We start from the raw sequence: 416,170 nt of genomic DNA, 5'->3' as shown, positions 1-416,170 counted from the left end.
AATAGCAGGCACATCTACAGAAAAGATCTGAAAGAGCCATGAAATTCCTGAGATGTTTGGTGAAGGTATTTCTTTCCTGCAGTCAGCCAGTAAAAACTGGAGATGACTTTTTAAAATGTGAATAAAGCAACACAAGACTCAGGGATCAAGAAAAATCAAGAAACAAGACACCACCAAAAGAACACAAAAATATTCCACTAACCACCTCCAAAGAAATGGAGTTAGACAAATTGCCTGACAATTCAAAATAATTGTTCAATGGAAGCTCAGTGAGCTACAAGAGAACACAGATAGGCAAGTCAATAAAAACAGAAAAGCAATATGTAAACAAAATTTGAAGTTCAGTAAAAAGATAGATATTAAAAAGAACCAAAGAAAATTCTGTAGCTGAAAAAGACAGTGAATGAAATTTAAAATACAGTAGAAAACAATAGCAGCAGACTTGATCAAGCAAACAAAAACAATTTGTGAACTCAGAGGCAGATCATTTGAACATATACAGTGAAAGGAGAAAAAAAAAGAATGAAAATGAATGAAGACTATGAAATTTATGGACACCATCATTAGAGCTAACTTTTGCCTAATGGGTGTATAATAAAGAGAAGAGAAACAGAAAGGCCTAGAAAGCTTATTTAGAAAAATAATGGCTAAAAAATTCTCAAATGTAGGTAGAGATATAAGCGTCTAGGTATATGAAGCTCAAAGATTTCCAATAAGCTTCAGTCCAAAGAAGACTTTACCAAGACATAGAATCAAGCTCCAATAAAAGATTACTAACACACACACACAAATCAAAGATCGAGAATTTTGAAAGCACCAAGAGAAAAGAGGCTAATGATATATAAAGAAATTCCATCAGGCTATCAGTGGGTTTATAAGCAGAAACCCTGCAGGCCAAGGAAAAGTAGGATGATATATTTAAAGTGCTAAAAGAAAGACAAACTGCCAACCAAAAATGCTTTACCCAGCAAAACTGTTGTTCAGAAATGAAAGGGAGATAAAGACTTCTCCAAATGAATACAAGCTGAGGATGTTCATCATCACTAGAGCTGTTTTACACAAAATGATAAAGGGAAGCCTCTGAATTGAAAGAAAATGACGCTAAATAGTAACATAAAAACACATGAAAGTATAAAACTCACACGAAATGGTAAGTGTATTGTCTTAAAAAATAAATGTAGTAAAAATAATTATAGCTACGATAACTACACAATCTAAAAAGATATAAATTGTGATCTCAGAAGCATACTGTTGGGAGTGTAGTTTTTATGTATGACTGAAGTAAAGTTATTAGCTTAAAATAGTTTGTTATAACTCTAAAAGATTTTATGTAAGCCTCATGGTAACTACAAAGCAAAAATCTATAGTAGATACACAAAAGATAAGGAGAAAATAATTAAAGGATAAAATTAAAAAGGAAGAGAGCAAGAGAGGATGAAAAGAACAAATAATCTACAAAGCAGTCAGAAAACAATTACCAAAATGGCAGCAATACCTATCAATAATGTAAATAGATTAAAATCTCCAATAAAAATAGTGAGTGTCTGAATTGATAAAATAATAAGATCCAATTATATGATGACCTTAAAAAGAGTCACTTCCCTTGTAAGGACACAAATAGGCTGAAAATGAAGTAATGGGAAAAGATTTTCCAAATGAAAACCAAGAGAGCAGGAGTAGCTGTACAGAAAACAAAATAGACTTTAAGTCAAAAACTAGAACAAGAGATGGAGAGGGCTGTTTTATAATAATAAAGGGGTCCATTTCTCAAGAGGATATAATAATTGTAAATATAGATGTACCCAAAATAGAAGCAAATGAATAGACAAAGCAAATATTAAGAGATCTGACAGGAAAAATACAGTAATGCAATAATTGTAAAGGATTTCTACACATCACTTTTAACAATGGATATATCATCCAGACAGAAAAATCACTAAGAACACATTGGACTTAAACCATACTTTACACTAAATGGAACCAAGAGATATATACAGAACATAACATCCAACAGCAGCAGAATACACATTTATCTTAAGCATACATAAAATATTTTCCAGGATAAATCATAGATTAGGCCACAAAACCACTCTTACCAATTTAAGAAGACTGAAATCATAAAAGGCATCTTTCCCAAACATAATGGTATAAAACTAGAAATCAATAACAAGAGAAAAATTAGAAAATGTATAAATATGTGGAAATTAAATAACACAATCCTCATCAATGAAGGAGTCAAAAAAGAAATCAAAAGGGAAATTTAAAAATACTTTGAGATAAATGAAAATGAAAATTCAACATACAAACGTTATGGGATGGGACAAAAGAATTTATAAGAGGGAAGAGTAATAAATGCCTGTATTAAAAAGGAAAAAATATCTCAAATAAATAACATTACACCTCCTGGAATAGGAAAAACAACACACTCAGCCCAAAGTTAGTAGAAGGAAGTAAATAACAAAGATCAGAGCAGAAATAAATGAAATACAGACTGAAACACACTATAAAAATATAAACAAAACTGAGGTATTGTTTTGAAACATAAATGATGTTGACAAAACTTCATCAAGATTAAGAAAAAAAGAGACTCAAATACATAGAATTCGAAATTAAAGAGAATATATTACATCTGATACCACAGAAATACAAAGGATCGTTAGAAATTACTAGGAAAAATTATATGCCAACAAATTGGATAATCTATGAAAATATTTAAATTCCTAGAAACATATGCCCTGTGAAGAGTGAATCATAAATAGAAAATCAGAACAGACTAATAATGAGTAAGAAGATTTAATCAGTAATCAAAAGTCTTCCATCAAAGAAAATTCCAGGACTTGATGACATCACTGGCTAATTCTACCAAACATTTAAATAAAAATTAATACCAATCTATCTCAAACTCTTCCAAAAAATGAAGGGAATAAAACACTTCCAAACATGTTTTACAGCACTAGTATTACCCTGATACCAAAGCCAAACAAGAACACTACAGGAAAATAAAATAACAGGACAATAATTTCTGATTAACATAGATGCAAAAAATCCTCAACACAATCCTAGCAAACCAAATTCAACAGCACAGTAAAAGTATCATTATTCATAATCAAGCAGAGTTTATCCCCAAGAAGCAATGATGGTTCAACATATGCATCAATAAATGTGATATTGTCTCAATAAGTGCAGAAAGAATGTTTGACAAAATTTAATATCCTTTCAGGATAGAAACTGTCAACAAATTGGGTATAGAAAAATGTACCTTAACACAATAAAAGTCATATATTACAAGCTCAGGGATAACATCATACTCAACAGTGAAAATTTGAAAGTTTTTTCTCTAAGATCAGGGACAAGGCAAGGATTCCCACTTTTGATACCTCTATTCAACATACTACAGGAAGTAAAGCAGATCAATTAAGCAAGAAAAAGAAATAAAAGACACCCAAATCAGAAAGTCAGAAGTTAAATTGCTTTTGTTTGCAGATGACACATTCTTATATATAGAAATCCTAAATACTCTAGCAAAAACAGAAAAAACAAATTCACTAAGTTGCAGGATACAAAAATCAAAACACAAAAATTAGTTGCATTTCTATACACTATCCCTCCAAAATTAAGAAAAGTATCCCATTTACAAAAGCATAAAAAAGAATAAAATGCACAAGAGTAAATTAACCAAAGGGGTGAAAGATTTGTACGTTGAAAAATGTAAACATTGATGAAACAAATTGGAGAAGATACAAATGAATGAAAAGATATCCCATGTTCATAGACTGGAAGAATTAATTTGTCAAAATGTCTATACTAATCTTGATAATCTATAAAATCAATGCAGTACTTGTTAAAATCATGATAGTATTTTTCACAGAAATAGAAAAAATATATCTTCAAATTAAAATAAAATTATGAAAGATCCCAAAGACCTAAAATAATCTTGATTAAGAAGAACAAAGACAGAGGCATCATACTTCTTTATTTTAAATTATATTACAAACGTACAGTAAAAAAATATGGCACAGGCACAAAAACAGGCATATGGTACCAAGTATACACAATGGGAAATGTATAATCTCTTCAGTAAATAGTGTCAAGAAAATCGAATAGCCACACAAAGCAAAACAAAATAAAATTGAATTCTTATTTTATACCATACAGAAAGATCAACACAAAATGGATAAAAGTCTTATCCATAATACCTGAAACCTTAAAACTCTCAGGAGAAAACAGAGGAAAAGCTCCATGCATTGGTTTCAGCAGGGAGTTTTTCGATATGATACCAAAAGCACAAGCAATCAAGTCAAAAATAAACAAGTAGGACCACATCAAACTGAAAAGTAGTTCCTGAACAGCAAAGAAACAATCAATTAAATGAAAAAGAAACCTAATGAATGGGAGAAAATATTTGTGAACCATTTATCCAATAATGAGTTAATAACAAAAATATGTAACCAATTTATACAACTCAAGAGCAAAAAATAAATAGCCTGATTTTTTTAAAAAAAGGGCTAAGAATCTGAATAAACATTTTTCTAAAGAAGACAGAAATGACCAATATTATATGAAGAAATGCTCAACATCACTCATCTGTAAAATGTAAATCAAAACCAAAATGAGATATCACTTCATGCTTGTTATTATGGCTACTAGCAAATGGTCAAAAGACAACAAGTGTTGGCTAAGATGCAGAGAAAAGTGAGGCCTTTTTGCTTTGGTGGTATTGAAAATTTGTGCAGCTGTTATAGAAATTCGTATAGAGGTTCCTTAAAAATTCAAATATAGAACTATCATATGATCCAGCAATCCCACTACTTGGTATATACCCAAAGGAAATAATGTCACTATATTGAAGATATATCTGCATTCCCATGTTCTTTACAGTATTATTTACAATAACCAAGATAATGGAAACAACCTAAGAGTCTGTTAACAGATGAATGAATAAAGATACATGGAATGTGTTCTACAATTCCATTGTACATGTGTGTACAATGGAATATTAGTTGGCCTTAAAATAGAAAGAAATTCTGCCATTTGCAACAACAGAGTTGAACATAGAGGACATTGTGCTAAATGAAATAATCTAGACACACAAACATAAATACTACATGATATTACTTATGTGCAGAATCTTAAAAAGTTGAACTCAGAGAAACAGGGTAGAAAAGTGGTTGCCTGGGGCTGGAGTTGGGAAAATGGTAAAATGTTGGTAAAATGGTACAAACTTTCAGTTATAAGATGAATAAGTTCTGGAGACCTAATGTACAACATGGTGGTATATTAATAATAATGTATTTTATAGGTGAAATTTGCTAACAGAGTTGATCTTAAGCATTCCTACCATTAAAAAGTAACTATATGAGGTGATGGATATGTTAGTTTGATGGTGGCAATCCTTCCTCAATGTATACATATATGACAGCATCATGTTTTACACTTTAAATAAATACACAATTTTTATTTATCAGTTATACCTCAATGAAGCTAAAAAACACAAAAATACATAAAAGGCATGTCCCTTCACACATGCTCATACCCACATATTTCCATATATGCACTTAGATCTCATTACCTCCATGTGCCAATAGGAAGGATAAGAGAAGAAAGGAAGCAGAGTAGATACATCCAGGGTAGTACCTACCATATAGCAAGAGAATTATGGGGAATGGCTGTGAATATCTGCTCTCTATAGTATACTCTGTACTCTTAGTTTGAACTAACATTTAGCTCACCAGTGCTCATAGACAATTCAAAAATCACATTTTTATACGTATATAACCAAGTAAATACAAAGCTTTAAGAGTTACATAGCTATTTTCTTAACAGAAAGCCAATGTGACAGGGACAGATTGGTGAACCTGCCATTGGATTTCTCTCCAGTCATGATTCTACATGTCTTCATGGTCTGTATTGTCTTTGGAGCTTTAGCCACTGATAATTTATAGACATTGCACACAAACATGAACACACATGTCTCCTTGGTTATTTACATATTGTGAATGGCTAAACTGGACCACAGAATTTTATACAAACATTCTGTTCAGATTTTTCCTCATCTTTCCACCCCTCTGAATGACACACAAAGAAATGAAATGAAATCAAAAGTCACTGGTTTGCATCATGGTGATAAGAATTTCTAGGAAATGTGAAAATGGAGCCCTTTTGCATGCAGGTCATGGCTGGAATTGAGGCAGAGAGAATGTTGGCAGAGTGGTGAAACCACAGTTCTCATAGCTGTAGGTATTCATTCTAAATCACAGGTTCTACAACAACTTATTCACTGGTGGTTCAAAGGTATTTAAAAAGCCATTTAGTGATGCTTGGCAGGGCGTGGTGGCTCACGCCTGTAATCCCAGCACTTTGGGAGGCCACGGTAGGCAGATCAGGAGGTCAGGAGATCAAGACCGTCCTGTCTAACATGGTGAAGCCCCATCTCTACTAAAAACACACAAAAAATTAGCCGGGTGTGGTGGCGGGCACCTGCAGTCCCAGCTACTCTAGAGGCTGAGGCAAGAGAATCGCATGAACCCGGGAGGCAGAGCTTGCAGTAAGCCGAGATCGCACCACTGCACTCCAGCCTGGGTGACAGAGCGAGACTCTGTCTCGGGGGAAAAAAAAAAAAAAAAATCCACTTAGTGATTCTCTTTGTTAGCCAAATACCACTTTCTTAAAACAAAGAAGTGAAAAATATCTGAAAGTAGCATTGTTATTTTCCCTGGTGGCACTAGGTCTGCCATCCAGTATGGTAGCCCTTAGCAGCATGTGGCTACTGTGGATATGAAGTGTGGCTAGCCCGAATTGAAATGTCCTGTAAAAATACTCATTGAATTTTGAACATTGAATATAAATCTTTTAAGTCATAAAATATTTCATTAATAAAATTTTACATGTATTACATATTGAAATGATCACATTTTGAATACCTTGGTTTAAATAAATTATTAAGTCCATATTACCTATTTCTTTTTACTTTAAATGTGGTTACCAGAATTTTTTTGAGTCAGAGTCTTGCTCTGTTGCCCAGGCTGGAGTGCAGTGGCACGATCTCGGCTGACTGCAATTTCCACCTCCTGGATTCAAGCAATTCTGCTGCCTTGGCATCCCAAGTAGCTGGGATTACAGACATGAGCCACCATGCTCGGTTAATTTTTATATTTTCAGTAGACACAGGGTTTTTCCATGTTGGCTAGGCTGGTCTCGAACTCCTCGCCTCATGTGATCTGCCTGCCTCGGCCTCCCAAAATACTGGGGTTACAGGTGTGACCAAACTACAGTGGTTCTAGGCCACTGCACCCAGCCAGAAATTGTTTAATTACCTGTGTGGCTCACATTATATTTCAGCTGGTCAGGGCTGCTCTACATAGTTATATTCTTCACTAGTGAAAAGGAACAAGTGAATTGTGACTTCTCCTTTACATCTCATTCCCACGGGCAGACAATTCATCTCCCCTACACTTGGATGAAGCCCATTCACATTAGGGAGGGCAATCTACTCCGCTGGGTCTACTAATTCAGATGTTAATCTCAGCCAGAAGCACCCTCAAAGACATAGCCAGAATAATGTTTGAACAAATGTCTGGGGACTTGTACGACGGTCAAGTTGACACATAAAATCAAACATCACAGTGAGCCCTTAAATATTTTCTAATTCCCTTACAAAGCAGTTGTGTTGCTTTAAAAATCATTTTTACTCACTCTGGTTGCTCTGATACCCCTATTACTTGTCCTGCAAAATACAAGTTGTAGCTAATAATTGTTAAAGTCTTTATACTGATAATTAACTTGCATGCATGTAAGTTCATTTTATTCTAGTATGTCATCATTACATTATTTTATCAGTAATGCTTCTTGGTTGTAAGCAACTCAAAATAACTCTGGATAACTTAAGTAGAAAAATAAGGCCTAGAAGGGAGATCTGAAAGCCTAAAAAAATGCCTGGAAAGTTGGAGAATAAGACTTAGTCAACTGTCAGGAACTGAAAGAGAGGACAGGCAGTACGAAAAACAACCAAGACCACTCTGAATTTGAACACCTGCATTACTGAATAATTAATGACATTGATGTTTCCACTCCTTCTGGACTTATGTCTCTCCCTCAAATCCTGTGTGGGTGCATTCAGTTGAAAGAACTCAAATAACACACGTCTGTGCCTTCGCCACCACAAGAGAATTAAGCTGATTTCTTGCATGTTGAACACCTGACACAATAAGGCCTGCTACTAATTTGAGAAGGGTGTTCAGATTCTGGGTAATATTTTTAATGACAACTATCCCACAGATTCCTCCAGAAATATTACTTCTGTGGTATATAATAACAGATTGACAGTAGGATTTACACAGAAATTAGAAGCATATATTTTCAGTAAAATAAAATATGCTAGTGTATTAAACATGGCATGGTTTTAAATTTAAAATAAACTTTATAAAAATGAACTTTGAGATATCACAACAATTTCTTGTGCTTTCCAAAATTTAATTGGCCCTTCCAATGAGTCTCTAATGAGGATTGAATTCTAGTTTCAGAACCTTTCAATTTTTTCAATCGACAGACATTTATCGACCTATTAGTCTTAGTTCAGCCTCTTAGAATAAAAGATCAAAGAACAGCAGATAATTACATATGGACATTTCCATTAAAGTGCACCATGTAGGTTTTTTTTGCAATTGTTAATGGTGTGTTGACACTATGAGAGTAACTCATTATATTCCTGACTTTATATATAGCTATCTGTATAATTAGCTATTCATAGCTAAGAGTACTTATTTAATTGACATTATCAAAATTTTAAATTCCCTTTTTATTTACCTAAAAATATACATAATCGAAGCAGTTGATGCACATGTTAAAAATAAATAGTGCCAAAGGACTTATCATGAAAAGTAAAACTCTTCTAACCTATAATTTTATGTCCCCACTGTCACCTATTTTAACCATTTTTTAGTTTTAATTATCTTGTAGATTACACATAGAAGGCTAAGTGAAGTGTTCATATTGCAATCTTTACAATCTATTATCTATACAAAGGCACTATATGACAACATTTCCTCTTTGTGTTTCATAGTGTATTGATCCCATATCAACACAAACAACTGTAACTGGTGGAGAAAAAATGAAGGTAATTAGGAGAATAACAATGGAGGAATAAGATGGACTGAATCAGAGATATTCCAGTAAGTATATTCTCCTCAGAGTTGGCCATACCCTGTCTCTCAATGAAAGGAAACAATCTGGGGTAAATTGTTGAGATGCCTGGACATTCATTATTTGAGTCTTTATTTGAGAATGGAGAGAAGCACATACACCCTTCATCCCAGGTATGTGATGATGAGGCCTTGAGCTCATGTGTGTCTTGGGGCTGTTATGCCATCCCTCTGTAACCACCTGAGCAAGAACTACTCTATTCTCAAACTTGTTACATAGTTTGTTTTTTGGTCTGGTGACAGTTCAGCAGTCAGGACGCAGCTGCTATTTGCAGCTTGGTTATTTTCCCCTAGAAAACTCAAGCCAAGAGAAAAAGTTAAGGAAGCAGAACATTTATTTTTGGCACTTGTTCATATATTCAGTATTTTGATGTCACAAGTTAGAAGAATCTGAATGATAGTCCATACCAAGCACCATGGTCTAGATGTGAAAAATCAAATCAGGGGGAAAGTCATCTGTTCTTTGAAGTGAAAATTAGAACTTCTTCAAGTCTAAATGCTTTTTTGTTGTTGTGTGTGTGTGTTTTATTTGCAGTAACGTGTGCATGCACACCCACATATTATTGGTAGAGATAGTTTTCTACTTAAATAAGTTTTGTATTGGTATTGTGAAGCACACATAAATGAATATGACTTCCATATTTTAGACTACCGATTTATTGTTCTAGGCAATACAGCTTGGATGCTAGTAAGAATTCTACCCTCCTGATTTCTTGTGGTCTCTCCCACCTTAGTAAACAATATTGCCATCTTTTCAGCTGCTTTGACCAAAAACTTGGAATTATCCCATAGTTCTTTTTATTTAAATCCATTTTATTTGCCACAAGCCACAACCAATCCACCAATAAAATTACCCATCTGTCCATTCAAAATGTTTGGAATCCAACCACTTTTCAGTACTTCCATGATCAACTTCTTGATCCAACATCATCTCATTGGATTTTTGCAGTAGTCAGCTAACTATTCATTCTCTCTATGCATTCTTCATCCCCTTATGTTTATTTTCCATAAAGCATCCATTTTTGTATTATAAGTCAGATCATTTCATTAAAGTAAAAGTAAAACCAGAATACTTCTTTGTGACCCATGGGTCCCATGTAATCTAGCCACCTGCTACTTTATAACATCATTTACCATCACATCTATTCATGCCTCTTCATCCAGATCATCCTTCTTGCAGATACACTGATCATGCTCTTACCTCTATGCATTTGCACATGCTGTTCCATCTTCCTGGAAGGCCCATTGCTCTGATATTCACATTATGCTTCTTCATGTTCTCAGGTCTCAATTCAAATATCACTTTGTTACCATGGCATTTTTCTGATAACTATAAATAAAATAGTAATCTTGACCCATATCTCTGGCCCTTTATCCATCGTACCCTTTTTATTTTTCTTTAAGATTTGCATAACTATCTGCCCTTTCATTTATGTGTTTATTTCTCATGTCTTCACCTAGCCTCTGCCCTCAGAACATAAGATCTCTCCTGATAGAGATTTTATTTTTTGTTTGTTTACTATGATACCTTAGGCATTTGTATATCAGCTGGCTTGGAGCCAGCATCCAAAATTATTTGTTCAAATCAATGAATGGACACAAAAATAAATAAATGCACAAGAGATGAAAATTTTATGCTCAGAAAAGGGGTATGGCTATTTAGGCTTGACAGAGACATTAATTAAATTGAAGCCAGAAGTGCAGTCATCAAATTTGGCAATCTTGGGTCACTATTAACTTAAAGGAGGATAGATTTAGTGGAGTTGCAGGCTTGCTATGTACTCCTCTGTAATCCCATCTCAGCCCCATCATATCTGTGTATTTGAGAAGAATGGTTCAGAACCAATGTCTTCTGTAAATGTGAGGCTGATACTTGAAAGTCTTCCCCAGTCTAAGGGTAGAATAGAGGAGGGGCAGGGGCAGAGGAAATCCTTCAACCATCATGGATGGTGATTCTGAATCCTACTAGGATGCGGAGGTGAAACCACAATCAGGCAGAGGAAAACAATGGCAGGATGGGCAGTGAGTACCGATGCGACTCTTGTAGCACGCCTAACACTAGACCATCCTCATGAGTTTTGTGCAGGAAAATACTTTTAAATTACACACAATCTCTCTTAGTTGAACTCATCATGTTCTAAAGAACACATAGCACTAGGCCTTGGTGATAGTTACCAGTCCAGGGTCACTACTTCACCATTCAAGCTCTTGCTCCTGCATTGATGCTGGAAGATTTTTATACATTCCTTCATTCATTCATTTAATAAATGCATTATGCTTCTCCTAAAGGCCAGATGCTATTCTAAAATCTGGGTAGAAAACACAAATTGAGCATGGTTTCTGCTTTCAAACCACATACAACTGGAAGCAAAGTTCAGAAAAAAATGTTTCATAGTATAAGTAACACTGACATCCATTGGACACTCAGCCTTTGCAATGGGGAGAGAGGACTGTGTTGTAGTTTTAGTTAAGAAAGAAACAAGCTGATGGTAAATGAAGCATACCTTCAATATATTTACATGTGTTAAGAAGGAAATGCAAGACTCCAGATATCTACCTTTGGATTTATTTGTCAGAAAATATCACCACCCTACTGTCAGAAAATAGAAAACATACTTTCTAATTTGATTATTTTCTAGCCATATTGAATAATGTCTATATATTCAACTATAAATAGCTTTTTGAATGATTCTAGTGAGATCTTTAGTTAAGGCAATAAGACAGGGTTTCTTCCTTCTAGCATATGTTTGAGTGAAGCCCTAGTTGGTCACTGTATTTTAATTTTGGGTGGATACTACACAATTTAGAATTTCATAGACTTATATGCTGCTTATGTTGGTATGTCACATGAGCTTAGGGAAAAATTAGTTTGTTGCATAAAACAATGTATTTAAATTGTTTGAAGGATTTCTTAATAAATAAAGATGGTGTTTTAAACATTCATATCATTCCACAATGGATTCAATGTTTTATAAAGGGTGTAATTTTTGGAAAAGTAAGTAAACATATGACAAAACATTGTTCTCAGTACATTAAATACCAAAGTTCAGGAGAATTTTTAAATGTGCTCCAGAGAGATAATTACCACAAAAAACAACCCTGATTACTCCTTCTATTAGACTTTATTCATTTATTAATTAATTTCTTTATTTATTTTACAAATTTTCTTGCAGCATCTATTGTGGGTTAGGCATTACAAAGTGCCCTAGGAACTTAATTATGTGTTTAATAAATATTTATTGAATCAACATTAGGTAAGTGGGAGAACAAAACACAGTACTTCATCTCTAGGCTTTTCCAGTCCACAGAGAAGTCACCACAATGAATTGTCTTTTATCTGAGACCTGAAGGATGAGCCATGAAACAAAGTTCATCGGTGCTCTGGTTTATGATGGATGACTGGACTCTTCCCTGGGGTAATGGGTGATGCAAAGCACAGGGCAGGGTGTTTATTGCTCTCCTAGCACTGTGATTGCAAATGCTTTGCTTGTTGGTTGAGTGGTCTCTGTGCCATGTGCTATCTCAGGTGACCTGAGGGGGTCTGAGTGATTAAGAAGCTACTTGGGAAGCCTTTACGCCACTCCTTGGGAAAGTTCAACCTCTCATCTGAATCTGGCAACTGGGAAGTTGGTTCTGGAGCTTCGAATGATGACTACAGGAGAGTGAGTTCTCTCTGGCTTGGATTATTTGTCGATCTGTTCAGTATCTTGTATCGCTTTCAATTAAGTCATTCTTATCAGCATTCCAATGCACCTTATCATTTCTAACATGAAAAACAACCCACACGTACCACTGTATACTCCACTTCCCTCTGCAGGTGACTTTTTAAAGGAGTAGTCTACACATGGTGCCTTCAGTTCTTCGTCATTCATGGCTCACTCCAACCTGGCTGCCAAACTCAGATACCCATTTTGTAACATCCAATAGGCATTTTTCAGTCCTTATCTTACCACACACCCAACAGCATTTGATTCCGTTGTTCCCCCGCTCCCTTACACTCTTCTCTTTTGACTTTTACATCACCACCCTAACCATTGTTGCTTCTATAACTGAAATTCTTCTGAGTCTGTCTCTCTTTCAAGGTTCTCTTTTCATATGGTCCCTAAAATATTGAATTTTTGTAAGGTTCAGTCTAGGATCTCCTCTTTTAACTCTCTATTTTCCTCCTAGATGATAGCATTCATTCTCACGGCTTTAAATACTACCTGTATATAGCTTCAAACCTGACAATCCAGCTCTAATGAGCTTCAGGTCCATTTAGTCAAATGCCCAGTTAACAGATATGAATATTTCAGGATAGCTCAGACTTCACATGCTCAGGAGGGGAACATTGATATTATTGATATTCTGATAGTAATCTTAATAAAAATAATTTCCATCCACCCAGTTGATAAAGAAATGTCCGTCTTTACAGTTTTCCCACTCTCACCTCCTACACACTAGTAATTAGAAAACCCTTGTAGTTTACATAACAATATTTTCTAATCTCCCAGTTACCTCTGCCCTAAGGCCACCTTCCAAGCTGTCCCAGTCTCTTACACCTGTTCTTGACAGCTATGCTGTGACCCACTGCAGTCCCTTTTCCACACATCACACAGGTCAAAATTTAATATGTGAACCAGGTGTATCATTTAGTTACTTCAGCCCCATTATGAACATCCTCATCCACCAAGGGCTGTATCTTTCCGGTATATTCACATAAAGCAGTACTACAGAGGAATGAAGGGTGATCAATTAACGTCAGGCGCAACAACATGAGTATATCTCAGAAATGTAATGTTGAGTGAAACAAGCCAAAAATACAAAAGCTCTTACCTTATAATTTTATTCATATAATGCTAATGAAAGAAGTCAAACTGATCAATGCTGGTAGAAGTTAGCATTGGAGGCTGGGCGCGGTGGCTCACGCCTGTAATCCCAGCACTTTGGGAGGCCGAGACGGGAGGATCATGAGGTCAGGAGATCAAGACCATCCTGAATAACATGGTGAAACCCCATCTCTACTAAAAAATACAAAAAATTAGCCAGGCATGGTGGCGGGCACCTGTAGTCCCAGCTACTTGGGAGGCTGAGGCAGGAGAGTGACGTGAACCCAGGAGGCAGAGTTTGCAGTAAGCTGAAATTGTGCCACCGCACTCCAGCCTGGGCCACAGAGCAAGACTCCATCTCAAAAAAGAAAAAAAAGAAGTTAGCATTGGAGTTACATATGGATACATAATAACTACAAATAATTGAACTGGTAATGTTCTGCAGCAGCTACCTGGATATCTTCGCTTTGTGAAAATTCACTGAACTGCATAGTTAAGGTTTGTGCCTTTTCCTTTATAGAGGTTATGCCTCAATAGGAAACTTACTTTAAAACTCAAAGAGTGTTTGGATCTTTCACTTCTGTTATTGTTACTAACCGCTCTTTGTATGTTAAAACTAAGAAATAGAAATGGTAGCATTTTCTACTGGGTAATTATTGTGTATTTAGAAAAATGCCTAATTATACATTCAACTAACACACAAGAATGATTTCAGAAAGCTTTGGCTAATATGAAAACTATGTGTTCTGAATAAATAATATCCTGTTGTCTGAAAAGTAAATAGCTAGGCCTATGATTAAATAATGGTAATACAACTATGGTAAAGAAAATAAATTAAAAACATAAACAAAGTCTAGAAATACAATATTAAAAGTGCTATTCTGGTTATTACATTAATAAGAACAGTAATACTATTCTGTTTCATGGGAAAACCAACACAGAGGAGCTCTGAGAATCTATGTTTTACAACTCAAATTTACAAAATGAAAGCTGCTCTTGGAACTGTGAATTTTCTTAGTAATCACTTAAGGTTGAAATTTTATTTCAGGTATCTAGATATAAAAGAATTGACAATGAATTCAGTTTTAGGACATTGGAGTTACTTGTCTACAAATTTCTTATTTTTTAATTTCATGGTCATTTTTGAGACATACAATAATATGCATTTGTCGGTCAAAATTATCAAAGCCAGTAAACAAGACATATTCTGTTTGTAAAAACGTAAAATAAAAATTGGTTTTGAATTTGCAAGACAATATTATTATATTAACTTTCAGAACAAATTCTATCCATTGAAACTTCTCAATCAATCATACAATATGAGGTGAAACATAAAATAGAAATAACAAATTTAAAGTGATGTAAATTATAGCATCAATCATTTTTCTTTGGTTTGAGAGTTAGTTTTTCTGGACTGAAGAATGAAGACTAATCTGAATTGAAACATTAAAGACTCTCATTTGGAGGTATGATGTGAAAACTATTAATATGATTAAGCAGTTCAGTTAAAACATAAATTATTCACTACCCTTGAAAACTCAGCTTTACTAAATTATTAAAAGTTCTAAACATTAAAGTTAAAATAAAATTACAAATATATGTATTATAGATATTTTCTGCTTTATCATCTTCGTTATTTGAATGAAAGATACTAAAGTTCTACACTAATGTAGCTTTCCTCGTTTCTTTTTTGTTCTTTTTTGTAAACTTTTATGACAACTTTGGCAGCGAATCAGAATTTTTACTGATTCTCTACAAACTTAGGCAATCAAGCATATTCCTAAGATATATTTGCATACAATTTTTAATAGGTAAGATTTTGTAATGTTTTAATGTTTCCAATGGGGGAAAAGTCTCCAAAACAAATAGGAGTTTCATCACCAGTCTAAAGACAACTTGATTTTCCTGTTTTCAAATGATTAAATCCATTTTATAGCAGCTGATAAATATCAACCTGGATGAGATCTTCTTTGTGAGCATGGGGGCTTGGGTAGAGAGCTGGGCAGATGGATGTTTCAGTCAGTCATGTTTCAGTCAGTCATGACCCCTTCAAATTCCATTTCACGACTCACTTCATGTTCAGAGCTGAATTTGCATGAAAATCAAATTCATAAATTCAGCCATGGCTTTGATCAGAAATTTTTCGGTTGTTATCGTTCTTTTTGAATTGTTGTAAACGTCATGGCAGATGGGATGTCTCTGAAATGTCTGCTGATGCTCCTCTTCCTTCTCTCACCACAGCACAGTACTAGAAAATCTTAGCACCTTCCCAGAACAAGGCCTTCTTAGAATCTGAATGATCCTTAGACATAACACCTTCATTTCATAAATGAGGAAAGTAAAGTTACAGTCTGAAATAGGACCTGTCTCTCTTCCTCCCAGCCCAGTGACCTTTCAGATACACCAGTGTCGTCTCCAAGAAAATGAGCGTAAAGCCTGGGAAACATTGTGATTAATTAGAAACTTTGCTATAGAAATGATCAAGAGAAGATAAAGCAATTTACATATACACACATACACACACACAGACACATATCTATGCAACTGCTGTGTTATATATTTATATAGTATATTTATATTTACATCTACATATACTTTATGAAAATTATAAAAGGAAATAAATCAATTTACATACATTTTCAATTGCTTTATATTTCCGCTATGTATGATTAATGCATATTTATATATTTCCCTATAAATGATATTTACAACAATTAGCTAAAATAATATGTTATACGAGAGCATGGAGTTTGGAGAGCGGAAACATTTGAATGCCAGATCTGCCACCTAACACCTCTGTAGCTGTATGACCTTGGACATGGTATTTAAAATTTCAGAGACTCAGTGTTTGTTGTTGCTTTTAATATATATGGGGCTGGAATGTGGATTAGATAAGTTAATGTTTATAAATGCTTACCATTTATCATGCCTGATGCATGGCAGTTAAGATGCTTATTTTCCAAGTTTCAAAAAAATTTCCCATGCATGCAAGCAAGTACAATAACCCATACCATTTGCCAGGAAATAGGCGATTGCTTTTTTTTTTGGCATAGGATCACATTTATCCTGTAAGGTTGGTGCAACTGACATCATGGTCACAGATAAGGGCACAAATGCTTAGAGGGGTTAAATGGCCTGCCCAACACATACCGAAAGTGACTGGTACAGCTCTTATCTACGTCACCAAACAGATGGAAAAGTAATTTCAATTTAAGCCACACAAAAAGCTCTAATTCAAGGACTGCAAGTGTGTTTGCCTCAGTAATCCATTTTCCAAAATTAACCTCATTCTTACAATTTCCACTTTCCTGAAACATTAAAAGACTAAGTTTCTACTCTGATATGTATTGCTCAAATGTATATAATATAGTCGTGAGATTATACAAAGACTCTTACCTTCAGATCTGTTTTTGCCTGACATAACCTATAGACAGGTTCTTAAACAATGATCAGCATTGCAATAAAGAGAAATTAGATAACTGTAAGTTGGAACTTTAACCACACACTATGCTGTGATCTGAAATCTCCATGATCATTAATACATTTCTACGCCAGGACCCAAGATTCTCTTTAGTACTATAATTTAAAAAGCATCTCTTCTGCATTCATATAGGCAACATGCCAAGAAAGGAAACAAAAATGGCCTTGATTCGTTTCCCAGCTGGCACTTTGGGCTGAATGGCCAACTACCAAAGAACTGCCATTTGTCACATAGGAAAACAAAATGAATTCCTTGCTAAGTGTACATACTTCTTACTGTTGAAAAATTATCCTAAGAATAAACTAATTGCCCCTGCAAAACACAATTTCATCTCACCCAGCATCCATCTGGAAACTCTGAGAGAGACAAATATAAACTTGCTGGCAGTCGTGATTTTGGATTTAATACAACTATTGATATATGGCTATTAATAATATCCTTTTTCCATTGAAATTGTTTCAGTATAGTATCCCATTTTTACTGTAAATAATTTGCTTTTAAGAATGCTGTTAATTAAACAGGCAAATTATGTTTATATGGCTGTGTTATATGTATATATATAAAACAAAATCATGTGTGTGTATATATATAATTCAATTGGCATCTAAAATACATATATATAGTAAAATTACTTAAAACCCACAATAATATCCTTCATGCAATTATAATAAATAATTCCTGGTCATTTTAATTAAATTATTTACAAGCATCAGAGATATCTAGAAACACATGAGGCTTGCTTTTGAAAATAGGATTTGAGATTGGGTTCATGCAGGTAAAACACTGAAATTTAGTCATACCCATAGGCAAAACAAAAAATGTAAAATGTTCAGCAGTTATTTTCTGGCTACCACTAGTTAACCAGTTGTCATTTCAAGTATTTAGCACAGGTTTTTCTCTGGAAGATGTGTCCATTTGGATTTTCTTATCTCTTCCTACTCTCCACATCATTCAGCTTGAAGTTTGAAAAGGAGCACTGACATTGAATATTTCACACAAGTAGAGATTTTAAAATGGGTAAAATCTTACAAGATGCCTTTAATCATTGTCTAGTGCATTAGGAACTATACTAGGATATAGTGCAGCAGCATCCATTACATGGAAACCTTGCATCTTAACATTCCCAATTGCCTTCTTTAGAATGTTCACTTAACTCTTAAGTAATCACACTTGAGTTGTAAAGAGTTCCAGGTCCAAAAATTCCACTTCATGATCATTCTATTCATAAATTCTGTGGGCCAGAGTGAGTGGAGAAGAGCTCTTTGGGCAAATTTTTGGTTTATGGAAAAAAAAAAAAAAAAGGCCGGGCACAGTGGCTTACACCTGTAATCCCAGCACTTTGGGAGGCCAAGGCAGACAGATCACCTGAGGTCAGGAGTTCCACACCAGCCTGGCCAACATGGTGTAACCATGTTTGTACTAAAAATACAAAAATCAGCCAGGCATGGTGGCATATGCTTGCAGTCCCAGCTACTTGGGAGGCTGAGGCAGGAGAATCGCTTGAACCCAGAAGGCGGGGGTTGCATGAGCCAAGATCGTGCCACTGCACACCAGCCTGGGCCACAGAGTGAGACTCTATCTCAAAAAAAAAAAAAAAAAAAAGAAAAGAAAAGAAAAAAAATCAGAATTTTGAAATTTCTAATGAAAACTACAAACACTTGTATAGTTAGGCAAAAATTTATATTTAAATGTCTTTACAGTTGCTTATTACTTAATTATATTTACATTGTAAGAACCTGTTTGGAGTCAGGAATCAATCAGTGGTTCATTAAACTTCTATTTTATTCAAGGAATACTTTCCTACTATTAAGCTGTGTCATTTGGATAAGCATAACGTTAGTGGGTATGTTATTAACACTGATTATAACTAAATCTGACAAGCTATGCTGACCTAGAGAAATAAAATCAAAAAACTCCCATTTGATTCATTCCAAAGGAATTGAAACCCTAATTTGAAGAAATGCTCCATTTGCATCTACATGCAGCTTTATGATTTATGACGTGAGAGTTTTCAGCTAAGATAGAAAGTTGACTCTCTAGGAGTTATTATCTGGTGGAAATGAAATTTCCTAACCTATTTAGATGAACTGGGTTGTGCATTATCTTTCACACTGGTATCTCCTCACTGCCTTCATTTCAATAACTGCTGCTATTCTCTGCCTACTGAGGGGAGAAGAAGATAAAAAAATGTTATTCCATGAGAAGGTAAAATATCCCATCTTTATTATATTTAGATAAAAAGTCTGCTTGAAGAAGAATAATTTTATGTATATAATAATTATATTCCTGAATTATCTTTTATCTGTTGCAATATAGAAAGGTGTGAGCAGCACAACATTTTACTGTGTTCACTTGTATTAGTGACATTCCTATACAGAATAATTCAAAGAAATGAAAAAAATAGGATTTTGAAAGTTGTGTAGTGAGGGTCAAATGTCACAAAGGTTTATGAATATTTACAATAATCACTTTTTGTATTGATCAGCTTCCTCAAGTTGCTAAGTGCTAGTATTTTTGAGAATTCTCATGATTAGCAAACTACTACATTATAATTTTGTGAGTTTTTTAAATGTTTTCTGTCTTGTCACTTTTAGAGACTTTATTTGCCTGTTATATTGGGATTGCAACCAAAGATTAGTAAACTAGTGTGTTCAACAAGAAAACTTTGGAAATGTCCTTTTAAATTACTCTTTCTAATAAACATTAAAATGTATTGATTAATTTTTTTATTTCTAAGTTCTTGTTAAGATTGGAAAATGAAAAATCACTTACATTGTAAAACTCTCTATCTTAGCTGAAAACTCTCCCTGTCATAAATCATAAAGCTGCTGTAGATGCAAATGGAGCATTTCTTCAAATTAGGATTTCAATTCCCTTCACATTATAGCACTTGCAGATGAATGACCTTCAAAGATAGTTCTTTTCAAGAATTTCCAAATGTGACAGACAGTGCACAATCGAAGAGATGCTATGTGGAGATATTCTATAAGAATGTGTCAGCCAGCTGAGTGCTTACGATCATTGAGTCTCAAGGTTAGAAGGGAACTTAAAACTCACTTAGTTCAACCATGTGTTCTGATGCTTGAAGTGTTTCTAGAGAGAAGCTCACTCTGGAGCTTGGCTACATGGGTTTTAATCCCAGCTCCTAGCTTTCAGCATGGGGCCAGTTACTTAACCTGCTAGAGCTTCATTTTCCTCATGTATAAAATGGGAATGACAATAATAGGACCTGTTAAAAATATTATTATAAAGATTCAACGAGTTATTACATATAAAACATTTAGAATCATGCCTGGTCGGGTGAATCACCAGAGGTCAGGAGTTCAAGACCAGCCTGGCCAACATGGTGAAATCCCATCGCTACTAAAAATACAAAAAAAATTAGCTGGGTATGGTGGCGGATCCCTGTAACCCCAGCTACACAGGAGGCTGAGGCAGGAGAATTGCTTGAACCTGGAAGGCTGAGGTTATAGTGAGCCAAGATCACACCACTGCACTCCAGCCTCGGCAACAAGAACGAAACTCCATCTCAAGAAAAAAAAAAAAAAAATCATGCCTGATACCCACCCATCCCTCCTCCTTTCCCATACTGAGTACCTAGTCTTGTTTGCGTCATCTCAAATAAATCTATTATATTTGGTCAACAAATATTATTGATGATTTCTTTCTGCTATTCAGTCCAGAGCTATCTGCTCACTGTTCTAGTTCCATCCCTTTGAATCAGGCAGAAGAAAGAGGCTTACTCTCAACATTCCTTAATTCAGCATGGGCTCCAAAATTAGACAGATTGGGTGGTGACTTGGTTATTGACTGAGGCTAGTAACCTAAATCATTTAATACCATGTTTTCCCGTGGGCTAGAGAGAGAGAGAGAGAAAGGGAGATTTAAAAGAGACAGAGAGAGAAGTGTTAAAATAGTGCCAACTTCTTAGAGCTGAATGTACATATGTGTTTAGAATTTAATTAATGGTAATAATGGGAATGATGATGGCAAGGAAGATACTAATTCCCATTCTAGGTTAAATGTGCCCAAGTCATCTTACACTTGTGAAACTGTTTGCTCAGAGCTTTACTGCATATCCCTGACTACCACAGATTTTACATGACTGCAAAGTTACTCTCATGGCTATACTCCTCAAAGAGTTTTGTTGTGCATCGGTTCTGATTCTGTAGTTCTGACAAAAAAAAAAAAAAGCATCTTGATAATATGTTTCACCAGTTTTATTGACAAAAGATATCTTTGAGAGTTTGAGTATCTTATCAAGATCAATCATTTCACCTGATACAGAAGCACTGCAGTCAATTACGTGCAAATTTTGGACAGACACCTTGGTATTATTTTGTTGCAATTGCTTATTAGTTCTCATGTTATATTCCTGAACTGCCCTTAATTTTCATATTGAAAATAGACATCCTCCCGTTCAAACTTCCTTAAATGAAACCATATTGCTCTTCATTTCAGACAATATTTTTTTCATGTTTCAGGTACTGTTTTTCCCTGAATTGTTTGTATTTTCTAAGCAATACCAAAAATGTTGATAAAACAAAAGATCGCATCATCTCTCACTAAAAGAATGATGATGGTCTTATCACTATGTTTTCACTCTCACCATTCATCGCTTTAATCTACAAACAACTGCCAGTCATCCTTCTACAGCATAAATTTGTCCTTCATTAATTAAAATCTTCTATTGCACAACATCACCTACAGAAGGAAGTGCCTTTTCAAGGCATACAAAGTCTCTATTACTGCATTAATTTCTTCACCAAATTCATTTCCTTTATTTAAGTTTCTTGCATTGTGTCTGTATCTCATCTATACCACTACATGGAATTTACCAGTTGATTCAGGCTGCTTTGTAGCTTCCCGATATAGTATCTGATGTTCTGGATACATAGAAACACTGCCTACACTCACATTAACCACACAACTTACACACACACACACACACACACACGCACACCATACTTATCTTGAAAATTCTCCCATGTTTTTTGATTACCATCCCAAATATTTTCTTTGAAGTGTTTCCTAGTTTCCTGTTTTTTGGTGTCAGGATGTTAGACTAATTTGTATCATTTGTATCATTTTTTGGAGACAGGATGTTAATTTACATAGCTTTTTATGACTTGTCTATATTACTTGACCATAAAATAATTTAAATTGTAGAATAGACTTTATTATTTGAATGTACTTTTATCTATTCATCTATTTTGCTTTTTGTACATGTGTTTTTCAAAGTGACTAGAATTAGTTTCTCCAAATGTAAATAATTATTCATTTTGGATGGTGAGATTTGGGGAAATGCCTTTTTTCTACATGTACACTTTCTTCTTTTTTTTTTTTAACTTTTAAGTTCAGGGTTACATGTGCAGGTTTGTTACATGGGTAAATTTGGGTCATGGGGGTTTGTTGTATAGATTATTTCATCACTCAGGTATGTATTAAGCCTATTACCCATGAGTTATTTTTCCTGATACTCTACCTCTTTCTACCCTCTGAAAGGCCCCAGTGTGTATTGTTCCCCTGTATGTGTCCATGTATTCTCATCATTTAGCTTCCCCTTTAAATGAAAATATGAAGTATTTGGTTTTCTGTTCTTGTGCTAGTTTGCTAAGGATAATGGCCTCCCGCTCCATCCATGTTCCTGCAAAGGATATGATCTTGTTCTTTTTATGGCTGCATAGTATTCCATGATGTATATGTACCACATTTTCTTTATCTAGCTTAACACTGATGGGCATTTAGGTTGAGTCCATGTCTTTGCTATTGTGAACAGTGCTGCAATGAACATACATGTACATGTGTCTTTATATTAGAATAATTTATATTCCTTTGGGTATATATTGCTGGGTCGAGTGGTGTTTCTGTCTTTAGATCTTTGAAGAATTGCCACACTGTTTTCCACAATGGTGGAACTAATTTATGCTTCCACCAACAGTGTATGAGAGTTCCTTTTTGTCCACAACTTTGCCAGAGTCTCATATTTTTTTTTACTTTGTTCATTGCTTGAATTGTATACATTTGTCATTAAAAATAATAGTGGGAATCTTTTACGTGGAAAGATTTTTTTTTCAGATTTTTCTCACTGTTTTGAAAATAGATATTTAAAAATCAACAGCAAGGTGAAATACAATGACTCTAATTCCATATCAAATTCTAAAGATTGTAAGATTGAAGTTAAGTAAGCAATTTTATATAATTTTTAGAATCCATATAGTCATTTGGCATAGATTATAGAAATCCAGATGGCATCAAAAATAAGAGGAATTTTCCACATTTTTTGGGTGCCATGATGATCTTTCTACCATAAAATTTTGAATCAAGAAATAAAAATATTTATTATGTAGTGAAAGAATGTATACAATATATAATTGGGAAGATACTATGGAAATTGCTGGGTAGTCAAATGTAAAAGGAACTGCTGTGTTTGCATGTCTAAAAAAATAACTGGACCATACAAGTTTAGGCATTCTTTATGCTTTTCCATGGGCAAAAACAATTATGATCATCCTTTTTAGAGGTTCTTACAGTAGAAAATACATTGTTTAAAATAAAATAAATTAACTGAACTCTACAGGCAGAGAATGTTTGAGTGATGCTGAGTGGCTCTGCTCTGGCTGTCTTTTAAAACATGGGAAAGAGATAACATTTCAGCTTTTAATAGCTGGTTAACATTTGGCTCATGTGAGTTTGCAGACAAATAATATCAGCTTCATCTCATCTAACTACATCTGACTTCAGGCAAGGACAAGAGGATCAATTCACTCTATGATGGTAGAATGCTAAATCAGCTCCTCAAAACTGGTTTTCCAAGATATTAAACCATAAATATCATCTTGCTTGCAGATGAGCTTCCATTTCAAGCCCCTTCAGTAATGCTTTCCTGTCCTTTCTTCACTTCTTTCCCTGAGGACTAGAAAACTTCCTAAGTATCTGCTCACCCCACATACCACAGAATTTAAAAACTGGGTTTTACCTTTACATTCAATAAATAATCAGCCAAACAAAAAGACATAACTAAAGCCAAAAACGAAGTTTCAAATATTCAACTACTCATGTGAAAACACTTCCATGAGTCTGATTTACCTGGGTAATTCCTTCCTTTTTTTACTTAATCATACATGGGTAAATCCTAATTAAGATTTCTCTGATAACCACAGGTGATAGATTAAAAGCAAAAATAAAATAGAAACCTAATAAACTTTTAGTTCTCTAAGTAATCTACTTGGAAAATTTAAGTACTTTTCTTAAATGTCTAACACATATGTATGTATTCAGTGCCACAGGTAGTAAACCATTAGTCTCTTAGGAGTCTCAAATCATCGAGTTTAAGTTAATTCCTAACTTTAAATCCTTGGGCACAATGTATATTCACTCTATAACTGAGTTTTCCCACATTTAATTTGGACATAATGGCACCTGTCTCATTGTAATGGTGAGTAGTAAATAAGATAATGAATTTTGATTTCTAAGCAAAGCGCCTGAAAATAAGAGTGTGAGGTAAGCGATAATTATTCTTTCTGAATATGTTATACATAAGCATTCTTCTTTAAAGTGCTGGGTTCTTTCAAGTCTAAACTTGAACCCTAGAGAAGGCTGAAAGCTCATTAGGGTATTGAAACACTAATTCCTACAGCTCAGAGCTCGAGTACCTAAGTCAACCGCTTTGACTGCTGATTGAGCTGAGTCTCTACAGTAAGTTTTAGGTAACTTCCAGAACTCCTAAGTTTAAATAGATTTTATATAAGCTTAAGAAAGATCATGATGGTACTCACATGTGGAATGTAAATAAAGCCAGACTCATAGGAATGGAGGAGAAGAGTGGCTACCAGGGAATGGGGAGAGGGGAGTGGGGGGGAAAATGGAGAGATGTTGGTCAAAGGGTACAAACTTTCAGTTATAAGATGAGTAAGTTCTGGAGATCGAATGTGCAGCATGATGACTACAGTTAAGTATGATGTATTTTATACCTGAATGATGTATCTTATACAACTCAAATGTTTTCACTACAAAAACATAAAACGGCAACCATGTGAAGGACAGATACACTCATTAGTGATTGTGGTACTGATTGTGGTAATCATTTCACAACATATGTGTACATCAAAACATCACATTGTGGCCAGACATAGTGGCTCACACCTGTAATCCCAGCACTTTGGGAACCCAAGTCAGGAAGATTGTTTGAGGCCAGGAACTGTAGGCCAGCATGGGCAACAAAACAAGACCTGATCTCTACAAAACATTAAAAAAAAAATGTAGCTGGACATAGTGGTGCACACCTGTAGTCCCAGCTACTCAGGACTGAGGAGGTTGTGGTGGGAGGATCGCTTGAGCACACGAGCTTAAGGCTGCAGTGAGCTGCAGTCATGCCACTGCACTCCAACCTGGGCAACAAAAAAAAAAAAAAAAAAGAGAAAATGTATACCTTAGATATGTACAAATTTTAGTTCTCAATCATAGCTCAATAAAACTGAAGGGAAAAGTGAAATACCATGATGAAAGAAAAAAAAGCAACATTTTCCATGTTCCCTTTGGATGTTAAAGAGTAAACAGAGTTGATGCCTTTTGCATGGAGGAAAACATCACGATTGTGGCACAAAATATCTGGGCCACGATGAACTCCCTCCCAAGGATTTCCTGTGCCTCCAGAGGTGGCTTACGGAGGTTGCCAAGGTCAGCACCAGCTCTCTGCAATTACTTCAAACTGGCCCCTGGTTGGACAGCTCTCAATGCCTCTAATGGCATAAATTCTCTGGGGAATCCACTGCCCCATTCATGTCTATCTAAAAACAGTGTTTGGCTTCTGAAAGAATTGATAATGTTCTTTTAACCTGTCAATACCACCTCTAGAGGACAGCTAACTAGTATCTCTGTGATAGGGGGCACATTTCTATGCTGGAATGTCTTCAAAAAATGTTTCTTAGTGAGTATGGCTGAGGCTCTTTAGCTCCTTCAGGGAACCAACCTGATGCATTGGTGGCGTAAAGCACCTCAGCATCCCTGCTGCCCATTCTTCTGTGCCTTGTAGCAGAATACAGGCTCATTGATCAAGCTAAGCAGGCCCAGCCTTTTACCACTGCCTTGATGATAGATGAAAGGGGCGATTTGTATTTGCCTGATCAGAGCTATGTGCTTGTTGTTTCAGTATTCACTTGCAGGACCACCCTCATCACCTCCGGCTGGCTTCCACACATCAGAAGGTCCTCCCAAAGATGTACTTAGAATAGGCATTGATGAAACTTACAACAGGAAAAAAAAAAAAAAAAAACTGTAAGTGACTAAATCAGAAAAACACATATAAATGTCAAGGCCTTGGTTTTCTGAGGCTCAAAACACCACCAGGAGGAAAGAGAAATCTCTTTAAAGTCTATCAAGGGGGAAAAAATGTTAGATTTAGGAGAAATAACAGTAACATTTATAGGTTAATGAGATGGAGGCTAAGTCACAGTTGAATTGGACCTCTATGCTTGTATTCTTTTAAAATTTGCTTAATGTTGATATAAATAATAAGAGTTGATAGTTATATGCTATGTTTTGCCATTTCTAATAAAATTTTTATGATGGAAAAACCATTATTACCTGCCTAATGTGTTAATCTATTCTCCTGATTTCCCCACACACAGAAGTAGCCTTTGCCAAATGATTAATGGTTTTTATGGTCACAATTAACTGTAATTCAAGCCATGCATGGAACTCAGAAGGAAATGAGAAATCCCTAACGTGCAGCCTTAGAGCCCATAAAGAGTCAGTAACACAACATGTGCTGGGCCCACTTAGACTCCTTACATGTGGATTAAGACCCATTTTGTGGTCACCATTAAAAATACAGTGCTATTGGTGTTCATTTTCTTCTTTTGACAAGGTTTAAAAGCAGAGGTATTCTGGAGCCAGCTTGTACCAGCTCACATGAAAGTCAATTTTGTGAATTTTTTTTTTTCAATTCTTCATTCAGTGATCGTCAAGTAGTAGCTTGAAATCGACTATGGTGGGAATGTTTACACCACGGATATGAGCAAAAGTTACAAATCGGGAGTGGGTTTTTGCTTTATTTTCTCCTCCTTCTCTCTCTCTCTTCTCTCTCTGGAGAAAGAGAGAAACCAACATAGGCCTACTTAAAAGAGTAAATTTTACATGTACTTAAATCAGAGTTTCTCCTAGAAAGACATTTGGGATTTAAAAGTTGCTTAAATAAATGCAACAGTTATCTGAATAAAACACTGATTTTCGTTCCTTCATTCTTTTCTCACCTTATTCGTCATCCTACCACTTACAAGCTTTACTTCCTGACAATTACATTTTCTCTTATCCCACTTTTAAAGTTTTCTGTTGTCTACCATTCTTTGTTCAAAAATGTTCATCTACTTTTACTGATATCTATTTCTTGCTTTTAATAACCACCTGTAATTTATGCATCCATTCAATGTAAGGTTCCCCTAGATGTTGGAAACAGGTTCCTCACTGACAGCCTGATGTGTAGAAAATTAATACATTGTGAATTAGGAAATTAGTAGTGTTGGTGGGAGTAAGAATAAGAAAGGACTGGCAGTAGCAACAAAGTAATAATCGGTGTCATACGTTGCCTGGTCTACTCTATGGTGGATGTTAATACTGAAACTTTTTACTTTTTAATAGCAATCCTGTTAAACACCTTGTGTGGCTGTAATGATTACCCCATTTAAATAGGTTTATGACTTTTGATAACATCACACAGTGAAAGGGTGGCAGAACAGAGATTTGAACCCAGTGTTTATTTATGATTCCTCTCGTGTTTATGATGGCTAGTGATATGGTTGAGACAATGTGTTAGTGTCCAAGTTGAATATGGCTGAAGGCCATCTTAGTGAATTGTGGCATGTAAGAAGAAAGGACAGTTAAACATACTTAGGGTGACTGACAGCTTTAAAATTGGGGAATGACAAAATATACCCTGAACGACCCAGAGGACAGGAAAACTAAAAGAAGGGTGCACGAACTTACGTGAAAAGATATACAGTCTAATCTGAGACCTGGATGATTTTTTTCAGAGTTCAGCATGACTTTGTTGAACTTTGCAACAAAAATGATTCAATTGCCAGTTTAATTAAAAATTGGGTTTAGCATTAAGACCACTGGCAGTAAAAGGATGCCCTTGAGAGTGAACAGCTAAGATCTGCCTACTAAAGTTTTGATTCCGCATAATAAATAATTTACTTGGAATTTTATTTTACATATCAGATATCTGTGTCCCTGTGATTGCTGGTCAGACCCAAGAGAATGATAAACCCACGGAGCACTTTTAGAATTGTCTGGACAAGATGGCTCTAAGCTAGGACCTAGACCAGCCTAGGTTCATTTTCTTTCTTTTTTTAAAATTTTTAAATTTTTTAATTTTTTAATTATACTTTAAGTTCTAGGGTACATGTGCACAACGTGCAGGTTTGTTACATATATATATATATATGTGTGTGTGTGTGTATATATATATATATATATATATATATATATATATATACACACATGTGCCATGTTGGTGTGCTGCACCCATTCACTCATCATTTACATTAGGTATATCTCCTAATGCTATCCCTCCCCCCTCCCCCCTCCCCACAATAGGACCCAGTGTGTGATGTTCCCCTTCCTGTGTCCAAGTGATCTCATTGTTCAATTCCCACCTATGAGTGAGAACATGCGGTGTTTGGTTTTCTGTTCTTGCGATAGTTTGCTGAGAATGATGGTTTCTGGCTGCATCAATGTCCCTACAAAGGACATGAACTCATCCTTTTCATGGCTGCATAGTATTCCATGGTGTATATGTGCCATATTTTCTTAATCCAGTCTGTCATTGATGGACATTTGGGTTGAATCCAAGTCTTTGCTATTGTGAATAGTGCTGCAATGAACATACGTGTGCATGTGTCTTTATAGCAGCATGACTTATAATCCTTTGGGTATATCCCCAGTAATGGGATGGCTGGGTCAAATGGTATTTCTAGTTCTAGATCCTTGAGGAATCGCCACACTGTTTTCCACAATGGTTGAACTAGTTTACAGTCCCACCAACAGTGTAAAAGTGTTCCTATTTCTCCAGCACCTGTTGTTTCTGAGACGGTATCTCATTGTGGTTTTGATTTGCATTTCTCTGATGGTGAGTGATGATGAGCACTTTTTCATCATTTTCTATCTCAAGTTAGAATCACATCCTCTATGGGGCTGACTCCCCCAAACCTTCTTCATATATTCCAGAGTATATGGACTTCTGAGTCTTACAATTTATCACACTATTGCCTGTCTCATTTAAATTGTAAGACCCGTGAAGTCAGGATAGATATCTGTCTTGCAGACAACTGCATTCCTGCTACCTGGTATCTCAATAAATAAGTGTTGACTAATTGATTGAATGAATAAATGAGAATCCTGAGTGGCCACAGTGGTACTGTCATCCTGCACAAAAGCCAATTTGTTTAGTCAGCTACACCTCTTTATACCTCTAATTACAATACAACCTATTGCTTTGGTCGAAATGATTCTGCTTCAATCAAATTCATATGTTGGAACCTCATCCTCAATCCAGTCTTATTAAGAGGTAAGGCCTTTAGATGGTGACTAAATCCTGAGGGCTCTACTCACATGAAAGAGGCCCAAGGCAATCCCTTTTTCAATATCCACAAAATAAAAATACCTAGGCATACATTTAACCAAAAAGATGAGAGTTTTCTACAAGGAAAACTACAAAACACTGATTAAAGAAATTGAAGAGGACACTAACAAATGAAATACATATCCTATGTTCCTGGATCAGAATTAATATTGTTAAAATGATCACACTACTCAAAGCAATCTACAGATTCAATGCAGTCACTAACAAAATACCAACATCATTTTTTCACATAATTGGAAAAAAAATTCTAAAATTTGTGTGGAACCAAAAAAGAGCTCCTCCCCTAATCCCACCCGCCTCCCTCCCCTCTCCCCCCTCCCCCACAACAAAATAAGAGCCAAAGCAATCCTGAGCAAAAGGAACAAAACTGGAGGTATCACATTACCTGACTTCAAAATATATTATAAGGCTATAGTAACCTAAACAGCAAGGTATTGGTAAAAAAATAGACAGACTAATGAAACAAAATGGGGAACCCAGGAATAAAGCAATTCATTTACAGGCAACTGAACTTTGACAGAGCTGCAAAGACCATACACATGCCGGTTCCGACCACAGACACTGGCCGAATAAAGGATGAAAAAATGCACTCAGACACAGGTATCCAGTGAAAGAGCAGGCTAGGGGATCCGGCTGCCCACAGACATGGAGGATGGTGCTGTGAAAGGGACAGCAGCCCAGCCCTAACAAGCCGGTGCTGTGGGCATTTATTCATTACACATTTAATGACAAAGGCCTTGAGTCAACCCACTTGTGGGCAATCCACATGGTCCCCCCCGCACATCCGCCCCCCTCCCCCGGCCCATGCCCCACCCCACGCTCACGGATGGTTAAAGGCCAGGTTCAGAGGCCTAAGTAAACTAAACTATCTAGATCAATTCCCTTACACTTCCTTGTTATCTACTCTAAGAGAATTCAGCTGCCTTTAGCCAAACCCTCTTCTGAAGCTATGCAAACCTCTGGCCTTCCAAGAAGGTTTTCGTCCTTTTCCTATAATTTATCTTACCAACCTGACTGATATCCTGAATACACGGGTCAAGGACACCCTCTTCCATCAATGGTCCTGGGAAAACTGGATAGCCACATACAGAAGAATGAAATTGCACCCGTATCTCTCATGTTATACAAAAATCGACTCAAAATGGAATAAAGACTTAAACATAAGATCCAAAAATATAAAACTACTAGAAGAAAATATAGATAAAACTCTCTAGAACATTGATCTAGACAAAGATTTTATGACTAAGACCTCCAAAGTACAGTCAACAACAACAAAAATACACAAGTGGGACTATATTAAACTAAAATGCTTCTGCACAGCAAAAGAAACAACAGAATTTTTAAAACAACTACTGAATAGGGAAAAGTATTTGTAAACTACTCATCTGTCAGGGGACTAATATCCTGAATGAAAGTAGAGAGTAAAATAATGAATACCACAGACTTAGAAAGATATATGGGAAAAGCGACGTGAAAAGAGATTACTTAATGGGTACAAGCATACAGTTAGATAAAAGGGTTCTAATGTTTGATAGCAGAGTAAGCTGACAATACTTAACAACAATGTATTGCATATTTCAAAAGAACTGGAAGAAAGTACTTGAAATGTACCCAACACATAGAAATGATAAACACTTAAGTAATGGATACCCTAAATACCCTGACTTAAGATTATTAAACATTCTATGCATGAAACAAAATTTCACATGTACCCCATAAATATGTACAGATAGAATTTATCAAAAATACTTAAAAAATTCTTTAAAAACATGGAAAATGGGACTCAAGGATGCTTGATCATCCTTTCCACCACATGAGGATGTGGCAAGAAGGTGCCATATATGAAGCAGAGAGCAAGTCCTTACCAGACACATCTTGTGGCACCTTAATCTGGACTTCCTAGCCTCCTGTACTGTAAGCAGTAAGTGTCTGGTTTTTTTACCCAGTACAGGTATTTTGTTATAGCAGTCCAAATAGATAAGACACCTATTAATGAAAAATATTTTATGAGAGGTAAGTTTAAATAACAAATAGATTGTTTTAAAAATAAGTTAATTTTATCCCGGCCATTTATAACCTATGTTTCCAGAAATAATGGTATAAATTACTGTTAGATCCTCAGTATAATTTCAGCCAGATTAAAAGCAAATCAAATGGTAGAAATGAATTTGAAATTTTAGGAAAAGAACATTCTCTATTTTTATTCTCTTCTTTCCGATCCCAAAACTGACCTCATTATGGTTTCCTGGCCTCCAATCAAAACATTTCAGGCAGTATCATGGGGTCATATGAATCACTTCCACAGAAGGCAGCATAATTATCAGTGTATAAAAATAATCACTGGTATGTTAAAAAAATCCTGCTAATGTAAATAGACATTACTGCAAACTTCTACTTGTCTTCAATCAGCACATTTGAAAATAAAAGTGGGAACAGATAGTTGGATCCATGATGCATAGGAATATATGATATAGTGGCCACACAAAGTTGGAAATATGAGAAAATAATAGAACTGCAAAATGTGGCCCTAGATAATTTGAATTGGATTAAGGCCACCACAAAGAAACTCACAAGGCAAGTAATGATAATCAAAAAAATTGATATAAATAAAAATTTCTCCATTAGGAATCAAGTTTGTTGTGTAGCTACACAGAAAAGAGTAAGTCTTAACGAAAATACTTTCAGTAAAATATAATTAAATAGGGTAAATATTGAAATAATTTCATGTGAATGCATAGAATTGATTTGACATTCAATGTCAATCATTCAATGTCAATCAAAATCAATGACATTGAATTTGACATTCAATGTCAATCATTGAAATGAGTTACATTAAATAAATCTAGATTTATTTTTTACAAATTCTGTCAACATTGGTACACATTTAATTATGTGCGTATTTGTAAGTATTGATGCAAGATTCAGGAACTAATTGATCACTTCATGCAGAGATGCATATTGACTGTATTTTATTCTTGGAAACAATAAGAACTTCATTTTTCATTTGAGTGGATGACAGTGATATTCTTAAATAATTTAATCTATACCTGTATGAAGTAGACATACACACTTGGTTAAATAAGTACTGGGCTATCTAAAACTATTAGAGGATACTGGTGCTCCAGTGTATTACATAATTTATGGGATAGTTGGTTAAATTCAAAGTAAATCATTTTATTGAAAGATTATTTAAGAGCATATGATGTCTCTTCTACATTAATGGAAGTAGATTTTGATGGCACCTATTTTTAGTAGATTAATGATAGCAAGAAAGGTAACCAGTTGTTCTTTAGAAATAACTGAGATTTGCTAATAAAAGTCCTCAGTGATTCAATCTACAGATCTAGCATTTAAAAACACATTTTTAAAAGTTAGTTTTGTAAATTTACTTAGAGAAGTATATCATCTTAGCCTGTCAGAGGTCTTAGAGACATCTGGTTTTGTGACATGCTCCTTAAAACCTAATTTACTAGTGACTGTTGGTGACATTTTCAACCCAAATAATTTCAACATGAATCATAGTTCACAAATGCTGTATAGAACCTATCAAAAGTTTATTAAATAGTTTAATCATAACTCATTTGGCAAGTAAGTTGAGTAAATCAATTTGCCTCAAATGACTTTAAATTTTAATGACAGAACCAACACTGGAATTCAGACTCTTAATCATGGAACTCACTTTGAGAAAATCAATTACTTATATACTCTAACTTTACAACTTGCTTTTAAATTTTCAATACAATTTTCAATACATTTGCCAAAATCGATTATTGACTTATAGGCCTTGTTGGTTTCAATCTTATTTCTTTCGTAGCTCATCTCTATATGATGTCACCATCAAATTCAGAATTATCAACCTTTCAAGTGCAAAATAAAAAAGATAAATCAGGCTGACCGTGGTGACTCATGCTCGCAATCCCAGCACCTTGGGAGGCCGAGGTGGGCAGATCACCTGAGGTCAGGGGTTCAAGACCAACCTGACTAACATGGGGAAGCTCTGTCTCTAAAAATACAAATTAGCCAGCTACTTGGGAGGATGAGGCAGGAAAATCGCTTGAACCAGAGAGGCAGAGGTTGTGGTGAGCCGAGATTGTGCCATTGCACTCCAGCCTGGGCAACAATAGCAAAACTCTGTCTCAAACAAAAAACAAACAAACAAAAGAGTGTTTAATGTATCTACTACATCAAAACAATATTTAATGTATCTACTACACCACTACTATGTGTATTTTGGAGGAAACTGGCTGGTCATATTTTGCTTGTTTTATTTTTTAAATAATTCAAAAGAAGAGAGCTTCTCAGGGTAAAGCAGGTCAGTTATTCAAGTAATGAAGTTTCAGATTGTACATCGTAAATGAACCTGCCGCCTCCCTGACTCTTCCAATTTTTTCTTCCCTTATACAAAGGTATTTTCACTTCATTTATTTGGTAGACTAATGTTTGATCTGCTCCATGGAACCATCAAAGAAAACTATTAGGATCAGTCCCAGGTGTTGTTACTAAACTGTTTACTCTTGAATTATGGCTGAGTGTGCTCATGTCAATGAATCATGCCATATTTGGTTTTATATCTTACACATACACACACATACACTCACATCAGCAGCAGAAAACCCTCAAAATTTACCCCTACTCAGGCACCCCTAGTTCTTGTTGATATGTATTTGCAAGGTCTTCAATCCATTTTGCTTTGTAGACATTTTTTTTTCCTGAAAGCAAGGCTCGTGCCTCCTTGTTCAGAATGTGTTAAGAACTGACTTTAGTTATTGACTTGGAGGCAATGAAGGCCAGTGGGGGGCAGAGCAAGTTTTATCCTGCAAGGGACCTGCTTTTTATTTTTCAGTAAGGGCTTCACATTTTCTCCAAGCAAGGGAAGCCAATATCCTCTGGCAAAGAGGGATACTTTGAAGGGAACTTTGAAAATCAGGGGGTCTTGTGTTTAACCAACCATATATCCCCAATGAAGTCTGAAGGACCAATTTTTTTTTTTTTTTGGTCAGGACTCTCTTTTGACAAAGGAGATTTACTGGGGTTGTACATTTAGATTTTCTTGCATCTTTGTCATCTTTATATTCAGAACCTAAGCCTGATTCTCAATACATTTTTCTTTGAGGGTACAGGAAAATCTCCCTCAAGGCTATAATTGAGGCTTTCAAAACCTGTCTTAAATTGGCAGCTGACTGTCTGAAATTGTCATCTATTTCTGTAAGTTCCATCAGAAGCCATCCTATTCCATTGTCCTAATGTACAGCAAGACTTGCTTGGTCTCCGAGAGCACTGCTGTGAGATAGTACTTCCTTCTAAGTAAACCCAGCCACTGCAGGCTAGGGATCACTACCACCCTACTCACCAGTCACAATGACCAAGAATGACTACTTTCATTTGAGTCAGCAGTCTGAATCCTAAAACCCACCTTGAGGATATGTATCTTTAAAATACTTCTATTACAAATTGTCTTAGCCCAGGAACTTTAGAAAACAGAGGCCAAGGAAAGGATCTTGTGCTAACATTATATTTAGGTGGTACAAGCCTACAGCAGAGAAAGCGAGGGGAAAAGAAAGGGAGGTTAAGGAAGATGCCGTGCAATACAACAGCTATGGCTTCATCCTGTTCCATAAAGTGGCACAGCCGGTCACAGGAATGGGGATTCCCCAAACATGTTGCAAGAAGGAATCTCATCCTGGGAAGGAGAAGGGGGGAATTTATCCGCCTGGCTCCCTCCTGTCTCCCACTTCGTGTTGGTCAATTTTCACCTGTTGGCTAGCTAATTCCCTCCAAAACACGTGAAAGACACATAGAAAACCAAATTTCACACCCTGAAGTGTGAGATTCACCTAGTTCCAAAAGTCTGGCATAGAAGAGATGAGAGCCAAGAAAGAGAGAAAGATGGACATCTGGGGGAATCTGAGAAGGTAGATGAAGATTGTGTACCCAAACAACTCCTGGTTTCCACTCATTCACCAATCTGCTTATGCCCTCCCTCATCAACAGGTCCCATTATACAGCGTAGGGCCTCTTTTGAGAAAAACATCAATGCATCATAAAGACATAGTTCATGTCCATAGGCTTTCTAATTTGATTGAAGAGCATGCATATGAGAATAAGAGAATCAAGAAGGCTTTCAGTTTTAAGTGGTACATAAGAGAGAGTATCGTTATAGAGTAAAGGGGTACTAAGGAGTGAGGAATTGGTTAATTGGGGAAAGCTTTCTGAAAGGTTTGACATGTTTGGTCTACTTTTTTAAAAAGCAAAACTTTCAGACAAAACGTCTCTCTCTTGCATGTCTTCGTCCACTTTCACTAAACTATATACGGCCTAACTCTCTCTCATGCTATATTGACATGAACATCAAGTCCAGTCGGGTAATTCAGCAGAGTCCAGACACTCCAAACTCATCGTCACATATTCAAGCAGCTTGAGGATTAACATAGCTAGATACATCTAACTTGATTTCTTATTATTATGTTTATTTATGTATTTATTTATTTATTTATTTAAGCCATGGTCTCTGTCTGTCACCCAGGTTGGAGTACAGTGACATGAACACAGCTCACTACAGCCTCAACCTTCTGGGCTCAAGAAATCCTCCCACCTTAGCCTCCTGTGCAGCTGGGACCACAGGTGCATGCTAACATGCCTGGTTTATTATTCTTATTCTTCTTATTATTATTATTTTGTGGAGATGGGGTCTCCCTTTGTTGCCCAGGCTGATCTTGAATTCCTGGGCTCAAGCAATCCACCTGCCTCAGCCTTCCATAATGCTGCGATTACAAATGTGAGCCAGGCTTTACTTTATTTTTTAAAATAAATAACATATCTATCACAAACTGTTTAACCATCTTAAAAATAGTCAGAGGTGTCAATGAAGGTAGCTAATTCTATAGAAAATTTTAATAAGAATAAAAAGTTGAAAAAAAAGATGGGTGATGAGGGAAAATGATCGTATCAGGGAGACCATTATCTTTACAATGTATGTAACTGTGAATGTTTAATTCCCATTCAAATCACATGTTTAATCTAGGAACAATTGACATTGAACACAATTTATACAAATTGAATTTACATTAAATTATCATAAGGCCATTAATAGACAAATTGCTTCCCAAATGACTAAGTGCATAAAGATGAATACATTCCAAAAGTAAATGTATAATGGATAATTCAAAGATTCTTTATTACATTGCTTCTTTTAAATTTTCTTTAAAAATGGGCTTTATTAATATTTTGAGTGCACAACATTTGAAACTTAAAACAAACCATACCCAGATGAGTATGACACACTAATGGAATATATTTATTTATTATAGATAAAATTATAACAATTTTAAATCATTTTGGGTAAAAAGTATAATGTGTTTCAATTTTATTTTATTTTTTTTTTTCTCTTTTCTCTCTCTCTTAGTATTTTCATGGGTAAAATTTCAAAAATAAAACAAGTTACAACAATCAGTTTGGGGGCAGGGAGAAATAGCACAAGGGAAAACATTACATCACAAATAAAATGTTTAGAAAAACTTGAGTTTAAAAAAATGCAGACCAGGATAACTTATAAAGACATTTCTGAGTGTTCTGTGACTAAGGTGAGTGAAGCCAGCTCTAGCAAATGTATAAAGCGTGTGAAATTGCCCTCTGTCCTCTGTCCTCTGCCCCCGAACTCACTGTTCTTGATCTGTTTCTGTTGTCAGTGTGCCCTCTCCCAGAAGTACAAAATGTCTTCTCTTACTTTCTAATAAAATCTGGTTGTAGTATTGAAAAAGATGATGTTAGAAACTACAGTTAACAGTCTAAAATGTTATCATTCCAGTTAGTGCTCGTATTTGCCACCCTTAGTTTTAGACTGAATGTGTTTCTGATAATGGAGCAACAGGAATTGAAAATTGTTGGGCACGGGAAGATGGCAATGTTGAGTCTTCTTGTTTTGAAATCATAGTTATCTGAGGGATTTTTATCTTTCTACATCCTACCTGGTACTCATACAAATGACAAATCTCATAAGCTTTCAATGCTGGTTATCTTTGGTATATGGAAACTAAATGAAAACTAACACAGGAACAGAAAACCAAATTCCGCATATTCTCACTTATAAGTGGGAGCTAAATGATGAGAATTCATGAGCACAAAGAAGGAAACAAGAGAAACTGGAGTCTACCTGAGGGTGAAGAGTAGGAAGAGGGAGAGGAGCGTTAAGAATAACTATTGTGTACTAGGCTTAATAGCTGGATGATAAAACAATTGGTACAACAACCCCCCATGGCACGAGTTTACCTATATAGCAAACCTGCACATGTATCCCTGAGAATAAAATTAAAGTTTAAAAATGAAAATAAACTAAAAATGTGAAATAAACCTATAGGTTCATATAACTTTTTAAAAATTACAAAAATAAAAAGAATTATGAGTGACATTAAAAATTATGAGTGCTCCATTTTCACAGCAAATATTCTTTTTTTTTTTTTTTTTTTTTAATTTATTTATTATTATTATACTTTAAGTTGTAGGGTACATGTGCATAACGTGCAGGTTTGTTACATATGTATACTTGTGCCATGTTGCTGTGCTGCACCCATCAACTCGTCATTTACATCAGGTATAACTCCCAATGCAATCCCTCCCCCCTCCCCCCTCCCCATGATAGGCCCCGGTGTGTGATGTTCCCCTTCCTGAGTCCGAGTGATCTCATTGTTCAGTTCCCACCTATGAGTGAGAACATGCGGTGTTTGGTTTTCTGTTCTTGTGATAGTTTGCTAAGAATGATGGATTCCAGCTGCATCCAAGTCCCTACAAAGGACTCAAACTCATCCTTTTTTATGGCTGCATAGTATTCCATGGTGTATATGTGCCACATTTTCTTAATCCAATCTGTCACTGATGGACATTTGGGTTGATTCCAAGTCTTTGCTATTGTGAATAGTGCTGCAATAAACATACGTGTGCATGTGTCTTTATAGCAGCATAATTTATAATCCTTTGGGTATATACCCAGTAATGGGATGGCTGGGTCATATGGTACATCTAGTTCTAGATCCTTGAGGAATCGCCATACTGTTTTCCATAATGGTTGAACTAGTTTACAATCCCACCAACAGTGTAAAAGTGTTCCTATTTCTCCACATCCTCTCCAGCACCTGTTGTTTCCTGACTTTTTAATGATTGCCATTCTAACTGGTGTGAGATGGTATCTCATTGTGGTTTTGATTTGCATTTCTCTGACGGCCAGTGATGATGAGCATTTTTTCATGTGTCTGTTGGCTGTATGAATGTCTTCTTTTGAGAAATGTCTGTTCATGTCCTTTGCCCACTTTTTGATGGGGTTGTTTGTTTTTTTCTTGTAAATTGGTTTGAGTTCTTTGTAGGTTCTGGATATTAGCCCTTTGTCAGATGAGTAGATTGCAAAAATTTTCTCCCATTCTGTAGGTTGCCTGTTCACTCTGATGGTAGTGTCTTTTGCTGTGCAGAAGCTCTTTAGTTTAATGAGATCCCATTTGTCAATTTTGGCTTTTGCTGCCGTTGCTTTTGGTGTTTTAGACATGAAATCTTTGCCCATGCCTATGTCCTGAATGGTACTACCTAGGTTTTCCTCTAGGATTTTTATGGTATTAGGTCTAACATTTAAGTCTCTAATCCATCTTGAATTAATTTTCGTATAAGGAGTAAGGAAAGGATCCAGTTTCAGCTTTCTACTTATGGCTAGCCAATTTTCCCAGCACCATTTATTAAATAGGGAATCCTTTCCCCATTTCTTGTTTCTCTCAGGTTTGTCAAAGATCAAATGGTTGTAGATGTGTGGTATTATTTCTGAGGACTCTGTTCTGTTCCATTGGTCTATATCTCTGTTTTGGTACCAGTACCATGCTGTTTTGGTTACTGTAGCCTTGTAGTATAGTTTGAAGTCAGGTAGCGTGATGCCTCCAGCTTTGTTCTTTTGACTTAGGATTGTCTTGGAGATGCGGGCTCTTTTTTGGTTCCATATGAACTTTAAAGCAGTTTTTTCCAATTCTGTGAAGAAATTCATTGGTAGCTTGATGGGGATGGCATTGAATCTATAAATTACCTTGGGCAGTATGGCCATTTTCACGATATTGATTCTTCCTATCCATGAGCATGGTATGTTCTTCCATTTGTTTGTGTCCTCTTTGATTTCACTGAGCAGTGGTTTGTAGTTCTCCTTGAAGAGGTCCTTTACATCCCTTGTAAGTTGGATTCCTAGGTATTTTATTCTCTTTGAAGCAATTGTGAATGGAAGTTCATTCCTGATTTGGCTCTCTGTTTGTCTGTTACTGGTGTATAAGAATGCTTGTGATTTTTGCACATTAATTTTGTATCCTGAGACTTTGCTGAAGTTGCTTATCAGCTTAAGGAGATTTTGGGCTGAGACAATGGGGTTTTCTAAATATACAATCATGTCATCTGCAAACAGGGACAATTTGACTTCTTCTTTTCCTAACTGAATACCCTTGATTTCTTTCTCTTGCCTGATTGCCCTAGCCAGAACTTCCAACACTATGTTGAATAGGAGTGGTGAGAGAGGGCATCCCTGTCTTGTGCCAGTTTTCAAAGGGAATTTTTCCAGTTTTTGCCCATTCAGTATGATATTGGCTGTGGGTTTGTCATAAATAGCTCTTATTATTTTGAGGTACGTTCCATCAATACCGAATTTATTGAGCGTTTTTAGCATGAAGGGCTGTTGAATTTTGTCAAAAGCCTTTTCTGCATCAATTGAGATAATCATGTGGTTCTTGTCTTTGGTTCTGTTTATATGCTGGATTATGTTTATTGATTTGCGAATGTTGAACCAGCCTTGCATCCCAGGGATGAAGCCCACTTGATCATGGTGGATAAGCTTTTTGATGTGTTGCTGAATCCGGTTTGCCAGTATTTTATTGAGGATTTTTGCATCGATGTTCATCAGGGATATTGGTCTAAAATTCTCTTTTTTAGTTGTGTCTCTGCCAGGCTTTGGTATCAGGATGATGTTGGCCTCATAAAATGAGTTAGGGAGGATTCCCTCTTTTTCTATTGATTGGAATAGTTTCAGAAGGAATGGTACCAACTCCTCTTTGTACCTCTGGTAGAATTCAGCTGTGAATCCATCTGGTCCTGGACTTTTTTTGGTTGGTAGGCTATTAATTGTTGCCTCAATTTCAGAGCCTGCTATTGGTCTATTCAGGGATTCAACTTCTTCCTGGTTTAGTCTTGGAAGAGTGTAAGTGTCCAGGAAATTATCCATTTCTTCTATATTTTCCAGTTTATTTGCGTAGAGGTGTTTATAGTATTCTCTGATGGTAGTTTGTATTTCTGTGGGGTCGGTGGTGATATCCCCTTGATCATTTTTAATTGTGTCGATTTGATTCTTCTCTCTTTTCTTCTTTATTAGTCTGGCTAGTGGTCTGTCAATTTTGTTGATCTTTTCAAAAAACCAACTCCTGGATTCATTGATTTTTTGGAGGGTTTTTTGTGTGTCTATCTCCTTCAGTTCTGCTCTGATCTTAGTTATTTCTTGCCTTCTGCTAGCTTTCGAATGTGTTTGCTCTTGCTTCTCTAGTTCTTTTAATTGCGATGTTATAGTGTCAATTTTACATCTTTCCTGCTTTCTCTTGTGGGCATTTAGTGCTATAAATTTCCCTCTACACACTGCTTTAAATGTGTCCCAGAGATTCTGGTATGTTGTATCTTTGTTCTCATTGGTTTCCAAGAACATCTTTATTTCTGCCTTCATTTCGTTATGTACCCAGTAGTCATTCAGGAGCAGGTTGTTCAGTTTCCATGTAGTTGAGCGGTTTTGAGTGAGTTTCTTAGTCCTGAGTTCTAGTTTGATTGCACTGTGGTCTGAGAGACAGTTTGTTATAATTTCTGTTCTTGTACATTTGCTGAGGAGTGCTTTACTTCCAATTACGTGGTCAATTTTGGAGTAAGTATGATGTGGTGCTGAGAAGAATGTATATTCTGTTGATTTGGGGTGGAGAGTTCTATAGATGTCTATTAGGTCTGCTTGCTGCAGAGATGAGTTCAATTCCTGGATATCCTTGTTAACTTTCTGTCTCGTTGATCTGTCTAATGTTGACAGTGGAGTGTTGAAGTCTCCCATTATTATTGTATGGGAGTCTAAGTCTCTTTGTAAGTCTCTAAGGACTTGCTTTATGAATCTGGGTGCTCCTGTATTGGGTGCATATATATTTAGGATAGTTAGCTCTTCCTGTTGAATTGATCCCTTTACCATTATGTAATGGCCTTCTTTGTCTCTTTTGATCTTTGATGGTTTAAAGTCTGTTTTATCAGAGACTAGTATTGCAACCCCTGCTTTTTTTTGTTCTCCATTTGCTTGATAAATCTTCCTCCATCCCTTTATTTTGAGCCTATGTATGTCTCTGCGTGTGAGATGGGTCTCCTGAATACAGCAGACTGATGGGTCTTGACTCTTTATCCAGTTTGCCAGTCTGTGTCTTTTAATTGGAGCATTTAGTCCATTTACATTTAAGGTTAATATTGTTATGTGTGAACTTGATCCTGCCATTATGATATTAACTGGTTATTTTGCTCATTAGTTGATGCAGTTTCTTCCTAGCCTCAATGGTCTTTACATTTTGGCATGTTTTTGCAATGGCTGGTACCGGTTGTTCCTTTCCATGTTTAGTGCTTCCTTCAGGATCTCTTGTAAGGCAGGCCTAGTGGTGACAAAATCTCTAAGCATTTGCTTATCTGTAAAGGATTTTATTTCTCCTTCACTTATGAAACTTAGTTTGGCTGGATATGAAATTCTGGGTTTAAAATTCTTTTCTTTAAGAATGTTGAATATTGGCCCCCACTCTCTTCTGGCTTGGAGAGTTTCTGCTGAGAGATCTGCTGTTAGTCTGATGGGCTTCCCTTTGTGGGTAACCCGACCTTTCTCTCTGGCTGCCCTTAAGATTTTTTCCTTCATTTCAACTTTGGTGAATCTGGCAATTATGTGTCTTGGAGTTGCTCTTCTCGAGGAGTATCTTTGTGGCGTTCTCTGTATTTCCTGGATTTGAATGTTGGCCTGCCCTACTAGGTTGGGGAAGTTCTCCTGGATGATATCCTGAAGAGTGTTTTCCAACTTGGTTCCATTTTCCCCCTCACTTTCAGGCACCCCAATCAGACGTAGATTTGGTCTTTTTACATAATCCCATACTTCTTGCAGGCTTTGTTCATTTCTTTTTCTTCTTTTTTCTTTTGGTTTCTCTTCTCGCTTCATTTCATTCATTTGATCCTCAATCGCTGATACTCTTTCTTCCAGTTGATCGAGTCGGTTACTGAAGCTTGTGCATTTGTCACGTATTTCTCGTGTCATGGTTTTCATCTCTTTCATTTCGTTTAGGACCTTCTCTGCATTAATGACTCTAGCCATCAATTCTTCCACTTTTTTTTCAAGATTTTTAGTTTCTTTGTGCTGGGTACGTAATTCCTCCTTTAGCTCTGAGAAATTTGATGGACTGAAGCCTTCTTCTCTCATCTCATCAAAGTCATTCTCCGTCCAGCTTTGATCCGTTGCTGGCGATGAGCTGCGCTCCTTTGCCGGGGGAGATGCGCTCTTATTTTTCGAATTTCCAGCTTTTCTGCCCTGCTTTTTCCCCATCTTTGTGGTTTTATCTGCCTCTGGTCTTTGATGATGGTGATGTACTGATGGGGTTTTGGTGTAGGTGTCCTTCCTGTTTGATAGTTTTCCTTCTAACAGTCAGGACCCTCAGCTGTAGGTCTGTTGGAGATTGCTTGAGGTCCACTCCAGACCCTGTTTGCCTGGGTATCAGCAGCAGAGGTTACAGAAGATAGAATATTTCTGAACAGCGAGTGTACCTGTCTGATTCTTGCTTTGGAAGCTTCCTCTCAGGGGTGTACTCCTCCCTGTGAGGTGTGGGTTGTCAGACTGCCCCTAGTGGGGGATGTCTCCCAGTTATGCTACTCAGGGGTCAGGGACCCGCTTGAGCAGGGAGTCTGTCCCTTCTCAGATCTCAACCTCCGTGTTGGGAGATCCACTGCTCTCTTCAAAGCTGTCAGACAGAGTCGTTTGCGTCTGTGCAGAGGTGTCTGTGTGTCTTAGTTTACTGTGCCCTGTCCCCAGAGGTGGAGTCTACAGAGACAGGCAGGTTTCCTTGAGCTGCTGTGAGCTCCACCCAGTTCGAGGTTCCCAGCAGCTTTGTTTACCTACTTAAGCCTCAGCAATGGCGGGCGCCCCTCCCCCAGCCTCGCTGCTGCCTTGCCGGTAGATCACAGACTGCTGCGCTAGCAACGAGGGAGGCTCCGTGGGTGTGGGACCCTCCCGGCCAGGTGTGGGATATGATCTCCTGGTGTGCCTGTTTCCTAAAGCGCAGTATTGGGGTGGGAGTTACCCGATTTTCCAGGTGTTGTGTGTCTCAGTTCCCCTGGCTAGGAAAAGGGACTCCCTTCCCCCTTGCGCTTCCCAGGTGAGGCAATGCCTCGCCCTGCTTCAGCTCTCGCTGGTCGGGCTGCAGCAGCTGACCAGCTCCGATCGTCCGGCACTCCCCAGTGAGATGAACCCAGTACCTCAGTTGAAAATGCAGAAATCACCGGTCTTCTGTATCGCTCGCGCTGGGAGTTGGAGACGGGAGCTGCTCCTATTCGGCCATCTTGCTCCGCCCCAATGTGTTTCAATTTTATATGACTACTACACACACGCACATACACACACATCACCTCTCTATAAATATGCTATAAATCAAGAATCGTGGCTGTGTTTAATTATAATAACTTGATCATAGCACATGTTTTGGGTCTATTAATTGCCTTTGTTTTCTTTTTCTTTTTTCTTTTTTTTGAGATGGAGTCTTGCTCTGTCGCCCAGGCTGGAGCATGGTGGCACGATCTCAGCTCACTGCAAGCTCTGCCTCCCGGGTTCACGCCATTCTCCTGCCTCAGCCTCCCGAGTAGCTGGGACTACAGGCGCCCATCACCACGCCCGGCTGATTTTTTTGTATTTTTAGTAGAGATGGGGTTTCACCGTGTTAGCCAGGATGGTCTTGATCTCTTGACCTCATGATCCACCCACCTTGGCCTCCCAAAGTGCGGGATTACAGGCGTGAGCCACCGTGCCCAGCAAATTGCCTTTGTTTTCTTAAAGCCAATTAATATCAGTAGGAAAAAATACAAAGCAATTTAACACTATATGAGTTAAACAATATATTCTCAAAGATTAGATTTCTATATGCTTTCCACGTAGTGCCTACATAATTAGGGTAAAATACTTAATCCACATAATACATGATATTGTTTAAGACTCCACTACGATATTTTACACTCTTCCCTTTTTTTCAAATAATTTTTAATCAGTCTGTGGTTCAACATTTGCCATACTTCAGTGATGACTTGAATAATTTGGGACAATTTAGTCATCGCCTTGGTAATCGCCTAAAAGAGGGATGCTTTGAAGCCTTACTGATACTTTAATTCATACACATTTTTATTAGTGTTTTACATGTGCCGGTTAATTATTTTATCTCCATGCATTTCTTCTGTTCTCTGTAGCAGAATTTTTTAATTGTGAAGAGTGACGCTTCTACATTGGTTTGATAAATATAACTTCTACAATTTTATGAAGTTTTGTTGTTGATTTGTTGAATTAAAAAACAAATCTTTCTGGCAAATTCATCTAGAATGTGTGTACCTAATCAGGTGAAGTCAACAGACCCTTTTGACAGCCTTGTGACGTTCCATTAAACTTCACCAAACTGATCATACTATTTTAGAATAATACTGGTATATAAATATTAAAATATTTTTAAATTATGTAATAATATATGTTTATTATATTAAATAACAAGCTCTAGTGGTAGGGTAATAACCACGGTAATATCTAGAGGTGGATATTAACTAGATTTTGAAATATCTGTAACAACTATAAGGTGACATAAAAATACCGGATTTTTTTTTTAATGAAAATAAATCACAAGTTTATTGGCTATTTTTCCAATTAGAATGTAAACTCCAGAAGGTGGGATCCGTGTCAACCGAGCACCAGGTTGGGAAAGTGTAGACGTAGATACTCAAATAGGAATAGCATAAATCTTCCCTGATGAGGAACCCATGAATTCTTTAAGTCTCTTGTTCGCCTTTTGAGAATATGGCCTCTTTGGAAGGCACTTGTCTGTCTCTCCTTTAACTAGAAGGGACCTGACTTGCTGGACCAGTCTACGATGTTTCTACTTACTCTCTCTTCTTTCAGACCATGAACAATTTGATATTTGCTTTCTTTCTTTTTTAAAAATATTTCTTTCTGGCCGGGCGTGGTGGCTCACGACTGTAATCCCAGCACTTCTGGAGGCCGAGGTGGGCAGATCACTTGAGACCAGGAGTTCAGGACCAGCTTGGCCAACATGGTAAACCCTGTCTCTACTGAAAATACAAAAATTAGCCAAGCGTGGTGGTGCATGCCTGTAATCCCAACTACTTGGGAGGCTGAGGCAGGAGAATCGCTTGAGCCCAGGAGGCGGAGGTTGCAGTGAGCCGAGATTGCACCATTGCACTCCAGCCTAGGCGACACAGTGAGACTCTGACTCAAAAAATACAATAATAAATAAATAAATAAATTCCTATCTACTCATCTCCACCCACAAAGCTGACCTTAGCTTTTTCCAAAGTATTCCTAATGGTTGCTATGAATACAAGTTGAACCTCAGCTCTGCTGGTGATAATTTTGTCCACGAGAAGTTCAATTCTTCAAATTAAAACAAAATAAGTCTTTAGGCCTCATTCTGTAGCGGACTTTGCTAGCCTAAATGGTTTTTTGCTTTTTAAAAAAATACCTAATTTCTATTGGTGGAAATCACAAGCACTATTAATATGACTGTGGTTAGTTGCTGATAAACATAACCAAATGGAAAGCTACGTTTTAGTTATTAAATCCAGATTTTAAAATAAAGTTGATACCTGATTTACAGTGAGATGAAGTAATTAACACATTTTGTTTAGCATTATAAATGTCTATGATTTCAATTAACTCATCTATAATCCAGTTTGCTTTTCATCATTCCCATAAATATGTTGTGAGAGTTTAGTAAAACATACCCTCAAATTAAGTATCTTTCAACATAGCTTTGAATTATAATATTGCACTGGAATTTCCAAAGAAGCAAAGGGATTCAGTTTCATCTCAACATTTTGTATGCCTATGTTCTGCAGCCTACCATTCAAAAAATCTCCAATTTTCAAGTGGTAAAGTCTTTAGGAGGAGTATATGTGACACAATTCTGCTTCGTGCAAATTGTAGTAAACATCGTAGTGAGAGAACAGAATAACCTCTGTTCCTTAAACACTAATATAGATACCATGTTCCTAATACATATTAACATTTTGTGCAAACACAAAATTATAAGTATATTTAATATTATCATGTAAGATTTTAGTAAATGCAATTCACACAGGCAGTGCTATTTGTCTTTTAAAATAAGCATTATCTTTACAGTCTCAATTTCTTAGTTTTCCTGATGTTGGTCCCTAAGTAATTTCCTCACATCATAAAAACAATTTAATTTATATTTAGAAATCACCATCCAACCAGCTAGTATACCAGTGTTACCCAGCCTTTGAATCATTGAGACATATTTCATTTGAATATACATCCATCAAATTAGCTCCATATGTCAACTCAAGGAGCATTAACTTTAACTTTCACATGGACAAGAGATTCTATAAAACCAGTGCTGACTGGGTAGTTTCACAGCTCTTGTTTTGATGTGAAACTGAAAAGTTAATTTAAATGCATACTGGGGAAGCTTGGTTTTATTGAATATGTGGGATCTATGGAACATACTATCTTAGCCTAACATCTGCTGTGTTTGGATGTGTGTATGGGTGAGCATTATGCACACAGGCGTGCCTTAGCTCAGCAGTGATTATTGAATTCCAACAGATTACAGGCAGGAGAAAGCAGTCCCCAGGATAAATGCAGAGGAGATTTGTGGGAGGGAGGTCCAGATGTAGGATGGGTACCAGAGGTTCCAACAGCCTCAAAACTTCACTTAAGCCTGGCACTTAGCATTAGTTGCCACCTTATTTTCCTTGCTGTATTTTAGCTTCAGCACTAGCAAGCTTTCCTCTGTTTGAAGGATGAAATCTTGAAGGTTCAAAGGATTCTTAAGATAATTTATTTCAAAACCCCATTTTGTCAGTTGGACAGATGATATTCAGAGGAAGTTGAGTTTATTACTTAAACTTTTCTTTTTCCCTTCAGAACATAGCTGATAGTTATGCTCTAACCATGTGGTCCTGGTAAAAGAACACTGACTACTAGGTATTTGGGAATAAAAATAACTGTAACTCAGAGGGGGAAAGAAAGAACTCTGGAAAACAACTTACTATAATAGCAAGTGGAAGAAAAAGGAACAGAATAGACTTCAGAGATGAGAGGGTCATATTGGAAGGAAGACACGGCCTCAGGCTGCAGACAAGTAGGACTCGGTGGAATTTTCAAGGTGAAAAATTAAATGAAGCATATCAGCTCCTTTGACTCTAATTCATTTTCCTCCTGTACTGACTTTCCTTTGGAATCTTGACTTTTCACCCTAAATTGTCAGTCTAGATACTCTTTGCATCTGTAGATTTTGGACATAAACCAAATCCTGGCTAATCACAGTATAATTGCTGTTAATGCAATTTTAAAAATAATACCATTCCATTTCTTTGAGTATTTTCTGTTTTTAAACATTTTTATTTTCAAACAACTCATTTTTATCAGACAAGCTTGCAGCTTAGTCACAAATGTCCTTAAAGAGAAAAACAAAAAAATACCCCCAGGCTCAAACTTTCTACTTCTCTCTCTGTCTCTCTCTCTGGCCTTCCTTCCTGGGTGATCTTATCATTAATAAGATCAAATATCATCTGTTGATTCATGACTTCAAATATTATATTCAGTCCAGAGTTCTTTCTGATCTCCAGATTCATGTATCTTCAACCTCACTCATCATATCTACAACCAGCATCTCAGACTCAGGCTTTACATGTCCAAAGGGCACAGGAGAAACTTGAATAAAAAGTCATTGCTTCTCACTCTTCTACTGTTACACAAGCAACTATTTTATTTTTTATCCTTCTAGAGATATTACATGTATGCAAACACACACGCGCACGCACACACACACACAGACACACACACATTGTAGTAGGCAGCTTCTAAGATGGTCCCAGATGACTCCATCTTCTGTGTGCAAAGCCCTTGGCAATCCCTAGGAAATCCACGCTCTTTGGCTATTTTGCTTCACACAAATAGGAAACATCCACTCTGAGTGGATCTCACCTCTGTGATTAGGTTACCAAAGACTGCACCTTGGGTTTGGCTAGCTATTCTCCCTATTTCTGGCCTTGATGAAGCAAAACAAAAGTCAAGTGGTAAGGAACTGAAGGCAGTCTGCAGCCAACAGAGAGTGAGGACCTGGGACCCTTAGCGAAACACCCTTGAGGAGATGAATTCCACCAACAAATATGGAAGTAATCTTGGAGAAAAATCCTTCTCCAGTTAAACCTTAGGTGAATCCCTGGCTCTGGCTGGCACTTAGACTTTAGACTTGTAAGAGGCCCTAAAGTAGAAAATCTGTGCCCATTATTTCCAACCCACAAAAATTGGGAGATAACAATTGTCTGTTGTTTTAAACTGCTAAGTTTGGGGAAGATTTACTACGCAACAATAAATAATCCACATACATTTGTACTTTTAAAAAAATTATATTCTATACACTCTTCTATATGCACAGAAATATACACAAAATATGTTTTAACCCTCAGTTTATGTTATCTGTAAGGTTTCCCATCAACAATAGGGAGATAAGAGATAAGAAATTGAGAATGTAGGGTGGATTTTCTTAGGTATAAATCTATTTCAGGGACATGCAGATATTTATCTTTTCCTTAACTACTCATTAACAGGCAGTAGATTCAAAAATATCAATTTAAAGGAAGTCTATTATAAACAAATAATTAGGACTAAGGGCAAAACAGGTACAATTAACTTCCTAGCTAAAACTGAAATGAATTTATGGGATTCCACCATTGATCACAACCTACTTTCCAACAGGATCTAGAAGGTTGTAATTATCCTGAGACTACAAGTTTCAAATAGCTCTACTGCCAATATCGGCAACTATGGTGATAGATGCCTTCGTGATTCTAAAGAGGTTGAATGCATCAATATTTCTTTTCCCTGAGTCTGCTCTATTTCTGATAAAGTTTCACACTTTCCTTCTCAAGATCTTAATTTAGGCATCAACCCTACTGTCTTCAGAGATTTTCATTAACAGCTTCATTATTACAAGTTAATTATTTGCATGCTATCAATATCTACACAATTCTTGGTAATAGTCTTTTCTTAAGCTGACCTCTTTGTTTTGTTTATTTTTAAGTTCCTAAATCATTCTACAGAAGTAAATATATGTGGGTTTGGTAAATCATAGTAATTTCTCCAAAATAACAGTTACATTAGCAGAGGGGTAATTTCTTTAAGAGAAAAGGCGACTCTTCACAATGCCAAAGACATGGAGTCAATCTAGGTGCCCATCAGTGGTGGACTGGATAAGGAAAATGTGGTACGTATACTCTGTGGAATACTATGTAGCTACAAAATTAATAAAATCATGTATTTTGCAGCTGGAGGCCATTATCCTAAGAGAATTAATGTAGGAACAGAAAACCAAATCCTGCATGTTCCAACTTATAAGTGGGAGCTAAGCACTGAGTGCTCATGGACATAAAGATGGCAACAATAGAAAGTGGTGACTACTGGGGGAGGGGGACAGGGGCTGAACAACTAAATATTGGGTACTGTGTTCATTATATGAGTGAGAGGATCGATTGCACCTCAAACCTCAGCATTACATAATATACACAATAACAATCCTCCACATGTACTCTCTGAAGCTGAATTAAAAGTTGAAGTTATTTTAAAAAGAGAGAGAGAGAGAGAATAGGTAAATAAAACTGAAAGGTAGTGACATGCCTAAGGGCCCATTGTACGTGATGGTGCTCTAGCCACTTTCTAGTTCTTCTTGAGTCACTGCAGTCAGGACACCACATCGTCCTTTATCCTTGTGTGTGGCCGGAGGAGTGTCAGAAAATACAAGTCCAAATAATTACAGCCATCAAGGACATTTGCAAGTGGCTTGAATTTGATGGGGGGGGGGGGGGCACTAAAATCCAAGTTGCTAAACAAAAGACTTAATAAGCTACTGAATAAAATTTCTTGGAATCTCCTCATCTTTCATTTCATTTGTGATCTTAAGGGTAGTACTGAGTTTCATTTAGGGAGAAGAAATGAACATGTTTATTTTCTTGTATTTTTACATTTCAAGTCTTGAAGACCCCCCTGTCAAACACACTCATCCTCTTAGATGTGGCTGCCATTTCTTGGTTATTGTACGTGGTTTCATCTCCCTTGTTTCCACGATAGTAACTGCTAGCACATTGAAATCCTAGTTACATATTGCATGCAGTAATTAGGAGATGCTAGGCTAGAGAGTTTTTAGCTCTACCATTGTTGTCTTGGATTATACCACGAATGCCAGACCATCTGTCAGGAAAGTGCTGCCAAGAGTGGATATTTATCTGGCTTCTCTGTCAATTTAAGAGGACTTAGTAAGTTGGCCACCTACCAGCAGCTACAGAACCAACCTTCGGAGAGATGACTGCCAAGGAAATGACTGAAATTGTACAATTTTAATCTCCCTTTTCATTTATCCAATTTTTCCACATCTGCACATAATGAAAGGGGAACTGACTCAACCCCCTGTGCACCCCCACGCTCACTTGTGATGATTCTTTCTCTTCCTTTCCATCACTTTTTTTCTGTCAAAATCTCATCCATCCTTCAGGATCCAGCTGAAATTACAGCCACAGGTAGAATCAAAATATTACTTCTACCTCTTGTATTCTTCTTGGCTGTTGGCTTAACACATTTATTAAGCACCAATTACACATTATGCTGTTGTTGCCAGATATCTAATAGATTGTACATAGCTCCCTAGCCAGGAATGCAAAAGTCTGTGTAACTCATTAATCTTCTAGCGAGTGTCTAAGTAATTATTGCAAAAAAAAAAAAAAAAAAAAAGGAATGAAGAGGCAAATCTCCAAATTCAGGGGTGGTAGAGATGTTCATGAGAAGTATTTATTAAGTTTTCCCATGGGGTCAAACATTGAAGATATAACAACAAGTTAGCAAAGGAGGTTAAAATTCAGCACAGTAGACAGACAACTCCCATTCCAGTATAACTGATATATTTACAATGAGCAATAGAGGAGTGAAACTTCCAAAAAATGATTTGAACTAAGATGCATATATATTTTTTCTGTTTTATTTATTTATTTATTTTGACAGAGTGTCACTCTGTCACCAAGGCTGGAGTGCACTGGCGTGATATCAGCTCATTGCAATCTCCGCTTCCCAGGTTCAAGCAATTCTCCTGCCTCAGCCTCCCGTGTAGCTGGGATTACAGGTGCATATCACCACTCCCAGCTAATTTTTGTATTTTTAGTAGAGTCAAGGTTTTGCCATGTTGGCCAGGCTGGTCTTGAACTCCTGGCCTCAAGTGATTCACCCACCTTGGCCTCCCAAAGTGCTGGGATTACAGGCGTGAGCCACCATGCCCGGCCAAAAGGCATATGTTTAATAACTGAATTACCTAATGTTTTGTCTCTTATGAATACAAATTTAAAAATAAATAAATTTAAATATGAGCTTCATGATATGTTCCTATTTTAATTTCTCCTAATGGGCAAAGAATTACAGTCTTTGTGTGTGTCTGTTTTTTCATTGGAAAAATCTTTGGTTGCAAAATATGGCTATAAAGTTTGGCAGATTGTTTTGGCATAAGAAACAAATTTTGAAGAAAAATGAAGACCAGAGACGTAAGATCTGGTTTATTATCTTAGAAGAATGGCTTTCCAATGTTCCTGAACGTAATTATTTCAACTGAAAACCTGAAGCTTCTCTCTAGGATTAGGTTATTGTCTTTGAAGAGCAAGGTAGGAGGTAGATCAATCACTAGAAGTCAGGGGTTGTGAGAAATTGTCATGGCAGTGCTGACTGAGTCAAGTTGACTTGCAGACCTACTGCTTAGAGTGACACTGGTATTGTCAGCTGGCCTGTAGTCTAGAGGGTTCTTCAGAGTATGGTAGATATGACTAGCAAGAACATAGATGCCATGTGCATGTAATGAGGAACCAAGTCTCTTAGAATATGGGTTTTGTATTAGTCTGTTCTTGCACTGCTATAAATAAATACCTGAGATGGGGTAATTTATAAAGAAAAGAGGTGTAATTGGCTCATGGTTCTGCAGACTGTATAGGAAGTATGGTGGCTTCTGCTTCTGGGGAGGCCTCAGGAAACTTACAAACATGATGGAAGCACAAGAGGAAGCAGCAATGTCTTACATAGCAGGAGCAGGAGGATGAGAGAAGAGCGGAAGGTGTCACACACTTTTAAACAACCAGCTCTCATGAGAACTCAGTATCATGATGACAGCACCAAGGAGGCATGGTGTTAAACCATGAGAAACCACCCCCACGATCCAATCACTTCCCACCAGGCTCCACCTCCAGCTTTGGGGATTACATTTCAATATGTGATTTGAGTGGGGACACAGATACAAACCATATTAGGCTCTCATACTTGGCTGATGGTGGAATCTCCCAGGACTTTCAAATTATCAGTGCATGGGCCCTTCCCCAGGGATTCTAATTTTATTGGTCTAGAGTATAGTCTAGGTTTGGGGATTTTTAAAAGACCTCAAAAAGCTTAAGAACCACTGTTACAGATGATAGGGTGATTCAGGACATAATATTAGGGTATGTTGACTCCCCCTAAATCCTGAAAACAGATACACAATATAGCATAAATCAATAACTCCAAGATATCAAATTGCATGGAAAATTAAGACATGTGGATACACAATTGGTGAAGAGGTATTCCTATGAAAGTGGTAGAGGACTTTTGAAAGAGAATAACAAAATACCATACAGAGTGATGGGCAAGCATGGAGCAAATGCAGAAGTCATTCAAGACCCTGTGTCCAGGGGTTAGGGACCAGAATTGGAGGTACCAAGAAATGTACAAAGAGATGAGAAACGGCAATTTTGAAGAGGCTTTAGTAGAACAGCACCAGGAACTTATCCCTAAACCCTCATTAGTAGTAACACAGTTCACTTTTTTATTAGACTTGAGAATATGAATGATTTCCATAGGGTTGCCGGCAAATATACCCATCTATCATCTATCTCGTATCAATAATATCATTTAGTATTTCTTAGCTACTTGTTAGCTTGTAAAGTCTTAAGTTAAATAATTATTTTATATACACTAAACCAGATGTACTTGAATTTATATATGACCAACATTCTGAAGGTCATAGGGTGGCGGGAGAAGGGGTGTACTAGTCCATTCTCACACCGCTATAAAGAACTACCTGAGACTGGGTGATTTATGAGGAAAAGAGGTTGAATTGACTCGCAGTTCCACAGGCTGTATAGGAAGCATGGCTAGGAAGCCTCAGGAAACTTATAATCATGGCACAAGGGGAACGGGAAGCAAGCACGTCGTACTATCGCAGAGCAGAAGAGATAGATAAGGGAGAAGTGCAACACACTGTTTTTTAACATCAGATCTCATGAGAACTCACTATCACAAGACCAGCAGGGATAACATCCACCCCCATGATCCAATCACCTCCCACCAAGCCCCTCCTCATATTTGACATGAGATACGGGCACAGACGCAAATCCAAATCATATCAGCGGAAAAGCCCCATTCAATGACTATAACACTTGCCATATCCAGGTGGGAAATATTACCGAAATGCAGGGACTTTACTACAGTTTTGGACCACAGGGACAAAGGTCACTTCATGTTAAGACACTGTTTTATTGGATTCATCCTGGAGAAATAACTCGTTTAGAAATCTGCATTAATACCTATACAGTTTTCACGTATTATAAAAGAAAGAACATTTTTGTAAAGACGGCCAATAACAATCAACATGAACTTACAGCTGAGGGAAGTTGGAGCCCTAACATTGAAACTTGGATTTAGTTTTAACAGAAAATGTTTGAACTTTTTTTTTTTTTTTTTTTTTTTGTTTTTTACAAAAAGTAGATGTTTAAGTGTTGCAAAATAGCAAGACTTTACACCTGCTTAAATTTTAATGTGAAATTTGCTAATGAAACTCACAGTATGTATCTCTGAAGCAGAGGAAATGTATGACAAAAGCAAACAAATAAAAATGTGGTAGAAACTTCCCATTATGCAAAATGATGCATGTCCACTCCCAAAGTTTTTGCACCCAGGGATTTCTAAAATCTAAAAATCTCAAAGATTTTTCAGTCCTTCAAATATTTTAACACATTTAACTTAAATATTTTCCCTCCTAGATTTTACCTAATCAACTCTTACCTCCAAACATCTGCTTCTCTGCAGAGCAGCATCAGCTGGATTTCAGGATTGCTTGATTTCAAGAACTGGCTGTTAATTAGCGACTGTTCGCCCTCATGCAAAGTCTCACGGGATAAAGAATTATGATGTCTCATGTTAGGATAAAAACTTTAAATTAAATTTAGCAGAATTCATTTGAGCAAAGAAGGATTCATGAATTGGGCAGTACTAAGAACTAGTAAAAGTTCACAGAGCTCCACCCAGCAAAGTGAGCAGGCAGTATTTAGAGACTGAAAAGAATCATTACATATAAAAACAATTAGCTGGGGCTTGACATTTCCTTTATATAGACATGCCCTGACCAATTGGCCGCCTGTGATTGGCTGAAACTTGGGTGCTGTGATTGGCTGGCATTCAGTGATTTGTTACTTACTCTAGTTAGGCTGTGGTTTGTTTACATATCAAGTTAGGTTGCCCTTCGTGACAGACAGGGAGCTTTAAACCAAATTTAACATTCACAAAAGATTTATTTCTACAAAACCCTCTATATATCCAAAGAGTAATGACATAATTATCTGATTTTCCTTTGTGTTCTCTCCCCAACTGGTTGTTCAAAATATAGTTGCTCATGGACGTGTATGCACTCAATTTAAAATATCACTATTCAAAGTGAGGTCCACCGAGCAGCAGCATCTGCATCCTTGGAAGTTTGTTAGAAATGCAGATGCTCAGGGTCAACCCTGAACGGTCTAAATCAGAAACAGCTTCAACTAGATCCCCAGTGATTTGTGTGTACATTAAAATGGACAATTACAGCCATCAATAACAACTTTCCCTTCAAATTCCTTGGGACATTTACGATTTCATATATTTAAAGCTTTTGTTTTCATGTTTTAAATAATAATTTCACAAATGGTGATTTTTGGAAAAAGTTCTTAGGGAAAGCAAACAAATGAGTAAATGATTTCCTAGCTGTTCTATTTGTATCTTATCATTGAGTTATCTCATACTCTCTGACAGCTTTTATAATTCTTACGCAAATTACTTCCCTTTCTACCTGTCATTCCTACCTCTTTCAGTATCCATTTTCAGATTTGAAACCTGCTTATTGGATACATTCATGATGATAGGCCCATAACAAACTAAAAAAAAAAAAAAACTGGTCTAATTTTTTTTTTTTTTTTTTGGTACCCATTAACCATCCCCGCCTCCACCCTAACCCTCTTTGGCCTTCAGGATGCCTTAGTTTCCCTCTTACAAATGGTTAAAAATAATAATAAAATAATAATAATGACAACAGAAGAGATTTCCATGTGATTCTAATGATTAGACTGGTTTGAAAAATTTAGAACTAAGAGCAAAATAGCTATTGCTTCCCTCCTTGAAAGAGGCATCCAACCCTTTGAAATCATTATCTTTTTATATCATTATCCTTTTGATATCATTATCCCAGTTGATATCTGTGTTATATCTCAATATATTCCTTTGTATTCCCAGCATTCTATTTCAAATTATAAAGTTGGGGTCTGGCCAGGTGCCATGGCTCATGCCTGTAACCCCAGCACTCTGGGAAGCTGAGGAGGGCGGATCACCTGAGGTCAGGAGTTCGAAAGCATCCTGGTCAACATGGTGAAACCCCACCTCTACCAAAAATACAAAAATTACCAGGCATGGGAGCAGTCGCCTGTAGTCCCAGTGACTAGGGAGGCTGAGGCAGGAGAATCACTTGAACCAGGGAGGCAGAGATTGCAGTGAGCCAAGATCACACCACTGTACTCCAGCCTGGGCGACAGAGCTATACTCCAAAAACAAAAAACAAAAAACATTTAGGTGAGAGGGGCTACCTTCTATCAGCAGTAATATAAGTATATAGGTTTAGTATTCAATTATGAGTCAGAAACCCTATAAATTCTAATGTATATTATTGAGAATTCTAATTTTCAAAATTGTTTTTGAAGAAATAATTAGAACTTGGGTCTTAACTTATTAATTGCAGCAAAAAAATAAATATTTTGCTTCTATACAACTTCGAGAGCATGTTCATATCCCTAGGTAAAAAGCTTTGCTTGCATTCATATTATTGCTACTTTTGTTTAATTCCTGGAGACTACAGAAACCTGATACATTTTACAGCTCAGAAGATAATTCAACTGGAATGAACATCAGGCTACTTGGCCCACTAGGTATTCACTCATGAACTTCAAAGGCGTTACATTATGCTCCAAGTGAAAGCTGAATGCGACATTATCTCTCATATTCAAGTTGGAAAATAAATAGAAACAGGAGAGTGAGAAAATGGTGTGCAAAAAAATCATTTCAATCATAACAAAAATATGAATCCAGGGTGTCTGTTCACATCACAAGCCAGGAATGAAAGAGTTCAGTCAGTTACATTTAGAAAAATTAAGTTGAAAATTGCCATTGATTGAAAAAAAAAAAAAAGATGTTGATACTTTAGTTTTTATTAGATGGTGTGATAGTGCTGTGGGATGTGTACACATTTTGAAAACACACAGTTAAGATTTATTCCTTTTCCTGAGATCAATACTGAGATGACTTCCTTGTCAATAAATGCAACACTGAATCAGATGAGGTCAAACGTACAGGTTGAGTGGTTTCTGGCTTACTGAGAATGAGAACCCGGACTCTCACCAAGTTTCCCCACAGTGATTCTGCCTCATCACCTCCTGGAAGTCACCTGCTCCCCGCCCAGGTCCGCTACCCCCACAGGCCGCTGCTTTTTATAAACATGCCCAGTGCCATTTCCTGCAGCTCTCCCCATTAGCCTTCCTCTATACAAACAGGCAAACCTTAAGAAGAGTTTTCAAGCCACTGACTCCAGTTCTGCCTTCTACTTGCAGGAAGATGCTGGAAGAAAAAGATAAAATAAAAATTCCTGCTGCTCACACTTAATCAGAATGTCTTGACATAGGGTCTAAGTATACATACCTGAGATGACTTATTTTCACGAAATTTTGAGAACTATTGCATCTAATACACAGAGAATATGGATCAAAGTCGTAGACATCCCTAGCATTTGCCAATGTCTCCATCCTATCTTGTGAAGTGATTGATTTGAAGGCTGCTTTGGAAAAAGATAACTTGGAACTTATGCAACAACTACTGTTCTCCCATATACCTTGGAAGTTACTCGTAGTGTTAGAATTTATAGCATGTACTTGCCAGGAGTCTGTGATGAGAGGGCTTTGGAATATGTGTTGTTAAGTAGGTAAAGCTAATTTGGAAGAGAGAGGCACTTAGAAAACTCAGCAGGCCAAATGAGTCTACAAAACAATGTTTCCTTTAACCATCTCACTTGGAAAATAGTCTAACAACTTTTATAAATGTCCAGGAAAGTAGAATTTTAAATGTCTTTTGGCCAGGCACAGCAGCTCACGCCTGTAATCCCAGCACTTTGGGAGGCTGAGGCGGGCGGATCACCTGAGGCCAGGAATTCAAGACCAGCCTGGCTAACACGGTAAAACCTCGTCTCTACGAAAAACACAAAAATTAGCTGGGTGTGGTGGCATGCACCTGTAATTCCAGGTACTTGGGAGGCTGAGACAGGAGAATCACTTGAGCCCGGGAGGCGGAGGTTGCAGTGAGCCGAGATTGTGCCATTGCACTCCAGCCTGGGCAACAGAGTGAGACTCCATCTCAAAAAAAAAAAAGTCTTTTATGATTCAGACAAATGACTATAAAAGGAAAATCCAAACATACAGAGGACATAAAACACACATAAGCATATATGTACACATAGGCACATACATACACATAGTACATATACATACAAACACACACAGTACATAAAACACAAGAATATATATATGTGTGTGTGTATGTGTGTATTTGGGCTTTTATATAAATATGTATATAAATGTGTTTTAAAACATCCAAAGGAAAAAATTTGGTCCCTTAAAAAATGTAGGTGCACAAAATACATTGTACCATCTGAAATACTCTAAAAATATAAGTGGTCTGCAGGTAACTGCAGCCGCAGCCCAGAAAAGTAGACAGGAGGCGTGGCTGGAGAGCTCTCTTTGTGTTGGACACATACTTACAGGATGTAGCCAGACTGCATGAGGAAGGGGTAAAAAGCTGTGTGTCACAACAAGGTGTTCTTAGAAACAGATTCAGAATCTTTAGAGCTCTAGTGTTTTGAGAACAAAACTATAAGTACATTTCTGTGTCAATTAGGACAAAACAATGAGGACTATGAAAAGGATGAAGAGTCAGAAGGATACGGCAATGCAGACTCTTTCTAAAACCCAAAACAAAACGGGAGCCCCAAGTTACTTCTCTCTTAAAATGCGAAAGAGAGGATGGGAAATCTGACTTGAACTGCGCTATGTTTAAAACCGTTGAAGTGAAGCAAGAAACGTGTTTCACATAGAGAAGTATAGTTACTTATTTTTGCCCCATTGGGTATTTTTCTTCTAAAAATGTACCAACATTAAATATTTGTGGCTAAATACTAGTATGTATACTTCAATTTATTTAACAGAAACCCACCTGACTTGATAATACGATACGCTGTGATCATCCGAAAGCCACAACTGGAGGTTGTCACTAAGGAGGCCAAATGTACAGCAATCTGGGCAACAAAGTAAACAGGCATCATATTGGATTACAACTCAGGAATAAAGTAAATATGCACATTTCCTTACTAGCATGCATACACAAATTAATCCATAATTAAATGGTGGAGAGGCGCAGATCTTCCTTATAGAAAATAAAAATTAATAAATTCAGAAAGAATGAGGAAAACCCAAAATCACTATTGGGGATATACCACCATAATAATTGTCATTAGTAAGATCCACTGATGGATGTTAAAATAAGTGAATGAAATTTTGAAGAGAAACAAGCTATCAGTGTACGCTCAAAGTAACTTTACAAAGAAATCTGTCAGATACCACATTGACCAAGAGTTCAAGGTCCATCGCGCATGTAATAGGACATATTGACAAAGGCACCCCAGGATACCATATACTGAGAAGACTACATCACCTCTGCGGTATTCTCACCAAACAATGCATAAGCTTGATTTAATCATGAGAAAACATCAGGCAAACCAAAATTGTGTGACAGTCTACCAAAGAGCTGATCGGTTATTTTAAAAACTTTGAAGTGTCAAGGTCGTGAAAGGTGAGGAAACACTAAGGAAGTGTGACAAATTGAAGGAGATTAAAAAGACACAGGGACCAAGTACACCCAAACTGGATGCCAGAACAAAACTGGAGGAATTTGCATTAGATTTGTAGGTTAGTAACTCATGTTAACTTTCTGGCTTTGATATTGACGTCAGATCATGTCAGCTGTTAACATAGAAGCTAGGGGCAGGGTAAACGTGGGCTCTCTGTCACAGTTCTACAACTTTTTTGTAAATCTGAAATTGTTTTAATAAAAATATTTTTTTAAAAGAGAGAAATGTAGCATTTTCCTGTGGACCTGTAGCATTTCCTTCCTTGTGCTATTTGCAAAGTAAACCAAAAACATTATTGAGGCATTTTATCTCCCTCCTGGTACACATTTGAGTTTATTCTTCTGAAAGCTGCTACTGGTATACAAATGGGACACCTCCTCCCATGTAAACTGCCAGGTACATTGGTGAGTCAAAGTCCAGCCCAATTACTAATAAAATGCATTCACAATATATGTAGTTATACTCTTTATACATCTTAATAAGTAAGAGAAAATTACTAATGAATATAGCGTGCAAAATGAACTGTTAACTGCCCATAAGTGTTGTTGTGGGTAAATTGGTATTGCACATGGGCAACATTTTTAGCAGTAATATGTATAATGTGACTAATTTAAAACACATTTCAGTACCTCAAAAATAAAATTTAGTAAATTTAGGGCATTGAGTAATTGGCTTTTACTAAGGTTTTCTTAATTAGATACTTGCTAAATAGGTTTACTAGTGATCACAAAATGAATCTATAAAGCAACTTGTAAAAATGTAGAATTTACTGTGTAATGGCCAGTCTATTCACGGTTATGACTATCAAGAGGAGTTGGGCATATGATAGATTGGCTATATTTTGCTTAATGTTTGCTTTGAGGTATTTTATTTTTCTAAACAGGTAGTAAATGTCCATTTAAAAAGAAAAACAATAGTTAGCAAGATGCATAAAAAATAACTGAAGGGCCATCTATGTTTCCACCAGTTTTTGTCAAGTAAGTGAAAGCAATCACCCTCAATCATTCTACAGGCTAAAGTCACTTAAAAATTGAGCCATACTGACTCTTAACATAAGCCACAGCAGGTGAGTTGCATTCCAGGTCCTCAGGGCCAAATACATTGAAGCAAATTGCAGCATCAAGTTCAATAAGAGTTCATTCTCTCTCTCCCTCATTCATCCAACCGTATTTCAAATCAAACAATTAAAAACCAAATAGAAATGGTGACGGCCGATGTGATAGGTCAGTTTTTGTCTTCATGGTTTAAAAGAATTTAAACAAGAGACACACAGCAAAAGCAGTTCAGCATAGAGTAATTTATTGCAAAAGAAAAAGAATATTTTGAAAGTTAAGTACAGAATAGACAGTACACTGAGAGGGAGGAAATTTAGGGCAGGCTGCTCATAAGGATGAGAGAGCAAAGACTGGCACTAGGGAGACTCCTTTTATGGTAGTCTTACGTGATTATTCATAAGGAGGTGGAAAGAGGTGTTACTAGTAAGCATGTTCTGTGTGGTCTTCTGGGTGCCCATGCGCAGTCCCAGCATGTTAGCTGTACATGCTTGTTCATACGTCACATGTCACATTAGCATCTTAAATCTCCACCCAGGGGTGGGTTTCTACTATTATAATGAGCAAAGGGTCAGTTCAAGGACGGGTAAAATCAAAATGTGCATGCGCTCTAGAAGGGACAGTCCCTACTGAAGATCGCTTTGCTTGTATGAGCCCAATTACGATGCGAAGACTGAGGCTTATTGTGTTGACTGAGTGGTCACCACGGTTGCTGCCTCCCAAAAGAAGATGGTCACTTCCTTGACTACCTATCCTGCCTCAGAACTGTATTAGAAAATATGATACACCCAATGACTTATCTAGGGCCACTGCAATATTGAAAACTCTCAATTTTTTTTTCCAACTCAAATGACTGCCTAATTTATTATCAGAACTGTATTAGAAAATACAATATACCCAATGACTTATCTAACGTCACTGCAATATTGAAAACTCCCAATTTTTTCCAATTTAAATGCACTGCCTAATTTATTGTCCTCAAACTACACCCTTTTTTTAAAATCCAAATACTTGTAACAGTGTTTGTAATTGTCAACACACTGTGTGTGTGTGTATATATATATCACATTATATATATATAACATTAACATATATATATAAAACATGTTAATATGTACATAACAAAAACTCAGAAGAAGAAAGTTTTGCATCAAATAATTGTTGAGCAACTAGCTATCAATTCTACACAGTGGCATGATTACTGCTGAAGAGACAAAAATAAATGACTGATTATAACAGCACTCTGTCATAAAATGTGAAAAATTGGAATGGAGGCTAGCATGTTTTATTAAGAGCAAATAAGAGATACAAGGTCTGGACCATATAAGAATTATAACTGAAGAACAAAGTTTTCTGTGTATCACACTTCAGAGTGCACCAGAAGTACTTTATGTGTATTTCCCATTTTAATACACAGAACACTGAAAAGACTTACAGTCAAGGGTCAAGCTTTAATTAAATGAATCATTTTTACAACATCATTAAGGACATTCTTAAGTGAGTTTGGCTATTTTTTTCTTGTTTTTTTTTTTCTTTTTTCTTGTCTGTAAGAGAGGTAAAAGAAGGTTTATCTTAGTTATGGTATCATATTATATATAAGACACTTTGATTAAAGAAGTAATTAAAGATTAATATATTGGCTGATAGAGTGGTATGCGGGAGGGGCACATCTGTTTTGTTAATAGCAGAAGTTGCCTTTGAACATAACCAGGGCTGCTTCTAGTTCTGGAGGTGAAAGTAATCAGTTATTGCTTATTCTTTGCACTGGCACTTCCTTCCATTTTTATGAGGTAGGACACCAGAAAATGATCCTTCAATTATATGTGTACAAAAAACTTATTTTTCATCTTTATTTGATCAATATTTACTCAAATAACCCTTGCTCAGTTCTGGGGACTGAATGTAAGACACAAAAAGACACATCTACTGACCTCATGGAGTTTAGTTACGGTCGTGTTACAAAACTGTGCCTTCATCCTAAGAACAAGGAGAAAGTGCTAAAGAGAAATAGTGATTGATAGATGACATAGAGAGAGGCTTGCAGAGTACAGAATGGCTACCATGTTGGTGTATTAGTTCGTTCTTGCACTGCTATAAAGAAACATCTGAGACTGCATAATTTATAAAGAAAAGAGGTTTAAATTTGTTCACAGTTCTGCAGGCTATACAAGAAGCATAAAGACTTCTTTGGAGACCTCAGAAAGCTTCCAACCACTGGGGAGGAAAAGGAGGAGTCAGGCCTCTAACATGGTAGGAGCAGCAAGGGAGAGATGGGGGGTGGGTACGTGTTACACACTTTCAAACAACTGGATCTAATGAGAACTCAGTCACTATGGCGAGGACAGTACCAAGAGGGATGGTGTAAAACCACTCAGGAGAAACCGCCCTGTGATCTAATCACCTGCCACCAGGCCTCACCTCTAGCATTAGGGATTACAATTCAACATGAGAGTTGGTGAGGACACAAATCCAAACCATATCAGTTGAGAAGTTTATAGTCCTGATATGACAGGCTAATTAGGCAGCCACTTCAGTGAACTTTCCAAGAAAAGACAATCTTGAATGGGGATTTTTGGAGAAAGAGATATGGGATAGATTTATACTATATTTAAGAAATAAATAGATTGTAGAGATTGATCGCATAGGGAGTGTGATGAACGTGGACTCCCGGCTTGTTTTTAACTTTTCACAGCTAGGTGTATAGCATTGCTCTTTCATGACAAGTGAAACACTGGAAGACACCAAACGGGGAGTTGCAGAAAGACGCAATGCTGGAGTAAGGCGTAGAGCATGAAAAATGAGGTTGATCTTCATGTCAACCCAATGGTGGGTCTACAGGATGTAAAAGAGAGCGTATGTCAGAATCTTCCAGCTGGTACTCTGCAAGGGTGAATATTTATACTCTGGGGAAAAATGCACTGTCAAACATTTTGATTTTCTTATCAATGTTGGGAGCTAGACCCTATCCTGTGGCTGAGTAGAGGTTTCCACTAAAGAGTATGATTGTCATTGACACTAGGGCAGAAAGAAATCAGGTGTTGACAAGAAACTACCCTTTCTTTTGGACTGTGGCCTTTATGCTTGGGGGTGAGAATTGTACCACCTGGGCAGGAGGACAAAAGTACTGAGGACTAAGTAGGAGAACCCTCGGAATGACATGATTGGTGGATTCTAGGAAATGTGATAATGGATATCCAACTGAATTCACTTTTTCCGCATATTTAGTTACTGTCTGTAATTTTTATCTTCAGAGTTGTGGTGTCATCATCACTGTATCTGGGGAATTAAGAGGAAGACCTGAGCTTCAGCCAGAAGCAGCTGGTCATGAAAAACAGGGGTAAGCTGAACCCTAGTTTGGTCACTAAGTAATAGTCTAATGTGGACCGATTGACTGAAGTAACTTATAAGTACAAAAATGAGTTAGTTGAATCTGACACCATTCTTTTAGCATCTCTAGAAAAGCGTAGGGGAGAGAAGGTACCTACCTAGAAGATCTAACTTTCTGAAGTCTCAAGACAGGAGCTGAAACCATTTGTATTTGGGTTTTAAAGAAGTGGATGGTATTTGAAAACTGTGTGAATTAGGCTAAAGTTTGCCTTGGTTTTACTGAACTGCCTGGAAATCGGTAGGAGATTCTATACTTCTCCACAAACCGCTCCTTCAATGGGAATGCATTCATATAGCAAGAAATCATTGCATGTGTGTAACTATGATTTATTTTGGCAAATTAGTAGCAATTTTTAAAGGAACGTTAATATCTCAAAAAATATTTCCCTTCAAATTGTGAATTTCAAGGATAAGACTAACTCTTAAGTGTATACTGTCTTACAGCTTAACTTCTGTACCTAAGCTTCAGTTTCATTATAGAAGCCAACAGAAAAAGTGAAATTGCTAAAAAAGACATTTTTAGGGATATTTCAACACTCTATCAGTTTCATACATCATAAATTTCAACTATGGTAAGATCAAATGGGACTGTATTTCCACCAAGAAAGCCATCAGGAAAGATGAGAGATTTTCTTTCTTTTATACAAATCATAGGTAGAAAATGGATGTGTGGACAGAAAAATGTAACACCATTCAAAAAGTATTATCAACATTATCACCAATAGTTCTTAATATAAGGATTGTGCCTAATTTGAAATTAGTTTGGTCAGTGTTTTCTGTGTGTTTTATAAGTTAAAATAGAGTACTTTTGCTATATGTCGTTTATTTTCTTTCATATAACTACAATCTCATTCCAGAAGATGTTATTCTCCAATAATTTATTTGTGCTATACAAAGTTTGTCAGAGAACTCTAGCAAATGAGAAAAGTTTGTCAGAGATCTCCAGCAAATGAAAAAAATTATTGCAAGAAGTGTTTCAATCCTTACAGTCATTTGTAACCATATTCCTTTAATATGTATTTTGAAAGAACAGGTCATTTCGCTGCTCAATTAAAAAATTAATTTGCTCCTGTGGAAAATATGGAGAAACATGAATCATTTATAACAGCTTATTTTGAATGAAAACATGAATTCATTCAACAAGAACATACTTTACCGGAAAGTTTATCAAATGAACAGCGTGGAAGCAGATGTGTTGGTTCAATAGGCATAAATTCATGTCCACTATCAGCACATGAAATAAGGAAATCATTTATCAAGAGCAAGCCCAAGTTAGTCTGGTATGACACAAAGAATTATGATAAGAACTGGTCTTGGTACTACCTGCCTTGATAAAATAGATGTTCATAATGTAATGATGCCTCAAAAAATTATTATTATTGCTTCTAATTTTCAGAAACAAGATGAAGGCACTAAGCAACTTGACTTGTGAGAGTTTTGGGTCCTTTCTTAGGAGAAAGAGGGAAGGGTTAGCTGGCAGCCAGGGCCGTGGGAGGAGTCTAAGTTTCATTGCGGTGAGATTCACTACTCGCATTTTCTTCGTATAATAAAAGTAAGTCAGATTTATAAAAAGAAATGGACTACACACAATATACCTGACTCAGGAAATATGGGCATAGGCAGTTACTGCTGAAGAGACACCGGAACACCGATTTCTTTCTGGAAAAGTTCAGACAAAAAGGTTCTGGAGTGAAGGATGTCAGGCCTAGTTGCACAATGCAAATTACAGGGAATGCAAATTACAATGCAAATTACAGGGAATGGGGGTGTGATAAGAAAGCGAAAGCCCTGCAAAGCTGTCCACATCCTAGTCCCTGTGACCTGTGAATACAGGCCAAATGTGAATACATAGCAAAGGGGAACAAGGTTGCAGATGGAATACAGGACAAAAATCAATTGGCATTCAATAGGGAGATTATGCTTAATGATTTGATTATCTGGATTGTGGTCTCAATGCAATCACAAGTATTCTTAAAAGTAGAAAAAGGAGGCAAAAGAGGAGGTCTCAGTGACGCAGTTTGAGAAGGACTGGACCTGCCATTGTTGATTTTGAAAATGAAGAAGCCAGACATGGTGGCTCTCACCCATCATCCCAGCACTTTGGGAGGCTGAGGCAGATGGATCACCTGAGGTCAGGAGTTCAAGACCAGCCTGGTCAGCATGGGGAAACCCCATCCCTACTAAAAATCCAAAAATTAGCCAGACGTGGGAACTCTGGCCACATCAGACAGTCTATGCAAACAATGTGATTTATGGCAAAGAAGCTTTTGGAGAATAACTTCAGCCATGCAGGCAATCAACCATATCCTGTGACCATGCCCCAGTGAAAATCTCTGGACACCAAGACTCAAGTAAGCTCCCCTGATGGGCAATATTTCGTGCATATTGAACGCATTGCTGCTAGGAGAATTTAGCACTGTTCACAGGTCCACTGGGAGAGGACAACTGAACGTTCATACTTAGAACTCTGCTGAATGGTGTGTCTTTTTCCTATGGTAACTTTAATCTGTAACCTTTTGCTGTAATAAACTATACCACCAGCGTAGCAGCTTTCTGTGTGTTCTGTGAATGATTCTATCAAATTACTGAAGCTGAAGGTTATCTTGAGGACCCTCAAACTCACAAATGGTATCAGAATCGAGGGTTTTCTTGGGGATTCTTGAACTCTTCAACTGTATACCTATGAGAGTGACTTAAGGAAAACCCAAAACATACAAACTAACAATATTAAATGTTGAGAATGCAGACCCACACAAACTCTCATTCATTGCTGGTGTAAATGCAAACTAAAATAGCAATTTTGGCAATTTCTTATAGAGTCATACATGCCTTTACCATATGATACAGAAATTCCAATTTCTGGCATTTACCTAAGATAAATAAAAATTTATATTCACACAAAAAACAAAATGGGAATTTTATAGCACCTTTATTTATAATTGCAAAAAGTGGAAACACCCTTGTTTACATCAACAGATGAATGAAAAAGTTGGGATACTTTCATATAATAAATATTATTCAGCAAAAAATCATGGAATGGAGTCTTTTTTTTTAAATTTATTTATTATTATTATACTTTAAGTTGTAGGGTACATGTGCATAACGTGCAGGTTTGTTACATATGTATACTTGTGCCATGTTGGTGTGCTGCACCCATCAACTCGTCATTTACATCGGGTATAACTCCCAATGCAATCCCTCCCCCCTCCCCCCTCCCCATGATAGGCCCCGGTGTGTGATGTTCCCCTTCCTGAGTCCAAGTGATCTCATTGTTCAGTTCCCACCTATGAGTGAGAACATGCGGTGTTTGGTTTTCTGTTCTTGTGATAGTTTGCTGAGAATGATGGTTTCCAGCTGCATCCATGTCCCTACAAAGGACACAAACTCATCCTTTTTTATGGCCGCATAGTATTCCATGGTGTATATGTGCCACATTTTCTTAATCCAATCTGTCACTGATGGACATTTGGGTTGATTCCAAGTCTTTGCTATTGTGAATAGTGCCGCAATAAACATACGTGTGCATGTGTCTTTATAGCAGCATAATTTATAATCCTTTGGGTATATACCCAGTAATGGGATGGCTGGGTCATATGGTACATCTAGTTCTAGATCCTTGAGGAATCGCCATACTGTTTTCCATAATGGTTGAACTAGTTTACAATCCCACCAACAGTGTAAAAGTGTTCCTATTTCTCCACATCCTCTCCAACACCTGTTGCTTCCTGACTTTTTAATGATCGCCATTCTAACTGGTGTGAGATGGTATCTCATTGTGGTTTTGATCTGCATTTCTCTGATGGCCAGTGATGATGAGCATTTTTTCATGTGTCTCTTGGCTGTATGAATGTCTTCTTTTGAGAAATGTCTGTTCATATCCTTTGCCCACTTTTTGATGGGGTTGTCTGTTTTTTTCTTGTAAATTGGTTTGAGTTCTTTGTAGGTTCTGGATATTAGCCCTTTGTCAGATGAGTAGATTGCAAAAATTTTCTCCCATTCTGTAGGTTGCCTGTTCACTCTGATGGTAGTTTCTTTTGCTGTGCAGAAGCTCTTTAGTTTAATGAGATCCCATTTGTCAATTTTGGCTTTTGCTGCCGTTGCTTTTGGTGTTTTAGACATGAAGTCTTTGCCCATGCCTATGTCCTGAATGGTACTACCTAGGTTTTCCTCTAGGGTTTTTATGGTATTAGGTCTAACATTTAAGTCTCTAATCCATCTTGAATTAATTTTTGTATAAGGAGTAAGGAAAGGATCCAGTTTCAGCTTTCTACTTATGGCTAGCCAATTTTCCCAGCACCATTTATTAAATAGGGAATCCTTTCCCCATTTCTTGTTTCTCTCAGGTTTGTCAAAGATCAGATGGCTGTAGATGTGTGGTATTATTTCTGAGGACTCTGTTCTGTTCCATTGGTCTATATCTCTGTTTTGGTACCAGTACCATGCTGTTTTGGTTACTGTAGCCTTGTAGTATAGTTTGAAGTCAGGTAGCGTGATGCCTCCAGCTTTGTTCTTTTGACTTAGGATTGTCTTGGAGATGCGGGCTCTTTTTTGGTTCCATATGAACTTTAAAGCAGTTTTGTCCAATTCTGTGAAGAAACTCATTGGTAGCTTGATGGGGATGGCATTGAATCTATAAATTACCTTGGGCAGTATGGCCATTTTCACGATATTGATTCTTCCTATCCATGAGCATGGTATGTTCTTCCATTTGTTTGTGTCCTCTTTTATTTCACTGAGCAGTGGTTTGTAGTTCTCCTTGAAGAGGTCCTTTACATCCCTTGTAAGTTGGATTCCTAGGTATTTTATTCTCTTTGAAGCAATTGTGAATGGAAGTTCATTCCTGATTTGGCTCTCTGTTTGTCTGTTACTGGTGTATAAGAATGCTTGTGATTTTTGCACATTAATTTTGTATCCTGAGACTTTGCTGAAGTTGCTTATCAGCTTAAGGAGATTTTGGGCTGAGACAATGGGGTTTTCTAAATATACAATCATGTCATCTGCAAACAGGGACAATTTGACTTCTTCTTTTCCTAACTGAATACCCTTGATTTCTTTCTCTTGCCTGATTGCCCTAGCCAGAACTTCCAACACTATGTTGAATAGGAGTGGTGAGAGAGGGCATCCCTGTCTTGTGCCAGTTTTCAAAGGGAATTTTTCCAGTTTTCGCCCATTCAGTATGATATTGGCTGTGGGTTTGTCATAAATAGCTCTTATTATTTTGAGGTACGTTCCATCAATACCGAATTTATTGAGCATTTTTAGCATGAAGGGCTGTTGAATTTTGTCAAAAGCCTTTTCTGCATCTATTGAGATAATCATGTGGTTCTTGTCTTTGGTTCTGTTTATATGCTAGACTATGTTTATTGATTTGCGAATGTTGAACCAGCCTTGCATCCCAGGGATGAAGCCCACTTGATCATGGTGGATAAGCTTTTTGATGTGTTGCTGAATCCGGTTTGCCAGTATTTTATTGAGGATTTTTGCATCGATGTTCATCAGGGATATTGGTCTAAAATTCTCTTTTTTTGTTGTGTCTCTGCCAGGCTTTGGTATCAGGATGATGTTGGCCTCATAAAATGAGTTAGGGAGGATTCCCTCTTTTTCTATTGATTGGAATAGTTTCAGAAGGAATGGTACCAACTCCTCCTTGTACCTCTGGTAGAATTCAGCTGTGAATCCATCTGGTCCTGGACTTTTTTTGGTTGGTAGGCTATTAATTATTGCCTCAATTTCAGAGCCTGCTATTGGTCTATTCAGGGATTCTTGGTTTAGTCTTGGAAGAGTGTACGTGTCCAGGAAATTATCCATTTCTTCTAGATTTTCCAGTTTATTTGCGTAGAGGTGTTTATAGTATTCTCTGATGGTAGTTTGTATTTCTGTGGGGTCGGTGGTGATATCCCCTTTATCATTTTTAATTGCGTAGATTTGATTCTTCTCTCTTTTCTTCTTTATTAGTCTTGCTAGTGGTCTGTCAATTTTGTTGATCTTTTCAAAAAACCAACTCCTGGATTCATTGATTTTTTGGAGGGTTTTTTGTGTCTTTATCTCCTTCAGTTCTGCTCTGATCTTAGTTATTTCTTGCCTTCTGCTAGCTTTCGAATGTGTTTGCTCTAGCTTCTCTAGTTCTTTTAATTGCGATGTTAGAGTGTCAATTTTAGATCTTTCCTGCTTTCTCTTGTGGGCATTTAGTGCTATAAATTTCCCTCTACACACTGCTTTAAATGTGTCCCAGAGATTCTGGTATGTTGTATCTTTGTTCTCATTGGTTTCAAAGAACATCTTTATTTCTGCCTTTATTTCGTTATGCACCCAGTAGTCATTCAGGAGCAGGTTGTTCAGTTTCCATGTAGTTGAGCGGTTTTGATTGAGTTTCTTAGTCCTGAGTTCTAGTTTGATTGCACTGTGGTCTGAGAGACAGTTTGTTATAATTTCTGTTCTTGTACATTTGCTGAGGAGTGCTTTTTTCCAATTACGTGGTCCATTTTGGAGTAAGTATGATGTGGTGCTGAGAAGAATGTATATTCTGTTGATTTGGGGTGGAGAGTTCTATAGATGTCTATTAGGTCTGCTTGCTGCAGAGATGAGTTCAATTCCTGGATATCCTTGTTAACTTTCTGTCTCGTTGATCTGTCTAATGTTGACAGTGGAGTGTTGAAGTCTCCCATTATTATTGTATGGGAGTCTAAGTCTCTTTGTAAGTCTCTAAGGACTTGCTTTATGAATCTGGGTGCTCCTGTATTGGGTGCATATATATTTAGGATAGTTAGCTCTTCCTGTTGAATTGATCTCTTTACCATTATGTAATGGCCTTCTTTGTCTCTTTTGATCTTTGATGGTTTAAAGTCTGTTTTATCAGAGACTAGTATTGCAACCCCTGCTTTTTTTTGTTCTCCATTTGCTTGGTAAATCTTCCTCCATCCCTTTATTTTGAGCCTATGTATGTCTCTGCGTGTGAGATGGGTCTCCTGAATACAGCAGACTGATGGGTCTTGACTCTTTATCCAGTTTGCCAGTCTGTGTCTTTTAATTGGAGCATTTAGTCCATTTACATTTAAGGTTAAGATTGTTATGTGTGAACTTGATCCTGCCATTATGATATTAACTGGTTATTTTGCTTGTTAGTTGATGCAGTTTCTTCCTAGCCTCGATGGTCTTTACATGTTGGCATGTTTTTGCAATGGCTGGTACCGGTTGTTCCTTTCCATGTTTAGTGCTTCCTTCAGGGTCTCTTGTAAGGCAGGCCTAGTGGTGACAAAATCTCTAAGCATTTGCTTATCTGTAAAGGATTTTATTTCTCCTTCACTTATGAAACTTAGTTTGGCTGGATATGAAATTCTGGGTTTAAAATTCTTTTCTTTAAGAATGTTGAATATTGGCCCCCACTCTCTTCTGGCTTGTAGAGTTTCTGCCGAGAGATCTGCTGTTAGTCTGATGGGCTTCCCTTTGTGGGTAACTCGACCTTTCTCTCTGGCTGCCCTTAAGATTTTTTCCTTCATTTCAACTTTGGTGAATCTGGCAATTATGTGTCTTGGAGTTGCTCTTCTCGAGGAGTATCTTTGTGGCATTCTCTGTATTTCCTGGATTTGAATGTTGGCCTGCCCTACTAGGTTGGGGAAGTTCTCCTGGATGATATCCTGAAGAGTGTTTTCCAACTTGGTTCCATTTTCCCCTCACTTTCAGGCACCCCAATCAGACGTAGATTTGGTCTTTTTACATAATCCCATACTTCTTGCAGGCTTTGTTCATTTCTTTTTCTTCTTTTTTCTTTTGGTTTCTCTTCTCGCTTCATTTCATTCATTTGATCCTCAATCGCTGATACTCTTTCTTCCAGTTGATCGAGTCGGTTACTGAAGCTTGTGCATTTGTCATGTATTTCTCGTGTCATGGTTTTCATCTCTCTCATTTCGTTTATGACCTTCTCTGCATTAATGACTCTAGCCATCAATTCTTCCACTTTTTTTTCAAGAGTTTTAGTTTCTTTGCGCTGGGTACGTAATTCCTCCTTTAGCTCTGAGAACTTTGATGGACTGAAGCCTTCTTCTCTCATCTCATCAAAGTCATTCTCCGTCCAGCTTTGATCCGTTGCTGGCGATGAGCTGCGCTCCTTTGCCGGGGGAGATGCGCTCTTATTTTTTGAATTTCCAGCTTTTCTGCCCTGCTTTTTCCCCATCTTTGTGGTTTTATCTGCCTCTGGTCTTTGATGATGGTGATGTATTGATGGGGTTTTGGTGTCGGTGTCCTTCCTGTTTGATAGTTTTCCTTCTAACAGTCAGCACCCTCAGCTGTAGGTCTGTTGGAGATTGCTTGAGGTCCACTCCAGACCCTGTTTGCCTGGGTATCAGCAGCAGAGGCTGCAGAAGATAGAATATTTCTGAACAGCGAGTGTACCTGTCTGATTCTTGCTTTGGAAGCTTCCTCTCAGGGGTGTACTCCACCCTGTGAGGTGTGGGGTGTCAGACTGCCCCTAGTGGGGGATGTCTCCCAGTTAGGCTACTCAGGGGTCAGGGACCCACTTGAGCAGGGAGTCTGTCCCTTCTCAGATCTCAACCTCCATGTTGGGAGATCCACTGCTCTCTTCAAAGCTGTCAGACAGAGTCGTTTGAGTCTGCAGAGGTTTCGGGTGCATTTGTTATTGTTTACTGTGCCCTGTCCCCAGAGGTGGAGTCTACAGAGATAGGCAGGTTTCCTTGAGCTGCTGTGAGCTCCACCCAGTTCGAGCTTCCCAGCGGCTTTGTTTACCTACTTAAGCCTCAGCAATGGCGGGCGCCCCTCCCCCAGCCTCGCTGCTGCCTTGCCGGTAGATCACAGACTGCTGTGCTAGCAATGAGGGAGGCTCCGTGGGTGTGGGACCCTCCCGGCCAGGTGTGGGATATGATCTCCTGGTGTGCCTGTTTGCTTAAAGCGCAGTATTGGGGTGGGAGTTACCCGATTTTCCAGGTGTTGTGTGTCTCCGTTCCCCTGGCTAGGAAAAGGGATTCCCTTCCCCCTTGCGCTTCCCAGGTGAGGCAATGCCTCGCCCTGCTTCAGCTCTCGCTGGTCGGGCTGCAGCAGCTGACCAGCACCGATCGTCCGGCACTCCCCAGTGAGATGAACCCAGTACCTCAGTTGAAAATGCAGAAATCACCGGTCTTCTGTGTCGCTCGCGCTGGGAGTTGGAGACTGGAGCTGTTCCTATTCGGCCATCTTGCTCCACCCCAACACGTATATTTTCGGAATGGAGTCTTTTCTTAAGTGAAAGAAGTCAAACTCAAAAGATGGCACACTGTATGGTCCCATTTATATGGCAATCTAGAAAATGCAAAAATATAAGTATGGACAACGGATGAGTGATTACCAGCGTGAGGAAGTGGGGAGAGGGGCTGACCACAAAGAGAAAGCCTGAGGGAATTTTAGGGGATGATGAAACAGTTCTATATTATGGTTGTATAGGTGCACACATAATACTATATAAGCTAACAGAGATACATATCACGAGGGTTAATTTTACAGTATTCAAATCAAGAAAAACATTTAAAAAATAATAAAAAAGGAAGAAATCACAAAGAAAGATCAATAGACTTTACAAATGTAGAATTTCTATCATTTAAAAATAAAATTCAGTGGTGCAATGCCATAAAAATTCTGAAAGGAAAATAATTGCAACTTACAATTATGTATTTCATAAATCTGTTGATATTTGAAAATAAATATATTTATGAACATAAAAGTTCCCAAAATTCTTTCCTTCTACATATTGTTTCTCTGGAAGGAACTGCAAGATTTATTTCATCAAAATGAGTGAGTCAATGGAACATGAGAAAGGCATAAGGAGGAAGACACTGGGAATTCAACAGATGCATCAGGAATGAGAGGGAGGGAATTCCTGGCATAAGAAGAAAGGCAGCCTTGGGCTGACAGCTGTGAAGCAGTCTTGAGGGAAGCAAGTGTAGAATGCATTGAGACAGTGGCAGGCTCACTAAGATGCAGCAGAGAAATGTTGGGATCTGCAGTTGGAGGACAGAGGTGAAGTAACCTTACAGCGGAGAAACCTTACAGACCATGTTTATCAGAGTGACCATTATCAGTTATTGGACAAACTGAAATTATGCACCATACACCCTGCTAGGATGCAATGAGAAAAACACAACACCAGTCCAGTGCTATCATTGACTAATATGAAAAACCTGAATGCAATCAAGAGGAAACTTCAGCCAAACCCAGACTGAGGTCCGTGATACTAAGTGGTCTATCACCTTTACAAACATGTCATGGGTGTGGAAGTCAAGGAAACTCTGATAAACTCTTTCAGACAAAAGAGAACAAAAAATAGATGAAAACTGAATGCAATACATGATTCTAAAGTGGATCCTTTTGTTATAAAATATGTCATTGGGACAGCTAGTGAATCTATGAGGTCTGGAGATTAGATAGTAATAATGTATCATACTTTCAAATTTTCTGTAACATGTTTATTGTCTCAAAGTTTGTTAAAGTAATCATCCTTTGTTTTTAAACATTAGTCAGTTTTCAAACCTAGAAGTCACTGTATATAGAAGAGCCTGCAGAAATGTTTGCGGGGAGATGTGCAGGAGGAAGGACCCTGCAGCATTCCCGTGAGTATAGATATTAGTGCTTCCCCAGGGTTTTCCAAAGGGAACTGTGACCATTTACTACAATAACTATACATTATGCGGAGAAAGGAGAATAGACAAACATTTCAAGGACAATTGGACAAAGGATCTGAGTTGACGTTGATAACTAGAGCTTTCTCCTGGTCTATCCCCATCCCTTATAAGAGTGCAGGTATATTGGCACCAGGAAATGGAGTCCTGGCTCAGGTCAAGCCAATGGACCCAGCAGTAGTCATTTCCCTGCTCTCCAAATATATAATTAGAATGAATTTGCCTAGTGCTGATACTGTTCCCACTTTGGTTCCTCAAACAATAAGGTGACATAAGAAGAGCAGTGACAGAAAAATAATCCAAGTGGCAGAAACTATTCCCTCCTCCCCAGCTCCACTGTCCAAAATGGCAAATCTATGCTGGGAGGTGGAGGGACAAAAATAATGCTATCCTTAAGGATGGAAAACATGCAAAGTCAGTGGCCCCCATAGTACCTCCACTTAATTTTCTGATCTACCCTCCGAAGGAACCAGAGGATGTTGAGAACAATGGGCTGCCACAAACTTAAACAGGCAGAACTTCCCATTGCAGCTGCTGTATCAGATGTGATTCTTTAGCTAGGACATATTAACATGGTCTCAGGTATACACTAGGTGACTAAACAACCTGAACAATGTATCCTTTTCTAAACCTATCAGAAAAGAAATTTAGAAACAGTTTGCATTTACCTGGAATGGACAACAGTCTTGCCCCAAGGATACTCCCTCTCTCTGTCCTGATACAGTCTGAAGAGACGTGTGTCATGTGGACCATTCTGCAGAACACACTGGTCTGCTATATTGGCTGCCCAATTAGTTCAATTATTAGACATCCAGTGGTTTAGAGAAGACATCAGAAAACTATGGCTTGTAGGCCAGATCCGACTCACCACCTGTTTGATAAATAAAGTTATACTGGAACAGAGCAATGGTCAAAAGGATGCTATGTAGACTTCACTGGAAGTCACCAGTGGGAACATCACATTGAAAAACTCAGGGTACCATAGCAGTGCCAGATCACCTGGGGTAGAGAAACACAACGTTCTAAAAAGGTTCCTGGCTTGCAATTGGGCCCTGCTAGAGATGAAGTGCCTTACCTAACACTGGCACAGCAAATATGAGCAGAAATGCCTATAATGAGCTGGGTTCTGTCAGGTCCGCCAAGTCATAAAGTTACCTGGGCCAGCAAGAAGCCATCATCAACTGGAAATGGTGCATCTGGGGTTAAGCATGAGCAGGTGCCAGCAAGCTGCATAAGCCAGTAGCTGAGACCCCTGTGATCCACCCACTGTCCCACCAGTACCTTTCCCTCAGCTCACACCTAGGGCTGCATGAAGGGTCTCTTACCATCAACTGCTGGAGAAGGGAAATATCTGATCTTGGTATGGATGGGTTGACTTGGAATATGGGTGCAAGGTGAACATAGAAGATGGCACCACTACAGTGCCAATTAGGGTGGCATCACAAGATGGCAATGAGGGAAAGCCTTCCCAACGGGAGAACATTTGTATGGCACCCTTGCTTATTCACTCTGCATGAAAGGAATAGACCAAGGTTATAATTTATATATACATATGAAGTTATATTATATGCTATATGGACTTATGGGCAGTAGGTTGGTCAGTTTGTCAGAGATCTAGAAAGAGACTGGAAGACTGGAGACAAGGAGGTCTGAAGTAGAAGCATGTGAATGGACCTATGGGAGTGGTCATAAAACATAAAATTCTTTGCCCACCTTGGAAAGAATCATGGAAGAATCATTAAACAACAATTAGTAGACAGAATGACTTATGCATGGTTGGCATTAACCAACTTCAATCACTGGCCACCAAAGTGCTGCGGCAATGAGCATATGAACAGAGTAGCCATGGAGGCAGGGGTAGGAGCTACTCACAGACAAGCGGTGAGCATTCGCACTCATCAGGACTGATCTAGCTACTACCACTCCTGAATGTCCTAATGATCTACAACAGAGACCAGTGTTCACGCCCCCAAATAACTTCTCTCTACAAGCAGATACATTTTATGGCAAGTTGACTACATCAGATCCCTCTATTCTGAAAGGGACAGAGATTCATTGTCATAAGAATTATGACTTCCTTCAGGTTTGGGTTGTCTTTACTGCCTGCAAGCCATCAGCCACCACCACCTGTTGAGGGTCTATAGAGCCCCTATGGTGGTGTGGACCAGCATATCTCATGGCAGTGTGCGCACTCCCACTTATCCTTTGCTGTAATGTGGATCTTTCACTGATTCGAGATTTTCTGAGAGGCTATGTGGGGAGTAACTGTCTGTAACCAACAACAAGTGAGGGAGTTGCCATTACACTCTGAGGAAAGGAGAAATGTGCTTTGCATGGTGATACTTCTTTGATCAATGTTAATGGTATTGCAAAAGTAGAGCAGATATACCCTGAGAAGGTGATAAGAGACAAGGGTTCAAACTCCTTGTTGTGTTGTCAGCTGGTGTAGATAGTAGGGGAGGAAAAGGATGAGTACAAGCTACAGCTAAGAGATTACCTGCAGTGGTAGGGTCTGTGGTTTATTCCATACTACTCCCTCCTGTCCAAGATATGAAGCTCACTAGAATTCTGAAGGAGCTGCTCCCAGAACTCACATGAAGCAGATCGATCTGATTAGCACAGGGGGCAAACCTCAGAGATGCTGTACTGTGCCACTGAGATTCGTATTTCAGGACTCAGCAATTTATTCTTCTCAGCTGCTGGTGATGTTTGTCCTCCCTCTTCAGGAACCACCTAAGCTGAAAAGAGCTATTTGTCCAAGTTCATGCCCAATTCATCAAGCAGTTAATATCCAATGCCTGGTCAATGCAGGAGTATAAATTCCCATTTCATCCACTCTAACTCAGGACATCACTAAAGAACCATGTCAACAGGGTCAGCTGATCCCTTCTTGTGACCACACCACAGCTTTGCATCTCCATCTGCCCCATCCCACATCATCTTTTCTTCAACAGGTGTTGATCTCTATAGGAGCCTCTGATAGATTTCTTCCAGGGTAATCTCTGTCTCAAAGTTTGCCTCCCAGGGAACCTAACCTGTAGCTGCAGGTTATTTATAAACATAGAGACAGTGAAAGAGATAGTTAAAAGATTTTTGACTTTCTGTTAAAAATCTTAAGGGGATCTGGCAATGGAAAGCTATTCTTTGTAAGCTTTCCTGAGCTGTTTGATTTTTTAAGTATGTGCATGTATTTTTAATAAATAAGCACAATGTTAAAATAGAAAAACAGATTTTTTTAAAGATTGCACTGGAAAAAGTCATTATAATTGTAGGCCAGATTTATTTTCCATCTCCTTTTATTTTTATTTGCAAATCTTCAAAAGCCAAGCTCCAGCTTTCTTAATCACATTGTAAGTACACTATGTTGTTCCCTTATCTTCATTTCTTACTATTTCTTGCACACACAAATGTGCTCACCCACCCACATCCCTAACACAAAGACATTCAGCTTCTGAACTTTTTCCTCCATGTTACCACTCTGTCTCATTCAGACTTTGGAAAAGTGGAAGATAATCAGGATATATTGAAGGTATCTAGTCGATTTGTCATTTAGTTAATACATGAGTTTGAAAATCAAACAATTTGCTTGAACATGCATTGATTTAGAATGTGTCTAACTTATCCTTCTATCAGGAGGAAAATATTTGATGATTCCCTCAGTGACATCTAATTCCTACTGTGGACTTCACAAAGCCTATATAAAAGTGCTACCGCGATAATAATTGTCTCTCCTGCAGTCAACGATTATAAACCTACTGAATATTTTTTTTTAAAAGCCAAACCTATCCACAGCAATGACCTATCAAATAAAGGTTGATGTTCATTTAGAAAAGATAATGGATAAGTTGTAGAATTACAGATCATTGTGGACAAAGAGAGTATCAAGATCCTTCAGATTTTTCTAGACCACTAAATAATTGTCAAAATTCCAGGTCTTGGAAGCACCAAGATCAATATCATGTGAAGTAAAAAGAACATTGTAGTCACAACTTCAGCACTTACACACTGATACGTGTCCCCTTGGGAATGTTAATTGATATATCTGCATCCTGGACTTTTCATCTGTAAAACTGTTTGCACTAAATCATGTCAGTGCTGTCCAATTCTATGAGGGACTCTGTTATTCTGAAGGACAAAAACATCTACTGAAAGATAATTTTGAAATGATTGACTTCTGTCTTGCATTTTAGTTCAAAAATGCATTTTATTAATAATAAAATAAGAGATTACAAATCAGGAAATCAAAGTCATGGCATAGGATGTGTCAATGCATTTTGATGCTATAATGTTGAGTCTCTAGCAGTGCAGACCACAGCGGACTACGAGGCTTCACCAATAAACCTCTCTAGAGTCCAGCTACCAATGAGGTTGATACCACTACTAAATAACATGAACATTTGCCAAAGATTCAGAGCTATAATGACATTTGCATTCAGCTTTGCATCAAATAATGCCATTTCTATGTTAAATCCTTCCCTTGTCACCATAGGTCTTCCAATCAAAGAGTGATACCATTTACCAGCATAGGTCCTTGGTCCTTCGTAAACTACTATGTTAATTCAGGTTCCTAAGATTTAGTCAGACATTTGCAGAAACATCAATATGGATATAATGCTATGAGAAAAGAGAGGCAGGTTTTAGAAGAAGAGTTAACAAGGAAAATATAGAAAATAAGATGATAGTAATGCTAAATTTACATATTTCCAGATTCTTCTGGTGTAGACAAAGTAAGAAATCCAATATTTACTTGGGAGGCACTTGAAGGTGTGAGTATGGAGAAAAGAGTGCCTTTATTGTATGACTGGCTTATGGAATTCAAAGATAGCTCCTTGTATGCATGGTCTCAGGATTAATTATTTTAACAGTTCCATAAGGTTATTGATCATTCTTTGATCTCAGTGTATAATACACCCTAATCAGAATGTACCATTCAGCAAGTTGGATTGATTCTTTGTAATTTTTGAGAAATTCACCCCATCGTTTCAGATGAGAAGTTTCTGGAATGACAAATTCAGCGTAGATCATTTAATATGCTATCTCCCCTTAGAGTGTGCACTCTTTAATTACTGATTGTGTAGATCACTGATGGTTGCAGCTCATATTTCAAAAAGTATGTACTGGAAGTCTATGCACAGCAAAATGTACACCTGAAGGGGTATATATTTCCGAATGGGAAATGGAGCTCTATACTTCAATTTGCCTCTTTTTTGGTAATATATAAGATGATTCGTGAAGTATAATCATTGAAGATCAAGGCAAAGTTTGTGATAAACTTCAGAAAAACAGAAATGTAAACCAATAAAGAACTGACATAGGTTTGGGGAAAATATTCTCCTAAGTATATTTCATTTGAGGTATTACAGTTGTAAATTAAAAAATAATTTTTTTGCTGTGTTAAGAACTTTTTTAAATATATCAACAGTTTAGTTGAAAACATTTTACATTCTTTGGGAAACTGGCGTTACTCAGGGTCTTAAGTACTGTCACCAACAAACAATGGTAGCAAATCAATTGGAAAACTTTTTTTAAAAGGAAAGACATTACATACTAACAACCACTGCACTTTGAGTCTTGTTAAATACAACTTGTATGTTCAGAGTTGAAGTCTGACACTCAAAACCAAATGTATTCAACAATGTTAAGAAGAGACAAATAGAATAATGAGCAATACAAACAAAGCAACGACAACAAAACATTTTTCAAGACTATTGATGTATTGTATTGAATATAATACAGAGAAAGGCAAAGGGCTTTATAATGCTTGTGGCCACTGAAGATGCAAACACCGGCCAAACAGGATCTGAGAAGCATTTCCAGGTCTATGAATAACACCATGGGAAGACAAAAGCAAACACAGCAAATGTTCTCAAATAAAGCAAGGTCATTATAGTCCAAATTTAATTTTCACCTCTAACAAAACTTATGTATTACATGGTTAAGAGACCAAGGCTACAGTTTTCACATGTAAAAACTGTAGCCATTAAGCAGGTTAAACTTGTTTTAGATCATACCAGAACAGTTGTAAATTAACAGCAATATCTAATGTCTTGTTCCATAGAATGAATGCTATGAGAAATATATCACTGGACGAGGCTTGGTGGAGCCACCCCAAGACTGGACATGGCAAGATGGCAGTGCTGCAAACCCATTGCCTGTACATTCAGTGTAAGAACATCCGTTTGTCCACTGAGAGCCCCTGGCTATTAAAACAAACTGTCATAAGTTTATGTTAAATCATAGTTGCCAATCAGAAGAAGTACTCTTTCTGATTTTCACTGACTGCATTTTGTATAGTAAGCTCACTTTTCAGAACAGCCTCAGCACTGTCTACATTCTCTGACCTTTTTGCCTCACTTCTTTTATATAACCTTTTCTGCTGATAAATGCGAACAGCTATGGCAGTGATGCAAAGCAAGATAAAAATCACAACAGCTATCAGACCTAGGGAGAGAAAAGAAATATAAAGTCAGAATTTCTGTCCAAGTAGAAACTGTGCTGACTTCATTGCTTAATAAGTCATCGTAACATTATTTTCCACTTAAGCATCTACTACATACAAATTGGAAATATAAAAACTTCAGATATTCTGGTTCAAGCAGTATCATTGTATGTTGAGTTTATTTCTGAGTTCTATCAGCCTTGTGGGGTTCACCTACGTTTATTCTAAATGCATATTATATCGGATTTACTTAGTGCGTTTATATTTAACACAAGGTATTAACTATATGTCTCTAGGACTATGTGGCCACTTCATATTAGTTTTAATTATTTTGAAAGTATAGAGTAGTAGCAACATCATAAAATGATTAACATGTTTTGTGATTAAATATGTAAACATTTTAATGAAATTGTTATTCAATTATTTGTTATACTGTTGAACAGCAGAAATGGGTTATGTAAATAAATCATTTGAACCAATAAAACATAGATATATAGATATGCTTAAATTATTTCTATATGAGGAATGTTGTTTTAACACTTCTAGTTGTAAATACAAATTCTAAGTATTGCAATTCTTAACTATGCCAATGGTTACCAACGCTGGCATTATATTAGGTCAGTAGTCCTCAAAGTGGGATCTGTAGACCTGTGGTGGTCCCTGGGACACTTTGAGAGGACATGGGGGCTCAAAACTATTTTCATAATAATTCTAAGATGTCTTTTTCACTGTGTTGACATTTCCATTTCCATTTTAATATGGAACCAAATTTGGTATAAAACAAGGTTAGGTAAAATTCCTGGCACTTAGCACAAATTAAGGCAAGGACACAAAACAATAATAGTAATCACTGAATTCATGAAGTAGAAAACATTTCACTGCCAGGCAATTGTAGGAAAAGGCATAAAAACCCAAATTTATTTAAGAATATCCTTAATGAAGCTGTAAAAACTATTCATTTAATTAAATCTGACCCTTGACTGCAAGACTTTCTAACATTTTGTGTGTTAAAATGGGAAATACAAATAAAGTACTTCTGGTTCACTCTGAAGTATGATCATTGCCTCCAGGAAAAGCACTTACGTGAACCTTTGAGTTGGGAACTGAATTAGTTGCTTTTCGCTTCATGTAACACCATTTTTATTTGAAAGAATGACTAACAGACAAACTATGGTTGTTCAGACTTGGGTATTTGGTGGATATTTTCTCTAAAATGAATGAAGTAAATGTGTCACTTCAAGAAAAACCATTATACAGCATATGTTATGAATGATAAAATTCAAGCTTTCAAATGAAAAATTGAACTTGGAAAACAATTTTCTGCCACCAAGAGTGTGAGAGTTGCCTAATACTTAAAGAATTTTCTGATAAGATCAGTGGAGGTACAATCTAACGTCCTTTTCTTAGACAAAAATAGGTACTACGAAAATAGCAATGTGAATCAAATCTCATATGGTAAAACTAAGACTCTATTCTAAAGTAGATGCATACAACTGTAACAGAGTGCACGGAAGTCAAAGATTTGAAGGTTTTTATCAATCACAATAGATTCCTGTGCATATAAACTGCTAGGCCAATTCACCCTGGTCAATTATAGCATGTCCAATAGCCAAGCCAATTTTTCGCTAGGTCAGCCTTACCTGAGAAAGGTAGCAATTCTTTGCTGCTTAATATAAATGTGGTAACCAAATTCTGTACATGAAATCTGAAGAATTCATTACTTAATACGATTGCTTTTGTTATTAGTCACATTAATTAATGAATAACTTAAATCAGAATATTTGTTGTTACATATTTTGCTTCTCATTTTAGAAAAAAATAATCAGTTGAATTGCTATAAATATTTCTACAGGCTAGTTACAGGCCTCTGACTTGAAGAGAAAGATTCTGAACAATTTCAACGTGAAAAATTTCGAAATATGATATAGACAGCAGACAACTGCAATTATAAAATGAATGTTACATTGGCCTAGACAGAATATCCAGACAGTCAAAATCAGGGACGGCCTCTGGAACTTGTTTGTTCCATGTATGTAATTTAGCACTTAATTTGGGGAAAGTGTTGTGTCAGGATTTGTTGTGCTCAAGAAAAACTTTGATCACACCTGTTATACCAGAAATATAAAAATAAAAAATAAACTAGTTATTATGAATAAAATGTGGCCAGCCTCTATGATGCTGCATCTAAAGCACTGTGTGAATCTGTTTTTATGAAGATGTATATATAGCTTTCTCTCTGGCTAAATCTGTCTGTATCTGGGTAGCCTGGCCAGAAACCCTCTACCACATCTGGACCACCACCTTTAAATGTATTATTAAATCAATTATCCCATCTTATACCATTCATTTTGTAAGTAAAAAAAAATCATCTAAGATGTAGAACACAGGGGGATTAGCCAATCTGGAAAATCCTTGGATGGATTAATTATTATTATATAGTGGGTGCAATTTATGAGTAACTAGACAATGAATAAAGGATTCTACCACAATTCTGCCAGATTGTGTAACACACTGGAGGACTATACACTATGATTTGGCAGATAAATTGTGTGTGGCCCAGACAAGGCCTTCAGAGGTTACATGGCCATTACCAGATGCTCTGCTTCTGAAGTTCAATCTCTGCAATGACCAAAACCAGACATCATTAGTCTCAGGGACCCTGGCAAGCCCCTGAACTACAAACCTTCCATATTGTTTCTGTCCTGAAAATTTGAGCTAAGTGAGGATTTCACAGATGAACTGTAACTTGTTTCTATTCTAGAATAATATTAGAATGACTTATCAATGCACCTCTTGTTTAATTCTGTAAATCTTGCCAATGATGTTTCAGCAAAATAACAATAGTCTAAAGATTAAATAATTTGTTCTAGCATTGGCTTGATGACTATACACTGCTCTATATTTCCATCTGTCTCTGTGTCTCTATTACCTGAATCTATCCTGGTTGAAGGTCTGGAAAAAGCAATATTACAAGACTGACACAACTTGCTTGACCAGGAATTCTAGCTTAAACTCTTGGACACATTGTAAATACTACAGCTTTAAGTGAGTTTTTACTGTATAATGTATTTCTTTTAGACATACAATTATTAACTACTCTTCAAATAGAGTTTTTTTGTTTGTTTTGGGTTTTTTGTTTTGCATGTTTGGTGATTAAATGGGAATTCTATATTTTATATCTTTAATTTGCACATCATTAATTTGAGAAACAGAAAAGCAACTGAAATAGCATGGGGGAGTTAATATCCACACAAAGATTTGACTGGTATTATTTGCTGTCCAAATAAAATCCTAACTACTTGAAAGCAATATATGTCTAGATGAATATAAAAAATACACCCAAATGAATCAGGTATAAAGCCACATAAATTGCCCAAGTATATGAATAATCATATTACTGGCACAAAAACTTTAAAAGTATATCTCCCTGGCAATGCAACAGAATAACTGTTTACTTTCTATATCCATATCATATTCAGAGTGTAAAGAAAGGTGAACCACTGAACATTTCAATAATCTGATTAATAACATTCTTAAGAGCATTAATCAAGAGAAAAAAGGCTTGTTTTTTTGAGTTGCTTTTGAAAAAAAAAATCAGAGAATATGCTGTCATATTTCCAGGGAGATATGCTTTAAAAGTTTTTAATTCTGCAATTTAAAGTTATTACTAATCACTTTTAGTTCAATAATCTAATATTTGATAAAAACACAAATGAAAGTGTAATATTTAGTTGATAGGAGTATCTTTAAATAGTTTACTATGCAAATATCCCCCTTTATTAAGCCTTAAGGCAATACAAAATATATGCTTCTAGTGTTAATCTCAGGTTTTTTCTACTTTTTGCATGGACCTTTCCAGAAGCAGTGATCTGTCCAAGAAGTGAAGAAAAATGAAATTTACTCAAATATATTCACAATTCTCTAGTGATTACATGAGGCTATTTTTAAGCTTTATAATACTCATTACTACACAAGTTACCAATTAATCTTTGAGTGCCATGCTTCAGTGAAATTGTCAATTATTTATACCAAAAATCTCCAAGGAAGCAGATAATTCAGAAAGATTCTAAAGACAATCCAGTACAAATAGTAAATCACCCCATCGTCTTCAGGATTCAGTGCTTGGCACTTGGAGTATGTGCAGATTCTTCACAGTTTCTACAACGCTAAATATTCACCATCATTATTAATAAGAAGAAGAACCAAAGAAGAGCTCATTCATGCTTCTTATTACCTCCAATTACGGCAGAGTCACTTTTGATTGCATTAGCAAGGGGCTCTTTGTCATCTATTGTTCCAGAATGATCTGCAGTTAAAGCACGACAAAGGGGGAAGGTGATATGGGCCAGCAAAAGAAGAACTTTTGGAAAAAATCATAAATGTTTTAAACCAGAGAGAATTATGGAGGTGAATGTGGGATCTCTGTTATTTTCAATTTAAGCAATGTCAATGGCATTGACCCCCATAAATAAGAAGTTGAGCATCTAGAAAAGAAAAGGGAAAGAGAACTAAAAACTAAACAAACGAAACCAACTTTCAGAAGCCATCTTGGGAAGGTAGCCTGAAAGCAACATGAAAAGTTTTCTAAATTTCATGGACAAGCTGGGTTTGTGACTGAGTAGAGGAAGAACCCTAAGTCACCTGCAAACAAGTGTGTCCTTTCCCTTGATGTGGCATCAGTGCCAGGCTGGGCCACACAGCTGGACTCGGTCACGTGTCCTGTAACAGTGACAGGGTCTGGGTGGCTGGGATGCAGAGCTGCCTTCAGAGGGGCCACGTGGCTGAGCTGCACTGCAGAGAGGCAGCCTGTGAAGCCCTGTGCACCTGCCAGTGCAGTCTCCTGGTCCACATCACTGTGTTCTGGAAAATCAAAGAAACACCGAAATATTAATAGTGAAAAGTGAAAATGGCAATGACACAGAAATTGAGGATTCTGAGTTTGTTAATGCAATAGCAATAAATATAAAGTTACCAAATTCCTTTTTAATTTTGTCTTTACTAAAAAGATAAAAATCCATTAGTCTTTCCACAACTATTGGTAAGATTTCCAATGTTAATGAAGTCAAGTTTTGAAGCATAGATTATGAAAAATGATAGGGTAAGCTCTCGGAAACAGAGCAGAAGAAAGGGTCAGGTTAAGAAGTGATGAGAGTATCATGATATTTTTAATTTAAATATAGATTATTGCAATGTGTTTACAATAGGGCTTGTAGTCAATATCAAGAGGTACGTCCAGAATTTGAAACCAAGTTCAGTACAGCTTTCGAGACTTATGCCATGAAAGTAACAGAAACTAGAGAGAAAATTGAGCCTCTGGACTTCTGTTGTCAGATGCCCAACTTGACAATTTGTTCTGGCTGAAAGCTTTCTGATACTTTATGACCTCACCCAAACATACCAGGAGGATGATACTATCATGCAGTGGAGGTCATACCTCGAAGTTATTAGGGTGTCTCTCTAATTACTCATGCACAGCAATAAAACCCTTCATACCCCTATGCCTTTTCTTCCTGTTTCAATGACAGCCTGTCACTGGGACAGAAATATCTGTGCCCTCTAAAGACAGATAATTTCTTCTTCCTAGTAATAAAAATTTAGTTAGTATGGACTCTTGTGGAACAGAGACTGGTTTTAATGCTAGGATATTAATTATAATTTCACATTAGAAATATATTAAACATACCCCTTGCTTGGTAAGCATGAAATCTAAACAAGGGAAATTTATTGTAGAGTGAAGGCTCAAATATCATCAAAATACAATGCATCCATCCACCCAGTGTGATAAAAAAAAAAAAATAGCACAACTATTGATATGGTTTGGCTCTGTGTCCTCATTCAAATCTCATCTTGAATTGTCATCCCCATAATCCCCACGTGTCAAGGGAGGGACCCGGTGGGAGGTGATTGGATCATGGGGGCAGTTTCCCCCATGCTGTTATTGTGGTAGTGAGTGAGTTATCATGAGAGCTGATACTTTTATAGGTGTTTGGAAGTTCATCTGTTGTTCTCTCTCCTGATGCCATGTGAAGAAGGTTTTTGCTTCCCCTTCCCCTTCCCCTTTGCTTTCTGCCAATTATAAGTTTCCTGAGGCCTCCCAGCCATGCGGAACTGTGTTGATTAAACCTCTTTCCTTTATAAACTACCCAGTCTCAGGAAGCTCTTTATAGCAGTGTGAGAATGGACTAGTATAACTATCCTCCCCTGCACTGTATATAGGTAGGGAAAGACAAAATGTGCACTTTAGTCTTTCTTTTGAAAATATGAAAATATGTGAGTGTATATTCAGGGCAACTTGAATCTATGTTCCCAGGAAAGTTAAGTTAAATTAAAAGTAAAAACAATGCAATAGATATTAAGCATATATAAGTGTATATTATGTGCTAGCCAGTGTTCTAAAAGATTTGCATGCTACTGATAAAACTTTACAGTAGACACTGGAGTATATTATCCAAGTCACACAGATGAAACAGTTAAGTTCAGAATTTTAACTATTCACATGAGGTTACACAGTTGTTGGCATTACTGGACCTCTGGCCTACTGTATTCCAAATTATGAGCTTCTTTTGAGATATTGGTTGAGATACTCTTTCTTTTAGTCTGCTTTCAGTCTCTGTAGTGGCTTTTATTTATTTATTTTTAAAATCATTTTTGCTTGAGAGCTAGACTTTAAGTAACCCTAGGCATCTGAGCTCTAATTTTTTTTTTTTTTTTTAACAGAGTCTTGCTCTGTTATCCAGGCTGGAGTGCAGTGGCACTATCTCAGCTCCCTGCAGCCTTTGCCTCCCAGGTTCAAGTGATTCTCCTGCCTCATCCCCCCGAGTAACTGGGATTACAGGCATGCACCACCATGCCTGGCTAAATTTTTTGTATTTTTAGTAGAGTTTTGCCACGTTGGCCAGGCTCGTCTTGAACTCCTGGCCTCAAGTGATCCACCTGCTTCGGCCTCCCAAAGTTGCTGACATTACAGGCATGAGCCACTGCACCTGGCTGATTATATCTAAGTTTTTAAAGAATTTTGGGGGGCTCCATTTTCATTCATGTTTTCTATGTAATAATAAAAATCCTGATTGAATGTTTAGTATTATGAATATCATCCTCTATAAAAAGAAAATGGAAAATTAGAGAGATTATATCACTTTCCTGTTGTGAGGGATCTGGTATTGAGCCACGTTCTTACCCACCTTGCTCTTCTTCAGACCCAAAGATAGCACCAAGGGAGCCTCACTCTGCTGCTTACATACGAGGCTGTGAGCTCCTCCAACATCAAGATAACTGCCAACATCCAGCATAATGTCATTACATAGGAGGCAGTTCAATGTGTATGGAATCAAAGAAATCATTTAGTCCACCTTAGCAATCATTCATTTGAATATACGTAGATTTAAACATATATATATGAAAAAGACTGCATTCTTGATTTGGAGGGTTTTTTTTTTTTTTTACTTTAATGAGAAATTAAAAAGAAAATATACTGTCATAGGAGCATAATTCGGACAGTGCTTTTCACATTTCTTCTACAAGGTTAAAATGTTGAATAACATTTCCATAGGCCTTTAAAAAATCTTCCCTTTTCAGCCCCTCCCCGCCAGACAAGATTGACTTCTCTGGTAATAATCTGATATGAGATATATTTTTAAAGCCTCACACTTACAAATTGAAAACATTTTACCAATTTCAAAATTATTGTACAAAAACCATTAACTGCTAAAACTCAAAATGGACACATGGTCAGTTGATATTTATCCTTTTATGAGCTAAAGAAACAAAACAAATATCCTGAGGTTTGAGTATTTTACATGTTATCAGGGGAAGGGAGAGAGACAATAAACATAGAAACAAACAGTATCATGACTGATATTGCCATGAAGAAAACAAATTAGACAATGTGATGGCTGTAACTGGAAAAGAAAATTATCCTGATGGATTAGGTTATATTTATGTATTTATTTTAAGGGTGACATTTTTTTGCAGCCCTACTCCCTTAATACACTATGGATATTATTCCAGCATCTTCTGGCTGTATTACTTCTTTTTCAATATTTGTAAGATACCCTGTGATTTTTGAATTTTCATCAGATTGTCCCTAAGTGTGTATCTTATCTCAGCATTCTGCATAGAACATGATAAGCCCTTTCAATCTCAGACACAAAGTTTTTATTTAGCTTGGAAAATTTCATATATTGTGCACACGATTAGTGTTTCACCTTCATCCTTTTTATTCTCTTAGAATGCCAATTTTTCACATTAGGTCTCCTCTATATGTTCTCTAAATTCATTTTATTTCCCTCCTGATTTCTATTATTTAGGACTTATATCTCTGTGGGTCAAATACTTCATTCACTTGATCTTCCAGATGCAAAATCAAGTAGAAAAAAGATCATTTTTCCCTTTAAATTCTTCGTTTGGGAAAAAAATCATATTTTGTAGATCTTCAAGGTCTTTTTCTTGCTTTACGAGAATCTCCTTAAAGTACTCTTACTGAGCCTCACTCATGTTGTTGTCTGTCTCCTTGAATAGCTTTATTTTGATAGAAAATCATCTTGGTTTAATTTTTTTCTCCTTTTATTGGTGTTGAATGGTTTTAAGTCTGGAGTTGGTTTGTTAGTTTAATTTTTAATCTGCTTGCTGGTACCCAGCCACTGACCACCTTAGGTGGCTCACACCCAGGGCACGTAGACAGTGTGGTGGTCTGGGTGGACCAGGAGCAGAGCTGTAGGCCACGGCCCTGAGAGGAAACCTCTCCTCACCCAACCTTGGGACAGAGAGGGCATGGCCCTAATTTCAAGTCATCTCAGAATCTTGAGAAACAGAGAAAATGGGCACATTAATATTTTCTAATGCTTTTCTTTCCCCATGGGGTCCAGGGACCTCTGTAAGGCAAGCAATCCCCAAGATCCAGAAATTCAAATTCTCCCCCCGCCCCCGCCGAGATTCTTCTAGGCCGGCCCCTGGACTTCCTTCCAACTGAGAAGGTACAAAGCCCCACAAGAACCTCCTCACTGGTTCCCTCCAGGATCCCCCTGCCTGTCCGCCTGGACCAGCAACTCATTTCAGAAGCATCAGTGGAGTAGAATTTGAATCGGAAGTGGAGGAAAACTATAAGCAACTCAGCAGCCATCCTCCCAGAATTGAGTCCAAACAAAATTAACAGCTATATTAAGTTGCTCATAAGCAGAGCTGGCCTTAGAAATACATAGCATCAGATATCTGCTTTGACAATTGTGCTAATAAGCCAATGGACAAAAATATAAGTTTTTCTTGTTATCTGACTCCCAAAAAGCCAACACAGTGTAATATGTTAGAACAGGGTAGGTGGAGGGAGAAACTGATGACAATGTCTCCTGCTTCACAGAAATCTGGACCAAACAATCATGTTTTAGGTGTTTCTTGTCAAAACAATCCTTAACTGACTCAGACTTCTGGGTATTTGGGCCTGTTAAAGAGTAACCCTCAAGTGTATTTTCCAATAAAGGGAGTGACTTCTGCTTGTAAAAAGAAGAAATCTTTTAACAAAAGGCCTGCAAGAAAAATGGAGTACTGAGAAATTAGAATTTGGTGAAGTGCCCTTTTATGACAGAGAAATGACTGTTTTTTGGAAGATGTGACAATACATGTAACAACAATTACAAGGAGTGGTTTATGAAATTTTCTGTGGCGTAAACAAAAAAATTAAAACTCAGAGAACGAAGTACTTTATAGGTCCTACCTATGAGAAGGAGTCATTTAAAAAGAAAGATCTCAATGTCTGGAATCCATAAAGAAGACTTGCCAAAAAAAAAAAAAATGGTGCAACAAATCAAGAGAGCCAGAGCTAGAACTGAATGGTGCACTTTTACTACTTTATGCAATTCCACCAGGGACTCAACACAAAAAGAGTTAGTGGGAAAGTAAAATGGCAAAGCAGACAAAAAATACTATGCGGATAAAGAGGCAGTTTATCATAAAAGGTATTTGTTTGCCAACCAAACCTACTGTACTGAGTTATAAACTTGAAAGCCTGAATAATGCACAAGTTATATACAGGCAGCTACCTTAACAGTGACAGGTATTTCTCTTTTGCTTTCAGCATAACCTGTCTCATCTTACGTGTCATGTTACAAGATGTCTGCAAAAATCACAGCGTACTTACAGGTAAGCTAATTAAACTTTCTTTTGTACCCCTTTGGCTTTGAAGCTGCTTTTACTTAAAATATCCTTGAGATGGAAGATTGCCTCTAAAGCTCTTCTGGGGAGACTGAGTAGACATCCTCTTCTCTCAGACCACACATTTTATTTACATCTGGCCTAAATTGCCACTGCAGAAACCTGAGTGTGCTTCCTGAGCTCTGCAGACTCAAAAGAGATAAATGATCCCTATGGGTCATCGCCTCTAAATATACCCAAGCTACTACTCAGAACGAGTGAAAATAATCTCCAGGCTTATAGAAAACTCCTATAACATAAAAATGAACAGAACTCAGAACTTAATTTTACAATGAGTTTTGGAGATAAAAAGCAAATGTAGCACACCCTATTAATGATGGATGAATGTCAACCAAGTTAATTTGATGCAACCTGGTTTTTACCACTACCATCATGAATTATCAACACATTACTGTTAGTGTTCTTGTGCCATTATGTATTTGACACAAAAAATAACAAATAGTAATTATAAATTTCATTCAACTTTCGAGTAGTGATTTTTTTTCAGTCATTTTTACAGTGTGTTAAATTATATCATTATTCAAAATGTGGGCATATTTTCCCATGAGAGGTTTTATACAACTTTAATAAGATTATGTAAATATCTTAATTGAGATCTTTTTTTTCCCCATGTGGTGGAATTGTGATCCAGTAATGGCTTAATGAATTGGCAAAACAACTTTATATCTGTATATTTCCTTTAATTAATTACATCCCAGAGAGATTTCTTTTTATATAATTTTCTAGTAAATATTTATCTTGAGGAAGCTGATTGACAAATCATTCACTTTGGCATTGGAACTTATGTACATTGTGAACAAAGTACTTAAAGACATGATATCAAGACTATCTACCTTTTCACAGGGAAGACCGGAAAGAAACGAAATGCTTTTTTTCCATCCTCTAGTACTCATTTCTACAAATGAGCATGAACTATAGCGACAATTTTCACTCCAATCAACATTAGCAAGCATTACAAGCAGATATCAAGCAAGAGGGATAATTTTTATGTAATAATATTAAATTGTACTATGATGGCGTGAGAATCATCTCTACCACCCCATTACATTTAACAGACAATGCTGGTAGAATTCAATTATCTCTGCTCTGATTCTGATTAGTCCTTTGGAATATCATCAGACTCAGTGGTCCCCAACCTTTTTGGCACCAGGGACCAGTTTCAAGGCAGAGAGCTTTCCCACAGATGGGAGTAGGGGGGATGGTTTCAGAACGATTCAAGTGCATTACATTTATTGTGCACTTTCTTTCTATTATGCGCTGTAATATATAATGAAGTAATTATACGATTGGCCACAATGTAGAATCAGTGGGAGTCCTGAGTTTCTCTTCCCGCAACTAGATGGTCCCATCTGGGGGTGATGGGAGATGGTGACAGGTCGTCGGGCATTAGATTCTCATAATGAGCACACAATCTAGATCCCTCAAATGTGCGGTTCACAATAGGGTTCTCACTCCTATGAGAATCTAATGCTGTGGCTGATCTGACAGGAGGCAGAGCCCAGGTGGTCATGCAAGCCATGGGGAGTGGCTGTAAATACAGATGAAGCTTTGCTTGCTTGACTGCCCGCCACTCACCTACTGCTGTGCAGCGCAGTACTGATCCGTGGCCTGCGGTTTAGGAACCCCTGATCATCTGATCTTCTAGCATCTCCTTGTTGTGGCTGCACAGTGCCCTCTCTCCACTTCACAGCTTCCTTGTTCACACCCCAGCCAATCCCTTCCTTTCTCTTCCTTACATGGATGTCTATTCTTTAATAAACTCACTCACATGTTAGCATCAGTGCCTAATTGGGGCTTTATTTTTTACTTATCCCTGGTGTGGGCATTTTTTGTTTGTTTGTTTGTTTTTGAGATGGAGTCTTGCTCTGTCACCAGGATGGAGTGCAATGGTGCGATCTCAGCTCACTGCAACCTCCGCCTCTCCTGTTCAAGCGATTCCCCCTGCCTCAGCCTCCTGAGTAGTTGGAACTACGGGCACATGCTACCACGCCCAGCTAATGTTTGTATTTTAGTAAAGATGGGGTTTCACCACTTTGGCCAGGATGATCTCAACCTCCTGACCTCGTGATCCACCCGCCTTGGCCTCCCAAAGTGCTGGGATTACAGGCATGAGCCACCGTGCCTGGCTGATGTGAGCACCTTTTAAGCCATGTTAGTAATTAAATAAACAAACAATCCCTTTCTCCTTTTTATTTTTGAAATTCTTGTTTTATCATTGTATGAAGGTTTCTAGATTTGAGGCACCTGAAAATATATAATTTTGGATTGGTGACTCTTGCTTTTATCATTTGGTATTTTTTTTAAGTGTAAGTAGAGTTCTAAGTGTTATTATGCTTGGCTGCCAAATAAAAAGCTTTACCTGTGACATCATTGTCAGAGGAATACACTTGCCCACCCCACGGGACCACATGCTCATGACTATATGTGCTTCTGACAAAAATCTCAACTTCCAAGTTATCATTTGTTCTACTATTAAAATCAGGTAATGTGTTTCTTTCAATATCATAAATGTTCTTTGGATTTGGAACATGACATCTCTGATCTATTTTCATGTATTATGATTACGAGAATAAGTTTCTAGATATGGCCAGCTTAATATAATATAACTAACCCTCTAGAATCAACTAAAGCCTTCACAAGAAGAAAGTCATGCTATGCACTGAAGACAGTCTAAGACATTTTAATTATTAAAAATTTTAAAAAACAATGGACCTGATTCATTTTTTTAAAGATTGTAAGATAGATTTTGTTTTTACTTTTCTTGCTCTAACTTGCACTTTCCTTTTAAAACATGCTTTTAAAATAACCAATCCATTATTTTGAAAGTCATTTCATGATATATTTATAAAATCACAGTTCCCTTAATTTACCTAGGTCACCTTTTGCCTCACCTCTGAGCACTGAAGCGAGTTTTACATAGAGAATTCCTGACACACTGGAGATTTCTCTTAAAGCTCTTCAGAGGAGGTTGAGTAGACTTACTTTTCCTACACACTTTATTTACATCTGGCTTAAATCTCCACTGCAGTAATTTGAGAGTACATCTTGGCTCTGCAGCCCCAAAAAAGACAAATGACTATTATGGACCATCATATCTAATATATAAAAGCTATATGCTGAGAAAGAGTGAAAACAATCTCTCAGTTTTTACATAAATAAATCATAAAACTAATCTAACATATAAAAGTCGCCAGTAATAGAACTCAAGAGCTTAATTTTACAGCAAAATTTAATATAAAAAACAAATGCAATAGTCTGTTGATTATGGGAGGATCTGAACTGAGCTGTTTAACTAAAACCTTGATCTTCCCACCGTAGCTCTAAACCATCAATATATTATTATTTCCAAAGTTATTAAGTACTTCTATATTTTAATTGTAACAAGCAGTTAGAAATGGTTACCATGTCATCATAGTAGTTTGATATTGTTTCTTAAAATTCACCCACCTTTCTTAGTATCTGCTAGCAAAGTTTTTTTAACAGTGTCAGCAATTCAAAATTACCCTTAGAATCCTTTCTACATTTAAGAAACGAGTACTAGAAAAAATCAAGAGAGGGAAAGTATTTCCTTTATATCTCTTTTTCCATTTGAAAAAGCATGCGATAGTTATATACTTAAGTCTTTTGTTGTAACTGTAGGCAAATTACAACTACAAAAAAATTTGGCAATGTTTATATGCTACTCCCTTAGAAGAAATATGCAGAAAGTATAAAAATAGAAGAATTTTAATACATTTTAATTTGGAGGGTAATTTGGGACTACTTTATCTAAAGCAATATTGGGGCACATTATACTCATGTCAATCAATACAAAGGCATATTTTGCTTTCATGATTATCGAAATCCCCACTGCCATAAGCTCTGTAAGGGCAGATGTAATGTCCACCTTGTTGAGTGGGATTCTCTCTTTACATGGTAGGTGACCACAAGGTATGTATTTAATATGTGAATCAAGGAGTCACCTGGGTTTACAAAAATGCAAAACATATTTGATAAGTGTGGAAACATGAGAATGCGCCTCAAAGACCACCGACTACAGGGAGATTGATTGACCAAGGGTCCCAACTGCTGGGCTCTGAAATCCATCCTCATGCTTGTACCAAGGCCATGTTTTCCATGGACTGCCCCCAAGCAATGGCAGGTCACAGCAGGCATTCCAAGGCAGGCTCACCCCTGGCAAACAAGGGACTCCTCTGGAGGATGACTTTAACTCAATGGCTCCCTAAACATTTTGTTAAATCTTTCTTAGACTGCACATTGGTCTGAGACACTTCTGTGCTTCCGTCTGATTTTCCCTCTCTCTCTCCATCCCTGTAGACAGAGTGTCATGGACATCTAACGGTCCTGTATGCCTTAGCCAGCTCACCCCCATTTTCTCTTACATGATTGTTCCCTTGATAAAGTCCTCACATGCTTAATCCTGTCTTCACAGCTGTTGTTTGGAGGACCTGGACTAACACAATAAGTGACTTCAAGACAGCACAATTCTCTGAAATATTAATAACTCTTGATCTATTTCACTATAAATACACTGCATGAAAATATAAGGATGTACTATGTAACATTTTGCCATAAATTCATATACCACACAAAATTTGACCATAAGTTACCAGTTGAATTACCTTTGAATTACAAATGATTAGTCCCTAAAGTTACCTTTGAATTACAAATGATTAGTCCCTAATCAAGATCCATACCTTAGGCATATGCCAAATCAATTGTCACTTACACTTTTAGGAGAGTGAGTTGACTGAGCCCACAAAGCTCAATGCTCAATCTGGACTTTTACTTTTCAGCATATATGATAAGGATATTTGAATAATATGCAACTCGTGAGTAAAAACCTTAACATCTTTAATTCTATAGGAATCTCCCTTATTCAATTAGAAAAAGGGAAATGACTATATATGTACTGAATGTTATTCTACTGTTTGGTTAATACAATCCTCCTTACAGGATGAAAATCAGCTTCCCAATTGTTTTATAATATATTGAATATATTTCTACTCACAGTGGTATAATATCTTGCATAGAAAACCTATTTAGTATTTCTTCTTGACATCTGTGAATGGAGTATCAGCTTATGATTCCACTCATTAATGGCATCTACTGTACTAATGTAGAGTTTGGGGGATGAGGACTCTTCCAAATCACAGTTGCACGTATTTTTAATTCTGTGAATAATAATAGTTATGTGCAAAGGTAGGCTTAAGTGAGGACAGAACAAGGAACAGAGTCTTCTGTGAGCGTGATGTTCAGCAAAGAGGTTTTCAGACAGACTGCCTCATTACAGAGGTTGGGGTTCCACCCTATGATCCCTACATCTATGGCTCATCCTGGGTCTATTTGGGGCTCTCATTCCTTCCCCAGCCACCTGCATGCTTACCTCCCCCTGCATGCTTACCACCTGCATGCTGACAGCCATCTGTAGGGAAGTAGATCGATCCCACAGTGAAAACAGTTGAGGCTTTGTTTTTGTTGCTGCTTGTTTGTTTAGATTTTTACAATTCTCTTTGGCTTCCTATGCTATGCCATAGCTATAAATGGAATAAGACCCTCTAACATTGTTAAAAAAATAATATTCAGAAATATCTTAGTTACATATCCAAAGGTAAATAGGCAGAGCTAAAGAGTTACAGACCCAGAGCTGAACAGTCTCCTAGACACTAATGTTCTTACCTCCACAGTGGCCTGAAATAGCTATAAATATTTTCCAATACTAAAAACGAAATAACTAAGTATATTCTCTTTTAACAAAGGGAGAGCCTAGCCATGTTTTTCTATGTATCTGAAGTTTAGTTTAAAGCTAATCCTCATGTGCACAGACTTAAGAGTGCACGTTGTCTTATCTGTTAATTATACATCAGGGGACAAGACTTGAATCAATTTTAAAGCTACAGAATAAAGTGGAATCGTCATTTCATGCTAAATATATTATTGGCTATACACATAGTCTTAGAGCAAATGATACACATGTCAGCCTTAAATAGTTGGATTTATAGAATAACACTGTGGGCCTCCCATGGAATTGTTCAGTCAAGCTTCCAAACATCTAAGAAGTACTTTGCACATATTTTTTGTGTCCACTATAGACAGTGGAAGAACATTGCAATTCATGGTATTTCCCCTGTTTGTTTAGAGAATAAGAACACATAATCTTGGTGCTCATCATAGTACTTGAAACCCTATAAACATTTATTCACTGAACTATTAACCTTCTGAAGGGCCAATATTTTGATCATTCACCTACGGGTTTAATCAAACATTCTCAAGATTCTGAGATTAGGTACAGGCAACATAAGGAATGATTAATTGAGGTACAAATAACTGTAAAGGTCAAAAAATAAAATTCCATTTACTATCGTGGACAAAATATTTCAGATTAGTGTCAAATACCAGAGTAGGAATAAAAATTACGCTACAAGAACTACCCTCCCCCCATAAGGTGAAATTCCAATACTCTTAATTATTTATGTATAAATAAAAATGAAATATCTATTAAAATTTACTTTTCAATTTAATCCTTGTTGGCAAGTGTAAAATAATGCAAACATATTCTGATGTTAAAATGGCAACAGTGCATTTCTACTCCAGTGCTGTAATTAAAGGTAATTGATGGAAATAAATAAGAATTATAAGGCATTTATATTGCATCTGAGCAAGCGTGGCTGCCAAGGGCAACATTGCAACAAGGCAAATAGAATCCAAGTCATAACCTGAAGCATACTAACTAGAAGAAAAGTAATTGCATTCTTCTTCCATTTTTAAATCTAATCTTAGTTTTATCATTAGAGGAAAGTTTGTATATTTGACACCTAATTAATACAACTTTGCTATTTTTATTTTTAATTATTTAATATTTTTGAAATGTGAGCATACCGTATTTCATTATCCTTTATTGAGACAGAACTGAGACCAGGGTGACCTTAACATCAAAGGAAGACGCTTGCTCATCACGCAGGATGCCCCTACTCATGCCTGCATAAGCCTCTACCTTGATTACCACTCACTGCATAATCAAAATAGGCAAGGGATTTCCTTTGCCATGATGAAGTGTGTGTGTGTGTGTGTGTGAGATACGACTTTTCTGATCCATGTTTATGTATCATGGTTAGCATGGTTAGGGGAAAGGTTGTTTCTTTCACTTACCTAAAATCCTGCCCAATACCAGAGATTTGACTGCACTGAATTCTGTGCCTGATGACAGGTGAACTTGTCTCCTTGTATTATCGTCAATCTACAAAATTATTACACGAGATAAAAACATCCAAATGGATGACGTTTAGTTGAGAAGACAGGAAGCAAAGGAGGACAAGAGAAAAAGATAAATTAAGCAGTTGTTAGCATGGCCCCAAACATTTAGAAAAAAACAAAATTTAAAAACGTAGCCACTTAGAAAGGATTTTCTACATTATTTCTATACTACCTTCAGATGCCAGTGCATCTACCCTACCTCCTAGCCCCTTGCATCATTTAATTTTTCTCCACTGGATAAGGAATCCAAAATAGATGAAGCCAACAAAAAGATACAAAAGGTTATTTTTCCCCTTAACACTTTTACTTGGTGTTTTTATTTGAGGTAGGCAGCTAAGAAATTTTCTTCTAGGTAGGGTACCAAAAAATTATTAGTGCTTTTCTTCAGAAACTGGCTCCATGAATAATTCCACCTTCTTTGCTGTGACTCACATCATTAACAAAAATTCTGACGTTACAATCATTATTTTTGGATAGATTTCTTACTGCATTTATCTAAAGTAAACCGGTTTCATTAGCGTAACAATGGTCCTACCAGTAGCACACTATGACATCATTGTCCTTCTGAGCAGAAACAAGTTAGAAAATATTGGCATTTTAAGCATCTGACATTAATAATATAATGAACAACATTTAAGTATCTGACATTAATAATATAATATATAATGAATATAATGAACAACATCTTATTGCTTAAGAAAACCCTGACTGCATTTGAGGTCTATTATCTACAGAAGAAGACCACTGAAAGTGTCTCTGCTTATTGTGTTCATTATCAAATTTCTGCTTGAGATCCTTCATGCTGGAGAGCCATTAAAATGATTGCTTCTGCTGAATTTACTACATTACCTCTATAAAGACCACTCCTTCTTCTCTGTTAATCACTACGTGGTGAAGTTGTCCATCAGCCATGTTTTTAAAATCAAAGTTAACAACATCAGGCTCTTGATATCTATTTAGCTTGTACCTGATCTGCAAACTTCCTAGAGTGGGGAAAAATTGTGACTTTTTTAGTAAAAATCATACTTTGAGAACGGCTTACTTAAAAATCAGAGGCATATTTTGTTGCTATTTATTCATTTCGAGGGAAAAATAGGAAGATAGCTTCTTATAATCCCCAAGAGTCAGTTTCCAAGTGAAATTGTAATACTGTATTTTCAAAATCAAGACCAAGTATGTTGCACGTAAGTACTCTCTTTCCTATAAGTCTTTAATTTAACCTCAAGATCTCAGATTAAGCATATGCAAATCTATGCACTAGCTTCTCACTTAAAAAATAATATTAAATATTTCTGAAATGCCAAGCTATTGTTTAATATAGCAATAATATTCTGTTTCTACAATATTTTAAAAATATATCTCACACTCTGGAAATACAACATAATGAAATTATGAAAGGCAAATGTAGTTTTACTAAAGATAAGAAATATGTCCAGTGGTCATGGTCATAGACTTTGAAATGAAATAATGGTAAGATTAATGATTTTAAGCCAAATTTACCATCAGAATTAGTACTACTCATTTAATTGCCTGCAGAGATGTCAATTAATTTATTTCACAGGATATCTTTCAATTTGATGAAGAAAATGCCATAATATATAAATCAGCTTCAAGCTCAAAAGGCACAGTATGAATAAATACACTTATCAAACAATCTTATTTTTATTTTGGTGTTCAATACCCTTGGGAAATATTTGAATTAGTTGAAATGATATAGTCGCATGTTTGTATGTTTGCTTTTCTTATCCAGAGAAGTTATTTCCAAACTTTTTACCTTTAATCCAGATATGGGAAAGAGAAAAATAGCAGTAAATGGTTTTCTGTAGGAAACACATTTCCTAATCTACATGCCCTTAACACTGCATGGATACATCATTTTTTTCCCATGATGATTTTTTTAACTAAAAGTACAACTAAAAGGTCATCTTGTGAACATATTCTTATCCATAATGCTGGTTTATTAACACTCCCTTAATGTTTCCTTGCTTTGATTTGCAGGAAATACTTACGTACAACAGGATACCTTATTTCAAAATGAACTACAAAACAAATATAGATATTCATATGGAATAGTCAAGGAGCTTCTAACAATAATACAGTAAGTGTTTTATATAAATAAAATCATACATTGAATATGTAAAATTATCAAAATTATAAATAGATAAAGGCATCTTAATCATTTTAAATAATCCTTTTAGATTATACTTACAGGATAGTACTAAAACTGTGAATACAAAAAAACAGGCACACTCCATTTTTCTGTTTGTAGTTTGAGAAACCAGAACACAAGAATGATCCCTATTATTACAGAGCTGGTGTTCTAATTTAATTTTCTCTCTCTCATCTAAAAAGAACTCACCATTTTTGGCAATGATAACAGAAAGGTATTCTTTGTAAAAGGAGCTCACAAAAAGCAGCAAGCTTGGTGTTCGTGTTGTTCGGAAACTAAATTTGATCATTTCTCTGCTCAGCTTCATATCACCATGAAATGAAGCAGCGTGGGAGCTGGAGTTTTTACTTAAAAGATAATTTTCTTGAAAATTGTAGATCACGGATGAGCCAGATCCAAAATATGCAGAAATCTCTGAAACAACATATATATTTTTTCTTAAAAATTTTAAGTACAAGAATCTTGCTTTAGTTACAATAATTAATGTTTTAGTTTCTTTAAATAATGAGTTGCATAGATAGAAGAACCAACACCAAACAAGAATCAAATAATAAAGTAAATTAATAGAGCTTTCATAATGATCTTTGAAATGGCTTTCTCTTAAAATCACATATAATTAATGCACTATTATAATTTTACAGTTCAAAGTTAAATGCTTTCTGAGTTCAAACACAAACCAGGCTTGTCTTCTATCTCCTTGATCATCTACTTGTTTATTTAAATTTTAACTCCCATCTATTACAGTGCAGATAGTACACACTAATCTTAAATGAAGCATATCTTAAAGGAAGTCTAGGGCATCCTATCTACAAAATAGGAAGGAAGGATGTTTGACTCTCTTCTTTCCCAGGATCAAGAGGCAGAAATTTTCCTTTAGGTCTAAACATTTTCTCATAGTTGTTGTGTACTATAAAAAGAAAGCCAAGTCTAGTATTAACATGAGAGAGGGAAATAGCATCAACAAATGGAACTAACCAACCTCTTTTAAATCATTTTACAAAAGTGTAATATTTTTCTTGTATGAGATTAATATCCCAAATTCTCTTATTTCTTCCCCCCTCTCTCTCTCACACACACACCAAATACATATGTATGAAAATGAAGAGGATGGCAGAAGAAACAACTCATTTTAAATCCCCGAATCCGCTTCTCTTCATTACTAAAAAAGGACTGGTTATTGAATACAAGTTGTAGATGACACTTATTGGATCACACGGTAATGTTTAGACTCCCTTGACATTTTAGGGTTTTTTTTTGTTTCAATCTTTTATTATCTATAACATACATTTTATATTCAATATAATATGTGCATGCAGAGTAACATTTATAGTTGCACTTAGCAAGATGAACTGGAAATTATTTATATCCAAAAAACGAAGACATGTTATTTTAAACAAATGGTCTTAATTATCACTTTAAACATGAAAAGTGTCCTAGAATGGTATCAACAGTGTATGATTATGATCACAAGTTGATTTGTAAATTATAGATTATTCCGGAGAAAAGCAGATGACTTGAAAAGTACATTTGGCAAACTTTTTATTAGCTCATCCTCATGCTTTCTTTGTAAGTCAGGAGTTGTTCTAATTTGGAGCCAAGTTTTGTTAGCCTCCTTCAGGAAAAGGTTCAATAGCCAAGACACACTTTAAAGTAATGGAATTTAAATTGGATGTCAGTCTTCTATGAGGAACTATGAAAGAATAAATGTTTATATATTCATAGAAGTCTGTCCAGAACACTTAATCCTACAACTGTTCTTTCCTTCTTCCACGACGTATATCAGAGAATGAGAGAAGCTGAAAACTATTCTGCTATTTTATTTCACCAGCAGATATTCAATATATCATACAATAAAATGTATGATTAATGTATAAGTGTGTCTATTTTTATAATGCATCAATATTTAATGGTATACTGTTTATATTTCTGGAAAAAATATGCCTAAAAAACTCAAACAAATAAAAATAAAAATAAATGCATCTGAAATATCCTTGCATTGTTGAGTATCTTCAACAAATATAATAGCAACAGTGCCAGGCATGGGGGCTCATGTCTGTAATCCCAGCACTTTGGGAGGCTCAGGCGGGCGGATCACTTGAGGTCAGGAATTTGAAACCAGCCTGGGCAACATGGTGAAACCCTCTCTCTACTAAAAATACAAAAATTAGCCAGGCATAGTTATGGGCTCCTGTAATCCCAGCTACTCGGGAGGCTGAGGCAGAAGAATCGCTGGAACCTGGGAGGTGGAGGTTGCGGTGAGCTGAACTGGTGCCATTGCACTCCAGGCTGGGTGACAGAGTGACAGAGTGAGACTCTGTCTCAAAAAAAACAAAACAAAAGTAATGCTTTAAATGATTTTAAAATAAAGAACAGCACCATGGGGCAGGGTGTTGACAACCATATTATTTAAGAGAATCAATGTTAGGTATAAAAAAGCAGACTGAGCAACTAACACTTTAAAATACATAAAAGAGACTATCAATGGATTTATCATCAACAAAGACTAGTTTGAGTCAAACATTTAAGTAATGAAATATGATGGGCTCCACTTTGAATATATGATGCTGTCTTATCACGAGGATCTTGTATCTATTCTTTACATTCAATAGATTCTTTGCCGAAGAAACTCAAATTGATTTTTTGTGTGTTTCAAATAGCTGGAAAGAAAAGAACTGGCAGACATTTAATTCACATTGAATAATTTTTCCTCTTACAGTCTTCCGTGCCACACTTACCATTTGAGCAGAATGGCCCTGTGTATGCAGAGAAAGTGCAGTCACAAAAGAACCCAATGGGTCTTTCTCTGCATTTCCCTCCATTGCGGCATAACTTCCCATAGCTGCTGCAATGTCCCCTACAACCTGGCTGCACTTCTGGAGTCACCTGGGCTCTTTCTTCCAAATCCAGGGTCATCCCATTCAACTGCAGAGACCGAATGCAGCCCAGAAAGCCTCTTTGTCTGGTGGCCGTTCCACCTAAAAGGGAAATACTGCAAATGCAAACATGTTCCTAGGTGTTTTATTCAGCATTTAAACACCAAACAAAACTGAGGCCTTACAGAGAACAGCAAAAAAAATGGATGAGCAAATATAATTTTGGAAACACAATTCATTGCCAAATATAGACTCCAAGAAAGACACAGCTTTAATTCAATTTATTTTAAAGTTGACTATGTTACATATTTTTTTCTAAAAAATATTTATTGATCTTTAAATTGAGGAATAAAATAAAGGTCATACACTACTCTCATTCAAAATAACAGTGACATGTATCGCTATTTTAATGTAGAAACTACTTTCTGGGAATTTTAATAAGTATATATTGCTGGGTAAGTGTGGTTTGTCCTTCATATTTAAACCTGATCGTAATTCTGGTAGAGTTTTAACTTTGTGAGAATTACGAAGGAATCCTTGAGATCTTCTGATGGTGCATTGATATGGTCCTTTGGTTGTTATCCATTCATTGAAAAAATGGTAATTGAATGTCAGATTATTTGTTTTTGTCTGACATATTTCCCAGTGATTGTTTTTCTAAAGGTTAGTCTAGTGTTCAGTGTTTTATGCTTGGAAAGATTCTTAACAAAATTGCAAAAGGGGATCGATACAGAAACAAGTGATATAACATTCATTGAATATATAACCATACGTACTTATCAAGTCACCCTTGAAGAGGTCTACAGTGTTTGGTTGGAATCAGACCCTATTATTCTAAGGTAGAGATTCTCAAACTTTAAGAAATATGAGTAACACATAATCACATGGAGAGCTTCTAATAAATTGACTCAGTAGCTTGCTCCAAGAAATACTGGTTCTGTGGTCCAAAAGTAGGGTTGTGAATCTCAAGAGTTAACAAGGCTTGCAGGAGATTCTAATTCAGATGATCACTAGACCATCATTTTATTAGCACTGTCCTGATAGGAGTGTAAGCCCTGGGTAGACTCATACATAAATTTGTGTCCAGGAACACTCCAAGTTAATACTCAGAACTTGAAGTGGGAAAATAGTACCCTAATCTAAATAACCTGGCAATTCTATTGAGAGGCAATTAGACGGTTGTGAGGCCTCTAAAAAGAAGCTCCATCTTTGGATAAATGATGCTGTCTCATCACCAAGACCTTGTATGTACTCTTTACATATAAATTCTCATTTCCTAAAACATGTTCACTTTGTTTCTTCCAAATCATTTAGGTAGCTCCTTAACCTAGCCTTCATTCAACAAGGGCTACTTCGATTGCTACTGTATATCCAGCACAAAGAACAGTGGTAGACAAATAATTTGTGTTGTAACTATTAAATCCATTCCTTCATTCATTTGTTAAACCACATTATACATCGAAGTGGGAAATGTGGGCATAGTGCTTCAAGGGTAAGGAGGGGGCCCCTTTTGCCCCACAGAGATGCTTGGGTCTCTGAGACTGAGAACGAGGCCTGAATTTAGTGAACATTTCTAATAAACTAATTATATATTTGCAAATAATGAAAGACTATGGAAAGGAACCTCAAAGAATTCCTGAGAATTCTGGACTTACGGACACTAACACTATTCAGAATTCAGATTCATAGCTATAACTATATCCAAATTGCTGTATTTAAAAGTTTATTCAAAATGTTTCCATTTACATAATTTGTTTCTCCTCCATGAAGGATGCCAAGGTCTTAAGGGTGCTGGCTGTTCTATTTATAAATCTATTTATAAATCTAGAAAGTGTAAACATATTGCCATTATTATAAGTGAGCATGGTAGGAATGGTGTTAATTTCATCACAGTTTCAGAATGCCTGGAAATCTTCTTGTTTAATTCCTCCTACATTTACATTTACTTCTGCCATTTTTTTTAGGTTTTTAATATGGGTGCCCAGTTGAGTTGTTTATTCCTTTTTGTTGTTCTGTTTTAAAAATTAATAGACACACACTAATTGTTCATATTTATGGGGTATGTAGTGATGTTGTGATATACATAATACGTAGTGATCAGATCAGAGTAGTTAGCATCTCCATCATCTCAAACATTTATCATTTTTTAGTGTTGGGAACATTCAATATCTTCCTATTTGAAACTACATATTACTGTAAATTATAGTCATCCTACAGCGGCATACAACACTAGAACTTTCTCCTCCTATCTAGCGGTGATAGTATATCCTTTAACAAAACTCTGTGCCCCTTCCCTGTACCCTTCCCATCTTCTAGTATCCTCTGTTCTACTTTTGACTTCTATGAGATCACCTTTTCCTTAGATTCCTTATATGAGTAAGATCATGCTGTGTTTAACTTTTTGTTCCCGGTTTTTTTCACTTAACATAATGCCCTTCAGTTCCATCCATGTTGCTCTGAGTGACAGGATTTCATTCTATTTATGCCTGAACTGCATTCCATTACATATATACACCACTTTTTTATCCATTCATTTGTTATTGGACACCTGGGTTGATTCCACATCTTGGCTATTGTCAATAGTGTTACAATAAACTTAGGGGTGCAGCTGTCTTTTCAATAAACTGATTTTCTTTTCTTTCAATAAATGCCCATTAGTGAGATTGCTGGATCACATGGTGGTTCTATATGTAGTTTTTTGAGGACTCCGCCATTCTTGAAGTCTCTCTTCTGCCTTATGCTCAGGATTTTTCTTTTTCTTCCATATCAGAGCTGCTACTCCTTTATCTTCACACCTCTCTATTCTTCCACTCTGTTGACTCAACTCAGTGAGCTCCTAGGGTCCAAAGTCTTTGGCCAAGATTCTTTTGGCATCCTTGTTGGATATTTCTTCCCTAGGTAAGGTCCAGCTCACATCTGGTTTTCGCATGGCACAGGAACTTTTTGCAGGGGGCCACATTCTGTGAACTCTGAATTAAAGGTATATTCCTGGTATATTTAATTTACTTTGTATTATCCCACATTAAATCATAGTATACAGTCAATGGTATACAGTAACATTAAATCACATCGTTATGCATGTGCTGCTCTGAAACACGCACAGTCTCCCTAATTCAGGGGCTTATATTATTCTGCCAGTAACAAGACAACTAAATAACTTGGGGTCCAATGACTGACTAAAGTCCATTTCCAGCTGTTCTAACTGAATTTTTCGTGTTTAGTTTGTTTTGGATGATGGGAAACTAGGGGCATAGAGAATTTCAAAGATCGGTCCACAGGTCCATCTGAGGAAATATTAGAATAAACACATTTAGTTTGAGGCAGAGGTAGGATTCAGACCCACACATAGCCTTTCATTCCAAGGAAGTTTCTTTGCACTTCACTCCCCTCTCTGGCAAAAGAAGAGGACTTTTCCATTTTCTTGTATGCCTCAGATCATCTTTGGATTGAACGGCACTTCAGCTCTCCAAGCTTTATTTAGCAGCTCTTTCTGGGCACTGAAGGTATAAAACTATATGAAATCAATCTTGCTGACAAAAAGCGCTAGTAACAAATTTAGATGGGGAAACACAAGATTACCACAACATAATAAAAATAAATACGCAGTAAAGAAGAAAGTCAGGGTGTGGGGTGAGTAGCAGAAGAAGATAAATGTAAACACATGTGAAATATATGCTTAGATAATATTTGTAAGAGTGAGAAGAAAATCAGTATGCAACTTTATAAACAGGACATCTTAATTCTGTACTTTTTAAGTTATTTACCTAACCATATAGTTTTAAGCTACATTTTAAATGACCAGAAAACAACATCTAATTAGACACAAACTGTTGTGTCACACATGTATTTAGAATTTTTCCTTTACTGTTAGGTTTCAAGTTAATAACTTTGTTTTCAGATGTAACTATTCTGAAAAACCTGGCTAATGTAAATAGGATTGGGCTTGAAAGCTTAATTAAAGATTCCAGTGCCTTTTCAGGGTTAGAGTGTGTCCAATTAAAATGAGTTGCAGTTTGGTTAATTGATTCTGGATGTTTCCACTGAGCTATTACGTTTGGAACTGTCTTCCAATTAATTTTCTATCAATTTACCTGCCATGCTATATCAGATATAATGAATTTCAGGACTTCACAACACTGAGTATCTTGTGAAACAAATGCCCAACCTCTCCATGTTTATTGAGTTTAACCAAACCTGTCCACTTATGTAATGGTATTGAGGTCTTGCATCTAAATAATTTGTCTGGGTGCTGAGTAGAGACCCAGCACCAAACCCTTTCCTCTATTATTCTCAGGAAATTATGATAAGTGACAGATGTTACTGTCATGGAGTAGAAGCTGGTTCTTTCCTATGCCAATTTTCCACTACTTTTGTGGCAGAAAGACCTTTGAGATGACACTTTAAATTTTAATGGCAAATTATTCATGTGCTGTGCTTGAATATTATTGAGAATTAATTGGGAACAACAGCATAAATCACGCAGGGGCCTTACAGAAATAAAGAAATCAAGATCCTCAACCTTCTCTTTAAAATTCAAAGTTGTAGAAATTTGTCTGGCAGAGTACAAGGACACTCCCTGACCTTGACACTATGGCAAAGAAAAACTGGCAAAGCCCAACCACAAATTAACTTGGGACATAAAAGTGACAGGGCATGCAGGCTGGGCCCATGACCAAGTCAGGAGATTGAAGGGAGAAAGTTGTCTTCTATATGTCAAGCATTGGACCGTGAGCCCTGTCCGCATCCTGGTGGAAAACTTTGCCTTGCAGAATTAGGGGTGTTGGTTAATATAGAAGGCAGGGAATCTGGAGGCCCAGCTCTAAGTCTGTCATGCAATGTTCTTCATTAAGCAAAGTCCTGGAATGGAGGGGAGGAAGAGGACTATTCTCCCTCGGGTTCAAAGAACTATCGTGGTTCAAAGAGGCAGCTGTTGTTAGCAATAGTGTCATGGGCAGAAAATTCAGTCACTTTTCCCTGAACCACAGTCATTGGTGAAAACGTGCCCCAGTCATAGAAGGAGCAGAAAGAATGAGTCTATTTAGACTTCTCACATGCTGAAGCCAGAGCAACTCTCTAGTTTGACCATGCTAAAGCCTATTTTAAAGAAATAAACTGTTGTTCATTGATGAATAATCACATTCTCTCGTCCTCAAATATCCCATCTGAATTCTGACCTCAGTCAATGATCACTAAGATTTACTACTGGACATAGAAAAGTACACTGGGAACTTCTTAGGCTAATCATGAAAAAGATGTCTCAAGGAGGGGAGAAGTGAATAATTAAGATAAATGATTTGATTATATTAAAGAGAAATGCGACCTTTATTGTACTAAATTCAAACCTAAGGCTGCTTGATATTCTCTTCCCATAACTATATTTTAGCGTATCAAAAACCAAAATTAAAAAATAAAAAGCTGGAATATATTATAATTAATAGCTTCTGTCCATTCAAAGACACTATTAACAATATGAAAGCACAATCAACTCACAGAGAGGTTGAAGATCTCATAATAAATTTATATGAAAAGGATTCATCTGAAATATATAAATAATTCTTATGAATTTTTTTTTTTTTTTAAAGAAGACAATCTTGTAGAAAGTGGGCAACAGATCTGAACAGCCACTTTATAAAGGAAGCTATCCAATGGTGAAGAGAGATATGGCACTATTTCCTGTGCTTAGCCTATGCATACGCTGTGACCTAGAAATTTCACTCCCAGGTGAAATCACAGAAATACACACATATGTTTACACAAATACACACACACACACACACAGCTGAGACTGATTACTGCGGTCTCAGAGCTTCAATAAGTTTAGAGTTCAACATTAACCTTTACATGTGGTTTTTAGCAATTGTTCATTCTAAGCAGTCAATAAATATTTATAGATTCGATGCAATTCAAATGCAAAGCAAATTAGTTCTGACTATGTCAGGGGTCCTTACTTCTCCTCCAGGTGAGAGTCACAAAGTACTGAGATAAAGTTCGCCCCGTCTAAAAACCTGTCAGTAAAAGAATTGAGACTGGAAACAAAAATTGCAGAGCTGGTTGCATGAAAATCAATTCAAGGCTAATTTAAGAAGCTTCTACGAAAATGCTGAGTTTACAAACCAAAATAGAAAATGACCACTGTCACATTTCAGCTTTAAAAATGATTGATTCTTTTCTCTCCATCATTTCTCTGGTTGGAGAACGTTTGTGAGTTTACAATAACAGTGGTGACCGGATGCTAAGTCCTCAGTGTTAGCAAGTCAAGGGCATGTGTTCAATACGCTGATTTTTTAAAAGACAATAAGAAGCAGTTCTGAATAAGACTATTTAAGATAGGCATAAATCACACACACACACACACAAAGGACAAAGTGAAAGAACATGAAAAGGATAGTAAAGACCCAATATCACAACTAAGAACAAAAATGGAGAGAGACGGGCTACAAACAGAAGGCGAAGCCATTTTATTATACACAAGCAATGTGATGTGCTGGCTGGAATCATCTGGAGGAGAGGAGGCGATGTTCATTGCTTTGGTGCTCATTATGTCTAATCTGTCGTGTTACACTGATGTTAATTCTTATCACTTAGTCATACAAGGGTTTTGTGCATTATTTCATTCTTCCTTTACTCTGCATGACATCCTACAGTTTACATTAGTTGAAGCTAATTTTTCTAATATTTGAAACATCAGGGATTGCTCAAAAGCCTTCTGGTTTGTATTGCTCGGGTGTAGGCTAACGCTAGCTGCATCTCTGAAACTCCATTTATCATTTCCTTATTTCTATTTCAATTGTCATATATAACTGCTGCCCAACTACATCACATTTTTCCAAAATGCTTTCTATTTATTTTTACTGATTTTTCTCAGAAATTAAAGCATTAATCTTTCCTCAGAGTTTCCCTCTGAGATGTGAACATACTTTACGACTGGCCTTTAGAAGAGAGGGTGAAGAAGCAATAGATAAAATACATTGGATTCCTTCATGTGGTCTCATTGCAACAGCCACTTCTGAGAGATTAGCAACAATGCTAATCTGCAGGTGAGACATGGTGGCTCACACCTGTAATCCCAGCATTTTGCAAGGCCAAGGCGGGTGGATCTCTTGAACCCAGGAGTTCAAGACCAGCCAGGGCAACATAGGGAGACTGTGTCTCTACAAAAAATAACCTGGTGTGGTGGCATGTGTCTGTGGTCTCATCTACTCTGGAGACTGAGGCAGGAGAATCACCTGAGCCTGGGAGGCGTAGGTTGCAGTGAGCCAAGATCGCACCACTGTACTCCAGTCTGGGTGACAGAGAGAGGGACCCATCTCAAATTTTTTAAAAATATTAATCTCAAAAAATTTAATGCTAATAAATATTATCAACATAGACCCAGTTAGTAAGATGGAGAATATAATTTAAATCAAACGTATCATATATCCAAGTAGCTACACATTTTATTTGCGGGTAAAGTGTTAAACACAGTATCTCAAATTAATATATTTCCATGTTATTGAAATTTCTGACATTTCATATTTATATTTTAAAATAACTTTGTTATTTGAAATATTCCACAGTAGGGTTCTATAAATTTGTTAACCAACAGGAAAGTGCATTTATAACAAAACTACTTAATGCTGGAACAATAACATCATCTATTTTAGAATGAATAACACTAACAGTCTTTCAGTCTTGTCCTATATTATAAAAATTGTGTTTCCATGTAATTTATTCATTTTTAAAATAAATTTTTTGTGTGTATTTGAGGTTTACAACATGATGTTACAGGAAACACAGAGGTAGTAAAAAGGTTACTGTAATAAAAGCAAATGAACAAATCTATAATCTGACATAGTTACTTTTTTGTGACAAATCTACTATATTTAACAAAAATCTCAAATACCAAATACCACACAATTTTATTAACTATAGTCCTCATGTTGTACGTTTAATCTCTAAACTTGTTTAAACATTATTATTACCATCAGTCTCCGTATTTAAAACATTTTTATTAGAAGAATAAAGTCATGCTGAAAACTGTACTTACTTTTCAGATTCACATTTACCTCATTTGTTTGCCCCATATCCAGATACAAACGATAGTCGTTACGCACACTGAAAATGCTGATTAGCCATAATTATCTTTAAGATGGACGGATGAACCACAAATTAAATTCTTGAACTTGCAAGTAAGGGAAATTAAATTACCCTTTAAAACTGTAACCAGAAAATCAATTATATTGGATTGAAGTAGAGATTACCAGTCACCCATGGAGTCACCAACTCTGAGAACAGAACAAGACTTAACCCTAACATATTTCAGGGGATTAACATGTGAGGAAATGCAAGAAGGGTCCTTCTACATATGACATGTGCTGGAACAAAATCTATAAGCAAAGAAGCCCAATTTACTGGTAAGAGTACGATTATGGAGCAGGTGCGTGTCATTAAAGGAGACGAAGAAGGTGAAATATTTTCTCTGGCCTGTGAAGAAGGGCGAGAGACTCTTTGCAGCCTGGCAAGCTTATGGCTTATGGTATACAATTTGGATTGTGGAGCCAGGAAACAGCTTTAATCACTGCTATAAATTAAGATGAAGGGAGAAAACAAGAAAAGCTAACTCCAGGTGAAATTTAAAGCTAGGCTGGTGTGGTGCCTCACACCACTTTGTAATCCAGCACTTTGGGAGGCTGAGGTGGGTGGAGCACTTGAGCCCAGGAGTTTGAGACCAGCCTAGGCAACATATCAAAACCCTGTTTCTACAAAAAATACAAAAATTAGCCAAGTGTGGTGGCATGTACCTGTGGTGCCAGATACTCAGGAGGCTGAGGTGGGAGGATCCCTTGAGCCCAGGAGATCAAGGATGCAGTGAGCAGTAAGCACACCTCCGCACTCCAGTTTGAGTGACACAGTGAGACTCTGTGTCAAAAATAAATAAACAAAAACAAAAACTGGGAAATAATGTGAGAAAACCAAAGACCTACAAAGAAGCATTTCATCCCCAAGCGTATTATCATAGATAAATAGTAAAACACTAACATCAATGACCAATTCATTAGCAAGTTGCGTGTATCTAAATTTCAACATCTCTGCCTTAGCCTGCAGCACCATTATCTCTCACAGGGACCACTGTGATAGCCTGCCTGCCCTCCATTGCCTCCATCCGTATCCCTCTGGGGAGTAAGAGAGAGCGTGGAAAATGTAAATTAAATTAGGTCACTCTTCTGACTCCTTAGAGTAAAATCCATAGTCCTCGCCATGGCCCTACAAGGTCCGATATATACCTCAGTCTTGTTTCCCATCATACTTTCCCTAACTCTGATTCTTTCCAGCCGTATTGTTTTTTTCCTTATTCTTTGAATCCCTAAAGCTTATTCCCACCACTTTGAGCCATGGCCTGGAATTCTCCTCCTTCAGATGTTCACAAAGTCCGCTCTTCTGTTTCATCTGACCTCTGCTCAAATTAGGAGGACTCTGCTAACGTCTCCAGGGAAGACTGCACTGACCACCTACTTGAAATAGAAGTCCCCTGCACAAATCACTGCCTGATTCCATGGTATCCTTTTTACTTTATGGTATTTATCAGTGTCAGAAAATGTATATGTGTATGTGCACACACATGCATGCATACATGTATGGATACATACATATGGTGATGTATAACTATATATAAATATATAAACTATATATTTTTATATATGTATAAACTACATACAAAAACTACAGTTATAGTTTATATACAGTTATATAATATATATGTAATTATATATAGTTACATATAAACTATATAGTTTAACTAGCTTAACTATAAATTAGTTTAACTAGTTTAACTAGTTTATATTGTTTATATATAATGTAATATACACTATATTATATATTATATAATAGTTTATATATTATAGTTTATATATAATATATAATAGTTTATATATAAACTATATAACCACATATAGTTTTATAGTTTATATGTAGTTATATAGTTATAGTTTATATGTAGTTACATAGTTATATAGTCATATATAACTACACGTATAGTTATATAGTTATATATAACTACATATAAACTATAAAACTATATGTAGTTATATAAAATTTTTTTATATATACAAATAGTTCTTTTTTATTGACTGTGTCTTGTCTCTTCCATTGAAATATATTCTCCACCGAAATATGTAACTATGTAACTATAAACTATAAAAACTATATATAGTTACATATATATTTTTTCTATATATTATGTATATTTTTTCTATATATATAGTGAGAGATTTTTTTCTAGATAGATAGATTTTTTTAATTGCCTGTCTCTTCTCTTCCACTAAAATATAATCTCAGGATAACACAGAACTCTTTGGTCCTAGTAGGTACTTTTTAAAATTAGCTCTAATTACTACTGATTTTTTAAATTATTTTTTCAGTCACCATACTCTAATTCAGTATAACCTTTTCAATTATAATGTGTCTTTCATTGAGTCTGCCTACAGGGAAAAAACATACCTCCAGCTACAATTTTTCTTAAATTCTGATTTGTGTGATAGTAATGTTGTAAATTGATAAATGAATAGTTTGTCTTGCAAGCACTGTTTTATCAACTTGATTGAAGCCCTTTCCTAACAGACTAGTTCACTCTGGTAGAGGTGAAGATAAAACCAAACCCCTCATGTGGTGTCTTGGCAGCCAATGATTGTCTCTACCCAAGACTACAAGCATTTTTTTGTTTTTTGTTTGTTTTTTTTCTTTTTTATAAGCCCTTTCCTTAGTATCACCACACTAAATCATGCAACTTATTCACGGTTATCTGTGAGAAGGAAGGAGGAAACTGTATAAACAGATTGTTGTTAACAGTATATGTCACCTTTTTTCACAAATCTTTATTTTGCCTCGTCTTTTTTATTTTCAATGACTTGACTTAAATATAATCAAGAGTTATTTTTTATAAAACTTTGGAATAACACCAATCCTTACATTTCAACACACACAGTGAGGTCAAAGGCCTAACCAATTGCCTCCATGAAGACAAAATCTTTTAGATCCTTATTAAAATTATATTGCACGATCGATGCTTAAAGACTCAAGTCTGTTGTAAAGCCGTTTTCTGATGACATACCAGTGCTTCATTATGACTGTCTGAAATCAAGTTAACGCCAGGATTCCTACACGACACAACATATAGTGCCTCCATCTCATGAAGCTGAAATTCATACCAACAATGAAAGGTCATCCACAGGCAAACTGCAGCATATTTCACTGAAAATTTTGAGGACTATTTCAGCCTCTCAATTTCCAAGAATAGTAAGGCTATTTCCAAGCTACTGACAGATTTTAAATTGCCATACCTTTTGTTGTGGCCATCTCTCATTTTTTGTAATTCAAGAAATAGCTTTGTCAATTTCCTGACTGAGCTTCTAGCATGTTATTAAAAGTTATATATTTCTTCTCATACATTCTTTATTATTTTCATACCCTTAAGTCAGTCAGTCAAGTGGTCACAAGATCATGATTAGATTGTCTATTATAGTGTCTTACTCATAGAAGCTATTCATTAAATATTTGACTAAAGGAAATAATAAAGTATCAAAATAGTAAATACACAAATATATTGGAAACATGTCTTCCTCAAATATGTTGCAAATATGCTTCATCCTTTCCAGTGAGAGAAGGTTAATAACATCAGACTCTTAAGAAATAAAAGGTGTAATGGGGATCTGATCAATTTTCTTCAAAAGTGTAACTCTTGAGAATTCTTTAAAAATAATTTCTTTGTTGTTGTTGTTGAGACAGGGACTCCCTCTGTCACCCAGGATGGAGTTCAGTGGCGTGATCATAGTTCACAACAGCCTCCAATTACTGGGTTCAACCATCCTCCCACCTCAGCTTCTCGAATGCTGGGATTACAGGTGAGTGCCACCATTTTTTAAATTTTTTTACTTTTTGTAGAGATGGATCTTGCTGTGTTTCCCAGATTGGTCTCAAACTCCTGGCCCCAAGCAATCCTCCTACCTTTGTCTCCAAAAGTGCTAGGATTACATCAAGCTTGTCCTTTAAGTACAATTTCTAATAATTTATCATTTATTCTGCTTTATAGTGTTTTATGTCCTCATTTATGTTAAAATATATGAGAAGTGATCAAGTAAGAGATAATGCAGGGTCCATAATTTCTACTAATTAGCAAAGATTCAGAGTAAAACAAACACATCCAGAGGATGCCACTATCAAATCTATAAATGCCACATGAATGGATTTAGGAAATAAAGGAACAACATTCTGACATAAATATTAAGTAGGTGACCAGAAAATATCAGGAAAAAAAAAGGGCAAAATGAGGGAAAATAGCAGAGGAACTGGTGAAACTGTCAAACATGAATTCTATACACACTGGGTATCTGGTTTTTTTTTGTTGTTTTGTTTTGTTTTGTTGCTATTGGCCTGTTTTCAATGTGATGACTGGTGGGGGTGGAGGGGCGGCAGGGAGAGTGTCCATTGTTTGGCATCAGCTAGATGATTTCCTCATCAAATAAGGTTTCCTCAACAATTCTGAGAACAGAATAAACATTCCTGGTATCATAATAAAACACTAATATAAAAAATATCTAAGCTGAAACCCATCATGTAATCTGTAATATTAAGAATGCAGGTAAGGCTGGGCGCGTGGTGGCTGACACCTGTCATCCTAGTACTTTGGGAGGCCAAGGTGGGTGAATCATGTGAGGTCAGGAGTTCAAGACTAGCCTGGCCAACCTGGCAAAACCCCATTTCTACTAAAAATACAAAAAAAATTAACTGAACGTGGTGGCAGGTGCCTGTAATCCCAGCTACTCGGGAGGCTGAGGTAGGAGAATCGCTAGAACCCTGGGGGTGGAGGTTGCAGTGAGCCAAGATCGCACCACTGCACTCCAACCTGGGGCAGAGAGCGAGACTCTGTCTCAAAAAAAAAAAAAAAAAAAAAAAAAAAAAAAAAAAAAAAAAGCAGGTATGCAAATAGGGATTAAACACAAATCTGAATCTCATTTATGAGATGAGTTTTTGTAGGCAAGTCAACCCTGGAAGCTCAGCTATCTCATCTGTAAAATATGGATGATACCCATTTCACGGGCTGGTTGTGAGGAAGAAATGAAGCACTTGGCCCAGTTTGGACACAGTTTCTGAATCAATGGTGATTTCCTACTGTTGCGTGTTGTTATTACCCTCGTTTTCATAGTTGGTATTATTTTTATCTTGGGCCATTTCTGAACATATATCATACAATTAAATGATCGCTTAAAAAGAGAACTTACCCACAAAGAGCTGACTGTTGAGCTGTAAGAGGACATGCCCATCAGCAGGGGCGGGCTGTGTCTTCCGTGTCAGCTGGTCCACTTGAAGGGAGGCCTCCTTCATGTTCCTTTCAATCCTCACGTGATGCCACTGGTTGTCGTTGAAGTGGGTGGGTGACTGCACTGAGATTTCAAAAGGCCCATTCCCCACATCAAATGAAAAAGTCACCACTGTTGGAGCTGGAAATATTACACATAAAGATTGTTCTAGTGAGTTCCTGTGGTGGAGTGCCAAGTCTCCAATATACTTAGGAACAGCACCACAGCATAACAATCACTGAATAGAAAGATAATAAACATAGCATGGTTTGAATGCTACTGCTTGAAACTCATGACACTAACACAGAACTAGGTCTTCTGATGTGAAATGAGACAGTTATATACATTCACATTTTTAGAAAAAAAAAAACCCAACAGTATTCTAAGATAGTCCTCAGAGCTAATTTTTCCTATTGCTAAAAAGTAAAGCTATTTATCCAAGGCAAGGAAACTAAATAGCAACTGGCATTGTAACTAAAAATAATTGTTATAGTGATTCAAACTTTATATAATTTTTAAGGCATGCTATACACATTTGATACTAACATAATAGCAGCTTAGAAGTATATCAAAATGAGTGGTTAAGTAATTCGTAATTAACTAAGAAATTGCTTTTCAGTTTTAATTCACTGAAATTAAAACTGCTTTTAAATTGGTACAAGAAACTACCAATTATTTTTCCAAATTATCACATGTTAAGTATCAAATTATTTTCTTACAAAAAGGATAAGTTAATATTGAGTCTTTCAAAGGGATGCAATGAAAAGAATCAGATGATAAAGTAGACACACGAGTAGTTTAAAAATTAGTTAAAAGATTTACTACTAAACGATAGAATCTCATACACTTCTCTGGAAAAGGAGACTTACAGCGAAGCTCTATCCGTATAAAATCAGTAATCCCCAAGTTCTCTAAGAATACCCCAGATGAAGCTGTTGTCTTAAAAAAGAAAGACACATCTGCGCTAAGTTCTCCGTGGAAAGTAGGAAAATGAAGATATGAAGCCTCAGTATCAAAGGAAGCTGAATTCCAAAATGATCCTGTTTTGTGAACAAAAAGGAAGAAAAAAATTCAAAAAGAAAATAAATTCATGAAATAAAATGAATAACAGTTACATTTTCTATTTTTAGCATTTTTGCTATTTAAAAAGGTATTTATACAAATCTGCTCTTTTTCTGTCAACTATGTAGTATACAAAACATGAGCATAAGAGATTTCATAGGGATAGAAATCCTGGATTTTTTCCAATAGAGAGTAAGAATGATCATTACAGAAATGGTCGAAATGTTATATTTTATATGGAACAAATATCCTTAGCCTCAATACTATACCCTCCACCAAAGTGATATACGATCTGCAAACACTGATAAGTAAGCAATCTTTTATAACTTCAAAATTAAAACACCTACCTGTTTCAAACAAAAACCCCAAAGAAGCTCACAGTATATTTGTTCTAACACTTCTAACACACACACTTCACAGTTACATACACTGTTTTCCTTAATGGGCCTGTGATTTTCCAAACTGAGACTGGCATTCTAAATAGTCTCGTCTAATTATAAACCAACATACAACTTACTCTGTCCAAGTTGACATTCTCATGAAAATACTCTTTTTATTCAAAATTATCTCTTACTTTGCCAATAAGAATGAAGTAGATGAACAGCGGATTAAAAGTGTTCTCAGAATGTTTACAAATGCTCAAAATAGGCAGAAAATGTTGAAAACGTTGGGATATAAATTAGGAGATCTGAAAAAAAATGCAGACTATAAAGTTAATTATAATTTGCTGCCAAAATACCACGTATCTTGACTTTCTCACTCCTTTTTTGGTATCTACAACTTTCCTTTTGAAAAAATATTGTGAACCATATATAGCAAAAAGTATGGAAATCAAATATAAATGCAACAGCATGAGCTGACAGGAGTGAAATCCGACTGGATACATGTGGTTGATGAGGAGTATAATCAGAGAAACAAACTGCATTGTCTGCTGCCAATAGCAAGTTCTCTGCACATGAAATACAAATATACATCTTTAGTTTTAAGCAACTGCCTCTACACACATTCCCTACACTGGATAAAATTCTATCTAAATTACCTTCCTGGAAGAAAGATGTATTGATTCTCTGAAGTTGGAAAACAGCAATTTCAAAACAACAGTTCATTATGTTAGCAGAGAACAGATACCAAGCTACAAAGTTAAAAATCACAAACTTGACTTTGCTCATACGTGTTTCTTAAATTTTAATTTACTTTGTATAAATTCTAGACCAAATAATGCTTATATCTATTTTTGTTTGTTTTTCTTGTGGATCTGATTCAAAAGTCAATTCTAAGCTTGTGTGTGGACAATTTTAGAGCTGAATTTATTCAACCAAGAATCTACTTTGAAGCTTTTCCTCCCAGAGTCAAATGAAACCATATATTATCAGAGTCACATCAAGCCTATTCCTTACGTCCCTTTTACAGCTATTCCTATACTAGACCTTTGGATTTCTAGGAAAAAATAAACACAAGAAAATGTAAAATATCAAGTCAGGGATAACAACACATTTGCATTCTTAGAAGTTCTTAGCTGATCTGTTTTCAGAATGAATTAGATGCCTTTTTGTTTAAATGTTATATATTAAAATAAAAATAAACTTCACATTATGGGATGTTATTAAATCTTATTTTGTCTGATTAGAAAGCGGAGCATTCATAATTACTTAAAGATTTAAATTAGGTAATATTATGATACAACATTTTTTTCATATTATGTCATAACTAACTCAATAAAGCATCATACAGTAGGCTTCAAATAACTGCTTGAAGCAGATGAACAATTCTTTGAATTGCTGCTATCTGTACATGAATGCTTTTATAGCAATGAAACCAATTTATTACTTTAGGCATCTTCAGCACTCTCATATACATAATAATGTCTATTTCATTTAGTTAGGAGACCTTATTTTATACATTCACAAAAGGTGGAAAATGAGGTAAGGAAATTTTATTGGGTTAAGAAATTGCTGCTAATTCAAAACAATTATAAAGAAAGCAAAGGCCAATATTTCCATGATCAAATAATGTTAATGGCATGCGGTATCCCAGCCCTTTACACACTGCGCTAAGAGACACCCACCAGAATCTAGGCCACCTGAAAGGAAAGGCAAAGAGGGGGAGGAAACAGAGCTCAGCAGGCAGGCAGCAGCAGGAGCTGCAGGCTTTTGGAAGGGAGCATTCTATGGATTAGATGGTTTAAAATTCCCTAATCTCATGGAGGGAGAGAGGAGAATGATAGTTACCAGAGGCAGGAAATGGCCTACTGCGAAAAGAGGAAGAGAGATTGGGCAATGAATACAAAATTCCAGTTAGATGGAAGGAATAGCTTCACGTTCAATAGCAGACTAGGGTGATTACAGTTAACAACACTGTTGTGTGTATTTCAAAATAGAAGAAAGGACTCAAATGTTCCCAACTCCCAGAAATAATAAACGCTCAAGGTGATGGATACCCTAAATACCCTGACTGGATCATTACACATTCTATGCATGTAACAAAATATCACACGTACCCCATAAATATGCATAAGTATTATGTATCTATGAAAAATTTAAATAAATAATCACAAAAAAGTTAAAATAAAATAAAATACCCTAAATTACATCGTTGTCAATTCGATTCAATATAGGGCACTAGAGATTTTAGAATAATTTTTTAGGCCAGGCATAGTGGCTCATGCCTGTAATCCCAGCACTTTGCGAGGCCGAGGCGGGCAGATCACTTGAGGTCAGGAGTTCGAGGGCAGTCTGACCAACATGGTAAAACCCTGTTTCTACTAAAAACGCAAAAATTAGCCAGGCATTGTGGCAGACGCCTGTAACTCCAACTACTGAGGACGCTGAGGCAGGAGAACCACTTGAGCCTGGGAGGCTGAGGTTGCAGTGAGCCAAGATTACGCATCTGCACTCCAGCCTGGATGACAGAATGACACTCTGCATCAAAAAATAATAAATAAATAAAATAATAATTTTCTAGAAACCCTATCTTTTATCTTACCAGAATAAATTATATAAAAGAATAAATCCATATAGTCATTCACATAAAAGAGGAAGATGTACTAAGTATTGAATTTCATACAGAAAGTTAAAAATGAAGTCAATTTAGGAAAATTAACATAGTACTATGCTAGGACTATAAGTACTTTTAAAAATAATTATTTTGCCAAACATTTATAGAATTCCTTTTTGGAAAAAAAAAAACAGACTTAGGGACACAAAGTAGATTTGTGGTTTCCTAGGGTTAGGGAGATGGGGTAATTGAGGGACAGCAGTGGCTCAGAAGGGTAACGTTTCTTTTCAGGGTAATGACCATGTTCTAAAATTGGTGTGACCATTGTTACACAACGTAGATATACTAAAAGCCATTGAATAGCACATTTCATATTACTGATAAAATATTCATATTATGAATTTGATATCAATAAAACTGTTTTAAAAAACCAGTATTTTATGTCCTGAATGCTGAATACCATTCAGGACATAGGCATGGGCAAAGACTTCATGTCTAAAACACCAAAAGCAATGGCAGCAAAAGCCAAAATTGACAAATGGGATCTCATTAAACTAAAGAGCTTCTGCACAGCAAAAGAAACTACCATCAGAGTGAACAGGCAACCTACAGAATGGGAGAAAATTTTTGCAATCTACTCATCTGACAAAGGGCTAATATCCAGAACCTATAAAGAACTCAAACAAATTTACAAGAAAAAAACAAACAACCCCATCAAAAAGTGGGCAAAGGATATGAATAGACATTTCTTAAAAGAAGACATTCATACAGCCAACAGACACATGAAAAAATGCTCATCATCACTGGCCATCAGAGAAATGCAAATCAAAACCACAATGAGATACCATCTCACACCAGTTAGAATGGCGATCATTAAAAAGTCAGGAAACAACAGGTGCTGGAGAGGATGTGGAGAAATAGGAACACTTTTACACTGTTGGTGGGATTGTAAACTAGTTCAACCATTATGGAAAACAGTATGGCGATTCCTCAGGGATCTAGAACTAGATGTACCATATGACCCAGCCATCCCATTACTGGCTATATACCCAAAGGATTATAAACGAATTATTTTAAAATAAGCTGAAAAATATAGATTTTAACAGAAATAAAATTCTAAGATTAAATTATATGTTACATTATCAGAACACAATAATCTATGTATTGGTTTCATAATTCACTGGTTCCTCTTTTTAGCACATCTATTATTGTTTCCAAATATTTATGAACCTCAATAGGAATCAATATAAGCAAAATAAAAATGAAGAGAATAAAATCTGGCTGGAGATAATTATAGCTTGTGGTTTGCAAAGCAATACAAAAGAGAACAAATCTGTTCATAGATGTTTCCATAGAGTAAACACCCCCCTACACATGCACATACAACAAGATAGACGTGGCAACTAGAAAGCGAAAATTCCTCTTATGAAGGCAGAGCAGAACTTGTTTTTACAATCAAAAGATCTTACAAACTATCACTGAAGAAGATATTTCTTGTCATTAGTCTTATACTAGTTTTGTGCAAAACTGTTCTGATATTAATAGCAAAGAAATAGACTAGTGTATTTAATTATTCAGACATACACACATAGAATTTTATTTTAGAAGTAACTGGAAGAACAGAATTTTGGAGCAACATCCAATTATTTTTAGTCTAGATGTAAGAGAATATATAAAATAGTAAACGAGATGAGTGACACTTATCTAAATTTGCTACTGCATTATCTCTCAGTCATTCCTATGGAGGTCAGAGTGACAACAAAGAGGTGTGGAGTTGGGCATCAGACGAGACAGCCTTCCAAGCACGACGTCCTTATTCTATTTGAAGTAACCTATTCTGAATTAACAAATGGCAATAATTTAATATAAAAGGAGAACATATTATAAATTCAAGGTAAATCTGGTCAATCCAAGATTGATGTCCTCCATGAACACACATGATCACGCAATAAAATTAGAGTCCAGTTACTCATCTGAGAAGAGGATCAAATTCAGTTATTCAAAAAATATGAGATAGAGTGATTCTGATTTCAGCAAAACAAAATAATTAAGTGCCCAGTCAGAATTTTGAGGTTTTTATTGGCTAATAAAAGTGCGATACTAATAAAAGTGCGATTACTAATAAAAGTGCGATTCCTTTATTTACATCGTTAAAGTCAAAAGTCACTTGATATTCAGAGTATTGTCTTTTTAAAAATTATTTTAACTCAGCAATTAGCTGTAAGTAGAAGAGTACTTAATATCTTCCTGCATTTGCACACTTATAGCCTTTACAGTATAGACATTACTGTTTTTAAGTAGGCACATCTATACATTTGTCTATTACAGCCCATTTGTAATCTGGCATATTGAATATTTTTCATGTATAGAGAATACTTTTAAATATTAATTAAAGTATTTTATTAGACTAAAATAATTGAAAATAAAAACTAGCAAATTATTCATAATACACTTATTGCCTGATACCTGCATACAAAACTTAATTACACATCCTTATGTGGGATTGTGTATAAACATTGGGTTTTAAAGAACACTACAGGTAAGTACACATCTGCTGTAATATGATGCCAAATATGCACACTAAATGCTCCTCTGCAATCACATTATATTTCCCTCATGCCTTCACTGTCCCATACTCTTAGAGGATTATTTCACACTTCCTCTCCCCAATAATACATCTCATTTCTCATTCGTTAACTTTTCTAGGACTCTCTAATAAAAGAGCAGAAGACAGAAGTGACCTCCTCTAAGCACCCACCACCACACAGGTTCACCTTCCTGCAACATCACCTGTGTTCTGCATTCTCTCCTGTTAGAATGAATTAACTGTCCACAATCCAAGGATTTATTTACTGGATCTCTCTTACTAACACAGACATGCTATTAATTCTCTCATCTCAGAAACCCCAATCTCATGACCATACTTTCTCCTCCATTTACCATTACATATTCCCATGTTTTTCTCCTCCCACTAGTCCTTGAATCTATCTCAGGCTTTTATCCCCAAACACTTGACAAAACAAACCATCACCAAGGTCGCTATAACGTCCACATTGCTAAGGCCAATGATCAGTTCTCAGTTTTATCTTACTTAAGCTAACAACATTTAACATAGTTGATTGTTCTCTCCTCCTTGAAACACGTTCTCCACTTGGAGTCAAGGGTACCCACACTCTTCTTTTCTCATAGGTGATATATTCTCACTCTTCTTTCTTGCTTCCTCTTCACCTCGTCAACTTATCCATACTTAATTGCCCCAAAGCCCTGTTGTTATTTCTCCATCCACAATAATTCCTGCTGTTCTGTCTTATGGCTTTAAATATGCTGAAAACTGACAACTCCATGTCTCTTCTTGAATGTTTAACGACATCTCAACCCTAATGTGTCCTAAAACTGGGCTCTTTATATTTCTCTACAACTCCTTGACCCCAGCAGCAATCTCCCTCATTTCAATTAATGCCAATTCTTTCCCTATAATTGATTAGATAAAACACCTTGGTGTTATTTTAGACTCTTCCTTTCGCAAACTACAATTCATCAGGAAATTTTACTGGTTTCCCTTTCAACTCTACCCATGCCACAACTCTCACCATTGTACCCATGGCTCAAGCTACCATAATTTCTCAGCTGGATTGGTGATATGGTCCCCTAAATGGTTTCCTTGCTTTGAGCTTTCCCTGTTCAATCTCACTAAAACCTAAGTTAGATCATACCACTCCTCTTCTCAGAATTCCCTAATGTTCTCCAATTTCATTCAGATTGAAAATGGATTTTCAAAATCTTTCATGATCTGACCACCAGGTTTCTCTCTGACTTCTACCACTCTCTTTCTTGCCCACTCTGCTCCAAACACTTGGGCCATGTGGCTGCTCCATGAGTATACCATCTACACTCCCATTTCTGTGTGGTTTATCTGGTCTTTCCCTCTGTCTAGAGTACTCTTCCAAAGGTAGACACGTGCCTTGCATTCCTATTTCCTTCAAATCTTTATTCAAATACCACCTTCTTCTTGAGCTTTAAATGACCATCCTATTTAAAATTATGCAACTTCTGTCTCATCTTTATTTTCTTCATAGCTCTTACCAGCTTCTACTGTACCATATATTTCACTTGATTATTGTCTCTCTCTCTCCAAGAGAATATAAGCTCCAAGAATACTGGTATTTTTATCTATTTTGTTCATTGTTCTCTTGTTCTTTCCCACAAGTGGAAAGAGGGAAGAAAAGAGGAAAAATAGAGACAAGAGAAGAGGAAGAAGAAGAAGAAGAAGAGAAGGAGGGCATAAAAAGGTGAAATTAAAAAAGATAAACCCAATAAGATAAAGTAAAATATAAACATTAAAATAAAAATGTTATAATGGAGAATTGTCAGGCATAGTGGAGCTAACAAAGTTACATTATTTTATTATCTGTTGAAATGGAATTGATCCTCACTTTTTTTAATGGTTTATATGTAGTCTGCCAAATGGAAGAGAACTCTGTCAAATGAAAGAGAAATTAACCAGATCACTAGTCAATATTTTTTTCCAGTTGAAGAGCCTCACTTCTGCAAAGTTATTTATTGCCTACATGCACCTTTGATTATTTAATGCATTCTGGGCAGCTGTGATTTTTCAGACAGCTGTACTAGTCGATGCAGACAAAATGAAGAAACTAACTTCAGTGACTCAAGAATTTTTTGGAACGAGAAACTTACAGCAATCTTTTCTAACTATGAAGGTTTCAGGGTGCTTTGATTAAACATAAAATTTCAATGTAATGAATTACCTGAAAAGAAATACATATGATAAAATGGGTTGAAAAATTCAAATGCCAAAGAGTTAAGAATACTGCCTTGCTCAGATAGACAGACTGAAAGCAGAAATTCAGACCACATTTGCAAAAATGTTAACAACTTAAAAAATATGTGTATACCTTTTATCACATTACCTCTATTTCCAAGAAAAAGTAATACCAAATGAACAATATTCAGGTACATTCTTGTTAAATTAGTGACCTTTAAGGATAATTGTTCCTTCAGGTATTCAGACAGAAAAAGCAAGTCACATACAAGGTAAAAAAAAAATCAGTATGGCCTCAGGTTCCTTCACAGTATTCAATGGCATAAAATAAAGGAACTCTGTCCATAGATTTCTGAGGGAAAGAGAATGTATCCAGTCTGGTTTATTTGTGAAGTGCTAAGGCAACAGGCAGACACTTTCAAGTTTGAAAAAATTCTGAAAATAAAGCATACAAGAGCCCTTTTGAGAAAATTTTTCAAAAACAAAACCAATATTCATAAAGAAATATAGTCAACCAAAAAGACATTTAGAAAAGCTGTGGAAGGCAAGACGACTGCATTCCTCAGCACAGACAAGTATGAGATAATATATGCAAACTACTGAAGGTAGCATGATACATAAAAATTACACCAGTTCCTAAAGAGGTTAAATGTAGGGTTACCATATAACCGAGAAATTCCACTCCTAGGTACACACCGAAGAGAAATAAAGCCTTTATCCACACACACACACACAAAGTATACATGGATGTCCACAGAAGCGTTATCATAATATCCAAAAAGTGGATCCAGCCCAAATGTCCATGAACTGATGAGTGATGAAACAAAATGTGGTATATCCATAGAATGGAATATTATTTGGTCACAAAAAAGAATGAAGTGTTGATGCATTCTACAACATTGATGAACCTCCTGGACGATATGATGCTAAGTAAAAGAAGTCAGTCACAAGAGACCACACATCTTGTATTTTTATCTATATGAAATATCCGGAATATGCAAGTTTGTAGAAAAAAAGTAGGTTACTAGTTGCTTAGGGCTGGGATGGGGAGGGGGTGAAATGGACAGTGTCTGAAAAATGGGAGCAGGTCTACTTTAGGGGTGATGAAAGTGTTCTCAAAATGATGATAGTGATGGTTGCTCAACTCTATGTAGTACATTAAAATGATTAAATATACTACAATTGATTGAATTGTACACTTTTAAAAGAGTGGATTATAGGCTGTGAATTATATCTCCATTAAGCTGTTCCCAATAGACAATATAAAGTTAAAGCACCACAGTTTGTTTTAGAATCCTAACGCAACAAATATTCTCAAGCACATAAAAAATTTAAAAAATGCAACCCTCAAGAATCTTTCTAAAGACAAAAAAAAAAAAAGGTAAAATATCAACTACCTGACAAAAATAAATAAATCAAAATAAAAAGCATTGGAGAATAGAACTAGTGGTTAGTCTTTAAAAGTAACAATATACAAATAATGGCATAACTAGCAAAAACTGGGAAGGGGGAGATAAAAAAGGGGAAAGAAGAAATGAGTGCTAGCTTTTCCATTTCTCTGAGTAGATAAATGCTGTTTATAATTTAAAAATACATTTAATATAAAATGTAGTGACTCTATAATCTTTTAAAATGTTCATAGTCTTTTTTTGTAAGTTTAGCGGGATCCCTTAAATTGAATATACTTTGTTAGATATATAAATTTCAGGAGCCATCTTGGCTTAAATTTGGTGTTTTCTTTCTCAATTTCAATGAGTAAAGTTTTATAAATTCATTTCTCGATCTCTTTTTAAAAATATTTTGTCTAGAGTGGTGATTCTCCACCTGGGGCAATTCTTTACCCAGGGGACATTTGGCAATGTTTGGAGACATTCTTGGTTGTTACATTTGGAGGAAGGATGCTACTGGCATCTCTTGGGTAGGAACCAGGGATATTGCTTAGCTCCAACAATGCACAGGATGGTCCTCAACCATAATGAGGAATTATCCAGCCCAAATGTCAAGAGTGGTGAGACTGGGAAGCCCTGCACTAGAAATATCTACCAACATTTGGAATGATATTCAATTGATATTAATCATTATTTCTGAGTTATGTGATTCTTGGTGACTTTTTTACTTACTTTTTTGGCACTTCTATGTAGCTTTAAAAAGTTATGATTTTGTATCAAGTAAGTCATTAATATTTAAGACAATTAATTAAAGGTATGCATATGTATAAAATTCCCCCAAAAGGTTACCATGGTCCTGACAACTATCAGGGTTCCCAGTTCCAAAGTGAAAACCTTTTGAAAGTACTAAAAACAATTTGTATTCCCTCACATTTATGAAGTTTCTTGCATATAAATTATTGGTTGGTAATAAATGTTTTTCCAAGTGAACAAAAAAACAAAGTAAAATAGACCATAAAATAATCTATTTTCCAAGAAGTGGAAATCATTTCAGTTTAATAAAGGCACTGTATTAAGAGTGAAAAGTAAAAAAAAAAACATTAATATTAACTAAAATCATATTCTTATTTGAAAGTACTTTCATTGTTACAACTTCAGGCATATTGATGAGAAATGGCTTAGATGGAACTAGACACTTCTACTATGTGATTTTTTATACCAGAATCAATAATTCAATATAGTCTAAACTCCTTTTAGTACAAGTATATATTTACTTATTTAATTGCTCATAGAATCAAAAATGTATTCATATCTCTTACTGATAATTCACAAGCTATAGGTTTCTTTACATGCATATATTAAATCATTCTCATTATTTCATGAACTGTTATTCATTGATTATCTTTTGTGCAATAGGTAATATATCAGTTATCAGGAACACAAGAATAAATGAACAATGTACCCTGCTCTTCAGGGGCTCAAAAATAATTAAAAGCCAGTATGAGAAACATATCTTTGTAATATACTAAACATGTTTTGAGAATGCAGAATGACTGTGATCTAGAAATCATGATGGAAGAGTTTTAAGCTGAGTGTGAAAGGGTTTGGTAAAAGAATTAGGGAGATTTTGCAGATAAGGGAGAGTGAATGACAAGGACTTGAAGCCAGATGCTATTGTGGTCCAGGAATTCCCTTTGTGTTGCAAGACTCACTGAAGTAGAAGAAAGTTTCTGTAGACGTCTTCTTGCTGTATGTCAAGAAAGCAGGTTTAATTCTCTGTGTGAATGCCTGGGCTTTTAATTTGAAACTCTGTTGCTGGTTCTGAACATACTGCAACTACAGTTAGAACACTTGGGCAGGCCCTATGTCAGCACCATTGGTCCACTTCATACCCAAACCAACTGGTGACCTAGAACTGTGAGTCTCAAACTACCTGTATAGAAAAATGTGCTTTTTTTCCCCTTCTTATTTCAGCCATAAAAAATGAGATTCTGTCATTTGCAACAATATGGATGAAACCAGAGGTCAGTATGTTAAGTGAAACAAGCCAGGCACAGAAAGACAAACATTGCATGTTTTAATTTATTTGTGGGGTCAAAAAAATCAAAAGAATTTAACTCATGGAGACAGAGAGTAGAAGGATGGTTACCAGAGGCTGGGAAGGAGAGTGGGAGGCCAGGAGGAGGTGGGGATGGTTAATGTGTAAAGAAAAACAGAAAGAATAAGACCTTGTATTTGATAGCAAAACATGGTAACTATAGTATAGTATAGTTATATATACATTATATATAATAATAATGTAATTGTACATTTTAAAATAACAAAAATGGTATAATTAGATTATTTGTAACACAAAGGATAAATGCTTAAGGGGGTGAATACCCAATTTTCCATGATGTGATTATTGCACGTTGCATGCCTATGACAAAATGTCTCATGTATCCCCTAAATATATACATCTATTATGTACTCACAACAATTTTACATTTTTAAAATGTAAAATTAAAAATGTAAATTGCTAGAAAAGTGAAATGAGAAAAGTAAAGGTATACAAAATAGTATCTCCAGTCCATTTTTTATTACTCTTCTGTCCAACAGACATAAATTACTCTGTCCAATTGACATAAGTCATTCTGAAAACATACTGTCTATTTTCGTACTAGCCTCCTCACACATTGGTAGCAAAGAATGTGCAGAACAGTACCAGCCTGTGAACCATACTGGCTTGGGGCAGCAGTACATGGAGTGGTCCACGGACCGGCAGTAGCATGTGGAAACCCATTAGCAATTCTCCTACTCAGCCAGGCAAGGTGGCTCATGCCTGTAATCCTAGCACTGTGGGAGGCCAAGGTGGGCAGATCATTTGAGGTCTGGGGTTCAAGACCAGCCTGGCCAATATGGTGAAACCCTGTCTCTACTAAAAACACCAAAATTAACTGGTCATGGTGGCATATGCCTGTAATACCAGCTACTTGGGAGGCTGAGGCAGAATAATCACTTGAACCCAGGAGGCGGAGTTTGCAGTGAGCCGACTGCACTCCAGCCGGGGCAACAGAGGGAGATTCTGTCAAAACACACACACACACACACACACACACACACACACGCATGCGCGGAAGGGAAAAGGAAGGGGAAGAGGAAGGGGAAGGAGAGGGAAAAAGGGAAGGAAAGGGAAGGGAGGAAAGCAGGAAGGAACGGAGGGAGAGAAGGGAGGGAGGAAGGGAAGAATGGAGGGAAAGAAAGATTCTCCTACCCACATCCCCTGAATCACAGTCTCTGGGATAAGGAGCAGAAATCCGTGTTACAACAAGCTCTCCAAGTAATTTTTATTCATGCTGAAGTGGAGGAATTGTTGGTCTAAAAGACTCTGGATGGTTCCTCAAAAATAAATATGTTCCCACTGCTCCTGGCAGGCTGATTACATAGGAAATATACAGGTGACTCCTCCTACTAATGACCTTTCTGCCCACTGGTAAACCCAAATATTTTCCCTTGATTCTTTCCTTTGACTCTTTTTCTAAAGTTTCTAAAGTCAATTTAAGTTAGAAACATACTCAGCATGATTCCAGAAATGTCCTGGAGAATTGGAGAATATCCGTGTTACTGAAATCTTTACTGTTTCATGAATTTGCTTCTACTGGTTGTTTGTTTCTCTGTTTGTTTTGGCGACCCAATTTTGTTCTGTAAGAGACAAGGTCTCACTCTGTTGCTCAGGCAGTAGTAGTGGTGCAATCATAGCTCACTGCAGCCTGGAGCTCCTGGTCTCAAGCAGTCCTCCCACCTTGACCTCCTATAGCCCTGGGATTATAGGCTTCAGGGACCGCACTCAACCTCCAATTCTTAAAATTGAGCAACTATAGCTATGCAAACTGTTATTAACTTTTTTGTTTTGTTTTTCAGTCAGATGTGTTGAATAAGACATCACTTATTATTTATTAAAATATATTAATAATTTATGGTAATTCGCATACAGTACAATTCAGCCTTTTTTTGTGTGTAGCTCTAGAAGTTCACAAGGACCTGAAACCATAAAAACACCACCACACTCAAGATATGGAACATTTTTTTCACCTGACAAAGTTTTCTTGTACCCCTGTATAAAATCCCTCTCACCTCGAAGTCCTTGCAGCAGAGATCCTCTTTCTGTTCCTATGGTTTTGACTTTTCCAGAATATCTTAGAAGTTGAATCATTCAAAGCACGTAGGCTTTTTAGTCTGGCTTCTTTCACTTAAGAGTAATGCAGTTGAGAGTCATCTATGTTGTTGCATGTTATCTAGACTGTATTTTTTAATTGTTTAGTAGTATTCCGTGGTGTACTGTGGGTACACCACAGTAAAATGGAATGTGTATCCTTTCACGGCTTGATAAACATTTGAGTGGTTTCCATTTTTAGGGGACTATGGAATAAAGGCAATAATAATAATAACAAAAAACTGACTATATGCATATAGATTTTTCTTTTTTCTTGGATAAAATGCTAACATGGGGATTGCTGGGACATATGGTAAATGTGAGTTTAACATTATAAGAAACCAAATTATTTTCCAAAGCAGTGTGCACCATTTTGCATCTGTAGCGGCAATGTACCAGAGTTCTAGTTGCTCTAAATCCTCAGTAGCACTTGTTATTTTTTTGGTGGTTGTCATTATTACTATTTGTTAAATGTTAACAGTTATATATTGGTATCACACTGCAGTACTAGTTTGCATTCCCCTAATGACTAATGATGCTAAGGATCTTTAATGTGCTTATTTAAATCCATGTTTTTTTCTGTGAAGTGTATATGCAAATCTTTTGCCCATTTGTAAACTGATTTTTCAAATATTATTGCACCATGAGAGAGTTATTTTTATATTCTGGGTATTAGCCTCTGTAAAACATGTATTTTGCAAATATTTTCACCCAGTCTGTAGCTTTTCTTTTCAATTTCCTGACAGTGTCATTTTAAAAGCAGAAGTTTTTTAGTGAAACCCAATTTATTATTATTTTTATTTTATGAATTGTACTTTTAGTGTTGAATCTAAGAAATCTATGCCCAACCCAAGGTCACTAAGATTTTCCCTTGTATTTTCTTAGAGCAGTGTTATAGTTTGTGATTTTAGATTTAAGTTTGTGTTTAATCTTGAGTTAATTTTTTTATCTACTTTGAAGTATGAATTGACACTTTTTTTTCATTCTGGTTTTCTTTTTCAAATGGATTTGAATTGTTCCAGATCTGTTTCTTGGAAAATTCTATTCCTTCATTGCTGAGTTTCCTTGGCAGCTTTGTGAAAAGTCAAGCAACCATGTGTACATGGGTCTATTTTTGGGCTCTCTCTTCTATTCCATTCATGCATTTGTCTATTGTAATGTCAATATCCCACTTCCTTGAATATCTGTTAGTTTTATAGTAAGTCTTATAATCTGGTAGTGTATCTCAAATTTTGTTTATATTTTTCAAAACATTTTTGCTATTTAATTTCTTTGCATTTCAATATACATTTAAAGATAAGCTTTCCAATTTCTACTCCCCCCCCACAAAAAAAAGATTGCTGGATTTTAATTGGGATTGTTTTCAGTCTATATATAAATTTGGGAAAAATTGACATCTTATCAAATATTTTAATGCATAAATTTTTAAATATAATGTTCTTAATTTTTTCTTAATAATTTGTTATATTTACACCAAAATATTTTATGTTGTTGGTGCCAGTGTAACAATGGTACTTTTAAAATCTCATTTATAATTTTTTTATCATTAGCATATAGAAATATAATTTACTTTTGTATACTGACCTCGAATCCTGTGACTTTGCTAAACTCACTTTTTAAAAACACAAATTATTTGAGATTTTCTACCTAGAATGTCATGTCACCTGTAAATAGACATTTTAATTCATTCATTCTGACCTAAGGTTGGTGCAAAAGCAATTGCAATTTTTGCCACTTCTTTTAATGGCAACCTGATTTGCCATTAAAATCAGGTTGATTAACTTTTGCTGCAACCTAATAAATGCCTTGAATTCCTCTCCTTGACTTATTACATGTGCTAGGACCATCAGTAATAGATTGAATAGGAGTAGGGAGAGCAGACATTCTTGACTTTATCCTGAACTTAGAGGGAAAGCAGTTATATCCTTGACTATTCAAAGTATGACATTAGCTATCAGATTTTCACAGATGCCCTTTATACCATTGAGGAAGTTCTCTTACTTCCTAGTTTGCTAGTTGATATCTGATATCAACAATAATAGCAGCAGTAAAATGAAATTGAAAACAAAATGAAAAGAAAGCTTTGAAAAAAGACAACATCAATAAATCAGGGTAACCTCATAACTGGTACTAGTAGTTCTAATAGTCATGTTTTACGTGTCCTGCTTTCTCACAACTTCACCTTCTTTCCTAGAAAAACATGGCTGATCTACATTTTTCAATATCTCTAGTTTGAGAAAATGAAAATATTACTTTTTTCACTCTCACCTTTTTACTTTTCTGTTAAAAAAAAAAAGTGTTAATCTCCTGTCTCAATGAATGACACTAATGGCTTTATTCATATCAGAAAGCTGGAAATCATCCCCAAGGCTTTAACTCTCAACTTTATATCTAAATCATATTGAATTTACCTCATAGTTGATCCTCCTTTTAAACCTCCATGCCAATCACCGCCTAGTTCAAGCTCTCATCTTCTCCCTGTCTTATATCAGAGGTCACTTTACTGATCTTTAGATTTATAAATGATCGTCAGGCTTTCAATTGAATCATGAGAATTAAGTTATTTCTCAGTCTTAAATTATTCAATGTGTAGTCCTGATGCTTTCAAAGTAATGCCCATGCAGCTTTTCTCTGCTTATAAGGCCTACTGTGCATGATCCTATATCTGTTAGTCCCATATCTGCCCAGTGAGCCTCACTTGGAGATGAAAAAAGAAAAAGTACCTTTGGCATTGTAACTTAAGTGGTACAGATTTCTCATATGGAAAAAAGGAGTATTCGCTGTTCTGAAGACACTGCTCATCTGACTGAGAAAATAAAGAAGAATGTTTCATGCAGAAAACAGTCCTTAGTCCTTAGTCCTTCATGCAGAAAATAACCTCATGTGAAGATGAACCTCAATGCTAAAAATAGATACAGGAGGCAAGAAGACCAATCACTTGATTACTGTTTAATTAATAAGTCAGAGATGAATTAGCAGGTCTCTAAGTACTTGAAACTACTTGTAAATTCTTAGTGCCAATGTAGTAGCTCCCCTCTGTATTCTCATGGTCATGGTAGTTCAATGCTCTAGCTTCTCAACCTCAGTACTATTGACATTTGGGGCCAGATAATTCTTCTTTGTGGAGGGCTGTCTCATGCATTGCAGGATGTTTAGCAGCATCCCTGACCTCTCCCACGACATGCCAGTAGCATCCCACTCCCCAACAATGTGATAACCAAAAATGTCTCCAAACATTGTCAAATGTCCACTGCAGGGCAAGATTGCCTTGGATGGAGAATCACTGCTGTAAGTGGAATGATGTTGTGTGCTTAAAATGATGACAGAAAGTCTGGGAGAAAGAAAGTCTAAGGGAGAGAGTTGGTAGGGACCTCAGTTAAAACACACCTATACACAGGGATTTTGGCTAATGAAATAAGGAAGGCAGAGGAAGCCGGCCTGGGTCCCTGCAGGGTTAAGATCAGAGCAAGCAGTGAAAGGTACATGTGATGTATAGAACAACTTCTCTACAGCCACGAAAAATTGTTACACTCTCCTGGATGCATCTGAACTTTACAGCCTCATCTCTTTGCACATCATTTTTTTTTCCATGAAATATTCTATGCCATCTTCATGGGGTTGTGTAAGGCTCACTGGTAGAACAGGAAGTAGAGGTGATACATATCAGAGATGGTGAGTAAAATGGTAAACAGTATTTACAATGTATATATAATTTTTATAAGCCAGTATCATCTTTGCTTTTTAACTAAGCAACTTCTGCTCTGTATCTCCATAAATCCACTGAATTGTCAGATTCCCTCTTCTTCTGTTGTGCCCCTAGAATAAAATTTTATTTTAAGCTATGGCATTAATGTAAAAAAATATTTCATCTATTTCCATTTTAAGTTCTGGAAATACTAAAAGTATAGATATTTAATGCACTAGTCTCTAACCTAATGCTTTTCAGAGAGGTTAACAATCTATAAATGAATACATATGCTCATTTCATTCCCTGAGCAAAGAAAACACAGATATATAACATATATATATGTATATATAGAACATAAATAGAACTACATTTGACCTTTAAAATTCTGGTTTAAAGTGTTAATGCATTGCATATGCAAAACAACATGTACCACTGGTTTAAAGTAAATGTACACAGATACACACACACACACACACAGAAAAAAAGTGAGATTTACATTTGAAATATATTTGGGGTTAAAATGACATGATTCCATTGACATTCTAATTTCATCCCAGGCCTAACAGTAGGAAATTCACATGAATTAGTAATAACTGTGTTTAGCATTGAGGCTTTCCTATGTGGATAACAGCAATTAGAAATTCAGAAATGCTGGAATGTACTCATGAACTAATCAGTTGAGATGCCCAGTGGTTTCTTTCTCTTAGAATCTTAGCAAGGTTTGCCATCTTGGCTTTGTACTTCATAGGAGTACTTATTTGTTGACTGACTAAAAGAGTATTTCAGACCTTAGTTAAAAATGCCCACAATAGAAGTCTGATTAATTATTATGTGATGGAAACATGATGCTTAAGTGATGGCACTTTAAGTCATGGTACTTTTCTCAAATATGCTTACAACACATCGTAACCACTTACTGTCTCCCCTGCAGAGTAGAGGCCCCAGTTTATAAGCTGCTTCTGAATGCAGTCGGCCTGTGTCTGTAATCACGATCTTAGTTACTGGAAGATGTTCTTTGTAAGAAAGCAATCCAGTGTCATTGGTCCTAAAAAAACAATAGCAACAAACAAAATTCTTAAGAAATTTTAATAGTCCTTATTGCATTTCAAAACCAAGATGTTCTGAACTAAATTTGCACCCACAAAAGAGTAGGGATCCAGTCACTCATTGGAGCACATAAAAACAGAAAGACATTTTATTTATTATTATTATTTTGAGACAGGGTCTCACTCTGTCTCCCAGGCTGGAGTGCAGTGGCACAATTTTGGCTCACTGCAACCTCCTCTTTCTGGGTTCAATCCATTCTTGTGCCTCAGCCTCCCAAGTAGCTGAGATTACAGATGTATACCACCGCACCCAGCTAACTTTTGTATATTTGGTAGAGTTGGGGTTTTGCAATGTTGGCCAGGCTGGTCTTGAACCCCTGGCCTCAAGTGATACACTTGCCTCAGCCTCCCAAAGTGCTGGGATTACAGGTGTGAGCCACTGTGCCTGGCCACAACTTAATGACATTTTAATGTCTCTTGTAGAAAAATGTAATAGAGAATATAAAATATAGCATATGTTAAAAATAGAACACAGAGATTTTTTAATTCAATGGACAATTTTCTACATTTTTACTGGAATTGGTTAATACATTAACATTTAGTGTAATGATTGATACTGTAGTTTGAGGTCTACCATTTTGCTCTTTCATTTCCCCCATAGGATTTCTTTTCATTTTTTGAAATGTTGTAGCAATTTATTTATTTTATTTTATTTTATTATACTTTAAATTTGGGATACACGTGCAGAACATGTGGGTTTGTCACATAGGTATACACGTGCCATGGTGGTTTGCTGCACCCATCAATCCATCATCTGCATTAGGTATTTCTCCTAATACTCTCCCTCCCCTAGCCCCCCACCCCTTGACAGGCCCCGATGTGTGATGTTCCCCTCCCTGTGTCCATCTGTTCTCATTGTTCAACTCCCACTTATGAGTGAGAACATGCGGTGTCTGGTTTTCTGTTCCTGTGTTATTTTGCTGAGAACGATGGTTTCCAGCTTCATCCATGTCTCCGCAAAGGACATGAACTCATCCTCTTTTATGGCTGCCCCCCATATGATTTCTTGTACTTCTGTTTTCCTTTACTGCCTCCTCTTGGCTTATTCCATATTTTTTGTATTTCACTTTGTTTTCTCTATTCACTTTTTAGCTATATTTATTATATTTCCATGTTTGCTTTACAGATTACAAAGTAAATTCTTAATTTATCACAGTCTATTTAGACATTATGTTTTTTAACAATGTAAAATGTCAGAAGCTTGCTAAGACATAATTCATTTAATACTGCTCCCTTCCACACATACATTCTTTTTTCTATTGTAATACATTTTAAATCCATATGTTATAAACTTTATAATAAAAATAAAGTGAATTTAATGTTTTAATTAAGAAAATAATTTAAACACTGGCTTTTACATTTACCAACATATTTGCAATTTCCAGTGCTTTTCACTTTTTCTTGAAGATCTGAGTTTTCATCCGTGGTATTTCTCTTTAGCCTGAAGAATTTCTATTAGAATTTGTTGTTTCAGATGCTCTTTTCAACTCTAAAATTTACATTTAGTTCCATATTATAGTTCTCACTTATCTGCTTAAAATACCCTTTGTTTACACATTGTGATTATTTTTACCTTTAAGTCTTCAAATATTTTTATAATAGTTGCTGTAAAGTATCTTTCTGCCAATTCAAACATCAGTAACCCAAGGTTGGTTTGTAATAACTGCTCTTAATTTCTTGACTTTAGATGAAAATGTACTCTTCCTTGAATATTCAGTAAATGTTACAACATGCTAGATATCATGGATACATTGTAAAGATTCTGGATTTTGTTATTCTTTAAAGATTTCATTTTTATTTTTATAGGCAGTTAAATCACAGCCTTATCACAATAAATTGCCATTGCTTGGTTTGATAGTTCATTAGGTGGGGCCTGCGTGAATTTTGCCTAATTTTCAGTGCTATCTCTTATATCTGGGATATAGTCTTTGCCATAAACACATGGGCAGTATCTGCCTACATTTGGTTACTTTCTGCTCATTTCAAGTAGTTGTTTTTAAAACATTTTTTTTTTCCTGGATTTACAACAATTATCTGAGAAGGGTTAGCTCTATGCAAGTTACTTCACCATTAGCAGAATTTAATATGAGAAATTTTACAATCTTATTTTTAAAAGTCATTTTTAATTAGAAATGTGTTATAGAGGCATTGGAGAGTTATTGATGATTAGGTAATTTTTTATAGTTGTTAAGCGTTACTACTAGCATTTTATTTACATTTTAAAATACAGTATTACTTTGTAGGCATTTTTTTTTTGTGAAGGTAGTGATAAGAAAAGGGTGCCTTCCAAAAGGACTAGAAATTTGAAAAAATGAGAGTTTAAGAGAGACAATATTCTTCATAACAAACATGTAACACTAAAAGTGCAATTCTAAAAGAAATACACCCACACACATAACATCATCTTGATGTTTCCCAACTAAATAAATGAAATATTATCTAATTCAAATTATGACCTCAATTAACAGCAGATTTATCACTGTAATCAATGTGCATCCTGTAACAACATCACCCATATTACATCCAGATTGACTAGAACTATTTGTTAAAAGTAAGTCTTCTGTACAGGTCTAGTTGCTTAGCAATGTAACATATACATAGGTTATGCTGAAATGTAAATATAAATGTTTAAAATATTTTCACTTTACAAATAATAAATAAGGGCAGTATACATGCCAACTCTAGTCTCAAATTCTGTCAATGTATTTTTTAAACTTTTCAGATAAAGGACACATGCATAAGCTTCTTTTCTGCTTAGAGGAATATTTGTAATTTGATTTTAAAATTCCTAAAATGTTACAGATTTCTTTTTTCAAAATATAATCCACAGAACATTAGTTCTTTGTAGTATGATTTGTCTTTTTAAAAATATAAAAGAATTGCATGTTAAAATAATTGTAGTAAATTCTAAGTTGATAATTTTAAATGTTTTATAGGTAGATTATTGAAGAAATGTGCTTTGGCTGTAAATATATTTTTAAGATAATAGAATACCTACTTATATATAGTTTTAAAAGGAATAATAATTAATTCCCCATGTAACAGGTATCTCTGTTTGATTATAAAATTAAAATGTACATGACTTATGGTCCATTACAGAAAATAACTCAAAAAGGCATTGACTTAATACTAAGGACTATATTGACTATACCATGTTTCATTAAAACATACCTTTATTTAATTACTTCATTGCACTAACTTGTTCAGTATCTGGCTAGCTATACATACTTTGAGTAATTAATTTTTTAATGAACTTTTTCTTGCATAAAAAAATCATATGGAAATCACCATTCATTCCGGTCAGCATCACAATTGCAGTAATACTGAGAATCAATGCAGTTTCCCTCTAATCCACAAGTACATTTTTGAAGATCAGGCGAAGAACCTCCCCAGTAGGTTTGCGTTTCATTGGTTCTTCCTACCCACCAACTCAGAGGGGTTCCATCTGAAAGACAAACGTGAGAAATGTGACATCTGATTTATGTCCCACCATCTTCTCTCCCAGTATAATTCCTTTTCTTCCAAAATCATTAAAAAGAATAAAAGGAGAGAGATTGATTTAAGGATATGCAAAACAGTGTAATTGCTGGCATTTCCTTAAGAAAATTTTTTAAATAAAAAAGTTATTATTTAGGCTTAAATGACCGATACATTTGTCCTCGGGTAGAAAAGAAACCAGCGGTTCCTATTTAATTTAGGCATGATAGTAAAAAATGGATTGAGAGCAGCTCACATATACAATTTCTTTAAAAATAATTTTGAAACAAGTTAGCATCAAAATATAAATCATAGTAATTAACATACCAAAGCAAAATTGATCTGAAATCATGAAATGCTCATTAAAGCATTATGGAATGTTATGTAAAGTCCCTGATTTATCTCAATAAATTTATTCTCTAAAAATATCCTAGCTGTTTAATAAATGTTAGGCATGATTTGGCACTCCCTTGTCATGATTTAAGATTTATTTGGAAGTATATATTTTATCTTTCATTTAATGGCTTGTCTATTTATTTGAAGTTACAGAAATAACACTGAAAAATCTTCATGCTGGAAGCGAATATTACACTCAGAAGAAGTTTCCCTCAGCCAAATGCATCTCTTCCTACGATAAATGTTCAGCTACCAGCTCCTTCTGAGTTAAGACTAAACATGATGCCAAGGAACTCAAGCAAGGAACAGATACAACATCTAGGCAAGGATTTCCAGAGAAGGACGTGAAGCATGTAGCCAATCTATCATGAAAAAAATAAAAAGTATGGAGGAAAAATTGTAGTCATCTGAGAATCAGGGCATGAGAAGAATGCAAGCGACACAGAATCAGTCAGCTTCTCAAAGGTGCTTGATCATTTTTCTGTCGACTTTCAAACCTTTAAGTTGTCACCATTAGCCCTACTGAGAATCTGGGATTTTTACTAATTTCTCCCTTGCTTACAAATGCCAATGCTCATTTTAACTTACTATTAGTCCCTGTGCTAATGCTGACAACCTCTCTCCCAGGGTTACTACGCATGCCAGTCTGGCCACGTCAAAACAAAAACAAAAACAAAAAACCAGCAAAGAGTTATTAAAAGCTGTGTTATGCATAAATGCATTAATATGAAGAATCTTCATCTTTTTTTAATTACATGATTAGCCCTTCACCACAAGGTGAAAATTACTTGAAATACTTAATAAATATATTTCAATACACTGCTTAAAACATTGTTTTCATAGATTAAAAAGATTTTGTTATTCTTAAATACTGAACCATATTCCCACATCTAAATTTCCTGTCTTCCCTATAAAATAGAAATCACTGAATGTTTTTTAAGGTATCAGACATTGGTTCAATCCAAGACTTTTAAAGAAAATGTACTAAGGAATATAAATAACTATAGGAATGAATTTTTAAAATCCTGAGAAATAAAAATTAAAGGTAAAAAATACCCGCGGATATGGTGGAACATTCCACCTCCCATAATTAAAATCCTAAATGACTTGAGCATTCCCATTGATCATCCTTCCTGTGATCTGAGTCACAGATCCCCAGCAGTTGAAAACATATTTTCATACACATTTCACTTTATTCATTCATGTATGGCATCATTATCACTTGACACTAAATCACCAAGATCTGAAACTCTAAATCTAGCTTGTCTGAAAACAACTTCCTGTCCTATCCCATTATATTTCTTATTGTGACCTCAGCTCTTTTAACTCTCTTCACCTCAAATCTATTCCACATGAATCATGAGGTCACCAACCTGAGAAAAAATTGTGTATTTAGCCACGTTCCATGCCTTTCAGGATCCCCTCTTCCACGCCTTTCTGGAGTTAACTTTCTAAAACTGGTTATTGAGCCTGAAACACGAGGGAAGCATTAAAAAAAAAAAAAGTGCACAGGCAAAACTGGCCTTAAATATGGCGATTCCTGACACATTCTGTGTCAACCCTTGTATTAGTCTGTCTTCATGTTGCTAATAAAGACATATCTGAGACTGGGTAATTTATAAAGAAAAGAGGTTTGATGGACTCTTAGTTCCACATGGCTGGGGATGCCTCAGAATCATGACAGAAGGCAAGGAAGAGCAAAGTCACATCTTACATGGTGGCAAGCAAGAGAGTTTGTGCAAGGGAACTCCCATTTATAAAACCATAAGATCTCATGAGACTTATTCACTGCCATGAGAACAGTATGGAGGAAACTGCCCCCATGATTCAGTTATCTCCACCTGGCCCTGTCCTTGACACGTGAGGATTATTACAATTCAAGGTGAGATTTGGGTGGGGACACGGCCAAACCATATCAAGCCCCTTTACTCTGTGTGATGTTTACTCACCAGTCCCTCAGGGATTTTGCTTTCTGGTTCTGTTACAGCTTGACTTCTTTGTCAACTTTGATAACCATCCTTCTTTTTGTATTTTCTTATGTTTTGTTTTTCAGCTTTGCAGTAAAATTAACAAATAAAAATTGTACACATTTAAGGTGTGCAAAGCAATGTTTTCAAATGATTACCACAATCACATGATTTAACATAGCCACCGCTTCACATAGCTACTTTATATTTTTATGGTGAGAATACCAAGATCAAGTCTCTCAGCAGATTTCACGTATACAATACACTGTTGTTAACTACAGTAATCATTCTGTATACTACCTCTCCAGAATGTATTCATCTTACAACTGCAAATTTGTACCCTTTGACCAATATCTCCACACCAACCCCCTTCCCTAGAAATCACTCTTTCACTCTGTTTTTATGAGCTCAACTTTTTTAGATTCCATATATAAGTGGGATCATGAAGTATTTGTCTTTCTGTGTCTGGCTTATTTCACTCAGCATAACATCCCTTAGTATCTTGAAGAGAAGTTTTCACTGCAATGTTCATTGCAGCTTTATTCACAATAGCCAAGATATGGAGAAACCTAACTGTCCATTGATGAATGGATAAAGAAAACGTGATACACACACACACACACACACACACACACACACACACACACACACAATGGGATATCATTCAGCCTTAAATAGAAGGAAGTCCTGCCATTTGTGACAACATGGATGAACATGAAAGGCATTATTCTAAATAGAATAAGCCAAATACTGAAAGACATATACTGCGTGACCACATAAATGACCTGAGTTCATTTTGTTCCATAGCATTCATTTACCCTTCCATAATTACCATTCTTATTCTTAGAATACCATTCCAGATTTGCTTATCTGGTTTTTTTAATTCTAAGATGAATATTTAGCAACAATGAACAACCCATTAGAAACTAAACTGTGTATGTTCACTATGGCCACAATGCCCCGGAGAGCTGGAAATGAAGGGGGCTCATGCCATGCACTTTGTATGTACTATGCCACCCAAACATCACTGCACCCCTGTGAAGCTGGTATCATTGGCCCCATTTCGGAGAAAAGAAAACAAAGACTGAGATTCATTAACCATTCGTCCATTTCAGTAATCAAAGTTTCATCTATCTATGTTCTAGATGCACCTAGCCAATGAGAAACACACCCACACCTCCAGCTGTAAATCTTACGCTTTCGAACTACAACTGTGTGATCCTCATTTGCACATAGAATTGAGGTTTCAGGAGGAGATAAGTTTTGGGTGGGTTCCAGAAAGATGGGATTGGAGGGATAGAGACCAAGTGAGAACATTCTGAAAATGGAAAATGAGGAGGAGAAAGAGGAGAAAAAGGGCAAGGGGGTAGTCAGTCATAGGGGAGAAAATAATCTGATTTTTAGTGGGTGGAGAGTAAATAGAGAGAGAATCAGAAATGCAGGGTTCAAATGTCAGAACAACAGTTCAGCATTTTTGCATGATTTCTATGACATATGCTATTCCTGTATGAAACAAATTTCTTTCTAAATTTTTGTCATTCCATCTGGAACTCCAGCCCTTCTTAGGACAAGCAGGAGTGAACATGAAAAAAGTTGCTTTATTGTACAGATATCTTAGAATTTTCTCTAATATGTGAAGAAAAATACACCTCAATGCTACTGCTAGAAAATAAGTGTTAGAGGACGGCATGAGGGTTACACAAGCAGGGTGGACACAGAATATGCAATTCCAGGATCCAGCAGAACAGGCTGTGTCGGACAGACAAATAATAGAAAGGAGGTAGACCTTCTTAAATAGTACTGTGTTTCTTAAAAGTGGGAGCGGCATTTCTTAAAGGTTAATTTTCTTAACAGAGAGTAATACTTTGGATTTTGCATTGGATGGTTAGAAGATATGAAGAGATGACAAGCTAGGAGGCCAGCTGGAAAGCTCTTGCAGTAACTTCAAGAATTAGCTCATTGGGGCCAGGCACGGTGGCTCACGCCTGTAATCCCAGCACTTTGGGAGGCCGAGGCGGGCAGATCACGAGGTCAGGAGATCGAGACCATCCTGGCTAACATGGTGAAACCCCGTCTCTACTAAAAGTACACAAAAAAATTAGCCGGTCGTGGTGGTGGACGCCTATAGTCCTAGCTACTCTGGAGGCTGAGGCAGGAGAATGGCGAGAACCCGGGAGGTGGAGCTCGCAGTGAGCCGAGAACCTGGGAGGTGGAGCTCACAGTGAGCCGAGATAGCGCCACTGCACTCCAGCCTGGGAGACAGAGCGAGACTCCGCCTCAAAAAAAAAAAAAAAAAAAAAAGAATTAGCTCATTAAGGCCTACTGTAAGGCAGATGTGATGGGAACATGGGAACAGAGGCTCTGACATAATGAGACACCCTAAAGAAAGAAAACATAAGACCAAAACCAGAACTCAGGAGCAGACTGGTTATTCACAGTAGAATCAAATAAAGAGTTAAGATAGTTTTCTGATTCCTCCTTGAACTAGTGAATCAACTGTGTCTCTGGCAGCCTTTTCTAATATTCAATTATACCCAGAGGCTGTCAACAATCCATGAAAAAGAGGCACATAGAATACTTACTTTCAGAAAACTAAGTCGTATTTTTATTAGCTGTTTTCCACGATAAAATAAACCTTACGTGTCACTTGCCCTTTATCAGGGATAAACACTATGCATTCATTGAGTATCAGAAAGAGGCCTTTGCTGTAAAGTTATCCAATTAAGGCCAGGAAGAGAGTTTAAAAGCAATCAAGGCTTTGAATAAAGCTCAGTGTAAATTGACCTTGTTCTTTTCTTCAGGCAGAAGCATCTTTGTGACTTCCAGACTGTGACATGTTTACTAAGAATGCGAGATCATATACCCTCAGTGGCTAGATGCCACCACTTTGCAGAATTAAAATCTTCAGGAGCTCGTTGAATAAGTGCATGATGTGATGTGTGCAACAAGACAGACACTATGGTTTACTGACCTTGCTTATTGACCAGCCGTGACTTCTTGCAGTAATAAGTAAACTCCTGTTCACAGTGCTCCGCACGGTTAATAGTGGCCTGAAGTTGCTCCATGCTGGCCACATACTCGAAAAACCCAGCATATGGGTTCTCTGGATTAGTATTTCTGACTCTTGTTAAGTCAGAGCCGTTGTGCTGTATGATGGTCCATGTAGTTTCTTGTATGCAGAAATGGGGGGAGAAAGAGAGGAGACCATCACTAGTCTGCAAAAGTTAAAATAAATAAAGAAAATCAAAATCACCTTTTATCTGAATCAAATTTTTCTAATCATCAAACTTCTCTGAGAGGTAGAATCAACACAAATGGATTCTCAGAATTGTTAAGTTATGGTAAGTGATTATTTTTCCTGAAATATATACTATTGCCATGCATTTACAGTGATTTTATTTAACATTTTCATATAATTTAGCCACACAATATTTATGATGAAAATATTAGGAAATCTGATTATTTTTTGTGATATATTTTATTTCACTGAATCTGATATTCCATCTTTTTAAAGATGCATCATTATTTTATTTCACTGCAAGAAAGGACAAAATGCTGCCTATTACAACTACAAAACATTATTCATCAACACATCCAAAATCCAGTGATATCACAATATGAAAAAAAGTGCATATCAGAATTCATGAAATAGTTTATGTTACATAATGTAAGCAGCCACTTTTCTACTCTTAACTACTATTCATAGTATCAGCAAAAATAAAGTCAAAATTTTGTAGCCCTCTATATACCTCTTTAATCAACATTTAACTATGAGTGTGCATCTTTTTAAAATTAAATGTAAAGTATTCACTTTGATATCATGTGATCTGCACAGTTAGACAGTACAATAGGAAGTTACTCTTTTGAATTGTATGCATCTGACACAGAATCTCAACTAACACAAAAGTAAAATATCTTTGAGTATATACTAGAGTTATCACTATTGGTTCCTGAATGCCTGTAAACATTTCCATCATACTGATTACCAAAATTTCTTAGATGAAATAAAAATCCCACAATGTTTGTAACAGACAATAGGCATATGATATCTGCCCTTCAACTTTACCAGTAATAGACTTTATACTATATTTTCTGTGATATATGCAGACACAAGAACAGATAAATCAAAAAGCCTCTGATTTAGTAGGCAAAAAAAAGAGTGAAAGTTGTCAAAACTCCACTACATATGTGCTGTTAAGTCACATAACTCTTCTGTAATACAGAGGAATATCCCAAATTGGAGAAAAACAGTAATAGTAGGCAAAACGTTTCCCCCTCTTTTTAGCTAAGGCATTCATATGGATCAACAATCCAAATAAGGAGGTATACTTTGAAAATTTCATTCCCATTCCTTTCCCAGTCATCAGTTTGGACTAGAGAGGTGGGCTAAAGGAGGCTGGACTAACGTCACAGACTTATTGCCTTCCACGTGTGGATTATTATTTTTCTGCGAAACAATAGCTGTTATTTTTGCATTTCCCTCTTGCATTTCAGTTCACCCTTCAACAGTAGAATGCTCTCAAACAGAACTTAATCTACCAGCCAATGAAATTACGGGTGGCCAGCAGTACAATGTAGAAGTCATCAAGAGATCTGAGTTGCAGATCTGGCATGCATCTTGTGCCCTTAGGAAAGTCAGGTAAAACCTGGGCCTCCATTTCCAAATTTGGAAATTAAATTGGCAGAACGAGGTCTGAAATTCTATAATTTCAGCCAACTCGACCTTGGCTATTGGAAGTTTAAGGTTATTATTAACTAGACAAATCCGACAGCCTAGCCTCTGTTGGACTCTGTTTCTTTTGTTCAAAAAAACCATTCACCTTTTCTTGTGGTAAATCAATGGCATGCAAGAAGAAGCTAGCTACCAAGAGAGGCGGACAATATACCTGCTTGAAGCCTTTGTCTCTTTCCCTTCTGGATCACACTGAGTGAGACTTCCCTGTAGTTTAGCATCCACTGGGTCACAATTAACACCTGATTCTAAAGGTTTTTAAAGGTGTTGCAAGAGATTCAAGGCCACCGTGCCCGGCAACCATCAAAGAGTAGCTCATATCAATGTTTCCTTTTGAAATTCTAAAATATTTCAATGTTATGATAGTCCCTGTAAGTTGATTTTATTCTCTAATAAAAAGCACTACAAGGTATGATGTTAACCAGATGCCACACTTATCAGGCCATCTAGATTTCCAGGGTAGAACAGACACAAAGAAATTGTCACAATAGATTTTGAGCAACAGAGATAGGGGCCTTAAAAGCCAGGTTCCAAACTTCATGTGCTTCATTAATCTGGAAATCTCTGAAAAGTCTCAAATTAGAGCCTCTTTACTGTTCTTTCAGACATGGTTGAGTGATCTGAAGTTTCTACAAACACCTGCTTAGAAGTAAGAGTGGTAAAAGACACAGACTTCATCACAATTTGTAATTCAATACTTTGTGGTTGACTTTAGCGGTCTTTCCTACCAGTCTGCAAGCTCTATGAGAGTAGCAATAGTTTCTGATCTGGTAACAATCATATCTCCAGCACATAGCACAAGGCTTGATACAAAATGCAGAAGACATTTGTTGAAGACATGAGGGAATAAACAAATGAATGAATAAAAACAATGCATTGTCTAGATTAGAGCACAATCTCCTAGGTTATCCGATTCAGACGCTGCAGAGGCTCTGACATTTTCGCTGCCTTTGAGTTGTTATATAATTCTATAAATTGTAGATAACTAATAGAATTGCTAAATAATGTTAAGTCTGGAACTGTGAAGTGCCCTGAGATGTTACCCTACTTGCAAGTTAAGGAGTTATCTTGCCAATACACAGATTATATCTATCTGTTTATTGATCTGTCTACTACCTACCTACCTGTCTCATCTACACTAACAGACACAGAGGACCTCTGAATCAGGGACCATTTGCTCACAGAGAACCTCATCAGCATCAATCCCTCATACCTCAATTTCCCACCTGCAGATGCAGTGAGTGCTAGATAGAGCTGTGCCTGCTGGAGTTGTACCGCAAGAGGAGGATCACAAAATGATGAGGCTTGGGCTTACAGAGGGTACCTAGCACGCTCTCTCCTCCTCCACTCCATAGAGTGATAGAGAGACTTTGGCTTTGGAATGTCACAAATTTTCTTTAGAGGAGAGAAGGTACAAGCCCTTAGGTTTTTATTACTCTTAGAAAATAAGCAAATGCATCTGGGGGAGATAAGCCTTTAAATCTCTTCAGAGCTATTCACTATCTCTAACTTCCAAGACACATTTAATCATCCTTTAACGTAGGTTGCCAGACATTTTTTTTTTTTGTCTTTGCCCAGAAATAAAGGCACTGTTTCCTTACAACAAATAATTCTTGTCTGTAGACAAGCAACTTCTACCTGGTTGAGGTTCTAGTGACTTCCCTCCCCCATCATGGATGAATCCAGTGTTGCCTCCATATGCACATTTGTTTCCGTGTTCCTAACATGTAGATATGTCTTTTCTTTGGATTCTCCTTTGAACTGGTTGTAATGTCTTTCCAATTTCTTCATTAATAATGCATTTTAAACATCTTTAAATTTTTTTAACTTTTATTTTCATATCTGCATGACAATCATGATTTTACTTTATTACAAATTATCTTTTACTAAATACAAAAAGAGTGGGAGGGTAAGGAGACAGGGAAATGAATAAGAGATGGCTGAAATAGGCAGAAAGTCTACATTGAATGGTAGTTTGGGTCTACTCACGTCTTTTCCTGAAGACATTTCACCATTTGTAAATAAAGCAACTGAGTAATTAAGAACTTGATTTACCTTAGACTGGCTGCTATTTTTTAGTGTGATAACAGTGCAAAGAGAAAACATGCTGTTTAAGCAATACAGTTGCAAAGCTTGTGTTGCTTCATGCTTAATAGCTGAAGGTGATAGATGCGATAAAGACTAAGAGCAGGTAGGAAGTGCTGTGTTAAGGAAAGCAGGAGACAGGAGGGGAGACAGCTAGCCTTCTGGAGCAAAACCTGATGTAAATAGGACTGCATTTGAATAATGGACAGTTATTTATTAACCCTCATAGCTGTTAAGAAGGCCTTTATTATTGAAATCTCTAAAAATAATTATGCTATTATAAGTCTTAAGCTCTCCAGCTTTCTCCTGAAATGATCTCAGGAGCTCCTATCTCAGAAGCACATGGGGTACCTGTTAATAATGCAGAGACCCAGGCCTTGTGTTCTAAACTTACTGAGTCAGGGAAACTAAACCCGGGAGTCTCGGTATTGGGGCCATGAGAAGGGGTGAGTTTAATCCATAGAGTTTTCACTTTTAGAAAAACTTGAAAGTCTCTGTTCTAGCACTCATCAATTTCTTCCCTCTGGAACAATCATCCTTACAGTACAATGTTTGATAATGAGAAACTTCTTGAACATGAAACAATTTCATTATAGAAAAAGCAATGAAGGCTGGGTGCAGTGGCTTATGCCTGTAATCCCGACACTTTGGGAGGCTGAGGCAGGCAGATCACCTGAGGTCGGGAGTTCCAGACCAGCCCGACCAACATGGAGAAACCCCATCTCTACTAAAAATGCAAAATTAATTGGGCGTGGTGGTGCCTGCCTGTAATCCCAGCTACTTGGGAGACTTAGGCAGGAGAAATGCTTGAACCCGGGAGGCAGAGGTTTAGGTGAGCTGAGATCGTGCCATTGCAACAAGAGTGAAACTTGGTCTCAAAAAAAAAGAAAGAAAAGAAAAGGAAAAGAAACAGCCACTGGGATTCACCTTATTCTAACTAATTATTTTTAAATTATGTTTGGAAAACTGTTTACAAAGAAATTTCAGCTTTTAACATCGTTTAAGAAATTATCCATTCAAAATAGAGATTTTTTTGTATATTTTAGCTTATAATGCTTAGAGGTATTTTAATACATGTGGAATCATTTGACACTAGTTCTAGACTAATAACTAGATTTTTTAATAAGACACATATTTGCAAGTTGGTGATTCAGCATTTTGTCTTATTTTCACCATATCTATGTAACTAGAAGATATGTTCTTGGCTGCAAGCAATGAAATACTCATAGAAGGTAACCCTTCCTAGTGGAAAAACTTTTAGGCTGTGAGAAAAGAGACCAGAGCTTGATCTATTCCTACCAATATTTTCACCCTCTTACACTTAACCTCCCTGAGCCTTGGTTTCCTTATTTGCAAAACCAGATCAATAAAGAGAGTTTCAAGCTATACCTCCTACACTTAACCTCCTCCATTCTTGGCTTCCTCATTTGCAAAACCGGATCAATAAGGAAAGTTTCAAGGAGTAACATGTATTTCTCACTGGGTTGCAATACTCTGGGGTTGTCATTTTTGCTTGAATATGTTCCTATATTCCAGAGCTACTGGAGACATTTAGCTGTCTCTGGGTATCTGTATTTCTGAATATCTTGCTATCTACGTGGCTTTAAAAATTTTCTGAATATCCTCTTTTTCATCAATACTTTTGCATAATCTTGCTGAATGAAGCACCTTTAATCTCTGCATACTTCCAGTGACTCCAGTCATTTTTTTTTTCATTTGGTATCTATGACCCATCTGACCTCATTTCAAAATCTAAGCTCCTAAAACATAGAATTTGTTCTCTCTTTCTCTCTCTCTACACACACATACATACTCTTCAGGTCTCTTAGAATTGTTTAGTCTTAACTACAATTTTTTCCCCAAATAATTTGTTTATCAAAGATACATTTTCTATAATAAGGTACATTAATTTGCTATGTAATATAAAAAAGTAAATGTTGATTTAATGCAAATGATGTATTCAATAAAATAAAATTGATAATTTATCACTTAGATAATAAAAAATACATATGGCCTATAAATTACCAAATTATTACCCATAATAAACATAAGATATGTAGTCGATATTCATTACACACGGATTCTCATTATTTGTGAAGTTGCCTATTTGTTAAAATTCATTGGTAACCCCAATGCTTTCACAGTCATTTGTGAACACATACAGAGCCGCAAAAATTTGGCCTGCCTGACATTCACATACCCCGTTAGAGCTGAACAAGGAAACACTGTTTTCTTGTTTCAGCTCTCATACAATAAACAAATGTCTCATTTGTAGTCTATTAAGTGCCACATTTTTTGCATTTTTGTGCTACTGGTTGGTGATTTTGCTGTTTAGAATGCCCCCCCACTCCCAGAAATGTTGTTGAGTTCCTAAGCACAGAAGGCTGCATGCACTGAGCCTTAGAAAGAAAACACGTGTGAGATAAGCTTTGCTCAAGCTTGAGCTACAGTGCTCTTGGCCATGAGCTCAATGTTAATGAATCAACAGTATGTATTAAATAAGGTGTCTTTAACCCGAAACACACATAAAACAAGATTATGTATTGATTGGTGGATGAGACCATTGTGACCAGAGGCTTGCAGGAAACTAACCCTACTGTGCTTCCTGCTAGGAGCAATTTGTTCAGTGTTTTCTAATCCAGTGTTTCTGGTTACTTTACAGAACATAACTACTGCAAACAATGAGAATGGATAGGGTGTGTGTGTGTGTGTGTGTGTATGTGTGTGTGTGTGTGTGTGTGTATGCATACTTCTTAAAGCTTCAAAGGCTAGAGATGTTTATCAACCTATCACTGTCTAATTTCAGAATGAAACTTTCTATAACATGTGTGTGTGTATAGCTCCGGATGCATTTATGGGAACATAGAACTTACAGGTTTGCAGTGGTGGATTGTTACATAAATCTCACTCACAATCCAACCTATCCAAGCTGAAAACAAAGTAATAAAGCATTTTGGCACTGGAATTCATATCTTACACTTGTAAAGTCTTCTCTCTTTTTCTCTGTAAAGTCCTCTCACATTTGTTGTTTAATTCTTACGTACCAGAGTTGCCAGTGCATACTAAAGTTTGAGAACCATAAAGTCTAAAACAGTGATTCCCAAACCTAAGGACACATAAGAATCATTTGGGAAGATCCATGATGATATGTTTTCCATTGACCCACCTCAGTGGTTGCTCTGGATCAGAACCACCTGCAGTGCTGTCTGGGCATTTGTACTGTCCAGGCAGGAGAGCTTCATTGAGAAGACACATATGCAGGAACCACCATTTGTTTTGGGTTGTTTTCGTGTATGGGGCAATGCCCTCAATGGTTGTGAGATAAATGGAAGCCACCAAGTGTGTTAAATGAAAAACCTTTGAAGATACATTCTATAGCAATTTCTGCCAAAATATGTGTTGGCACAGAGTTTGCCACCACCTGCAGTTTTTAGAACTAAACATTCATTACTATAAAGAAGTGGTTGCTCCCAAATTCAAATGCCTCCTCAGAATCTTGTTTGAATGTGGAGAAACAGACACCTCAAACTCAAAAAAAAAAAAAAAAAGTGTAAAACAGAGCTTACGATCTTTCCCTTAAACCTTGTCTGATCGCATCTTAAGTAACAACAGTTCAAACACTCAATGACCCAGGGCAAAAACTGCGTGGTTACTTTTGGCTTTTTGTTTTCTCACACATCATAGGTATGCAAAGAGAAAAATCTAACACCTTTCCTCCATCTACAGTGCTATTCTCTGGTACAATCAGTACTGGATTTTTGCATTACTTGAAACGGTCTCCCAACTCTTATAAAGTACGGTATGCATAGTCTCCTCACTCCTTTCCACCCCTGCTCCTGAAGAAGCATTCCCTAACCCAGGAGCAGTTGCAATCCAATTAAAGGAAGTCAGATTGCATCCCACCATTTCTTAAAACTCCTCAGTGTCTTCTCATCTCATTTCAGAGTAAAAAATCAAAGGTCTTACAACATTGCCATGAAGCCCATACTCTTCCCCTCCCCATCCTACTTGATTCTCTCCTCTCTTCCTACTCCCCACTTACTCACCATACTTCCGCTACCCTAGGTTTGCTGCTGTTTTCTGAACACACCTGGTAAGATCACCTGTCTCAAAACTTGGCAGTTTCTGTTTCCTCTGCCTGAAAGATATGTTCCACAGTTTTTAGTACCAAATCTCCCTTTGCAACACCCTCTGCCTCAAGGTATAATGATATTGCCCTTTTCCTTTGGTTTTGCTCTATAAAATACTGACTTCTAACACAGCACTCGGCTACATTGATCTCAGCTCAAAGTAACTTTCAGCAAATGATAAGGTTCTACATCTACAATGATACACTCCATACTAGCCACGGGAGGCTATTAAGCAGTTAAAATGCAGCCAGAGAGACTGAGAAAGTAAACTTAAAAAAAGAAAAATAGAGATGGGGTCTCACTATGTTGCCCAGCCCGGTCTCAAACTCCTAGGCTCAAATGATGCCCCCGCCTTGGCTTCTCAAAAGTGCTGGGATTACAGGTGTAAGCCACTGCACCCAGCTGTAATTTAATCCTATTTTAGTTAAATTTTTAAATTTAAGTTTAAATTTTTAAAATGCAGTAATTTTGTTTTGTAATTAATTTTAATTAAATTAGAATTTAAATAGGCACTGGCTAGTGGCTACCATGTTAGACAGCACAGTTCATCTAGAATCTATTTTGTGTGTGTGTGTTTGATGTGGAAGAGATCAATACTCCTTTTACTGACATTTAAGTACAATTTCCAGCAGCACTACTGGTTGAAAAGACCATCTTTCCTTCATTACATATCAATGCCACCTTGGCCATAAATCAATTATCCATATATGAGTGAGTCTGTTTATAAATTCTCTATTCTGTTTTTACTGGCTTATCTATCTTTGTGACAATTATATACAGCTTTACATAGCTATCCGTATAATGCCTGTATCTATCTAGTAGAGTTGAATCCTTCAAATTTGTTCTTCAAGATTGACTTGGTTCTTCTTGCCTCTTCGTATTTACTCATGAATTTTAGAATATGCTTGTTGATTTTCACCAAAATAATCACACCAACCTATAAATAAACACCCTGCTTGAGTTTTAATTTAGGTTTGCACTGAATCAGTATCTAGTTTGGAAGAACTGATATTATACAATATTGAGTCTTCTAATCAATGAACTTTTTTTTGTTTTTTTGTTTTTTGTTTTTTGTTTTTTGGTTTTTTTTGAGATTGAGTCTCAAAAAAACTGTCGCCAGGCTGGAGTGCAGTAGCACAATCCCGGCTCAATGCAACCTTCACCTGCTGGGTTCAAGCAATTCTCCTGCCTCAGCCTCCTGAGTAGCTGGGATTACAAGCGCGTGCCACACCCAGCTAATTTTTGTATCTTTAGTAGAGACGAGATTTTGCCATGTTGGCCAGGATGGTCTCCACCTGCCTTGGCCTCCCAAAGTGCTGGGATTACAGGCATGATCAATGAACATTTTATATTCCTCCATTTATTTAGGATATTAGTTTCATCTAAAGGGCATTTTATACTTATCTGTGTAGAAACCTTGTACAACTTTCATTAGATTTACTACCATGTGTTTGAGATACTTTGTGCTATGGAAAATATGATCTCCTAAAAGTTTATTTTCTAATTGTTATTGTTGATATACAAAAATAAAATTAATTTTATTGTTCAATGGCAATCCTAATCTTAATAGTTTATCTGTAAATTGTTTAGAGTATTTTAATACACAACCTGATTATCTATGAATATTATCTATGAATAATGAGAATCTGAGTCTTTTTTTCCCCCAATATTTATGTTTTTCATTTCTTTCTCTTCCTTTATTTCACTGTCTAGGACCTCCAATACAATGGTGACGAGAATGGTATTAAAGGTGGTAACAGGAAAAGCTTTCAAATTCCACTGTAAACTAATATATGCTATAAGGTTTTCTGCTCTTTATTAAAATAAGGAAACTTCCTTCTATTGGTAATTTGTTGAGTGTTTTAAATTATGGACGAATATTGCATTTAATCAAACACATTTCCCATGTTTATTAATTTCTATGTAAATTCATGTAAGTAAAGAATTCCAGAAGATGTAAACTTTATGTTTACATACATTTAAAAAGTAAATATTCTGCAAAGTTTTACATGTATCAATCTTCTCCCAGAAATAATCTATCCTTTTTGTTTAGGGACATAATTGGAAACATTTATTATTAGATGTTTTACACAGATGCCACATGCATTAAAAAAGATATTTAAAGTCATTACCATTTAACTATTTTTTTAAGATTTATGTTCGGTTTTTCTAAGGAACAATACACATTTTAATCAAGTTGCAAATTAGGTCAACATTCTGCTGATTTCATTTTAATTTTGCATATTTAAAACATGCATGCAAATTTAACTATAAAATAAAAGCTCATTAACTCACCGGTCATATTGCAATATAGAAGAAATGGTTCCAGGGGACCACTTCCATCTGAATCTATATAGTAAAACCCTGAAGTATTTCCTCTGTGCTTATAGGCTTCACATGACTGCTCATAGATAGCTTTAAAAAAAAAACATCATTAATGGAATAGCATGAAATGAATCTCAACTTTTATCTTGGACATGAAATACTGCAAGTCTTGAAATTTAATATGTACACTACTGACCAGGGGAAAAGGCAAAACTTACTTTAAAACAAAACTCATTCTTTTTTAAAATTAATATGGATGAAAGTGATTTGATAGAAAAAATGAGATTGATTTCGTGACTTTTTTTAATCACTAAATGAAAATGAAATCACTTGGTCAAAACCAAAATTTAGCCACTTTGACATTCTGAAGAACAAGGAAAGAGAAGGTAGGTGTTTAAATGTTAGAGCCTTGTAAGTATAACGTCGTAACTTATCTTGCGGCACATATTTTGGAATTTCTAATTCTAGTAGCACCTTGTAATAACCTAATGTCTGAAGCACAACAGTGTAACCTCCTTAAATAATCTGCTGTTAGCCAATAATTATACAATAGAAACATTTTAAATCATGTTATAACTATACTCCGTTCTCATAGAAAATTAACTATAGACAAAATATTTTTTCATAAAACAAATGTGGTTCACAAAGCTCCTCATCAATAATTTCTAGAGTAATTTACAAAAGAAACTCCCACCAATGCCGTAACGAGAATTCAAGATAATTAAAATTCAAAGCAGAAGAAATACTTGTATGAACTATGCCCTCAAGTGGTTTCAATGTGTTTAGATCCATAATCGGATGTTTGGATGTTTTTAATTATATAATCCTAAATTTGCTATGTACAAAGTTTCATATCAACACTTGTGTATAATGCACACCTCTCATTGAACACTTGGCCAATTATACCAATAGCTTCTGTTAAGCATTTTATTCTGTGAAACGAGAAATAAACAATCCCCTGAATATTTGCCCCTGAATCTATTTTAGTTTTGAAAATTATGTTAATGAGTGTTTAGACAACGTGAAATACTATGGCTAATTTGTTCTATGTTACCAAAATTTCAAGTAATCATGTAAATTTACTTCCACCCTTCTCCACAGTATGATGGTTTTATTTTGTTCCTATTATATATCATGCTGATAGAGATATAAGCATGGTTCATTTTCCAGTCACATTTGCATTTTGTGCACGGATGTGGGTATGTAAAAATGACTAGTTTATACGTTTCAATGTACACACACATATGTTCATAAAGTCCTTGAAAGAGTTTGGCAGAATATCCTAACTTTGTGGTGGGACTGGTTGTGGAAAAGGATTGGATAAGAATACTTGGAAGGACTTCTGAATTACATGTATGGCTTGACTTTTTATAGCATGACTGTTGATTTATGTGTATGGCTTGACTTTTTATAACATGACTGTTTACTGATTATTTCCTAATAAGGCTTCGTAGCAAACTCCATCTCCTGCCCTCCGCTATTGCCAAGACTGTTGTTCTGGCTCCATTTCTCAGAATAGTTACGGGCAAAAACCCTTCTACTCTATTAGAGCCGTTTTCTCAAGAACCTAATAAGTTAAACTCAATTATTGGATCAAATTGTGGGTCACAGATGAAAGTAACTCTATTTATTATCTAATTTTTGTCTTCACAGTTGTTTGGTTTATATTTAGATTCAGTCATTGATAACAATTAAAATGAATAGCCAATGAAAACACTGAATAGCTTTCTGTTTTGAGTTAGTTACTACATGGGGATAATGGAGGATATAAAGAATGAAAATATACTGTCCCTCCACTAGCTGGGTGTCCGGGGTCAAATAACTTGGCATGTGGGTACAGGTGAGGTGTGGCTTTATTACCAGCTAATATTCTTCATAAAAATCTTATGAGGCACCTCAATATACACAATTCATGCCCAGGAATGACTCCGGCAATAGTGGTAGAGCTGGCAGATTCTCTTGGTGATGTCCTCCCCAGCACTGAATCAGGGCTTCTGAGGGTCCTCTGTGCAGGCCCCCAGAGCTGGGAGCCCAGGATTCCAATCTCATCTCTGGCAGGAGTACAGTGTAATAGACAAAGGGTTGTGAGACTGATGGCTTTGTACCTAACACCCATGTCTTAAATCAAGGATATAGGAGGTAGTATTAGTTCAGTTGCTCAGAAATGTCAGTAATAATCAGAAAAAAATGGCAGAAAAATGGGCATTTTTGTCTTCCCATTTGTACCCCGGAACAATTGGACAATGAAATAACATGAGCCTCACAACACATGTAAGCCATTTCATCAGAAAAAAAAATTCAGGATTCGTAATACAGGAAAAAAGGGATATTGGTAGTTATCCCAGGCTCTAGAAGATGATGTCACATGTTCACATCCTCACTCTGCCTCAACTCTTTTAAGTAGCCTTGAACAAGTAGATTAATATCTATTTCTTTATAAGTAAGTTGCCTATAATAGTATTCACCTACTAGGGTGACCATCAGAATTAAACGAGCTAGGACATATAAAATATTAGATCGGTACCTGGCATTTAGAAAGCATTGAATAACATTAACTATCTACCACCAAAATTTAATCACTATCTACCACCCTTTTCCTTATCATCCTCATTAAATAGGGTTGCAAGATAATATAAGGATTATCTGTGCAATAGACTGAGGGTTTGTGTCCTCTCAAAACACATATGTTGAAACTTAGTCCCCAGTATGGTGGTATTTGGAGGTGGGGCCTTAGTGAAGTGATTAGGCCATGAGAGTGAAGCCCCCATTAGTGGGATTTAGTGCTCTTGTAAAAGATTTCCCAGAGAGATCCCTCAGCCCTTCCACCATGTGAGGACACAGTGACAAGATGGAAGTCTATGAACCAGGAAGCACACCCTCACCTAATCTGCTGGCATCTTGATCTTGAACTTCTCAGCCTCCAGAATGGTGAGAAATACATTTCTGCAGTTTGTAAATAACCTAGGCTATGGCATTATGTTACAGCTCTCCAAATAGACCATGACATCTAGTCCCTATTGGATATCTGAATCTTCATGCCACAAACCACCCCACCCCAGTCCAACCAGGGTTGTTTCTGAGAATCTCTTTTAATTGCATGAACAATAAGAATTTGGTAACTGAGCATGTTTCCACTTGTACTGTGCCTTCTAGAAAGTTTAGTGTCAAAATGCTGGCCCAATTCAAGTAACAGAGCAAGATAACAAAATTCACCTTCTGCATTTTATTTGTTTTCGATCCTTAGCTACCTTTCATCTTCTATATATTTTCCCTTTGCCAGATATCCTCCTCTTTTCTCACCTGTTTCATATTATGTACTTCTATAGGCTATCTTGACTACTTTATGAAATGAGATGTGGATTAACAACTGGATGCTGAGTTTGCACAGAACAGACATATATACACACAGGAATGAAAAAGGAAATGGGACAAAGAAACCATCACAGGGGCAAGAAAAAGCAGATGTGTTCCGCTTACAGTTATGGCAAGTAGCTCCTCTGTAACCAGTGTTGGTACAGTTACAATGAAAGGCGCTCCAGGACTGGGAACATTCCCCACCGTGCTCACAGTAGTTGGGTGAACACCTAAAAAAGGTGCAGATACAATCACCGGTTTCCATTTTTAGATATCTTAAAGTATTGACCATTTATACATGGTCACGAGAAAGACGGATTTCAACTATAACATAATGACTAACGATGCTTCAGTCTGTTGTTAATCACTTTAATCACAAAACTAAACCTTAGATCAATACATTCATCAGATTTCAGCCAATTCTCAGATAGTTGTGACTGCTTAATTTTCAACATGTCTCACTGTATCAGAGCCCTTCATTTTCCCTAAGTGACATAACATGGATTCAATATGTTGGCAGAAATATCCATAGCACACATGAAATAACATTTTATCACACTGAATTGCTACATTGTTTGAACACTGAAAGGAGAAGGAATAAAGATAGAAGAAAAGATAAAAGGAAGACAGAGGAATATCTTTCTTCACTTGAGGTATACTTCTAGGAATGCAGGAAAATACACAGTATAGACTCACAAATTTCAAGCAGTGTGTCTGGGTGCTCTAAGGTGCAAAATAGAACTTATAGGGACTCCCAGGATAATTTAAGTCTTCAAGAGAAATATCTGTCATACTCAGCACCTATCAAACACTGTGTGACTTACTAACTAGCCTGAGGTAATTTAGTTTCAACATTAGATCATTATATATTCCCTTTAATCACATCCTATCCTTGAGGAGCAGGGTTTTAGTAATTGATTATTTATTTATTTATTTATTTATTTATTTATTTATTTGGACAGAGTCTCCCTCAGTCACCCAGGCTGGAATACAGTGGCGCCATCTCTGCTCACTGCAAGCTCTGCTCCCGGGTTCACGGCATTCTCCTGCCTCAGCCTCCCGAGTAGCTGGGACTACAGGCACCTGCCACCACGGCCGGCTAATTTTTTTGTATTTCTATTAGAGACGGGGTTTCACCGTGTTAGCCAGGATGGTCTCGATCTCCTGACCTCGTGATCCGCCCGCCCCGGACTCCCACAGTGCTGGGATTCCAGGCGTGAGCCACCGCGCCCGGCCGTAACTGATGTTTTAAAAAGCAAGTACCACGTGAAATCAACATTGAACAAAAATATGAGGCTACTGGAGTCTCATCTGTTTTTTGTTGTTGTTGCTGTTTTGGTTGTTGTTTTTTTTTTTTTTTCTTTGAGACAGAGTCTCACTGTTGCCCAGGCTGGGGTGCAGTGGCACCATCTCGGCTCACTGCAAGCTCCGCCTCCTGGGTTCGAACAGGGGTTCTGCCTCCTGTATCCTCCTGCCTTAGCCTCTGGAGTAGCTGGGATTACAGGCTTTCGCCTCCACGCCCGGCACTGGAATCAGATCTGATTTCAAGTCTTGAGAAACGGTGGTGTGTTCAACAGGCACACATGTCCACATACTAAGTAATTGTGTTTAATTAAAAATAATTATTTTCCAAATCATGCATATTACTTTTTTCAAAAGATTCCTAGGTTGTTATGGCATATTTGTTAGTTTTTTGGACCCAAACCACTTTTTAAGGTTAGGGATATATTTCTAGTGTTAGGAATGTCTTTTGGCCTAGGGGCACGGTGAAAATTACCGAGACACATAGGGCACCATAGATGAAAAAGTTTGGAATGTTTTGTTATTGACTAAAATAGCCCTAATCAGATTTGTGATGACTTTTAGGATTTAGAATGAAAGGTGCATTGAGATCAAGACTTTAAATGCTCTCATTCATTACAGATTAACAACTAAATAAACTACAAAACCTACAAGAACATACTTGTGATGGGGTTTTTACCGTCTCCTTTATTAAAACTAAGGAGGAGAACTTCCTGTTTTGCTTACAGAATTTTTCCAGTTTTAACTGAAAAGGATATTATGGATTTTTTTTTTTTTTTCCTGATTATAAGGACTAAAATGGCACTAACATTCCCCTCAGCTTAATCACAATTTGGATAGGTTTCTTGCTGACTATAGGCACTTGACCTCCCTTATCTTAGAGCCTTTACTTTAGAAAACTTTCCATGATCAATTGTTTCTTTGTCCCTTTCAGATATAAATCTTCTCCCAGCCTCTTGCCTGTTTTACAACCCGGGAATGTCTTTCAAGGACCTGGGAGCCACCCCTTTGAAATGGAAGCATTAAGAAAGATACAGCCCCTATTTCCCAGTCTCTGGGGAGGTAGGAACCTAACTTCTTTAAGCACCAATAAGCAAACACAGATGGCCTCATCTCACTGACACTGCTAGCCAGTTGTAAGGAAATAAATACTCATTAAGTTATTCGTAGCTAAACCACTTTTAAAATCGAAGTGTTAGGTCTATCTTTCAGCTTAGACGTGCGGTAAAAAGTTACTGAGACAGCTAGAGCACCATGAGCAAACAGTTCGGGAACTTGATCAAATAGCCCTGATCAAATTATTGATCCCTTTTAGGATTCAGAATGAAACATACCAAGAGACCAAGGCTTTAAATGCCTCATTTTAAAAAAAATCTACCAAAAAATCCCAGCTTTAAAAAAAACTACAAAACTCGCCAAGAATATATTCATAATAGGGTTTCTGCCGTCCCCTTTATTTTTATTTTTATTTCTTTGAGACAGAGTATCGCTCTGTTGCCCAGGCTGTAGTGTAGTGGCGCCTTCTCGGCTCATTGCAAGCTCCGCCTCCTGGGTTCACGCCATTCTCCTGCCTCAGCCTCCAGCGCCTGCCACTATGCCCAGCTAATTTTTTGTATTTTTTAGTAGAGACAGGGTTTCACCATGTTAGCCAGGATGGTCTCGATCTCCTGACCTCGTGATCCGCCCACCTCGGCCTCCCAAAGTGCTGGGATTACAGGTTTGCCATCTCCTTTATTAAAACAAAGGATGGAAACTTCATGTTTTGCTTACAGAATTTTTTCCAATTTTTAACTAAAAACAATATTGTGTATTTTTCCTGGTTACAAAAAAGAGATGTCCACTGTACAGAAATTAAACAATCCAGGAAAAAATAAAAAAGAAATGTCACTGGCATCTCACTGCGTATGAACGACCACTACAAACTTACAGATCTGTGTGTATGTCCATAAATATAATCATAAGGAAATGCTACTTTACAATCTGCTTTTTAAGAAACCAAAAATTAATAATGACCATCTCTTCATATCCATTAAGTTTATACATATTTAGCATTTTTATAGATTCACAGGAATTCATTCAAAAATGTATCATGATTAATTTTAAGATTTCAAATCAATGACAATGTGTAAAAACAGGGAGACTTTAAAATATTAAAACAATAACAATTCTAGTTGGTAATCAAACCAGAAATGACATTATTCAGAAAAGGCTTTTATTTCCCCCTATGGAGTATATTTATGTCTTTTTTTTTTTTTTTTTTTTAACTCTTAAGTTCAGGGGTAACTTATGTGCAGGTTTGTTACCAGGTAAACTTGTGTCATGAGGGTTTGTTGTACAGATTATTTCATCACCCAGATATAAAGCTTAGTACCCATTAGTTATTTTTCCTGATCCTCTCCCTTCCCTCCTTCCACCCTCCAACTTCCAACAGGTCCCAGTATGTGTTGTTCCCTTCTTTGGGTCTATGTGTTCTCATCATTTAGCTCCCACTTATAAGTAAGAACACGTTGTATTCACTGCATTAGTATTCACAATGGCAGACACGGAATCAACCTAAATGCCCATCAATGATAAACCAGATAAAGAAAATGTGGTACACAGACACCATGGAATACTATGCAGTCATAAAAACAGAATGAGATCACATCTTTTGCAGGAACATAGATGGAGCTGGAGTCCACTATCCTTAGCAAACTAATGCAGGAACAGAAAACCAAAGGTTATTCTGTAGCAAACCTCAAACCATGTTTTAAAAGGAGTTCAATATTAAGTGGCTTTGCCTAAAATCCAAAAGAATGACTCTTAAATGGCTGTGATACATATGCTATTTCTATTTGATCTGCTTCAAAAATACCAACCTAGTCCATTTTTCTTGATTCTTGTTAGACCAGATTTTTCATAATTTTAATTCAAATGTGAAAGATTAAATTGTGACTTTTATTTAAAGTCACTATACTATCGTAATGTTTACTACTGGTAATCTATGGCAATTTATGTTCTATAGTATTCATTCTCACCAAATGTTCTAAACTGTTGTATTTTACACTTTCCTCCTCCCTATTCATTACAATACAAGATAAGACAATTATTAACCCATTTTCTCTAGCCACTAAAGCTTTTCCTCAGACACTGCCATCATTTCCATTACTTGTGAACTTGAACAAATGCTTACATCAACATACCCAAACCTAAAGTGATAGTAAGATTTTCATTTCTCCTGATTTCCTGTCCATTACAATATAAATTTCAAAAGCTTTCATACAATGTAAAGATTTGCTGGAATTAATATTGAAGTAAGCTCTATACAACATTATCACATTTAGGGAAATAAACCTAAGTGCAGGTGAGTGCTAGGATAATGGTGACCACCACCATTCAAATCTTACATTCTTTCTCAAAACTTTGATATTGACAAGAACCAAGCTCCTCATGTCCCTAGCGCTCGCCTCCAAAAGGGCCATTCCTGCAGTATTAGAGGAGGCAGAATAACACCATGATCTTCAAATCAACTGGAATAAACCCCGTATGTCAGCATAAGGAACAAAGGGCAGGCTTGGGGGCTCCATGGAGAAGAGGGGAGGGAAGGTAGGCAGGTAGAAACTCCACCAGAAACGAGGAGGAAAACAGCGGGCCTGTGGAGGATGGTGCCGTGGAGGCTGGAGGCCAGAGCCCGAGGGCTGGGTAACAGAAGTGGACTGGAAGGACAGGTGATGGAGGTACAGAGGCTGGAGGCAAGGAAGCCAGGAGTTGGGTACTGGGCTTGCTAAGGTCACAAGGTGTACATTGTCACTCAACAGCCTCTTAGTTCCTGTCAGGGGTCTCTCTGCAGCCCAGGTGTGCTTTGATACCAAATGATATACTTAACAATTTCCTTTAATAAGTGTTTTACGCCCAAGCAACTTCGTAAGAATTTTTGTCTTAGTAGCCATCACTCCTGCCCCATTCCCACTCACATTTCGGCCCCAGATGTGGGGACCTGGACAGCAGCTGCCTTTTCAGTTCTGTACTCACCCCCCAGCCATCCGTCTCCGAAGTCTCTGGACTGAGGGCCACCTGCTGCATGTCCACAGAGGACAAGGGGAGGGCTTCTAAGTGTGTGTGTGTGTGTGTGTGTGTGTGTGTGTGTGTGTGTGTAGGGAGTGACTCTGTGTAAGGAAGATGTGAACATAAGACATGTGGGAATGACTCATAAGTGTAGAAGTGTAAAACAATGGTTGTGTTCGTGTGTGAGTGTGCATGAGTAAAGATTAATATGTGAGTTGTATAAACGTGTGTAAGGATGGTGTGTGAATGTGTAAGGAGCTTTGGACTATGTGAATGAGCATATGAGTGTCCACGTGAGAGAAACGGTGTGCAAAGGTCACATTGGTGCATGTGTATAGTGTGTGTGAATAGCCATGTGGTATAAACGTGAACACGTGTGTGCATTTGTATTTACACCTTTATGTTTAGGTTTGAGCCAACTTAAAGTCAATTATAGTTTTTTAAAAACCTGCCTTGTTTTAAGTTCCTGTCAGATTGTTAATGTTTTTAACGTTACTGCCTGTTTGTTTGTTTGTTTTTGTTTTTGGAGACGGAGTTTCACTCATGTTGCTGAGGCTGGAGTGCAATGGCAAAATCTTGGCTCACTGCAACCTCCGTCTCCTGGGTTCAGGCGATTCTCCTGCCTCAGCCTCCCAAGGAGCTGGGATTATAGGCGTGCACCACCACACTCGACTTTGTTATTTTATTTTATTTTTTTGTATTATTAGTAGAGACGGGGTTTCGCCATGTTAGCCAGGCTGGTCTTGAACTCCTGACCTCAGGTGATCCACCCGGCTTGGCCTCCCAAAGTGCTGGGATTACAGGTGTGAGCCACCATGTCTGGCTGGCTGTTACTGCCTGTTTTTAATTACATTTTATTGAACCATCAAATGATACATTTATTATGCATGGATTAAATATTAACCACCCCAAACGTTAACTTGCACCCAGAGGTGCTGCATGGCATGGCAGGCAAACATTTCAGGGAGACGTCCCTAGATCCACGGTGCTTGGGCTAGAGGCTGGGCTCTGCCTTTTCTTAGCCATGTCATTTTAGCCAACTTATTCTCTCTGTGCATCCGTTTCCATATTTATAGGAAACAAACACTATTAAGAACAGGTTCTAAGAGATTTTGTGAGGCTTGATTTAAATGCTCATTCATGTTAAGTGCTTAGCATAAGGCATGGTACATAGACCTTTTTCTAAAAGGCTCCATTTAATTCTTGGGATGCCATCCATCTTGGGATGCCATGTCAGTAAGTATAGCATATAAGACCAAACTAAATATATATCTTCTTCTGAGTGTAAGACAACAGGTTTAGAGATACACCTGGAAATTTAAAAAGTATGCAAATGTTACTTTGATTTTTGCTATATTTTTAAGATAGTTAGGGTTACTGTTAGCCTAAAGTGTCTTTTAAAAAGAAAATGTATAGTCAAGGTCTACCCATAATTTACTATTTCTGAAAAGCATTTTTAAGGTATAGCACTAAAGTGATATATTCTCCAAATGTGCTGATGGTCCTCTATTTTACAGAAAGTATGTACCTTCAGAAAGCAGGCAACCGGGAGTCCTTGTGTGAAATGGCAGCTCCAGAACATGTCCACATAGGGCAAAGGGTAGATATACTTGTACCAAATGAATGTTCTGCAAACCAAGATAATCAACATGCACTACCACCCACAGTGTGCATGACTGAGCCTCTCCCTGCCAGTTTCCCCGATGGCTGCTCCTCATCAGGGGTTGGGGAGTCCCTGCCTCTGTGAGCAAGCCTTATATTGAGAAGCCAGGCCCGGAAAGCCTCTCTGTGTGCCCTCCCCCAAATCAGGTTTTAGGTTCCAGAGCTGTTAAGGTTGTAACTATGGACAAGTTTGCAACAAATGGACCCAGAAGTCATTCAATCCCCAAATCAAGCCAGTTGAGGTTTAATGTCTAAATTCTCTCTTTTCATATCATCTTTCATTATAGAAAGAATTGTTTTCTCTGCAAATTGTTTTAAATAAATAAATGAGTATTTGTGGGGAGGAAATTATGTCCTTCTACTCCTATTGCTGAATATGGTGATTATTACTGTTTTCTGGACATCATGAAGTATCTATCAGTGTTCAAAACAGGATTGACAAATATTACTGAGTGGTCTGCTGGATACAAATAGAAGAGTCTTTTTGTTGACAAAATGTCTCATAAAAGTAAAAAGTTACTTTTGATGCTCCTAATTTATGTATTTATTCAAAATACATATTGAACATTACTACAGGGTAGAGGCTAATTTGGTCACACTGTTTTAAAAATTGTTTAATCTGAAATGGTTATGACATTCCATTAAACTCAATAATTAAAATTAGCAGCCTTGATATTAAAGCATGACTGGCAAGATGACTTAGCTATAGTTGCTCATGCCTAACCACAGGTTTCAATTATTACTATTAATTATTATTTTTGGCTGGGCGCAGTGGCTCACACCTGTAATTCCAGCACTCAGGGAGGCTGAAGTGGGCATACAGCCTGAGCTCATGTGTTTGAGACCATCCTGGGCAACATGGCAAAACCCTGTCTCTACCAAAAAATACAGAAATTAGCTAGGCCTGGTGGTGTGTGCCTATAGTCCCAGCGACTCAGAAGGCTGAGATAAGAGGATGGCTTGAGCTAAGGAGGTGGAGGTTGCAGTAAGCTAAGATCGCACCACTGCCCTCTAGCCTGGGCAACAGAGCCAGATCTTGTCTCAAAAAATTTTATTTATTTATTTATTTATTTATTTATTTATTTATTTAAGACAGAGTCTTGCTCTGTCACCCAGGCTGCAGTGCAATGGCGTGAACTCGGCTCACTGCAACCTCCGCCTCCCTGGTTCAAGTGATTCTCCTGCCTCAGTCTCCCGAGCAGCTGGGATTACAGGCAACTGCCACCACACCCAGCTAATTTTTGTATTTTTAGTAGAGATGGGGTTTCACCAGGTTGGCCAGGCTGGTCTCGAACTCCTGATCTCAGGTGATGCACCTGCCTTGGCCTCCCAAAGTGCTGGGATTACAGGCATGAGCCACCGCGCCCAGCCAAAAATATATATTATTTTTAAGGTTATTTGTCCTCCACAATTAACTCTCAAGTCCTGCCTTGTCACGTCCTGTACTGATGCTCTTGTTGAAACTCTTTGATCATCCTTATACCTTGATCAATACCACAATCCCAAGCTTCTCTAGAGAAGTTTGTTTTCATTTTCCCTGCAGAGAAGATGGTAATGGGTTGTTAAAGAGGAACATTAGGTGAAGTGCAACCAGTTGAATTCCCCTGCCTTGGAAAATATTCCGCTGTCAGGGTAGCAAATGCCAGTTTGATAACTAACCACATAGTCTCAAATGTATTGGCACCTGATGATCAATTTTACTGTGCAAGTGCCTTAATATATTGTTTAATGACATATTTTTTAACACATCTATACTTCTCTAAAATTACAGCAGCATCAACAGTATCTTTCGAGAACTGGTAGCATGTATACATATGTAGCCATACAAAACATGGCCAAGTCTTCTAAATTCTGTCATTTAAAACATGACATTTAAACAAAGTGTGCATTTTTTCTTATTTGTAAAGTAAATACACTCCATTTCCTGTGGAACAGATAAGAATGGGGAAGAGGAGAGAATAATTGTTCATCTTATACATAAATTTTAATCCGATGCCAAAGTTTGAAAGGAGGTCGAAATGAAGTGAGACTGCCCTTACCTGTCTGAGATGCCACACGAGTCTATCTGAAGGTCACTGAAGTTCCCAAGGGACCCCTGCTGAACTGAAATCAGATCTACCACTCTGCCACCGATAGAAATGAGCCTCATACATCCCTGAAATCCACCAAGTGGACTTTTACATTTGGATCCAAAGCTTTTGTCAGGACAACCTGATAAAAACAAAATAAAACCAGTACACATCATAAAGAATCAGAATTCAGTATCATGGACAACTTCATTTAAAAAATAAAAGAAAGAGGCATATGATTTTTTTCTGTATTAAAGGAGGCAATAATGACTGCAGTCATTATTAGTTTGATCTAAATTACAAACTGAAATTCATACAAAGAATTTTTTATTTACATAGCATTCCCAGGAAGTCACTAGTATTATAATAATGTGCAAGGATATTAGCTTGATCTGGATTTGAAAAATATAAACATTAGCTCCAGAATCCTAAACATGCCAGCCAGCAATATTAAACTGTATATAACTTACTGATGGGAATTTAGTCTTTTGAATTGCACAATTAAGAACATAAAAGATGAAAGCATATACTATGTATAAGAAAAGATACATTAATAATGGTGAAATGTCTTTGTATTTATAAAGCTAACTCTTTGGAAAATGGGTTCTCTTGGCTTGGAATAAAATTACCAACTGTTTATCTAATTAATTATTGCATTTTCCTATATATAAAGGAACCATATACACAAGGATTTTAGTAAGTCTTGATGGTTTAATATCAAAAATATTTCACAGTTTGATTTTATTCTTTGCCTCATAAAAGAATGTTTCATTTACATTGATTTTTTCTAACATTTATATAAGGGTTGTTTATAATTATTTAAATAATAAATATAATATTAACCATTATTGTCTGTGGTCTAATGGCATTCTAAATGTTTCTCTATCCAAGTGGAATAATAAGTTTATGGAGTATGAATACATGTATTACATTTTTTCAATTTTTAATTTGTATGGATACATGGTAGGTGTATATACGGGTACATGAGATGTTTTGAAACAGGCATGCAATGTGAAATAGTTACATCATGGAGAATGGGGTATTCATCCTCTCAAGCATTTATCCTTTGTTTTATAAACAATTCAATTAAACTATTTTATTATTTTAAAATGCACATTTATTAACGACTATAGTTACCCTATTGTGCTATCAAATAGTAGGTCTTATTGATTCTTTCTAATGGTATTTTATACCCATTAACAATCCCCTACTTCTCCCCAAACTCCACTACCCTTCCCAGCCTCTTGAAACAACATGGATGGAACTGGAGGTCATTATGTTAAGTGAAATAAGCAAGGCACAGAAAGACAAACATTATGTGTTCTCACTTATTTGTGGGACCTAAAAATCAAAACAAATGAACCCATGGACATAGAGACTAGATGGGTGGTTATTTTTTAATTAATCTTTATTTGCCATGATAATCATCAAACACTATCACAATTTCAAAGAATAAGAAGTGAGTCAGCGACTTCTTAATTCCTGTACAAACCACACTAGTTTTCTACTTGTGAATTTCCACTATAATTAAATTGTTTGACTGATAATATTTTTCCTTAATGCTTTGTTTTCCTGACAAAATACATTTATATGGCAAGTAAAGGACAACATTCAAATTTAAAACTATTATCAGACACTGAAACATCTTATTTTAACCTAATGGAGACTTTGAAGTTTCAAATTCAATGTATCAAGATAAATTCATCAAAGCTTTTTGAGTGTTAATTTATTGTACATGGCACTACACACATTTCCAGTGCTTAAATTTCTTCTGTAGTATAAGATATGGTTACCATAATCTCAGTATGTATTCTGAAAGACTTATTAGCCAATTAAGAATGTTAGGGTAACAACTGAAAGGATAATAGTTCAATAGTATTTTGAAGCAACTATAATATGCCAGGAATACAAATAACTCTGCTAATCTTCTTTTCTCCAGGTGGCGTTTCCTGACACATCTCAAACTAATTCAGAATAAAATAAATTGTGCAATATGCCTGTAGGGAACAAAGCTAAGCAAACCCAGAGTCACAAGGAAAGATCATGGAATTTTACAGAAAGCATACTATCCTATCATGAGGCAATTCATATTCCTAGCTACAATGTTCAGTAAGCAAGAGATTCTACGAACAAAGAGGGGTTCAACCCAGGTTAGCCTCATTAGTCTATGATAAGAGGCAGCAACAAGTTAATATAATGCAATACCAGAGAGAAGTTCAGCACTGAGCCCAATTTGAGATGAAAGTCCTAAAATAGGAAGATTTCTGAAGAATACTTAATGCTGAATTAATGGATGGATCCATTACTGGAGGCAGTCAGCATGTTAAGCATCTCTGAGGATAACAGATAAATTATCGCTATATGTCACTGCAGCAGAAGTGAGATGTCAGGTTAGACTTCACAGTGCTGTAGTCAGTTCATTGGATGGAGAATGTTTGCTTTACACAAGGGAGGGGGATGTGAGAATTTTGCACACAGTATCCCCAGCTTGTGCCGCATGGCGTGTTAGGCATTGCAAAAGATTTCATGGGGGAATTTAGAGAAATGAGACACTCAGTCATTCTGAATTTAGAGAATCTAAGTTTAAAATGTGTAATTTATAAATGATAAAAGCTGAGCAGAATGTACCACCACAATGCAGTCTGACTTTGTGAAAAGCACCTGTTTGAGGGTGGAAGAAAAAGTCCAGAGTAAAAAGTGATGGCTGGATAATAGAAGTCTGGTGTGGCATATATAGAGTGCTGCTAGTCCAGGAGCAGCCCACTCTCCCAATATGACAGCCACTGTCAAGACTGGTAAAGAGTGGAGCTATAACCCAGGCTGTTGGAACAGCCCAGATAAAATAACTGGTAACTTGCGGTTAAATTGAGAGAGAAGGAGAACTGATGAGACGTGTCTCACAACACAGAATAACTTTTTACTTGAACATGAACTGGCTGAAGAATTATCTAAAAAACACTTTCCACCTAGACAACACAGATCCTAGTGATAGAGAGCAGCCTCATCTACATAGAACTTTGCAGGGTGAACGACTGTCACAGTTCACCCGAGAACTGGGGAGGGAGGTGGTTTCCAGGATGAAGGACTTTCAGCTAAAGTTGGCAAGAGTTGATCACCCCACTGCCTGTACCACCCAGGTCCCTGTCCCAGTCTTGCATTTTAGGGACCCTACTTTAGCCCTCCTCCAATCATGCTCTTGCCTATGGTACCAAAAGGCCTCACAGGAAAAGGTGATGTGTCCACTTAGAACCCTTTCCCCTCTAGTTCACTCCCAGGATCCAGAATTTCCAGTCCGAAACCCCTAAGTGGGCTTCTTGGAAGATGGATCTCCTTAACCTGGTTCTGGAAGCACAAGGCTGGGAAGTGCAGGGCAGAGTTTGGCAGCAGGCCTTTTGCTGTCATTTGGCTCCTTGCTTCCAGCCCTGGAACTGTTAGGGTGGCCTGGATTTTGCAGGGCTTGTATTTAATGACCAATAGAATCTCACGCCAAGGTCAAGCATATTCTGATGTGAAAGAACATCGATTGAAAAAATGATTGAATAAACAGAGATACCTAAGTAAACTTGAGATTTGTAATTTTTTTTAAGAAAGCCCTGAAGTTGGAATTTTACTGTGGAAACTCTTACAATATATTATTTAGAAACACCTTAATATATGTAAAATTATAATAAACATGAAGGAAGAATAAAACCCAAATTCAGGACAGCATTTACATGGGAGATCAAAAGATATGATGCAAGAGACAGACACGCATTGATCACATTTCTTTAGCAGAGGGACACATGGGTAGGTGTACACTTAAGAAAAATGGTTAGTAATCTTTAAAATGTATATATGATATAAGGTGTGAACAATAGAGGAAACTGGATGTGGGGTGTGCAGGAACTCTCTGTATCTTTGCAACTTTTCTGTAAATCTAAAACTATTCAAAAATGTTTTTTAAAAAGATGATGTATATCATATGTATCATAATAAAAACAAGCAAAATTACAGAGTACATGTGCAATATATTTCACTATAAAGTAACATTACAGTATGAATAAAAGCAATCACTAGAGTAAACATTTATATAAACTAGCTAGGCATTGTTAAACCTGAACATGAAGGACATAAAATATGTGAAGAATGATGATTCTATTTTCATGATTTACAAACAATTTTATCCAGTCTTTTATTTTGCATCATTTAACAATATGCCTATTTTTTCCCTTATCTCTTTTAGTGCTTCTAAATCTTTTCCTTTGAAGTGAAAGCTCTTGGTTAAGTTGTTCTACATATCTTACTATTTATTAAAAGAATGTGTTACTACGGATTGCCATAAAATCAATCATATATTCCAAAAGGTTTTATAAGCAGCCCGGTTTAAACATCTCAGTAAAGGAAGCGATTATATATTTTCAGATTGTTGGCCCTAAGCAGCCTTTCACAATAATGGATTATGTAGCAGTTCTTTTTGTTTGTTCTTTTGCTTTTAGAATCCTGTAAATTGATTCATGGACTGTGTGCTCACTGTCAATACTTAGAAAATAATTTGTATTTTATTAGTGAATAATAAAGACTGAGCTACCTCTATCGAATTCAAAAATGATTCCAGATACAAGCAATTATTAAAATGTAACATAACAATGACAAAACAACGCTAACATAAGCAACACCTCAACATGATTAGAAGTGAGTCTTACAGCTGGCAGTTTTAAAACATCGCATTTCTAATGGAAAAGAACATTTGTTTCAATTTTCCAGTGATAAAAATTCGTTTCCAATTTTTGGGTTTTCTTTTCCAAGCTTTTAGTTCAAACAAACATCTACTGGGCAGGTGGACACTTCATTTGTTTTGTTCTCTAATGGAGATGAACTGGTGTCGAAGGCTGATGCCCTGATTTCATCAAATGTATCAGTGCGTTATGCTTAACAAGGAGAAGAGGTTGCTGGGGCTGATTAAGTTAAATTATTTGTCCTTTGGCATAATATTGTCCTTCTGTACTGGACAGTAGGGAAGCAATAAAAATGCTCTGAAGGAGCTAAGAGGCATAATCAAGAAAATACTGCAATTAAATCAGCCCATAAAATCAGAAGACATATAAGGATCATTTAACATTAGGAAAATATAACAAGGTTTGGATATAAAAACGGAAGACGATGGCCTACTCAAAATCAATCTCATTATAGAAACTGTAAACAGAAGTAAGTCCACCTTGCGGAAATGCATTTCAGGTCAGAATTTTTCGACTTGATCCACCCAAAATTTCCCTGATCAAAGACAATGAAAAATTATTCCTTAGTATTCACATTGGTTAAAATATGATGACTTCACCAAGACACGGGGGCACTAATGCAAATATGGTTCAGTTGCTCATAGAGCCTGGTGCCTATTCTTACCTCCAAAGTAATAGGTGCCATCTGAATAAATCTGCTCAGGCCCCAGCGGAGGAGCAGCAGAAGCCAACTGGCCATCCACCGCCACACTCAAGTGATTCTTTTTAGCAGATAAAGAGACAGAATGCCACTGCCCATCATTTAATCCGACACCTGGGGAGATGAAATCAGTTAGAGATCTCTCTCAATAGTGAGCACTATAAGGAGTTGGTTAGAAACAGCAATAAACACATCACTCAATTGGCTATAGTTCTTAACTCTATTAATTAAACACAATCACATCAACAAGGAAAGGGAGACAAATGGGAAATCAACATCCTCTGTGTGGAAATGGGGCATTCTAAATTCCCAACCCTGGACAATCCTGGATAGTTAAAATATTTCAATTATTTGTCATAGATTGATTTTAGCTTCCATCTATGTAATTTCCTTCTTAGGGAGGAAGGATTTGGGAATTCCCAAAATTCAAAGATATACCCAATAAAATGGTTTACCTGCTACTTTATACTTTTTTGATAACCACCTTTTTATGGTAGGATAATAGAATATTTAGCAAACTATACCATCAATCATTACAACAATATTGGAATAAACTATTAATAAATAGTGAAAGTCTACAGGTATAACGTAAAGTTAAAAATAACGCACTGTGAAAAAGCCATGTATATGCAATTGATCCTCGTAATTTGTAGGTTTTATATTTGAGAATTTGGTTCCTTACTAGAACTTACTTATAACTCTCAAATCAGTATCTGAAGGGGCGTTCTCAGTCATTTGAGGACATGCACAGAGCAGTAAAGACCTTAAGCGGCCCTGTCCACATTTCCTGCTGAGGTCAAACAGGGCAATGTTCTCCCTTATTGCTTTGGCTCTCATACTGTAAATCACATTTTCTTTACATTTTTGTAAGTTTGTTCGTGATTTCACTGTTTAAAGTGGCCCCCAAACATCATAGTGAACTGTTGACTAGCATTCCTAAGAACAAGAAGGCTGTGATGTGTCTCTTGGAGAAAATACATGTTAGATAAGTTTCATTCACGCATGAGTTATGGTGCTGTTGGCCATAAGTCCAATGTTAATGAGCCAACAACATTAAACTAAAGAAGACGTCCTTAAACAGAAACACACATAAAACAAGATTATGTACTGACTGGTTGAGAAAATGTGACAGAGGCTCCCAGGAACCTAACCCTGTTATTTCCCCCAGGAGCAAAGGTTCAGTATTCCCTAATTCAGTGTCCACAGACTTTTGAGAACTTAACTATAATAAACAATGAGAATAAACTCTCTCTATATTTATATACAATTCTAACTATATTCCTTTTTTTATTTGTTTGTTTGTTTTTTGAGACAGAGTCTCACTCTGTCACCCAGGCTGGAGTGCAGTAGCGCAACCTCGGCTCACTGCAAGCTCCGCCTCCTAGGTTCATGCCATTCTCCTGACTCAGCCCCCCGCCCACCACCACAGTCGGTTAATTTTTTTTGCATTTTTAGTAGAGACGGGTTTTCACCATGTTAGCCAGGATGGTCTCGATCTCCTGACCTCGTGATCCGCCCACCTCGGCTTCCCAAAGTGCTGGGATTACAGGATGAGCCACCGTGTCCGGCTCTAACTATATTCTTATGTAAGTATGGGAAGGGACTGAACAGAAATGTTCTTACATAGAAACAGTAGTTTTTGGCCAGGTGCAGTGGCTTATGCCTGTAATCTCAGCACTTTGGGAGGCTGAGGCAGGCAGATCACCTGAGGTCGGGAGTTTGAGACCAGCATGACCAACATGGAGAAACTCTGTCTCTACCAAAAATACAAAAAATTAGGTGGGCATAGTGGAACATGCCTGTGATCCCAGCTACTGGGGAGGCTGAGGCAGGAGAATTGCTTGAACCCAGCAGGCAGAGGTTGCAGTGAGCTGAGATTGCACCATTGCACTCCAACCTGGGCAAAAAAAAAGAAAGAAAGAAACATTTTTTTTCTTTTTATGAAGGAAAAAGGTGATTGTTTCTATTTACTTACATACTTTCCTGTATTTTCCAAGTACATATATATGTATATATGTATAAAGTCAAAAGTTGCTAAAATCAAAAATCGATATATTCTTATCACCTCTAAAACGCAATCTCTAGTCCCTCCTAAGGAAGCCCCAGTATCATGAATCCATCGGAATGCATAGACTTTTCCTCTTACAGGCAATCGATTCTACAAGGAGCTCTGTAGTTAAATATTGAGCAGAGATGTGAAATCTAAGCGTCTTTGTCATGAATTTACCAGTCAGGTTTACATCCATTTGAAGAGTCAACTCTGTGTGATTCTGCAGATCAAATTAGTAAACAAAAAATATAAGCAATCTATCAAACCCAAACAGCCTGTTTTCTGATATTGCATGTGATTTCTTTACTGATTTTATGTAAACCCCTTTTCTGATATATGTGATTTATTTCCCTGAGCAATTTCTACCACATGCATTTGGATCAAAAATGCATCAAAGCTGCCTTAGGTGATTACATGTCTTTGCCCTGGACGTATTTAGTCTAACACAAATTTTAGCCAGGGCACAGAAGCTCACTTTTACATCACATCCATGAAGCAAAAAAGATTATCGAAGACCCAACTCTGGTTTGGTTTGTGTAAGATAATAGGAGAGGCCTGAAAACTGGAATAGGAAGAATGTAGGTTAGATACTTTTAGACACATTTTCTAAGAGTGGACTCTGAAATAGACAGCTGAATAGAGTTATGTAATCCTTGATGGTATAGGACTGGATTAAAATAAATCAGATGTCCTAGATTTGTCATCCAGTGCTTCCTTTAAGATAGATTTCACTCATTTAGAGAGAAATTTCTTATATACTCTCTGTGTCACATGTACAGACCCTTCCCAGTCTACCACCTGCCCCTGGCATTTCTCCTACATCTCATTTCCAAAGCCCTTTGTGCAAGACTCTACTTCCCTTATTTCATTTCAGACTTTCCATTGGTGTCCAACAGTTCTTCTCAAACTATCTGTGGGGAAGAACATTTTATTTTCTGATCTATTGCAAATTGAAACTTTTATAAAATATGATGAAAATAAATTACTAAAAAAATAGATTTTGGCAAGGCTGCAGAAAAAAAGGGGGAATGCTTGTACATTGTTGGTGGAACTGTAGATGAGTTCAGCTTCTGTGGAAAGCAGTTTGGAGATTTCTCAAAGAACTAAAAATAGAATTACTATTTGACCCAGCAACCCCATTACTGGATCTATACTCTCAGGAAAATAAATCATTCTACCAAAAATAGGGGTTCCCAATCCCCAGGGTAATGGACCGATACTGGGTCTGTGGCCTGTTAGGAATCGGATCACACAGCAGAAGGTGAGTGGCTGGCAGGCAAGTGAAGCTTCATCTGTATTTACAGCTGTTCCTATCACTTGCATTACTGCCTGGGCTCTGCCTCCTATCAGATCAGTGGCAGCATTAGATTCTCCTGGGAGTTCGAACCCTATTGTGAACTGCACATGCGAAGGATCTAGGTTGCACACTCTTTATGAGAATCTAATGCTTGATGGTCACTGTCTCGCATCACCCCCAGATGGGTCCACCTAGTTGCAGGAAAACAAGCTCAGGGCTTCCAGTGATTCCACATTATGATGAGTTGTATAATTATTTCACTATATATTACAATAATAATAGAAATAAAGTACACAATAAATTTAATGTGCTGAATCATCCTGAAACCATCCCCCCTACATTACAGTCCATAGAAAAATTGTCTTTCATGAAAACAGTCCCTGGTGCCAAAAAGCTTGAGGACTGCTGACCAAAAAAAATGCCTGCACTTACATATTTACTGCAGTATTATTTACAATAGCAAAGACATGGAATCAACCTAAGTGCCCATCAATGACAGATTGGATAAAGAAAATGTGGCATATAGACATCACAGAATATTATGTAGCAATAAAAAAGAACGAAATAACATTGTTTGCAGCAACATAGATGCAGCTGAAGATTATTATCCTAAGTGAATTAACACAAAAACAGAAAACCAAATACAGAATGTTCTCACTTATAAGTAGGAGCTAATGCCTGGGTACACATGGCCATACAAATGGGAACAACAGGCACTGGGGACTTCAGAAGGGGAGAGGGCATGGGGCAAGAATTGAAAAACTACCTATCAGGTACCATGTTCACTATTTGGGTAATGGATTCAATTGAAGCCCAAATCTCAGTACCATGCAATATGCCCATGTAACAACCTGCACTTGTACCCCAAATCAAAAATTTTAAAACATAAAATAAAACAATAACAAATAAATAAATAAAAGGTAAAATACAAGCCCACTAACCATGTGCTTACATATTGCAGTGATCTCTTTTTACCAGTTTCTAGGAGTTTAATCTCAATTTTTACATTCATCTCATCGTAGATCAGTTAAAAGTATTTCACCGAGCCAGTGCTGGTCCAGGGACCACACTTTGAGTAGCAGGGCTCTGGGCAGTTATTGGTTAGGCATGCAACAGGATTAACCAAAAGGCTTGGGGAGGCCTATTGTCCATATAGAAGCAAAAAATAGATTAAGAACAAAACACTGCCAGAGCAACCCACTGTGTAATTTGGCACACATTCAAACACATTCATCTAACAAGCTAGCAGGTTACAGGTTGTGAACAGAATGAAGTTGTGCCATGTTTGTGGGGGAACCTTCAGACAGCTTTTCCCAAGCGTCCTTTGTAACAAACATTATTTACTATGATGAGGAGACTTAATACCTGTCAGTTGGAATATATTACTCCAATCACAAAAGGTCCCATTAACTCATTTCAACTAACTCTACCTAATTTAAAATTAGATTCTAATTGTTTTGTAAGGATACAACTTTCCATTACTGGCTCTGATAATAGGATGGCCCCTTTCAAGGGCCACACCACTGTGAAACAGGAAAGAGAAAGAGAAATCATAGAATTTGGATTTGTTTTCTTGTTTCTGACATTGTGTAACTGAATGAAAATTCTGTGCACCAGTCCCACTACTCAGAACTTTTAAGTCTGGGAAGGAACACGTTGTCATAATAATAAAATAATAATTTTGCTGAGGTATTACTTATAACAAATACTGGGAGCTTTCTATGCATAGTATCATTTAATCTTCACTACAACTATCATTATTTTCATCTTAGAAAAGGAGAAAATGAGACTGAGAGAGGAAAAGAAACTACCGATGTCATATCCAGTTGCTGGATAGCTGAAGGAAAACAGAAAACCAAGACTGACTCCAAAACCTACACTCTGCCCTGTCTGCAAGACAGGTGTATCCCTTATTTTATTTTATTTTATTTTTTATTTTTTGCTCAAGTTAAACAATTAACTCTAAGAAAAATAGGCCCCAACAGCTAGGACATGGCCTGATACCATCAGTGAGACCTTGGTGTTGTGAGAATCTGGCTAGCACTGAGGGCTAGGCTTTGGTGTTCTTCTGCTGAATGTCAACAATAACACAGAACACCAACATCAGACAAGGCCATTCTATGACTATAATGGAAAGAAGGCGGGGAAAAGTCACGACTACTTTACAATCTTGTCTAAACACAGACAGAAACAAGGCTACCGCACAAACCACAAAACACAAACTTCTCTCTCTCCCAATACTTATGAATGACCAATTGTTTTGTTTTGTATTTACCAATTACAACTTAAGCCTTACTTCATTCCTTCATCCTTCTAGATAAGGTTTACAAAGATATCTAATCATAGAATTACCCTCACTTCCTGACAGCATTTCGTCTACAGCAATTTTTCACTTCCTTGAAACCTCCCTCAAATCAGCTAACATAACCCCAAATCCTATGTCATCCTAACACCTTTGTCTTCACACAACCCTTGGTTTCCAGGGTGTGTTCTCTCTGTTGCAATAAGCAATAAATTCAACTTGTTTAACTCCAGATATGTTCATTGCAGTCTTCGGATGGAAAACATTGACAATGCCAATTGGAATAATGGAAGGATGGAATAGTAAATGGAAGTGTTTGCAATTGCAGGTTGTAGAGGATAAGATTATGGACTAGAACGTTCTCTCTCTCTTTCTCTTTCTGTTGCTCTCTTTGTTCTGTCTTTCAGCCTAAATCACATAAACACACAAAACACAGCAGGAGAGGGAAGATTTACATCTACTCCCTCTCTATAGATCATCTTCTAGTTCCACTCCTAAATTGCATCAGAAACATGAGAGCTTAGTTGTCATCACCCTCTCATAAGACTACAATGCATATCTATAGCGCACGATGTATAACAAAAAAATCATCCTGCCATATAGGGTAGGAGTTCTGCAAAGGTGCAAAAGGCAATTATACCTAGGCCATTCATTAGGGAAACACCAAAGGGTATTGCCTCTTTCCAGCTGTATTTCAGCACTCTAAAGTGCCAGACATTCTTATACCCACTAACTGTAGTCACTAACCAGAATTAAGGATCCAGATCACTAGATAGCCCTTGTCAAGATGAAAATATGGAGGTGGTTGGTACCCATCACTTTGGTGGAGAGCAAGAGTTTAAGGGGAGACAGGGGTATAGCCCAAAAGTTAGGAATATTTCAACAGTGAAAGGGAGGAAGGGGGATTCACAAAAATGGCTCTCCTGGGTGCAGCAAATCAAAGGGTCTGCTCCACTCTCAGGGGCACAAGAATCAAGAATGCTTAGTAATAGAAAAATGCAGAAACATCTCAAATACTGCAAGCCTGCCTCTGCCAGGCCCTGCCCATGGGGACAAGAGGAATGGTTATAAGCCTGATTTTCACTGTTAGACAAAAACAGCAGCAGAAATGCTAAGATCATACCAGAAATCTCAAATTTGATATTAAAAACTTTGTTTTACATAGGAACATAAAACTGTACTGTTCATTGATTTTTGCTTTGACATCTATAAAGGTGGCAATGACTAAAAATATTTTGTGTCATAAGGGATTTTATAGTGCTGCTAATATGTTTTATGATTTATACTAATATAATGTGAATATTTCGAAAATGATTTAAGCTGACATAATATTTTTGAATAATTCCAAATGACAATTTGCAAAACTGTACATATTAAAAATTTAGTCTGATAACTCAAACATTTGCACAATTCAGTTCTTTCTCAATACAATTTCATCTTAATTTCATTATAAAATATATTAAAATGTTGAATTTTTCGTAAAATGTATCTCCAGAAGCTAAGAAAAATTAATCAATCCTTATATAATGCAAAGATTTAGTACAACGTGATAGCAATCCATCAGTAAAGACGTGGTTCTCTTGAAAGTCATTATAATACATCCTGACAACTGGTTTAATTATCAAGCATTGCATACGTGAAACATAAGTGGAAAGTCTTCCCCTTGGGAGAACAAACTGACCACCCACACAGCTCCCATTTAAGTGGTCTATTTTCCAACGCAGAATGTACTTGCTTCAGGGGAACTAGCAAAAAATAATATCGTGAAAGAAACGGAAAAAAAAGGGTAGAGAGAGTTTTTAAGTAAAATCTTACTTGTGTTATCTTCAGTGTACTGACATTCAGATTTAGTCTAGTATCCTTATGATTAGTATGAAAATAATCATACAAAGTCAGATGATGTCATAACAGATTATATTGTGTATGAATTTAAACATTAATTTAGAAATGTTTAAATACCATGGGGTATTCTATACGACTTATACCTAGTAATATATTAACTATACACGCTTGTAAAGTGGTTAGAAATGGGCTGGCTTCAGCCTGATCAACATGGAGAAACCCCGTCTCTATTAAAAAATACCAAATTAGCTGGGTGTGGTGGTACATGCCTATAATTCCAGCTATTTGGGAGGCTGAGGCAGGAGAATCGCTTGAACCCGGGAGGCAGAGGTTGTGGTGAGCTGAGATTGCGCCACTGCACTCCAGCCTGGGCAATAAGAGCGAAACTCCATCTCAGAAAAAAGAAGAAAAAGGAAGAAAAAAGAAATAGGCTGGCTTCATGGAGCTCACCACAGTAACGTTGCACTGAAGTGGTTTCTTTAAGATACTAAAAATTAGGGTATGAATATAACCACTTCAGAAGATGTCAAATACATCACAATAAATGACACATTAATGGCAAGCTTACATTTTTAGACTTTCATTTTCAGGGCCTATTAATTATTAATACGAGACTGATTAATTTATTTCTTTTTGTCTAGCCAGCAAATCTACCACATTTTGAACATTAAATAAAAAGTCACAGCGTAGTATCTCTTTGAAAATTATAACTAATATTGAATTCTCAGTTCCATATTTAAACTACAATAGTAGTACAGCAACAAAAAGACATATAAAGAATAGGCATTTGTATATCCATTTGTACACTTATTTTCTCATATTTAATTTCCAACTGTATTTTAACTTTTCCTTTTTTTCTCCTCTTTAAGTCACATTCCACTATTTTTTGGTCATAGTTAATATAGAGGAGTAGTACAATGGAATCTTTAAGTTGTTTTTAAAAATCATTTATTAAATTAATGTAGTAATTTACCCCAAGGTAACCTCTAGTTGCTTGGCTTGGATGCTATTGTACATACGTAAAAATGTGATGCAGAGCTTTTGTCAACAACTATATAATTTTAATGAAGAGAAAAAAATATTCCTCACTCAAAGCACTGACTAAATTAGACATTCATATAGTCACCTTAATCTTATTACCTCTAATCATTAAAACGATACCGTATTGCCTACAAGTAGAAGAATTACATTTAGTGCCCAAATGAGGACTCTTTCATAACTCTTTGCATCCCCCCAAAATGTATTCAACTCTTTACATAAGACATCAGCAAATAAAGTTACCATTCACACTGTACACTCATATACAGATATAGATATAGATCCCAGAAAGACCTCTCCGTTTTTCTCACAGACCAGATAAGACTAATAGGTGTGTTAGGAAGAGTCTAGTTTTCCACTGAGGGACACTTAGTTAACTTGTTGGCCTATTTCGAGGTCTTCAAGTTTTCCCCAAAACATGTCACCTTAGGATATGTTCTTTGCCTGGAGTAGGAGACAGGGTCACAAAAAGAAACTTCAGTTCCCCCAAAACTATCATTTTGGTTAATAAGAACTGCTAGTATTGGAACCATATTTAAAAGAAAATTGGAATCAAGTTCCTCTAAGGAAGAGCACTTATAATCTTATTAACCCGAGTATTCATTTATTAAGCAAATATGAAATTTTTGGTTATGCATAAAATTTGGCCACAGAGATAATGAAATCTTTCAAATCCATATGCTTTGCCCTGGGGAATACATTTATTACCTGCTGTGATGTCACTGGGTAATTTTCCTGGCTGGTAGAGATTCAACTTCAGTTTTCCATCACTCAGAAAGAGGAGGATACTCCCTGAAACCAGCTGAAGTTCGCTGAATAGCAGAAGCCCTGCCTTATTCCAAGTTCGAAATTGAAAAGTGGCAGAAACCTCTTCCTCTCCAGAGAAGTCTGGCAGCGCTAAATAACTCCGGGAGCTCAGAAAAGTCACGGGCATAGACTGTGGTTGTGAACAAGAAAATGACACATTTCCCTGAGAAGAGAGTCAAAGAGAAAGCTTTCAGAATGTTATTCACATCGCATTAGTAACAGAATTTGAAGGCTGCTTTTCCATCTCACATTTTCCACAATTTAAAACAACTGCCTGCTATCAACATGACAATTCAAATCACTGCCGTATTTCTTAAAGGTTCTTCAACCCTTTGCTCTGCTCTTCTCTCCATTTCTCAACTTTAATATAAATTTAAAAGTCAATGAAGTCAAGCTTATTTAGAAGAACACACATTGGCATAAAACATTTGGTCGTGGTCAAACGAAAACATTTGGCACTATTATGAATCTGTGAAAAGTGAACTCACTTTTATTATAAACGAATACATTGTTCCAATGAATGAAATAACAAAAGCTGAACAGCAAACTACACTAACCAACATGCTACCCTATAATGTAAAGGCAATGATAGGACTATCAAATCTAGGAAAAAAAATGGGAAACATTTTTACCAGTTGCATCTTGGTCTTTTTTTTTCTTAGTGATACATAATAGTTGTACATATTTATGAGACATATGATATTTTGATGCACGCACATAATGTGTAATGAGCAAATCAGTATAATTGGGATGTCAATCATTTCAAACGTTTATCTTTTCTTTGTGTTGAGAACATTACAAAACGTATCTTATAGCTATTTTGAAATATACTATAATTCCTTATAAACTATAGACATCCTACTGTGCTATTGAAAACTAGAATTTTTTGCCCCTCTTCTTTCTAATCGTATTTTTGTACCCATTAAGCTGCAGCTTGATCTTATGCATCATTCGGATAGCTGCCTGATACCTCACCAGCAGCAAACCCTCTTGCCAATGAAGAGTGAATGGTCCTTGCAGTTTCTAGAAACTCGTTTTAAGGATAAAACATACACACACACATACACACACACACACATACACACACACACATCTATCTAAAATATTTTTATTTTTATTTTAAATAATTTCCCTTTTATAAAAAAACAACTATTTTAAAATCTTGCTGGCTGTTACGGTCACATAAATACCACCAATGTACATAATGAGAAATAAAATGCTATGTAAACAATAAATACACTTATGATGTGCTTTGGGATTTGCTGACAAGTGAACTTAAATTTATGTACTTTGGATTTTAAGCAATGAAAGAAATTCATTCAAATCAATATGTGTTTGCTTTTTATTATCAAACTGGTTAAGCTAGAAACCATGTTTCCCAGAATCCCCTTACTTGTCTGCTTCTGAGTAAAACCCAAAAAAAGAGAGCTTGGGTGATATTTGACAGTTGGAATTGAAACACCAGCAACACATTTTGTCGCAAAGGTTTTTTTAGAATCATGTGCGATGAGGGATGGCCATGCAGCGGCTGGTTTGTTCCAGTCTGTCCTTGCTCTCCTGCACTATGGCCCATCTCTTCTTCCTCACAGCTGGCCCTGCCGACGAACAGCAAGCTCAGGCCCATCCCCGGAAGCATGGCTGGGGACACACAGGGGTGGTGGCTACCCACAGGCAACAACTGCCAAAGTTCTCTTCAACCCTCCTAGGCTGAAAATGTCTGTAAGTTTCAACATGCCTCCACACACCATTGCTTTGGGCAGAATTAATGATTTCTCTGAACCCTGCACTTCCCCTGCCAGGCCATTCACTTTGTAGCTCCTCTGAAAACTGTGAAGGTCCAAGTCCTAATACAGATCCACTGTTCACAATACTTACGTTGGTGCTGCTTCCCTAACTGAAACCTAACCAAGAGAGTTATATTTAAATTCTCCCCGTTTCCATAGAATTAGAATATAATACAGTCTGACCAACATTGCCATTTGGACAGATTGGCAGATGCAATATTGTAACATATCCTATATTTGCTTGTGGTAGTAAGACCTCTTGGTGCAGATTTCCTACATGTGGTATTTCTTATATGCTGTTGTCTATTCGTCTCTTTTATTTATCATGAATGACTATGGCAAAATACAAGTTTTTCAAATGTCTCCCTAATATACATGAATGTTATCTGATTCCAGAAACTCTGTATGCTCATCTGGTAAGTTTGTCAGGGAATATATTATTTAAAAATTCACAGAGCAGGATGGGCATAGTGGCTCATACCTGTAATCCTAGCACTTTGGGAGGCTGAGGCAGGCAGATCACCTGAGGTCAGGAGTTCGAGACCAGCCTGGCCAACATGGAAAAACCCTGTCTCTACAAAATACACAAAAAATTAGCCAGGTGTGGTGGCAGTCACCTGTAGTCCCAGCTACTCGGGAGGCTGAGGTAGGAGAATCGCTTAAATCTGGCAGGCAAAGGCTGCAGTGAGCTGAGATCATGCCACCACACCCCAGCCTGGGTGACAGAGTGAGACTTCGTCTCAAAAAAGAAAAAGAAAAAAAAACAAATCAAAAGAAATTAGGCTCCTGTGAGTAATGATATCACAATAAAACTAAAATATCAACCATAAAAACACCGCTTTACTTCATATAAAAATAAAATAATTATGCCCCCAAAATTACAATTCCTTCAGATAGAATCAATCTTTTATATGCATATTAATCAAAGAAAAATATTTAAATAGGAGTAACCTCTAAAACATCATGTCAAATGGGAACCTAAAATGGAGCAATTTTACTGTGCAGTAAAAAGAAATATAGTTTTACTAATGTCTTCGTGTAAAGACTCTTACCATAGCAATGATCTGTGGTTTTTGCTGCTTGGCCAAATCAATGATATCCACTCCATTATAATAGAGATTTTCTAAACATCCATGAAAATTTCTATGTGGGAATGACACTGATTTTCCAGGTGCTGGAATCCCTCCAAAGCTGATCTTAGAAAAAAAAATGGCATCAATAATATTGTTTAGTGATTTTCTAACAATCTGCTTAATTATGATTAGCATGTATAGCCATAATCATCACACATAGATCAATTTTTCATAACCCTACACACACAAAAATTAAGATATAGATTTAAAGCAAATGTATGTGCATTTGGCTTTTATTTACACTGGAACTTTATTTTTACAAGTTGCTGATCACATCTCGCTTTGATATTCATTGGTTGATGAAAAATACATCTTTATATCATGGTAAAACTTGATCTGTTTAATACCATAACCAATCATAATATTTTATTTTAGATATGTTTCTGGCACATATTGATACTTGTGCATTCGAATCCATTGCTAATGAAATAATTAATTAGTTTGTTGCTACATTCTCCTCATAAATCTGTACTGCTCACAAATACCCTAGAACACAAAGAAGTCATAGCAAACATCCTATATTTGCTTGTGGTAATAAGATTCTTGGTGCAGAATATTTCCTACATATGATGTTCTGTGACTACATACTTTAGGTAAAAAAGATCACCTCCCTCTACAACAATCAATTTACATACTGTGGGAAAGATGAACGTACAAGTACTATACGCCGAAAGTTGCTACTGTGAGTTAGACTGTCTTGGGAAATGCTTCACCTGTTCTACGATTTACTGAAAAGGTGGGTTCTTTATAGTGTACTTGCCTTTGGGAGATTAAACCACATATACATAATAAAATCAGCATTAATTGAAACATAACCATCACACCTCATAATCAAGATTCACGAAATTGAATTCTCCCTGTGCGTGGAAATGATGCCTGTGTTCGTCCACTGTAAAGTTGACTTGTTTGCCCAAACGCTGGATGAGCACTGAATGCCAATGTTGATCATCTAGCAGGCTGCCCAGGGTGAGATTGACCAGGGTGGAAGTGGTAGGCAGTTTAGCTTCACCTTAGAAGAGGAGAAAAATAACAGCACCATTATTACCAGTTTAAAGATTAAAAAAAAAAGTTTCCCTTCTGTGGACCAGCATCTTTCATAATAATTGCAATCTTCTATGCATTCCATTTCAAACACTAGGATGGATTTCCCTGAAGTTTGAATATAATAATCTCTCAACCTTGTTGTAATTTCCTCTGCTGTTAATTCTTTTTGTCATTATTACCAATTGCATGCTCATTTTCTATGTAAATTTTATCTTTGCTACAACATCATTGTTTTTACTACCTCAACATCTTTCAGTGACCCATCCCTTCCTTTATGATGTTAGAAAATAGCTATACAGTTCTATCAGCACTATGTAAAAAACACTGAATGAAGATTTTGTGCAATTTGCAAAATATGAACCATTTTTACATGAAAGCAATATTGGCAAATGTACAAGCCCTTGAATCGGAAAATAAGGCCCTTTGACTGTTAAAAGATAAGCTATAAAAGCATAAAGTTACTTAGGTGATATCTAAATAATCAGATTTTTGAGCACTTCACCAAATAGTTTTTTACCTGAATTAATAAGTAAAAAGAGTCTTCCTCTCCTTAATTGCAGTGTGATGTGATCTCCGTTTGGCCCTTCCCTGTGGAGTAGAATCCCATCACTCTGCATGGTTTTGAATTTCAAAGAAATAATATCTTTTATTGGGCTCAGGGATTTTTGATCAAATCTGTAGAGAAGGGAACTTTTTCCATCAAGATCAACCACTTCTGATCCTAGAAACAAAGATATTAGAAGGCATTCGAAGGATAAATATCTTTTCCATTAAAGCATTTTAAATATATTGAGAAAAAGCAGCATATGGACTCACACACATACTACAGATGCTCCTCAACTAATGATGGACTTATATCCTGAAAAACCCATCTTAAGTTAAAAATATTGTAAGTCTAAAATGCATTTAATACACGTAGCCCACCAAACCTCATAGTTTAGCCTAGCTTACCTTAAACATTCTCAGAACACTTACATTAGCCTATTGTTGAACAAAATCATCTAACACAAAAACCATTTTATAATAGGGTTGAATACCTCACGCAATTTATTGAATACTACCCTGAAAGTGAAAGATGGCATGGCTGGATAGGTACTTGAGGTGTGGTTTCTACTGAATGCATATTGTCTCTGCACTACTGTAAAGTCAAAAACCCGTAAGCTGAATCTTTGTAAGTCAGGGACTGTCTTGGTAGTTCAGCTCCTGACCATCAACAGTAAGGGAAAATACGACCACCAAACATCTAATTCCCTATTGACACCTGGGGTTGATTTCATTTTCGTCTTTACTAACCTATTTACAAAATTCATGATCTAGAAATACATTTTTAAATGTACTCCTAAATTTCTCAAATGTACTCCTAAATGTAGTAAAAAAAAAATAATAATTTTTTTGAGGCGGGGTCTTCTTTGTCACCCAGGCTGGAATGCAGTGGTACTGGCACTGTCTCGGCTCACTGCAGCCTTGACCTCTGAGGCTCAAGCGACCCTCCCACCTCAACCTCCCGAACAGGTGGAAGCACAAGTGTGCACTACCACGCTCGGCTAATTTTGTTTATTTTTTATGGAGATGAAGTCCTCATTATGTTGCTCAGGCTGGTCTCGAACTCCTGGGTTCAGGCGATCTGCCTACCTCAGCCTCCCAAAGTGCTGCGATTGAAGGTGTGAGCCACGGTGCCTGGCCATTTTCTCATATTATTAAAGGCTATTTCTTCTTATTCCGTTAAACAGAGTTATAATTAATATACATTAAATCACTTTGCATATTTCACAATCAATGTTTTTCAATGGAGTTCTTGAAATTCTAAAGTTAATTTTTTTTTGGCTTCAGAAAAAGTGGTTTTGATATCTCAAAATTCTTTCATCCATACAATATGTTAACGAGGTTTACACACACATATACACACATAGCATAGACTCAGCAAATGCCACTTTGAGTACATATGAAACTGAGCTTTGTGTTTTGTCTTATTTTATTACATTTGTGGCTAAGTGATAGTATTTAAGGGTAATACTATTTTCTGTCTTCTCAAGGACATTGTTGGAAAGACCCTGACTTAAGGATAAGGTCTGTTCTGTGGTATTTGTGTCATAACTGTGCCATTGACATGTTTTTTTTTCAACTTTCTGACCGTGTCTTATCTACTTATTGTCAAAATCACTCTTATTCAGTTCATCTGAAAAAAGATGTCATGTTACACCAGTAACATAACAATACATCTGTCAAAATCAGTTGCACCTGAACAAGAGACATAAAAAAGAACTCATAACACTTGGAAATCCTGACAGTACTACCTACAATTCATACGTCAAAGTTTTCTTAAGGCAATTACCCTTGAGAGCACACTTATGTAATAAATGAAGAGGCTCAAAAAATATAATAAAATACGAAACTATTTTTCAACTGGTAAGCTGGCCTCTTCCAGTCAACAAAATGACATTTCAGTTTACTCATCTTGTTTCATTTGACGAAATTATTATAGCTCCTTTAAGCCCAAATATGCATTTGATTCAGATTATTCATCATATTTTATGTGAAACGTCTATACACACCACCTTGCAAATTTTTTTCAACTATTTTACGCAGCCATCTTTTGAAGACTCAGAGGTTTTATTTTTTCACATTTTGCTAATGTGCTTATAAAGAATTCATTCACCAAGTGCACATGAATAAAGATTGCATTCTGTAGAAAGAATAATGTTAGCCTAACAATCCTTCCTTGTTACATAGCTGAATGAATGTGCATGGTAAAAATATAACTGTGTCATATACAAATAATGCATCCTATGATTATTAGATTACAATAAATTAAGAAAAATTCCAATAAGACAGACTTTAAATGCTGACATATTTGGAGCAATGCAGTTATCTCTGTGTTAATGTATCACTTAAAGGCAACTATGACAGTAACGATTTCATTTTTGATAAAGACTATTTTTGAAATTAGCTACCAAGAGAATTTTTCCCACTAAAGGTTTACCTTGTGTTACTGTAGCCTACTAGTACTTTTTTTCTCTTTCGCTACTGTTATTATTACATTATAATGATGATATTTATCTTCTGTGGCACCTAAAGCTTTTGCGCCTGGAATATTTCAATCAGCAAAATGGCATAGAGGAAAACATATAAAACCATTGATGCCTAAAGCAATGGCATACTCTTAAACCAAAGCCACTTGTCATTTTCTGTCATTCTTACTGTCTACTTGCTTCACAGGTACACAACGATGCAATTCTATGAATTCATTCAATAAAACTTTATTTGACCCATCACATTTGAGTCAGTGTGCCAGATTCTGGGATTAAAAAAAAAAATCAACATAAATATGGCCCCTGTCCTCATGGTGCTTCCATTTAGTGAAGACAGACAATATTTATCAAGTAAACAACAAGGTTCATAAAAGCATTACAGGTTGTAACAGGCATTCTGATCAAGAGTAACAGAAGGCTGGAGTCACTTAAGGTAGTTGATAAACGGCTCTCTCAGTTCTCAGGTCTAGAAACATGAGGCAAAGGGAGATCTTAATCAGTAATCTTGCCACTCTCTACAGTCTTCAAGTCCTACAACTTGTCCCCATAAACTCGATTACTCTTGGAACATTTAATTTCAAGAGGCCTAGACATTTTCCCAGCACTGTCCCATTCACTGTCATAAAAGAAAGCTCTGAGGATAGCTGAGAAACTAGAGTGCCAGGAAATAATTTAGTACTCAGAGTAGGAGTGAGGTTGGCTCACCTTGAAAAAGGGGACCTGAAAGGAACAAAGTACAGAAAGAGGGAAATCAACAAAATGGCTACAGTTACATCACAGATTTCCCATGCAGGTAAACAATACCCTTCAGAGAAAAAAAGCTAAGTATAATTCACAACGCGGGTACATTATCAGTATTGGAAAACTTCAAAGGATACACACATAATATATAGAAATAGATTCTCACAAAATGAAAAAAAAAATTCTGGATGATTTTTAACAGTATTATTTTAGATATAACACTCATTGTAGGTCACTTTTTTCTAAGCAATTTTTATAAAAAGTTATTTGCACAAAGACATTTGATATACTTTAAAAAATCATCTTAAACAATTACAAAATACTGAGTTACGTGGCATAAAGTTAATCATATAAAAACCTGAAACAATTAATCTTTTGAGAGAGAGAGGGAGCGTTTGAATTCTATATATTTTGGACAGCACCCAGCTGTCCAAAAATGCTGGTGACAGAGACAGGAATATAGATTCTCTTGAAAGTGATCTTACCACTGTTAAGAAAAATTAGAAAAAAATGGAAATAAAGCAAAGAAATACTTCACATCTCCTCAGTGTCATTTTTTTAAATTTTTTTTAAATAAAAAATGAAAAAACCTTTACCTGTAAACAGGTAAAGATTATTTAATTCTAGGTGAATTAATAAATTCTGATTTTACAATTTATTGCAGAATAATAATTAAGGCCAGATTCTATAAATTTACACGTCATCTGTAGATTTTTGCTCAGTAGAGATGCAAATGGCTTCTGTCTGGTAGAATCTCCAAAAGTTATGGATTTATTGTCTTGTTGGGTATTAACTTCTTATGTATCTACCGAGTAATATTATTCCAACCTGCTTTCCTGGATTCCTATATATATACTCAATCTCTTGAATTTTCTTTGAAACTAGCTTTACCATCCTTCTGATTCTTTCATTAGTGAATCAAATACTTCTTTGATATATGTATATTCTGAATTTGAATGAAAATTATGTCTTCATGTTTTTGAAAATTTAACACTGTTAACTGAAAAAATACATTTGGACTTCACATCAACGACTAAGAACACAACATATCAAATCTTAGCCATCACCAGAATTTATTTTCACTATTCCACAAAGATTCTCAGACATCTGAGCTCTTAAAAAAGCAACAGCAATGCAAATAGATACAAAAATAAAAAACTTCAGGGTGATTCATAGCAATATGTATTTGTTTTGTACTAATCTATAAAAGATCTAATATGAGTAAACAGAACTACCAAAATTAGTACAAATCAATATTTACTTCAGAAACACTAAACTAAGCATCCAAAATAAAATTAATATTTAAATTGATAGTCAATATCATATTTATTCCTATCTTTTGTAAATACCTTTGGGAAAATTTTTAATATTTATTTATTTATTTATTGACAGGATCTCCCTCTGTCACCTAGGCTGGAGTGCAGTGGCATAATCTCAGCTCACTGCAGCCCTGATCTCCTAGAGTCAAGTGAACCTCCAACCTCAGCCTCAGCCTTCCAAGGAGTTGAGACTACAGGAATTTGCCACCACGCCCAGCTAATTTTTCTGTATTTTTGGCAGAAATGGGGTTTCTCCATGTTGCCCAAGCTAGGAAAATAATCTTTTGTACACAGTTGAGTTGTATAAATAGGAAAAGTATAGGTATTAGAAAACTGTCCATAGGAAAAATGTGAAATCTGAACCTAACAAAATTTGTAACAGCAAAAGACCTACAGTCTAAAGATGTAAAAGGAGACTTGTTGCTTGATTGAAATCAATAAGAATTATTTTTCTAACAGTGAATTTGTTCATTAGTATTCTTATTAACTGAGGTTTTATATATTTACATATATATATTATACATATTTTACATTCTATATTTTTAATGATTGGGTTATTATCAAGATTAATAATGTGGCTCTGTCATATACCGGCTCACTATGGGCAGGGTATGTATTCTAGTTTTTTGACAACAGTTGCAAATTTTTCTGACAAATTTCCCTCTTTTTACTCTAGCCCCCTTTTCAGTTGTCTGTAATAATATATATTTCATGTTGACATAGTAGTTAAGGCAACTAGTCTGTGTGCGTTTGAATCCTCACTCTCACTTGGGCAAGTATATTAGTTTCTGCCACGTTATGGATGTGGTTTGTCTTCACCAAAACTCATATTGAAATCTGTTCCCCAGTGTGGCAGTGCTGGGAGTTGAGGCCCAGTGGAAAGGGTTTGGACCATGAGGCAGATCCCTCATGAATGGTTTGTGGCTGTTCTCAGGGTAGCAAATAAATCCCTATTCTCATGAGACTGATTAGTTCTCATGAGAATGGATTTGTTCTTGCAAGAGTATGTAGCTATAAAGCAGGACACCCCTCAGGTTTTGCCTTTTTGCACTTTTCCACATCCCCTTTGACCTTCTCCACTGCTTTGACCCTACAAAAGCCCTTACCAGAAGCCCGGCAGATGTTAGCACCATGCTTCTTGAACTTCCCAGCCTGCAGAACCATCAGCTAAATAAACCTCTAGTTTTAATAAGCTACCTAGCCTCAGATATTCTGTTATAGCAACATAAAAGGACTAAGACAGCTTCCTATTGTTGTTGTAAAACAAATAACCACAAACATAGTCTCTTAATACATCATAAATTTATTATCTTACAATTCTAGAATTCAGAAGTCCTAAAATCAAGGTGTTGGCAGGAGTTTTTTCCTTTTGAAGTCTCTAAAAAATTTCTACCTTTGATCAGTTGGCTTGTGGCCTCTTCCTTCATGAGATCAGTGTCACAGGATCTTCAAATCTCTTCTTTCCCTCTCTCCCTGCCTCCTACTTCCCTTTTATAAGGACCCTTGTGATTATATCAGGTCCACCTGGATAAACCAAAATAATCTTCCCATTATAAGATCCCTAAGTTAATTACATTTGCAAAGCACTTTTGCCATGGTAACACAACATATTCACAGGTTTCAGGGACTAAGATATTAGGTAGGTATTATCCTCTCTATCACAGTGAGTTACTTAACCTCTTTGTCCCTGTTGTCTCATTTGTAAAATGAGAATTATAGTATAGTCTTCTTAGGATTGTTGTATGCATGCTTATCTGCCTAGTTTTTAGAAGCTGACACACAATTAGCAATCAATGAATATTAACGACTACTAATGCTAGCACTAGGATTTATTGTTAGAATATTGGGCAGGAAAAGGTACACAGCAAAAAATAGTTTAATAAGTACATTTGGTGTATTTGTGACTCTTTAAATAATAATGAATTGCTGAAGTACACAAAAACCCTTAATTAGCAATGTCATTGCCAGGTTATGCAGCAAGGATGATTTCAAGCCATCTGTGGGTTCTGTGGCTTTTCCTCTGTCTGTCAGCTCCTACCCAAGCTGACTTACCACAGCAATTGTTGGTGACCTGATTCCCCCTCAGTGAATACCTCCATCTCAAATCTTCACATTTAGAGCAAGAATCGAGGAAAGAAGAGACTTGAAAAGATTGTAGGCCCTACTCTCATATCAATTCTCCCTGTGCCCATAGGTATAGCTTGCTTTATTTACACAATTCAGAAATACAATCTCCCATGGAATTAAGAGCTTTGCAATAGAAAATATTCAAATATCTTTCAGGGAGTTGTGTCAGATGTAGTGTTCCTAAAATGTGTATTCTGCCTTTTTTCCTGCAGCACGTATTTATGAAGAGCTTTCTGTGAATACTGTGGAAGACACAGTGATGCATAAAAACAAAGAACACTTTTTGTTTTTTTGAAAGAGCTTATAGTCAATTGGAGAAGACACACAACCCTGAGATGCAATTATTCATGCCTGTCTTCAGAGCTCCGCTTTTGTATCACGGCTGGGTCTTGAATGATTTCTAAGACATGCAAGAGAGGGAGTTGATCCGCTACAGCCTCTGAGAAGGGTGTCAACTAAATTGTAAAAATGCTTTACCTTCTTGAGCAGCAAACTTTTTTCTATCATTGCATATTTCATATACACACACACCCCTCATGGTAATATATTCCGGTTTTCCTGGTATCTTCTCCTTATCCCTGCATCCGACCCCTGTTCCAGGAGTCTGAGGCTTGTCAAATTTTGAGGGGTTGTCACTTGAAAAAACAATGTCCTCCACACCCCCAAGTGAATTACCAAGAAAAATATTCAAGAGCATAAACTGCGCTCTATGGTCCAGTTATATTGGAACCAATGGAAAAGAATCCCTTGGGATCTCCATATACATTCAACATTCAACTTCCTGGGCTTGGCCAAATTATAATCTCTGGAATTCTAACCTGGAACAGGAATACAGGTCCCTAAGTGATTCTGAGGCAGATGGCAGCATGAGGGTTGTTTAATAGGAAGAACAAGTAGGTTCCATAAACCTATTCTCTGAAAATAAATAACCTCAGTGCATATTGAATTGGACCTGGAAACGAATTGTACCATGGAAATGAATGTTTTAGTTATTTATACTGTAGGTGGTACTTGCAGATAATTGTGGAGGTGGTAGAGATTTGTCCCTGGAAGATGTTTTCGGGATAAACTGATTCTGTGAGTTAAACTATGAATCACGGGATTTTTGCTGAGGTCAGATGACTAAAAACTTAAAAGAGAAAAATTGGAATAGAAAATGTGTAAACTAGAAAATCAACTTTTCAATAATAGAAAATTAACTGTATTTGAAGGTCATGAAAGAGTGATTAAAAAAGACACTAGAGTCTTTTATTAATTCTTTAGGAATCTCCCCAAAACATAAATAGAACTAGAATGTTACCTTCAAAGATCAGAGAAAAAAATAACATAGCTATTTCATCAACTGGAAAGGGGTACAGACCAAACTCTTCTTAAACATGAAGTCAGCCTTAAACACTGATCATACTGTTTATTTATTTGAAAATTATTGTCCATCAATTACTAAACAAACAGAGGTCCAATTTTGACTTCTAAGAAACACAAATCAGACTGAGTCGCTGTTTAACTATTATACAGTGAAATATTAAAGTAGCAGTATGATAGATAGGCACTTGAGACCTGCATTACTGAATTGGTTTTTTAAAGCAATGGAGAAGAGAGACCAAGTACTCAAGAAATCAACAGGAAATAGATTGTACTATTTTTGCATGGTAGCAGAACAGAACACAGAACGATTTAAGGGACTCTTAAGTTTAAAACAACTAAAATTAATACAGTAAAGAGGAAGAAGGCACACAAATCAAGGGTTATATATAACCACAGGGAAAAGGTGACCTTATTGTATTTTTAAATAGACCAAGTTAAGGTCAGTAACAACACACCGGGAGGTTATAGGAACAAACATGATCATTCTCACTTAATTTTTATCAAGGTAAATTAACCTTTTAAACAGATTTGAAATTAGTAACATCTACTATGTCAAGGACACTTGCATGCATCACCGGAGGATGTAAGTTGCATTTTTGCCTCTAATATTTATTTGCAACTTTTGTAATGTCACAGACGTCACCTAAATGCTGATTCTTAGTTTCCTTATTTGGCTATGTATGGAAAAATTACAGCCTCTCATACTATACAAAGATGCTAGAGGGATTAAATGGAAATATGAAAATGCCTCAACATTGATTATTTTGTATACTGTTATCATTTTAATAATAACAACACTTGAAATCACATGTTTATCTCAAAGTTATCTGATCAACTGCTGCTGTGTGAATGTAATACATTTGTGATTTTTATCTATTTATGATACTATTTACATCATGGGTAATCAGACATTTTTAAATTCAACCATTTAACCAATACTTATGGAATGTCGTGCCAGGTGCTACGGTGGGAGCTGCTGTTGCTACAGTGAACACATCTGTCCTCAGGGATGCTCCATCCTGAAGGAAGAGAGCAGGCAAATCCTCCTGTGTGTACAGACATATTTACACAGTATAATGTAAATATGTACAATTACAAGTTGGTAAATATGTACAATTATAATTGGTCTATTAAAAATACAGTGAAGTAGTAAAGATATGTAATTGTACATATTTACAAGTTGTAATTGTACATATTTACATTTATACATATGTACAGACAAATGTACAAATTCCAAAGCATGGAAGGAAAGGACAGGGTTACAGGAGAGTTTTGGACACGGAGATTTGGATTTGGTTGGTGATCGGGGACAATATCTTTAAGGAAGTGCTATTTAAACTGAGTAGGTAACCCTATATGTCAGCAGGGGCCAGGAAAGAAGGAGGAAGCGGGAAAAGGGAGAGTGTGGGTATGGGAGGGATGAGGACTGTTAGGAGTGTGGGAGAGACAGTGGAGGGCTGGATGGCACTGGCGGGAAGTAAATGGAAGTGGTCCATAGGGAGGTAAATTACTGGCTGATCACCTAGACACTGTGAAGGCTTAGTTCCAGGTTTTGTTGAATAAGTCTGTTTTGGTTTTGTCCTTAGCCCTAGGATATAACAATACATCCTCAGGTACAGTCTTTACTCCCAAGGCAATACTCTATGGGATTTCTTTCTTCCCTTTAAAAAAAAAAAAAATCTATTCCTGTGACAGATTACCTTGCGGCATTTCATTGAAACCCCAACGTATTTAACAAATTCCTCTAAATTGGCAGGACTTGAACTCCAAGGTGATCCCCTTCCAGTCCTAGGGTAGACACTGAAATCTTTAGACTTTAGACTCTTTCTCCTGGTTTCCCCAGAGCTGCCTGGCATTTCATCTTGAGCATGTGAGTTACAAGAATTGGCCAAGGATCTGAGGGAAATGTGTCTGCAAGAACACGGACCCTTGCTCGCTGATCTTCTTCTGAATATTCCCTACTCAATTTCTAGCCTCTCTGGCAACTTGAACTCTGACCTCTGTCCCCGCTGCCTAGTAAAATCTGGCTATTTTCTACTGGTCCTTTGGTAAAAGCAAGATAAATGTAGATTTCCCAAAGTTTACTTCCCTTCTTCCAAGAATCAAGTCCTCTCCAGTTTCTTTCATTTTATTAATAACTTAAACTTCAGAACTCTGAAGCAGGCTTTTAAAATATATTTTATTTAACACATAATTTTTATGGGCAGCAGCTTAGTCCAATAAAAGCTATACTGCCATGACTGATACTGAAAAAGAGATCTTCTCCCTTGTTGTAAACTGTCATAGTTAGCTTGAACCAGTCATTTATTTAGGGCTGCCAAACAGACATTTTCTGATTCTATTTTCCTTTTTATTTATTACCTAAAATATTTAATTAAAGAGATACTCCTCTCTTCTATCTGGTTACCTTGAGGTACAAGTTATACAGGAAAAGTAAGATATGCTATGTGTTTCCTCTCTTCATTTATTAGTTTTCAAACTAAGGAGTTGGCTCTTTATGTCTCTCATAGGTGATCAATGGGGCTTTTTCAATTATTATCATGAACCCATTGACTCAAACACAAACTTTGAAATATTTAATTTGTTTCAAAACTTGGCAGTGACTATCCTTATTGATGCTAAAACATTTTCATTTTTGGTCAGTGAGAGCCTCTTCAACTGATGCTGAATTCTTTTGCCATGACCCTGATAGGTTTTCATAGTTTCCTTATTTTCTAGTATCTTAATAGCTAGTCTTATTTTAATTTTAATATAACTCCAGGTAATGATTAATACTAAGTGTCAACTTGATTGGATTAAAATATGCAAAATATTGATCCTGGGTATGTCTGTGAGGGTTTGCCAAAGGAGATTAACATTTGAGTCAGTGGACTGGGGAAGGCAGACCCAACCGTAATCTGGGTGGGCACCATCTAATCAGCTTTCAGCGAACACAAAGCAGGCAGAAAAACATGAAAAGGCTGGACTGGTTTAGCCTCCCCACCTACATCTTCCTCCCATGCTGGATGCTTCCTGCCCTCAAACATCGGACTCCAAGTTCTTCAGCTTTGAAACACGGACAAGCTTCCTTGCTCCTCAGCTTGCAGACGGCCTATTGTGGGACCTTGTGATCATGTGAATTAATATTCCTTAATAAACTCCTAGATAGATAGATAGATAGATAGATAGATAGATAGATAGACAGACAGACAGACAGATAGATAGATATTCTGTATTAGATTAATACTGACTAATACAGATTTTGGTACCAGGAGTAGTTCTACAGGAACAGAATATTAAGGATAGAATTCTTTAGTTGTTTGGGGGTTTCTGGAGTTGGCTGCTTAATATGATTAGACCCAAAAATGCTAAGGACTGTACTTCTAATAGTATGGAGAACACTGATGGTCCTTGGCTTTAACTGTTTACAGAGTTAGGCAAAATTAATGCATTTGACACTCCTGATTTACCACTCATGAGAGGCAAGGAGTTTAGTGACTCTATACATAATACCTTTGACCATATGTGGAGAATATGTGGAGAACCAAGGAACATAGTGAAGCTGGTTGGTTGCTCCTAAGTTCACTGGACAAAGTGATGAAAGAAAATGATGAACTTAGGGATTCTGTCTCCTGGCTTCAGAAGCAGATACTGAGCCTCAAATCTTCTAAGATTGCCCTGAGACAGAGTCGTATCTCCTTTAGAGAAAGAGCTGAAATTGTGGAAAATCAGACACAGGCTCTTATCATGTGAGTGGCTGACCTGCAATGAAAAGTGGATGCACAGCCTCACCAGGTGTCTACTGTTAAAGTGAGGGCATTGATTGGAAAAGAATGGGACCCTGCAACTTGGAATGGGGACGTGTGGGAGGAATCTGATGAAGCTGGGGACACTGAGCTTATAAATTCTGATGAAACTTTCTTGCCAGAAGAAACAGCTTCCCGATCTCCAGTAATGGCAACATCCTCTCCCCAACCCATGCTGCCATCAGCCTTTCCACCTTTGTCTGAGGAGATAAACCCTGCGCTGCCTGAGCCAACAGTGATGGCCTCCCCTGAGGCAGTTGCCAGGCAAGATAATGTTGATTCTCCTCAGGAGGCAACCCATTTGCTTCTAGACCTATAACTAGACTAAAGTCCAGGTGGACCCCTAGAGGTGAGGTTCAGAGTGTGACCCATGAGGAAGTGCACTACACTTGAAAAGAACTTCTTGAGTTTTCTAATTTATATGAACAGAAATCTGGAGAACAGGAATGGGAATGGATATTAAGGGTGTGGGATAATGGTGGAAGGCACATAGAATTGGATCAGGCTGAATTTATTGATTTCAGCCTACTAAGTAGGTATTCTGCATTTAATGTTGCAGCTCAGGGAGTTAAAAAAAAGGTTCTAACAGTTTGTTTGCTTGGTTAGCTGAAATGTGGATTAAAAGATGGCCCACTGTGAGTAAGCTGGAAGCCTGATGTCCCTTGGGTTAATGTAGAGAAAGGAATCCAAAGGCTTAGGGAGATTGGGATGGTAGAGTGGATTAGCCACTTTAGACCTACTCATCCCAGTTGGGAGGGTCTAGAAGATACACCCTTGACCAATGCCTTGTGAAACAGATTTGTGAGGGCAGCATCTGCATCTTCTAAAAGCCCTATAATTGCTCTTCTCTGTATGTCAGATCTAACAGTGGGAACTGCAGTCACTCAACTACAAAATTTAAATACAGTGGGAATAACTGGATCCTGAGGTGGGAGGGGCCAAGTGGCAGCACTCAGCCATCAAAGGCAAGGTGGGCATAGCTACTGTAATGGACAGCAGAGGCAAAGCAGCAATCAGAATAGTCTGACCGTGTAGAACTCTGGCATTGGCTAATTAATCACAGCGCTCCTAGAAGTGAAATTGATAGGAAGCCTACTGCATTCCTGCTTAATTTATATAAGCAGAAAATTTTTAGGTCAAATGGACAAAATAATAATTTGAATTATGAAAACAGAGAATCATGGCCCTTCAATTTCCAAACTTGAGCCAGTTTACAGACCAGAACCCCTTGAATGAAGGGGAGGCCAGATCCCCTTGAGGAAGGACCCTACTACCGTACTGACAATTTATGCTGTTAATCTTTCTCCCATCCTTCCCCAAGGAGACCTCCAGCCTTTTACCAGGGTAACTGGGCACAGGGGAAAGGAAAGTTATCAGGCATTTCAGGGACTACTGGACACTGTCTCTGAGCTGACACTGATTTTAGGGGACCTAAAACACTATTATGGTCCTCCAGTTAAAGTAGGGGCTTATGGAGGTCAGGTGATTAATGGAGTTTTAGCTCAGGTACAACTTATAGTAGGTCCAGTGTGTCCCCAGACTCACCCTGTGGTCATTTCCCCAGTGCCAGGACGCATAATTGGCACAGACATACTTAGCAGCTGGTGGAACCTCCACATTGGCTCCCTGCCTGATAGGTTGAGGGCTATTAAAGTGGGAAAGGTCAAATGGAAGCCAGCTCTAGCTTCCTCTACCAAGAAAAATAGTCAATCAAAAACAATATCGCATCCCTGGAGGGGTTGCAGAGATTTGTGAAAACACCAACGACTTAAAAGACACACAGGTGGTGATTCCCGCCACATCCCCATTCAACTCTCCCATGTGGCCTATGCATAAGACAGTTGAATCTTGGAGAATGACAGTGGATTATTGTAAGCTTAACCAAGTGGTGATTCAAATTGCAATGCTGTACTAGATGTGGTTTCATTACCTGCTCAAATTAACACATCTCCTGGTACCTGGTGTGCAGCCATTGACTTCGCAAGTGCCTTTTTCTCCATTCCTGTCCATAAGGCCCACCAGAAGCAATTTGCTTTCAGCTGGCAAGGCCAGCAGTATACCTTTACTTTCTTGCCTCAGAGGTGTATCAATTCTCTGGCTTTGTGTCATAATCTTATGTGGACAGAACTTAATAATTACTTAACAATAATACTTAATACTCAATAAACTACTTAATACTTAATAAACTCCCCTTTATATTTTTTCATTTCAATATTATTTCAAGTATAGTATGTATATTTATAAATATATTTGTATATAAATATATCTTATTAGATATGTATATCCCTTTATATAAACTCCTATATGTGTGTGTGTATATATATGTATTATATATATATATATATCTTATTAGTTCTGTCCTTCTAGACAACCCTAATACACTCCACTTGTCATCAAACTCAAGATGATAAACTTTGCGAAGAATTACAGAATTTATACTCTTTGATTTTAGACCAAGCAGAATCTATCTTCTTTTTAAACTTTGACATAAAACAGGATTTCTCAGCTACTATGTTAGCTGATAGATAATCTGAGTGTAAGAACTGTCTAATTCACCCTATTCAAGCTTTTAGCAGTTAGCACGTAGGAACTGCTCAATAAGTAGGTATTGAACTCAATTATAACTATCCTTTTAGTAAATCTAACAAATGTATGGCTTTTCATTTTTCCGCCAACCAGACATGTGGTATGAGAGATTAGCATCCTGAATAGACAGAGACTATTATCTAGCTGTCTTTCAATGTTTTATTTTTCTCACCCAGGTAAATGTCTGTGCTTTTTATGGTACTTTAAAAAATTTCCTATTTACATGTTTTCTAAACTTAAATGTGCTAATGGTTATAATTCCAACTTCACATTATGCAAAAAAATCGGAAATTTTTTAAATAATAAAATGTACATTCCTGTTTTGTAAAAGTTAATATGTTTTAAAATGATTGTTTGATATATTAAATACGATCCATAATTTTCTCTTAAACTGTCTGCATTAAAACAGTTAAACACAATGATTTAACACATCTGTACACTTACTCATCATATCCAATCTTCTTCCTCAGTTCTCCTGGTGCCCTGACCTTTATTGCTGGATCTTTAACAAGTTGCACACTAGAATGATGGAGAAAGCATTCCTGAGGCTTACTAAGCCTGCCCCCATTCATTCCTTCATTTTTGTTATTAGTCTTCATCCAGAAGACTAATATTATTATTAGTGTTATTATTAGTAATAATAACACATTAGTGTTATTATTCTTCATCCAGAGTAACAAAAAAAGAGTGTCTGGTTGCAACCTAGTATAATGTGGGCATGTTATGATTGGGAGAAGAAAAGCTGTTCTACAAGTGGGTGGAAACATTTCCTGATTTGAACATGGGGTATTAGAGAAGTTGTCAGAACCAGAGATTCCTACGCTGAGAAAAGAAGGATGAGTAAGAGAGTTGTCCAGATAGAGAAATGAAGGCTGGGTACATGGTGATTGCCCTAGGCATCCTGCAGAAACCCTAAGGCTAGAAAAATCATAAAATCATGGTTTGCCAAAGGAACAAATTAGTTGAGTATGGCTTGACAGTTGGATGCTCTTATTCTGTTGGGGATGAGGAAGAGATGATCATAGGCTGCAAAATGAGGATATTTATACAGTAACTAGAGAAAAGGAATTTAGAATTTCCACTAAGGACAACTGCCTCAGCAAGTCATCCACAATTAAATAACATTATCTCCTGTGGCTTAATTGCTGCTTCCTAAGGACACTGCAGATATATTCACTTTCACCCATTTATTTTCCTTTGTTCACCATTGCTTACTTCTCTTTGAGACATATAGTATTGTTTCTGTAGCATCATTTTCTTTTCTTTTTCTTTCTTTCTCCCACCAGTAATTTATTTCTATACATTTCTTCTCTAGATCTATAAACATGATCACTACTGCTATGGCCAAGATATTTGAAATTTATAGTTTCTCTTTGATCCCATAAAATTTCGCTTCTACTTCTCTCATTACTCAGGAAACAACTTCAAGTTTACTGACATAAAAGTAGAACATGCTCTTTGATATGGATTTTCCATTCACTTGATGTTCCTTCATAACAAATTATTGCCCTAACTCGTTGGGGTAGAGGGCAATTTATGTGTGGTTCTCACAAAAGCCATTTTCCTGCAATAATCACAGGATAGGCTTGCATCTGTGACTTCAGCAAATACGTACTAGGCACAAGGGGAGCCTGTTATAAAAATATTTATTCCACCTGAAAAACAGTACAAAGGAGCTGCTTTTATTATGGCAGAAATGCATTCCCATTTTTCAAGACATGAGTAGTTGTTCAAACATAGCACTTCACACGTTTGTTATTAACAGTAGTACAATAAGTAGAATACTTTATGATTTACTAACAATAATGATATTTATATAGGTTTTAATTCGACATCTTCAACTCAGAGGGCTTGGAGTTCCAATCTTCCACATATCATAGGCACTTGAACTCAATGTGTCAACAACGGGACTATCTCTTGTTTCCTTCCACAATCTATTTATTGTCTCATTTCCCATCTTAGTAAATGGCACCCCCTTCCAGACAGGTGTTCAAATTTGAAGGAAAAAAAAAAGGACCAAGGGAGGAAAGAAAAAAAAAGCAAATTTGATAACTCAGTGTTCCCTCATACAATGACCAAGGTCTCTTGATTCAATATCCTCAGAATATTTTGAATTTGCTTACCTCCTCCTTTACTTTTCAGACAGTCTCACTCTGTTGCCCAGGCTGAAGTGCAGTGGCATGATTTTGGCTCACTGCAACCTCCACTTCCTGGGTTCAAGTGATTCTCCTGTCTCAGCCTCCCAAGTAGCTGGGATTACAGGCATGCGCCACTACGCCCGGCTAATTTTTGTATTTTTAGTAGAGACAGGGTTTCACCATGTTGGCTGGGCTGGTCTCAAACTCCTGACCTCAAGTGATCCGCCCACCTCGGCCTCCCAAAGTCCTGGAATTATAGGCATGAGCCACTGCGCCTGGCCCTTCCTCCCCTTTTACTGATTGCTGTTCCTCTAGGTTGGGGTTCTACCATCACTTGCCCAAACAAGAGTAAAAGCCTTCTAATGAGCTGCTGCCTCCAGATTTCACCCTCTAACCCATAGCCCTAATTTCAGTCTGAATGACTGTACTCAAATACTCATTTGAGTAATGATTCCAGCAATCCTCTTTCCTGTGCTTGACTGGGGCACAGCATTTTTCCTATTTGGACCATCCCCTCAGTCTCCCATGTGAAAATATCTGCAACTTTGTTTCAAAATCTACCGTTATAAACTTTCTTATACTAACCACAATTTATCAATTACTTTATCCTTCACACCCTATACTCATGCTACAATATTTTACACTTATAAGTTCATATAATTTTTAGTTCATATAATTTTTTACACTACATTATAAGTGTATATTTTACACTTATAATTTCATATAATTTTTCCAACACTGCACATGCCTATTTTTATTAAGAAAATATATATGACTTTAGAATATCTCCCTATACCCAATACCTAGTAGAGTTCTTTTTAGCAAGTGCCAATAAATAGTTAAAGGCTCAATACATGTATGATTCATATAGTTATCAGGGGCACTGGCTTAGGAAAATGATAGAGCTGATTTTAAATCCTAGACCTAACATGGGTTGTGTAATTCTGCAGAAGTTACTAATTTCTCTTAAATTCACCTTTTTGTATGTCAGGAGAGATGAAGCAGTCTGTGAGGTGCGCTACACTTGAGTGAATGGCTCAGGCAAAGCGCATCTGACTCACGTTAATTTGGTGCAGATGAGGAGGCACATGGCGTAGCTAAGCTGGAGGGGAGGATGGCTGGTTGCATGCAATCCTTTGGGCTTTCCTCAAGCTCAGGGGAAACCTACTTTGTTGGGCATGGATGGATGCCCTGTGGCTGTGATTCAGTAAAGAAATTCTACCCACTTCCCAACACTTTTCCTTTTAATAGGGATTTCGCAAGAATGGTCTTTTGTGTCTGGAGAAAATCCAATCTGATCTTGGGTCTGTGCTACTTAAGGGAGTTGCAGACAAAATCTTGCAACGGGATGCTTGTGATGATAGCAACTACAGTCCTTCCTTCTGAGGGTAGGGAAAGCCAGTAGTCCTAGCTATTTCTTTGCCATGTCACCCAGAGCAAGCTGTATGTCTTATTCAGTAGACAATTCTGCTTGTCTCCTCTGACTCCTGCATGAAATGGCAATATTCATGTGCCTGCTTCCCTACATTGCTAGGAACAAATCAGAATATGCTTATTCTTTACAGTCTCTGACACATATTAACTTTAATAAATGATGGCTATATAATATCATGTTTTAATAAATTAATATATTACAATGCCAATGCTATGAATAGGTGGAAAATATGAGCATGACTGTGGTGTAATTGAGGTATTAAATTTAATTTAATAAAATACATTCCCATAAGGTACTCATGCCCAACCCATTCTCTGGTTATTTTCTGATTATCTACAAGAATGTTTATCCATTAAGTTTATTACTTTTTCTTCTTTAATAATGGTTTAAAATTACACAGCCATCATTTGTCATTAAATCCTGCCACACTATTTCACTATATGTGTTTAAGTTTGAGTTCAAAATCCTGTTGGCTCCCAGTACTACTACTTCAACCATGGGTCAATGTGAAAAGAATATTGACCAAACACATGGACAGTATGCTCACACCAAAGATAGCAAATGAAGTCGCAACAAAAAGAACATTCCAGAGAGTTTCAAATCAAGACAGGTGAGGGGGAGGTTTGAGTTATCATTAGCCACAGAGCAGCAGATAACTCAAAAGAGCCTGTACCTTAGCTATCACCCCCATGTAGACAATATACCTGGGGCTATAGTCAGCAAAACAGCATAAACAGTCCCACTAAGCTGTTGCTCTTAATGTTAAATTTGTTAATATTGAGTTTATATCCTAGGTTTAATGCATACTAAGTGTGTGGTATTAAACAAATTGCTTAATGTTTCTAAGACCCAGTTTTCTCTCTAATAAATGAGTAGTGTTGAGGATGAATTAGTAGAATGTCTACAAAAAACACACGCACAATAACTGTTAGCTATTTTTATACGGTGCTAGACAAATATTTTGCAAGGTGGATGCTCTGAATAAGTGGAGAATATAACTATAAATAGGAAGCACTTTGAAATTTGTTTTACTAGTTGTCCATCATGTGGCATGAGCTTTGCTAAGCTCTGTGATCCAAAGACAAATAATACTACTGTCCAAGTTCTAGTTTGCAGGATCATAATTGGGGGTAGGATTTTTTTAATGCATGATTTTATTCAGGTATAGGAATTGTGACGTGAGGAACTAACATGGCATAGCTAAGCTGGGTTGTTGAGGCCATGAAAGCCTGCAATTAAGGTAGACAGATAGTGAGAAGTTAGTTGGCCACTGACTCACCTCTGTTATTCAACAACTAGAGGAAATGTCAACACAAGCTTGCTTTCTGGAGTTTGGCAAACTTGGCTGCAAACCCAGCTCTGCCACTTCCTGTCTGCGGGGCTTGAGCAAGTCAACCTCTCTGAGCTTTAGCTTTCTCATTTTCAAAGTAGGTAGATGGAGCGGTTACCCAGTAATATTTATCTGGGCTACTTTGAGGAATCATAAACTGCTTAGAATAGTGCATATAATAAGCATGAAGGAAACGGTGCTATTTCTAGAGTTATAGAAAGGAATGCTATTAATATTATTATTAGTGTTATTGCTATTAATATTATATTAATACTTTTAGTATTATTCTGTAGGCCCTGGAGGAATCAGGTCTGTCAAATATGTCTGATGGTAGAGATGGACACTGAGAACATCATGAAATACAGAATACCCACACAAACCACGCAATGTGATCTGTCTGTCGGACAGAGTTTAAACAACTTCAACAAGTCACTTGATCTCTTCATCACCTGCTTTCCTTTTATGTAAATAAAGTGAATCAGAGCTGAACTTGGCTTACATCACAAAGTGACAGCATAGGTATGAAAAAAGCTTTAGTGGCTAAAAATAAATGTTTAGCAGAGAAAAAAGTGATGCCGTGAAGTTGAGCAGTCCTGGGTTCTCTTCCAGATTATTTCATAGGTGAGGCTCTGAGCAAATTACTGAATCTCTTCAAACCTCACACTGTTAGTCTGATAATTGTAAATCATATCAACTAAGCCATTGTTCTATAATAAAAGTGTATCTAACAGGATAATGTGGCTTGAGGTGTACTATCAATAACTCCTACATCCCTTCCCCACAAAAAAATATACATAATAAAATGCTTCATTAAGAGGAGCCTAAGTGAAATCTGCGGTTTCTATCTTTTTTATGTGAAAGTATTTTAAACACATATTATATTCTGGGAGAAGTCTTTTCTTTTTCTATTAATTTATACTGAGAGCACAGCATATTTAAAAGTGAATTGCATGATATTGTTTGTAGGCTAAAGAGAAAAATAGTTTTTGGTTTCATAACAGATGGTTGGTTAAACTCAATGGAACACTGTCTCTTTTATTAGACTCAGGATACCTAAATGAAATATCATCAAATATAACTCATGAAGGAAACTTCTAATACTTGAAAGTTACAATCTAGTCAATAATATTCTATTTGAATAAATGCATTCACATATATCAATAAATATGTATCTATCCATCTATCTATCAAGTGCTTCCATCTCTGAATTAAAATGTTAAAGTTGAATATGAAAGTCAATATTGGCATGTACAGGCACACACAAAAAAGCTTTCCACAAAAGTTATTCCTATGTTTTATATCTCTTTACATAGCTAAAAAGTCCATTTCAGTTTGCAGTTTGGCTTTTAAAACATCTCTTTTGATATCTATGTCAGTGTATTGGATAAACAAACACTTACTGTATGCACATCCGAACACTTCGATTCGCATTCCAATTCTGCCCTTGGGGTTCCATTCTAAAGGGAGGAAGCGCAGAAATCGGGATTTGATAGAAGGCTGGAGTCTATAGTACACAACACTGTCTGCATTTGCATTTCCTGAAAAACCCTAGGAGAAAAGGGAAAAAAGGAAATCAATGTATCTGGAGAATATGCATTTCAGTTTGTCACCTATAATGTCTATGAACACTGTGTCATCTGCATTGTACTATGAATGGTGCTACCTTCTATAAGAAAACCATGTTAACGGTTATGTCACGATGTCTCTCCATCCACACAAATTACTGTTGCTTCAACTTTTCTTTTTAAGAGAGTTTAAATTCTACCACCCCATTATATCAGTTTTCAACCATGATACCTGCAATAAAAACTGCTTGTGTAACTTGTAGATTGAACGTAAAAGTGTTCAATGTCTATAGCAATTAACATTGTGAATAGCAACAAAAAAATTGAGAAAATGTTCTCCAAGGGGTTGAAAAACTATCATCTCAGTCAACAAAGAAGTTGCTTACATCATTGATGAATGAATTAAGCTATGATGTGTTTTGGTTCTTTCACCTTCTCATCTTACTTATTAACATAAAAGAAAAGTACCACCCAACTTTCAAGTTGGAGCTACACTCAGATAACAGGTTTTTAAACCTCAGTAGCACAATGCCAGATACACACATTCAAATTGTTAAGGGACACTGGAAACAATAATAATGTGGGAAGACCTGTAATTAAACTTATGGACTTTAGAATTTGAAAGCTAGAGAAATCTTGGGAATGATGCTAAGTTAGCACAGTCAAATCGCAGACAAGGAAATTAAAGGTCAGAAAGGAGAGAAAGAAAAGAAAAAACCTCTGGTGTTTGCAAGCACTGCAACCATTATATGGTAGGATCAGGAACCATGTTTCTTCCATAAAATCAGGATGCATGTACATAATAGGTAGCTCACCTGTAAAACTCACATACTGCAGAACCCAACATCTAAGCATCTTTTGTTTTCTTCCATACAACACACTGTTAAGACTACAGGTGGAGAAGTCATCACAAAGCAGAAGTTGTTCTCAATAATTTATATTTCATCTTTATTTCCCAGCTTCCTTACCATGGTCCTCCTTCTCCTCCTCTCCTCCATCTCTTTCTTTCATAATAAGGGAACATGCAACTATATTTGCAGGTTCATGGTAAGTCCCTTGCCCATGACTGGGTCAACAAATAAGATCAACCTCATGTAGACTGCCCAAGGCAAAGATAAACACAATAGAAACACCAATACCCAGGCTATCTGATCATTTGCCTGTTTTTCTTTCTACTTCACAAATATCCCTTTACTATCATTTACCAAAACATTTTCTAATACATTTTTAAAAGATTGGGTGTTTTATAGTTAAATTAATTCGATTCTCCTTGTCAGTCAATCCCCTACGTCCGGCCCCTACTCCACCAGTATCCCATATACTAAATGTTCAAGCTCACAAAACACAGGCACAGCTGTGATGGCATCTCCAAATTATATCCAAAATCGGGGCATCTCTTTATCTCAATATGACCACTCAGTTCAACAAAGCATCACCTCACCAGAACTACCCTGACAACCTCTTCCTTGTCTTTATTATTATTTTGTTCTTTGCCATCATCCCCAATATCTTCCCCTCTGAACACATAGTAACACTTGTAGAGGTAAATTAAACTATGCCATCCCCAACTTTCTTTACCACATAGAACAAAATCCAAACTCCTCATCCAAACACAGTCTCCAGCAACCACCTCCATTATGCTCTAACCACACTGGACCTCCTCGAACAAGCCAAGTTTAGTCCTCTCAGGGATTTGCACCAGCAGAGTCCATTCTGCTCTGAAAGCTCTTTCCCAAGATCTTTGCATGCCCAGTCTCTCTTGTCATTTTAAGCTTTGACTAAAATATTACCCCCAAGACAGTTCCTTTTTGATCACAGTCTCTAAAGTACCTGTGTACTTGACATCCCCCATAAATATCTTGCTACTTTCTCTATATTTCTCATTATTTTAAGAGGGGTTTCTCTTACTTGATCATTATCTGCCTGTTTATCTTATCCTCCTAGAAAACAAACTCTACTAAAGCAGAGAGGTTTATTGTGTTCCATCTGTAATACCTAGAACATTCCTCAGCTCAAAGTCATTCTCATCAAAATATTTGTTGAATGTGTATGGTTGAGAAAGACTGAGCTTAAAAACAAAAGTTCCACAGACGTCTCAATTACAGGGCCTCTCAGAGCATGTCACATGCTAATGTGCAAATTGCAATGTATCAGCCCATGGCAGGGACACTTACCTAGCGCATCTCAAACATATAAGGCCAGAGAACTGCTCCCCTCTGTTTTTGCTATTGTTGCTGTTGTTTTGCAGAGCAAATTTCTAGACTAGTGTTTCCCAGAACATAAATAGGAGAACACTGTTTAATTCCATGGATATCTGGACTCTGATAATCAGACCCCTGAGAAGGTTCCATTCTGTTCCACTGGTCAAAATTTTTTACTGAGGTTTAGTAAGAAAGGTTAGCTGTTTTCTATATTGCACTAACCAAACCTTATTCTCACCCAACCTCTAGAACACAATAGTCTCAATTTCTATGGAAATCCTGATGATTTGCCCAAAAATATGATTATTTCAATTTCCTTCAGGATGGCTGATATAGGGCAATGTTTCCCAAACTTAGACTGCACATTAAAACTCTCAACGCTCAGAGCCTAAGCATTGCTTTTGTTCTCTCTTTCTCTTTGTGTGTGTGTATGTGTAAGCTTATGTCTTTTTTTTTTTTTTTTTTTAAGACGGAGTCTCGCTCTGTCACCCAGGCTGGAGTACAGTGGCGCGATCGTAGCTCACTGCAACCTCCACCTCCTGGGCTCAAACAATTCTCCTGCCTCAGCCTCCCAAGTAGCTGGAATTACGGGCCCCAGACACCATGGCTAGCACTTTTTTTTTGCATTTTTACTAGAGAAGGGGATTCACCATGTTGGCCAGGCTGGTCTCAAACTCCTGACCTCAAATGATCTGCCCGCCTTGGCCTCCCAAGGTGTTAGGATTACAGGCGTAAGCCACCACACCCAGCCTGCATGCTTATGTCTTTACAAGCTTTCCAAATTAGAGTAATGTGTAGCTTAGGTTGAGGACCTTAGATCTTATACTTTTGATTCTATTTCCTAAGTGCCACTGGCAGGCTAACACAATCCCTAATTATAATTTCTTGCACAGTGAACAGCTGGATGATTAATTAAATTACCCTCCAAAAGATCTCACATTTGTTTCAAAATTAATGTAAGTTCAATGATTTTGGCGTCTTAAGGGACTGGGAGAAAAGATGCACTGTGACAGTGACAGCCGACAGGTAAATGCAGTAAGACATCTGCAAATGACAGCCTTTCACTTTTCACTTGATCACGTTATGAACTATTTAAATTTTGAAAACATTAAGAATATATGATACATAGTTTATATTAATAAAAATATCACTGTCATATTCAAAACTTTTAGCAATTATCTCTTATGGAGGGTAAGGAAAATTGTGAGGTTGGGAATACGGGACTTACAGCACATTCCAGTCAAATCTAGATTTTTTAATGGGCATGTATTAATTTTATAATAATAAAATAATGGAGACAGACATAGGAAGAGTGTATAGCAATACAGCAGGCAAAAGCATTACTTAGTAGCACTCTGGATACCTTAAATAACTTTCTAATGCCAGTGTCACTTGGAAAAATATGCAGTTACTATTTATTATATTTATTAACTGATCAATAATATTTGCAATTTTTGCTCCACTTGTTGAAATTTTTTATACATAACCAAGATTGTGCTTTGGATTTTAATACTTAATGGAAATTTTCAGAATGTTTGTGAATGATGCATGGGATTGATGCTACGTTACTTGAAAAGTTCAGTGAATGCTGCTGAGTTTCAAATGTATTCCTTTGCCCAGGAACCTTTCCTCAATGTGCTATGGAGAATTGTTACCATAACAATTCATAAAGGAATGCATGGATTTAAAGGTCTATCTTTTTAAAAAAATAATAATTTTATTACAGGGACATTTATGTCTTCCTTTAAAGATTCTGAACTTTAGTTTATGTCAGGATTACTTGTAATTCTGGTGTTTTTGTAGAAACAAATCTTGCTCCCATGTACTAAATTTGTAGGGAGGGCCCTGAAATCTGCATTTCTAACACATGCCAAGCTAGTTTTGTGCTTTGGATCTTTGTCTCACTAATAAAGTACTCTTCTGATTTGTGTCTAAATCCTGTACTTTTATGTTCCCTATATTATCTCAAAACTTTTCAGAGAGAAAAAAGAAATTTTAGAAGGTCTCACTTCAAAAGTCATAAACTGAGTATCTTATAAACAACACAAATTTATTTTTCACAGTTCTGGAGGCTGGAAAGTCCAAAATCAAGGCACCAGCAGATGCAGTGTCTGGTGAAGGCCCACTTCATGTTTCACAGAATGCCACTTTCTAGCTGTAGTCTCACATCGTGGAAGGGTGAATGAGCTCCTTTGGGTCTCTTTTATAAGAAAACTACTTGCATTTCCATAACAGGCCTCTTGACCTAATAACCTCCCAAAAGGCTCCACCTAATACCATCTTGTTGAGGGTTAAGATTTCAATATACGAAGTTTGGGGAGACACAAATATTTGGACCATAACAATTAGTGATTTTGTTCTATGTGATCAATTTAAATGTTTTCAACATGAAAGTTAGGGGCTCAGCATCAGACATAGCAGAAACGTATTAGGTAGCTTTAATATTTGCATCAACTCTGTGAAGTAGTTATTTTTTTTCCCACTTTACAACTGAGGAAAATGAAAATTATAGACGTTATGTGCCTAAAGTCACACAGCCAGAAAGTGGCAGCACAAGGATTTAATTCCAGGCTTTTCTGACTCCAAAGCCCATAATTTAGCTAAGCCATCAAAAGGCATTACTTCAACAGAACATGAAAGCAAACAACTTACCCTAGAGGAAATTTAATATTTTATCTGAAGCTTTTTTCATTTTTCCTCATAATTTATATTTAAAATCTTTTACACATTTTAAAATAATGCAACTTAGGTTATTGTTGAGCTGGGACTCAGCTCTACCAGTTGACTTTTATAGACAAAAAGATTTTCTATTAAACTTTACATCTTCCCAAAATTATTGGAGTCAAATAAAAATAAATGATAAACATTCAATAATCAATGACTCTTGCATATAAATAGTAACCTCCTAATAGACATAGAATATAAATATGTTATTATATTATTAAGTACATAAAATATCTAGAAGTAAAATGAACTTTATATGTCCTACCAAAAAGCCTTCATTGTATCTTTCTTTTCTTTTAGACTTGGTGATTTCCAGACTCAGTGAGGTGCTCATAGATGGTTTAGGAATGTATTTTAACCAAGAAAATTTATGGAGTTAATGAATTAAAGTTTCTCACAGGATTTTAAGTATTTCCAAAGTGATTCTAAAGTTTATGAAGAGGCATAATAGCACCAATTTCTTTTTCAAATATTAATTGAGAAACTCATGTATAAAAGCCAAGAAGTATAAAGGGAGATGCCCATATGGCAATTTATAAGAAGCTCTAAAACGTCACTGTTATAAATCAGAAACATGGGACCCGTTACACATAGTTGCATAGCAGACTCTGTAATTATATAGAAATCAGTCCAGCTCCATCCATATAAACAGCAGCACCAGTAGAAGTTCAACAAAGAAACAGGGAAACATGAAAATCCCCTTGTCATTAATAACCTCCCTTATTGTGAGAATTCTTATGACCTACATGTGCCCTATACATGACCTGTTTTCAAGTACAATTCATTTTGACATAGTCAGCTGACATTCAGATGCTAAATAATCATAGCAACATGCTGTCAAATAGAAATCACTTTTTAATTTTATGATGTCAGGTATAAATCTTTACTAAATGTGCCTCCCAAAAGGTTATCTAATCTAGAAAAGCATATATTAAAAGCAAAGAGAAATAAGAACTACTGAAAAGTGGAAAATTTGCCAGCATAAACCCATATAAGAATAACTTTTAAACATATGTTGAACAAGACATCAGGACTGTATCTTACAAAGTTGATTCAGTCTTGATTACGAATGTAATTCATTTATTCTAATAAAGAAATAGCAGTGAGAATCCACTAATCCAATTAGAATGTTAAGTTTTGAGCTGCACGTATAATAAATCTCAATTTTCAAAATTAAAGCGAATGGAATTTTATTTAATAAAATTCGTCTCTACCACCTTCCAAAAATATTGATTATTATTAAAATATTTATTTGAAGGAACACAAAATTATTAATAATAACTTGATGAGGCCCTTTGTGTGAATCATTATATTAGAATCTATGGAGACACAAGTTATAAAACATACTGTTTAGTACCTTTTGCATAAAAGGGTTTGAATTCTCAAGACAGATCAAATAGCCAGAAGAAAAAAAGCACATGAAAGATGCAAACTTGGCTGTAATCTGTAACTATTGTCGAAACACAGAAATAAATTGTTATATGAGAGATATGTGGACAAGTCGTAAAGCTTACATTTAAATTAGGGTATTATATGTACAATTTTGTGGAAGACTAAATTTTTATTGAGATGGAAAATACCTATAAAAATTCACATTATGGTACTGCTAGACTCGAAATTCTGAACCCTCCTTTTGGAATATAAAAAAAAAGGAGTCGAAGAGCTAAAAATATAATAAAATATTCAATGTCCAAGATCTAGAAGAAGAAAACCCAAAGAGGTGAGCCCTGCATGTGAGGCTTTCTCTTTACAGATAACTAAAGGATTTCTGAAGAGGAGAAACAGAAACTGGGTAGTTTTTTGTTTGTTTGTTTGTTTGTTTGTTTTCTTTTGTCATTGTCTGTTTTATGAGCAGCTTTGATGGGGTTAGGGACAAAATTTTCATTCTAGAGCCCTCAAAGAAGAGAATATTTTACAGGCTTCCACAGGCCTTTTTAAGAATTCAGAGGCTCTACTTTTTAGGATAAACGGAAAGCCAGAGATGGACAGCCCCACCCGGAGACTAAAGGTAAACTTCCCATCTTCCCAATCTGTGGGGAATTATAGTTAGGTTGTCAGAGAGGTTGAGTGCTTCTGGTTGCCTGTAAAAGTAAATGAAATTACACTCTGCAGAAAGATAACCTTCTAGGCCTAAAATTGTCTATTAATTTTTTTTCTTATGTAGTGTCCTACGTACATTAAAAAATAATAAAATAGCAAAAACTGTTCTTAAAAGGAAATTTTTATTTATCTCCTATAGAATATACATTATTATTCTAATATATATTCTAATATATATTATTATATATTATTAGAATATATTATTCTAACATTAGACTATATTAGAATATTTATACACACAAACACAGTACTCATCTCAGAGTGAAACATTGCTCTACACTGCACCACAAGAAAAAAAACAAACTAGAAATCAACGACTTTTCTTAGACTCATCAGAGAACTGGGCTTTCGTGGTGCTATAGAATAAATTGCACCCTCTCAAAATTCGTATGTTGAAGCCCTAACCCACAGTGTGACTGTATTTGGAAATGAGGTATTTGGGAGGTAATCAAATTTTGATAAGGTCATGAGGTGGAGCCCTCATGAGGAAATTAGTGACCTTATAAGAATAGGAAGAGACCTCAGACTTCTTTTTCTTCACCAGGTGCAGATATAGCAGAGAGATAGACATCTGCAAACCACAAATAGGACCCAAACAAAGAAGTGAATTGGGTAGCACCTTGTTCTCGGACTTTTCAACCTCAAGAACTATGAATAATAAATGTCTGTTGTTTAAGTCACCCAGTCTATGGTATTGGTTATAGCAGCACAAGCTAGTACGCATGACACACCACCATGCTGGAATCTAGACGGACGGGACCATCCACAGAGTCAGAGCTGAGATCCGTCCTCCTGGAACCAAGGCCACTGGGACCAGAAACTGACAGGAAAACTTCTATGATAATTTTGATGAATCTCTGGAAACTGAGTGTGGACTAGCATGAGAGTAAGAAATTCCTGACCACAGTCCTAGAGGGCTCCATACTTCTGTGGGCTTTAGCTCCAAGAACCCATACATGCATTCTACAAAGATTAGAAAAAGACTCCCTTCTGGTTCTGTCAGGAAATGGGAAAGGGAATCACTGTGAAGTATGCTCAGAGTTTTCTTCATAACAAAGGGCTATTGTCCTGAAGAAAAGACTTTGCCAGAACCTCTCCCAATTGGGGGACAGTACTTCTCCCGTTTCAGCCTCCGTACCTTTCCTGTCTTACTTAAGGAAAAAAAGGAAACAGGAGTCAGAGCTTCATAGAAATAGATCAGAAATCCAGTAGACAGGAAAGAAAGTAGCTGGCAGGAGGGAAAAAAGCTATACCACCAGAGATATGCTTGTGAAGGTCACAGTTCTGAGACAACAACCCACTGAAACACTTAAATTGAGTTGGAATATTAAAAAACATTGCTCCTCTTACACATCAAACCACCACTCAACAGGAGTCCAGTGCAATAATACTGGATAACAGTTGAAAGACTTAAAAAACAAAGGCTGCCCCTGAAGAGAATTTAAGCCAAAAGGAGAAACAGAAACAAGTGCATAAGATGAACTGGAAGCATCTGGTACCTATAGCACCTATAGCACACCTAAACTATAACCCATTTCTTAGCCAGAGTAATGTAAATCTTCATACTAACAACCTATGTGTCGTACTTTCTATTGTCAGATATAGCACAAAAAATTACAAGGAATGCCAAAAAGTAAGAAAAAACCTCCACACTCTGCAAAGACAAAACAATTACCAGAACAAGACTCACATATGCCACAGATGTTGAAAATCAGACAAGGGCTTAAAACAAATATGATTAATATGCTAAGGGGTCTAATGGAAAAAGTGCACAAAACGCGCAAAAACAGATGGGTAATGTAATCAGAGAGATGAAAACTCTGGGAAAGAATCAAAGAGAAATGTTACAAATTAAAAATGTTGGAACAGAAATGAAGAATGCCTTCCTTTGATGGGCCCTTCAACAGATTCAATACAACCAACGAAAGATCAGAAAGAAAAGAAAAGAAGATACAAATTTCTCAAGCTGTAATAGAAAAATAAAAAGAAAAAAAAAGCTGTAATAGAAAAAGAAAAAAAAAAAACAGAAGATAGTACCAAGAATTGTGGGTAATTACAAAAGTTGTAACATATGCATAAGTGGAATACCAGAAGGAAAAGATAATAGATCAAAGAAATATTTGAAGTAATAATGGCCAATAATTTTTCAATATTAATGACAGACACTGAACTATAGATCCAGGAAGCTCAGAGAATAAAAGTGAAGGTTAAAAACCAAAATAAAAACTGTACTGAGTCTTATCAGATTCAAATTACAGTAAACCAAAGACAAAAACAAAATTTTGGAAGAAGCAGAGGGCATTGAAAGGTAGCTATATTACTGATAAAGAAATATAAAAATTATATTGGACTTTTCATCAGAAAACATGCAAGCAAGCAAACAGCAGAGTGAAATATGTAAAGCACTGAAAGAAGTAAAAATAAAACTAGAACTCTATATCTAGAGAAATTATCCTTCCAAAGTGAAGGAGAAATACTCTCAGACAAACAAAAACTGAGGGAATGCATTGAAAGCATTCCTTCCCTATAAGAAATGTTTGAAGAAGTTCTTCAGACAAAAGGAAAGTTATATAGCTCAGAAATCTGGATCTACATTGAGAAAGGAAGAACATTAAAGAAGAAATAAAAGAAGATAAAGTAAGATCATTTATTTTTCTTATTCTTAATTTAATCCTTAGTTAAAAGATAAACGTTTAAAATAATAATAATCATGAATTGGATGCTTATAGCACATCGATAAATTAAATGAATTTATTTTTATTGCAAATTAATATTACATTCACTTAAATTACAAATTAATGTTGTCAGGTATGTAAGGGAGAAGTTAGGAATACTCTGTTATAAGGGAACTGCACTATATAATAAGTAGAATAGTATTGTTAATATTTGAAAATGGACTTTGGTTTAGTTTAAGGCAGCCACTGACAATTTTTTAAAGTATAATTGATATTGTAAAAGAGGAGATAAAATAGAATCATACAAAATTTTCAATTAAAATCAGATAAGGAACTTAAAACAGGGGCAAAATAATAAGAACAAATGCAACAAATAGGAAACAGTTAAAGGTATGATAGGTATTAATTCAAATATATCAATAACCACTTGAAAAGAGAGCAATCTAAATATACCAATTAAAGAGACTGTCAGAGTATATAGAAAGAGCAGGCCCAGCTATCCACATTAAATATAGACTAACATACATTAAAAGTAAGTGGATGAAGAAAGATATATCACAGGTTAACACTAATAAAAAAAAAATAAAAGCTGAAGGAGCTACATTAATTTCAGACAAAGAAGCCTGCAGAACAAGGAAGATGACATCCTGGGATCAAACAATGCCACCTCAGCCTCCCAAGTAGCTGGGACTACAGGTGCGCGCCACCAAAAAACATTTCCTAAAGCGAAAGTGATCCATTTTCCAAGATGGCGAAATAATTCTAACTATGTAGGCAATTACCAACAGAGTTGTCGCATGAGGCAAATACTGATAGAATGGCAAGTTAAAAACAGAGAAGTCCATTATTATAGTTGGAATAATTGATGTATCAAGGAAGCAGGAAAACACTAAGAATACAGAAGACCCAAACATCACTATTATTCAACTAGATTTAATTAACATTTTGAGGACATTTCACCCAACAACAGCAGACACACTCTTCTTAAGCTCACATGGAACATTCACCATGCATTCTGAGTCATAAGACATACTCTTGCAAATTTATAAAACTAGAAATCATACAATGTATGCTCTCAGGCCATAAAGGAATTAAACTATAAATCAATAACAGAAAAATAACTAGAAAGTTCCTGAACATCTGAAAAAAATTCAAGTTAAAAACAGAAGTTTCATGTGAAATCATCTAGAATTTTTAAATCTATATGAAAATGAAAATATAACATCAAAATATGCAGCATAGAGCAAAAGCAGGGTTTGAGGAAAAATTGTAGCATTAAATGCACATATTAGAAAACAAAGATCTAAATAAATAACCCAAGTTTCCATCTTAGGTTATTAGAGAATTTAGAATTGAAGTCTAAAAAATGCAGAAGGAAAGAAATTTTAAAAATCAGAGCAAAAATTAATAAAATTTAAAACAGGAAAATATTCGAGAAAATCAACAAACCAAAAGGTGGCTCTTTCAAAAGTTTGCTAGCATTGATAAACCTCTAGTTTGCTATCTATGGGGTAAAAAAGGGAAAGAAAAGACCCAAATTATCAATATCACAAATGAAAACCAAGTCACCAATATTGAGCCCATGGATATCAAAAGAAGAAAGGCAGAATATAAATGAGTTAAGGATAGAAGTTAAGACATTAGGGGGAAAAATACAGCAAATTAAAGCCACAAATGAAGAAGAATTTTTAAAAATGAATAACTGACAAAAATAAGGCAGAGTTCAAAAAAACAGTATATCTATACAATGGGAAATTACTCAGTAATAAAAGACATAAACTGATGATGTACTCAAGACCACAAAACAATTTAAAAAATATTTTGCAGAATGAAAAAAATGCCAGAAATAAAAGTGAACACTGGGTGATTTCATTTATATAAAATTCTACAATAGTAAAAACACTCTATAGTGACAGAAAGCTGATTATTTCCAGGGTCAAGGTGTGATGAGGGTTGACTGCTCCTTGCATCAGTAATGCAAGGAGCGTGAAGGAACTTTGTTGGCTGATGGATACATTCTGATTCCTCTTTCTGGGGTTAATTAAACAGGCGTTTACATTTATCAGAACCCATCCATTTCTGCACTTTATTTGGGTGTATTTTATGGCAACTAAGTACTTTCTCAATAAAATTGATTTTAAAGGTAATAAATAGTATTATACTATAAAACATGTACTAACTCAATGTATTATTAGACTTTGAATTCTAATTCAAATAATAAATTTTAAAAAGATATTTTTACACTACAAGCAAAAGTCCAATAGTCCATGATTATTTTATATTACAGAACTTATAAATTGTGTCAGATATGTTCATTTTATTTAAGTTCTATTTAAAAACAAACTCCTTATTGATTATAAATATATTTTGTAGAATCTTTGAAGAAAGTTATGCAATATTAGATATGTTTTAAAATAATTTAAGCAGGGAAGTAGCAAGAAGATGTACAAATGAGGAAACAGTGGTCATATGTATCAAATAGCATTACCGTATAATTCTGTATTTCATCTGTGTGTGCTTAGAAAACACACTTCATAAATACATTTGTGTTATAAATCTGAAAGAATATACACAAAATTTGGGGGAATTGTTTTTATCCTGAATCTTGGAATTTCAGACTATTGTAATTATTTTCCATTTTGATGTCTGTATATTCTTCTTTCTACAAGAAGTATTATTCCTCACAATTAAAATACATATTAATAATTACCAAAATTGGCGGAAGAAAACATAAGTTGGTTTTTGAAAAGAACGTTTAAGTTAACAAAACCCTAGTTAGGGCTGATCCAGGAAAGAAAAAAATAGGAGACATGAGTAAACAATATCAGTAATGCAAAAGAGCATCTTATGATTTTCCAAACCAATCGCCACTTACCAAAACAGATGAGAACAGGAAAATCTGAACTGCCTACGTCTGTCAGATTAAATGCATAATTGTAAACATATTCACACAGAAAACTGCAGTCCTCAATGTCTTTCCTAGTGAATTCTTCTAAACATTTAAGGACGAAAATCACACCAATATTAAAGAAATACCTTCAAAGAGCAGAAAAACAGAGAACGCTTCTCAGCTTGTTTTGTGAGGCCAGCATAACCTTAATATTAAAATCTGACAAATAACTTGCAAGAAGGAAAATAAAAGTCAATCTTACTCATGAATGCATATCCAAAACTCCTTAAAAATAGTTTAAAAATGATTCTATAATATAAAACTATAGAAAAAATAATAAATCATGTCTCAATCGAGTTAATTCCAGGAACGGAAGAATTGCTAAATATTTAAAAGTCATTCAATGTAATTTATCCCATTAAATAACATATGGTTTTCTCAACAAATACAGAAAAAGCATTTAATAAAATTTAATAGCCACAGATAATGAAAATTCTTAGCTCAGTAGGCAATTTCTAACTCTGCAAACAGTATCTATAAAAATCATACAGCAAGTATCACACATTATAGGAAATGCTGAGAGCTGCTTTGAGTTTGAGAATGTGACAAGTATGTTCTGTATAGACCCTTTCACTGAACATGTAATGAACTTCTAGTTAGTGTAATAAAGCAAGAAAAATATTTAACAGGTAGTAGGATTGGAAAGGAAGAAATAAAACTGCCTTTATTTATAGGTGTATGATTGCATATGTAGGAAATTTGAAAAATCTATAGTTAGTTTAGCAAGTCTGTTAGATAAAAGTCTATATATAAAAATGAATTAAGCATTTATACAAAAACAACAGAAAGTGAAATTTTTGAAAGACATTTACATTAGCATCAACTATGATTTAACTGTAAAAAATCTAATAAAATATATGTAATGCCTTTACATTAAAAATCATAAAATATTATTGAGAAAAAATTTAAAAGGCTTACAGTAGAAAACACAATTTTGAAAAGATGTCAATACTCCTAAATTAATATACAGATTCCATCAAATTCAAGCCAATGTTTGTGTGTGTGCACAAATTACAAGATAGTTACAAATTTTATGTAGAAATGTAACAAAATGGAAATCACCAAAATACTCCTGAAGAAAAAGTCAGAGGGTTTTGTTTTGTTTTTTTAAAACTGAATATTAAGTCTTATAATGATATAAAAAAATAAGAGAATGTCATATTGGCAGGTGCCTCAAATAGATCATTGCAACAGAACAGAGAATTCAGAAACAAGATTCAGCACATATGGAGAATGGACTATTAACAAGGTTTGCCATGCAGAGCAGTGGGGAGAAAAATAATTATTTTACATACATGGTGCTGTATAACTTGGATATCCACATTGGAAAACAATTTAAAAAGAAAAACCTAAAAATCAAAAGAGTTGAGCTCATGGACACGGAGAGCAGACGGATGGTTACTAGAGGCTGAGAAGTGGAGTGGGGGGCTTGGCGGGAGGTGGGGATGGTTAACGGGTACAAACAAATAGAAAGAATGACTAAGACCTGCTATTTGATAGCACAACAGGGTGACTATAGTCAATAATAACTGTACATTTTAAAATAACAAAAAATATAATTGGATTGCTTGTAACTCTAAGGATAAATGCTTGAGGGAACGGATACCCCATTCCCCATGATGTGCTTATTTCACACTGCATGCCTGTATCAAAACATTTCATGTACCCATAAAAAAAATTAAAAGAAAGAAATTTTTAAAGAAGGACTGATCACTACCTCAAACCATACGCAGAAGTGGATTCCAGGAAGACTGTAGATATAAATGTGAAAGGCAAAACAGTAATGTCATAAGAAGATAACATAGCTGAATATTTTCATCATTTTAAACAGTTCAACAATTTTCTTAACCATGAAATGAAACCGATGTCAGAATACATTAAGAACTTTGTTCATTTAAAAATGCTGTAATAGAAAGAAACCGCAGAATGGTAGAACCTATTTTTCAGTATATTAGTATCCAGAATACACAGCGAACTACAAAGCAATGAGGAAAAAAAAAGAAAAAAAATATTTAAATGCCTAACAAATCTATGAAATAGCTGCTAATCTTATTAGACACTGGACAATGCCACTTAGAAGCAAAGCTTGAGAGTTAGGCACACCAACTAGAATGGCTAAAAATGAGGGAAACAATAAAAATCTAAAACAAAAGAAAATTAATACCAAGTGCTTTCAAGATGTGGAACAAATGGAATTTTAATACACTGCTGTTGAGAATATAAATTGGTATGATTTCCATTAAAATTATTTTTCATTTTCTACTAAAATTAAATATATAGATTTCTATGAGTTGGCAATTCCACTCTGAAGAATGATGTACCCAACGCAAAATCAATCAGTTTTCCAGCTAGCAAAAGACATGTTTGTACGTGAATATTTTTGAAGCATTATTCATAATTGCCCCAAAGTATAATTCACATGTCCAATTATAGAATGAATTTTAAAATACTGGTATATTTTTAAATTATATTTTTTAATTGTATTGTTTAATTATACTTTTATTTATTTTCATTACTGTAGGACATTTCATTATATGAAAATAAATCAGTTATACCTATGTAAACACAACATGGGTTCTTTTCATAAGCATAATGTTAACCCAAGGAGCCAGACATTTAAAAGTTCATACAGTATGATTCCTTCTGTATATAATTCAAAATAGGCAAAACTAATCTATGGCAATAGAATTCATGATCATGATTATTTGGTGGGAAGAAGGAGGTAGTAGTCAACAGTAAGGGCATGAAAGTTACAATAATATGCTTGGCCTACGTAATATTTATATAGCATTTTCACTTTTTGATAGTCCAATGAGTCGTATATACATTTATGCTTTTTGTCTTTTTCTGGATGTATATGGTCTTTCATCATAAAAAGTTACATGAAAATAAGCATGCTGACTATGAAAAAAATAGATTCTTGACACTTTAAAAAATAGTTCAGTGAAGACAATGAAGATTTAAATTTTGCATGTATTTATACAAAAGCAAAAAGATTTTTGAAGAATACCTCATTAAAATTCTATTTTTCACTTTTGTGCTTTTTTATAGATCATTAAGAACACTATGAGAAATACCTTTCAGCTTCAGATTTTAGATATCACATAATTTATCATGCATTATACCATAAAGAGCTCGATTAGCATCTCTCATTTTACCATTAATATTACTAAGAATAATGGCATTCTTATGACTATTACCATCCAAATCACTATTGTTCAGTGCTGAAAGAAAACTACTGAATTCCCCATTAGAAACATTATAAAATTTAAAGTAAATTATTCCTCATTTACCTGTATATTTATTAATGTATTTATATAGCCATTCTAATGATTAGCCTTCAGACTGCTTCAAAACGTCATTTATTAAATAAATTGCTGATTGTTTTCCCAAATGGAAACTTAAATATGTCCCTTAGAAAGAGACTCTAAATCAACCAACATTTCTAAGCAGATTAAAATAAATATCCTGTTTATTATACTTAATTTGAAAAATGGGAATGTTTAAAAATTTTGGATAGAGTTCAATTAGCCCTTACTATTTCTTAAGAGTTCAGAGTTGATGACCCTCATTACAGCCTCTGAAGCCATATATTATTTAATGTATATTAATAATGCTATTAGTGTATGTATGAATGTACATTAATGTATACTTCATATTGTAATGTATACTGTGATGTACATTAAACACTATATACCTTATTTAGCTGAGGACCACTGTATCTTTATGTAGATCTTAACCTACAATTTCATAGAAGCTAGACACTGGGAGAAACTGGATAACCTCTGAGACATGCCTAATTGTAATATTAAGATTTAGAGAATACAAAAATTAATGATCTCTATAGTATTATTTTTTAAGTTGGCACCAACTTTAAATTTTACCAAATGTTTTTAGGACACACAGAGAAATATATGATGCTGTGTTATTTTGGGTTGTTTGACCTTCGGATTCTGTACAATTTAGTCACACAATTAAAGTTTCATTACATAGAAAGTCAAAGGAGAGAGTACTTTATTTAGTAATAATGTAATCAGGGCTTAACTGATTCTTCACAAAGACAAACTCATCTGTCATTTGGGAGCAGAGGGTGAATAAATACTTGCAGCGAGCACTGTTTTAGACTGGTGCAAATTGTTTATTTCAATCAATAATAACACCTGCCCACTTGCATTACCTTTTGAAACACTGCCAGCTGTAACAAAACTACAAAACAAACCAGTAAATGGCTCACGTACCCATGGGTATCTTGATATAGATAAATGGAACAAGAACAGAGAAAGCTTGAAGGCTTTAATACATGTTCTCCATTTTTAATGCTAGGATGTCTGAAATTTTGGAAATATTTCTTCTACTCAACACAGATGACAAAATCTATTTCATGTTCAAAAAAATATCTTCTTAACCTTTGTAGACAACTTTTTTTTCAAGCATCAACAATCATTATTCCAGCAACAAGTGAAATATTAATGTTGCCTTCAAGCCCTTTCCATAAAGAGAAATTAAGTATGCTCATCCAAACCTTTGTACTGGAGACCTTAGTATGACCTGGAAAAAAAAAAAAAAAAAAAAACAACCAAATAAACAAGACAATCTTGGCTCTTAAAAGATGGGGATCCATCACTTAACAGCTGGAAAATCTTGAATCAGATTCCTAAACCTCAGTTTCTTTATCTATAAATTGGAGATAAGAATACTTACTTCCAAAGTCTGATAACCAAATTAAGTAAGATGAAGAGATTAACATCTGCCTACTTCATAACAAGCCTCAATAGCATGCAGTTGTGATTGTTGTGTTGTATAGTGATTAAGTCTTCACAGATGGCACAGTGTTACCGACAGTTTATTAGTCTGACTCTGAATCTCATTACTTGAGTTTAACATCCAAGTCACCCCGCTGGAGAATAAAAGGAGAAATAGCAACACCTCTATATATACTTTGATCAAAGTGACAATTCCATTTGGGAAATAAAGCCAAATAATTATTTAAATGTAGTAGACAATATTTTTAACCTCAAGACAAAAGATACCAATAAAATGCTTCCTAGGAAAGTCACTTTAACAAAAATAGTTTTAATTTCTTTAATGCAGAGTTTTATTTCCTTTTTAACTAGCTTGCCTCTGCATATAATTTTTGGAAATTATACTTCAGCCAGTGTAATTATAGCACCATGTAGCAACCAGAAGTTCCTAAATATCCATATTGTTTCTGTTTCAATGCAATTTAGATTGGTTGATTAACATTTTCAAATTATTTTAAAGGTGCATACATAACTTTTATAGATATTTGTATGCATCCTCTCAAGTCAGTTTATAAAACATATTGCATGTGATTTTAATGATGCTGTATAAGTACTTTAAACTCTTCTTATTTTAAGAAACTACATTATTCATAATATATAGAATAACCATAAGTGTTTCTGTAAGGAACCAGATAAAATGCCTGGCTGCTCTCTAAAGATTAAAAAAAATTAAAATAAATGTATCTGAGGGGAATTCTTTAGTATTCCAATGACACAGTATTGGGGCTTATTTTACATTTAAATGATATTTATCTTAATGCCACAGGTAGTGTAACGTCTATTGTGCCATACATTCAAATTTTCCTTTGAATTCTTCCAGAACAGTCACAAAATCTTAGGCCACAAAATGTATAGTAACGAAGAAAAGAAAAACAGACATAATGACTCATTCTGGCTTTGTTCCTGTAGGTTTGAAAACCATGGCTCTGTAAGAATAGCAATAAGCATCCTCTCTGAATATATGTACCTTCAGCAATTCCTCAAGGACTCAAATCTTGATTGAGTGGCAGATAGTGGATGAGGTAAAACTACACAGAGAACATGTTCAGAGAACACACTCTGAAATCAACCGTCCTTACTATGAAATTCTCTTTTGTATGATATTGAGGTCTTTGGAAAGTTGACGTCTTAAAAAAAATAGTAATAATAAAATGCAGTTTTCCAGTTAACTACTGAAAATGTGAAAAACAACTGAGTACTTGATGGTGCAAATCAATTACTGTTCATTTCTTTAGGTTCTATTTTAAGAAAAGCTCTTACCTTTCGGGAATTTGCACACAAATATTTAAGGATATAAAGCTAGGAGGTTTGAAATTTGCTTCAAAATAATACGGAGCATGGGCAACATATGAAAGAGTTGCACAGGGGAGAAATGGCCACGGGGTTGATGGCTGGGGCCTCGGAATGCGTACAAGAGGGTTTGTTTTGCTACTCTGTTTACTTGTGTGTATCTAGTCAATGTGGGTGGTGGTTGTTAATTGTTAAGTAATAGATTAACAATTGTTCATTGTTAAGTAATAGATTAACAACTGTTAATTGTTAATTAATAGCTTAATTAAATTAGTTATATGTAAGAAGCTTAGTAATTTACAAGCTAATATATTCCTTTATAACATTTCTTTACTTATCATAAGTACAGACACCTCAGAGGTACTGTGGATTCGGTTCCAGACTACCAAAATAAAGTGAAGATTTTGCAATACATTTCATCACATCAAGTTTTTTGTTTCCTAGTGCATATAAATAGTATCTTTATATTTTGGTAAGTGTAGAATAGCTATATGCCTTAAAAATGTATATGCCTTAATTTTAAAATACATGATTGCTAAAAAAAAATACTAATAATAATCTGAGTCTTCAGTAAATTATCAACTTTTTCCTGGTGGAGGTTCTTGCCTCGATATTGATGGCTGCTGACTGATCAGGGTGGTGGTTGCCGAAGGTTGGGGTGACTGTGGGATGAATTTTTAAAAATAAGATAACAATGAAGTTTGCCGCATTGACTGACTCTTCCTTTCATGAAAGATTTCTCTGTAGCATGTGATGCCATTTGATATTTCACCCACAGCCAAACTTGAAAATTGAAGTCAATCCTCTCAAACCCTGTCACTGCTTTATCAACTAAGTTTATATAATATTCTAAATTATTTGTTGTCATTTCAACTATGTTCATAGCATCTTCACCAGGAACAGATTCCATCTCAAGAAACCACTTTCTTCTCTCACTCATAAGAAGGAACTCCTCATCCATTAATGTTTTATTATAAGATTGTAGCAATTCAGTCACATCTTCAGGCTCCAATTCTAATGCTAGTTCTCTTGCTATTTTTACCACATCTGCGGTTCCTTCCTCCACTGAAGTCTTGAACCCCTCAAAGTCATCCCTAAGGGTTGGAATAAACTTCTTCCAAATGCCCATTAATGCTGATATTTTTACCTTCTCCCATGAGTTACAAATGTTCTTAATAGCATCTAGGATGGTGACTCCTTTCAAGAAGGTTTTAAATTTACTTTGCCCAGATTCACTGGAGGAATCAGTATCAACAGGAGCTACAGCCTTACAAAATATATTTCTTTAAAAATAAGGGCTAGACACAATGGCTCTTGCCTGTAATCCCAGCACTTTGGGAGGCCAAGGCGGGCAGACTATTTCAGCCCAGTAGGCTTCAATAGTGGATTTCAAATATTCAGTAAACCATGCTGCAAAGAGATGTGCTGTCATCTGCCTGTGCTTTACAGAAAAGAATTTAGCATAATTCTTACGTGTCCTAGCATTTTCAGAATGGCAAACGAGCACTGTCTTCAACTTAAAGTCACCAACTGCATTAGTCTCTGACAAGAGTCATCCTGTCCTTTGAAGTCAGGCATTGACTTCCCCTCTAGCTATGAAAGTTCTAGATCACATCTTCTTCCGATAGAAGGCTGTTTCATCTATGCTGAAAATCTCTTTAGTGCAGCCACCTTCACCTATGATCTTAGCTACATCTTCTGGATAACTTACTGCAGCTTCTTCCTAAGGATTTGCTGCTTCACCTTGTACTTCTATGTTATGGAGATAGCTTCTTTCCTCAAACCTCATGGACCAAGCTCTGCTAGCTTCCAGCTTTCTGCTACAGCTTCCTCACCTTTCTCAGTCTTCGCAGAATTGAAGAAAGCTTAGGGCCTTGATCAGGCTTTTGCTTAAGGGAATGTAATGGCTGATTTGATCTTCTATCCAGACCACTAAAACTGTCTTCATATCAGCAATAGGGTTATTTCACTTTCTTATCATTCATGTGTTCACTGAAGTAGCACTTTTTATTCTCTTCACAAACTTTTTCTTTGCATTCACAACTTGGCTAAATGTTTGCTACAAGAAGCCTAACTTTCTGCTTATCTTGGTGGACAATGTCTTCCTAAGCTTAGTCATTTCTAGTTTTTGACTTAAAATGAAAGACACATGACTCTTCCTTTCACTAGAATAGTTAGAGGCTATTGTAAAGTTATTAATTGGTCTAATTTCAACATTGTTGTCTCTCAGGAAATAGGGAGGTTCAAGGAGAGAGAGAGAGACAAGGGGGAACAGCCAGTTGGTGGAGCAGTCAGACAACACACATTTATCCATTAAGTTTGCTGCTGAATATGAACATGGTTTGTAGCGTGATATTACAATAGTAACGTCAAACATCACTGATCACAGATCACCATAACATATAATAATAATTTAAAAGCTCAAAATAGTGCAAGAATTACCAAAATGTGACACAGAGACACAAAGTGAGCACATGCCTTTGTAAAACAGCACTAACAGTAGCTAGGACTACAGGTATGAGCCACCACACCCAGCCAATTTGTGTGTGTGTGTGTGTGTGTGTGTGTATTTTTTTGTAGAGACAGAGTTTCACCATGTTGCTCAGGATGGTCTCAAACTCCTGAGCTCAAGCGATCTGCCTGCTTCTGCCTCCCAAAGTGGTGGATTATAGGCGTGAGCCACTGCACCCAGCCCAACTTAATGGCTCCTAATGCAGCACAAAAACATATTTCATTTAGTAGTTGAGATTGACTATGTTTCATAAAATTATCAGTTCCTATAAGTCATATTCTTTGGCTATGTAAAAAAAAATTGGAGACAATTTATATGCTATGCATATGTTTACAAAATACAGTTGACCCCTGAACCTCATGGTTTTGAACTCTGAGGGTCCACTTATATGCAGGTTTTCTTCTGCCTCTGCCACCTGTGAACAGCAAGACCAATCCCTCCTCTCCCTCCTCCTCCTCAGCCTACTCAATATGAAGACAATAAGGATGAAGATTCTATGATGATTCACTTCCAGTTAATGAAGAGTAGATATTTTTTCTCTTCCTTATGATTTTCTTGCAATTTTGTTTTCTCTAGCTTACTTTGTTGTAAGAATACAGTATATAACTCATATAATATACAAAATGCACGTTAATAGACTGTTTATGTTATCAGTAAGGCTTCCAGTCAATAGTAAGCTGTTAGCAGTTACCTTTTTGCGGTGTCAAAGGTTATACATGAATTTTCCATTGCATGGGTTTCCCCTCCTCCCTGTGTTATTCAAGAGTCAACCAAAATTTATTTAGAAATTGATGATTTGGAAAGTTGCAATTCCCTGTTTTATTTTACTTAGCAATTATAGCATCAGATCTAAATAGCTACAGGGAAAGAACAATTACAACACTTGCATGGTTTTAAGATGGTCTCTAGAATAATGTAACCTAATGTTATGTTTCATAGCAAGGGTTCAATGTTTATAGTGTCATACTGAAAACAAGTCTATCAATAAGAAACTCTTTAAAAATTACATTACAGCAATCTTAATTCTGTGTCATTTTCTATTGTGAGTTCAAGAAATTAAATGACTGTCCTCATTTGAAATACATGCATTTATCATACATTTGTCATAGGTTCTTTTTTGAATTTATCTATTTTAAGTTTACAACAAATAATTGTGCCTATTTGTGGCACAATTTATCATACATTTGTCATAGGTTCTTTTTTGAATTTATCTATTTTAAGTTTACAGCAAATAATTGTGCCTATTTGTGGGGTACAATGTGATGTTTTGATTTTTGCATACATTGTAGAAAGAGTTAATCAAGCTAATGAATACATCTATCACCTAATTAGTTACCATTTTTGCTATGAAAATATTAAAAATATTATTTTAGCAATTTTGAAATATACAGTACATTATTATTAACTGTGGTCACTATTAAATTCATTAGCAGAAAGTCATTATCATAAATTGTGGAGATCTCAAAATATGACTATTTAGATAAAATAATTCACAATTTTTGTATTAAATCTTTACTTTCTATGTCTATTAATTTTATAAGCAATTTCACATATTATTCATCACATGCTCACAAAGTTGTTTACAGAATCTTATATAAAGACTCTATATGTATTAAGAAACTTAAAAGCAATTTATCAAGTTTTCAAAACACTCACATATGCTGAGAGATTCTAATTCAGACCCTTGGTGAGCCCTACTTTAAGTTGTTTAACTTAAGAACTAGAATGATGTTGTATTAAGAAAGTTCAGAGGAGAAAGAAGTCCCAGTATTGGCTCCTTTGTGTGTGTGTGTGTGTGTGTGTGCGCGCGCGCGCGCGTGTGTGTGTGCGCGCGCGCGACAGCATTGCTTTATTGTTCTCTTTAAGAGGTCACCAAACTAGAGTAAACTGGGATTTATTATTTATATTTATCTTCAGGGAAGTATATATTCTGAAGCTACTCTTGGTGATCCCAATATGCTTTTTGTTATTGTTATATCTTTTGTTTTATTTTTTAATTTTTTAGATTTTAGTTTTTTTCTTTGTGCATTTACATTTACCTTTTTAATTTCATGTCAAATTATTATACAAAATTTACTTTGCTGAATTTTTTTTAACTTTTAAGTTCAAGGGTGCATGTGTAGGTTTGTTATATAAACTCACGTTGTACAGATTATTTTGTCACCTACATATTAAGCCTGGTACCCAGTAGTTAATTTTTCTACTCCTCTCCGTCCTCCCACCCTCCACTCTCAGGTAAGCCCCAGTGTCTGTTGTTCCCTTCCTTGTGTTTATGAGTCATCATTTAGCTCCCACTTATAAGTAAGAACATATGGTATTTGGTTTTCTGTTCCTGCATAATGGCCTCCAGCTACATCCATGTTCCCAAAAAAAAAGACATGATCTCATTCTTTTCTTATGGCTACATAGTATTCTGTGATGTATATGTACCATATTTTCTTTATCCAGTCTGTCATTGATGGGCATGTATGTTGATTCCTTGTCTCTGCTATTGTGACTAGGGCTGCAATAAACAATTTGCATGCATGTGTTTTTGTGGTAGAATGAACATAACCTCTGTGTACACAAACTAGAAAACCTGAGATGGCTAAATTCCTGGACATATACAGCCTCACAAGACTAAACCAGGAAGAAATTGATTCCCTGAACAGACCAATAATGAGCTCCAAAATTGAATCAGTAATAAATAGCCTACCAACCAAAAAGGCCCACATGGATTCATAGCTGAATTCTACCAGATGTACAAAGAAGAGCTGGTACCATTCCTACTGAAATTATTCCAAAAAACTGAGGAAGAAGGACTTCTCCTCATCCCATTCTATGATGTCAACATCATCCTGATACCAAAACCTGGCAGAGATACAACAAAAATAGAAAACTTTAGGACAGTATTTTTCATGAACGTTGATGCAAAAATCCTCAACAAAATACTTGCAAGCTGAATCCAGAAGCACTTCAAAAAGTGAATCCATTACAATCAAGTAGGCTTCATCTCTGGGATGCAAGGTTGGTTCAACATATGCAAATCAATAAATGTGATTCATCACATAAACAGAACTAAAGACAAAAATCACATGATTATCTCAGTAGATGCGGAAAAGGCTTTTAATAAAATTCAACATCCTTTCATGTTAAAAAAATCCTCAATAAACTAGGTATTGAAGGAACATACTTCAAAATAAGAGCCCTCTATGACAAATACACAGACAACATTACAGTGAATGGGCCAAAGCTGGAAGCATTCCCCTTGAAAACCAGCACAAGACAAGAATGCCCTCTCTCACCACTCCTGTTCAACATAATATCAGAAGTTTGCCAGAGCAGTCAGGTAAGAGAAGGAAATAAAAGGCATCCAAATAGGAAGAGAGAAAGTCAAACTATCCCTGTTTGCAGATGACATGATTCTGTATCTAGAAACTCCCATCATCTCAGCCCAAAAGCTCCTTCAGCTGGTAAACAACTTCAGCAAAGTCTTACGATACAAAATCAATGTCCAAAAATCACCATCATTCCTATACACCAATAACAGCCAAGAACCAAGTCAAGAGCCAAATCAGAAATGCAATCCCATTTGCAATTACCTCAAAAAGAATAAAATACCTAGGAATACAGCTAACCAGGGAAGCAAAAGATCTCTACAACGAGAATAACAAAACACTGCTCAAAGAAATCAGAAATGACATGCACAAATGGAAAAACATTCCATGCTCATAGATAGGAAGACTCAATATCATTAAAATGGCCATACTGCCCAAAGCAATGTACAGATTCAATACTGTTGTTATCAAACTACCAATGACATTCTTCACAGAAGTAGAAAAAACTATTTTAAGATTCATATGGAACCAAAAAAGAGCCCAAATAGCCAAGGCAATCCTAATCCAAAGGAACAAAGCTGGAGACATCATGTTACCCAACTTCAAACTTTACTACAGTGCTACAGTAACCAAAACAGCAGGGTACTGGTACAAAACAGACACATAGACCAGCAGAACAGAATAGAATACCCAGAAATAAGACTGCATACCTACAACCACCTGATCTTTGACAAAGCTTACAAAAACAAGCAATGTGGAAAGGACTCCTTATTCAATAAATGGTGCTGAGATAGCTGGCTAGCCATAAGTAGAAAACTGAAACTGGACCCCTTCCTTACATCATACACAAAGTTAACTTAATGTGCATTAAATATTTAAATGTAAAATCCAAAACTATAAAAGCCCTTGAAGACAATCTAGGTAACACCATCCTGGACATAGGAATGGGCAAAGATTTCATGGCAAAGACACTGAAAGCAATCACGACAAAATCAAATATTGACAAATGGGATCTAGTTAAACTTAAGGGCTTTTGCACAGCAAAAGAAATCATCAATAGAATAAACAGACAACTTACAGAATGGAAGAAAATATGTGCAAACTATGTATCAGACAGAAGTCTAATATCCAGCATCTGTACGGAATTTAAATTTACAAGAATTTTTATATTTAATTGACAAGTAATTGTATATATTTATGGAATGCAATGGATTATATATTTCAAATTTGCTAAATGAGTGGATTTTAAATGTTCTTACCATAAAAAATATATATGTGAGGTGATGGATATGTTTGATCATTCCACATTGTATATAAAGTATCAAAACATCACATTGCACCCCAGTATTGGCTCTTGCAAAGGTCAGATCTAAAGGCAAATTCTTAAACACCTAGCCTTGATTGGTACCTTCATCTGTGACACAACAGTAATACCCAGATGGTCCAGATCACAAGGCTGCTTGAAAGTGTTTGCTCTCTATGGAGCTGTACAAATATAAGCTTTATTAAGCACATTAGTATACACTAAGGTATGTTAACATGTCTAAACCCATTTGATTAAAATAATTTGTATTAATAATTAATCTTTTACATTTTTATAGATACTGAATTACTTTCTAGTCCAGAGCACTAAAATGTAATTACCCCGGCAACGTGTACTTGATGGAATATTATGAAGCAATTAAAATGACTTATGCAGACTACTGAAAAATCAGGATGCTCTCTTCATTAGTTAAGTGTGATACATGACTAATATGATCAGCATACTTATAAATTATTCAAAGTTAAGCACAACAAAAGATGCATCAAAGTTTTAATATAGTAGTGCTTTTGTTAATTGATAAGATTATAGATTTCTAACTTCTATTATTAGTTTTTAATGATATAATACATATACACAAAAAACCGTAAACGAAAAAGGAAAGGCAAAAGATACTTTTTTAATCTACTATTAGTCTCTTTCCTTTACCAAAATTCCCTTGACCTGGACATCATCAACTATGCAGGTATTCTTGATCTCTCCCTGTGGGTTCCAAAAATCTCATAAGAATATCCCCAAAGTGAATTCTGATAATTGACAATTTTCTTATAATTCAGTTCCCTAAATACTTTAGAAAAATTTGCCTTTTGAGAAATATATTTTTAATCAAATCCTAGAATAAAAACAAATAAATAACTATTTTAGTAGCTTATTGCTTTGCAAAGCTCATGTGAATTACTTTTCACACATCATCTCATTTCATGGCTTTTCTATCAGAGGTACTTAATTTTTCCTCATTTTACTGGTAAGAAAACTGAAACTCAGAAAGGAGAAGTGAATTATCCAAGACTACAGAGTTAACAAAGTGTTATTCATCTATTTTCATGCTGCTAATAGAGACATACCAGAGAATGGGTAATTTATAAAGGAAAGCCGTTTAATGGACTCACAGTTCCACATGGTTGGGGAGGCCTCACAATCATGGCAGAAGGCAAAGGAGAAGCAAAGGCACATCTTACATGGCAGCAGGCAAGAGAGCTTGTGCAGGGGAACTCCCATTTATAAAACTATCACATCTGGTGAGACTTATTCACTACCACAAGAACAGTATGGGGGAAATCGCCCCATGATTCAATTATCTCCACCTGGCCCCGCCCTTGACGCAGGGGGATTATTACAATTCAAGGTGAGATCTGGGTCAGGACACAGCCAAACCATATCACAAGGTGAGATAAATATATAAGTATATATATGTATAAATATATGTGTGTATGTATATATACCAGTATATATATGTGTATATATACAAGTATACATGCACCCAATATTATTCAAAAAGATAAAAAATATATCACTTTGTGCTTAAAAAGCTGGCAAAATCATAAAGTTGGATAGTATTATGTGTTGGCATGAATGTGGGGATATAGGAACTCACGTGTTGCCGGTGGGAGTGTACACTGTTATAACTCTTTGACAGCACCCCTTGTGTTATGTAGTACAGTTTTTGGTATTTGTATACCCTACTACTTAGTGAATATGTCTCCAGTTACATATCTCAAAGTAGTTCTGACGCAGGTGTATAAGGGACGTGCACACAGTTGCTCTTTGCAGTGCAGTGGCTGAGAATTGAAAGCAACCTGAGTTTTGATGGCTGGAAAAGTGGGTAGGAAAGACAAGGTAGATGCAGAGAATGCAGTATCATGCAACACTTAACAAGCCTTTGGATGATTCTGATGTATTGTGATGGTTAATGTTGACTGTCAACTTGATTCGATTGAAGGATGCAAAGTATTGTCTCTGGGTTTGTCTGAGAGGGAGTTGCCAAAGGAGATTAACATTTGAGTCAGTGGACTGGGAAAGATGGAACCACCCTCAATCAGGGTGGGCACCATCAATAAAAGCAGGCAGAAGAACATGGAAAGACTAGACTGGTTTAGACTCTGGACTATCTCTTTCTCCCATGCTGGGTGTTCCTGCCCTCAAACACTGGACCCCAAGTTCTTCAGTTTGGGACGTGGACTGGCTTCCTTGCTCCTCTGCTTGCAGACCTCACCTTGTGATTGTGTGAATCAATAGTTCTTAATAAAATCCAGATATATATATATATATATATTATATATATATATATATAATATATATAGCCTAAGATATATATAGATATAGATATATAGATATATATCCTAAGAGATATATATATCCTATTAGTTCTGTCCCTCTATAGAACCCTAATATATGTAAGCTAAACACGAAGAACCTTGGCAGTACATGAACTCTAAGGTTTCCTTTAGCATGAAATCTCCCTCCTTCACTCTATACACACACACACAATGCTTATAATGTTGCAATTACAACCATGAAATTTTATTCATGTAATGACAGATTTATGAATTGACTGTAACACTAGTACTTTATGGTCCAGGCCTTATTATTTCTGGCATACAGAGGTTCACTAACTTTGTTTAGTACGCATCAGAATCATCCAGAGGCTTGTTAAATGTTAATTGTTAAATATTTACTGCTACCATTAGGTATGTAACAGTTGCTATATATTCGTTTCCTAGAAATGCATAATAATGAAAACAAACCCACCCACTCCATATCTGATGTGTGCTGTATCCACACTTCAAAGCTTCTCTCCCCTCTGTTGCATGCCTTCAACCCTCAACTCCTTGAAAAGGGTGAAATGGTCACTGTTTCTGCTTGTCCCATTCTCACTGAAATTTAACCCTTTATGATTTAATCCCTTTCCTCATAATTCTCCTGACATTGGTAGCTCAGGAATCACTAGCGTTCTTCCGACTGTCATACCCAACAGCTTTTCTCAGTTCTCATTGTTCATTTTTTATCTTGTACCAACCAACCCCTACCCCAACATAATCCATGGATTCTTAGCTTGGAAACTGTTCCCCACCCTTTGGACTCTTGGCTCAGCTATCACCTATGACGTAAAGCCTTCCCTTATCTCCGTGAAAGGTTTGCTGTTCCTTCTCTTGTAGGCCCCTGGGTCTTTGTTCATGTGTCTACCCAGATAGAAGCTGGAATGCTTCCCTGATGCCACCCAACCATGAGACCTCTTTATGAATTCCTCTCCATTGCTTAAGTCCCAAATGATCGAGTTCCATAAGTCTCTCTGGTTCCCCTCAACCATTTATGTCTCTGTTTCCTTTAAAGCTTTTTGCTGTTTCTTGTGTATTTACTTATTTACCTAATTATTCTTGTGATAAATAACTTTAGTTCTTTTCTGTGTGGTCATAGGCAAGCTACCAGACTTCTCAGAGATGTAGATGTTTTATGTGTACACTGCGAAGAAGGATGTCTCCTATCTTTGCAGGGAAGTGTTGAACAGTCAGCGATGTGTGTGCAGGCCTGGTAGCACTGACTGATACACAGTAGGCATGAAGTGAAGGATGGTGACAAAGATGGGAGCAGCTCCCGACCACTGTTAGCTGTGAGCCAAGATGATGTTTTACTATTGAATATAAGCAATTTCACGGGACACCAGCATCATACAAGGTCATTCTTCCACTGTAATGGAAAAAAACAAAGACAAAACCACTCTGTAATCATGTCTGAGTGAAGATCAAAACTAAAGTAACGTCTAAACCAGCAAAGTGACTGGACATCCACCACTTTTGTTAGCATGAGTAACAGCTCCCTCTTCACCAGTTACAGCTTTAGCTTTGCCCCATTCTTCCTACCTCCTTGCTAAAAGTTAGGATGCTCACATAGGGTGCATCCTGTCCCTTGCACCGGGTAGTATGGCCAATTTAGTGTGCCTATAGGTGTGTTTCTGGTGGTGTCTGGCTGGTGAACAGCATCAGTAACTGTTATTGCAATCAATTTGTTTCCTGTTCTTTATTGAATTAAATGGCAAAGTACTATGCATAATTCAAGTGAAGTCATCCCCTTTACTTTTTTAGCTTTATAAACGCCTAAGGTTTAACACAGCAAAATTTGTAAATTAATTCCACATCCCAAAGTCATTTATAAATATCTGTTTTTTAGTTGATGTTGAGATCTTTCCTTATTTATGGGCAAGATTATTGTATTTTTCACCATTGTTCAGGTTAATAAAAACCATCCAGGCTAGATACAGTGACTCATGCCTGTAATCCTAGCATTTTGGGAAGCTGAGGCCAACAGATCACCTGAGGTCAGGAGTTTGAGACCAGCCTGCCAAACATGGTGAAACCCCATCTCTACTAAAAATACAAAAATTAGCCGGGCGTGGTGGGACACACCTGTAGTCCTAGCTACTAGGGAGCCTGAGGCGAGAGGATCACTTGAACTCGGGCAGTGGAGGTCACAGTGAGTTGAGATCATGCCACCACACACCAGCCTGAGCGACAGAGCGAGACCTTGTCAAAAACAAACAAACAAACAAACAAAAACCCATCCCGAGATCTTTTCAGGGGCCACAGTGATGCTGGTGACTGTTACCAATTTGTGTGACCAAAATAGAACTGCCAAATGGTGTTTATATACATTGATTTTTACTGAAGATACTTATAAAATATGATTTTTTCCAATAAAATCATCACACCCTATTTTATATTTCAAGAATCTTTGGCCAGGCACTGTGGCTCATGCCTGTAATCCCAGCACTTTGGCCGAGGCAGGCAGATCACAAGGTCGGGAGTTCAAGACCAGTCTGCCAACATGGTGAAACCCCATCTCTACAAAAACTATAAAAATTAGCCCAGTGTGGTAGCACATGCCTATAGACCCAGCTACTCAGGGGGCTGAGGCAGGAGAATTGCTTGAACCCTGGAGGCAGAGGTTGCAGTCAGCCAAGATTGCACCATTGCACTCCAGCCTGGGCAACGGAAGAATCTTTGGCCTGATAAGTAGTGAAGTTAAAAAAAATAATAATAATATCAAATCTGCTGATGCCCTCTAAGCAACTTCAAGTCTAATTTAAGCAGCTTCAAAAGGTCATGATCTCTCTGAAGCCTGACTGCACTGCCTCCCAATTGGCTTCCAATGATTGTCATAAGGTCATTCCTCCAGGAGAGTCACATTTTGCCATCGGAAGTAAACCATTTCAAACATACAACTTTCTTTGAAAAAGACGATTGTTTAAGGGCTCTGGTCCCACTGAATTGCCTAGTTGTTCTATTAATTCTCCATCAGCAGAAAGGTATTCATTCTGGTATCACGTTGGGAAAAGAGGAGTCACGCAGCCCTAAGCAAACAGGACCTATGACCTGTTAGTTTAGACTGGGGGAGAAGACGTAAAAGGATGATTTCAACTTGAGCACTTTTCACGAAAGGAAGATGGGAATGATGTATCACTCATCACAGAAATCAGAGTCCTTCTAAGTTTTACATGTTCATTTATTGACATTGCCTAGGGCTTCTTTGGTAACGATTAACGTTTTAGTTGAATTAAATAAACATTTAAGTAGATATTAAAACATTTAAGTTGAATTTCAATAAAACTATTTTCTTTCAAATTGTAATTTATGTTTAAATAAGTGAAAACTTTCATTATAAACCTCACTTACATACGTTATAGAATTTTGGGGGAAAGGAGAAGGGTGAAAAAAAGCCTACTCATAATCCCATCACTCTAGGAATTAGTGAAAATTAGGAAATTATTTTCTTCATCACTTATTTAAAGTTATAGTCCCATCTATTGAATCATTTTGTAATTATAATTCAATACCAGTAAATGTAAGATTTTCCATTTTTATCACAGTTAATTAGCATTTAGAGGACATATTTGCTTTTTTTAGACTTTTCACACTATGAAGTGTGTATGTGTGAGTGTACTTCCAAATCCAACCTTTCCAGTATCAATGGAAGTAAAGGACAGAGCATCTGTGATTTACAGAACAAACCCCATTTAAACACACTATTTAAATAACTTGCTCAAGGTCAACTTGCAAAATAAACAAACATTCCTGACCTACTCTATTCTACCACCCAGATCAGAGTCTCTCATGATGAATGTCAAATGATAAGTCGAATTTTTAAAGATACATATTTCCTCATGAATTTTCAGATGTTGTAGAAGCCAGCGTTTGCCATAATAAATAGGCATAACTTTTCTCCCTACTCCATTTGATTTTCTTTGGTATGCTTGTTCATCCCCACGAAGAGACACATATCCAAAGGAAAAACCAGCAGGGAAAATACTAGACACACAAAAGTGTTCACAGTCTAATAGAGCTTGTTTCTGTTGGCGAAAATGAAATAAAGCAATAGTGTTGACTATATTTTTCTCTGAATTCATTGAAGCCCCTAATGTTTAAGTTATTTTACAGCTACTTGATAGATCCAACAGTTCTCTGAAGAGGCATCGAGGCCCTCTAGATTTTAGTGGATGTTCGCATAGCACCACAGGCTGAAATATCTTGGGAAAGTGGGGAACACAGCCGAGGGTACCCTCTACTCCACAATGGGAGTCTTTCACTGCTGTATGAATTCAACTTTTTTTTTTTTCTTCCAGGAATGTCTTCATCCTCCTCCTCTCACCCACCCCCCATGAAGTCCTTGCTGAAACCTGCTTCATCCCCACAGGCAGTTAGGGCACTCTCTGTGCTGGGTCACAAGGATCTCCATTCCTTTGCAGACCTCTAAGGCCCAAGAGGCTGTAAGCACTCTGGGGCCCAGGACTGTGTCTCATTCATCTCTGTACACTCAGCAACACATCATAAATGCCCAGTGCTCAGTACAGACTGACCGAATGAAAATGTAAATTCCAAAATGATAGTCTTAAGCAATGTGGGTTACTACCACATTGGGGTAAATACAAGTGTAAAGTAAATGACAGCATATAAAGTAGGGGGGATTTGTCCACCCCCACCACTTCCATTTTGGGATATGATTAATGCCACATCTGAATTTCATTAATCAATTCATCACATTTCCTATACAGGACACACACTGGAGCTTTTCAGTGGGTATTAAAATCATCATCAATGGCTGAGAATAACCATAGCAACCATAAGGTAAGGCTGGATAGGGGTTTTGTTTGTTGGTTTCCTAAAGGAAAAAGTTGTAATGTAGTTGGTGAATTTGGTGGAGAATCTATGAGAGTGATGTTCAGAAAAATAGAGGAAAGAATAGCTCGATGTCAGAATGTGATTTAGACAATTGTGTTTGTTGAAGTCATTAAAATACTTATGATAAAAATGATAAGCCCATTATGCTAAGAACCTACCTCTCAGGTGAGGCAAGACGCAAAGGCATAAAGCATGGCAAGATTTAAAGCAGGGACTTTGGTGTAAGCACTTTGGCTTCCCTCCTGTCAGCCCTGCAGCTGCAGCGACCTTTCCTTCTTTGACAGTCATCTTCAAGCTGTGAGACTTGGGACATCATGCACAAGAAATGAATCTGTGCCCAGGTAATGAGGACATGTGCAAGCTTTAAAAATCCAAATTCCATGTCGCTCTGTTATTTCAAAAAAGAACTCCTCCCTAAAGACTCAACACTCAAAGAAAAAATTATGTTTTCTTTGTGTTTGACTGAGGCACATTTCCCAAATGACAATATGTACTTGAGCAGACCTGCCAGTTTCGCTAGAAAATAAATCTCTGCACTACATGTGGTGAGGGGACATATTTCGCCCATTTCCTCAAGGACGTGTTCCAATCATTCGCAGTAGTCTTATACATTGTCTTCTTGAAAAATATATATATAATGAAGTAAGAAGTAGATTTGCAGAAAGTAGATTTCTGTATCCTTATTTCTCTAGTAGCTATTTTTCTTTCTTAGGATTCATGCTAGATACTTAATATCCAGGTTTGTGGCTTTCCAATGATTTGGGAGTTAACACTGGTTTTTCTTTTGGGTGAGTTAAGTTTAGGAACATTTTCCTAATATAACTCTCCATTTAAAACACATTATGAAGACCCAGGCACAGTGGCTCACGCCTGTAATTCCAGCACTTTGGGAGGCCAAGACAGGCAGATCACTTGAGGTCAGGAGATCAAGACGAGCCTGGCCAACAAGGTGAAACCCCATCTCTACTAAAAATACAAAAATTAGCCAGGTGTGGTGGCGCAAACCTATATCCCAGCTACTCGGGAGGCTGAGGCAGGAAAATCGCTTGAACCCGGGAGGCAGAATTCGTTGCAGTGAGCCGAGATGGTGCCACTTCACTCTAGCCTGGGCGACAGACAGACTCTGTCTCAAAAACAAACAGACAAACACATTAGGATACTTGTCTAATGCTAATTATATTGAATAATTTGATACATCTTATTATTTATTGACACTGAAAATACAATCTAAGTCCTGGAGAATAAAGCAATTCAAACTTGGGTGTGCACATGAATTACCCAGGGATCTCGTTAAAATGCAGATTCTGACTCAAGAGGTCTGAAGTGGTGACTGAGATCCTGTATTTCTAACAAGTTCTGTCGCTCTGATGATGCTGATGCTAGAACCACACATTGAGTAGCAAAATTGTAGAACTGTGTTACTCAAGCTTCATGCGAACATCAAACAACCCTGTTCCTGGACCCCGTACCCAGAGGTTCTGATGGGGTAGATCCGAGGTGGGATCTTAGAGTCTGCACTTCAAACAAGCTCTTAAGTGAGTCTGATACTGCACATGAGTAGATTAGATGTTGAGTAGCATACAAGACAACCTGGTTGAACATAAAATGTTAGCCAGATCTTTCTTTACTAGACCAAACACACAGTTTTGCATAACAGGACATTTTAGATAAATAAATGTTAGCATGCGTCAGAACATTCCAAAAAAAGAAACATGAGCAATTTCTACAATTCAGTTAAAATTGTAAAGACTGTGGCTGGTGGGAAAGAACACTGGAGGTGGGTTGACTTTTCCAGCAGAAAATAATAAGAGATGTGAAATGTCAAATGTGAACAGTTGAGTTCATATGGAGGAAGTGTTTGCCGCATTTGGCTCCTCATCATATGCAAAGGAGCAGGAGAAATCTTTACACTTTGGCCAACAGTCAGTGTGACTTGCTGTCGACATCAATAGATAAAAGATTGGGAAGGGTAGTGGGGGGCTAGGTAGGGATAGTTAATGGGTACAAAAATATAGCTAGAAAGAATAAGACCTACTATTTGATAGCACAATAGGATGACTATAGTCAATAATAACTTAACTGAATATATTTAAGTAACTTAAAGATCGTAACTGGCTGATTTGTCACTCAAAGTTAGATAAGTGCTTGAGCGAATGGATACCCCATTCTCTATGATGTGCTTATTTCACATTGCATGCCTATATCAAAAGACCTCATGTACCCCATAAATATATACACCAATTATGTACCCACAAAAATTTTTTAAAAGAAAAAAAAAGCAGTTAATGAGAATTAAAAGAAATTCAAGACTTGAGGAGGGCAAAGTCCTATAGTTCAAACCCTGAAGTGCTTGAAAGATTCAAGTTAGCTAAAAGAGCCAAAGAGGAGTAAGGATGAAATAAAAATCCTAGAATTGCTTCATAATAATAATGGCAGGGACATCTTGGTGAGTAAGCTACCTGTGAAGCCACATCCCGGCTTTCGATTTGAATCAGTAATGCGATGATGACAAGGAATAATGCCTGCTTAAAACAAATAGGGCTTTTTTATTTAACCTGTTGTTTATGGGGCCAGAAGATAAAGCATTAAGTTGCAGTTCGTGAACAGATTCCCTGGCTGTGAATGCCTGATGAGACAAGAAACACCAGCTTTTCTCAGAAGAAACAATCCCATTTAGGGTTTTTAGGAGGAGACAAGAGTCCTGGCAAAAGGATATAGTCCAGACCCCAATCTTTGACGCATAGCCCAGCTCACACAGGCCTCTAATGCAAGGATAAATAACTGGCAGGGCGCGGTGGCTCACGCCTGTAATCCCTGCACTTGGGGAGGCCGAGGCAGGTGGATCATGAGGTAAGGAGATCGAGATCATCCTAGCCAACATGGTGAAATCCGTCTCCACTAAAAATACAAAAATTAGCTGGGTGTGGTGGTGTGTGCCTGTAATCCCAGCTACTAGAGAGGCTGAGGCAGGAGAATCACTTGAACCAAGGAGTTGAAGGTTGCAGTGAGCCGAGATAGCGCCACTGCACTCCAGCCTGGCAACAGAGTGAGACTCGTCTAAAAAAAAAAAAAGAAAAGAACTGAACACTTTGCCAGATTAGCTACAATAGATAAGTTAGGACACTGTAGTAAGAGATGCCCACTCTTCACCATATACCTGAGGGCTTTGTCATGTCCAGGAACATCTTTCTGAAGAACAGCATCCAGTATTGCACAAGTTTACCTGAGGGCTTTGTCCATCTCCCAGGGAGGAAGGCTAAGTCCTCAGCCAATGACTGCCTGGAGATGGTGGATAAATACCCCAGCTCCCTCGCTTTTCTAATGGATACACTGAGACATGGTGAAGTCTACTGGCTCCTAGAATTCCCCAGTGGGGCTAAGCTCCAATTGCTCAAATTGCAAACCTTATTAGCTACTTTCCCTTCTCTGTCTCACTTCCTTCCCCTCCTACTGTTATTTCTTGAAATTGCCTTCCAAATAAATAATTTGCACTCAAATTCTTATCTCAGGTTCTGCTTCTAGAGGAACCCAAACTGAAACACGTGGGTTTTGGTAGCATATTATAAAGAAGAATTAGAATATCTGCAGAATAGGCCACTATTCTGAGATCATCGGGTTCCCATAAACAGCACTGTTGGCTGGATACGGTAGCTCACGCCCATAATCCCAGCACTTTGGGAGGCTGAGTCAGGTGAATCAGGAATTCAAGACCGGGAGTTCAAGACCAGCCTGGACAACACGGGGAAACCCTGTTTCTACTAAAAATAAAACAAAAATAGCTGGGCATGGTGGCGCATGCCTGTAATCCCCGCTACTCCAGGGACCAAGGCATGAGAAATTGCTTGAGCATGAGGATGTTGCAGTGAGCTGAGATCATGTCACTGCACTCCAGCCTGGGCAAAAGAGGGAGACCCTGTCTCAAATAAAAACAAAACAAAACAAAACAAAAAATGCAAACACAAAAAAACTAAACAGCACTGTCAAAGCACTGGGTGGAAGAAGAGCCACAAGCAATGCTGCCACAAATTCTGCCAGAAAGAATTCCATGACATTGATTTGACATTAGTTTCAGAGGTAGATACAAACACAAAACAGACTAAGATACCTTAGTTGATACGTGTATATATGCAAGTGTATGAGTCAGGACACGTACTTACATCTGTATGAGACAAATGGAACCATTTGTGTTGCCTGAGCACACATACAGAAAGCTTGTTCTGCTCATCATGACTGGGTACTAATTTCCTAACATTTGAGTTTCTCTAACATATAGCAATATCCATTTCCCTTATTTCCTACAGTGACAATATATTTACACATACTTATACTCTATTATATACTAGACAGTGTTCTTTATACTATATGACATAATGTTTTGGCTTATATAGTCATATATAATGTTAATTATAAATGTACATGTAAGTTTTCCTCCTTTTTTGAAGAATTACTTTCCTTTTCCCTAGAATTACTATAAGGACATAGAACTCCTTGTTAAATATTATAATTTGAAGCATACAATGAACAATTCTACAATGGAAGCAGAGCATGTTGGAGTCAGGTACTGCCCTAATTACATGACCTAGAAAAGTCTCTGATTTCTATTTCCTTGTATGTAAAATATCAATACATAACATTTCCATCATTTACATTTATATAAGAAATATCTAGATGTATCTAAAATGTCTAGAATATTTCCTAGCATAGACAGGCAATAAATCAATAGATGTATATGTGTTTATAACAGGAAGTACTATTATATATGAGATTATTATGCATAAAGTATTATTACAAATCACAGTATTACACATGAGATGACTTTTAGATAGCTTAGGTTTTGTTTATTTTGTGTTCATTTTACCTTCTGTGAATTGTCTGATACATTAATGAAAACACTAGAAATCCATATCAATGTTTCCTTCATTTGTTTCAAATCCATTTACTCAATATTCTACACAACGCTCATTTTCAAAGGTTTCAAAACCACTTCATTATTGCCTCAAGTAAGAAGGAATGGTATTTTGCTGTGTGGAGAAAAGTTGTTTTTTGTTTATTTGTTTGTTTTTCATTTTGATTATGGTACCAATGTTTGAAAAACACTGACTTCCTCTGAGAGAGAATTCCTGGCACTCTGCGATGCTGCTGCCTTTCTGAAGATGGATGAAATGAACAGCAGTGCTGTAATGAACTCTTTGGGTAAATGTCCCAGTAATGTCTCTGACACCACAAGATGCTGATCTGGCTAAATCCACAAAGTAGGAACTTGTAGAGTAATCGCAACCCACTTACACTTGGGTGATTTTCATGTATTTGCTCAAGTCAGTGACTGACGGTAAAATACAAAACCCTTGAGTACGGGGCAAAATAGCCTGGCAAGCAGCTGTTAATGACAAATATTTACATAGTATTGGGTTTCAGCAGACATTAATAATTTTTAAAAAACAAAATATTTTCACCAGTCTAGAAAATAAAAGAGGGGGACAGATCCCTTCTGTGTTTGCATTATAATAACAATGGCATCCTCAAAAATAACAGCAATCACTTTACATTTATTGAGCACAGCCTACACACTAGGAAGTAAAATAAGTATTCTATATCATCTTATTTCATTCTTAGGACAACATAACCACCCTTATCTAAAACACTATTAAATCATGTTGATTGACAATATGCAATTAATATTTTGTCCATGTTCAATGGTTTTTAAAACATTAATTTTCATTTCTTCTTTGCTGATTATTTCATCAACATTAATTCTGAAGTTTCAGAGGGCAATTGCTTTCTTTGAGTACTGTAATATTGATCTTACCATATTTTATCACAAAGCCTGATTATAAACATTTTATAAATACCAAGCTATTACTTAGTACATGATTTAAAATATATAAAGCACCAATTTATCTCACACTCAAAAATGACAAAATAGTGAGAGAAAATCAATTATTTTAGCCCTAAAGCAAGATAGACTATTGGTTGCAAAAGATTTACAAAATCAATCAATCAATTTTATGAATAGCTGCCAAATTATATAATGAGATTTGAGGACTGAGAATGAGCTTCTCTCAAAATATCAGTTCCAGTCCTCACTATGATGTTTGACATTATCATATAAATATTCATTGCTGTGTGTCCTAATGGATTTTCAAATTTGTGATATCATTTACTGGACTATAAATGTCACTTGGTGGGTGTATCAATTTTCTCAGGCATGGATGTGTACCAAATTGCCAAAAATTTGTGAGTTAAAACAACACAAACTTATTATCTTACAGTTCTGTGGTCCAAAAATCTGAACCAGGTCTCACTGGGCTGAAATCAAGATGTCAGCAGGATGCACGCTTTTTTGGAGGCTTTATGAGACAACTCATTTCCTCGTCCTTTCCAGCTTGCAGAGGCTGCACAAATTCCTTGGCTTATGGCTCCCTTCCTCTGTCTTCAAAGCCAACAAAAACAGGTTGAGTCATTCACAGATTGCATAACTCTATTCTCCTTCCACAGCCTCCTCTCCCTCTGAATCTCCTTTTAGGCCTCCTTTGACTTTTAAGGCCCTTGGTGATTACACTGGGCCCACCTATATAATCCAGGGTAATCTTACTATGATCATCTGATTAATAACCTAAAATCCATCTACAATCCCAATTTGCCTTTATTATGGAGATAACATACCTATAGGTCCCAAGGTGAAGGATGTGAACATCTTTGGAAGGCCATTCTACTCAGTGGGATATATATTACTGATGACACAGTGAGATATATATTACTGATGACATGAATTCACTTATTGTGCCTAAATATCTCCTGAGTACCTATTATGTTTCTAGCACCAGGTTAGGCTCTGGAGAATTAATGTAAATAAGACAGTAATCAGCTGTACTTATCACATAGCTCTCACGGCTCTAAATAAATCTGGGAAAGTCTGGAGTAAGCATCAAGGCAAATCAACAAAATGCACGATTCTTATCTTTGGAAGCTTGCATTTTAAATTTTAGTCTTATTAACCCCTGAGAGCAAGCAAATCAAATTAAAAAAAAAATGTGTACCACTGAGAAGGCAAAGGGCAGCTGCCAATTTTTAAAAATTGCTCATTTTACTATTTTGCTTGAGGCTAGTTTCCATTAACAGATTATAAAAGTTGTGGCAAGAATATAATAGAGCTATACTTACAGTTCATTCTCATGATTCACAGATACTGTATTGTGAATTTGCCTACTAGCTAAGATTTATTTTTAACCCCAAATCAAAGCTTTTTGTGCTTTCGTGGTCATTTGTGAATGTGTCCACAGCAGTGAAGACTCTGGGCTGCCCAAGGTACCTGCTTCCAACTGAGTTCAAACAAGGTGGCACTCTACCTTCTTGTTTCAGCTACAATACTGTAAACAAGGGTTTTTTCCATTATCTATTCATTTTTCACACTTTTGTGCATTTTTTGGTGATTTCCCTGTTTAAAATGGGCCCCAAACGTAGGGCTGAAATGATGCCTCGTGTTCCGAAGTACAAGAAGGCTGCCATGCACCTTACAGGGAAAATATGTGTTAGGGAAGCTTCATTCAGTCATGAGTTACAGTGCTGTTGGCCATGAGCTCAATATTAATAAATCAGCACTACAGACTAAATAAGGTGTCTTTAAACAGAAACATACGTAAAACAAGGTTACGTATTGACTGGTGAACAGAAATATTGCAATCAGAGGCTCACGGGACTCTAATTGTATATTTACCCACTACTCTCTAATTCAGTGTTCACAGGAACTTTACAGACCATAATTTCCATGCATAATGAGAATCAACTCACTCTCCACACACACATACGCGTGTGCGCGCACACACACACACACACACGCACACACACATACGCGCGCGCGTGCACACACACACACTTCTAATTAAAGTCTTAATTTTTGTATACATATGAGAAAAGACTGAAAGGAAACATTCCTATATATAAATAGTTATTTTTGCATGAAGAAAATTACAGTTGTTTCTATTTTTTATGTTTCTCTGTATTTTTCAAGTTTGAATTTATAATCAAAATTGCTAAAATAAAAAAAAAAAACAAGATATTTTTATCCTATCTTAAAAATAATCTCTAGTCCCTCCTAAGGCAGTGCCTGTGAGATAACATAGAATAGCAATGGTTCAGTATTTGATAATTCATTGTTCACGGAAACTTTATAAAACATAACTATCAGGGAAAGTGAGAATCAGCTGTATTTATCACATAGCTCTTGCGGCTCTAAATAAATCTGGAAAAATCTGGAGTAAGCATCAAGGCAAATCAACAAAATGCATTATATTGTCTGAAAAAGGGATCTTTAAATATTTATAATTATGCTCCTGTCATGTAAACTGTTTCATACTTTATAAGTTGCACCTGTCAGGTGTCAGAATAATTCATACGTATATCTTCACTATATTTATACCTTAGGCTATTTTCCTTCAAAAAATATTGTAACCGGCTGAATGCTGACTGTAAATTAACTCACTGATTTTTTAAAAATTTTAAATATTTCACATTCGGCTCATGTTTTGAAAAATATGATTTCCCTGCTGTTCTTACTAATTTCCTCGTATATTAGGTATTTGAGGGAATAAAACAACAGAGCTCTAAATACAGATAATTAACTGCAGTAAAATACAATCTTATTTGAAAATGTGTTATGTATGCTTGTAAAATTAATTCTTAAAGCCTGGCTACATGTCAATGGGTGATTTCGAGGTCCTGATGAAGCATGACTAATAACAAGGCCACTTTCAGTCGCCTACCACGACTGTTTCTGTGAGAGGAGTGCGGAAATCTCCTCAGGTAGGTACCAAAGAGATTAATCAACTCATCAGTGCCTCTGCATCCCACACTCTCCAAGTGTGGGAGAATGAAAAGCAAGTCAGTGACAACCACAGCTACATGGTACTTTATCAGAGTTGGCTGAATCCTCGCTTGGGTTTGGGTGGCCTCCTCTCATCCGTTACTGAGGCAAACAACTTCGCATTCATCTTGATCCTTTATTCAGCTTGGTCCTCATGGTGCTCATTACTGCCAGCCTCAACTTATTGCAACTAAATTTGTATTGTGTAAGACTGGGAACTTGGCTGGGCGCGGTGGCTCATGCCTATAATCCCAGCACTTTGGGAGGCCGAGGCGGGCAGATCAGAAAGTCAGGAGTTTGAGACCAGCCTGACCAACATGGTGAAACCTTGTCTCCACTAAAAATACAAAAATTAGTCAGGCATGGTGGCACATGCCTGTAATCCCAGCTACTCAGGAGGCTGAGGTAGGAGAATCGCTTGAACCCGGGAGGTGGAGGTTGCAGTGGGCCGAGATCGCGCCACTACACTCCAGCCTTGGCGACAGGGCGAGACTCCGTCTCCAAAAAAAAAAGAAAAAAACAAAAAACAAAAACAAAAAAACTGAGAACTTTACTAAAAATTTAAAGAGGAGAAAACATGTATCTGCCATTAACATTTTTATTATGGACATTTTTAAACATAGACCCAAGGAGAGAGAACAGAATTTAAAACTTACACACATCTACCTCCAGAGACGAACTCAGGACGAATTTTATTTCACCTACACTCATGTCCCCTCCAAGTTTATCACCTTTACTACACAATCATTTTAAGTTCAGTCCCAGACATACTATTTCATGCATAAATATCTCAAAAGGTATCTTTAAAGAATGAGAATTCCTTATAAAGCAAAAACACAATTTAATTATCACATCTAAAATTTCACAATAGTTCTGTAATATCATCAGCATCCTGTGTGGACTGTTTATCCCTTAAAAGTATATGTGCATACAAGTGTATGCAATATTGTTTACATCAGGATATCAAAATTTTACATGCGTTACATTCTATTGTTGTTTTTCTTAAATCTATTTATGGATCACTCTTCCTTCTTCTTTCAATCATCTATTAAAAAAAAAAAAAGGCCATTTGTTCTATAATGTTTCCTAGCTTGCTCATTGTTCCCCTCTGTTGTTATATGATTTTTTTCTGTTCCTATATTTATTATAAACTGGTAGTTAGAACTTTGGCTTGACTCTGGCAAGAATCCTTCAAAGCCCACACAGTGTACTTCCAGGTACCTCCTACCCGGTTGTCTCTGTTTTAATGTGAGCCATCATTGATGTTCTCTAGGTACATTATTTCATTAGAGTTTACAAAATGGAGTTATTCTAACATTCTTACATTTTGTGTGCTGACCTGGAATGCTTCCAAAATGGGAAAGTGTCTTTCATTAAATATTTGGTTACCCTGAGATGCAGTTTAGTAATAAAAAAAAAGTAGGATAAATACTTGATTTTTCCTTTCACAAACCAATGTTCAGACTAATGAGTTGATTCTCTGGCATCTTCCAATAAAGATGGATAAGAAACGTTTTGTTCTATAACACGTTCATGAATGTTTAACTTGATGTTTCAGTCCATTTCTGGTATTATTGATGTTTCAATTATTCCATTTGGCCAGTGAATCCTTTTCAAGTTAACCGCTGACTCCTTTGGACATCACTCCAGTAGCCTTTGACAGCATACTTGTTTTCTGGTATAAAATAATCCCCATTTATTTGTATATTTGATGCCTCAGTTTGGATCCAGTCTTTTACTGCAAGGAATTCTAGATCCTTTTACAGGAAAGTGGTATTTGGTGCCCTCAGTGTAGGTGCTAGGAGATATCATTTTTCCTTGACAATTTCTTGGTAAACACAGTCACAGTTTTTTGATAAACCAAACTAGGAATAGTTCTATTTTTCTTAAAAGAAAATATATTCAGAGTTCATACTGATGTACCTAATTCAAACACAGGGTTATATGATATCTACTTAATCTTTCTGATTTTAGATTTGCTTCTTTTTTCTCTTAAATTGAAAATTATTATTTCCAATGATATCAATATAATCACATTACTGCTTTATCAGGATAAGTTTCAGAGTCACAACACAATATTTTAAGTAAAAAATGGCTGTCATTAGCAAAATGTGATCATTGAAAGGAGCTTAAGATTTTTTTGGCAATGGGATCTAAAAAAGTAAAATACACAGATTACTGTTTTAAAGTCACTTTAAATAATTCATTTCTATGTATTTATGCCTTCAACTTAATAGGTTTATTTGTTCCATTTTACTTTTGCTTTTTAGATATACAATTATTAAATTGCGTGTATTACTCTATAGTAAAATCTGAAAAACAAGGTATGTTCTTTCTCTGTTCTATATATTTATGCCTTTAACTTAATAGGTTTATTTGTTCCATTTTACTTTTGCTTTTTAGAAATGGCTTTATGATATTTAATTTGGTATACAATTATTAAATTGTGTGTATTACTCTATAGTAAAATCCGAAAAACAGGGTATGTTCAAAAAAGTCTAGCTTTTTTCTCTGTTCTATCCCTCCCCCATAGGTTATCATAAAGGTAGCTTTCTTTTAAAAAATTATTATCCTCCCATTTATTTAAAAAGTATAAGAAAATATATAAATATATGTGCATATCTCCATTCCCGTCATTTAAATAAATAACATACCCTACACAGTTTCTTCACTTTGTCTTTGTGAAGGTGATTAAACAAATGTGAGGGGTAGAGGTAAACCACATGTTAATTCTCTTAAATAGATTTTACCCCTGAAGGGTTATCTAGATGAAATTGATGCTCACCTGAAGGAAGTAGAAGCTGAGTCCTAGACATCCTACAGTAAATTTTGGAGGACTTTCCAACTTAATTCCTCAGGTATTCCTGGTCATCTGCATTCTCCTTCCACTAGCACAGTGTCAGAATTACCATTGTGACTTCTCCTAGATAGAGCCATGCATCTCTCAGAGTCTCTTCTGGGACAACATTTGGGTGGGATGGGGGACTGGGAGGCTACTGTGTGACAGTTCAATGTCAGGTTTGGGGACTCACTCCAAAAACATGTCAATAACCTCTGTTCTGATGTCTCCAAGGGCTGCAAGAGCTGCTGAGGTTTGGAGAATGGCAACTCACACACACACACAAAGATTCTCATCTTTAAAGTTACTAGATTCTAAAATTCAGTCCATCTGATTCAATCTATCTAGAGGAAGATAGTGTGAAAGTATTAATAACTTCCTTAAAAAGTTTTATGCAAAAGTAATTGTGTGTAAATGGTAATGGGAAATAGAGGACAGAGTTTCAAAGGTATGGAGAAAAAACTTGGGAAAGTTGCAAAGCCTGGCGACAAAGGAGAATACTGAAGACTAGATCCAGGGAAGTTCAATAATCCAAACATGATAGCAACTAACTTAAAAGGAAGTAAACGAGTTCATGATAGGTCATAATTTTTTCTTGGCATTCTAAGGTACACATACTGATGCTTGTGGTGTGGAAGAGGTGTCCTATATACATGATTTCCTGAGCACACATTCGTTCCACCCTTGGTAACTACTGACATAATCACAACCTTTAAATATTTATGGATGGTTCAAGTACGTGGTGTTTTGTTCCAAGCACTAATGGTAAGAACACAGCCCTTCAGCTATATAAAGGTAGTATCACTACTTACAAACAAAAAAATGGGCAAATGTTTTCAAGAAAAAGAAAACCACTCCCCCAATCACATTTAGTTTCAAACCATGTCTTAGTCATCTTATTGTTACACTTTGCTTGAAGCTATTCAAGTAATCATAAGCATTTTTAAAATGGGGGAAAATGCAGAAAAAAATACAGAATACAAAAATGCTCTAAGAATTTCCCTTTAAAGTATAGCAATACTGATTTCAAAGTAATCTTGGAATCTGAAGGAAAGCATTGGGAATTTAACCCCCAATTTCTTTGTATCAATGAGACTGAGACACTGATTATGTAATACGGAGAGACATGGAGTTTACCAATACATGCAAATCCTGGTCCTATATGCCTATGCCAGAAACAGTATACGTCCCTTGACAATCACAGATGTCTGTCACCTTCTTCAACTCCACCTGATTTCCATATTAGCTACTACAAAGGTTCTAGTTATTATATCTTATTCAAAATGAAATAACTTTAGTGTATGTCAGCTAATTCTAAATGCATAGGGCCATTTTGAACACATTTTCTGGCATAATATAATTGAACTGTAATATCTTGAAATACTGCAATAGACCTGCATTTGATAAAATTAAGTTCTCAAAAAATATTCAGAACATTCACCACATAATTCTGACATCCTATATCAAGCATTTGTGCAAATGTCATTAAAGTAGATAGACAAAAACATTCATGAAGTCAAGGACTTCACACCCTGAGGTCATCAAGATCCACACTATTATCTAGAAGTTAAGCATATCTTTTAAAATCTGAACTTAAGAGTAGAGAAATCCTTCACATATCATTAACCCAAGAACAGAACAGGAAGCAAGAATATTACGGATCCATGAATCAATTTAAAGAAAAGATAAGGACCATTGTCCTGGTCAGAACCAGCTAAGATCAGTCAGTAGTGATTGAAACTGATGTGTACACCTAACTACTAAATCAGAAGTCGAATACAGAAAGTCACTCAAAAGATAATGTCACAGCTTGGTTAATCACCAGTTTCACTGGGAGGAAAAACTTGATTAATTGGTGCTTCTCAGATGAATGATAAAACAGTATTTGATTAATTAGGATGTGACCTCCGGCTGCAATGTACAAAGTAGAATGATAATATTAAGACAAAATCAGTTAGAGAAAGAGCAGTATATTTTGGAACTGACTCAGTTAAAGGAGGAAAAAGAACATTAAATTAACGTCAACTCTAAACCCCAAAGAAAGTTTAAATGAGAAAATATATTTCACAAATTACAATTGTAATGAAATGAAAAATTATAAATAGAGTGAGAATTAGTAGAGGAAAACTACCTAACCTCTAGATTGTAGGGAGGTGGGGTTCCTGTGAGTTCCTGTGAATAAGAGTTCCTGTGAATCTCATTCTCTTTCAGGATGAACTTCCCTGACACGCCTCTATAGCCACAGCCAACAACCATGATTCCCTCGCATTATTTCCTCCCATTTCCCATGTAGCGCTGTGAATTGGAGTCATTTGTAAGTACCAGAAAGTAGGACTCAGATTCATTTAGACCCTATGACACCCAAGGAATGGCGTGCACAGCAAAAGGCATCCCATGAGCATGGATCTTTGAGTCTAGGGTAACCCTAAAGGTCACATAAACCCAGAGGTCCTAAGTTTACAGATGAGGAAACTGAGGCTCAATCACATTTTGAGTGTGAAGTCACAAACTTTGAGTCAAAGTCACAAATCAAGTGAGCTGTAGAACTGGATATAGAACTGAAGCCCTCTCTCTGATACATAAAGCTTCTTCATCACACAAAGATGGCTCACGTTCCTCCTGTTCCACAAACCTGAACTTGATACACAGGCCTCCTCGTGGTGGACCCTAGGTGACGAGAGCTGGGCCAGGTTGTCTCCCTCACTCTTACTTGGAGGACAGACTTTGCAGGAGTACAACATCCCTCAAAAGCTGTGTTCTATATGGAATCTTAAGGAAAGTATGTGAGACGCACCTAGAAAGCTGAGGTGTGGTCAGGGCTGAGATTGCAAGAATACACTGGAAACAGACCATTCACAACAGTGAGGCCAGGGATACCCCAAGCCTTACACCAAGGTCTACTCAGAAAGGTCCCCTTGTCTGTCCTTTTCTAAACCCGGAACTTCCATGTCATGACCTGGAAGAACACGCAGAGGCCTTGTTTTCCACTGCTGTCTTCTCTTTCTTCCAACAATCTTTTCTGTGCCATCCAGGGTCCTCACTATATTGTTTTATTTGACTTTTAATTGTATAGATTTAGGGAGTATAACTGAAATTTGTTACACGGATATATTGTGTAATAGTGAGTTCTGGGCTTTTAGTGTCCCCATCACCTGAGCAGTGTACACCGTATCCCGTAGGTAATTTTTCATCCCTCACCCTCTCCCATCCTCCCTCTTTTTGGAATCTCCAATAAACAAAAGAAACTCTCTTGTTATAAAATGAGAATTGAGAGTGATCTCTGGATTCGAGCAGCCTGGGTTTCTAATCCAGGTCGGTAGTTGTGAGAGGTGTGGAACTCCTGAAAACTTTAATTTCTTCTTCTAGAAAAATGAAATGTGGGACAATGCACAGACAACGCTTTGCAGAATGCCACTAGCATGGTGAATTCATCTCACCTGAAATCCAAATGAACATTCTGGGACCTAAGGTGCAGTTTGTTAACTTTTCCCACACGCTATGTTTCCATGGAGTCAGGAAGCATTTTTATAGTTCTTCTGTCAATTACAGATGATTTTTATTTCTTCCTTGTAAAAATGAGGTACCAAAAGAAAAAAATGAGGGAGAGAAAATACATTTCTTCTCCTTTTTTATGAGTGTCAGCTGGTTATAGCAAACTTTGCTCCTCCAGGCTGGGGTCCTCTCCCAAACTACAGGCCATTTCTTCACACTCCTTGCAACTCTCTGCTTCGAAAGCCTTGTGGTTGACCCATAAAACACCCTAAATGACTTTCACAGACTCCTCAACATCTCCCTGCCCACACCTTCATTCTTCATCATTTCCTAGCATTGCACCATCTTTGACATTATAAACATGTATATTCTACTCTTCCATCATAGACCACTAAATCTTTCCAACTCACTTCCATCATTCCATTTTTATTTGCTTTACAGCCTCAGTAACTCCATCCTTCCTTTGACACTTTCCATCTTTGTGATGGTTAATGTTATGTGTCACCTTGACTAGGCTACCATACCCACACATTTGGCCGAACATTATTCTGGATGTTTCTTTAAAGGTATTTTTAAATGAGATCAATATTTAAATCCATAGACACTGAGTAAAGCAAATTCTCTTTCATAGTGTGGGTGGGCCTCATCTAATCAGTTGAAGGTCTCAATATATTAAAAAAAACACTGACTTCCCTGGAATAAGAGGGAATTCTGCCAGCACACTGCCTCTGGACTTAAACTGCAACTCTGCCCTGAGTCCTATGCCTCCCAGCCTACCCTGCAGATTTTGGACTTGCCAAGCCTGTCAATTGCATGAGCCAATTCCTTAAAATAAATCTCCCATCTCCACCAACCTCCATATATATATATACGTGTGTGTGTGTGTATATATAATATATACGTGTGTGTATACATACATACGTGTGTGTGTATATATATACATGTGTGTGTATATATATGTATATATATGTATAAGTGTACAGACACACACACACACACACACACACACACACACACACACACCTTGTTGGTTTTGTTTCTCTGGAGAATCCTGAGTAATGCAATCTCCTATCAACCTCACCCTCCCTGACTTCATTTCCTTTTCTACATGGTTCTGACCCCATGGTACTTCCGTTCCTCCACGCTCTTGCCAGCACCTGTGTGTCCTGGTCCTAGTGTCCACCCATCACAGTATCCCTGTAGATTCCAACCCTGGGTCCTAAACGTCTATGCCCTCAGCTCCTGTGTTTGCACAGTTGCACACAGCTGCAGAAGGCCATAGCACAGTCTGCACAGGTGCCCTGTTCATGCCCTTTGGCCATTTGCTGGGCTCTCAGCCCTGTGTGGGGATTCTTTTCCAAGGAGGTACCACTCTCACTTCTCCCTCTTTGCTCTCAGTAAATATATGATCTTTTTGCACATGAAAGCTCCTTTCTATAGACTGAAGTCTAAACCTGTCTTTACCTTTTTTCTTCCTCTATAGTAAGAAGACATGTCTCTTCCAAGCCAACTGTGATTTGGATCCTCTCACTCCATCATGTACAATCTCGAATGACCTTTATGTTAGCCAGTCCTTTCCCCTTCTCTTGGATTAGTATTTGCTGTTTTCTCTTTTCCACTCCATATCAAATTTCCTTTCCAAAAACCACTGCATTCAGTGAGACATTTACTCTCACCTTTTAGCTGAATTGCTGATAACCTCAGATCTCTTGTTAATTTTGCATGAGTTGTATTTTTTTTTCATTTAATTGTGTAAAGGTTTTCTTCCTTGCTTGCTTGTTTTCGTTCTCTAATTCCCTCTTTTTTCCCTCCCCCTTTTACCCCTCCCTCACTCTTTCTCTCCCTCCCCCAACTCTCTCCTCCTCCACCTCCTCCTCTTTCTCCTGCTCCTTCTGGTCTCCTTTTGTATTTAACTTTCACACAAACTCTTTCATGTGTATAGTACTGCTATGCTTATTTTACAGAGGAGGTAAAAGCAACTTGCCCAAGATCACACAGCTTGTATGAGACGGAGCCTGCATCTGAATGCATGCAATCTGATAACAGAGATGACATCCTTAACTGCTATTTACCGCCTTCCATCTCATCTTTCTTTTTAGTGCTGTGGCTCCAGCACTGACCTTGAACTGACAATCCAACTATTCAAGTTGGCTCACACAACAGGAGGAGGCTCACTATTTCCATACAGCCAATGTAAACCTCCCTACAGAAAATGAGACAGTGTGCTGATGGTGTTTGCTACCCTTGCCCCAGATTATTAGATCTACTCACATTTACTACACTTCTGATGCAGGAGCCTGGGGATGGGGAGTTCAATGGAGGAGAGAAGAGGATGATTCACAAGGACTTCTCCTGGAGCAGAGGCAAGAGCCAACTTTGTTCTACTGTGTAGTAGAACGTGAAAAGTTGCACAGCTTTCCTACATGACAAAAGACTCCAGTGCAAAGCCCTAGGCAATGTTCAAAGTAGGACAAGAGAGAATAAATATATTTCATAAATTTATGCCTTTTTCTTTTTTGAGACAGTCTTGCTCTGTCACCTAGGCTGGAGTGCAGTGGCGTGATCTCAGCTCACTGCAACCACCACCTCCCAAATTCAAGGGATTCTCTTGCCTCAGCCTCCCCAGTAGCTGGGACTACAGTCACATGCCACCATGCCTGGCTGATTTTGTAATTTTAGTGGAGACGGGGTTTCACCATGTTGGCCAAGCTGGTCTCGAACTTCTGACGTGAAGTGATCCACCCACCTCAACCTCCAAAAGTGCTGGAATTACAGGCATGAGCCACTGCGCCTACTGCATATATGCCTTTAAATCACACAAGTAGTAGTTTCTTCTTGGTGAAAATTTATCTTAAAAAAAAGTTGTGCAGGCCGGGTGTGGTGGCTCACGCCTGTAATCCCAACACTTTGGGAGGCCAAGGAAGGTGGATCACCTGAGGTCAGGAGTTCAAGACCAGCCTGGCCAACATGGTAAAATCATCTCTACTAAAAAAGACAAAAATTAGCCAGGCATGGTGGCAGGCACCTTAATCCCAGCTATTTGGGAGGCAGAGGCAGGAGAATCGTTTGAACCTGGGAGGTGGAGGTTGCCATGAGCCGAGATCGAACAACTGCACTCAAGCCTGGGGGACAAGAGCAAGACTTCTCTCAAAACAAAAAAAAAACTGTGTCATAGTCAAGTATATACTTTATTCAACTTAGATGGATTAAATGTTCAGAGACTAAAAATTTTGAAAAATGCAAACTAAGAAAGTGAGAATAACGCACATGGAAATTCAATGTTTGTGTGTACATAAATACAAAGAATTTGATTTTATAAGAACAACAAGGCTGGACAGAACAATTTACTTCCAATCTAGATAAATTTCATTATTTACCTATCATTGTTCACGTAAATATTTTTCAGGTGAGCACAGTTCCCTGTGAGTTTAATTAATTCATGTATTTACTCCAAGGATCAGAAATCTATTTTCAAAGTGATATATTAATTTTTTTACATTTTATTATTTCAGGGTATAGTATAAAGATAGAACTATTACCATAATTGCTTTGCAGCTCCTGGGATAATTTTCTGCAACTTTTCACAAACTCGCTAAAATAAATAGAAGATTTTTTTCTCTGAAACTGATATTCCCCAGTCCACCCCAAATTCATGATTCCGAACATAATGTAATAAAGCGATTGCCCCCTGAGGATGTCTTTTCACTGTTCCAGCAATTTTTCCTCTTCTCTCTCTCTTATTGAAAAAGAATCCTATTATTAGGTACTTAAAATGCTCATGGCTTCAAAAGGGAGACAGCCTTTCAGTATGAGAAATTAATATGAAGAAACACAAAATGAAAGATGGCTATTCAAAGCCAATTACAAATTTTATTTGCTGGATATAAGTCAAATATGATTCATTTTGGACTGTGTCTCTTATGTCTCTGATTGATAGACACAATTCTATAGGCTATGTCTTAGTATTTTGGCTTCCTGTTTCCTTTTCTTTTCTTTTTTTTTTTTTTTTTGAGATGGAGTTTCACTCTTGTCACCCAGGCTGGAGTGCAATGGCATGATCTTGGCTCACTACAACCTCCACCTCCCAAGTTCAAGTGACTCTCCCACCTCAGCCTCCCAAGTAGCTGGGATTACAGGTGCCTGCCACCATGCCTGGCTAATTTTTGTATTTTTAGTACAGATAGGATTTCACCATGTTGGCCAGGCTGGTCTTGAACCCCTGGATCTCAAGTGATCCACCCACCTTGGCCTCCCAGAGCGCTGAGATTACAGGCGTGAGATGAGCCACTGCACCTGGCCAGTTTCCTCCTTTCATACTTATAGCTACTTCTGGACAAATGCCCTAACATTTGAATCTTTTCCTAAAATCATGGCTCTTCTAAGTCACCCAAAGTATTATTTTTTTGTGAACATTTCTGAAAGGAGTAAATTTAGTGCAGATAATAATAAAAAGAGAAAATCCTAGGCAAGGCCAATTTAGAGGTATGACTTATAAAGGCAATTGGGAATATGGACAGATAAAGCCGTGAAGTTCAAGTCCTGGTTTTTATGACGAAGAATGTTTCTCTTACATAGTTATGTGAAATATATTCACATATTTATGTGAAGTATCAGATGTACACCCTCATAGTCTCAGTTTGTACACTGGCCCCTGTGCTATAAACCAGCAGACACATCAGATTATTGTATTTCAGATTTGAAGTAATCATGAAAAGTGTTTCTTTATACTAAAATAATATTATCAATATCTCTTTGAAACCACATTACCAACAAGCATGGAGTTTCTATCTTCTGGGAATTCATAGCCTTAAGAAATAGGTATACTTTTCAATAAAGATAATATGCACAGTATGCATTTTAGCCAGTACCACTTGGGTATTTATTTATGTGAAAAGGTATCATTTGAAACCAGGCCAATGTGTTAGTCCATTTTCATGTTGCTGATAAAGACATACCCAAGACTGGGTAATTTATAAAGAAAAAGAGGTTTAATGGACTTAGTTCCATGTGGCTGGGGAGGCCTCACAATCATGGCGGAAGGCAAAAGGCACATCTTCCATGGTGGCAGACAAGAGAGAATGCAAGCCAAGCAAAAGCGGAAACCCTTTACAAAACCATCAGACCTCGTGAGACTTACACACTACCACAAGAACCGTATGGGGGAAATTGCCCCCGGGATTCAATTATCTCCCATTGGGTCCCTCCCACAACATGTGGAAATTATGGGAGCTACAACTCAAGATAAGATTTGGGTGGGAACACAACCATATCAGCCAACATATAAGTAGAATGAAATAGAATGAAAAATAGATGGGTGAGTTTGAAATTCAGTTGATTAAAGTTATTCAAACCCTGCAAAGCAATGCAGACACTCCCTGGAAATAACACTATCACAGATGTCTTTGGAAGTAAGAACCTAGAGATTATGAAGTGAAGATTGGAAAAGTGAGGGGCAAAAGTAGACCTGAGAGGTAAGTGACTTGACTGTGTTTGGAAAGCCCTGATTGAAAGGGATGAACTGAAGTTTGTTTGGCAGACATGCCTTAGATAACTGAAGAGTATGACCCAGAAGAGAAACAGGAAACTACAAGAAACTCTGGAGAATGTCTTAAGAGCAACAATTAAAACAGCTGAGCTTGGAGCTGTGTTGCACAAGGAAACCATCAGTGAAATATGCCAAGGTTAGGGCTGGACGGAGCCATAAGATCTTCCAGCTAAGCAAAACATTTCAATAAAATTTAGTAACGTGCTTTCCTTTGTATACCGAGTGTGTGTTGCAATCTTGTCCCAGAAGCAACAACAGGCCAGGTGTGGTGACTCACGCCTGTAATCCCAGCATTTTGGGAGGCCGATGCAGGTGGATCACCTGAGGTCAGGAGTTCAAGACCAGAGTGGACAACATGGTGAAACCCTGTTTCTACTAAAATTACAAAAATTAGCCAGGCTGGAGGTATGTGCCTGTAATCCCAGCTACTTGGGAGGCTAAGGCAGGAGAGTCGCTTGAATCCGGGAGGTGGAGGTTGCAGTGAACCAAGATCGCACCACTGCACTCCAGCCCAGGTGACAGAGTGAGATCCATTTCAAAACAAACAAAACAAAAAATGAAAACAGATGTAGTATTAAGGCACATATATACCCTGGTCCTCTTCAGTGAACCTTGGAGCTCATCTGTAAAATGTTCGATGAAAAACAGAATATTGCTCTTTTTTCCCACATAGAAAGCAAGTCTATGTTTTGAACTCTTAATACATATTTTGATAAATAAAGAATTGAATCGATAATTGATTAAGGAGAGAATCACTCTACTGATTCCATGTAGATTATGTAGCAAAAATGACCCTAAACCACTGGTTCAGCATTTTTCATGGATTCCCTTCTTTCAGGACATTGAAAGACTGTTCTTGCTAGCTTTGCATACTCATAAATATTGCCAGAAAAGAAGGGAGCTAAATGTAACATTTTATACATGTGGCACTAGTTAACATAAATTTAGGGGGGAACGGATCTTAAATCTCAATTTCCTCAGCATCAAAATATTGATCTACTTTCTTTATGGGTTGATGGATAGGGAAGCATGCAATTTCAAAACTGAAAGGGAATGAGAAATCACTCAGTAAGTACTTGGATTCTACCTGCATCCTCTTCTATGCAAGAGAAAGCAGCTCATAGAGGCAATTTGTCTTTAGTAACATACCTTCTTAAGGCTGTCCTCATCATTCTGTTTCACTTAGAACCACGTATCACCCTTTCCCTGCTCTGACCTAAAACATTAGGGGACTGAGTGACGTGGACTGTAGCCCAGGCTCCCTTATAAAGGAGCTTCCAGCTGGGAACTTGAAAAAGATCTGCACATGAAAGGAAGGGAGGAACCACGGAATTTCTTCCCACTTTTGCTCTGCCTCAGGCTGCTACTTGGTAGTGGCTGAGCCTTTTATAAGGCTCCAGCCCCTCAAAGATACCCACCGCTTCCATAATTCTACAGGACAGTCCTTGCAGAAGTTCTAGCATTCTGGGTAACTTGTTTTTCTGACAGGACACTGGCACAGAGGACAATTTAGGACCAGAACTAAGGATTTTTTTTTTCTTCCGTCTGAATACACTTAAAGATTAGATGACAGGATGCACATATGAAACCCACACAGCTATATATATATATACTTAAACTGCTACTAAAATATTGAACAATAGTATGTTGTGATGCTTTGTATTGACAACCAAAGTATGCTTTATTCTATCAGTAAATGTTACCAGATATTACTGCATAACAAGTCGGAGATAGCTATTATTTATGTGATGGTGCATTTGATATTTCCACATGCCTGGGTAAAGGCGTGCCCAGACAGCTGGCAAAATACTATTTCTGAGTATGTATGTGAGGGTGTTTCCAGAAGAGATGAGCATTTGAATTGGTATACTGAGTAAGGAGACCTGCCCCCACCATTGTAGGCAGATATAATCCAATCCATTGAAGGCTAAAATAGAACAAAAAGGAAGAGAAAGGGCAAATTCTCTCTCTGCCTGTCTGTCTTTCTATGTCTGTCTGTCTCTCTCTTTTTGAAACAGGGTCTCACTCTTTTGCCCAGACTAGAGTGCAGCGGCACAGTCTCGGCTCACTGCATCATCTGCCTCCCAAGCTGAAGTGATTCTCCTGCCTCAGCCTCCTGAGTAGCTGGGACTACAGGAATGCACCACCACACCCAGTTAATTTTTGTCCTTTCTGTAGAGATGGGGTTTCACCATGTTGCTCAGGTTGCTCTTTATCTTCTGGCCTCAAGTGATCCTCCCACCTTGGCCTGCCAAAGGGCAGGGATTACAGGCATGAGCCACCGCACCTGGCTCTCTCTCTTCTTGAGCCGAAGCATTCATGTTCTTCTGCCTTTGGACATCTGAGCTCCTGGTCCTTGGGTCTTCAGACTTAGACTAAATTGGACCACCAGCCTTCCTGGTTATACTGCTAACAGACAAAAGATGGTAGAACTTCTTGGTCTCCAAAATTGTGTAAGCCAGTTCCCATTTTTGTATATGCTTGGTTCCATTTCTCTGGAAAACCCTATCTTGTGTTAATAGCAGTAACCATAATACCATGGGTGTGATGTAGTAGCTTAAAAATTTTAAACAAAAGTTATTATATGAAATGAATAATTTAAAATGAAAGAACGTATTATTTTGTTACATTGCACACTTTGGAAAATAATGTCTAAAATATTGGTTTCAAACATTTTCATTCCAATCTTTTAGGATGTATTCTATTTTGAATGAGAATGAGTTGAAGATACTTTTATATATTTATACATTATTTTTTTCCTTTCTATGAACTGCTTGTTTATATAATGGCTTTTTTTTTAACCAAAAATAAAAAAGCTAAGGCTTTATTTTTTGATTTTTAGAAAGTTTCATATACTACATTTGAGAATTTTTGTGATGATGGAAGTGTTCCATAACTGCTCTGTCTAATCCCGTAACCACTGGTCTAACATAGCTATTGAGCCCTTCAAATGGGGCTAGTGTAAACTGAGGAGCTTTATTTTTAATTTTAATTAATGTCATTTTATTTTTTACCATACTTAAGTTCTGGGATACATGTGCAGGATGTGCAGGTTTTGTTACATAGGTATACATGTGCCATGGTGGTCTGCTGCACCCATCAACCTGTCATCACATTAGGCATTTCTCCTAATGCTATCCCTTCTCCTTGCCCCCAACTCCCCAACAGGCCCCAATGTGTGATGTTCCCCTCCCTGTACCCATATGTTCTCATTGATCAACTCCCACTTATGAGTGAAAACATGCAATATTTGGTTTTCTGTTCCTGTGGTTTGCTGATAATCATGGTTTCTAGCTTCATCCATGTCCCTGCAAAGGACATGAGCTCATTCTTTTTTATGGCTGCATAGTATTCCATGGTGTATATGTGCCACATTTTCTTTATCCAGTCTATGATTGATGGGCGTTTGGGTTGGTTCCAAGTCTTTGCTATTGTGAATAGTGCTGCAATAAACATACATGTGCATGTATCTTTATAGTAGAATAACTTATAATCCTTTTCAGTGACCCTATGTGGCTAAGAGCTACCATATTTAACAGCAGAGATTTGGATATTAAGAAAATTGTGTCATTAGTATTGGGAAGGTAGAGTTAATCTCTAATCTGTAGCTTTTTTTCCTACTCTTTTGGCCAAATTCTTCTTGCAACATTAACTCAAAGAATGTACAGGAGAATGTAAGATGAATGGATATCCTGCTGGTATGTTTTGTACTAAACTAAAAACCTGTACCTGGTTGTCAAGATTACTGAGCAAACCAATGTTTCTCATACTATGCAGCAAATTGAAATCACTTGCTAATATTTTTAAAATTCTAATTTAGAAATCTGGGCTCCCACCTCTAGTCTCCCTAGGTACCAGAATTAGAATGAACAGTGAAATTCACTTATCACAGACATAACCTGAAATCAGTGAATAGCCTATTGATAAGATACAGCTACACTGGAGAAGAGTTGGCAAGCATCCCTGAGAGGTTATATCACTATTGTAATGTAAGAGCTGAAAGGCCTCTGGAGCTGATGGCTTTCCTGATGTGTGGTGGCCACACCCACTAAGTCAGTGACACTTACTGGGATATTTAAAAGTTGTTCAGTATAGCTGAACATCTATTATGCTGTTGCTGTGCATGCTGTGTGGTTGCCGGCCTGTTATTATTTTTAAATCTAATATGTAGCTGAGTGAAGCCTATTCAATCAGTTGGAATGTCAGTCTTAACCAAACACCACTGCTGCTGCTAGACAAATGTAGGCATTGCTATCATATAAGCTAAAAATATTTCCCAATTTATACCCTTTCTTTTACGTTATATATGCTATATTCTCATGCAGCCTTCCATATATTATCTAATTTTATATCTTTTCCTCTATGGCTTTTGGGTTTGGTTCCCTTTGCTTAGAAAGACAGGCCCCTTCCAATATTACATGTTTATCTTTACACTGTCCTATATTTTCTTTTAATACTTTTTTCTGCATCTGTATTATTTATAATATTTAATTAATCTTAAATCTATTTTGATATAAACAAGTTATCTACTTTTCTAGAAGGTTACGGTTTCCATATTGATTGATACATGTTTCCTTAAATAGGTATTAAGGTTTTGAATGCTGTATCTATTGTATGTAAATCCCTAAATGTATTTGGATATAGTAACAGATGTTCCATTTGTTCTTACAGTATATTTTAATGTGCCAGTATCAATAAGTTTTAATCAATACATATTTATAAATTTTTTCTAACATGTAAATTCTCCTTACCATTATTATTTTTGCTAATTAACTTAGCTATTTCTCATATACATTTTTCTATATGACATTCAGAATGATCTCATTTATATGGATGATTTTAGATAGAATGAATAACTTTATAATATTGTCTTTTACTCAAAAGCAGATACATCCTTGCATTTAATCAAGTGTTCTTCTATGTCCTTTAGTAATATTCTAAATAGTTCTTTTTTGTTTCTTGCACATTTTCTATTACATTTTTTTCCTTGATATCTATTCATTTTTTGGATTACTTATACACTGTTGGTGGCAGTCTAAATTAGTTCAACCATTGTGGAAAACAGTGTGGTGATTCCTCAAAGAGCTAAGAACCGTTTGACCCAGCAATCCTACTACTGAGTACATACCCACAATAATATAAATCATTCTACCACAAAGACACATGGACGCAAATGTTTATTGCAGCACTAGTCACAATATCAAAGACATGAAATCAACATAAATGCCCACCAATGACAGATTGATAAAGAAAATGTGATACATATACATCATGGAATAGTATGCAGCCATAAGAAAAGAATGAGATCACGTCTTTTTTGGGAACATGGATGGAGCTGGAGGCCATTATCAGTAGCAAACTAATGCAGGAACAGAAAACCAAATATTGTATGTTCCTACTTATAAGTGGGAGCTAAATGATGATAACTCATAAAAACAAGGAAGGGAACAACAGACAGTGGGGCTTACTTGAAAGTGGAGAGTGGGAGGATGGAGAGGAGCAGGAAAATTAACTATTAAGTACCAGGCTTAGTACCTGGGTGAGAAAATAATCTGTACAACATGAGATTAACTATATAACAAACCTGCACATGTATCCCTGAACCTAAACATTTAAAAAAATTTCACAGTGGCTCACGCCTGTAATCCCAGCACTTTAGGAGGCCGAGGCAGGTGGATTACAAGGTCAGGAGATCGAGACCATCCTGGCTAACATGGTGAAACCCCGTCTCTACTAAAATACAAAAAATTAGCCGGGCGTGGTGGCAGGCGCCTGTAGTCCCAGCTACTCGGGAGGCTCAGGCAGGAGAATGGTGTGAACCCAGGAGGCAGAGCTTGCAGTGAGCCGAGATCGCGCCACTGCACTCCAGCCTGGGCGACAGAGCGAGACTCTGTCTCAAAAAAAAAAAAAAAATTCAGCAAAGTAAATTTTTTATAATTTGACATGAAATTAAAAAGGTAAATGTAAATGTGCAAAGAAAAAAATTAAAGTCAAAAATTAAAAAATAAAAGACAACAATAACAAAAAAGCATATCAAGATCAACAAGAGAAGCTTCAGAATATATATTTCCCTGAAAATACATTATGCAAATCAACAAATAATAAATCTGACTTCCAATCTAATCTAGTTTGGATTTCATTATAAATAGGGTTTGTATTTCTTTTTACATTGTCCATCTAGTTATTTATATCTAGGAAGAGAACTTAAGAATTTAAAAATTAATTTTGTTGTTAGAAGCATTACTGAATTACCTTTATAAAAAGTAATTACCCAGATGATTCTCTTAGATTTTTTTTTTTTTTTTTTTTGAGATGGAGTCTCGCTCTGTCCCCCAGGCAGTAGTGCAGTGGCATGACCTCAGCTCACTGCACCCTCAGTCTCCCGGGTTCAAGTGATTCTCCTGCCTCAGCAGCCCAAGTAGCTGGGATTACAGGTGTCCACCACCATACCCAGTTAATTTTTTGTATTTTTAGTAGAGATGGTTTTCACCATGTTGACCAGGCTAATTTTGAACTCCTGATCTCAGGTGATCCACCCGCCTTGGCCTCCCAAAGTGCTGGGATTACAGGTGTGAGTCACCACACCTGGCCAGAGTTTTTAAGAAATATAATTGTATCCACTTCAAATCTTAGTTTCTTCGCTGACTTTCTTCACAGAATTAGAAAAAAAACTACTTTAAATTTCATACGGAACCAAAAACGAGCCCACATAGCCAAGACAATCCTAAGCAAAAAGAACAAGGCTGGAAACATCAAGCTACCTGACTTCAAACTATACTACAAGGCTACAGTAACAAAAACAGCATGGTACTGACACCAAAACAGATATATAGACCAACGGAACAGAACAGAGCACTCAGAAATAATGCCACACATCTACAACCATCTGATCTTTGACAAACCTGACAAAAACAAGCAATGGGGAAAGGATTCCCTATTTAATAAATGGTGTTGGGAAAACTGACTAGCCATATGCAGAAAGCTGAAACTGGATCCCTTCCTCACACCATATACAAAAATTAACTCAAGATGGATGAAAGACTTAAACATAAGACCTAAAACCATAAAAACCCTAGAAGAAAACCTAGGCAATACAATTCAGGACATAGGCAAGGGCAAAGACTTCATGACTAAAACACCAAAAGCAATGACAACAAAAGTCAAAATAGACAAATGGGATACTAATTAAACTAAAGAGCTTCTGCACAGCAAAAGAAACTATTGTCAGAGTGAACAGGCAACCTACAGATAGTTTTAAATATTTTTTAATTTCATCTCTATGTAAAATATACTTAATAAAGTTTAAAATTAAAGATGGAAAATTAGCAAAGTGAATGGGAAGCATTAGTTTTCTCCAGGTTTTAAGGAATAATGAAGAAACACTTCAGAAGGACAGAATTGCTTCCAGATTGAAAAATGCAAAATGTAGCCTCCTGGGGAATGAAGCAGCCAAAAAGCAGATGTCTAAGACACCATATCACAGCTGTGATAAGAGGGAATAGACAAAAGGGAATGATGTTGTCATTGAATTGTCACATGGTAGAATGTAAGATACAAGTTGTCAAGTGTTTTAAAAACGTTCTCAGGTCGATTATTTGAAAATGAACTGGAAAGGGGGTGTGCACTCTGAAGAGGCACCAAATTAAATTCACTGCTAACTCTAGTCCTCTTTTCAAATAAATTTTTTGCTTGCTTACAAACTGATCCATTTAAAGACTGTGAAGCAATATCACAATTTATCTCACATTGCTTTGTGTATCTAAAGGTCATAAAAGTTCATACATTTTTTTCTCCCCCTTGCCCCTTTTTGAGACGGAATCCTGCTCTGTCGCCCAGGCTGGAATGTAGTGGCATGATATCAGCTCACTGCAACCTCCACCTCCCAGGTTCAAGTGATTCTCATGCCTCAGCCTCCAGAGTAGCTGGGATTACAGGTGTGCACCACCATGCCCAGCTAATTTTTGTATTCTTAATAGATACAGGATTTTACCATCCTGGCCAGTCTGGTCTCAAACTCCTGGCCTCAAGTGATCCACTCATCCCAGCCTCCCAAAGTGCTGGGATTACAGGTCATATATTTCTTGTATATTATATATTGAGGTAAAGCTCCAATATACATGCACCTCACAGCAGTTTATGAGAAGGGATTGACAAAACATGCTACAGAATGTGCACAGATGCAAAGAGATGAAACAGACCCACTGATACTACTTAATAAAGAAGATGCCTAGCAAACTAACTGTGTTGATGTGTGATTGAGGTCATATATAAAACCCAAATGCTTTTTTTATATTAACTCCCTATCAGATACATGGTTCCCAAATATTTCTCTCATTCTTTAGGATGACTGTTCACTTTGTTGTTTGCTATACAGAAGGTTTTTGTTGATGTAGTTCCACTTGTTTATTTTTCATTTTGTTGTCTGTGCTTTTGGTATCATATCTAAAAATATTATGCATTACTAAGACCAAGGTCGTGAAGCTGTTTCTATACATTTTTTTCTAGCAGTTTTACAGTTTCAGGTTTTCCATTTAAGTCTTTAACTCATTCTGAGTTAATTTTTTTATATAAGATAAGGGTCCAGGCCGGGCGCAGTGGCTCACGCCTGTAATTTCAGCACTTTGGGAGGCCAAGGTGGGTGGATCACCTAAGGTCAGGAGTTCAAGATCAGCCTGGCTAACATGGTGAAACCTCATCTCTACTAAAAATAAAAAATTATCTGGGTGTGGTGACACACACCTGTAATCCCTGCTACTCAGGAGGCTGAGGCAGAAGTATCACCTGAACCCAGAAGGCGGAGGTTGCAATAAGCCAGGATCCACTGCCACTGCACTCCAGCCTGGGCGAAAGAGTGAGACTCCATCTCCAAAAGAAAAAAAAAAGATAATGGTTTAATTTCATTGTTTGCATGTGGATATCCAGTTTTCCCAGCAGCATTTGTTGAAGAGACTATACATTCCCCATTGTCTATTACTTTTTTTTTTTTAATGAGCATGAGTCTTGCTATATTGCCCAGGCTGGTCTTGAACTCCTGGCCTCAAATGATACCTCCTCCTCCTCACAAAATGCTAGGATTACAGATATGATCCGCCATGACTGGCCCCCATTGTGTATATACATATACACACGTATACACACGTGTGTATACATGTGCAGGCTTGTTACATAGGTAAATTGTGTGTCACAGGGGTTTTATGTACAGATTATTTTGTGAATCAGGTAATAAGCATCGTACCTCACAGGTAGTTTTTTGATCCTCACCCTCCTCCCACCCTCCACCCACAATTAGGTTCTGGTGTATGCTGTTCCCTTCTTTATCTCCATATGCACTGTATCTCCACATGCACTCTATGTTCCCACTTATAAGTGAGAACATACGGTATTTGGTTTTCTGCTCCTGTGTTTGTTCTTGACACCCTTGTGGAAGATCAGTTGACCATAGATGTGTGGGTTTATTTCTGGGCTTTATGCTGTTTTATTGGTCTATATGTCTGTCTTTATGCCAGTACCATACTGTAGTTTTGTAATATATTTTGAAATCAGACATGTGATGCCTCTAGCTTTGTTCTTTCTCAAGATTGTTTTGGATATTCAAAACAATGTTTGTGGTTCTACCTGAATTTCTGGTTTTATATAAATTTTAGGATTTTTTTTTCTATTTCTGTAACAAAATGCCATTGGGATTTTGATAGGGATTGCATTGAATCTATAGATTGCTTTGAGTAGTATAGACATTTTAACAATATTAAGTTTTCTAATCCATGAACACAGAGATCTTTTCATTTATTTGGTTCTGCTTTCACTTCTTTCAGCAATGTTTTGTAGTTTTCAGTGTACAGCTCTTTTGCTCCCATGGTAAAGTTTATTCCTAAGTATTTTATTGTTTTTGATACTATTGTAAATGAGACTATGTTTTAAATTTCCTTCTTGGATCATTTATCATTAGTATATATAAACTAAATATATAATAATAGTATAGTAAAAATATATCAATAACTTCCCCAACTCAATAGCAAAAAAAGAGGGAAAACACCTGATTTTAATATGAGCGAAAGACTTGAGCAGACAGTTCTCCAAAGAAGATATACACATAACCAGTAGGTAGGTAAACGATACTCAACATTACCAGTCATCAGGGAAATGCAAATCAAAACCACAATGAGATATCACCTCACACCTGTTAGGCTATCTATCATTTAAACAATGAAAACAAAAAAATAACAAGCATTGACAAGAAATTGGAGAAATCGGAACCCTAGTACACAGTTGGTAGGAATATAAAATGGTACAACCTCCATGGAAAACAGTATGCAGTATGGAACTTCCTCAAAAATTAAAAATAGAAATTCCATGTGATTCAGTAATCCTGATCCCAGGTATTTATCCAAAAGAATTGAAATCAGGATCTCAAAGAGACATCTGCTCCCTCATATTCATTGCATCATTATTTACAATAGCAAAGATGTGGCAACAACCTAAATGTCCATAGGCAAATGAATAGATTTTAACATGGTGGTATTTACATGCAATGGAATGTTATTCAGACTTTAAAAAAAAAAAAAAAAAAGCACATCCTGCCTGAAAGTTCTTTCAGCACAAACTTTGAGGACATTATGCTAAGTGAAATAAACCAGTCACAGAAGGACAAATAATGCGTGTTGCCACTTTCACATGAGGTACATGTATCTAAAATAGTCAAATCTATAGAAGCAGAAAGTTGAATGATGGTTGCCAGAGGACAGGAAAAGGATGACATGAGGAGATGTCATTCAACAGATAAAATGTTCCAGTTAAGCAAGATGATTGAGTCCTGGAGATCTGCTATACAACACGGAGCTTATAGTGAACAATATTGCATTGTGCACTTAAAAATTTGTCGAGAGGGCAGATTTCATGTTAAGTTTTTTTACTACAATAAAAAAATTTTAAAAAAAAGTTTTAACCACGCATTAGCAGGTTAATCATTTTCAAAACCTAGAGAATATGGAGCTAAATAGAAATATAAACAGGAAGCTCCCTGGAGATTTAGACTAATAATGTAGACTTTCATTAAAATATGTTTTGGATCAGTGTCTTGAAACATATAAGCAGCTTTCAGGCACTCTCTAGGCATTTGCCAAGTACTGAGGCAAGTATTGCAGTGTATTAAGTTTGACAGCTTGACATGTTGACACACGTGGCATTAGTATTGCTATACCTTCTATCACCACAAATGCTGCTTGTAGGCTTAGGTCAAGAGAATAAGGGCTCCACATGAAAGAAGGAAAAATGCCACTCACAAGGACGAGAGTCACCTACCCTACAGCATATATCTCTTTTGCACTTCTGCCTCCTCAGATTTTCTGTTAAACTATCCCTAGGCACTTATTTGACTTAAAACAAATGCATGTGGAAATCTTGGCAGGTAGCGTTTCTACCCTGTCTGGCTTACAGAGTTGACAACTCAATCATTCGCAGTGATAATAATGGCCTGAATATTTTGTGACAGGTAGTACTTCTGCCTAACTGACTATTCCATGCCACAGGGTCTCTGTGTCTTTCACCAGCCAAACCTAGAACCATGACACTGGACACTTCCAGGCAAAAAACAGAAATAAACAGATACTAACTTCATATAGTCAACAAAGGTTTTTGTTTGAAAAATCAAGTACAACTGAACTCTATTTTAAAATAAAGCAAACTATTCTTGTGTTCAACAATCATATTTACTCAGTTTATAAGACTGGTACCACCCCATTCATTGCCCTTGTAGTCTGCAGTGCAGAAGAATCTTAGGCATTTATCAGAAAGGATTCGGAGCATTTGTCTGTAAAGTTCCTGCACATGTTATCCACTTAAAATAATTTCTAAGATGCTGATTTCATGATATCTCAACAATTGTTCCTAAGTGAGTGAAAATTATACCTTATGTTTACTTTTCCAATCATGTGCAATAAACTGAAGAGAATCTTTTTATTATAGATGTTGAGGAATTTTGTGTTCAATCTGAAGAGAAAGTTTAGTAGTTTGCATTTTCTGAATTTTCATAAAATATACATTTGCCATTCAGCAGAATACTTTGTATAAATTATATTTTATGAACATTGCACTAAAAATTTTTACTGAAGAAATATTTCAACGTGTAATATTTTAAAATATCACGTATCTATCAAGTTTGCGTTTCTATTAAATGATCTGTATAGATTGTAAAATAGTCTGTCTTTCTTCTTCAGGATTATTTGTAAGAAGTGGCAGAGCTTTTTGTTAATTATTTCAGGTACGTAGAAGTCATTGTTCTGCCTGGCATTCGAAGTGAGATCGAATGAGGAGAGAATGAAGCATTTTCCCTGCAGCATTTCAATCCGTGTTGATTGTTTTTATTGTGTTTGTTCCTAAACCAATAACACTTGTCTTTTCTTTCTTTTTGTATCACATATTTGTGTAATGCCTTATGTGTTTCCTAACCCTCTTTTGTAGACTTATTTGTATCATCTGCAGCCGACTGTGAAGCTCTTAAAGGAAATTGGCATATTTGGCATAATTGGTATACATCCTAAAATATCTACAAAAACTGGGCTAGAAAACAAAAAGTTGGGAAATAACATATTTGTAAAATGTAACAAAGGGTTAAGCTTTTTTATGACATACATCAATTTGAAATTGTTCTTTGGCTTGAAAAATGCAAATTGAAGTGGTCTGTGTTCTTCCAGGCAGAAAAGTCAAGAGACAGGGCACAATTCACCATATTTCAATTTTCCTGCTTCAATAATTAGCCATTCACAGAGAGACAGCTTCCTTTAGAGTGGGACCAGAGTAACCATAGAGTAGAATAAAACTTTGAAGCCACCTAGCGTTAACAGGAAATACACACACACACATATATATACACACACACACACATACACATACATACATATATACACACACATACATATATACACATACATATATATACACACACATACATATACTTTCAGCGACTTGGGGTTGTTTTATCTACACTAAAACTTAGCTATGTTATGTGTGGTTATGGTGTCTATTGTACCAAGTCTTAACTTTGATCTTGACATTTAAAGTTATCTGTCTACTTTCTTTGCCATATCCAAAATTATCTTCCGGCCTTTCCAAAACTTGATAGTCCAATCTGACCAGTAATCTCACTAGTCATTACACAGGAAACCATAACTCTGGATATTCCCAATCTTCATGCTTTTTTCACATCTTTCCATCTTCATAAAATAGCCTCCTTAATCCTTCCATAATCTAAACTATAATGCTTTCTTCAAGACCTATGTAAGCCTTACTTCTTTGACAAATTCAGCTTAAAATGATCTCCACATTCTGTCCATTTCCACATGCTTAGGAATCTATACCTAGTATTTGCATGTTCCGCTGAATCTTTCTTTGGTTTGCTCTGATATACCTTATCTCTTCAGTGATTTTGTTGTTGCTGTTTGTTTTGTTTCTGTTTTTGAAATGGAGTCTCACTCTGTCACCCAGGCTGGAGTGCAGTGGCGCAATCTCAGCTCACTGCAACCTCTACCTCCCAGGTTCCAGCAATCCTCCCATCTCAGCTTCCCAACTAGCTGGGATTACAGGTGCATGTCACCATGCCCAGTTAACTTTTTTGTATTTTTAGTAGCAACGGGGTTTCACCATGTTGGTCAGGCTGGTCTCAAACTCCTGGCTTCAAGTGATCCTCCCACCTTGACCTCCCAAAGTGCTGGGATTACAGGTGTGAGCCACAATGCCCAGTCTTCTTCAGTGAGTTAATGAACTTTTGATACCTTCCAGAAATTTGGACAAAGATAGGCACAGATTAGCAGACTGACATATTCAAATCCATTCATTTATTGGTTCTTTCACCTATTTACTCAACAAAAGTCATGTGCCACACTGGATGTTGGATGCCAGAAATGCTAAGATTAGAAAAAGAAAATCTGGCTCATAAAAAAGCTCAAAATTTATAGGGAAAAGAAAAATGTGCCATTCTAACTGGTATATGAAATTAGTACAGCATAATGTACTAAAAAGAAGAGGTGATGCGGGCAAGAGAGAGTCACTTTTAGAGTGATCAGAAGAGTATTCTACAAGAAAGTGCATTTTATTCACTCATTCCTTCAATAAACATTTAATATTTGACTGTGAGATGCCAGGTGCTGTTACACTTTGGGGATGCCGAGATGAAAGGTCACAAGGTACAGTATTTACACAGCTCACACTCAAGAGGGGAAGACACTGAGTAAATCCACAAATTACAGCAGAGTCTAGAAAGCAATGTTACCTTAACAGGATTATGATAGATGCCATGTTTTTACTTCTATTGGTTTGGATTAGCAAGGATAGCATTCATGCCACCATTTCACCATGAGTGCCTCAAGTTTAATAAGAGTGAGCAAGTAACGTAAATGGCGATACCTGGATTTGGCTTTCCCCAAGCTTGCTTAACAGAAGTACAACAATTTTCCTGATTCACTGATCACTTTTTTAAAAAAATACACTTTAATTAACATACCTAAATATTAGCATGCATTAGCCACTACTTATCTAGCTTAAATTCCAATGCTTAATTCAAAAAAGAGTAGAAGATAATCCAAATATCTAGTTAAATAAATACCTCATTACGTTTTTATTGTTATTGGTTCATAATTACTGTTTATTTTATCCCTAGTTTGAATGGCTTTCATGGAATTAGTTGAACCGTAATACCCAGTGTTTGGAGTTTTGGGGTGTGTGTGTTGTTTTGTTTTGGTTTTTTCCTCTTACAGCTTCAACTTGCTTTGGATTTTAAACAGCTTCTCTTAAAACTGCTTATAGGCAACTTCTTCTAGCCCCACTGTTGCTCCCTCTAGAGAAAGAGCAAGGCTACTTCTCTCAAATCCAATTACATCAATAAGCATGGATTGAATGGCCACCAAGAGCTTTAAAGATACAAAAGTGAGTAAATCACAGTCCATTTCTTCAATGAGTTTATAATGTATGACGGAGTTGTACGAAGTTTCAAAAAAGAGACAATTGACTGGTCAAAGAAAATTATCATTATGTGCCCAAATAGGCTTCCAAATTATCTATGTGCTAAGAATGATGCTTCATTAAGTAACCCATTTTCTCTGGTTCCAGCAGCTCAGCCAAAGGGGGAAATATAGTTCTTTGATTGCAGTGTGTTGTTCTTAGCCCACATAAGATCCAAACAAATATTTTTCTGTACTAAGAAAGAAGTCTTTTCTTTGTCATCAAACCTCCTTTAGCTTCCTTCTTCCATCAGGTGTTTATATGCCATATCCAGGTTTATTTATCAATCAACTACAAATGTCACCCGCTTTATCACAAAATGCCTCTTTCCCAGTCTCCCTCTTACAGGAGCTGCACCACTGTTTAGAACACACAGCAATTTACACATTTATACACTTTACAGAGACTAGAGAAGGGTTTATAGATAAGGGGTTTATAGATACATATACAACTCCACATATTATATATATAAATTCCCATACACCAGAGAAAGAAACAGGGTTTCAAAAATCTCAGTTATCAGAAGAAATAAAAGGAACAAATTATTTTGACTAATTTTAAATAAAGACAATGCAGGCTGGGCTTAGTGGCTCACGCCTATAATCCCAGCACTTTAGGATGCCGAGGCAGGTGGACTGCTTGAGGCCAGGAGTTCGAGACCAGCCTGGCCAATATGCTGAAACTCCGTCTCTACTAAAAACACAAAAATTAGACAGTGTGGTGGTGGGCACCTGTAATCCAAGCTACTCGGGAGGCTGAAGTAGGAGAATTGCTTGAACTCGGGAGGCGGAGTTTGCCGTGAGCCGAGATCGCACCACTGCACTCCAGCCTGGGTGACAGTGAGACTCTGTCTCAAAAGTAAATAAATAAATAAATAAATAAATAAATAACAATGCGAGACTATTATGTTTTTGAACAAAAAAAATTTTTATACAAGTCTTATTTATTTCTTAGACTCCCACACTATTTAATGGACTAATAGGGTTGTTTTCAATTTTTGATAACCCTGTAAAATAAATTTACCCTTAGCATTCTCATAAATTTACCACAAAATGTATTAGAAAATGAACATTTACCATACTTTCTCTTGGAAAATGTTTTCAATGTAAGTCTGAAAATTCTGTATTTCTACTTAAGAGATCGGTAAACAAGATGCAGTACTGACTATACTTCTTTCCCCGAGAGACTATGTCTTTTTTTAAAGAACATACCCAGATGCTGTCCTCTTGGCGGTATTGTTTCCAGTTCCAGCCACTATCACTGAACATCAGGAGGTAGCTGGTCACCCAGTTGGAGCTACCATATCCCCCTTGAGTGGCCACAGCGGTGACCTCCATTCTCTCTCCAAGGTCAATCTGCAACCACTGGTATTTGTTAGACACAAGTGGAGACCAGCCACCAGCTCCTTTTATTAAAAACAGAAACAGGAGAAAATTGAGAAAGGAGAGTTAGTTAAAAATCTATGTTAGTACAGTCAAAATGCCAGTAAGACTGTATTCCTCTATGGAACTTAAATTTCCAAAACATGAAACTTCTTATAATCGTAAAAAAATATAGAGTTAAAAATTTAGTATAATTGTATGATTTCTATGTTAATTAATTGTGTTCATTTCTAGGTTTTACAGCCTCCTAAAACTGGGGGAACTAGGGGTCTTGCTGAAGATTTGAAATGTTTAACTTGATAGGTGAACATTCCTGCCAACACGGGGAACTAGGATGTCTATCGCACACATGCTGGGTAATGGTCTGCTCTCCTACCCCTCTGCCCAGGACTGGATGTAAGGAAGTAACTTCAAGCTATGAAGGAACTAAAGCTATGGTGGAACTAAAAATCTACTTTTGATCATGTTTAGAGAAGGAAGTACATTGATAAGTCTGGGAAAACAAGTCAAGAAATAGTTCCTGCCCTCAAAATATTTACAGTCTTTTGGGAGGGACAGATGTTGAAAACCATGTTTGAAACACACATTAATGATGGGGCGTGTGCAGGAGAAAATATCATAATGAAGATGCTCTATCTGGTGGTGGGCTGGAGCTCACTCCCAACAGTTTGTGAGAGACAATCATTAACTTTTCAATTTTGCAAGCTAGTTATTAAACATAACCATCTTTGCAATTGGTCATGATGAGAGTATTTAAACCACGGAAATTGCAAACTCTGCAAATAAGCACCTGCCCCCACCCCAGCCAGTTTACCAACACACCACTGATTCTATCCTGTGTGGGAGGAGGGTAGTGGGTAAGAGGATGCGGGAAAAGAGAACCAAGGAAATCATAGAGGAAGCTGTGCTTGATCACTCAGAAGTAAAGAATACAAGTTGTGATGTATGTTCAAGGAAGTAATGTGTGGAGCATAATTTATTGTGTTATATTTCATCCAACACACACCAAAATACTGTAGATGTGACTCCTTTATATCTTGTTAAGATGCTTCATTCTTCCAGTTTAATATAATAATTTGGGGAATTCTTTTGAGATTTAACATTGCTGATAATACAAGTAACATATCATCATTGTAAAAGTTATGAAATAGGGTTTGACCATTCTCGAATCCATATTTATCTAACATTTAATGTTTTAAATGCCACATCAATTACATAGCACCCCAAATAAGAATGTTAGCACATTTTCTTCCCCCATTCTTTTGCTGCTCACCTTGAGGCTCTGATAATAAGGTCTGGAATTTTAGATACAGGTTACCATTAATTTATATAGTTTTAATTCAAGCATTATTCTTGGCATATACGATCCATTTTATGAAACCTTGAGTACAAGACCTCATTCAAAGAAATGCTCAATAAATGTCTGCTCTTATGGTAGGGCGTATGCCATTGTAGGACCTGAAGGCACACACCAGTGTTGACAACCGCTCTGTAAGACTTCACGATTATTTTGATGGTGGAACATAGCCTAATAACACTCTGACAGATGAAGGGCAGAACTCTGCTACTTACAACTACAAACAAGAGAAGACGCCAGGCAGGACCACACAGGGGGATGCACCAGGGGACAGGATAACGGCAAAGTGGAGCTGTAGGAGGCAGCTTCTGTATGACAAGCAGGGTAGGGCTGGCTAGCTAGGCTTGGTGGGCTTCCTGTGAATTGGCTTATTTGAACAATTTATCTAGGAGGCACTAGGGCACTAGTTGTCTGGTACCTGTCCCAGCAGTGATGCTTAGTGACCCCAAAGGGTGAGAACCTAACAAAGGAAGTGGTTGGAATATGGACATCATCAGCTGCTAAGAAAGGAAAGTGCCCAGTCCTAGCCAGGGTCAAAACTGGGTCAAAGCAGCATTTTAAGAAATTATATTACAACAAACTGCACATGTACCCTTTAATCTAAAATAAATAAGTTGAAATTCTTTTTAAACATTATATTATAAGAAGGTCCTCTCTTGACGGCATCACACTAATGACTTTGCATTCAGGTATAATCCCTGTTTCTTACTGTCTTTAGAATTAGATACATCATCAATTTTCCATCTTTCTTAAAGTTAATCATTATTCAAAAGTGTATTCCACTCCATGTGTCAAAAGCACAATGTTCTTCCTCTTTTGTGGATCCAGAAATTTTTTACATACTTGATTTTTGTTTATGTTCTGACTTTTAATTTTCTCTATATTTGTTCTTAAAGAACCTGTGATTTTGGGTGCAGTTTCATTGTACACCAATATTATCTACCTGTATGCTTATAAAGTACAATATTCTCATCTTTTTTTTTTATTATAAGTTCTAGGGTACATGTGCACAACGTGCAGGTTTGTTACCTATGTATACATGTGCCATGTTGGTGTGCTGTACCCATTAACTCGTCATTTACATTAGGTATAATTCCTAATGCTATCCCTCTCCCCGTCCCCTCCCCACAATAGGCCCCGGTGTGCGATGTTCCCCTTTCCGTGTCCAAGTATTCTCATTGTTCAGTTTCCACCAATGAGTAAGAACATGCGGTGTTTGGTTTTCTGTTCTTGCTATAGTTTGCTGAGAATTATTCTCATCTTTTAAGCAAGAGTGCTTGTTGCCTAGACATGGTCCCTGGGTGTCTCGGGGTCATTTGTTTAGCACGGCCCTGGTGTCCACGAAGGGCACTTCCTACCCTTGCAGACTGTTGTTTATACGGAATGTGTTCTTGAATGATCTGAAGTACACTTTAAATAGCACCCTGCCACAAATAGCTCGGGGAGTTCTTGAACTCTGTGAGAACTGCTCCTGAGGCGTTATTTTAAAATCTGAATCAATGCTTCCTCCATCTTTCATTTTTCAGGATGTGACGAAACACCATCCATCCTCCTCTACTTATTCTAATACCGTATTACTTCCCATTTGCTGAGCAAGGGAGTCCTTTTTGTCAGGCACTTTGTGAAGGCCTTGTTAATTAATTCTCAGTGCAATCTACATAGTAGATGGTGCATCAGATACCAAGAGTCTGAACACTTTGCCCTCACCCGTGAAGCAGTCAAGAGGCACCATGCCCCTAACTAGGACACAACAGTGCCTCTCATAGTGTCAGGATGCAAAGGTGGGAATCAGTGGTTCCCAGTGGTGTAGAAAAGACTCGCTGACACTGACAGAGATCAGGGAACCTCAGGATTAAGCTACCAGGCAGTAGGGTTAACTTCGCTTCCTGTAGTTAACAATGGACCACTTCTTTGAAGTACAGGCACATGATGGACATGGCACATGGATGCATATTTCCCTCCACTGTCCTATCTAATTTTATTCTTTCCCTCCAGGCCCTGTCAAATCTTTACAAATTGAAAGTCATCTAGGGTCTGGTGCTAATCAAGTATCTTTAATTCTCTTATTGCTGCAACTGCACATCTCTCTGTATTTTTGTCATTTTTGTTTGTTCACAAGGAAAAGTTAAGAAAGGGTGAATGAAGTGCCCTTAGAATGCCACCATCTCAGCCTGGAAATTCCACATTTGGAATTGCATCTGTATCAGCTGATACCTCTGAGAAAACACTGATTAGTTTGCTTCTTGTCCTTTCTAGTTAACTGTAATGGTTTAAAGCCGGAATTGAGAATATGTTTTCCTAAATTCCAGAATTTCATAGTATTTCCCTTGCATTTCCATGCCTCTACAGGCCAGTATTTAAAAAAGCGAACACATGACAGAAACACAGCAAGGAAAAAAGAATCAGTGTGATTCTAGTAAGTTAAAATCGGATCATCAATTCTCATCAGGAGAAAGAACCTCTCACCGACTGCTCCCTCTTCCCAGCGCTGCTCATAGTTACAGCTGCACCAGCCAACTTGAAACATTCACAGTTAATTGACCTTGAACATTTCAATTTCTTACCTGTGGTGAAAAGGTACAACTGGTATGCAAATTAAGCTATATCATTAACGAGGTACACTGATAAAGTAATGGAAATTCAGATGCTTCTAGGCTATACCAAGTAATTTCAACCAGATAAGTTGGCCACAGGGAATCCAAATATCCCTACTGGGTTTTAAACTGTGCCGCTCTGCAGATGCACATGGCATTAGTGTGTGATAGAGTGTTAGGCTTGTTCTAATTTTAAGACAAATGCTAAACAGTAAAATGGAAGACATAAGCTAGACAGATAGACCGATAGAGATAAATTGATTATTCTTTGCAGACTTCTTTTTTTTTTTGCCAGCCTATGATGACAGCTAGTGACATGAAATGCAAACGTAACTGCAGCTGAGGTTAGACCACCAGCTGTGAGACCACCGCCAAACCGCACAGCCCTCAGAAACACACTATTGTCATATTTACTTTTTCAATGGAGAAAGTGATGACTAACTCCAGCAAATTATAAACTCTGTATTACTAAAAAATAAAATGTATTTATTTATTTTGTTTATTAACAAAACCTTTTAGCTGCTGGTTAAGTGTTATTTGAGCTCATGATTTTAGTATGCCAATATATTCAATATCATAAGAAACCAATTCTTATGAAACTAAAGACCATCTTTTCTCAACCCCTTCTCTTCCATGGTGAATGATAATTTACCTACAAAACAAAAACAAGAGTCTTGCCCCCACCAGTTCATATTTGTCCCCATACTGCAGGTTTCCTTTCCCTGTTCCACCCTCCTCTTTCTCCTGCCTTAACCTTGTTACTGAGACTTGGCATAATAAAGCGTCATAAATCTATTCAAATGGAAAAATGTCTTAACTCTTCATATTACAGACTAAAAGCTCACATTTAAAAATAAAAGTTCTCCCCATTCACAAGACTCTTAAATGCTGTAGTATTGTTATGAGAATTACATTTTAAAAGCACATAAAGTGCCTATTGATTTCTTCCACATTCAACCAACATCAGAGCATGTGGCAGTTAGTGTGTTTTGAATTATGAAAATTATTACTGCTATTAGCTCCAAAGAGAGTTACGATCACGGCAAAGTTCAGTTTTGAAAAAAAAAATTAGTAACTGATTGACCACAAAACACAACATCTCTTTTATTTGTTGCCTACCACTTTTCAACATCAGATTTCTGAGGAACTTGCTTCTGTAACATGTGTTGTTCTGAATTGTAAGAAAAGCAAACTAAAAATTATCCAGTGCCTACTGTATGCTAACCACACTACTAGAAATTGTATACATTATATTAACTTAATTATTAAAATTATCTTGTGAGATGCAATATGTTTTAACATCTCTTAAAAAGAAAAAAAACAAAAATATTTACAGAGGCTAAGTAAATTTTCCAAATACTATGCAAATATTTTAGTGCAGGTGAGAAATTACTTACTTTTAATACTATTTTAATCTGTGGGAGGATGTCACTTTACAAATCACCCCATTTTTCATTCTTTACCCCTGGAGTAATTACAACTATCTTTGCCTCATAGTAGTATATTTTATCCCAAGAATATGTTCAAATAATTTATTCAGCGTGATTTAATTATAAATTACCTGGCTGGCTGAATTATGTTTAAGACTCATATATCCCATCTACTAAATATCACCAGTATTTAGTGCTGGTCAGGGAGACACATCTTAAAATTTCAGGGAAGTGAAAGGAAAAAGTGAAGAAAAAATACTCTTAGTTGGAGTTTTTAAATATAGGTAAGAATCACCTTTATCCCGTAGTAATATTAAAAATGGCATGACACACATTCCTGGTGGTCATCAGTAAAGGCGACGTGTCAACTTTATTCAAGCAGACACTGCAGAGACAGAAGGAATTACATTTCTTCCCCGAGATTTTAAAGTGTAGAAGGACACAGATGTTCAAGGACACAAAACACAAGTGAACATAATTGAATGACGGTTCTAGCCACCATTAGGATATCTAAATTCCTAGAAAATAATTGGCTTAATTAAAATTGTCATAGGAAAGTTTCCCTCCAAGATAATTACTTTTTTTCAAATGTGATTTCATCTAGATTTCCCCAAGAGTCCAAGTGTGCCCAGATCATTTTTATCTTGACATAAAATTATAATAATGTAAGAAAATGGAAAGAACGTGGTGCCAATATTTGTTTGGCTCCCTTAAATGGTGTGTGGTGTCCCCAGGCCACCATTTACAGCCTTTTAATAGCTTTGTATTTTTACCAGTGTCATTTGTTTCAGCTGGAAGAGAACGTGACTCTACTGGTGCTGTGTATGTTGCTGTAGGTCTTATGTTTACTTCTGAATTTTGACCTTGCCTACTTTGATCACAGTGATTGTTTCAAGGATGGGCAGGTGACCTTGAGCCATGACCACAGAGCAATTTCAGGATTTTGTGATGACTATTGGAGAACAGACTCTTTTCTGCTATTAATGCTAAGAAGATAAGATACAGGCATCAAGCTGTAGGAGCTATTGTTGTGGAAAGCCTGTCTGAGGGAGGCCAAAAGAGAGAGAAGGAGAGTTGAGAAATGAAGTGAGACCAAGTTCTGAAAACAAGATCAGGACTGCTAGGTCCTGCTGTGCCTGCAGAGTGTTTGCCGTGTTTTCTAGTTACATCAGCCATTCGTTGGGCCCCTTACTTGTGCTTATCCTTCTCACAGTCACTGCTTCAACAATTCTCTCTCTCCTGCTTCATTATTTTTATTTTCTCTTTAACGGATAATTCCCATCAGTGCACTGTTGCATCAGCATGCTCTTATTTTTCTCATTTTAAAAGAAAAAACTTCTCTTGATCCCGTTCTAATTTTTTTTTTTTTTTTTTTTTTTTTTGCTTCTTTTAATGAATAACATAGGTCCACATCACTCTCCAATTTTTCTCACCCCATTCTTTCTTGGGCCAACTCCAATCAGATTTTCAATCTCTGCCACTCAACTGCAAGTGCTCTTGTCAAAGTCACCAAGAACTCCATGTTGCTAAATCCAGTGGTCAGGCTTCAGACTTCTGTTCACATGGACAATCTGTGGTGTCTGATACTGGTGACCACTCCTGATGCCCGAAGAGACTTTGCTCACTTAGCTTCCACAAAAGCACCTTCTCTTAATTGTCTTGCTACCTAATTGTTTGCCCCTTCTCGCTCTCATTGCTGGTTTCTTCTTTTATCTCACATTATTTTTTAAAGTTGAGACTCTCCAGGTCTCAGACCTCTGCTCTGCTGCTTTTCTGTCTTCATTCACTCCTTGGTGATCTCTCTTAGCCTGATGAATTTAAGCATTACCCACATGTCAAAAATTCCCTCATTCATAAATCTGCCTACACCCCTTCCCTGAACCCAAGACTGGTGTATTCCATTCTACTTGATCTCTTTAACATTTCCAAAACTGATTTTCCATTCTCCTTCTGAATCTTCCTCTATTCACACCTTTTCCCAGACCCATATAATGGTAATCTTATCCTTCCAGTTTCTCAGTACAAAAAAAAACTGGAGTCACGCATGACCTCTCTGTTTCTCTCATACCATACTACAAAACCACCAGAAGATGCTGTTGGTGCTACTTTATTATTAAGAATCTTGCTGTTTTTCTGCCTTCCTGGATGCTCCTTTGATTCAGGCCACATTATTCAAGCCTGGATTCTTGCAACAGTCACCTAATAAGTCTCTCTCTCTCTTCCTGTGCCCACTGAGACTCTCTTCTCTACACGACAGGTGTGAAATATTATACCTGTGCACAAAATACTGCAATATTGCAAGAACTCTCAACTCTACAGAGTGAAAGACAAAGTTCTCACTAGCCATCTGCAATGTCCTCAATGATCTGCCTCCTTAAACCACCCCCGTATCATCTCTACCTCTCTTTTTCTTCTTCCCAGTTCACTGGTCTCCATTTACAATGGCCTCCTTGCCATTCTTTGAATAAACTGAACATCAGTCATTTTCCATCTCAGGAGCTTTATTAAGCTCTTGTTTCTCCAGGAACGCTCTTCTCTGAGACACTCTGGGCTATTACCTTTGCTGCCTGTAAGTCTTTTGCTTGAATGCTACCCTCTCTTAGAGGCTTGTATCTCCTGACCTCCCCCATTTAAAATTTCTTCTGCTCCACAATGATACTCCCATTTGTCTTCCCCTGAACCACTTTTTCATTTTGGACAGAAATCTCCATCTTTTAATATAGCATATGATTTTTATGTCATATATTTAGTGTTTATGTGTTATATTTATTAAAATATAAGCTCAATGAGACCAGGGGTCTTCACCTGTTTTATTCATTGACAGACCCCAAGTGTCTGGCACATTGCTGGACACAGAGTAGGTGCTTAAAAGAGTATTTACTGCATATAAGATTGAATTAAATTTGTAGTCACGTGGGTATAATAACATGGTCTAAATTTATACAACCTACTGAAAAAGCTGGTACTGTAACCAAACTGAAAGCACAGAATACTTTTCTTTGCTGCACGGTATTTTTAATCCAGTTTTCAAACAGAAGTTTAAGCACTCAGCTGAAATACACACACACACACACACACATACAATTGCCCCACACCTACACAGCTTAATCACTTGTAAACTACATTTCAAAGATGTATGTATTGCTTAGTTTTGGAATTTTTGATATGATGAAAAAGAGATGCTTTTTCACTTCAACTCCCCAGCAAGGTTCTTAATTAATAATACCTCACTAAATTGTCTCCTGTTTCAGTTCTTTGCTGTCAATCAATTTTCCCTCACGGCAAACTGGCAGACTGACTTTCAGTCTTACTTCTTGTATTGCCAGACTGGACATTTCTGAAATCTTTAATAATGCAGGGCTTTGAAAAGTAAATATTTACAAGCTTTCTCTACGCAGGCATTTTGATTTGTGTATTTGATTTGCAAGTTTTATGACAGCCAAATTTCCCCTGGAAGGCTAGAATAAAGTTACAAATATGCCAAATTCTGTACGTTAATTTTGTTTTTACCACAGAAAGTTTTATTTCATTCAGACTAGTAGTTTTGGAAAAATGATTTTTAGCACATAATGTCTAGAAATTCAGATGATAATCAGGATCTGCCCATGTTTTGCTTTCTAAGCCCATTATAATACCTTTCTAAAAGTTTTGATTTAGATCTTTTACAGGGAGGCAGGTCATTTCAGTAAATGACATCATGCATCGGAGAGAGCCTACTGGCAATATCCCAGAGATTTAAAAATCATTTTTCGCTTCTCTACCTTCTTTTTTTTTTTTATCTTCCCTAGCCAGACTGAGATGATAAGCTGTCATGAGCCAAATATTCTCATATCACTTCTTCTGGGTCAACAAACTGAAGTCACTCTCCTGTACCCAGCAGACATCATTTCCACTTAATGGTAGAAAAGCCAGCATTACTAGGGCATAGTATTATCAAAAATGTAAAGTGCAAAACCAATTTCAGACATTCGATTGATTAAATCATTTCATATTTCCTCAATTAGTAAATGCCAAAACACATTAATATAGCATTACATTCTCAATTCATGAGATTTGTTTACCTCTGGGCTTAAGTATTCTTTTAATTCGGTTTTGAATACATTATCTTATTGAATTACATGATTTCCTTATTTATTTTAAACAACAGACATTTATTTTTCACAGTTCTAGCGGCTGAGAAGTCCAAGATCAAGGGGCTGGCAGATTCCGTTCCTGGTAAGGGCTTGCTCCCTGGCTTGTAGACAGTTGTAATAATTTTTATTTCAGAGGCAAGAAGGGACATTATCAGTGATGCATGTGATCAAGACAGCCTTAACATTGCCCTCAGCTCAACTATAGACAAGTTTCTTTCTGACTTTAAACTCTTGACCTCCTTTTTCTTACAGCATTTACTTTATAAAACTTATGATTGTAAATTGTGTCTCTGCCCCTTGAGGTGTAAATCTTCATCCAACCCCTTGCCAGTTTTACAATCCAGGGATATCTTTCTCAAGGACCTGGGAGCCACCCCTTTGAAATGTAATCATCAAGAAAGATAGGACTTCCATCTTCCAGGCTCTGTGGGAGGGTAGGAGCCTAACTTACATAAGATCCAATTAGCAAACACAGATGGCCTCATCACATTGGCCAAATCCCCTCCCTCCCCAATGTCCTCCAGTATATTTCCACTAGCTCAGCCCAGCGCTTCAACGGAATTGTTTCAATGGAATGGAGTTCAATCTCTCTCCCAATACTCTTGACCTCTGTTGCAATACTTTTGTATAAAATCTTCCTTGACCGCTTCACTCAATCCAGTGCAATTTTTCTTTGACAGGAAATCACTGTTTCGTTTTAACTAAAACAATGTGTTTTTCATGATTCTGCCTAACGAATTGTATTCCCCAGTAACCTAACCATTCAACAACCAGAGCCTAAGAGAAGAAGCTGAAGAGCAATGCCTAGAAGTGAATGCGGGTCTGGCTAGGAGCTAGCCAGAGGAATTCTTCCTGGTAAGTGGCAATACTCAAAAGCTACTACACAACTGCTTCATCCATTAGCCAAAAAAAAGTCACAGCCAGCTTCAGGAACTCTGAATAGCCAACAAGAAGTATCATGGGGCCCAGCCAGTAAAAGGTGATGGTCTTTGCCAAGAGACCATTCAAAGGAATAGATGGGTCATTAAATGTCATAGTGTATATCAATAAATATCCAGTGTTAGAATCAACTCAATCAGACTCAGCAGATGTCACTGTCCTGGGCACAGAGATCCAACCAATAATCTTGTGGTAGTCACCAGCAAAATAACCAACACTAGCCAGGGGAGCCCCCAGCTAGTCATGCCATGACATCATGCGAGTTCATCATATACCCACTGCCATTTTGGAAAAGAGTAGAAGGTTAGGAAATCAGAAAATCTGAGTGTTTACCTAGAAGGAACTGACACAACCAAAATAGGTGACTTTATCTATCAGAGACTAGGCATTTTGAGATGATCTCATATATGGTCATACATGGAAAATAGTCTCTGGACGAAACAACAAATAGAATCTCTCTCATCTTGACAATACTCATAATTGCTCAAGTTTTGACAACACTGAAAAATATGGGGTATTTTGTGTTATTCCTCAACTATCAATCTAACCTTCAGACTCAGGGGTTTAGGACTGGCCTGAGAAAATACTATCAACCAGTATTTCAGATCTGAATGATTAATACACTGCAGTAGTACCGTAAGATATCTCACTGTATCTGCATGAGTATTTTGTTTGGGTGCTTAACATCTCCAAATCTGCTGACACATTTACATATTATGACTTTATAAAACGATACATGGATTATCAAGAATAATGCTGTTTGCCTGTATATATAGGTGGTCAGAAGAATTAATGCATGTATCCAATTCAAAAAGCATTTTGTCATATGTATAGCATTGGTACAGTCACAGTCACGTTCTGGGGCAGAATCACTCCACATTCATTGGGCATCACAATGATTTTTACTACAAACTAGACAGACATAAGCCAATATATATATGTATGTATTTTCACAGTTCCCAGTGTACATATACATACATCCATGCTGGCTTTAACAGATATGTTCTACAATAGACTGATACGGTGGTATGCAAACAGAATTCAGAGTTTGAAGCTAGCAGGTACAATATTCCCCTGTGCATGCATTCAACTCTAGAAATGCTTTCAATTGCAGACCCTTTTACCACACAATGAATTGCTTCCTGTAACATTCGTGCACCCCAGCTAGTTCCATCTGGCTCCTGGCCTACAAACAAATGAGAGGAATGCACAAGGGTTATGATTTTATGAAAACTGTAGAGAAAAGATTCGCTATTATGAGGTTTATGTCAAAATCATGATACATTACCATTACTTTTGCTGGAGACTAACACAGATTTAGATTTGTTTGCCTTATTCTTGATTATTAAATGTGTTTTAAATGATTTCTTTACCCCATCAGACCAAAAAAAATGAAGTTTCAACATATTTGATTTTTTAGTATTACATCATGTTAAAATGGGGAAGAGCGCAAATGTAAGCAAACACAACAAACCATTGGTGGGTGATTTTTCCAATCAAGGCGCTTTTATTAATCTGATTTTAACCTGTGGTTATAAACTTGTAATTGTCCTTGTTGTTGTATCTCCTAAACTGAGATTTAAAACTCTTCTCAGATTACATGCCACTAATTATTCTATATTAGAAAAAGCAGGCGAATGTTTCCCTGGTTTTGCCAAGATAGAGATCAGCCAGGGTTTTGAGGGATCATGATCAAGTCTGTCAGGATGTGAAAGACGCAGAAGAGGGAAAAAAACACATCATTTTGCTCTGTTTATCTCCATCTTATGTCTATTTGTAATGTACAAAGTTCTAAATTGTCCTTTTTGATAAAAAGAAAGTCTCACAATGCAACCTCTTTTCCACTCAAACCAATGAGGCCTTTCATCGGATTGTCAGGTCTCCTATCATAGTTCACGGTTCCAAGTGTATATTGATCCACTGAGTCATAATAAAGTAGTGCTTCCAGCTGGGAATGAGAGTTAATGCCAACATTTTCTGGATCAGAAAAGGTGGACCAAAAAAATAAAAAAATAGGTTGTGCTTCTACCTAGTCAATTTCAAATTGCTTCTGGCAATACTATGAATCTTATCCACACCCTTGCGTTTTCCTGCACACTGTTACCACAGAGAATGTGGCAGCTGAAACACGGCATCCCAGGAGAAGCAGCTCAAAGCACGTTCATGATGAGAGCTACAACAATTGTGAAAAGCGAATATTTTGATAAACAAAATGGAAAATCTATTACTAGCATGAATTATGTTGCAGTTGTTATTGCTTTTATTATATCTGTTTTCTGAAAATTTATAACCCACAGATGCTTAAGAATAAAAAAGGTCAGTTTGTCATTGTTTGAAATATATGTTCAGAGTTCAGAATTTTACTTAAGAAATTAGCAATTTATGCCAAAGCAGGCGGATCACAAGGTCAGGAGATTGAGACCATCCTGGCTAACATGGTGAAACCCTGCCAGTACTAAAAATACAAAAAATTAGCCAGGCGTGTTGGCGGGTGCCTGTTGTCCCAGCCACTCCGGAGGCTGAGGCAGGAGAATGGTGTGAAACTGGGAGGTGGAGCTTGCAGGGAGCTGAGATCGCCCCACTGCACTCCAGCCTGGGGCGACAGAGTGAGACTCTATCTCAAAAGAAAAAGAAAAAGAAATTATCAATTTATACTTTTAGGAAATACAGTATTTGTAGAGTCAGCCAAGCTCAATAGACAACCATAAACGTCAAAAACTTTGTTTTCATTTAATGACGCCAGTTTTTTTCAACAGATGCACAACTGAGAAGAATATTGTGTTGTATAATTGCCCTTTGTGAAATTTTTAAAATCCATCACTTTTGCAAAATTACATGCAAGCCTGGATGCACTATTTCTAGCATTTTTATGTTCCTTTATATAAACATGGGAGGGACAATATGACAGCCAGGGGCATTATATTTAGGGGAATTCCCAGATGATTTACATGTACAGTTTCCATAATGAATTTCTGATTTGCATGATTCTTGAGGGATGATGCTTTTGAAACAAAGGAACAGCAGCTTTTTGCTTCTGCTATGCTGACATATTGTATCTGTGGAATATCCTTCTGTGTCAATAAATGAACTGAGAGAAAACCCATCAGTAAAAATATCTAGATCAGAAGTCATGACCAAAATTCTGTCACTTAGGGCAAGCTCCTCCTTCTGTGACTCGATAGGACACATAACTTCTTGGGTTTTTTTCTAAACTTCCCTGACCAGCCGTTTTCAGCACCTTCCATGGAGCTATTTTTCTTTACTTTCACTCAAAAGCTAACACAACTCTCATTTTCTCTTGCTTTACATTCTCAGTGAACTACATAATCTCATGCTTGCGGCTACAATGATTTTTTTTTTTTTGGATGCTGAAGACTAAATCTATTTTTCTAGCTCTGATCTTTCCTTTGAAAGCCATATCCCAAATCCTGAATGCCTCCCATATATCTATTCATGGATGACCTATAGATTTTTTAAACTTAACATTTCAAAAATGGATGCTTTACCTCCTGTCAAAACCAGATGGCCACATAATTCTAGCCTTCCATTCATTCGGACTAAAAATGTTAAAAATCATTTCTAATTATTTCCTTTCAGTAATACTGTATAGAAGTTGCCAAATCTGGTCAGTTTTACCTTCAAAGTCATTTCCATTACAGTCCTTTCCTTGGCTTTGTCCCTACCTTAGTTTGAGTCCTTATTAGTTCAACAACTCAATTAAAAAATAATTTCACTGTTTATCAGCTTGTTATTGGGTGGGGGGCAGAATTTGTACATTTCAATGGAATACCATCTAGACATAAAATATACTGTATTTGTATGAGAAACATGCATTTGCGCTAGGTGGAAGGACAGGTTTAAGATCCTAACTTAAGAGGCACAGAAAAGAGGTAAAGACTCACACTGAAAAAGTTGGGGAAGATGTCAGGGATACCTGGCATCTACACTTAGTACTGAAGGACTAACAGGAATGACCTAGGAGGTGAAGAAGGAATAATGGCTTTTCCATTGAAAGAGCAGAGGCGAACTCCAGAAGTGTGAGTGGCTGTAGCACATTAAGGAGCTTCAATTTGTCCGAAGCAGTTGGAGCAAAAAATATCAAGTGTTAGAAATTGGACTTACTGTGGAAAGACGGGACTAAAATGGTGAGCAGGAGCCAATCTTAAGGGCCATAAAGGATACACTAAACAGTGGAGAAGGGAAAATTAGCACCACCGGAGGATTCTAAGAAGCGAATGCATTGCTGATTGGCAGGGTAGACAGATCTCCCTTGATCAAATTTTAGCAAAGAGAAAAAGAGTAATCTCGGGGCTGTTGTATTAATCAGAGTTAGGAGTTCTCAGGCTTGAATAAGTATAGTGTTCTACTAGCAGGCAAACGCCATGAAAGTGAGCAAAACAGAAGTAAGCCTCTGCCTTCCTGATGTGTGCATGCTAGAATAGGTATTGGCACAAAGGACACTCCCTATAAATATGTATTGAATGAAGACACGAAAGCATCAGACAAAGTTTAGCGAGATAGAATTGGCAAGACTTGGTGATGTGGGTAACCCATAAATAGTAGGCACACAATCAGATGTTGGAGAGGGATAGGGCAAAGTCCAGGGTGGTCGTTTGTAAACATTCTGGATGGTGGTACTGAGAACCAACAGTCATTAGTACAAGGGAGATGTGAAAAATGTAAATTGAAGCAACAGGAAACCTGAGCCACAACAAATGATTTAGGATAACCTGGAGTGATATAACTTAGAATATAGGGACAGCTCTCCTTGGGTGATAAGAATGAAGGAAGCAAGGCCTGTGGGATTTTGGTAAGTGTATAGGATTTGGAGAGGAACTTGGGAAACTATGTTCCTACTTGATGGCCTTCCCTTCCTAGAGATCTTTAATATGTGCCTCTTAAATAACCAGTCTCTTCTCACTGTTGTTTCCAGAGTTGTTTTGGTAAAAGCAGGTGGGATAATACTTTTCCTAGTAACAAAAGGCATCCTCTTGACACAGCACTTAACGCAAGCCCAATCTGACAGTGCAGCCTAAGAAAACCGTGCATTTCTCTATGAAACCTGTTCTCATTCTCCACGGTTTTATTTGAATTACACATGTTCCTATGCCTCTCACTCAGCCAGGACTTCCTTCCCTCCACCTCCCAGCTGCAGTTAAAATATCAATTTTCCCATTATTCAGCTTGTTACATATAAGAGCTTTGTAATATAAAAGAACAGAATTTGCTTTTGTTTGTTAAATTAATAGCTAAGAATTAAATCTCGTATTAGAAAGCCATGGCCATATTTGAATGGAACTTTTACCAAAACTTGGGAACTGCTCAAACATAAAAGTGAGGCTTCTCATTAGTTGAGCTGTTATTGTTCTAATACGGTCAAATTCAGAGAAATGGAAATAAATTAGATAGATTCTGATATAACTTCAGGTCAAAGGGCTATAAGAGCTTTGTCTTTCCTGTAACAAAAGTAAAATGACAGACCTTTGTAATGAGTAAAGGCGACATTTCAAAGGATCTTAAATTCTCTTTGTGTCATTTCTTTTCTAAGAAATAGTTTTGATTAATTCCCATCAATCTTTTCTGGAGTGTCTGAAACGTGTTTTGAATTCCAATGCATAAATGAGTATTTGCTGAATATTAATGTGATCTAGTATCTCAACATAAATATCTTAAAGTTTAAATTAATGTAGTGTTTAAGTATTTAAAGTTTATATTTTTCAATAATCTAAACACTATGTATAATCTATCCTAGTAGCTTTTTAAACTAGGAAGAAGACAGAAATGAGATGTTATATGTTGAATGGGGAGGGGGTGACTACGCACTTTAAGGCATTTCCAATTGTTAATAAACATTATGGAAGCTCAGTGATCTCTGGCAGCACAAGACACCAGACAGTTATAAAAGACCACTCTTTTAAAAATCTCTAAATGCCACCTTTCATAGCAAAGCATATAGAATGTATCTCCCTAATTGCATATTCTGGTTACAGCTTTTAGGACTAGATCACACACAAAATTTCAAACAAAGAAACTACTGTGTCCAAGGGCTTATTAATATCATTCTAATCATTACTACTACCTTCAATTTTCATCCTAGAAGCCAAACCAAAATGTGACCAATATATTTATCAGCACATAATCAAAAGAATTGCTGGGAATGACTCTGGATCTGCTGGCTATAAACAGAGATCACTTCCGTATTCTACAATGTACTAAGGGCTTCACTGTCCTCATTTGTTTGATTTTCACAATAGTCTTACACAATGGAAATTTTTTTCCCCACCTTAGACATGAAGAGACTGAGCCAAAGGGTGGTAAAGTCACTTATGAAAGGTTACAAAGATCTAGTAAAGTCAGGCAAGCCCTGAAAACAGTCTGTCTCCAGAGTCTGTTCTTCATCTCGGATGATGTTATTTCCTCCTGGAGTTCCTCTTTTACGAAATAATAAGACAGCACATCAGCAGGTGATGCAGGTTACAAGGGGGACTGAAATGGAATGAGCACTTGAGAAGTTTAGGGTGTGGAAAGCACCGCTGGCTGAATGGTTAGGGAAGCAAAAACATTTCACTTGGGTTCCAGGGTGGGACATTGAAAGGCCACAGTGAAGGGTTGGAGCCTTCCAAGCAGAAGAATGACATGAGGGCAAAGCAATGCAAGGTACATCTTTCAGCATGGCAGTAATTGGACTGAAGGGAGTGAAGGGAGTAAAGGGAATAGAGGGGGCAAGAGGAGGGCAATGGTCATCAAGGCAGGAAAGGAGAATGGAGTCAGATGGTAGAAAATCTTTCATTCAAGGCTAAGGAAACCTAAGTCTCAGACTTTCAGCATCCAAAATCCACTTAGTATGTGTTTGGTATATATGTTGATCACCAACTTTAGATAAATTAATAAAAAGAATCCATCCAACATTTAAAGTGTACAGAATAAACAGTATTTTAAGATCACTACTAATATTCATGAATATTTCAGGTTGTTTTATGAGAAGATAGTATAGTATTTGCAATCTCATACCAAGCCATACCCAGCTTGATAGTGGTTAGTCTGATCTGCATGGGCGGCTTCCAAAGAAAGTTGATTTAACTTCTTATGCTTGATATGAATTAAATTAAAAAAAATTCATTCATGTGTACAGGTCACTGAGAAAAACAGAAGATTCTGTGACCCTAACAGAGATTTCTGGATATTTTGATCAAAGATAGACACTGAATGAAGAAATGTCCTCCTTTAAGCAAAAAAGCAAACAACAAATCAACCAACATGTCAACTCAAAAGCTGGAGGTTTCAATGTTTCAACTTGGAATATATATTTTTACCACACCTAGTTGGTGTGCATCATCTGGGAACAAGTTATTTAAGCTATGCTAAAGAACATGTAAGCGCATTGTGAATATACACAGTAACAAATTGCTAAGTTTACTTTTTAAAGCAACAAATAATGAAGTCCTGGGAACCTGGTTCAGGTCTTTCACAGCACAGTTCCATTTTTAAAATAAAGCCTAATATCTCTTATCCAACATCATTATATTTTGGCTCGTGAGTGATAAGTTCCGATCAGTGGTATGCTGGTAAGTCTTTAATAACTTATTCTTCTGGGGGGAAAGTCTTGCTTTGTTGTATTTGTCAATTCCCGTGGTGTAAATGCTCCCTCCATGGAAGATTTCAAGCTAACAACTTGGTAATGCTGAGCTGGGAAGAGATGTTCACAGTAGGCTCCCACAGGCCAGTAGATTACTGTACATATCTCTGAGATAAGCTACTTAAGCAAAGCAGTTAGAATAATATTACAGTTATGAATTTCTCAGTTACAGCCTCAAATGTGAAAATTTGCATTTTTTCCCAACCCAATCTAATTTCCTATTTTTAGTTTCTATTCTCATGTAGAAAATCAATCTAATCATTCCAGAGGAAGTCAGTCCAGTTCACGGATTATTCAGTCAATTCAGGATTACATTTATGCCACCTTCAGATTTAACATGCCTACAGGGATTTGTCCACCTTTCCATCAACCCTGGAGTTAGTCCTAGGAGCAGCTGTGGTGGGGGAAGGGCCACACTTCTTGGACTTCTGCCTGGACAGTGAAAAATCCTATCATCATCAAGCAGCTTCCACTCTGCTCTGAGTTGGTCTGTTTCAGATGTACTTGGTCATGACATTTTGATATCTCACACCCATCCCAGGTGTGAGACCTTGCCAACAGCACTGCCTCCACCTCCTGTGCTTCTTGGTACCCCCAGCAGCTTTTAGTTCTCCTCACATGCTCTCCAGGGCTGATAAGGGGTTTTTTGTCACATGGCAGCCTCCACATGGCAGCAACAGGATGACTTCATGACTTCTCTTTGGACAGGCAGTCTCTTCTCCAAGCACCTACTCTAAGTACATCTTTCACATTCAGATAACTGGATGTGAAGGGAGGATTCCATACAGCCTCTCACTCTGGACTTAGTTTGAGGACAGGGCTTCAGAGAAAGTGATTCTTTACACTTGCTTGCTCATGTCTTACTCTCATCCTTCCTTTCCAAACTCTCCTTCCTCTCAGTAGGATAGGGACAAAAGGGATGCCTTCCACCTGCTCATCTTCCCTTTCAAATCCTTTATGTTTTAAGCCTTAAGGGTATGCACTGAGCTATGTTCCCAAGCTGTGCAGTGATCTGCTTTCTCTTAAGCATTGAGTGACTCATGCCTGTCTGAGCTAGGTGGGAGATGAAGGGTTTGCAGGGATATCGTGTCTATTTCTACATCATCTCACACATAGAAATAGCCTCTGAGGCAATTATTATTGTCACTTAAGATGTTTTTATCTCATCCTTTCTTGCAGAAATTTATGTGCTCACCTTTCACAACATCAACCAGCATACTGTCATGCAGAAAAGCAGAATCTACTGATCACTTCACACATTACAATGAAAATAACCCACCTCACCCCACCCCATTTTCCCCTGTGACCTCAGTTTGATAACCGTCTGCCAACTCTCCTCTGGGAATAAAGCTTCTGGTATCTATCGAGTGCTTGCCTCATTCCGACCCACAGCATTTTCCAATCTACAACACGATACACCAAACGATCAAGAATACTAGAAAAATTCAACCTTTCCATCTGGTTAGCCTTGATGGCTCCTACAGTATGAGCTATCAAGGTTAACCAGATTGAAAGGTTGAGTGTTTTGCTCTTATCTAGGCAGAAACAGAATTAAAACTCAGAAAATAAGTAGCTCTCATATTGAATAAAGCAGGAGTCTACTAACATTTACTCAGAATATTGTCTCCTGCACGTCCAAAGCCACTAAAAAAAATGGGTTTTGACAGTGTCTTTTGATAGGTGGATTTTGCAAACAGCATATTGTACTTTTTCCCAAAGGATAACATTAATAATAGGTTGTGTTTTCGCTAGTAGAAGTACAACTTTGATACGTATGTAGTTCTACTCCCATTATATAAAAAATATTTAAAAATCCATATTAAAAAGCACTATTTTGTGCTTTACCTAGAAAAGTTTAATTGTAGTATTAGAGTTTTGTCTGAAGGGTAATTAAAAGTCTTGTAAGGTTCATTCTACTTTTTCATCAGAGACACAGTTTGGGGGATTAAGAGTGAACCTAACTTACAGGATTAGGTGTGTGAGCAGCAAGTCAAAGATAAGGCAGAGTTTTATACGGCCTGGCGAAGTGGTGCCCCAACACAGAGCCAATCTGCACAAACTGGGAGGGGCTTTTGTTTTATTTCATTTTGGCTTTTCTCCACTAGTTTCTGAGAAAATCTTTTGTCAAAACGCTACCTGGCCACAAGCTAAAAATAAATAAATAAATAAACCTCAGAGACTATACGTGACAAAGAATAGGCTTTTTTAAAGTAGTAGAAAAGTCACCAAAAAAATCAAAAACAAAACAAAACCTATAACCCACACAAGCAACAAAAACAAACCCTTTATGGAGGAAGAGATCATCTGATTTTTGAGTTAGTACATTATAATATTCAAAATGTCTAGTTTTCAACCACAACAAAAAAAAAATGATGCATGCAAAAAAAAAAAAAAGGAATGTATAGCCCATTCGCAGGGGAAATTAATAGAAACTGCCCCTAAGGAAGCAATGATACTGGATCTACTAAATATGGATTTTAAATCAGTTATCTTTAATATGCTAAAAGAACTAAAGAAAACAATGTACAAGGAGTTAATGAAAAATAGGAGAATGATGTCTCAACAAATAGAGAACATCAATAAAGAGATATAAATTATGAAAAGGAATGAAATAAACATTCTGGAGTTGCAAAGTACAACAACTGAAATGAATTCACTAGAGGGTTTCAACAGCAGATTTGAGCAGAGAGAAGAAATAACAGTGAATGTGGAGAGAGATTGAGAATATTTATTCAAGGAACAGAAAGCATAGTACACACAAGAGACATATCACGGCTATAAGATTAATGATAGCTCTAAGGCCCATTCAAACATCTCTTGGGGCCTACATTATCTGCCACTTAGTGGTATGACATGACCTGGCCTGGGGACTTCTAACCCTAGCCCAGAGATTTCTAGGTGACAAGACCACCTCAGCACAGATGTAGCCCTCATAAACCTTAAAACAAAGCTTATCCTTATAAGAATAGTTTAATTTCCTTTATGAAAGAAGCATCTGTTAATGAGTGTAAACTGCATACAGGTATAAGGAAGGGGAATAATTCCCAAAACTCTGGGAATGGTCTCTAGACACAGACCTTCCTGGTCAGTCAGTCATCTGACCCTCTGACTGTATCTGGCCTGTGCCACCGACCTGCTCCCACTTTCCATCAGGTACAAGTGCTGCCAGAACAAACTGCTTGAACATCAGACAGTATCTAAGACTCACCTTTGACCCAAATTGAACTGAAGTAGAAAATTCATACCTGGGAAAGTTGGTTGGCTAGGATCACCCAATCCCTGAATATGATAAAAAGGAAAAAAATATGATAAAAAGAAAAAAATGAACAGAATCTAAGAGACCTATGGAAAACCATCAAGTGTATCAATGTATGCATAATGGGAATCTCAGAAGGATAGGAGAGAGAAAATGGCTGAAAGAATATTTAAATAAATAATATTATGTCCATCTATTATGTATCAATAAAAATAGTTTAAAAAGTGAATTATAAAAAAATAATAATAATGGCACTTTGGGAGGTTGAGGTGGCCAGATTGCTTGAGCCCAGGAGTTCAAGACCAGCCTAGGCAACAGGGCAAAATCCCATCTCTACAAAAAAAGACAAAAATTAAGGTGGTATAGTGGTGTGTGCCTGTGTGGTCCCAGCTACTCAGGAGCTACTCAGCTACTCAGGAGGCTAAGGCAGGAGGATCCCTTGAGCCCAGGAGGTGGAGGCTGCCGTGAGTTGTGACTGTACCACTGCACTCCAGCCTGGGTGACAGAATGACAGCTGTCTCACAAAATAATAATAATAATACTGGTCCCAAACTTTCCAAATTTGATAAAAGACATGAATCACCACATCCAGTAAGGTTAAACACAAAGCTGGATAAACCCAAAGAGTTCTACAATGAGACACATTACAATCAAACTGTTGAAAGTCAAAGGCAAACAAAAAAATCTTAGAAGCATCAAGTCAGAAGATGTCACCTATAAAGGGTCCCCAACAGCGGATGTTTCAGCAGAAACCATGGTAGCCAAAAGGCAGTGGGATGATATATTTAAAGTGCTGAAAGAAAAACAAAACCATTTGCCAAAAATTCTTTATCTAGTAAAATTACCTTTTTTTAATGAAGAAGTGATATTCGCAAATAAGCAAAGCTGAAGGAGTTTATTGCTTGTAGGCCTGTACAACAGGAAATGCCAAAGGGAGTCCTTTGGACAGAAAGAAAAGGGCACTAGACGGTATGCAAAGCCACAGAGAACACTGTATGGAAACCACATAAACACAAAAGAAAATATTCTTTTATTGGAGGTTTGTAATTCCTCTTTTCTTCCTATATGATTTAAAAGACAAATGCATAAAACAATAATTATAACTATGTTTCTATGTCAGAGCACACAATGCATAAGGATATAATTTGTGAAAAATCATACAAAAGAGGTGAGACAAAGCTATACAAAAGCAGAGGGTTTTGTATACCATTAAAGCTAAAGAATGTTAATTCAAAATAGATCATTACAAATTTGAGAGATTATTTCTAATTCCCAGAGTAATCGCTAAGAAAAAAACAAAAAAGAAAAAACAGAAAAATAAATGAGAACGGAATCAAGATGATAGACCACAAAAAAAAACAATCAACTAAACCTATTTTAAACATATTTTGAAACCTGATGAATACAGGGATTTCACAAAATTGTGAAAGTACTAAATGCCACCAAATTTTACACTTCACAGTGGTTAATTGTGTGTTACATGAATTTCACCACAATTGTTAAAAACTTGAGTAAAATAATCACTCACCAAATAAAGTCCAATTTTTACAGATCCATCCAGCACTATTTAGATGCTTTTAAAACTTGCCACATTCAAATATTCAAATATCCCAGTTCATGTATATTTGCCCTAAAATTATGGTCATTCCTTATATTTATGACATTTTTCTGAATTTCTATTTCTTACTGTTTTTCATTTATGCTTTTCCGCGTCAGTAAGCTCTTTATGTATTTTTACTAATCACAGAATTGATGTCATGTCGTGCTAAAAGCAAAAGAGCAAATCTAATAAGTATAAGAAATAGCACACAAATTAAACAAAGACGGGCTAGCTAAGAGAAACTATACTGTTAGTGAATGGTAGCCAATTCATAAATTATCTTCCAGTTTAATTTGTAAAATGTTTATGAATTTTTATACCTTTTTCTTTGAAACTACCAAATTATCTGTTCAACCACTACAGAATATTAGCTGGATACTGGCAAGCGCATTCATAAACACCAGTACAGGCAATTGAGATGGGGCTGAAAGTCACAAGCAGGCACACAACAAGGCCACAATGGTGCTTTAAATTTTATTTTTATTGAAGAAAGCCTCAAAACTGCATGACCAGTTATGGTCCTAAATAACCTTGGATAAAAATCAAAGAACTGCATTAGAGTAGCAGCAATGGAAATATAAAATAAGTTTAAGAGAGAGAGATTACAAGCCATGGATACATAGAATTTATCATCTTTTTCAGAAAGAGGGATCAAGGGAGAAATAAAAGGTGATTCTAAGAATTTGAAACCATGGTGATTTAAAAAACCACCAGGAACCAGAAAGAAAAATAATTACAAGAAGCAGCTGGTTTGGAGGTGATGTATTTAACTTAAGTTGATAAAGTGAGACAAACACCTTGCAGGCAGCTGGAAAATTCTAGCAGGCAATTAAAAATTCCAGAAAGAAGATTGTTGAGATGTGTTTTTCCTTTAGCACAAATGTGGGAAGTGTCAGCAAAGGCCTTCTCCTGAGGCTCTGGCGAAGGACAGGCACATTTAAGGAGGACATGCACAAAGTCAAGTTCAATGGTGAGACTTTGGAAAAACCCACATAAACGTTCTCTGTCTGGCACACAGCCTCTGACCTTTTTTTTCATTTTAATACAGTCAGATATTTTTATAGCCTATTATAAAAGTCAGTTATATTTTATACAGCCAATTATATAATCTATTTTATATGTGTCCCATTTATTTTATATTGTTACTATTAATTATATATCAATCTTTTTAAAAAGAGATCAAAGAAAAAGGTAGCAGAAAATAACAAATAATCCTTACATCACTTAAATGTCGTTTTAAGCTAGCTTTCTATTTAAATTATTACATATTTAAGGCTAATAACTCAATTCCCACTGAGGAAGAAAATCTTTGATAAAATGTCTTACTTGAAAAATAAAAGAAAGTCTTTATAAAAATCATGCAATTTTTTCTATGCCTTTTCTCATGGAACTACATCTATAGAGTAGCCTTTGGAAGGGTTGCAGTTACAACTCAGAGATAGTGCATGGCAACAGATTTTAAATTATAAAACTATAAATAGTAAAGTTATAAGCAAATAGAAAGTATTACTACTGCCAGAGCAAACAACTCTTTCCAACGTCATCATACTCAGAATCTAATTAATTGGGAGAAACAGACTAAGCAAGCTCCACCGGGGCTTTGATGTTTATTTCACAAGCCTCCTGACATTTTGGATAATTATGGATGCCTAAACACCCATCACACTAACTGTTAAGTGACATTCAGTCCATATTAATTTTTGCATCGCATTTTTTCATTCCTTTCCCTCCTCCTCAAATGAGTTTTTACCATATTTTATTATACAGGCACACACAAATATTCTTTTCATATTGCCATTTTGCATTTCATATTAATAAAGCTGAAGTATTTACATGTTTTTACCAAACTTTTTATTTTAAAATACTTTTAAGTTACAGAAAAGTTGCAAGAATATTACATAGAGTTCCCATAACGCCCTTTGCCCAGTCCCCTCTCCTATTAACACTTTACAGGTGCCGGGTACGGTGGCTCAAGCCTGTAATCCCAGCACTTTGGGAGGCTGAGGCAGGTGGATCACCTGAGGTCAGGAGTTCGAGACCAGCCTGACCAACATGGAGAAACCCCGTCTCTACTGAAAATACAAAATTAGCCAGGCATAATGGCGGGTGCCTGTAATCCCAGCTACTCAGGAGGTTGATGCAGGAGAATCACTTGAACCTCGGAGGCAGAGGTTGCAGTGAGTCGAGATGGCGCTAATGCACTCCAGCCTGGGCAACAAGAGTGAAACTCTGTCTCAAAAAAACAACATCTTACAGGCATATGATACATTTGTCACAACTAATGAATCACTATTGATACATTATTATTATTGTTATTAACTAAGGCCCATGTTTTGTCTGGATCTCCTTAGTTTTTACTAAATGTCCTTTTTGTATTCCAGGATCCCATAAAGGTTATATCATGTTCATTTCATGTTGTTTAGTCATGTGAATCATGTTACATTTAGTCATCATGTCTCCTTAGACTCCTTTTGGTTATGACCATTTCAGGCTTTCCTTGTTTTCTGACAACCTTAACATTTCTGAGAATGGCTGGTCAGGTATCGTGTAGAAGGTTCTATACTTCAGGTAGGTCTACTGTTTTCCCAGAGGTTTTTGAGAGCAGGAACACAGAGGTAAAATGCCATTTTCATTGCATCAAATGAAGGGTACATACCATCAATATAACTTATCACTGATATTAGCTTTGATCACCTAGATGAGGTGGTGTTCATCAGATTTCTCCACTGTGAAGTCCCCATAATATACAGTTTGGAAGTTGTTATATACATCTTACACTTCAGAGGTAGAGAATTATGCTCTACTTCCTTGAATGGGGAAAATCTACATAAATTGTTTGGAATTCTGCTGAACAGGAATCAGTAAGCATTTCGTTCCACTTCATTGGGTGATGACAAGCATGACTTTGAGGCAAAAGTTTAAGCGCTCACATTAAAGAAGTAACCCCATAGGACAGATGTGGCGTGCAGGAAGGGGTGAAACAATAAGGGAAGGCCAAAGGAAATGTGTTATTGACTTGGGCAAAACTACAGGCTACTGGCAATGCCACACACACTTCTGAGCAGCCTTATCAGATGCATCTCAGAACTTTCCATTCTGAGAACAAAAGCAGAAAGCTTTTATCCATCAGCTCTCATCCTCTTTGGCACGGTTAGCCTCACAGGCAGGCACTGCTCCTCATCCCTCACCACTAGAATGAGTCCAGTGGACTCCCAGGGGAAGACCATCTATCAGCATCAGGGAAGCCATAGGGCAAGAAGCTACAGGGAAGTGATACAGCCCTAGATGACACCCTATCGCACCTGTAGAAAGCTGGACTTGGTCACTGCAATACTGGCTGAGAGAGAGGGTGAAGAGGATGTAAGTGTCATACAAAAATTGTCCTTATCACAGCACTGGTCACAACAGCAAAGACATGGTATCAACCCAGGTACCCATCAATGATGGATTGAACAAAGAAAATGTGGTATATATACACCATGGAATACTACACAGCCATAAAAAAAAACAGCAAAACCATTTCCTTGCAGCAACATGGAAACAGCTAGAAACCGTTATCCTAAGAGAATTAATACAGAAATAGAAAACCTAATACCATGAGTTATCTTATAAGTGGGAGTTAAAACATTGGGAGCATATGGACCTAAAGTTGGGAACAAAAGACACTGAGGAATACAAGACGGGGGAGGCAGTGACAGGGCAGGGGTTGAAAACCACCTATGGATACTATGCTCTCCACCTGGGTGACGAATTCAGTCATACCCAAAACCTCAGCATTATGCAATATACCTTTGTAACAAACCTGCACACGTACCCCTGATTTTAAGATAAAAGTTGGAAAAAAGGACAGGTCCAATACACAACTACACATCTTAATTTTAACCATCTCTAAGAGTGAATGAACTATTTTGGTTTTCAACTGCTAGCTTTTCCCATCTCTTAGCAAGATCGGTCTGTCCCCTGCTGGAGAAGAGGCTCAGGACACATATAAATGGGCATCAGGCAAGAAAGCTAGGAGTCCTGGGCTTTTGATATCTCTGTGATTGTGCCACGCACCACACTTTCGGAGCACATGTACATTCCAGCTGAGGGGAAGTATTCTCATTCTGAGGCCGAGTCTGAGGCCCTTCACACGTGTATGCTAATATTTTGTTTAGAGCATTTTGCATTTATATTCATGAGACAGGGTGGCTTTTAATTTTCCTTTCTTGTTTGTCCTTGACAGTGTTTGGTATCAAGGTTATGCTGGCCTCCTCGAATGAGTTAGGGAGTATTCTGACTTTTTTTCTGTTCTCCGGGAGAGAATGTATAAGATTACTGTCCTATCTTCCTTAAATGTGTTTGGAAGAAGTCATATTTGAAGGCATGCTAACTTGTTTTCTCTGTTGAAACATTTTTAATGATAAATTTCTCTTGTAGGTAGAGAAATATTTTAATTTTCTTTTTTTATTTCTTGAGTGCAGTTTTGTAGGTTGTGTTTTTGAAATATTTTTTCAATTCATTGAAATTCTCAAAATTAGCAGAAAATTTGTTAAAGTATCCTTATATTTTTCTTTTATTGATTGTAGTACATGCTTGTTTTCCATTTTATTAATTAATGCATTTTGGGTTTTTTCCTTCCTTTTGCTTACTTTTGGCTTAATCTGTTGTTCTTTTTGTAGTTTTCTGGGATGAACGCGTGGAAAAATCATTCACATTTAACCTTTTTCTTTTGTAATATTTGTAATTAAGGCCATCAATTATGGTCTAAAGTGCATCTCACAACTTTGATCTGCAGCATTTTGTTATCATTGAGTTAAAATGTTTCCTAATTTCCACTGAGATTTCTTTTGGAGGAATGTATTAAGTTCCACACCTTTCTGGCTTTTTAAGTATTCTTTAATTAATGATTTCTAGCTCAATTCCACTATAGCTAGGGCACTTACTCTGTATGATTTCAATCCTTTGAGATATATTGAAACAATTTATGGTCTAGCATAAATTTAGGTAAATATTCTAAGTATACTTAATAAGAATGTGTATTCTGCAGTTGGAGATATATATATTACACGCAGTATATAAATATACATTATATATTTTTTGTTCAAATCTTTTGTATTTCCATTTTTTGCCTACTTGTTCATTAAGCTACAGAATGATATATATTAACAATACTTTTGTATTTCTATATGTACTGTCTACTTCTATTATTCTGTCCCTTTTTCTTTATGTATTTTTAAAACTTATTTGGTGCAGAAAATGTCAGGTTCACTACGTGATATTTCCTTTTTGGGGGGATCTTTGTCCCTGAGGGTGGGCTGTCTTGGTTTCTCTCAGATATGTCAAGTAGTTGGTTTACTAGTTTCTGGAAATGCAGCTAACTACTATGGGCTGAATGTTTGTGTCCCAACAAAACTCATAGGCTGAAGCCGTAATCCCCAGTGTGATGGTATTTGGAGAGGAAGCCTTTGGGAGGTAATAAGGTTTACATTGTCACAAGGCTGGGACACTCATGATATGATTAATGCTCTTACAAGAAGAGGAAACAGCCGGGCGCAGTGGCTCAAGCCTGTAATCCCAGCACTTTGGGAGGCCGAGACGGGCGGATCACGAGGTCAGGAGATCGAGACCATCCTGGCTAACACGGTGAAACCCCGTCTCTACTAAAAAATACAAAAAACTAGCCGGGCAAGGTGGCGGGCGCCTGTAGTCCCAGCTACTCAGGAGGCTGAGGCAGGAGAATGGCGGGAACCCGGGAGGTCAAAAAAAAAAAAAAAAAAAAAGAAGAGGAAACAGAGAGAGATCTCTTTCCATGAGTATGTACCAGGAAAGGTCACGTAAACATAAATTGAGGAGACGGCTGTCAGTAAGCCAGCAAAAGGGCCCTAACAAGACATCGAATCTGCTGTCAGCTGTATGATATAGCAGCTAACTTTTCTAAAGTAATTATTCATAGAGCCAGACACCATGCTAGACTCTACCTATACCCTGAGGTAAGGCAAAGTCCTAGGTAAAATGTATCCCTCAGAGTTTCTTGAGAGATTAAGCTGTGCCTGAGATTTCTGAAATTATTTGGTTTCTTCTTCCTTAAACTGCTTCCCCTATGCTCTCAGTTTTCTCCTGGCAACTATGCCCTCATAAATCACTTGCACCTCAGACGTTGCTGCAGGTGTGCTTCTAGGATAGCCCAACCAAAGACACCCTTGATCACTGAACTCATTGTTTATTCATTGCGCCTACCTGTAAAATTGTCCTACTCAGCACTCTGAAAATATCAGATGGATACTAAAAGAAATGTTCATGTATTAGTGATAATGTTGAATTTTCTGAATATATTTTATTGGCCACTGTGTCAATTCCAGTTGGATCACATTTATATTTTGAATTCCCGTATTTTATGAAAGCTGAAGACATGTCCTAAGGCAGGAGCATCCTGTGTCATCTTGTTTGAGGAAAACTTAGAAGGATAATCTGCCTTAAGGTACTCCCCTTACCTTCTTATTGAAGGGCTACTAATTTCTCTTGCTCACGTGCTTTAAAGATTTCTAAGACTTAGAAAGAGAAGACAGCTACATTGCCAATAGAATATTACACATAAAAAGAGTATGTTGTCATAGAATTTAGAGATTCTCAAATTCAATCCTCTACCAAGGGGGAAAGAAAGAGGGGTAATGTCGTTTCCTCAAAGCCATTCACACTTTAGTATTATAATCTAGTTTTCCTGATTTCAGAACTATACATTACTCAGGATTAGCTACTTGGCGTATTCCCATGGATGATACCATCAGACTGATTTAGAGCTGAAGACTGTGGGCCACAGAGCAGACAAGGACGATAAAGGGTAAGATGGAAAAAGCACCAAGACGCTGGCAGGCAGATCAGAGAAGCTGGAGCATTTTCTAAGGAAGGGGCCAAGGAGGGAGGGCAATGTCTAAAGCCAGAAGGGAACTGGCCCGGCAGGTGCACAGTCATCTATGGTGTTAAATCAAAAGAATCGACACAAAAGAAGCAATTCTATATTAATCTTGCAAGTGGCAGCAAACTCTCCACTGCTTTAACAAATAGACGATATCAGCATGTTTAGAAATAAATGCATAAACCTTCACTTATTTTTATTTCACTTTCTCAAGGCTGGTATACAAAATATAATTTATTAGCACAAGTGATACATCACTGATCATAAAATTAATCTGGAACTGTATTTTCCAACCTTTATCAAAATGTTAATGTTTCAGTAAGTTTTTTTTAAACTTCACAAACTATATCCAGACTAACTTAAAAAAAAAAGGTAAAAATATTTTAAATAAAACCATCATATCGCCCTAATTCACAGATTTTGACTAAGGATATATCAGAATGTTTTAGCTTTACTTCAATCTAGTAACAAACATTAAGAAAACTCATTGTTTGACTCTGTTTTGCTTTATAATTAATCAGGAATACTGCCAGACATAGTGGCTCAGGCCTGTAACCCCAGCACTTTGGGAGGCTGAGGCAGGCAGATCACTTCAGGTCAGGAGTTCACAACCAGCCTTGCCAACATGGAGAAACCCGGTCTCTACTAATAATACAAAAAGAAATTAGCTGGGTCTAGTGGTGCATGCCTATACACCCAGCTACTCAGGAGACTGAGGCACAAGACTCGCTTGAACCGATAAGGCAGAGGTTGCAGTGAGCTGAGATTCTGCCACTGCACTCTAGCCTAGGTGACAAAGTGAGACTGTGTCTTTTTAAAAAAAAAAAAAAAAAAAAAGGGATAAATTGGCTCCTCCCAGCATAGTTCTGTGGAGGTCAGAATTCCCTGAGATTACCTTTATATAATGAGTACATATAGTTTGCTAAAATGGGGTTAACTGGCAGGACACACTTTGAAACTGGTTAATGTTTGTACAGCACTGTGTTTTTGTAATTTATGTGGCCCCATCACGGTGCCACCATCATTTTCAGAAAGACAGTACCATCTCACTGTTATCCCTGCTCTTCCCATAGGAAATTAAAGTTTGGTGGCGAAATATCTCGGCAATCATTAAGGGAGTAAAATGTAGTAGTGATTAAGACCCAAGAATACTGAATTAATTCCAGATATATCTAACACCAAAGAAGTCGCTCCTCACCTAAAATTTTATGATCTGCAGGAAAGAATACAAAGGAGAAGGAGAGTGGAGGAGCTGAAGTCCAAGTGTGTCGGGGAAGCAAGTTCTATGACTGTTAGGGGTGACTATTCAGAGTTTGAGTCAGATTAGCACCCCCATCACAACGTTAAGAGCTGTACCCCTGTGAATTTAAGACAGGGCCCAAACCCAGAAAAAATTAGGGCACAAGACAGAAATATCAGGCAGTGCTAATAAATCACACCACAGCCAGGATCAGCAGGAAGTCAGGGGCCCCTTGCAGTTCAAGTAATTTTTCAGTTGCCAAAGACATACTCTCAGCACATCAGATTCTGAATATCATGAGTTGGTCTACAAGCAAATAAATTGCTGGCATGTTCTGTTCTCCGACAAACTCCACAAGTACAGGGCATCTCCAGTGCAACAAAGTCAGTCATTGAAGTTCACCTGCCCCAGCCTGGTCATGGGACCTCTCGGGCAAACGTCAGACTCACACCAATTGTGCCAGCCAGGTTCCCCTTTCTCTAGGCTTGAAATTTTTCAATCCTGTACAAAAGTTGTGTCTTATTCTTTTTTCATATAGAAAGTATTGGTTATTAAATATATTAATACTATGATTTTTAAAATTTAATTATTATAAAGGTTTCATTTATTTATTTATTTATTTATTTTTTGAGATGGAGTCTCGATCTGTTGCCCAGGCTGGAGTGCAGTGGTGTGATCTCCGCTCACTGCAACCTCCGCCTCCCAGGTTCACGCCATTCTCCTGCCTCAGCCTCCCAAGTAGCTGTGACTACAGGCACCTGCCACCATACCACGCTAATTTTTTTGTATTTTTAGTAGAGATGGGGTTTCACTGTGTTAGCCAGGACAGGTCTCAATCTCCTGACCTCATGATCCGCCCGCCTCGGCCTCCCAAAGTGCTGGGATTATAGGCGTGAGCCACCGCACCCGGCCTACAAAGGTTTTTTTTATATAATATGTTTAACACCGGGAAATATCTACCTCAAAAAAAGCACCTACTACTTTTTATCTTTAGGGATCTATCCTCGTAAGCACTGACATGCAACATGCATAGCTTGGAAGATTTATTGAACCATAATAGTTGTTTGCAAAGCAGCACAACAATTTAGGGCAGTCAAAATTGCCAAACCACGCTATATGGAATGTTATAATTATTCTTAGTAGAGATCCATCCATGAATGGGGGTCATCTCTGTCAATTAACCAAGTAAGCTAATTCCGCTATAGATAAATGTTTGATTTTAATATCAAATTCTATAGGTATTGGGAAGACATTGCTTAACAAGCATTTAGAATAGAAGGGTGCAGTTGTGGTTTAAAAAAGAGCAAATGGAAAAAGAAAGATAAATATCCAATTTTTAACATCAGGAAATATTATGATAGACAAATATCCAATTTTTTAACATCAGAAAACATTCTTATCTTACAGAATAGGTGAGAGGAAACTCACAGTATTTGTCAACTTATGTAATCCATCTTTTATATACTTAAAGAGGTGTACATATAAATGTTTCTACTCACACATATAAATATATTATTTTTGCTTTGGACAATCATTTTATTTACTATTCTTTTTCCTGTACACAAATATATCAATTTGCAATCACTCATTTCCAAGGTTGTCCAAGTACATTAAAATAAAGACTTACATTTGGATTATAACACTACTAAAAGATGTGGATTCTTCATATTCTGGATTCTAAATGTACTAAGGACACATTTAGACTATCAACTGGGACACTAGAACCTGCTTGAACTCCACATTGACAACACTAAGAGTCAATGTATATTTAACTTAAATTGCCCATTAAAATTTAAGCTATACTGAAACTCCAACAATGAAAATACTATACAGCTATCTTTCCTGGATAACCTTATCTCTATTCCTGGATTCCTGTTGGATGGTTGATTGGATTCAAGAGTCACATGCCTAATCTCTTTAGCAAAATTTATCTAACCCATCCATGATGTTCTCTTCAGAGGATTCGAAATTTCCCATCTTCTGCAATATGAATAGGCCAAGAATTTTCCAAAACATCAAGTCTGATTGCCTTTTTTGCTTATCAGTTTCTTTCTCAATGTATATCTTCCCTCACACATTTTGCTATAAGCTTAAGGAGAAACAAAGGCATAACTTTTCTATTTTGCTTAGAAAGCTCCTCAGGTGATTATCTAAGTTCATTGTTTACAAGCTCTAATCTCTACCCAACAGTAGAACACAATTCAACCAAATTTTCTACCACTCTATAACAAGGATTGCTTTCCCTCCTGCATCCAATAACATGACCCTCTTTTCTTTCTGAACCCTTGCCAGATACACTTTAAACCTTTGTATTTACACCAACAGTCGTTTCAAGGCAATCTAAGTTTTTTTCTATCATGTGCCTCAAAATTCTTCCAACCTTTGCTCATTACTCAATTCCAAAGCCACTTTCCTATTTTAAGGTGTTTATTCCAGTGACACTAAACGTCTAGTACCAAAATCTGTATTTGTTTTCAAGGGCTGCAGTAACAAAGTGCTACAAACAGGGCATCTTAAAAGAATGTAAGTTTATTCTCTCACAGTTCTGGGAACTAGAAGTCTCAAATCAAGATGTCTGCAGGCAGGGCCGTACTCCCTCTGTGGGCTTAGAGAAGAATCCCTCTTTGCCTCTTTCTAACTTCTGATGGTTGCTGGCGATCCTTCGCATTTCTTGGTTTGCAGCTGTATCACTTCAAGCTCTGCTTCCATCTTCGCCTAGTCTACTCTGTCTTATCCGTCTCTCTATCTCTCCAAATCTCACACTCCTTATAAGGACACCAGTCACTGGATTTAGCCCCCCACCCCTTAATCCAGTATGGCCTCATCTTAACTTGGTGATATCTGCTAAGACCCTATGGCCAAATAAGGTCACCTTCATTGGTATTTGGGTTAGGATTTAAATCTTTTATGAGGACACAGTTCAACCCGTAACAGCACACATGTGGTGAAATTAAATTAGCACCCATCAAATGGAAAGTATGTTTAATGGTAATCCTCCTCTCTCCTCCCCTCCCTCTCTCTCTTTTGAGACAGAGTCTCGCTCTGTCACCCTGGAGTGCAATAGCACAATCTTGGCTCACTGTAACGTCCACCGCCTGGGTTCAAGCAATTCTTGTGCCTCAACCTCTTGGGTAGCTAGGACCACGGGTGTATACCACCATGCCTGGCTAACTTTTTTGTATTTGTAGTAGAGATGGAGTTTTGTCATGTTGCCCAGGCTGATCTCAAACTCCTGAGCTCAAGTGATCCTCCTGTCTCAGACTTTCAAAGTGCTGGAATTACAGGTGTGAGCCACGGCACTCAGCAATGGTAGCCTTTTTTGATCTCCTTCCCTCATTACTAGGGCCCCACTCATTTTCACAGTATTATCCTTGACACTTCTTATCGCACAGATGGAAAATAAGTGAGTAACTTTCTCATTTTTTTGGTCTATTCTTTGGCTCTAAGTTTTCATAATTCTGTAGGACAGAGGTCATTCTGTGTATCTAAGATACTAGGACCTTTATTCGCTGATTTAGTTTATTTACATATGACTGTAGACTTGGCTGAACGCTTTTTCCTAGCCTGAATGAAATACTATGATAAATGTTTCAATACTAGAAATAAAATATAGCCTTTAATAAATCACTGAAAATCTGATGTTCCTTTGTGAAAACTTCATGTAATTAATAGGGGAAAAAAAGAAAAACTAAATAAAAAAGAAAAATGTAATCAAGTAGGTTGACAACCAGCAAAAGATAATTAAAATGATCCTGTTTTGTGTCTCGGTTTCATTAACATGTAAATGAGATTCATGAAGTTTGATATTGTGTTTTACCAAGAGCCATAGAAATGAATGAAGAATGAAAATGAGTCCCACTGATGGAGACTCCTGATGAATATATAAATTAATGAAAAATATGATTTGATCTAATTAATAACATACATTTTTGTGATGTATTGAACCTCAACAAAGGAAATCAAGATAAACAGATAAATTAAAATGTTGTGTTCCTTTCACTGGCCCACATTCTGTGAAGCTTTTATGACTCAGATGAAGTGGTGGTAAATGTCAAACTCTGCTGTTCTTTATAAAGAAGCACAGGATGGAGACCCTATTCTAGGATTAGCATTGCAATAACAGCATTCCTGCTGGTGGCTCCATAGGTACAAGGTCTGGAATGGCCATCAGAGAGGCTAGGAAAGTCCACTGATTGGTCAGGGACTCCAAATTGCAAAGAGGAAAAGACAGTCCTATGTGACCAATAACTCTCACTGCAAGTCACTCAAAAGGAACAGGCTAGCATTATCCACTCAAATATATTCAAGCACCCCCCCCAATTTCCCATTTGATAGAAGGATCTCAGTTCTCACTCTCCATTGACATCTTCACATTCAGAAGCACACAAAAGTGGGTATCTCCAATAATATGAAATGAAATCTTTAAACTTAAGCTTAAAATCATGTTAAAGTGTTATATCTAGACTGTAGTGAGAACTATGTGTGATATATATCATGTATACCAGATGGCAAAATACACACACACACACACACATTTACCTATTTGTCATGTCCAATGTTCAAAGTGCTCAAGCATTAAGCACATATTAAGGATAACATCAAAGAGTAAAATTAGAAGTGACTGACTGATGTTGGCATGAGAGAAAGAGGATAATAAATGGGAGAAACACGGTTTTAATAATGCATGATGTTGTTGTCCGCTTTTTATGATTGTTAAAATGTTTTCTGTATTAGCATTGCCAAGCGTGATCACAGTGATCCTCTGTCTCTAAGTACACAGTGTTTTTGAAATTCTGTCTTATTTCTACAGCAAGGTGCCATTTAATTATCTTTAGTTTCCTTTTAACATATTCAAGTGTCTTTGAGACAGGGTCTCACTCTGTCACCTACGCGCTAGTTCAGTGGCACAATCATAGCTCACTGTAGTCTCCAACTGCTGGGTTCAGTGATCCTCCTGCTTCAGCCATAGCTGGGACTACAGGCATACACCACAGGTGAATTTATTTTTTATTATTTTGTAGAGACAAGGTCCGGCTGTGTTGCCCAGGCTGGTCTCGAAATCCTGACCTCAAGTGATCTTCCCACCTCAGCCTCCTAAATTGTTGGCGTTATACACATGAACCGCCACACCTGGCTGAGTACTCCTAAAGGACCACGAAAATCTTGTTATGTTCCTATTCTTCAACTGATAAGAAAATCAACCGCACTGAGAATCCAAAACACTGGGGGATCAATATTTTTAAATAATTAGCATTTTTGAAAATTACTTAACTTGAAACTGAAGGCCAATTAAATTTTCATCCCTAATGTGCCCATAAGGATTGTATATTATTGTAGAAAATATTTTGTAAGATATATAAAAAGCTCGTCAGATTGAAGGAACTCAACTCTCTGTAATATATGATGTGTCTCTTTCACATTCCAGAACAGAAGCTAGATGTCATATACGTCTCATGAGTTTTAACCATTTGCTTATTCAGAAATTTACTTTTACAATATATAATTCATAATGATTTTATGCAAAGATAATGAAAAACTAGTGAGATGGGCCAGTCAGAGGAGAAAAGCAGACTCACCATCTCTTCTATTCAGCCTTGCGAATCCAGGACCATGACTGCTGGAGAGCTCGGAAGAACTGCTGAAGGATGCCTGAGGCAAGGCAGACACAAGAGGATCATCACAGTCATCTGTCAGGAGGAACAACGCCACATTGGGGTTAGTTAGTGCTGATGGCTTTCGTGGAATCAATAGACAAAACAACAAACAAGTAAAACAACAACATCAAAAACTAAGATCTAAGATCTCTAAAAATATGCCTACTACTTATAGGGGCTATTCTACTAGAAGTCTAGTAAGTTCAGTGAGAAAAGAAAAAGAACCCGAAGACAGGAGAATATGAAAATATTTTTAAAATCATAAAATTATATAATAAAATAGTATCTTAAGGTAGAAAGGGTTATACCTCATTATAAAAGATTCGCAAATTTAGCTGTACGAAAATTAAATACTTAAGGTTTCCAAAAGACACTGTAAAGAAATTAAAAAGAAAAATCACAAAATGGAGAAAGTACTTGAAAAATCTATAACCTAGTATACAATTAGTATTCCAAATAAAGGAAAATAAAATACAAAATAAAGTAAAACAAAAACCACCTTTAAATCATTACACACATTAACAAAAATAACACAAGGCACGATCTGACTTCACAGCACAGCCTGGTGTGGTGGCTCACACCTGTAGTCCCAGCACTTTGGGAGGCTGAGGCAGGCAGATTACTTGAGGTCAGGAGTTCAAGACAAGCCTGGCCAACATGGTGAAACCCCATCTCTACTAGAAATAAAAAATTAGCAGGGCGTGGTGGCACATGCCTGTAGTCTCAGCTGCTCGGGAGGCTGAGGCAGGAGAATCGCTTCAACCCCAGAGGTGGAAGTTGCAGTGAGCCAAGATCACACCACTGCACTCCAGCCTGGGTGACAGAGTAAGACTCTGTCTCAAAAAACAGACTTCACAGCACAGATCCTATATAAATTGATCCTCAAACTTATCAGCAAAAAGAGATGTAAACTGGGACTATGAAAGGATACTAATTTATGGACATTAGACTGGCAAAATGTAGGCCAAGAGAAGCTCTGACACATTGCTCGTGGGAGTATAAACTTGAGCAACCACTTTAATAAAAACCACTTTTCATTAGTTGTATATCTGAACTTTCCCATGCCCTATGTTCCACCAGTTCCTTTAATAAACGTAAGTCCTCCTATGATGAACCCTCAGTCTCAAGGAGTTTTGTCTTTTTACCCAAAGGTGATATACAAATACTAGTAATTTTGTGTCCATGAAAATAAAAAAGTTCTCAGAGGAGCCTGCATTTGTGCACCGGGAGACATGTATGATTTCTAGCAATGTTGCTCATAACAGCGCAAAAAAAAAAAAAAATTGACAAAAAGATATCCAATGGCAAAAGAATAAAACATAGTGCTTTTCACAATAGAATAATATACACCAGTAAAAGAAACAACAACACAAAACAGAATAGTTGAATCTTAGAAGTGACATTTTTGAGAAAAACTAGTTATAAATAATATATAATATGTTGATCATTTTGAAAATCTTAAAAAGCAAAGCTAAGTAATACTGTATGTTGTTTAGGAACATATATGAGCTTAAAAAACTACTTTTACAAAAAGAAATGAAAGTTACAAAACTCAGGATCTTGGCTACCTTGAGAGAAAAGCGGAATCAACATACATGTATACAGTTTTAATGTGATGGAATGCTCTAATTTGGGGGTAGGTGGTGTCAGAGGTGTTAGAACCAGAGTGACTCCATCTTGAGTGAGGGCCAGGGAAATGAGGCTGAGACCTGCTGGGCTGCATTCCCAGAAAGTTAGGTATTCATAGCCTCCAGACGCTTAGAGTTAAGGGAACAGACTGATAATGTTTACTAAACAGACCCAGACTTAGGCGGGTCCTGATATCCCAGTATCGAGAACAAAAGCATTCCTAATTTTGCTTTAAAGATATTAGTTGATTCTTGCAAAATATAGTAATTAAGAAAATTAATCCTTTATCACGAACCCTTGTAGCAGAGCTCATCTCCCTATGATCTTTTCTAATCCTATATAAATACACACACACACACACACACACACACAAGTATTTGTACCAAGGGTTGACGCATTATTCCTCTTACTTTCAGGAATGCCCTACTTTGTCTATGGAGTTGCTGAACTTTCACCACTTTACTTTCTTAATAAACCTGCCTTTGCTTTGCATTGCTGACTCGCCCTGAATTCTTTCTTGCGCAAGATCCAAGAACCCTTTCTTGGGGTCTGGATTGGGACCCCTTTGTGGTAATAGTGGCATAGTCACAGGCTTCTAATTATGTTTCATATAAAATATATAACATACACATGCACATACATTTACATATGTATCAATATGTATATATACATATTAATGTGCACACATATTTATCGTCTATCTACCCTTTTATGTGTATCACATATATTGCTTCTAATATTAAAAGATAAAGCACAAAGAATGAGGGAAAGCATAAGAATAATCTCATGTGTATCATGAAATCCATACATGTTTAATTTATTCAGCCAATTCCTCATTCGATGTCATCTTTAAAGCATATTTGCCTTTTATATTATACTCTTAAGTTGTTCCAATTTTTGCTCTAATCAGAAAAATATTTCTCTCCCATTTAGTTTTTAACATATACATTCTGTAATTTAAAATTATACAGGGTTACCGTCCCAAATGTTTTAATTAATGGTGATTTAATTTAAATAAAATAAATCTAAAATTATCTAGATTCACCTGAAATTTTATTAAGTTTATTATACCTGAACCTAATTTGTTCTTGAATGCCTTTCCCAAGAACTTACCTGAGGTAGCATTTTACTTTTCAAGGTTGTCTCAATTTCATTCAAAGTCTACTTTTTCTTACTCTTACCTTAAATTATTTCACTATTACAACAGACAGCTCCTGCATGTCTATTGACTAGCTTAAGTACTAACGCCAGCCAATCCAGTTGTAATTCAAGAATAAAGAGTGTAGACATAGACAAATAAACAACCCATGGAGGGGTGAAGGAAATTCTGATTATTGCCAATTACAGGCAACAACAAAAATGTTTTAGTATGTTGTGGAAACTATGGCATGTATGTTTACGCACACAAGTGAGTGCATTCCATATATGGAAGGAGGGCTCATATGTGGGTGTGTGTTTACTAGAACTAGGAATTTTTAAAATCATTTTCAGCTTGCGGGTATAAATGTGGTGAAAAGGGTGTTTAATTGCAATTCACAATCAATTATGTAGATTCAGGTTGATGTTTTGGATGTAATGCCTCTCTGGTGCAATCACTCTAGGGAACATATATTTATTGTTCGTTTCGTATATACCTGCCCCTACAGTCTGTTATATATTTATTTAATGATGATATATTATAGTTATTCTTACAGAACTAATAATAACTAAGACACATTAAGAGGGCACTCTGTGCTAGGAAGTTATAATCTTGCCACACACAGTAACTAATCTTTACCCCTCTTTGTTGATATATTATTATTCTCTTACAGATGAGATCATTGAACACAGTTCTATTAATTTGCTCTTCTCATTGTGGTAGAACCATATCTGTAACACGAGTCAGGGGCCAGAATCCACCATGTAAGAATACCATGACTATAATTATTATTTCTTTAGGTTTGAAGCATAGGAATTCCATCAGACACCATAATAGCATGAATAGATTCTCTCTCAAGGAGTGTGTACTCCAGTTCCAGGTTTGCCAGGCTATTTATTTCCCATTTGATCTTCAACAGTCTTGACAAGAGAGGAAGGGAACCTCAAAGAGTAATAATCAGTCCGGAGTAAACATGATATTTTTCTCTACATAATAAATTGGAATTCTGGATTAAGCATAAGTCTCCTGAGTTTAATTCCAGAAAACCAGTTTTCTCTGACTGCACCAACAAAACACAGGATCTAGACTAGAAAAGCTAAGGACCACATTCCAATTCCAGAGGTTCTTAACCAGAGATAATTTTGCCCTCCTGCTCCCTACTTCCAGTAAACATTAGCAATATCTGAAGACACCTTTGTCATCACAACTAAGAGATGATACTTCTGGCATCCACTGGGTTGAGTCCAGGGGTGCTGTTAAACATTTGACAAAGCACAGGGTAGCCTTCTACCACAAAGAATAGCCTGGTCTCAAATGTCAGTAAGTGCCAAAGCTGAGAAACACTATTCTACAATCTGGTAACGCAACTCAGCAAACTAGTCTTCTCCTGGAGTAATCTCTCAGCTAGAACTTCCAATGATTATTAGCTCTAATTTTTAGCTAATTTTCAGATGCAAATAAAGAGTATTCAGTGCACGTGGGTATACAGGCATTTAAGTAGGGGCTTTTCAAACCGGAAATAACATTTTAACTATTTCAGCCTAAAACATAATTCCATTTTTAAAAAATTAAGTGCTATATCAGATTGGCTTATCATCCTGGTCCTTTTACTGCTGAGCCACGGCAAGATTCTTGGTAAAATGGGGTACAGGAAACCATGGAAGTCTCCATTCACTAGTGAAATTTAGTAATAGAGTAACCAAACATTTCATGGAAGGTTGTACAATTGAAAATGCAGCTGGGTACTTTGAGTTCATCATTGTTTTCTTCAGTTAGAGAAGAAATGAACATCACTCTCATTACTCCATGCTTATCCAAAACTGTATTACATTTTATTTGACTTTTCTCAGTCATATTAGAATTTCCACATTAACCTTGATATCAGTTGCAAACAGTGAAACTATAGCTTTAGTCTTTTCATTAAAAAATTTATATACACTAGTTACATCTACAATATGTTTTAATGAATTCTGCTAGTATATCTACATTAGAAAATAGTATGCTGAGTCATTTTCATACACATACACCATATACACACAAATCTATGGCTTTCTGTTCAACATCTCAGAAAAGTCACTATTTACTCTACATGACAGAAAAACTAAACATTGTCATTAAAACATCAATGGTAAATTAGATCTCTGGCAGATTGTATATACACAAAAACTCAATAGCCTCCTTCAATATAATTTGCATCTATATTGATGCAAGGTATACTGAAAATATTTTAATATAGCTCGATTAATGAAAATTTTATTTTACAAAGGGCTTTAATGCATAATTCTCATAAGCAAATAAAAGCTGTTCAGTTTTTAGTAAAAGTAACCTGTGTGTAGGTTTCTTAACCTGTGTGTAATACTACCTGTACTAAGATAATAGGTATATATTATTAGGTGCTACGTTCTCAGGGCTTTACATGCATTAACTCATTTGATCCTGACAAACACACAATATATTTCATATTATTAACTCTAAGGACACTTGAGGAAAAAAGAGCACAAGAATTAAATAATTATTAAATAATTAAATTAGGTAAATTAAACAATTTACCTAACAACCCACGACTAATAGGTGGTAGAAAGTGTATTTATTTATTTATTTATTTATTTATTTATTTATTGTGAGGGATGAATTTTATTTTTTTTATTTTTTTTTAAATTTATTTATTATTATTATACTTTAAGTTGTAGGGTACATGTGCATAACGTGCAGGTTTGTTACATATGTATACTTGTGCCATGTTGGTGTGCTGCACCCATCAACTCGTCATTTACATCAGGTATAACTCCCAATGCAATCCCTCCCCCCTCCCCCCTCCCCATGATAGGCCCCGGTGTGTGATGTTCCCCTTCCTGAGTCCAAGTGATCTCATTGTTCAGTTCCCACCTATGAGTGAGAACATGCGGTGTTTGGTTTTCTGTTCTTCTGATAGTTTGCTAAGAATGATGGTTTCCAGCTGCATCCATGTCCCTACAAAGGACACAAACTCATCCTTTTTGATGGCTGCATAGTATTCCATGGTGTATATGTGCCACATTTTCTTAATCCAATCTGTCACTGATGGACATTTGGGTTGATTCCAAGTCTTTGCTATTGTGAATAGTGCTGCAATAAACATACGTGTGCATGTGTCTTTACAGCAGCATAATTTATAATCCTTTGGGTATATACCCAGTAATGGGATGGCTGGGTCATATGGTACATCTAGTTCTAGATCCTTGAGGAATCGCCATACTGTTTTCCATAATGGTTGAACTAGTTTACAATCCCACCAACAGTGTAAAAGCGTTCCTATTTCTCCACATCCTCTTCAGCACCTGTTGTTTCCTGACTTTTAAATGATCGCCATTCTAACTGGTGTGAGATGGTATCTCATTGTGGTTTTGATTTGCATTTCTCTGATGGCCAGTGATGATGAGCATTTTTTCATGTGTCTGTTGGCTGTATGAATGTCTTCTTTTGAGAAATGTCTGTTCATATCCTTTGCCCACTTTTTGATGGGGTTGTTTGTTTTTTTCTTGTAAATTGGTTTGAGTTCTTTGTAGGTTCTGGATATTAGCCCTTTGTCAGATGAGTAGATTGCAAAAATTTTCTCCCATTCTGTAGGTTGCCTGTTCACTCTGATGGTAGTTTCTTTTGCTGTGCAGAAGCTCTTTAGTTTAATGAGATCCCATTTGTCAATTTTGGCTTTTCCTGCCGTTGCTTTTGGTGTTTTAGACATGAAGTCTTTGCCCATGCCTACGTCCTGAATGGTACTACCTAGGTTTTCCTCTAGGATTTTTATGGTATTAGGTCTAACATTTAAGTCTCTAATCCATCTTGAATTAATTTTCGTATAAGGAGTAAGGAAAGGATCCAGTTTCAGCTTTCTACTTATGGCTAGCCAATTTTCCCAGCACCATTTATTAAATAGGGAATCCTTTCCCCATTTCTTGTTTCTCTCAGGTTTGTCAAAGATCAGATGGCTGTAGATGTGTGGTATTATTTCTGAGGACTCTGTTCTGTTCCATTGGTCTATATCTCTGTTTTGGTACCAGTACCATGCTGTTTTGGTTACTGTAGCCTTGTAGTATAGTTTGAAGTCAGGTAGCGTGATGCCTCCAGCTTTGTTCTTTTGACTTAGGATTGTCTTGGAGATGCGGGCTCTTTTTGGTTCCATATGAACTTTAAAGCAGTTTTTTCCAATTCTGTGAAAAAACTCATTGGTAGCTTGATGGGGATGGCATTGAATCTATAAATTACCTTGGGCAGTATGGCCATTTTCACGATATTGATTCTTCCTATCCATGAGCATGGTATGTTCTTCCATTTGTTTGTGTCCTCTTTTATTTCACTGAGCAGTGGTTTGTAGTTCTCCTTGAAGAGGTCCTTTACATCCCTTGTAAGTTGGATTCCTAGGTATTTGATTCTCTTTGAAGCAATTGTGAATGGAAGTTCATTCCTGATTTGGCTCTCTGTTTGTCTGTTACTGGTATATAAGAATGCTTGTGATTTTTGCACATTAATTTTGTATCCTGAGACTTTGCTGAAGTTGCTTATCAGCTTAAGGAGATTTTGGGCTGAGACAATGGGGTTTTCTAAATATACAATCATGTCATCTGCAAACAGGGACAATTTGACTTCTTCTTTTCCTAACTGAATACCCTTGATTTCTTTCTCTTGCCTGATTGCCCTAGCCAGAACTTCCAACACTATGTTGAATAGGAGTGGTGAGAGAGGGCATCCCTGTCTTGTGCCAGTTTTCAAAGGGAATTTTTCCAGTTTTTGCCCATTCAGTATGATATTGGCTGTAGGTTTGTCATAAATAGCTCTTATTATTTTGAGGTACGTTCCATCAATACCGAATTTATTGAGCGTTTTTAGCATGAAGGGCTGTTGAATTTTGTCAAAAGCCTTTTCTGCATCTATTGAGATAATCATGTGGTTCTTGTCTTTGGTTCTGTTTATATGCTGGATTATGTTTATTGATTTGCGAATGTTGAACCAGCCTTTCATCCCAGGGATGAAGCCCACTTGATCATGGTGGATAAGCTTTTTGATGTGTTGCTGAATCCGGTTTGCCAGTATTTTATTGAGGATTTTTGCATCGATGTTCATCAGGGATATTGGTCTAAAATTCTCTTTTTTTGTTGTGTCTCTGCCAGGCTTTGGTATCAGGATGATGTTGGCCTCATAAAATGAGTTAGGGAGGATTTCCTCTTTTTCTATTGATTGGAATAGTTTCAGAAGGAATGGTACCAACTCCTCCTTGTACCTCTGGTAGAATTCAGCTGTGAATCCATCTGGTCCTGGACTTTTTTTGGTTGGTAGGCTATTAATTATTGCCTCAATTTCAGAGCCTGCTATTGGTCTATTCAGGGATTCAACTTCTTCCTGGTTTAGTCTTGGAAGAGTGTAAGTGTCCAGGAAATTATCCATTTCTTCTAGATTTTCCAGTTTATTTGCATAGAGGTGTTTATAGTATTCTCTGATGGTAGTTTGTATTTCTGTGGGGTCGGTGGTGATATCCCCTTATCATTTTTAATTGTGTCGATTTGATTCTTCTCTCTTTTCTTCTTTATTAGTCTTGCTAGTGGTCTATCAATTTTGTTGATCTTTTCAAAAAACCAACTCCTGGATTCATTGATTTTTTGGAAGGTTTTTTGTGTCTCTATCTCCTTCAGTTCTGCTCTGATCTTAGTTATTTCTTGCCTTCTGCTAGCTTTCGAATGTGTTTGCTCTTGCTTCTCTAGTTCTTTTAATTGTGATGTTAGAGTGTCAATTTTAGATCTTTCCTGCTTTCTCTTGTGGGCATTTAGTGCTATAAATTTCCCTCTACACACTGCTTTAAATGTGTCCCAGAGATTCTGGTATGTTGTATCTTTGTTCTCATTGGTTTCAAAGAACATCTTTATTTCTGCCTTCATTTCGTTATGTACCCAGTAGTCATTCAGGAGCAGGTTGTTCAGTTTCCATGTAGTTGAGCGGTTTTGATTGAGTTTCGTAGTCCTGAGTTCTAGTTTGATTGCACTGTGGTCTGCGAGACAGTTTGTTATAATTTCTGTTCTTGTACATTTGCTGAGGAGTGCTTTACTTCCAATTACGTGGTCAATTTTGGAGTAAGCACGATGTGGTGCTGAGAAGAATGTATATTCTGTTGATTTGGGGTGGAGAGTTCTATAGATGTCTATTAGGTCTGCTTGCTGCAGAGATGAGTTCAATTCCTGGATATCCTTGTTAACTTTCTGTCTCGTTGATCTGTCTAATGTTGACAGTGGAGTGTTGAAGTCTCCCATTATTATTGTATGGGAGTCTAAGTCTCTAAGGACTTGCTTTATGAATCTGGGTGCTCCTGTATTGGGTGCATATATATTTAGGATAGTTAGCTCTTCCTGTTGAATTGATCCCTTTACCATTATGTAATGGCCTTCTTTGTCTCTTTTGATCTTTGATGGTTTAAAGTCTGTTTTATCAGAGACTAGTATTGCAACCCCCGCTTTTTTTTGTTCTCCATTTGCTTGGTAAATCTTCCTCCATCCCTTTATTTTGAGCCTATGTATGTCTCTGCGTGTGAGATGGGTCTCCTGAATACAGCAGACTGATGGGTCTTGACTCTTTATCCAGTTTGCCAGTCTGTGTCTTTTAATTGGAGCATTTAGTCCATTTACATTTAAGGTTAAGATTGTTATGTGTGAACTTGATCCTGCCATTATGATATTAACTGGTTATTTTGCTCGTTAGTTCGTGCAGTTTCTTCCTAGCCTCGATGGTCTTTACATGTTGGCATGTTTTTGCAATGGCTGGTACTGGTTGTTCCTTTCCATGTTTAGTGCTTCCTTCAGGGTCTCTTGTAAGGCAGGCCTAGTGGTGACAAAATCTCTAAGCATTTGCTTATCTGTAAAGGATTTTATTTCTCCTTCACTTATGAAACTTAGTTTGGCTGCATATGAAATTCTGGGTTTAAAATTCTTTTCTTTAAGAATGTTGAATATTGGCCCCCACTCTCTTCTGGCTTGGAGAGTTTCTGCCGAGAGATCTGCTGTTAGTCTGATGGGCTTCCCTTTGTGGGTAACCCGACCTTTCTCTCTGGCTGCCCTTAAGATTTTTTCCTTCATTTCAACTTTGGTGAATCTGGCAATTATGTGTCTTGGAGTTGCTCTTCTCGAGGAGTATCTTTGTGGCGTTCTCTGTATTTCCTGGATTGGAATGTTGGCCTGCCCTACTAGGTTGGGGAAGTTCTCCTGGATGATATCCTGAAGAGTGTTTTCCAACTTGGTTCCATTTTCCCCCTCACTTTCAGGCACCCCAGTCAGACGTAGATTTGGTCTTTTTACATAATCCCATACTTCTTGCCGGCTTTGTTCATTTCTTTTTCTTCTTTTTTCTTTTGGTTTCTCTTCTCGCTTCATTTCATTCATTTGATCCTCAATCGCTGATACTCTTTCTTCCAGTTGATCGAGTCGGTTACTGAAACTTGTGCATTTGTCACGTATTTCTCGTGTCATGGTTTTCATCTCTTTCATTTCGTTTAGGACCTTCTCTGCATTAATTACTCTAGCCATCAATTCTTCCACTTTTTTTTCAAGATTTTTAGTTTCTTTACGCTGGGTACGTAATTCCTCCTTTAGCTCTGAGAAATTTGATGGACTGAAGCCTTCTTCTCTCATCTCATCAAAGTCATTCTCCGTCCAGCTTTGATCCGTTGCTGGCGATGAGCTGCGCTCCTTTGCCAGGGGAGATGCACTCTTATTTTTTGAATTTCCAGCTTTTCTGCCCTGCCTTTTCCCCATCTTTGTGGTTTTATCTGCCTCTGGTCTTTGATGATGGTGATGTACTGATGGGGTTTTGGTGTAGGTGTCCTTCCTGTTTGATAGTTTTCCTTCTAACAGTCAGGACCCTCAGCTGTAGGTCTGTTGGAGATTGCTTGAGGTCCACTCCAGACCCTGTTTGCCTGGGTATCAGCAGCAGAGGCTGCAGAAGATAGAATATTTCTGAACAGCGAGTGTACCTGTCTGATTCTTGCTTTGGAAGCTTCCTCTCAGGGGTGTACTCCACCCTGTGAGGTGTGGGGTGTCAGACTGCCCCTAGTGGGGGATGTCTCCCAGTTAGGCTACTCAGGGGTCAGGGACCCACTTGAGCAGGGAGTCTGTCCCTTCTCAGATCTCAACCTCCGTGTTGGGAGATCCACTGCTCTCTTCAAAGCTGTCAGACACAGTCGTTTGCGTCTGCAGAGGCTTCTGCTGTGTTTGTTATTGTTTACTGTGTCCTGTCCCCAGAGGTGGAGTCTACAGAGACAGGCAGGTTTCCTTGAGCTGCTGTGAGCTCCACCCAGTTCGAGCTTCCCAGCAGCTTTGTTTACCTACTTAAGCCTCAGCAATGGCGGGCGCCCCTCCCCCAGCCTCGCTGCTGCCTTGCCGGTAGATCACAGACTGCTGTGCTAGCAATGAGGGAGGCTCCGTGGGTGTGGGACCCTCCCGGCCAGGTGTGGGATATGATCTCCTGGTGTGCCTGTTTGCTTAAAGCGCAGTATTGGGGTGGGAGTTACCCGATTTTCCAGGTGTTGTGTGTCTCAGTTCCCCTGGCTAGGAAAAGGGATTCCCTTCCCCCTTGCGCTTCCCAGGTGAGGGGATGCCTCGCCCTGCTTCAGCTCTCGCTGGTCGGGCTGCAGCAGCTGACCAGCACCGATCGTCCGGCACTCCCCAGTGAGATGAACCCAGTACCTCAGTTGAAAATGCAGAAATCACCGGTCTTCTGTGTCGCTCGCGCTGGGAGTTGGAGACTGGAGCTGTTCCTATTCGGCCATCTTAGAAAGTGTATTTAAACTCAGGCAATATGGTGCCGGATCTTCTATTCTGAGCCAGTACTTTGTCAAAACAAGTACTGGCAACTTAAAATACACTTGTCAAAAAAAAAAAAATATATATATATATATATATGGCTGATTTTCAGTAGTAGTCAGCTTAGTTGCCACTGAGTAGTCATCTTCTCGGTTATTTGGAAGACATGCCAAAATTAGTTGTATGCCTGCTAATGAATCATATGTCCCATAAAAATATGCATTGGAGAATAGACTAGAAAAGATAGAATAGGTAGCAAACATAGTTTAAATCATCAAAAATCCTCACACACCAGAGGTAGGGGTGAGACCTTTTATCAGGAAGCTTTGGAAAGATTGCAGTCTCGTTCCTATCAGAAAACAGTTTATTTGGACCTACTCCAAATAAGTCCATTGACAGAATCAGGATTAAGGAATGGCCTTCCCTTCAAAAAATCTATTTTCTTGAACAAAACATTTTATTCCAATCTATATTAACATTTCCATCCAGTTAAAATTGGAAATCATCAACATATTTTAAAAAGTTTGGAATTATGTTTGCATGTATCAAAAATTATTATTTATAAGTCAACATTTCCAGAAATTTTGACAATGATATTGTTCCCTAACCATAAACCCAGTCTGGGCTACTGCTACAAATTTCAGGTTCGTTTCAGGATTCCAGGTGGAGCCTTGTCTCCTTGCCCTGGCATGACGCACAACCCAGTACCTGATGTACCTCTGTTTCCTGCCCAATGAGAGACTGAATGCACAAATGGGAAATGGCCAGTCTACATGCAAAAAACAGAACCTGTAGCAACCAGCCCAGGAAACCAACCTACTGTCTACAGGAACGAAGCCAGACTTCTGTCTGAAGCAACCAGTCCAAGAAGCCAAATAATAACTCCTGTAGCAATTGGCCCCTGTATTAGTCCGTTTTCACGCTGCTGATAAACACATACCTGAGACAGGGAAGGAAAAGAGGTTTAACTGAACTTACAGTTCCCCGTGGCTGGGGACGCCTCAGAATCACGGCGGCAGCAAGAGAACTTAAGGAAGAAGTAAAAGTGGAAACCCCTGATAAACCCATCAGCTCTCAAGAAACTTACTCACTATCACGAGAATAGCACGGGAACGACCAGCCCCCGTGATTCAATTACCTCCGCCTGGGTCCCTCCCACAACACGAGGGAATTCTGGGAAACACAATTCAAGTTGAGATTTGAATGGGGACACAGCCAAACCATATCAGCCCCAAATAGCCAGGACTTAATTATTTAAGCTTCCCTCATTTTTGCCCTTGTTTCCAATTTAGAACTGGCTGAATGTGTTTAGGAGATATTTACAAACTTCTGCTAAGTACAGAGAAAGCCAAATGTATACCATTAACTGATCCCATAGGATGCCCCACTTCTGGCCAGTCTGCCTACAGCTTCCCCTAGCCAAGGCCTCCAACCAGGGCATACCTGAGCCTGTCCCTTCACTCCACTGTAAAGCTTTCCTCTCCTCTGTCTGCTTTTGAGTCTCTGCCAAACTCAAATGGTGGTGGCCAACCACCTTACTGCAGCAAACCCTAAATAAACAGCCTCTGCTTGATTTCCTTTGGGTGAGCATCATTTATCACCATACCATGGAGCTCTCCCCAGCTCTGCCATCTCATCCGCACAGCTGCAGCTGTACAGTCTACCCTCAGCAACAAAAAACAGCCACCAAAGTCCATTTTAAGCACCCAGAAGACACAAGCATGTTTAAAAAGCAGAATCAGCCACCTGGTATAAAGTATTATAGGCCAGGTGTGATCGCTCATGCTTTTAATCCCAGCACTTTCAAGGCCAAGGTGGGAAGATCCTTGAGGCCAAGAGTTCAAGATCAGCCTAAGCATGATGTCAAGACCCATCTCTTAAAAAAAAAAAAAAAAAATAGCCTGGCATCCTAGCTACTCAGGCGGCTGAGGCAGGAGGATCTCTTAAGCCCAGGAGTTTGAGGCTGCCCTGAGCTATGATCACACCACTGCATGCCAGCCTGGACAATAGAGCAAGACCCCATCTCTAAAATAAAATTTAAAATAAAAATAAAATTATATGGATCCGCTCCAGGCTGCAGGGTTGTCGCATCTCTGTAGTGTGCCTCTTCAGTGATTCATCCTAATTGCCTGGCAGCATCACCTCGGGGAGATTTAAAATTTCCCTTGATTGTGTCCCACAACCAGAACCATGCTGGTTTGGAAACCACTGAAATACAGTTGCAGATTAATTTCTATCCAGTGGAGAGTGTTGTTCCTTTCAAAATGTCTTTACGCTTTCCATACTGTTTCACGGGACTGGGAAGGAACACAGCCCGAAGGACTGAAGGAACTTTTGTGGTGTCACACCACAGCCCTTTCTCCCTATGTAGTAGCCATGGTGTCTGACGGTGTGTGAAGGAAGCTACTGCACCATCACATTCTGATGAGAAAAAGAATAAGTTTGGGGGGAACTGACAATACACCTAGGATTGAATAAAATAAGCATAGGTGACAACATATGAGCCAATCCTGGCATCTCTCATCCTCTCATCATTACCTAAAATGATATTTCAACTCGATTAAATGCCGTGAGTGTAGACTACTATGCAATTCTTTAGCTTCTTTAAGTATTAACTTGACATTGACATGAAAATTAACATTTACTTGAGAATCCTGGTTTTAAATATTTGAAATAACACAAACATGAGCTTCTAATTCTATCAGTCGTTGGCTTAAATCTAAAAAAAAAAAAGAAAAACATGTTGCTGCAATTTAAAACAAGTAACTATTTATCAGTATGTTTTCCCAGAGCTAAACTAAAGACAGGGATAATTTTCTAGTTATCAAGTAATTCATTTAGACAGCAGCCTATAAATTTCTATGCATTTTCTCCTATAGGAGCCATAAGTAGATTATATATATAATTGTTAATTCTCTGTGATGTTATTGAGCTAAGCTTTCATTTGGAGGCAAACACTGGCTTACATGCTCCAAGTTATAGCCTGAGTTCGAATAGCTTTTCCAATTAATCTTCACAATTAATGGATTAATGGGAAGGCAGTTAACTTTTAATGATAGCACAGCCAGGGGCTGATTGATTTTAGAGGTTTAATAGCAACTATTTAAAGTCCAGATATTAGGACAAAGAGACCAATCAAAGGTGAAGGGGTAGAAGAAATAACAATTTTTTAGAAAGTAAAGAGAGCATCAGTGATCTAGAAATCTGCACACATTACAGACTTTTACTGACAAATAATTTGGCCTTATGTGACACCATGTCACATAATTTGATATCAGGAATAGTGAAAAGAATATCTTCATGGGGTAAGCATTTCTGGGGTTTGGTGTGTATATATATATATATATATATATATATATATATATATATATATATGCATTTAAAATAGATAGGAGAATTAGGGGATCAAAAGTTATTTTAAAAATATATCCAAAGATGCTGAAACATATTTGCACTTTTCCCACAATGATAATACCAATTTAGTCTCCATTTCATCACACACACCTCAGCTAGGTTTGCTGATTTACTAAGTGAACAAATTGTAGTTGTTGTGTATTTGTATCGTTGCTTTGATGAATGCGGTCAAACAATATTTTCCATATGTTGTTATCCATTCTCAACACCTGCAAATTGTCTGTCATTATCCTCTGTTTTCCCACTTGGAAACATAATTTAAATTAATTACAATATTATACACATTGTTGGCCAAACATATTTGTTTCAGATGCTTTTTCTGTTTTTATGTTCACTTTTAATTTTGCTCATGCTTTTTGTATTATTCAACGAAGTACTTTTGTTATTGTTAAGCTATGGCTGTGTGTTTAACCATGTATTGTAATCAAATATTTGTCTCTTTGTTAGCGATCTACTTAAGCATTGCGAAAACATGGGTTCTGGATTCAGAGAGGCCAGTCCTCAAATTCCTGCTCTGGTACCTCCCGAGGTCTGATATATACTGCTTCAACCTGATGTACCTCTACCTGTAAAGTGCAGATAAAAAATATCCCCTTCACAACAGAACTGCGAGAACTTCATGTTATACCATACATAACATTTTAAAAGTACAGAGTAGGTACTCAAAAGAATCCATCCCCTTTCTTCTTTTACTTCTCAATACCATTAAGCAAAGAAAAGTGTTATCAGAGATTTTTCATATGCCTGTCTTTAATGCACCACCTCGAAAATTAGTCAGTGTGATAAACTGATTTAGAATTGTGGAAACAAAATCTTCGTATCAAGTACCGGCCACTGGAGGTATGCGAATTATCTTGACTCCTGCCTGTAACATCTCACGTTCAAATCCTCTGACTTGAGCACCACTTAGATTTTTCACTTTATGCTTTCAACATTTTGCTTTCTGTAACCAGTACAACTAAGTATTCATAGTTTCAGAGTGTAGGAGCCCGTCATGTTTTACTGCATTCACTTAGGATTGTATTTGTTTTCGTAGAGATTGGGAAGTCAGAAAAGGGCATATTTGACCCTGGACGTTAAGGGCCCACTGTTGATACACAGTGGAAAACAATAAGAAAGACATCTTCAGAAAAAGATCAAAACCAACTAACTGCTTCTAAATGAAAGTCTATAACCTTATTAAGAAGGATGGGTTCCAGGAGGCAGAGTTTGCAGTGAGCAGAGAACATGCCACTGCACTCCAGCCTGGGAGACGGAGTGAGACTCCATCTCAAAAAAGAAGGATGGGTTCCGCCATTGTGGAAAGCAGTTTAGATATTTCTCAAAGAACTTAAAACGGAGCTACTATTTGATCCAGCAATCTCATTACTGAGTATATATGCAAAGGAGAATAGACCTTTATACCAAAAGGACACATACACTCATATGTTCATCCTCATACTGTTCACAATAGCAAAGACGTGGAATCAATCGAGGTACCCACCAATGGTGGACTAGATAAACAAACTGTGATACATATACACCATGGAATACTACACAGCCATTAAAAAGGATAAAATCATGTCCTTCACAGCAACATGGATAAATCTGGAAGCCATAACCTTAAGTAAATTAATGCAGGAAGAGAAAACCAATTGTAATGTGTTCTCACTTATAAGTGGGAACTAAACATTGAGCACACATGGACGTAAACATGGGAATAGTTGACACTGCAGACTACTTGAGTGGGAGAAAGGGAGGGGACCATGGGTTGAAAAACTACCTGTTGGGTGCTATGCTTACTACCTGGGTACAATTTACTCATGTAGCAAACCTACACATATACCCCCTGTATCTAAATAAAAGTTTAATTAAAGCAAAAAAAAAAAAAATGGTGGCTCTTGCCTGACTGCCAGGCTCTGGACACCCTGTTCCTTCCCCACTGCTAAGTCAAGTAAACCCACTTCCCATGGTCAGGTCAGTCCCTGTACTCAGTAATAGTGCTAAATTAAGGATGAGGAATTTACAGCCTTAAATTCAAAAGCCTTAGGTAATTTCTTTATTAAAAATGGGCAATGATAATAAATTACTTAGCACTCAACTTAGAAAAAAACAATGAAATAAACATCAGGAAAGCACGGGAAGGAATTAGTAAAAAAATGCCAGTTAATCAGTTAGAAAACACAGTAACAACAAAATCAATGAATCTAAGATCTAGTTCTTCAAAACAAAAAAGACAATAAATTATAAACAAAAAAAACCCCACTACTTATTCTTACAGAGAAAGTATAAGTATACAAAATGAGAATTAAACCAGGAAATTGTCATAGACATAGAGAAAATTGAAATAACTATATGATCACTTTTCTCAAATACATGAAAATCAATTCACAAATTTAGAGGAAAGCAATTTAGCAATTTCTTATAAAACTAAATGTGCAATTTTCATATGACCCAGCAATTGCATTTAGGCATTTATTCCAGAAAAATAAAAACTTAAGTTCACACAAAAACCTGTATACAAATGTTCATGGCAGTCCACCCTCACTTCAACAGGTGAGTGATTAAACAAACCGCTACATACATATCACTAAATATTACTCAGCAATAAAAATGAACACACTACTGATACACAATACAACTTGGATGAATCCCCAAGAAATGAAGTTGAGTTTAAAAGTCTATCTTAAAAGTTACCAACTGTATGATTTTAGGGATTAAGATATGGACATCCACGGGGGACCACATTTCTGCTTGCCACTGTTGCCAAACTGTAATTGCAGAACCAAACAAATAATTTTTTTTTTCAGATTTTGTGCCTCAAAATATTGCCCACTGATGGGTCAAAAGCAGTTTTGAAGGCGGATGTTGTGACACACATATATTGCTTTAGTGATGAGATCTCATATTTTGAGTGAGCCATTTAACAATGGAGTCCACATACATAATTTTATTTTGAGGTAGATAAAACTGGATCCCTCCCAAAGTCACTTGGAGTATTATCCCAATCCTCCCTTCAATGCACAAAGCTGAGAAATGTTCTTCCCTCCTTTTTCAGCCCTTAGGGATGCTCCAGGATCAGCCATAGTGCCCCCTTTCCTCTGACACCTGTTGAGAGCCCTCAACCCTCCCATCCTACCGGGAAATTCTTCCTTAACTTGAACAGGCTTCTATTATGGCACTTCTGTGGTGGTCTGGGTCTCTACTTGCTGAGATGAAAGTGACTGGAAGATCAATATCAGGTTACCTGTCACCTAGCACTGAAGCAAGAATATTGTGTAGCATAGTGATTACAAGTGTAGCTCTTGAAACCATCCTCTATGGGTTCAAGTTCTGCCTCTGCCAAGTACTACATGATCTTAGGCATTTTATTTAAATTGCCTTTCCTATCTCTAAATGGGGATAATGATGGTACATACTAAACAAAACAGGGACTTCTGAGAATGAAATGAGTCAGCAGATAAAGAGTACTTGGTACCTGGTGTATAAAAAGTACTATGTAAGTGTTCATGATTGCTGCTTTAAGCGTTCATTATAAATTCCAAAGTTGAAACTGAATAAAAGTCAACTGAATAAAAATTAACTAGATATCTCTTACAAAATCTTATAAGAATTACTCCTTAAGAAGGAGAAAGAGAGAGAACGGTATTCAACATTCCTAACCACATGGTTATCCTTCCCTCTACAAAAAAGGGAGACTTTACTGAATTACCTAAAAAGAAAGTAAAATTGCCCTTATGATGCATTGTTTGCTCATTATGAAATAATTTTTAATGTTCCAAAAGCCCATAGTTTTCTTCACATCTCTTGAGCTTCAGAGTTGTTTGTTTCATTTTCTCCAGAAAAGCAGAATTTTAAACTGCACATGATGCAGAAATCAAACAGCCACAATTTATTAAGAAAGATAGAAAGGAATTCAGAGAACATGGGCATCTCTTTATTTGGACACCTTTGATGATATAGTTAGAAATTCACACTGTGCCAACTAAACCACATGTCCATGAAGGTACAGCAACAACGTCCTCCTAAGTATATGCTGCTTCCATTACTGATATTTTCAACCTGAAATTGCCATGGTTTCGACTCTGATTCCTGGAGGGAAAATTGAGTAAGCCTCAATTCAATTCTTATTCTAGTCATATTAGATGATATTTCAACATCACTGAACAAATGCTCCATTTTATTACTAAATTATTTTAAGAGTTGTTATTTGTATTTCAAAGTATCACACTTAAAGATGAAGGCTGAAATGTTTCCTAGTGATAAGGAATTTTCCTGCAGATAAATGCATTTTAATAGGGGAGTCCATAAAGCTAGTTTAATAAATAACTGTTTCTCACTAAGGGAAAAAAAAATCAAGTCAACTAGAAACAATAAGCTTCTCTGAGCAATAACATGAGATTAGATGGAGAATATTTCCATTTCATTAGCTAAGATTATTGTGTTTGATTTCATAATCAAGCAAGGAACAAGCTTGGCTGGTCTCAGAGGTTCATTTCCACTGTTTTAGAAGCTTGGCTAAAAGCTGGCAGAGTAGGTGTGCATTAGCTCAATGCGGAAGAACTGATATCTGTTCTGAGCTCTGGAATCTTTCTGTTTCCAACAAGACTCCACCCCCTACAAGAGACCCATCACTATTACAAGGACACTCAAATGTTCCCAGCTCCTGATCTCCCTAAACACATGCAGCATCATAGCATAGAGCCCTCCCATCTAGAGAGATAGCCAGGTGTATGAGCCCCCTCAGTGGACAGAATTCTAAAATGGTCTCCAAAATTTCAGCCCCCTGTATAGGCTTAGTATAATCCCCTCCCCTCCAGTGCAGGCAGAATTTGTGAATATGATGGGATATCAGTCCTGTGCTTATGTTATGTAGTAAACTAACCTTGTAGATGTAATTAATTAATTGAGGTCCTTAATTTAGTTACCTAAAAGGGGTATTAGCCTGAGTGGGCTGCCCTAATCAGGGGAGACCTTCAAAAGGTCTAAAGGTCAGAGACACAAAAAGTCAAAGAGATAAGCAGCATGGGTGAAATTTATCTTATAGGCCTGGAAGGAGAAAAATCACCGTGTTGTAGAAAGGGCCAACTGTCAGGAAATGGTGGACAGCCTCTAGGATCCAAGGATGGTCCTTGATTGACAGCAAGCCCATAAATGGAGGTTCAGCTCCAAGGAAATTCTGCTAATTAACATGAGCTTGGAGAGAATCCCAAGCCTTAGATGAGAGCATAGGATTGATCCCTCATATTTCTAGGTCCTTCAGCTCTTTTCAAATCTATTGTGAAGTGAGGGGTTAATTTTACCAGATCTGCTTGCCCTGCTTGCTCTTTGTCACTTTTTGGTTTTGGTTTTATGTTTTTCCTTTTTCTATGAAGCTGAAGGCCATGGTAGCTGAAGGCCTCGCCACTGAAGCTGAAATTTTATCTTCTCTGGCTACTTTATACATGGGTATCATTTCAGGTCACCATGGTAATTCCTAGGTCACCATGTCGCTTCAGTTGTTTCTCAGAAACTTGGGCCAGCTGCTGTTCAGTTCAAACCAGTAGAGACCACTGGCCTTCCAACAGGGCCTGTACAAGTGCCCAAGAGGTGGCTTTTTGATGTCAGAGAGCCAAAACTCCACCCACAGAACATGCTAACGCCACCATTTTCTGTATATATGTCCTACGAAATGCCATGAACTCTGACTATTCCTGTGCACAAAAAACCTGTCACTTCATTTTTCCCCACTGCTAATCACCTTCCCCATGCCTTAGATCATGCCACTTCCTTAACCCACAAACATCCCTAAGCTTCATCTTTAGGGAGGTGGATTTGAGAGCTGTTCTCCCAATTCCTCACTTGGAGACCTTGCCAATAAATCTTCTCTCTTTTGCAAAACCTTTATCACAGTGATTGATTTACTGCATGCAAGCAGCACAGACCTTGACCAGGCCAGTAACAATTGTAACCCTCCCAAAGTCCTGATAACATTTCTTCATTACCAAACCAAGTACTGGTAACTCATGTACTTCCAGGTCTTTCAGTACACATGAGTTCACGTATTGTTTGCAAATACCACTATATTAATTGTTAATATTATCTTAGATATTATGTACTATGCCTTGAATTACATCATAAATTATTTTAAAATAGAAAACACCTGTTTCAATTCAATTCATTTGCATATCCCACCATGAACCACTTTTGGCCTCAAACACAATATTTTAAAATATAATGTTTGAATTTTTGTTTTTGGATTTTAGAACTTAAAATCATTAGTTGAAAATAACCCTTGGAGCTATTAATATGATGATGGGATTACAAGTAGCCACCATTTGTCATTTTGTTTTTCAAGACAGCTGCTTAAAAATTGATCATCCCCATAGTAAAAGACAAAGATCAACAGTCTCATTCAAAAATGTTATTTTTGTGTGTGTTAATTTTGTATACAGTACTCTTACCCACAGTTTCCTGGAATTATGAAGACTATGGTATAGTTTTTCTTTGTTTTCATGTCTGTAAGTTATAATTTCCATGTTAGTTCCTGTAAAATACTGTTGAACTGACCAAGTATGTACTTGTTCATCACCTAGGCACTCTTTTATAAAAGATACCCCTTCCTTGACATCCAGGTACTTCCCTGACATATGTTATACTGTCTAATGTACTGCAAATTGATTTCATGTTTATCAATGAAGACATGAATAAAATAAATTGATGCTTGCCAATGTGCCAATGTTTTAACTGGAGCCCTCTAGATAAAAATGTTAATAATAGTTATGTGTATTGCATGTTATATCTCAGCCATGTTAAATCTTTACTACAACCTTGTGAGAAAGATATTGTATTTATTTTCTATATGAGAAATTGAAGGTCAAAGAATTTTAATTTCTTGCTGATGACTTTGGGCTCATTTATTTGCCATTCAACATCTTTGCTTTTAATTTATTGTTTTGTATTATACTCTAAGTTCCGGGATACATGTGCAAAACGTGCAGGTTTGTTACATAGGTATACACATGCCATGGTGGTTTGCTGCACTTATCAACCCGTCATCTACATTAGGTATTTCTCCTAATGCTATCCCTCCCCTAGCCCCCCACCACCAGACAGGCCCTGGTGTGTGATGTTCCCCTCCCTGTGTCCAACAGCACAGCTCTCCCATTTTATTGCTAGAACTAGTTATTTCAGCAAGTATTTGAGGACATTGTCCTATGTGGACATGATGTGGGATAGGGAAGACACCTGCTTATAAGCAATAGTGGAACATATTCTCTTTAAAAGTGAGATTCCTTTAAAAGTACATCAGTGATATTCCAGATGGCACCTGCAAAAAGTTACCTTAACTTCTTGAAGATGATAAGAAGTTGTAATGAAGGAAGTTAGAGGTCCCTACCAGGTCCCAGAGAACATCAAGTCACAATCAGTAAAGAGGAACTGATTTACTACAAACCACACTTGAATCATTTCTGCCCTAGCTGCCCCTACCCAACTCACTATTGGTATTAAACGTCCACCACCCACATATTGCTTTGCTCCACTCCATGGCTTAAAAAGAAAGAGACTGCGCGTCTCAGGAAATGTGCCCGTTGATAAGAATATGGTCTGGGAGAGGATCTGCAGTCCAGTTGGCCAGCACCCCTGCAGGCAATTGAGCCCTTAGAGAGCTCTATATGGCTGCAGCCACCCCCATTACTTTAAAGGTGTGCTTACTCCACTTCTTGACTTTCTGCTTTAATTTCAGATTCTAATGAATTCTTCCACTTGGGTGGACCCTAGAACTGAGACTCTGGCTGCTTCTCAGCACAGCCCCCTTACCTCACCCACACACACACATACATGTACACACCTGTGCACACACAATGAATGGGGTAATCCAAAGGATCTAATTGCCATTCATAAAACCTAGTGTTAATTCTAAACTCATGTTCAATTCTACTTTTTCCCACCCAATCAACCCTTCATATGGCTGCTCCAGGAAAATTATATTTTGCTTATTGCATTTTAGTTAAACTTGACTATTACATTTTGATTAAACACACAGTTCTATTTGGGTTCACTGAGATTATCACCTTGGAATGGCCTCCAGATGAAGACCTACTGGCTAACCTCCTTGGGCTTAAGTGTCCTCCTTGTCTTTATGGCACCCTGTGTAAGATTCTTGCACAGTAATTAATAAAACATTAAAAACGTGTGCTCAGCTGTGCAGTTTGAAAGACTGTGGCAGTAGAACAAAAGGGATGGGGAAGATGTACGTACACTAAAGAGGCAGCTGCAGTAATCTGTGACTATGTGAAGAAATAGGTGAGGACAGCAGAAAAACAGAAGTGTCTCTTCGGGTTTCTGATTATGGGTGATCAGAAAAAAAAATACGTTTGATATAAAGAGTAGATGAGGAAAAGGAGAAGCTGAGACTATTTCTGATTCTAATTTAGTATCTGGTTTATCAGGTCTTATTGTATGAATAATTAAAAAATAAAAGTTTTTAACAGACATTTTTTAATGTTACAGATGCCAAACAAAATTAAAGACAGCAAGTTATCTGAAGTTCTTGGATAAAGTATTCTGAAACAGCATGCTGAAGGATTTGCATATAACCAGTAGCCAAGTGAAAGATTGTTATCTATCTATCATAAACTTCTGGGCTTCTTTTTGTATAGTAAATGTTGATAAATTTAAAAGATAACAGATTATGTCATAGCCTGAGAACATATATTTCAATGAGCCCAGGGGAAATTTCAGCGACAGATTATAATCAAGTCAAGTCAAGTAAATCAAATAAAATTATCATCTTATTCCTCAGTACTAAGAATTTAATTTTTCACTGTAACACAACTCAGAGTATGCACATTTGAAAAAACAGCTCCTTTTAATTCTTTAGGGCTGCAACATAATAAATTAAATACATTATTAAGATCGAATAAAAATAAATATAAATAGTTATCTTTTATTTGAGTTCATTCAGCATCTCAAGTAATTTGTGGTGTAGGGAATTTATACTGGTAGGATCCAAATTCCCAGCCAATAGGATTTTGAATACATGTTTGTTGGTTTTAAGCAAAATTAAATTGAATAATAGTGTTTTATAAATGATGAAATCTAAATGCCCAAGAAGATTTAGCTAAACATTGTCATCAATTAAAATAGTTTTCTTTTTTTTTTTTTTTTTTTGAGACGGAGTCTCGCTCTGTCGCCCAGGCTGGAGTGCAGTGGCCGGATCTCAGCTCACTGCAAGCTCCGCCTCCCGGGTTCACGCCATTCTCCTGACTCAGCCTCCCGAGTAGCTGGGACCACAGGCGCCTGCCAGCTCGCCCGGCTAGTTTTTTGTATTTTTTAGTAGAGACGGGGTTTCACTGTGTTAGCCAGGATGGTCTCAATCTCCTGACCTTGTGATCCACCCGTCTCGGCCTCCCAAAGTGCTGGGATTACAGGCTAAAATAGTTTTCTAAAGACCAGTTGTTTGTTTCGTTGTACTTGCAATTCTGATGTTCAAAATGCTAAAACACTTTTTGAAAAAGAGATTTTCCTCTTATGTTTTAGAAATCTTTTGAGTTCACTTATAAATTACTAAAGGTTACTATTTTACAACTTTGTTGAGTGAAAACCTTATGGGTTTTTCTTCATGGCTGGGTATGTCCAGGGGCATATTTTAAAAATGTAACAGTTGCCAACGGAGAGCAACTGGAAGCCTCAAATGTTTCCTGCCATAGATTTTTAAATCTCATAAGATTTAATGCTACAGAACACACTGGAGAATTAAAGCTCTCTGAAGGGGCAATTATTTCAGCTCTTCTCAATGCTTGGGGTATGAAATATGGTCAATAATTCAATAGCATTCACCTTTGGCTGCTGAAACCCTAGATACAGAAAAAAAAAAAAACATAAAAACAAACAAACAAAAAACGGAATCAATTGATGTGGAATTTCCAAAAGTAGTACAATTTGTACCATCATGATTAGCTGTACCATTTCTCTTTCTTTTCTCTCTCTCTCTCTCTATCTCTGTCTCTCTGCCTCTCTCTTTCATCCATTTTGAGATCAGCATCTATATATCTTATGCCTGTTTTCTAGAATATACTTCAATATGGCAGGCACTTGGTAAATGTTTGTTTAATTAAATTGAATGTAACTCAAAGAACACATTGTAAAATTTTAAGCCTGCTTTTCCATTTTATCATTTTACCAAATTCTCTTTTTACACATCCAATGATAAATACATAAGCCCTAAATGTATCTTTCCCAAAGCATTGAAATAAATCAGCTATAGGAATTCAGTCTTCTGTCATAAGGCAGATGTATTTAATCTTTACTGTTTAAGCCAAATGGGTGGGGTGGAGGTAGGTATTTGAATGGAGGGCAGGAAAACATTATAGTGCTCTGTGTTGTGGAAGAATCACCCATGAAACCTTCAATTCAGGATAAATTCTTATTCTTGTCAAAAGCAAAAGATTTCATTAAAGTGCAACAATACATAATGTTAGAAAATATTTTGTATCAGCCTTATTTCAGAAAGATTGTGCTCAATACATTACCATGGCATAGTCCTCAAATATTGCATTATACAAATCACACACAATCTCAAAAAAGTTTTTAAATATGATCCTTTGTAGAGAAGTTTAGGAAGAGAGTTTCAAAAAATGAACACACTTAAAATTTCTTATTCAGTAGCCGGGCGTGGTGGCGCATGTCTGTAATCCCAGCTAGTCTACTCAGGAGGCTGAGGCAGGAGAATCGCTGGAACCCGGGAGGCAGAGGCTGCAGTGAGCCAAGATTGCACCACTGCACTCCAGCCTGGGTGACAGAGCAAGACTCTGTCTCAATAAATAAATAAATAAATAAATAATTCAGAAGAAAAGCAGCTACATACAAAAAGCATAGTACATCTTTAGGAAGATATAAGCACATTTATTATAAGACAATAAAAAGCAAAACCCACCAACTTCAATTTGCCACTCCTTGCTCTCACGTGTCGCTACTTTCCGACAGCCATGGATGTGCTGTCAGTCCTTCACGCTCATGTGGAACAAGTTTGTTGTTGCCTGTTCTTTATTAGCATTGTCACTGTCTCCGTTTTTCTGTAGCTCTTATTACTTTTTACAGGAGTTCATTCACCAGCTTAATACCTAGTCTCTGTGGACTCAAGTTAGACTCCATTTCCTGTTTTTTATCATTCCCATCCTTCACCCTCCTGAGAGTTTTAAGTTTATAAAAAGCAAATCTAATCAGTGTCACACATATGTGCATACGTAACACTTATAATAATAAAATGACCCATCAAGATTCTAGATAAGAACCTCAGTCCTTAGCTTTACCTACAGGACTGCTCACGACCTGGCCACTTCTGATCATTTTTGTCCTTCTGCACTACCGTGGTGCATACAAAGGCTACACGCTTTTGTGGACCTCCCTATGATGGGCACGTGTTTCCGCCTTCTTTCCTCATCTGGCTGTCCTATTCATCCTTCAGTAAACACCTTTCACTGACTCCCACTGCTCACACCTGATGTTCTGCCTGTGACCACTCCAGATATTGTGTACGCCTCTCACTCATTGCACTTATCACACTGTGCTGTTTTTCTACAGGACCAGGAAGTGGCAAAGCTGAGCTTTAAGCCTGAGTGAGCTATAAGAGTACAGCCTCTGAGCTCATTGCCTGTAATAACACTGGCCCCCTCCATAAGCACCTTAAACAATACAATACACTTTGTTTTAAGGAAAAAGCAAAACCTTCAGCATAAAATGTGGTCACAAAAGCACTGCGTGTCTGAGAGTCGAAACTTCTGTTCTCAATTGCGAGCAAGAATTTACTGATTCAGACCATAATAACATTTCAAGACAACTGATGCTGAAGACATGTGTAATGACAGGTACCACACTGTGGAGGCTTACTAAATATTTGTTGAGTGAATAAATGAATGAAATAAGCAGAGTAAGGTGAAACCCCAAGAAGTCGTAGAAATTACTATGGTTCGGAACACTTTAACAGACCAAATGAACAACAGCCCAACGCAGAGAAAATAAGTGTATGAAACCAAAACCACCCAGGGAATGTAAAAAGTATTTTACTAAGAAATTTTTTAACATTTTTAGTTTCTTTCTTTCTTAGATATAATTCACTGAATCATCAGTATCAGTGGAAAAATAACCAGAGTCTCAAAGCGTGATATTACAGAGTACATTTAGCATGAAACATAATCAGCCAGTGTAATTCTTGGGGATAAATTTTTAATCTATCACTTCATAGGTAGGTGAAAACTATGAAAACCCATCTGATATCAACTCTAGTGATATTACTGGTTATTTATTGATTTTTAAGAAAAATGAGAGGAAACACACAGGTTACCAAATAAGTCAGAATTGTATTAGATCAGGAATCCATATTGAAGTGTAGTATGGATCACAGTCCGCCTTTTATTATAGTTACTTTTTACCTTCTCCATTTGCTTGTGAGTCCCTGAATATCAGGGATTGTGACACATTTATCATCATACCTCACCACCCTGACTAGAAGAAGAAACTCACATGTAGCTGTTTCAGAAGTTGAATGAGTGGATGGTTTCTTACTCACTCTCCAAAATCTCTGATAATTGATTTTCTGTATATCACATTGGGAGTCCACTTAGAAATAAGAAGTGTCCCCGAAATGGCAACTAGATAGACAGACAGGGACTTCTGTGTTTGCATCTCTTGCTCTGAGAAGAATGGATGGCTTAGGAAATGACTGTAGAACATTAAGAGAGAGGCTAAATACAATTCTCAGTTCAAACCACACTACTAAAAAATGCTACATTCAGTCATGGGTATCAATTATATCCTTTATTTAAAAAAAAAAACAGTTTGTTCTTAGATGCAATGATTTGCAACTCTAAGATCAGCCATTTGCTCATACTATTTCAACTGATATTTTGCCTAGCATATGAAATGTGATTAAATTATTTTATTTTCAACAATATCCCAGTCAGTTCCAAGCAAAGAGCTATACAACTATGAAGAGATGCTTTGTCAAGTGATCCCTTAAGTGCAGTCACTCAAATCCACCTAAAAATTGATTATACAAATTAAGAAGAAACTCATTTCAGAACAAATTAATTAATTTCCTCTGAAATTACTTTCCATTAATATTTTGTTACTTGTGTAAAACATACAGACAGGTAGATAGGAAGAAAACTAGAAAACAGCTCATAAACATTGTTATTTTGAAATATTATTCAAATTGCGATCACATTGCTTTGTTTGATAGAGTAAATGCTTAAAGATGCTTGTGAGTAGTGAAAAAGCAGATCACGAGGTCATCAAGACCATCCTGGCCAATATGGTGAAACCCCGTCTCTACTAAACATACAAAAATTAGCTGGGCGTGGTGGCACATGCCTGTAGTCCCAGCTGCTCAGGAGGCTGAGGCAGAAGAATCGCTCAAATCCGGGCAGTGGAGGTTGCAGTGAGCCAAGATTGCACCACTGCACTCCAGCCTGGCAACAGAGTGAGGCTCCAAAAAAAAAAAAAAAAAAGAAGAAAAGAAAAGAAAAAAAGAAATATTAAGAGCTTCAGGCATAACTATAAAGAGAGCTGGGCTACACAGGTGTATAGGGGTTAATAGTCAAAGAAAGAGTGAGGTAAGATGTGGCCTGAAAGTCTCTGATATTTTTCTTTTTTGAAAGTGGCTGGAATGAATAAGTAGCACTACTCAAAAGCATATTTGATATTACACAGAATCATATTCACTCTCCAGGAGACTGGCTTAAGTAGTACTGGTTCTGGTTTAGCAAGGGAAACAGACCTCTCATTCAAAATTCTAAATCTGAAGTGTTTTCTTTTTCATTTTGATGTTCATTAAAAATAGGTTGCTGTCCCTGCTAAGAAGAAAGTAGAAGTATTGAGAAACCCTAGTCTGTTTTCTTAAGATATCTTTTTTCCCTCAAAAAGACAGAAAAAGATATTTTTGACAAGGAAGACAGAAAACTCTATGATGCCAGAAGGAAATCAAAATCAGTACCGAAAGAGGAACGATAGAGCAGTTAGGAGGTCCTACCCATAAATAGTAAATCATGCTTCTGGAGAAGACCCTAGGCTGATGGTTACAACCAAAAACCTGCATTTGCAGCAGCCCATCAGAAGCCACAGGCACCGAGCTCCAGAGAGCAACACATGTAGGGAAGATTGGTAATGCCGCTGAGGGCTGGAGAGACAGCTGTGCCTATAACTGACAAGACCAATTGATGAGCGAAGGGGTTTCCTGGAGGGTGACAGATGCACTTCTGAGATCCGTCATACGTGACAGTCTGTACCCACCACCGCAGGTTCATGTTTGAACAAATGATAGTGCTCGAAGAGAAACAGAATTATCTTTAAGTGCCATAAATTCTTGAGCAGGAAGGGGAGGGGTGCAAGGAGACAGCGGTAACCTTAAGTTTCTCCTTCCAAAAGAAATGTGGACTTTTGCAAGACAAAGTGCGATGACATTGAACAGTTCTTGACACTGACATTTGCAAATGGCTTAAGATACTGTTATATTAGAGAAATACAAAAATCTTAAGGGAGCCATATACTACTACAAGCAGATGCTGATAGACTGCGAGAATTCAAAACATAAGTCATTGGACAACCAATGAGTTCAAAATAGAGGAATGTTTAAATAAAAGTATATCCACTTGATGGGCTACTATGAAACCTTTGAAAAGATAAATCCAAAGGCTACTTAGCCACAAGAGAAATGCACTGGAGAGGATGGGAAAATATGCGTATAAGAAAACATTGGGCATGAACAGATGCTGTGCTAAGATTGACTGAAATAATGTATGGCAAGCATCTGTCCCAGTTCCCAATACGTGGAGGGCATTCTACAAATTTAAAATTAGATGATAAATTTTAAACTGACTTTTAAAAACTTACTAGAAAGATTATTGTTTGTTTGTTTTATTTATGTTTTATTTGTTTGTTTTTGACTAAGTGTAGAATGTGTCACAGGAAGAAGAAGGAGGAGCTGTGTGCACTGAGATTTACTGATTAGGAAGTGGGAAAGTGCCAGATAAAACAAACTGCACAATCAGCTTTTGAGGAGGGGATATGAGAAACACACAGAGCGAATCACAGCACAACTGGAGCTGGGTAACATACAGAGAAGAAAGTACTTTGGAGGGGGATAAAATACTTCTGATAACGGATATGGAAATGTTGGGATATCAGAAACTCTTGGGTACTAGAGGCACCTAGACAGCACCAGGTGCAGGTAAAAGCAAAGAGCAAAAGAAGGGATAGGCAGTAGTATCCCCGTGGCCACCAGGCAGTGGTGGCTGATGGTTGAGTATGCCATGCCATTGATCTTAGCAATGCATTGAACCAGGATTCAACTTCAGGAGGACTCCACTCAGCTAAGTTTTAATCTGCAAAAGCAATGTATCTACTGCTGAACTTTCAAAACTTGTTCTCCAATACTGAAAAAAAGCATGAGTTTAGACAGTTGCAACAGTGAGAGCACCTGTTATGGACTGAATTATGTTCCCCCCTCCACAATTAATACATCAAAGCCCTAATCCCCAATGTGACTTTGTTTAGAGAGAGGGCCATAACTGGAGGCAATTATGTTTAAATGAGGTTGTAAGGGTGAGGCCCTAATCCAATAAGACTGGCATCCTTATAAGAAGAGGAAGAGACACCAGAGATATCTCTCTCTCTCTCTCTCTCTCTCTCTCTCTCTCTCTCTCTTTCTCTCTCCCCCCTCTCTCTCTCTCTCCCCCATGTGTAAAAAGGAAAGTCCACATAAGACACAGCAACGAGGTGGTCATCTGCAAGTCAGGAGGACAGGCCACACCAAAAACCAACCTAGATGGCACTTTGATGGACTTTCGGCCTCCAGAACTGTGACAAAATAAATGTACATTGTTTAAGCCACTCATTCTGTGGTATTTGGTTATGGCAGCCATAGAAGACTACTATGGCACCAAAGGGAATATGTCTCTGAACATGGGGAAGGAGTGGGGCTTTTATGGAGGAAAGGAACAAAACTGGTAGAATGCCTTGGTCAAGCAGTGCTGCAATCTTGCAGAAAGGAGTTGGATTTTATTTGTCATTTAGGCTCTTTCAACCACTTGCCCTGTTCCTGAAATTCTTGAGTCAAAGAAGGAATTTAGAGGAAGTGAATAGGTCTTTGGGTACCAAGAAGCAAGCAGGACAGTGTACACTCAGAGGAGAAAACGTTAGTTATCTACATGAGCGACTGCCTGCCACTTCACTCTGATTAATCAAAAGGGGCTTGCTGTTAAGATGAAAGTGACAGATCCTTGGAAAAAAGAGGAAGGAATGAGCATTTGTGGGTTCTTAGAATTTACTATCATGCCAGAGCAAGAACCTTGAGAATGAGCATGTGTGGGTTTGATACTCAGGGGAGGAGATTTCACAGATGCAGGGAGAAGATGGGCACATTCTATTTCAAAGAACAATGGATTTTGGAGTCATTGGGTCTAAGTCTCAGCTTTATTCTTCCTTACTCAGTAGCTTTGGAAGCACCTTCTAAATTTGTTTCCTAGTATGTAAAATAATCATAATAACACTTGTTTCACAGTCCTGTGTGAGAATAAAATAAGAAAGGGCACACTTCACCACCTGGGAGTCCACAGAGCCCACTGAAAAGGAGTATTTGTCATTATTAATGATAACATATGTCAACATGCATGAAAAGTTATGAACTATAAACTTCTGGCAATAAAAATCACAAATGTGTACCATGAGGAGGATGAAACGTGAGTGGAATCTAAAAACAAGTGATGGGTTTTACCAGAAAATAATAAAAGGAACATATGTGAAATTAAGAGAGGAAAACAAGGACAGGCACGGCGGTTCATGCCTGTAATCCCAGCACTTTGGGAGGCCGAGGTGGGCGGATCACTTGAATCCAGGAGTTCAAGACCAGCCTGGCCAACATGGTGAAATCCCGTCTCTACTACATGTACAAAAATTAGCCAGGCATGGTGGCAGGTGTAATCACTACATGGGAGACTAAGGCAAGGAGAAGTGCTTGAACCCAGGAAGCGGAGGTTGCAGTGAGCCGACATTGTGCCACTGCACTCCAGCCTGGGAGACAGAGCAAGACTCTGTCTTAAAAAAAAAAAAAAGAAACAGAAAGGCAAAAAATAAAAGTTTGGAACGCATTAATGCTGGTAAAAAAAATTGCTAAAGGCAATGAAAAGAAACATCTTGCATATATTTGTAGGCAAAAGAAGGGCAAGGAGGCTGTGGTCACACTCCTTTGTAAAAGTTAATAATGAAAAGAAAAAATGGAGAATGAATTTTATTTTTCTTCTACCCTATGTGAATGAGAAAAGTCTTTAAACAGAAATGGAAAATAAAACACCAACACAAAAGACTTGAAGTCCAAACTGGATGGAGTTGAAAATTTCTTCTCATAATGTGGAGAGTAATTTTCAGTACCACTTTCAAATTGCAAGAGATGATCAGGCACGTGCTACAGACATAGGCAGACATGAGGATGGACTGGCAGTGGCTGATGCTGTTCCAATTTTATTTTACATTCATGATGTATTTTTTGTTTGCCTGTCCATTGAGAGTCCTTAATTCAAAATAATTTGATATAGTAGTCTATCAAATTACATTTGCTACAAATTTTTTTTAAAGGTGAGAGGGAAAGGAAAAGAGAAATAGTGAGAAATAATAAGAATAGGTTGACCAGGAGAATATGCAACATAATGGATTATGACAGACTAGAGTAAGTACTCAACCTAATGAAATGAAATGAAATAGAGTTAAATATAAAGTCAAACTTTTAAAATGATAGCAAAATTGAATGGCATCCTAAATAAAAAGGACTTTTTAAATCACCAAAATAACTTAATTTTCCAATTTGTCTAGCCTGATTCTGTTCATCTTCTCTGTTTTTGGTGTTTCAACTGAAAAAAAAAAATACAAATTATCATCCATCAATGTATTGTTTTCCCATTTACTGAATATGCTCATTATTCCAGGCACTGTGCTAGATGTTGCAGATACTGAAGTGATTAACATAATACTTCTGTCTTTCAAAAATTTCGGTGTTGCAAAGGAAACTTTTTTAAATTCCATTTTGATAGTCTATGATCAGGGCAGGAATAAGCAAACATTCAAAGTGCTATGAAATTTCTGGTAGAGAATGATTAAAGTTGAGGTGGTGAGACTCCATGGACAAAGGAGACGAGGCTTGTTTTGGGTAGACATTTTCCAAGAGGCTTTAAAGTGAAGTATTTGAGAATAATTTACACAAAGGGAACAACAGATGAACAGGCCAAGAAATGAAGAGTAGAGGACATTGGGGACACCAGGATTGAAGAAGAAATAGCCGTGTGTTAGTTTGCTCTCACGCTGCTATGAAGACATACCTGAGACTGAGTAATTTACAAAGAAAAGAGGTTTAATTGACTCACTATTTGGCATGGCTGGGGAGGCCTCAGGAAACTTATAATCACAGCAGAAGGCAAAACAGGCACGTCTTACATGGCGGTGGGCAAGAGAAGAATGAGAGCCAAGTGAAGGGGAAAGCCTCTTATAAAACCATCATATCTCATGAGAACTCATTCACTATCACAAGAACAGTATGGGGGCAACCACCTCCATGGTTCAGTTATCTTCACTTGGTCCTGTCCTTGACATGTGGGGGTTATACAATTCAAGGTGAGATTTGGTTAGGGGACACAGAGCCAAGCTATATCAAGCAGTAAAGACAGACAAAACTGGAAATATCAGCAAACACAGAGTAGGAAGACATTTGTTTGCCATGTTCATAAGCCTCAAATTAATGTTGGATGTGCCTAACAATGAAATATAGCTGCAAGGGAAAACTTGCTTTTTCTTAAAATCTGTACCTTTGGTGAAATATAACAGTACATTATGTCAAGCTTACCTAAAACTACAATAATATGTGTAGCAGTTAAAATATTGCATGATATAAAATGGAGTGAATCAGGGTCACAGGGAGCAGTGAAGAAGGAAGAGGGAACAGCTGCCTCACCAGCCGTCTCAGCCAAATCAACCCTGGCCATCGCTAACGTGACAGATGTCGCAGCCAGATCATCCTCATATCCAGGAAAATGAAAGAGGAAAATGATCACAGGAGGCTCGATTTTGCTAACTCAGAAAAACAGAGAACTTCCTGGCATCTTCTCTAGAGAATGTTTCAGTGATTAATGGTACTACCTACATACTTTCATGCTAATCTGGTTCATGTTGCAATTATACATAAATATAAAGAAACCATTCCATAGGCAAGCACATAGCAAGGCTTCCAAGAAACCAATGTGGTCATTTACAAAGAGAACAGGTTAAAAAAATGAATCAGGCTGTTTTGCGTGTTAAGCATAGCAAATTATGGTGATCATAATTTTATTTTTAGTAGATAAAATACTGTATTAGCCTTCTTTTTCCATTCCTCTAGTATGTACTTGACCATGAAATGTTTTATCATGTTTCATTTTGTGATGAAGGATGCTAGGAGTTTAAGAAACTAAATGTTATCTACAGTGTTTGCTCTTTGCTTTCTTAAATGTACCCTAGTTCTTTCCCCAAATTATTTCTATTTTTTGTATATTTGTTTTAGAAAAGGTTACACATCTTTTAATACTTAAGAGGTAGTGTTACAAAGCTGTATGTGAGCATGAAGTTTTCTTAACAGGATTGTGACACAGTTATCATGCCAAAGTACAACAGTTCAAATAAGCACAGAAATCATACACAATATGAAACAAAAGAGCCTAATTGAGCAGCTTTATAACCTTGCATAGAATTCCCTCATCACCAATTTAGATAGAACTGCTTTTATTTTAGCAATGTTCTTTTAATTAAGTTCTAAACATCTAAAACATGGCAAATGTAAATATGTATTATAAACCCTTAATTATAAGGACCACTAAGCATTCTTGCAGCTTTATGCCTTGGAGATAAACTCTTTTTGTTTAAAATCAGTCAAAAGTGAGAGATAAAAGTGAATGACATGAAAAAATGTTAAACTTTGTTTACCATGCCCTTCTCTTGCCACCCATATCACTTTACTGCATTGTCTTCGGGAGTTAAATTATGCTTCAATTTATCTAGTGGTTTTTAAGCCAAAATCTCTCCCAACATATTCTACTTCATTGCTAGGTTCAGAAAGACTAGCACTCAGGGTGGGAGGAGAAGTTGATTAACTACTGGGGATCCTGAGGTCTTTACACCATGTACTAGAAAATAAAGATCTTTGAGATCACAAAAGTGTAATATCACTTCTCTGTTTGGGTGAATTTAAACTAGAGCCAAGAAGACCCCTTGCTAATTTTTAATCCCACATACTGGTTTAAAAGCATACTAGAGACTACTCTAGTATGGATAGCAAATAAGAAACAATCTTATTCTACATCCCATCACTATTTAATTCAAAATGTGCCACCTAGGGGCAATGCTTTCTATTTCTCCTACCAAAATGGTCTGTTTTCCAATTCCCACCCACAGTTATCTTCACACACACACACACACACACACACACACACACACACACATACTGATAATTCTATCTCAGCAACTCATTTCCCTTAAACACCACTTTCAATCTAGTTCCTTTTTTTTTTTTTTTTTTTTGTTCTTGGTCAGTCATCTGCTGACCAGCAGATTTTGAAATACAAATACACAGTATCCTTGAAAACTGAAGACGAGTCTTAAAGGTAAAAATATATATGCACTCTTTTAGAGCAAAGCTATTAGCCTAGAAATTTGACTTTCTCAGATTTTCCAAGAAGTCCCTCTATTGGGCTTGGTATAGCAAAGGCAATTGCTTTATATTGATGGGAAAATGTGGGGGTCTCTGTGGTGGGCCAAGGGAATCAAATGTCTGTTCAAGGTCATCCAAGCAACTATCAACTCTAAGGCTTACAACCAATTGCTAGGAGAGTTTATCCGTGTCCTTACTCAAATGACATTGAAAAAAATACTTCCATAGGTCATAACTGCAGAGTAAGTCAATTAATGAAATTACAGGTTATAATTTTTCTAAAAAGTATACAATAAACATAATTTAGGAAGGCAGGTGCATTTATATATTCACATGGTGCTTTTAAAGTAATATCAACCTATGACCCCATTTATAAGTATCATAATTGCCAGTGGGAACAAAATGGTTACAGAAACAAATATGTCTTTTACGATTTAGAAGCCCATAATATCTTATTCTAGAGCACTGCCAAGTAACGAGAGGTACTTAATAAAAAAAAGTAATTAGAGCTATAGGCCAACAGATAATATCACACCATTTTTTTTCCTTTGTGATTTAAAAACCTTGGAGATAAATTTCATCATTGCTCTATTAAATACTTATGGCATTAAAAAATTTTATAGTTACTAATTTTGAACTACTTAAAATGTCAAATGTTTTCAGGCTTCACTCACTTTTCCAATTATTACATTGGAATGACTCATTAACTGTAACATAAACAGGCTCATTTTTACCTCCTGTTATGCTATTTTCCCAATTTTATTACTAGAGTACCACTTTTCCATGAACCATAATGAAAATTCATTGGAAGGGGGGAAAAAAACCCAAGCATATCCACTTCCTCTTCCAAATACCAGTGTTCCATGGGCAACCTGAAGCAATAATGATAACTTGTAATGTGTTTGGCATGTACATTCTTTATCACTACACAGTTCTGTAGTTTTTTTGTAACTACAGAACTATGTAACTATAGTTAGTAACTATGAACTAACTATGAAGACCCTAACAAAAAACATTTTGGAAAAAACTTTGTGCTCCAAAAGTCAATTAAGAAACAAAATTATCTTTGCTTGTGCAATTATATATCAGGTTGGTCTTTACCAACACAGAGCCATCAGCCCCCTGAAGTAATCTACACTTTGGAGAGCCTAAAAATCATAGATTAAAAATGAGGAAGGCCGGGCGCGGTGGCTCAAGCCTGTAATCCCAGCACTTTGGGAGGCCAAGGCGGGCGGATCACAAGGTCAGGAGATCGAGACCACAGTGAAACCCCGTCTCTACTAAAAATACAAAAAATTAGCCGGGCGCAGTGGCGGGCGCCTGTAGTCCCAGCTACTCAGGAGGCTGAGGCAGGAGAATGGCGGGAACCCGGCAGGCGGAGCTTGCAGTGAGCCGAGATCGCGCCACTGCACTCCAGTCTGGGCAACAGCGTGAGACTCCGTCTCAAAAAAAAAAAAAAATGAGGAAAGCCAGTTTCAAAAGTCAGATAAATGCATACATACACATACAGGCATGCATATCTAATTGAAATACACAGATAGTCACAGCTTAAGAGCTCATGGAAGAAATTTAAATGTTAAAGTCTTAGATATCAAAATTTTCCTCAAAAATATCAGAAGACAATTGAACAGTCAATGCCATTTTTGTCACTTAGAGATACAATTTGTTATAACTTAAAATTATGGGTAAACTATTATTTCTTAAGATTTTAAACCCTGGTTTTAAAACCCCAAATCCTTCCAATTCCAATGTCAATCTTCAGGGTAAATTATTTCATGTCGGTGTTTTCAGTTAATCACAGGGTCTCCAAAACTCTGTAATTTTTGTCTGCATGAGGTTTGGGGCATTTCTTTCTCTTTCTGAGATTTTTCTTTTTAAAGTGATCAAAATCAAACTGATATTAGCATTTGATGCTACAACTCAAGACCTGTTCTTGCAAATCTGTTATAGAGTATTCTTAAATATTCCTAAATGAAATACCCATGAAAACAATCATCCACACATTTTATAAGAATTTGCATGCCACCACAACCTACAACATAGGAACATCGTGCAACAATATAGGAAGCATCTCCTCTTTAAGCACATACACTGTGATGGGTCAACCCTTCCCTATCATACTGGTTAATTTTTAAAAATATAATTTCAATGATTATAGAGAAATACTAAAGTTGAGGTCAAAATTACCGAATCAATAAAAATGAAAAATAAGCTGTATATAATCATTGAAACACTAGAGCATGGAAGACAATCAGGTCAAAGTTTGCATGATTTAATATTTCACCAGAAATATTCAACTAACAATCTGAACATGCATGTAACAATGTTGGATACGTTTTTCTTACTCTTCCTACTGCTTTCAGGAGCTAGATCGTTCTGTAAACTTTCGGTCAGTGAAAACAAAATGAAAATATTTCTAAAAGGAGAGTGAAGGACTTCTTTTCTTTGCTTAACTTTTATTTTTTAAGTTCAGGGTACAAGTGCAGGTTTGTTACATAAATAAACTTGTGTCATGGGGGTTTTTTGTATAGATTATTTCAACACTCAGGTATTAAGCCTAGTACCCATTAGTTATTGTTTCTGATTCTCTCTCTCCTCCCACTCTCCATCCTCCAAAAGGCCTGAGCGTGTGTTGTTCCCCTCTATGTGTCCATGCATTCTCATCATTTAGCTCCCACTTATAAGTGAAAACATGCAGTATTTGGTTTTCTGTTCCCTTACTAGTTTGCTAAGGATAATGGTCTCCAGCACCATCCATGGCACTACAAAGGATGTGATCTCATTCTATTTTATGACCACATAGTATTCCATGGTGTATATGTAGCAAATTTTCTTTATTCAGTCTATCACTGATGGGAATTTAGGTTGATTCCATGTCTTTGCTATTGTAAAGAGTGCTGCAGTGCACATATATGTGCATGTGTCTTTATAACAGAATGATTTCTTAAACAACCTGTGACTAATTGGCAACCTAAAGGTCATATGATTCATTAGTGAACAATATTAAGGCCTCAATATTGATTAATCTGAAGTAGAAGAGATTTAAATTTTAAACATAGTATTAAATCAAGAAAAATTGGTATTTGTAAAGCAGAGCTGATATTCTATTTTTAAAATCTCAAAGCCATGCAATGCCAGTGCCATTATCCCTAATCGTTGTCCACTTACAGTGGATGATCACGAATCTCATCACAATTCCTTTGACACTCAGAGAAAGTCATATTTCAGTTAAGCTCTTTGAGACTATCCTAGTTTTTTGGGGGGGCTTTTTTGTTTGTTTGTTTTTCTTTTTGGAAATTGGCCTTTTGACGAGACTTAGAAATCTTCATTTAAAGCTGAACCACTAAAAACAATATAATGAAAAAAAAAAAACTATTTTAACAAGTGAACATTTGTTTTGGAAAAAAAAAACTGCTACATAGGAATAGCAATGTCAATGAAAATGGGTTTTTAAATGATATTGCATCATATTTTTAACTTAATTTTTCAAAAGACTGTAGGAAAAAGTATAGTGTAAATAAAACGGGGCCAAAGATCAGTTCCTGGAATTCTAAAGTAAATACAATTTCAAATACGCAAGTCATTTACACAGAAATTTATCATACTGACATGGGTAAGTGAAAATCACTTGCTTAAATATCATGAGCTCTTAGTGGGCAGTGCTTAAATGAAAATCTATCTTTCAGTTTATTCTAGAAAGTTGGTCAATTTCAGAATTTTTAGAAAGCTGCTGCTTTAAAAGTCACAGGAGCAAAAATACTCTTCTATAAAAAACATTTTCCTCATATGATCTTTGATTCCAAATGCAAGTTTCTGATTAAGATAGAGTGGAATATTTTATGCTCATGAAAATGTAAAATAACAGCAGAATTTTTGTTCAAAATATCTAAGTTGCAATTACTTATACAGTTAATTGAACTTATACTACTTATACACTTCATTGAACTCATATTACTTATATATTTCATTGAATAGCTTATCCTAACACAAATACTTGAGATTAAAACTGTGGGAATTTTACAAACAATTTATACCTACTGAAATATCAAGATTTTTGAACAATAAAGGCTTTAAGAAAAAACATATAAGGAAGACATTAACTTGAAGATATCCTCTGTCATAGTTCCTGGCAATAATAGTATTGCATTCAGTAGCACAACTTTACGAGTATATATTTGTGTGCTAAATAATTAAGACTAAATTTTATCATAGAAGTATAATTTATACACTTTTCATGTCTTATCATTTTATTGTATATTATTTAAATCAGGGTCAATTAACTTTTTATATAAAGTGCCATAAAGAATCTTATGTAAGTAGTTAACATAGTAAGAGGGTAACAATCTTAATAAAATTTAATTGATAAAATTCAAAATATAATACTAATATTTGAGTAGAAATTTTTGTCAAGTAGGTTTACTAATGAGTGGAAGAATAAAATTAGAATTTCATATCATTATTTTTTACCATGAAGAATTCTTCTTTTAATTTTTTTCAACTAAAAATGGAAGAACCGTTCTTAGCCCATGGATCGTACAAAAACAGTCAGCAGGTCAGATTCGGCCCATGGGCCACAGTTTACCAACCTGAGTTTAATATTGTATTATCTTACAATAGAAGTTATACAATTCTGTTAATCTATTTTCTTTAACAAAAATCAATTTAATCTTGATATACTCATTACAATACAGAAATTGCTTATATATGATATAAATTCCAAAATTAATTTTAGAAGAAAATAATCTTTATTGCCTAGAGTAAGCACCAGGTATTATGTGAAAGTTAGGTTTGATCCTCATGTTGGCCATGAGTTATGTTATCTCCAGAGCTGGAGGCTACCTTTATCAGAGATTGTTGAGATGCATGTAATAAGAAGTGGAGAAAATGGACTGAATAGATGAAAATAAATCACCATTGCTATTAGAAAAGTGAGTCAAAGTACGTGCTGACCTTTATAAGGGCTAGCCATTTATACATTGTCTCATAGAACTACATTTTATCAGTACTTTACTATTGCATTCTAGTTATTTTATGCTATAGGAATAAATATGACAGGGCGGGGGGGGGAAGGAAAAGAAAGTAGCTTCTTGAAAGAATTACAAGGTTAAGTTTTAACAATGTGAGAATCTGTCCAGCTGTCTCCCAGGGCCCACAAGAGTGATCATCTACTCAGGTAATTTGCTTTCACCTATCCTTCAGTGCTTCTTTTAGGGTAGATATCAGATATGGCCTTTATTTCCATCAGAGAAAAGAAAGAACACAGTGAGATGTTAACTTCTAATTAAGTCATTGGTGAGCATTAATTATTCTCAAGAGTAGGGCTCAATATACCAGTGGCTAGAGAGCCCCCCTCATATGACCTGCAAGAGTAAAAGTAAAAGCAAACTCTCATCAGCCTTACTACTGCACCCATTCCTTCTTTTGGGGTAAGTTGACCCCGTCTTCAACCATGTCTTGTTGAAATACTGGATTTATAAGAGCAATTGAAAAATATAGAAATGTCTCTGTTCTTAATGTATGTCTCTTAGTAGCAAGCAAAGAAACCAAGAACAGCCAGTGCAGTTTCTCAAAGAGCACGCCCTTCTACAAGGATCCATCTCTAAACTTTGATGAAAGGGACACTTCAATATAACTTTAAAAACTCATCTTGATGAGAACAAAGAGAAAAAAATGATGGCTAGTCCGCTGCTTTTGAAATGTCAGACAGGATACTAGTGGGCAGAGAATGTGGTTCATTGAACATATTTCATCTTTAGACAGATAAGCACTTAACAGGGCCACTGAAAATATGCAAGCACATCAGTCTAGTAGTTTACAGATATTTACATACACAATACCTATATACAAATGAGCACATATGCATATATGTGAACATATATGTTTGTCTTTGAACAGAATCCTTCTAATGTAAAGTTTCCCTGCTGCTTAATTGGATCAATTAACATTCAAATTAAGGTGCACCTAATCCCTGAGCTGTACTGGTTTTGCAGAGTTCTGTCCCATGAAAGCTTTCAAACTGGCAACCTTGGGCTGACTCTGTAGATGGCAGATTTGTTCCTGGCTCATCAGCTGTAAATAAAGGGGAAAAAGGTCTTTCTAGTCACTTGAGACACACCTTTAATTTTATTTATTTATATTCAATTCTTTCTGATTCTACTACTGGTATTCAAGACTAGATTCACTTTTTCTTAATATAAAGTCTTGTCCAGAAGAATTATTGCAGTCATTATAATACTTTAGAAATGCATATGCTGGTTGATAGTTGCTTGTCCTTACACTAAATTCCAATCTTGCTGGGAAACATATAGGTACTTGTTCTTCCAAAAAGGATGAAACATAGGAAGTACTTTCCACCAGGGCTTGGTACAAGTAGACTTTACTTCTTCCAAAAAGAAAATACTTCTTAAATATTGAAAAATGAAATAGAAATTGAGAAACGAAATATTTTCTTTTACACATACTGCTGCAAATCATATTGTCAAAATATTCACAATAAATTACTAAATGCAACTTTAATTATGTAAGGTCATTGCATTTTATTTTTGACACTTGAAGAACAGTCAACTCCATATGTATGGTAACCAAGCACTTTGGTTACCATTTAAAGTCAACTTTAAAGTTTTTTATAATGAAAAATCGTGTAGGTTTTGCAAGCTCATCAGATGTTTAAAAGAGCATTAGATTACTTCCTGAACAAACCAAGGCTGAAAGAATATAGAGCCAGCATTGAAATTTTAAGTATCAGTGAGGGATCCAACCAGAGCCAAGCAGACATAAATATTACACTCTCCTCAGATCTTTTTCAGCACCTTTTCTTTTCTAAGGAGATACATTGCAAAAGAAAGCTATTTAATGTTGATGTACATCCTACACTTTTTACTGAGCTTCAAGAAAACAAACAAACGTAAACAACAGCCCGATCAATTAGATTAATATATTTTAAACCCAGCTACAGATAGTCTAGTGGAAAGACTGAACTGAGTACAGGCCAGATTTAAGCTCTGCTTTTCTTGAGGGAAGGATGCTTGGGGTGATGTGCTTTACATTGTAAGAGTGACCTCTAGTGCTTTTCTTTTTGGTTGAACTTTAGTGGCTAGAAGATGAATTACTTATGCCTTTTCTACAGAACTTCCATTTGTGTGTGGGTGGTGGTGTTTGCTTATACGTTGCAACGTTTGTCAAATGCTACCATTATAAGATTCCAAGGTTTTGACTAGGTGAAATTATACACATTTTATTGATTTATGAGATTATCTCAACATTCAAACTAAAGTTGAATCTGATATGCAGAACCTGGAGTGAATTTCCTTCCTTCAGAGTGATGGATACTCTGTGATATTAAATGAGCTCATTCTGAACTGAAACACGAAATCACAGGAGCCAGGCACTCTGAGTGGACATTTGACTTGTGCCCATGAGTTTGTAATGTTTTCCCCACATCAGAACTCTTTAGTGTAGTCAAGCGATGTGCCATAGAAATGCCTGATTACTGCTTCTTTTCCCCAAATCTAAGCCTGATGATACAGCAGCAACATAAATTCCTGGACAGGCCTCATAGCCATTTCTTGAAAAGCAAATGAGCTTTTCCTTTAAAATCCAAGAAAAAATAAAAAGTTGCATTTGCCAAGCTTGTTTGTCATTAATCAGGAGGGGAAAATTCTACCATTTAGAGAATTTAAGCCAAAGATAACTTTTAAAACTTTTTCCATCTCTAATAAAGAGTGGATGAAGGCAGTCTGCCAAATTATTCTGGATGATATCTAAATTATAAATAAGGTTTCAATCTTCCCTAAATAGGTTCTATTTCATCAGAACATTCCATTACAAATGTATGGAGTTAAGCATTCAACCACAAAGGAATCCTACTTTTGAAAGATCACCTGACTGGTTTTCCTTTAAGCAAAATGTAGGAAGAGGCTCCTCTTTGAGGAGAGCACTGAGTCTCATTCTCTTAGCAGCGAGGGCACGGCTCTTAATATTGAGATTCGCCTCTGCCAGTGCTGGTGCTCCTGAAGTCTGCAGTACATTTCAGTTATTAGCCTGCATCATTTTAAAGATGCAGCCAGCTACTGGTCTGCCCAATTGCAAACTTCAGAAATCTAAGCCAATGCAGCATAACGTAAGGTCTGCCGGTAGTTTTCCTGATAGAGATAATTCCAATAACATTCGGTAGTTTTTTAAAAAGGAAGAAATGAAGACATTCACAGGCTATTCCCCAGATAAGATGATAATTTCATGTTTTACTAGAACTTGGGCATTCTCAATGAATATTCAAAGACCAGAGGGTAAGATTCTGCGAGTAGACAAAAAGAGAAATGACACTTTGCCTATTTTGACCAGAGCAAGAGGAGAGACAAGTGTTAACCGGTCACATTGGCAAGATTTTTAAGTGATGCTTCGTTTACAGCAATACGCTGTGCAGCAATCCCAGCTGCAAATCATCATCATCAAAACAACAGAATCAAAGTTTTGCAGAGAGCCCCCCTGCAAGTTTTAAATCATTTGCTGTATACTTACAGGAATTCCCAGCTTCGACTCTGTTCCAATTTTGAGTAGATAACAGAAGTAGCGTCTTGAGGACAGCTCCCGTGACAGATCCCATGTTCACATTTATTGGGCTCCCCCAAAAGATCTTGAGAGGCTCTCGGAGCGCTCCAGTCCTGTTCTCAGTAGCTCTCCCAGCCCCGTCTGGGTCTTCAGCCCCTCTAGGTCTCTGTCTCTCCCCGTCCCTTCCTCCTCACCTCCCTCTGTCTTTTCTCCTTCCCTCCTCCCTCTCGTCTCTTTCCCTCTCTCTCTCCCCGTCTCTCTCTCTTTTCTCTCTCTCTCTCTCTTTTCTCTCTCTCTCTCACACACACACCGCCCTGACTCCTCACTGAAAAGCACTCAGCATCTTTCCTAACAAGCAGCCACACCGCCGAGGCCACGCCCACTCCTCGCAGCAGCGGTCCCCGAAATTGGCAGCAGCATCCTTCCTTCCAAACACACAACAGCGCTCGGAGCTCCGCTGCACCCAGAGGCGCGGCCTCCCGCTCGTGGGCCTCCTTGGGGCTCCCTCCCTTCTCCTCTATTTTCCAATAATCCTTAACCCTTTTCTCCCAGCTGGAGGTGTGGGTGGGGGAAGGGACAAGGCGGTGGAGCCTTCTGATTTTCTGGAGGTCTTGCATTTGGCAGAGCCAGACAACATACTGAGCTATTCCTGACTATCCGGGAGTGCATCCAGGTAAAATTGCATTATGTTTCAAAACAAAAGCATAAAATAAGACAGAAATAACTAAGCAGCATTGGGAAACTGTAGCTAAAACTGTCCTCGGGGAAAATACTTGCTGTTGTTTTTGTCTGTTTCTATAAAACTGTACTCTTCAGCGAGGGTGCCAGGATTTTATTATGGAAATTCCCCACATGGGAACAGACATTCCTGCTTAGCAGATATTTAAAATCACCTGGTAGTAGTCTGCAAGAAATTAACATTTCTTATTTTAATGCTTCAGGTGTACAAATCCACAAATGAAATGCTTTGGCTAGATTTATTTTGATGAATGCATCATGCTGTGAATATGCAGTACCATTCCATAATCAAAATTTTTAATAACATTTCCAAAAAGGCCCAAAGTAGGAAATGATGGACCACTGAAGAAAGGCACCCCCACCACTACCACATACACATACGCATACACATTCACGCCAACACTGAACAATGTCACGATGTAATTCAAGTGGCTTAAAGGAGAGAGGAGTAAAGTCGAATTTGGAAGATCAATGACTAAAGAAAAATTACTCTTTGAATGGCTGGTCCATGGATACAACTATTGCTTGAATGGAATTTTAAATTGTCTAAATAATGGAGTTATTATCACATAACAAGAAGCATGTCACATGGTTCGTAGCAGATAAATAATCTATTTAAAATAAATGTCAAGATGTTTTACTGATAATCTGCTAGATTTTATGGAAATGGAAATCCTGGAGTTCTCAAGCGCCTCTTGGTAATCACAAATTGGAAGAAACATAAGCCTTTAACTTTCTTGTGGACTAATGAAAGTGTGGGAAAATGACAGAAATACCCGTAAAAACTAAACATACTTGTTTAGTTCATGCCTGCAAACAAAGCAGAATGCATCTTTTTTCTTTTCCTGTTTTACAAGAGAAAGCAAGAACAGGAAATTTAAATGATTCAAAGAGGTCATAGAGTTAGTAAATAAATGCTGAGGACTGGACTTGGCTTTTCTGACTCCAGTTTTACTGCTCTCACCCTAGGACTTACTGCCCCTAAATCAAAGTATACCTCCTTCCTGACCCTTGTCAGTGGCAGCAAAAACCTTAGATCCTAGGCAAACACAGCAAACACTTTGGGAGGCCAAGGTGGGCGGATCACTTGAGATCAGGAGTTCAAGACCAGCTTGACCAACATGGTGAGACCCCATCTCTACTAAAAATACAAAAATTAGCAGGGTGTGGTGGCAGGCACCTGTAATCCCAACTAGTTGGGAGGCTGAGGCAGGAGAATTTGCTTGAACCCAGGAGGCACAGGTTGCAGTGAACCAAGATTACGCCACTGCACTCCAGCCTGGACAACAGAGCGAGACTCTGTCTTAAAAATAAATAAATAAATAAATAATACAATAAAATAAAGAAAGGTCACGGCTTGAGTGTTTATTCTGTGTTCCCAGACTTGCATTCCTGATTTTTTCAATCATATGCTAAGTAAAAGCAGATATAAATTGACAGTTTATGTTAACTAATTATTGAAGGGGATTAAATTTTATTGAACACATACTATATGCCATTTGTTATCTAATTGAATAATTATATCAGTCCTTTGAAGAAAATATCATTATGTCTATGGGACAGTTTTGGGCTCTCCAGAAGAAAAAGGTTGTCTCCTTGTTAAAATATTATATTTAATTGTTCTCATAAAGCAAATTAGAGAATGCATTTTAAACGGATAAGTACACATATCAAAAATGAAAAATAAACATTTTATAACAATAGTAACTTCTTTGGGGCAACGTATAAATTATTATAGTGACCAATACTGGCGGATTTTTCCATATCAATGGCTACAGTAATAGAAGGAACTGGGGGCTAGCACTCAGTAGAAGACCTGAGCATTTCAAGTCACCGCAAAACCTGTTTCTGCCTGCGGGCTGCAGAGGGGTAGAGAGTTGCACAGACAAATGAAACAGTGAGTGCTTGAGATATGGTAAACAGAGAGGCCTCAGCCGGGCGCGGTGGCTCACGCCTGTAATCCCAGCACTTTCGGAGGCCGAGGCGGGCGGATCACGAGGTCAGCAGATGGAGACCATCCTGGCTAACATGGTGAAACCCCATCTCTACTAAAAGTACAAAAAATTAGCCGGGCGTGCTGGCGGGCGCCTGTAGTCCCAGCTACTTGGGAGGCTGAGGCGGGAGAATGGCATGAACGTGGGAGGCGGAGCTTGTAGTCAGCAGAGATCGCACCACTGCACTGCAGCCTGGTGACAGAGCAAGACTCTGTCTCAAAAAAAGCAAACAAACAAAACCAGAGAAGCCTCGACACAAATTCAGCTTCCACTGTTGTTTTGATTAAATGACTCAATGACGTTGACCTTTGGTTTGCTTATTTTATAATGAAATAGGAGAATCAAATAGGAGAACCATGACCAAAGAGCTATTGTGATATAACGCATGACAACTATTGAATGCCTTGTGCTTAGTGGGCCCTCACTTACTTCAGCTTTAGACCTCTGCATTAGAACTCTACAGAGAATTGGTCTAAGTAGGCAATGTCAGAGCTTGGCCACGCAGGTTCAGCAACTGTACAGGTTCCACCACCCACCAGCTGCATGACCTTGGGCAAGCTGCATCAGCATAATAATCCTTGAGCCTTAATTTCCTCATCTGTGCACCCAGGATGAGTACAGTATTAACCTCGTGGTTAAGACAATGTCCTGTAAAATGAGCGTGCGTAGGAGGCACATGATCAATGTTCCTTTTGTAATCATTACATTAGTACAATTCACACAGCACAGATAAGAAATCTGATGAGCAGAGGGATTACAGCTTACAGTGGGATATGACCCACTGGTGGCAGAAAAGGGTTGGTCTCCAAGACCTACTAACTTGTGCATCATTTCTCTATTCCCACCAGGATGGTTTTTAATATCAGAAAATCGAAGGAAAAATCAGAAAAGTGTGGAGACCTAATTTTGCACACCTGTACTGCTGATTCAGATTCCTTGAATCACTTTTCCCTGTGTCTACATTTTGGTTATATTTTCCACCAATTAAGAAAAGACCCTGGTGTTTAAGGTCTCCCATGTCCATACTATAGGTCACACCCTGCCTGACAAAAGCAATGTAAATCAGATCACAATGTTGAAATTCATAAAATCAGGCTTTGAATTATTTTCTTGTTACAACTTGCCAGAGAACTGCATGTCCCACCACAGTGGTCCATGGAGGATCCTAAATTATAGTTTAGGCTAGAAAAGGCCCAGAAGGCAATAATGGAACTACATTACATTGAAAGACTAGAAAGAAATTAACATACCTTGTTTTGTTTCCTTTATTCATCTAACAGTTGGTTTACCCTACATTTCTACTATAGCGATCTTCTCATTTCAAATCTGGGTAATCATTTCATTTCTTTTACATTGTTTGATTTGTCTTTATATCTTCAAAATGAAATGGATACTTTTTAAACATTGTGCTTTTACCTTCATTTTTTATTGTAGTTTAAAAAACAACATTAAATTTACCACCATAATCATTTTTAAGTATAGTTCAGTAGTGATAAGTATATTCACCTTGTTGTGCAACAAATCTCTAGAACTGAAACTCTATACCCATTAAACATTAATTCCCTCTCTTCCCTCCCCTCCTGCAGTCATTGGCAACCACCTTTCTACTTAATGTTTCTGATTTTGACTACTTGAGATGCTTCATATGAGTGGAATTATACGGTATTTGTCATTTTGTGACTGACTTCACTTAGCACGGCGTCCTCAACGTTCATCCATATTGTAGGATGTGACAGGATTTCCCTCTTTTTAAGGCTGCATAGTATTCCATTGTATGTATATACTGTATTTTCTTTATTCATTCATCTGTCAGTGGACATTTGGAATTCTTCCACCTGTTGACTATAGGGAGTAATGCTACAAAGAACATGAGTGTGCAAGTATTCCTATAAGATAATGCTTTGAGTTATTTTAGATCTATATCTAGAAGTGGGATTGCTGGAACATATAATCATTTATTTTTAATTTTTGAAGAACCTTTATACTATTTTTTATAACAGCTGAATCATTTTACGTTTTTACCAACAGTGTACAGAGCTTTAATTTCTCTGTATCCTTATTCAAACTCATTTTCTATTATTTTGATAGTGGACACACCAATGGATATAAGATGATATCTCATTGAGGTTTTGATTCACATTTATTTTGATCAGTGATATTAAGCATCTTTTCACATGCTTGTTGTCCATTCTTATGTCTTCTTTTGAGAATTGTCTATTAAATTCTTTGTTCATCTTTAAATCAGGTTATTTGTTTTTGGTATTGTTGAATTGTAGAAGTTTCTTATGTATTCTAGATATCAACCCCTTGTAAGATATATAACTTGCAAATATCTTTTTCTGTTTTACAGGTTGATTTTTCACCTTTTGTTTCCTTTTATGGACAGATGTTTGATGTAGTCCCATTTGTCTGTTTTTGTTTAGTTACCTGTGCTTTTGATGTCATATCCAATGAATCACTGCCAAATTCAACGTCGTTTATGCTTTCTTCCAGTGGTTTTATAGTTTTAGGTCTTATATCTACGTCTTTATTGAGTTAATTTTTGTCTGTGAGGTAAGATAAAGCTCAAACTTCATTCTTTTGCATATGACTATCCACTTTTCCTACATCGTTTGTTGAAGAGACTGTCCTTTTCCTCCATCGTGTGGACTGGCACCCTTGTAGAAGATCACTTGGTAGTATACACCAGAGTTCATTTCTGGGATCTGCATTCTGTTCCATTGGTTTATATATCTGTTTTTATGCCAGTACCACAGTAAACTTGACTATTGCTGCTTCATCATATGTTCTGAAAGGAGGATTGAGGCCTCCAATTTAGTTTGCTTGTTTTCAAGATTGTTTTGATTATTCAGAGTCCCTTGAGATTCCGTATGAATTTCAAGTTTTTTTAATTTCTGAAAAAAAAAAAGTCACTTGCATTTTGATAAGAATTGCATTTAATCTGTAGATCACTTTGGGTAGTATGGATATTCTAACATTAAGTTTCCAATCCACAAGCACAGGATGTCTTTCTCTTTATTTGTGTATTCTTTTATTTCTTTTAGCAATGTTTGATGGTTTTTTAGTGTATAACTCACACTTCCTTGATTAATTTTATTGCTAGTTATTTTATCCTCTTTGATGTTATAGTAACATCTTAATTTCTTTTTTGAACTGGTTATTGTTAATGTATAAAAACGTTGCTTATTTTGTGTGTTGATTTTATACTCTGCAACTTTGTTAAAATCATTTAATTTGGGTGCATTTTATTTCTTTTTCTTGTCTAATCCCTCTGGCTAGGACTTCCAGTACTATGGTGAATAGTAGTGGTGAAAGTACACCTCTTTGTCGTGTTTGTTATCTTAGAAGAAAAACTTTCAGTCTTTCTTCCATCGATTATGATGTTAGCTGTGAACTTTTTTATATGGATTTTATTATGTTGAGGTAGTTTCCTTCTATTTCTAGTTAGTTGAGTATATTTATCATGAGAGGGTATTGAATTTTGTCAAGTAGTTTTTCTGCATCAGTTGAGATAATTACATGGTTTTTTTCCCTTCATTCTGTTACTATGATGTACTATAGTAATTCATTTTTCATATTTTGAAACATCCTTTCATTCCAGGCATAAATCCCACTTGGTTATGGTGTATAATCTTTTAATGTGCTATTCAGTTTCCTAGTACTCTGCTGAGGATTTTTGCATTAGTATTCATCAGAGATATTAGTCCATAGTTTTTTTGTTGTGTCTTTGTCTGGTTTGGATATTAGGATAATGCTGGCCCCATAAAATGAATTTGGAAGTTTTCTTCAAATTCTTTGGAAGAGCTTGAGGAAGACTGGTCCTGGGCTTTTCTAGGTTGGGAGGTGTTTGCTTACTGCTTCAATCTCCTTAACTAGGTAAAGGTCTGTTCATGTAATTTGTTTCTTCATGATTCAGTCTTGACAGGTAGTATGTTTAGAAAAATTTACCCATTTCTTCTTGGTTTTCTAATTTGTTGGCACGTAATTGCTCAAGTAGTTCTCACAAAACCTTTTCCTTCTCACTTGAACTGTAATACCTCTTCTTTCATTTCTAATTTTAGTTTTTTGAGTCTTCTCTTTCTTCATTGTTAGTCTAGGTAAGGGTTTGTCAATTTTGATGAAGTCAGCTCGGTTTTATTGATTTATTTCCATTCTTTTATTCACAATTTCATTTTTCTTTTTTCTAATTTTTATAATTTTCTTCCTTCTGCTAACTTTTGGTTTAGTTTGTTCTTCTTTTTCTAGTTCCTTCAGGTGTAAAGCTGTTTATTTCAGATTTTTCCTTTTTTAATTTTTATGGGTATATTTAGGTGTATATATTTATGACATACCTGAGATACATTGATACAGATATACAATGTGTAATAATCACATCAGGGTAAATGGGGTATGCATCATCTCAAGCATTTATCCTTTCTTTGTGTTACAAAAAATCCAATTATACTCTTTTAGTTATTTTTACATGTACAAAAAAATATTTTACCTTAGTGACTCTGTTGTGCTATCAAATACTAGAATTTATTCATTCTTTATAACTGTATTTTTGTGCCCATTAACCATCCCCACTTCCCCCTCCCCTCCCCCAGCCTTCTGAGTCTCTGGTTATCATCATTCTATTTTGTATCTCCATGTGTTCAATTGTTTTAATTTTTAGCTCCCACAAATCAGTGAGGACATGTTAAGAGTGTCGTTCTGTGTCTGGCTTATTTCACTTATGAGAATGACCTCCAGTTTCATTATGTTGTTGCAAAAGACAGGATATTGTTCCTTTTGATAGCTGAATAGTACTCCATTGTGTATATGTACCAAGTTTTCTTTATCTAGTCATCCATTAATGGACACTTGGATTAACTCCAAATCTTGGCTATTGTGAATAGTACTGCAATAAACAGATATCTCTTTGATACATTGATTTTCTTTCTTTGGGGTATACACCTAGCAATGGGATTGCTGGATCATATGGTAGTTGTATTTTTAGTTTAGAAACCTCTATATTATTATCCATAATGACTGTACTAATTTACATTCCTAACAACAGCATATGAGGGTTCCCCCTTCTCCATATTCTTGCCAGTTTTGTTATTACCTATCTTTTGGATAAAAGCCATGTTAACTGGGGTGAAATGATATTTCATTGCAGTTTTGATTTGCATTGCTCTGACGATCAGTGATGTTGAGCACCTTTTCATAAACCTGTTTGCCATTTGTTTGTCTTCTTTTGAGAAATGTCTATTCAGATATTTTGCCCATTTTTAATTAGATTATTAGATTTATCCTATGGAGTGGTTTAAGCTCCTTATATATTCTGTTTATTAATCCCCTATCAGATGGATACTTTGCAAATATTTTCTCCTATTCTGTGGGTTGTCTCCTAACTTTTTAGGTGTTTCCTTTGCCATGCAGAAGTTTTTTTAACGTGATATGATCCCGTTTGTCCATTTTGGCTTTGGTAGCCAGTGCTTAAGGGATATTACTCAAGAAATCTTTGCCCAGATCAATGTCCTGGAGTGTCTCTCCAATGTTTTCTTTTAGTGGTTTCATCTAATTTTTCCTCTTTTAAGTATAAGTGTTTGCCATTATAAACTTTCTTAGTACTTATTTCACTGTATCCCACAAGTTTTGGTATGTTGTGTTTTCATTTTCATTTGTCTCTAGACATTTTCCAAATTCCCTTGTGATTTCTGCTTTAACCCATTGGTTGTTTAAAAGTGGGTCGTTTAATTTTTACATATTTGTGGATTTTGTTTTCTTCCTGTTATTGACTTCTAGTTTCATTGCATTGTGGTCAGAAACTTACTTTGTATGATTTCCGTTTCCTTAAATTTGTTATGACTTGTTTTGTGGCCTAACATGTGGTCTGTCTTGGAGAATGTTCCATGTGCAGTTGAGAAAAACATGTATTCCACTGCTATTGGGTGGAGTGTTCTGTATATGTCTATTAGGTCTATTAGGTCTAATTGGTTACTCAAGTCCTCCGGTGTTTTTTTTTTACTTGACAGATAAAATTATATACATATATATTTATGTACAACATATATATTATGTACAACACAGTGTTTTTAGATATATATACATTGTGGAATGGCTAGATCAAACTCATTAACATGTATATATATTATCTTAGCCCACTTTTTGCTGCTGTGACAGAATACCTAAGACTGGGTAATTTATAGGGAACAGGAATTTACCTGGCTCACAGTTCTGGAGGCTAGAAAGTCCAAGAGCATGGTACTGGACTCTGGTGAGGGCCTTCTTGCTGTGTCATCCCATGGCAGAAACAGGAAGACCAAGACAGCCAGAGAAGGCCAAACTCACTTTTATAACAAGCCCACTCTCATGATAACCACTTTCATGATAAAAAATATTAACTCATTCACAAAGGCAGAGTCCTCTTGACTTAAACACATGTTAATAGGCCCTACTTTCCAACACTGTTGCATTGAAGAGTAAGCTTCCAACATATGAACTTTGGGGGACACGATAGCATGCTTTACTTCACATAGTTGTCATTTTTGTGGTGAGGACCCTTAAAATCTACTTTCTTAGCACTGTTCAAGAATATACTACATTGTTGTTAGCTACAGTCCTCATAATGTATATTATACATATCTTGAACTTACTCTTCTTATCTAATTGAAATTTTGTAACCTTTGACCAACATCTTCCCAACCCTCTTCCCCACTGCTTCCCCATCTTCTGGTGAGCACCATTTAACTCTCTATTTCTATGAGATCAACTTTTTTAGATTCCATATAGGAGTGAGATCATGCAGTATTTATCTTTTGGTGCCTGGCTTATTTCACTTAACATCATGCCCTTCAGGTTCATCCATGCTGTTAGAAATGACAGGATTGCCTTCCTTTTTAAGGCTGAATAGTATTCTAATGTGTACACATACACCATATTTTCTTTATCTACTCATCTGTTGATGGGCACTTATGTTGATTTTATATCCTCACTATTCTGAATAACGCTGCAGTAAATATGAGCACGCAGATATCACTTTGACATAGTAATTTATTTGTTTTTTCTTTTAGATGTATATCCAATAGTGGGATTGCTAGATACAAATTATATTTTTAACTTTTTAAGAAACTTCATACATTTTCAATTAATGGCTGTACTAACTTGCATTCCCTCTATTTTTTAATTGTGCTTTTATTTCGTTGTTTTATCCATACCTGAAAGTAGAGTATTGAAACCTCCTACTACTATTAATTTCCTTTCTGTTTTTCCCTTTATTTCTATCAATGTTTGCTTCATGTATTTGGGAGCTCTAATGTTAACTGCTTGCATATTTGTAAGTGTTCTATCTTTCTGGTGAATTTGGTTTTTTATAATTACGTAATGTACTCCGTCTCTTGAGACAGTTTTTATCTTACAGTTTACTTTGCCCAAGTTAAGTATAGCCACCCCTGTTCTCTTTAGGTTTTTACGCATGGAATACTATTTTCTATCCTTTCACTTTCAACCTACGTGCATCCTTAGATTTAAAGTGAGTTTCTTGTAGACAGCATATGGTTTAATCTTGTTTGGTATCAATTTATCCAATCTATGTCTTCAAATTTGGGAGCTTAATTTATTTACATTTAAAGTAATTATTGTCAGGAAAGGATTTACTATTTTTATCCTGTTGTTTTCAGTATATAATATAACTTTTTTGTCTCTCCTTTTCTCTCTTGCAGCCTTTTTCTGTGTTTCATTAATTTTTATAATGACATGTTTTGATATGCTTCTTGTTTCTCTGTGTATATTTTATAGACATTTTATTTGTGGTTACAATTGTAATGACATAAAACATTTTAAAATTGTAACAATATATTTTAAACTGATTGTAACTTAATTACATATAAAAACTCTACTCTTTTACATATCTGTTATTCCTGTACAAATTAGCTTTTTATATTGTGTGTCTATTAATATGAAGTTATAACTACTACTCATGCTTTTGTTTTTTAAATTCTACAACACATTAAAAATTATTTGTGTACCTGCATTATAATACTATAGGATTCTATATTTTTCTATATATTTACCCTTACCAGGGAGTTTTATATTTTCATGTGGTTTCCTGTTGCTATTTATTATTCTTTCACTTCAACTTGAAAGACTACCTTTAGTTTTTCTTGTAAGGTAGCTCTAGTTGTAATTAACTCCTTCCATTTTTATCTGGAGAAGTCTTCATTTATTCTTTAGTTCTGAAATACAGTTTTGCTGGATATAGTTTCTTAGTTGGTAGTTTTTCTTCCAGAACTTTGAATATATCATCCCACTTCCTTCTGGCCTGCAAAGTTTCTGTGACAAATCTGCTGATAATCTAATAGAAGGTCCCTTTTATATGGTGAGTCACTTTTCTCCTGCTGCCTTCAAAATTCTCTTTGTGACTTTTGATGGTTTGATTATGATGTGTTTTGGTAATATCTCTTTAGAGTTATCCTAGTCAGAGCACTTTCAGATTTTAAATTTGTGTGTCCATTTCTCATTTCAGGTTTGGGAAGTTTTCGGTCAATATTTCTTCAAGAAAGCTCTCTGTCTCTTTCTGTCTTTCTTCTTCTCAGATTTAATAAATGCTTTTGTTGTTTCACTTGATGGTGTCTCATAAGTCCCTTAGTCTGTCCTTTTCTTTATTTTTTTTTCTTTTTGGTCTTCTGCTTCAATAATTTTGAATTTTCTATTTTTGAGTTCACTGATTCTTTTTTCATCTGGGCAAGTCCGCTGTTGAGTCTCTCTAGTGAATTTTTCAACTCAGTTGTCATGTTCTTCAGCTCCAGAATCTCTGTCCATTTCTTCACAGTTTCCCTCTTTATTCTTATTTGGTTTATGCCTTGTTTTCCTTATTTTATTGTTTATACTCTCTTTTAATTCATTGAGCATCTTTTTGAAGATTATTTTGAAATCTTTCACTAGTAATCCATATATCTCTGTTTCCTTAGGGGCAATTTCTGGAGAATTAGTATGTTTCTTTGACTGGGCCTTATTTCTATTGTTTCTTTATATGCCTCCTTATCTTCCGTTGGGACTTAGGCATTTGAAAATCAGCTAACTCTCTCAGTCTTTGTGATCCAGTTTTGTGCAGGGAAGACTTTCAACAACCAGATGGGCTATAGCTTCTGGAGACCTCTCAAGACTTTTCTGAGGCTATGTCATCTGTGGGTTTGTGTGTAATCTAATTAAAGAGGTTTGCCAATTCCTACTCAGAAGCGCCCCTGGTGACTTTCTGTGGTACTGCAGACTGGTACTACACCAAGCCATGTTAATTGCTTTTGTTCTCAGCCGCCCCAACCAGGTTCCCTACTCCTGTCAGTACTTAGAAAAGATAGAAACCAGTTCCTCAGGAAGCCCTATAAAAATTCAAGATAGCTAACATATTTTTTACTCTAACATATTTTTCCTCTCCTATTTATCTTCCCAGACAGAAGTTGGAAATGTTCTCCTAATTGCACCGCGCTGTACTAGGAGAAGGGCTTTGGGAAGTATCATAAATTTCCTATGAGGATTCCATTCAGTTGGCATTGTGCTTGCCTGAGGTGCATAAATCTCCTACCTGGTTTTTTTATTTTGCAAAAAGGCAATTGGATATATACTGTTGTTAAACTGATATCTCTGGGGGAGCAGGAAAATCTGAGTCTTCCTATTCTGCCATTTTGCTGATGTCATTCCTCAAAATTGATGTTTTTTAAACTAAAGCATAGAAGTGATAAAAATTTTGCCAAAACCCTGTTTCAAACATATTCTGAATAATATAAACAATGCTTCCTATGATATTACCAGTAAATATACAAAAATAGTCATTTTTGGATTTGAACTTTTATGCATTAATATATTATTAATGATATTTACTTTATTTTATGTTGCACATTTAGTTAAGAGACTTGGCTTTCAACAGCATAAATGCATTTTATTAGCAATTTTTATGTGTCCCTAAGCACTACTGTTTTGTTTTCTCTTTTAATCTGTATATTACAGGTAGTGCAAGTGATGACTTTGATAATAACACATATACTAAGCTTTGCAATTTTATGAACACCCAAAACTCTAGCAGCACACTTTTTCTACTAACATCTCACCTGATACAACCCTTCCATTATAAAGATTTACTTAGCAAATAAGATAAAAAATTATAGCCAACACTGGATGTCCTCTTCAAAAATATAGTAATAATAAAAGATATTTATGTTTCTTATGTTGAATGGCAAGTTTACTTTCTTTAACATTGTTAAAGAAACTTTGGAATTTTTGCTTACCCAAACAAATTATACACATATATGTATATATGTGTGTGTATATGTATACTATAAAAATATGTATATATATATTACACACAAGCTCAGTGATCTCTTAGTCTGCCATATTTAATATGCTATTATATTCAGAGAATTTTTTATATCAGGTATGTTACTTTTAGTTCTGCAACTCACATCCTTTTTATTTCTTCCATGGTACTACTTTTTGAGCATATAGAAAATAATTAAGTCTCTTAACATCCTTATTTGCTCATTCTACATGTTTGTTAGATTATAATAACAATATTAGATTATTATTGATTATTTTTCTTATTATGGGTTGTATTTCTTGCTTTTTTGCATGTCTGGCAATCTATAATTGGATGCCAGATGTTGTGTGAAATTTACATTATTGGTTGCTAGATTTTTGCATCCCTACAAATATTCTTGAGTTTTGTTCTAGGCTGCAGCTAAGTTACTTAAAAATAATTTGATTAACTTAAGTCTTGCTTTTATAATTTTTTCAGGTGAGTATGAAGTAGTTCTTAACCTAAAGCTACTGAGACGAGGCTTTCCTGAGTATTCTATCCAATGCCCTATGAATTATGAGTTTTTCTTGTCTGGCTAATAGAAATAAACACTATTCTCAGCCCTATGAGAGTAGTTAAACCTCTTCCTTCTAATTATTTGTTTGTTTTTTCATTTGTTCTAGAAACAGGGTCTTGCTCTATCACTCAGGCTAGAGTGCAGTGATGCAATCATCCCTCTAATAGTTCTTAATGTTTGTTCCTGGTCCCAGATAGTTTCTTCACACACATGTGCTGATTAGTATTTGGCTGAGTACTCAAGAGGAACCTTCCACAGATGTATAAGTTTCTCTCTCTATGCAATTCTCTTCTCTCTTGTACTTTCTCCTGTGAATTACAGCAGCCTTCATCTTCCAAACTCACAGATCCATCTCCTCAACTCAGGGAACCCATCAGACTCAATCTAGGTTTCCCCTCCCTATACTATGGCCTGGAAACTTTCTACAGGCAGTCAGCTAAGGCAATTAGAGAGATCACGTTGTTTCTCATCTTTCAGAGATGATTGTACTTTGTCACTTGAAACCTAGTATCTTAAAAGTCATTATTTTATACATTTTTGTCTCTTTATTTTGGTTATTTCAATTACAATATAAATCTGATCCCTGTTCTTCTATATTGGGTGGAAGTATTTTTTAACTGATGGTTTTATATACTTCTCTTATGCACGGGATGAAAAATGTGTGACATGAAGAGTATTCTATCTAAATTATTTCCCTCCAACAAAAGTTAGTCAACCATCTCTGAGCAATGGGAAACATAAAGTTTAAATTTTTTTCTAAAATATTACAAAATAATTTTTCTTTTTAAAAACAATTTGCTTTAATATTTCTGTAAAATAAGTACTATATGAATGCTCTCATCTCTAATTTAATATCACGAGGCATCATAACACCAATATTCACTGGCAAGTATGTTTCTTTATATATAAAAAAATTTTTATATATAAAAAATCATATATATACGATTATTCTTGGTTTAGGTACCTTCTTTGGTATAGAAAAATAAGTCTGACACTAAATCAAGGTTTAACTCAACACATAAAAAGAATGCATGTGTAAAATTGGAGTGACATTTCAGGAGTGAGAAAATAAATCATTGATTTCACCAAAAGGTTTTAAATACATTTAGCATAAGACAAAACACTTAACCCCTTAAACAGAGATAACAATATGCTTAACATTCAAAAATACTAAAAAGGGGAGATTAGATCACCCATATCTGAACCTCAAGATTTTCAGCTATTTTCCTAGGAACCAGCCATGATTTATCGCAGTGCAAAGATTATCTGATGTAAGAGGGTTGAACAGAAAAGAACATTTAAAAAAAGCAGAAAGTGTAGAGTGTGGTGAGGGGGAATGGGACTATGAAGAAAGGGATAATTAAGGTGTCAAAGATGGGTTTGCCTCCTGTATAGTTTTGTTTCCATGAAACCCGGTGACTGCAGCATTCAGAATTTCACCTCCCTGATAGAAAAAGCTTATCCCAGTAGGAATGAATAGTGTTAGAAAATATCATGCTTAGATTTGTGATGTCTTTATAGTGAACTGATTTAAGCTTAAGGGAACACACTTACTATACAAAACAAAGAATTCAGTAGATGAGGACTTTGAAAATTTTATATATCTACCAGCATTTATGTTTTAGAACTTCAGACTGCCTCATGGACTGTTTCCATTTCTCAGAATAATGAAGCAGAAACAATTTTGGCCTCGGGCAGGTCCAGGGAAATCAAATCCACCTACCACCTAGATCTTCAGATCCACAACACACAGCAAGTTTCATGCCTGTCAACTGATGTGCCTTAAGGGAGCAATTCTCCAACTCTCAGGTAGAAAACTACTGTTATAGAAGAGTGAGGATAGCTGGGGTTAATCTCCTACAAGTAAAATTGGTTGTTCCTTTTGCAAACACGGCAATGGTGCCATCTTTACAGAAGCAGGAAATGGAAGAAAGCAGTTACAGAGTTCACTTGTCTTTTAAAGAGGCTAGCTCACTTTATGTGTACTATCTGAGCACTTCCCAGTCAGAGGCTGGGGAGTAAGCCCTGTAAGGTAGATACACGCATGAAATCATTTCGTCTCGACCTACTATTCAATATGGTAGATACTAGAGTCAATTGCTCACTCACACTGACCATATTTCAAGGGCTTAATAATAATACATGTGGCCAGTAGCTACCATATTAAATAAAGCAGATATAGAACATTTTCATCAAAGCAGAAAGTGGTACACTAGATGCCTTTAAAGCTGGGTAACATTATTACAAATTGCCAATGTTTCAGTAACTAATTTCTCCAAGAAAAGCATTTAATAGCAAGTTTCCTTCCAATCTTACTGAAATTACATATGTTAAATTTTTAGGTCATAAAGTCTCAAAAGGAAAAAAAAATGTCTCTTTGCTCTTTATGGATAAATATTGAACTCAGTGAAATAAACCACCTAGATTGCTCATACATAATATTTTTGTAGTATATGTTGATACATCAAGGTGGTAAATAAAAGTGAAAGATTACATGCAGGGTAACTTACTAAGAGTATACAATCAATAGTCCTCTGAAACAAATTACTGTGCATGCTTCCATGTTCACTGTAGTATAATTCACAGTAGCCCAGATATGGAATCAAAGCGATCAGTCACCAAAGCGACCATCAACAAATGAATGGATTTTAAAAATGTGATCTATATACACAGTAGAATACTATTTCACCTTTAAAAAGCAGGAAATAGTGGCTCATGCCTGTAATTCCAACACTTTGGGAGGCCCCGGCAGGTGGATCACAAAGTCAGGAGCTCAAGACCAGCCTGGCCAAGATGGTAAAACCCTGTCTGTACTAAAAACACAAAAATTAGCTAGGCGTGGTGGTGGATACTTGTAATCCCAGCTACTTAGGAGGCTGAGGCAGAGAATTGCTTGAACCCGGGAGGCAGAGGTTGCAGTGAGCCGAGATCACACCACTGCACTCCAGCCCAGGCAACAGAGCAAGAGTCCTTCAAAAAAAAAAAAAGAAAAGAAGGAGGAGGAGGAGGAGGAGGAGGAGAAGGAGAAGGAGAAGGAAGAAGAAGAAGAAGGAGGAGGAGGAGGGGGAGGAAGAAGAAGAGGAGGAAGAGGAAGAAGAAGAAGAAGGAGAAGGAGAAGGAGAGGAAGAGGAAGAGGAAGAGGAGGAGGAAGAAGAGGAAGAAGAAGAAGAAGAAGAAGAAGAAGAAGAAGAAGAAGAAGAAGAAGAAGAAGAAGAAGAAGAAGAAGAAGAAGGAGAAGGAGAAGGAGAAGGAGAAGGAGAAGGAGAAGGAGAAGGAGAAGGAGGAGAAAAAGAAGAAGAAGAAGAAAGAAGAAGAAGAAGAAAAAGAAGAAGAAAGAAAAAGAAGAAGAGAAGAAGAAGAAGAAGAGGAGGAAGAGGGAAGAAAGAAGAGGAAGGGGAAGGGGAAGGGGAAGAGGAAGAGGAAGAAGAAGAAGAAGAGAAGGAGGAGGAGGAGGAGAAGGAGAAGGAAATGCTATCATTTGTGACAGCCTGAATAAACCTGAAGGACATTACGTTAAGTGAAATAAGTCAAACACAGAAAGGCAAATACTACCTGACCCCACTTATTTACAGATTTAAAAAGGTGAACTCAAAAGCAGACAGTAGAATGGTGGTTACCAGAGGCTGGAGAAAGGAAGGTTGAGGACAGTTGTTCAAAGGACACACAGTTGTAGTTAGGAGAAATAAGTTCAAGAGATCCATTATACAACATGGTGACTATAGTTAAAAAACAATGTTTTGTATTCTTAAAAAGTGCCCAGACAGTAGGTTCTAAATGTTCTCACCACAAAAACATGGTACGTGTGTGAGGTAAGGCATCTGTTAATTACCTTGATTTAGCTATTCTAAAAACACACACAAATTTTAGAACATCGTGTTATACATAAGTATATACAACTTTTCTTTGTCCATTTAAAATAAAAATAAATAAATGAAAAAATAGTGTGCACACTGTGGTCAAAATTTCAAATAACGTGGCATGGATATGAAAAAGAAAAGAAAAAAAACTCTAGCAAAACAAGGGCTAAACGTGAAACAAAAATGATGACAGTAAAGATTTAGAGAGCACAGTGGCCTAGGTGAATAAAATCGTGAAAAGAATGAGGCTGAGAGCAAAAGCTTTGAATTTCAGCTCCTCTCACCCACTAGAGCAAATCATCAAATCTTTCTAAACCTTGGTATTTGCACTTCCCTTCCAGGTTGGTTGTGAATATTATGTGAGAATAATGAATGGTAAACGTCTCACCCAATTTCTGTAACCCAGTAAGGGTGTAACAAATGAGTGTCATTATTATTCATATAAAAATAAACTCAAGAAACCACTTTTAAAAACTTTCAAATACATTACACACATAATTATCATTATAAATGCATTTGATGTCACTAAATGTTTATCCCAAACCAAAGGTTTAATATACACTGCCTTAGATTTTAAAACATATATCATAGGTATGATACTTGCCAGAGAGCACTGTGGTAAAATATTTTATTTGGTTCTTCCAAATTTCTATAGTATATTGCATATTTTTGGATGATGTTACCCCAGATCAATTTTTACACTAAAAAATTATATTATTGAAATCCATTATATTCATGCTGTCTTTATTAAAAAGCTACTACAAAGGCTACTGCGAGGGTGGGGAGGAGGTGGGGATGGTTAAAGAATAGTTTGAAAGGATGTACAAAAAATAGTTCAAAAGAATGAATAAGACCTAGTATTTGATGTGAACCTTTTTCAACTACAAAGTCCTTGCAAAATTATTTACTCTATTGAATGTCCAGGTTAAATTAAGAAAGTTGAAATTTTCCTGCAGAAGGACTTCATTTAAATACCATCGAATACAGATCCTCTATCAGATTATTACTTATTCTATTTCACATGATTGTGCTTTTTCTTAACTTCTTGTTTCTTATAAGTCATGAGACAATTTTTATGATACATGTATGAGATATTATTTATAATATATGTGTTATAGATAGATACAGAATATGTATATCTTTATGGTTATATATAATTCAGCAATTTTTCAAGGATTTCAGATCTTGAGTAAATAGTTTTATAGGTACCTTCTCTTCAGTTGATTCATTTTCAAGAAAATCAGTGATGTGGAGTCTCCCCAAAAGGATGCATATGTAAATCATAAAGTGTCACATTCTTGAACAAATTGCACTTTTAGATAATGATTCCACTAATTTTACTAAACACATAAAGGAAAATTTTATAAAACTCATGGATTCTCTTGAAAATATCTCATGACATTATATGTTGTCAAGATTATTGGCCTCCTTATTAAATAAGTTAGTTTTTCTTGTCAATATGAATCTATATTAGGGTTCACAGAAAACTCATAAAAACTTGCACATTCCTCTTACCTTTCAGAAAGTGAGATTTATGCCATGGCAAAGATTTGTTCATTTATAGAATATTGTCCAAAGGAAATATAAAATTGGTTATAAAATTATTTGGGATGGGTAAAATATCTCATTGTTAATTGCTTTATAAGACAAAGAGCATCATCTTTTAAAAAATAAAAGTAATGATTACAAAAATATTGCAACTCTTTGCTAGTTATTAACATAATCTAAAACTGAAGCAAATATTGTATTTCAATTAAACTTTGCTGTATAAAAATGGCCCCAAAACTTAGCACCTGAAGACAATAGTTTATTATTTCTGATATTTTGATGATTAGCAGGGCTAGATATCCAAGATGGCCTCTCTCATATGTTGTTGGGGACCAGATGTAGCACTTCAGTTCTCTTTCACATGACTAGACTGTCTTCTTGACATGGAGATCTTTGAGCAGTGGCCAAAGAGGATTAAAGGTGTCAGCTACAAGATCTCTTGAGGCCTAATCTCTAGCGGTCATATCATGTCACTCCCAACACATTCCATTCAACAAAGCAAATCACAAGTCCAGCACAAATGGAACAGAACAGAGAAATAGATTCTACTTCAGTATGAGAGAAGTGGCAATGTCACATTGCAAAAATACTGGAATAGGAAGAATTTGTAGCCATTAAACAATCTATCTCATGCCAAGTTTTTTTTTTCCATCTTTGCATTATTTTTCTGACAAATTTATACGATAGCAGAAGACACTGTTTGCATCTGTCTGACTATAACAACATAAATACAAAAGGTAAATTTCTCAAAAATATGTTTGGTCTTCATCAATTTTTCCAAAGGCCTTTCTTAATCTTTTGATATTCAAATCATTATCTTTTGAGGTTTGAAATAAATTTGCATTTAATTTGCTGTATATAGGGTAATGTCGACAGCATCTTATGCTCAACAATGAACTAACCTAGAAATGACCTAACACAGGAATGAGGGGGGTCTATGCTAGTGTAAGCAAGAATGACAGTTGAGAAGGGCCTGATTTTATAAATAATCTATTTATTAAGAGCTGCTTTGCTATTAAAAATTTTGTGACTACAGAGTCTTAAAATTGCAGATCTGGGATCATATTTAGTTAGTAAGGATGCTCTCTCATCCAAATTATTTTTAACTCCTTATTTGGTATTCAACATTGCACTACTGCCCTAGTTTCGACTATGAATAAACGGAACCGTTCTATGAATTTCAAATACAAGGAGGTTAATACAGAATTTTCTTAGATGGGTATTGAAAGGGCCATGGGAACAGAAGGCAAGATTATCGAAAGATTAATAACTGCAGGAAAGCATTACCATCTTTGGATTGGAGAAGCAAAGGAGCCAATAATATTACCCAGAGCCCACAGCAGAGTGCTCCTGGGATCCACAGTTGGTGCTGAGCTTCCTAAGCAGATACCCAGAACACTACCCTCCCAGCAATTTCACAGTTGCTCCAGCCTCCATCATTCCTGGCAATGCCCAATGTGGCTCTTACCAAAAAGTCCAAGAAAGGAGTAGCGTCTCCCCTCTTTCTATCCCCATTAGCCAAACCCAGCAGGAACTACAAGTTATGGGGCTCAGAGAAATGTAATTTACAGGTTCATAGACTCCCATAACACAGGGCAGAACACTGAGAGGCAAGAATGGGGCTCAGACCAAATTGGCTAACCATCTGCTCAGTGAATAAGACAGAATACCTGCCTTCCTGAGGGCCACAAAGCCATGGTAAACATGCATATTAGCAACCCTCAAGCAAGTTCTATTGTCAGGAGTACTGTGATGAGGTAATAATGCCATGGACTAATTCCAGGAAAGCAGCATAATGAGTTGGGAGATCAGAGAAGGTAAAACATAAACTGCAATTTAAATGCTGGGCAGGAGTCTGAAAAGTCGCTATCTGGGCAAGAGAAGGGATTCCCAAAGAGAGGAAATGATGGTGTTTCGTTTATAGGCAAGTCTACAACGTAAATCTGAAAGCCTGGTGTTTCTTGGATTGGGTAGCATTCAAAGGGCTCACTCTTTATTAATAAAAGTAAGACCTTTTTTACAAGTTGGAGTTAGATTTAACTTGGGTTTCCTAAAAAGCGATATCTCTTTTCAAATATATCAACGAAGCATTTTAACCTTTCCCTACTTAAAAATAGGCAAGAACTAAGCATATTCCCAACTCCATCCCTTTATACTTTAAGTGGTTGCTAATTTACTTCCCTTCCCTCCTTAACTCTATGAAAGTCTACCTGAAGCTTTAGGGGGATTGGCTCCTTAGGGTAGCTGCTAAATTCCACTGAGATTACACGTTGTAGAAGCATAATAAATTGTGGTAGAGTTATCTCCCCTGTGAGGAATACAGTAGAATATTTGGCATTCACTTTCTCTTTCTCAAATTGCTTCTAAAAGCATTATTCTGTGTGGAATGACGAAAGTCCCTCAGGTCAGTGGGTCAGGGCTAGAAACCACCATGGGATTTAGATACCAGGAGAAGTGACCTTGAGTCTTGGTTCGGCTTTTAACACTGTCACCTTGGGAACTTTATCTGTAAAATAAGATTTGAATAGATGATCTCGAACGCTCCTTTCATCTCTGACAAAGTAAAAATATTATGAAAAAGGTAGAAAAGATGCTTGAGTCAAAGTGAATGGTAGAATGCACTATAAAATTTGCTTTCAGTTTATTCTAAATATGTAAAGTGTCAGTTCTTTTCTCTGCATTTTGGTATATCTGTTTTCTTATTTCATTATTTTCAAGTGGATGCTATAAAACTATGAGGAGACATAATATTTTATAAATTAGACATAAGGGTCTTAGAGAACCATGTTACTAAGGAAGAAACACCTGTAATTTTGTCAGGAATAAACACCTTCTATAATTTTAGAACTTGTGTGCAGAGTGATCTTAAGGAGCTACTCTATTCTATTTTGCTGTTCTTTGTGGTACATTAATATGATGAAGGGATATTGGACTTAAACCTCACTGACTAACTTCAGGCTTTATGCCTTTGTATTTATACGATGTTAGAGACAGAAATTGACTTTCTGATCTTTAATTTCTTTTTTCTTATCAGATACATAAAATGATATTAGTCATTATCTTTGGTTCACAATTCTCTATCATCAAGAGTTTGCACATGACTGTCTTTACTTTTATTGTCAGTCTATTTCATAATTTTGGAAAAAGTAATGAATATAAGATAGTGAAGCCAAGGAACACCCATATACTTTTTTTTTTTTTTTTTTTTTTTTTTTTTTTTTTTTTTTTTTTGCTTATTTTCGAAGTTATATAACAAGCCATACTGAATAAAGTCTGGCTTTCATTTTCACTCAACAAGATATTACTAAGAATAATCTATGTTGTTCTGTTGCCCTTGGTAATTGTATTAGGCCATTCTTGAACTGCTACAAAGAAATACCTGAGCCTGTGTAATTTATAAAGGAAAGAGGCTTAATTGGCTCATGGTTCTGAAGGCTGTACAGGAAGCATAGCGGCTTCTGCTTCTGGGGAGTCCTCAGAAAGCTTACAATCATGGCAGAAGGCAAAGAGAGAGCAGGTACTTCACATGGCAAAAGCAGGAACAAGAGACAGAGAGAGCTGGGTGGTGGGGAGGTGCCACACACTTTTAAATGAACAGCTCTTGCAAGAATTCACTATCACAAAAACAGCACCAAGCCATGAAGGATCCACCCCCATGATCCAAACATCTCCCACCAGGCTCCACCTCCAGCACTGGGGATTACAATTCAACATGAGATTTGGCTGAGGATAAATATTCAAACTGTATCAGTAGTGTAGTTCATTCATTTTCATGGCCATCTATTTTGTGAACATACTACAATTTGTTTAAAGTTAATTAGGCCATCTCTGGATTTTTTATCATTACAAACATTGCTGGTATAAATTGTCTTTTTTATTTATTTTACTTTTAAATAGACATATAATGGTATACATTTATGAGGTATATAGTGATGTTTTGATGTGTATACTACATATAGATCAGATCAGTATAACTAGCATACCCATCATCTCAAACATTTATCATTTCTTTGTGTTGAGTACATTCAATAACCTCCTTCCAGCTATTTGAAACTATATATTACAGTTCACTATAGTCATCCTACAGTGGTATAGAACACTATAACTTATTCCTCCTGTTTAGCTGTAATTTTATATCTTTCAACAAATCTCCTCTTTCCTACTCATACCCTTCCTCCTCATACTCTTCCCAGCCTCTAGTGTCCTCTGTTCTACTTTTTACTTGTATGAGATCAACATTTTTTAGTTTCCACATCAGTGATAACATGTGGTGCTTAACTTTCTGTTCTTGATTTATTTCGCTTAACATAACATTCTCCAGTTCCATCCATTTTGCTATGGCAGGATTTCATTCATTTTTATGACTGAATAGTACTCCATTGTTCATATATGCCACATTTCTACTATCTATTCATCTTCTGTTGGACACTATCATAGTCCATTTGTGTTGCTACAAAGGAATACTTGAATCCAGGTAATTTATTAAGAGAAGAGGCTTATTTGTTCATGATTCTGCTGGCTATACAAGAAGCATGCTGCCAGCAACTGCTTCTGGTGAGGGCATCAGGCTGCTGCCACTCATGGCAGAAGAGGAAGGGGACCGTGTATGTGCAGAGACCACATGGCAAGAGAGGAAGCAAGACGGGGAGGGGGAAGGCACCAGGCTCTTTTTAACAACCAGCTCTTGCAGGACCTACTAGAGTGAGAACTTGAGGACTCACTCATTTCCGTGAGAATGGCACCAAAGTAATTTATGAGGGATCCACACCCATGACCCAAATACCTCCCATTAGGCCCTATCTCCAATATTGAGGATCAAATTTCAACATGAGGTTTGGGGGAATAAATATCTAAACTATAGCAGACACCTGGGTTGATTCCATATCTTGGTATTATGAGCAGTGGTGCAATAAACACGGGGTACAGATGTCTGTTCAATATACTGATCTCCTTTCCTTTGGATAAATGCCCAGTAGTGGAATTGCTGGATTACATGTTAGTTCTATTTGCAGTTTTTTGAAGAACCTCCATACTATTCTGTATAGCAGATGTACTAGTATACATTCCTACCAACAGCGTATATGAGTTCTCTTTTCTTCACATCCTCACCAGCATATGAATTATTTTTTTGGTTTTGTTTGTTGTTGTTGTTGTTGTTGTTGTTGAGAAGGAGTCTCGCTCTGTTGCCCAGGCTGGAGTACAGTGGCATGATCTCAGCTCACTAAAACCCCTGCCTCCCTAGTTCGAACTATTCTCCTGCCTCAGCCCCGAGTAGCTGGGATTACAGGCGCCTGCCACCATGCCTGGCTAATGTTTTGTATTTTAGTAGATGAGGGGTTTTACCATGTTGGTCAGGCTGGTCTTGAACTCCTGACCTCAGGTGATCCACCCGCCTCCCAAAGTGCTGGGATTATAGGCATGAGCCACCTTGCCTGGCCTGGTCTTTTTTATAATAGCCACGCTAACTGGGGTGAGATGATACCTCATTGTGGTTTTGATTTGCATTTCCCTGATGATTAGTGACATTGAGCTTTATTATTTAATTTATTTATTTATTGTCATTTGTATGTCTTCTTTTGAGAAATGTCTATTCAGATCATTTGCTCATTTTTTTTACCAGATTGTTTTTTGCTGTTGAGGTGTTTGAGTTTCTTGTATATTCTGAATATTATTGCCCTTTCAAATGAATAGTTTGCAAATATTTTCTCCCTTTCAAGAGACTGTCTTCTTACTCTGTTGAATGTTTTCTTTGCTGCACAGAAGCTTCTTAGTTTGATATAATCCCATTTTTTGGGGAGGTTTTCTGCTTTCGTTGTCCATGCTTTTTGAGGTATTATTCATAAAATGTGTCTCCTGATGAAAGGTATAATTTTTTTTTTTTTTTTTTTTTTTTTTTTTTTTTTGAGACGCAGTTTCACTCTATCGCCCAGGTTGGAGTGCAGTGGCACGATCTTGGCTCACTGCAAGCTCTGCCTCCCAGGTTCACGCCATTCTCCTGCCTCACCGTCCCGAGTAGCTGGGACTACAGGCGCCCGCCACCATGCCGGGCTAATTTTCTGTATTTTTAATAGAGATGGGTTTTCACCGTGTTAGCCAGGCTGGTCTCAATCTCCCAACCTCGAGATCTGCCATGCCCGGGTAATTTTTGTAATTCTACTAGAGATGGGGTTTCACCATGTTAGCCCGGATATCTCGAGGTGCAAGGTATAACATTTTTAATAGATATATAACTAAAGATGGAATTGCCGGGTGTGTAAATGTGTAAATTTATAAGCTAACATAAAACTAGCCTTCAACATGGCTATGCCAATATAAATTGTTGCCAGTAATGAATAATAAATTTCATTGATCCATAACCTCTCAAACACTGTACATTTTTCCTAGTTTTACTTTCTACCAATTGAATGAGTGCAACGTAGTAGGTCATTCTACATGTTTCTGACGACTAGTGACTTCTTATTCAAATGTTTACTTATTAAACATACATGCTATCTCTTAGGAAAAGTGCCAGTTGATATTTCTATTCATAATTTTATTGGCACCACCTTTGGACTTTCTGTTATTCTGTTGGTCAGTTTAAAAACCCCTGTACACACAGCACATGATATTCATTATAATCATTTTAAAAATCTTGGTCTCTAAATAAGACAAGTTTCCCATCATTATCCACCCTCTTGCTCAGATATGCCTTTCCTTTTAGGACCATTAAACTTCCACATAAACCTTAGAATCAGTTTGTAAAGTTTTAGGGAAAACTCCTGTCAGATTTGTACTGGAGAAGTCTTGTTAGTCTATATGTTAGTCTACAAATCAATTGAGTCTATAAATCAATTTAGGGAGAATAGACATCCTCAGAATATAAGTGTCTCCATTTACTAAAATTATGTTTAATGTGTCTCAGCAAAGTTTTTAAAAATTTCACGTACACGGCTTGAACATTTTTGCAAGATCTATTTTTAGGTCCATTATGATTTTAATTGTAAATGATATATTTAAAATGTGCATATACACATATGCATCTTTCTGTCTTCAAATTGTTTGTTGGTGGCACACAGAAAAATCAGTCACTTTTGTATATTGATTATGTACCTAATCTCATTGCTTAAGGACCTTATATGAACCATTATTTCTCTATCTGTAAAACTGCTATGACACATAGTTGTTATAGAAATGAAATGAGGAAAAACTACTAACAACACACGCCATTTTACAGACATGTACTATTACTTCCTATTGCCTTACTTTGTTAGAAGGACAGTAAATAAAAGAAAGGAATACAGAGAGAAAGAAGGTGATAGGGAATAAACTCTACTGCTATTTTGGCTTACCAGTACTTTAATTTTTAAAAAAAAAAAGTTTGTATATTTGGTTGCATAATAATTGTACTCTATTGGGTTAGTAAAATGCCAAGTAGATAACTGCATAGCATTATTTTAAAGCCAGGGAAAACAGATGAACTATTCAAGAACCACAGTCACAATGGAATGGCTTAAACATTGTTAAACAGGTTATACATAAAAATAAAACACACTAAGATGCTTTAGGTTTACTTCTTTTTTAAAAAAAAGATAATGGGCCAGGTGCAGTGGCTCACGCCTGTAATCCCAGCACTTTGGGAGGCTGAGGTGGGTAGATTACTTGAGGTCAGGAGTTTGAGACCAGCCTGACCAATATGATGAAACCCCGTCTCTACTAAAAATACAAAAATTAACTGGGTGTCGTGGCATGCGCCTGTAGACCCAGCCACTTGGGAGGTTGAGAAAGGAGAATTGCTTGAACCCAGGAGGTGGAGGCTGCAGTGAGCCAAGATTGCACCACTGCACTCCAGTCTGGGTGACAGAGCAAGACTCCATCACAAAGGGAAAAAAAAAAAAAAGACAATGATATAGTATTTTATACTTTTGACTATACCTCTATTATATATAGTAAAAACTAAATTTCTGATACATGTTGGACTTATGAATTTTTACCTGCCTTTCTACCTTGTTTTCTTCTTTCCCTCCCTTCTACTTCCTTCTGTTTTTCTTTTCTTTCCTCCTTTCTTATTTTCTCCTTTCATCCCTCCTCTTACTTCCTTCCTCTCATTCTCTCATCCATGGTAAATTTAAGATGCTTTGAGTCCTGAATTAAACTTAGGGATAATGTATGGATGGTTTTAGACACAGACTTGAAGCATTAACCTGTCATTCACCTTAGCCCTGGGGGTTAGAATAGCAATTCATGATGATGTCACCTTGGATGAGCATGCTTATTTTTTAATATTTCATTTGTTCACATAAGTGTAATATATTCAAATATTTCATATTAGTTTGTGAAGGAGGTATTTCGGACTCTAATATTAAAGAAAGAGATTTTGAGATTTTAAATCTTCACACTATTAAAATCCCACGTCCTGAAATACTGATTAAGATTCACTGTGTTTTTAAGCCAAACATTTAGGAAGCTTTCTCAATATATATGCATGAAGATGATATTTAATACTCTTTAAGCTGTGGAAGAACACCTATAATAAAGTACACAAATGACCTCTAATTAGGAAAGCTTTGCTTCAATAAGCTTGGAATGACTCATTTTTTTGAAACTGTTGATACATATGCATGAAAAGTAAATCTCCACACCAGAGTAGCTGAAGATTTTTACTTACTTCATCTTCTAGAAAGTTATAAATAGTCGAATGAGGTAACTTAAAGGTGAACCAGTGAAAATTGTAACTAAATGAATTTTTTACATATTGACGTATTTTTATCATTATCCATTTTAATCTCTGTCCTCAAATAAGAGCTATTTCTGGAAGAAAATAAACATAATTCTTGTTAAATAAAGCCCCACATGCACATATATTTGTATGCAGGGCTAAATTTAACAAGAATCATATACAATACACATAACAAGAGCTATATATATATATATTACTTACAGTAGTAAAATGCAATTGGAATACATTTGACAAGAATAATTCTACTGTTTAATAAACAAATGTGAATCTAAAAAATCTTTTTTATAGTCAATGTTGTCTTTCCTTCCACTCTTAAATTTTCATTCCAACCATCAGACATAATGATTTTTAAAAATCTACGTTCATGTAAAATGGACAACTCTTTCCCGTGTAAAAACATCTCTTTTGAGAAGTCTAATATATGGTTTTTGTACTATGTATAACTTTTAAAATTCATCTCCTCTCCCTTGTTTTGCCTTCTCTTGGGTTGGTAAAATGTAAAGTAAACAAGCACATTGCATATATTCAGGGAAAGCAAAGAACATATTCAAGAATGAAAGTCATGACACGATAGCTTCGTCATTTAAAAAAATATTTTATATTTTTTAAAAATCTACCATGAATTATGCAGTATATCACACAGGAAGTAGGGGTAAAAAGTGCTCCTGGGTTGGAAGACACTGATAGTTATAGAAGATGCTTAATGGTCAGAATTTTCAAATGGTTGAAGATGAAGTTTGTCACCACAGACAAAACAAATTATGGAGATTTAGATTCCCATAACGGCAGAATTAAATTACCTATTTCATTCTCCTAATAAACAGAAACAGAAATACAGTATTTGGTGCCCTTTCCCCATCTTCCCAAGAGGGAAGTTCTTTGTGTGTAACTAACTGTACCAGGTATCCACTTTGATTTATGATAAACTCTAATGTGAAAGAGCAAAGCCATGTTGCTTTTCATATAATTATATATTAGTTCAATAAATATTTGTCATTTCAAACTCTATTAATTAAGATTCTTAATTCTCAGAGGTAATTCCAATATAAGAAAGAGTCTCTAACACATAATTGAATAGCCTGCAAATGACCTCAGAGGTTTGATTTCTTTATTATTAGATATAACAGGTATTTTTTATTTATTTGGGGGAAGTTTGTAGAGATGTTTGTAGACCTCATCTAATTTACACTACACAACCCTTAAGTTCTCATTCAAATCCAAGGTTCTATGAGATGAATAAAAGTTTATGAGTGTATAATGTTTTTGATTACTTTTGAAGAAAATTATGAAAAAAATGATCTTTTAGGAAATAACATTAGTTTCTCTGGGGTAAAAGTTAAAATGAAGTTAATTTATTTTACACTGTTCCCAGTTTTATCTGATTGGACTTTAATTTAAAATTAATTCAGCCTATTTGGATAGGTGGTGCACAATTAAATAGAAACAATTACCTAAGTCATGTGTAAATGCAAGTTTAGCCAAAACCCCCACCTATGTTTCGCTTTCAAAGTGCCTGACAGTTCTGGATAATATTTACAAAAAGGAGTTCTGGCCAACACAAAGTCCGCTTCCAGAAATGTTACCGGGTATCACAAGTCAACTTAAAGCATTATTAATCTCTTCGGATTTAACGTTCTCACTATTAAATTTCCAGAACATAATATTGCAACATAACAATTCAGGGATATTAATTCAAGAACACTTAATTTCTTCAAAAAATAAAAGTTAATAAATCTTTAGTAGCTGGAACATTTTACATAATTTTAATATTCATTACATTAATAAAGGTGCTTATTGAAAAAGTGAAATTTCATTGAAAAGTTTACAATGCAGAATAGCACTCTCCCACATCCCCCAGCCCACTATTTATTAATTGGATAACTGAGGTCAAGTCATTTGATGTATTTTTGTTCCATTTTCTTCATCTCTAAAGTAGAAATAACTACTTTCTTCATCTGTAGGTTGGAGATAACCCTACCTCTTAGGGTTGTTGTGAAAATCAAATTAACAAATATGTATAAAATAATGTGCACAATGCCTGGAACATGGTAAGTGCAAAATAGATGTTAGCTATTCTTATTATCACCCCTACCTCTCCTGTTCTGATTTTCCCAGCTGTCACTCTCAAAATTTCCCCTGGCATTTACCTCTATATTTTTTTTAATGATGTATCACTTTTGTACCTTATTTATTTGCTTTTGACTCTGACAGACATTTACTTTGTGTGTCCACACCATTCCCCAGTGTCTCCCAAACTACCCATATAAAGTTGCTATTTCATAGTTCTGATTAAGAATCGTCAGTGTTTACATTTTGTTTACATTAATTAGAAATTTCAGAGACAAGTAGTAATAAAGCCAACAACAGCAATTTAAACAAGCAGAGGCTCTATTTTTATCTCACAAGGATTCTGGAGGTAGATGGTTACTGTTCTTCCCTGCTGTCCTTAGTATTTTGCCTTTTATTCTTACAGTTGTCAAATAGTATCGCATGATGGCTAACTCAGCTCCAGGCAACAGGACCACCTTCAAAAGCACGGAGCAGGGGCTGGCCAGGGTGGCAAAATCCTTTCATCTCCTCTGGACTGTTCTTATTAGCAAGAAAAATAACTTTCTAAGAAGTTATCCAATACAATTTCTCCTGCATCTCATTGACCAACACTGAATCCTGCAGTGGCTCCCAACTCCAAGGCAGGCCGTGGCAGTTGAGGGTATTACACAAAAGAATGGCACTGCCTTAATTGGCTTAGAGGAGAGAGTCTCAAACTTTCTCAGTTCACAGGTCCATTGGTATCCGTATGATTATTTTCACTGTGCCCGAGGCAAAAGAAATATCAAACAATCCCTTTTTATAAGTAAGTTGGTACCAAAGAACGTAATATGTGTTTATATCCCCAACAACTTAGTAGCCATTTGAGTAAATACCAAACATAATTGTAAAAACAAAAACAAAAACAAACAAACAAAACAACTAAGTTTACTTTTGAATGACTATAATTACTTACTAAAGGGAAATGTGTGCCTTCTGGGCACTGCACAGCTTCTCACATTTTAAAATCAGATTAGACACCAAACCCCTCATTTCCTATTCCACACTGATTTCCATTTAGTACTTTTTTATTTTTTCTTTTCATTTAAATCACATCAACCACTGAAAATCCTGCTTCACAAAGATAGGACATCCTGGAAAGCAAGGTAGATGGAACTAAGAGTGGAGTCAGGAAGTGCCTTTAGTTAGCTCCACAGACTAAACCTCCCACCCCCTGCATACCTGTATGTGTGAAATGCGGGAGAATTTCCTTTGGTATCAGTGCTCTGTCAACAGAATTTCAGCCAATTTTTCTCTTTTCAGCTCAGCGCTTGACCCCTACCTTTGGGAGTACTGGAAATCCCTAAGCACTGAGATTCTCAGGGTTCCTCTGGGACTAATGATTTGACTACTCACCCACATAAGGTTCTGGGTTTAGTTACTCTGGTTTTTTGTTTGTTTGGTTGGTTGGTGTTTGTTTGTTTGTTTTGAGATGGAGTTTCGCTCTTGTTGCCCAGGCTGGAGTGCAATGGCACAATCTCAGCTCACTGCAACCTCTGCCTCCCAGGTTCAAGTGATTCTCCTGCCTCAGCCTCCCAAGTACCTGGGATTACAGGCACACACCACCATGCCCGGCTAATTTTTTTACTTTTAGTAGAGACGGGGTTTCACCCTGGCCAGGCTGGTCTTGAACTCCTAACCTCAGGTGATCCGCCCGCCTCGACCTCCCAGAGTGCTGGAATTATAGGCGTGAGCCACCGTGCCTGGCCTAGTTACTCTGTTTTTAAATTAGTCACCATTCCTCAGTCACCTTCTGATTCCCAATAAAGCTGTCAATATCTTTATTCAGTGGTGGACTCTCAGAACTCTTTTCTTTTTCCATGTTAGTTGATGGTTTGATTTGGTTGTGTTTTTATTTTAAATTAGTAGACTTTATTTCTTAGAGAGGTTTTCAGTTTACACAAAAATTTAACAGGAAGTACCGAGTTCCCATACTCTCTATCCCCAATGCCCCTCCCCAACACCAGTTTTCACTATTATTTTTCCACTGTATTTCTTTTTTTAATTTAACTCATTTTAAGTTCAGGGGTACATGTGAAAGTTTGTTACACAGGTAAACTTTGTCATGGGGGTTTGTTGTACAGATTATTTCATCACCCAGGTATTAAGCCTAGTATCCATCAGTTATTTTTCCTGATCCTTTCCCTCCTCCCACCCTCCACCCTCCCAAAGGCCCCAGCGTGTGTTGTTCTCTGTATGTGTCCACGTGTTCTCATCATTTAGCTCCCACTTATAAGTGAGAACATGCAGTATTTGGTTTTCTTTTCCTATGTTAGTTTGCTAAGGATAATGGCCTCCAGCTCCATCCATACCCCTGCAAAGGACATGATCTCATTCTTGTTTCATGGCTGCATAGTATTCCATGGTGTATATGTACCACATTTTCTTTATCCAGTCTGTCACTGATGGGCATTTAGGTTAACTGCATGCTTTTGCTATTGTGAATAGTGTTGCAAGGAACATACATGTTCATGTGTCTTTACAACGATAAAATTCCATTTCTATTATTGCAGTGGGGTTTCGAAAAGAGAAAAACCAGGTTGATCAGTGCAACATTTTTAACTGGAAATTCAGACTGGATTCTGGAAATGACTCAATCTTGGCAAGGTTAGGGATAAAAGTAGAGAATCTCTGGTATTGCCCAAATGAAGGATATGCTCTTATTAGATAATTCATGGTCATCCATTGTCTATACCAAATACTAAGAGATTGTGTATTTTGGATCTCGCAAAACTTCCTTTGCTGCCCAGGTACCTAATATTTCAGGATGTTCTAAGGTTCACTGCAGTGCCACTTCTTTCCACAGCAAGGTTGCCCTAATCAATGGGGGGACTTTTTTTTTTTAAATCACCCATCTCCTATTCAAAATATCCATTCATTTCTTCACAGAGACTTAGTCTCTACATTGGTGGGGAATGCGAACAAGTTTTACCCAGGTAGTAATTCTAGGTGATTTGCAGATAGTTTTGCATTTGAGTTTTATCCACCTCTAAATCTGCAAACTTTTTACATTATGAAAAAATAGTACTTTTAAAATACCTGAACACTTCCGTATCTACTTTATCTATTCCTAGATATCACTTTCAATATAAAAATGTTTTCTTATTCCTATTAAGGAATAAGATATGTTATTTTGGAGAAGACATGATATAGTTTCCAATTTAGTTATAGATTAAACATTACCAAATCCAAAAAGTTCCTATATTATTCCTTCTACTCAGCTCCCTAAAAGACTATGAAATTATTGTTTCTTTGAAAGTTTTAAATGCCAGAAATCTTAATATTAGTGAGCCTGCAACCATGTTTCACTATTGATCCTGGATTCAAAGTTGGCAGTTAAAACTTCTACTTCAGGTGAAATTTGCAGAAACAAACAATTGCTTTTATTCTATATTCACATAGGGTATGTGTTAAGTTCAGATTTTATAAAGGAAAAAAATGCCTTAAAAATACCTGTTTCATTGTATTAAATAGAAAGTTATGCTTCTGCAAGCAGGAACATAGATTATGTAAACTAATCTTTGCAATTGCTCATCAGCACATGTGGAAGATTAACTTTCCAGTCTTTTAGAAGCTTGAAAAGACTTGGTTAGTATTTAGAATGAAAAATTGTTATCAGATATTGAAATACAGGAGAAAAGATGGATGGATTTCATTTTTAATGCAGAAATTAGTCACTGAATCCTGATCTTAGAGCTTCTTTTCAAATTATATTTGTTACCTGGAGACAGCAGTACATGTTTAAAAAAAAAATTCTGGATTGGTTAGCTTCAAGAAAGTTATATATACCTTTATTTTAAAAACAATTACACACAAATGCACACACATCATTGTTTTGCAAGCTTTCCCAGTAAGAGTAGGGCCACCATATGTGAAAAACTCTTTGTGGAGATGCCCTGAAATTCTATATTATCTTTTGGTTTCTTAACATGTATATTAACACTCATTATTTTATTATGATATATGTAGCATTTTCCATACGGATTCAGCTCCGTCTGGAGATTGTAAATTTTTGGAAGCATAAGCCATGATTTTTCTTAGTAAATAAAATGGCAACATCTGCACATTACTAAAACTATAGTAAAAACCTTAATAAATATGTGCAAAATATTTTTCAAAATAAGAGGTCTTGGTTACAAGCAAAAGAAACTGATGCTGGTGACCATAAGCAATATGGAAATATAGTAGAAAGATAATGTCAACTCCAAGGGATTTCCAAGAACTTAGGTTAGAAGATGCACAGAATTCAAGGCAGCTCTGAGGAGCCAAGAATGTGGACCTCGGTGTCCCCTTATCTTTGCTCAGTAGCACCAGGCCTGAGAGTGGAACAGGCAGTCAGCCAAACATTAGATGCATGCCCACATACTGCTAGAGTCAAGGAGAGAGGTGTGGCCCTCTGGCAGCTATATTGGTCTCAACAGTTAACCCACTGGGGAATGCCCCAAAGCCACAACTGGGGTAAATTTTGAGTAGGCAAAAATTTACAAATCGAACTGCCCCTTAACCTCGCACATGCCTTATCTCACATGACATTTCTAAAGAATTTCATTTTATAAATAATACTTCTCTGAATGTAATGGAATATATTCCTTACGAATAAAATTGTGCATATTGATTCTGCGAGGAAAGTCAGGTCTCATCAGCCTAGAATCACACGATCATGTCCATTTATTCTGTGGAATCATTATGTTCTATCTCCTTTTTTGTCATTAGAGTGCTACTACTTACACAAATTGATGAAATCACCCATAAAATATGATATCATATGTCTTACGTTTTCTCTCTATTCTGTAACCGCTTATAGAAACCGTGATGTCTTAGTTTATTTGTGTTCAAACCAACTCAATTTTTTAATTCCAAAAAATCCAGTTGGGTGGGAAGTATCATCTCTCATTTGTTTTTACTAAATGTGTCTTTATACTAAAGATCCCATTTAGTTACTTTTTTGCAAATGGGAAAATAAGTGATTTTGATTTTTTTTTCACATTGCTTTTTGAATAGTTGAGACTCTACAGCAAAAGTAAATATAGTTCCTTAATACTTCTAAATGAGTAGTTCAGGACAGGTGCGGTGGTTCACACCTGTAATTCCAGTACTTTGGGAGCCTGAGGCAAGTGGATCGCTTGAACCCAGGAGGCAGAAGTTGCAGTGAGCTGAGATTTCACCACTGCACTCCTGTCTGGGTGACAGAGTAAGACTCTGTCTCAAAAAAGAAAAAAAAAAAAAAAAAAAAGTAGTTTGTTAAGTAACACTTAAGTAGGCAGTATGTTCTTGCATTCTTTTTGAATTCTGATCACCTTCAATAGAACCATAGTGAATTAATTTTGGGGAGAATGGGCTTCATTTTCTTATTCTTTATTGTACTTTAAGTATGGTACCATTCGTTGAAGCCATGAACGTACCACCCTCTCAACATTTAAAAAATCACGAGTTGGACTGGATGCAGTAAAAAGAGAGAACTGCTATGAATTGTCCAAAAACTCCCTAGCCTGGAAGATGCCCAAATTCACAACACCATAGTTACAATTTTTTAGGACATAAATTACCTTTCCAAATAATTATTGAAATAGAAAAAAAATTATATTAAAACCTTTTAAAATACAAATCTATTAAAAAACATTTTATATAGTACAACGTTAGATTACATAGGAATTTTATAAAACTGAAATATGAAAAGTGTTTAATAATACTTTACTTCACTGGAAGCCTTTAGGTTTATCTAATGTCTATCTGGAATCTGTTGTGATGAGTAGAATTTAATAGTTAACAATTTAATAAATTTTAAATTTGAGTGGTTTTTTTTTCAGTCCTATTTTGTAGTATATATTTCAGCAGACTTATGAATACTTCAGCAAAACAAGAATAACAGTGGGTCCTACCTCATAGAATTATTATGAGGATTGAATGACATAAGGCATATGACGATATTAACATGAACAATTTTAATCATAATAGTAATATTAATAGTGCTCTTATTCCTTTTACTGCGTTTAGGAACAAATATGCTTAAGATTTTAACCTAAAAATCTTGATATACACTGTAACTACCACAATGACATGTAGTGTACAAGATTTTGAATTTAATAAAGCACGTTCAAAAATCGGTGCTAATGCCGGACCACAAAAGTGTTCCTAAAATTATGCCAAATTGAGTAATATGTTTTTTGTTTGTATCATAGCAATCAGAACAAGTACTTTATGAGTTTGAACATATGGGGAGAATTTAGCAAACGAACTTTTTATCTTAAAAGTTAATAGATTCTCCACATGTAGCAATGCATTAGTGAAGCTATTATCTGGGAAAGATTAAAAAATAAAGACACAAATGGATGGAATTTCTGCAAGAGGGAGGAGAAAAGAAAGGGAGAGAAAGGGAGAGGAAGATGTCTTAATAGGAAATGTGCACATTGGCCGTTCTGCCTTTCCGTACCTGGCCGCGCAGGAGACGCCATCATGGGAGTTGACATCCGCCACAGCAAGGACCGAAAGGTTCGGCGCCAGGAGCCCAAGAGCCAGGATATCTACCTGATATCCTGTGTCAAGCTGTGGGTCAAGCTGTACAGGTTTCTGGCCAGACGAACCAACTCCACATTCAACCAGGTTGTGCTGAAGAGGTTGTTTATGAGTCCTACCAACCTACCACCTCTGTCCCTTTCCCGGATGATCTGGAAAATGAAGCTTCCTGGCTGGGAAAACAAAACGGCCATGGTTGTGGGGACCATAACGGATGACGTGCGGGTTCAGGAGGTGCCCAAACTGAAGGTGTGTGCGCTGCGTGTGACCAGCCTGGCCTGCAGCCGCATCATCAGGGCCGGGGGCAAAATCTTCGCTTTCGACCAGCTGGCCCTGGACTCCCCCAAGGGCTGCGGCACCGTCCTGCTCTCCGGTCCTCGCAAGGACCGAAAGATGAACCTGCATTTCAGCAAGGCCCCGGGAACCCCGCCCAGCCACACCAAACCCTACGTCCGCTCCAAGGGCCGGAAGTTTGAGCGCGCCAGATGTGCACAGGCCAGCTGAGGCTGCAGAAACTAACCCTGGATCCTACTGTCTTATTAAAACGATTTTGGACGCTGAAGAAAAGAAAAGAAAATGTGCACATTGACGTTGCAGCTGGGGTTGAGAAAGTCTCTTAAGTAGCTTTTCACATGAGGTTTCTTATTGTTGGTTTACTCCAAATGTTGTCAGACTTCCACCCGGTACATCAGAATTGACTGGAGGGCTTAATAAAACACAGATTTCTGGGTCTCACCCCCCCAGATTCCGATTTGTAGTTGGGTAGGACCCCAGAATTCGCATTTTAAGTTCCCAGTTGATCTCATCATGCTGGTCTGGCGAACCTCACTTCGACAACCACTGGTCTAGTTTGTAACAGATTGACGGACTATAGCTTCATTCCAGAAGTTGGTAAGGAAATCTAAAACAGTGTTTTCACGAATAACAAATATGAGTGATACAATTCATTTTCTCAGATTTTACCGATTATTGTTAAGAATGAGCTATTAAAAGTTTGTTACATATATAAACAATTATCCCATATCCTGAGGGTTGCATGTAAATGTAGCTATCCCACAAACATATTTAAAAGCACAAATTAGACACGATAAGCACTTTTAGCCATGGGCAATACATAAGAATAGAGAACACCAATTAAATTGATACAAATTAAGGCCAGGCATGGTGGCTCACGCCTGTAATCCCAGCAATTTGGGAGGCCAAGGTGGGAAGATGGCCTGTGCCCATGAGTTCTAGACCAGCTTGGACAACAAAGTAAGACCCTGTCTCTACGAAAAATTAACTCACATGGTGCCATGTGCCTGTAGTCTCAGCTACTTGGGAGGCTGAGCTGGAAGGATTGCTTGAACCCCAAGAGGTTGAGGCTGCAATGAGTCATGATCACGCCACTGTACTCTAACCTGGGTGACAGAGTGAGACTCTGACCCCCCACCAAAACAACTGTACAAATTAAAACAACAATGAAACACCATTTTTCCCATTTCAGAAAGGGCTTCTGAAAATGTTTTATAATATCCTTTACCTTGTTGGTGGAAGTCTAAGGTCATGCCACCTAGAGAAAGGGTGACTCCTGAGTTTCTCTAGGTGGTGAGATTTGGAGTCATTATTTATACTTATTATGGTTTCTTATACTTAAACAAAACTATAAAATATGTAAGTAATGAAAATGCATTATAATGTTTTAAAAACCAGTCTTCACTATGAATCATCAATATGAGTAAAACATATTTTAAAAAATTGTCTTCTTCATAAACATCCTCTATAGTTATATTTGGTCACTTTGTAAACAATATATTTAGTAAATTGATGGTGGATGGTAGAGAATTGGCACAGGAGGAGAAAAGGTAGATGCAGACAGGCAGCAAGGGAACGCAGAGAAAGGGATTTTAGTTCTGGAGTGGAGGAGTCATGATGCTGACCACCTGTGTTGTACAACTCATATGTCCTCACTAGATAGCTTCTCTCTACAGAAATAGCCATTAGTTGATTAACTGCTACCAGGTCTGCAACTGCTCTGACCATCCAGGTTAATAGCATTGCTCCTGGGCTAGCTGATGTTACTAAATTCTCATATTCTTAAAGAACCATATACAAGAAAGCACAGCCCAAATAAAGCACCCGTGTTATTTAACAGGATACTCCAACTGAACACCGCTGCCACATTTGTAGTCTTTTTTATTTCCTTAAACAAATATCCTTTATTCACAGGAGAAACTCTTCCATAGCAACATGAAATAATCTTTCCTACATGTCATCAGCAATTATACGAATATGTATATGTATATATGCCTATATATGTATGTGTGTATATATATTTGTGTATATATGTGTGTATACATATATACACACGTATCAAAGTAGGTTTGTAGGTGAAAGAACAAAAAATGGCAAATGTCAATATCAAAACCTCTATTGCTATAATTCCTAAAATATATGAAATGCATTAGCATTTTCTGAAAGTTAATTTTCTTGATATTTAAATCATATAAAAATATTAGGCGAACTAATCATGTTCTACACTAAAAAGGCTAATGAGGCTGGGAAACATAAAGAAATTAATCTACATTCAGGACTAAGTTAACCTGTTTTGTAAGCCTCTGGGAACCACTTAACAGAAATTGCATAATCTTGCATAATAGCAAATCGACTGAATAGAAGTTTGCTGATCTAGCATTTAATTCTTGCAGAGCAATTATTGGGAAAGGGTGTTCTGTCTGATAATAAAATTAACGTTGCTACTGTATTTAGATTTTTTAAATCCCGTGGAAAGATGAATTTGGTGGAGATGTGATCTCTCACACACACACACATACACGTGCACACACAAACACACATGCACACATCCTCCAGTGGTATAAGAAAGCCTCGTTCTTTAACCATACTAATGTATTTCTTTTCATGATACCAGTTGATGCAACTATGCAGTTCGATGTTGATAACGGATGAAATGCATGGCTCTTCCTTACACATCAACGCAAAGTTCATACAGATTGTTTTTCTATTTTTCTGTTTTCTAACATCACAAACAGGTATCCTTTGGTAAAATCTAGATACATGAGACATACACCTTCCCCAACCCTGATAGCTTATCTAAGTTGATAATTTTTAAATTTTTATTTTAGTAATTAAAAACAACTTTCAAAAATAGGACATAGGAAATAACAATCTCCCTTTTTTAGAAACCAGCTTTTCTTACTCTTATATTTTAATGACTTCATCTTGGACTTGCCCTCCCTACGTACTGATTTTTGAATCATCTTTCTGAACATAGACTGATTAGAATTTACAGCTGTTCAGAAACAACAGATGCAACTTTGGTTGCAAAATGAAATTCGAACTCCTTACTAAGGACACAGCCTGATCAGAACATTTCAGCGCAGCCTCTCTCACCATAGAATTCCACATATCCTTTTTAAAATACCTTTTGGGTGGGCGCAGTGTCTCACGACTGTAATTACAGCACTTTGGGAGGCTGAGGTGGGTGGATCGCCTGAGGTCAGGAGTTTGAGACCAGCCTGGCCAACATGGTAAAATCCTGTCTCTACTGAAAATACAAAAACCAGCTGGGTGTGGTGGCAGGTGCATGTAATTCTAGCTACTCGGGAGGCTGAGACAAGAGAATCGCTTGAATCCAGGAGGCAGAGGTTGTGGTGAACTGAGATTGTACCATTGCACCCCAGCCTGAGCAACAAGAGCGAAACTGTCTCAAAAAACAAAAAAGGGCCAGGCGCCGTGTCTCATGCTTGTAATCCCAGCACTTTGGGAGGCTGAGACGGGCAGATCACTTGAGGTTGGGAGTTCAAGACCAGCCTGACCAACATGGAGAAACCCCATCTCTACTACAAATACCAAAAATTAGCCGGGCGTGGTTGTACATGCCTGTAATCCCAGCTACTCAGGAGGCTGAGGCAAGAGAATCGCTTGAACCCAGGAGGCGGAGGTTGCAGTGAGCTGAGATCGCGTCACTGCACTCCAGCCTGGGCAACAAGAGCGAAACATCTCAAAAAAAATAAAAAATAAAAAAATCCCACTCATTCCTGTAAATTTGGGTGCCACTTGTTAACTAACTTTCTTCTCTCATTCCCAAGGATCAACCTCCACCATCTCCACCGTCTCCACCATCATCAGGACCCAGGTCACCTTTTACAACTCTCTCTGTCTGATAACCTTGACCCATGTTAGCCTGGAGCTCCAGGATCACGGATCTTTCTGAGGTCAGCTCAGTGCCATCACTTTAAAGCCTTGTTCCCAGTTCCTCAGTACACAACTGGAGAAAGACTGCCTATGAGAAATAGTCTTTATTGGTGCTTAAGGGAAATCTAAAAGAAATTACAGTATAAATGAAACTTGAAACCCTATCTTAATGTAATGGTTTATTGAGTTCAGGAGAAAAAAAAAAAAGACCAAGTTCTTCCCATGATGTCTTCAAAAATGGCCCCCATTGCTAATTCTAATTATCTTTGTTATTTACTAGTCACCTACTCCTTGATAAAAACCATGATTTTGAAGCCCTGCAGTCTAAACCCTCATTCCTCTTTAGAAAAATTCAACTCCTACTGTCAGGGGTTAAGGCAATCCTACTATCTTTCTCCATCTTCTCCCCCAACCAGGACAGCCTAGTGGACACAATAGTTCAGTAGCATCATGTTTTCCAGAGTCTGAGATATTATTTCAAAAATTGCACCACAGCTGGACTTGGGCAAGTGATTCAGGATGGTTCAGAACAGGCCCTGACAGACTACATCATTATGTTTGAGTTCTTTGCACGTAAGAAGGGAAGATATGACTCTTTCTTCTTCCTATAGTAGTCCAGCCTCTTTTTGTAGGTTACTGTGGAGGGGATGCATCCGAGTGCACGCGTGTGCACACACACCCAGAGGTGCATTGTCCTACATTCATTCTTTCAATGGATATCTTTTGAGACCTCCCAGGTTTCAGCCACTGTGATCAGAAATGTGTTTACAATAATAAGCCAAGCAGAGTTGGAGCTTACAGTCATGTGAGAAAGGCAAGTCACGTCAAACACAAATCTTAACTAGTCAGTGTGATAAGCACAGCAAAGGAAAATTGTAAAGCATGCTGAAATCGCTCAGTCGAGGGTCCTGACCCAGTGTTGGGGTCAGAGAAGGTGTTAGTGACAAAGTGACTCTGAATTTCTATCTACAGTCTAAGTATTGATTAGGTGAAAAAGGAAAACTTGTGACCAGAGGAAGCATCTCTTAAGGCTTAGAATTGCTCCAAATTGTACCAGACAGTTTAAGACTAACTCAAGACAGACCATCACTCCTACAAAACATAATTGCAATAATATACTCCTGTGATGATGCATCAATAAAATCATATTTAAACATGAAGGGCTATATATTTTTTTAAGTCCTGATGTGGCTAGATTTAAAAGTAAAAATATACATTTATCTTATATCTGAAAAGCTCTTTCTTTCGACATTTTAATATCAGCCACTGCCAAAGTTATCTTGGGAACCATTTTCCTTTGATCACAGAAGCCTCAATGGCACTTTATCTTCTGGCAAATAATAGACTGATTACATACGTTTGCTTTAACCTTCTGAAATTGCTGGGAAAGAGCATATCTATAAATATACAGTGATAATTGATGGTCAAAATGCCAGTTGGGGTTTGAGCTCATGGAACAATTTTAGGCTCACGAAAGAGAACAAGTTAAAATTTCTCTGAGCTTGTATTGCTTCTAAAGATTCTTTCCTTTACGCACTGTGATTTCTTAATGGGCTCTAGTGACACTGTTACACATTTATAATGTCTCTCTTCTGAGTAGTCAAAATGCAACCATTATGTTTTCTTAACCTATTAATGCAGTAATACTTGATTAAATGCATAGGGAAAATGAAAAATTCAAAAAGTAACTACTCCAAACAGTACAGAAGGCTATCAAGTAAAAGTAAAATAAAATAAAATCTCCATTTCACCCTCAATCCTTAATCTCACTAGCAGAGTTTTCATACTATAAACTATAGTATATCTTATTTTTTGTCCTTAATTCTTCTTTTAACTCTTTCTATATAAGCACACGAGTCTTCCCCATAGTATTCCATCCTCTGATTGCATTTAACCTGTTCATATTGGTCATCATTTGAGTCTTTGTCTTTTGTTCCTGTGGCAAATGCTGCAGTACTAGATACAAACACTGCCATAAATAATACAAACACTTCTGCAAATATATATGTGTAATTGCATTAGTCCATTTTCACACTGCTGATGAAGACACATCTGAGACTGGGTAAGTTATAAAGAAAACAGGTTTAATGGACTCACAGTTCCACATGGCTGAGGAGGCCTCACAATCATGGCAGAAGGCGAAAGGCACATCTTACGTGGTGGCAGACAAGAGAGAATGAGAGCCAAGGGAAAGGGATTTCCTCTTATAAAAACATCAGATCCTGTGAGACTTATTCACTACCAGGAGAACAGTACGGGGAAAACTACCCCCATGACTGAATTATCTCCTACCATGTTTCTCCCACAACACATGGGAATTATGGGAGCAACAATTCAAGATAAGATTTTGGTGGGGACACAGCCGAACCATATCAATAATATTCTATTAATATTGTTTTAATTAATTTAGATATTAAATTAGATAATTAAAAGTATTAATTGTCTAATATTCTTCAGATATTTCATGTTCTCCCCTACATGGATAGGCAGAACCATGTGATCTTTGTGTCCAGTGACACGGCCAGTGAAGATCCACAGTTTGATCCTCCTTGCTTTTCCTGCTCTGCCAAGATGACTCAGGAGTCTCAGTATTCCAGAATGTTCAGCTACAAGATTGTGGAGTTTTACATCTGACTGGCTATGTGAACCAGGACCTTCCCCCAACTACTTAATTCAAACCTGCACTGGACCTCCAGCAGGAGTGAGAAATAACTTACCAGCTATCAAGAAAAGTCTTAACCTTTGTTATGATATTTTTTTCCACTCAGTTAGTCTCCATGGGGTTCAAGCGCTCACTCAATAGACAGCCTATACTGTAAATATAATTCTGCCCCTATAGCTCATGCTCATGTATGTAAATTGTTTCCCCTTATCTGGAAGACCAGGAAAATTTATGCTCAGAGCTTAAAAGTCTCCCAAGTAAAATAAAATTGGTATTTAAAATCTTGTATAAATCTTGTATATGTATGTATAATATGCATTTCGAGCATAGTTTTTAGGTTTTGTGTGTTTGTGTGGTTTTTGTTTCTTTGTTGTTTGTTTGTTTAGACGGAGTTTTCCTCTTGTCACCCAGGCTGGAGTGCAATGGCGTGATCTTGGCTCACCACAACCTCCGCCTCCCAGGTTCAAGTGATTCTCCTATCTCAGTTTCCTGAGTAGCTGGGATTACAGGGATGTGCCACCATGCCCAGGTAATTTTGTATTTTTAGTAGAGATGAGATTTCTCCATATTGGTCAGGCTGGTCTCGAACTCCCTACCTCAGGTGATACGCCGGCCTTGGCCTCCCAGAGTGCTGGGATTATAGGCATGAGCGACCGCGCCTGGCTGTTTTGTTTTTTGGCTGTATTCATCTTGCTTATGATAGCCTGTGGATTGATATCTTAACCTGACCCCCAGTCTTTCCCTCTTGACATCTTACCTGAAGCCAAGAGATTATATGCTTCCATGCATAACTGAGATACCTGTCCCTTGATTCCAACCACCTATTCCAATACTCTGTTGAAATTTCATGAACACTCCATTGATTTATATGATAACATGAGCATCATTGACATAAGATACATGTATGGTTATGCTAGCATGCATACTAGAACCTGCTTCCTTGGTGGGGGTGTCTCTACCATAAAACTTGTCTTCAGAGGCTGGGTGCAGTGGTTCATGCCTGTAATCCCAGCACTTTGGGAGGCCGAGGCAAGTGAATCACGAGGTCAGGAGATCCAGACCATCCTGGCTAACACAGTGAAACCCCATCTCTACTAAAACTACAAAAAATTAGCCGAGCATGGTGGCAGGCGCCTACAGTCCCAGCTGCTTAGGAGGCTGAGGCAGGAGAATGGCATGAACCTGGGAGGCGGAGCTTGCAGTGAGCCGAGATTGGGCCACTGCACTCCAGCCTGGGCGACAGAGTGAGACTCCGTTTCAAAAAAAAAACTTGTCTTCAGAACTCATGTCACAGTGGTTAATTTCATATTTGTTTGCATGATTATGTAAGTATTCTATGACTCCCCTCTACTTCATGAGGGGCAGGGATCCATTTGTTTCATTTCTCTGCCCCCAGCCCAAACCCATGATACAGCATTTGGCTCATTTTAGTTGCTCAACAAACATTTTTAGAATACTGTTTTTTTTGTTTAATTATAGTAACGAGTGCTTTTATATTAACATAGTAATATTTGAAGCAATTTCTTTTCAAAAAAAAAGAAAACTTGGAACATGAATACATTATTTGAGAAGATTATTATTGTCCCTCTTAATTTTCCCTGATAGGGATTGCACCAAAATTTTGTTTCATATACTTAGTATTTAGATAGGTTATGTTTTATGTGTGACTATATGTGTCTGTATACCCTGATAAAGATTGAATATACAGATATGTAAACATACAAACATACGAGCACAAATGTGTAAGTGAACTTTGTAAATTATTAATTTAAGTCAATGGTTCTCACCGGGAACAATTTTGCCCCCTTCCCGGAAGACATTTTGGCAATTTCTATGGACATTTTTGGCTGTCACAACCCATGAGGGGAAAGCTACTAGTTCCTAGTGAGTAAAGATCAAGAATGCTGCAAACATCCTACCACACACAGGACAGCACCCCTCCCACCCACTTAAAAAGAATTTTTCATCCCAAAGTGTTACTAGTGCCAAATTGAGAAATCCTGACTTAAACGATGACCTTAAAATTTTAAACACAGAAATTGTGTAATGTATGTTTTTTCTGAGTTGACCTGGCGATATATGCCATTATTCAGGGTACATTATGTACTCGTTCCTTTTGTCGGAGCTGAAATGTTGAACTTCATCAAACTGTTGCAATCCTTATAGGCTAGGTGTCATCCTTGAAGTTAGAGGAAAGTGAAGTCAGCCTGTCTTGATCACATCTCTCTCTGGACAAGGCCTCTCACGCTGCCACCTTACTACAATTCACGCAGCTCTACGTGATGTGCCCAACACGGAGGACCCAGCACCCAGAGCTGTAGGGTCCGCCTTTGGAAGACAGTGAATGTGAACTAATGCCTAATCCCAAAAGCCACTATAAACTCTGCTTTTATAAATCCTCGCTCACAGCGTGTTTTTGTAAGGGCTTATTCATCTCCAGTATTAGCAGCAAGCGTAATTCCCTTGTGTGCCCAGAATGGATAATGTGAAAGGTTAAATAGTATTTTCTATTCCCCAGGGGAGGTGATCATCTTTATGACGCCCTAAGCTCCTCGATTAGCCTTTTACAAGGGAACAAAGTAAGTTATTCTACGTGTGCCTCAAGCAGCAACTCTTTCAAAACAGATTTGCCCCAAACACTTTGAAAACAGAGTTTTACCATTCCTTCACAACCTTGGAGAATTTAATAATTTAGAGGTCTGCACATTGACCACTGAAATATTATGTCATTGATGTTTCCATTAAATTATAGTTGCTTGAAATCAGCATGGGGTTGAAATTCTTTCCAGTGAATACTCTGATTTCTTTCACTCATTTATCAAGGATGTTTATTGACAGTTTGCATGAATAGAATCCTGCCTTTGGACATCATTTTTACAAGAAAGGAACAATCATAACATTGACTAAGATTCTTTGTGAAGGAAAAAGAAAGTTGCACATCAATTTAAAAAAACATATTTCCCATCAGCATTTCTCTTATGCACTAGAAAATGTTCTACTCAACTTATCTGTGAATTCAATAGAAGTACTATTAGAGAAGCAAGATTTCAGATCCCATTGGGTAACTTGCCCTTTGATTGAGGCCAATGACCAGGTTAGGAGGTTAGGGGAAGGGGGAGGCTGAACAGCGGCTCACTTAAAGGTCTTATTTACCTTTTCCTCCTTCAAGTGGAACAATAGAAATGCGATGATAAATTGGAGACTGTGGGTTTTCAGCTAGATGTGTGATCAGAATTTAGAAAATTTAATAGATATTGATTGAGTTTTACTATGTGTTTAATAATAAACTCCCTGGTAGGTGGCTACAAGAAGAAACATATTTTTAGTGTGAAGAATAAAATCTTACATATTATCGTTATAAATCTAAATGATTATTATATTATTATTACCATTGTAAATGACAAATTAGTGTTAAGTAGCCCTATGTTACATGGAGGAGTTGGCATTTTGGCTAATATTAGAACAAGAGAGGCAGGAAGAAATGGAAGAGGAAAAAGAGACCAACAGAGACCAAAATGCAGAAGAGCAATAGCCCAGGCACTGGGAATAGGGGAAATTCGGGCCTCTAGAGCCTTGCCAACCAATAGAAATATAACATGTACCATATGCGATTTTAAAATTCCAGTAGCCATATTATGAAAAATAAAATAAAGCAGATGAAATAATGTTAATATTTAACCCAATAAATTCAAAATACTATCATTTTTTAAGATTATTTTATTGTTTGTTTTCTAAATTCTGGGGTACATGTGCAGGATATGCAGGTTTGTTACATAGGTAAACATGTGCCATGGTGGTTTGCCATACCTATCAACACATCACCTAGGTATTAAGCCCAGCATGCATTAGCTCTTTTCCCTAATGCTCTCTGCACATCCCCCCCACCCTCCCCTGACAGGCCCCAGTGTGTGTTGTTCCCCTCCCTGTGTCCATGTGTTCTCATTGTTCAGCGACCACTTGTAAGTGACAACATGGAGTGTTTGGTTTTCTGTTCCTGAGTTAATCTGCTGAGGATAATGGCTTCCAGTTTCATCCATGTCCCTGCAAAGGATATGATCTTGTTCCTCTTAATACTATCATTTTAACAAACAATCAATATAAAAATTATTGGAGATATCTTTACATTATTTTTATCACATTAAACTTCTGAAATTTAATATGTATTTTGCAATTACAGCACTTCTTATTTTGGACTGGTCACATTTCAAAGATCAATAGTCACATGTGTCTACTACTGTATTGAACAGTGAAGCTCTAGAGTTTGGAACAAAAATGCCCGGGCTATGAAAAACTGGGAACAAGCTGAACAATATGAACGTGCATATCTCCACTCTGGACTCTTCCTGCAACGGGCAAAGGGATGCGTGACTGCTTTTTGTATTCTTTGGACTATTTGTGCACCTGTCTGACTTGCAATAAGGTTGCTGAATAATATGTTGCACCACTCCTATCTTCTGTGGCTGGTGCGGGGGCCAAAGCTCTTGGTCCCCTAAAGGTTCACTAAAAATCACTGACATGATGCAGATTGATTCACAGGACAAAAGACATCCACATTTACTTAATGCATATACATGGGAGCCTTCAGAATGAAGACCCAACTTCCCAATGAGTTACAGAAAGTTATATGCCATCCTGAGGCCACAGTAAAGAACGCAGATTCGGACCATGACCAGAAACAGGTAAAGACAGGTTAAGAGAGTGAAGAAAGGAAGAAGCTTGGCTAGCAAACATGTCCTTGATATGTAGATGATGCCTCCCTCGGAGATGATCAGTGATAAATGTTTCTTTTCAGACTTTTAAAGGCGTCAAACTCAATCTCTCCTGGATCCTGGGAAAAGCATAGAAAGGGGAAGGATTCTGTCTGTATGAATGCAAATTCTCAACAGATGCAAATTTTCCCCCACTAAAGACAGCTTTGCAAGGCCAAGTGTCAGGATGGCCAAGTGGCAGCCATTTCAAAATATGTCAAAGAAATATATTTTGGAGTAAAATATTTCAATTTTCTTCACTGGAGTTATCTTTAGGAGATAAAAATGCCTAAACACCCTTAGAGCCAGGGGAGAGAGGCCCTGGGAGGAAGGACTGTGTCATAGCTATTTCAGTGTTTGTTATGAGGGGCAGGCTAATGAATTTTGGTTCAGTAAATGATGACGGAATTCTACAAGCAGAAAAGAAATTAAGAACACAGACAGAAGATTACAGACTGGTGTGAAATATTTACATTCGCTCATGTTTGTATGCTGCAGAATTTATATTCAAATATAAAATATGCAATGGATACACAACAGATGTAAATATTAATATTTGAAAATTAATATACACTTAACCAAGATAGCCTTAGAGTTCCACCCCCTGACTCCCCACCCCCCAGCTTGACTTAACTTTAGACAGGCTTCTTCTTGACCACAAGCCTCCCTATTCTTAGAGCAGTTACTTTAGAAAATGTCTAATTGTAAATTCTTTTTCTGCCCCTTTGAAATGTATGTAAATCTTCTCTCAGCCTCCTGACAGTTTTGCAATCTAGGCAATGTCTTTCTCAAGGACCTGGGAACCATCACTTTGAAATGTAAACACCGAAGGAGATAGGACTCCTATCTCCCAATCTCTGTGGCAGGGTAGAAGCCTAACTTTGATGGGCGCCAATTAGCAAACACAGATGGCCTAATCACAGAGAAAAACATTTGCAAACTCAGGAATAATTTATGTGCTCAACACATCCCATTGATCAACTTCTCCCTTAACATCCCTGGGTACTTTTCTACTAGCTCACCTTAGCCTTTAAAAACCCTCTCACCTTTGTTTCAATGGAGTCACGTTCAGTCTGTCTCGCCTAGCTCAATAGACTGAATAAAGTCTTTCTTCCTTTCCTACTTTGCCTTGTGTGCCACACTTGGTTACAGTATAATTTTCCTTGTTCCAAAAATAATGCAGAAAATAAAGTAGAGCTAAGTAATAAGCATGAAGTATAGGATTTAAAGAAAAAAGAGAAAAATAGATGAAGACACACAATGGTGCCAGCCAAACCGCCTTGGAAAGTCTGAAAGAGGTGACTAAGAAAAAAAAAAAAAAAGTCAGCTAAAACATGAGTTAGGATGTTATGAGCTAATCTAGGGCAACAGTAGAATTTTTGTGGGAAAAATGAGCTAACAAATACTTCCCTGAACTGTACAACCCTATCTATAAATTGAGAAAGTCCAGGCATTTCACTCCTTTTTAATCTGCCTAGGATGTCTTTCAATTTCTCTGGAATGTCCTAATTATATATAATACTCTGTCATCTTGTGACTTCCTCACTATGTCCCTTTCACTCCAGTTGTACCATGTGCTATTTGCTTTCCTGGCTGTCTGTGAGCATTCTGACCTGGACTTTGGGGGTTGACCTCTAGCCTTCTATTAAGTGCTGATTCATAGGTCAGTGTTCTTTATCATCTTTATCCTCTACAGCGTCCTAACTCTTCAGGGAAGTTATTATTTTTCTGGATATTTCCTCAAACATGAAGATATAAAAGCTATCTCTAAAAGATCTAAAATGTGTAACATTTATAGGAGTTGGAATACCATTTCAGATGGATAGATCATTAGCCTGTGGAGTGTGGCATTTAGAAATGTTTTATAGTCAAACATCTGATCAGAACATTTATGAGTAGTGCTCACATAAATCCTTCAGAAAATTATATCTATAAATGCAAATAAAAACATCTTGGAAGCATATTTTCCATCATTAATCATAAATATGTTGCTTCTCATAGTTATGAATTCAGCAAAGCAAGCAGAGTTTTATATAACAATAGATCTTAAAACACTGTTAGGTAAAATACAAGATATGTAAATTAAGATATTTAGCCTAGCCAAACAATAAAATCATTGGAAATAGCAACAGTATAAACAGACATCAGTAGAAACTAATAACCTTTTCCAAGTCACCAGAAAAAAAACATAAGATTATTTATATGAACCAACAATCATGAGATTTATATCTCAAAAAAAAATCAGGATACATAAGGGAAATATGTGTAATTGGGTATCCATTTTAGTTTCTGAAAAGTTAGCTTATTACCCATCATACATACTATAATATTAAAATAGACACTGAAGTTTATAAAGAATATTCACATCAGTAGTTATTGGATTCTAACAATTATAGATGGATTGGAATTTTTAAAACTTTTCACGGTGCTTTTATGCTTCCTTCCTCAAGTAAGCTCAGAACTTTTCAGTTTGGGTAAATACACTTTAGAATTCTGTGAGTCACAAGAATAATGGATACAATCTGGCATTTTATGAAAAAAGAGATACATTCTCCGGTTTTTCCAAAAAAATGCTGCTTGTCTGGAACTTATCATTAGATTTTTATTTAGAAAACACAAGGAGAGACAAATGAGAAAAGAGCGTGGGATATTTTTCCTTTAATATGCACCTGCATCAACTCTGAGAGTACACATATATTTTAAATAAACATTATGTATTATTAAAATAAATTTCATATCTGTATTTTACTGCCCCATGAAATATTTTCCATGTGTCTGTGATCATTGTTCCTATTCCAAATAGGTCCTATTTCAATTAAACTATTGGATTTAAATGTGAATGTATTACACAGTTAAGACTATTCACTAAGTGAACTATTATACTCTTAACAAGTTATTATTTCTAAAAGACACCATCAAAGTATGCAAACTAATCAAAAAATGACAGAAAGATAAGTGCTTTCCAGTAGTTACAAGCGCAAAACAACTTAAAGGATAAGTTTCTTTGAGTTTTAAGTCAGACCATTTTAAATGCAGAGAATGAATCTATTTTAAAAAAATCAATTATGAAGAGAAGCATAAATCAGAGTGAAAAAAACAACTTCAACATGAGAGGAAATCGTACTGGTGCTCTGAGACAAACACATTTCCTGAATTGACCTCGTGTTCCATGTAGAGCGTTTTATTTGTTTGTTTTTGCTTAGTTTTGTCCTTTTATTTCTTCAAATATTTAATAGCTCAGTGATCCAGCATCTTTGCAAAGTGAGAATTACCTGGAGAGAGGTGAGAGCGTGTGGCAGGGTGCATCGACTCTTCATTATCTGTTCATTTGCTGGTGGACTGTATTGGTTTGTAGAAAAAAATTAGTTAAATTATTGCAAAGCAGAGACTGGTTTATGTAAAGTTGGAGACCCAAACAAATGCTCAGAGCCATTGTGTTATTCACTTAATGGTCTCTCTTAATGAGCTGTACAACCACCCTCTGTTAGGAATGTTGCTAGTTTACCTAATATCACATTGTTTTCGCCTTTAAATGTTTCAAACATTGAAGTCATGGAGTAATTTGAATGCTTATTGATTACAATCTCTTGGAGCTCTCTCCCAAGCTTTCCCCTGAAGCTGTTTTAAAACCTTTTTACTTTATTATGTTTAAGTAACAAAATAAAGGTGACCACTGCAGGTGAGATGTGCTTCCTGGGGTAAAAAAAAAAAAAATCATAGGATTTGTTTCACAAAATGTCAGATGTATTTTTCATTTCCAACCAAGAATTAAAAACACAACATGTTGTATTTGTTAAAGCTCTGCTTGAGACCCCTACTTTGCCCTCGTTTCTCCATGATCAGAGTATTTTTCAGAGATGAACTCGAACCAGACCCAGCATTCAGCGCTCTTTTTGAAAAGCTTGAATGTTTGTCATGTTTGAAAAGCCTCAATGTTAGTCATGCCTGTATCCTTTTAAAGAATTATAATCCAGTGTGCCTTTGAAGTAAAACTTGGAAAATCTGTCTAGAATAAAATGCTGGATGATACTATGGATTTATAAACAATAATGACAATCTAGATTGACTCTAACTCAAATATTCACTCAAAGCCAATTTTCAGCAATTTTTGTTCATCCTGCTATATGTTGGTTCCAGTTCTCTTCTGAGCTCGGGATGGCGCTAACATGTCTGCCCTCATGAGTGTCTATTATATCACACAACAATTTTAAATACACACATGCTTTGTAGACTTGTTTAAGTGTGGGTGCAGTGAAGCTATTGTATGAAAGTATTAAATATATAGATGTTGCCACTGTGTGCTTGAACACTAGACTACTTCATCAGTTACTAGGTGAAATGTTTTGTTTTCACAGGATGAAGTATGATAATATATTTACAATCATTGACACATAGTAAATGTTTAACATATGGCAGCTATTATTACTTTTACTAAATTTTTCAATTAAGAAAGTTTAAAAATGTTAAATTTTTGTATAAATCATACTCTATATACAGAAAAGTTCACTTATAAATACTTCACAGCTCAATGAACGTTTGGGGCTAAAACGTGAACACCACAGTTCAACACCTGAATAAAACTCTTCTATTTTACATTGCATTAATTTTGTTTTCTTTTGTTTTTGTTTATTCGTTTTTATAGATTCAGAGGATACAGGTGCAGTTTTGTGTTTTATCCTCATGTAATGTAAAACCTGAGAAATGTTGTCAATACCATAGAATTCACACGTATAACAATATGAGCTTAAGGGTATAGTTTAATTACCTATACATTGACCTGAGCCTTTGTTCACAAAGCAATATAATCATTTTTCTTAACTGAACGTTACCTAACAAACAGAGATTTTTTTCCTTATGTGTGTGTATAAGAGGTGAATAGGATATAAAGATAAAATTAAAGCCAGGCATAGTGGTTCAAATCTATAATCCCAGCATTTGGCAGGACTGAAGCAGGATCACTTAAGGCCAGGCATTTGAGACCAGCCTGGGTGACATAGCAAGATCCCGTCTCTACAAAAAAAAAAAAAAAGTTAGCCAGGTGTGGTGGTGCATGCCTGTTCTCCAGAGGCTGAGACAGGAGGATCACTGGAGCCCAGGAGTCTGAGCCTGCAGTTAGCTATGATCATGTCACTGCACTCCAGACTGGGCAACAGAGCAACACCCTGTCTCAAAAAAACTAATAATGAAATTAACTTGTATTGAGTATCTGTAAATTACAGGAACTGTGATAGACATTGTAATTTTGTTTTTCCACACAGCGGGAATACTGGATCCTCACAACATGGCTATCAACAGAAATTTTTAAGTTTATTTTAATCTCAAATTTATTGAATTGAAGAATTGTAAATATTATCTATTTATGGTACACAACATGATGTTTTGATATAGGTGCACAATGTGGATTGGACAAAACTTCAGTTAGGAGGAATAACTTCAAGAGATCTACTATACATCATCAATGACTACAGTTATTGAGATACTATATATTTGAAAATTGTGAAGACAGTAGATTTTAAGTCTTCTCACCACAAAAAGAACAGCATTTATTTTTACAGTAAGGAAAATAAGATACAGAGGGATTGAACATCTTGCCCAATACCACACCTTGTAAACAAATTACTGGGATTCCGATGCAACCTATGATCTTTCCACCATCCCAGTTTAGAGGTGGAAATGGGGTGGCCCTGCTCCTGCCCATCATAAAGGGGCACAGCCAACACATCTATAACAAAAGACAGGTGGACAAAAGGAAAGCATAGCAAATTTATTAATGTAAGCACTTCAAACAAAAAATTATGGAAACTCAAAGAATGGTCAGATCATTGAAGCTTACATAGCCTCTTCATTGGAAAGAAGTAAGTGGAGAACCATAGATAATTTAGAGGGGTAGTCAATGATTATAGGAGCAATGAATGGATCCAAGAAACAGAAATTAGCTTGTCAATTATTCTCTGTAAATTGAATGGGATCGGAGAACAAACATGTCTGGGCTCTAGGTGTGGTGCTTAATTTTCAGGATCTTCCTCTGTGATATGAGTTTCAATCTTCTCTGGTTAATGGAATTTTAGGAAAGGGACCAAAAGCAACTGCGTTCCTCTCTGGAAGGTCCAGTTTCTAGGTAGATAAGGAACTTTCAGAGAATGACCTACCTCATCCTGTGTTTTAGGAGAGACAGAGGGTTGAGAGACAGGAGTGGGGGTGGGGGCAGTGGGTCAGTGAGAACTTCATGCTTCTTCAGTTCAGTATGCCTAAGTGCACATTTTAGGGTATCATTTTCTGTTACCCAAAACACCAGGTTGCCACTGACATTGAAATTGCATCTCCAAGATCAAATTATTTGAATGCATTCGTCCCTCAGTTCCTTTTCAGACACTGCTACTAATGAGTTTTACCATTACAAACATTATTCTTCACATCAATCACAGATCTTTAAAAAAAATTTCAGGCTCCACTTGATAGAATTTTATCTTATCCATAGGCTAATAGAATACTTCATTAAAACCACATACTGTCTGGTTTTTGTGCTTAGTCTTGTATGTCCATCTCTCGCACTACTCGTCAGTTTCAGAGAAAGTGAGCCAGAGAGGAATTCAAACACATCAGCTAAAGCAAATCAGAACACAAAATTGATCGGTGCGGCTTGATGCATTTCTGTTGGGAAAATCTGATCCCACCTTCTTATTTTATTCCATTTCTGCATGATTAATCTTGCACTGAATATTTCTCTTCGGAAATTCACATTGATTATTTATTTTTTACCCTACCACATCTCACCTTCATAATTATTCTTTCTTATTGGTGTTTCTCCCCGCCCATCACTTACTTTTAAAATCCTGGATAAACGTTTGACTTATCTTTCTTCATCCCCCTTTATCCAAAAGATTAATAAATTCTGTGGGATCTTCAATTGTACTGTCCTGCCTCTCTCTCTCTCTGTCCCTCTCAGTGTTTCTCACTGGATGAAACTATCTGTTTATATACCAATTCTTCATTAACCTTACATCTTCTGGTCTATTATTTCTATTTCTCCTCTGCCTTAAGCTATTTCAGTTAATGATCCTGTTGCCATGGTCTTCTTCTGCTTAACTTCTAAAGATTCCTTCAAAAAAATAAATAAGTAAAAATAAAGTTCCTCCTGTTTTCCAGAAGGAAAGTCTAACCTTGGTCATCCAAGCTCTCCCTAATCTGGTTCATCTGGTCTTTAAGGCACAAGGATTCTAATTCTTACCTTTGTTGATCATGCATCTCCCCACAAATACCTTACATCCTCTTTCCCCTTTGTATGTAAAGAGAGGCCATGACATGATACTCAAAGCAACTTTACTGAGCATTTCAGCATTGTGCTGAACTAAGAACAACATAATAGGTATGCAAAAATTAGAAAGACTAGTGAGCTATATTAATATTTAATAGCATTCAAGATTTTCCTTAGAAGAACCAAAATTATATAATTAACTAAGTTATTTGTATACCCTCTTTTAAAAAAAACTATACTTTTATGAAAATCCATTTATTCTCCACCACCCAGAGGTTATTAAGTTTTCAATCTGAATGACAAGGCAGTTGCTTTAATATTAGGCCTGATTCCCCACTTTAAAAAACTCTCCAACCACATCTTGTTATATGCATAAAGTTCATCATTTTATTATCAAAAGCCTCAGTATTTTCCTTTTTTTTACTTTTTTTATTCTCATTATTAATTTCTTATTTCAGTTTTTTTCTTTCTTTTAGTATTTTTTATTCTCATTATTAATTTCTTGTTTCAAGCACATGTACTACTTTATTTCTACTTAATTTCTATCTGGCACTGTATTAGTTTCCTGTGGCTGCTGTAACAAATTACAAAATGATTTTTTCTTTTTTTCTCCTTTTTTTGTGTGGTACCCCAGCGTCTTCAAGAGTTGCCTAGCACATTGCAGATGCTCAATTAATATTTGCGAAATGAAGGAATAGGTGTTGTCTCTATTTTTATCATGATGTATGCAGTTTTTTTCAAGGAATTATAGCTGGCCAACCACTGCATGTACTGCCTTAGAGACAGTGAGCTCACTGACTCTAAAAGGATTCAGGTCCTTGATGATCAGTTAAAAGGGAGGTTATTGTACTGGAAGGGTTCCTATAGTAGGAACGGAAGTGAACAAATGAGTTTTTAACTCACCTCCAAACCTGATTCCACACTTCTATATA

General features: G+C 36.8%; 1 protein-coding gene and 1 pseudogene across 2 annotated transcripts; one reads left to right on the top strand and one right to left on the bottom strand.

Moving 5' to 3' along the window:
* Window positions 1–81,505: 81,505 nt before the first annotated feature.
* CNTNAP4 (contactin associated protein family member 4) lies at window positions 81,506–360,430 on the bottom strand. Of its 2 annotated transcripts, none has more exons than XR_012428822.1 (24): window positions 360,067–360,430; window positions 315,792–315,902; window positions 278,965–279,158; window positions 208,801–208,948; window positions 188,063–188,266; window positions 187,326–187,510; window positions 186,421–186,564; window positions 183,486–183,747; window positions 174,213–174,362; window positions 168,804–168,975; window positions 159,880–159,986; window positions 156,373–156,492; window positions 146,102–146,345; window positions 140,579–140,735; window positions 137,102–137,229; window positions 118,950–119,120; window positions 118,003–118,221; window positions 104,612–104,851; window positions 102,066–102,290; window positions 100,556–100,689; window positions 99,602–99,689; window positions 86,891–87,109; window positions 86,484–86,555; window positions 81,506–82,251 (listed from the first exon to the last, which is right to left on the bottom strand). XR_012428822.1 is itself a non-coding variant. In XM_005592595.5 (24 exons), exons 1-24 carry the CDS (start codon window positions 360,149–360,151, stop codon window positions 82,058–82,060), a joined length of 3,927 nt encoding a protein of 1,308 aa, XP_005592652.3. In that variant the 5' UTR covers window positions 360,152–360,430; the 3' UTR covers window positions 81,506–82,057. The 2 variants fall into 2 exon arrangements, 1 of the variants encoding a protein (XP_005592652.3); XM_005592595.5 differs by having other exon boundaries at window positions 146,102–146,299.
* Window positions 360,431–396,285: 35,855 nt separating this feature from the next.
* LOC102126757 (large ribosomal subunit protein eL18 pseudogene) lies at window positions 396,286–396,883 on the top strand (annotated as a pseudogene).
* Window positions 396,884–416,170: the final 19,287 nt, after the last annotated feature.

The sequence above is a fragment of the Macaca fascicularis genome, chromosome 20 (assembly GCF_037993035.2).
Source record: "Macaca fascicularis isolate 582-1 chromosome 20, T2T-MFA8v1.1".
In the NCBI taxonomy this organism is placed as follows: Eukaryota; Metazoa; Chordata; class Mammalia; order Primates; family Cercopithecidae; genus Macaca; species Macaca fascicularis.
Note: the sequence above shows the minus strand (reverse complement) of the source record. Positions and strands in the feature narration are given on the sequence as shown.

Excerpts from the sequence above, each read along its gene's own strand:
- CNTNAP4 (XM_005592595.5), bottom strand. The coding sequence starts at position 360,151 with ATGGGATCTGTCACGGGAGCTGTCCTCAAGACGCTACTTCTGTTATCT. Across the intron at positions 118,222-118,949 it reads TATACGGATAGAGCTTCGCT|CTCCAACAGTGGTGACTTTT; the intron begins GTAAGTCTCCTT and ends TAATATTTCCAG. Across the intron at positions 100,690-102,065 it reads TGTTATCATTGCCAAAAATG|GAAGTTTGCAGATCAGGTAC; the intron begins GTGAGTTCTTTT and ends TCCCCACTCTAG.